Source organism: Miniopterus schreibersii (assembly GCF_964146895.1).
Source record: "Miniopterus schreibersii genome assembly, chromosome: 5".
NCBI classification, from domain to species: domain Eukaryota; kingdom Metazoa; phylum Chordata; class Mammalia; order Chiroptera; family Miniopteridae; genus Miniopterus; species Miniopterus schreibersii.
This window is the reverse complement of record NC_138106.1, coordinates 32,939,307-33,516,022: the sequence shown is the minus strand read 5'-3', so window position 1 is coordinate 33,516,022 and position 576,716 is coordinate 32,939,307. Positions and strand designations below refer to the sequence as shown.

Here is a 576,716-nt window from a genome sequence, read left to right as displayed (position 1 = left end):
TTCCAACACTTAGGCTTGGGAGAAGTCGCAAGAAGTCACAAGTCTGGGGAGCTGAGTTTAGATGCAGCCCTTCCCACTGTGGGAATGCAGGAATCTGAGCTATTCACTAAGGGGTCTGGACAATGCAGACTGAGCTTCCACTTCATTCTAAATCAAATCTTCTCATAGCATCATGGTGGTCATTGAATTATTGTTTGTGTTAATCTGATTTTCAGATTAGAAATTGTCCAATTATTATTCTTGAATGTAATTTTCAATGATATTGCCTCCCTTTTGTTTCTGGAAACCAGTATTAATTGATCTCAAGCAACCTAACCAGAGAATATAACCTTATATTGAGTACTCTGAATTCAAAACTATTATAGACTTACCCAGTTTATGCTACTTAAGTTAGCTCTAGAAGTTAGTTAGATAAGTTATATAACTTCCTTTAAAAATTAAAGCCCATACACTAAAATACACTTATCTATACAACTTGGAAAATCAGCTAAAGAAATTATCAAATTAAAATAAAATCTAACTTACCTAATTTTATTGTACCACACATTTCTACAACCTTTACTTTCTTTAGTCTTAGATTTAAAGAATTTAAATTTTAATTGTTTAAATTTCCCAAATCAAGGACTTTTCCAATTTGTAGGTATAAATATCTTAAAAACTATATTTTATTAGACATGGTGGGAGGGCTCGCCAGGACTTCTTCTCATTTAGAAGTCACAGATTCCATAGTATCAAGCCAAGACTGCAAAACAATCTTCAAATAATTATCTCCTAGAACCTCAGCCTTGAAAAATAATTCTTAGATGACCATTGTTAAACATATAATGCCATGCACTTCTGTATTACATGAAGATTTTCTACATTTACCCATTTTAATACTTCTTTTTAATCAGGGTCATCTTTCTAAAAAGAAACCTAAGCTAAACTCACACAAGAAAAATGATTTAAAGCACAAGTCAATTTATAACAAGAGGTTAACTGATCAATTGTTGCAACATCATTTCAGTTCAGTATACTTGGGAACCAGGGTTCATCCTGAAGTAAAAAAACACATAGCCTTAAACATTATTGTAAGCATAACCCAAATTCTAATCTTTCTGCCTGGTTTGTTTTACAAAGAAGTTTCAGAAATACTTTGACTGTAGTTTTACCAATGGAAACTTTGTGTTTCCATTTCAAAAAAAATGAAATCCTAAAGGTTAATTTAAACCCACTTTATTGTACATTCATAAAATCTCAAAGTTTAGAGTTTGTTATCCGCAAGGAGAGAGGTTTAAGCCAAACACATTAAAAAAAAAAAAGTTACTTAGAGTTTAAGGTTTTGTCTTTTAACTAGCATTGCACTTAGAGTTTCCAAACTTTTTACTTTGAAACACTTTACTTGAAACCAACCTTTTTTTAGGTTGTTCTGAGAGGATCAATAAAAGCACAGCATTGCCCCACTCTTAAAACCTTTGGCATTCATCCAGTTGCCCTTGCTCTTTTGTCTTTTTCTTGCTGACAATCCTCAGAGATTTGTTCTACGTTTCTGTGAGGACAGGTCCCTTGTCAAAGAGGCAGGTCACCTTCCAAGCTTTCTCATCATTTTTAGCCACCTCCTTATCTCTGATGTCCTTGATTAGGACAGTGCGGTGATCCAGACGCAAGGTGTAGACCAGCTGCTAGAGATGCTGGTCATCATCTTTGACTCATCAGCCTGGGGTCATGACAGTACCATGGACACAGCCTTGACGGAGGCTGGGATAGATATTTTCCAGTTGTCATAGTTGGTACACTACTCTTTACAGGCATTCTCCATCTTGAGGACTAGGAAGAGAGGGGAAAAACCTTTTCCTCTTTTGCCCTTAGTCTCCTTGTGACATGGCATAGCTACCACTTCCTCTGGGTTAGCTGCTACTCTGTCTCTTCCAATACCTAAATGGCCTGGGCAGAGTTTGCTGTAATGACCTGCTAGATCTCTGCAAGCTTCATTCTCTCCCGGGTTCTTTTTGATTCACTCATTGTCTTGACCAAACCTTACTTAAGGACCTTTTGGTCCTAACCCTTGGGCAACGTTACCCTTTTCCATCACTTCCAGAGATGACTCAAATTCTGTTTATTAGAATCTATCTCTAGATTCTTTCAGGGCCATGACATTTTCTCTCTATTTCTGAACTTGATGCTCTAATCAATCAGTTTATTGGTTTAAATGTTGCATGCTTTTCTGACATCCAGTCATGAGGATTGGGTTAGTCTCTTTTTTGCATTTTTCATGTCAAGCACTATTCTAGTCTTCCTGCATTTCCCTCAGTGCAGGTCAAGTTGTGTTACTAGTGTCTCTGCAGAGACCAGCTCACGTCCTGCCCATGTGCCAATTTAGTGACTCCTTGAGAAATCTAAATAGTGGGGTTGACGCAATCTTTCTAATCCCCAGCATAATTTAAATCACTGGAAAAATGAACTTCTGCTATTTCCTAGTTGTGGTGAGGAAAGAAAAAATATGTGTAAAATGCTTAAGCTGAAATCTACTTTAAATTTTTTTCCAGGCAGTGGGGCTGGTGAGGAGAATAGGTGAGCCATTATAGATTGGAAAAAATACTTATAGCTCCACCTCTAATTATGAGTTTATTTGCCTGTGGTTTTCCCCATTATAATGCCAGTGGCATGGTGCAGATGTCTAAATGTGGACCTTGGGAATTTCAGACCCAGCTGTCCCATGAGGTCGAGCAGTGTTCTTGGGGCACATTAGTTTTCTGGTCATATGTTTATAGGTATTCTTCAGCTTCTCCCTCTTATTTATTTACTTTTTATTTATTTTCTTACCCAAGGGTATGTTTATCGATTTTAGAGAGGGAGGAGGAGAGAGAGAGAGATGTGAGAGAGAAATATTGATTGGTTGCCTCCCTTATGCGTCCTAACAGGGGGTCGAACCTGCAACCTTTTGGTGTATGGGATGATGCTCCAACCAACTGAGGCACCCTGCCAGGGCTCTTTTTTCTTTTAATCTATCCCTCCACAAGTTCTTGCTGACCTGTATGTGCTCTTCTGAATTCACTGACTTTACACATTCCATTTCTTCTAACTGTGATACTTTCTCCTCCTGCAATGCCATGGATTTTTTTTCCTCTGAATTTTCCCTGTCATCAGTGTTGCGCATTTGGCATAACCGCTGTGATAAATGCTTTTGTAGAAGTGTGAAGGAATTGCTTTGCAGAATCAGAGGAAGGAATTATTGATTTCCCAAGCAAAGGAAAGACTCTTGAAAGATTTCATTGAGGAGTGATCATTTGGAGACAGAGGAATGCACAAAAATAGAAGGTTGGGGAAGGCACTTTAGGCAATGGGAACAGCTTGCACAAAGAGTTAGAGCGGCGCAGTGTAGCTGAGGTACAAGGCAGGTTGGAGGAGGGAGGTCAGGGAAGACACTTAAGGGTCTCGAACTCTTGCTAAAGACTGTGAACTTCAGCATATGGGATCTGGCAAGCAAGTGAGTAACTATTCAAATATATGTGTTAGGAGCAAAATCCTGGCAGAAAGAGGGAAGAATGAATGGGAGAAGGCGAGAGGCTGGAGGCAGGGAGACTAGTTAGGAGACAAGTCATCCACTATCCTCACTCCTCAGCAGTGAGTGTGCTGCCTGCCCTCCCTGCCTGCGTCCTCCAGGTGCTGTAAAGCAGCTCTGCTGTCCAGGAGCAGAGCAATGAAGGAAGGAGAGATGCGCACAGTTCTTAGTATGTACCCTGAGTAGGTGTCTGGCACTAGAGTAGCTTCCATAGTGGGGACTTACAGTTGTAACTGTGTTTGGAGTACAGTACCCCTCCCCCTTCCCTGGCATTACCCTACCCACCAAGTCAGAAGTTCCCTTTGCACACTTCTGTGGGAGATAAACAAATTCTCCTCAAATCTAGTTTTAGTTTTTTGTGAGTTTTTTTTTCTCAGTTACATTTTCTTGAAAATTGACTCTGCACCTTTCTGTTGGAGGCTACCTGAGAGTTAGAATTAGCATGGGCTTCAGAGCCAGGGAGATTCAGGTTCCAATCCTCACTTAGTAATTGTGTGAACTTGAATGATTATGTAACTTTCTAGACCTCTGTTTCCTCATCTCTACCCTATCAGTGAGGAAAAGATTGCAGTGAGGAAAGAGACAATGTCTATAAAATACTTAAGTCAAAATTCGAGTGCAGCCCAGCCAGAAGCACACAAAAGTCCATGGGTAGGAGCTCTGAGATGGAGTCAGAGGGAGAGCTGCAGAATTACAGTGGGGTTTCCTGGCTCCTCTCCTCCACAGCTCTGCTCCAGTCTTGTACTGCACCCACTCAGGCTCTTGCATGAACTAAGTTAGATTCAGACAGGATTCATCCCACTTAGCAGGTACAAATCTGTTCAAAAAAAACAAAGCCATACAAGTGTGTTAATTTTAATTTTCTATAAGAATTAAATTTTCTAATTCGAGGCTCAATTTAATGGAAAGGTAGAACCATAACTTCAGGCAATGTGGCATTCCTTCTCACCAACTGCCTTGATCTGGGGCTGGGCGTAAGTTCCAGGAGACTTGTATAGACCTAAATCATTGGGAGACCACATCTGGCCATTTATAGGATCAGGTACCACATCAGCATTTGATGGAATGACCTTGTTCTCCTTGGTCTCCTTGGTAACTTCTGGGTCCTTCCTTATTCCTTTCCCAAGCAGCTGGTCCTCTGGGCCATTTCTGCACCACTCTTGGGAACACAGGAAACATTTTGTGCTCCTGAGCCATGTAGTGTCACAGGGATCTCTAGAACACCCTCTGAAGACTGCCTACTTCTCTTATGTAGCCATCTCTTCTGCATGCGCACCACAGGGGATGTGGGAAACCCTGGAGTTTTGCTTTCTCCAGACTATACCCAGGAGTCAGGGCACAGACTCACCTAAACACACCTAGACCTAGGAGGTTAGGCAGGGTTCTCTCCACTCTGATTTCTCTAGTCCTAGGAACCCTTACTAATCTCTAGCTAATTTTCTAATCTTTTAGCTTTACTAGAATTCTTATATATTGTTTCAACAGAATAGTCTTTTTGTTTGTCCTTTGATTCCAAAGTTTTGAAATTCAAAAGTCAGAAGTAAGACCTTTTTATTATTTTTCTTCTCAAGGCAATGAGTGCTATTGTGGCTGAATTGAGGAGGGAGATGGAGGGTTGGGAGTCAAGGGGCATGAATTATGTAGAGGGGAGGGGCAGAAATTTTAATTAACTGTAAGTCTTAGCCACTTCAGATTTTTCATTTTCTCTGGTTAAACTGTCAGCAGTGGTTGGGGTGGTCTCTGGCCAGAGGTTGTCTCTGGCCAGAGACAGTACTCTGTGCCCCTAGTTCTTGCCTTGCTTGTAGGAATGAATTCAAACAAGAGACAGCAAATAGCAGCAAAAGCACGTGAGAATTTATTTGTAAGAAAGAAATACACTCAGATAAAATCTGAGGTGGTAACTCATCCAGCCAAAACCAAACCAAGTAACCCAATATTTGGAAGTTCAGAGGATTTATACCCCTAGGCTGGGAGGCCCCTAGGCAAGATCAAGTCTCCCCCTCCTTCATATCTCAAAAAAGTACATCTTTAAGCTATAAGGCTGCTTCACCTAGGTTAAGTTATGCCACCAGTTAGAGCACATCATGAAAGGGCGCTAAATCTTTCCTCCTTACACTGGGGTCTGCTGCCTCCATTGTCTATTTTTGGTTTGTCACCTCTCACACATATCCCCTCCAAACCCTAGCTACCTCTCCCAGCTCACATCTACCTAGCTGCCAACTCTAACAAAACCATTCTAATTTATTTTTCCATATTTCTCCTTTTTTGCCCTTGATATTATACATTGCTTAAAGCATTTTTTCTTCATTGGCAAGGGCGTCTTTCTGAAGTTGACCATGTTAAAGTAAGAATAGGAATCTAGTCTACTGGACTGTTCATCATATTATGAAAATACTTTGGGATTATATCAATCAGTCATTTAAAACTAATGTACATATGTACTTCTCTATGGACTGTGTCTTTAAAGACTGTAATAGGGTATAATGAAACTCACTTTATAATCATTAGATTTGGAACACTGTTAGAATAAGAACTTAGGTACCTTCTTATCATCTAGTTGCTAAGTTATAACTTTGCATTTCTTTATCTAAAATGTAAGCCAAATTAGGTAAACTAGATACATGCCAGTACTATTTTTTTCCACTTTCACATTTTTGTGTGTCTCATCATTAAACATAAAACTTATTAGCAACTTGTTTTTTTCTGATACATTAATTTTGTTTATGAACATTTATATAAATGTATTTCACAAAAAATATTTGACAATTGATTTTGTTGGGAAAAGGTCAAAATCTAGTTTCCCAAAGAAATAATTTAAGTAAAATGGGAAATAAGAATAGAGCTTGGGAAAGCAACTAAGTAAGGATTTTGGTCTTTTTTATTAGAACATCATGATCAGATGGTTCCTTTATCAGAGTATAATGTCTATGTCTGAAATAAATCTGAGCCACATCAGAATATAAATGGAATATAAAAGCACTTGGAATGTGAATTTTAAACACTGATAGTCAGTCTAAAGTTCTTTTGATTTGATGTCCAAATTAATTCATAAAATTACTCATGCCAGAAAGCAGTAATGTTGTTTAACTTGAATTTGATATCTTGGACTGTGGTCATAGAATTAATTGAAAATTTTTTCTAATACACAATATTATTTTATAGAATTTTTTAATGTGCAGGGATTCCTACATTCCCCAGCAGCTCTAACTCTTTATGAAGCACCTAAGCAAAGCAGGTTAGCAAGGCAAACTATTGGCATCTGATAAAAGAGATGAATAAGTTTGTAAAGTAGACCATTTGTTCCTAGAGATGTACATAATTTCATCTTTTATGCACAACGTAAAATACCAGTGTGTTGGTGTAATGACTGATGTAATAGGACATATAAGTCTTCCTGTAGCTAACCCCTCCCCAGCACAAGGACAACCTATTAGAAACTGAAAGTCAGAAAACACTGGAAATGGAAAGCACCTTAGACATCACTTAGTCTAACCCTTTGCTTTACAGGCACAGAAATTAAGGTTTTAAACAGCTTGCCCAATAAATAAAAAACAAAATTAAAAATAAATTAATAAGCAGCTTGCCCAAGGACACACCACTGGCCAAGCCACGCTGGGAGTCCCTGGCTTCCTGACTCTCACTCTGACCATTACAGATTTCTCTTTTCCTGCTTCTTGATTCATAGGGACAGATGTGTGTACAGCTTAACCATCTCCTCATGAAAAGTACAGAATGAAGGGCTATGACATTCTTTCACCTTTTAATTTTACTTTAAAGCTTTCCTTATGGTTAGGATTACAGAAACAAAAGTTTCTCTAATGATCCAAACCCTTCTAATTATAGAGCAAAAGTCCAGCTCACCATACATTATGTATACCCTGTCTCTTCATACTTCATTTGTACATTCATTAGGCATGAATAAAATAAAATTCTAACCATTCACTTAAGTATTTTTGCCATTAGCAATGAGCTATCTGAGATCAGCTATCATGTTTTATTCATCTTATTATATTACTAAATCCCTAGTACAGTTCATGGCACAATACATTTTGATGAACATGTGCTAAGTTATCATTTTCTTGGAGGTAGTAGCCTTGTTTCATACTTGTATCCTTTGTACACATTAGGCACTCAATGTATGTTCTTAAAGTGAACAGTGGAATGAACGAGTGAAAAATGTTTATAGAGGGTCCTTTTGTAGATTTTCTTACCTGGAAACAGTGGTGATTTTTTAAAAAAGTAATAAGCTGTGAAGTTCTTCATTGTTAATGCTGATTTTACACCTTATGAATGTGTAAAAAATCTGTAGCCCTGAAATGGTATAATCAAGATAAGACCGAAGTGTGATCTAGTGTTTGGCATGAAACCAGGATATCTCAGAGAAAAATGTAACAAATTCATTTAACTACATAGGTCCCTGACCTAAGTTTTCAGTTTTATTTGATCAATAGTATAGTTGGTTAGAATGTTTCATTTTAGCATCAAAACTTTTTCTAGTGAATTAAAATCAACAACTAAGATAGAAGACCAAATTGGAGTACAACAATAAAGTCAAAGCAGACGAGAACACCATCTTATACAGAAATAGGACCTTTTTAGTATTTCGTCATCTCCTATTTCTTACCCATCTCCATCTCCTTGTCCTTTTCCTGTCAAGTTTACATATATAGTAAAGTAAATAAATAAATACTTTATCCAGAAAAAAAAAAAAGAATTGAGCTATATCTAGCTTGGCATTTAGAGAGACTTCCTTGGAAAATTTATTGTGAGAAAAAGGCCCAGAGGATTGTGAGTAGAGATTTTGTTAGTTAATCGGAAACAAGGTGTTTGAACAGGTGAGGATTTACATTAAAAACTTAAAATTTGAAGCCTAACATATATTAGAGAAACTAACATGTTCTATTGTCACTACTGTGTTAGAGATAGTATAAGGAGTCAGAGGCTGCTGGATCATGCTCTGGGGATAAAAAAGGGAAGGGAGGGGAGGGGGATGTCTGTGCCATTCCTGTTCCTCTGTTCCCTTCACTACATTATGTTATTTAATCTTCACACATTAGGTGTTATTGTCTTTATTTCACAGTTCATAAAACTGAGGCTCAGTTAAATAAAATAACCATTGAAGGTGACCTGTCACTCAGCTACTTCTCCAGCTTCACCTTCTTCCATTCTCTACCTTACCTGCTCCCCTCAGCTACGGTGACATCTTTGCTCTCTCTTGAACATGTTATGCTATTTCCTCTGCAGGGCTCTCTGTCCCTAGCTATTAATATGGAGATCCCTCTCTTCATTCAGGTCTTTGATGACATGTCATTGCAGAAAGGCTTTCCCTGATGACTCTATATTTAAAAAAATCTTATTTCATATGTCACTTTTAGTAAGAGGCACCATTGTTTTGGGAAGAAAATAGCTGCCAATTAATCAACTATATGACAATTTTGTAAGATGTATCCTGATTTCAGAGATATAAAATGTGAAGAAATAAATATTTTTAGAATCAGTGAAATGCAATAGCATGTCCTGGCTCTCTAGTGTTTCCTTACCCTGAATTCTCTCTCTTTGCAGTACTCATCACTATCTGATATAATGTACATTTTCTTTACTGCCTTTTCTCTCCACACTAGAGTATAAGCTACATATAGGAGTTTTGTTTGGTTCATTAATGGTTGCAGAGACTGGCTAGGTGTGCATTATACTCATCTTTTCTTCTTCCTGGCCACTCTGGACTGTATTTCCCTCTCTCTCAGTTAGGTGAACCTATGTTCTAGACAATGGAATACAGGTAGGAGTGAGGCATTCCACTCCCAGGCCTCTCCATCCCTGCAGTTCTCCTAGTGGTTGGAGCCACTAGTGATCAGACACACTAGAGGAAAGAAGCCCAGGTGTGTAAATAATGGTACAGAGGAAAGCCACCCCATGCCATCACATTGACCTTCATTGGATTGTGAAGTGAGAAATAAATCTTTATTGATTAAAGTCACTGAAATTTGGGCCTTTTTGTTGTATTAGATAGGTTCCCCTAACTAATACATTGCTCTATGGGCAGTGCTCAGACCATGCATGGCACATAGCAAGCTTTTAATAATTTATAAGGAAAGGTACAATTAAAGGAATAGCAAATTTGTGTTGAAAGATGATTAGTTTTGCTTAGTGCATAAAGCACCTGCATGGGAGGGTGGTAGCCACATCTTGTACCTCCTCCTCACAGGGCACCTGGAAGAATTTAGAGCGGCTGAGGATCTAACGGTTTCAGTGTTCAATTTGTATAAAGAGTAGGTTTATAGGGTGAATCAGTGGGGATTTGTGGAAGCAGAAGTGGTCAGAGGGAGAAATTTTGATGTAAGGATCACTGATTTGCAAAAACTCTGAGTGATAATAGGTTCAAAGCGATATGTAGGGAGGTTGGAATGAAGAAGTTTGAGGTACTTGAAGGATCATTGAGTTTTAAGGTCAGCAAAATGAATTTATTATGGGACAAAGAGTAAGAAGATGAACTGTTAGTAGAAATAATCTAGGATGATCATGGACATTTACCTAATTAATGATCCATTTCTTTAAATGCCATCTTCTTCAGGTGTCACCTTTATTTATACTTTTGCCCTGTCAGTGATCTATCAGTAGAGCTTTGTTTCGGTAAGTTCAAAAAGATCTTTCATGGGGGTGTTGTGCAGGTAATGTCTGCACAATTTTTTCCTGCATTTAAATATTTCAACTTACTCCTAGAACATTTAGTATTACTAATGGTTCTATCTATGGCTAACTACTATTCTCAGTATTATATAGCTGATTTTCCTGAATATGGGTTTAAGTAACTCAGTAAACCACAGCGAAGCAGAAGGAACACACAATATTTAGGAACTTTAGAGAAAGAGGCTCAGACTAATTGTAAATAACAAAACATTTCTTTTTATAGGGTCATTCACATATTCTCTTCTAGAGTCCAGTATTCTACTTGAATTTTTAATTCCTCCTTTTTCAGACTGACTTTGGAAGTCTCTGGGTATTTGACTGTTAATAAGTGGGGTGTGTGTGTGTGTGTGTGTGTGTGTGTGTGTGTGTGTTCGTTTTAGTGCAGAGTTCCTCTATAATTAGACATAATCTGCTCCAGAAAACTGTTCAAGAAACTTCCAACTTTCTTCCCCAATTTGTTTTTGTTTTTCTCTTGTTCCCAGTTTTGGAAGAAGGAAAAGAAAGTGATTAGTGCCGATCAGGGTGATGATGTTGGATGGAGAACTATTTTATTTATCTCATCTCCATATTAAAATGTCTGGGAAATACCATCAAGGTTGTGGAATCTCACAGGTCTAAGAATGGGATTAATTTATTCCTTCTCATCTTTCAAGGTTTAGCTTAGATGTTGTCTCCTCTGGGAAACAGTAGGTAAATTCCCAAGAGTGGGTTGAGTGCCATCTCCAGGGATGCTCCCAGCATGCTGTGCTTCCCTCTTCCCACCCAATTCCAAAGGATGAGCTCATCCCAGAGGCAGATTTGTATCGGCTTCATCATCATATCTCTACAGCACAGCACAGGAGCTGACAAGGAATTCAATAAATGTATGTTGAACAAAAGAGTAAATGAGGGTCTCTTTTTGGAAGTAATGATTATTTCATGTTTCCAAGGTTATTTCAACACCTGCTACTCTAGGTTTAAACCACTTAAAAAAAAAGAGAGAGGGGGAGAAAAGGAAGACTCCTCTGGGTAGGACATTTATGTGTTTCAAGTCAAAGGTTCCTTTCCTTGTTTTTCTTCATTATTTCTAAACTACTCAGAATGAGTGTGTTGGAATAGGCTCCTTTCTGATCTCTAACACATATTGAATAGACATTTGGCATTGCTTCACAGTAATCAGTTTTATCTGTGAAATTTGCCGATTTCATCTTCCTTGGCTCTCCCTAGTTTTCTGTTTAGTGCCATGGGCTTTAGGGCCTTACAAAAGTTTCAGTTTCAGGTGAACGCCTGAGTTGGTTGCCATCTTCAGATAAAATGGAATCGATTTTGTATTTTAGAGCTGTTGAGTATAATTCATACGTAATAGTCATGCGAGAAAAACATTCATCCTTGAATCAGAGCTTGGTTAAGCTGCAGCCTGAAGACTCTGGTTTTTTTTCCTGCTAAGATGTTGTAAGAGGCAGGGTGACAGTGCCCTGCCTAGAGCAATCAGACCTACCTGGCAGAAATCTTTCTGTGGCATTGGATGTGGAGCGATGACGTGAGGGTTGAAGGGCAATATTAATAGAAGGAAGAACAAAAAATTAGCTGCTGCTACCGTGCTCTTACAGATAAGGCACACATACAGCTAAATGATCATCATCAGCAGATCCCCACATTTACATCTATCACCTAAGCCCAGGGCATTTGCAGAGAAACAGAGTTGTATATAGCTGCTATTTCAATAGTGGTCCAGAAAGACGATGAGACTGGCGTGAACAATGCGGCAGATAAAGAAACTCAGGAAGTCACAATGTCATATGATTTCATGGGGGGCACAGTACCTGGCACGTGTCAGCTGTTAAGGAAGTATTGGTTCAATATCCTTGAATTTTGAATATGACCCACGTGAAGTTAAGAATGAGAGGAGAACTAGTTGCAGGAGGACAACCAGAACCTGGACGAATAGAGAAATGGCCCCAATTGCCTGTTACTTGGGGCTTTATCAGTACCTTGGAAGTGAGTGAAAGATAAGCGAGTTAAGACTTGAATAACTCTAAAGTTCACATTAAATAATCACAAATTGACATTTTAATTTATAATTATGTCTAGACTGGCATATTTTAATTCTCTCAATTAATTCCATTTGCTATGCTTATAAAGTCCCTAGTTAAATAACTTCTTCAGGTATTGTTAAAAAAGAGATAGATGGCATTCACTGGAGTGAACAGACAGTATTAATGGTGTGTCCCCAGGGACCGGCCCTGGTTGATAACTGGATCAGTCTCTCTCCATTCTCTAACAGTGCTTGTTGTATTTTGAGGACACAGTAAATACTTAGTGACTGAACTAATTGGTAGCCAGGTAAGTGATCTCTTACATGAGCATCACTTATACCCACTGATGATGGAATATATATATATATATATATATATATATATGTATGTATGTATGTATATGTATATATATATGTATATGTGTATATATATATATATATATACACACACACACACACACACACACTTCCTTAATGGTTGTATATTAAACTATTTTTCTTTAAAATGCAATGTTATAAGCTACATCTTAATTATTGGCTCTGTTTTTATAGCTAAAATAATCACTTAGAATTGGAAGTTTGGTTCAATATCCTTGAATTTTGAATATGACCCACGTGAAGTTAAGAATGAGAGGAGGAGAACTAGTTGCAGGAGGACAACCAGTTGTTCCTTATAAGTCAATTACTTTCTCTGTCACAAGGATTTAATCTTTTTAACACCTGTCCAGCTGTCACATAGTATTTTAAACTAAAAGTATTAGATAAATACAACCACTGCCAACCCAATCACATTGCACCAAATAATTTCTCTCTAAAATTACTGAATCAGTGTTTTTCAGAATATGTTACCTATTAGGATTTGCCTCTCTGTTCTGTTTAAACTTATATTACAAATAACATACAAAATGTTATAAAACCAAGGCAAGTCATAGAACAAGTGAATGTATTCAAAACTTTCATGAACTATTCATGAATCAAATGACACTGTTCTCTGATGGTCCTGTTTTTAGCTTCTCTTAAACTGAATTCCAGAAAGAATTCTAATTTAAGCAAAATTTTTTGCACCCATTGACAGTTTATAGACTATTCAGGAAAACTAATTAGCTTTAAATCAATTTATCTCCAAATCACTTTTCCACTTCTAGTTCCTACTTATTAATGGCTCGAGGCCATTTATGAAAAATCTTTCTTTTGTCTGAAAGCTTGAATTGATGAACCTCTACACTGACTCTCTTTTGTCAATGGATTTTTTTTTCCCTAATGCACTGCAATAAAATTGGAAAAAGTAAATTGCAAGGAAAATTTTGACAAGACCTATTGTAAAACAGTCAGTTGAATAAAAGTACCTAAAATGAAATGGAGAAGTTAATAAGAGCAAATAGATTTAATGAAAACAATATGTATTTTTAAAACCATTAACATATTCAGATAAATAATGTTTTCCTGTAAGTCTCTCTCCCCTTGCTCCTTTCCCACTCATCACCATGTGCTTCTGCAAATCCGCAACAATGAATTCTTGTGGCTTTCTCTAGAGGCAGATTGACAAATATTCCCCTCCCACTATTAGCTGTACAATACTTGACACGCCCATAGTTTTTTAGTTGGGAAAGCTAACAGGTTGTAAACTCTCAGGGGTGGAGAAATTAAGGAATTGGTCCAAAATCATAATGAATGTCAGAGTAATTGTTATCACTGTATTCACAAGTCTTGGATCATATACACAAAGCTTATCTCTCCATTTCCCCCGTGGTCTCCAATTTCCCTCCCCCTGATCCAGGGCTGGGGAACCATTTTTCTGTCAAGGGCTATTTGGATATTTATAACATCATTTGGCGGGCCCTAAAAATTATCCACTTAAAAATTAGCCTGCTATATTTGGTCAAACATTTAATCAACTCACCCCTAATGTGATGGCTAGAACTGTTCTCTTCGATGAGGCCTTGGCAGGGCCAGACCAAATGACTTCAGGGGCTGTATGTGCTCCCCTGGCTGGACATTCCCCACTGCAGCTCTAATCCTTTTCTTGCTATTTTTCATGCTATCTAGTTTCCCCAAAACAATTCCCATTCAGAGTTCTGGACACAGATAGCTCTTCTTTTAAAATTCAACATCTATTCCCTTGAAAAAACTATTTTGATTAAGTGAAACTGAAGACATTTAAGGCCTAGAGTGATTGTCTTTATTAATAGGAGTAAGATCTTCTCACTTCTCCCTCTTCACGGTAACCCTAACCCATCGCTCCGTCACTTCGGCCACCTTCCCCTTTTTTCTTCATGACTTGGGGAAGAGGTGCTTACACACAAAGGGCTGTTTCCTCCATCTCGGCTCCTACCTAATTCTAAAGCATTTTCTTCACTGGTTTTCTCACTTTTGTTTACAAATATGCTCAAGTTTTTACCATCCTATAAACAGCAATGAAAACTCCCTTAGTTCTGTTTCCTCCCTAAACCACTTTCTGCTTAGCAGTCTCCCTTTCACTACTGGAAGGAGGAAAAGTCCTCAAAACTTACTGTCTCTTCTTTCTCACCTATTTGCTCTTCAGCGTACTGAAATCTGGTCTGTATTCCTGTTACTTGACTGAAATTGCTCTCACAGAAATCACCAAGATGTAGTAGTTATTTAATCCAGTAGCCTCATTAATGTCCCACCTTCTTTAACCTTCTGCCACGTGGCGTGGTTGACCACACCCTCCAGTGAAAATTTTCTCCTCTGGCTTCATATGTGAGTGCATTTTCCTTTGGTTCTCTCCTTAAAGAATAATTTCCCCCCTCTCCCTTTCTTTCATAGTTTATTTCTCTTCTAATAGCACTTTAAAATAACTTGCATCAGCATAAGAGATAATTTCTCCCAAATGTATCATTCCTGAACCAACTTCTCTCCTGAATTTCATCTATATTTCCAACTGTTTATTAAGCATTTCCTCTTCAGTAGCCTTTATCAGTCTGACTCTAGCATGTCTAAGACAGAGGTTATTACTTATCTCCTGAAATGTGCTTTTCTTCCTAGATTCACTATCTCAGCTAATGTTCATCAAACTCAAATCCAGGAGAATCATTAGCCTTGGAGCCAGAAGTCTTGGGGTCCATTTTTTTTTGCTTAATACCTTCACCTTTTTCACCCAGCCCCTCACCCCCCTCCCTTCTAACAGTTGTCAGTCTGTTTTCTGTATCTGTTAGTCTGTTTCTATTTTGCTTGTTTGTTTATTTTGTTTATTAGATTCCACATATAAGTAAAATCATATTGTATGGTGATTACCAGAGAGAAACAGGAGGTAGGAGAGGGTAAAAGGGAGATAAGTGGTAATGGAAGGAGAGTTGACTTTGAGTGGTGAACACAAATACAATATACAGATGCTGCATTATAGAATTGCATACTTGAAACCTATATAATTTTATCAACCAATATCACCCCAATAAATTCAATAAAAATATTTTTAAAAGTGTTAGGGTCAAATCCTGGATCAGGATCAGATTAATTTTATGATTTTGTGTGAGTTTCTTCACCTGATCCTCCATTTCTTCACTGGCAAAATAGTAATGGTAATATTTCACAGAGTTTAAAAAACAAATAAATGAAGATTAAAATGCCTCACTTATAGCCATTGTGTTAGCTTCCTTTCCTTTCTACATTGCCTTTTTCCTATTGAGGGAAGAGACTACCACACAGTAACTACAACAAACAGGTGAATTTATTGGACAGATATTTATTAGATAGGTAAGAACTAGATAAAAATCTCGTAGTATGGATGTCCTACCATTTATTCCACCGTTTTTTTTTGTTGTTAGACAGTCATGCTTCCTCTGAGTAAGGGAGAGCGATGATACCAAGGCATTTTCCCTCAGTGAGGCAGACATTTGGACAGGCATGGGAGAAAATGACAAACTTGGAGAGGCATAGATTTCAGAGTCTGGAAGAATTTCAGGAGTAGGAGTGGGTTGAAGTCAGCTGTAAAAGAAGCATGATTTCTTGGTTTAGGCTGATTGGCTGACTTTCAAAAGTTTATTCATGGAGGGAAGTTGTCATGTTTTGATGAATGGTTTTAACATTACTCACTATGATGGCCTTAGACCAACCAATTTTGTCCTAGGACAGTGGGATCTCTGTTTTTGTTTTCTCATTGTTTTTCTCTCCACCCTGTCTCTAACCAACGTTCAATTGATCAACAGCCTTGCTCTGTGAATTTCTGATGTTTTTCAAAGATCCCTCAATGTCTGTCTCTATTGCTGGTGCCCTAAATCACGTTTTCATTGCCTTTGAACTGCAACACTTTGGTAATGGTGTTTCAATATCCTAACCCAGCCCTCCCAGCCCCCAGTCCACAATTATAATCCATATTCTACACCCATGCCAGAGTTAGTTGTCTGAAACACAGGTCTGACAATGTCATCATTCTAATGAAAAATCTTTGATTATTTCACTGAGTTTATGTCATTGTTTCTTAATATCAGCACCACTTGAGTATTTAATGCATATTCCTGGGTCCCATGGAACTAGATTCCAGGAATCTGAGTTATAATAAGCACTCCTAAGATATTACTATATGTACTGAGGTTTGAGAACTACTCTCCTGTAGGCTGCAATTCATGCTCCTTAACATAAGAAACCCTAATGAACTGGCTTGGCAACTTCATATTTTGACACTCACCATGTACCCTGTGATGTAGTCACACTGGGCTGCTTACCACTCCTCCGATATACCTAAAGAATCCTCTTCTGTTGTCTAGATTTTTGTCATTCAGCCTGAAATACTGGTTTGCCTTATAAACTCCCATTAATCCTTGCAGACTATCTTCTCCCAAGATAATTAATTATAACCTCATAGATGTTCCTATGTCTATTTGTATATTTTGTAATTGCGGTGGATAGAATTAACTGCCTCATTTTTCCTCTGGAGGACTGAGTTTCTTCAGAGTAAATGTCAAAAAGTCTTATCCATATGTGCATGATCATTTCCTAGCACACTGCTGATCACATAATACATACATGTAGACTGTATATATGCTGTTATATTTTTTATAGGATCTTAGAAGACTCAAAGAACATCAGAGGGAGGAGATTTTAGTTGACTCACTTGTAGATGAAACTAAAGCCCCGGTGATATTCATCCATGACAAACCAACTGTATTATGTTCCTAGCTTTCCTTGGAAATAAAAATTAACTTGAATCTAGATGCTTTTTAGCGGAAAGTTATTTGTGTTCTAGATTGTTCATTGGATTGAAAGTTTTAGGATTGTTCCAGAAGATTTATAAGTTCCTTTTTAACCCATGTTGGAATGGCCTATAAAAGAGCCCAGAGTAATAATGCCTGCTCCCATGATTTTATTGTATTAGTTTTCTTAGTTAGAAAAGTAACACATGCTAATCTTAATCACAGAAACAATCCAAAATGTACAAAGTAAAAACAATAATCTGCATACACATACACTTCTTGACTCCCACTTTAATCAAATCCTTGTTTATCCTGTATAGTAACCAATATTTATAGCATGATAATGTATTTCTACAAATCTCTATGCTCATATAAATATACACAAGAATAGGTTTAAAAATATAGCTCTGTTGTTAATGGAATCATATTATACAAACTGAAATGTACTTTTCTGACTTAATAGCACATTGTTATTATTCCTCCAGTCAATAGGTAGTGATTCAACTTGTTTTTTAAAGACCTAGATAAAAAGTCATGGTGTGGCTGTACTACCATTTATCCAACCATTCTCCTGTTAGGCAGTCATGACATCTCAGCTCCATCCCTCCACTCAGCCCCCCATCTACAGTGCTTCAATTAACATCCTAGTCTATGTATGTATTGCTGGTTATATTTATATAGAACAAATTACCATGAGTTAAATAGCTCCATCACAGGGTATTGTATTTTTAGTTATTTTAACTAGATTATGTGACAAAATCTTCCATATCTTTTCTTAAGTATAGCGCCACTGGATTTTTATCTTTTGTGGATTACATGCTCCTATCCTTTTTCTGTTTTCCCATTGATTTGTTCTTTTATAAACAATAATTTTTAGGAGCTCTTTCATATTAACCTTTTGACTCTTAGATATGTGATTAATATGTCTCCCTATTTCTTGTTTATATTCTTTCTTTGATTTATAATATCTTCACTCTAAAAATATTTAATATTTTTATGTGTTTAATCATGTCTATTTAGTCCTTTATGGATTTTTACATACTTATTTTTATTCCAAATTTCTCCCCAACCCCAAATTTATGGATAATCTTCTATTTTTCTAATATTTTAATGATATTTTTTATATTTAAATATTAAAGTGAATTTAGTTTTGCCTTCTTCCAGACATATGGCCAATTAAGTCAACAGAATCTATTATGTAAATTATTTTTTACCCATTAAGTTGAAATGTGACTTGCATCATGTATTAACTTGTTATATATATTTGGGGAAAGGAGTTTGGGGAAAGAAGGGAGTTCCCTCAGTGTCCATTATAAAAATATAGATATGACAAATGTGGTAATTATACAGGGAGGATGAGGGTAATGGAAAAGGTGGGAGGGAAACTGGCTACCATTATAATTACTTTACTATTTATTTGCCTCTTCATATTTTCTATTTCTTCTTAAACTGTTGCATTTTAATACTATGAAACAGGAAGTGACTGAAAATATTTTGTAGGATGAGCTTAAAAAAAGAGTTTTATAGATATGACAAAGTTTTTTAAGTCATTAAAAAATTTGCTTTTACAAAAGGAGAAATGTTCTAAATTTGTTGACATTTTTGAAATGACAAGTGACTGCCGCAAGAAGGCTACCAGAATATTTTTAAAATTAAAATAAGCATATTTAATATGTCCCCTTACAGTAAGGTGATTTTTAATAGAGAGTGAGGATGTACCTTCTTTTCTAAAGTCTCACACTAATAACAGGTCATTTCAGCTTGTTCTGTTTCTATATTTTGTTGTTCAAAATGTCTGTTTTATTCTCTATCTGTAGACGTAAGTCTTTCTTTAGCTCAGGGAAATTTCTTCTATTATTTCTTTAATCATCACTTTTCAGTTTCTTGTTATCTCCTTTGGAATTCTGCTTTTTTATATTTTTAAGTCTCCTAGATCTGTCCTCCAAGTCTTTTACTTTTTCTTCATGGTTTTCATCTATTTATGTTTTTGCTGTGCTAGTGAGACATTTATTCTACCTGATCATTTACGATCTTAAAAAAAATTATGTATTGGCATTGTACATGAGAATAGTATGTTGATGGGGGCACAAAAATAATCAATTATAGGACTGTCATGTTGATTAAATAAAATAATGTATACAAATTTTTTAGTTTTATTATATAGTAGACTGCAAACCTAGGACAATGTCCAGCTCATGACTAAGCTAAATGTATGTTACCTAAATTAATGAATAAAGAAGGAAATAATGTTTCTGATTGCTTGTGCCATTAGACAAAGCTGTGTGTAAATTTGGGAAAATTTTAAACTGAAACTTTCTATTCTATTTTCTCTTTCTCTTAAATCTCAAATAGTTTCTATTTTAATTCCATTTAGTTCAACAACATGAATTACTAACTGGAAAAAGGCTGAATTCTAGAAACATGCTATGACTAACTAGATATAAGACAGAAAAATGTGCCATAGATTATCCTAATAATCAGAAAGCTATGGCATTGGATGATGGTACCCTGCTCTTTTATTTCATGGTATACTAAGTCAACCACATGTTCTTTGCATAGTTTACCATTGTTAGGCATAAATATTTTCTTAACTCCCAGATATTTGTTTCTTTATAAAATATTATATGAAAATAATTATTTTTACTTAACAAAATGGTTCGTTCTTCCTAGCTGTAAGCATTTGCAGACAGAAAATGTGATAAATCTAACACTTCAATTTTTTTCCATGGAATAGCAGACTAGAACCGTGCCTTCTACATTTTTAAGGGGGCTGCCTGTGGATTGTGGATGGGTCAGAACATTTATCTCTTGATTCAGTCATCTATGTAATTGGTAAAACAGACATTTTTACATTTTCTATTTTAATGTCTTTTGACTCTGAGAATCTTCTGTTATTGTGGCCTTTAAATGAAACCTGCAAGTGTGCCATTTTTCTAGTAGCAGTATCTTAAGACACGGATTTTTTATTATTTTATCTTTTCAGTGTGAGCTGTTATTTGTATCTTTTCATAAGCTGAAAGAATTTCTTGCCAATGTGTCTTTCATGTTAATTATTTTGGGGAACTATACTTGATCTTTTTACATTATCTGTCATACTACCCATACTACTTCTTAAACAAGTATTGTTTAAAATTTTCAGCAAAAAATACCATTCTCAACTAGAATCTTAATTAATGGATTTTATTTCAAACTATGCCATTGAAATTCAAAACTTTAAAAAGTTAATCAGAGATGCCATTTTTATATTTAAAACTTTTATAAAATAGAATCAGGACATTGATTAATATAAATGACATTTTACTAAAATTAAACATTTGTTGAATGAACCAGACATACATAAATTACTTTTTCTATTTATGTATTCATTCATCCATCAAACATAAATTGTTTACTATATTGCCAAGTACATTCTAGTCTCTGGGTAACAATGATCTATGGGATCTGGTCTACTTCCCTCAGAGAGCTCATATTTTGGTTGAGGAGACAGTCAAACAAATAATTCAATAGGCATTGGTATAATACTAGAGACATGGATAGGTTCAATCCTAGCAGAGAGTAAGGAATGTTCACTTTTGCCTTGGACACTAGAGGGTGTCTGGGAGATTTCATTGAGAGAATAATAGTTAAATTAAGGTTTGAAAGATAGATAAGCATTCCCCTGGTGGGCAAAAGATAGTCATTACAAATATAAGAAAGCATACATCCTTAGACCAGAAGGCATAAAACACGCGGTATGCTCTAAGAAGTGCAAGTGGGTTGGTGTTTCTGAGTACAAGATTTGAGGTTGGGAGTTGCTGGAAATAAGCCTGATTGATATAATGAAGCAATTTATGTAGATGATATGAGTTCCAAGGGATTTTCATTATAATGTTTACCTTTCAGGTAATCTAGCTGTAGTGTAGATACAACCCAAGAACTGAAACAATCCACCTTGATTCACCAAAATAGGATGTGTATAAAAGTTAGATAAAACAATGCAGATGCAATTGTTTGTTACTTATTTTCCATGGGTATTTTAGGAAATCACAAACTACTCATGAATATGTAAATAAACTCAGATATAGACAATGAAAATCACATTTAAGTTACAAGTAATACTAAAATGATTAATTATGAGAATGAATAATTACAATACTAATACAATGATTAGGTTAAAAATTTTTATTTTAAAATTTTGATTTGGTAATTTTAATGCAAACTAATTGAAAAAAAACAATCTAATGTTCCATCTATTAATCATTCAAGGAGCAATTCAAGTAAATAATTAAAATTTGGCTGAATCAAAATTATTTGGTCCACATAAGACAACTACATAAATATTTGGAAAATTGAAAGTATTTTTATCTTTTCCTAGAGGTAAAGTTCTTTAAGAGTTCAGGGAAATGAAGGGTTATTTCTAGTTGGATAGGGCAGTATTTTATAGTTGGTGTTATGAATAGTGGACTTGCATTAGTGAGTTTGCAGATTTACAATAACAAAATATATTCAGAAAAAATAGAGTGAAATAATGTTTAGCACTGACCAGATATTTGGGCTGATGGGATTTAATACTATTCAATTTATTTCATGAGTTGTGACAAAGCCATAACTTTGTTAGCCATAACTCTTCAGATTGCAGTTATAGAAACATAAATAGTTCAAGCAAGATGGAGAATTTATTGGCTTTCATAACTGAAAAATTGTGTATGGCTGTATCCAAGGGTTTAAGCAATGCTATTACTATTCCCTGTCTTTACTCACTGTTGGTTCCATTTTAAAGCTAGTTCCTTCCCCTCAATAATGGCCAGCATTTTCAGACATATATGCCCTCGTCTTAATAATTTCTATAGAAAGAGAGCTTTTTTCCCCACAATTACACCAATACACTTCCCATGACTGACTGTTTGCATTGACTGAGGTTCCAAGATCTTTCCTGAACTAATCATGGTGGCTAGTGGTTGATTCCTGTGCTCAGGTCATAAAGTCCCTTGACTTCATGGGGTCCCAGAGGTAGGGTCAACCTGAGAAAATTATATGGTATCAGTGTGGGGAAGCAGTTCCACAAATGAAAATCAAATGGATCCTGGGCTGGAAAATACAATAGTTATCTGTTGTCATCATTTTACCTTTTACTTTCTTAATTTTGAACTTGGCATGAACGGGGCTACTGGGAATTTTTTATTTTATCAGAATTAGCTAGAACAGGGAGCACTTACATATGTTCTTACTTGAGCAAATCTTACATACTAGGTGTTATAGGTTTCAATGTAGACTTCTATGATTGAAATCATCCTGCACTGATAGAAGTAACTGCCAACTCACTCTTGAATTTATGTTCCTCATGCATTCAGTCTATAATGTAAGAGAGCTACAGTCCAGGAGGAAATTAGAGTCAGAGAGGAAAAGACATGGCATAATGAGAAGGCAATTTTATCACAAAATTCAAAAAAGTAAATATTTGCATACAACCCATTTGATTCAAACAAATATTTCATAGTGCCTAAATTTCCCTGCTTTCAGGGGGCTCAAAAATTTGTGGAAAAATTAATGGAATAAAAGGTTATTATAGTGCAGTAAATGTATTGTTAGAGGGTGCTATGGAAACCCAGATAAGCAGCAGTTTTCTAGTGTGGGAAATGGGATGTGAATGTTGTGTCAGGAAAGAAAATGTGGTCCCTAAGTATTGTTGAAACATAATTTCAGTCTTCTACAATAAGTTAAATATGAAGAGTCTTAACTGTTAAAAGGAATAACAGCCAGAGAAAGAAGGTAACCTAGGTTTCCTTTCCTATAAATAGCTTTGGTGGAAATATATTCCACTGGCCTCTCACAATTTTCAGCTTATTAATTTCAGAAACATTCTGCCCTCTGCATTACCAGTCAAGGATAAAATTTTGGAATGAAGGAAGAACAAGAAAACCATAAAATAATTTTTAAAAGGATGCTGTGAATAATGCATTTCTTTCGAAGTCTCTTTGAGTGTACTCAGCAGAACTCCTGTTTTATTCGATGAATAATTAGAAAAAATTGCTCTACACAGCTGTCTTTATCAGAGGTCAGGGAGCCTCAATGGAAAGAGGGAGGGAAATGTCAAGTTGCGGGTGCCTGTTCCTTTCCTGATGCCAGTTACGCGGTCCCTGAACTCTGAGACAGGATCATCGAGATCTTGTCTCAGCTTTACTGGTGAATCAGTTCCCGTGTAGTCTTGGACACTTCTTTTTTCTTTTGTTTCCTCATCTGCAAAATGGGAACGAGGTTTCCATCTGTAGATAGTGTTGTGTGTTCACTACCCCCACATTTCTTACTTGAACAAACAGGCATGAATGCTTTCTTTCTCTTTCAGTTTCCTTGTCCCTGTCTCTCATTCCCTCCACTTATTCCCCCCGCCCCAAACACCCCAAAACATTTCATTAGAGCCTACTAAATACCAGGCACTGTGACTAGTGCTTGGGATATAAAGATGGAAATGGCACAGTCCTTTTCCTGCAAAGATGACAGCAGTGGGGGAAACGGAAAAGTGAACAAGCAGTGTCAGTACAGTGTGTTCTGTGTTCCGGGAAGAGGAGTAGCCTTTCCTCAGGTTGCTAGTCATCTCTTAATAGTTTGGCAAAGAAAAAGATTGGTCTTCAGAATGTACACACATTTCCTAATAAAATCAAACCTGAAGTGTAGTAAACAGCAGTTACTTTAACATATTAAATCAGTCAATGGGTTGTGCCAGCTACTATCATAGTGCTCACCCACTGGACCTTTAGACCTGGCGTAAGAGAGCTTCTGCCTTGATGCGTTAGTAGTGCCACTTACTCTCTGCAATGTTCCATAACAGTGCGCCCCAAGTTACTGACATTCAGGGGCTCTGCAGAGGGCTAAAATTTATATGAAAGTGCTATTCTTATTTAAGTGGCATTTAAAAAAAATCTCAGTTACTCATGTGTCCAGTAAATACTTACCGTGGACTTACTCTATGCAATTCACTGGCTAAGCACTGAGAAACCAATACAAATTATACACGTTTCTTGTTCTAAGGAGCTCCAGGTCTAGAGCAATGAAAGTCATGTGAAGAGATATTGCAATACAATGTGTTAAGAGAGGTAATAGAAGGATGTTCTGTTGAAGGTATTAAGGTGGCACAGAGGAGGAAGTTTTCTTTTCTGGCACATCGGGGAAGGTTTCACAATGGGGTTTGGGCCTTCCTTATCTGCCAATTACAACTTTTGGGCCTTCTGTGGGTCTCTTTTTATTGGCTGATTTTCCTTTAATTCATGTGTCATGTTTTCCCATTTATTCACATGTCTAAATGTTTTTAATGTACATTATAAGTGATAGGTTATAAAGACAGCAAATGTTGATATCTTCCTCTAAAGAACACTAGGGTTTGTTCTAGAAAGCATAGAGATTTGGCCTATGCTTTCTTCATGAGGGTCTATTTAGGTCTTAGGGCAAATATTTTCATTCTGGAGCTTAATTTCTATTCCTAAGATTTGGCCATTCTGGGATATCAATGGAAAATCCAAAGTATTTACCAAGACTTTATAACTTTGCAGGACTCAATTTCCAAACTCGCTCTCCCTTGTGGTAGATGAAAATGGAAATATCTGCTCTGATAGCACTATACCTACTTTTTAAAAAAATAAATTTTTTAAAGGAAAGAGGTGATTTAGAGCTGATTTATTTTCCAGATCACAAGGTTTAATAAGAAAATTAATTTACCCTCCTAAGTCTTTGAGTTCTAGCTTTCAACTTCAAGATTTCTGTGTCTTTACTCTGATTGTTTTGAATGCTTTATAGAATTGCCTTACACTTAGTTCCTTACAACACATTTCTTTCATACAGGGGTACAAAGCCTGGGTCCCCTTCTAGGTATCTTACTGAAGTGCTTCCCATGTCTCCTAGAAGTCTTGTCTTGGTAGTATGTTCTATTAATTAGGAAGAAGGGAGCTGATTTGAATTCAGAACAATGGAATGAACTTTGTCAACCTTTTGTTCCTCCTGAGTTATTCTTTTGCAATGTCTTTATCTTTTCAAGATTTCCCTTAACAGTTCTCATAACCAAATTTTCATGGCACGAAAATACTGATGGTTTAGGTTGGTGAAGGAAGAACTTATAGCCAATGATTCCATGCCAGTTGTGTTCCCATTAAGAGGTCCTTTTAATCCTAGGACAGAATGTCCAAGTGAGCATTTTATACTTATGTTTTCCAGAGCATGTGCTGATGAAATTTCTACTTTCCTTTTCAAACTGCTACCTGGGTCAAGTGTGCTCGCCTGAGTTGTTCCATGGAAGTGTTTTTCTTAGATGTGTTCCTGAGAGAGGGAGGTAGACCATAATGAGCTTGAAGTAGAAAATACAGAGCTTACTTTTCCCATTCATCCTGTCCCTAGATGTACTTCAGATTTGCCAGATGCCCAACTGTGATGAACTCTGTATTTTCCACATTCATCTATCACGTTGTCTACTGATTTCCTCAGGGGTCCCTATAAACTTTTGGAGAAGCTGATTTCAGACTATGCCCCAGAAACTCTGTTTAGTTTATCTTCTCCTGGGAACCTTACTCTAACTGTGGCAATATTGACTTTTCCTACAGAACCAGTTTTATTCCTGTGATTAATTTGTTCAAAGTTGAATAAAGTATGTTTAAGGATATATGCAAGAGTACCAAAATGATAAACACAAAGGAATGTTTAACAGAGAGCAGTAGCCTCTATAGGGGAAAGAGAAGATTCTGATAAAGGAGGGGCTCTCAGAAGGACTCCTGAGGTGCTAGTGAAGTTCTTTTACTTCATCTGGATATATGGTTTCTTTTTGTGTTATGATTCTTGAAACTATATATATTCATCTTATACACACTTCTGTATACATTTCACAATTTTTAAAATAGAAAAATAGCAGTACAACTGAAATTAAAGGACCAAAAAAACAAAACAAAAACAAAGAAAAGAATTAGATATTAGAAAGTGACTTCTAGTTGTCCATTTTTGTTGTACATAGGGAGACTGATGCGCTATTTTCAGAAGGTACTGCTCAAGAAATAATTATTGATGATGAAATTTAAAGGTGCAACTAATTAAGATAATGTCCTTCCCTATGGAAGTAAATGTCAAAAGTTTAGAGCATGATTCACCAGGGTTCATATCCTACCTCTGATGTATTCTGATAGTGTGATTTGGGGCAGATTACTTCATCTCTCCAAGGCTCAGTTTCCTCAACTATAAAATTGAGGATAAAGGCAATTACTTAATAGAGCTGTTGTAAGGAGTAATGAGTTAACATATATGAAGTACCTTCTAGCACAGCATCTGGTGCACAACAGGGCCTCAGTAAATATGTCCACCAAGCCCCACCCTCAGATTTATTTCCAGGGGTGTTGGACAACTAGAGACAGAGTCAAATATATAGCCAAATTAAATTTATATTGACCATGAGAGGCTTTTTCAACTCAGCTTTCTTGGAACCTGGTTCTTTTCCTAGCGTCACAGTCACTCCTGATAGCCCATTGTTATTAGATACCCAATTGCTTTATTCTTCCATATCCTTAAAATTCAGTGCCCTAGATAATTTCTCATTTTTTAAAGCACATGAAAATAGAGGATAGCAAAGAAAAGGAAAATAGAGGATAGGAGCCCTACATAAGGAAGAAACAAATTTGATCAAAATAAATAACCTATGAAAAGGGGCCCACAGAAAGATTACACAAACCCTCCCTGTTTTAATGATTCACACGGTAGAATTTCCTTGTACTAATTAGCAGCATCCAAGAGTATAGTCATATGAAGTACATGGCCCCAAGACATACTGCTCTACCTAAAATGAATCTTTGATGAACACAGAATATATTTTCCACAGGCTAGCAAAGGTAAAGACATACAGAAAAAAATCTTTCTGGATTTTTTTCTAAGGCTAAGTTTATGCAGAAACATTTTAGAAATCACATAAGAAAAGAACAATTTGTTAATGAAATTATCACTCCTAATTAAATTCAACACTGATGCAACCTCTTTACCTCTCTGGACAGTCTATTTTTTGGTTTTGTTTTTTAATCTTTCATCTCGAACAGTGATTTTCCTTGATGCAGAGGTTCATATCCACATTCCTCACATAAATACTAAATAACAATTCAGTGACAGCACATCCCTGTGCTGAAAAAATTATTATCAGTGCAATGAAGGGTCAAAATGTTGAGAGTGTGAGATTTGAAAGTTAGGAGGACTGAAGATACTGAGCCCTAGAGTAACAAAAGTGGACCCTGAAATTAAACAGATCCAAATCTGAATCCAGGCTCAATCATTCTGTAGCTCTACCACCTAAAGCAAGCTATTTAATAATCTCTCTCTGCGTCGGTGTTCTTTTTGGTAAAGTGCCACCTCATTTATTTTCACAAAGTTACTGTGGGATTAAATGTGAAGGCACATGTGAAGGGCCTAAGATAGTGGATGCACCCTTACTTCCCCCTAGAATCTAGATGAAAACAAATCTAAGGCTCCATGAATCCCATGGGCACTAAAGTTAAACTGCTTCCCTACTCTCCTCCCAGTTCCGGCCCCCCCACCCCCCGCCCCGCACCTGCACATTGGTTACACCTATGCAATGTCGCTCTAAGGGCTCACCCACTTGCTGCCCTCACCTGCCTCCAAACACAACGCTGCCTTAACAAAGCAAAGCCAGGTTCTTCTTAACTGAAATGGAAGAATAATCCCCACAGAGGGAGGAGTGGCTGTGTTTCACAGCCAGGAGTCCTCCCACCCAAATGACCTTCCCCTTGGAGATTTCTCACCAGTAGTGCTGCCCGAACCCTCTGATCTCAGGAATGTTGTTTCCCTAAAACATGGACCAAAGTATGACTATGGACACTTTCCTTAATTTCTCAGTAACACGATGAACCCAGTCATTCTTCATCAAATATCTGTTAGTTGCCCAGTGTGCCCCTGGCACTGTTCTTAGCATAGGGGAATGTGGCCGTCAATAAAGCAAACACCCCTGCCCGCAGGGAGCTTACATTCCTGTGTAGGCCAGAGGGTAACATTTAAAAATAGGTTTACCAAACACATGGTAAAACACAGGGAAAGAGACAGCACATAGAGTGTAATTGGATAACCTGGTTTATAAATCTGGCCTCTTATCTCTCTTCAGCCTGTGACCTACTCCTGAATGTTCTTGACTAATCTTTGTCTCAAAGTGTCATTAGATTTTTCTTCTCCAACATCTAGGAGTGTCCTTAATCTTGACTTCACTCCTTTAAGTTGAAATGAGCAGTGTGGGACCTAGGGATCCTCTTCCAAAAATCACCTTCTTGTCTCAAAACTAGTCTCACTGCTTTTTAGAGGGTAAGAGAGACTCACTAGTGGCTCAGTTGAGTGTAGTCTTGTCCCATCACCTCAGATAACAACATTAAGTAAGCAGTGATATCCAGTAAACACAGAACAAGCACTGAGGCCACACACGTACTGCAGTTATTTGGTGGTGGGGAGAAAGGTGGTATTTAATCACATGTATACATGCACACACACATACAGACATGACATTTAAATTTATTTGCTGAGTTTTTCTTTTATTGTTTTTTAAATATATTTTTATTGATTTCAGAGAGGGGAAGGGAGAGGGAGAGAGAGAGATAGAAACATCAATGATGAGAGAATCATTGATCAGTTTCCTCCTGCATGCCCACCTACTGGGGATGGAGCCCGCAACCCAGGCATGTGCCCTGACCCGGAATTGAACCATGACCTCCTGGTTCATAGGTCTATGCTCAACCACTGAGCAATACTGGCCAGGCCTGGGTTTTTCCTATGTCTTATTTTACAACTGTATGAAAATATTCTTTCACTCAAAGAATGAGACTAGAAAATGCATGTGTTTTCAGATATATTGGGATTTGTTACTTAAGATAACATGCATACTTGCTACATACATGCATACTTATATAACAAGATATTTTGACTGGCTTAGCTGGGTTCAGACCCTGCTGGTTTCAGTAACATCCTCCTTCCACTTTTGGGTAGTCAGCTATATTTTTTTTAACCATGCTAAGATTTTTACCATACATATATTTGCTTAGAATGCACACGCTCTTTTGCCCTCAGGACCCACAAAGAATGATATGTTAGGTATTTATCATTTCTTATTCTACCTTTACCTGGAGCATAATTTGACAGATGTCTTATATATGTTTTAGAAAATTAGTTAAGGGATTGTTCCTTTATTTGATATAGAAAAGAATATTTTAGAGGTTCATTCTTTAGAAAACACTTCAATTTTAAATGTGGCGAATTGTCAGGTTCTGCTATGTTCATTTTTCAAGTGACAGTGCTATTAGGATACTATCACACTGTGCACATTTCAGGAACACATTGCATTTGGGGGTGATTGAAAGCTCTAAGTATCAGTGATTCTATCAAGTCTGGTTGCATTTCTACTTTCTCAAAACTCACTGAGAAGAGACTTTGATTCTAGAATAATGTTATAAAGGCTTTCATAACTCTCCATCAGCTCTCTCTTTCATGGGCTTGTTTTCCTAATGTAATTCACAATACTTCATGGTTAACTCTTTTCTCCATGTTTGTGAAAACATTTTATTGAGGATTTTCTAATGCAGGTAAAGCTCTTTAGCACGCAGGCTCAATATAATCCCTTTTATCTATAATCAAGGCCCTTTTCATTGGTCCCACCCTTTGTCTCTCTTTAAACTCCACCCCAGTCCTTCTAAAATGGAGCTATCTCCCTCCCTGATTTCTATAAAAGTCGCTTTTCTCATTTTTAATATCCTTAATATGAAGAGGAAGTTTCATAGCAAAAAAACCCCCCAAAAAGCAGGAGTAGAGCGTGCACATTTTGGTTTCAGTTATATGCTCTGTGCATTTGGGTAAATTCCAGTTGTGTTCTTGGCTCATCTAAATTTTATGGTCCCAAGAATAAGTATACTCCTCAACTTCATTATCTTTTCTCTTTTCCCACAATATATTATGAATCTATGCACATTCCCTTGAATTTGCTGACTTAACATATTCTCTTTTCACTAAACCTTATACAATTCCCTCCTCCAATATAATAGATCCTATTCTAGTCAATACTACCTAATTCCAATAAAGTAAATGATTTGGAAATAAAATTTAGCAACAAATGAAAACAAGTGTTCATTTTTTCTCTAATGCCATCTTTTTTACTCTGAGAAACTCTTTATTGTAGAAATGGCTCTAATTAAAATAAGCTTTCATTTATACATACAAGAAACAAGGTTAATTAATGTATTCCACATTAAGAATAATGAACCAGTTAAGAGGAAAATTCATTCCTTTTATAGCATTAACTGTTATGATTAGCATTTTAAATACTTTTGTATCATCTTTTATCTCAAAGAGAAAAATTTAAATGCTATTTTTAAAAAGGCAAAGTTACATTAACAAGAAAGTGAAAAGACAACCTACAGAGTAGGAGGAAATATTTCTAAATCATATATATGGTAAAAGTTTAACATCCTTGAATATATAAAGAACTCCTAAAATTTAGAAACAAAAATACAAACAACTTAAATAAAAATGGACAAAAGACTTGAATAGATATTTCTCCAAAAAAGACATACAAGTGGTCGATAAACAGTAAAAGATGCTCAATGTCATTAGTTATTAGGGAAATGTAAATCAAAACCACAATAAGGTACCACTTCACACCCACTAAAATGGCTATGATAACACTCTAAAAAATACAGAAAATAGCAAGTATTGGCAAGGATGTAGAGAAATTAAAACCTTTGTACAACACTAATGGAGATGTAAAGTATGACAGCCACCGTGGAAAATGGCTTGGTGTTTTTTCAAAAAGTTAAACCTAGAATTACCATATGACCCAGGAATTCCACCTTTAAGTTTATACTCCAGAGAGTGGAAAGCAGCGACTCAAGCAGATATCTGTATGCTCATGTTCATTGCAGCCTTAGTCACAATAGCCAAAGGGTGGAAGCACCCCAAATGTCTATCGAGAGATGAATGGGTAAACAAAATATGGTATATACATAGAATGAAAGATTAGTCACAAGAAGGGATGAAGTTCTGATACATAATATGACATGGATGAATGCTGAAAACATTATGCTATGTGAAATAGGGCAAATAAAAGGACAAATATTATATGATCGCATTATATGAAATAGACGAGGCAAATTCATAGTGACATATTAGATTGGAGGTTATTAGAGACTGGAGAGGAGAGGAGGAATAGAGCATTGTTACTTAATGGTTACAGAGTTTCTATTTTGGACAATGAAAAAGTTTTGGAAATAGTGGTGACAGTTGCCTAACGTTGTGAATGTAATTAATGCCACTGAGTTGTTCACTTTAAAATGGCTAATTTTATGTTATATATTTTACCACAATCTAAAAATTTAAAATTAAGTTCCACAAAAGAAAAATTATATTAAGGATGTGTTCCATTTATGGTATGCTGGTAAAAACCGATGTTTATGGTTGTATTAATTCCAAAGAAACCTCCTAAAAGTTTTGTTCTTATATCCAACTTTTCCTTAGTGTCGGGATATGAAAACTACCTCTGAAAATTTATTCAAAAAATTATTTTCTTGCCCGGCCAGAGTAGCTCAGTTGATTGAGTGTTGTCCTGTGCACCAAAAGGTTGCCAGTTCGATTCCCTTTCAGGGCACATACGGAAGGCAACCGATCCTTCTCTCTCTCTCTCTCTCTCTCTCTCCTTCTCTCTAAGCATGTCCTCAGGTGAGGATTAAAAAAATTATTTTCTCAGTATTTCCATGAATACAACCAAAAAATCTAGAATTAGCACACTGATTTCTATTATAGGCATATGACATCAATAACTAATTCAGAGCCATACATGATGAAATTATTTTAACTAATCAATTTCTATAATAATGGCTTATTCTTTCTGCCATATTAGATAGCTCTTAGAAACTCTATATGGCTCCAAAGAGTGCCATAATTTAGGTTAACAGACTTAACTGAAGCAGTAATTCAGGTGGATGGTAGATGCTCTTTACAAGCTCCAATAGAAAACGTCATGTCTGAAGTGGTACTCAAGGATTTTTATCTCAGAGGAGTTGCTAACATATAGAGGCTTGTTTTTAAGAGAATTTGAAACAGCAACAATAATAAGATAATTTAGGAATTGCCTCAATTTCTTTCTTAGATCAGAAAATTACAATTCTAGGAGCAAATACGCTATAGCTTTTGAAGATTCTTTGGGTTTGCACAATGAAATTATGCAGGGCTTTATTCTGAATAGGATAAGAAAGATGGAGAAATGTTTGACTGAAGTACTAATAATTTTGCCAGCATCTTTTGCCAAGTAGGACAGACTGAGGAAAGTCTGCTGCTGCAGTATCTCAAAGGTTCTCTTCAGTAGAAGGGCTGCCTTACAGGGTTCATAGAGCTAGGTTTTGATCCCTGCTTCTATCAAGTATATGAGACTTTTTTTCGTACGACATTTTTCATTTCATATACTGATTTCATCTGTGGCTTTTAATTATTTTTTTAATCCTTAGTTTATACATTGTTGTGATTATCCTAGGTGTTAATTGCATTTTAGCCTTTGTATTGTGTATGTGCTACCTTAAAACATTTTTGCAAAGAGGGAAGGAAGGATTTTATTTGTAAAAGAAAAACTACACTCACTAAATGTGTTAAAACTCTTTAAGCATTTTATATGCATTAATACATTTAATCCTTATAACTACATTGTAGGTTACTAGTATTATAAGAAGAGAGAACTGAGGCAGATAAAAAAGGTCAAGACACAGCTTTTATATGATGGAACTAGGAATCCTGGCTTTGGAGTTCATTCTCTGCTATTACAGTCATGTGCCACACACTGATATTCAATCAGTGATGGACCACATATATGAAGTGTGGTCCCATAAGATTATAATGGAGCTGAAAAATTGCTATCACCTAGTGACATTGTAACCATCTTAATGCAGTGGCTCAGTGTGTCACTCACATATCTGTGGAGATGCTGGTGTAAACAAACCTACTGCACTACCAGTAGTGTAAAAGTATAGCACATGCAATTATATACAGTACATAATACTTGGTAATGATAATAAACAACTCTGTTACTGGTTTATGTATTTACTATACTATACTTTTAATCATTATTTTAGAGTGTACTCTTTCTACTTATAAAAAAGTTTGCTGTAAAACAGTATGCCATGTTATATCGGCAGCAACCTCATATATCTCGTGTTTACTGTGTCTCTTGATTGCATCATTTTCTCCTATGCTTGATTTAATCTCATGTTTTGTTCATCATTGCCCCTAAGCATACAAAATCCATGGCTAATGTCAGTAAGAGGCCATGTTGAGTGATTGACCTAGAAAGGAAATTAGGAGTAATTAAGGGCTATGAAGCTGGAAAATCAGCGACGTTTATTGCTCGTTAACAGGCATGTCCCATTCCACCATAGCTATGATCTTGAAGAGTAAGAACAAAGTGACAAAAGCTCTTAAAGGATCTGCTTCACTGAAGGCAATGAGCCTAACAAAAAGTGCCTATATCAGACATGGAGAAACTTCTAGTGACCTGGATTGAAGACCAGACACAGAAGTTATTCCTCTCAGCACCATGATGCCCATGAGCAAAACAAAAAGTGTGTTTGCAATGTTGAAAGAAAAGGCTGGACCCAACTACGATGTTGAATTTCCTGCTAGCTCTGGGTGGTTTAATGATTCAAGGACCATTATGCATTCCATAGTGCAAAAGTGAGTGGTGAGTCTGTGAGTGCTGATGTGAAGGCAGCTGAAAAAGTTCTGGAAATTCTAGAAAAGCTGAGTGTGGAGGAAAATTAGTTGCCAGAGCAAATATTCAATATGGATGAAGCCTTCCTATTTTGGAAACAGATGCCTAAAATGACTTGCATGCACAAGGAGGCCAGGTCAATGCTAGGTTTCAAGATTTTTAAGGACAAGATAACATTCTTGCTTGGGAGCAATGTTGCAGACTACAAACTGAAGGCCTTTGGGATCTGGCACAGCGAGAACCTAGGGTCCTCAAGTGTATTAATAAGCACACACTGCCAGTGTACCACAGGAGCAAGAAGACATGGATGATCCAGGCTCCTCTTTCAAGATGCCCTCCTGCGTTGCTGTTGCCAGCACTGTTTGGAGAATAGCATACCTTTTAAGATTTTGCTCATTGTCGATTATGCTCCCAGACATCGTCCTTTCTTGGTGATTTTCATCCCAATATCAGAGTGGTGTTTCTCCCTCAAACACCATCTCTTTGATTCAACCAATGGATCCAGGAGTTACAGCAGCTTTTAAGGACTGCTACCTGATGAGGATCTTTGCCCAGGCTACTGGTGCAACTGAGGAAGACACTGATGCAATTCTGGAAGGATTACAACATCTGTGTCTGCGTCAGGAACCTTGCTTGGGCTTGGGGTGATGTCATCAAGGAGTGTAAGAATGGCACCTGAAAGAAGACACTCCATGACTTCAAAGGATTTGCAAAGGGTGAGGAGATTGCAAGAATCAACAGGACTGTGGTGGAGATGGCAAACAACTTTAACCTGGGTATGGCTGAGGGTGACACTGAAGAGCTCCTGAAAGCAGTCCCTGAGGTATTGACTAACGAGGAGTGGTTAGAACTGGAATAGGAATACATAGAAGAAGGCGCAAGAAAAAAGGAAACTGCAGGAGAGGCAAAAGAAGACCTCCATGAAACCCCCAAGAAAAGTCTCAGTGAAGGGTTTAGCGAAAGCTTTTGTAGAAAGCTTTTTAAAAAGTTTGAAAACGTGGACTCCAACACAAAAAGGTTTTCATTAATAGAGAAGAATGTTCATGACACATTATCTGCTTTTGCAAGCAAATCTATCATAAAAACAAACAACAACAACAACCCTGCAAGCAAACCGCCATGGACATATTTCTGAAAAGAGCAACACCTCCTCAAGAAGAGCCTCAGCCAGGGCCCTCGGGAGGGATTCCAGAAGGAGGCGTTGTTACCATAGTAGATGAATTCCATGCTTGTTATTGTCCTGAAGACCTTCCAGCTGGACAAGATGTAGAGGGGAAGACGGTAATATTGAGGATCCTGACCCTGTGTAGGCCTGGACAAATGTGTGCGTTTATGTCTTAGTTTTTTTAAAAAACAGTTTAAAAGTAAAAAGAAATTAAAAATAGAAAACAGTTTGTAGAATAAGGATATAAAGAAAGAAAACATTTTTTGTACAGCTCTCCAAAGTTTTTGTGTTTTAAGCTAAGTGTTATTACAAAAGAATCAAATGTTAAAAAAAAATTTAAAAAGTTATAAAGTAAAAATGTTACAGTAAACTTAGGTTAATTTATTACTGAAAAAAGAAAAATTTATTAAATAAATTTTAGTGTATTGTAAGTGTACAATGTTTATAGAGTCTACAGCAGTGCACAGTGATGTCCTAGGCCTTCACACTCACTCACCAATCACTCACTGACACCCAGAGCAACTTCCAGTCCTACAAGCTCCATCTATGGTAAGTTCCCCATACATGTGTATCACTTTTTTCTTATATACCATATTTTTACGAAACCTTCTCTATGTTTAGATAGGCTATATCATATAGCCTAGGTATGTAGTAGGATATATCATCTAGGTTTGTGTAAGTACACTTGATGAAGTTCACACAACAATGAAATTGCCTAATGATGCATTTCTTAGAATGTACCTCCATCATTGACACATGACTGTACATCATATTGCTTTGTCTAGTATATTGAAAATCTCTTTCTATATAGTTGTAACTATATGGCTAATTGAATTCTCATTAATTGTATTAATTATAGTGCAATCTGTTTTATTTATTCACCAAACATTTATCCAGAGCCTATTTGTATCAGTTGTAGCCAAGACAACTGGAGTAGTAGCACTCCTAGCCAAGGCAAGGGAGTAGTAAGGTGAGAGAGATGTTTTAGTAAGTAGATGAGTTAAATCTTCAGAGACAGATTTGTTTTGAAGCTAATGAAGCTTAAGCTTCATCTACATGGGAACTTCCCAATATCCTGGGGGGAGGGCCCACACTCATGTTCACTAAGTCAAAAAGTTTTGGTAAGTTACAGCAATTGGTCAAGACAGCTGTCTTTCCACTTCAGCTTCCTCTCTGTCACACTTCTGTTATCAGGCAACATTGGAGTGGCCATGGTTACTTTTGGGATCCAACTAAAGGGAAGTTTAGTTGAGAACACATTTAGTTTGAATCTTGTGGAATATATTTATGTGGCGTGCAATCACTTTCTTACATAATTAAGTTATTGCTAGCCATCCCACAGTAGGAATAATTTCAAGGATAAATTCTGAGTAGAGTTAATGAGTTGGACTTTGGGATTGTTTAATAACCCAATTAATTAAGAGGATTGCATCATATGGACACATTGAAAAAATATTTTAATATTTTAATTTGACATGAGTATGAAATTGATGAAGATAATTCTAGGACAAAATGATTAGTAAGTATTAATAAGTCAATGAATGTGTTAGGTTAGTCTCTATATAGGAAAACATGAAATGATAGGAGATCATAGAGTGCATACAGGAAAAACACTTGATAGAAGTTTTCCAAATATGACAATAATGCAAAAAATATACATGAAACTCCCAAAAACAAATTGTGAAGCTAAAAAAAACCATTGTGAGTTCCTTAAAAATATTGCAATCAATCATGTCAGAGCACAGTCTGAATTATTTTCTACTATAGAAAAATTATAAAGCCATTATTATATTAAGAGGTGTTTAAAGAGTGTGCAGCCAAAAATGTAGGAAAATCCTATTTTAACAGCATGTCAGGCAATTAATAAAAAGCTTGTGCAATGTTGTTGGATTCATCATGTTTGTGGGATTTGTCAGTATCTTAACATTTTAATTTGTTATGAGTTATTTTCTCATTCCAATTAATATTTACTTTGCACCTAATTTTGTATTTATAATACTGTATTTTTTCTTATAGGGAGCCTCCAATACATATAAGCTTCATAAAACTTGGATGTATCCCTGAATCTCTACATATTATTTTAAGTTTACAAAGAATTTTCTCGTTTGTTTTTTTAAAAATTATTATTCCTGTTTTTCTTGATGTGGAAGGAAAGCCCCAAAGGCTTCAGTGACCTGCTTATATCTACTGAGGTCTTAAGTTCAATATCCAGAATAAAGGCTTAGATTGCTTGGTTCTGCTGTCTCTCCCCGACATCTCACTGCATTTCATGCCTATAATCTTTTAATTAAAGCAAAATCTCCCAGCAAAGTATGACTAAATGAAAGCAACATCAGATTGTAATAGTCTGGCATGCCCTTGTAAGAAAAATCTATTTGAACTCCTATAAAGCTTTAAAGATCTAGATGAGCACATACGAAAACAGTCAAAACTTAGACTTCGAAAGTTAGGAGTTTGTAAACAATTCAGGAATGTAACAAAGGAGCTCGCTTGTAAAGCAAATGAGAAATGTCCAGGAGGGTAAAAAAGGAAACATTTCAAACAGAACAAGCTATTTTCAAGCACTTTATTTTGTGTTTTATTTTTATATGACAAAGTTTCCTTTGACATTTCAATTTTCTTTAGGCTTCACTGATTACATTAGGTTTTGGAGAGATGCTGACGTCCCAGACTGAATGACCTGTATGGTCTTCAAGCCATAATAAGCTTTTATATATACATAGTGCTTCTCATTGGTTATTATTTCTCCAAATTCATCAAGTCATTACAACCTGGGAGGTCTTATTACTCATATAGACCTTATTGTATACCAGGCACTAAGTTTTTTACATGCATTAACCAATGTGATAGCCACATTAATGCTACAAGCATTATTATGATAATTGCATTATGGAAATCGAAGCACAGAAAGGTTAAGTAACTTGTTCAAGGCCATGCAGCAAATTAAATGGGACTCAAACTCAGATGTCATTACCTGAACCCTTAACTAGGCATTACCCCCACCCTTTATCGTATCTGTGGGAGGGATGGTGCTGTTTGCAACCATTTACTTGAATGTACCAATTCAGTATGAAGACTTCAGCTGTAGGTCATGTTCTGTATGCAGTTGGTTCCTTTATTTGTCTATTTCTACTAAATGACAAATTCTTTCATCACAATAACAGACTCTTGGAAATGGCAGCAATGTTTGCTGGCACTGTCACGTAGTTCCAGATTTTCAGAATGCGTATTGAATCCAGAAATATGAAGAAATATTCCTCTAAAGTTTACTTTGAACATTCTAAAAGATGCTAAGTAGACAAGGTTAATACACACCAACCCTAAAAGCTTCAACTTGAGAGATGTAGCCAATGGTTTTCCATCCACTCCAGGTATTACCCAGGTTTGAAAGTATAAGCCATGTTCTATTGCAAGACTTGGATTTGTTTAAAAAATAAGCCCATTTTCTTTCTTCGTCAAGCATTGGATTCTTGGTAGTCAAGTTGCTTGTCCCACCGCATAGTCTTCTTAAGAAATTCTAATATCTCCAAACTCAATATCAAAATTGTGCCGTTTTGGCCACAAGGTGATTAGTTCAGGCTATTAGTTTCTCTGAACAGCTCACTGAGAAAGGTCCTACGGTGAAGCCTTCCCTTACCTCCCACTGCCCTTTCCTTTACTCCCACCCCATACCCAAACTCTCTGTCCCTCTACCCTGCTTTAATTATATCCACGTTTTAGTTGCACTGTATGAAATTATCAGTTCTATAGGGGAAAAACTGTCCAGCATCAACTATTTAAGTCATTTATTTACTTGGTTTATTGTCTGTTTCTCTTCACACACCCACAAACACACCAAAATAAGGCAGGTTATTTCGTCTGCTATCATCACTGATGTGTTCCCAGCGCCCCCCCCCCCCCCCCGCCCCAAATCAGTGCCTGTCAGATAGAATAAAAGTTTGTTGAACGTATTAGACCATATTTGCAATTTGAATCATTTCCTTCAATATTGAGTCAAGATGAGGAGGCAGGTTGGTGACTGCCAGTGGTTCTCTATGAATACGGCAGTATGTAGCCTGGCATTTCAGTGCAACTTTTTCATTTGTCCAGCAATACTCCTCCTTCCTGTACACACACACACACACACACACACACACTCTCTCTCACACCCGGCTTGCACCATCAGTTCTGATCCAAGTGCACATTTTCTTGCAATGAGCATTTTCTCATCCATGTTATTAATGATATTAAGTGATATCTAATAGTTCCATTTGGTAAAGGAATTTTACATGGAGCCCATTCTGCTTTCCAGTGACTGTGATACTTGCTAAGTTCATAGCTAATTAAAAAGTGTCTCAGTAATAGCAGGACATCGACCACTTTTTCCTACAAGGAGCACAATTGTGAATGATACCTATGTGACTTTGGTTATATTTCCCTAAAGTAAGTGATTGACAAAGTTAATAAAAGTTGATAACAAAGTTAATCAATTTCATGCTGGAAACATTATAATGCATTTATTCTGGCAAAATGTAAATGGTCTATTAGAAAGGTCGCTGTGCTGTTTAAAAATGAGAAGCTTCTTTAAAAAATGAGAAAGCTTCTTTACCTGGTTATTATTTCACATAGTCTCATAGCAGACAATACATTGGGGGATGGAGGTGACTAGATCTCTTGGCAAACACAGTCTACTTTTTAGATATCTGTAGCTGTGTTTGTAATTTGCATATAATCATTATATTCATGGAATCTTTATCAGAACACACACGTTCAGTTTCCATATTTGTACTAGAATACTGTTCACATATAATGATATTCTGAACTGAAACCTTTTTGTTACCCTACTTGTTATTACTTTTATGCATTTCCAAGTTACTTTGAGTCACTGATCTATTTTTGTAGATACAGTACAACACTATAATAACAATTTAAAATGCCAGCTCTATGGAAATGATGTGAAAATTTATTAGCTGAGACTAATTTACCTTGTTAACTTTGACTGTAGCTATCTTTGCTGCTCTTCAACATCATTTAAGGAAGTGATTATTAAGAAGCAATAATATTTTGGGGATGTTAATAATCTTGCATTTCACATTTATGAAATGTAGGCGAGCAAAACTAAATATGTTTTCTTCTGAAACTGCAAAACCACTTGTGGGCCACTTGATAATGTGCAGGCAGTGCTATGTTGGTAACTGTTGTTTTTTGTTTTTTAAAAAATATATCTTTATTGATTTCAGAGAGAGGAAAGGAGATGGAGAGAGAGAGATAGAAACATCAATGATGAGAGAGTCATTGATCGGCTGCAGCCCCCAACCCAGGCATGTGCCCTGACCAGGAATTGAACCCCAATCGCCTGTATCCTAGGTTGACGCTCAACCGCTGAGCCACGCCCGGCTGGGCTATGTTGGTAACTATTTAATGGTGGGTTCTCTGGGGAGGAGGACCCCTGATTTCTTTGTAGCATTTGCCAAATTTTGTGGTATAAATATTCCCACTGTGGTCAATTTCAAAATACTCCCGTTGTGGTATTTTGAATTAGCTTTCAAAATACCTGAATATTTATTGATTGGTTCTCTCAAAGTTCCATTAGCTTGTTCCAACATCCATTGCAGGGCCCATGCACCCATTTTGAGAAAACTTGGTCAAAGAGAGAAGAGTGTAACTACTCTTAATTAAAAACTGTGGTTTATTTTTATTTTTCTTAAAAACTATGGTTTAAACTGTAAGATTTTCTTTTCTTCAGGAAATTGTATGGCTTAGAACTCACTTATTAAATGCAACTAATTATAATTCAGCAAAGATTCTAGTGTTGAAATGAAAGGAAATCTTCATATTTATAGCCTAATTTTATTAAATATATGAATTTAAAATTTAAAGTGACTAGAGCTTAAATATCCAAACCAAAATAGGTCACAAATTTATTTAAATCTGTGAGTTCAATTGCAGCCCTCAAAAAAGAGATTTCCAACTCCTAAACCCTTTCCCCCTCCCATACCTATAAATGCGAACTCGTTTGGAAATAGGGTTTTCGCAGATGTAATTAAGTTAAGGGTCTCAAGGTGACATGATGTGGATTTAGAATTGGTCCTAAGTCCAATGACTGAAGTTCTTATCAGAGAAAGGACATAGAAACACAGACACAGTAAGAGAAGTGGCATGTGAAGATGAAGGCAGAGATTAGAGTTCTGATGACGCAAACTAAGGGCCACTAGGGGCCACCAGAGCTGAAAGAGGCAAGGGAGGATTCTCCTGTAGAACCTGCCAGGCAGCATGGCCCTGCTGGCCCCTTGATTTCAGATTTCTGTTCTCTAGAACTATGAGAGAATAAATTTCTTTTCTTTTAAGATGCCAAGTTGATGGTAATTTGTTAGCAGCCCTAGGAGACTAATACACTGTACAGTTGAACCCCAAGCAGTATAAATCCACATATAACTTCTGACTCTCCACAAGCTTAGCTACTAATAGCCTACTGTTGACCAGAAGCCTTACTCATAACATAGTCAATTAACACATATTTTGTATGTTATATGTATTATATACTGTATTCTTACAATAAAGTAAGCTGGAAAAAAGAAAATGTTATTTTAAAAAAATCATGAGAAAAAGACAATACAGTTACAGTATTTATCGAAAAAAATCCACATATAAGTGAACCCTCAAAGTTCAAATTTGTGTTGTTCAAGGGTCAACTGTATATCAAATTAATTGTAAAACAAGGGAAAATACTGTTTGGCTACTTTCAGTTTTCAACACAATAGTTCAATTTATTTAGTTAGTTAGTTTTACTCAACATGAGAATTTATTTCTGCCACTATTAATTTAAATGTAAATTACTATGTATTGATGAAAAGTAATTAGCCATTAAATAGGATTCCTTGTAACTATTAAGACTTCCTGTAATTATTAAGGTTATGGTCTGTGAGTACCGTAACTAACTAATGAGTACCATAATTAGTTTATTTAGAAAATTAGTGTCCACAAAATCCAATAAATGCCTGTAGACATTAAGCAGGTAATTTAAATGAGTGAATTTGACTGGATCTGGTGTGCACTAGTATATGAAGTGACCTCTAGGAACAGGGGTATTCACGCTGTACCTAAGAGGGAACTCAGCTATTCAACTCCAGCTGCTTGTTGCCAGCGGAAATGTGAGTTGCTAGATCCTTGCATTTTTCTCAGGAGAAGCCAGGAGTCCAGTTTTGTATGTGATATCCCTGAAATTTTAAGTGTTGTCTCAAAAGTAAAAAAAAAACGAAGGAAAGGACAAAAGAAGGAAAGAATAGAAAAAAATACTATCTGTTTTGGGACAAATCTGTGACCTCTCCTTTATGTAATAATTTGTGTATTTAAAAATTTGTGTAAATTTAATTTTGGCAACTGTTTGTTTGTTTTTAATGCCTTCAATTAGCAATGCTTCACAATAGAATAGAATTAAAATTCTCTATTTGTCCTCTTGGTCAAAGTAGTTAGAGTGGCCAGTGATCTATGGGAGGAAAAACTCATTTTCTAAAGCAACTCTGAAGTAAAGATTTTAAAATAACAAAAGTATTTTGTATTACAAAACAATACATATTTTATTGGATACATTTGGCTTTTCATTTATTGCATTTTATGAGACCAGCCTGATGTTCCTGTAATAAGCATTGTTATGAAGGATTTTGGCTTCTCCTCTCATGCTTGAAGCCTATAATTTCAGAGCTAGTTATTGTGTCTTAAAAATTTCAACCATCCCACTTGAAAGAACGTTTATTTTCTCAGTTTTAAACCTACATTTGGGATGCGTATTTTTAGCTGCGGGGGTAAAGGTGGAATGTTTTGCTCGCTGGTGTCATGCTGTCTTTAAATTTTATGGAAAGAAGGAATGAGGAACAACTTCTGGACAATACACTGCAGCACATAGCACCTGAGGTTAATTTACTTTGATTCTTCATTGCTACCTACTGTGAGGTTATAATGGATGGGTGACAGTTTACACTGTCCAAGGCACAGCCCTCAGCAGAGGACTGAAGACACTGTCACAGGAGCTGTAAGTCAGTGCTCTGGAGGCAGAGGCTTTGAAATCGGGCACAAAAGTGGGCCAGACAATGGCTGGCTGCAAAGGGAGCAAACCAATGAGGTGTGACATCGTACAGGCCAAAGAGAGAAAGACTGGCCATTTCTACAAAGCACCCTTACTGATCAAAAATCATGAAGGAAGGGCAGCTGTGTGTCATGGAGCAAGATGGTAGGGTTTACAGTGAGAATTATTTTAAAAGCATTTAAATAAAGATAGCCAGTTGGGAGAAATATTATATTTAAATAAATATAGCTGTAAGGAGAAATAATGCCTAACTCTTTGGAGTTCTCTGAGGAGGCAAATGGATTTATGGAAAATGAGTTACCATAGGATTGGGAAGTGAGTGGCAGATGGTCGTTATAGATAGAGAGATGGCTTCAAACAAAAATTCAAGGAGGAATAGGTGAATATTTTTCAGCATAGAAAAAAATATAGTGAGATTTCTTTGGGGAAAAACTTGTTTTATTCAACATTTTAAATTAAGAGAGAAAATGCAACTGAAAGGCGCAGGACAATGTAAATATCCAGTTTGCATTTGACCTTGTATTTATGAATTGAATGTGCTGGTGAATTGATACATATCCTAATATATCTGTGTGAGCAAAAAGATAGCAGCTGTTTCCTCCCGTGTTTTTACTATGCCTGTGTATGTTTTTAAATTGTTAACAACACAATATGTGTACATAGTCTAAAAAAGTACAATAGTACCAAGAAGCTTATAATAATAGCAGTTCCTGACTCAACCTTTTCCTTTTCTGATTCTTCTTAAGAGGCGGCCATCTTCTGTGCATCTATCTGTGTCCCTCTAGTGTTACTTTAACACACTTAAAAATGTAATTATCCTGCTATTCTTGATTGGTTTTAGACATTAGAAATGTTAGACATAATAACGTAGATGCAGGCTTCTAGCCTCTCACCACGCACTCCACTTTTGTTTTTCCAACAGAAATTGTCCTGAGTTTGGTTTAAGCAATTGTCCATTTGCATCTGGCATCTTATACACAAGCCTAATAAATGGACCTCAAGAAAAAGACAACTAAAATGCTCAGAAGGGTAGAGGTATGCATCTTGTAGGCTGATGACAAGATCTCCTTGGGGAGGACAGACCAAGGCTGATACTGAACATAATTAATATCTAAAAATACATAAATGCTATGGATAAGGTAGACACAGACTTCTTCATTCAAATTTGGAATTCTAGGAAATAAAATTATGGATGGACATAAACACTTTATTCTGAACTACTATTTTTTTAGAGGATTAGCCTACTTTATATAGGTGTTCAGTTCCTACCACGAGAAGAGGACCTTATTTTTATAGCTGGGGTAGACAGCTGGGTGCATATGTGTTTTTTGCAGGTTTTTTGTTGTTGTTGTTTCTGTTAAAGATACAATTCCATGTTAGGAATAAATAGGAACCATTAAAAATAAAACAATTTAATCAGAGTTTGTGAAATTTACCATACCTTAAAATTTGTATTATCTGGGATTTTGATGAAAATATAGTTTCATAAGTATAATAAAATAAATAATATATTTACTAAACTGAAGAATTGCGTATGATTCTCTCAAATGCATATGCAAACCTTGAATAGTGTTGGCTGTATGATTCTGGCTTCCTTGGGAGACAAACAAATGATGAAATCACATGTTAGCCTGGGTTCAAAACTCTAGAAAAAATTTTTCCTTTGCATAGACAAATAGCATTTTTTAAAATTTAAAAATAAAATATTTTCTTCTGGCAAAGGCCATCTCAAAAGTTGTTTCCATAGAAACCTGAGAAGAAAAATAAGTGGGAACATCACTTTAGCTCTGCTCAGAATGATATACGGTGCCCAGAGATTTCAACTTGGCTTAAGATAACATTATCCAACATTACATGAGTTGTTAGGAAAAGCAATTTATCCATTATGTGAACACCTCCTAAATAGTTGATTTATTGCTCTTGCAGCTTTGGGGTTGGGTTATTTTCACTTCTTATCATCATTAAGACAGACAAGAAACTCAGAAGATTTTAGAAGCAATCTCCACAATTTTAGAACCCAGGAAAAAATGGTATACTACTTTATAACTCTTCCATATTTCATTTCATTCTAGTTGAGGTATACCCTGAGAATTAAGTAGCAATTTATTTTGTAAACTGCTTTTATTGTACTTCATGGATGGTAAATAATTTCATTCCAAAAACCCACCTTGACCCCTATAAGGATGGTGCTACTGGGAACATTGTGCAGAAGCCTTGTCTCAGCAGGTAAAGGTGATGAGTTTGATTAGCATATCTGCCAGGAGTTCGGGATGGAGAAGTGACAGCCTTCAGGTATATATCTACTATCCTGGAAGTTGTAGATTCGAGGTTATATTCAACAGACTTATGTCTGGCACCCATCTGTTTATCCTGATTTGTATTGGCCTCCATCTATTTACCCTAATGTGTACTATAATTAGGTCTCCGTCTAAGTCCCTGCTTAATGTTTCTATCAGAAATATTGTTGGACAATAAGAATTATAAAACACTTTTAAGATCTGAAATGAAATTTTAGATTTTGCTTCTCTTATATCAAGAGCCTAAATAATTCCAATGATTTCTTCAGCAAATTAACCATTTTTTATCTTTTCACTGAATTTATTGGGGTGAGAATGGTTAATGCAATTATATAGGTTTCAGGTGTACAATACATTATCTGCATATTGTATTGTGTGTGCACCACCCCAAGTCAAGTTTCCTTCCATCACCATTTATACCCTCTTTTACCCCCACCCCCTTCCCCTCTGGTAATCACCACGCTGTTGTCTGTGTCTATGAGGTTTTTTCTTGGTTTTGTTTTATTTTGCTTAATCCCTTCAGCTTTTTCACCCTGTCCCCCAACCCCCCTCCCCTCGGACAGCTGTCAGTCTATTCTCTATCTATGAGTCTGTTTCTACTTTGTTAGTTTATTTTGTTCATTAGATTCCACATATGAGTGAAATCATATAGTACTTGCCTTTCTCTGACTGGCTTATTTCACTTAGCATAGTGAATCCCAGGTCCATCCATGCTGTCCCAAAGGGTAAGGGTAAGGTTTTCTTCTTTTTTATGCCCCATGAATGTCACTGTGAAAAATGAGAACAAGAAAAAACAAAATCTTACCACTTTCTAATGAGACTAGCAGCATGAAAACACAGATACACTTTATATTTTGGTAGAATCAGTCCATACATTGACATATGAATTTGTTACTACTGCCAAATGCATCAATCAAAGGTTAATTTATTTAAACTGACATGTTTAAGCATCATCTTGGGGATGGGGGATAAGCAATGTTTCTAAATTGTTATTAACACATATTATTTCCCAAAGTACAGTAAGTCCTTACAGTGGTTGGCAGGTTCTGCGACTTTAAACAGAATGATATATAACAAAACCAATTTTACCATAGGCTAGTTGATAATAAACAAGAGTTCAGTTCCTGTGGCATCTCATCGATGCTGTAACAAGACAGAGTTGAAAGGTCATTTGAAGACCTGCTGTACTGAAATGATTAGGGGAATCAGATAAGAGGAGTATCTCTTGGGAACAGAAAATAGGCTGGAATAAGTGTTTTAACAATAAGTGATGTTTTTCTGAAAATAATTACCACAGAAGAATCCAATAATTAGAAGAATTAATTGTAAATTTGGAAAGAAGTTTAAGACTAAAAAGGGAAACCAGGACCCTCTTCTGTATAGACATATCATCATGAATATGTTGTTTAGTGAATTATGTATGGTTATATATTTCTATATTGACTGGATATAAGCTATTTCCTCCTTGTAATTAAATAATCAGCACAAATGTATTTTAAAAATACCCCAGTGTTGAATTTATAGCTGCTACACATACTATGCCATTCAGTTTAGTCTACACCTAAAACTTACTTCTCAGCAGTCTTTAAAATGCATAACCTTCAAGTAGAGAAGATACTTTTGGCAGGATTTAATTTTTTTGAAATGCTAGTGGAAGTCATGCATTGCTACTGATTATGAAGACAACTTAGCATGTTGTATAAAAAAATATTTTTTCTAAGGTTAATGAGGATTTTAAAAAGATTTGAGGCAGGGTAAGAAAATCCCTCACTACAAGTTATCTCTAAGTATGGATAACTCCATTGCCTTTCTCTCAAATAGTCTTTTTTTTTAAACACAAAAGAACCATTCTTATGTAAAAATGTGACCTTTATACGATTATAAATGTCAAAACATGACCTTTTTAATTCTTCAACTTTATGTCAGGCAAATGTGTAATTTATTTACTAATGTCAGCATTAGTAAATACTTTTGCATTCCTAGCTCTTAGCCCAGTATTTGACACACAAATCTCTAATAAATGCTAGTTGAATTTAAATGAATTCTTTGAAAAAGTTCAGTTCTTTAGATCATAGATATTATTTCTATCATTACCATCACATTACCATCATCAGACATTTAATGACAACTCTTTGTTAACTTAGAAGGAAGTCCTGTCAGTGAAACCACATACTGTAAGAAAGGTAGAGTCTTGCAACATAAAAGTTTAAACCGGAAAATAAAATCAGGGTTAATCAGTGAAAAGGACATGTATTTCCCAGCTCTGTCACTACAGCCCTAGCAGCAGGACTTTTTTACCTACCACGAGTACTCAGATGCCTGATTTTGATACATAATATGTAATCTAGGTCTGCTCAGAAGCAGACTCTGAGGCAAAGATTTCAGTACAGAGAGAGAAATAGAACAATGTGGTAGGGAAGGGGAGAAAGCTGATAGGAGATATGTATCGTGATGGTTGTTACTGCTGGTAACTTGGAACTCTGGGAACCAGTATAAGATTCGAGCCTCAAAATGATCCCACCTGTGGGCGAGGGAGTTGTATTTATGTCTAGCTTCCATGAGTTATTGGTTGAACACTGCTCCCAGGTGGTGTCAATTTCCTGTCACTTCCACTCTGCCAATTTTGTCTCTACCAGAAAAAGCCCCCAGGCACAGAGAAGCAGAATGCTAGTATTTTGGAAATGGTGCCAGTGATAAGTGAAATGATGATAATCATTCCCCTCTAAAAGGAGCCAAGGCTCAGTAGGATAGCTTATTGTAGGTCTTAGGACAAGAACAATTTCGATAGTTTCGGAAAAACTTATTGCCAGAAAAGGACATTTTAAAGGACATTGTGGCCTGGCTGGCATGGTTCAGTGGTACATTGACCTATGATCCAGGAGATCCCAATTTGATTCCTTGTCAGGGCACCTGCCCTGGTTTTGGGCTCGATCCCCAGCCGGGCATGTGCAGGAGGCAGCCAATTAATGACTCTTTCATCACTGATGTTTCTCTCTTTCTCTCCCTCTCTCTTCCTCTCTCTGAAATCAATTAAAATATATTAAAATAAAATAAAGGACATTGTGGCAATGCTAAAAGGACAAAGTTGTGATAATATAAACATCAAAAAAATGATGATAATTGTAGTTAATTAGAATAAGTTGAGTCTGTATAGGGCCACGTGTTCATAATAATATAAAGTATACAAAACATAGTTGTAACAAAAAAATAGAAGAGTGAATGGGCATGTTTAATTATTTATTTTTAAAAACAGGAATGCTAACATGTTTGAGTGTGTTGTTACTTCCACTAAATTTACATCTGTTTATCAAGCATAGATAGGTTCTTATTTCCATCCAAACACAGGGAACTAGGAATATGATCCTGGTGAAAGTATCAGTTACACCAGGGACTGGTCAGTACCGGTGGTTATACATTATAACCAGTCAGGAAGGGTAGAGAGCTGTGAATAAGCATCAGTGATCACACACAGCAACTAAGGAAGAGAGGGGCTTAGCAGTCTATTCAAGAGGATAATTAGGCCCATGAGCTAAAGAAGAGTACTAGTGGCTAAGGCCTATACAGTTTCTACCTCCTGGGAGACACAACCTATATGTGGCCCTACTCATAAAAATAATAATGACAAATATATAAAATTTAATGTTAACACAGGTCAATATCTTAGGACAGAACAGTAGGTTATAATAAGTCTTGCCAAGTCAGAATTTAAAAGTACATCTTGTAACATAACCATCCAGAGAAAATAATTATTGCAGTGACCTTAATTCAGAGTCTACAGACTCTGAAGTGCAAAGAAATCTTAACCTATAGTCAAATTTTTTGTTATTGATAATATCAGTGATGTTATTTTGAATATATACATATATCTACATGTGTATAATATAGGAAAAAGCAAATAAGTGTGTTAATGTTAGAATCAAGATTTTTAGAGAGAGAGACATTGAGAGAGAATCGATATTAAGTTGAAAAGCTGTGCCTTTAAATTTAAATTGGAAATATTAGACAGAATTCACGACTTTTTTTCTCCTCTTATAAAAAATAAACACTTCCAAACTGTGTCCACTGAAAAAGCATGGAAATATGACAACCCAGGAGCAATGAGCATGAAGAATGCTTAAATTGTAGTATTCAAATTCCTCTGCTAAAAGGAATCAAATCCCCTTGGGGGAAATAGCTGATTCTATATGTGGTGCAGGAAATGCTCAAGATAAACTTGAAATATCTCTATGTGCAAGAAAGCAGGGAAGCTATCAAAGATTGATGGAGTCATGTCAAAAGAAAACAGGAGCCAACATGAAGAGGCTCCTTTTGACCAAAGTTAAGATTGCAATTGATTATATCATATTGAACATTAAAAAAAAAAAAAAGCTGTATTTCTAATGGTAGGAAGAGGTGAAGGAGGAGACAGAATATAGAAGAGAAACACCAGGCTATTGGACATTGCTAGGCAATCAACTCATTACTTTACATATATTGGCAATTAAAAAGAAAGAATTAAGCATTTGTCTTATCTTTTATTTCAGTGTAACTATGTAGGCTTGTGAATAAAGGAATTCAGAAGATTCTAGTTAATTAACACAGAATGATCAGAGAATTATAGAATCATCATTTTGCAAACACTAATGAAATAAATTCTTTAGGCAATACTCATTAATAGATGCTAAAACTATTAGGTGAAATGTTGATGGAGAACTTTACAATGAAGGGAATCAAGCTGGTCAATCCCTTAATCCACTAATTAATCTCAGTACCATTAAAACTGAGGTAACCAATGTGCCTCTTGATGTGGTACAGGGTTAAGGAGACAACACCTCATGTGTCGTATTCTTAAACCTCTTCCCCCTTCATTCTTTTTTTATGGCTGAGTAATATTCCACTGCATGGCACCAATTTTTAAACAGGAAATACCCAAAGAGAAGGAACCAGTCATTTTATGATACCACAGGAAGCAGTCAGTCATATACATGATGCAGATATTCTAGAAGACAACTCACTAAGTTCTTCAAGTCAGAGGAATGAAAATTTAAGAAGTTACTATTATAGATTCAAAGAGACTTAAAAATAACTTAAAAGACCTAACAAGTAGAGTGAACAGATTTATTTTGACATTTATTTGAACAAACTAAAATGAAATAATGGATAATTTGAATATGGGCTGGGAATTGATCATAGCAAAGAATTATTAACTTTATTTGTGATAATAGCATTGAGGTATATGACTCTTTCCCCTTTTTAGATGTATATTGAAGTAAAGGTGAAATGACATGATATTTTGAATTTGCTTTAAAACATTGAAGAAAAGGAGGGTGAGAGGGAACACATGAAAAAATAATGGCAAAATATTGATGGGTGTTGAAGGTAGGGGACAGGAATACGAGAGCTTCCAGTACTTGCTACATTTTTGTCTTTTTGAAATTTTTACAATAAAAAAAATCCAAATAACTTTTTGGAAGCCATTAAGTTTCACAAAAGTAAAACTGTGTGAAAGGTATGGATTTTACAAGTTTAGAGTTGAACACCTTGAGAGAAGAAATCAAAGTTCTTAACAATAAACAACTCATTGAAAACCTGTGCTGGTGAAACTAGAAAACCTGGGAAGGTGTGAAAATAAGCCAAAACTCTGGGAAGTTACCACAGTCCCGGAGAAGGTTGTATTTTGTCTGGTGTTCAGGACTTGACACACGCAAAAGAATGTTATGCTAAATTAGAATTGCAATTTTGTACAACAATCAAACTGTAATCAATGCTTAAATGCTTAAGAAAAATGGTTTCCAAAGTTTTATCAGATACATGATTTTAATAAAACGAACATTAAACCACAAATAATTATGAGTTTTTTCACTAGATGCGCAAAGGACAGTGGAGATTTATTGAATTAATCAATATATCTGGCACTGCAAAAACACTGAGTTAGGATTTTAAAGAGTCTTAGTTTTTTTCTAAAAGAGAGATATATTCACTACCTTGAAAATTGAGACATGCTGCATTTTATTTTACTGATTAGTTTTTTTTTCACAGAATTACATCCATTTGTTAGAATTCTAGCCTCTTGCCTACACAGGTTGAGAGGGCAGGAATCAGGACATTGCATTTTTGCAACTATTAGCATAAACTGATTTGGTTGTTCAATGTTTGTTTACAATACATGAGATTGTGTGTGTCTGGATCTTGTTCATGTAGACTAGCATCTTCTTTAGGAAACAATTGTATTTACAGTATGCACCATTTGGTGGATAGATAATTATGATGATAATGATGAAGATGTCATTGAGCCATGTTGGTGGGCCATGTATCTCATGTGATGATATAAGCAATGTTTCTAAACTACAGGACTTAATGGACATATTTTATTATATTAGGATAAAAAATACAGATATTCCTTGTCCAGTCACGTCTTTTCTGAAAGAGTTCCATTACATAATTACGAGTCTTAAGGAAAACACAAAATAATATACATTTCTATCATTAATACACTTTGCATTTTTGTAACCCTGAAAATTGAGTATGAAGGCCCAGCCGGGTGTGGCTCAGCGGTTGAGTGTCAACCTAGAATCCAGGAAAGCACAGTTTGATTCTGGTCAGGGCACATGCCCGGGTTATGGACTCGATCCCCAGTCGGGGATGTGCAAGAGGCAGCCGATCAATGACGACTCTCTCATCATTGATGTTTCTATCTCTCCCTCTCCCTTCCCCTCTCTGATATCAATAAAGATATATTTTTAAAAAATGATTGAATATAAAGGTTTTTCCCTACCTTGCCCCAAAAGATACCAACCTAGAGCTGCCCGTTCAAGAAAAGGCTGATGTGTTTTTAATTCTCACAACTATAACATCTTTTTATTCCCCTGAGGGAACACCAGTCTCAGGCAAATATGTCACACCTCAGATTGCTGGCCAGGCTTCTCTCAAATGCAAAGAGTTATCCATGTTTATGGCTTGAAAGTAAGTTACCCTTTGAGCCTGGGGCATATCTGGGTGTTTAAACCCAGAAAAGCCTTGTGCAGAACTATAAAGAAGCTCATTCAAGTCCTTCTTACTCTTTTGTTTAAAAAATTATCTTTATTGTTGAAAATATTACAGGTGTTCCCTTTTTCCCCCATTGACCCCTTCCACCCCGCACTCACTCCCTGCCCCAGGTCTTCACCACACTATTGTTTGTGTCCTTGGGTTATGCATATATGCATATAAATTCTTTGGCTACTCTCTCCCCACCCACCCACATACCCACCCACCCCCACTTTCCTCCGAGATTCGTCAGTCTGCTCCATGCTTCCATGTCACTGAATCTATTTTGCTCATCAGTTTATTTTGTCCTCTAGATTCCAGATCTTTTGGCATCTCCTATTACCCTAAGCCATTCCCATGCTTACATGGTCTCCCATCTTCTTCCTTAGAAAATCCATTCTCTGGAAATTACTGATTAATGACATTTTCTACTGGATACATGGTTGTATTTCTTGCTGACTTTCACACACAGGATTGCAGTTCTTGAAATTTCTGTTTGCCCTAGATGTGTGGCACAAGAATGACAAGACTATTAAAACCTGTGTAATAATATATTATGATGTATAATAGCAGAAAATCAAGGGCTGCATGCATTTCATGTATTTCTGGATAAACTGCTTTATATACTCTTCTGTTTCAAATAAAACATGAACACTAATTAGTTTATATAAATTCTTTCATGTTTTAAGGGTCAGTTTCCTTCCATGATTACAGGTTCCTTCCAGGTTGCTATTAATGCAACTCAAACAATTTCTGATGCTAAAGATAAAATTAATACATCCCAAAGTAGACAGCGTAAAAGCTCTAGAGCTCTATATGTGTGGAAAGTATTTAAAGGACAACATTTTAAACAAGGGCCCCTGTATTTTTATTTTGTACTGAGCCCTGCAAGTTATGTAGCCAGACTCACCAAGGGTAACTGGTTAATTTTGCCTGTTTTGGGAATGGATATAAATGAATATATATGGACATACACACAATATATACTTGTTATATCTGGCTTCTTTCACCCAACAATATATTTGTGAATTCTTCCATATTATTGTGTGTGGTTGTAGATTATCCACACTAATTATTATACAGCACAAAATTTCAAACATTTTTGTGCATCAGAAGCACCTAATTGGCTTGTTAAAACAGAGATTCCTGGGCTCCACCCCCGGTTTTTCTGTTTCAGTAGGCTGGGGGTGGGGCCCAAGAATTTGTTTTCTAACAAGTCTACTAGAGTAATATTCAGACTGCTGGTCTAGAAATATGAAGATTATGGCACCTGCCCCAAGGAACAGGTAATCTAGTTAGGAAGACAGAAAAGTAAACAGATAATTCTAATGCAGTGATAAATACTATGGAATATGCATATGGTGCTTTGAGGACAGAGAGAAGGGAGGAAACATCAACATGATGGGCTAGAGATGGTGGGGAAACATCTTACTTAAATAGCCACAGAGCTGCATTTGGAGATGGAGTGTTGGCTATGGGGGGAAAGGTAATTTAGGCAAAGGAAAAAGCTTTGTGGAAGCTTAGGTGGGTAATTAGTAGCCACAGTTAGGGAATTGCAATAGTTCCATTTGGCAGGAACATTGGATGAAGCTGCAAGAGATAACCAGAAGAAAAAGAAAAGGCATATATTTTGAAATTTGAAGTAACTAATTTAGTAGACTGCAATTCTAGCATCAGGTGAATGAATGTATCTCATAATCCAAATTTACATTGAACTAAAGGAGGACGTATACCTTACTTGAAGCCCACATAGAAAAATCAAATCTATTACATTAGAAAAGGTTAATATTAAAATTCCTAGATTTTTCCTCTGCTACATGGAAGGAAGCCCTACAGGAGGCAGTAGAAGACACTAAGAGTTTTGAGCAATTCATTTAAGTAAGATCAGTTTTGCTTTCTTCACAATAATTACATATACTAGGGAATTCTTGATGAGGTGAGAAAGTCTAACCCCAAAACTGCTGTTAAATATAAAGACCGTGTTTGTAATTCTAAGAATGATGTTGACATGGTATAATTTATTTAAATATTTAATCAAATATTTATAGATTTAGAATTTGTTCTTTTTTGTATTTTGAGACTGGTGCATATATATTTTTTCATGTCTCCAGTGTTTGTGTAAGCCCTTGAACAGCTCAGAGCCCTGGGCTCTGTGCCTATATTGTGGAACAGAACAAATGCTCACGCTTGGTACTTGGCAGTCAGGTTTGCACTGAAGCGTGGCAGGTGAAGAGAGGCTCATTCCTTCTTCTTTGTCAGTGAATGAATGGAAACCAAGGGTGTTCTTTCAGAGCTTTCTCTTTTGAAAGATAAGTTTAAATTCTACAAATACATATTTATATATTTACAGATATATAACCAAATATTAATACATAAATAAAATATGTATATATATGTGTGTATGTATATATATGTGTGTGTGTGTGTGTATGTATATATATAAATTCTACCAGGTGCAAGACCCTGTGCTGGTTTTTGCTCTTTTTAGTAATCCTTACCTTCAAAGGCTTTATGCTATTTAGCAGCCAGTTATTAATTTTACAGGAATCTAGTTTTTACATGTGTTATCAATGTAAAAATGATATTTTTCTAACTCCATTGTTTTTTCTGTATTTATTAGCTGGTAGTCTATTGTAAGGAACTGCTTTTTCTTAATGTTTGTCAATCTATATGGTCATCAATATGGAGTCATGGATTCTTATATTATTCAATAGGTTATTGCACTTGGTTGCTGCTTAAATTACTCCAGATGTGGCCACTGGGGGCTCCTTTAAAGTGGCTCCTGGTCCCTTCATCATGTCCCCATATTTTTGAGCGCTTCATTATTTTCTGAGATGCTTAGGATCCTTTTAGTGTGGAAAGGTATTTAGAGAGATTTTTGTGTTAGTTGTGTTCCTTGCCAATGGATTCATTTATTCTTTGAAGCAAAGACAGCTAGACAATACAGTCACACACCGCCCCCCCATAACACACACACACACACACACACACACACACACACACACACACACACACACACACACACAGATTTCCCACTCCAATCTGAACTCCGTAGGGTTCTTTCTTTACTACCCTTATTGCATTTGTATCTCTCTTCAGCAGTGAAAACCCTAGTTTCTAACATCGTATGTTTACCTAACTGTTCTGTTCTATAATACATAAAAAGTTTCAGAATTGCTATACCACTATTAAAAACAACTTTTCTCAGAAGAGTTTAGTATCTTCCAATTTTTATTTTCTTTAGACTAAGGATATGTAGCTAAACTGATTACAAACATTCAAAAGTTATTTAGGTTTTTAAAAATTCTCCTCAAGCCTTCCTACCACATTTTGAGTTCTAATTCTTACTCTTTTGTTGCTAAACACCAGTTTCTATAGATGCCTTCCCAACCTCTCTGTGTTAGGTTAGGCCTATTTGTTATGTGGTCCTATAACATCCTTTGCTTTATCTGTATAGAACTTTTCCTTTTTAATCTTTGTGATATTTTATTGACTGTTGCCCCCCCCCCCCCCATATGCTGTAAGTTTCAAAAGGATAAAGATGTTTCTCTTATCACCTTTTAGTCCCTTCTGAACACATAGTAGGTATTAAATGAGTGTTCATCAGATAAATGAAATATATCTAATAGTTGCTACAGGAGCGTAGAAAATGGAGAAATTATATCCCTAGCTGATTTTGCTCAGTGGTTAGAGCATCAGCCCACAGACTGAAGGGTCCCAGGTTCGATTCCAGCCACGTGATATACCTCAGTTGCAGGCTCGATCCCTGGCCCTGGTTGGGGCGCATGCAGGAGGCAACCAATACATCTCTCTCTCTCTCCCCCTCCCCCTTCCACTCTTTCTGAAAAACAATGGAAAAAATATCCTCAGATGAGGATTTAAAAAAAAAAAAGAAGAGGAGAAATTATAAAAGGTCATTTGCTATCTTCTTTTTTTGTCTCATAATTCCACCCTTTTCTTTCCTCTTCCAGAGACAGAGATGTTTGCATTTTAGTTGACAAATATTTGTTGAGAAACATTTATGAAGCACTTAATGTGTATTTCTTGGGCACTGAAATATATGTCATTCACGAGATTAAGACCTCATGACAAATTGTATTGTTTAGTGACTTAACAAATCAATTTGGGTTGCTCAAAGACCCCAAAAGAATTGGGGCAGATGGATTTCTACATTTATCTGCCTTAAAATGTAGATGTTCTTATTTGACTAATGATCAGTACATTTCCAGGTTCATTTTTGAAGATATTTCTGCCAAGTATGCTTTCTCTTCTGTGGTTAAATGTAAAAATAGAACTTCTTACTTGAGGAGCCTCTGAATTAGGTTCCACGTATAAGTGTGAAAATGCATTACTGACAGGATTGCAGTGAAAATAATTGTAAACAATTTTTAATGTGGGTCTGGAGCTATGTGACTTCTAATTTGGGCCCATGATTAAACTGGATTTTTTCACTATGTGTTAAAAAATAATAAAGAGGAAACAAAGCATTTTGGACAATTGTGAGAACCTCTTTAAAAGAAATTTAAAGTATGAAAAAATTAATACACAGCGACTTCTGTCACATACATTTTCTTCATTTGTTGCTGCTAGATCCCAAGATCCTGTGTGATCTTTTTTTCATACTCTAAGCCAGATCATTTGTTGTTTCTTCTGAATTCTCAGCACTCAGTTCATACAGTTCTGTTTCATCCCTTACCTCCTGGAGAAAATTGGAGGCCAGTCAAATAAAGAAAGCAAAAGGAGGCCCTGAGGCGCCAGGGGGGAAGTATGGGCCTTTAACCCGGAAAGGCCTACCTCTGCATCTTACTAGCTGGAAAGCCTCAGATAAAGCTGATGTTTCAAAAGTCTTCTTTTCTTCATGGCTAAAATGATGGTCCATTTTCAGTATATATTTTGAGGATTTAAAATTACATACAGTAATGTTCCTCATACTGTGCCTGGTACAGAGAGTATAAATAATTTGTAGTTATGTGTGAGTTTTTTACCTTCTCTCTATCCATAGGCAATTATTATGTATCTATTCTGTGCTTTGTGGACTAGGTGGGATATAAATGAATTGTAAAATACAATCCCTATCACATAAAGGGGCATGGCGAGCAGATTTAGGAGGACTGAACCTGGAGTTACTCTTACCATCTAGGTGGGAAGACCAGCCACAGCTGTTTAAGAAAGAGAAGAACACAGTATCCACAGTCTGGCAGAGTTCCCTGGAGGATTCAGCATACGAGGGATCCAACGTGGGTACAACATGGGATTCAAAAAAAGGGGAGAGCCCACAGACTCCAGGAGTGGGGACTATTTTTAGAGGTAAGAATATAAGCCAAACCAGTCATATCTTTCCACAGATACAAAGTTGACAGTCATTGTGTTAAGCTGTGTAACAAAACTCAAATCTCTGGTACAGATGGGTATAAAAAATGCAGGGCCTTGCTCCTGCAGTGTCTGAAGTCCTCAAGTTTATCAAGAGAGAGTTTCAGGATACGGAAACCATGGAAGAGCTAGGTAGCAGAACTGGAATATGGAGTAGGGACTGAGTCCTAAGAATTAAGTAGAATAAATGTTTCAAGGCTAGAGTCAGAGAAGTCATAAACATGATTGGATGGTGAAATAATACAAAGAATTGGATTATCGTATCAGATACATGAAACAGAGATTTTGGCCAAAAACAAGTTTTACTATATGATTTCCGGGACACAGTGCTCATGAGACAGAGGTGAAGCATGGAGGGATCTGAAATAGTAAGTGCACCTTACAGGGTCTTTTTCATTTATTTTCTGCATCAGGATGTTCCCAAGGCCCAGATTAATATATGAGGTCTCCAGTGAAGTATGCAGTTAAGTCATTTATGGAGGAAGAGCTGCTTGGGCCATGAAACATCTCTATTTTATATACTCAGAACTTACATAGTTTTTTTGACATTTTCCAAGGAGTCATGTCTATAAATCCATAGATTCCAGATGTGTTTACCATAAACAATCTTATAACAGGAATATCCTGCCATAGATGAGGACTGCCCTGCTAGCAAACACCATTAGTGTGTTCCCTAGGAGTCATTAGCCTTAGCATAATTACAAGGGTATTTGACTAGCTCATCTTTATTTCCTTTCCTGGAGGTGTCCCCTGCCAATGGAAGAGGATGAATTGCAAATCTTGTATTTAACTTTTACTCGCCAGATGGTGAGACCCAGAAAACTGGAATCAAGCCAAATTGCCACCTTCCTGAAATCTGGATTACTTTTGAAGTTTGAATTAAGGACAGAAGAGGAGACTTGAGGAATACAGAACTGGGGGATAACTCAAGGAACTTTTGTGCTTGTCCCCAAACTTAGTGAACAAATACACTCCACGTCATTAAGTATTAAAAAGTATGAATTGACATGTAACAGATAAAAGTGCCTTGAATAGATGCATAAAAGGCTTTATGACCATCTTTGTTTTCCTTCTCTTTTAATTTAACCCTTTCAGCCTGTGATGAAGTGAGGGTGATTTCTGTAGTCCACTAATGGGTGAGGTTCTGTCATAAAGTCAAGGATCATTCAATGCAAAGTCCAAAATAGAAGTATATGAAGGTAAAAGAACAATTAACTATGAGGAAGATACTAATATGAGGTGGTTTCTGTGTCTTGAACAGGCTTGACTTAATTTGTCATTGTCATATGGCTCATGATCAAGCCTGAAGACCTCTCCCAGTAGCATCTCACACCACTTGGAAATATTTTGTAGGGTGATCATGATTCCTTAATCATGATTTCTTTTGCAATATTGAACACCCAAACTAATGCAAACAGATTGATTTCTTTCTCTGTTTATAATTGAGTTTTCTTGCCTGCACAATCTTTGCTTATAACTAACAGTTGAACAAGAACTAGAAATCCTGCAATATACCTTCATACAAAGGTACAGAAAGAGGAAAATTAGGCAAGACAAAGTTGATCATATTATTAACTAACAATACTGTGTGAGTCTGGCTAACTTTGCATCTTCCAACATAATGGGCTCTGCCAGTACCCCGCACCAAGACATTGACTAGGACTTTTAAAGATGGGCCACGGGATATTTAGAGCTGATCATTTCAAGGCAGAGGATATGTTCGTGGAAGGACCCTACAACTTCTAGTAGAGTTTTCTGGTAAATATTGTGAGCAATGAACCATCTTACCTTGCAACATTTCATCTACTGTTGTCTTAAAGTATTACTTAAATATGTTTTATTGTTTTCTACATTCCCATGCTTGTATTTTCCTTGCCAACTGACTTTTAAGTTCCTAGAGAGCACAAACAGTATAGGTCCTCAATACATGTTTCTTTACTTAATTTGCCCATCAATGGGACTTTGAGAAAATACTTTAAATATTAGTCTCTTTGGTATCTATCTCTGCTAAGGCACCTTTAAGAATCTGTAAAGACAGGCCAAGCACATTTATAACAGAGAAGTTAAATTTTCTTTTGGTAGGTATTCATTATTCCCAGCTTCATTTTAAGAGCTTATAGAATAATTCAAGAATAACACTAGGCTTAAAGAGAAAGGAAGATAAAAAGGAAATTAAATTACAATCAAATTAAATTTTTTAGTATAGTTTGAAATGGTTTTTAAGAGAAAGAGTAGAAAATTTTATAATCTTTTAATAGGCTTTAATTTTATTTCTAATCTATTGTATTTCCAAGAAAATCTTAGGTTCTTCACTAATATTACAAATACTATCTAGATAGGTCAGGTTTCAATCAGAAAAAGATGTTATTTTAAGTGTTCCAGCTTGGATGTCTAAGGGGTGATTCCTTGGAGTCTGTCCAGAGGCCTCTGCTAGCCTCCTGCATTGCCTCACTGACGGTAGAGATTACTAGCTTCTTTCTTCCACCTTCCAGATCTAGCCTAAGTGCTTCTCATCTTCAGACTCTGGCTCAATTAGATTGTTAGGAATTCTGGGAAATGTAGTTTTGACGTCTTACCTGTAATGCAGAGGAAATGTAGGAAAAAGGGTGGGCAGAGATGCCCAGTAGACCACAGATCATCTTCCGTACTATCTGTTCAGCATTTAAATATTTTTAAAGCAGTTGTAATGTGCAATTAGTATATTAATATTTATCTATTTGCTTCAAAGATACAGTGAACTTCCTCTTCAGTTAGAAACCAGACATTTTTAGATATATTCAAGGAAATTCAAATAGACTCTAGATCCTATAGTAGGGAGTAGCGCTCTGGGGAGAAACTTGTTATTTCTCTTTATCATCAAAGCCAGTGCTGACACTATGGAACATTGCAGCAGAACATTCTTTGCTTTTGCTTCATTTCTAAAAGTTCTGTGAACTATGGTGAACTACATTTTCTCATTTTTTGGTATCACAAACACAACTGCAGGACAATAATGGAGGGGCCAACTTTGCTTTTTTTTTTAGGAAAAAGTTTAAGAATGATGGCTATAAAAGGCACTAAAATTAACAATGTCAGTGTTGAGTCTTGGATGTTTAGAAAACAAAATTTGTAGTTGATTTGTAAACTTCTTTTTAGCAATGTGCTGCTTATTGTTATGGGTATAATTATTAATTGTTGAATTTTAGGACTCTTTCTATATGCCAGGCTAAGTGTTTTATGTGGGCAATTTAAAAAATCATGATCTGTGTAAGGCATTAATATTCTCATTTTATAGATAAGGACAATAGAGGTTAACATCACAGGCAGTAAGTGACACAGCCAGGAACTGAACCTACAGGTCCCCTGCTTTTAACCAGTTCCATGAGCATTTATAGTTAAGAGGAACTTTAGAAATATCTAATCTAAACTATGGATTTTATATTTCAGTAAACTAAAAGCTGAAGAGCTGAAGCATCTTGCCTTTGGTTATACTGATAATTGCAAAGTTGTTACTATAACCCAGGTACAATAGCCAGACCAGTCTAACCTTAGCTGAAGTAACAAATAGCCTGAAATCTCAGTGGCTTTAGTACAATGAAAGTTTGTTTCTTCTTTTATAAAGTCTAGTGGAGGTCAGGCAGTCCCACCTTATGGAACACATACCCTCCACTCACTTTAAAGTGCCTGGGACTAAAAGTGACACATTAGATTTCACTGTAGAGAATTACTCAGATTACCTCAACCTGACTGCCAGGGCTGCTGGGAAATATGGTCTTCTTGCAGGTGTGGTGAACCCACAGCATTGTCGCTGTCAAAGCAGGAGTCCTGATACCTGGTCACATACTTTTCTCATGACATTAGTCTGCCTCTCACCTCAGACACTCTCCTGTTTGAAGCTAGTTTGATATTTTTCAGTGACAGTATTCTTAGTAATGCATATTTGTTTCCATAAAGCTAGTCATTCTGGTCATTTTTTTCTTACTTTAAAAATATTAATTATGGCTCCTTATAATCGGTGTAAATTTTTTTAATTTAATTTCCATTTGACATAAATGTCAAAATATATATGCAACATTCAACATAAGCCCCATTTCTGAATAGATGGTGACTCACCAGGCCTCAGAGAGACAGCTCAGGTTTCACATTTCTTTCTTTTAGTTTTACAATTCAAATAGGCACAATACACATTTCATACCCCACTTTATCTTGAAAAATGTTACTCTGTGGCTTTTGCTGTGTGATCTTAGATGAAATAGCTGTAGAAATATGTCATTATGATAAAGAGGAGAATTTGGCGAAGAATCAACATTCTTTATGTTACTATACAGAGAAAAAGTATACAAAAGCTAAACAGTATTTTTGGTATATGATTTTAATGAATAGAAGATATATAATGATGCAAAAACTCAAATATGTATTAAGTAATAACTAAAGATAAAGAAAAAGATGTGGATATTGCTCTACATTGACATCCAAGAATCATAAGATGTTGTTAGACAGGTGAATGTCACCAAATGAGATGTGTAATAGAGGCTTAACTCAGTGGACTAGATGTGCTCAAACCCTGCACAGTCCAGAGAAAGGATTGGCCCTTGACTAGCTCCAGGGAGACAACCTCAGAGCCCTTGGAGTATTCTGCCTGAAAGGGTATCTTTGTATACCTGGGACCTTGGACACGCCAGACAGTTTATGCTAACAATGAACATTATGGTGAATGCCTGTTTTTTTTTCTCCTGGAACCCTGGGCCATGCTGTATCTGAGCTCTGGTGGGAACGGTGGTGAGGAAGAAAAGTTGGAGACCGAATACTTAGGTCAATCATGTAAACATGGAGTGCCTATGGACTGGCCCCCAATAAAACCTAGGACACCAAGGCTCAAGTGAGCTTCTCTCATTGACAATATAGCATGCACTTTGTGACCCATTGTTCCTGGGAGAATTAAGCGTCGTCCGTAGACCTCTAATGGGAGAGGATGACTGGATAATGGGAGAGGTTTTACCAAAGAAGGGTCAGGATGTTGAGCTGGATCTTAAGGGCTCAGGAGAAGAGAGAAGACAGAACAGGGTAAGAAAAATTCTATCCAGGGTCAGAGGGCAGTGAGCTGAACACTTCAGCTGATGTATGAATTTGAGGAAGGTAAGTAGAGTTAGGACTGGAAATGTAGGCTGGGGCTAAATCTCAGAGTTTTAATATTGCTGCTGTTTATCATAAAACTAAAAGCTAAACTTTCAGTAAATTAAGCTAATCAAATTCCAGGAAGTTTCTAGGTGGAGAGGGTTCCCTCTAGGGGGTCTCCTTATGCTGCTAAATTCTAATCATGAAGTGAGTCTTACCGCCAGAAAAAAAAAGTCTCTATAATAATAACCTAGTGGGGTTCCACATGCATCATTTTACAATGATGTCCACATCAAATTTGCACAATTTATAACTGCAAAATTGAGTTGTCTTCAGCCAGAAATCTTAAGCTCCACCTGTCATCTGAGAATCCAGCTGTGTTCTTTTTGGACTGTTGTAACATCACGGTAATAAAGACTTTGCAATCAGAATTTAGCTCACAATTTTGGTAATGATTCATGATGCAAAACCGTCTCCAGTTCAGCTTCCCTGTGGCTTCACTGTCCCGAAAGCCCCAAAGTTGCTATTGTCAGGAAGACATACTGGTATTACTTTTTTGTTACTCACTGAGGGCCCTAAATCCATGCCATTTTCTTTGGAAGTCAGTTGTGGGGCTAGGGTTGGAGTGGGTAGGATTTACATGGAGAAGATGTCAGATTTATTGCAAAGGTTTGGGTTACAGAAAGGAATGAAATCTGATGTGGGTGTTTAAAAGGTTGTAACTGGGGGCAGGCTGCCCACACCTTTATATCTTTAACAAAATATTGTGCCAGCCAGCCCATTTCCTTTTCCCTAGCTATATAAAGACAATGTTGTGAGAATGGTCTGTTTTTGTTTCAACTATGCTTCTTCCATAAGGAGTGGGAAATGGAGGTACTCTATATTTGATGGTTCTTACTTTGCTTAATGCAAAAGTCTAGCCCTCCAGCCACATTATTGCACAGACTAATGTTCTCATAGCTACATACTCACTTTCACAGTTTGAAAAATGATCATCTGTACTTAAATGATATGAAAACTTTCCCAGTTTCTTATAATTCTCTTAAACGTGAGCTTGCAGTATGACTGAAATTGGACCATTTATTACTCTTCCTCCAAAATTGCATGCTTTCCATGTATTTTCTATATGTTGCTGGTACCCACCCAGACTCAGAAGTCAGAACCTGAAATAATTCTGACACACTTCTCTACTCTTTAATTGTAATTAATCATCAGCACCTGGCTAACTCACTGCCTAAAAACTTCACCATCTAGTCATCTTTTGGTCTCTACCTATTCCTATTTCTTAGTTTAGGCTACCACTATTTTTCACATGAATTGTGGAGTTAAATTGTTGGCTGGTTCCTCTGTTTTTCATCTTTTACCCCATAATTCATTTTCTTTTTGAAAATTTATAATGAAATATTGTACTAATTTTTCAGAATACAGAGAAAGAGACACATGATTTTCAGGGAAGGTTTTCCCTGCCACTTTCTCTTTTCCCCTGTCCTATTCAGTCCTGAAATGGATCTAGGGAATGGGGAGGAGGTAGAGTGAGGAAAGAAAGGAGCCAACTATGCCCTCTCTTCCCCTCAACCAAGTCTGTACAACATACAAAAATCCATTGTCTTTCTATACACTAGCAGTGAACCACATGAAAAAGCAATAAAGAAAACAATTCCATTTATGATAGCATCAAGAACAATAAAATATTTAGGGATAAGTTTAACCAAGGAGATTAAAGATCCCTTCATTGAAAACTATAAGACATAACGAAAGAAACTGAAAAAGACAGATAAATGGAAAGATAGCTCATGTTTATGGATCAGAATAACATTATTAAAATAGTCATATTACCCAAAGCCACCTACAGAGTCAGTGTAATGTCTCTCAAAATTCCAACAGCATTTTACACAGAAATAGAAAAAACAATCCTAAATTTGTATGGAACCACAGAAAATCCCCAGTCGTCAAAGCAATCTTGAGAAAAAACAAAGCTTGAAGGTAGGGCATTATATGTCTTGATTTCAAACTCTACCACAAAGCATAGTACTGGCATAAGAACAGACACACTGACCAATGGAACAGAATAAAAAGCCCAGAAATAAATCTATACATATACAACAAGCAAATATTTCACAAACATGCCAAGAACACACAGTGGGGAAAGGAGACTCTCTTCAATAAGTAGTGTTGGGAAAACTGGATATCCACATGCAAAAGAATGAAATTGGACTGCTTGTCTTACATCATACACAAAAATTGACTCAAAATGCATTACAAACTTAAAGGTAAGAACTGAAACCATAAAACTAGAAGAAAACATAGGGAAAAAGCTCCTTGGCGTTTGTCTTAACAATTATTTTTTTGGATAAAACACCAAAAGCAAAGGAAACAAAAGCAAGAAAAACAAATAAGTGCGACTACGTTAAATTAAGCTGTTGCACAATAAAGGAAACAACAAGATGAAAAGCCTACTTATTGAATGGGAGAACATATCTGCAAACTATATATCTGATAAGAGGTTAATATCAAAAATATGTAAAGAATTAATACAAATCAATAGCAAAAAAATAATCCAAATAAAAATGAGCTAAGGACCTAAGTAGACACTTTTTCAAAGAAGACATAGAGCTCGGCCATCATGGCTCAGCAGTTGAGCATCGATCGACCTATGATCAGAGATCCAGGTTCATTCCCATTCAGGGCACATCCCTGGGTTGTGGGCTCGATCCCCAGTGGGGGGCATGCAGGAGGCAGCCGATCAGTGACTCTCTCATCATTGATGTTTCTATCTCTCTCCTTCTCCCTTCTTCTCTCTGAAATCAATAAAAATATATATTTTTTAAAGAGACATAGAAATGGACAACAGGTACATGAAAATGTGACCAACATCACTAATCATCAGGGAAATACAAATCAAAATCACAATGAGACATTACCTCACACCTGTTAAGATGGCTACTATCAAAAACACAAGAGATAACAAGAGTTGGCGAGGATTTGGAGAAATGGAAATCCTTATGTACTGTTGCTGGGAAAACAATAAGGAGCTTCCTAAAAAAATTAAAAATAGAACTACCATAAGATCTAGCAATTCTACTTCTGAGTATAATATATCTGAAGGAAACAAAGTCATTATCTTGAAGAGATATGTGTGCCCCATGTTTATTGCAGCATTATTCACAATATCCAAGATATGGTAACATCTTAAGTGTCTGTCAAGTGATGAATGGATAAAGAAAATGTAATAATGAATACTACTCAGCCATAAATAAGGAAATCTTGCTATTTGTGACAACATGAATGAAGCCTGAAGGCATCATGATAAGTAAAATAAGCCAGGCAGAGAAAGACAAATACTGTATGATCTCACTTATATGTGATATCTTAAAAAGTTGAACTCATAGAAACAGATTAGAATGGTGGTTTCCAGGGGCTGGGGCTTGGGGGAAGTGGGAAGATGTTGGTCAAAGAGTACAAACTTTCAGATATAAGATGAATAAGTTCTGGGGACCTAATGTACAGCATGATTACTATAGTTAATAATACTATATTGTATACTTGAAATTTACTAAGAGAGTAAATCTTAAATGTTTTCACCACACACAAAAAAGGTAACTATGTGAGGTGATGGATGCGCTAATTAATTTTGTTGTGCTAATCATTTCATAATACATATACATATATCAAATCATCATGTTGTATACCTTATATTTATATAATTTTATTTTTCAATTACATTTCAATAAATCTAAGGAAAATGTAAGTAAAAATAAAAAAATCCTACCCCCAAATAAATAAAGAAAATTTTAAGGCTGGAGATATAGATTTGGGAGTCTTCAGGATATTAGTAGATCTAAAAGCCAGGAGGCTAGATAAGATCATGAGGGAGGGAGTGTAAATAGAAAAAAAATGAGACTTTCAAAGACTGAGACTGGAAGCCTTCCAATATTTAGATGATTGGTTGATGAAGAAAAAACAAAGGAGACAAAGAGATGCTTCCAGAGATGTGGAAAGAAAATCAGGCTAGTGGGGTGTCCTGGAAGGCAGGTGAAGAATGTGCTTCAAGGAGGTGGACTGATGGCCTCTGAGAAATTGTGGTGAAGGGCAAGTAAGATGAGGATTGAGAACTAACCATTGTATTTAGCAACATGAAGGTTGTTGGTCACCTTTCAATTTTAGTGAAGTGCTGTGGGCAAAGCCCAATTTGAATGGACTCTAGAGAGAACAGCAGGAGAGTCCCGGAGGGCAGAGTATAGACAAGGAGAAGAGCTTTACTCTAAAAGAGAATTGGGGTGGTTGCAGGAAGTGGGCTCCAAGAGGATTTTTAAGATGTTTACATTCCACTGAGCGAGAGAAAATTGATGATACAGGAAAGAGAGGAGAGGGACTGAGACAATGTTCTTGAGTAAGCAAGAGGGGATTGGATCTGTGCACAGTGGAAAGAATGGACTTATCTAAAAGCATGAATTGTCCTTCCAAATTAACTGGGGAGAAAGCAAAATATACAGGTATAGGTGTTGCTGGATGGGTAGATGTGGTGATGTGAGCTTATGGAAGTTCCCTTCTGATTGCTGCAGTTTTCTCAGGAACTGCAAGGTCATCAGCTGGGAGTGAAGTATTGAAAACTTTGAAAAGTCCCCTTCTCATAACCTACCTAAAATTCAGCCCCTTGGCACTTATCACTAGCTTACTGTATTTTGCTTACTTATCATGTGTATTGTCTACCTCTCCACCTTAATGTGAACTGAATAAGACTACATCTGATTTATTTTACTGCTATAACTGCAGAGCCTAGGATACTACCAAGTAAACAGGTGCTCAGTAAATATTTGTTAAATTAGTTAATGACAGGGTTTTATGATTATTAGACTCTGGAGTGGATTGGACTTTTTAATACAAATACAAAGGAAGTATCTGTGTAGCATATAAGAGAGGCTAAAAAGCTATGGGGCTTGGGGACATGTCATCCTAACAGTGGGGGAAACCAGAATGCTGAGTGGTTTGAAGAAAAAGGGAAGAAAAATAGGTTAGTTTCTACTGGCACCCTCCTGACTCCAGCTCATCCAACAAATTGGTTTATAGTATTTTATATGTTTCAAGGAAAGGAGTATCTTCACTTACCTGAACGCTTTCCAAAGCTTAGACAAAAGAGACTGCTGGTAGGTTAGTCAAATTATAAATATCAACTCTCCTTCTTTTTCACGACATACAGCAAAAACTTCAGCTTCAGCAGCTGACAACATGACAAATGATGGGGCTGGTGGCCAAAGGGAAATGAGTCTTAATAAAACATTAAAATCCACAGTTGTGTGGCATATCTTTTGGATTCCATATGCTTCTCTGCCAAAATCTGGCCCACACTGCTGTACTAACTTATACACAAACATAGTTTGAACATAGCTGTGCCAATAATAGTTTCCAATTACATAAAACTATTAAGAAAAAGAAATGCATAAAGTGACAAGACATCCTATAGTTAGAGGACATAGAAATGGAGACAGAGACAGAAATTCTTGTCATGTTAGTGTGACCACACATTCGTACTTTAAAATAGTTATCACCTTTTTGTTGACACTGTGTCATGAATCAACAGAAAGAGAGCTGGGATCAATATTTGAGTCTTGGTCAGTCAGGATGAGTCAGAAACAGAGAAACTAATCTGGGTCTGATCTGATCTTTTCTCATTTCCTTCCTTCCTTCCTTCCTTCCTTCCTTCCTTCCTTCCTTCCTTCCTTCCTTCCTTCCTTCCTTCCTTCCTTCCTTCTCCCTCTAGCCTTTTCTTCTCTCTCCTCTTTCTCTTTCTTTTAATGCAGAAAATTGTTGCACAGTTGATGGAAGGGCTAAGAAGCTGATGGGACGGGGAGTGTGTTGGGCAATTTAGAATTTAGCAAGAACAATAAGCAATGACAACCCCTAAAGCTAAAGTTTCTGGGAGGAGATGGATTGTCAGAGTTCCAAACTGAGGCCTTCTAACGGGAGCTAGAACTAGTGACACCCATCAGACCTAGAGCCAAGAAGGCGCTCTTGCTGCTCTGGAAATGTTAGTTCAAGCAAAGCAAGAGATGGGGGACTACCCCGTCTTTTCTGTGGCATCCCAGTTTCCACCAAGATCCAACCCTCGCAGCCTTTGGCTGAATATATCTATCTGGAAGCCACAGTAAAGGAATCTAGGAACTCTAGTTCCCTCCAATAGAGAGCAGGGCAGAGAGAAGGTGCAGAATGTATCTGAGAGCAAAGAAACAGCTCAGAATCCCTGTTCAATCTTTTATTAGCTGTGAGTCCTTGAGTGATTTTTTTCTTATTTGGAGTCTTAGTTTCTTCATCTGCAATATGAGAAGAGGGATACCTACCTCACAGGAGTTTTGTGTTCACAAATGAAATAATGAATATACAGTGGCTGGTTCATAGTGGGATCTCAAGGCATGTTTACCCCCTTCCCCATTTAGAAATATTCCTCCAAACATTGCTTTCTTAGAAAGATGAAGAAACTAATGATTCTGAAGATAACTTGGCCACCAAATCTTATCTTTGGCTACACTTTAATTTTAGTAATTTTCATCAGAAGCAGCACAGAGCCCAAAGCTGACTCAAAGGGGCTCACATTGATCTAGAATTGTGTCTTTGAAATCTTGGTCACTTGCAGGTGCCCCTCACAAAAGATGTTTGTAGTAATGGCCACAAAAATCAATTAATACATGTTTCTAGAAGAGAGGAAAGCCAATAGTCCTTAATCCTTGCTGCTAAAATAAGATGCTGTAATTTTTCATAGATCTTGAAAGAGGGTTTTTAATGGCTCCAAAATCTTAAGAGAGACGTCTTTTGACAGTAAAACCCACACTTAGGGTTAGGAAACATGATCACAAAAGTGTGCATGAGGAAACACAATAAAACCTTATTATTTAGTTTGTCATAATTTGAAATCGGGGTAAATTGGTCTTGGAAAGATTTAAGTTCCTGCTGAAAGATCTAATTAATTCAATTCATCAAACTCTTACTGAGTCCCCATAGTTGCTTCTGACCCAGAGCTGGGCCCAAGACAACAAACTCAAAGCATCATCCCTGCTTTTAAGTCATTCCTCGTCTGGTAGGGTTTCCCCAAATGAAGGGTTTGTGTGTATTATGATTCAGGGATTGAACTTAATCTATTTAAAGAAAAGCTTTAAGTAAATAAATTGTATGGCTGACTACAAATAGATATTATCTCTTCATAAAGCAGACTTGGAACTCTTATTTTGCTTAGAGTGTTATTTTACTGCAATAGAATGAACAAGAATTTATTAGCAGTAAGCCCTGGGATCAAAATGTGACTTTGCCACCCACTAGAGTGATTTTGGATAAGTCAACAACTTGTGGATAGTAATATCTTCTCTGTAGTATTTCCCTTGCGGTTAACTAAGGAACTACGTGAGAGGGTTTGTCGCACCACCCGATTCCACATTCTTAAGAAATATTTGATGATTTATATTCTTTTTTTCTCTGGGAATTTCCCTACCTTTTAGCAACCAATTCTAGTTATCTGATCACTGGAGAGTAATAGGAAATGATTTTTAAATGTTTTCTGTGTTTTTAGAATTATTTAATATGCAGGCATGCCCTATACAGAATTTACTTCAATTAAAAAGGGTTTGTTTTATGTTTTTCACATATGTAAGAAAGCACAATTGGGGGAGGGGAGGGTCAGTTTTTCTCATGGTAATCAGAGTATTACAAGAAATTAGGAACTAGAACTATATGGAAGCAGAAAATATTTTTTAACTTCATTTTTTAGAGGCACCACTGCTCTGTTTTGGGTATACTTCCCCTTTAATCTTTTAATTGGCAGTTTTTTTTTATGTAATTGAAATGATACTGTATGTACATATGCATTTTATGTCTCACTTTGAGGAAACGATATTATAAGCATATTTCCATGTCACTGAACACACCATAAAGCACCATGTTCCATTGTAGACATGCATCACAATTATCTAAGGTGATTAAATTATTCCCTTAATGTCAGGCCTTTGCTTAAGTTTCATTTTCTTTACTATAAATAAGACTGTAAATATGTTAGTACATAAATGTATACCCAAACTGTTGGGTTGTTTCCTGAGAATAGAGGTCTAGTCATATATTAACAGGCTATATACTTTTGAAAACACTTGATCACAAGTATAATTGGATACAGAAGATGTGGCACATATGTGCAATGGAATACAACTTGGCCATAAGACAAGATGAAATGCTGCCATTTGCAGCAGCATGGATGGATCTTGAGACTATCATGCTAAGTGAAATAAGTCAGACAGAACAAGTTAAGAACCATATGATTTCACTCACATGTGGGATATAAAACTGAAAGCAGCAAATGAACAAGACAGACAAACAAACAAAAACTCATAGACACAGACAACAAAATAGTGGCTACGAGAGAGAAGGCAGGTGGTGGGCAGTAAAAGGTAAAGGGGGTCAAGTGTATGGTGACAGAAGAGGATTTGACTTTGGGTGGTGGGCACACAGTGCAATATGAAGATCATGTGTCATAGAAATGTACACTTGAAACTATATAACCTTATTAACCCATGTCACTCCAATAAACTTTTTTAAAAAGTACCAAACTGAGTGCATCAGCAAGAGTATGGGTATTATAATTATTTTTATTTTTAATTTTAAGAAAGAAAAGAATGTATATTATTTCAACTTTCAGATGTTCAAATAATAATGAGATTGAGAATTTTCTGATACGCTTATTAGCAGTTTGAATTTCTTCTTCTGCAATTTACTTTTGAAAGGGCAATTTTTTTCAGGTCCATTCAGTAAATACTTCTTTAGTATTTTCCATGCTGCAGATATTGGAACAAGAGTTAGTGTATAAAGATGCATAAAATATAATAAGCAGAAATGGTTTGCAGTTAGAACAGAGGACAGAGTGATTAATTTTGAAGACCGAGGAAGTTTTTAAAGGACTAATAGAAAAATTTCCAGCAGATAATTAAGGGGAAGGCTTTTCAGTGCAGAAAGTTCCTGAGTATTTACAAAGCCTGGAAATTTGGAGAAGCAATAGTTAGAAAGGGAAGCGATGACTGTGGGTAGATGGGGACATGTGCAGGAAGCGGACCATGATGAACCTCACCTTTCATGCTGAGCAGTATGACTTGACCGTGAGGGTGATATGTAGCCTCTGAATTCAGCCTTTTTATCTAATAACCTATGATTTCATAACTAAATAGGTAGATAGCAATTTAAGTTTCTTAAATGTCTCGTCTGTAAGCTAGAACAATCTGTTTATATTTTTGCTATGTTAAACATGCTATGGAAAAACCAGAACTGATTATGTGATGTTACCTTGGAGACATGAAAATTATTTTAGGAAGGAGACTGATTGCTTTGTCCATAGCTCAATCCCACCAGGCCCAATTATTTCCTTGATATCACATTCATTCTTTATCTATTTAGTTTTGCAAAACTGTGACACTTGTCATGCCACAGTTAAGTTATATGTATTTTAACACTGTCAAGAAATTTTCACTTTACACAAATTCAACACCCATGTCTTTACCAAGCCATTATGCCACATTTTACTTATGGATGTAATTAAGCCATCCTTCCCTTTTTATATAGCCTTTCAGGGTTATTAACACTATTTCTTGTCAGAGAGAAGGCCAAGGAGTCTAAAATGGCTCTGCCTTTCCCGGCCCTCAGCCTTATCCAGAACACTGTGTGGCCCGATAATGCTGCCTGTTTGTAGCCAAGTATGTGTATCTTCTGTGAATTTTATAGGTGAAACAGAGAGCCTTTATGAGTATCCAAGGGAAATATAAGTCAGGGAACTATCTGGTACTGTTGATCAGAATGCTCAGCCAACTGCTCCCAGTACTTCTCATTCTCATTCCTTTAACTTTCTCCCCCATTTCATTCATTTCCTGTCCCCAATCACAGCTTCTGGCCCCTCCTGACATCAGCTAGTTATGGACTTCAGCTGCTCTTGGAACTTTGCCTCTTGGATTGCATGGTGTGCTGTCTGTTGTTTTCTTTGGATTGCAGAGACTCTGTTGTAGGCATGTGAGATTCAAAAATGCATATCTACTGGTATTGGTGGTGTGGAACTCAGACGCTTCTTTCCCATCAATCCCCCCTTGTCTCCCTACCAAATTCCACCTTCAATTATATGAACTATTCTTAGGGATTTAAATACCTCCGTTCAATCCCACCCCTTCCTCCATCTGTCTCTCCTCTAGGTGATGGGGACCTAGTACAGGCTGCCGCTTCTGTTTGGAACCCTTTCTGTCTCCACCTCCTCTTGTCATCTGCTGCTTATATTTATGCTTCACAACTCATGCCTCAGGCATCCAGCCTCTCAGGAAGCATTCCTAATTACTATCCCAATCACCCAAGTTGTTTTGGGAGCCTTTCCTATGGATCCTCATAGCTCACTGTGTGTACCCACCTTGACACTCCTCACACACTATTTAGTTATGTGTACTTACTCATCTATTTTCCAGATTAGACTCAAAATTCCTTGAAGTCAGGGATCCCATATTTTAGGGTTCCCAACTCATGTGTCAATAACTGACACACATCTAGCAAAATCTATTTTTGATTGTTGAGTAATCACCTGAAAGAAGCAGCTCTGAAAAACAGCAGAATGTCTTACAGATGAATGTTAAACCTTTTCTCTCTAATTTGTAACTTCTATATTGGATCCTTTCAAAAATATCCCCCAAAGACTCTACTAACACTTCACTGTACACATCTTAATAGAAGAAAAAATTAACTTATTTTTCAACCTTTAATTAGCGTTTCACTAATTTCAAATTTGTGAAAATTTAGGCAAGGACTAGTATCCCTGCCACAGATAAAATGAAAGCCTCTTCTCTTACATCCATGTGAAATGGTTTTGTTGTATCATCTCTATTACAGCCTGAAAGTGTGGTTCAGATAAGAACGAATATATTCAGGAGTCTCGTTCCACCTTTGTTATAGGATCCTCACACCACTGTCCCTGTTCCTATAGTCCTGGTTCTCCAGTTCTTTCTTCTGTTTTTCTTTTTGGTCAATTTTCAGAACCAGAAAACTTTCCGTAAACTATATTAAAGGATTTAACGTTAAGATAATAATATATATCTGTTGTTTATTCTTAATAACCTTGTGCCATGCATTCCTTTATTTTAGAAATTTCAGCCATTATTGCTGATTGCAAGTTCCTCAGAATATAGAACAGAATTGATAGACACCATCAAGTAGGGTTGTTTGTATTTCCTCTTGGCAGAAGCAATACCAGTTTGCGTTTTGCTAGTTGACTGCAGGTGGAACCTGAGTCAACTGGCACCTGGTTTCTGATCTATCCTGTTGGTTCCTAAGCACTCCTTAAAGACTCTAGTGTCACTCCAGGTGCTGTTTGGTCCATGCCCCTTAACCCAATTTTAAGTGAAGAGAAGTCCTAGGAGAAGTGCAGAGGGAGGAGAAGGAAGGGCATCTCCAATGCCCGGAGGGAAATCCTCTGGACTGCTGGGTGCTGATCTCTCCTTATGTGGGTGTTTTTGCCTGCAGCCTGAAAGGAATGAGCACAGATTTCAACAGAATATATCAGGTCACCACAGGATGAATCCTGATTTTAGCTTGTTACAAAAATTTAGAGACATGGAAGCATGGAACAGACTGACAGATCTCAGTGGGAAGGGAGGAAGGAGGAGGGACGAGGTTAACCAAGATATTAAATGCATGGCCCACGGACACAAACAACAGTGCTGTGAAGGCCTGGGGTGGGCTGGGAGCTGGGTGGAGGGTGGGGAATGGGCGGCATCTGTAATACTCTCAACAGTAAAAACAAATTTAAAAAAATTTTAGAATCTTCAACTAAATCAATGAGAACATAATAGTATATCTGCTTCATTTTAAAAATTCAGAAAGCTAAACATTTATTGGGAATCTATTGTATATTAAGCACTTTTCTAAAAAGCATAGGTAATATAACAAGAGTATGAACAAAAAAGTTACTGAACAGTTCACCATGGGATTGAAATTTGAAGTGAATGTGGAAATAATTGGGTGATAGGCAAAATAAAAATGAAAATCATCATAACCAAGGTAATAAATATGTGCATTATTCATTGTCTTCAACAACATTGATTTCACTGTGTTGACTCTGTTATTTTAAGCTTCAAAGCATAACCCTGTATCAGCCTCTAGCTAACAACAAAGTGAATTAAAAAGAATTAGTCCCACTCAGTATTCTAGAACTGAAAATAATGTATAATATTTTAAGAAGTGAATTACCAGCAACTTTCTAGAACTCAGTTGACATTTAGCACACAAGTCCACTTTTATTTGGCCTCGGGAAATTATCATAGCTAGAGGGAAAGCAAACCCAGAGATACACCAAAAATCTGAGAGGTGTCAATTTATTACTAAAATCTGGGGCCCTAATTTTAAGAATGTATTTTTACCAAACTAGTTTTGTCTGTATTGGGTTACTCTGAAACAAATGATGGTTCTATCATAAATAAAGTTGTTAAGAAGAAGAACCTCTTTAGGACCATAAACAAGGATTGCTGTCTCATAGAAATGATTGGGCCTTTGAAGTGACATTGTGGAAGACTTTCTGTAATATATTACAGCATCACAAGAGAGACCTTAAGCTTTTCTAGCAAGAAAAAAACTAATAGCAGTAATATCCTTTGATAGGAATATATAAAACAAATTTCTTCTACTGGACACAGAGATAATTAATATTGCTATTTAAACACCTTAAATTCATATGCAGATTATTAATGAACGTATAGGCCAGTATTAGATTATCTTCACTCTACAGGATAGCTGAGTTTAAATAAGATTAGATTAAAAAAAAAATTTGTATAGAGAATCTTATTTTTTGCTATATATATATATATAACTTTTTTTAAAAAAAATATATATCTTTATTGATTTCAGAGAGAGGAAAAGAGAGAGAGAGAGAGAGAGATAGAAACATCAATGATGAGAGGGTCATTGATCGAGCCTGCAATCGGGCATGAGCCCTGACCAGGAATTGAACCCCGATCGCCTGGATCCTAGGTCGACACTCAACCGCTGAGCCACGCCCGGCCGGGCTAGAATATATATAACTTTTTGGAGGAAAAAAAAAGTCCCTGAAGGCTTAAGTTAAACACCTTTGATTAAACAAACAAATAAAAGCCTAGTGGTGAAGTCTATACTATGCTCACCATCATGTCTTATCAACAGTAAAGATCTGTGGAAAGAAAAAGTTCTTACTTGGCAAATTATACATATTTTAAAAAATCAAATTACCTTTTTTCTTCTGCTCTTTCACAACTTTAAGAGATTTTTATTTGGATACTTTGTCATTTTATTCTACTCCTGTTCCCCTAGCCTGTTCATATATTCTTCCTGCTATAACTGGGGTCCCTTAGCACTGCATTCAAGGATCCCTGAAATTGTTGCATGACTATTTTCTCCAATTTCTGACATTGCTTCCACATGTATACATTGTTAGATAACTCCAGCTCTTTAACAAACAAATCCCAAAATGTTAATAGTGTATCACAATATAAGGTTATTCTATGCTCAACTGTTAGTCTAATGTGTATGTTCCTGGTTGGAGGGCAGCCTTCTTCTATGAGGAGCTTCAAGGACACAGGCTATTCCATTATGAAGGTTCACTGTCCTCCCAGGTGAAGAAGGTACATTTTGTTCTAAAGAGCCTAGAAGTGACTCACAACACTTCTGCTTCTCTTCCATTGATGAGTATTTTCCCTATGGCCCAACCCAAATGCAAAGTGTTAGTAGATTAATCGCCAGCTGGCAGCTGCTTCCCAATCATGACTGTTCACTATGAAAGAGGAAACACCAGTATTTATTAAGCAGGTAGATGTCACTACCACCAATCTGCAGTAGAACTACACTGTAGGAGGTACCATTAACGTCAATGATGGACTCCAACCTCAAAAGTTCTTTATATCTGAGGTCTAGGTTCTGCAAAATTAATTGGAGGTGAGAAAATATATTAAAATGTTATAGTACTTTGCTTTTGCTACTTCAGCAAGTCATTAACTTTGAGAAAATGAAGATGCCTAGAGTAAGAAAAAGTGAATTCATTTATATAAGAAATATGTACTGAACACATGTTGAGAATTAGATGGCCTTGGACTAGGGCTAATGGGAAATATAAAACCTCATCTATATTCTTGAATTACTCTTAAAAAAGTGGACAGAGTTTTTTTGTGTGGGGGAGGGCAGTATTTCTTTGTCATACTATCTCTATAAACTTCTGGAGGCAAATATTTTACTCTCACTGGCTCCAAGCTCCTCTAATGAATAAATGAATGAATGACCTGGAAGCTGAAGAGAAGTAGTGGTTCTGAGCTAGGCTTAAGGGTCAGAACTTGAGCATGACATTACTCAAATTTCTAGACAGCATGTGAATCCTGGGAAGGAGGTGGGCAGTGCATGTACCATCTCACTAAATAGCGTAACATGCACCCCCTGCTGTGGGATAAGTTAGCCTCCCTCACCTGGCCCAAGTTCTGTGACCCTGCCCCCAGTGTTCTCTGCTGTTGGGCAATGTTCTGCCCTGCCAAGGTGCAGATCTGACCGTCTGTGCTAAGTACCAGGGCTGCCTGTACAATGTTGCAGTTGCTAGCAACGGAAGAAGACTCTTCCTCCTTTTGTATAACATTCAGTTGGCAGAGAAGTCCCGTAGCCTATTTACAAGTCTCCTGTTATTCCTTGGTATTGGCACAAACATTGTCCTTGGAATACAGTATCAGGCGCACTAGATACGGACTCAGACTAGGGTGCAAATACTACCTCCACCACCTGCTTCTTAAACAGTCTTCATCTTTCTGAGCCTCCGTTTTCTCATGTTTAAATAGGCAAAACAGCAATACCTGTCCTACTTTCATTAGAGATTTCTTTTAAGGATCAAAGTGAGATGATGTTTTCAAAAGTGTATTGTGAAGCATAAAGTATTACACAAATTTGAATAAATAATTTTTAACCATTGTTCATTTGTAAAGGAAAATAGGAAAAAAAACCTGTTTATAAGAAAAAAAGACTCCTCTGAAATTCTCATTCCTCCAGAGATAATAGTAAAAAATATTCCAGATGGTTAACATTTTCTTTTTCCTAAAAAGTTTAGCATTTTGTCACCTCTGGTGAGGATCAGAGAATATAGGATTAAGAGAGAAGCATTAGCCAAGACTGAGAGAAAAAGCATAGAGAAGTTCCTTGTGTGGACATTTCTAGGGGAACAACATTGCAGAGATAGTCCAACTAATATGAACTTTGTAGAAAATGTTAAATGATCCTTGAAGTGACAGATAATACATTTTGATACAGTGTGGTAGGAAATATCCACTTTTTAAATGAAGTGATTTAGGAATCTATTTTCACTGTGAGATGAACCCATAATTCAAAGGAGGTCACCATAAATTATTAGTGCTTAGAATCTTGTTTGCAGCTAATACAGGAAATTGGCGACATTGCTCACGAACACTTTGTATTCAGCTGTAACTTCTTTTCTGAATAAAAAGAATATGAGTGACTGCATTACTGGCAATAATTGGATGTCACCTTCAAATTAGTACTTGGAAATTTTAAGACAATATACATTTTGAAAAGTCCAACATTTGACTTAAACTAAAGGCAGAGTCCCAGAATATTTTTTTTCTATATCAGCATTAATAGGGTAAATGACATTCTAATGACTTAAAATCATTGATATAGCCCACATTTTGTCATTCTTGAGTCTGAACTTATTTCAACTGAGGCCATAGTTCTTGTAGATACAAAGACACTGCTAATGAGATTGAAGTGAGAAGGTTTGATCTCTGGATTTGATCACAGTTACATCCTAATCAAGGAACCAGTTGAAAGAACATGAATGGGTGAGCTGTAGCCAACACCATAACTAGCAAAACAATTCACAATGAATTTCCTACCAATGATAATCATTAATATCACTTTGCTATGCACATAATTACTCTTAAGCTGGATTCAATTTTTTCTGCATTTATTTTACCTTTTTAATTTTTCACTGAGCAAATCCATTTTTGAAACTTAATTTCACTTACATGATACTGCATAAGGTTCAAAAGTGATTTGAAAAACAGGAAATAAGTAATTTAAAGAGAATAGCTGTTCTTTTTCTGAAAGCTACTGAAATTTTCTAGTGAGTTAAAAGTAATTTAAAACATAATGGACTAAGCAGCAATAAAAGAGGAAAGGGAAAAAAATGCAGAGTAATTTCAGCTACAACTCATACCTCCACACAAGCCAGCAGTTTATCCTAAGAATTAGAAACTTAGAGTTTACCAAGACAAACAAGAAAATCTCATAAGTTATTAAATAGAAAAATCACGTTAATATCATTTCTGTAATTGGCCTCAAATTTGTCCCTGGTTTCCATGGCCCCTCACCTACTTCGTATTACCTACATTATTGCCATAGCCTCCTAATGAGTCCCCTACTTCCTTTCCCTGTGACCATCCTTCTACCACTGCCTCCTGAACCATAGTCCCGCTTTGAATCAAAGTGTGAAATGGCTTCTGCTGCCTGTAGGTTGAAATCTCAACTACTAGGTTTCCAAAGTCCTCTATAGCAAGACATCTCCCAACCTTCCTAGCCATATGCTCTGCTTGGATTCTCACATCAATAATGTAGATTAGACTTAATAGAAATGGTGATGCAATTATATTTCATTAAATTAGGTACGATTAGAAATAATATCTCTAAAGCAGCATCTTGCATCATTCCTGGAAAATAGGAGTTAATAAGTCATAACTGCTATTGTTATTTTTGCTGTTAGTGTTATTATTGTTATTTACCATCTATGCTTGGAGTGCCTACTGAAGTCTTATCCTTCTTTAAAACTCCCCAATTCCAAGGATCTCACTTCCTCACTGTCCCACAGCACAATATTGAAACCTTGTTTATAACTCACATCATTCTGCTTTATAGCACTGAGAATTATGTGACCTAGTGTTATCAGAGGGGAGCATGCCTCATCTTCCCTGGTAACTGCTGGGGATGGAGTTCTTGAGATATCCCAAGAAAAGAAATTTTTTGAGACTTGCATGGGAGGATGCGATATAGTAGAAAGCTTTATTTCTTTAGAATTATACCCCCTGTGCTCCCAAAGTCCCATTTTCCTTAGTCCAGTCACAGAAGTGTAGCTGGGGTTTCAATACAGCTAAAATCAGAGCCAGTGTCCAGAGTTTCTGTTCCATATTTGCATAGTCCAATATAGCATCAGGCTAGCTATAGCCCATTAGTCCATTGTGTGTAGGGTCCACATGGCCATGGGCCATATGGGTATGAATACCAGGAAGCCAAGAGGGAGCCAGGAGCATATGAACAACAAGAGTCCCCCCCAAAATCAAACTCGTTTGTTTAGGGTATTATGTATTCCCAAATGTGCACGAGCTTCCACTGACCAAGCCCATTCTGGCCAACTATCTCTGTCCTCGGGTATGACCGACAGGCAAGTACCTTTCCTATGTCACCCCAACTTTACTGGGCATGCATCTATTTTCTCTTTGTTGGATCCCTTCCCCCAGTGTTTTGCTGGAAATAAACCAGTATTCCCTGGAGAGTGTGAAATTGCAGCTTCCTGGTGAAGCTGCCCAAATGACATGACTATAATGTCTGGCCTTCCTTTTGCTCCTTCCCTATTATTAATAATTAGCTAATTATAACACTATCAGTAGGGCTGGAAGTGATAAGAAATGTAAAGCCCCATCTATGGGGTTTTGAATTACTCTTGGTAGGGGAGAGTGTCAATGTAAGAAACATTCAAACCTGTAGAGAATTTTTAGGAGTTTATTTGAGCCAAACTGACAACAGTTTCCAGGAAGCAAAACCTCAAAGAATTGAGAAAATGCTCCCGAAAATGGCAGTTCTGCACCCTGCTTTATACATTACAATCAAAAGACAAGACATAAGTGGGTTGCATGGAATCCATTGGTGATAGATTAGGGAAGCCGGAGGAAGCAAAGTGGGGTATCCTCTGGGACTGGATAAAAAGTAAAATGATAGATACATACTTCTTTTACACAGATGGGTACAGGATAGTTAACAGTCAACAATTAGCATGGTAATAATGACAATGAGGGGACTTGTGGTCTCCCCTCTAGTGCAGTGCCTGTGCTTTGAGGGGTCTAGAAAAGGGAAAATACTTTGTTTTTGCAAAGGCATGTTTATCAGGCATGTTATCCCAGATGCAAAAAGACAACAGACAGGCTTAGTTAAGGTGAAAATTGATCTTTGTCAGGGAAAATTCTATCCTAGGACATGACTATCTGCCATAAACTGCTTTTAGTTAAAATTTTTTAATTTCAGACCATCCTATGTGGTTACTTTAGATCTTTGAGTTTGTAAGGCTGCCACACCAGCCTTCCCAGAGCTTGTTAGGTTTAGTATGTGGCCCCTTTTTGTCCACAAGGGGAATATTTCTTTGCCATATTTATTCCTCTAAGCAGTGTTGATTTTTTTCTTTGTCTATCTTTTCATCATAACAATAAACTTTGGGGAAATAGAAACCACATTTCCACCATATCATTACAACTTCTAAAATAATATTTTGTATGTAGCAGACAATAAATATTTGCTGGAATGAAGGTGTGGCATAGGAAAACCAATACGTAATATGCTCAACTAAATTGCAGATTAATTTTACAAAATATGATTATGGTGACCAAATAACATATTGTTCCAAACAGGAACACTTTGTAAGAGAGAATATTACTGATAATTATATGAGGATAACAAGCACCCTCTGGAATGTGTGGTCATCATGAGTAAGAGAAAAGTCCGTGAAAATAGAGTTGAATACCACTGTAAAGATTATCCTAATTATATTACCCTCTTCCCTTTGGCCACCATGAAACCAACCTTGTTACAGAGGGAAGGTTGGGTATAATCAGGTTTTTAAAATATGGAGGAGCACTAATAGAAGCAATTGGAATATGTATCACAGTTTGAAGGTCTTTGGAAGTAATCTCGATTGACCAGACTACATAGAATTTGAAATGAGCCCCCTTCTCCTATGCATCCAGAATAGAGAGCGCAAGCAGAATGTTTTAAATCTGCCTGCCATGTTGAACAGTAGTGTAATGGGGGAGTGTCCCTGGCCAGAGAGTGTGCTGTTTCCTAAGTATAAAACCCTTACCTTAGCTCCCTCTTCTCTTGTTCCAGAACTTCTCAGGCTGTAGCCATTTAAGCTGAGACTTCATGGCTGTGTGCATCTTTCTGTTTCCGCTGTGTTTTTTCTTGTCTGTTAATGCTGGGTGAACATGTTCTTGGGCCATCAGTGGTGCTGCTGCCAGAGTGTAAAACAAAGGCATTTTCCAAAGAGGAGTACTGGTGGAAGTGACCCTACCGTGGGTAGGGCAGGAGGTCAGGTGAGTCAGAGAATTGGTAGGATCCACACTGAAGTCAAGAGGGCTCTGGTGAGGGAGGAAGCAATGCTTTCTGTCCCAGTTCTTCCAGACAGGGTGCCTCAATTGAGGAGTTTTACACTCGCAGGGGGAGCAGCCAGTCATTGACTAATGTCCAACAAGAACACAATGATTACAATATCACACATGGTTCAATGAAGGGCTCTTAGTATAGTGTCAGGGAATCTCTGAACTAGAGCCAAACCTAGAGCCTAAGATCTAACTGAGCAGGGCCACCAACCAGCTATGTGACTTTGAACAGGTCACATATCAATCCTGTGTCTTAAGTTATAAAAGACAGTAACAATCACTGAATACTTCATAATTATGAGGGTTTATGCAAAATCACTTGCAAAACTAAATTGCTTCAGTTGTCTTGTCCTTTATTATTACACTATTCCCTATGTTACACTCTGAAGTCTTTGAAATGTATTTGTTCCTTTTAAGTACAGTTCTGAGTGCAATAAGCCATGATTGCAATTCTTGGGCCACATTACCTCAAGACAAGTATTATTACTTAATGAAAAATAAGTAAGTGGATTTTGGTTTTCAAATTAAGAAAATTAGCTTGAGATGATACGGCTTTTGACAGCCATAATGCTTGTGAGCCAAGCTGTCTCATTTGGAATGCAGAGGCACTCAATATGTAGGATTTAATTAACTCTGAAAAAAAAAGTACATTGTTTTGAAGCACTATGGTATCTTAATGTATCTAATTTCATTAGTACTTTGAGGGGAAAATACCAGACTTGTGATCCAGTTCAGCTCAGCCAGTCAGTTGCTCTATGACCTCTGGAAAGTCACTTAACATCTCAGGGTTGTAATTTTATTTGCATATCACTTGGAGTAGCTAGTATCAAAGGTCCCTTCTAATTCTAAAACTTAGACTATTTCACAACCATTACAATTTTAAAAGTAATTTTAAATTTAAATGTATTTTCTCCTTTCATTAAAACTAATAAATGCTTGGCTGAGATTAATTTACCCAGCACCAAGTAAGTGACAGCCCAATGACAGTATTTACAAAATGAAGTTGTCAAAATGAAAGACCGACTTTTGGGGAAAGAGTATTAAAGTGCAATTGACTTTGAAATAACCTGCCTAGGCATGTCTCACAAATTCTACCCAAAGCAACGTTCTCAAAACCGCTTGCTTAGTATGCAAATTAAAATCACCATTAAAAGATCAGTGGCCATGTGGTAGCTCTATGATTAATGATTTCCACGGCCAAAGGGAAAGATCTGAGTTAATTAGCCTCCTTTGCCTCTTGGGACCCAGCGGAGTGCAGAGGTGCTTCCTTGGGAGAGAAGGCAGGACCTTCAGTTGTGGATGCCAGACTCAAGCTGACCTCAGTGATCTCACCCACCTCCTTACCCTATTCTCTTTAGCTGAACGGAGGTCATTCCTTAGAAGACAAAGTGATAATGGTCTCAGTAAAAGAGCCAGAGTTATTAACACTGTATCTGATCCATGATAGAAAGCAAAGTAATAAATTGTAGAAATAAAATTCTTAGCAAGAATTAAGAAAAAAGTAATGCAAATTCCAAAATTTATTTAAAAGGATAAAGTCCATACACTTTCCTTTCTGCATATTGCCCTCTCTGCTTTTGCCTCTTTGTTCCCACCTTTACTATAGACATCTGAGTGGAGTAGAAAAAAGCAGAGCTCTCCCACTAACTTGTTTTATAACCTTGGCAATTGAACACCTTTCTGGGACTGTTTCTTTGTGTGCAAAAATGTTCTAGCTTTAACAACTAACTTTTCAACTCAGTGACTCTATTACTCCTTTTATTTTTATTGGGAAGAAAAGACAGTAAGAATAGTATAAAGTCTGAAGGTCAGAAAAGTTGTAGGTCAGGAATTGGTAAGGCAAAGTGGATTTAAGAAGACCAAGCAGAGAGGGTTGGGGGTTTGAAGTCTCAGTCAAGTAGTCTGTGACCAGATGGGTAAGAATTAAGGGTTGCTGGAAACACCTGGGCTTTCTGCACTTTGACCGGGCCACTCTACTCCTACCCTGGGCACTTGGATTACTCAAATAAGTCAGTTCAGAAAGTTTTAACCAAGCTCATATTATGTTAATCACCTTCTTTTTCACTTCTTTTCTCCAATTGCGCAGCTCTCATGGCAAAAACCATGAAGCACTAAGACCAATATTACCCAAAATCTGTGGTCTTCAGTCCTTCATTGACTACCCACAGCCCCACTCCCCATTCTCTCTCTCACTCTTCCCTCTGAGAGGAAAATTTTTCTCGACTTCACAGAAAATAGTAAGATTTTTTTTTTTAACCAGGAGCAGGACCACTCGATGTTTCCCTTCCTATTAACACTTTACTCACAGCATGTACACTCGGTTGCTTTCCCTTCTTAAGAACTTGCTCTGCATTCTGTAGTCACTTTCCTAGTAGTTTCCTTCCTTTCCTTACCAAGCTCCCAAGAAAGGCTTTGTTGCTCTTCCTCACTTTCTTCCTTTTTTTAAATCAGTTTCTGTTTGGGTTTGGATTCCCTTAGAATCAGACTCTGGGATGAGCATTCAAGTGCAAGTAGATTACTTGGAAGGCGATCCCAGGAAATACAGTAGGGGTAGAAGAAAGCAAGACAGGGAAGATAAGGATGCCAATACAGTGTGTGAAATCTAACGATCACTTTTATGCTGAAAATCCTCAAATCTGTCTCTCCAGAGCATGTCATAAGTTCTGGGTCCATGTTTATAAATCTCCTAAGTGCCCCTAATGGAATATCTACAGCAACTCCAATCCGACATATATAATTATTGGTGTTGTAATCTTTAGCTTCCATTTTTAATGTAATAAGAACTTTCGCCACAAACTATTTTTTTATCATGCATTCCCTATCTTTGTTTTTTAAAAAATATATATATATCTTTATTGATTTCAGAGAGAGAAAGAGAGAGAGAGAGGCAGAGACAGAGAAACACCAGTGAGAGAGTCATCGATCAGCTGCCTCCTGCAGGCCTCCTACTGGGGATCGAGACCGAAACCCGGGCATGTGCCCTGACCAGGAATCAAACCAAATCTCCTGGATCACAGGTCGATGCTCAACCACTGAGTCATGCCAGCAGGCACATTCCCTATGTTTGTTAATAACATTGTCATCTACCCACTTAAATCAGAAATTCTCGAATCATCCCAGAATCTTTTCCCCCTCTCAACACCAGGCACCATATCCTGCCAATTTCACTACCCACAGATTTCCTAAATTTGTCGTTTCCTCTTCATCTTTCTCTCTCTGCAGCAATTCCAGCCCTCGTCACTTCTTGCTTGGACTGGAATTCCTTAGGAAAGTCTTTCTGCCCACAGTGCCTAGCATAGTGTCTGACACAGGTAATCATTTAATATATGTTTGTATGAAAGACTATCATCAGATCATCCCTACTGTAATAAATGGCACCACACCCTTGGATGGTATCTGGCTGCCCAGGAGTCTTCCTTGATGCCATTTCATTCCTCACAGCACACGTTTAGTTCATGGTAACCCTGTTGCCTCTCCTTCCAAAATATACCCAGAGTCCCAGCATTTCTCAGTGTTTCCCCTGATACAGTCCTGGTTTAAGGCCAGACTCATCTGTCCACCCAGACTTTCCTCTTCTTGACTTTCTACATATCTGCCACGTGGAAACTGATGTGATCAAAGCACAGGTTAGGTATTCCCATGCCTCTGCTTAATCCTTCCTATGGCTTCTTGGTAAATTCTTTAATACCATATACAAGGACTCCAAAGCCCTCTATTGACATTTCCCACCTTATTCCTTTCCTCTTGTTCCCTCACTCACTTTATTTTGGCTACGATGGCATTTGTGCTGTATCTGGAACACACCAAACCTGCACCTTTTACATTTGCTGTTTTCTGCTTGGACCAACCACTCTTCTTACAGCTGCATCCTTCTTATAATTCAAGTCTCAACTCCCCACACTTATCTTAGTATCTAATTTATATCTTTACATCTTATTGTCTATCTCCCCAGCCCCACTCCTAGAACGTAAGCTACTTGAGGCAGAATTTGTCTCCTTTATCACTCTCTCCCAGGAACCAGAACAGTGCCTAGTGGGAACTCCATAAATATTTGTCAACAAACATTTATTAAATACTCTGTCAAAGCTAGGTTCCATAGAATGCTAAAAGAGGTAGAAGGACATTAAAAGATATAAACAAGGACATTAAAAGCAATAACAAGATCTTAAATACAGATAAATAAGGATGAAAAATAAATTAGAAAACCAGAAATAGGGAAATTGTTAAGATGATAAGATTGTTTATCATTAACGTAGAGCAATAAATGAAAATTGCTAGCTGAGTGTTATGACAAAATGTCCTGTAGCAATTCTCATAAGAAATAAGTGTTTTATGGCCAAGATGCTCTGAGAAGACTTCCATTACTCAAGTTCCTTAGTAGACAAATAACTATTTGCCATAATATATACTACACATTCTTCTTCTTTCATTTATTTCTATAAAATATTAAAATAACAATAATGTTAACATCTTAATGAAATGAAACATTTAAAGTTCTGACTCTTTGATGAGGTGAGTTGAAATATGATTGGGGGGGCAATTAGCAAATACATAGGAAAGATGCTTCTGGTTTGAGGGCCTCTGACCACTCATCAAATTGCAGCCACTTGCCACAGTGGTTCCTCATTTCACTTAACCTAGAAATTCTGAACAAGTTTCTGAGTTTCTCTTGATTTCCCTTGAGAGTTCCTGTACCAAAGCAGCTCTTATGGTAAACTTGAACTGAGAAAGAAATTGGTTTGAGAACATTCTCATGATTCCCATTACCAGAGAATGCTGCTGCTTTTAATTATAGCACAGATTTCCAGTGTTATTTAGAGACAAAAAAAAAAAAAAAAAATCATGGTATTTTTAAAAAAGGAAAGGACAGGAGAGTGAGCTTTTCATATATTGATGTTGTCATGATTGAGGAGACTGTCTGTGATCCACATAATGAGATAATCTGGTATCATAAACTACTTCTTGAATTCTACTTAGGTCAATAATGATAAAGTGGGATACATGAAATCACTTTATAAAGAAAGAGCTCATGAGTATATGGCTTAGCCAAACAAAAATAAATAAATGAGTCGAAATAAATGTCATCAATACCAATATGAAATCTGAGGAGCAGTCTCATTCTCACTCCCAGAATCAGGCAATGACAGACAAATCAGAGCACTTAAGAAATATGAGTCCTGATAATTTTGTATTTTTTCACTGAAAAAATATTGGTAAATATAAATTTTCTACTTATGTAGACTCCAGAATTGACATTAAAAAGTATAAAGTGCCTAGCTGGTTTGGCTAATTGGTTAGGGCATCGGCCTGCAGATTAAAGGGTCCCGGGTTCGATTCCGGCCAAGAACACGTACCTCGGTTACAGGCTTGTCCCCCATAGGGGAGCATGTGGGAGGCAACCAGTCGATGTGTCTCTCTCACATCGATGTTCCTATCTCTGTCTCTCTTTCTTGCCCTTCCACTTTCTCTGAAAAGCAATTAGGATATTAGTAAGCACCTATTCCGTAAGACTTTTGTGAGAATCAAAGGAGAAAATAGACATAAAGTCCTAGTATTATTGCATCTTATCACCTCTGCTTGGAAAACCCTTAGCAATTTTTTATGACTTTGTTCAAATGTCACTTCCTAAATTGACATCTTATCCAACTCTGCCAGACAAAATTGTTTTCTCCTAAGTTCCCATATGACTTTAGTCTTATAATTATTTGTCTGTTTCCCATCAGACAAGGGGTTCTAAATGTTATGAGTTATTCTATCTTAGTCTGGGTTCCCCACAAAGCAGGCTCTGAGACAAGGAGTTGAGTCAAGGAGCCTTTTGAGAGGTGCAAGGAACATGCGTAGATAAGGGAAGAAGCAATGAAAGGAGGGAAGGCAGCCTTTAAGAGATATATTATTAAGTCAACTATTGTAATGGATGACTAATTAATTACTACCTCATAGGAAAGCTCTGTAAAACTGTGCAAAGCTTAGTACTCAAAATTATTTTACCCAAGAAGGTGGGGTCTGGGTATTTTTAATCCTACACTGATCAGTCATTGTTTACAAGCTACCCCTCTACCAATACAGGCATTTCTGGCTTGTGGCGCACATAGGCGTAGCAGGTTCTGGAAGCCTGAGGCCAGCCCACCAACAAAGATGCCTTTGAAAGCCAAGCTGATGTAGGCTAAGGGGATCTGAGAGAACAGAGGTGGACACCAGGTGTGTCTGCTATGTCTTACACTTCTGTATAATCACTTCTGTATGCATTCATTTACCCGACCTTGCTCTTTGTCAATCTCCTTTCATCTCAAATTTATTTGTACATTGATTAATATGGATCAAACAACCAAATAAATGATTAAGGAAGGGAGGAAAGAGAAATAAAGGAAGGAAAAGAGGGAAAGGAAGAGAAAGGAGAGTAAGAGAAATGTGTGGAAGGGAAAGGGAAAGAACAGAAGGAGAGGGGAGAGGAAGGGAAGGAGGAGAAGGGGAGGGAGAAAGGAAGCCTATGCCATGGTTTGGAACGGAGAAGTATCCCTTCCTTTTACTGCTTATGGCAGCAACAAATAAAATGTGTATCGATGCTAAAGAAATAAAGAACTCCCTGGATGGGGTAGATAAGGCTGTCTAAGTGTCAATCCAGGGTATTTAATATGAGGGTAAATTGTAAATCAAAGTTATAGTCTAGTTTTTCCTCGCCTGATCAAAAGCCAGAAAGTTGTTATAAAGCTGTTAAGGAGCCCCGACCTTTGTCATATGTAGTTTGAGAAAAGATTCTAAAAAAAAAATAAGTGAGGATTTTTTTCCTTGCTGTACAAGGTAATGAGTTTTATAATGGAAATACAATTGCAAGTTACATAATCAAGTAGGTCAAAGCTATTGATCTGCCCAGTGACGAGACTTCTTCAGTGAATTGCATTATTTCAAAAGGATGGTTCGAAAGCTATTAATGGGAAAATGTCTTACAGTACCTGATTTTTTTTACCTCCATTAGGATAAGGCTCATTGCTTCTGTACGTCAAAAATGTTAGGCTGAAGAAGCTACTGTAGCAATATGGTAATTCAGAAGCAGGTGCAACACTTCCTCTGATTAGCTTATGTAACCTTGGAGTCACCACAGAAACACCTTGGGTTATAATTACATCATGTGTAATATTGGGAGATTGGACTAAGTCAGGAGTTGGAAATTCAGATGTTGATGCCTCCTGAATGATAGGGTTAATGGCCAACTGAAGAGCATATGCACCATCTAAAGGGGCAGTCATTACTCAGATCCAACCAATGGCTGCCATGTTCAACTTCCAGCCTTGGGCTGTCAAATCATTTCCTAATATTTCCTGAGAACCCAAATCTGACATTTATGTTAATTCTTCATATTTTAATGTGTTGGTACAATTTTTATGAAAAACAGTGTGGGCCAAAGAAGGCTTATCAGCCATGGGCAGAATATAACCCACAGGTTATTATTCACCTCTGCACTAGATGAATCTCAGATATCCTTCCAGTTATGCAGCTTTTGAAAATGATATATGAAAGAAGGCATAAATGTTCTTCTAAGACAATGCCTTTGTATAGTGCTGCTCCTGTCCCTACACCTGCTGTCTTCCTGAAAGAGGTTTATGTACCTTGGCTGAGGTTCAAGACAGTCACCAAAAATTTTCCTCATTTAGGAAATTCTGCAGTAGCTTTAGCATCCCCTTTTCTGATTACCCAGCTGTATGTCCTGAACCCTAAATATTGGTAGAGATAGTCATCCCAACTTTGGATAAATTTCTATTATCAAAATGTAGGTTACCTTAAAAATTGGGTAGGCCCCTGTATTTCTCTGAGTCTGGAACCTTGTTGAATTCTCCCCTAACATCTTTATATCCCCCTTGATCTTTAATTAGGTTTAAAAAATTGACCTCCTTGAGTTTCAGGTTACACCCTCAATCCTAGAGGATGCCACTAAAAGTTCATTAGTTATATGAAGTAAATGATAGTAACACAATTTACACATAGGAGGTTAATCCAGAGAGAAGAACAATAGAAAATATTAAGATAATAGATGGAGCAAGGTGTCAGAAAGAGTGGGATGACAGAGAGGGATGGGACCCACAATGAAGGGGTGACTTGAAAAGGAATCTCTTCCTCTGAAGTAGATGGTACAAATAAGACCTGAAGCCAAACTGTTGAGGAGAAGAGAGAATATCATATGGCACTTGCCTTCAGTCTTTTCTGCAAAGTTAGAGCTAAGGTTTTATTTAGAAAGTGAATACCAGTAGGTTAATCTTTGAGGAGCAAGAAAAAGATTGAGACAAGGCTCTTTGGAAAATTTCATAGGTAGACAAATGTAGGTGATAACACATACCACCATGTAGATTTAAGATTTCATCAATTTGAGGCAGCAAGAACCCAACGTGGAACAAAGTGAACCAGCTATTGCTTTCCTTTAAGAAGGTAATTAGTAACTTTAAGATAATTGAAAAATGAAAAAGGGCCTAGGGTGGGAGGAGGGAAATTCTGGTTTCATAGATCTGGGAGACAGAGCTATTCCAAGGGAAGCCAAGTGTCAGGTGTGGTCATGCCTGTGGATAGCTCAGGTGGGGTAGGGATAAAGGCCATATATATTTAGAAGGCTAAGGAACTGTGATACCAGTAGGGGAAGGTGCTAAAATGACTAAGGAATGCAGCTGCAGAGGACAAATACTAAAATATTTGAAGAAGGCAAGAGGCTTCCAGAGTCCCCTTGTCCTCAGCTACCAAATCTGCTCTTCTCCACAGCTTACCTGGTAGCACAACCCAAACCCTCATTCCTGAGGGATCTGAGCCCATCCAAGTGCCCTCCACTTATATTCCCACCTTGTCCAGTCACTGGATGGGGGCAGCTCAGAGAAAGAAACCACTCTGGCTCTCTGTAGCTGAGCCAAATCCTGAAGGACCAAGGGATGGAGGCTGCCTGCTGACCACATTCCCTAGATCTGAACAGCATGTCCTTCTTTGAAGGCAGAGCTGAGCAGTACATTTTCATATCTGCCATTGGGGAATGGTATTTTAAGTACCTCTCATAAAATAATAAGAAAATATACTTTATATTGGAATAGTGATTCATCTATTATCTGGTGTTTGTGTATTTATTTTTAAGTGAAACAAATAATAATGATTTTTTGTTTAAAATTTTAAATTTTAAAGCCACACATCTCTAAATTACCAGGTAGAACAGAGCAGGAGGAAATGACCACATGGCTCTAAATAAATGTGAGCTTTTTATTTAGTAGGTGGTGGCTGTGTTAAAGAACACAGGTCCTTTTAGGTGTCTATTCATTCCTTAAAAAAGGAGGCATAAATTCCCTAACCAAAATAGTCTTGGATGTTTATGAGTCAATTATTTTTCTGATAATAAAAGCTTCAAAGTGAAACATAAAATCCTGATAAAATTGACCGAGTGAATGCCAGGGATAGGTGGTAAATCAGAAGAATGAAAAGATAATTGCCAGAAAGGACTGTTTAAAAAGCCCTAAGTGGTGGAGATTGTCCTCAAGAGGAGGAGAGAATGAGAAATGAATTCATTCTACAATAAGTGGGCATCAGTGTCACAAATGAACAGACTCTTAAGAGGGGCTAATGCACAACTAACTCCCTGGGAGGGGGCTCTGCCCCGTGGGAGCCACCCAGTGGACTCACCTCAAGAAGGACACAGAGGCTGCTTGCAGTTGCTTGCACAAACAGTAGTGTTCCTTCATCCATGCCCAAGTGTGGAGCCTAATGAGAACTAGAGTCCTGTGAATTAGTTAGTGGCACTGAGCTATAAATACTGTTTATCACTGTCAGTGGGGGCGATGGACTTTAGTGGCTTGGAAAAACATGGATATGTATTGATGTGTATACAAACTTTGTGTGTGTATGTATATGCAAACTTTGCAAAAAAATTTCCAATATGACTCATAAGAGAACACATGTCTATTTAGAAATCTTTTTGTTGAGCAAATGAATCTTGCCTAAGTCCTGAAAGCAAATTAACCTTTAAAAACTACAGTGTCAAACACTTGGGTAGAGGATTATTATTGAGCTCTTTAAGGGCAGGGATCTTATTAAAATTCCTAGAGTGGTGCTTGGCATATAGTAGTTTCTCAGTGAGTTTGCTGAATGAAGGATGGATGGATGATGAAGGAAGGATGTTTGATTAACCACAAGCAGAATAAAGGAATGAGTCAGTCCTTAGGAGCTGTGTGACAGTCGTGATTTACTTCACTTGGCTCAATTCAGTGCGAGTGGTTATAAGAGTTGTTAGAATTGTAGTGGACTTTAGGAACCACCTCGTTCAATCCTCTTAGGTTACACCCGGGAAAGTGAGGCTTAGAGGGGTGAAATGATTCACATAACATGACTCAACCTATTTGTGATCTGACCTGTTCTTGACCCAGGGAACTCAAGCTTTGAATTCATAGTGCTGCCAAATGGTTATCAAGAGGTCTTAAAACAGCTCCATGTAGGCATTCATCTGTGTCATGCTGTATGTGTGAGTGTGTATGTGTTTGTGAGCTGCAGTATTTCTGACTCCATTTCCAGATCGCTTCTTGTTTTCCCCTCATAGCACCATTTGCATAGAGATGGTCAACTCTATATGCACATGCCTATGAGTACCTGTCTTGTCTTCCTCGCTTTACCAGTTCCACCTCTCTTTGAATATTCAATTTTTGTGGGTATTCTAGATTTAAGCTCATTTTAGATTCCAGTAAACCTGATCATTGAAAACAGCTGAGGCCCGGTCTCACCTGCCCATTCTGTTTACAGGCTCTCTGCAAAGAACATTTCAGTCTTCTGCTAGTGCAGGTACTAGATTTAAGCCATATCATGTTATGCACTTTGCTGTTCACTTTCCATCTCAGGTGCCCTCTGAGGCTAACCTTTCAACAGAGTGACTTCTGTCATCATTAAAGGGCCCACAGACCCCTGTTACAGAGTAACAACCTTGGCAGCACTGCCTGAAGCCAAACCCCTCTCTGCAGCTGGCTATAGAATTTGGTCCTTTCTAGCACTCGGTCACCGTAACACAGAAAGTGGCCTTCAGTGACCTTTCTATTTTTAATTGCAGTCTTATTTTTCTTCTCCCATCACTTCTCTTCCCCTTAGCCTCCGTAACGCCTTGTTTCGGGTCAGGCTCAGCTCAACTTTCACTCACTTCATTTAACCTCTCTATTCTCCTGACAGCTCATTCTTTTCCTTGGTCAAAGTTACACTTTGCAGAATGTTCTCAGCCTATAATTGGGGTTCTGGTTCATGCTTAAGCAAAAGTATGTATTTTATTTCTAACAATCAAGTCCTACTTTATAATCCAAAAGAAAATATTTATTGAGCAGGAGCTGCTCTAAGCCTTAGGGACCGAGCACTGGATGATGCTGTCCCTGTCCTCATGGAGCTCACACCCTAGTGGGGAGGGCAGACTACAACCGAATGTGCATTCAGGAGAAGTGAGGCAGTGATAGTGCTATTAAGAAAAACACAGCAGGGCAAGGAAGCAGACAAGGACACAGGCGAAGGAGCAATATTTTGGGTCGAGTCAGGAGACCCTCTCTAAGTATATAACACTGAACAGAAATAGGAATGAATTGAAGAAGTAGACTCTGTAGAGACCTGGGGAAGTGTGTGCCAGGCAGAAGAGCTAAGAAATGAAAAGGCCTTGAGGTGGGAATAAACATGGTTGTATCAAAGATGGACGAGAAGACCACTGTGGCCTGAGGAATGGTCCCGAGGGTAATGGTAGAAAGGTGGGGAGGTGGGCCAGGGCCAGATTCCTTACAGCCTGGGGAGAGATTTGAGGAAGCCACTGGAGAAGAAGAGAAGAATGGTGGTCTGAATTATGTCCTACTAAGACTGTCCTGGATGCTGGGTGGGGGTTGGGGGTGAGGATAGGCAAGAGTGGAAATAGGGACACCAATCACGTGGCTTCTGAAGTAAGATGTAGGTAAGATTCGGGGTATGGAAGTAGATGTGATCAGAAGTGCTCAAATTTAGGATGTATTTTGCTCTTACGTGTACTCAGCTATAGCGAGCCATCAAAAATGACTCTTAGGTTCTGGGCCTGAGCAGAAGGGGAATGTAGAGGCCATTAATAATTTGGGGGCACCTAGAAGGGTGCAAATATCTAGTTTGTGTGAGGGGTAGGGAAGAAAGTCAAGAGTTCTGATTATATGCAAATTTGACACCCAGGACTTGGAAAATTCAAACGAATAAAAAGACTTTTTAAAAATCTCAAATATAGTGCTCTAATTCAAAGGAAAATACCTTTTAACATTATAGTTCCCTTCCTGAATGTATGCACTTCATATTTGTTATTTAGCTTTAAATCTACCTTATTTCAAAATAATTGTGTTCTCTATACACAAACTCATGTACAACACTGTACTGTATTAGATGATATTTTAATGTGTAAAGGGAGTTTTCTGCAAAATTTCTCTCTGTGCGAAATGAAACTATCTGTGCAAGTTTTAAATCTACGAGGCGAGGGAAGTCCAGGCCTTAACATTTGAAAAGGTGACTGGTCTTCTCTCGGTGTAAATACAATGTGGGGACATTGGTATTAACGTGTGGATATGTTTGCCTCTCTCAATTCCCTCAGCTATTGCTGTTTAATATTAATAAGAGATAGGAGAGGATGCGATCAGCTTCATAAGAGCCTCTGTGTCAGTCTGAGGAGAAGGTGGTATTGATTTTTAGAAACTTAGAAACTGCAGTAGTTTGCAACAGAAACAACCTGGATTGAGAGTGACCTCTCTGGAATTTAGTTTTCACATATTTGAAGTAGGGTCTACACTATGAAGTTTTTAGGACTGTTTTGAGGACTCAATAAAGTAATGTATATGAAAATACTTTAAGGGTAATGAAACAGTACAGAATATGATATAGAATATAAAATATTCTATAAAAACAAAATAGAATATATGTGAGTTATGTAGAAGTCACATTTCTGATTATGTTGGCACCATCAAATATGCTAATGGTGGAATCACACATATATATAACACATCAGTTTTCTTAATACTAAGAACTATAAAATTACACATTATGTGGAGCTAAAAATATAATTTTCTCATCTCAATATCACAATACAGATAATTATAAATAAAATGACATGTCATAACATACCTTATCCTCTATGATTTTATGACATAAGTAAATAGACATGGCAACTATTACTGAATCTCTATTATGAGAGCAAATGGGTGAAAGTCTAGTGGCTGATGTAATCTGAGCATTCACAACCAACTAAAAGTTTCTGTGGGTACCGCTGTTAATTTTTCAGTGAGGTACCTGCATAAATACAAATATGTAATTTCTGTTCTAGGTAAATTGAAACCATCTTTGAGTGTGTGTGTGTGTGTGTGTGTGTGTAATATGCCTCTTTTTTCTCTATTTTGTTCATATAACTTCATATGTATTGTACTTTAAATTGTAAATATCTGTCAAAAACTAAAGAAAAAGGCATGTCTTATGAGTGAAATTGAACTGCGTGAAGATCCAAGACCAATGCTGGTTTATACAGCTAAAAACTTTTCTGTCTCAAAAGTATTAATTTTATTTCTTAACCTCACAGCAGGCAATATAGAGCCTTTTACAGTGAACACTGACTAAGGCATGAAAATAAATTTGTTACTCAATAAAGCATAACAGGACTTTTTTGTTTTTAATTATTTTTAAATATGTTTTTATTGATTTCAGAGAGAGGAAAGAACAGGGAGAAAGAGATAAAAACATCAATGATGAGAGTCATTGATCGGCTGCCTCCTGCATGTCTCCTGCTGGGGATACAGACTGAAACCCAGGCATGTGCCCTGACCAGGAATCGAACCTTGATTTCCTGGATCACAGGTCGATGCTCACCTGCTGAGCCACACTGACTGGTCAAGTGTAACAGGTTTTTAAGAAATTGCATATGCTTATACCAGCAACTACATTGAAAAAAAAGCATATGAAAAATTTTTCACTTATGTAATGCCTTATTCCAAAAAAAAAATTGAAATTATTTATGAAACAATGTCAGTAAAAATGATATGGGTAAGGAAAAACATTGCCAAAAGAATCTTGCTAAGGATTTGATTACTCATGATTTGGTTCTGAGCTTCCTAGAAGGCTCAGCACAAAAGGGAACTTGGATTATGAGTCACTGTGTCAATTTTATGAAAGCAAAGCAGTTTGCTGCAATGTAGGAATTTCTTTTGTTGTGTTTTGTTTTCCCTAACAGAAACATATTTGCGTAAGTAGGTGTAACTTGAATTGCATAGGCTGATTTTTCCTTTTCTTACCTAAAATGCTGTAGTTACCTGCTTGGTAATACGTCTTTATATTGAGAATCAACCTATGCAGCCCCTAGTGCCACAGAGGCCGCCTATGACTTAATAGGCATTTGAAAAAGCAATCTAATTTGGCAAAGTAGGTAATGACCTGAAAACTTATGATGAACAAAACACAGGGAAGTAGGAAAGGCTTGCAGCAGAAAGGGTATCGATCTAAAATCTGAAAGTATGCTTTTATACCTAACACCAGTGCTTATTATTAGTTTTATTACAAAAAAAACGAAAACAAAAATACTTTCTTAGCTTGTATTTATTCATTGGAAAATTTTGATTTTGAAATAGATTACATGTAATCTGTCTTTCTAGCTGTGAAAATCTGAGTTTGCAGTTATACTCTGGAATTAGATAAGCAAGATGGGTTGTCTCAAAACAGGAAAATGACATTTAGGATGACACTGAGTGCCAGAGTGCAAGACAACAATGGTTCATTAAATGCATTAATGTATTCATTTTGTAATATTTTAAAGTACCTAATTTTAAACAGTTTTTCCTATATTGCAACTCTTCACATCTAAATGCTTACTCAAAGCATTATCAACTGGGAAACTGTAGTGGTACACACAGCTGGAAAATTAAACTTTTTATATTGTCCTGTCTGTCACAAGGCAACACATTCTCAGTTTCTCTCACTTTATCATGCCTTTTTAAAAAAATTGGAATAAAATAGAAACATAAAAAAGAAAGAATTAGTTTAGAAAAATTTTCCAAGCTGTTAAATAAGTAAAAGATCCATCCAATAATTAGAACATAAATTAAAGACAACTTTTATGCTTTCAAATATCCATTTTTAAAATCAATGAGTTTACAAAATTATTTTTCTGATTATATAAGAAATACATGTTCATTGTATAAAAGTGTAAATAAGAAAATAAAAATCACCCATAACTACACCTCCTAGAAAAAAAAATCACAATGACTATTTTGGTGAATTTTCCTCTAGCACTTGTGCTATGTTTTTAAATATAATAACATAAAACATTTATTGAATTTACTGTGCCTCACAAATGATGCTAAGTACTTTACATGCAATGTTTCACTTAACAACATCATGAGTATGTATATATTATTTAGTATTTAGCATATATATGTGCATATATACATATATACACACATAAACACACAGATATATACTGAACTTTGTAACATTCCATATGTACCATTTTAAACCCTTGAAGCTTGAGGCCATTTTCAGCCATAGACACACTAAGCAGAGATAAGCTTGTCTGGATAATGAAACGAGAATGGAGGAGATACACAGGGAGGAGCAGACACTAGAAACTGGGCACCCTTGTGTCCAGGGAGAGAGGGGGACAGGAAATAGCTGCCAGAGGCATCTCCAGTTGCAGGGAGATCTTGCTATCTTTCCTCCAAATGGATTCCAAAAACCCTTCTGTGTATATTTCCTCTAAACATGCTTTTAACTTAAGCTAGTTTGAGTGAGCTTCTGTTAAGATACCACGGCAGCGTGTTTTAATAGTGACTAACTTGCTATGTGAAAAGCATTAATTCCAAGTGTTTTATGTTCATTTATCTCATTTAATGTTTTTAAATCTTCATATCAACCCTAAGAGGTAAGTATTGTTATCTTGATTTTGTATATGAGGAAATTGAAGCTTCAGGCAGTTAATCAAAAGGTACTGTTTAGGAATGTCAGGCTTACTGCCTCCCTCCTAAAATGACAGAAAGGGGAGTTTTTAAAAGGCTTATACACACCAGGACTACGAGCACAAGAAGAGTAGAAAGCAGGTGGACAAGGGTACTTGAGCAAGTCTAAGAAAGCTGAATTCTAAACTGGCAGTAAGAAAACTTGAAAGCAACTCATTCTGCCTCTTGTAGCTGATTCCCAAACTCAGAAGAGACACCAAAAAGGGGAGAAGCTGGGGCTAAAAACTGGAGAAATGGTTGATAGTGTTGTTGAAGCAGCAATTCAAGCCCCAGGACTGGAATCCTGCTCCCACCTGGAGGTACCTGCTCCTCTGGCCCCCACCCTCTTACCCCTCTCCAGCAAGATACTCCAGCTTCAGTCCAAAGCATGTGTATACTGAGGTTCTCCTTACCTACTTACCTTCCAAAACGCTGGCAGCCAGACTGCTCTCATTCAAGCAGGAGGCTGAAACACTTGTCTCTCGGGAATCGGCCTAGCCCAAGAGGAAAACTGAAGGATACTGACATCAAGAATTCCCTGGTGAAACAGTGCATCCATGTCACGGCCCAGATGCTCCACCCACCTGCTCAGAGCTTCCGGTCAGGTTTCTAACATATATAGCCTATGATCATCAGATAGTACACAGAAAAATCACAAAATAAATAGAAAATAAAAATAGCAACTTGGATTAAACATTTTTAAAAACTCAAACTATTCCAATTGATGTGAATATGAAGAGTATGGGATATACTGATGAGATGATAAACCTATGGAGGGGAGGGACCAGATGCTTTAAGGAAGTACATTCAGAGAACACAGAGAAGAGCTCTTGGATATTAAGTTATAATAGCAGAAATGAAAAATTCAGTAGAAATTTTAGAAGATTTAGTTGAGGAAAGCTTATAGAAAGTAGAGCAAAAAGGCAAAGCTTTGGAAAATAGAACAGGCAGAGAAAGGAAAGTTAGGGGAGCAGTCCATGAAACCTAGAAACAGAGAACAGAGAAAAATGGAAGGCAGGAAACTAATACAGAAATAATTCAAGAACCTTCTCCAGAATCAAAGCCCCACATTTCCAGATTGAAATGATAATGAATGGAGAAAGACCCGCCACAAGACACATCAATGTGAAGTTTCAGGATACTGGATACAAAATAATAAAAAAGTAACAAAAGTATTCAGATTAAAAATTTATGGCTGATTGAAAAGGTTATTAATCAATTTTTCAGTATGAATGCAGGTTACAAGTTCCCCTGCTTCCCTGGATTCTAATCCCAGACTCTATACCAACCCTATAACTCTGAAAAAGGTGTTGCCATACTGTGTCTCAGCTTCCAAATCTGTAAAATGGAAATTAAATGTAGCACCTACCTGGCAGGTTCGTTGTGAGGATTACAAGAGATAATATTCAGTATGTAATAAATACATACTGAAGGTGACTGATACATAGAGCTGAGAAAATGTTAGTCTTTGTTACTGAGCCTCTTACTAGTAACTCTAGAGGCTACAAGACAGATCAAAGTCTTCATAATTCTTAGGGTGCCTGATTTCTAGGCTAGCGTTCTATTCCCAGCCAACTTTTAGTTAAGCAGGACTGTAAAATGTTTAAAATTTCAGTCTCAAAATATTTACCTTCCTTATATGCATTTTCTCAGGAATCTGTGTTCTGTCAAAACAAAGAAGACAACTAAGAGAGAAGACATGGAACCCAGGAAAAAGGAAATCCCATGCAAAAGATGGAAAGAGAATCCCAAGATGAAATGAGACCCCCAAACAACAGCTACGCTTTAGCCACTCAGATGTGGGAAGTCAGAAGGCTCATGGGAGAGAGTCTCTAGGAGGGTGAAACTGATGCTTAATATGTCTGTGTGTTTTGAAAGAAGATTTGTGCAACTTGGGGAACTCTTTGTGAATTAAAGAATTACAAATACATAGGAAGCTAAGAATAAACAATAATACCACCACCCCCAAAAATTAAAAACACAGCCTGGCTGGGCATGGCTCAACAGTTGAGCATCTACCCAGGATCCAGGTGATCAGGATTCGATTCCCAGTCAGGGCACATGCCTGGGTTGTGGGCTCGATCCCCAGTCGGGGGTGTGCAGTAGGCAGCAGATCAATGACTCTCTCATCATTGATGTTTCTATCTCTCTCTCTCTTCCTCTCCTTTCCTCTCTCTGAAATCAATAAAGATATATTTTTTTAAAAAATTTAAAAAAATACACAAAATTTGTTCAGAAAAGGAAAAGTAATAATAGTACTCAATATGTCTCAGCAAGGTCTCATGTTTATATGGTTATAATATGCTGTACATTGTAGCTATGTAACCAAAATTATGATAAAACTGTTGGAAAGAAAGGAGGAAGAGTCAGTGTGTATATGTGTGCTGGGGATAAAGGCAGTGAGAGGAAGCCGTATGTTATAATTTTCTGTAATGGGAAGTCCACAGATGATGCTCAAACTGAAAAAATCAAGCTTGTTCACTTGCTCCTTTCTTTGTTTTTAGAGTGGCGGAAGCATGGAGACAAAATGTTCTAAGGACCAGTTGAAAGAGCTGAAAGTGTCTGCCACTAGGGAACAATTGGAAAGCGGTAGTCTAAATTATGATCTTGTGTAACTCTGATAAAAATTAACACTGAATTCAAAAATGAATATTGCCTAAAAAATTAGAGCACAATTAAATTAAATAAGACAGTTGCTCAAGGTCATAGATCTTAAAAGTGGAAAAACAAGGATTCGACACCATGCCTCCGTCTAGATACTTCATTTTAAGGGATGGATAATATTCTGTAAGTGAATATTTTGTAACTTATTTAGGTAGTGCTCTATTATTATCCATTTAAGTTCTTTCAAAATTTTCAGTATCATTATGTAACAAATACCCTTATATTCTGAAAAATTAATCTCTGACAAAACTCTGATGACTTATTTCAGATAACTATTTAGAAGTAGAACTCCATCAAAAAAGGGTATGAACTCTTTAAGCCTCTTCATATATATTTCCAAATTAGTTGTATCCAAAAAAGTTGTTTCCAGAAAAGTTGTATCAAAATACATAGCTAGAGGGAAAGGGGGTGCGGGTGGGGGTGGAAGAAGGCAAAGGGGGGTGGAAAGAGACTTTAGGCGATGGGCACATGATGCAGTGTGCAGATGTTTTGTTGAGTTGTACACATGAAACCTGTATGGCTTTATTAACCGATGTCACCCCAATAAACTCAAAACTCTCACACCTGCCATAGAGGAGAGCATCTCTCTCAACAAACTCTCACCAGCATAAGTATTAATTTTCAATCAGTTTTGTCATTTGGTATAAAGAAGACATAATGTTATTGACTTGTCAAAGGAAAAATTAGTGTTTGCTTATATGAATAACAGCCTAAAAGTCAGCAAATTTTAGCAACTTCCTAAAGGCATGGCATAGGAGTCAGTCACCAATATCCTTTGATACTGGGAGCTCTTGCCTTTGATCTGGGTATTTGGAAGAAAACATACTGCCCCGCAAGTTATGTGATACAGACTTTATTATACTTGGGCTTATAAAAATAAGCTTTATTCTGAGCTGAGGCAAATTAAAGATCTTGGACTTTAAACACAGCCTTTATTATAGATGTAGTCATGTATTTTATGACTATCTTAAATTCACATAGTGTTTCTCTCTTACAAACATGTATTCAATGTTTATTTGACAAGCACTTCCTAAGTGTATAAAGTATTCTCGAATGTACCAGATGCTGGGACACAATAGTAAACAAAACAGTCCCTGCCTTAAAAACTCAATCTTTGTGTAGGATTTACATGACAGCCTCAGAAACTCCAGATAATCTCAGCAATTGAAGGAGAAAATTATTTCTGAACATAAAAATGTCTCTACAGAATGAGAAACAGGGGTGAAAACTTAACTTCCTGATTGCCAGCTCCAAGCTCAGTCTGCTTAGAAATCACTGCACATCAGAATATTTAAACTAATCGTGCTCAAGGGTGTCATACGATTACAATGAAATGGATGGCCTGCACATACTATTCAGACACCAAGCAGAGTCTATTCTGTTTATGAACATGGATAGAGAAAAGACTTTTATTCATATGCAACACACATCATTTCCCCAAACTCAGTTTTCTCTTTATAAATTTTCTGTAACTTAGTTTTTGTCAGAAGAGAGATTTGATCCTACTTCAGAAAATACAGCTCAATAGCGTTACATGGTTGTTTGTGTCTTTGAATTGCATTGTCAATGACACTTGAGAAAAAAACTAGATGTGGGACCCGACACATACTTCAAAATGTCAGCCTTGAATTACAAGCTCCGCAGTAAGAAGGAAAAACCTGGCAGGATTTTCACCCACCAGACAGGCCATCCATGCTCTGCTTCTCCGCCTCAGTGACAGCTTCTCGTTTGTCCAAAAGCGGTGTCTGTGGCAGAAACATGCCTTCTCTTCCTGGAGCAGACCTGGAGTTATAACTGTTCTTTAAAAATCTAAAACACTGCTTAGAAGCTATCCCCGGCCCCAAGAGGAGCAGATAAAATCTCTTTCATCATCTACTTCACTCTCACAGTGCTCTGGGGACTTGGTATTTTGAAAACTGGCTTAGCGATTAGAATGGAGCCAGGGTGTGATTGTAGAAAGACAGATTAACAGGCCACATCAGAATAATAACTGGATAGTGTTATAAGCATCAAGGGGCATAGCTCTCCAGTCTCCATGCTGGTGAGTAGCAAGCTGAGGAACCATCTGAAGGTCTCTAGTATCAAGGGGCCATGTCTCTTAACATGCTTCAGGGAAGCAACTCAGATGCATCCTTCCATGCGTCTAACCATTTCTCCCTTCTTACTCTTCTTTTTGTGCAGTGCTGAGTAAAGAATAGTTTTATAATTCAGACACTATGCGTATCGATCTTGATGCCATTTAGTAACTATATCAACTTGGGCTTAAACTCTCTAAATTTCAGATTCCTCACCTGTAAAAAGAGGAAGCGTAACTCCCACTCCTTAAGTGTGGGCTGTGCACAGTGACTTCCTTCCAAAGAGTACAGTACACGAAGGAGGGAAAACAAATAACTTCACAGTGCTGAAACCTGGCAGGCCCTCCCCAAGTTTAACACCAGCAGTGATGACTCATGTTGACAGCAGATTCCCTTGATATGTGAAGACGCTGGCACTTCCCCACTGTGTTATCCCCCCACAAAAACACATAACCCCAACCTAATTATGAGAAAAACCTAAACTCAAGAACACTGTACAAAATGTTCAATCCTCTCAAGAAAGGGTAAATGGCACTAAGTGGCATCTATCTCTTCTTGTTGTGAAAATCGCAACATTTTTAGTTATTGCATATTGTTAAATAATTACATATTGTTCAAAACACATTCCCAGACCCCTGACATCAGGCCCGGCTGTGTCGACTTGACTTGACAAATGCAGTGTGAGCAGAGGTGAAGTGTGTCCCCTGAGCTTGTGATCTGGTTGTGTCACTTTTCCTCTGAAACCTCTCTGTTAAGGCCTCCCTGTCAGTCAGCCTGAAACCTATGTGAGCACAAGGAACTGCCCACTGGCAGCTGACCTGTGATAGGCAGCGTGGGAGAGAAATAAATGTTATGGTCATAGGCCATGTTGGAGCCAGCAACACTGAGCTCATGCTGAGGACCCAGCTCTAATCAAGTAACAAAGGTCCCACCTTGTTTCTCTCGCCTCCCCCCTTCTTCCTTCACGTTTCCCCCTTCCTTCCCCCCTCCTCTTCCACCAGTTTCTCTTCTGGTTATAATCACTGATTTCTGAGTTTCTTCTTCCTCTAATAATTGTGATTAGACTTCAGCACTCCAGCTTCTCAAGTTTGCTCTCTGCTGTGTTCATCACTTTCATTTTTCCGGTGTTTCTAGCCAGAGACCCCAGAGAATGACTGGGGCTCAGAGAACATCCCTCTGCTACTCCTCGCCCTTGCCCTTCATTCCCCCCACATTGGTGTCCCGATGAAATCAGATTAAAATTAACATCCAGAAACCCTTTGGATGGAAAAAGAAGCCACCACAAGGGAAATGAGGGGTGTTTTTAAAGAGATTAGGAGCTAATTATAGACGTGTAAGTCTCATGTGTTCTTTTTTTTTCTTTTAGCATCTGCAGCCTCCTGAATCCCTGCCCAGTTGCCAGCTGCAGGTCCTGGCTCTAATGTAAGTCTGGCCAATTCTGAAATTCTAGTTGACTAATGCAACCTTCATGTCCACCCAGGACTTACTTAAGCATCCAAAATTACTTGAAATGTAGATTCCCTTATCCTGAGGTATCTGCACCTGGTAAGTGATATAAAGGGCAACTGGGCAGAAAGGGCTCCTCTTAATCATGTCCAATTTCAATTTCACGTGCATGCAACTTATATGGGGAAATAGTGTCATTCGATTCACCAACCTTCACACAATCAAACCACAATCAACCATCTTTGCAGGAAGCAAATGTGCACAGCACAAAATTAGAAGAGTCTCTGAATCCTGTCAGACAATAGCAGGAGGAGCTGGTGTTCTAAAGTCAGCACAGTTTACATCAGCTTCAAGATTGATTCTACTGGCACAGAAAGCAAGTATTGATCACTGCCTTCAGGTAAGCACACACAACTCTTTCTTGTCTGGTAAAAAAATAGATTGAGGGATTTGATTTTCCTTCTCAATTTCAATCTTAGAGTTTATATTGTCCTCTATGGAGTCCATTTATCTTTCTCATCTGAAGGTATAAGATATGTCTGCTCAGGTGGGTATTCTAGGCATCCTAGAAGCAAAATCTGAGGAGAAATTCAGTTTGCAAGATAGTTGGTTGTTGAGGAGTAGCCCGTGTACTTCCCATGAAAAGCCATGTATAACTTTTCCATCAACTTGTAACTGCCTGCTGCAAGCAGAATCAAAATTAACAAAAGAAACAACTCAGAAACAATACAAAGATCTCCATGGTGCGCTAACACTGCGAGGAATTTAAATGCCACATGCAAATATCAGATGACATTTACAAAGCATATACCCTGTCTCATTCTTCTGTGAGCTAATGCAGTAATTACAGATTTTGTACTTTCCAACAAAATCACCTTAGAGAATAAAGCAGGCAGGACAATTTCAATCATAAGAGAAAAGCTACAAAGAATTACTGAAACTATCGCCTACTCGGATATCAAGTCCAGAGTGTTGATTCTGCTGGTACAGACTGACTGACCCTTTTTCTCCTTCAGAATGAATGTGAGGAGTGGGTACCTATGTAGAATAAATATCCTCATCTATATCTGTCTCTGTATCTGATACATACCTGTATATGTCTCTATCTTTATGTTTATCTCATTTGGGCTTCAGGTGACATATTGAGTAATCTGTTGCTATGGAGAATTGAGAGTTCCAGCTCTGGGGCATATCCATTTTATAACCTAAGACTCCACCTTAACAAGCAAAGCCATACTCCATAAAACAGTTGCGTTTAATAGAACATTCTGCAAAGGTGAGAATGTTCTACATCTGCACTGCCCACCACAGTAACAGCCACTAGCCACATGTGGTGACTGAGCATTTGAAATGTGATTAATGTGACTGAGAATTGATTTAATTTATCTTACTTAATTTTAGTTAATGTGAACAGCCATATTTGTCTATTCACTACCGTACTGGGCAGTGCGGCTCTAAAGGTCACAAAATGACAGTGATGAAATGCAATCCAAATAAGGAAGCCTCCATTTGCTTGCCAACAGCTTGCATCTGAACAAGCTGAGCCTCTCTTCCCTTCTGTAGAGTTCAGCCATCCACATGTATTGGTGACAGGGAAGAAAATGGGTGGAAGACACACAAACAACTTGAGATATTTAGGATTGTTTCTTGAAGGTGAGGACTGTATGTTGCTCACCTGTACATGCAGTAAGCAGCCCAGTGTCTAGAACAGAATAGGTGGTTAATGTTTGTTTTTTTAATATGTTGTGTAAGGTGCTTCCGGTTATCAAAGTAGCAGACAAATCCAAATATCTGTCTTCTATAAATACAAAACAAGCAATCAAAAAAACAACTGATTATGTTCTCTTTTCTATGATTTGCATTAGACTAAATTTTGACTATTTGTACATAATCTGTAAAGATGAACATATTGAAAATCAGACACTTAAAACTTACTTACTATTAAACTACATAGAATGTCTTCATAAAAAAATCTTCATGGAGATTTGATTCAATTTTTCCTTGATTTTTTTCCATACCTTGTAAGAAATGGTTATATATATTAAAAAACTCTGAATAATTATTTATTACATTGTATACTTTATGTTCTAGGTAAGATTCCAAGTGCCTATTTCATCTTATAGTTTAAGGCTAGGGAAAAAAATGTATCTCAATTTACCATCAATGCTTCCTTTTTAAAGACAGCTATGTGTTTATTGGGATGATTATCTACCTCTTGGACTTGGTAGCCAGAAAGCTCAGAATAACAAAATAAAGACTACTGCTCATTGTTGGCTTTCTAAATTCAGCCTTTCTCTTCCTGGGCCTGAGCACTAAAGGGGGTGAGGGATTTATCTACTTAGCGATCAGTAGCAGCTTGCTTCCAGCTAGTTCTAGGGAGTGAACAGGGTTGGAGGCATTAGACTTCATGAACACAAAGGCTCTGGTTGGAAGGGTTAGTAGGCAGCCAGAGGGCATGTCAGTCACCTTCCCCCTGCTGCAGTGACCGGTGTAGGGCCGGCTGGATGGAGACAGGCATGTCGCGTTGGGGGGGCTACCTGGGGTTGTTTATGCCCAAACTCTGGGGGTCCCAGTGTCAATGCAGAATGTAGCAGAGAAGGGGCAAGTGGCCCTTTATCTGACTATTTTGTATTTTACTTTTTAACCTTTTTGGTACTTTATTTTATAAAGAAGCAGTGTGTTGTTTGTAAATAACAATTTTCTTCTTTGGCAAGAAAGGAATTCATTTCAATGAACCAAAATGACATATCTGTGAATGATCCTGTTTAGTAGCTAAAGGTATCTGAAGAACCGGGAAATGGACACTTTGGAGAACAATGACAATAATTGTTAAGGGTGTTGTTACTCTGAAAGCCCAGTTTACCTGTATTTTCTATAGATTCCACAGGAAAAATTAAAAATGTGAAAATCTTTCTGGAAGTGTTATAAATACATGGCAGAAATGTGGAAGTAAATATTTTCACCCAATTTTATGCTCTCCTTCCCCACCCTTTACTTTAAATTTTTGTGTTATCTTTATAGTGACAGACTACAGAAGAAATTCAACTAGTAAACATTTTCAACAATTTTGAAAGCATTTGCAGATCTTTCTTCCTTGCCAACTCTTGGTTCACATCCTTTATATTCTTAACTTGTATTTACATTAATACAAGTCTAACCATGGTCTAATTCATTGATAATATATTTATAAGCTCGATTTTTATTTTGTTCTGTATTTGACCTATAATATTAAGCATATATTATTTCAACTAACTAGTTTCTCAGAGCTTCATTAATCCAGACTTTTGGCAAATCATTTTGAATTTCTTTAATATTTCATAAGCAGTGTTCAAAAACTATCTCCTAGGTTCTGAGAATCCACAAGTAAATTGCCTTACCCTATCCCCAAGAACCCATGATTTGGGAGCCAAGTTCTTTCTCATAATCATGGATTCTTTTTTTCATATACTTTGTTTTTAATCTATTTTACAGTCATTTTATTCAGTTAATCTGTTAGTTGATGGAAACTATGATAATAACATGCATAGACTCATCTTTACAGTATATTCCTTACAGTATACTTCTTAGAACTGGCTCAGAAACTCTTTATCATGAAAGCAGCTGTGGCATTGGATCCATATTTTGGACCTCTCTTCTGAGCTAATGGCTTCGTTGTAGGCTAGGGACTCAGAATATACCTCCAATGAAGTTAAGGTTTAGAATTCAGTCCCCTTGTAGGCCAGTTATCCTCACATGACTTGTGAAAAACTTACACCTGATCTTTTGTGAAGGATGTTTGAGAATTTCCTCCATTGGTTGCATAGGAAACAGGTGAAAGAGTTGAAAGTATTAGCCCAAATCCACCTCCACTGGTGGATAAACAAACCAAAGCTCAGGTCCTGTAGTCAGAGGAATCATTTTTATTTAACCACGAGGCACTCTGCACAGGTTTTATGGCACAGAGTCAGTGTTTTCTGGATGAATAAATGAAGTTGGCTCAGAGCCTGTGCCACGGTTGGGCATAAGGAACATGGGAGGCCTGACTGCATTAGAGAGGGAGGGGCCACCATGGGTGGAAATTACACCAGTGGTTGCCTACAGTGTGGGGTTTAGGAAGCCAAGTGGGTTACTGGCATCAGAGAATGTGAACACCCACCACCCACCCCCAGGACACAGCGCAAGGAAGTCATAATAAAAATCTTTCAAGGCCTTTTCATTGTCAGCCTTTGGGATCTGTGGTGACTTGCTCCTGCCTCCAAAGCCTTAGATACAGGACTCCGGAGTTGCAAAGTTGGAATATTGGAAGGACAGGTCAACAGAGGAGCCTTGCCTGGTCTCTGCTCTCTACTCCTCTCTTTCTTAACATGTCATACACTGTACTATTATAGTTGGCTTCTCTGTCTACTTTCCCTTCTAAATTCTGAGCTCCTTAAGGGCAATGACCCTGTGACTCTAGTGTCTGACCTGGTACTTCATAGGCCTTCAGTAAATATTTGTGGACTACCTGGATGCTGAACAGGGACTCTGGGAAGTAAGGTGTCAGCTGACCAGAGGCAGGCAAAGCTAGGTCTCCATAGAGATGGTGATGACAGCTGGTGGGGTCTTCAAGGAAGCACCCAGGAAAAATGAAATCTGCGGTGAGATGCATGTTGTTTGAGGCTGGGAGAAAATTAGTCATAGCAGCAATACTGAGGAGAGCTCTGGCCAGAGTGCAGGAAGGTACAAGACTCCTGTAGTGGCTTCTGGGGTTGAAGTCAACATTGAGAGGACTGAAGACCCCAGGAAGCCACAGTGGTGAGAGCCCAGGGACTAGCAGCCAGATAGCAATGCAATTTGGAGACAGCCAAGACCCACTGGAATTATCCTTGCGGGGATGAATGGAACTCATGTTGCCTGAATACTGATAACATTCAGAAGGAAAGAAAATGAAAAATGTCAACTGAATGATAAATTTAAGCTAACAGAAAGAATGCAATGTAAACTAATTAAAAAAATCAAATGCAATAAAAATAATCAAGTTATTGTCTTCTCTATATGAATGTAATTCTTCTCTTGAACCCCACTGGCCAGTGGGTGACAGAGACCATGTTCTTTGACATATGAGCCCCCTTTGTGGAGCCCTGAGACTACTACTCGCTGTTCACTGAGAGTATGTGATCTCTGTCATCCAGAAGATACCACTGCAGATTCTCCATAGCTGAGATGCAAAGCTCCGTTCTTAGACACAGGGACAATCCACGTTCTGCTCCAAGTGATGGGGCTCAGGTGGGTTGGCCCAGGCATGTGCGTTTGTAGTAAAAAGAGCACTGAACAGGGAGTCATATGATCTGGGTTTAAAGCCCAGTCCTGACACTTCCTAGCTGTGTGCTCCAGCAAGTTCCTGAGCTTCAGCTTCATCTGCATAATGAATATAATAATCATTTTTAATGCTTAAACTACATATTTAGTCTTCTGTGCTAATAACATTACAGGCCTTTTCATTCATGTTATACTTGCTCCTTTAGCAGTGAACAAAAAGAAAACACTGTTGCTTAAAAACGGAAATAGACAACCCCCTTGTTCGTTGCAAAATTTCTTGAGCACCCACTACTGTACAAAGGTTGGTTGCTTAGAGATAATAAGACATTAGTCTCTGTCTTCAAAGAGATTACATGTAAACAGCTAAATCAGAATTAAATGCTTGCTAAGTAGAACTACAAATAACATGGCCCCAGCCGCTCAGGGAAACAATTTATCTTAACAGCACCTCGGAAGTCAGGGTGTAATAATGACTCTCATTTTAATGGAACCTTGAACACTGAAGTATGAGAAAGATTTGAAAGGTTAGAGACTTGAGAATAAATGGCTCTACCTCTGCCTCACTGTAAGGCCCTTTGCTACTATTTATGCTGCCTTCTCAGTGGTTAAACCATCAGACTCAAGTCCAATTACCAGTGTCCCCATCCTGGCTTCTGCCATTTACTTTGAGTAAGTCACTGGGTCTCTCTATGCTTCAGTTTTCTTATCTGCAAAATGGGAATAATAATGGTCCCTACCTTTTTAAGGTTGTAATTAGAAACTAAATCTATCAATATATGCAAAAAAAGTATTTGAAAGATTTCCTGACACACAGTGTTATGTAAGCCTTAGCGACTGTTATTCTCAGCGCCTCTCAGCTGCCTTACATCTAAAGCAGAAATAACAATACTGACCTCACTGATTTGTTGTCAGAATTAAATGAGATAATATAAGTTAAGTACCTGGCACATAATAAACATTAAGCATCTGTTCTCTTCCTACATTCTTAAGAGAAAATTTATTTCCTCAGTTTAAAAGAGATAGCAGTGTACACACAAAAAGTGTTAGCTTAAGAGTTGCCTTTTTAGAGATTGCCATCATGAAGCTTTAGAAATTTGTGAACATACCAATAAAAATATTGGTTCACTTTTGCTGGGCAATGTTTTACTTATGCTCAATTTCCAAAGTTTATCAAGTTCCCAAAATTGACATGGCAACTTCCATGATAGACTTAGCAAAGCCTTTAGAGAGGCTTATTTATGTCATCATTTCAGAATAAAGCAATCATGGTGATATCTGTAAAGCGTTGCAACACTCAGTTCCTCCACCCACTCTAATACTTTAAAGTCTGTAAGCCTGTCAAGAAACTGTTGTTTTTCATTTCTCTTTGGAACTCTCTAAGCTAATGAATGAGAAGGCCTGCATTAAAGGGCATTTATAATAACAGTGACAAAACACTCCTGCCTTTGGAGATAAACCAGCTTAAAAAATGAGTTTTGGCTGAAAACTTATTCTTTCACATTAGCATATATTTTGAACAGGGTCCCCCACAAAGGCATGCAAATGTTTGTGTGTGGGCAGTAGTGTTTTTTATTTTATTTTTTAATGACAGTTTTTTAAAGCAGTTTTAGTTTCACAGAAAAATTTAGCAGAAGATACAGAGCTTTGTAATATAATCCCTGGCCCCATACATGGATAGCTTCCCCCATTATTAACATCTGCCACCAGAGTGGTATGTTTATTACGGTGATGAACCTACATTTGTTAGCGTAGGCAGCTTGGAGTTAACAAAAGAGAAGGGAGCTAGACTGGCTGGACTGGACTGAGTCTGGAAGTTACAGCTTCAGACACCCTAGGGGACAACCACACCCCCCCAGGGGACTTAATCTTTGAAACGTGCTCCCCGGGGGACAACTAGCCATTACCCAGGATTACTGGGATTACCAAGGGAAAGATAAAACAGCAAATGGGAAATTCCTCTGCTGGACCATGGGCAGTAGAAGCCAAGATGGTAGCCATAAAGGGGAGGTATCTGATCTGGGGAAAGACTGAATTGGATAAGGGACACTAAACCCTTGCAGATCTAAGAATGGGATTGAATAGGGGGAGGACCCAGCACAAGCCCACAAAGGACTGGGAAAGGGATTGGTTAGTTTGAAAAGGTAGTTTACCCCTCCCCGAGCCCAAGGTAATATAATCACAGCTTAGCAAAGGCCCCTCTAGGTCGTGCCAGCCCGTGTGTCGTTCGCTCTCGTGTGCTTTCTCCGTGGCAGCTGTGCAGGCCTGGCAGCCGAAGGGGCCCAAGCGCGAGTCCAGGCCTGGCTCCGAGCACGGCGCGGTGCCATCTGGAGCGCAGCTGCAACAGACCCTCAGCTAGCCGGCTGGAGGCAGAGGCTGAGCTGGACTAAGCTTTGGCATGGGCTGGACTCAACTGCGGCAGCTTCAGATACCCTGCCAGCGCCAGGTAATGGCACAATGTCTCTGGGCCCTGGCCCTTCTTCTGGGCTTTGTGAAGACAAAGCTGGACTTCTTCCACAGCCGGACGGAGCTGAGCCACCTGGCTGTGGATGAGACACCCATCGAGCACCTGGAGACAGGCCTGTGCGTTTGCTCCAGCTTCAATAAATCTTGCCACTGCACCTCATCCTCCCATGCGTGGTCCCCAAAACACTTTGCTTGTGATGCCGTGGAAGAACCCCATTTCCACCAGCAACACATCGACACATTATAATCACCCAAAGTCCACAGTTTATGTTAGGGCTCATTTTGGTGGTGTACATTTCATGGATTTGGACAGATTTATAATGACATGTATCCACCGTTATAGTATAAACAAAGTAGTTTCATTGCTCCACACATATTCCGTGCTCTCCCTATGCATCTTTCCCCTGCCCTGCCCTCTGGCAGCCACTGATCTTATTACTGTCTCCTAGTTTTGCCTTGGTAAACTTACGACAGAGACTTTGACCAGGGCAGAATCAATCAGGAGGGTGTGTGGGAGGAGTTAGGGCTCATGCGAGAAGTTGTCCCACTCTATGTTATCTTGAGAATCTTACCGAAGAAATCTGTGTTTACAGCAGAGCTGTATGGTTGTAACAGCCCCTCCCCTGAACTTCCTCTTCCCCTCTAGAAGTTGCCCCTCAATCTTTGTCCAGTTCAGTGTGTGTGCACATGACTCATTGTGTCTGCACTTCGCAGGATTGCAATCCTTTTTTCTTCTGAATAAATCCTTTTTGGTGACAGAATACCTAACTGATTCTGTTTTTTCCATTCGACAGAATGTCATATAGATGGCATCATACAGTATGTAGCCTTTTCATACTGGCTCGTTTCACTTCATAATATATATTTAAGGTTCTTTTATGTCTGTTCATGGCCTGACAGCTCATTTCTTCCTAGTACTACAGTTCATTCACCTACTGAAGGACATGTTGGACTTCTGAAGAAAGCTGCTATAAACATATCCATGTGCAGGTTTTTGTGTAGATATATTTTCATCTCCTTTGGGTAGATACCAAGGAGCACAATTGCTGAATCATATGGTAAGAGTATATGTAGTTCTGTAAGAAGCTGCTGAACTGTCTTCGTAAGTGGCTGTACCATTTTCTATTCCTGCCAGCAATTGAATGAGAGTTTCTCTTTGCTCCACATCCCTGCCAGCATTTGGTGTCATCAGTGTTCTGGATTTTGGCCATTCTAATAGGTGTGTAGTGGTATCTCATTATTTTAATTTTTACTTCCCTGAAAACATATGATGTGGAGCATCATTTTATATTCTTATTTGCCATCTGTATTTCTTCTTGGTAAGCTGTCTGTTTTTTTTTAATCAGGTGGTTTTCTTATTCTTGAGTTTTAAGAGCTCTTTGTGTATGTTACATAATAGTCCTTTATCAGCTGCGTCTTTTGCAAATATTTTCTTCCTGTCTGTGGCTTGTCTTTTCATTCTCTTCACAGTGTCTTTTGCAGAGCTGAAATTTTTAAATTTTAATGAAGCCCAGCTTATCAATTCTTTTCTTTTTTTTAACTCACGCCTTTGGTGTTATGTCTAAAGAGTCATCAACAGACCCCAGGTCATCTAGATTTTCTTATATATTATCTTCTAGGAATTTTATTTTTAATGTTTTGAATTTAGTTCTATGATTCATTTTGAGTAAATTTTTGTGATGAGTGTAAGGTCTCTGTCTAGATTAATTTTTATGCATGTGGATGTCCAGTTGTTCCAGAAGCATTTGTTGAAAAGACTGTTTTGCTCCATTGTATTGCATTTGCTTCTCTGTCAAAGATCAATTGGCTATATTTATGTGATCTATTTGTTTGGTAGAATTTACCAGTGAACCCATTAGATGCTTTCCATTTTAGAAGATTATTAATTATTGATTCAGTTTCTTTAATACATATCATCAGCCTATTCATATTGTCTATTTCTTCTTGTGTGAATTTTGGCAGATTGTGTTTTTCAAGGAATTTTTACCTTTTAATCTATATTATCAAATTTGTGAGCATAGAGTTGTTCAGATAATTTCTTGATTATCCTTTTAATGTCTGTGGAACCTGTAGTGATGTCTCCTCTTTCATTTCTGATATTAGTAATTTGTATCATTCCTCATTTTCTGAGTTATCCTGACATCAATTCTACTGACCTTTTCAAAGAACCAGCTTTTGGTTTTATTGATATTCTCTCTTGACTTTCTGCTTTTAATTTCACTGATTTCTACTCTAATTTTTATTTCATTTCCTCTGCTTATTTAGGATTTAATTTCCTCTACTTTTTCTAGTTTTCTTAGATTATTAATTTTAGGTCTTTATTCTTTTATGATGTATACATTAATGCTATTATTTTCTCTCTATGCACAGCTTTCACTGCATCCCCCAAATTTTAATAAGCTGCATTTTTATTGTGTTCAAAATGTTTTGAAACTTTTATTGAGATTTCTTCTTTGGCTACGTATTATTTAGAAGTGTGTTGTTTAACTTCTAGTTATTTTTAGGGGTTTCAGCTGTCTTTCTGTTATTGACTTCTAGTTTAATTCCACTGTGGTCTGAGAGCAGACATTGTATGATTACTAGTCTTTTAAATTTGTTAAGGTGTGTTTTATGGCCCAAAATGTGGTATATCTTGGTGAATGTTCCATGTGAGCTTGAGAAGAATATGTATTCTGCTTTTGTTAGATAGTCTATAGATATCAATGATATCTAGCTGACTTATTATGTTGTTAAGTTCAACTATGTCCTTACTGATTTCCTACCTGCTATTTCTGTCCATTTCTGATAGTGGGTGTTAAAGTCTCCAACTTTAGTGGTGATTCATCTATTTATCCTTGCAGATCGATCAGTTTTTGCCACATGTATTTTGATGCTCTGTTGTTAGGCGAATACACTTGAAGGATTATGTTTTCTAGAAGAATTGGCCGCTTTATCATTATGATTATCATTATGAAATGTCCCCCCTTTATCACTGATAAAGTGAGGGTCACAAGTTTTGCCTTCATCTGGCACTGTGGTCCATGGTTCTGGAAAATGATTAAAACTGATGGTTCCTGAGTAGATGGAGTAGATGGAGTTGGTTAGTCCTTCAGAGTTCTCTTGCTGCACCCCTCTGCGATGACTCCAAGAAGCCCCACCCTTTGGCTGGTTGTTCTGCCTCCCTCCTAAGTTTTTGATTTTCCAGTGGTCCTTCCTATCCATACCCTGTAGTGCACACCCTCCACCCTTTAGCAGAGTCCTCTTTAGCAGAACCTTACTGCCAATTCCATATATGTTCTTTGGGCTTCAGGCATCTTTGGCCCACTGGAGAAAGGGTAGTTTCATCCAAAACAGGACATCTCTTTCTTTTTGCAGTACCCACTAAGACCAAAGCCCCTGGCTTATCACGTCCCAGTCCAAGGCTCCTCCCCACTTCTAGAATGGCCTTTTTGAAGCCCACCCCCTTCACTCCGGAGGTAACAGAGGAAGCACCTCACCACGTTCCCTCTGAGGAAGAGAAAGGATAGAATCTCCTTTTAAAGAAACCTTTTCATAAATCTTTACCCATCTTCAGTTTTTTGACCCCCCCTTATATTGTCCTTGTGAAATCATTTCCTTGAAAATCTGTTTCTGCCTAGTACTTCTCTTTGGAATAGCCTAAGTGTTATATTGTGGTGCTGTAGTTGTAATTCCAGTTTAACATCTTGTCACACGTCCAAGGGAATTCTTTCCACTTTTGGGAAGTGCTAATAATCCAAAGTACTTTCTTTCAAATTTCAAAAAATTCTCCTTGATGTGGCATGAAGGTTCTGAGTCACACAAAACAAGATTAATTCATCTTCAACTTGGTAGCCTTTTGTTGTAGGCTGAATAATGCTCCCCACCCACCCCGGCCCAAGCCTCAAAGTATGTACATCCTAATCCTAAGAAGTTGTGAATATTACCTTATGGGGCAAAAATGACTTTGCAGATCTGATTAAGTTAAGAACCTTGAGTTGGGGAGATTATCCTAGATTATTCAAATTGGCCCTAAGGATAATCACAAGTATTATGATCTACCCATAGAAGAGAAGGTGATGTGATGATGAGACAGAGATTGGAGTGATATTTTTTGAAAATGGGGAAAGGGGCCACCATTCAAGTAATACAGGGAGCCACTGGAAATTGGAAAAGGCAGAGTAATGGATTTTACCTCTAGAGCTTTCTGAAGGAACCTACTCAGCCGATACTTTGACTTTAGCCCAGTGAATTTGATCTCAGACTCTAACCTCCAGAATTCTAAGAGAATAAATTTGTGCAGTTTTAAATCTCTAAGTCTGTGGTAAATTTTTACAGCAGTAATAGGAAACTAATAACCCTTCAAATACTTGAAAAGCATTATAGCTTCTTGAGACCCTTGGTGAAGGAGTCACATTACCCAGAAGGATTGGGTCCCTTGTTTAAAGATATTTAAGCAAAAAGCAGTGCCCTTTCCTGGTACCCCAGCATCATCCAACTAAAATAAACGTCACTGTTAGAAAATGGTTCCTTTTTTTTTTAAAGGCCTACCAGTTAGTTCTTATCAAGTCAAATTTCTACCTTGCCTGGTCTTTGGGGCCTTCTTCAGCTCTGAGAAAAGAAAAAGAGAGGAAAACAAAAATGCTGATAGCACCAGTACAAGGCTCCCCGGCTGCAGACAGTTCCCAAGTTCTCTTGAACTGAAACTTACTTCTTTTGTTCTAAGAAGTTCAGCAGGCTGCATTACTGCCTTCTGCTGAGGAGCTTTAAATAATCCCTGCCCCACACTATTTTTGGTATTCAGGACAATAGATTATTATAGGCAAAAGAAAAATTCAGGGCAGTACTCCAAAAATAGGCCATCTCATTTTAAAATAAATTATTTCTCACTTGGTTCCTGAGTATCTTACAGGGACAAAAAAAAAAATTCTCAGGGGAGCAAAATAAGGACCTTGATGGCATTTTGGGGCAGCAAGTTTGGGTTGATCCTATTTTATTCATCCTTTAGGTTTCATCAGTTTCCTGGGCTCGTTTGCATAACTCTACATTTTGCCACGTTCCCCCCATAACTGTATACTCTCGCAATTTCAACTTAACACTCTTAATATAGCTCTTATTTTCTTAGCAAATTCCGGACTACTAAGAAAATCTCAAGCAGCAGCATCTATGTCCGCTGCCTTGCTGTTGAAATCATATTATCTGTGTTTTAATAAGTGCATAAATTTATATACATATTATTATACCATTTGCAAACAAAGATACAGCAGGTACATAACAACTCCACAGTAACCAGTGTTAGGATAAACACTTTTGTTGGTGTCTCTAATTATTCTATTTATAGGTAAGTTACATTTCATTCACTCAGATGAGCCAATTCAATTGAATTCACATCAGCCTGCACTTGTGGAGCACGTCCAATGTACTGCCAGACAACATACTGGACAGTGGTTTCAAAAGTGGCATGCCCACGGTCCCCTTCTTCGGAGTTCCTAGGCAGGAAGGCGAGAGAGTATGCAAAAGAAGCGCACTCCAGGACACCTCCCAAACACGAGGCTGGCGCAAGCAGAGATGCAGAGGACGCAGACGGGAACGCTCTCTCTTCTTTTGGGGAGGGGTAGGGAAGAGTGACCATGAAGAAGTGATCTTTGATCTGGGCCCAGGGTTTTTGTTCTGCAGGGTGTTTCCTTTTGTTTTACAGGGCCAGGAATGCAGTGGGGAAGTATATTTCAGAAGAAACTAAACAAAAAGAACAAAGGCAGCCAGGCCAGTGTGGCTCAGTTGGTGGAGCGTCATCCTGTCCACCAAGAGGTCATGGATCCCATTCCTAGACAGGGCACGTGCTGTGGGCTCAGTCCCTGATGGGGGCATGCAGAAGGCAGCCAGTTGATGTTTCTCTCTCACTGATGTTTCTCTCTCTCTCTCTCTCTCCCCCCCCCCCTTCCTCTCCCCGGGGGTGATTAAAACAAGCAGACAAGGCAGTAGGCAGTGCGAGTGCTTAGTGTACTTTGGAAAAAGCATGCGCATCAACAGAGATACAGGCACTGCCTATACCTGAAGCCCCTCAGGAAAAAGGGCCAAGGGTAGGCGAGGCGGAGGGTGCAAGGGGCCCTCTAGCCCACACTTATCCGCTTCCTTGGCTCAGGTATAAGCTGCCCACGAGCAAGCAGGCAGAAACATCAGGCTCTTCATCTTCCGACACCTTCATCATGAGGTCGGTCTCCTGCTTCCATCTGCAAGGAGGGGGAAAGGAGACACAGTGACTCAGATGCCACTCGCCTCGCTACCATTAACAGCATGTTGGTGTCACTCCCTCATGGCTGTCCTATGGCTGCTTCCACTCTAGCCATCACATCTGCACAGTTAGCACTCAAGCCTTGTACCTTCTTCCCTGCCCATCTTTTTATTTTAAGGAAGGAAAATCTCTCACAGAACCACCCCCACACACACACACACACTAGATTTGCTCTAATAACTCATTGGCCAAAACTGAGGTCATGAGTCCTTGCCCCAACCAATCAAGAGCAGGGGAAAAGTGGTTGCTGTAACCAGCTTCAACCAACCATGATTCCTTCAAATTGAGCATCCACAAGAAGAAGTCAATGTGCTCTGTGAGCAACCAACACCATCCTGCCACAAAGGAGAAGTGGACAAGGTAGCTGAGGGTTCGAAGCCAAGGGAACAGAAGAGCAAGAGAAGCAGAACATGTGAAGGTGCAAAGCAGTTCTGATTAAGTCCATGCACTGCATCACTATACACTTCTCAAAAGAAGGTGATGCACAGCCCCAATTCTGTGCAGGGTGGATGCAAAACAAGAGTACCCAATACGTCTTTCTGAAGCATCAAGTTTATTACAAGATTTGGAAGAACCAAGTACTTTAATAAGAACCATCCTCTCACAAACATGGAAGTAAAGAAGAGCAGGGAAGATGGGACCCAGGAGAAACAGTCCAGTCTCTGAAGTTTCACCCAGGTGGGAGCCCAGTGGTGGGCTTGCAACTAGGGCAGCCTCTCCTCTTGTCCCCCAGGGGGCTCTAGGCTGTCCTCCAAGCTGGCTAGGTTTTTTGGGGTACAATGCTTCTGACAGCCACAGAGATGCCAAGTACCCTCCTGATGTGAATCCCATGCAGAGAATGCCATGGCAGTTTGCACAGCTCCATCGTCCACTGGACCAAGTTCTCTCACCCAGGGGTCCTTGCACACACGTTGTGTACCTCTTGCACTGCAGTCACCTGCAGCTGTTTGAGTCCAGCCTCTGGCCTACCTCCCCTGCACCACATGGCTGAGCTCCTTGGAGCTCAGCATCTTTGAGTTTAGCATTTAAAACGCAGGGAGCCCAGCTTGAACTCCCTGGAGTTTTTTATTGTAGCCCAGCCTTGGCTGTCCACAATTTATACTGGCTCTTTCTTATTCCATTTGCCGTATTGCTTCTTGGATGGCAGAGCTCTTTCAAAACAAAGTTCAAGAACCTCCTAGCCATTCCCTGCCAGCCCTGGCTGGTTCCCTCTGGGGTTCTACTGCTGTTATTTGACAGGTACATCTTAACTGGGTTAACGAAAATTTTTCCATCACTTAAATCACATAAAGATCTATTTTCAACTGAAATCTACATGTTGGTAACTGAATATATTTTATTTTATTAATAAATAACATAAACATTTATAATATTCTCTTTTTAATATTGATAAGTTCAAAGCAGCCCTTATCCTTGATTTTAAGGAACTCAACCAACTTGGGAAGATTCATTATCAAACATCAGGAGTGGGGTTAGCCCAAGATAAGTGCTGTGAACATAAATGAAGTTTAATTCAATTAATGTTTATTAAATGCCAGCTATTTGCCTGTCACTGTGCTCAGTAAATTTAATATTCTAATAGCTATAATTTACTGGGCACATTTAATTTATTACACCGTTTACTTCTTATAGCAATCCTCCATGATAGAAACTGTTATCTCTATTTTATGGATGGAGGAATTGGGGTTCACAGAGTTTGGGTAACTTGCCCAGGGGTACACAGCTAGCAGGTGCCAGAATAAGGGTTTTAATCTGTGATAGGCTAATCCTCAGGTTGTTTGTTTACATTACACTATTTTACCTGTCAGAGTCCCAAACTCCAGGAGGTTGTAATTTAGCAAAATATGTGTGTGGTTTCTGCCCTCAAAAAGCTAAATCTATTTGGAAAGGGAAAAGCTTGAAATATAAAAATGAAGAGTAACAATTTGGAATATCCCAAATGCCAGATAAATGTACTATCTATATACATGGCCAGTGTTCCAAACTGCACCAAGGGTGAACACATTGGCTTTCTCTCGCCAAGAAAGTCTAGGGTTCAAAGAAGTGAAAGTGCTTCGGGCAGGTAAATGGGAGCATGCAAAGGAATAGAAGGTTAGAAGGGAAGCCAGGGAGTGTGCACTGTCCATGACATTTAGAGCAGAGGACACACATTGATAAGCAAAGGGACAGGAGTAGAAAGGGGGACAGGGGCCAGGTTACAAAGAGCTTGAATGCCAGGCTTTAGGCCTTATTCTAAGGGGAAGGATCCACTGAAGGTTCTTGAGCTAGAGACATGTGTAAGCATTGTGCTTTAAGAAGATCTGTCTGTTTTATTGTTTTGTTTGTTTTGTTTTTAATTTTAAATTTTTATTTTTGTTTAAAATATTACAGATGTCCCTTTTTCTCCCCAATGACCTGTTCCACCCCGTCCCAGCCCCCTCCCCAGTCCCTAAAAAAAAAATAAACTAGATTAGGTTAACAAAGTGGAAATCCTCATAGCTAGACTAGTTTGCAAAGTCCCACCCTGCTCTCCTGTATGCATGTTTCTCATTAAACTGGGAGACAGCTTCCCTGAGCAAAGCAACCAGAAATGAGGAGGTCTTCTTGGAGGCAGTTTCACTACTGCCACTTTGGCAGATATGTAGCACAGGAGATGACATACTCTAAAAAAAAAAAGAAGAAGAAGATCTGTCTGGCAAGGTTAAGTCAGGAAGGGTGAGAAGTGAGGAGGCTTCTGCTTTTACTATAATAGCTTGATGATGACAAAGGCTTGGGCTGAGTAGCAGCCATGGAACCAACAAGATAGGACACCTCTAACTGCTCAGTCACCACCGAGAGATTATCCATCTAGGTCCTCTCTTCAGAAAAAGACCATGATAAGGAGATTGGGGAGATGAGCAGAATAGGACATCACCAGAGGAAAGAAACTAAAAATATCTTCAGATGATCTATTTCAGGGCTAAGTTAGACACCAGTGCAGGTTACATTCAAGGCAATACTTCAGGGAACAAGCAGGGGCTGGGGAAAGTCCTTGCAATAAGACAAAGCCATGGAGTACACAAAGAAAAAAATATATATAAGGCAAGCAATGATTGTTCTGTAACTTTCTGAAGGCCTTGCTGAAACCCACACTAAGGAAAAACATCATTTCCGATCTCTGGAATTCTGCCTCAACAAGGTATTATCTGGAATGTGTTTGCTGCACATTGGAAAGTTATTATTTGGTTTGAAATGGATGCCTGTTCTGACTTGCGACTGCTACACAGTAATTTGCAGTCATGTATAGTGTGTATTTGCCTTGTTATATGACTGTCCATTTATGAAGCACAATTAAGACCTACTAAGCTATAAATAAGGTAGAGTTTACTTTCTGGCAAATTCTTTAATGTGACTGATTACCTTTGGCACAAAAACTACAGTTGCATGAGCTTCTTAAATAAAAACCGCATAATGATCTTTCCATCTGTCAAAGTCGCATAATTAAAGGCATCAGCAGCGCATAGATTTAGCACTTCAGGTTTTGTTCTCAGGTCTGGATAGCATCCATCATCAGTTTGACAGATGGAGCTGCTTTTTCTTTATTTCTCCATTTTGCTCTTGTTTGCAGCTACGTAAGTCCCTACTGAGGATCCCTTGGAAGAATGAGAATCATGGGCCTGGGATGACTGACTGTAGGCAGGATCCATTAGCTTGCTTCATATTTATCACCAGACGTAAGCTGAGACTCTAACTGCATCATTAGCGAGGGGATCAATCTGCCCTGTTGTCCCCTTGACACAGGAGAAAGCTATTGTAAAGGCACAGGACAACATCTGGCATCCCCTAAGACAGGGAGAGGAAGAGCTGACTTCTTGCTTCTTGGTGGCATTTTCTGAGCTCTTGCTATACACTAGGCTGTTGGAGCTACTCCAAGAATTACAGATGAGTCCTCACTTTCACCTGCATGTTGTAGCTCTAGTTTTCACATTAAATAATAATAATAATTATTTTATTATCACTAACAACTTTATTAAGTGCCATGTCACAGGCTCAATCCTCAAGCATTTTCTCATTTTATAGATGAAGAAACTGAGACACAAGGAGCTAAAATCTTGCCCAAAGTCGAATACTTAGTAGGAGAACCAAAATATGGCACTCTACTCAAATAGTCTACGTAGGTAGAAGAGTGTGGCTAAGGAGCTGAAAGAGTGATTTCTTTCTTTCCCATACACAGAAGAATGTTCATAAGGAAAAGAGAATAGACAATTAACAAATCCATTATTCAACTCAAAGTGGAAGTACAGACAATTTTCAAACCAGTAGAGGATTGTGTTCTAAAAATGTATCTGTAAACTAGCTGTTTGGCATTTATTCATGAAATGATATGTCTGGGATTTGTTTCAAAGTAACGGAAGGGGGAGTGAGGATGGAATACGTTTGGTCATGAGCTGATAATTGTTGAAGCTGGGTGACAGGTACATGGGGTGTTCAAATACTGTTCTCTTTCATTTGTATATGTTTAATATTTTTCATAATAAAAATAATTGTAATGAAAACTCCAGCTTTGCTATGGAGAAATGTACAGATGCATGTATGGAAATGCATATATGGAACACTCCGTACAAAATTCCCAAGGGCCTTTGTTGCATTGGCAAACATTGCCTTTATATAATTTGTCTCGAATTGTAAGGTGACTTACTCACTCAGATGGCTATCAGATTGTTAGAACTGGTTTGAGAAATGAAATGTTTTCTAAGCTCCCTTTCATCTCGAAGAGTCCACAGATATCTGCCAGGTGCCTGTATTAGCCTCAGTTCTCCAGAGAAACAGCACCAATATTTTATTTATTAAATATTTATGTAGTATAAAATAATAATAATAGTAATATATAGATATATTATTTATAGATAATAATAGTTATAGGTATAGATTTATTCAAAGAGATTTATTTTAAGGAATTGGCATATGCACTTATGAAATCTGAGAAGTCCCAGGATCTGTAGTCAGCAAGCTGGAGACCAAGGGGAGAGACAGTGGTCTAAGTTCACGCCTAAATCCAAGTCTAGAGGTGGAAGACTGATGTCCCAGCTCAAACACTTAGTCAGTGAGAGCAATTCTCTCTTACTCTACCTTTTGTTCTCTTCAGTCTTCAATGGATTGGATGATGCCACCCACGTTGGGGAGTGCAACCTGCTTTACTCAGTCTACCAATTCAAATGTTAGTCTCATCCAGAATCAGCTGCACAGACACGCCCAGAACTATGTTTTAACCAAATATCTGGACATTCCATCTTCCAGTCAAATTAACACATGAAGTTAACTATCACAGTGTTTAATGAATTATAATATATCCAGAGGTGAAAACAACAGGAAGATCCAATTAGCTAATGGAACTCCAGGTCCCTCAATTAATCCATGATCACAAAGAATTTAATAGATTCCCTGTTACTTATGCCCACAGGCTCCAAGTTAAAAACCCCTGGATGGAAAGATTCTACTCACTTCCCATCAGCTATATCTGAGATATAGTGAGGTAACTGGTTTTCCTTCTAATCACAGCTACTTCCCCTCCCTCCCTTCCTTTACCTTCCCTTCTTTTCTTTCTTCCTTCTTCGCCTCCCTTCTTTCTTCTAGAAAAATTTATTGATCAAATGCTGTGTACCAGGAAAAGTGCTAAGTTCTAGGAATACAGCAGTGAATCACGGACATTGTCCCAGTGAGAACCAGTTTTGTAATTTCTATGCAAAAGAGTATTAAAAGTAAAAACTGGTTGGAAGGGGGGCTGGAAACTTGTCTTGAATTATGTTTTTCATAAATCCAACAAAGCTCTAATAAAATGCCAGTTGTCCATACCAAATAAATTCAGGGGGGTGTTAGAGAGAGGATAGCCACCTTCTCACCCTTGATGCTGCCACTGGCCCTGTCATTACTTATCAGCTAAAATAGCACCCAAAATAGCTCTGAAGGACTTCCTTTAGTTATTATAGACTTGGGAAAAGGAGGCTGGTGCTGAGAAAGCTTGTTCATGCTAAGTAGAACTATAGATCAAAAGGCCAAATGCTAACAGAAATTCACCACAGGATCTGCTTTTAAAAAGTGGTAGGATTCATTATTTTCAGAATTTTAATTACAGATTATTTAAAATTTCTGGCTTCTCTCTACATCATTAACACATGCAAAATTTATTTTGCACAAGTATTTCAAGTAATGCTTTCTGATCAAACCAAACAGACTTGATTTAACGATTATAGAGATGGACTCAGTCTTAACTGCATTAATTGCTAAAATATTTAATGGCCCACAGTATTTAAATGTATGTGCAAATGTAAGTGGGATGTTGGGTGACCCAGATGCCACTGCGAATTCCCTGACTAGGATTGGATTCGTTCATCTGAAACCCTTTATATATACACACGCCATTTGGTGCTGAGGACTACGAGACAGAAACCCAGGGAAGAAGCAAAAAGAAAAACCTGGGGGGAAACCCCCTAAAGGCTGTATGCATAAACTCAACTCACCTGATACAAATTCATAGTTTACCTACTATGTGTCAGGTCATATTATATCCATCATTCTGTTAATCTTAACAGCAGCATTGCAAGGTAGGTGTTTGCTGATTAAAACTAAGCTTAGTGAGGATAACTGACTTTCCCAAAGTCTTATGCCCAGTAAGCGGCAGGCCATGGTTCCAACTTAGGCGTTTAGGTTTCTCTGGTTCTAGAAGCTATTTCCCCAACCTTCTCCTGCCCCACCCCGTGCTTCTGCGAGAATAGCCCGCTCCCTCCCATCATAACTGCCCTTTTGTCTGCCTCATAGGAATGCACATCTCCTTCGGGACTGCTCATCATATGCCCTGTACCCGTTCTCACATGGACAAAAATGTTGCAAGGGGCAGGAGACAGAACATGTTTTGAGTTGTCTACTTAGCCTCCACTGCCTCTCTTGAGAAAATAGCTCTTGGTGTAGATCATCTTCAGCTCATTTATTTTATTAACGATGGCTCCACCAGTTATATTGCAGAAGGAAAAAGGGCACGAGGAACTGACACAATGCTAACAAGCCTGAATATTAATTTGAGTCCCATTTATTTTATTGTAACAATGAACCCTAAATGTCTGATTCATTGTGATCACCATTTTAAAAAGATTAGGAATGAATAAGAAAAGTAGGGAACAACATTGATAGTAGATGGCATCCGACCTCTGCTCGGTCCTACAAGGCCTTCCCACGGAACGTGTGGCAGCCACGGCATCCCCTGCGAGCTCATGAAAAACACAGCCGCTCGGGCCCAGCCCAGACTCCTGAGTCAGAAGCCACCCTCCACAAGAACCCTGGATTATTCGCGCATGCATTACAGTTTGAGAGGCACTCCTCTAACGCAGGCGCTTTTAATAACCCCCACACACGGGTACATGGGATCAGCCTCCCTGGAGCAGTAACTGAAATACTAGGAGGAGTCAGTGTTTAGGTGTCAGACAGACTGGTGTCCACACTTTCTAGTTTCGTGACTCTAAGTCTGGGAGTCTTTGTCCGTAAAGGTGAGAAAAAGCTAAAATTGGGCAGAGGGGAGGGCAAGAGGAGCGCCAAGGCAAAAAGGCGTCAGGAAGGAAAAGGTTTCACTCCAGGGCCTGCGAGAGTGAGGTGGAGAGCGGATTTTTAAGAATACTCCTTCACCTGTCACTGGAAATGTGTACTTGTAAAAGTTGGTTGGCATTTAGGAACCACATGAAATAAATTTTGACTGTGGTTTTGCTTTTAAGTTTTGGATAAATAGTCTTATCTATAGAAAAGCAACAGAAATGGTGAAACGGAGGTGATTTAAGGATAGACAATCAATTTAATGAAAAAGTTCTTATAAGCAAAACAAAAAAAGTCTTCCAAAAATACATCTGCATAATATATCTCTCACAATTACTCTTGTGATCAAATGAGTTGAGATTTTTTTTCTATATCAAAGTCTATAAATTTTTTAAATCCAGTGTGTTAACTTTTAATGATTTTTTTTAAATTTACCAGATCTATAATCTTTTTTTTAGGCAGAATAATGGTTTAATCAAAACATCTCTAATTTCTTTGATCTAGTGATACGATTTCAAAAATAAGGAAATAAAACAGAATTTCATCTATTTCTGCATTGATTAGATAGAACAAAATGCAAAAAAATATTATATTGGAGATACTGTTCGAAGAGTTTCTCAGACAATTTTTCATAATTCTCTTGCCAGAATATGGATGCTGCAAGTGTTTCTTTGAATGACAATATTGCAGCAAATATTACTAAGGCAGTGTTTGTTTTTTATATGAGAAACCTCTGCTCATTATAGTAAATTATAAAATACTCTTCCCGTTCTATCTGACATTGATCTTGCTCCCTTTTTTATTGGAATATTTTTGCACAAATGCATTGGCATAGGTAAACAGACAACTCCAAAATAACATGAAAAAGAAAAAGCCTTACCATTATTTGATGTTTGTTGGGATAAAAAAAGATCAACGCAGTTACATGTTATATTTTCAATGGAGGAGTTCACCTGAGTTACCATGTATATTCTCATGGGCATTGTTCTTTTTCTGACCAAATAAAATGAAACCTAATCTATTTGAGCAGAACTGTGATATTCCTGTACACAAAAATTTTAAAATAAAATGCTACGTCACTTGCACACATAAGGAAAAACAACAAAACAGCTTTGTGTGACTTAAGGCATTTTGAGATTTTTAAAAAGCTTTCTTCTAATTTTAGTGGATCATCATGCTTTGTTTACTCCCTGGAAAAAGCTAGAACAGAAAAATTATTCAAATAAAAATATTATACCAAAAACTAGAGGAATCAGAGCAAGATTTATAGCATATATTTCAAAGAAAGTAAGGAGATTATAGAAATCTAAAACAATGCATAATTCATGACAAATCTTGGCATATTTGAAATGTCTTTGAATATCAAAAATAGAGCAAATTTCTATAAATTCTGCCCTATGATGAACTTATGGAGAACTTTTTATATTTGTATAATAATTCAGAAGTGCCTTTGTAAAGAGAAAGCTGTTCAGTGGGGATTTTCTAATGTAAAGTATGTGCTCCCATTGAAAGGCTGAACTGAAAGTTGGGAGTTGCTCATAAGAATGACTTGTGAGTCCAGGTACATTTTTTATTATTGAGAAAAGGAGGAAAGGCTGTATCTCAACAGTGATTGCAAAATTGCTGATGTGGGGCATAAAGTTGCCTTAACAACAAATGCCATCATTTATAATTCAGTGATTTCCACAACATGGATTCACCAGTTATATTGTCCCACAAAAATCTGTGGACCCAAAGTAATCTCTCTTGGAAGGTTAACCTAGTCTTTAAATCTCTGTGTGCTCACAAGTGTTTTGAGATGGCAGAGTTGCACCCTAGCCCACTGACACATCAAGGTTAAGCTCTACAGGCAAGCAGTAGTTAACTGTCCAAGTTATGCAAATGACACCATAGCCAGAAAGTTGCATATAGCAAGTAAGAATATTTATTTTCATAAAGGGCAAATATCTGAAAATACAACTTGAGCAATGATCAGTCACATATCTTTTGGGAATTATATAACATTATAAGTCTATTAACATCTAAGTAGCATATGTTCAGAAATGGTTTAGATGAAAGTGATTGTTTGGCAGAAAACAGAAGATTTAGACAGTTGTGTGGGTTTAAGATTGTTTGCCTAAGACAGAATAATTGTTAATAATGCTTAATAGATATTGCTGTTTTCCTTTACAATAATAAAGAAACCTTTGTTATAACAGTAAATGAATTAATATGTCAAAGTAAATCAAATTGTCCAAATTAAAATGTTTAAATATGAAGACTGAGATCAAATAGCGATCCCCTATGGTATCACAGACACTTGATGTATTGTTTAGGATTTTGACTGAATCTGTTTCCTAAGGCTGCCATAACAAAGTACCACACGCTGGGTGCCTTAAAACAACAGAAATGTATTGTCTCACAGGCTAGAGGTCTGAAAGCAAGGTGTCGGCAGGGCCATGATCTCCCTGAAGGATCTAGGGCAGAGGATTCCTTTTTTTTTTTTTTTTAATTTATTGTTGAAAGAATTACAGATGTCCCCCCTTTTGCCCATTGACCCCTTCTATCCCATACCCACCCCCTACCCCCGTCCCAGGCCTTCACCGCACTATTGCCTGTGTCCGTGGGTTATGCATATACATTCTAGCTCCAATGGTTATTGGCAGTTGTTGGCTTGTTAATACATCACTCTAATCTCCTCTATTTTCGCATTATCTTCTCCTCTCTGTCTCTGAACCCACATTTCCCACGTTGTATAAGAACATCAGTCCTTAGAATAGGGCCCAACTTAATTGACTATGACTTTATCTTAACTTGATTATATTTACAAAGATATCATTTCCAAATAAGGTTACATTTTGAGGAACCAAGACTAGGACTTCAACATATATATTTAGGGGACACAATTCAACCTATAGCACTGGCCTACTGTTAAGTAGTTCGAGAAAGGCATTCATTCATTCAGTCACAAATATTTATTGAGTGCCTATTATGTCGGGCACTGTTATGAACGAAATACACCAAGTCCTTGCCCTTAAAGAGCTTGTGGTCGCATTCAAGCAACATCCTATAGCTGTATATATTTTATAATTTAAAATTATATACAGTTTATAAGTTATCAAAATCTTTTAATCTACATTTTTTTTTGTCATCAGTCTCTTCAGAGTATCCTGCCAGGTATGCTAAGTATTAGTGTCGCCTGACAGAGACCAGCCTGGAGCGGGTCTGCCTCAGGCCGGCCTGTAGTGTGTGGGTTGTTGACTTTGTGTAGGAAAGTTTTCACAACACGAGTCCAGATGGGTTTGAAAGTATGTTTATTAAAGCTGGGGACAGTGAAACAAAGGAAGAAATTAGGGTAGAAGAAACAACAGGGGAGAACCTAGGCAGTGCTCTGCTTTGGCTCCCTAGAAACATTATAGGAAAGGCGTGAGCCCGGGGGGCTGCTTTAGCTCACTGGGAAGTGAGGGTCACAGTGATGGGAGTGAGCCCGGGCGGGGTTGCTGTCAGCTCACTGGGAAGTCAGAGACAAAGGGGACCTTGGAGACAGGATCAGGGGTGAGCCTGGGTCGAGCTGCCGCTGGCCCCTGCTCCCATGGCTGCAAGCCTCATGGGGACCCTTAGAATTTAGGAAGAAATAAAATGTTCATGCCCAGGAGGGGCGTGGGTGTGCTCTAGAGCGAGCTACCTGAGCCTCTGTCCTGAGGGCTTTATAGCCTTTTTTTCTGCAGTAGAATATTCATCAGCTTTCCAGGTGCATTTTTAATATGCTGATGCATCAAAATGAGAGTATAGGGGAGTTTGGGATTATTCTTTGGTCTGTTTTACTTTTATCTTAGGTCTGTCTGGCGAAGATGTTTTTTTTCTATTCCCCAGCTTCATCTGTCCTTGGGTGTAGCTGGCACAAATGGCATTAATTGAGTCTCTGTTCTCTATTTTCCCAGGCCAGGGTGATTTAAGCTATGCATTTCTGGTTAGGAAGGAGGGCATAAACCATTTGTTCTTAAGTGTCCTTGGTTAGGGAAGAGAAGTTCTTGCAGTTCACAAGCTGGCTGCAAGCTGCCCAAACTGTTTGGCTGTGCTTAATTTTCTTGTCTCAGTTTCCCTATTCCACTTGCCCAGGAATTTTCTTAGCTTCTTACTATCCTGCTACATTAGTAGCTACTTTTTTTTTTTTTTTTTGGCTTGGGTAAACTGAGGCTTAGAGAAGTTAGTACTTGTCCAAAGCTACCCATCTGGTAAAAGCAAAGTTGGAACCAGACCTGAGGCCAAAACATAATAGAATATAGAATGCTGGCCAGCATCCACTTGCCATTTATAATTAATGGCAAGGAGGAGTACTATATACTAGTGTACTTAACAACTCTTTATATAGAAATAGGATTAAAAAGTAAAAGACACTAGCTCACAAAGCAAATTTTGTTTATTTTAATATTTATTTTATTTTTAGTTATTCATGATACTCCAGCAAACATTGTGTTATATTTTAAAAAACAAAACAAAAAAACTATAACACTTGAGGAGCGGCAAGAGGCTGTTAGAGGTTTTCAATGAGGAATAAAGTGAAACTACATTTTAATGTGAATTTATAGAATCATAATTACATTGGAATTTCAGTGTTTAAAATGTTGAAAAGAATCTTAAAGCTCATATCATTCAATCCCATGCCCCCTCCACAACAGGCATCTAGAAAGAAAATCGTGGCAATGAAGAATGAAAATACATAAGCACGGGGTCGTCATTTCCCTATAATCGATTTAGATAATAACAGATATTTTACGTATTCCAAACTGCAATGAGTATAGTAAAAATATGCCAGCTCTTAATGAGCCCTCATCATATCTGATGACATGATAGGCAGTGGCCAGGACAGGGAGATGGTGAGGCACTGAATGAGCCCAGATTCCATCCCACAACTGTGTGTGTGTGTGTTTAAATCTTTCAGACGTGTTTCTAGCACACTCACTCGTGAGAAATGCTTTAGCAGACACGCGATTCTTAGCCCCCTACACGGCCGCGGCCGGTGCTGAAACCGACATTAAGAAGCAGAGAAGCACCTGAAACTGAAGCCAAGGTGATAGAGACATGAGCTCAGAAGCAGCCAAATAAGGTGCGTGACAAATGGAAGCGTGCACTCCCTTAAGGAGCCCCTGCAGCTTGTAGCAAAAATAGTGTCGCATCAGTGAATCGATACCGGGGGTGGGGGAGGAGAGTGAACAAGTAGGAGATGGAACTAGAAAGAAACAAAATTATGGGAAGATAAGCTGCCTCTCAAGGGCAAACAGGGCACATCGTGATTAATTTAAAGAAAACAGGGTCTTTGGGTCCTCAGCACACACAGTGGGAACATTTCTCCTCATTATTTTCCCCACAGTGAAGGATCTTCTTCTGAGCAAACTGGCTGCTTTGGGAATATGCATCCGTAGCTTGCAATATGGATTTTTTTCCATTCTCTTAAAAACAACCAGAGCTGGGTTTTCTTACAAGTACCCGTCATTTACCACGGTCTCCGAGGTCACTTTTGCCACGCATGCAGGGCGCGGTGATTTCCCCACGCCTTAGCTGTGCGGCCGAGCTGGGTGCCTGCGCTCCTCACTCACCTGAGGGCCTTGGAGAAGACCTGGCGCTCCCATCCCTCACGCCCGCAAGCCCCCGCAGGCCTTTCCCGCTGCGCTTTCCTTCCTACAGTCCATTCCCCTCCTTCTAATAACAGCCTTGAGCATTTCCTTCAAACTTTTTGCTCCTTTCCCATTCTCAGAGGAAGACACCGTAGAGGTAGGGAAATGGGACAGAGGTGGTCTGCCACAGCCCTCAGACCTCGCGGAACCAGTGGCCGAAGTCAGGCTAAAGATAACTAGCTCTGTGGCTGTTGCTAGAACTTGGGGGAATGAAAGGGTTTCTTTCTACTGGGGTTTCTAATATAATAGGATGTTAGCTTGGAGCTGCCAGTGCCATTTTCATGCCTGAAAATAAGCCCAGCTAGAGAGCAAGAGATGAAGAGAGAAATATTTCTGAGCTTAGTGTTTAAGCGCCTGGATTCAGCCTTGCCTGAAAATGCCATCTCCCCTGGACTTCCCAATTATTTTGTATAATAAATTGCCTTCATGCTTAAGCCAAATTAAGTTCGGTTTTCTATTGCCTTCAGCCAAAAGCTTTCTGAGTGCTCAAGCATTTAGAACCCAACACAGCCTCAAGTTCTGTAACTCTTAGCTCCAAAACTATATACTATCTGCCACTTCCTTTCCTCAGTCCCTGTGCCCTTCCTGTGGGAGTCATGTTGATCTGGGGGAAGGGGAGGTATTTTTTTGTGAAAGACAATTTATTATAAAGGTATTTCATGCTTGCCCTTAAAATAGCAATCAAAATAATAGCCAAAAGTACAGGACATCTGTTCATTTCCCTTCCCACTTTATCCCACATCACAACTTACACTTGTGGGTATGTCCAGACATTTTAAGTTCAAATACAAACGTGTGCATGCGTGTGTGTGTGTGTGTGTGTGTGTGTGTGTGTGTGTTGAGTGGTGGGCAAGGATATAATTTTAAAAGCACAAAAAAACCCCACTATTAAACAGAGGAGGTATATCCACATTTACTGGCGTCCTCAAAATATTATAAAACTTTAAAAACAGACAACACAAGTTTCATATAAATAGTATGGCCCTGCTTTAATCAACAAAGCAGCCTCTTCCATCAGCCCTGTCACCCCTCAGGGGTAAGTTGGGAGTTTTCTTCTCTTCTGCAAATCCTGTACTTGCTTACTTAATCCCGCTTTACATTGCAGATAGCCGCCTGCACATACTCAGCTCTTCTCTGGATGGTAAGCACATTGAAGGCAAGGAATGAGTTTGATTCATTTTTGTATTCCCAGTATTTAATTCTGTGGTTAATTTTTGTTTTTAAGTGAATTAATGAGTGAATGAATGATAAATAAGTGATAAGAGATCTCCTCAGTAAGTAGTCTCCTAGGCTGAATTAAAAAATGGCTATACAGATATTCTCCTGTGTCTTAATTTAACCTCATTCTCCCCAAGTTCTTATATTAGCAGAAACCAGGCAAGTGATGAGCAGGCCTTTAGTTCCAATTCCTTGGGGAGAGCAAACACTTCCTCCTGTCCTTAATCACTACAGATGACAGGAAGGACCCCCCGCCAGCCAAGATGCAATTATGATATCCCCTAGCATTCCCACTGTGAACTGCAGTCAGTTAACCAGATCTTTCCACCTGGACCCTGTGGCTTTCTAACTTTGACTCTGTGCCCCAGCAAATAAGGAGCTCTTGGCTTATTCTGTGACTGAATCTAGATAGATATTTTTTTCCTCATTTCCCCCCTTCATTTCCTCTTAAGTCCTATAAGATTTGGAATGGAACCTGAGATTCAGGCTAATGGATGGGGACATTTGAGGGGCCATAGATTTTTACCTGCTTGCTCCGACTTCCAGTATTGCTGGTTCCTAGATCCCCATCACCCTGGCTCTATCAGTTCTTATTTAATCTTCTCATATTTACTTCCATATTGCACTGCCAGCTACTCCTGTTTGTCTCCTGCCTTGTTAGGAAGGTACATGGCCATAATGGGTAAAGAGCCAATGTTAGAATGACGCCTACACTCAAATTCTAGTTCTGCTATGTAACAGCTGTGTGATCTTGGATGAGTTACTTAACTTCTCTGCGCCCGCATTTCCTGTACAATGGGATTTATAATCACATGTACCTTACTGATAATCTAAGTTTTTATGTTATTTTTAGCGCTGCCTTCCATTGCATTTTTTTTCCTCATGCCAATTATTTACCTTTCAGCTCTCATCTCTTCCTTTTCATACTGTTCCTGGTATCCTAGTTAGCAATAAATCTACAAACTTTCTAGACTTTCTTGCCAACCTTTCTTTGATTACCTTGTGCGAAAGGAGGCTCTGCCAGGTCTTTGAAGGACTGGGAAGTTGGGAGGAAGAGAGAAACTCTGACTTTCCAGCTCCTGACGGTGCATCCAGCAGCAGCAGCTGTCAGCTCTGGGCTTGGGGAGAAGCGATGGCCCTTTCGGTGGGATTCAGCAGGACTGCAAGCTCAGCGGATGTTCCCTGGTCTCAATAACAGCAGCGATGGCCATGCCTCCAGCATATCTGTTAGCATGTCTCAAAAGTTAAGATCATGACACTCATGCAAATATAGAATGAACATTGTCAAATGCTTTATTCAATTTATTAATTAATAAGTGAGCCAGCAAAATGGCAAGGCTGGTGCAAAAGAGAGAATTTGAAAATGAAGAGTTACATAGTCAATCACACAAAAGGCTGATAAAATGAATTTGCTAAAAGATACAAAATGTCTGCAAAGCAATAAGCTATAACCCGTGGTATTATCTCTGCATCTGGACAGAAATAATTTGCATTTCTACCAGACAAAAATCTACAAATTAACATGTATCTCCCCTAAGTCTGGACACAGTACATTTGCCTAAATATCCTTGGGTGGATCTGTTAAACAGCTTTCTCATAAAAAAGTGAAAAAAATAGGTGCTGCCCTTTTTTTGTTTGTTGTTTTTTTGCCTCATTTCCAAGTTTTGTATAATGCTTTTGAACAAAATAAGGAAAGTGGAGTCATTGTACAAATGAAGCACCAGGACAAATCCACCATCCTCCCTCAACCCCTCACCCCAGAAATCCAGCAGATTGTTCATTTATAACCAGATTGTCACCCAGGAAACTCTTCAAATAGGAAATCTGGAGCCATCACTGTGTGAATGATATATGGAGTAGTAGTGCACATTTAGTGCGTGGACAATAATAAGTGAGTAATAATAGTTGTCACTATTATTTTTTTATTACATATGAATAATCAATTAAATTAGAATTTAGAGCAGTTTCTTCTATCTCTGCTCTACTTTCACAGTTAACCCTAGTTTTAGGGCCTGGCCCCTCTTAGGCTGTCCAGTTTGTTGTGGTTAGTCATGCCATGCCCCGGAATATCACATGGATGAGTACAGAAGTAGCTGGTGACTTTTCTTAAGTAATTAGGTTGGCATGAAAAGAATCATTGTCTCATTCATTTCATCATTTTGCTGAGTTTTAAAGAAATGCAACAGTAAAATCAATACCAGATGGAGGAGCTACAGCTAGGATTTTACCCTGCATTTGCCCAGAGACATCTGCATTTTCAATTGGCCAGAAAAGTGCTGCTGTGCTGCTCCATCTTCTCGCCACATTTGTATGGCACTGGATCTAGCTCCATAATTCCTAATGAAACATGAGTATAGACAAGATTGCATCTGGAACACATTTTTGTTTGCTCAATAAGGAAGGGTGATTACATTTGAATTGGAAAGATTCAAAACACTTTTGAAAACTCTTAACCCATGGTTCTAGGTTTAATTCAGCAGCACTGAGTCAATCAGGACATGAAGAAATGTATTAAGTGATAAAAAAAATACCATTCAACTTTCTGAATTGAATTAGAGAATGTTGGCCATTCTTCTCTAAAAATGTATTTTAGGGCATTTAGAGTTATCAGCATTTTACTTTTAGTCTGATTCTACTAGTTTTTTAGACCCTTTGTCTCTTATCAAAGAGACTTACCCCCAAGGCTGAGTACACTTCAACATCTCAGGTTCTGTGTGTTGGGTTGACTAAGTCAACAAGGTGACAAAAATGAGTGTGGAGGAGTCAAGGACCAAAGTGCTCTGTAACTCTAGGTACCATCACTTACTTAGAATCCATGGGAATGGCCTCTCCTTGAGTCATGCAGACTGGTGATTCTGATGGGGACTCAAATGCCACACATGATTGTTGCCAATTCTCTTTTTTGAGAAATTCAGGAATTTTTTTAAATCTCACAATTTTATAAATGTTGGCAATTTATTCAAAATGTTTAATACTGTACTTGCTAAAGAAAATATGTCAATCATCAGGATTTGGCCCACATGCCGCTCGTGTGAGTCAGTTCACATACTGACTCTAGAGCTAAAGAATGTGGGAGAGGAGGCAAATTGTGTTCACCAAATCTTCCCCCTTTGTCATGTTGGAAATTGGAAACATCTTAATTCTCTCTGATATTTTTCCTTGAGTATGATTTTTATTTTTTTATTAAATTTATTGGGAAGACATTGCTTAGTAAGATCATACAGGTTTTATTAATATATATTATGTAACATGAAAATTTAAAACTTTGGATTGAATAGTGTTTCTTTTTTTTATGAGAATATTTATTTATTTGAACAATTACAAAGAGGTCCACAATAAATAGGGTCAAAATGACCTCTCTGTGGATGACTAGTGTTTCTTAAAGTCTTATATAAGGCCTATAATCTAACAATGTCTTTACACTTGGTGCCCTACGATAATTCTCAATTTTCCTCCAAAATAGCTCTAAATGTCATGAGTCTGGGAGTCCAATCCATAACTGCTATTTATCTATAAAAAAATCATATGAATTTTGCTTTATAATCCATAAGATATCTACGTATAATCAGGTAACCATAGATAAAATAGATTGACTCAAAATTTAGGAAATCCTAACAGAGTTTAGGCGTAGGATTTAAAAAAAAAAAAAAAAAGAATGTTCTTGCTGTCTATCATTCTGAAAAGGTTACTAGAGCATGAAGTAGGTAGGAAGCCAGATATTAAATGAATAAAACCTTGTCCCCTTCTCCGAGGCAGGGATCAGCTGCACTCAGAACTCAAACCTATCCTAATATAGGGACACCTAATGTGAGTTAGCACATTTCTTCTGGGAATCAGTGGTGACAGAGTGGTGACAGATGCTTAATACAGTTTCCTTGTCACTATAATATCTCTTGATATGCAAACTTTGTAGGGGGAGCCAAATTGAATAAGGAATTGAGAAATTTCCTGAATGACTAATGAGCCCTTTCTGGTTTTGAAGTTTAAAATTATTTTTAAAACCTAGCCGGGCGTGGCTCAGCAGTTGAGCGTCAACCTAGGATCGAGGCGATTGGAGTTCGATTCCCAGTCAGGGCACATGCCCGGGTTGCGGGCTGCAGCCGATCAATGACTCTCATCATTGATGTTTCTATATCTCTCTCTCCCTCTCCTTTCCTCTCTCTGAAATCAATAAAGATATATATATATATTTAAATTATTTTTTAAAATAAAAAAATCCTTTGTTGGTATCTCCAACAAAGATCTGGTTCAGAAGCTCACCAAAGGCCCAGTTAACCAAGGGTAACTCACCATAAGGAGAAAGGAAGGTGGATTGGCCCAGACAGAAATTTGTGGGAAAAGGTTGGCTTTAACGGTACATTTGGTTGAGGCTTGAAATCTCGTCCAGAGTCATCTATCAGACATGAGCCACGTTCGGGGGAGCAATGGCTGACTTTAGACGCATGAACTAAGGTAGCAGTATCTTGGAGACCAAGAACAGGACATCATTGTACCCTGCGCCAGCGGGGGATTTCTGTGCCAAGACGAGTACCTGTGAGTTTAGGGTCCCACAACAACATGTCGTAGCAGGATCCCAACCAGTGGTGCTAGTGGGTTAATTGGATTTTCTATTTTTCTTTGCTTGGCATTTGAAGAAGGACCTAATCCCTATGGCCAGAGTGTGCCCTGGAGTTCTTGAATGAGTGTGAGGAGGGATGCAGAACATGAAGAATGATTTGAAAAACAAAGAAAAAGTGTACCTATTTATAAAGTCTATCTGTATTTGTCTTATAAGTTGGTAAAGCAGATGATTCTAGTTACTAGTATGTGACCTGTATAAACTCCAGTTATGGGATGTGCCAGTCTGGAAATGAGATGGACCATGTCTTGGGAGGGTTTTTTTACACAAGGTAGAAAGCCCTGGACTCAGACAAGAACTTGGGAACGTGTAGAACAGTACAGAAGAAGAGAGTACCCCTCTCCTGAATCCAGAGCATGGGACGGCATCCATAGAAAACAGGCATCCGTAGAGTGCCGAGCTGTAGAAGCAATAAGCTCAGACAGACTGACAGGCAGAAAGCAGCCACACTAAGCATCTCTGCTGAGCCTGGACAGCAGCAGCCGCACAGGTGGTCACATTCATGTTTGTGTTGCCTCCATCCTCAAGAGAGAACTTCTGAGATCTGCATTAACTCGTGAAGGTAAGAGCATGCAGGACTCACCGTCTGAACCCAAGTGACCCCCCTGGGGCCCTTGAATATATCAGAAGGGCCACTGGGAAAGCCTGGACATCCTGACAGAGTGGGCAGATGGGGACCTCAGAATTGTTATACTCTGGGGATCTGGTGTACGATGACATTGTTTCTACTCCAGGCTGACGAATCTAGACATTACAGCAATAAATGCTTACGTAGTATCATGTGTCTGCATCCAGCATCTAGTAAAATCGACATTCCAGGAGGATGCAGCCTGTGTCTTCACAAAACCACTGTCAGTTAGTTTGCTGTGAAGCCTCAGAACTTGCATGTCCCGGGTACAAAGTTAGTAGCAAAGTTTCTTCTCTGCTCCCCAGCAGCTGTAGGCAATCTCGTCTTTCTAAACTTATTTTACATGTGTGAATGGGAACTAGGCATTTAAAGTTCTTAGCATGGTGCCTATCGATATCATAGCAAACAATTTGAGAATGCCAGCAGCTATGAGTTATTTTTATCAGTAGGTACGGCACATGACTTGTATCAGAGATTTGAATCATTTGGAGAAATCTTGTCCAGTCAAAACACATTCCCAGGGAACCTTTCTTAAAACTCAGTTTGTGGTGAAAGAGACCTCTTTCTGAAAGCAGTTGGTGTCAGAGACAATTTGTAAAAATCATTGGCAACTGCAAACAGTAATCTTGGATGCTATGGGAAGTCATTCTATGTAAATGCATTATAAATAAGTGATGAAAAGGAACAAAGAGCAGTCTTTCCAAAGGAAAAAAATTGAAGTAGTCAGATAGAAAACAGAAGTATTAAGAATTATTTTAAGGTAAACTAGGTGAAGGCTTGCGTTGATGGCTAGTCCAGTTCTTTGAGCAGCAGCATGTATGAGGAATGCTATGGTGAGACTCCTGGCCTCTGCTACTCCATCCCTTGCAGGCCAGAAAATGTGCACACATCTTTGACTCTCCTCCCTCTTTCACTGATACCTATGAGCTGTTAGTAAGCATCTCACCCCCCCCCCCAAAAAAAATGCCTCTCAGACCATCTACTGCCAGCGCTTTCCTGCCTTACTCCCTGCCCTGCTCTCCCCTCCCCTGCAGAGACTCCTGTGGGTCTTTATTCTCACTGTAAGATCTGAAGCCAATTCTGCTAGTAGGCCAGGAGGGTTTAAATATGCAGGAGCCAAATAGTTTGATGTTTTATCCTCGGGTGGGCCTGCACTGGTTCTAAATCCGTGGGGAACTGACGGAGCAAGCAGGAATCAGGGCGCAAACACCGACAAAGGGAACATTATAGGACAGGACTTCCTCCCTCAAGCCCTCCAGGGCTTGGAATCCAAACTCCAGTGCCAGTCTCCATGATTGGGTCCCTCCCACCTGACTCTCATTTATTAAACTTGAAATATAACAGTAATAAATATCACATCACTATTTATTGAGCAGTGTCTTTATGCTATGTGCTGTACGAAGCACTTTACATACACTATCTCATTTAATGTGGGCAGTAACTCTCAAAGGCCCATTATACTCTTATCCCCATTTGAAGTTGGAAAATAAATAAGACTAAACTAAATATTACTTGCCCAAAGTCTCACAACTAAAAAGAGGCCAGGTCAGGATTTGAACACAAGTTTATCCAACACCAAAGCCCAACAGCAGGTGTTGAATTTTCCTCACTTAATTCCACTTCAGAGTTTGTTCTCCACTCACCTCATATCCAGATCCTTGCAAAGAGCGTGATAACCAAGGCCTTGCTTCAGTCCTCTCTCCACTCCAAGCTGTGCCATCTGTCCCCAGAAATGCTTGCAGCTTCCTCCTAGCCTCCTGCCGAGCACAGATCAATAAGGAAAGGATGCTGGCATGTGCTTCATTGCTTTACATTCCTCAGTATCGGACTTTGTTCAGGAGCCCCAAACAGGGCTGCTGCAATCCTAAGGTATTTCTTATATAGAACAGACAAGGGACAAATGACCATTTTCTAAAATAATAAATCATGTTACCCCACAAAATGTATTCTTTATGAGATCATTCATTTGTATCACTTTGATTCTCTCAGCACTTTCTTGTGCAATTAATTTATGCAATTTCACCAGCTGAGAGCACGGGTAGGCAAAGCATGCTGATGCCAATTTTCGGTGGAGGCGGCACAACAATCTGAGACCCACCATAGGAGAAGGTGCAGAATCAACAATCAGTATTGGTTTTTCAAGCTTATAAAAAAGCATGCAGCCTCAAACAGTGAGCAAACTATGCTGGCTTTTATTCTATGCCTATTAAGGGCATAGACATTTTTAGTAAATAGTCCCAAGAGGTTTTCGAAGGAGTAGAAGTAGCTAAAGAATAGCCATAGAGGTAACTGTGACTTTTTCTTCTATTAAAAAACAAAAAAGCCTCTTTTATAATCCCATTAAAAATATTCTAAATTACAGAGGGGGGAAAAATCACCTATAATTTTACTCCTTAATGCAGCTACTACAAATATCTTTATTTCTTTTCATTTAATTTTTTTTTCTGGTTGAAGTAATAATGTCCATAAAGATGCAAACAAGCAATTTGTAGAAAAAATATAAGTAGGCAATAAGCACACTTCACTGATAATCAGGAAAATAGAAATTAAAACCAGGAGGCATCATTTATTGGCAAAAATTCAAAAGATTGAAAATATTCACTTTTGAGTACAGACATTCCTATATTCCATTTGTTGGTGTATATAATGGAAAAAAGCAGTTGATTAAAATTCTATTTTGAGGCACTGTCCTGAAGAAATATTCACATAAATGCACAAAGATGTATGTGCAACAATGCTCACTGAATCACTGTTTGCAGAATTAAAAAACAAACCAACCACACAGCATCTAAATCTGCATCAGTAGAAGAATGAATGCTTCAATAAATTACAACATGTTCATACTGGTGAATTCAATAGATGTTTTAAAATATGATGCAATGTTAATGATAGCAATGCCAGTTATGGAAAAGATTTCCACACATATCATTAAGTAATAAAAGAATGTTGTAGAAAAATAGATTTAATATAACCTCATAAAAAAATGACACATGGAAATGTGTAGAAGGTGAGAGGGAAATGCACCATGGTATTAAAAATGATTGCATCTGGAAACAGGAGTAAGGTTAGAGAAAGGCATAAAGAAAGATTATTGCTTTTTTGAGGTTTTTTTGAATTTTAATAATGAGATTATATACATGCATTTCAATATTTATAACGCAATTTTATACTTGTATTTGTTGTGTAATTTTTTAAATGTTGGAACAAAGAAATTATGATATTCATATAATATTAGATGTCATCAGGTTCATTCAGTAATATGCCCAAGCATTCCCCCTGCTTTTAATAACCTATGTTTTAACAATGCATACCATTCCATCCTGCAGATATGCCACTTTACATAGTAATTCCCCTATTGCTGGGACTCGACACTGTTACCAACTTTTCCCAGTAGGTAACATTGCAATATATATCTTTTTTGGAGATAGGATTTTAATTTTCTTCATTTTGAAATACATTCCTGTAGATGAGAGCCCCAGGGTGAAAATAGTGGAAGACTGAGAACCCCACTGAAATGAAGAATCCTATCAAAAGCCCAAGCTTAACCCTTTTGTTCTTGATCCCACTGCCAAGATCCCTATTGCCAGAGTCCCCTCCCAATAGCAAGGGTTCCATTTCAGTTGGTCATTTTTTTCCCTGTAGTACCTTTATATAAATGACTTTGATCTTAAATTATAAACACTTCATGTTTCTGCCACCTCTAATTTTGTGGCCGAGCCCAACTCCAACACAATAAAGCAAAGCAAAGTGGCAGGAAGGTGACTTGTTTTTTATCATAAGGTGCCGCACTAAAACTCAGATGTCAATAACCACTTGCTGTTCCAGAAAGCATTTTCCAGTTGGTAAGGACATGCTATAGAACATCTTTTCCCAGAAGGCAGTGAAGTTGCTCAGCAAGAGCAGCCTTTTGTGGAAGAAAAACCTGATAAAAGATTGAGTAGCCCCAGGAGAGCTGTACTTTGATTTTGGAACAAGGTGTGTCTTGAATTATATGAACTCAATCTTGGTGAAGCCCCAAGACAAACATTTTCACCTTTTGTTGTGATCGTAGTTGTCCTCTTGGTGCTGGTGGTTGTCACCTGTTCCTGAATCCCTGACCCCGCAGTTTTCTGCACACAGACCCCGCAGGCATTCCTCTGCTGCTCCCTCGCCACCACCCACTCTCTCGTTCGGGGTCCCAGCCGCTGTCCAGGGACAGTGTCCAGTTCTTCCGTGAACCTTCTGGAGAAAACCCCAGGGATGTTTAGAGCAAATGCTTTAATTAAGTCACTAGCAAAATAATACTAATAGAAAGGGTAAAAACCCACAGATATGTAACAATTACATATAGGTCATTTATAAAATCCCTTATCAAGATTGAGAAAAAAAGAAAAAAAGAGAGAGAGGGAGGAAGAACTCATGGATGCTGACAACAGTGGCGGGGAGGGTATGCGGGGAATAAATGGTGACTCAGGGTGGTGAGCATACTACAGTGTACAGATGATGTTATAGAAATGTACACCTGAAACCTACATAATTTTATTAACCAATGTCACCCCAATAAATTCAATAAAAAGGAAAAAATAAACAAAACAAACAAACAAAATCAAAGTCCCTCACCAAAAGGCAGAATGTATTCCCCTGTCCTTGAAATTGAGAATGGCCTTCGTGGCTGCCTAAATGAGCACATGCAAGTGACACTGCATGACATCCAGAGCTGTGTCATAAAGAGCAACCTGGTCTTTCCTGCGGCCCCCACTCCTGCCTTGGTGGCCATCACCACTGGAGCTCGGCACCATGTTGTGGGAAGCACATCATCTGGAGAGACCGTGTGTTGGGGTTCCAGCCTCGGCGAGAGCTGTCAGTAGTCGGCATCGGCAACCACAGACGTGCACGAGCCTTCACGCTGGGTCTCAGCTGAGGGCAACGCTGCCTCCCCACCGCCCTGAGAGGGAACATTCGACAATTTTTGGAGACAGTTTTGGTTGTCACAACTAGAGAGGGAGTGCCACTGGCAGAGCACACGGTGGGTAGAGACCAGGAATACTACTAAACACCCTGCAATTCACAGTCCCCACAACAAAGGATATTCAACCCAAAATATTCACAGAGCTGAGGTTGAGAAACCTGCTTCAGACACCTCCAGCCTCCAGTCTTGGAGCTATGCCAGCTGATTTCAAGTGGAGCAGGACAAGCTGTCTCTGCCAAACCCTGCCCAAATCACACTCTCATGAGGTGATTTGTTTTGCAGAAATAAATAGTTGGAATACCATGAAATAAGTGGAAGAACTGAATTGTATCTTCAGGTCTCTGTGACTCTGAAGCCCAGGCTTCTTCCAGTGTTGCCTTGAAGGGACCCAACAAGGAAGAAAGAATAGCAAAGCAGCTTTAGCCAAAGTGTGGCTGAGACCTGGGCACAGGGGAAGGAGAGGGGCCTGTTATCAAGAAGAGAGCATAGGAGCGTTGCTCATTGGGCAACTGTCCTCCATGCTCCTAATCTTAGATTCAACATCACTCCTCTCCTCTCTGGAGAGTGCGAGAGGAGAACTCCCAGTTTCCTCTTCACAAATTCCTTGTGAATATGCTTTTGAGGGTTTGCTTCTATCTGATGGCCCCAAATTCTCCTCCAGTAACTTCTAACAACTGAAAGACCCTAAAGAGCCCCAACCTTTAGGCCTCTAAGGGTTGTGAAAAGATTAAGTGTTCACAAATACCTTCTCCCTAGAAAGAACTGATCATTCAGGATCTTTTCTCAAACTGTATCACACCTAGCTTTGTTCATAAAAATCTTTACATAATTAGCTAGTTTCCTAAGTACCTCATCACTTCAAAATGGGACAGCATCCCAGTAATTCTACCTCTGATATCTGTGCTAAGAAAAGAAACTGAAATTTAGACAGATTTATGAGCAAAACTGCTCACTGTAAGATTATCTGTGAGTTAAACACTGGAGGAAAAAACTTTAAGGTCTGACAATAAGGTGATGAAAACATAAATTTATGCTATAAATCTACAGCAGAATATTATGCAACCATAAATGAACTGTTCTATTCTGGGTCCTGCTGCTAATCTTACAGGTATAAATGCCTATTGGACACCTCTGCACTGATGGTGTTCAATGTGTTTAAAGCCCGTTGTCTTTCTTCAGAATTTCCTGACCTACGTTCTCTATCAAAGTGACTGACAACTTCTACCCAGATTCCAAGCAAGAAACATGGGCAACATCTGTGATTAATCCATCTCTTTCCTGCATATCCCATATCCAGTTATTCCTAGATTATTTCATTCTATTAAGTCTCCTAAATTTCTATTGAATCAGTCTCAGATCTCTAACCCAATTGCCACTGTTTTCCACCAGGCCAGGTCACCATCACCTCTACCTGAGTTCCTATCGTAGATTCTAATTAGATCCCCCTGCTCTTTGCTAATCCTTCCCCATGCTGCAACCAGAGTGATCCTTCTAAAACACAAACATGATCAGCATCCCTTTTCTTAAGGCCCCTTATAACTCACCATTGCTTTAGGATAAATCTCAAACTCCTTACTCGTGTTTGTTTTTTGTTTCTCCTTACTGGATTTTGAAAGGCCATTCACAACCAGGTCCCTGCGTATCTCTCCAGCCTCACTCATCCCAGACCACGTTACCCCTTTAAATCTCTTTGCACTTTATACTCCAACCAGCTACATCATGTGCGGTTTTGTAAATGTAACACATTAACACTTTTGGACCCTGTGTACATACTCTTTGCCTCTAACTAGATCACACTTCATCTCATGCCTAATCTATTGTTACTAACCTAGCTAATGCCTACTTTCCCCACCTTTCAATTTCTGGAAATCACCAAGCTCTTTTACCTTTGGGTCTTTTCATATGCTGTTCCTTGTTTATGGAATTTCTCCTCAACGCAAATAGACAGGCAGACAGACAGAACAGACACACACACACACACACACACACACACACACACACACACACACACACCCCATATCAACCTTGTGCGGTGGCCATAAGATGTGCCTCTCAGATCTCCTAGTGTAGAAAACAAAATTGATTGTTAGCCATGGCTTCTTTGTTCTGAATCCAGGACTGCCTTTCCACCAAGCCACCATTCCTACAGGCTTCTCCAAGCCAATGGCAGCCCATTCCTGGGAGACATGAGACCCCTCTGACAGGTGACTTTGGACCAAGGGCTCCCCACCAACCTTGCCAAACTGTCTTGAATAATGCTATAGCTGAGACCTTTTTCCTTCCCTGTCTTTTTTAAAGAAATCAGACCTGCTTCATGGTCTGATGACTCTCCTAGCCTTCTCAAAATCCCTCTCTTTTATCCCTCATAGACATTTCCCCAGTAAATATCTTGCATGTCTAATCTTGTCTTGGCACCTACTTCTCAGAAGACTGATGGAAGTTGTACTGAGATGGTTCAAGAAAACAGATGGGGACTTGGGACTGGTTCACTCATTACCTGATGGGCATAGAGGTCATCATCCTATTGGGCAGGTGAGGCATGCATTGTCCCGGATAATATATTTCACAAGTGTGGCCTAGTAAAATGTCTTAGGGGACAGGACTACCATTGCAACATTCACTGGCTTTGAGGAACTTTCCTGGGACGTGGGTTGTATCACCCTGTCAAGTGCCACAGGAAATACGGCAAACTCACTGCAAGGGTGGCCCTTAAACATCTGGAAAATGTAATGAGCAGTGTACAGTGACACCAAATGCCTGAGTTGTCCTGGAAGGTGACAGAGAAAAAAGTGGACATGTTGCAATAGATAAATTATTAATGATCAGAAGACCAACAACATACTATGTTCTAAAGTGAGGTGCTGAGGATGCACCATTCACCAAGGCCATTAGAAATCTACCACTGATAGGGCACCAGCAGTACTAAAGATCCAGTGGTAGCTGTCTTCTGCAGGGTAGTGCTGATAGTAAGAAAAAGCCACAGCGTTAGACACTTTAATAGCCATGACAACGATGGTTCCCTAAAGTAATAGAGGCCAGGTTGCCACTATTAGCCAGTTATTGTTGATGACCAGGAGAGTCAGATGTTGCTGGTAATGAGCTCTTTTAATCTGGAAACTTAGATCTTCAGTACTGGAACATTTTCTTCCATATGTTATTTGATAATTTACTGCTTCCTACACTATCTGTTCTCTTTTTCTAGAACTCATTAATTCTGTTTTTTCTTCCTGGATTGATCCTAAAAAAAAAAAAATACATATCTTTTAAAAATACTTTCATCCATTCCAGCTCTGTTTCTTTAATATGTGTTGTACTTTTTGTAACTTTTTTCAACTTTATCTTCCAACCCTTTCATTGCTTTGTTGTTGTTTTCTGGTTCTAATTGTTTAATTTCTAAGAGTTCTTTCTTAGTTTGGTTGTTCTTGTTATACATTACCCTGTTATTTCATTAATGCAATATCTTATCCTTCTGAGGATACAAATTATAGGGGGTTATTGAACCTTTTTTTTGTCTTTGTTCCCTCTGAGGATTTTGTTTATTTTCTGTTTGCTTTTGGCCTCTTTATTTCAAATTGGAGGTTTTGCTTAATTTTCTGGGAATTCTTGGTGTAGCATGCATATTTTAGAGGAAGGCTCCAAAAATAGATTGGAGCTTTTCTGGAGGAAGGGGAAAAGAAGATGAGCTTTTGAATTGGTAAGCTTTATTTTAGAGTGATCAGACAAGAATAGGGTGGAGCCCAAGTATAACTGACACTGAGGTTCCTTCTCAGTTTCCCAAGAAAATAATCCTCTCCTCTTTAGCCTAGGGTAGGTAAATGGCTTACTGTTGTTATGGGAAGGGTGTTGGAGGAGACCGATGATTCAGGTTACAGATATCACTGACCTATCTGTTTCCAATCTTATCCACAATTTGCTGTGCCTGGACTTCATCTTCAGTGTCCCTCTGCTGGCACCTCCATTACAGCTTCTGTCCCTTGCTCAGTCAATTACTGTTCCTCCATTTGTTCTCTGTCTTCCCAAAATATATCATCTCTCATCTGCTTTTGTCTTCTCTCCTGATCCATTTGTACTTGTTCTATGCTTTAAAAAAATTTGTTTACTGATATTTTAGAAAAGTTTCCATAGGGAGAGGAGATAAATATCTCTATTCAGTCACACTCTCATATTTTTCTCTCGGGTTTAAATGCCACTTTCATCATACATGAAAATTGGCATAAAATTAGCAATATTTTAAAGCATTCTAATCTGTTCTACTGTGCTACCTAATTATGCAACAGTTCCAGACTTCTAATTATCATGACTTTAAAACATATTTTTATATCTGGCAGTATAATTCCTAATTGTAATTCTTTTTAAAAATTTAAAAAATTTTCTTGGCTGCTCTCACACTTTTTAGATTAACTTTAAAATCAATTTGTATCCAATTTATGCAGCAATTGGAGGAAATTGACTTGCTTCTATTAGTGTCTCCACATTCAAGAACTTCAGATGAATTCATTTATTCAGTAAAGTTTTATGTTTTCTGTCGTATCGATATGCATTAATTCTTAAATCTATTCTTGGGATTTCATGTTTGCATTTTATTTTAAAAACCAAGTTTTAAAATTACATTTTCTAATATTTTTTTGCTGATATAATTATTGATTTTAAAAAACTCATTTTATATTTTAAAATTTTACAGGTTGCTAATTTTTTCTAATAGGTTTCCTCTTGTGATCATCTGCAAATAACAATGGTTGTCTGGCATCCAATAACTACTTTTATTAAATTTTCTGCATCATTACACTAGTACCATTTAAAATAAAATATTAAATAATGGTAATAATAAAGGACATTATCTTGTTACAGATTTCCATAGAAATGTTTCTGGCATTTCATTAAGAATTAATTTGTTAGTTCCAAGCAAATAACTTTTATCACTTCAAGAATATAATTAATGAAAGCTTCTAGCAAACCTTCCCACCATATCCGATCAGCTTTGACCTTCCCCTCTCCCAAGTCCAGTCATCACCGAGACTTCATAATTCTACCTCCAAAACACTCTTCAATCCATCATGGCTTTTGTCTTCTACTGTCACTGCCTTGTCCCTACTGCCATCGCTCCTTTCCTATTATAAAATGTACTTGGAACTCTCTGCCCAGCGCCAGGCCCCTGCAGTTCATCCTCATACGCTGCTCAACTGAGCTTTCTGTGATGTGAAGCTGATGATGTCACACATTTCTCCCCCACCCTCACCCCTCCACTTAAAGTCTTCCTTTCGATGGCTCTCTGTTGCTCTTAGAATAAAATTCAAAGTCCTTAATATGGCTCAAAGGAGCCGAATGATTGCCCTGCTGACCTCTCCAGCTTCACCTCTTGCCACCGGCCGGGTTTACCTCCACGCTCCAGCCATATTCTCTTTTCTCTCAACTTTCAGTCTTTGCCCCGATGATTTCTTCTGCCCAACACACCGTTTTTCCGTCCTTGCCGGTTGGCTCCCACTCGGCCTTCAGCGGCCTTCCCAGCCTGGCTATACGGCCCTCGGCACGGCACCCCCTTAACGCGCACCCCTTCACTCCGCCTCACGGGCACTTGGTTGCTGCTCTGCCTTCCCCACTATAAGCTGAACTACCCGAAACCAGGGACAGGCCCATCTTTTTTATTACTTTATGTTCATTGCCTGGTAGAGCACCTGGAATTAGTGTTCAAAACATATTTGTTAAATAAACTAATGTTCAGTGAAGGAACAGGTATGGGTAGATCACTGTGTAGTTTTTCTCTGAACTGTTCACTGGTAGTATTAATATATTGGTTGATGTTGCATCACCCTCGTATCTAACAAAACCTAGTTGGCTTTGGTGTGATTATCTTCTAATACACTGCTGAATTTAATTATTTATTATTTAACAGGTTTTTTTGCACCTATCTACTCTTCAGATTTTTCTGTTTTTTATTTTATTTTGTTTTGTTTGTGGGGGGTTAATATTTATCTTTGCCAGATTTTAATATTAAAATTATAAATATACCTTGATTTTATTATTGTTTTTCTAGATTTTTAAACTCCATGTGAATTGTCATTCAGTATTATAACCTAGAATCTAATAAGCAGGTACCCAATAAATATTTGTTAAATGAATCGATATATTGCATTGGAAAGTTTTTCTTATTTTTACTATGAATTACAGTTGTAACTTGAGAATTAGTTATTCCTTGAAAATTAAAATGACTAATATTTGACACACACTAACTTGGAAGCGTCATGGGTCAGGAAAGGATAAGAGCAGTAAGACAGAATGGACTTGATGAGTTCCAGTTTTTGGTCTGTTCATATTTCCCAGTTTCTCATATTCAATTTGTATATGTTTACTACCCAGGAAATCATCCATTTAGCCAAATTTGTATTGTATTCCTCTATCATAAACTATATTTTCTTTGAAAAATACTAAAAACGCAAGGTGAAGCTCATTGAGAATCCACATAGCTATAGATGATATATAAATACTTCACCCAACCTCAGCCCCCAGAAATAATCACATTTGTTGGTAATTTATTACTGATTATATACATCGTCTTATCTACTCAACCACTCACATGCATATTAACAATTTTTTACTTTGTGGCTTCCTGAGGAAAGATTCCCTATATCAAAGCTACAAAAATATTCCTTCATATTTTGTTCTAATATTCTCAGAATTTTTAAAATATTTAGATATTTAATTCCTCTGTAATTTACTTTTATATAGTATAAGGTAGGGGTCTAACTTGACTACATTTTACCAGTTGCCCAATGCCATTTATTAACTAAATCCCTCATTTATTTGGCTGGAATTGGATTCCACTTTTATCCCTTCGGTAGCTATGAAGCCACTTACCTGTTTCACTGCATCAGTTAATGGTGTGTTAGTGCAGCGCTGGCAGTCTTGCCACGACAGAGCCCCTCCCTCTTAGAACTAACATCAGCGGAGACGCCCTGAGAAGGCCGTCGCTTGGTTTCTGCGTTAAGCCTCCGGGGCCAGGTTGCCTGGACTTGAATCAGTGCTGTGCTGGAGCCAACTCCAACAGGCTTGAGGAGGAAACTGGGTGCATCTCCCAGCTCCACTCAGTGTCAGTTTGTTGGCAGCTTAAAGTTGATCATGGTAGAAGTACTTGCAAAAACTAAAAATCAGGCGTTTCTGGAGGGAGGCGGGAGGGGGCTGGGGAAATGGAAGGATAGCTCTTTGTCAGTCATTGCCAAGCATTTACCACTAGTTTGAATCTTTGTTGTTTATTAGATAACTGTTGGCAACTTACCTGTCTGTACCTCAGTTTCCTCATCTGAAAATGAGGACAATAATAGTGACTCCCTCAGAATTTGTTATAAGGAGTAAAGGAGTTAAAACATCATTTAAAATAGTGTCAGGTACATTACAATCCTTAATAATTTTTTTTCTAATTTATAATTTTTTATTGTATCCTCATTGTGCCCTTCTTTTTGGTCTCCTTAGTCATGTTTTTCTAACTTGCATTGAATTCTTATTTCAGATATTTTAATTTTTTAATTTAATAATGGTCTTTAAGACTATTAATTTATCTCTGAATTCATGTCTGATATTCCTTACACAGTTTTCTGATTGTCATTTTATTTTACATAGCCTTTGAGCCGCAGGTGGGTGTTGTTTTCTATCCTTGTTACACTTTTTTATGTATAATTGACATACAACATCTTATTAGTTTCACAGTGATACAATATTTATATGCATTACAATATGACCCCACAATTAGCCTACTTACCATTTGCCACCATACAACGTTATTAAGATATTATGGGTTGCGGATTTTTTTCAGAGCAATATATATGCACAAGGTTAAATATTAGTGCTCCGAAGGACTAAAACCACCCAAATATGCCCTATCCGTCTCTACTGAAGTGCCACTAACTAGTGCAAGCCATTTTAACCAATTTTGTTTGAATACCTCTAGTAATAATCTACCTCTAAATAAGAGAACTAAACTTCTATTCCAAGAATCACATAATTTAGATATCATCTATTGACTTCTTGTTTGAAGGCACAGAGATTTAACACACTTTTATCACTCTCCCTCCCCTCTCTCTCTTTTCTCACCAGAATTATACCACTATTTTCAGTTTTTATTTACAGCAATATTCTCAAGCCACCAATTCTTTACCAATAACAATATGCACAGCTTGTAACTACTTTCTTTGTATGATAACGATGTTATCATTCTCCACCTTTCCTTGCCGTTCCAAATCCCAACTGCTGTTGACTTTACTTAGTTTTCTATTATCATTTTTTATAACATTTTTATTTTCTTCTGTCACCTTAGTTCCTCCATGATTTGCCTATAAACATTCTATAAGATCCTAAAATTTGAAAACCAATAATAGTGATTCTGTTGGGAATGACTAGGTAAATTTTCAGCTATTTTTTTAAACAGTTTTAATGTCGGGTCACCTGTACTATCAAAGGAGAATAGTCCTGTGCCAAGTTCAGATGTATTCCTCTTGTCTACACTCTACTGAGTCCCCAAGTCTTGCCACAGTTTAGAGCCTGCCTCCTTGGAACATCCTTTCTTGTACAGTTTCTTCTGTTTTGCTTGACTCTGTGCACTGCCGTCATAGAAACATTCCCAAGCTCTCCGTCACAGTACATGCCTTCTCACATTCTAAGGCGTTTTAGTTTAGTTTTGTTTTCCCCCAGACACTGCTCCCACTGAGGCTCTTCTCTATGCCACAGGGAGAGCTGCCCTTTCCCTGAATTCCCATTTTAGTCCATTCCCTATTTCAACAGAGTATTTCCTCTTAAAAAATAACTCCTGCCTGGCTGGGCCTGGCTCAGCGGTTGAGCATCGACATTTGTAACTTTTTATATTTATAATTTAATGACTTTCCTTCCAGTTCTTCCCTGGCTTCACTTACTGGGTGGCCCAGTAATTGGACGCTTGGCTCCTAGAACTAACCCACTGTGTCTCTTTGCCCTTTTCCATATAGTTTATGTTTGTCCTTTTATTCAACATTCCGTGTACGTTTTTTAACTTTATCTTACAAATCTTACGTTTTTTTAATGTAGCCATCATATGTTCACTTTCAAGAGTTTTACCTTGTGTGAATTTGCCTTTCCCATAGAAGACAGCACTCGTTTTATTCACGCGGTATAGTCCTGAATTTCCCTGAGATTAGTAATTGCAGTTTTCTTTTTGAAGTTCTCTTCTTTCCCTAATTTATTTCTGTTTTCTCTAGAGACAGTTCTTCCATTTTATTCTCTTGGCTTTCCTCTCATGCCGCAGGCTTTCCTCAAATCTCTGGCGATTCTTCTGTTTTCTTGTATGTCTAAAAACCTATTAATGTAATTTGGATTTCCTCATTGATACAAGATTATTTAAGTAGTTTTTAATTGAAAGTTATTTCTGCTGATGTTCTTTTGTCCTGTTGGGTTAAACTCTTCTTACTAAATGACTGTTTGATTCCATGGATGTCAGGGGCTGTCTCCTGTACAATTTTTGCTCTTAGAGATAAGTTAAGATGCAGTTTGTGGCTTATGCAATCAATTTTTATAAATACCGCATGAATATTATAACACACACATATATATTCAGCTTTAATAGTACTATATTAAAAATAAGTAAATCTTTTTTAGTTTTTGTCACCTCGATATATCAATGACTGAGAGATTTTCCACTGAATTCTCCCTCCACAGCAGTGCTAACAGTGTTTTTGTTTAGTACTCAGGCATTTTATTTTTAATTGGTAAAACACTAATGAAGGATCAAGGGTCATGCTTCAAAACCCACATACGTATCACCCAGAATGAACAGAAAGTACTTGTCATATTTGCTGCAGTTTAAAAAATATAAAAATAATGCTTTATTCAGTTAGTCTATTTAAATAAAATAAAATACATAAAGTCGTCCTCCCTTTGATCCTCAGCAAAGCCCCTTCTCTTTCTTCAGAGACAAGCATGAATTTATTGTGTGTTCCTTCGGCCCATGTATCTACGCCTTTACTACGTAAATATGCAACTATGCATAGAGAGGTAAATGGTATGTAATATTTCTTTGTATTTTTAGGATGTTTTTATTTGTTTGTTTATTTATTTATTTATTTATTTTAAAAGTTTTATTGAATTTATTGGGATGAAATTGGTTAATACAAATATATAGGTTTCAGGTGTACAATTCTATAATACGTCATCTGTATACTGTACTGTGTGTTCACCACCCAAAGTCTAGTCTCCTTCCATCACCATTTATCCCCTTTTACACTCTCCTACCTTCCCCCAGCCCCCTTTCCCTCTGGTAATCACCACATTCTTGTCTATGTCTGCTTATCTAAATTATATTATATTTATGTTTCTTTCTACAACTTCTTAAAAATTTAACATTTAATTCAGCAATCTAAGTGTGCCACTTAGAAATATTAAATACCTAAATTTTGTTTTGTTTTTATTAAATCTAAGTCTTTTAATTAGTTTATCCCATGTGCATTTATTTTTATTACACATACATTTGTGCTTATTTCTACCACACTATTTTGTTTTCAATTTACCATATTTTTTCTTTCCTATATTTACTGAATAAACTGTTTTATTATTCCTATTATACCCAAATATTTGGCTGCCTTAAAATCTTTAAATAGTTCCTTCTATAATGTCTATGAGTTGCAAAGTTTCTTAGTTTTTGAAAAAAATCTATCTTTTCTCCCAATAAGTTCACTATTGGTCTGCTTCTTGATCCTTGAAATAGAATTTGTCTTTTCTGATTTTTCTCTATATCTTTGATATTCTGCAATTTCAGCGCAACGAGCTTAGCTGAAGATTTGGGGTTTTTGTTTGTTTGCTTTCTGCTTTTGTTTTTACGTGAATTTTTAAGTCAAGACATAATTGACATATAATGTTGTGTTAGTTTTAAGTGTACAATATAGTGATTTGATATATGTATATACTGTGAAATGATCATCACATAAGCTTAAGTACCATCCATCATCACAAATAGTTACACTATTTTCTTATTATAAAATTTTTTATAATCTGCTCTCTTAGCATCTTTCAAGTATACAATACAGTATTAATGATAGTCCTAATGCTGTACATTACATCTCCAGGACGTATAACTGGAAGTTTGCATCTTGGCCACCTTTCTCCATTATTCTGGTCTGGTACTGACTGTGTCTTTTGATTATTAGGACTCATACCTTTTTTTGCCAACATCTCTATAAATATTGCCTTTCCAATATTGCCTCTTATTTTATGTAAAATCATTTAGTCTTATCCACCATGACTTTTACTGTATTTTGGTAATATCTGCCTCTTGTATTCTCTTTCCAATAAGTCACCTCTGTCTAATTCTGTGCATGGTTTCCACAAACAGAAATCCTTAAAGATATTACCAATTAATTATTTTTAATTAATTGCTTAAAAAACCCAATAGTGTGTTCTTTTGAATTTTATTTAAGAACTACTTCCCTGCTCTATGTTGAAAGAATATTTTTTCCTATCTTCTATTAATGCAGTAGCTTTACATTTCACATGAAGATTTTTTCATTGACCTGCCTTACTCTTTGTGGACGCTGTTCAGGAGATACGTTTACTAATTCTTTTTTTATTTTCTGCTATTTGGTTTTTCTACATCTTAGACCTATTTTAATAATTTATAGTTTTCCAGAAATTATTCATCTTGCGTAACTGAAACTTTATACCCATTTAACAACACTTAACCTTTTCTGTGGCCCCTGGAAACCATCTTTCCATTTGACTATTTTAGAGACCTCGTGTAAGTGGAATCATACAGCATTTGCTGTTCTGAGACTGGCTTATTTCACCTAGCATAAAAATCTTACTAAGTTCATCTAACTTGTCACAAATAGAAAGATTTCCTTCTTTTTAAAGGCTGAATAATAATATCCCATTGCATGTGTGTGTGTGTGTGTGTGTGTGTGTGTGCGCATCACATTTCCTTTATCCACTCATCTCTCATGAACATTTCAGTCATTTCCTTACCCTGGCTGTTGTGAATAATGCTACGATAAACATGGGAGCGCAGGTACCTTTTCAAGATCCTGACTTCAAGTTTTTTGAGTATATAGTCACAGGTGAAATGGCTGGATCATATGGCAGTTTTATTTTTAATTTTTTAAGGAACTTCCTTAGTGTTTTCCATGGTGGCTGCACCATTTTATGTTCCCACCAACAGCGCGCAAGCATTCCAGTTTCTCCACATCTCACCAAGACTTGTTATCTTTTGCGTGTGTTTTTTATAACAGCCATCCTAAATGGTATGTGGTGACATCTCATTGAGGTTTTGGCTTGTATTTCCCTGTTAGTGATGTTGAGCACACTTTTTCATCAAAATAAAAAATAATGATCATTTATAGTTTTTTTTCTTTCTTCCAAACCATCTGTTTGAGATTTTAATTTGGTTAGTATAAAATTACATATAATGATTTTTATAATTTTAATGAGCTCCTTACCCTTTTTATAAACCCTTTCCACTTATAATTTCCATATGTTTTCTTTCTTTAAATTAGATTTGTGGGATAAATTGTCTGTTTCTTATGGCTCTCTTTCGTTTTTGCTTTCCAAAGTTCTGACTCCTTAAGCTGATTTATCGGTTTGACTCTTTCCATTTAAAACATGTTTTATAACTGTGATTTATAATTCTGTTTTATAATTCATTTATTTTTTGTTATACATTTTATTTATTTTATTCTGGTTTTTGCTTTTTCTTAACTTATGAGTACAATGTTTGGCTTAATAATTTATTTCTTGTTTAACCCTGAAAGTATTTAGAGATATGGATTTACCCCTGAGTAAAGCTTTAGTTGTGTCTAATAATTTTTTAAAATATTAGGTTCTGTTTCCATTACTTTTCAACAGTCTTCAGCCTTTGAATAAGATGAATATTCCAGCAACGAGTCTAAATTTCCCACTCCCGAAAGTTCCCACTGAGGGACCTACAGATCATAAAATTTATGAGTAACTAATCTCAACGACAGAAACTCGGATGAAAAAGAATTATTTACTGGAATCTTTGAGAAATTACTTTATAATCACGTATAGGCAAGTAAAAGTAAAGGAAAGCTGACTCTAACATATGACTCGTCTGATGAAGTTTGTGATTTTCAGGGGTAAAGAAAGAAGCTAACACATCGCTGGATGTTGCCGGTAGTTCCCTTCGCCGGCTGAAGCTGTGTTTGAGTTCACCCCTGGGAGCTGGAGCTCTCTGCCTTTGCAGCCAGCACTTTGGTGGACCTTCAGGTTAAGCTGGACCTCTTTTGGAAAGCAGGTGTTGAGAAAGTGAAAAGCTAACTTCTCTGTTTATGTGCATACTAATGTAAAAAATTGTCCTCGTTGGGTTCAGGGTCACTTCTGTGCGAGGGTGGTGGGGAGATACATTTATTTTTCTGTCTTCCTGACCTAGAAGTCTAGATTGAAAGCAATAGGGACAGTGGTAATCATGTCACAATGTATATGTCTATCAAATCATCACGTTGCACACTTGAAACATATATAATTTTATTTGTCAATTGTATCTCAATATGTGGCAGTATAGTAAGAAGCCAGGAAAATGCCTGGGGAAACTGAGACAAGAAAATGAAACACGGCCAAACAGTTTGGGCAGCTTGCAGCCAGCTTGTGACCTGCAAGACCTTATCTTCCTCAAACAAGGACACTTGAGAGCAAATGGTTCATACCCTCCTCCCTAACCAGAGAATGCATAGCTTAAATCACCCTGGCCTGGGAAAACAGAGAACAGAGACCCAATTAATGCCATTTGTGCCAGCTACACCCAAGGACAGATGAAGCTGGGGAACAAACAACAAAAACCCCATCTAGCCAGACAGACCTAAGATAAAAGTAAAGCAGTAAAGCCAACCAAGAATCCAAAAACTCCCCTCTACGCTCATTTTGATGCATCAGCATATTAAAAATGCACCTGGAAAGCTGATGAATATTCTACTGAAACCCTCCCCTAAGATTCTCTGCGGCAGAAAGAAAAAAGAAGGCTATAAAGCCCTCAGGACAGAGGCTCAGGTAGCTCGCTCTAGAGCACACCCAGCCCCTCCGGGGCATGAACATTTTATTTCTTCCTAAATTCCTTCCTAAGGGTCCCCACAAGACTTGCAACCAGGGGGGCAGTTGCCGGCGGCAGCTTGACCTGGGCTCACCCCCAATCCTGTCTCCAAGGTCCCCTTTTCCCAGTGAGCTAAAGCAGCCCCCCCGGGCTCACGCCTTTCCTATAATGTTTCTAGGGAGCCAAAGCAGAGCACTGCCTAGGTTCTCCCCTGTTGTTTCTTCTACCCTAATTTCTTCCTTTGTTTCACTGTCCCCAGCTTTAATAAACATACTCTCAAACCCATCTGGACTCGTGTTGTGAAAACTTTCCTACACAAAGTCAACAACCCACACACTACAGGCCGGCCTGAGGCAGACTCGCTCCAGGCCAACCCTTGCCCAGTAACAAATAAAGCTGGAGGAAAATAAAAATAAAATAGAGCAATAGGGACATATTGAGAGCATTTCAGTTCTTGGGAGGTAAGCTGACCATGCTGTATGGGATGTAGTAGAGGTTAAGGAACAAGCCACAAAGTAAACAATAATAACTAGTATTTATAGGTTTTTTTAATGTACTGAGCAAAATTCTATCTCCTAAGTGCTGTCTTAGCCAATGAATTATAGCAATACTCAAATTTGCTAACCATTTTAACTTTGCCTTGTCACACTTTAAAAAAACCCAAAAAACGTATTTAATAAACATTCACGTAGCACTTACTAAGGGCCAGGCACTGTGCTAAGCACTTTATTAAATATCATGTAATCTTTATGATGCCATTATTATTTCCCCCACCTTAAACCTGAGAAAACAGACCCAGCAAGATCAAGTAATTTGCCCCAGGTCACAAGCCAGTAAATAGTGTAGACAAAATTCTAACCCAGGCAGTCTGTCTGCAGAGGCCACACTTTTAACCACTGCATTATACTACATGTTAATTTTCCAAACAGTAACCTTTGTGTTAAATGCTATAGATAGCTATTACTTATGCTTTGAAGATATAAAAGGATAGCATGGGTACACCCTTTGAGAAAAAAATATGAACAGAAAGCTACACTGACATGAACAAGGTAAGAGAGATGCCTAAGGACAAGATGGCAAGTTTCCTACACCCTTACCCAGCATAGAGGGCTCTCTTTCTTTAGCTTTTACCCTTTCCCTGGTTGCAGTAAACCTTCACCTGTACCCTGGACACAACAAACATTGCTTCTGTTCCTTGAGAGGTTAAGGCTTTTCTTCTCTAGGTATGTAGAACCCAGTTCGCGCCTTTCTCGCAGGGAGGCCAGCCACTCCCTCTCTCCAGGTTGCACTGTTGACAGAGGCTTTCTCTGGTCAACCACCTTCTTATAAGTACCCAACAGAGGCATGTGAGAAGACCCCAAGAGTAGGTACAAAATCCACTTGTGTCTGCAGTCTCCATGGTTTTTTTACTTTTCATACAAGCCTACATTTGGCCTTTAGCAAAACATTAAAAATTTTAGCTGGAATTCTTGTCTGCTTGAATGATGCCTGGAATCTCTCCCTCCTGTGGCCTGCCGAAGGAGAACCGCTTCCCAAGCCCAAGCTCCTTGGAGGAACCATCTCCTTAGATTTCAGGCCACTGGATTCACCTGAAATGTGATTTTTCTGACAAGTTCAAGGGAAGTTATGGTTTATTTGGCTTTTGTTGTTATTGTTAGAGTAGAACCAACACTTTGCTGTCTTACATCCTAAGCAGAAGCAGAATGACACTTTCCTACTATTATTTGTAGTTTTTCTACTTTAACATTTTCTTATTGTTCTCTTTGTCACTTAACCCTTGATATATTGTTTTCTTTCCTTTTTTGGTTTTACTTTTAATAAACGTGTATTTTGTTTTGCTTTTGTAGTGCACAGGCCCTCAATGGAGGCATACCACCCTTAGGGAGGACATTTTGAAAATTTGTTGGGGCAATTTTGTTTGTCCCAATGACTCAAAGGGACTACTGCTCTTTAGTGGGTAGATAATAAATACTAGACGCTAGACATCCAGCAACATGAAGGAAAGTTCCACATATTGAAGAATTTTCTTATGCCCATGCTATTTTAAACATACCACTAGATGGTCATGTAAGTAAAAACTATAGGAGTTATACAACTCTAAAGAGACACAATTTTAGAAATAATTTTAGTAAGTACTGAACTTTATAGACTACAACTGCTTTCTTTTGTTTAGAACTTGACTAAATTTTGGTCACTACTTTGGAAATAACTCCTTCAAAGGCAACATTGCTAGTCAAGTTTGAGTCACCAATGCAACGTACCTCGGTTAGTCTACCTGCCTGGCTTTGGCAGTCAGTGGTACTAGTTACCTTGGTTCTCTATCATTCAATCCCAGACTCCTCTGGGTAAAAACTCAAGACAGAGAGAAGGCAGGTAACAGAGACCTATAATAATTTCCATTTCCTGTGAATATAGAAAGGATAGAGATGGAAACGAGATAAAGAGCGGCTCCCCTGAAAAGGCAAAACTGGCACTTTACCAGGCCTTATTGGCTTATTCATCATAAACCCATTTTTTAAATGTAGCTTGTTACTGAAAATAAAGCCCCATTCAAAGAGGCTGAAAAAAATTCACACACTCTGAGGAGCCAGATGGTCCTTTATTCATCAAATTCTCTCACTTCAGGATATTATAAAAGTTTTAAACAAATAGAGGCTGTAAAGTATTCTGCATTTCCACCTGAAAAAAGATGTTCTTAAAATGTCAGTACATGAACTATCATGCACGATAGTCAATGACTATGGATAAGTTGCTTTCACTTAAAACTGCCCAAAAAAGGACATTGGTTGTTTTCCCAGTTTAGGGTATTTCTCTCCCTCTCTCTTTAGTGGCAAGGCAAAGGACAGATGACTAGAATGGGTTGACTACAATGAAGAAGTAAAAGAAGAAAAGTAACAGATGGGTTTACTACCTTCAGGGATTTAATGTTATTGGACATTTGTGTGTGACATTTGATGTGGTAGCACTCAAGAGTTCTCAACGAACTACAAGGCAATGAATTGCAAGTGCTGGCGAGGGTGTGGAGAAAGGGGAGCGCTAGTGCACTGCTAGTGGGAATGCAGACTGGGGCAGCCACTATGGAAAGCAGTGTGGAGGTTCCTCAAAAGATTAAAAATTGACCTGCCATTTGACCCAGTGATCCCACTTCTAGGAATATATCCTAAGGAACCCGAAACACCAATCACCAAGAACCTATGCACCCCTATGTTCATAGCAGCACAATTTACAATAGCTAAGATCTGGAAACAGCCCAAGTGCCCATCAGGAGATGAGTGGATAAAAAAGCTGTGGGACATTCACACCATGGAATACTATGCAGCTGTAAAGAGGAAGGACCTTTTATCCTTTGGCACAGCATGGAGGGAACTAGAAAGTATCATGCTCAGTGAAATAAGCCAGTCATTTATTTATTTATTTATTGAGCCCTGAGCCACCATGTAAAATATCTGATTACCTTGAGGTGACCATGGCTTGAGGAAACCCACACTAGCAGCCCTGTGGAGAGGCTGTGTCAAGAGTGAAAGAGAGATGTCTGGCCATGCCCCAGTAATTTCAGTTCCCTGCCCCATAGGATCATGACATATAATATTTTAAATGTGTTGACTAAAGCCCTTAATTTTGGGAGCAGTTTGTTATGCAGTAATAGATCATTGAAACATTAGGTGAAAGCATCTTTTTTGCTTCTCTGTTCTGCCTTCTTCTTGCCTGGAATATGAACACGAGATTTAAAGATCTAAGAAAATATTTGAGATTGTGAGACAAAAAACAACAACAAAAAAGCAAATAAATGCCTCCATGTTAAGGATGTCAGAGTGGAAAGACAGAAAGAGCTTGGGTCCTTGCTGATGTTATTGAGCCATCCCTACTGGCTGGCCGACTGGCTCTTCTGGGTACAATAAAGCCTTACCCTTTTAAGCCAATGTTAATTTGGCATTGTGTTACTTGCCACTAATACATTCTGAGCTGATACAACTATCAGTAAATATTTGTTGATTGATTGACTGAATCAGTTTCTGAAGCCCTTGTTACCCAGCCTCATCTTTTCTAGGAGCTTACCTCCCACAATATAGTTTCTTTGGGATTTACGGATGTCACTTAAAAAGCTCACTTCCATGGTGGGTACTTTTCTCAGAGATGTTCAGCTGGTCAGTCTTCACTCATCTAGTTTTTCCAGCTTTTAATGGAAAAGTGGACTTTCCCCCTAAGCACCCCTATGAATCTTTAGTCCTAAGGGTGTGACTCTAAGATGTTGGGTCATTTTACATAAAATGCTTCCTCGTTTGCCTCAGTTTTAAGTTAGAATGAGATCCCTCTGAGTAAGGGGGACTTTTAGCATAGTCAGAAGTTCCTGTTGCCCCTGCTCTCTGGCTTTTAAGCTCTTCTATTTAGTGCAGTTTTTCTCAGCAAAGCATGAAAAAGAATCATAAAGAATAAAATAAAGACTCTGTATGTGATCATCTCTCTTAGTTTTCAGACACTGATGTCTGTGACAGAATAATTAGGGGAAAAAAGTCTGCATTACACTGTCCCAGAGGGAACATTTGCTTCTTATAATAACAAATTCTTATGTTTATGCCTTTTGGAAAAGGGGACTTGGGTTGGGGAGGAGGGGAAACTTCATTCCTTCATATTTTCCAGAACTAGAAAAATGATCACTGAGTAGGACACTTTCAAGATAATCATCATTTGTCATTATTTTAAAGTGACTTTTTGAGAGATTATCTTTAGAAATAATACTTGACAAAAGCCACAATAATTTGCACATATTAGACATGCACTCTGTAAAAGTCTCCCTTTTGGAACAAAGTCTTTTATGTAGGAAAAGCCAGGCAAAAATGGACTTAAAATATAAAAGTTTGCTGATTGATTCCTCCTTGTATGTTATTGGGCTGAAAGGCTTTATTTGGCTACGTTACTCATCAAGTGAGTGAGTTTCTAATGGAGTAGCAGTTTCAGTGAACAGGCTTCAAGAGTAGCCTTTTAGTGTGTCAGCCCCATTTGAAATCATTAAAGTACACAGTACAGTAACCCAAAAATAACAGAACATCCTATAGAAACTCCAAAGAAAAAACCACCAAAATTCACTACTGCTTTTGGACACCTCCTTTACATGACAGACAGTTGGGGGAAAGAGAGCTAGCTTCTGTTCCTTCACAGAAGTCTCCAGCCTACAAACATCACTTAAAAATTTAAAAAGAAAGAAAGAAAAAAAACTTCTTGTATTGAGCACCTACTATGTGCATTGTCTTGCTGTAGGTGTTGAGGCTGGAAAGTAAATGAAACCACCCTTGATCTTAAGAGCTACCCGTTTAATGACAATTGCAGGTGCAGTTCACTCTTCCTTTTTCTGGGTAAGATCAACGACAGCAAACTGTTCTGTACAGTTTTACTGCTTCATGATCCTATCAAATCTCTAATCAAGAATAAAGAAAATGAATACTTCCTGGAATGAAAATGTTCAAACCTTCAAATTGTAGCCCTGCGTCGGCCTCCCCCCATCTTCAAGGGGTCCTCAAGGGTCAGGCTCGGTAGCACAGGGGAGGAGGGAGCTTGGGCCCGTCTCCTCCCGAGTTGCTTCCAGGGGTCGTGAAGCACTGCCCAGAACTCCGTGGAGGGCGGTGGGCCAGGGTTTGCGCACGAGAGGCCAAGGATGGGAAAAGAGGCGGACTTTGGGGTTCTGGGTGTGGCTCAGGAACATTAGGCTATGACCTCTTTGAAATCTATTCACAGTATTTGATGCAATTTGTCCCCTTTGCCCCTTTATTCCACCTGCAGTTCTAGTCTTCAGGGTATAATTTTTTGTCCAGAATAATCACTTAAAAATGCAGACATACACACATGATCCTCGAGGACTAATCATTTTCAGAAATAATACTTAAATTCACATTCAAGAAGTGAAACAGTTTTCCTAAATTCAAAGAAGTCTGCAGAAATTGTTCTGCCCCAGAGGGAGAGAGATTAGTATATGTTATTATGCAGAGTGGCGCAGGTAACTGAAAGAAAAGAAGGAATGAATCATATTACAGTGTCCGGAGAAACAACAGACTATCTTGATGGACACTGGGAGTCACACACAAACAGGAGCTTTAAAGGGAAGCATTTTGTTACACTGGGGCCATCCCTCCACCTCCAATCTCTGTAGGTAGTAAAGGGACACTGACAGCACTTTTTGTTCTCTGTCCACAACCCTTCAGGGTTGAAGGTGGCGTGGGTACTATTATGCAAGTCATTTGACTACATTTGCACTTTCTACTATAGATGATGGAGCAGGTCAAGCTCAAATACCCAGAAAGTGGTTGAATACAAAGGCTGAAGGGATGTAGCTTCCTATTGTGTTCCATCAGAATCCATTAGAAGCGTCCCTTATTTCCATGGCTGGAAGGGAGAAAATGAGCTATAGTCTCCGTACCTTTAACAAAAGAATCCACAAGCCATAGTTTACTGGGAGAATTTCTATAAGGCTTTTGAAGAGTTTATTTACAGGGATGTGCTAAAATTAGCACAAGTCCTGGGGAGTTTACCTATGGTTTAAGTGAACAAATGAGATTCCTTGTAGAAGCAACACATTGTGCAAGATTAATGGTTATTTCAAACCTGACAATTAACTGTTTCTTCCTAAGATATTTTTAAAAAGTACCTTGTAGTTAAATATCACAAAGAGCTTCTTGTTCTTCCTTTGAATTTGGAAAAAACAGAAACTGTGTTCATGATAACAAAAAACAAGATGAATAGTTTTTAAATTAAATAAAACATTTGCCACAATTATCTAGTCTCTACCTGCTCTTCATTCACTGTACTTTTATGGTTCCTGGAATATTAGTATATCTTATCCTTCTCTTCTTTAGTTTGTTACAGAACAGTAAAAAGCACATTTCTGGAATGTTCAAAAGTTATTTTTGTCAACAAAGTTTTCTCATCAAATGCCAGTATGATCTATAAATTATTTTCATTTTAACCACAACTAATGTCAGTTTCAAGGCTTATAATTTTGACTCCAAAACAGAAGATTATTGAATAGCATCTAAGTAAAAACAAAGTATATAGAGCTGCTGATAGCAAATATGAAACACTCCTCAGGTGGAAATTAAAAAGTATCACCTAGACAAGTTTCTTTTGGGACAATTTTGGTGTTATTTTGTACCAAAATAGGTAAAACAAGTTAAACAGCTTGGTTTCTAACACTTATGTGATTTGCAATTAAGTGCCTGATGATCTTTATAAATCAAGATAAGGTATTTAACTCCTATTAAGAGTAATTATGGAACAGCTTTGATGTGGAATTATACAATATGGACACATTTCCTGATTCAATAACATGGAGCTTTCACATCTAAAAATACAAAAAAGCACAATTCAAAGGAAATGTGTGGTTAATGGAATCAAGGGCATCTTTATATAATGGCAACTCTGGTTTTGTGTACATAGGCTCTGCAGACATACTGAAGAATCTCCTTTCCTTCACCATCACCACAAAATAGTTCCCTCATAATATCAATACAGACTCAAACCTGGCCACTAATGCCTCCTGAGGAAGCCCAGTCCTTCAGCGCTGGCCTTGCCTTCTCTCCCCGTGCCTGTCTTCCCCAGCCGTCCCCTCCATCGTCTATGCTCTCACCTGCCGCTGGACACGCCTCGGAAGCATTTCCTCACGGGGACCTTGGCTCATAATCTGGAAAGCCCTAATTGGGTTTATGCAGCGGGTGAGACAGGGGTCCAACACTGTCCCAAAGAGGCCTAAAGTGATTCATCTGGAAGAAAGACCACCACCTAGTGCAGCCTGAGAAGTTACAGAAGGCTTCCTAGAGCTAAGAGTTGAGCTGCGCTCCGAAGGGTTTATACTTCACATGAATTCACTGCGCAGGCGGAGACATGAAGAGAGGGAAGAGTGGGCAGGGGATTCCAGACGCTGGCTGTAAAGGTAAGCACCACCGGGTCGGACTAGCCAAGACTTTTAAACATATGCTACAAAGTCCCCCCCAAAAGTAAAAAGTCCATCAAAAAGGCCTTTGATACTATTAATATTAACACAGAGCTTTACATATAGGAGGTGCTTCACCTAGTAGTTAATGGGTTCTACTTCAAGTTTACCCGAACCTTACCTTCCAAAAACAACTTAGGAGCACTTTTAAGCTAAAGGCATCAGTAATGGGCCATTCAGCAGCACATCTAATTTTTTCTTTCGCACTTAAACTTATAAAACTTGCTTTTTGACTAGAAAGATGTTAAAACCAGAAAAATATAAAAACAATTAAGAAATGCCTCAATATTTCTCATATTGACTTTATCTTTTTAATATGTGCCTATTATCTTAAGCCATCCACGAATAAAATGATCCACATTAAAAAAGAAGTAAAAAGATGATGACAGAAGATTAACATATAAATAATACTTGAAAATCTACCCAAGTAATAATAGAAGAAAAACAAATAAGCCAAATAGAAAATAAGCAAAAATTTTAATAAATTTACAGAGTAAATACAAATGATTAACAAATATGAAGAGAATTAACTTTACAAATAATCAGAGAAATACATTAAAAATATTAATGGAATAACTTTCACTATAGATTAACAGAAAATTTAAAAGTTAAGCCATATCCAGAGTTGGCAAGTTTCTCATTACTGTGCAGGAAATATACATTGGTACAGAACTTTTGAAGAGCAATCATAGGTTTGTTCAGTATTTAAAATTTGCACATCTTATCACCCAACAATTATTTCTAGTCATTTATTTAATTTAAGTAAAAAGATGCTTGCTACAAGATTATTGTAATAATAAACTATGGAAAACCAAGCACAATTATCAACAGAGAAATTCTTAAATTATCAGTTCGTACTATGAAATACTGTGTAACAGTTTAAAATAAATTAGATGTATATGTACTATCATGGAAATCTCATAGATATGTTAGTAAGTAAAACAATGACTGAAAAAGTATTTACAGCACGATCCCATTTCTATAACAAATTACAAGCAAACCATACTTGGTTTGTTTCTGGGCGGTGATAAACGGAGGTTTTCTCTACATACATGATTTTCCCTCCCCCAAGAATGTGTTCATATATTGTGTGTATGTATATTTTATTTTTGGAAAAGACAGAATGTAAACACTTTTATGTTTTTCAGAAGTAAAACTTTTAAATAGGGAAACACAGGAGATTCAGAGGCTCAGAAATCCAGGGGTTCTGAAAGTTCAGAACATGCATTTCAGAATCAAGAAAGGTCTAAATGAGGCTCCAGTAAAACTCTGCAGTTGGGGGTCTGGCCCCAGAATTTCCTCACCTCAAAATAGGAGAGGCTCTCCAGGGCTCTTGTAGAATTTAACTTCTGTTTTCTGTTCTTTTCTCCCTCTCTCCCTGGTTGTCCCCAGAGCACTGGACCAAGAAGGAGATAGGCCTGGGAAGGGATTACTCCAAGGCAATGAAAATCTCTCACAGTCCTTCCTGATCCCAGTTCCTGACCACCCTCCATCAAGCTCTACTTACTTAGCACTGGTGCCCACTGGCTCTTGACATGGCAGCTCCACCTCCACCAGCCATACCACACTGCAGGAGAGCCCAGCAGCCCAACACCAACATTCCTATTTCTCACCTTGTACAGGAAGCAGCTGGTCGTTGAGTGTCCCCAAGGAGGCTCTCAGCTGTTTCTGTGCTCCTTAAGTCTCCTCAGTCTATTTTGGTAAGCTTCCTGTGAACAGTTATTCATCAGGAACAGTGAAGGTTAGATGTTATTTAGTTAAAATTGTAGTTCTATTTATCAAGAGCCAGGAACTACAGTACAGAAATGGTGCAAAGGACTTTACATGCATTGCTCAATTTAGCTTCCTGGCTTAATTATGAGGTACGAGTTATTAATATCTACATTTTACAGGTGAGTAAACAAACAGTAGCTTAAAGCTGATGAGGAATTGCCCAAGTTCATTTGATTAGTCAGTAGTGGAGTTAAGATTTAAACCCAAATTCCAACCCAATCAGTCCAATTTCAAACCCTTTAGGCTCAACTGTATCACACAGGGATTAGTATGGGCTCCATCAGGAAAAACTGTTACTAAACAGAATGCAATCTATGGCTTACAACTTTTTACTTTTTTAATTTATCTTCATTGTTGAAAGTATTACAGGTGTCCCATTTTCCCCCCCTCCCCCCAGTTGACCCCCTCCACCTCACTTCCACCCCCTCCCCAGGCCTTCACCCCATTATTGTCTGTGTCCATGATTTATACATATATGCATATAACTTCTTTGGTTAATCTCTTCCTCCCTCTACCCCCTTCCCTCTTCCCTCTGAAATATGATCATCTGTTGCATGCATCAATGTCTCTGGATTTATTTAGTTCGTCAGCTTTTGTTCATTAGCTTCTTCTTAAAGAAGACCCTTCAACATTTTCTGTAGTGCTGGTCTGGTGGTGATCAACTCTTTTAGCTTTTCCTTGTCTGAGAAGCTCTTTACTTGACCTTCAGTTCTAAATGATAGCTTTCCTGGGTAGAGCAATCTTGATTGTAGTTCCATGTTTTTCATCACTTTGAATATTTCTTGCCACTCCCTTCTGGCCTGCCAAGTTTTTGTTGAGAAATCAGCTGACAGTCGTATGGGTGCTCCCTTGTAGGTAACTGACTGATTTTCTCTTGCTGCTTTTAAGATTCTTTCTTTGTCTTTAACCTTTGGAATTTTAATTATGATGTGTCTTGCTGTAGGTCTCTTTGGGTTCCCCTTGTTTGGGACCCTCTGTGCTTCCTGGACTTGTAAGTCTATTTCTTTCCCCAGGTAGGGGAAGTTTTCTGTAATTATTTTTTCAAATAGGTTTTCAATTTCTTGCTATCTTTCTTCTCCTTCTGGCACCCCAATAATACAAATGTTGGGCCTCTTGAAGTTGTCCCAGCGGCTCCTTATACTATCTTCATATTTCTGGATTCTTTTTTCTTTTTGCTCTTCTGGTTGGGTGTTTTTTGTTTCCTCATGTTCCAAATTGTGATTTGATTCTCAGCGTTCTCTACTGTCGACTCCCTGTAAATTATTCTTTATTTCAGTTCCTGTAGCCTTCATTTCAAATTGGTACTTTATTATGTCATCGATTTTCTCAGTTATTTTTGTCATACTCTTACTAATATCCTTGAGCATCCTTATAACCATAATTCTGAACTCTGTATCTGTTAGCTTGCTTGGTTCTATTTCGTTTAGTTCCTTTTCTAGAGCTTTCTTCTGTTCTTTCCTTTGTGACATGTTTCTTTGCCTCCACATTTTGGCTGCTTCCAGGTGTTTGTTTCTATGTATTAGGTAGACTGCTATGTCTCCAGGAATTTGTAGAGTGGCTTTGTGTAGTAGGTGTCCTATAGGGTCCAGTGGCTCAGCCTCCCCAGTCACCTGAGCAGGGCCTTCTAGGTGCTTCCCTGTGTGGGCTGTGTGCTCTGACCTGTTGTAGTTGAGCCTTGGTTGCTGTTGGTGTCACTGGGAGGAACTGACCCCCAGGCCAATCAGCTGTGAGGACCAGCTACAACTACAGCCAAAGAGCTGCTGTGCTGGAGACACCCCTATGGAGCAGGATTTACTTTAGTGATCACCAAGTGTGCCCCTTGAGTGTGTCACTCGTGGATGTGGTAGGGTTGTAATCCAGTGTGGTCGAGTCTGACCACCAGGTGCACTGTCTCTGGGGCCTCCCGGGAGGTGCAAAGTCAGCCTGTGCCCGTGCCTTGCCCAGGGCCACCCAGCATGAGCTACACAGCAAACCATAGTTGGCTGCTACTTGTGCGGGCTTGGAGGTGTCCAGGAGGCCAAGCTACGAGCCAATGCAGGCTGCTGCTAGTGCCAGGCCTGGGGCCACTTATGAAACCTTATGGGGCCCGCTGCTGCTTGTTTGAGAGACTTTAGGAAAGTCCTAAGCATGAGGCTTGAGAGGCCACTTGCACAGAAAAGCCCCTGGAAATGGCCTGGATGAGCTGCAGGTGGGGAGGGGCGGGGCCTCCGGGAATCACGGGGCGGGGCCAAAGGTGAGAGTCAGGTGCTGGCGATTCAAATATGGCGCCTGCCTGCCTGCTGTGTGCAGGGAGACTTGCCAAAGGAGCCATGGCCTCCGCCAGCCCTTCTGCCTGGGAGGAAGCCGCCCCTCCGCCTCTCGCCCGGATCTCAGGCAGGTTAGTTCCCCCCCGAGTGTCCCGGGTCCTTTCAGGCTGCTGCCCGGCGCTGGGCTCAGAGGGAGCGTCCGAGTGAGTCCGTGCCGGGCCCTTTAGAGGAGCTGCTGGGGCTCCCGCAGCCTCCGGGACCCTCAGGGACAGTCCCTGCTGGTTTCACAGCCCGGAGTTGTGGGGACGTCTCTTCTTGGCCCTGGAGCCCTGGGCTGGGGGCCTGCTGTGGGGCTGGGACCCCTCCCTCCTCCGGGAAACCCCCACCGCCGAGATTCCCTCCCGGGTTTACCCTGCAGCACCGGGTGTGGGCCCGCGGCCGCATCTCGGCAATTCAGCCCCGATCCGCCCGCGTCTCCGCCCCTCCTCCCGGTCTCGATGCTCCTTCAGGTCCCTGGTTGTGGGGCTTCTGTTCAGCTAGATTCCAGGAGGCTCTGAGTGACGGTGGTTCTGTATCTTAGTTGTCATTGTGATGTGGTTGCAGGAGGCGGCGGGTACAGAGGTTACCTGCACCTCCATTTTGTTTCTCTCTCTTGTTACAACTTTTTAATGCAACTGTTGGCTAAAGTCTGGGGATAGTTTCATGACAAGAGTTAATGAAATAGCAGGATCAGTCTCATAAATGGCACGAGTGAACTCCACCAGTTTCATTCTCTAAAAATTTAACAGCAGGACACTGTCATCATTCCCATTTTATAGATAACACCAGCTAGAAGCTTTAAAATGAGCTTTGAGCATATCCATTCAAGGTTCATTACCCTGGGAAGCCTCTCTCCTATATCCACTGATGAAGGTAAATTCTTCTCTAAGGAGCCCCCAGGAAGCCTGTGCCAAGAAATGGGCCTCACTGTATATTCAGATTTTAAACACCTTAAAACCGAGGGTAGGTGACCTTTCCCTGTCTCCAATACAGGGACTGCCACGCACCTTTCTAGAAGCATATAAGGAAAGCACACTCCTTTCCATTTCCTCCAGGCTGAAGATCAGAGAGAAGCAAAGGGACTCTCTGACCATGGCCCAGGGCAAGGATGTGTTCACATCTGCCACCAAGAGAGCACCGCCCTGTGCCGCCAACCATGTAAAATAGGTATTTAATGAGAAAAGGAAGCTGAGATGAATGGGAGAAGCCTCCAGATTTTAACAACTTCATACTTTTACTTCAGAACCCATAAACAACTCCTACCATCTGGCTTCATTTTATTTTTTATCACACCGGAGGGAATTTCAGCCTACTACATGAATAAAAAAAAATCAGGATCAAATTCCTGCTATTTCAGCCCCCACTTCTAGTCCGGAGCACAGAGCTTTGCAGAGCAAATCTTTGCCATTATTTTCACAGAGAAGGAATGTGGCATGGCTGAAAGAGAGCTCAGGGTGGGGCAAGCACAAAAGGAGTTTTGTTTCTTTCAAATCAGTGTAATTTCTACAACTGCTTATACGAGCAAAGCTGTTTCGGGGACTTTCAGGCGTTGGCCCCATGTCCCTCAGAGCTGTTCTCAAATCACCTTACCTCACTCTGTCCTTAGCGTCTCCATTCAAACAACTGGAAAAAAAGAAAAGTGAATAAAGAGAACTCTGAACAAAGAGAACCAAATTAATTAGGCAATAAGGATGGTCACTCTGTATTCTTTTTATAATGACACCGCTTAGTAAATGAGCAGCATACAAGTTATAAGTTTAATGAAAACGTGGCTCTGACACAGACTGGAATTTTCAGACAGGGCCAACTCTTATCCAGGGGTGACTCTGACATTTACTTTCAGACTGCAGAGGACAGAAAAAGCAGTGGAAGAGCAGAAATTATTGAATAAGTGAGTATGTGAAAAATGTCCTTTCATTGTTATTGCTTGTGTTCAAATTGAGTAGCCTTTGCAGAAGAGTTTGTGGTTCAAAGACTTCTGTTTTTATAGCTTCTTTCTCTTTCACTTTATCGATGTATCTTTTTATTGCTTTGAAACCAATTCAGCCATGCACAAAGAAGGTAGCCTTATTGATCCTCTAGCTCTCTACCTAAGCTGTAACCTCTATAAAGAGGGTCTACCTGGTATGGTAATATGAAGACAGCTAACGCTCCCTGAGTGCTGGGCATGGGCCAGGGAGAGAATAAAGGCACTCTCTAAGCATTAACTCATTTAATCCCCACAAGAGTTTGACTGAATGTTTGTTATTATTGTTATTTTATACATGAGGAATCTGAGCTTCAGAAATGTTCAGTATGCTGAGTTTACACAGCCAGTAAGTAGCAGTGCCTGGGTTTGAAAGTCCAAGTAGTTTTTTTGAAAACACAGACTGCTGAGCGCACACTGACTACTGTTCTTAATTATATGCTAGAAAGAACACAGGCTTTGGAGACATCCAGGCACTTACTAGCTGTGTGACATCAGGAAAATCGCTTTATTGTTCTGAGGCTCAAATTCCTCAACTATAAGTAAATATAATAGCAAGACTATCTCATAGAATTATTGGGGAGTTTAAGAAACAATTCAGAACAGACTCCAGTTCATAAAAGATTCTAAATACATTGAACTACTGATTTATTTTTTATTAATAATACTAAAAACTCCAATGATAGTAAAGAGCTCACTCCATTCCAGTAGAGTGCTATTTGGAATACATGATTCTACATTTTTCCTCTCTGGCCTGTGCTTTAAAAGCCAGTGAATTTTTTAAGATCATTTTTAAAATAAATAGGTCAAATTATCTTTCCACTTTTTCCAACAACAAAAAAATCTATCAAGTACATTCCCACTTTCATCCCTAAGGGCTAAAATAAAAGCTGCCATATCAGCAAAGATTATGTTATTTTGGAATGTTTTCTCCTAGAACTTTGTGGAATGCACCATTCTCTTAGAATTCCATTTTCCTTCCCTTTTGAGAGCATGAAGGCAGCAGCAGAGTGTCAGCCACTGCAAGGCTGCAGAAATGTTTTTCATTTCTATGCTGTACATGAAGATTAAATTTAATTATTCCCCAACATGTCAAAGGCACTCATCAAGTTAGCCTGGTTTATGCTGAGCAGAAACTGTGAATAAGACTTAATTTGGAAATACTTGTTTCCGCAAATCGTCTTTAACTCTGAGGAAGAATTACTATTTGTGGCAATACATTTGGGAAGCCTACTGTGCTGACTAAGAAATGCCATTTGAGGTGGAAAAGCTGTGAAATGCACTGCACTTATTAATTCCACCACATAGTAAATCTTTCACTGAAATTTATGGACTATAAAGCTTTGTCCCTTTGGAGCCAGCCCCAAGGAAGTTATGATCACATTAAGGGAGGCAGTAGGGATTTGCAAAACACATCAGCCTTATCAAATTTGATAGCATCCTTTCAGAATGAAAAAAAAAAAAATTGCTGATAGGCAAGAAATGGTCATCACATATATCTGAGCTGTTTGGAAATTTTGCATAAAATACCAGAGAAACTCTTAGACCCAGGATATATAATAAGTTGCTTGGATGAACAAAAAATATGTCACTGAGGAAAGAAAGAAGATATGGTAGCAGAAGATATGCCTGGTCATTGAGTACACATAGACTTTGCCGTTGAGTGACCGATTCAATTCCTAGTTCCATTGTTTACTATGTATCCTTGAGTAATTACCCTTATAAGCCACCCTTTATAAGTTTCCTCATCTGTAAAATGAGGAAATAACATCAGTGTCATTAGATGGTCGTGAATATTAAATGAGATAAAGTACATGGCGGCTCTCAAGTTTCTTAGTTCAGCTGTTGCATTATCGGCAGAGTGAAACGGAGGCCACGAGGAAGCCGCGTCTACAAGTGGTTTCAAGAGGACAGGTGATTTTGAAGAGGCAGGCAGAACGTGTGTGTGAGGGTGAGGATTTGACATCAGTTTCAAAAGCGTAAAATGCCTGATGCATATAGGACCGAGGAACTGAAGCACATTTCTTTGATGTTCAAACTGCAAGTTATTATCAGGAGTTAGATAGAGCAGATCCTTAAATTGGCCAAATATTTTAACTAGGAGAAGACCTATAGTGTATCTATGCTATTCTCTAACAAATATTTGGAAAACATAGAGGAATTGTGTAAGGGTTATCCAGAAAAACAAACCAATAGTATATATAGTATAAATATAGATAGATAGGGGTGTGTGTATGTGTGTGTGTGTGTGTGTGTGTGTGAGAGAGAGAGAGAGAGAGAGAGAGAGAGAGAGATGATAGATAGATGATAGATAGATAGATAGATGATAGATATAGATAGATAGATAGATAGATAGATAGATAGATAGATAGATGATAGATAGATAGATAGATAGATAGATAGATAGATAGATAGATAGATAGATGATAGATAGATAGATGATGATAGATAGATAGATAGATAGATAGATAGATAGATAGATAGATAGATAGATAGATAGATAGATGATAGATGATAGATATTTAGTATAAGAAATTGGCTCACAAAGCTATGGAAGCTAAGAAGTCCCACCATCTGCAAGCTGGAGGCTCAAGTAAGCTGGTAGCGTAGTTTCAGTCTGAGTCTAAAGTCCTGAGAACCAATAGTGCAAGTTCTAGTCCAAGCCTGAAGGCCTGACAACTGGAGAGCTAGTGCTACAAATTCTAGTTTGAATAAGAAAGCCATAGAGCCAGGAGTGACAACGGTGTAAGTCCCCATCCAAAGGCAGGAGAAGACTGATGTCCCATCTCAATCAGTTGGGCAGAGGGAGAGAATTCTCTTCCTCCACCTTTGGTTCTGTTGAGTCCCGGGTGGACAGGCCGGTGCCCACCCACACTGGGGAGGGCAGAGCCATCTGCTTCACTCAGTGATAATCTTTTCAAGTGATAATCTTTTCTAGGAAGAGCCTCACAAACATACTCAGAAGCAATGTTTAACCAAATATCTGGGCAATCAGTTACCTAATCAAGTTGGCACATAAAATTAACCATTTCAAATTGTATATAGAATCCAGAAGAATTGTGATTGGTGGCAAAGTTAGAGGAATTCCCATCTCAGGCACAGGCACCAGGAAAAGAGAATGTGACTTTTCTAAACACTTCTGTGATTGTAGTGACAGGTTCTAACTATAACATTGTTATAGTTAATTTCTTGATAATAATGAGGAAGAATTCTTCATGTTAGTTAATTGCTTCACCGCAGGCAAAAGGTATCTGATTTTTTATTGGAGCTTCTAGTAGGCAGAGCCATCATATAATCTTCAATTTATAGATAAGGAAAACAAAACTAGGAAAGGTAAATGGTTAGCCCAAGCTCACTCAGATAAAAGTGGGATCACAAAAACAGGTAAAAGTTCACCTGACGTCCAGCATCCTCAACAACACACCACACTGCCTATTATTATTTCAAAAAAATTTAAGTTACAATATATTCTTTTTCTGTGACTCTCCATCTATAATAAGACAATTTTTTAAATAGCAATTTTAAAAAATATGCTATTTATACCAAAGGTTGCCTTTGGGGCATCAGGTACTTTGGTGCAATCCCACCAACACATCCCTTGATGCTTTTCTAAAGAGACAGAATTTCCCATAAACAACATGCCAAAGTTTTGATACCTAAAGTAATTACATGCCATGTCAATCACTCTCTCTTACTTCTTGCCACTGCCACTCCCATTTCAGGTGCACAACTTTGCGGGGACTGAAAATAGAGTCAGCCATGTCACTAGACTTTGAAGATAAAATTATGAAGTGCCAAAAGGAGGTGGCAGGTTATAAATGAGTGTCACTTATTCACATCTCAGGACAATACCTGTAGACTATAGAAATTCTGATAGCAATTTCTTAAGACTATATTAGCAACAGTATTCAGATTTGTGAGACTTGTATTCCTCACTGCTGAGTGGAGCAGAAAGATTAAGGACATAGACATACTTGTGAGCACACACACGTGCGCACAAACACACACTATCACACATGATTACAATTACTTTTGTCGGCAGCATATCTACTTTATAAAGAAAGAGTAGCAGTTGATTACAAATATAGAGACAGATAGTAATGTGGTTATTATTCAGAAAGTTCCTGCTGGTAAATGACTTTTAGTTCAAATTGAGCTACTTTGTATATTATATTTATAATACTTAAGGTTTTTCATATATACTTAACTTAATACTTATAATTTTCTATTTTCCATAGTATGTATGTATGTATTTATTTATTTATTTATTTATTTGAAATTCTTATTTTATTAAATTTATTAGGGTGGCATTGGTAATAAGATTATATAGGTTTCAAGTGAACATTTCTATGATACATAATCTGTATATTGCATTGTGCGCCCACCACTCAAAGTCAAATAATGTCCCCTCACCATATATTCGGCCCCCTTTACTCCTTACTTCGGCCCCCACCCCTTTCCCTCTGGTAAACACCATACTGTTTCAGTTTTATATTCCACATATGAGTGAAATCATACAGTTCTTAGATTTTTCTGTCTGACTTATGTTGCTTAGCATAATATTCTTAAGGTCCATCCATGTCATTGCAAATGTCCGTATTTCATCTTTCTGATGGCTGAGCAGTATTCCATAGTATGTATGTGCCACATCTTCTTTACCCAATCATCTATCGAAGGACACTGGTTGTTTCCATGTCTTGGCCACCATGAATGATGCTGCAGTGAACATAGGGGTGCACATATCTTTGAAAATAAATGGTCTCAAGTTTTTCAGGTAGATGCCCAGAAGAGCAGTTGCTGTGTCATATGGTAACTTTATTCTTAGTTTTTTGAGGAACTGCCATACTATTTTCCACAGTGGCTGTACCAGCTTACATTCCCTCCAGCAGTGAGCGAGGGTTCCTTTTCGCCACAACCTCTCCAACACTTGTTATCACCTCTCTCGTTGATAACAGCCACTCTAACAGGTGTAAGGTGGTATCCCATTGTAGTTTTGATTTGTATTTTCCTAATCGTTCATGAAGTTGAGCATCTTTTCATATGTCTATTGGCCATTTGTACGTCTTCTTAGGAAAATTGTCTGTTTAGGTCCTCTGTCTATTTTTTAATTGGATTGTTGGTGTGTTTGGTGTTGAGTCCCATGAGAAGGTTCCCTGTGCCCTGAAGAAGAAAGCAGAGTCTGATGTTCTGGGATGAAAGGCTCTGTACATGTCAATTACATCCATTTCATCTAATGTGTCAGTTAAGGCTGGTATTTCTTTATTGATTTTCTGTTTGAATGATCTGTCTAGAGCTGTCAATAGAGCATTTAGGTCCCCAACTATAATTGTGGTTTTATCAGCTTCTCCTTTTCGTTCTGAGCAGTCACTTTATATATTTCAGTGCTCCCTGGTTGGGTGCATATCCAGAGAAGGGTTATGTCTTCTTGATGTAGTGACCCCTTTATCATTATAAAATGTCCATCTTTGTCTCTTGTTAGCTTTGTTATCTTGAAATCTCTTTTCTAAGATGTAAGCATGGCTACACCTGCTTTTCTGTGGATGTTATTTGCTTGGTGAATCATTTTCTACCCTTTCACTTTAAATCTGCTTTGCCTTTGCTGTTTATATGTCTCCTGAAGGTAGAGTATGGTTGGGTTTTGTTTTTTGATCTGATCTGCTACTCTGTCCCTCTTTATTGGTGAATTCAGTCCATTTTCATTTAGGGTGATTATTGATGTATGTGGATTTCCTACAGCCATTTTATCTTTTGTTTTCTGGGAGCTCTGTACCTTTCGGGGTTCTTTTCCTTGTGTTCCTGCCTATTTTTCTTTGGTGGTTCCTCTGCTTCCTCTTTTTTTAAGTTATGTGTCTCAGTTTGGTTTTTTGTGTGTGTGGTTACCATTAGGTTTATAAAAAAGAAAGTTCCATATATAGTTATTTTTCTTTTGAGTGCCTTTGATCTCCATCCTTCTTCAAAAATTCAGACCGTTACCCCTGCCCCTTTTGTGTGTTTGTTGTCACAAATTATCCCTGCTTATGCTGTCAGTTTGTTGGTGATCTTACTTGTAGTTTCATGACCTTTTGTTCTGTTTCAAGTAGAATAACCCCCTTGAGTATTTCCTGCAATGGAGGTGTTCTGGTGATGAATTCCGCCAGCTTCTGTATTTCCATAGCTTTGAAATTGGACCATTTTGTGAACATAAGTGAAAATAAACATCAAAAACACTATTTAATATTCCTTCTCTCTCCTTCTATCATTTATATCATCTCACAAATATCAGCTACATCATCTCACACACTAGTAAGTGCCTAGAATTCTCAATATTACTACTTATTAACTTCTCTACATGTTTGTGTACCTTTTAAAATGCTTCTATAACTTATGTGCATACATTAGAGAGCCTAAATCCATATGACAGAGCTGAAAGGGTCTTTAAAGACCACCTGGCTGAGACTTAGATCAAGCCCCCTCATTCTATAGGTTAAAAAACTCCAAGGATCAAGGAGTTAAGTGCCTTTCCCAAGATCCCAGAGCTGGCCAATCAGAATTGGCACTAGAACTTAGCTTTCAATCCAAGGATTTTTCCACTTCTTTTGTACAAAATATCATAAATATGGATGCCAGTATTTTTCATTAATTAAAATTAGCAACACATACAAAAGGCCATGGTACTCTCAATATCAATTGGAAGAGGCCTTCTTAGGAAATAATGAATTTTCCTGTGTATTACCCAGCAGTTGACCACTTATGTGATGTGTGGAGCTGAAATTTACCCAGATTTATAACATTTAAGCAGGTTAGCATTTCATATGGTAGGGTCCACCATTACTAGGCTATTTGTCCTTTCTAGCTAGACCATAATTTAATCCTTTCAATAGAAATGAGATAGAAAGAATTTTACTCTCTTTACTCTGTATCACATGTCATGCAAGTAATATCCAGGTATTTTTTTACAATGATTGCAGCCCTCCAAAGCCCTGCTTGATACCCCAACAGTCCTGTACCCTGGAAATGATATTCCTTGTGTGGTGAAAGGGGTGAGCATAGTAGTTTTCCAGCAATTTCCAGATAAGTCCCTATCAGAAAAATTATAGGATAGTTCCAGAAAACGGGGGTTAAATTTTGATCTTTTTCAGACCTTTACTGGGGCAGAAATTGTGTACTCATGTGTCAAACACTACGGATCCTTTTTACCTTATTCATGATATGCAGGGACACGTTTCTAATTTCTTTGCACATGTACATGTGTATTCATGTGTATCACAACAGTAAATAAGTGGGGTTTCTAAACAAAGAAGTTTTAAGTAGAGCCCTGTAGGTATTTCACATCCCCTCCCTCGTTGCAGACCTGCAGTCTTTCCTTTTGGAAGGGGTATGTGGCTGGGTAGTAAATCATGGCTATAATCTGTCTGTCCATCATCTTCCTATGAGAAGAAAAAGAAACCATTATGTAGGGGCTCTTGAGCCCCACCGAGAGGATTTTTTCACTGCTTTTCTATAACAGAAAAAATAATAACACATGCCCATTAGTGACTGCACAAATTTAAGGTTACATTTTTCTTTTGATCAAGCATCTGTCTGATCTTATTTGCTACCTTTTTCCTCAAATTTTTTGCTTACTCATTATTTACTCAATTATTGCCTAATATATTCCAGGTACTTTTCTAGGCATATTAAAATGAAGACACATGGTGCCTGTCTTCAAGCAGCTAATTGTCTTATGAAACTGGCAGGCTGGTAAACAAATATTTGTCTTTGTATCCCTAGTGTAAACAACCCAAACTCCAGAAGGCTTACAGCTTCGGAGCCTCTCCCATTACTCTTTGTGCTATGTTCCACTTCTGTCCGTTGAGATGTTTATCTTGTTTTAAAACAGCAAGGCCTTTTAAATGTTCTCGTTATGAATTACATATTATGATGTGCGTTTGGAATAGTGCAAGCCCTCTCAGCTTGAACATGAAACTCAAACTAATTGGGATAAGAAGTCCCAATATTTGCCACGGTTATAACTATTTTGTAAAATATATGAGCCTCTTGGTTTTAAAGTATTTTGTAAAATAATTTTTTAACTGTTTATTAGGAAGTTTTGTACAAAAATAGCATAATGAGCTCCCATGTACTCATTACATAGCTACAATTACAACCAAATCTGCTAATCTTTCACCTATACCCACCCCAACACTTTTTTTCTTGTTTCTTTTTTAATGGAAAGTGCTGGTAACAGTTTAAAATAGATTTTTTACCAATTTATAATTAATGAAACATATAAGGGTGAGTGCTAAAATAATTATAAAATAAGTGTATTTTATATACCCCATTATATACCTCATCATTACATCATTTCACCCATAAACACTTTACACCTTTAACAGAAAGGGATTTTTTTTAAAACACGCACACATACAAAATAACATTATCATACTCAACACAATTAACAATAATTCCTTAATATCACCTAATACCTTGTCTATGCTTAATTTTCCCCAGCTGTCTTTTTACACTTGATAAGGAACACATATTGCAACTAGTTGATTATTCTTTTAAATCTCCTTTAATGGGTATCAGTGTACTCTGCCCTTTTTAAAACTTCATTTACTTTTGGAGAAAAACTGTAGAATTTTCCACATTCTGGATTTGGCTTATTATATTTACAGTGTAAATTAGCATATTCTTCTGTCCTCCCCCCCCCCCTTTTCTTTCTTCTTAAAATTACTACTTAAATCTTCAGGTTTAATTAGCTCAAATTCTTTTTTCAGGAATATTTTATTGGTGATGCTGTGTAATGTCTAATGCTTTACATCCTGTGGCACATGATATTCATTTGGTCTACTTTTGGTGAAAGTGAGATTAATTATAGGGCTCAGCTGGCTTCAACTAAGATCCATTCATTATAATTTTCCATTAACCATTCACCTAATGGTTTTAACAACCACTGTCAATTGTTACCTCGATCCATTATTTCATTAGGTATTGCAAAGTAGTGATTTTCTAATTCTATCATTTGTTCTGCATGTATTAGCTGTGCTTCTTTTATTAAAGAAGGCTTTACCTTCAATGGATACTTGGGTAATCTGAAATACAGTTCATACAGGAAAGGATCCTCTACCTTTATTTATATATTTTCAGATTAATGAGTTGGTGCTTTATCTAGCTTTTCTGCTGGGTCTCTGTGGTGGCTTAAAATATTGCTAGATTATTTTTCATCTCTATGTAGCACTTTTTTATCTTATGTCGTTCCTTTTCTGTGACATCCTGATCTGATTTCAAAAAGGAACATTCCCTTAAGTCTTCTTGAGTCCATAAATCATGAATCTCTTAAAATTTATTTTGCTTTGTATGCATCAGTAGGGAAAAGAAACCACGCTAGATTCTTCAGTTTTCAATTGGTGGAAATGTAATATAGGACATTGGTTACAAAAGTAATCCGAGCTCTAAAGAACTAAAAAGGGGAAAATATTAGCAACTGCAAGAAGTTATTACCCATCCAGGCTCAATGAGAAGGCAAACAGTGGCACGCAGTGCCCTCAGGAAGCTCACTACACGGCTGCCGGAGCCACTGGAGCTGACACTGGGGCCACTGTGGCGACCACCGCTGCAGGGAGCCTCGAACTCACAGCGCCCCTGGTGCTGCCATGTTCAGAGGACTTCTGTCCTTCAGATTCCACATGTAGGTGAAATCATATGGTCTTTGCCTTTCTCTGACTGACTTATCTCACTTACCATAATATCCTCTAGGTCCACCCATGTTGCCTCAAACGGCAAGACTTCATTTCTTTTCATGGCTGAGTAAGGTTCCGTTGTACATGTGTGCCACATCTTCCTTCCTCCGTCAGTGGACACCGAGGCTGCTTTCATATATTGGCTATTGTAAACAATGCTGCAGTGAACACAGAGGTGTATATAGCTTTTCAAATTGTTTTGGTTTTCTGCAGAAAAATACCCAGAAGTGAAATTTCATACAGTTGTTCTATTTTTAATTCTTTTTTTTAATCCTCACCAGAGGATACTTTTTCCATTGCTTTTCAGACAAAGTGGAAGGGGGAGAGAGAGAGAGAGAAACATCGATGTGAGAGAGACACATGGATTGGTTGCCTCCTGCACATGCCCCAACCAGGGCCAGGGTTCGAGCCTGCAACTGAGGTATGTGCCCTTGGTGGAATCAAATCCAGGACCCTTCAGTCCTCAGGCTGACTCTCTAACCACTGAGCCACATAGGCTAGGGCCTATTTTTAATTTTTTTGAGGACTCTCCATACTGTTTTCCATAGTAGCAGCATTAGTTTATAACCCCATCAGTGCACAATGGGGGTTTCCTTTTCTCACATCCTCGCCAACACTTGTTATTTGTTGTCTTTGTTATCATAGCCATTCTGATAGGGGTGGGGTGATATCTCATTGCAGTTTTGACTTGCATTTCCCTGATGATTAGTAATTTTTTTAATTTATTTTTTATTATTGACAGTATTACAGGTGTCCCCCATCCTCCCCCCTCCCTGCCTTTGGCCTCCCTCCACCCAGTCCCTGCCCCACCCCAGGCTGATGATAAGTGATTTTGAACATATTTTCATCTGTCTGTGTTTCTCCTGTGGAGAAATGTCTACTCAGGTCCTCTGCCCAGTTTTTTTCGGGTTATTTGTTTTTTGATGTTGAGTTGTAGGAGTTCTTTGTATATTTTAGGAATTAACCCCTTATCAGAAATGGAGGCTGCAGGGTTGAGGGATGGGCAGAAAAGGGGAAGGAGAGAGGAGGTCAATGGGAAAAAAGGAGGGACATCTTCAATACTTTCAACAATAAAGATTTTTTTTTAAAAGTACAAACTACCAATTATACAATGAGTCATGGGGATGTGATGTACACCGTAGGGAACAGAGTCAATAATATTGTAATAACTGTGTATAGTGACAGACGGGTACAAGACTTATGGTGAATCACTTTGTAAGGTATGTAAATGTTGAATCACTATGTTGTATACCTGGAACTAATATAATATTGTATATCAACTATAATTAAAAGCAAATTTTAAAAAATATATGAAGGTGAATTTATCAAACTTTTCCTTTATGGCTTTTGAATTTTATGTTAGCTAGAAAGAGCTTATCCAATCTTGGACTTTTTTATTCTTCCACTTTTAAACACTTAAACCTTTATATTCAAATATCTGATCTACCTGCATTTCATCCTGGCATGAGGCACAGATCTGATTCCAATTTTATTGTGATATATAGCTACCCATTTCCTCTGCAACTATTTATTTGAATAATTCATATTTTCCCTATGGATTGAGCACCTTTATAATCTACTAAATTATTTCATTTGTTTGTGTCTATTTCTGAACTTTGCATTCTGTTCCATTGATTTGTCTGTTTATCCGTAGTTTAAATATTATTAATTTAGTTACAATATTAGTTTAAGTTATTTTATATGTTTATCATCTGGTAAGGCTACTTCTCCCTTGTTAATCTTCTGTTTAACTCTTTAAAGGCTTAAGGACCTTGAAAAGCTTTGAAACTAAAGATATAGGCCATCTTTTGTACGTCCACGCAACAGGAAAGGCATTGGGTGGGTCCAAGTCCATGCAAACATGTAGTCAGTATCCAATGTCCAGGCTCTTTTGCTGGATGCTGAGAGAATCACAGTAAACTGGTGATTCAAAATGGTGCCTTTTGTAGGCATCATAGTTTAGGAAACTCGGAAAATGTTAAATAAATGTTGCTGTATAAATTCATTCCCAAACCTGCCTCAAACTGAAGAAGCAGGAGATGAAGGGCTACCACTTGAGAGCGTCAGGCAGAGAAGCCACCGCAGATAAAGGAAGAAGAATGGATCTAGTGTTGGATCTAGAGCAAGGCACCTAGATCTTACATCAACACCATATTTTTGAAAATTGGGCCAGGAACTACATTTTATTCTCATATGGGTAATCTTCAATCATCTTCTATAGTTTGAATATGTGCATGATTCAGTTTCAACTCTGATTCATTAAATTGTCACTGTCTGCTCTGGGAGAGAGAAAAGCAACACAGAGACATTCCTAAAATCCCTCTAAAATCTTGCCATAGACAGCCTCCATGAAAAGCCTGTTTTGTCGCTTACTAGCTGTGGGACTCAGGCAAAGTGCATCAGCTCTCTGTGTGCCCCCTCCCTCCACCCCATTTCTCCTTTCTGTAAAACGTAAATAATAGCAGTTTACTTTAGTGGGTTGTCTTGAGAACTAAATGAGATCATATATTGGCCCTTAGCACAGTGCTTAGCCCATATTAGGCACTAAATATAAAAATAAAGTTACTATTACCTATAATGATGATCATGTCACTTATTTTAACAACTAAGCAACCATATGATGAAATTTTTATTTTCACTTTATAGAAACCAAGGTTTTCTGTCTTTCCCAATTTCCATAGCTAAGCTTTTGCTGGAAGGGTAGTATTCAAACCCCAATAAAGGATTTGTGGCTGTAAATTCTAAAATTATGTTTTCTAAATCTATCTAATACTGACCACTGTAGAGGTCTTCTAGCTTTTTGTGCTTCTTCTATTGATGACTTCACCAGTCACGCTTGACCCAAAACCCTTTGTCACATTTAAAACTGGCCTGTATTCCCTTCCCTCAGCACTTTATTGTATCTCCTCGGTCTCTCCTTTTAAATGCTGAAACATAATACCACCAGTTGTAATTATATCCTAGGATATCTAGTTAACTTTGAGGCAAAGCCCTGAGGCTTTTCACCAAGGTCTTCAGTATTTTGTTCCTTGTTCACACTCCTTCATAAAATAATAAAAATGAAATCGCCTCTGGAGTTTTAACACCAAAAGGACTGTCTTATTCAGCCTTCTGCTCCTTGTTATACCTAAAACAAATTCCTAAAACAAATAACCTAAAACAAACAAACCTTCCCCATATATAGATGAGGAAATTCAGCACCGAAGGTGACTAATTACTCAAAATTCTAGTCAAGGATGGAGTTGGGAGAAGCCCTCGGAAGTGTCAGTCTTCCATTCTCTAGCCAGTTGAATATTTAACTTGCCTTGTTGACTCAGGAAATGCTGGACCATGTGTAGTGTGATGCTCTGAGTGGTCAAGAGACAGATGTAGTCTTTCAGTGCCATGTCGAGGGTAAGAAGATGACCTCACCTCTAAGAGCTCCATGTGGAATGAGATAGATACAGGAGAGTGCAGTTAAGTGGTCAAATTTTTAGGGTCCATGTTTCAGGACTTTTTGCAGATTATCTATCATCTACCTACCTACCTACCTACTTATTCATTTGTTTGTCGATGCATTTGACAAACACAAGACTAACTGCTGGGGAAAACATGGCTAAGGCCTGTTAGCCCTCCACCCCCACCCCAACTATTCCAGCATCACAGCACTACCTGGAATCTAATCTGAAAAATTTACAAAACCTTGGAGGAAATAGAACAGAAGGAGTCAAAGACAAACTCAACTCAAACTGGTCAAATAATTGGGAACTTACTGGCTCACGTAAATGAAAAGTCCACGACAGCTGAAATAGGTGCCATTTTCCCAGTGAGTCGAACAAAAGTGCCAAGATTCACTCTAATAGAACCAACTTTGTCTATATGCCTATCCAGGAGTCACTGGACCAAAAGAAGGGAATATACAGTTTTGCCAGGTTTTGAAGTTGGAGTTAAAGTCATCTTTCCACCCCACGCCATCCCCAAGACTATGTGAATTGAGAGTAGAGAAGGGATGGTTTCCTATAGAATAATGGAATTGATGTTACAAGAAGAAAAAGGAAAGGATGCCAGGCAGGCAAACACAAATATTTACCAAATGTGATCCAAAATGTGGTGATACATATTCCATTATTTCATTCATTCAAGCATTAAGAAAACAGAAAATATTAAAGCACAGTCTCTGCCCTCAAGGAAATCTTAGCACTTTGAAATCATCATATCGATACATTTTTATGATATATTAGATTTCATTAAAGGTACACCCACAAAATAAACTATGGCAAATATATATGACAAGTATCAATTATAGAGGCCTTGGCTATGATTTTCTTATTAAATTTCACATTAATATCTACCAGTAACATGCTAGTACACATAAATGTAGAGAAAACCAAAACAGAGACCTCACTTATACTTCTTGCTAAGGTGTCAGCCTTATTTTAGGTGTATCCACAATCGAATATGGAATCACCAGCTGAGGTAGTGTTTCCTTATGGTCTGCCCACTGCTGGGTGCTTCTAGCAAAGCATAAGCTGGCAGCATCCACACCAAGAATTTGTTAACCTCATACACTACAATTTACTTTTTAATGTACAGTGCCACAACTACTATTAAATCTCATACCATGGCAGGTGGTTATTTATTAGATAGGAAACTGCTCTCTTTAAAGAATGTCTTTCACTTTCCTACCACTTGGAAAGCACTGCAGTTTAATTTAAAATTGGTCCAGTCAATCTGTCGTGAGCTCCTGAGACATAATTTGAGTGAATAACTATCACCAAGAGCTTCCCCAAGGACAAGCTTTCATTAGGGCTGGGAACACATTCTGATGATTCTAATAATTACCTTTCTTTGAGTTCCTGGCTCACCAGTATGGTTGTCATAAAGTACTTTGCTGATTTTCTTTCATGCCTCTTGACTTTGTAGCTCAAGATCCCACAACAGAAGGAGAAAACCGGTCAGGACATGAGTGTTTATTAAGTTCTACTTCACATGAAGTGTTTATTGAAATGTTTATAAAACAAACCCTGAAAAATATTCCTCTAGAATGTATTAGGACGTGGCCCCAACTCATGCTTCTAAATTCCTAAAGAATTTTCCCTGATATGGTTGTTATTATTACTAAAATAATGCTGTGGAAATGTGAAGGGAGCATCCTCAGATTGGAGATGGGAGACCTGGGTTTGAATCCTGGCTGCACCTAAATTGTAAGGCAAGTGGGGATAATAAACCCTATGCCTTCCCATGGATTATTATGAAGATTTAATAAGATTGTATAGAGAGAAATACCAAGCATTGTGCATGTTACATAGAAAGTGCTCTGACATGGCTGTTGAATCTAAATTCATGGGAAAGCAATTGAATTAGACTTCTAACTTTCTTACACTTGCTATTTGAATGGCAAGAGTTTACTAACACTGTATTTGTTCAATTACTGAATTAAAAAATGGCACATCTCCATTTACTTTATACTATAATAGCTGTTTGGAGTGTAAAAAAGAAAGAAAGAAAAGAAAATATACATCAGTCCCTGTGCTAATGGGTAGAAAGTCAAGGGCACAAATATTTACCTTATGTTGAGTATAGTAAGAGAGGTATGTACAAGGATCCCTAAAAGTATGAGGAAAGATCCCTTAAATCTTTCTGAAGGAATCTGAAGAAATTTTCACAGAGAGGACAACACTTGAGCTGAGGCAAAAATAGTAAGCAAGAGTTTACCAAATGGACAGAGTTGAAGCGAGATGAATAGAGAACAGAGCATATGCTAGATGTGAGGGGAAGTGCTATGGTGAGAGAACAGAAAGCAGATCCTTATGACTAGAAAGGCTGCCTGAGGAAGAAAACTGGGTGAGGGAATTAAAATCAGGTTAGGAAGGCTCTGGTGTGCCATATGAACTCGGAGGCACGTGGACAGCAACCCTCTTGAAGCTTTCATGCCTTTTTAAATATATTCATTCAGTGCTGTAAATTTCCCCATAAGCGCTGTTTTTGCTGCATTCCTACAAATTTTGATATTTAGTTTTAAATAATTTTTAAATTTCCTTTGCAAGTTTTTTCATCCTCTTGTTATTTAGAAGTGTGTTGTTTAATCTCCAGTTATTTGGGATTTTTCCATCTGTATTTCTGTGATTGATTTCTAGTTTAATTCCATTGTCTGAGAGCATGCACTGTATGATTTTTTTTTTTTAATTTTAAGATAAGTTTTATGGTTCAGAATGCAGTTTATCTTGATTAATGTTCCCTGTGAGTTGTAGAAGAACGTGTAGCCTGTTGCTACATGAAATCTTCCGTAAATGTCAATTCGATCCAGTTGATTGATGCTCCTGCTGAGTTCAGCTATGTTCTTACTGCTTCTCTGCCTGTAGGATCTGTCAGTTACTGAGAGAGGCCTGGTGAAGTCTTCAAACCCCTTTTCTCCTCGCAGCTAATTCTATTAGTTTTTGCCTCATGTATTTTGATATGTGTTGTTAGCTGCATACACATCAAGGGTTATGATACCTCACTTGTCTTGTTCCGAAGTCTGCTTTGTCTGAAATGAACTGTTCCAGCTTTCATTTGATTAGTGTTAGCACTAATTCCTTTACTTTTATTCCTTCTGTGTATTTATATACAAAGTAGGCTTCTTATAAACAACATATAGTTGGGGGTTTTTATATCTATTTTAATCTCTGTCTTTTAATTGGTGTGTTTATGCTGTTGACATTTTAAGTGATTCCTGAAGTAGTCAGATTAATATCTGTCATGTTTGTAACTCTTTTCTATTCTTTTCACTCTTCTTTCTTTTTCTTCTCTTTTTCTGTCCTCTGTGGTTCTAATTGAACATTTTATATTATTTTATTTTCTCTCCTCTTTTACCCTATCGACTATGCCTCTTTAAAATTTTTTTAGAGGTTGCCCTAGAGTTTGCAACATACATCTACAAATAATCTAACTCTACTTTCAAGCCACACGTTGTCACCTCAGGGCAGTGCAGGCTCCTTATAGCAGGGTGTCCCCAGTTCTTTTCCCCAACTTGCTGTCATTCACTTCACTTTTCCATACGTTATAATCACCCACAACATTACTGCTGTCATTGCTTTGAATAACCAGAAATCTATTAGATCAATTAAGAATTAGAAAGCCCTAGCTCGATTATGCTTTTGTTTTTAAAAGGACTCGGAAATAAGAATGTATTCCTTCACTTCCTTTCTTCCTTCTCTGACGCTCCTCCTTGCTCTGTGTAGTCGGAGCTTCGGGCCTATGTTATTTCGCCTCTGAAGAACTTTAATAAGTCTGGCAGGGAAGGAGTTCTGGCGAATTCCCTGTCTTCGTTTATCTGAGAAAGTATTTCTCCGTCACTTTTGAATGGCGATTCCACCGGATACGGATGGCTTATGCGGGCAGTGTGGCTCTAGACGCTTGAGCCGGTTCAGTGACTCCCACCTTACGGCGCGGCTCCTGGTGAGGACGGTCTAGAGCGGAGGCCCCATGTCGTCCTTACCCTGTTCCCGTAGGTTCGGTGTGACTCGCTCTAGCTTCCTTCAAGGTTTTCTTTCTTTTTGGTTTTCCCAACTTGAATATGATCTAGATGTAGTCGTTTTTTAAATATTTATCTTGTTTGGTGTCCTAAGAAATTTCTGATCCTGTGCTTTGTTATCTTTCATTCATTTTGAAAAATTTGCCTCTGTTATCTCCTCAAATGCCTCTTCTTTCTGTTCCTTTCTCTCCTGACCTCCCATATTCCCACTGCATGTATTCTACCCTTTTTCTAATTGTCCCATTAGATACTCCGCTTCGGTTTTTTTTTTTTTTATTCTTTTTCTCTTTCTCTGCTTTTCAGTTCAGGAAATCTCTACCAACATTCGAGACCACTGATTCTTCCTGTCGGCATCCAGTCTCCTAAGGGAATTCTTTATTTCTTTCACAGTTTCATTCTCTGGCATTTCCTTTTCATTCTTAGACTTTCCATCTCTCCACTTAAGCTATTCGTAGGTTCTTACAAGTTATCTACTTTTTTCATTAGAGGCTTGAGTATATTAATTATAGTTACTTTAAATTCTCTGGCCAATAATTTCAAAATCTGTGCCATATCTGCATCTGGTTTTGTTGCTTGCTTTGTCTCCAGATTGTGTTTTTCCTTGTTTAGCATGGCTGGCAATTTTTTGGTGAAAGCCAGACCTGACGTATTAGGAAATAGGAGCAGAGGTAATTAGGCCTTTGGTGTGAGGTTTTATGATAATCTGTCTAGGAGGCAGGTTGTGTTTAATATCTGCTGTAGCTATAGGTGCCAGAGGCTTCAGTTTCCTCTAGTTTTCATGTGTTGATTTTTTTTTTTTTTTATTCCCCTTTGTCTTTGTGCTCCGTCTGAAATTGAGTCTGTGTCCTGTAGATCTCTCAGTTGTAATCCACTGATATTATACTGGAGTTCTGTGGATGTGATGCAATGTATTATAGAGGGGACACTTCCTATAATCTCACAACAGAATCTCATTTTTTTCATGGGCTGAAGTCTGTGGGCTTCAGCAGTGCTTCTTAGCTTATTTTTCTCCTCTTATCAGTGATAGAAAGGCTATAGGGGCTGGATCTAGCAAAATCCCCCTCCTTTAGGTCAGATAAGACTGGTAATGTAGTTTCCCTTGAAAGGCAGGCTTTTACTGTGGAGGAGCTCTGGGCATATTTCAAAATAGTTACTTTCCCTTCCCCCTGCTCTCAACGCAGAGGAAATGTTTCTCTCAACTTCAAGGTGAGAATCTGGTGAGATTCCTGGAGGTAAAACCCAGGAAAGCGTGGAGTTCTCTCTAATATTGGGCTTTAGGAGTTTTTAGCACAGCTAAGTAGTCCATACCCAGTATCCAGAAATGTATCAAAATAACTATGCAAATGTTTCTACCCGTTTATGTCTCCAGTGACTTCTACTTCAGGTAAACTGATCTCTGCTGTGATTCTCTGAACTCACCAGTCTCTTCAGATTTGGGGGTGGTGGTTTGTTCTGTAAGCTCAGTTCTTTGATGGATCTAAGAAGTCATTGCTTTTCAGCTTGTTCAGTGTTTTTCTTATTGTGAATTTGGGAGTGACAACTTCCAAATTCTTTACATGTCGTAGCTAAAAAAAAATGGAATACCTTTACTGTATTATATTTTTCATATATAAAATTTGCCTAATTCAAGTGTACCATTCAATGATTCTTAGCAACTTTACTGAGTATTGCAACCATCACCACATCAGCTTTAGACTACATTTATCTCCTAAGGGGAGAGTATGTTCTTGATATCTCCAGCCCCCACTTAAAACTCTCCCCATGTCCAGACCTACATTTCTTTGCTGATATTTCCCCAAAGTTTTATTTTATCTGGTGAAAACTCTCTGCTGGAACTATCCTAATTCCAGGCCATGTTTACCTTAAAGACTGGATTCGGAGAGTTAGAAGACCCCACATTGCCACTAACTGTCTTCATCACCTTAAGCAATTCACTTAAACTTTCCTCTCACTGAGGAAAAAAAGTAGAAGTTATTTATCCTTATATTCCTTGCAACTAGCAAAATAGTGGGTACAGGTGATCATCAATAAATATGTGAATGAATCTGGAATCGATTTCAAGATTTGTGAAATGGTGGGATTGCACAAGATCAGGAGGTGTGTTTATGGATTTATGTATACAGTTTGGAAGGGCAAGGAATGAAAAACTTTGTTGATATAGCCTTCGTGAGATTTTCAGTGGGTTCAAGGCCCTAACGGGTAAAGAACAATGGGCCAAATGATATCCAAGGACTTTTCCGCCTCAACCATTCTGTCAGTTAATGTATTTCCTGTTCCTAAGACAGGATTTTTATAACTTGGACATTACGTAACTGAGAGCCTTTTGGCATTCGGCTCTACTTATTAGTAACTATGATACCACACACCTGAATCTGCACAAGCTCTGTTAAAAGGTGGAATCCGCACCACGTAGGCTCGAAGACTGCAAGATGCTAGTTCACCCAAATCTAAGTCTTAGGACCTCATTACTTTTAGCTCACCATGAAAAAGAAGGAGGTTGAGGAACTGAAGGGAAAAGAAATGACTAGGTCTATAAATCAAATCATGTTTAATTTACCCAAACAGCTACATGTATGGAAGACACATGTAGAAATAAGAGTTTAGTTGCCCAGCCAGCATCAAAGAGCCAGGCCCCATTTAGACCTGCTTATCACATCAAAGCAGGAAGTAGAACACAAGTGCATCCCTTGAAAGACAACCTTAATTAGGTTGCAACTCTTCATTTTTCAGAGGACAAGTAGGAGGGTGAGCTAAGAAGATGGTGGACAGAAGAGACAGGTCTGATGTGAAGGGAGGGGCCTGAAAATTTTTCTCCCTCCTACCTGGATACTGGAACTTACTTTGATTGGTGGCCTGCCATTCATCACTCCAGCATGACTTTTCCTTGAGCATGATTTCAATTTGATAAATGTTCTGTTGTTCTAACAAATGCTTTGTTGTTTTTGCTGTAACTTTTCCTTAGGCCAACTGCTATAGCATTTCCACATGTCCTCACTCAGCCATGTCATCATTGCTAACACCTAGACTCTTGAGACATTGGCTTTATATTTAATCATTTTTTGCTCACTCATACCAAATACAGACACATATATACACAAAATTATTAAATATATTTTTACTAGTGAGAAGTTAGCAAATATTTATCAAATGAATGAACAAATGCACAAATGAATGATTATTGCTGGTTTAAATTGCTTAAAGCATTTAGCTTGATGGAGTGACTAACGCTTCATCATTCACTGAATTATATGCCTACTTAAATCATTTTCTTCTCCTTTACCCCCAACCCACATATGGTAAATACAGAGCAGTAGGAGGATAGGACAAAGGACAAGTAATTTGGGGGATGTAAGAAGTCAGAATCATAAGAAGAAATTTTCATTGCTTGGCCCTCAGATACCAGGAACCATGATGAGGTATCTCGTGGATCATCATAATAGTCCAGTAAAACAGGTAGAGCATGATTACATTTATTTTTAAATTTCAATTTATTTTTAAAATCAAGTGAAAGTAATGAACTCACCCAGGTCAAAGAGCCAGTAAGTGATATAGCCAAGCCATGAATCCAAATCTAATTCTAGTTAGCACATAGCCACCTGCATTTCACCCAGGGCCTGCTCAGACTGAATCTAGGGCTCGATCAAAGAGCAGGCCCAGGTTGGCCCACAGAAATAAAGCAGTGGGGAGGTGTTCTCTGGCTCCTGTTTACGCTGTAGTCCATCTCTGCGGGCTCAGCTGAGCGATGATAGTAGCAAACAAGGACTTCTAACTCATGTATTTTATGCTAAGGAGTCATGTGAGACAGCTGGGAATTTATTCTCATTAGTAAGAAAAGCACTTAGCTGCTGAACCCACAACTGCACCTCATTTTTATTTGACATTCTTAATTAAGATTGATTTGCTAGTACTAGTCTCTAAAGACAGCAGTACCGTAGGGCCTGTGTTCTTAGATGACCTCACTCATAAATGGGTAAGTCATTAGTATTCTAGGGACCCTTCTATCCATTTGTATGGCTGGGGTGGGAGGACCGGGGTAGAGAACAGAGTTGGGGAGAACCCCTCTCCAGCAAAAATATTGTTTATTTTCCTTGATAAATCACGATCAAATGCCTAGACCAATAGATATCAAACCATAAACTCACCTGGGGCACTTGTTAAAAAATGTAAATTCCAGGTAGCCGTCATTAAAGATTCTGCTTGTATAGTTCTTGAGTATGGATCAGAAAAATTTGCACCAACAAACACTGTCATCGATACTGATGTAGGTACTTGAACCATACTTGATAAGCACAGGCTGAATCTATGAAAAGGGAAGTCAATGTTCATTTAAATAACAACAGATTTGTAAATAAAATGAAATTACATTCAACAGAAATGATATAGATGAAATCATATTAATATCATAAAGCCCTATTTTTCACAGGACCACAGTGAAAAATAGGCAGGGTCAACATTTTGCCTGGAAAATTTGGGCAAATCCATACACTTTCCCTTTTGACAATATTTCTACAATTTAATTTTTATGGTTCTGCATAATTCAATTAACTATTTCTCTAGCACCTACCACATGCTGGTACCTAAGTCTCTTCCTTCTTGTCCATCAAGTCTAGTTAAGACAAAAACAGATCTATAAAATAATTCAATACAAGGGAGAACATTACTGTGAACCTGTATGATAATAGGCTAAAGAAAATTTTAATTGTTAGAACAAATCCTTGCAGCCTATTTCAGAGATGAGCTCCCTAAAAGAACTAACACAAATTGGCATTGTCCCTGGTATCCATGTGTTCAGTAAATACACAGATAAACAGAATTGGCTGTCTAATTAACTAGATAATTTATCACAAATTACCTTGGTTAATTGGGTTTCAATATTTTATTTTCAGTGTACTCTTCTTTAAAGTCATGTGTATTATGAGACCATCTACCTATATGTATACACAACCCCAAAACACACTGACAAAGGTCTGGGAGAACTTCTTCTAAGGCTTCCTGGAGGACAGTCTGAAAACCATGACCAAGAACAGAGAGAAAAAAATGGGAAAGAGAGCAGAAAGTACAGAATATGTTAGAAATAACCCCAAATATATTCATAATTACATTAAATATAAATAGACTCACTTCTGCTTCCAGCGAAGGTGGAATAAGAGAAGAACTAGATTTCCTTCATCTACCTTAAACAATTAGGCGGGGGGGGAATACATGAAACTATAGTTTGCAGACACTGGACAAAAGCAGCCCAGGACTGTGATCCCAAGAGGAAAACAAGCACTATTGCACCATAGTACTGCCTAGAGACAGCTTCCATGCTATATGTTGCACCAAGAGGGGGACCCTAAAACAGCCCTTTGGTCCTGCTGAGCTGGAGAGGCAGAAATTAAAGCTGGAGAAGCCACAGTGGCTAGCATGTGCAGGAAAGAGTACTGGAGATGAGAGCGCTGCACAGAAAAGAGGGAGCTCCAGAGATCTGCAGATGGCCCCCTTGAATCTTTGCCTAAGTACTGATATGCATATATATAATTAGAAAAGAGAATGTAGTAAGAAGAACCCCAAGGTGAAGTAATTTGGTAATATGTAGAAAGAGCCATGATGCCCGGCCAGGCGTGGCTCAGCGGTTGAGCGTCAACCTCGGATCCAGGCGATCGGGGTTCGATTCCTGGTCAGGGCACATGCCCCGGTTGCGGGCTGCAGCAGATCAATGACTCTCATCATTGATGTATCTATCTCTCTATCCCTCTCCTTTCCTCTCTCTGAAATCAATAAAGATATATTTTTTTAAAAAAAAAGAAAGAGCCATGAAATTGTCATACTTTGACCCAGGAGTCCTAATTCTGAAAAATGTTATATACATCCACATGTGCACAGCTGCACTATTTATGATAGAGAAATAGTGAAAAATCTGACTAGAAATTAGATAATAATTATGTAAATTGAGTTATATAAACTAGATTATAACCTGGGATCTTTGAACCCAAAGAATTCATGGACCCTAATATGTACAGTAAATGTTGAAGACATGTATATTTGGGGTGCATATCAGTGACCCTCAATCCTGGACACATTAGATTTGTCTCGGGATGTTTGGTTTGCTTGTTTGTTTGTTTAATGCTGATGTTTGGGTCTCCCTTCTGACTAACCAGGGCTGAATTTCTGAGGGTGAAGCCTGGACAGCGATCTCTTTAAAGCTTCCATGTTACTCTGGAGCACACTGAGGGATGAAAATCACTGGAGTAGAAGCTTTCATCCAGTATCAAGGGGATTCTCATGTAAAATATGTTAATTACTTTCATTGAAAAAAAAGCAGTATGCACTCATCAAAAATACTTATTACAGAAACATGGGGAAATACTTGCAATCCTGAACAAGGTACAATGCCAAGCTGTGTATATTGTGATTGGAACTATGAGAAGAACATATGTAAAGGTGATAATACAGAAAGGAGCTATGATAAAATGTTTCCAAGAATTGTTTGAGTAACTCATGAGTATCTTTTCTCCCTCTCCAAATATTCTGATTCCTTCTCTCTCTCTCTCTCTCTCTCTCTCTGTGTGTGTGTGTGTGTGTGTGTGTGTGTGTGTGTGTGTGTGTTTGAAGGACATAGTGCATGGTAGGTAAGGAGACCGTAGTGGGTTGCCCTCCTGTGGAGCACCCCTGTATCCTTAGCCTCCTGACATTTCCCTTAATGACTCAGTATGCCACTGGGTTGTGGTTCAGCCTGCATCACCCTGAGTGCTCTCTTGTTAAAACTAAAAAATAGGGTAGTCTAACTTAATGGTTTCCCTGCAGGATGTCTGCCTCTAACCTCTGCCCTTTGGCAAGGCTTCCAGTCTTCCAGACCTCCCAAGTCAGCGGTTTCTCTTCTTGGGAGTCACTGTTACAGAACTGCTATTTTTCTTCCTTGAAGAAACCTAAATTAAAAGATGAACATTTGGGATCCTAAACTCTTTTCACAGACCATGGAAAACCTCCTCGTGTGGAAGGTATAAAATCGCCTATGCTAACCATAGCACGCACAAAGTATACAACTTTTAACTACTGCAAGACTAATAGAGCGATTATGACCTCTTTCCTGCTGGGCCCTAAGAACCTGTGGGCATTCCTATTCTTTGGAAGTTAGATAATAGCTCTTGTTGTTCTTCTTTTAATTTCATAAAATAGCAAATCCCTGTAGTCCTTAGTGATTTAGCCAAGTAAGCAATTATAGGAGATTGCTGAATCCATCTGCTTTTCCCCAATAGATTTGAAGATGAGAAAGAGTATCTTCAGTTTTTCATTCTTCCAAAAAGTCAATCAAACTCCTACTGCTTTATAAGGTCGTGGAACACCTCCTGCAGACTCCTTCCCGACTCTGGTTGGGAAGCTTTTGAAACAGCAGTCCCGTTGTATCAGTCAGATCTCCTTTGGTTGAAAATGGCAGAAGCTCCTTACACTTGCTTATGTGAAAACAAAGAAATGAGAGTAGGCACTATTTAATAGTTCACATAACAAGAAAATTTAGGAGCAGGCTGGATGTAATATAAGGTTACTTTTCATTTCTAATATTAGAGTTTATATTGAAATAAACATCTTTCATACATGAAGCTTTATATATTTTTTAAATTTTTTTCTTAAATTCTAAAAAATGGAATTATTGTGTTTAGGTATGAACAAATATGATTCTTGCTACATATTGTTGTACTGATTTGAAAAATGGTTTTAATGATTAACTTAAAATGTAAATATACCCTTTTACCATAACTGCATCAACATTGGATATTATACAAATTTAGCACAATCCCTGGTTAGCCCAACTGAAGTAGCACTTCCTGATCCCAGCTGTCACCTTTGATCCTCATACCTTGTTTTTGTTTTTCCATAGCAATTTTCACCACCAGAGACTGTATTTGCACTTTGATTTTAGCTCTTCTTTCAGACCATCAACATAAACATAAGCCTGATGAAATCAGAATTTTACCTCTTTTATTTATGCTGTGTCACTACTGCCTACAACAGTCCGTGGACCACAGTAGACATCAATAATGCTCTCTAAGCTTGCTTTTTTAAATAGAGGTAAAATTTACATAGAGTGAAATGTACAGACCATAAGTGTATAGTTCAGTGAGTTTTGATAAATGCACATATCCATGTAACCAATACCCTATTGAGATATAGAGCATTTTTCCATGACCCTAGAAAGTTTCTAGTGTCTACTTCCAGTCATTACCCATTCCCACACTCGCAACCACTATTATTTCTATCCCTATAGATTAGCTTAAACTTTCTTAAACTTTATATAATTAAAATTAGACACAATGTACTTTTCTATGTTCTTTTACTCAATATGAGATGTATCCATATTTTTGTATACATCAGAAGTTTATTCTTTATTTATTGATGAGTATTATTCCATTGTATGGATATCTACAAGTTCCTGTTGATGGACATTTAGGTGATCTTCAGTTTTTAGCAATTATTAATAAAGTTTCTTTAAACATTCTTGTACATTTTTTTGGCCATATGTTTTTACTATCTTTTGAGTAAATCCTTGGGAGTAAGTGCTAGGTAAGTGTTTATTAAAAAAAAACAAAAAAACACACACCTACAAACCATCTTTCAATGTGTTTGTGCCATCTTAAACTCCTACCAGTAATGTCAGTGTTTCAATTGTCATGGGATATGGCATCTTTGTCATGATGCTATTAGTCTTTTTAATTTTAGCTATTTTGGTGGTTGTGTATTGGTATCTTATTGTGCTTTTAATTTGCATTTCCCTGATGACAGTTATGTTGAGCACTGTTTAGGTGCTTATTGTCCATTCGTTCTTTTTTTTTTGTTTTTAAAGGTGAAATTCTTTTTTTTAAAAAATATATCTTTATTGATTTCAGAGAGAGGAAAGGAGAGGGAGAGAGAGATAGAAACATCAATGATGAGAGAGTCATTGACTGGCTGCAGCCCACAACCCAGGCATGTGCCCTGACTGGGAATCGAACCCTGATCACCTGGATCCTAGGTAGACGCTTAACTGCTCAGCCACGCCCCGCCGGACTCGTTATGTTCTTTTGTGAAGTGTTTTAAGTACTTGTATATTTATATTGGGTTATCATCATTATTGACATTTACATTATGGACACTTGTTTTTTGTTGTATTTATATTGCAAATATTTTCTCACAATTTGTGCCTTTATCTTCTCGCTAATATCTTTCGATGAATAGAACTTTTTAATTCTGATGAAAACTAATTCATCCATTTTTTAAAGAATTGTTAGTGCTTCTTTTGTCCTACCTAAGCAATTTGCCTGTCCTAACATCATGGAAATAGTCTCCTATGTTTTATTTCCATAAGCTTTATAATTTAACTGTCACATTTAGGTCTGTGAGTCATTTCAGATTATTTTTGTACATAGTTTGAAGTAGGAACAGAGGCTTTTTTTCATATCTTTATTCCAGGATGTCTCTGACTTTTGGGGTCAGAAAATACTTTGTGCGAGAGAATGTCCTAGTCACTGTAGGATGTTTAGCAGCATTCCTGGCCTCTACCCACTAGATGCCAGTAGTGCCCCTACTCAACTGTGACAGTCAAAATGTATTGAGACATTACAACATGTCCCCTGGCGGTGGGGGTGAGGGGGTGGCAAAATTGCCTCTGGTAGAGGATCACTGCTTTATACAATGGTTCCAGCATCACCCTTTCACCATTGAATTAGCTTGGCACCTTTTTTCAAAATTTAATTATTGTATGCATGTGGATTTTTTCTCACACTATCTGTGCTATTCATATGATCTACTTGCCTTAATTACACCAATATCACAATATATACCAATGCTATAATTTTTATTGTTTTAAAATCAAGTAGTAGAAACTGCTTCAACTCTGTTCCTGTTTTCAAGATGTTTTACGTTAAGATTGAATTCTGAAAAAAATAATTAGTTCTAGTAGTTGTTCTGTGGATTTCTTAGGACTTTCTTCAAGTCCAAAGATGTCATCTGCAACAAAAGATAAATTTACTTCTTCCTTTCCAATCTGCATGCCTTCTATTCTTTTCTTATTGCACTGAGTAGGACATCTGGTACAATGTTAAAAAAATTTTTTTTTTAAATGAGAACAGATACCCTTGCCTCACTCCCAATCTTAGAGAGAAAGCACTCAGTATATCATCATTAAGTATAATATCTGCTGTAGGATTTTAGTAAATGTCCCTTATGAGATTAAGGAAGTTTTCCTTTTCTACTTTACTGTGAGTTTTAAATTATGAATAGCTTAGTGTTTTTATGGCATATATTTTCCACCTTTTATTTCTGAGTCTTTATATTTGGAGAACATCTTTTTTAGACAACACATACTTGGGTCTTGTGCTTTTATATACAGTCTGGCAATCCCTGCCTTTAAAGTGGAGTATTCAGTCCATTTGCATTTAGTATAATTAGTGATATGGTTGATTTAAGTCTACTTGGTTGTTAATTGTCCACTCTGATTTTTGCCCCTTTCTTCTTCTTGTCTCCCTTCTTTTGGATTAATTGAATATTTTTAGAATTCCATTTTATTTTGCTTATTGTCCTTTTAGTTATATAGCTCAATATAATTTTGTTAGAGCTGTCCTAGTCATTACAATATTTATCCTTTACTTATTGTTGCCTACTTTAAAATAATACTGTAGCATATCAGAACAGAACCTTGCAACAGCTTATCCTATAATTCCATTTACCCCTTGTCTATCCTTTGTGTAAACCACATGGGAAATTTGATATTTTTGTCTTAAACAATCAGTTTTTTCAAAGAAATTATGAAATAGAAAAGTTCATTTGTTTTTGTTTTAGTTTGTGTTTGCTTGTTTTTTGTTTTGTTTTGTTTTTTACATTTACCTAAGTAGTTATCATTTCCAGTGCTTTTCCTTTCTTTCTGAAGATTCTGGTTCCCACATTATGTTGTTTTGTTTTTCTTCAACCTGAAAAAATTCTTTTAGCATTATATTTAGCACAAAACTTCTACCAAAATATTTTTTTATTTTTTACTGTACCTAGGTTTCTGGTTGAAATTTTGTTGTAATTATTATCATTTAATTTCTTTGAAGCTATACTACCATTATTTTTTTATCTCTATTGTTTCTGATAATAAGTGAGCCATTATTCTCATCTTTGTTCCCACACATAAGTGTCTTTTGACCTTTAGTTGCAGGACTTTTTTCTTTCTATTTGATTTTCAGCAGTTTGACAATTATGTATTTGGCATGGCTTTCTTGGTATTTATTTTACTTGTGAGTCACTGAACTAACTGGATCCCTAGGTTGATGTTTTTTGACAAATTTATAAAATTTTGGGCCGTTATTTCTTAAAATATATTTTTGCCCAGTTCTCCAACTCCTCTCCCACTGAGGCTCCTATTATATATGTGTTAGATCAGTTGATATTGTCCCACAAGTTCCTGGGTCTCTGTACATTTTTAAAAATCTTTTTTCTCTCTCTGCTTTATTGGATCATTTCTGTTGATTTGTGCTGTTAGGATGAATCTATTTGGGTTTTATCCCTAGTGCTAGTGTATAGTACTTAATGTAGGGTGTGGGCTTTTTCTTCTAAAGTGTGCCCAATGGGTTTCCACTGGATTTTTGAAGTACACAGTAAGTTCTCTCCACTCTGGATGGAGTGGCTTTCATCTCCCAGCACTCTGTGTCCTCTCTTACATCAGTTTATTTCTCAAATCTTTGTACAGTTGCTGTGTGCCAGCCCTTTAGTGGTTTTACACAGTACAAGACCAGCCCTTGTTCAAAGACTTGAACAAAACCCATATGCAGATTTCTGGGTACTCTCCATACTACCAGCTCCCTTGTTTCCAGTCTCTGCTACACAAATTCCAGCCATTTCTTCAGCCCTAAACTTTTCTCTGCCTCATCAGAGGCAAACCTCTGGTTTCTGCTGGATTCGACCTACCTGCACCACAGTCAGGAAAGTGCCTCAGGGCAGAAACCTAGGGTTAATGTGGAGCTCATTACATGTGTTTTCCTTCTCTCGAGAATCACTGGCCTGTCCTGCCTGTTTACTAGTTCCTTATCTGTTTGTTCCAGTTTTATAGTTGTTTATATCAGGAGAATAAGTCCAAAATGAACATCTTAGTCATGGCTGGATGCAAAAGTCTCTTGTCTCTCAGCCTTTTGGCTAAGTCAAGTATAGTATCTGTTCTTATCAATTAAATAAACTTTGGAAAAATGAATAAATGAATCTTGGCAGAATAAGGAACTATTATTTTAAAAGTATGCTCTGCTAATTATCCTCCTGGCAACCTCTTACCCAGACTCATCCATCTATCATATGTCCTATTCACTAGAAAAATGTTTTTAGATCCAAACACTTATTAGCATATTAGGGTATTTGAATTTTCAAGACCTATACTTTAAAGCAAAAAAGCCTTTGAAAATTAAAAGAATAAATATTTGAGTTTTTATGCAGCTCTACTAAGATGATAAAATGAATGGACAAGGAATGCTCCTTCTGACCCTTAATTTGCTCCCTCTCTATTTTGCCACATACTTTGCCTATAATGAGGTCCTTCCTGGTATCATTTACCACCTTGATATTACACTTACAGCACAAAATAACAAATCTGCATAGTTAACATTCTTTCTAACCGCATCGCCTTTCTTATGGCATTTCCTGTGCTTACCTAGTTCCTCAGGTTCTTTTCTCTTTACTGTTGCTCACAACCAGCAGAGAGGATGGACAGAGTGATCAGGTATTAAACAATACTTGTATCTTGTAAGAACATTGTCACCGTGAGACACTATGCATCCTCAGTTTGCCTTAATGTACTATATTCAAACAGCAAGCAAAGGGCACCAGGTATAGGAGAGAGAATGAGGAATCAGAAGATCTTAGTTCTGGTCCTCTGCCTTTTACTAACTAGCTGTGAGAACACAGTAGACTTTATTTAACAGCTCTGGTGCCTTGGTTTCATCATCTGTAAAATGGATGGGTTAAACTAAAGAATTTTAGTATCTAACGTTTACTGAGTACTTTTTATGTACCAGGCACTATGCCAATAATTTTATATATTTAATGTTATTTAATCTTTGCAATAATAAGTCTATGAGACTGTTTGTCAGAGTTATCTAGAGAAATAGAACCAGTAGGATATATAGGTGTGTGTATGTGTATATACATATATATGTGTGTGTGTATTATATATGTATATAAGAGGAAATCTATTGTGAGGATTTCCTCACATGCTTATGGAAGCTGAGACGTCCCACTATATGCCATCTGCAAGCTGGAGAAAAGCTGGGTGTATAATTTAACCCAAGGCCAAAAGCCTGAGAACTAGGAAGGCTGCTGATATAAGTCCCAGAATCCAAAGGCCTGAGAACCAAGAGATCCAATGCCCAATGGCAGGAGAATATCGACATCCAAATCAAGAAGAGGATGTGATTAGCCCTTCCCCCTCTTGTTTGTTCTGTTTAGGCCCTCAGTGGATTGATGAAGCCACCCACATTGGAGAGGATTGCCTGCTTTACTCACTGACTGATTCAAATGCTATACAAAGTAGTATCCCAATAAGACATGTTCTCATACATTAGCCAGGTGAAGAGCAGATAGAAGAGGATTCCAGAGGGAATAATTTGTTCAAAGAATCAAAGACTAGGGAAAGAGAAAGGCATCATCCCCAAAACTGAATATAGTTCAAAACGTTGCTCAGGGGAGTGGTAAGAAATGAGATTACAAGGCAGACAGGCATCATCCTAAAGGACCTTGTGAGCCTCATAATCTCCATGTTAAGCCATTGGGCCTTTACCTGAAGACAACTGAAAAGATTTAAGTGATGAAGTGAGATGATCAAGTTTGCATCTTGGAAAGGTCACTTTGGCTGCAGTGTAGAAGGAAAATCACAGGGGACAAGAATGGTCTGAAGGAGAAAAAATGAGGGCCTTTTAAAATGATGTATAGTCAAGGCAGTAGATGAATTGGAGTCAGCTGAGGAGATAAAATTGAACAGGACACAGTTGTTAGAAGAGAGGGAGTTGGGAAGCAGTCAGAATCACAGAAGTGCTTGTGTTTTGGGTGTAAAAAACTGGATGGATGGTAGTTCTAGTCATTGGAATAGGGAACGTGGAAGGAGAAACAGCTTGGGATCAGCAAAACTGATTAATTCCGTTTTGGTTAAGTCCAAAGAAAGTTGGTTTTGTTGTTGTTGTTGCAAATATCCTCTGGAACTATTCCAATTCTCATACAGTCCTAATCTGTACCACAACTTAGCACCTGTTCACTAGAGTAGATTCAGTTTTATCTTTCTCCATCAATTTAGTCAAAAAGACCCTTCAGTTACTGGAAAGGTAATGATAGGAAAGGGAGACACTCATACTGAACAGTATTGATTCTTGAAGAAGGTAATGGTGGAACATTACAGGCTGGACCACATCCTGTGGGGGGAAAGTACTATTCTGGGTTAGTCAGTAAAATTTATAAATATTATGTGGTGGCCTGGGCTCATACACTATGATACTAATTCTATGGGAAATAATTGAGGCAGAGGCCCTAGAAGATTGCAAGCCAGTCTCAGCTTACAGAGCATTTCTGAACAGGTTGTTACAGCATTTCTGAAAAAGGTAGTTGCTTGCATGAAAATGGAGAGAGCTGGTGCACAGAAGATTAAATTGAATGTCCCAATCCAGTAGCTTTCACTCTCATAGGAGCCCCCCCAAAACTGGACCCATTCATTGAGTGAAGCAATTGGAAAACTGTTTACCAAATTGTCTCACTGCTAAAAAACTGAGATTATCCCCAAAGAATCATGCACTCCCCAACTGACTACATCTCTTATCAGACTATTCTACTCAGTCACTTTGCCTCTTAGCATTTGAAGACATCTGCATTTGTAACTTTACCACAGAACAGGGCTCAATGACATTAGCCTAGGCATTTTTTCAGGTAAGGTGTAAAAACCATAGTCATAAAATCAAGCAATATAATAAAATCTTTCAAAAGAAATTAACTGCGGGTATCTTAATGAGTTGATGTAATGGAAGATGTTTGCCAAGAAGAATGGCTTTGGCTTGGGAGCAACTGTTTCTTCTGGTAATAATTAGATAATATGTCTGGTTGCTTGTTGTTTATTGAGGCCATCTTTAATTCATGACAATAAAATCATGTTCTGAATTTAAAAAGAAAAGATTATGTTCTGTATTGTATAGTGCAATGGCAAAAGTGGTTTAAAGTCATTCAGATGAAAGTTAAAGAGAACAATGAAGTATGTCCAAGAGCATTCCTGTTGTATACTACTCTAGCCTAGTGAATTCTCAGAGCAATATTTAACAATGTGAAGAATACCTACTTTGTAATTATCTCAGATTAAATTTCTAAAAGTGGGATTATACCCTAGGTCAAATAATTTGTTCAATTTACAGTTTGATACATATACCAGATTACTTACAAAAAGAACTACCCATTTAATTTTCATCATTAGAACATGAGAGTGATTATTCCCTTACATCTTCATTAATAATGGATTTTTATCTGTATTTTTAATTTGTACTAATCCAAAAGATAAAATATATTTTATAATTTATTATTTTCACTTACCTGATTACTAATGCAGTTAGATATATTTTCATGTTTCTTGGTTATTTGTATTTCTTCTATTAATCATATTTGTATAACTATTGTCCATTTTTCAACTGGGCTAATGATTTTTTTTTCATTGTCAGTCTCATTTTGTTCATCCTGATTTGTAAATTTGTAATGTTTGTAACATTAATATCTTACATTATTTTTATTGCCTATGAATCAGCTGTGTTTGGTGTTACAATAATTTTCTCCTATTTTCTTTTTGCTTGTGTTTTCTGATAGACATTTGCCATATACAGGGTGGGGCAAAAGGAGGTTTACAGTTGAGTTCACAAAAGTTTATTCTTGTATTATTGTTTATTAATTATTTTATTATTTTTCATATGAACAACTATAAACCTACTTTTGCCCCACCCTGTATATTTATTTATAAATTCCTCTAGCAAAACCTATAGTTATTCAGTTTTTACCCTCTCAAATAAGATGTCCTTAGTAAATTTTTACCCTCATTCTCTCCATGTTTGTTTACCTTATTAACTAGAATTTTTGTTCCATTTTAAAAGTACCCACATTAAGAAAATATATGTATTTTTTTTACATTTAGTAGTTAATTGCTATTTCCATATATGTTACAATTTCTGACCTCACTGTAGGTGCTTGCACCCTACTCCTTCCCTTTAGGTTCAATTTTAGTAGGTTTTTATGTGAGAATCTATGAGTCCTAAACTTCCAGAACTTCCTGTGTTTGAAAATGATTATTTATTTACTCTACAAGGATATTTTAATTGAGTATAGAATGCTAGCTTAACAGTTATTTACCTCAGCTCCTTGAAGACATTCTTTCTTTTTGTCTTCTGACAATTGTTGCTGCTATTGAGAATTTTATTGCCAATCTACCTCTTCTTTCTGGTTATCTTGCTCTTTGATTTTCTGAAGTTTCCCTTTATTTTTCCTGTGCAGTGTTTGTAGAATGTTACAAGTTAAATTGTGTCTGCTAAAAAAGATAAGTTGAAGTCCCAACCCCAGTATCTCAGAATGTGACTTTATTTGGAAACAAGGTCCTTATAGGGGTAGTCAAGTTAAAATGAGGTCATTGGGGCAGACTGTAATTCAATATAACTGGTGTCCTTATTTTTAAAAGGGGGGGTATTAGGACATAGAGGTATACATACATAGAAGGGACAGAGAGACAGAGAGAATTTCATGTGAAAATCAAGGCTGAGACTGGGGCAATACATCTACAACCAAGGAACACCAAAATTGCCAGCAAATCATCAGGAGAGAGGCAGGGAACCAAATTTCCCTCACAGCCTTTAGAAGGAACCAATGCTCCCAACATCTTGATTTTGTGACTTTACCACAGAACAGGGCTCAATGACATTAGCCTAGGCATTTTTTCAGGGAAGGTGTAAAAACCATAGTCATAAAATTAAACAATATAATAAAATCTAGCCTCTACAACTGTGAAATAATAAATTTTTATTATTTTAAACCACCCAGTCTGTGGTACTTTGTTACAGCAGTTCTAGTAAACTAATATAGTGGACATTTTCAAATGAGGCTAATGTGTTTCTTTAATTTTAGAATATCCTTAACCACCATGTTTTTGAATATTTCTTTCTACTATTTGTACTATATTTTTGAATTTTTATTAAATTTACTTTGGAATATCTCAATTTATCCTCCAAGTCTTTTAACTTTAGTTTACAACTTACTCAAATACCAATTTTTCTTATTCCATTATTCACATTTTTTATCTTCAGGATTAACCTGCAAGTCAGTTTAACCCAAAGTTAACCTGAGGTTAATTCACTTTCTCATTTTTAATTTTATTGGTTTTCTTTGTATTATTTTTCTTAGTGTGCTTGAATTTTTAATTTGAACTCTTATCTTCCATGGGGGTTTGTTTTTTACCTCTGCGCACATTCCTCCTTGCCTAACAGTTTTACAGTTGCCTCAAACTCCACCGCACCCTCAGATACCCTTTCAAGTACCTGATGATATGCAGTGAATGACTCAGCCAGTTGATTGGCCTAGGTCCTGTGCCTGCTTACTCCTGTCTCTCAATATACACAGTTCTATACAATCTGTAATCCAGGAAAGTTTTTTACAACTTTCTTTCATTGATGATAGAGCTCCCACACAGCCCTGTTTTTGAACAGTAAGGCTGACCTTAGTGTGCTACCTTACATGGGCCCCATTTAGTACCTCTTACTCCACTCCAGCATTGTCTCTAATTCTGGTCCCAAAGTCCAGTGGGCTTCTAGTTTACTATTTGTGGTTTTCTCTTGCATTTTTACATGCAAAGGTAAATTTTTAGTTCAGCCATGTCTTTTCACTTTAGAGTTTATCTATCACTGCTATATATTTAGAGTAGCACATAAGGACAAAAACATGAAATCACAACCCCACCTTGTATAGAAACCCTGAATTACTTTCTAACTTTAAACCTTTGTGAGTCATTCCTAGTTAACTACTGTTAACACTGTTTCTACAGCCCAATGTAGAGAACTCTGTTGGCCTAGAAAGACCCATGTGAACTATTCCTAGGCTTTAAGCAAATTAGGCTTAAATAGCTTTTAACAAAATCAGGTTAAGATAGGTCTTATTTCTTTTCTCCAGGTTGATAAAGTACACATATATCAGCACCAGGTGCAATGTAAGCAGACAAAGATAGATGACGATTTTTCCTTAATTCTGAATGCTGAGCTGGGATTATTTTCCTTCCATAATGCTGAGTCAAGGTTCTTGGTCCTTACCACGTCAGCATTATGGGAGGGAAATGCAAAAGACAGAGACATAGCCACTTGCATTTATCTTTTAACTTTCATTACACAGGACTTTCCCCAGCAGCAAGCCTAGGCCACATGATGCTGCAGGATCTAAGATCAATTTCCCTCTTTTCTCAAGTGGAAGAAGTGATGAAGAGAAGACCTGAACTCCTTTCTTAAAGACCAACAATATTCATTTTCCTCCAAAACTTTAGTTGTTTTATTAGCTTCTACTTCTAATGAAGTAAATAAGTATGAGACCATACTGATTTTTCCTTGATGGATTTCCTAGTTCTGTCAATCTAGTTGAATGACTCTTTGTCATTGAACTTCGCTAGTAAGATTCTATTCCTTGTTTACCTGGCTGTGGTTTACATACTCCCTTAGACTTTGAGCTGAAAACCTAGTGCACGAACCCATAGCTCTTTAGTCATTCAGTTACTAGAGGCTGTATGAAAAGTAAGCTGGAGAACTTGGTACCCAACGTTCAGGTGGGTTGTATTTGCCTGTCTCTATGAATTTGAGTCCCTTGCTCTGGTACCTTTGCATTATCTCTAAGGACAGAAAAAGTACCTAGTACTTAGGTGTTCCCCAGCTTCAGCCTCCCTAATCAGCCTTTTACAGACTTCATGAAGTAGCTGCAAATCTCCCATAATTGACATCATCACCACCACCAAGTATTATTTACAGTCTCTCTTTACACTTACTCTTGCCTTCAATCACGCACCAGGTTCCTCTTAAAAATTCATCTATATGCACATAAATTCTTTGGTTACTCTCTCCCCCTCCCCCACTCGCCCTCCTCCATCCCTCTGACATTCATCAGTCTCATCTATGCTTCCATGTCATTGAATCTATTCTGTTCATCAGTTTATTAAGTTCTTTAGATTCCATGTATAAGCGAAATCATGTGATATTTGTCTTTTGCTGCCTGGCTTATTTCACTTAGCATAGTATTCTCCAGGTCCATCCATACTGTCCCAAAGGGTACGAGATTCTTCTTCTTTACAGCTGCATAGTATTCCATGGTGTAAATGTCCCACAGCTTTTTTATCCACTCATCTACTGATGGGCACTTGGGCTGTTTCCAGATCTTAGCTATTGTAAACTGTGCTGCTATGAACATCGGGGTACATATATCCTTTCTGATGAATGTTTCAGGATTCTCAGGATACATTCCTATATATACACAACCCAAGGACATGGACAATGGTGGGGAGAGGGACAGGGGAGGGGGAAGGGGGGGTGTAACGGGTCATTGGGGAGAAAAAGGGACATCTGTAATATTTTAAACAATAATAAAACTTAAAAAAAAATCCCTTTGAATAGTCTATAAAATGTAAATAATTGTATACCTATACAGCCTCTCATCATAATTTTCCATAGAAATATTCTATTTTGATTTTTTTCATTGAGATTCTCTGAGCTATGGTGATTTGGACAGTGGTGCAAAGAATAAACTCAACATTTTAACATCTAAAAAAAAAAAAAAATTCATCTAGGGAGTTAAAATGACAGCATAATGTGATTTTCCCATTAGACCTGCACTTCTGTGCTGTGGAGGAAGGATGAGTGTCAAATAGGCCACTTCCTTTTCTGTCTCCCATGGCTCTTTCATCACTGGAACTTTCTGTCCACTTATTGATCCAAGTCCTAGATACTCATTCATTGTCACACAAATGTATTACATCTGACAAGTTTGTAATATGACTTTATGGTCATGCCACTCATATTCCTAAAGATGAAATTCTGTCTCTATTTTTGTTCTTGATATTTTTGTTATTCATATCTGTAAATTTTAGGTAAAGGCATAACCTATGTAAACATATCCTGACTCTACACTCTTTCCCATAAGTTCATCAATAAAGTGAGTTTTAATGTAGCAATTTATAATAAAAAGTGAGAACTAGTAGGTAACTAACTGAAGAACAGGAAAAAGCTGCTAAAAGTTTCGATTGACTAAAATATAGATTATGTCTAAGGGAGCCATCTTCCTTGGATTCTTATCAGAAGTTTTCATAGATAAAAATTATAAATATTAATGCTATAATATATTTTATTGTTTCTTATGTTATCATAGGACAATGCATTTGACAAAGTAGAACTTATTCTTTGGAATAGTAAAGAACAAGGGAGTAGGATTTATGAAAGCTTTTCTCTCTTTTTCTTTTTTAATTGGAAACAACTGTTGCTAACTAGCTATGTGTCCTTGGATTTGTTTCCTTCCCTGACATCTCTGGGATTGATTTTCTGCAATTATCAAGTAAGAAAGTGAAATCCTCTATTCTCTAGGGTTACTTCATGCTGCATTTATTTATGCACAAATGGTACAAAGATGACTTCTCTACAGGTGAAGTCGTCTGCCTACAGAAAATGTATTTTTATCCCTGCCTAGCTACTTTCTTCAGTTTTGGTATCCATGACATCACAATCAACAATCATAAAATAATTGGAAAACTTCAGTTGAGCACATGAAATGTTTATCTTTTTCAAAATTCTCATTTGAACAAATTTTGAAGCAGAACTGAATTTTACTCAAAAATTGAGTCGAGATCGTCATGATTAATATTATTTTGGGAATAATTCATTATGACATGTTTAAGTTCAGAAAGTGCCTGCTGAACAGTTTTAAAGACCTTTTCAAATTGTTTTCACCTACCTCGTAAGTGAAGGGCATTTTACACAAGCATAAAGTGGAAAAATTATAAACACCTATGGTTATTTGTAGGAAGGCAGATGGCATTGATTAAAAGAAAACATAAAGGATTCTCATTTGAAAATAACTTCACAATTATGTACTACAGATTAATCTAGTCTGAAAACTACTATCTCAGAGTAAATGCAAATTTTTCTTTATAATTGTGAACTATTTAAGGTAAAAACTCATCAGCTTAATAACATTATCTTATACACAGGAGCCCAAGGTTAGATATTCTTGCATCTGGATTTCTCTGCCATCACACACCATTGTTACATACTATCTTCCAAGCAGTGGAGTTCAGAAGAGGTAAATAGCCTTGTTATTTGACATTTTGCTCTACTTTCTAATATCCAGTATATAATGATACTCAATAAATATTGATTAATAATGTCTTTAATGAGAATTCAGATAGAAATAAATGTTTTATTACTAATAATCTTTCTCTGAGCACAATGCAGTAACTAGGATCATCTTGACATAATTTCACATAAATCACAAACTGGGCAAGTTTGGGCAATTGGCTCACATCGCCACTTATTTTTAATATTATTTTGAAGTCCCCTTAGATAAGAATAGAACAGGCCTTTGGTACAGTGTAATGTTCTCTGACACCTCATAATTCACTTATGCATTGCAGAAGTGAAAATATTTTCAAGTATTTAGATAATGACACCTTTGGCCAGGGATATGACTGACCAGCAGGAAGAACAAACTTCTCCCAATTTTGCTCCTTTTTTGGAAGACATTCCTTCCTGCAACAGTATACACTGCCAAGTTCTCAAAATCTGACCCAAAGACATTCTAATTAAGTAGGAAATAATGATGGGATAGAAGATCTGAAAGATTTCTTTACAATTTGAAATTTTCTTCATGGAGTTTAAAGCATTATTATAATAGTTAATATCACTCAAGAAACTGTTTATGAAAATATTGTCTTAAATATATTTTTCTAATTATAAGAGTATTATATGCTTATTATATAGAAAATTTGGAAAATATTGGAAGGTATAAATAAGCATGTAATATTTTCCCATATTCCACTATGGAGAAATAATAGCCATTAACTTTTCTTTCCTTTTTTTTGGGGGGGGGGGGACTTTTTAATTGTTGTATAAAAACACAATTAAAATTGCAATAATTATATGTATTTAGCTAAGTAAATTTTCACAAACACACCTGCGTAACCAGCTTCCAGCTCCCAAAACAAGAAATAATATATTATCAACACCTCAGAATCTTCCCCATTACATATCCCCTTTTGTCACCACAGATAAATACTATTATCCTGACTTCTAATGCCATAAATAAATTTTGTCTGCTTTTGATTTATACGTAACATCTTTCTCTCACCATGAGCTGAGAGAACATAGAGATGTGTGAAATTTATGTTGTCCTGTATAGTCATAGTTCATTTGTTCCCTTATCTGTTAATATACTACCACTTTGGGGCAATTTTAAATAGTCCCCATGAGCAGTCTTGCACATGTTTTGTGGTGAGCATATATATATACATTTATATTTACTTAGGGGTGGACTTGCTGGGTCATAGCATACATAGAGAGTGTGCATACATTCAGTTTAATAGATACTGCCAAATGGTTTTTCAAAGTGTTTGTACCAATTTACACTCCTCCTAAATTAGGATGAGACTTCTAAATACCCCAAGACTTCATCAAAGCTTGGTATTTTTTTCTTTTGCAATTCAGCCATTTTGGTGGGTAGAGTGTTGTCATATTGTGGTTTAAATTTATATTTTCCTAGGGGTTAATGAAGTTGAGCTGCTAACTATAGTTGATATTTTGATGTATTTCTTTCCAGTCTTTTTTTCTCTGTGTATCTATATATGTGCATCTGATATTCTAAAATTAAGATTATATGGCATATATAGTTATGTGAACATCTAAAATTACATCAAGAGAATTTCCCATGCTCATAAATATTCCTCAGAAATATGATTTTTAGGGTATTTTTCTGATTCATCTCATTAAAAATAATTAATCTTCTAATATTTGGATAAAATTAGACCAGAGAAAACAATACCTGAAGTTTAAATTGAACAACTGATTTCACTAGTTTTTTTCTACTTTTGTCTTTTTCTCTGGTCTAAGTCATGGACAATACATTGATTAAACTGTGATTATTTTAGCACATGATGAGAAGCAGTGAGGTGGACCTGCAGTGATCCAGTCACATCAGGATGATGGCACATTCCCTGGCTATGCTGGGAAGGTTTGGGCAGACTGAGGGTCCTTTGAATCTGAGAACAGTTTGTACTATACTAGGCAAAGCATTATAATAAATTAGAAACTATTGTTATAATTCTAGCACAGCATCTTGTAAATATGAGGCTCTTAAAAAATGTTAGCTCAAGGTCAAAAGTACAGGTGGCCCCTCCACAAGTAAAGGCTATTCCGTGATGTTCTATTGTTGCAACATTCAAAATTCCAGACTCTGTACACATGCCATGAAGATGAATTTCACTTTTAATCACTGCAAAGAAGGGAAATTTAGAACTGGTCATAAACTTGCCCCATTAGAATAGACATAAAAAATCCCTTTTTAAAAAAAAACAAAACACAAAACTAAGAATGCGGCTATAAGCCAGAGGTCAGGCCTAACTTGTAAATATCCACCCAACAAACAGTAGTCTGTTACTTGCACACTCCTCCATAGAACTGGTGTGTAAACTCATTTTTTCAGGGCAATTCTTAGCATCAGATTCTCAGTAATGTTGTGGGCACATTGGGATGTATTTTGAATGTATTCATCCTAGGTCGCCACAGCTGACTCAGTAACCAGGAACAGCAGCTAGAACATATGTTAGAACATACATCTTATATGTTCTATGTTCCTGGTTCAGATGGGAAGGGTCTTTTAAAAGGATATTTGAAAGGAAAAGAGTGATTATTCATTGAGTATACACCATGTTCTATGAACTTCACAAAATAGTTTAAATGATAAACATTTCATTTAACTGGAAAAGAAATCAATAGCTTCATTTCTGTCACTGTGTATGATGGGTTAGGCTTTAAAATGTGAGCATTTTAAAAATTGACATAAGCTATACTGAGAACCTGCTTAAGGAGACAGGTCTGAATCAACACATATTTCAAACCCTCAGGGCGTATACTCCTTTTTTCTTTGTTCATGTTGTTCATGCTGTTACACCCAACACCCTGTACTTTATTACGTTTGGTAATAACCTGCATTTCCCAGGCAGTGAGCTATGCTAGCTTCTTTATTTGTAGTTTCTGTATAGTTTTGGTTTAACTCATCTACTGATACATTCATATGGAACTAAGCCACTCTGTGGCGAGCTGTTGGGAGCACCCAGGTCTGCTCAGTGACATTTCCAGAGCTAATGACAAGTGTTATATGTCACAAGCCACCCAGAACTCACAAGAAAAAAAGGTAAGATTACCAGACCGAAATCCCAAATACAGACTTTTCTGAATTCATAGCAAAGATCACATTTACACAATCTTGCTTATTCCAATCCTTCCAAAAACTCTAATGCTGTAGGATGCAAATTGTTACGGTGACAGAGAACAGAAGAGTACAGCCCCGTGCTCCTCAAAGTATCATTCAAGAGTTTCCTGCATGAGAAGCTTCTAGAATGCTTACCAAAAATGCCACACCTAGACCCTCAGAATCAAAATCTCAGAGGGGTGGAGGGGGCTTCCTGGGCGATTCTGATGCATGATAAAGTTTGAGCATCTCTGTTATATAAACAATATTCGTTAGAGTTCACTCAGTGAGCTGGGCTTCAGATGGCACCTGGCCTGCTGGCATAACAAGCAGGGGGCATCGTGAACACAGGTCAGGACGTTTTTCTAACATTCCTCAAGCCGAGCTGTTCCCTGTCATCACACTTCTATCCGGGTGCTGCAGGGAGACCACGACTACTAACAGCAGGTCCTGGTGGCGGGAGCAGTGACTTCCAGTTGGCAAGTCACAGACTCCTTCGTAGTGCAGATTTCCCTTCCAAAGTGTGCTTGGAGGCGTATGCACGTATGAACATACGCAGCACTGTGAAGCAGAGAAAAATAGTGTGGAAATAGAAGGCCTCATTTTAACTCCCAGCCCCAGTAGGTACCATTAGTTAGATTACTCCTTACTCCGCCCTGTCCTGATGCTCTTTCTATGTGATCTTGGGGAAATTGTTTAAATTTAAACCTTAGTTTCCCCACCAGAAAAACAAGGATTCATAATACTTCACTGATGTAAAAGGATACCACAATTCCTGAAATGCGGTAGGCACTCCACGAGGCTTGCTCAGCAATTTCTTACATAGACACGTGTTTGTGAGTAGTGTGTAAGTTATAAAGAGCTACACAGAAGGCTGCAGTGTTGTGTAGTCAGAATTAGCATGGACTCGAGACAAACCTGTGTTAGAATTTCAGTTCCATCACATGCTATCCATGTGACATTGGGCAAGTTACTTAATCTCTCTAAGCCTCACTTTAAAATGGGGACTCAGTGGTAACTGTTTCATGAGGCAGTTGTAAAAATCAAATAAGAGAATATATGTAAATCCCTTAGCACAGAGTCTGGTACATCGTGAGCACCCAACGAAAGTTCACTATTATTATGTTAACAGTGTAAGATGTTAATAGTGATAGTTGTATATTTTATAACCATTATCTTAATCGATCTCCATAATAACACTGTCGGACAGGCTGGTAGGTCTTGTTTTCCTCACTTTACAGATGAAGACACAGGATACAAGTCTAAGAGCTCTGGCCCTCATCACACAATGGCAGTCAGTGTATGAACCTAGGTCTTCTGACTCCAATCTGGTGACATCTGGTTCCCTGGTTCCTTTTCCTCAATAGCAGGACATTTGCTCAAATTATCTAGACATTTATTTAAGACACCTATTTTATTTTTACTATCTAAACCTACTTTAGCACTAGCAAAACAAATTTGTTTAGAGTTTATTTTCAGAAAAGTGTTTTTCATAAGGGTGGCAATCAGAAAATTCTTAAGACTAGATGGAGTAAGGAATTATCTCCCTAATTTGTTTTAAATACATCTAATTAGTATCTCCGTTGTCATAGATCCTGGGATTTTCTATTGAAGATATATTTATATTTATATTGAAGACTGCCTAGTAATCAAAGGCCCTCTATAAAACTACTTTTAGCAAGTTGTCGTGGCACTAGTGGTTCTCTCATAGAATTCTCTTTTGAATTCTGCCCCTCTTCTCCCATTCAGATGCCTCTAACCTGGCTCAGCACCTCATTGTCACCACCCATAACTAGCATAGAAGTTTCCTATTCAGTATTTGTACTCATAGAAATACTCTAAAAATTAAATCTTCTGTGTAACTCCCTGGCTTCCTAATCTTCATTGCTCAGTGTCTATTTGAAAAAAATCTTATTACCTTACCTGGCCGTTAAAACCCTCACAACCCAACTCCTTCTCCAGCCTTGTATTACCCCCTTACCACTGCAGCCAGGCTGAACATTCCAGGTTTCGCCTGCCGCTCCCTCTGTCTAGAATGTCTTCTCCCTCACCCCACCAGACCCTCCACCTGGAAAACGACTACTTATCCCAACTCTCAGCTCAGACAGAATCTTCTTTATACGGCCTTCCCACGGGGCCTTGTTACACGTGGTAAAATAAAATGCATCATGTTGCTTCTGAGTATAGTTGGCCCTGGAACAACTTAAATGCAGATTTTCTTTCAATAAATACTGTAAATGTATTTTCTCTTTCTTATGATTTTTCTTAATAACATTTTCGTTTCTCTAGCTTACTTAATTGTAAGAACACAGTATATAATACATATAACATACAAAATAAGTGTTAATTGCCTCTGTTATTGGTATGGCTTCATCAATAGTAGGCTATTAATAGTTAAGTTTGGAGAATTCAAAAGGTATAAACAGATTTTTTTATTGCATGGGGGGGGGGTCAGTATCCCTAACCCTTAGGCTGTTTAAGGGTCAACTGTATATAATAATTTCTTCCTCTTATGCGTGAGGACTTTCTTATATGGATTCAATCCTCTGTAGTTGGTTACTGTGCCTGGCACGCAGTAGAGGCTCAATACGTATATAATACATATGAGTGAACAATAAGAGCTAGTTTGAGCAGGGCCTGTGGCAATGGATCCTAAGTTTGGAGAAAGAGGCAGAGAGGTTGGAGAGTGGAGACAGGAAATATATCAACTTTGTTTTTGTTGGAGTTCTGCCTGGGGCTAATGTTTGGTGAAGATACTCCCTCAAGCTTCACTTACGTCTTGAAGTCTGGCCATCTGTTTGCCATTCCCACCCAGGTAGGTTTGATCTACAAATGTCTGTTGAGATCCCCCTGAACCAGATGATCACCAAAGTCAATAGAAAACAATTTTTCAAAAGTTAACACTGAGGATAATGTTACCATATTTAGCAAACAAAAATGTAAGATGCCCAACTAATTTGAATTCCAGCTTAGCAATGAATACATTTTAGTGTAAGTACATCTTATACTTACATTTGTATTTCATCCAGCAACTCTAAAATAGGGCCATCAATTAAGTTGGATGATGATGAGTATTTTATTGAATTTATTAATGTCCCACTTTTCTTCAAAAAAGATTTATGCCAGCTTAAAGTAAAAGACAAGATAACTTAGCATATTAGAACTAGAAAACTAGGAACAAGTAAAATCTATAATTAATATAATTGAGCTTTAAATTGTGCCTTAAGCTTTCTGAAACAGTGCAACAAGTCATGATAAATTGCAAGTGTCTTGAGATTTAAAAGACCATTCCTTAGAGTGGAAAAAAAAGTATTATTATCATAAAGTAGAAATGTAGTATAATAAACTACTTCTAGGAAGAGAGTTTGGATTCAAGCCCTTAAGCAACTCACAATAGCTTTCTGAACTTCAGAGTTCATCTAAAAATGGGGTTACTATTTTCTGTTCCAGTTATCTACCTATGGCTGGGTAACAAATTACCTTATAACTTAAGTGACTTAAAACAACCACTGTTTTATTGTAGCTCATGGTTCTGTGGATCAGGAAAGTGGGCAGGTGTTAGCTGGCTAACGTGTCTGCTCCATGCAGGGTTGCCTGGGGTCACTCAGTGGTATTGTTTGAGTACGAGCTCTTCTGAAAGTCCAAGGTGGCTTCACTCACATATCTGTGCCTTTGCAGAACTGTGTGGAAGGCCAGGCTCAGCTGGGACTGTGGCCTGAGGGACCCACATGTGGTCCCTTCAGCATGATAGTCTCAAAGTAGTTGTACTTTTAACATGGCAGCTCAGGGCTCTCAGAGAGATTGTTCTAAGAGACAAGAAGTAGAAACTGGCAGTCTCTTAAGGCCTGGCCCAGAAATGGGTACCGTGCTACCTCTTTCATATTCTACTAGTTAAAACAGAGACATCACAGGGCCAACCCAGATTCACGAAGAGGGGACACTCTCAATAGATGGAATATTGAAAAAACTGGCCATCTTCCACTCTGACTCTTTACCAGGTTCCTGGGAAGATAGAATGAGATGATTATGCACAAGGCCAGATAACAAAAATGGCCTAGGGTGCTGGTCCTATCTAAATCTCCCTTAGCTATAGCCCCTACCTAATCCCTGTGGCAGACAATCTTTTAAACCAGGGAAAAGGTATAAGTGTTCTATGTAAATCAGATGACTGGGATCCTCATAGGTGCTCCTTGGAAACACACAAGAACCCTGAATGTTAAGAGCAGCTGCTAGATCAGATACTGGTTTCCAGCTGTTTCTAGGGCACTGAACCCTGCCTTACACCGCTGGACCAGAACAATCACCTTGGTTTTCTCAGTAAGTGACCCACATTCCTAATTTATAGTCATAGTTCCCATGTATGAAAAGACTTTCAGTATTTTAGGGAGATGGAATACTGTAATTTAAAAAGAAATTTAAAAGTAGCTGGTTCATGAGAGAAAAGGATCATTTTCTTTAAAAAAAATTCTAATCATTCTAATGATTTTGTGTTTTGTTCATTAACAAAATAAAACCTCCCTTTAAAACTTCACTCCCCATAATGAGTTGCTAGCCTAAGGAATATGCATTCAGGATGAATCCCTACCCTAATGTTTTTCCTGCAATGCTGGCCATGCCATTCCCAACTCTATTCAGCAGCAGCACCAAGATTTGAGAACCAAAGTTCCTCCCATTGCTCTTCTGCCCCCAAATAGTTCTTCTATTATCACCTTGGGGTTATTAATCACTTCCTTGAGCTGAAGAGGTGCTTTCAAATGCCATTTGAAATCTTTGTTCAAATGGCATTTAGCACCTGCTGAATTTTAATAACCCACAGGACTTCAGTGCTGGCAAGGACTTCACTGTCTTCATCTTTGCCTTAGCCAAGGAAACCAAAGCCCCAGTAGGTGAAGTGGCCTGCATATAAGCTCACAGAGCTTTGAGCAGTAAGGGCAGAACATGATTATAACAACTTCAATATAATAATATTTAATAGGCCACAATGCTCTTATGTTTATTTTATGCCGTTTGATCTTAAAAACCTCTTCTAAGGAAACTCTTGAAGCCGAAGCACTTGAAGATTAGTCATGGTTTCTTTCCACTCCACACCTGCCCAATATCTGGGCCCCAAGAGAATAGAACTTGGGACAGGTAAGCTTTGCTTTGCAGGATCAGGTGGAAGAAGGGGGAGGGTAAACCGCGCAGGCTGGTTTAGGCTGGATCGGTATAACCTGAGGAAGGAGACCCCAAAGGCAAACACCCCTTCCCAGGTCTCCTTAGGGGTTCATGTAAATAGCTTCTTCCTTTTCCATGAATCCTCTTAAAGGCCTTACAGGATGCCTGGCCTCACATGGTTGGATCTGCAGAAGGTCTTGCCAGAACACAGACTGCTTAGCCTTTTCTCTTTTTCTTTAACTGCTTTTGCTGCACTGTCAATAAATTCCCAAGTGTTTGAACTAAGCAATGATGGGAATAATTTCCATTTCTGCTTCTCTCAGCATGAAAGAAGGCAATCTCTTTCCAATCCAAGGAACTTTGTTAGCAGATGTTAGGAAGCATCAGGAACCACCCAGTTTCTCGGCTCCTTTTTACTTATTTAAAAAGAAAAGAAAACACAACATATGATTTCTGTTTGTTTCTTTGTAGCAGAATTTTCCCCAAGCTTCTGAAATGTTATTTCTAGACTTGTTCTGTCAATATCTGAAGAACACTGCACAGCAGTGAGATAGCTTTCAGATGCATGGGGAGAAAATATGCAGCATACAGACCTTTAAGGAACACTGCTGCAGCCATAGAGCTGAGAATGTGGCTCATATCCTTTGTCAGCGTCAAGAGACTCCAAATGATGGGTCTTTTATCAACAAAGCCAGTAGTTGCATTTCTAAATTAAAGATACTGGGGCTTTTGTGTATCTGAGTTTAGATAGTTAGATTAGGTAGGTAGATGATAGGTAGGTAGGTAGGTAGGTAGGTAGATAGATGATTGATAGATAGAGATAGATGATGATAGATGATAGATAGATAGATGATAGATATAGATAGATAGATAGATAGATAGATAGATAGATAGATAGATAGATAGATAGATAGATGATAGATAGATGATAGATGATAGATAGATGGATGATAGATAGATAGATAGATAGATAGATAGATAGATAGATAGATAGATGATAGATAGATAGATAGATAGATAGATAGATAGATAGATAGATAGATGATAGATAGATAGATGATAGATAGATAGATAGATATAGATAGATAGATAGATATGATAGATGATAGATAGATAGATAGATAGATAGATAGATAGATAGATAGATAGATAGATAGATAGATGACAGATAGATAGATAGATAGATAGATAGATAGATAGATAGATAGATAGATAGATAGACTAGATAGATAGATTAGTAGAGTGGGGAGAAAATAGATCTAGTAATAGGAGTGTTAGAGATAAAGAGATTAGGAAGGGAGGGAGAGAAAATGAAGAGAGATTGATTTAGATATTTATTAAAATCACTAAACCCTATCAAGTGTCTTATGAAAAACCAGTTATAAGACAGCATGGCTGAGGCTAAATACTGGTCCAAGTATAGTGAGAAGATAAGGAAATAATGGTCCCACTGATCCCAAATGTGTCTTGGTGCTAGAGACATAAACGACACAAGACTGGCACAGACAGTAACGGTAATCCCAAGAGATGTTATTGTATTAGAAATTTCAGATGCTCTCAGAAAGACTCTTTTCAAAATTAAAATATTTAATGTTTTTATTATAAAGTTATTTTATAATTTTGATTTCAAATATAAAATATAAAAAAAGTAAACTAAGTTCCCGTCTACCTCTACCCACCTCTCTCCCCACCCTGCAACACGCACACTTCCTATAATCCCAATCCCTAAAGCTAGTCACTGTTAACAGTTATATATATTTTTAATTTATCTTTATTGTTGAAAGTATTACAGATGTTCCCTTTTTTCCCCCCTCATTGACCCTCTCCACCCACTCCCACCCCCTTCCCAGGTGTTCCCCACACTATTATCTGTCCATGGGCTATGCATGTATGCATATAAATTCATTGGTTAATCTCTTCCCATCCCTCCCCCTTCCCTCTGAAATATGTCAGTCTGTTGCATGCTTCAATGTCTCTGGATCTTTTTGTTCATCAGTTTATTTTGTTCATTAGATTCCACATACTGTTAACAGTTTTAATGTATCCTTCTGGACGTCTGTGCACAAATATATATTTTAAATTAATGTGTCATATTTTACAGAATGTTCTATAATATGCTTTTCAAATCACCAGTGTATTAGAGCTATCTCTCCACTTCAGCACATCTCCTTTTGTAATGATTACATAAAATTCATTTCCCAAAGTCCACTTTAACCAAGATCCTACTGATTTAGATGGTTTCCAAATGTGGGTGTGTGTTTTTTTAATTTCAAAGAGTGCTGCAGTGTGCACATCCCTGAATTTATATCATGATACACTTTAATTAGTATATCTTTATAGCAAATTTCTTGCAATGGCATTTTGGACAAAATAGTTGCACATTTTGTAATGTGATACATTTTTCTAGATTGTCTTCAAATAGATTGTAACATCGCCCACTCCACTAGGAAGGTACAAATATTCCTGGGAAGACTTTTGTGCAGCCATGGCTGCTTCATGGAAGAGAAGATTGTGTCTTCCATTCAGTGACTATTGAGAAAGTGATGATTTCTTCAGAAGCCAAAGAACCAATGGGTAAGGCACCATGGGACTCAAAGCCTGATTCAAAGCCCAACAGTGGCTGGACAGCCTTCTTTAAATCCGGTGCCATGTAAGACATTTGATTGTTTGAAAAGCGTATGTCTCCACATTTTCACTGAAGACTATACAAGCTCCCCAGAACTGCTGGCTGGGATTTGAGTTCTTTTTACCTACCATACAGAACGCACCCAGAGAACCATATAATAGATAAAGCACAGGGCGGCAGCTGTGGTGCAGGGAGCTGACACCAGCTGTGCCACCAAGTAGCACGTGAAGTACACAGTAGGGAAATCGATCCGTCGAGACAAACCACAGATCAGACTAGCCATGGCTACCTAAAGCCGGGCAAGCATAACAGGTGTAGCCACCGGATGTGGCTGGGTGGGTATGAGGCAGAAGTACTGATTTGTATCAGCAAAAGTCAAAATTGGGTGAGAAAACGAAAAGAACACACCTCAAAGCAAGCAGAGCAAGAGGCCAAGTAGGGAAATTATTTCACCGAGAAGGGCCCAGGCTCTGAATACTGCCCTAGATAAATATACCTTAGACTTAGCTGAAGGTCTTCTGAATTGTAATCTATTCTAAAAGACAGAAACACACAGATCATGCAAATATACTTGTATGCATGTGTATAACTGTCAATTGTTTTTTATGCTGTGAATTTTCTTTTTCTAAAAGTCTGAGAGATTCCAAAGCTCGAGCTATAATCCCACTTACCAAATTTAATTAGTCCTCTTAGGAGTACTCGTTGGTGTAAAATGAGCCTCATCAATTCATTACAACAGAGAATGTATGAAATTTCCCACCCACCCCACCTCCCCTCACCTCATCTCACCTCACCTCACCTCACCTCAGAAGCTTTTGTTCTTCGCATGGGGTAGGAGAATCTCATCTTTAACACTGGTCTAGGCCTCCCCACGCCACCCTGGTTTTCAGGAAGGTCCAATAGGCTGGTCAGGTAGTTCTTAACACTCCTTTTCCTGAAGCTCTCGAGCCCTGGATTTCCAGCACTTTTGAGCTGGGCAAAGAGGGTTGGCCGGGCCAGAAGCCTTGATCAAGTTAGTCTCTTAACTTCTCTAGGCCTCAGGTTCTTCACCTATAAAAGCAAGTGCCTGATCTACCTTTCTTAATTTAGTTAATACCACATATGCCTGAAATTAACTTTGCATTAGAGGGCTTTAAAGACTCCTTTTATTTTGAATGCCCAGTTCCTTATTTTGCTAAATGGATAAAACCCATAAATTCTTTTCTTGATTAGCATTGACATGTTTCTTGCATACTTACTCACTAAAAATTGACTACATCACTTCAGAAAAATCGAGACATACTATTAATGAAAAGATAGACTTTATCCATTTAATAAGCATTTAGTAAGCATTCAACAGTGTGCCAGGCACTGTGCTCAGCCCTGAGGAATTAGCTCTGCCTGCAAGGACCTCTCAGCCTAATGGAGGAGGCAGACTTGTAAATAAATAATTACAGTCTTGTGAGATATCCCTGATGACATAGGTATACAACCAGTGCGCAGTCGCAAACAAGGCATGCAGGAGTAAAGGAAAACTTCCGAGAGGAGCTGACACTTGAGCAAAGGCCTGAAAGGAATGCAGATTCCCTGCCAGGTGCAGGAGAGGAAGGAGGCAAGGGAGCTGCAAGCGGAGGGAGCCACACGCACCAGCGCACGGAGGTGGGGCCCAGGGCGGCCTATTCTGGGGACAGCCACCAGTCACGTAATGCTGGATTATCCTTGGGGATTTGTGGGAATATGGTGAAGAGCTATGCTTGTCCTGAAAATAGTTTGGGTCTTATCCTCTTGTTAATGGAGAAAGTTGGAGAATTTTTAAGATGTAATTTTGCATTTATTTTTTTAATGTTGACTCTCATTACATTATAGAGAATCGATTAGAATAAAGAGAAGGGGGAGGCTGAAAATTTAGGAAGCTCTAATAAGTCCAGGAGGGACATGAGTCTAATAAAAGTTGAATAATATACAATATTCTAGTGATTCTAGTGATTTAGTCTTTAAGAAATTTAAACAAAAAATAGTCTCTGCCATCCAGCTACAAAATGCCATAACCTTTAATAAATACCAAGTTTATTTTTTTTTTTTAAAGTTATAATTTTAGGGCCCTACCTGGTTAGCTCAGTTGGTTGGAGCATTGTCTCAATATGCCAAGGTTGTGGGTTTGATCCCTAGTCAGGGCACATACGAGAATCAACCAACGAATGCGTAAGTGGAACGACAAATCGATGTTTCTCTCTTTCTTTCTCTCCTTTCCTCTCTCTCCCTAAAATCAACTTTTTAAATAAATAAAAATAAAAGTTATAATTTTATAAGCATTTACCCACAGGCATTATGTATCACATCAAAATCTTATTTCTTCTTTCAAATATAGCCTTAAGGTTTCGTTTTTCCCATTGTGCTGTAACAGTAGGTAAGTGGGAACAGGATAATCTAAGGAAAGAGAATGATCTAAACTAGGATTAGAAACCATGCATTTACCTTGGAAACTAATTCCCGATTCCTTGTAGATTATATCAGCTCTGTAATGATTTTAATGTTGCTTATCTCTCTCTCTAACATGAAGTCTTTGAAAATCAAATCCCCTCATTTGTGAGTAGCAAAATCAGGCCATTTCCATTGATATAAGGTAAGCCTATGATTCTATCACATTTCTCAAGTGCCTTTGCAAAAAGAAAAGAAAAAAAATCAGATATCAGCATGAACTGAGCTGTATCATCACTAGTGTACTTTGGGTTAATTACACTCCCAGATTTCTTTATTCAGTCACAATTGAATTATTTGTTTCACATCAGTAAAAGGAAATCACGAATAAGGCTCTTGACTTCATTGGTCCTCACATACTTCACTTGAAAAAGGAGGGAGTTGGGCCACAAAAGCTATAAGCTTTTTTATGCCTACATCTAATAAGGAGTAAAAAAGCACAGAGATAATTAAACAAGGGAAAACTTTATGAATTAAGAAAATTTTGTGTCATAAAAGAGTCCCTAGCAAGGAAATGTATTCAATTATATGATCAATAAAAGCTTCATAAAGATGATAGAATTTGAGACTGAACTTGAAGAATAAATGAGCCCTCATTCCAAGGGCATAAGGAGAAGGGAGAGTAATACAAAAGTAAAGTTACTACAAACCTTAGGGAATACATAGAACAGAAAAAAAGGCAGGAGCCAGTTTGTGGAAGGTCATTGTATTAAGTATCATTTTGGTTGCAAGTGACAGAAAATCCAACTCAGAAAAGAGAATGTCCTATCTGAAGTCATTCAAAGGTCATAGGTAGGTTAACTGTCAGTGTGGTTTATTTAATGCCTCAAATTTTGTCCCCAGGAGCCTGCCTAGACTCTTCCTCTCCCAGGTTGATTTCCTTTTCAGGTTTGCAATGATAGACGCTGACAGCTTCACGTTTACATCATTAGAACACCTGGTCCAGAGGAAGAATTCATCTGCTCCCAAACAGCCCTGGAGCTGACTCCATTTGCCCCGGTTGACTGACTTGGGTGACATGCCCATCCCCAACTGTGACTAATGGGGATTGGATGTCCTGGTTGGCTCAGCCTTTATCATATGTTCCACCCTCAAAGCCTGGTAGTAAAATATTTCCCACCACACAAATGGGCCAGAGTGGGGGAAATGTGGTTCCTCACAGCGAAGAGACAGTTCTTCCTGCCCCTAGAAGATATGGCTCTCGATGGCAAACTATGTTCCATGACTCTGAAGAAAAGCTCAAGTGTTCAGATAGTAGCAGGCAGTGGGAAGCCAACACGGTTTTGAACTGGCAGTAATATGATCAGTGCAGGCCTTTATGAGATTCACCCGGCGGCCACGCACCTGATAGGCGGGAGTGGGAGATGGGCGGGGGTCATAAAGCAGCCTGGAGACTGGTGAGAGGTTCGGGAGTCTGTACGAGGACGGCGGTGGTGAGAGTAGGATGCAGGAGTCAAAAACAATAGACATTTCTGTCTGGAAATGTTTTCTCACCAAGACTAAGAAATTCTAGGAAGTACATTTAATATTAAAAGCAATATTGGCCCTGCCGGGCGTGGCTCAGCGGTTGAGCGTTGACCTAGGATCCAGGCGATCAGGGTTCAATTCCCGGTCAGGGCACATGCCCGGGCTGCGGGCTGCAGCCGATCGATGACTCTCATCATTGATGTTTCTCTCTCTCTCTCTCCCGCTCCTTTCCTCTCTCTGAAATCAAAAAAGACATATTTAAAAGCAATGTTGGGCTCTCAGCTGGTGGCTTGGTTGGCTGGAGCGTCATTCTGTACACCAAAAGGTTTGCAGGTTCAGTTCCTGGTCGGGGCACATACCTAAGTGTGGGCTTGATCCCTGTAGGGAAGGCAACAGATCTCTCTCTCTCTCTCTCTCTCTTTTCTCCTTCATTCCCTTCCTCCCTCCTTCCAATCAATAATAGTAAAAAAACCCATGCCCTTGGGTTAGGATTAAAAATTATTTTGAAAACAATATTGGATTGCTGAAAGAACATTGTCATAAAGAAAAAAATCAAATGTAAATTACTTTTAGTCTAATTTCTTAAATTGACTTAATAGGAGGCTCAGTCTGAAGCATCCAGTTCGTTTGTTCATTCGCAAGGTTGTTGCTACTGTCTCCTAGTCACCAGGGTTTGTTATCCCCCTGCCAGCCTGGGGTCTGTTTCTGAAATTCTTTCCCTCTCCACTGCCCTGAGCACCAGCTAATCCTATTCAGTGTGTTGAAGAGGGCAAGTGAGCAAACCTTAACAACACATTCCTTCCTCTGATGGAACGGTAAAAACCAGTTTGTCATTTTAATTTAGGTCTACAGTTGTGTTGACTTTACCCTCTCCCACACCGTCTTTGAGCAGCAGGGTTTGAACTGCACAGATTATAAAAGAATGGTTGAATCACCAACAGGCTATTACCCCTGATAATAAGTCCACAGCATACTGACATCATCACTATTACTCAGCTTTTTAAAACACTTAATAAATACTGAATTTTCAATACCTATTTAATATGCTGGAGAATTCACTTACTAATAAACAAAATTTCATTTTGTCAATACAAAATATATTCTGCTACCACTAAACTCTGTTTTTTTAAAAAAAAAAATAGTTTATTGGTTTTTAGAGAGAGAGGAAGAAGAGAGAAACATTGACGTGTGAGCACAACATTGATCCACACTAGGATGGCGGTGGTAAGAGTAGGATGGCGCCCCCTACCAGGGATTGAGCCCACAACCTGGCAATGTGCCCCAACCAGGAATCCATCCAGCAACGGTTCACTGGGCGATGCCCAACCAACTGAGCCACATCAGCCAGGGCTACCGCTTGACTCTTTAATTTTATTATAGTGATTAAAATTGCAAGTGAATTAGCACATTTCTTGCTGTAAGAAAGCTGGGTGTGCTATGATCTTATGTCAAGTCTTCTGGCCACTCAGAATACAGTTAGATTATCTTGTAAATGGAGGGGGATATGCTCTTGGTACTGATGTTGCTCAGGTGTTATCATTGCAAAAGGCAAGAGCTAGTTTTGCCACATATTTACATGAATATATAAATAAAATATAAATATATCACATAAATAAACCTTCCAGGCCACAGTACAGCTCAAATTTTATGGTGCATACAGAGCACTTGAGGATCTTGTTAAAATGCAGAATCTGATTCAGTAGGTCAGGAACGGGGCCCAAGAGTCTGCATCTCTAACAAGCTCCAGGAGACTTTGACACTACTGCTCAGCAGACACACTTTGAGTAACAGGGTCTCTGAATTTAAAATGAGAAATCTTTTCTGAACCTAAGATGTGGTATTAAATCATGCTCTTTTAGGTTGAAAAACAACAATGTAAAAAAGAATGAAGTATAGATTATCTTTATTTTCCTCAGAAACAATGCATGCCTTAGTAATATGACTTATTTGGGGTTTGGCTGGGCAATCATGGCCCAGCCACTTATAAGGCAGACTGTTGCTGATGTATACCTGTGGCAGGTCTGGTTAGAAAAGACTCATCAGTAACTGTTCCACAGTGTATATGGAGACATTTTTATTTTGCTTTGTATGATAAATGTAATTGTTTGAGTTTGACACATACTACAAATTCATCGTCAAAGTTGTCTTTCCGTGATTCTAATTGTTAATATGAAAACTAGAAGATCCTGTGAAAGGTCAGTATATGTAAAGGATATAGATGTTTGGCAGACATTTCCATTTTTGTGAAAATATTCCTGGTATCAGAGAAGCCGGCATATAGCTGTTGCCACTTGCTTTAGTTCCAAAAGAACCACACCTTTTCCAGACTGCTGCATCTCTGGTTTGTTTGTTTTGTCTTATGTCAATTGACCTTAATGATTCGGGTTAGAGGAAGCACTGGGGGCAGAGATTATACAGAGTGGTACTTTCTCATCATTATTGTAGTCATAAGATAAAGTTATGCACATTTTCTTCTTTCAAGATCTCTTAAAAACAATTTGCAAAAAGCTTTCTATAGATATAATTACATTATGATTCAGCTTTTTGTCATTTCTATCACAGAAGTCTTAGTGTTCACCAGAATACAGTTCACACCTGTTTTATCCTATCAATTTTCTATGGTGTATATACTTGCACATGAAAAGGATTTTTGCAACAAAACACCAGATTACTTGAGCTAAAATGCCAGATTTGAATGACAACTTTTGGCCTAGCTAAATGACATATGTAAATTGCTAGATGGTTCTAGAAATCAAAAGTATCTCAAGATACTGACACTTGAATTGGTAATCCGCCAAGTGTCTTTGATCACAAAGCTCATATTTATAGGCTTTGAAGGAAATATTTGTACCATAGAATGAATTAAAATTCACACTACTGGGGGAAATGTTTGACTAGAAGAGGTTGGATGTGAACTCTTAGGGAAAATGGGGAAATTGTGTAATCACTGTAGAGGTTTTAGGGGGATTTTGTTTGTTTTGGGTTTTTTGTTTTGTTTTGTTTTTGTTTTTGAGAAGTCTAGACAGATTTGTCTTTCTGGGATGGTAAAATGTGTTCCTGTCAGATAGCTGGACTCTGGGTTCCACAGAGATAGAGACCATGTCTGTCTTATCCATCGGTGCATTTCAGCACTTGAGACAGCACTCCCACAGGCTAAGTTCTTCAATGAATGAATGAATGAATGAATGAATGAATGAATGAATGAATGAAGGGATCCCTTCACAAATGCATTGCATTCCTGAGATTTTGTGAATGTAGGAAGTAACTAAATGAGTTACTTAGGTTTAACAAAAGGATATGAGTTCTATCTTCAACTAGACAGTTGCCATGCTGGTTCAAGTACTTCTATGGTTGGTAGCTCCTTGAATCTGCCATTAAATAATAATAAGCAACTGGGTGCTGTAATGGGCTGGAAATCTTTGGCCCCGCTATTAGTTCACAGATTCCTAACACTTTCAAATCAAATACTAGAATATCCCCCAAGGTTTTTATAGCAACATGCTAGCATTTATAATAAACAACCTCCCCCCCACCTTAAATTTGCACAGCTTGAGGTTTCAGAAAATCACCATCACTTATCTTTCCTGGACTGGAAAAAAGTTTTCTGTTTGCATACTTATATGTGGCGGTTTATTTACAGCTTCCTTTGCATGCATTCGTTCCTCGGCAGCCCTGTGCTGTAGGCTGGAGAGAGATTTGCCTTACTTCAAAAGTGAGGAAATAATTTGTACACTTGCCCAAGAAAGCAATGATGAAGTGAGATGGAACACACTTTTTACCTGCTGACTCCTATTCCAGTGCTCTGTCCTATAAAAAACAAAAACTGGATGATACTTCACAGTTTACAGTGCTTCTTAACATATTTTAATTGTCAGGATAAAATAATGAGTTTTTTGGGGTTTATAGACAAGAAAAAGCTGAACTCTAGGGAGGGTAAGGGAAATTGTCCACATTTAACTATTGGTGAATCAATAGGAATCCACATCTCCTGCCTACAAGTCTTAGTCATTTTGTGTTTGGTTGGTTGGTTAGTTGCTTGGTCAGTTGTTTTAAGACTTCAGATGCATTGAATTGGATTATTTCTTTGGTTCATTTCATGCTCTCCTTACTAGTCCATGCATGGCTCTGTTTTATTTAGTTACATAGTAATTTTATAGGGCAATACTTGTCCCGTGAACATAAAAGCTGAGATATTAACAATTGATCATCATATAAAATTCCTCCCCATTCGTTTCCCCTGCCTCCCCTTACCTGGTATCACCAATATTCTGAATACTACATTCATTGTTCCATTGCTTCCCTTTTCATATATTTATACATGACTATATTTTATAGGGGGGTTATGTTTTTATTTTTGTTTTTATTTTTTTTGTTTTATTTAAACACATATCTTTGTTGATTTCAGAGAGAGGAAAGGAGAGGGAGAGAGAGAGAGAGAAACATCAATGATAAGAGAGTCATTGATCGGCTGCCTCCTGCACACCCCCCACTGGGGATCGAGCCCGCAACCCGGGCATGTGCCCCGACCGGGAATCGAACCCTGATCGCCTGGATCCTAGGTCGACGCTCAGCCACTGAGCCACGCCCGGCCGGGCTATGTTTTTATTTTTAATCTTATGAAAAGTGTATCATGTCATATGCAATATTTGAAGGTTATGTCATGCTGTATATAATTTGGGGGCCAATTGTGTGATTGGAGTTCTTTTTACCAACACAACTAGGTAATCACAGTACACCCACACGCACCAGCCCCTGGTGTGCGTATGTGTATGTGCATGCATATATATTTATAATGTAAAGACTACATCAAACTACCCACTCTCTTCAAGTTGAGACATATTTAAACGCACTCTACCTATACATTATATAGTAAAGACCCATTTGTTCAACAAATATTTACAGGATGCCCTCCATGTGCTGTGATACATCCGTGCAGAATAGATACACTGGTCCCCCCGAACATTCCTGATCTCATGGAAATAGCATGTATATATAATCAGAGGCAGACAATAAATAGAATAGACGTGTAAAATATACAAAATGTTAGGTGGTAAGTGCTAGGGAGAAAAATCATGCAAGGCCTTTAAGGACTGGGGTTTGCGATTTAAACAGCAGGGTGCTGGGCGGTGCACTGGGGTGGGGTGAGCGCGGAGAGTCCCTGTTCGGGGGGTGACACGGCGGTAACTTGCGGGAGCCAACTCTTCGGACAGCCCCACGCTTGTCCTGTTATGTCTGCAAAACGACGGCTCGGTCGCTACCGATGGTGCCCCAGAGGGAGTTTTTTTGCAGCTCGCCCCCCGCTCAGTTAAAATCGCCGCCTGACCGCCGGCGCCCACCCCCTCGGCCCGTCGCCGCGCCAGCTCCTCCCCAGCCCGGGCGCGGGGCAGGTGCGCGCCGCCCCCTGGCGGCTCGGGGACGCGGGGACGCGCGCGCGCGCCCGGCCGCAGCCTCTGGGCAGGGACGCTCGGCAGCTGCGGCGGCTGGTGCGGGCGCCCACGTCAGGCCGGGAGGAGGGGGAGCGGGGCGACGGAGGGAGACATGAGGCAGCCGGGCAGGAAGCGAGAAAGAGTTCGGCGGAGAGGGAGTGAGTTGTAGAGACGCCGCGAGCAGGACCTGCGCTGCGGGAGCGGTGGCCGCCGGCTGCCGCCTGCTCCGCGCTCGCCGCGCCCGCGTTCAGCACCGCCGGGGGAACAGCTCCCGGGCCCGCAGCCGCCGCAGCCCCGCCGCCGGGGCACCGAGCGAGCGCCGGGCGCGCGCCTCCCTCGCCCCCCGCCGGCGGCCTCGGGAAGCCTGAAGAAGCCGGAGCAGAATGTACCAGGGACACATGCAGGTAAGCGTCCCCGCGGAACCGGAGAGGGACCGAGGGGCTCCCCAAGAGCGAGGCGGCCCGCCAAGTTCCCGCGGCCAGCGCTGCCTTCACGCAATTCAACAAGTGCGGCGGCGAGCGTGACCGCGGCGGTCTGCCCGGGCGGCGGCACGGGCGGCGCGGGGGTGGGCGGCCCGCGGGAAGGCCGCCGCGCAACTTCGCTCGGGGAAGTTTGCTTTCCGGGCACTGCCCGAGCCTGTGTCTTTAGAAGCCCGGGGAGCCAGAGGGACCCCGGAGCCACCGCGTTTCCGCTGTAATCCTGCTGATGCCACTGGGCTGTATGTCAGCTGAAGGGCAAACACGAATGGGAAAGACGACGCTTTTCCTCTCCCAGCCGCAAAGGTTTCTCCGCAGAACACTTTGCACTTTTCATTATTTTTTAAAGTGATCTCTTTAAAATGGTTTGTGGTGTATTTCCCCCCTTCAGATGATGGGACGGTGTCACCTGTCCCTACAGTCACAGGATGACTTAGGAAGATGAGTTTCAAACATATGTCCGGGAGGCTCCAATGTTTTCCAGGGGAGGTGCCTTGGGCCCTCAGTGCTCATCTGAGCTGAGCCGCCGCTTCTCCCCCGTGCACCCCACTCTCGGGCAAGATTACTTTAACCTTGACTCCAGTTTCCATTCACACGGCTGCCTCTTCCTTACAAAGGAAGGTGTGTGCTTGGGGGGTGGGGGGGGATGAAATACTGGCTCAGCTTCTTAAGTATGAACTGAGCTCTTCTTGCTTTTCCTAAATGCTTTGGTCATCAGGTTTCATGCTCGGGCTTCCTTTCCACTCCAGAATGGTCAAGCACAGTTACTGCATGTGTTGTCTTTACCCTAGTGTGTAACGTGTGTGACTACTGAGCATGTTGCCTCTGTGTCTTTTAGAGTAATTGAACATAGATAGATATGTTGTTGCATTCATGACTTAGGACTACCCAATATTTAATTTCCAAGTCTGGGGTGGGGGGTAAGAGGGGAAATTCCTTTGGACTATAATTTACTTTTATATAAAATGACATTGTATCATATTGCTAAGTTTTGAAAGAATTCTGAACCAGCACTATCAGAATTCCAAAAGCATTTCCCATATTGCTGACGTTTTCCTGTTTTGAAAATTATTAATGGGATTATATCACAGTTGATGGACAATAATTAGTGACTGAAGTATATTTCTAAATATATATAGCAAATATCACCTGCATGTTTCTTATTAAAGCTACACTAACTGGAAAGTTTAGTAACAAAGAAGCATTCCAACAATGACTGCTGAAAAATTAACAAAAGATTATTACTATAGTTTTATGCTTCACCTCCACCCAAGAATGATACTTGCAATGTTATACATTATCTATTATCCCTAAACAGTTTCTCTATACGAGCAAAATAGGATGGTTTTAATAAATAGAGTCATTCTTCAGAAAATTGCTCATTTACACAAAATTCATAATTGACTACTTAGGCAATTTACAAAAACTTTCCACGTCATGTTTGCTTGTTTGTTTGTTTGTTTGAATGAAGAATTGAAGCAGCAATCTGGTAAATCCACAAATCCCAAAACAATTTTAACTCAATTTTCTGAATATTTCAAGGGAGGATGTTATTGAAACTTGAATTATCTAGAACATTGTCTGCGGGTTTCATTTCACTTTGAGAGAATAGACAAATTGTAAGACTCTGCACATGCTCCAGACTTCATGGTTTTTTTTGCCTGTGCACTGCTGTAACAACAAATATGATGGCTTGCAGTAAAACTCACAAATCTCTGCTGCCAAGCTGAACTTGAAAGTGCAACTAAATAAAGACTGTAATAAAGATATGCTTGCCAAAATTTCAGAGCACAGCAATTTTTTCTATTTATTATTGACCATTAATTTTAAACATAAAACTTCTAAGGCTTTACTCATTTAGTAGCTATTAAATGGTATGATCATCTGAGTGGGAATTTCCTCTCCCTGAAAAAAAAAAAAAATGCTTATTACAGCCTAATTCATAATATAGTCATTTGCTTATATTTTAAAATCCCAACATCTCCTTCAAAGAATCATATGTACCCTGTAGACAAAAATCTTCCTCATATTAGTATATTTAGATTAAGTAATCTTTCCCTATCAGAGATAGCATCATCTTCCCGTGTGTACCTGACTCTAATCTCAAAGAATAAGAAACATATCCCAAACACTCCAAAGGGTTTGTTATTAAAAATATGAATACGTATTTGGTGAAGTGGACCAGAATGAGCAGCTTTACTAGCATTTCTGCCAACTTTGGAGTTTGTTTGAAACACTAGTGTTTCTTAGCTAATACCTTCAAACAGGAGTGAAACAGAGAAGATTTGCCATCATTTGCTATACCTTCTAATTCTTCTCTGTTTTATATCCAAGAGATTTTTAAATAAAATGCTTTTTTAAATAGACCGCCTGGAGTGGAAGAGGTGTTCACATGAAGCTTTAAAAAGTAGTCGAATTTAAAACTCCTGTAGTGCCTTTGTTTTTGCAACTTAATGATTTTGTAAATAAAGTCTTTTAATTGTTATATATATGGCCAATTCATCCAGTTTACTGTAGAAACTGAATTTATTTTAGAAGCCACAAACTTTTAAAAACACTCTGTCAGATCATTAGAAGATAAATTTGACATCTATTACAGGTAGATAAACAGAGCATAGCACAGTAGCGTATATTTCTTGGTTTCATAGTAAATGTCACAGGTATATTTATCAGAAGCAGGGCCCCAGAGCTGTGCTGTTTTCCAGCTGCTGCACCAATTATTTCCAAGGGGAATTTATCACCCTAGCAACTTAAGCAAAGGTTGTTTCTTTAGTAGCTGTTTTAGATTTACTTTTTCCCCCTTTGACCAATTGGGCTGATGGTGATTGTATATACTTGGCATCAATTCTACTAAACTCTCTATTCCAAATAGATAACCTGTGATCTGCATCCCTCCAGCACCTCTGTGTGCTATGTACTGTGATGCTTCTTTTATCTGTACGTAAGTTAACACTGCCAATTAAAGCAAAATAGTTATTTCTTTAATCAAACTTTTTTCTGGAATTGTAGAGCAATATAATTTCAATTTTGAACTAAGATTTGTTTTTTAATTATTAATAAAGCACCCACAATAATGTTTTTGTTTAAAAATAGCTATTTCAGAAGGCAGAACAAAAAACTGTTTTTAATTATAACTAATCTTTATTATAAGCACTCAAAACAGGCTTTTTCTGACTTCCTCAAGTCATCTGAGGAACCTTTCCACACCCTCTGCCTTCACAAGATAAAAAAACTAAAGAAAATTTCAATGGAAAAATTACAAGATTATTAACAGGCCTAAAAGTAGTCATTTTATTTGTCTATTCCCTGGAGGGGTTTTGTGTTTGTCTTTATTTATGACTTTGCTTAGGCTTTTTTTTAAAAAAGTCTTCACGAAGGGGAACAGCTTGGGTAACACAAATTATGTTAATGCGTCAGATCTGGCCACTTGGGATTCATTTGGGTTCACTAGAAACAACACACAGAAGCCAGTGCAAGGCAAGATTTTGGAATGTTGTTTTCAACATCTGTAACAGCAGTCTGTCGTCATTGAGATCCTGCAAAACTATAAAATAGACAGTATTTAACACGGGTACCTCCACTTCTCTAACATAATCATTTTTCCCCTCCTGATGTCACCATTTTCTGTCCTGCATCATTTCTTTATTAAGCCGTTGTTAACAAAGACCTAATTAATACCAGCACCCCACTCATACACACCTCGCAGTATATTTGCGCTTCTGGAGGAGAAGGGTGGTTTGGGGTGGGGATTGGGGCTTATTTTAAGGAGAAGCAACGCTGGCCTGAGGTTGGGGTTGGTTGTGTTGCTTTGGTCACGGGGAGCTTCTGCCTTTCCCTCTCCCCCCAACTCAGATGGCACCTGCCCTCCTCAGGGTCTCCCTATTAGTGATAATGGGCATCAGTACAATGAATTGATTGCCTGAACTATTATTAACTAGGACTCTACTGAAGGAAATTCACGGACAGTGAGGCTAATGTCAAAGTTACGACACAAGCTTCGGCAAGACCCCGAAGTGCCTTTCCCTGTATTTACAAGCAAATCGTGCTTGGTATGAGTGTAATATCGAGCTTCTAACACTTCCAAATGATAACACTTCTGCTATAATGTTGCAGAATATTTGATTAGCCTGCAAATTTTAGTCCTCAGCCTTACCCACCAACAGTTTACATTATGCACTTACTGTAAGAAACACAATATGTTCTTCCTAGATTTTGTTTATGGTTTATAAACATTCTTCCTAAAAATATGTGTTTGAACAAAATTTTTCAGCATATGAATGTTTTGACTATACAGCATTTATAAAGTAAAGAATAAGAGAAGGTTAGAACAGAACTTGTTAAGTTTAAAATCCTGAATCCCTCTCTAGTAGTGCTACTGCGAGCCTAGGAAACATTAAGATGCGATGCATCGTGTAGTCAAAACATCTGGCAGGCTGCTTTCCTACGCTTTGCATTGAGATCACATGTTGCCAGCATGGGCATAAGCTAGAGGTGTTTAAAGGTTTTATCTTCTGAAATTCTTGATACTTCTATGGGATTACTATTGTGCATTTCTTGCACTAAATGTGAAAGCAAACCCTCGCCTAATGTTTCCTTATTAAAAGACCTAAGTCTGATCTAAACATTTTGGGACATCTGAACATGATGTAATTTCAAATACACGAGTAGAGAAGATGAGGTTGCCAAGTTTCTGAAACATCTATCACCTTTTCATAATTCGAATTTATGTAAGGGAAAAAATCATCTTGAACTGCGGCATGTAAATCAGAGAACAGAGTGCTATAAATGGGGGGTTACATTTCTTTCGATGGCCCCTTCTTTATCTCCGCTTCACCCAATCCCACTGGTCCTCACCTGTGCCATCCCCTCTACTGGGAATACCAAATGGAAGACTTCTTTCCCCAGTCTGTTACAAAGGACTTTTATATCTTACATGTTATTATATGATGCAGGATATAAACAAGAAGATAGCTAATACCCTGTTGGTTCAATATCTAAACCGTTGCTGAGTGTTCAGAGCTTAGCGTGTAGTACAGCACGCTGCCTATATTGCCTCATAACATCATTTTTTACTGACCCTTACTAGTATAATATACTAGTTCTTCTGTTAAAACTCCATTATAGAAATGATGATGATTATTCTCCATGTGAGACTTTTCTATATCAATCACCCTTATGTATTATTTTTAGACAATCACTGTTAGAAATTTCCCAGCTGAAAAATAATGAGCTGGCTTAGATAGGAAGAGGCTGGTCACGCACCGTTTCATCGAAAAGAAGCCCGCAGAGCCCCGCTCAGCTCTGAAGGGGGCGAAAGCGAGCCGGCTGGGAGGGTTTCACTGCAGGTGCCTGCGCAGCTCCCCGGAGCCCCTGCTCCTGCGGACACTTCAGGGAAACCACACGGACCCTGCAAGTGGGCCTTGGAGAGGTGACAACTTTTTTATCTCAGCAGAAGGCCATATGGTGGTCTATGAATCATGGAGATTCCAAGGGAGGATTGGTGCTTCTGAGATGCCAGAAATCTACCTAGGGAGCTACAACATTCCTACTCCTACATGCCCTCTTTAAAATTACATGGTTCTTAAAGCAACTGGCATGGGAAAGGAATTCAAAACCATTTCATTTGAGTATTGATTGAAGAAACTGGGGATGCTCGGCTTGGGAAGTAAAGACTCAAGGACACCATAATGACTCTACACAAATACCTACAGAGTTATTATGTAGGAAGGGGACAGAATTGTTCTGTGTAGGCTTGAGGGAAAACACTGGTATCATATCAGTGTGAAGTAAAAAGTTTCCTCAAGATAATGACAGTAACAAGACCTTGGACACAGCACGCAGTTCCCACGGTGGCGAGATGCTTACTTGGAGCTGAAGGAGGCCTAGAATGAAGAAGTGGATCCCACAGGTGAGCAGAGCGTGTCCCTGCACACACAGGCCTCTGCCCAAGACCGTTGTGCCTTGTGCAGGAAGCCCAGTGAACACCGTTGATGGCATGTGTGCCTGTGTGTCTCACCCAATATGGCTGTAGTCAACTGAAGTAATGACCTAGAGTAAGCAAAATCCAAGCTGCCCTGAGGGGAATAGTCCCTAGTTACCTGAAAGGATGTGGATGAACATCAGACAGAGCCATGCCAGTATCATCATGCAAAGTGATAAACAAATAGTAAAAGGTCAGGAAATATGGAACCTTTTTAAGGAAATGAGAAAGAGGAAAACATTTAAACATGATGAGAAGATGGAGCTCCTAGAGCAGCAAAACATCTTTTTACCCCCTTTCACATGGCTGTTAACTAACATGCTTCTACTGGGTGGTACCCTTTGATCATGTGGCGACTTGGCGTCTGATTGGGCAGGTGACTGTGTGCACTCGAACCACCTGGGAGCTTGTTGGAAATGCAGAATCTCAGGTCCCACCACAAACCTACTGACTCAGAAGTTGAAAATTCCAAGATATCCAGTGATTTATACGCACCTTAACATTTCAGAAGCACTGATCTGAAAGTGTCTGTGTAGAGGACAGGGCCTGATCTACGGCACCGAGAACATAGCAAAAACCTTGATTCTTGGGGAGCTTTCTGATATCACAGAGGCGTGATGAGGTCCCTGACAGAGGAGCTGGCAACAGCAACTCTCACATGTTTGAATAAAATTTCTTCCTTATATTGACACCATAATCTCCGCTCAATTGTTTGTAGTTTTTTCATCTGGAAAAAGCACAATAAACCTATTATGTTCCACCTGAATAAAAGAAACCTTCAAATATTGAGAGAACTATCATGTCTCCATCCCATTAAATTTTCTCTTCTCTATGATAAACAGCCTGGTTCACTCAACTGTTTCTCATAATGACATTTCTGATGTTTTAATGGCTCCATGAAAATATGGCCCTCTGAACAAGACACATTGCTCAAGATGTGATCTGACCAGTGTCAAGCACTTTGAGATTATTTATCTCTTGGGACAGACATCTACTCAGACAGCCAAAGACTACTTTAGCATCTTTAGACTAAATTGTTCTCTAACTTGCTCTAGTGTTTCTATTTTCTGAATAAATTGGGAATTATTTCACAGATGTTAGGTCTTTATACCAGAATAATCTTGGATCCAAATGTGCTCATTAGAGAAAAAAAAGCATTAAAATATTCTACATTAACAATTCATTTTGTCTCTAACAATTGCACTAGTATTCAGTTTGAGGTCACTGAATCCTGGGTCTGAAGGACTCTTGAAAATGTTTTGTTCAAGTATCTCATTCCACAGATGAGAAAACTGAGGTTCAGAATAGTAGGAGACTTGCTCGAGTCTCGCATAGGTTAGTTAACAGAGCTGGGATTGGAGTAAAAGCTGCCTTACCCCAGTGTGCTATGTACATTACACTGTCATTCTTTATTGTGATGTTTATTACAATAAAAAAAATCTAAGTGAAAGTAAACATTATAGGAAACCACCAGATGTTTACAAATGTCCAGGTGTTTGACATTTAGTCATAAAAATTGATATTTTTCTGCTTTTCAGTTTTAGTATAACTCTTTGATATTTTATGTGTTCAGTTTTGGAAGTCGTTTGGCTAACAGTGGAAGAAAGCCTAATCTGTATGTGTGTTTTAAAAGTGAAATGAGGCCTTGACTGGTGTGGCTCAGTGTGTGGCTCGGTTGGTTGAGTGTCATCTCATGCACCAAAAGGCCAAAAGGTCACCATTTCAATTCCAGGTCAGGGCACATGCCCAGGGTTTCAAGCTCAATCCCCAGTAGGGGGTGTGCAAGAGACAGCAGATCGATGTTTCTCAGATAGATGTTTCTCTCTCTCCCTTCCACTCTTTCTAAAATCAATAAAAACATATTTTTAAAAAAAGTTAAATGAGGCCCTATGAAAAGTTGTATAATTTATTTTCCTAAAGGTATTCCCATTCTCTCATCTTGGACTGACTAGATTGACCATTTGAGTGAACTGGTTTGATAGGTTCTTGGAACTAGCTGCCTAAATATACAAGTAAGTCAATCAGGTGTTCTTAACTGTAAGCAACAGAGACCAATTCTGGCTTATTTAAACAGAAAAAAATATTTATTAAAAATATAGTTATACAATTAATAAGCATAGAGAGAATGATGACAGTAGAAGAATCACCATTTTGAAATCATAAATTGACTCAAGTGGGAGTGATTAATGAATGCTAAATCCGAGGAAGGGGTCAGTTGGAGGAGAAATAGAATATTTACATAACATCAAAATATCATCCATATAAATTGCAAAAGAAAAAAATTGTAACTTTTCAATGGAGAAATTGGACAATGCCCTAACTATATAATCAAAATCACTATCACCAGTAAGGTGATCATCTGGGCGTCCACCTCTGGGTGTGATGCCCTGAGAAGCACACGGCATCACCCAGGTAATACTATTGCTGAGAAAGCACAGCCTGAAACTAACCATGAGAAAATCCCAGAGAAACCCAAGATGAGGGATACTCTCGAAAATAAGCAGATTATGTTTTTCAAAACTATCAATGTCATGAAAAACAAGGAAGAACTGAGATGTTTACAAATTAAAATACTAAAGAGACATGACAGCTAAATGCAATACACGATCCTGGACTGGATCTCAGAGGGGGGGGAAAAATTGTTACAAAGCACACCACTGGCATAATTGGAACTTGAATATGGACTGGAGATTAGATTAGCATTTGTGTTATATTTCCTGATTTTGGTAACCAGCTGTGACTACATAAGAGAATATTCTTGTTCATTGGAAATACATGCTGCAGTATGAAGGGGGAAAGGGGCATAGTGTATGTAACCTACTCTCAAGTGATTTGGATTAATGAAAATAATATGTATGATATATTTACATATATATTTACAGAGAGAGAGAGGAAGCAAATATAGCAAAATGTTAAAAATTGACAAATCTGGGGAAAGGATATTATGGAAGTCCATTATACTATTCTTGCAATTTTTCTGTAGGCTTAAGATTATTTTAAAATATAAAGGTTTTTTTAATGTTTACAACAAGTACATTGGAGCACTCACAGACTCCTAGAAGTAAGTTTGAGATGGAGGGACCAGGCAGAGGTGCAACCCCAGTCAAACTCCAAACCAGACGAGTACAGACCCCATGGCTGCCCTCCCAGGATAAGGCGCATTGGGGCTTGTAACCCTGACACCCCCGTTTGGACACTGGCTCAGCCGCTGGGCACTGCTGCTGTGCTGGAGCTTCGGTTGCTGCCCCCCACTGTCGGGATGAATTCTCTACCACAGCCGCTTCAGTGTGCCCCCAAATCCCAATGCAAAGCGGGGGCAGGCGTGGCTGGTTGGAGGAGCCAAGGTACACATCCATACCCAGACAGCCTGGGAAAGCTCCTGTCTGCTTACCACCAATATTCCAAAAGTGGGAATCTCCCAACTATAGTTTAGATTTGGGAAAGTTAAAAAAAAAAAAAGCCAATGTCCACTCTAACATGTTATAGCTACTGCCTGAGAGTAAAATGAACACCTCTCTATCTTGACTCAAGTCCAGTCTGCCTGGAGGGATGAGTTAAAAGAAAATAATTCTATTTAAGCCCTGCGCTTATTTTTCGCTACCTGCCATTACATGCAGGCCTGCAGGAGAGTAGTGTAAAGCTAGAGTGTGTTGGTTTGTCAAATCACGAAGCAAAGAAGAGCAGAGAGCTCCCTCCATCCTTCATCAACGTCCATCTGGTACTCACTCCTGCTCTTTTCGAGAAATTGGGAAGAACCCTGTGAAGATTTAGTAATTATGGAATTAAATTAAATACATATAATGAACCTTGGTGATAAGAACTTTCCCCTCCATATGCAGGAATTTAATGTGGAAAACTGGACACATTAGTGTTTCATAGTCCTCCAAAGGATGATTAAAATCAAGATGCCACGTGCATGGGTCTCATACTGACATGCAGTCTATTATACAAGAATTACGTAAGACAAAAAGAGTGTTCTAACGCTTAAGGCAAGATTAAATGAGAATAGCATCTTGGAGATAGAAAGGTCTTTAGAGTTCCACGTAGCACAACTTTGTTATTTCACATGTGAGGAAAGGGAGGGCTAGGTCTTGAGGGAATTAATTGCTTCTCCCCAAAATGGAAAACAAAAAAATATGCTAAAAGGCTTTCAAATGGCATGCACCATACATCACGCAGTAACCCCTCAAATTTGAAGAGGCTACAAAAACTTCATGGTTAACAGCTTGAGCTCCAGGATCAGACCGCCTCAAATTCAAATCCTGGCTTCACGATGTGTATCTGTGTGATTCTGCGCCAATACCTTATCCTCACACACCTCACTGTCCTCGTCTGTGACGTGGGAACGCACGTGCCCTGGCACTGGGATGACTTTGTGAGGATTAGCTCCTACGGGTCTATAGAGCTGGCCGAGTGTCGCGTGCACAGTGTGCCGAGGAAGGAGCTCGGCCGCCGCACTGCCTGTTGTACTTGGTTGTTTACAGCGGTGACAGATGATTGATTTTCTTGTTCTGTCACAGCTCTCGATTTTCTTTTTTCATTTTCCCATCCCCAAACTCTTGCCTTCTACATACCGAATATTTCCTGGTCTTTTAATATTCAACTCCAATGTTCTCTCCTCAGTGAGTGCTGCTCTGCGCCCCGCCAGCACCCTCCCCCCCCGATGCAGATTTATGGGTGTCTTCCTAATGCTGCCTTAGCACCTGATGTGCATCGCTAAGACCGCAACAGACGTGTCACTTTAGTTATTTATTTTTGTCAGTCTCCCCAACTATTGTAAGCCCATCTGTGGTAATGACTGTGTTCAGTAATCTTTATATCTCTAGAGACCCTCAGTGCCAAGTGCGCACCATTAATGCAGTATTGTGAAGGAGTGAATTGGTGAGTGAATGGACGAATGAAAGAGTGAACGGATTGGAAGGTCCCTTACTGTCCTGAGTCAGAGCTCCAAAGCGGGATGTTCTCTCTGACTCTAAGACACACGCAGCCCCAGAACCTGGCCTATTCCCATGAGTTTCAGGAGCAAGCACATATCAAGTGCAGTTTCCACACACTTGAAAGGGAATCAATTACAGGGAAACCTTATAAACCTTATAATTAGATTGCCACTGTAATTAACCAACACCCTGCTGTCAAAGCAGTCTACGCAGTTTAATGGGTTCAACCTCTTCAAAGCCTGAGGACAGTCTGGGGCTGCAGACTTAAAAACGTAATAGATTCTTCTAATGGTTTCTAACTATATGTCTCACTGGCCAAGGTCATTTGGAATTAGAGTTCATGCCTCTAGGATTCTAGAGACCTCTCACCACCTCAGCTAGTTGTCAACAGTGATTTTTATTATAGTGCTAACACACACATTCCTGTGACCATGGAGACAACAGGACATCATAGTCAGAACAGCCCCAGGAGGCCATCATATGCTTACACCCAGTTGTAAGGGTTATTTACACCTCCAGCCCTGACTTCCCCAGTTACACACCCACACCCCCCCCCCCCCCACACACACATTTTTCTATGGATCCAATAAAGGAGCTGCACTCACAGTGGTCATCCAAGGGACATGTCCATTTTGTGAGCCTATCTAAATATGGAGATCTTATTATTATATCTCCCACAGTTACTCTGACCTGGGAGCCTGAGATACGGAGGTGTAATTCTTCCCATTCAAAGACAGTGTAAAAAGATTTCAAAATCAGCCTGGCCAGGCGTGGCTCAGTGGTTGAACATCGACCTAGGATCGGGGTTCGATTCCAGGTCAGGGCACGTGCCCGGGTTGCAGGCTTGATCAGTGACTCTCATCATTGATGTTTCTATCTCTGTCTCTCCCTCTCCTTTCCTCTCTCTGAAATCAATAAAGATATATTAAAAAAAAAAAAAAGATTTCAAAATCACATGTCCAAGCTCTCTCTAATAAGAGAGAGGAAGTAACTGTGCCAGTGAATCATGCCACCGGTGAGCCAAATACACAGACTGCCTTTTTCCCTGGCGAACACAACCCCACACACAGACACACAATTTGGCAAGTGGAGTTAGAGGGTTGGATTTCAGACGTGATTTGTGCCTCTCATCCAGCCATCCTTGCACAACCATATATATGGCTCTGGCACAGTGATTAGAGCGTCGGCCTCCAGACTGAAGGGTCCCAGGTTCGTTTCTGTCCAAGGGCACCTATGTGTAGGAGGCAACCAATCAATGTCAATGTCTCTCTCTCTCCCTTCTACTGTCTCTGAAAAGCAATGGAAAAAATATCCTCAGGTCAGGATTAAAAAAAAGAAAACTGATAATCTGTGCTGCAATAGTCATTTTTTGTGAGAGTCTCATAAAAATTAATCTTTAGAGTGCTTCAATGGGGTTTGGCAAAAGACATTTTATCTTTGTTGTGCTGATAAAGAGAATGTGGCGCACAGGGTTTGACTGCTTCACCCAAACTTCCACATCAAGTCAGTTGGGGACTGAGGGACAGAATATGGGTCTTCTGATTTTTACTCTATCGCTTAAGTCTACATAGAAAAGTCAGTCCACATTTCCACATCAGTACCTCAGCTACTGCCAAATGACTCAACTAGGATTTTACAAGTTTTCTGGAACATTGCATAACCTTGGACGGTAGAAATCTCTGATGCATCCTTCCTGCCAGTTACGCAAGACAGATGCTAAATCCATACAGCTTTATCAACTCTCTGGACTCAGTATCTATATATATTAACTGGACACCTTGAGAATGCTGTCGTGTATAATGGGGCACACTTTCCTCATGGAGTGCAGAACAGCAGTGACGCATCCATCTTTCTGTGCAGAAAGCCTCCCATGAATTGGAAATGCCCAGGAGGCCAAGAGAATAGTGAGACTGTGGGGTTAACCAGAGCCCAGAAGGCCAGTGTAGGGTCACTGTGTTGCATGTGTAGAAGCAGAATCTTGGGTTGTGTGTATAAACTATGCCAAAATATGCCCCCTCCAAATCTGTCACTTACCTAAATATTTTACTTTAATGTTTTATTTTGTACTTTGTTTGCTGTTATAAAAATATTCAAAATAATATGGTGGTAAGCCAAATTTTTTATGTTTTACTTGGATGCTTTAACCTCTATTAAGCCCATCCTTAAAATACCTGAAATTAGTATTGAAAAATTAGTCACTACTTATTTGGACTGCCTTTCCTAATTTCTTCTGCTCTTACCGATCTGTTTCTTTCAGGGAAAGAAAAAAATACCAGCTTTGTTGAAAGAGAACTTCTAAATGGCAGGATAAAGGCTACTGTGGAGGAAATATGCATAGATTTTACTAATCTCAATTGATATTAAAATATCTACTTAAAATGAAATCATTGTTTAGTAACATTTTTTAGCTCATGTCTTTGTGTTACTGTTGTTGTTTTCTTGTGATTGATTTCTAGTTTCATACCATTGTGCTCAGAGAAGATGCTTGATATGATTTCAATATTCTTGAATTTATTTAAACTTTCGTGTCCCAATATGTCGTCTATCCTAGAGAATGTTCCATGTTTGCTTGAAAAGAATGTATATGCTGCTGTTTTGGGATAAAATACTCTGAAGATATCAATTAAATGCATCTGATATAGTGTGTCATTTAACCTCACTGTTTCCTTGTTGATTTTCTGTCTGGAAGATCTATCTGTTGGTGTCAATGGGGTTTTAAATTCCTCTACTATGAGTATATTACTGTTGATTTCTTCCTTTATGTCCATCAAGATTTGGTTTACATATTTAGGCGCTCCTATGTTGGATACATAAATGTTTGCAAGGGTTACATCTTCTTGTTGGATTGTTTCCTTTATCATTGTATAGTGTCCTTCTTTGTCTCTTACTAGCCTTTGATTTAAAGTCTGCTTTGTCAGATATAAGTATTTCTACCCCAGCTTTTTTTTTTCATTTCTATTTGCATTAAATATCTTTTTCAATCCCTCTACTTTTAGTCCATGTGTATCTTTCATTCTGAGGTGGGTGTCTTGTAGACAGCATATATATGGGTCTTGTTTTCTTATCCATTCAGCTATCCTATGTCTTTTGATTGGAGCATTTAAATTTAAAGTGGTTATTGATTGGTATATGTTTGTTGCCATTTTAGTCTTTTAACTATGTTCTTCTGTTGTTTATTATTATTATTATTATTATTATTATTATTATTATTATTATTAAAGAAGACAACATTTCTTGTAATACTGGTATTGTAGTAACAAACTCCTTTAGCTTTTTCTTGTCTGGGAAGATCTTTATTTCTTCGATTTTAAATACTAACCTTGCTGGGGGAAGTAGTATTGGTTGGAGTTCCATGCTTTTCATTACTTTGAATATTTCATGCCAATCCTTTCTGGTCTGAAATGTTTCTGTTGAGAAATCACTTGACGATCTTATGGGAGCTCCATTGTAGGTAACTGTCTTTCTCTTGCTGCTTTTAGGATTGTCTCTTTGTCTTTAACCTTTGTCATTTTAATTATGATGTGTCTTGGTGTGGGCCTCAACGGGTTCATCTTGTTTGGGACTCTCTGCACTTTATGGACTTGTGTGTGTTTTTCCTTCACCAGATTAGGGAAGGTTTCAGTCATTATTTCATCAAATAGGTTCTCAGTCCCTTGCTCAGTCTCTTTTCCTTCTGGTACCCCTATGATACAGATATTGGTACACTTCATGTTGTCTCAAAGGTCCCTTAAACTATTTTCATTTTTTAAAATTCTTTTTCTTTTTACTGCTCTGATTCAATGTGTTCTGCTACCTTGTCTTTTAAATAGCTGATTCCATCCTCTGCTTTATCGAACCTGCTGTTTATCCCTTCTAGTGTATTCTTCATTTCAGATATTGTAGTCTTCATTTCTGACTGGTCTTTTTTTCATGGTTTCTATGTCGTTTGTCATGCTGCTGTAGTTCTCAGTAAGTTCCTTAAACATAAACATCGTATAAGCATTCTTTTGAACTCTACATCTGATAAATTGCTTGCCTGCATTTCATTTAGCTCTTTTTCCTGGAGATATCTCCTTTCATTTAGAACATGTTCCTTTGTTTCCCCATTTTGGGTGCCTCTTTGTGTTTATTTCTATGTATTAGGTTGATCTGCTATGACTCCTAGTCTTGGTAGGGTGACCTTATTTAGTAGGTGTCCTATGGAACCCAGTGTCATAGCCTCCTTGATCACCTGAGCTGGATATTCCTGGAATGTCCCTTATGTGGGTCCTCCTATTGTTTAAGTCTTGATTGCTATTGACCCATTCATGTGTGGGGTCAACCCTTAGGCTGGCTAACTGTAAGGATCATGGCCAACCACAGTGTGTGAGCTGCTGTGCAGGTGTTGGCCACACAAAGTGGAATTCATTCGCCTCAGCAGGATCTGGTGCATGCCAAGATCACCCTTTGAATGTGTCACTTGTGAAGCTAATTGGATCCTGCTCTGATCTTGTCTGAAGCTGGTCACTTGGTGTATTGGTTCTGGGGCCTTTGGGGAGGGACTCTGGTGCAGGCCAAGGTCAGATGCTGCCTATGACTAGCCCTGAGCAACCCATTTGGAGCTGCAAAGGAATCTGCAGTTTGTGGCTGCCTCTGCTGGGCCTGGGTGTATGCAAGAAGGATCAAGCTGTAAATCCTTTGTTATAATACTTCTCTTTAGCTACTCTTCAGTTGGTTATTCAGGTCAATTGCGCTATAATTTAGTTGTAATTCAAGTTTGGTCAAGGGAGGAGGTGAGTGTAACATCCACTTACTATGCTGCCATATTGGATCTTGTTCATCTTTTTAAATAACCCTGGCACTTAGCACAGAGCCGGCTCATGGTAGGTGAGCAATACATATTGGATTAAGTCATGAGTCATCAAACTAATTCATCTTTTAATTACCTTGTATTAATCTGTTCTGTTTGATTTAAACTTCTGGAGATTCCCATAGACCAGTATAAATTGAGCATTTTATCTGGGCTCATTTTCTTATGAAAATGGACTATTCCCTTTAAAAATCAATTAATTCTGAGTAATGCATTCAAATTCCTGTCTGATTAATTTTAAAGGGTTTGGGAGCACAGGTGTGAGGAATCAAAGAAGGCATATGAGCCAGCAGGCAAAAGAATTGGAGATTTCTTTCTGTCTTAACTAGTGTAGGATTTGGGGAACACCTCTTAATCTTTGTGAGTCCCGGTTTTCTCATCCACAAAATAACTGAATAGAATTTTAATCTTTCCCCAGTACTATTATTTTGTTATTTTGAACTAAGATTTAGTAAATCAGCATTTTGAGATGTTAATTAATGCAAGGAAAAAACAGTTTCAATAGATGATATGTAGAGTTTCTCATATATATGAAATTGGATTTGGGGGAGAAAACAACTATTGATCTAACTTTACCATAACACAAGACCAATTATATTTGCTCTACTTTTCTCCTACTTAGTTGTAATATTTTGCCATGTGGGTTTGAATTTTTTTTATCAGTTACTTGCATGATTTGCTTATTATATGAAATGATAACCATCTGTTATTTATCCTCATGAATTATACTATTACGAGTGAAATGAATGTCATGGCATTAAATGAGCTCTTCACATTTTCTTTATGGTTTTCAAAGACATGGGGAAAATTTTTGAGTGAGGCATTAATCTGAGTTATAGCACTCCCTACTTTTGTGATCTTGGACAAGATTCTTATCCTCTCTCAGCATCTCAAAGTAGAAAATTGGAGTGTGCATTAAGTCATACAAAAGCCTGATTTCTTGATTTCTGACTTGATTTCTTGATTATAGGAACAGAGATTTGTTGGCAAAATTTAATACTGGATTCTCTGCTTAAGAAATGCCCTTTATATTATTGAGAGTAAAAAAGGGTTGCTCACAGTATCCAATTAATACAGAGTATCTCATTAAAACAGAGGCTAGCACTTCCCTTTTTAAAAATTTTACAATAAGATTATTATAGTGGATAGAGTGGACATTGTATACACTCAAACTAATTAATGGAATGAGTTAGTTGCAGTGAGAAGTATTTCTATTTCCTTTTATCTATCTGATTCCCTCAGTGAACCCCAAAGAAATGTAGATATTGGTGTGCTGCTTATCTGACACAGCTGCAGATCCTCGGCAAACTGCCTTTGGTATATCCATTTAGAGAGAATGGAGGAAAATATGATGATAAGTAGAAATGGGAAACTAGACCCTAATGCTATGTTTCTGCCTTAAATCTCTGAAATTGCCCTTTTGAAAATTTAATATAAGGTGACCTTGTAAGTCAAAAGTAAACACTAGAAATTAAAATTCTAATCAAAGCCAAGAGCTTCCTTTTATAAGAAGCTAGAAAATTTAATTTCCTGGGGCACCAAAAGTTTTGACTGAGATTGATTTATTAGAGAACAAAGAAAAAGCTGATCAAATGGGAGGAATATTTATGCACTTATTTATGCATTCTTTAAGAAGCATGATTATACAAATGAGTCACAATCTACATACATATAAACCTAAAAACCCAGAGTCTTAGAGCTCAAAATTTTTTAGTTTATATCCAACTTTGACTCCACATGGCCTTAAATAACCTATTTGATCCATTCCATGGCCCTATTCACAGCTCGTCAAAGGCTACCTCATTTAGTATTGGAAAAGATTTGTCACTTCTTCCCTCTCGCTTCCACCCCTTGGGCACACGATTAAAATAGACACCAATGCATACAGCTAGAATAATGCTTCCCATCTATTGACCATTCACACCTGACTATAAAATGTAATTGGTTGCACTGATCTCTGTGGCCCCAAAATGCCTTTTATAGAGCAGCCGAGAAATTCCAGCCCTGACATTTTGGATCACAACGAAAATTCCAGACAACTCGAACAAACTAAATCTGAAACAAGATCCAAGAGCCATCCCAGAGGCAGGGGGGGACCCTTTGAGAAGCCTAGCAGCTGGGTGTCACCAGAGAGGAAAGGCAGGCATGGATGGCAGGCTTGTTGGAAGCTGTCTAAATGTTGTACCTCAAGCTTTCTGTGAATCGGTTTGCTGCTTTTCAGAGGAGCAGCCAGTCTCATATTACTGACAGTGAACAAGCTCTCCAGGCCAACAAAAGCTCTTCTCCTCCTCCTCCCTAAAAAACAGATCAAACCAAAGGCAGGTTTGGAAATAGATGCACAGTCACAGATATTTGCATTGTCTTTAACCAAAATCATTCACTTAAAAATATCATGTTCTGATTTATATTGTAGTTTATGTTCATGATACTGTCGTCAAGTCAGAAGGACAGATCATGTCACTCACAGAAGCACAGATTATTAGTTACTTGGCATTTCTGGTAATTGTCAGTTACAATTGGTTAGTGGTACAGCCAGGACTAACTTCCCAAGGCTCCATTCAGTGTTATTTCCTGTAGAATGTGCTTATGTGAGCTACACACTGCACAAATGGCTCCAGCCCATTCCATAGTAAGGTTAACACAGACCTACCCAATGATGGAAAAATTGCAAGCATAAAAGTAATCATAACCACAATTAATACATGTGTCTAGGTTTTACTCACATGAGGAATATGGTATATAAGGTGCGAAATCAGAATACTACCTTTGGAGGGAAAGGACATTATCATATCATGTATATGTTCCATATAGTGCCTGACACACTGTACAACCATAATAAATATAAATCACTAAAATCCAGTTTATTTTCTGACCACACACTCCCAGCAAAGCTTATCTGATCTCCAAACTGTGGACGCTAACATAAAACCTGGGAAACACAGAGTGAAATAAGAAATAGGTCTCTTCAGCATATCTGACATCCACCCACCCTCAGTCCTTACTCCATCCTGACCCCTTTCTCTGAACCTAAACCTTTTCTGAAAGGTGTGTAACCTTGTCATCTTGATAGAAGTAAATTCTCTTTTATTCACTCATTCATTTGTTATCAAATATATTTGAGTACCTTCCCTTTTTATAGAAACAAAGCCTTATGATAACTCCTCCCATTAAGGAATTTAAAATTTATTTGAAAAGACACAAGAAGACTTATATAGGAAGATCAGACTTAAATAAAATGAGGAAACAAATTAAGAATTTTTACAAGGTGATATAATTAAATGTAAAGTATATGGAAAATAAGCATTTAAAAATGTGGCCTTGTTACATATGATTTATGGAAGTAGTATACTCAATTTGAGAGTAAATTAATAGACTGTAGAGAGTGTTTTGAACTAAGTATCAAAAAGCAGTCCCAATCAAATAGAATAGTTTGAAAAAAAAGTTACTATATCAGCCCTGGCCAGGTGGCTCTGGGGGTTAGAGCAACACCAAAAGGTTGCAGGTTTGACTCCTGGTCAGGGCACATACCTAGTTGCAGGTTCCATCTCCAGTGGGGGCACGTGCAAGAGGCAACCAATCGGTGTTTCTCTCTCTCTCTCTGTCTTCCTCTCTCTTTAAAATAAATAAAAACATATCCTTGGGTGAGGATATTTTTTTAAAGTTACTTTATCAAAAATGACAGCTTTTTACATAGTTCAAATTGGCCACAGCTTTAAACTACATTTTAAGAATGTATAAAGAGAGAGAAATCTAAGAAGGCATCCTGGGGCTTGAATCAGTAATCCATATTTTTTTTCCCAGTGTTATTTTGTAGCCTAGATGTTATGTGAGGGAAGCTGTCCTTTTTCCAAAAGGGCAGAAAAAATCAAAAAGATATTTCTGTCTGGGGATAGGTAAACCTTTTAGTTTGGTAAACTACCTTTTCAAGCTATTCATAAGTTAAAAATGTATTGGTATAGTGGGACTCCTGATTTTCTTCATACCAAAACATTAAACTCAAATCTGTAAACAGATGTTTTTTCTTTTTACCATGACATGGCAGTTTATCTTATAGCAATTCTCTTATAGAGAGAATCTATTATAGAAGTTAACCCAGTATACAATTCCATTGTGGAGGTATAACTCATGCACAAATGATCATGTCAATAACATTACTCACTATTTTTATAATAAAAAATTTTAGGAATAAAATTTTAAGTTCAATATTTAGTTTTAGGAATCAATAATACTCTATTCTTCAGAATTCCAATTGATTTAATTGCATTGATTAACAAAGCAAAGAACCCAGATGATAAATGCAAAATTATTTTTATTTATAAAAAAATGTTCAGACATTGACACAAATAAATTAACTAAAATAATAAGTAGCAACATTTAAGAAGAATACTTTACAACTAAATAGAGTATTTACACCCTAAAAATGATTTTTAAAGATCCATCAGCAATCATTCCTCTGCCTTTTGAAGCCCAGCATCCATCACCTCAGAAACGAGGTCAAAGCCAAGCGTTTACTAAGAGCTCGTCACTCCCAGAGCTAACCCTGGCTCCCTTGGCTGCTCCGGTGGTATGCATCTACATTTTTAAAGGAGAAACCAGCAAGAATTTTCTACCTTGCTCATTCCAAGATAGATCAACCAGAAATATTCAAGGACAAATGAAACAACCGAATTAAAGGTCGCTTGGGGATAAGTGTTCCATGTTAGCACCTTGCAAGTCTCATCTGTTTTAAAGTAGAAATTCCTTATAGACAGCAGCAGGATCTTGAACATTCACATATAGAGAAAAATGGAGAGAGAGATTAAAAATATTTCATAGCACTGAGATGCCATCTAGTTAATAGGAAGTTAAACAGTAAAGAGATAGCACTAAGGATTTATATAAAACTTTGGATGCTGTGATCTAATGTCATTCTTCACTGTGACAACTATCACATTTTCCTGGGGATAAGATTGAGATACTAGGATAAAATGAAAGATAGAATTAAGGACATAAAGATATTTTCTGTTGGTGGTAATATTGTTATAGCATTTGCTTCTTGCTTTTTGTGGAAAGGAATGCTTTCTCCTCAAGTTAATCACTATTAGTGATTATTTTTCTGTCTCTATAAACCTAAGTCCAAATACCCCCATTATATTTTTCTGTAATTTCACATGTCAATTATTTGTTTACACTTTTACTCTTTTATTTATTCCTTATACATTGACTGAGTACCTACTATGTGTCAAGACAAAAGGTCAGACAGTTTGTTTCAAATCCCTTCCGTATCGCCTCCCATCCTCTAAGTTGAGTCCTCTCTACAATTTGGCTTCCTCACCTGAGTAGTGAGGAGCTTAACACACAGAATAGTCTGAGGCCCCTCCAGTTGTGACATCCTAGTTCAGTACAATAAGGCATCGGGGATATTGCTTTGGTTTGGTTTTTAATACAGGATGATGAACTCTTTAAAGAACATGTCACTGTATGAGACAGTTATAGATGCTTGTACCGTGAATGGAGCTATTCTTCTCATTCCTCTGTTATACTGAGGACAGACAGTACATAACATTACATCAGAATATAAAAACAAGCAAAGCAAAAGAAACTTTGGAGAAAACAAGTTTTCTGAAAATTATAATTAAATTTCAGTGGCTCATTCTCTGACTTGGCAAAAGTGGGATCTGACCCCAGAAAATCTGGCTCCAGAGGCCGCCCATTTGCATACAATATCATTAAGCAAACATATTTTAAGCATTTATCAGAGTGTCACCAACAAGGGATGCGAAGATGAAGGAGGAATGGCCCTGTCCTCACGGGGCTTACAGAGCAGCTCGTCTTTCAGCAGGGCCTTTCTCCAGGGCCTGTCTGCAGGGCCTTTCTCCAGGGCCTTTCTCCAGGCCCAGACGACAGCACCCTCTCTGTCCAGAATCCCCACAGCACCTTGTCCCTTCCGTTCTCACAGCGCTTCTCCAAGTGGCTTATTGTCAGCGTTTACCTCTCAGATCCCTTGCTTGAAAGGAATATACCTTATTCGTGTTTATAGTCCATGTGGTGCTGAATAAAATGTTTTAAAACAAGGAAATAATACACTGATGTTTACATGTAGCAAGCATTCTATGGTAAATACACTGCAAGGATGAAATAAGAACCTTTAGTAAAATAGCTGCAATTGCAAGATCAAAATGACCATAATAATCCCAATTCGGGATTTCAGGGTGTGTTTTTTCCTCTACCAGGAGAGAAAAGAATTTAATGGAAAGAGACTTGGTTTATTTTTCTCAAAAGTACATATAAGATAGAGCTCACTTTTTATATGCCTTTTTAAGACCATCCTCTTATGACTTAAGAGTTTAGCTTCTGTTAAGCCAGACTTCTTTCTGTTTATTTTTTTAAAACAAGTTCCCAGATTCAAAATTATGACATACTTTGTGGAAACTATAACCTCTTAGCTTGTTCTTAAAGTTTTAATTGAAATAATAACTCTGCATGCCAGTAATTGGGGAATGTTGTGTCTCCTTTCTTTGCCTTTTCTTGGCACTCAAGTCACGGACACTGTACATCGTCTCTTACTTGAAGCACAGAATTCAGAACATGTTTTTTCCCCCTTAACTAATAGTTTCCTGAGACCAGCTGACATGTCACAGAAAACATAGAACGCATTTTATTAATTTTCATTCTGCTCTCAGACTGTTCAAGGACATAAGCTTGAAAGGATTATCACACTCCCATCCGCTGGTGCTAAGATTTCCCACCGCCATCAGTCCAGCTGGCCTTTCTGGAAGTTCACAGTGAATGTGATAAGCAGACATGCTGAAGAAGTTCAACAAAGCTTAAAAGGCAGTTACAAAATTAATATTTGATTTTTTCTGATCATACAAGTCATACATGCTCATTGTAGAAAATTTGGACAATAAAGAAAGGTAGAGCCTGGCCAGGCGTGGCTCAGCGGTTGACCGTCGACCTGGGATCCAGGCGATCGGGGTTTGATCCCCAGTGGGGGGCGTGCAGGAGGCAGCCGGTCAATGACTCTCTCATCATTGATGTTTCTCTCTCTCTCTCGCTCTCCTTTCCTCTCTCTGAAGTCAATAAAGACATATTTTTTTTTAAAGGTAGAAATAAATATAAGATCATCCACAATACAATGATTATTAATTTTTCATCATTTTTCTTGAACTAGTCTTTCTATAAGGGGGGGAGTGGTGAATATTCTCAGGAAACCATGAAATACTAATTATATTTTATTCCTGTTTTATGAATAATAACCATAATAGCCAAATTTTGTAGGATGCTTACAATATAGCAGGCATTCTACTAGGCATGCCATATATATTATCGAACTTAATTCTCTCTGGAAATGAAGCCCTGAGGAAATGCTTTGTGGTCCTTTGCTGTAGTTGCGGACACCTCATAGAATCAAGATGAATGGTCTGAGTCACAGGTGATTCAAAATTATAGAAAATAAGTATTAAATCATATCTTAAAGATTAAGACATGGATTTAAGGAATTTCTTTACAATAAAGGAATCTTAAACATAGTAAAACTTAACCTTATGTATGGTGGTTATCCAAAAACTGTTCTTTGTCATCATTTTGAGTTACTGAGATCTAATCTGAAGGTGAAAAAAAAGTACTGAGTGTTTCAGACACAGGCGTGCACACACAGAGACACTGGTGATGTGTTTAGTGCTTTAACACCAGTAAGTGTATCATGGACAGTACAGTGCTGTGCATTTTCTTTATTAAAAAACACTCATTTATAGTTTTGTATTTGTATAAGTAATTCGTGCATGTGTAATTGTATAAAAATTAATACTAACTAAAATATAAATAAATACTAAGTTACTCAAGGGAACAAAACTGATCATTTTTTCCTAAAATGAAAACAATCTAGGAAAAAGTATTGCTATTTTAAAAAACTACAGAAAGTTCCATTGCGAGCCACTTGCAATTTCTTACTGAAGACTGCTGAATAATTAAAGAGAAATTCCCTCTGTAAATAATTGTAAATAGAATTTTATTCTTTTTAGCTCCACAGCATGAATACTTGATTTTTCAGTGTGATCGAGCTAGGTAAATTTTAAAATTAGCTCTGCATCCCAAAAATAGTTTATCATATAAAGTCAGGAAATATTTCCTAAAATAAAAAAACATTAAAAATGGATTACCATAGGTATTTTAATTTATTCTTCCCATGTATGCTATGTATTCCATATACCCATCCATATACTAGAATTTGTCATTCTCTTACATAATATATATTCTATAAAATGAGGCTTATTAACCTTTTTACTTTCTTGTTGTTGAAATATTTTGTCTATTACTTTATGCCATTGCCTTATTACATGAAATATGTTAAACAAAATATCAACACAATTTACCCTTTTTTTTGTATTTTTGTACTGTGTGAACCAGGGTCACCGTTTTATACATCAATTTTCTCTGCTAAGCGCTATAATCATGCAATTTTTCTAAAGAACATATTGGGTTTAAATTGCGCCAACTCCAAGATGAAACCTACCGGTTTGTGGTTGTTGCTTTCCATTAATGTATTGTTTGTTTACTTATTTCTTTATTTTTAATGAAATCTCTATTATCAGTTTGTTGTGATAGAGATGGTGGAAGAGGGGGTTCATTTGCCTCTTTCCAACAAAAAGATTGCCCAGTCATCTATCAAAGGGCACCCCAGTTGTTTCCATGTCTTGGCCACTGCGAATCGAAGATGTGTCCATATGTACAGTGGGATACTACTCAGCTGTGAGAAAAGATGAAACGCTGCCGTGGTGACAGCGTGGACAGACCGCGAGAATAGCATGCTAAGCAAAATAAGGCAGATGGGAGAAGTCAAGGACCACATGATTTCACTCATCTGTGGGGTATAAAACTGAAAGTAATAATTGAACAAACCAGAAAAAAACAGAAACTCACAGACACAGACAATGGTATGGTGCTTACCAGAGGGAAAGGGGGTGGGGGGACCAGGGGGTAAGGGGGGACCAACTATATGGTGACGGAAGATGATTTGACTTTGGGTGGTGGACACACAGTGCAATATTCATATCATGTATCATAGAAATGTACACTTGAAACCTATATAATCTTATTCACCAATGTCACCCCAATAAGTTCAATTTAAAACACACAAGAAAATAAAAGATTGTACAAAAATACTTAATTGGATATTATTTTACACTAGTGTTCAAGTAACCCTAAATAAATCATTCTCAATAGATGCTAGCGTTAAAATAATAGATACGGCAAAACATCTGTATTAACATAACATTTAAAAATAACTAAAATTGGGAGTTCTTTTCTTTCTTGCTCTTATCAGAGTGGTTTTTAAAAGTCTAATTACAGACTATATCAGTACTTTGTGAGGGGCTATTTACCAAGCCCGGGGCAAATGGGATTACCGGGAAAGGTGATGGACATAGAGCCATTTAATGTCATTTTAGGCTCCATGATTCCCTTCCACCAGGCAAAGCGCCATGGGATATAGAGGAGAACTTAAAGTTACAGGAGTGAGATTGGTTTTGTTCTGAAGGGTTCCAGCTGCCAAGTTGGATGCTGAATTCTATGGTTTTCTCTCAGGCGGGCCGTGCTAAGGAGCCGCGCTCCTCCCCATTCCTGCCTCCTGAAGCTCAGCGCCTCCTCGCTTTCTGCCTTTGAAAAACTCACTTTCCCCCATCTTCTAGAGTTTAAAAGAAGAGCCCTTTAAATGTGGTCTGTTGTCGTTTCTTTGAAAATGACAAAAAGGGAAGGGCAGAAAGGAAGGGACAGAAGAGGGAGTGAGAGATCCTCTCGATTGAACCTTAGGGGTCTGCCGCAGGAGCCGAGGCTGCATTCGCAAACTGTGTTATTTGCATTCAAAATCCAATATTCTGGGTTTCCATAAGTCACTTAAGCAAATCCTTACCAAAACCTACGAAGCAATGCTCTTTATCCTTTTCTATAATGGTAAAAGATAGGAAGGAGAAGGTCACATTATCAAAATGCTTGACAGCTCCTGAATTATTAAGTACCTTAGGGACCGGAGTTACATGCACTTCCCCAGTCATCTTTCCAGCAGAGGATGCTACTGTTTTCTTACGATATAGCTTACACTGCCCTTTTTGGTAATTAGTGTAATTTGACACATTTTAAGATAATGAAGCCACCTGCTCTGAATAGCTAAATGGCCATTAACGTTTAAAAGCTTTCCTCTCAATAACAAAACAGATATGAAGGCACTCCTACTCCAGGGTTGCCTTTGAGGTTACATTTTCCAGAGAATCTTTTAAATGATGGTGATTCAGATTTCAGTAATGCATTGTGATGGACAACTCACCTTGCCTTGTGTGGAGACGCCGAGGAAACCCTTCAAGGCGCCTTAGATGAACGGGCAGGAGGGGGAGCTGGGGATGGACGCTGGGTCCTGTGTGAGATTCTGCCCTGTTGCATCTCATTTAAATGGCACATCTTGCAAAAGGTCATATAAGCTAAACAGTGGAGGACCCTGCATTGAACGCAGGTCTTCTATTGACTGGAACTCTTTCCACTGCCTTCGCCAATTCTCTTTTATTATTTAACCCATCTCATAAGGGAGGTTAAAAAGGAGTAATGTTACATAGTAAAAATTTTAAATACTTCAATGAATCACACAAAATTAGTAACAAATACCACAGACTATACACAAGAAAAGTCAGTTGGGGCAACGGGATACGGCAAAGATGAAAAGAGAGGACATTATTGAAATTTTTAAATAAAGACAGTTTCTTACAGATAAAAGTATAAAATTGATACCAGGTCAGAAATAAGTGATCTGAAGAATATTAGTTTTAGACATATTTTCATTTCACTTGCCTTAAATGTAAGTGAACTAGGAGAAGACATTAGTTGTTGGGTCATTACAAACTACATCTGTAATTCTGTATTGCCTCTCCAGGCTAATTGTTGTATTTTCTGAGTGGACAATTCATATAGAGGGTCAACTAGAGTTTTTCAGTGTCAGTACTATTAACACTTTAGGCCAGAGACTTCTGTGTGGGGGCTGCCCTGTGCATGGCAAGATGTTTCTTTCACAGCATCCCTCTCATCCACCCACTAGATGCCAGTAGCACCTTCCCAGTCCTGACAATCAAAAATATCTCTAGACATTGTCAAATGTCCCCTGGGGGCAAAACCACCCCCTGTGGAGAACCACTGGAGTAAACAAGCATTTATTGAGCACTTAACCATAGGCCAGGAATATGATTTAGTTATGATTTTTACTATCCTTTTAAAGCTAAAAAAAAAAACTAAAGAAAGAACTAAATAAAGAACCTGCTCTCATGGAAATTACTTTCTTGTGAGGGAGACTGAAACAAAAAGACCAAACTATATAATGCAGTGACAAGTATTGAAAAGAAAAGGAAGGCAGGTAAGGGCATAAAAAACGACGGGTGACGTTTAGATGAGCCCTCTCCAAAGAGGCTTCTTGAGAAGAGATCTGAAGTAAGATGGGAATACCTTGAGGAACTGTGTTTCAGATGGAAGGAATTGCAAATGTGAGGGCCCTGAGGCAGAACCATGTGGAATGAGAATGGCAGAGGGCTAGTTGATGCTGGAGCTGAGTAAGTTAGGTGAAAAGACAGGAAGGGTCAAATCTGAGAGGCTGGCAAGGGCCAGATCCTGCAGAGACTTCTAGACCAGCTCTGCGATAGAACTTGCTGCCGTGAAGAAAATGTTCCATATATTGTGCTGCCCAGAACAGTAGCCACTGACCACATGTGGCTGTTGAGCACTTAAAACATGGCTACTGTAACTGAGAAACTGAATTTTTCATTTTAATTCATTGAAATGTACATAGGCACATGTAATGAGCTATTGTATTAAACAGTGCAAGTCTAGACCATAAGGACTTCAGATTTTATTCTAAATATGATAGAAAACTACTGGAAGATTTTGGGCAGAGGAAAGACATGATCTCCTTAGCTTTAAAAGGATAGTAAAAATCATAAAAACCGAATCTGTTTCTCCCCATTTTAGGAGATCAGACCTAAACCCAGGGAGAACTTCAGCTAAATAACTTACACAGGGTTCCTATGATCTTCTACTTCCCTGGTTCTTTTAACGGTCTTTCCTCTGTTTTTATTTTTTAAATTATTGTTAGCTTAATTTTGTGAAATTGTTTCAAATCCTCTCAGGAGATGAATATAATCTAAATAAATAAATGGTAAAAGGTAGGCATAATCTTCATTAATTGATGATTGGGAAAAAAAGAATTAATAAACTTTTATGCTTTATAGGGACATATAATAAGATAGAACCAAAAACTGAAAGAAATTTTAAAAAGTTAAGGAATATGATCTGGAAACAAACTTCTACATCTATACATTATAGTCACTCATTATTGTTTAACAAATGAATCCATAAAGAACTATCTGCAGACTCTTAATTCTTGTGTTCTGCAGCCTGTCTTAATTCTTGTGACCAAGATATGGAGAAGAGAGCATAATATATGAGTTGAAGTCTGATGAATGTGAAAAATAAATTATTTAAAAACTGGAAATAGCAGTGAAGAGTAAAATTATTATTTACGCATCAGCAGTATGTTTATACACAATGAAATGAGTTAAACTTTGGCAATTATTTGATTAATCTAAAGTATGCAAACAGATTAATCAAAACATTCCATTCTACAAATGAGCTCTTGAGCTGAAAGCAAAGGCTAGAGAGCGGCACAGAGTCTAATCATTAGTAGGTGTGATTTGAGGGTTCATTTCCAGTTCTGTATTCTTCCCAGTGGCCCTCATCCCATCTTCCTCTAACTTGGATACTTTAAAAAAAAAAAAAGTTATGTTCACCTTCCACAGGTTTAGGACACGCTGTGACCCTTATGTTGCTTCAATACTGCAGGGATTGAGTTTATGTACACTTGCAATAAAAATAATTACTAAATAAAGAAGAAAGCGGTCAAGAGAATGTAAGACCTTGATAAGAATGGAAATGAGGTTGCTGAAGTAATTAATTAAAAATGTCACAGACTGCCATTAAGGGAAGGATTAGCAATTAAAGCAGAAAGGTTTTGTTAATTACTCAAGGTTGAAGCACAGAACAACCGAAGAACAATAAACCCATTAACGAGTATCTTTTCAAGGGGAAACTGGGTAAGTTTTTGTGTCACTTAATTGAAGTTGTATTGAAACTATTCAAATAAATGATAGCGGGAGGCTTCTCAAAGATAAACATGATAAAACGGATGCCCTTATACCTAGATCTTTCCTGTCTAATTGTGACAAATCACATTTGTAAAAACTCTAGTTTCAAACAGGTAAGAAAGGAAAACATATCTATGCTAGGAGTAAATTAATAGTCATCAATTCATTTATACTTAGTTATTTTCAATTTTTCTGATCTAAGAAGTAGTAATTTAATGTAGAAGAATTCATTATAATTTTACCATTCTCAAAGCCTGTTTTTAATACATTATTTTTCTTTCAATAAAAAAGATGACACCCCCCTGCTACATATTATGAAAAAAAAGTTATTGTCTTATTAATGCAATGAGAAAAAAATGTTCATAAGCTAAAGTTTTATTTTTAAAATGCTTTTAAAGCATTTTAGCAATTTAAAGCATTGGCAGATTTTGTAAAGTAACTTTAATATACTCTAGATCCTGAATTTACAAAAAATTGAACACAATTTTAACTAGTCAGATTTATATGAAATGTCTAAGTTTTCATTCTAGTGTTACGCATTTCTTTTATTTAACTTCTTACAGAGTAATTCGGATCAAACAGGTGATGAAGTAAACCAGACACTCTGCTTTGTCAGAGTCAGAGATGTTCAAACTGGATGCATAAGGGGCCACCTGAAGTGCTTTTGAAACGGCAGCTCCCTGGGCCCCACCCCAGAAACTTCAGTAGGTCTTGAGTGGAGCCCAGGGATGTCATTTTTCACAAAAATTCTTGTAGTTCTGAGGCAGCAAGACTTTGAACCTCTGCAAAACACAGCAGCTTAGATAGCTCATTAACAGGTTCCCATTGCATTTTGTCTGGTATGTGTTTGGGGGCCAGTGTAGAACTGGTATAATTTTCATTCATATTAATCTACCCGGTTGTTTTGATTATTTCAATATTTTATAAATCAGTTTTATCTGCAGTTTGAGTCTCCATTCTATCTTATTTTCAAATTTTAGCAAATGGTAGCCATACAGTAAGTATTCTTAATCAATAATTCAAACTGAATTTGTCTGCTTTTCATGAATATAAATAAAATTGTGAAAATGTTGTCTGAAATGTTTTCACTAAATTTGGCCATCTATACACCTAGCAACAGAAGTCTCTGAACATTAAGTTTGAGAACCATAGGAATCTATTGGTAAGGTAGCAGGATTTAATTTTCCAGCCAAAGTTTTTTCAGCCAGTTCAAGAGCAAAAGCTAAATTTATAGGATGACCTTTCTATTCAAGTAATATTGCTTCCAAATTGGAAAGGCTATTTCAAATAGCACTGTCTTCATAACTGGAATTGTCAGATCGCTAGCAGGAGGGGAAAATATGAGATTCTCTGTATAAATAGTCAAGTGAGATACCGATGGGGATCACAGCAGTGGTAGAAGCACTTTCGAGAGCATTATCTCACAAGCTATTATTACATAACCCTCTTCACTTATTTGTGCAACAGGTTTCTACTAGATTTTAAGAAATTTAATTACTCTTATAATATTATCACTTTAGTAGCCAAAGAAAACCAAAGTAGTCTTTTAAGGAGCATTAGGTAAGATGTAATGATTATTTATTTCCTTTTTGCTTTTCTTGGAAAACTTGTAGGTTAAATTCAGAAATTTTTGTATAAAACATGTAAAAATATCTTGCAAATTGGAAAGCGGTTGTACTATAATTGGACTTGAATCAAAGATCTGAGAGGCCTTGAGAGCCTCTGGATATGAAAAGGTTTCATTTTATTAATGTTTTTTTATTTTTATTAAATCTTTGAAATAATAAAGACCAGCATACATAGTTTTCCATTTTACATACATTTGGGCACTTTATTTAAAGGATTACATTATAAATAATATAAATTTAATCAAAGAATTATATTTTGGTTCTCTGTAGTTTGGTATTAATACGTATGGCAGTTGGGAGTTTTAAATTTTTGTTTTGTTTTGTTTCGTTGCACAGTCTGAGGCCACCAAAATTGGACAGTCTCCTTTAAAACCTGTAATACTACTCATTCAGTAACACATAAGCATGGGGCGTAATACAGATTGTTCCAATAATGGATTAAGACAGATGTTTTCTGTGTTTCACATGATGGAATAGAGTGAGCTAAGCTTCCTGTGGGGACTGAGTTTTCTGAATCAACTTGTTTACTGAACTGCTAAGACTTTGGGCTTTATTTAGAAAAGTCTCAATAGGGCATTTGAAGCCGGGCCCCAAATCCCCACCTGAACTGTGTCAGTTTACATCTCCGTTAATAACCCAGGATGGATTAGATTTAGATCACTCTTTTCTGTTTGAAAAGAGAAACTCTTTGATCTCATCTATTATAGTTTCCTAGCCTGAGAACTGAATGAGGATTTACCTGAAGATAATATTTAAGATCCCTTCCAGGTTTAACATGCTGTGAAAATATAAGATAATTCAGATCTTTATGGGAGATTCTTTATTGCTATTGTTTCCTGATTTAGCAAGATTATTAACTATACTTGTCTAATTTTTCCGAAACAAAGAGTTTTATTACATTTGTCATTATCTCTGTCTTTTCTTGTAAAATACTGTGGTAGGTGGTCTCTCCCCAGTTCTAGGTAGCTGAATTTCTAGCAGCAGTTGACACTAAAGTAAATATATTTCTTAATGCAAAAGTTAAGGATATGCACAAAAAAGGTTATACTGACAGACTAATATAAGTTTGGGAAAATATTTGCAACATAGCTGTCAAAGGGTTTTTAGCCAAACTATGCAGAAAGTTCTCACAAATGGGCAATAAACGGGCCAACAACCCAATTAAAAACTGAAGCAAGGATACAGATGGGACTTTTCTAGGAGAGAAACTTCAAGTGACCAACAAACATGAAAAGCTGTTCAAATGAACTAATAGGGAAATGCAATGAAAGGTACCACTTTACACCTATCAGACCAAGAAAAAAATGTTAAAGTGATTAATACCTGCTGCTGTCAAGGATGGAATTGTAATTATACAATGTTGATGATCTGACAATTTTTTTAAACAATTTTCAAATTAAAAGTATGTACACTCTATTCAGCAACCCCACTCCTAAAAATCTCTCCCATAGAATTAAAACAATCAGAACCTAGAGGAATATGCACAAAGATGCTCATTTCAGGATTGTTCAGAACTGAGGGGAAAGGGAAGCCAAGTGAATGTTGATTTTTAAAGATGGTTTAAAAAAACATGGTACATCCGTACCTAGAATAACATGAAAGAATTAAAAAATAGAAATAGAGCTATGAAGATTGATTTAAGTGGTTATATATGAGGTAAAGTGAGAGAAAAAACAAGACACAAAGAAGTATACTGCCACATTATTTGTGAAACAAGGATAATCCCAGCTAATGTATATATGTACCTCTCTTAATCAAATTTATGAACCCCAAGGAAAATACTAATGGGATATGTTCTTAAGAACATATACTATCTACTTTTTAAAATTTTTATTTCGAACAAGTCATTTAACCTTTCTGTGTGATTCCCCTATTTCATCTTTAATATTAATGTAGCATATGAATTATTATAACTGTTCTACTTGATTTAACATATTTGAATGCATTTTTGTTAAAAGTTAGATAACTTTTAGTAGTACAATGACAAAGAAGATAACAGAGAACTGGAAGAGTGGGTTGTTTGGATTAATTCAGTTGGTTTCAGCGAAACAACAGTGTTACTTAAGTTGGAATGGAGAGATGTCAACACTTACAGTCAAATAATTACCTTTTACTATTTGCTGGGTGCCTGCTCTGTGTTAGAAACTGCAGTTGGTGCTGGCTAGACAGACAGGCAAGTACGAGCCATGGTCCCTGGCTGCATATAGTAGATGGGGCCAGGCAGCTTAGTTCTAGTCCATGGCCTGAGATTCGTCCCTAGCACCGAGCCCTGCTGGCTCCCTTGGAGGCCTGTGCAGAATACACCAGCGGATTCAGTCAGTTCCCAGACCAGTGCCAGAAAAGCATTCCAAGTCCATCCTTCATTCTTGTGACAAAATTTGCATATACTTGTCTTTTAAAGGTTCATCATGATAGTGGCATTTTACTGACTTTTCAGTAAAGAATCTTTCAAAATATCACAAAGAATATACATCCAAGTTTATTTCTGTACAAACACCAAAATGCCAAACGCTAGCAATTCCTTTCCTTTTGCTGATACCTTCCTTCAGACTTGTTACCAGTGATTTGGTTCCTTGCTACATTTTGTCTGCACTTTTAACTCCCTTCAAGGAATTCTATACCTTGTTACCTGATTCGTTTTCCTGAACAGGTGTGTACACATACACTTAAAGACCACCAACATATTCCTTCTTGAGAAACATATTTTCACATCCAATGTTAACTACTTGTATTCGTTGCATTAGAAAGAAGACTTGCCTGTTGCTGCCCTTTCGGTTACTTATTAAGAAATACTGTTTGAGCCCAGCCAGGCGTGGCTCAGCGGTTGAGCGTCGACCTAGGATCCAGGCGATCGGGGTTCGATTCCTGGTCGGGGCACATGCCCGGGTTGTGGGCTCGATCAATGACTCTCTCATCATTGATGTTTCTATCTCTCTCTCCCTCTCCTTTCCTCTCTCTGAAATCAATAAAGATATATTTAAGAAGAAGAGATTTAAAAAAAAAAAAAAGAAAAATACTGTTTGACAGATATGAAGGAAGGGTACATAGCAGCTTGGTATCTGAATGAATGTTAAAATGTGTGAGCCTTAGCCCTGGCCGGTGTGGCTCAGTTGGTTAGGGCACTGTCCAATGCACTTCAGGGGCATGGGTTCAACTCCCAGTCAGGGCACATACCCAGGCTGTGGGCCCATTCTCTGTGGGAGTGCATGGGGGGGGGGCATCTGATCAATGCTTCTCTCTCACATCGATATTTCTCTCTCTCCCTCTCCCTTCATCTTTGGAATCAATGAAAATCACATCCTCAGATGAGAATTTTTAAAAATTTATGAGGCTTAGTTTCTTTCTTTAATTAACAATGATCTTCTTTCCTAATTGCTACAAAATTACTAATTAACTGATTTCCCAGTCATTTAAAAAGAAATCTTAGAATTTAACATTAAAGATTATCTAGTACAGACTCCTACTTTGGAAATGGAAAAACTGAGCTCAAAAGAGGTAAGAAGAAAAAAGTGATAAAAACAAGGCTAGAACCCAGATGTTGGCACAGACCAAAGTCCTTCTCTTCCTGCCTTCCGAACCAACCGCTGTAGTCATTCTTTTCCTGTATCCTTAATATTTGCACCATTTCTGAAACATACTGTAAAAAATCCAGTTTGTGTTAAAAGTAGATTTTACAAAGAGGCAAACTTCAGAGGGGTCCGCAGGGAAGAGCTCGCTGCTGGGGGCTGCTCCACTTACTTGACAGCGGCACCTGAGTTCGGTTCAGTTGGCTTTCTGGGAGGTGGGGGGTCAAGCCAGAGCTCTTCATGTTGCTTGGTTTTGGGTTCACAGGAAAGCAAACCCTCAAGCGGTGTTCTGATGTATCCATGAACTGCAGCTAAGCCATTCAGGGTCTTCTTAAAATAAAGCTCTGCTAGGTTTTCTCAGCACAGCACTCTATAAGTTGACACAGCAAGAATTGCTTCTCACCAGGTTCTATTTTTAAATCTCAGTCCAAAACAAAATTTTAACTTTAAGATTGAGTTTCTGAGCCATCTTTGGTGAGCCTTACCATCTTGCTAGAAAGATTGCTTAGTCGTTACACACTGTGAACTCAGCCTGTTAGGAGAGAGAAGGAAAGCAGGGAGGAAGGAAGAGAGGGAGGGAACAATATCAGATTATATGAGCTAATATTTATTTAGTGTATTAAATATGTCGAGTGCTGTTCTAAGCACTTTACATATATTAATTAATTTTCCCCTCAACAGCTCAAGGACATGGGTTCTGTTATTATTCTCAAATGAGAAAATTTAGGTGTTGAGTTAAAAAAAAAAAAAAAAAAACTTGCTTAAATCCATTCATCTAGTATATGGCAGTGCTGGCTCTAAATCAAGACCCTGACCTCAGAGGCTGACCTCTTACATCTCCACTAGATGTCTTTGAAATGGTTGTTTGTCTAAAAAAAAACACTAAAAGCCCGTTGACTTCTCTTGAATTTTTCTTTTTATGCTTAATCAAATATGCACTTTTGCATTATGTCATCCCAGCTTTCAATCAAATGGAAAGACACCGGAGACGGGGGGCTGAGCTGAAAAACCCAGATTTGGATTGGTCAGAAAATTTTAAGTTCTAAGTCTGCTCTGCTACTTTTAGGTTGTGCAACCTTGGACATGGTCCTGAGAAAAAGCTTAAACCTTTAGGGCTTTCCAGCTTCTCATTTGAAAACTAAGAAAAATATAAACAAACTCATGGTAATATTAGGAGAATTAAATAAGATAGCATATAGTCTTCATTGTCGTGAATAGCAAACCATCTTCCCCAAGGTAAATTTATCATAGCAAATTTAAATTTTTAATGGGTCATTCTCATTTTTTTATTATTGCAAAAATGTTTCTATATAAGCATGTATGTATATACATATATATGGAAAAAATAATTTGAGATTGTTCCTATGAGAGCTTGCTATTATCATTATTATCTTATTAGGTATTAATATGTACATGTACTATGTTGGAATCAATGTGCAAAGAAAGCCAAATTAATACCATTAATATTCCTCTGCTAACAAAGTACATCCTCCAGAAACTCTTACCTCCCTGAACTGCCAACACTGGGCTCACCTTCTGCTTGCACGCCCAGCCGCCTCTGAGCAGCATTGCCCCAGAACATCGCAGAGCTGAAGGGCTCTGCAGGGGCCGCCGGGAAGCTTGGCTCATGCTTTCACATGCGGGGCCTCTTTTTAGCCCTAGTGCCGAATCCTCCTGCCTCTGCGAGTAAGGCTCAGAAGCCCCGTGTGCAACCAGAGGGGAACTGGGTGAGGCAGAAAGGGCCCAGCGGCGGTAACCAAGCGCAGGGCCGTCATGGAAACGTTGCATCATTATGAAGGGCCTGCATGGAGAGTCTCCAGGTGTGAAGCCAACAGGATCAAAACTAGGAAAACAGGGAGAAACTAGGGCGCAAAATTGGTTGGCTTTGCCTGGATTCTCAAGGCTTGTTATGTGGCTCTAGCCGTCTGAGGCGGGGACAGGGAAGAAACCATTACAGGTGCTGATGTCCAGCAGCCACTCAAAGCCAGTTTGGACCAGACCTGCCAAGCGGAAGAGTCACCTCTAAATCTGAGCGGTGAGCTGCGGTGTAGGTCAGTGGCACATATGGAATCACCTCTGGCTTCCGGCCTGGAAAAGGCTGCATTTCTGCTGTGGTTCAAGCCTGCAGTTGTTCCGAAGCTTTTTCATATGCTGCCCATCTCTTCCTGTCTTATTGACTGAGCCCTTTCATTCTTGACCGAAGAGTTGGGTGAAACCCAAGCTACGCTGTCCTGGTGCAGGGTTACAGTTATGCTGAGTAAGAAAAATATTAACAACAGGACCTAATACATACTAAGCATTATTTCACATGCCTTGGCATATATTATTTCCCACAATCCTTATATATAAGCAGAGCAAATGGGCTGGGAGAAATCACAATCCTTGACCAAGTCCTAAAGATAGGTTAATACCCAGCCTTTGTTTCTATAATACAAGAGCTGAAGTACATAGTCCATGCTGATGTAACCAAAAGACTATTTTTTCCATCCAAAGATGAAAAAAGAGCACAGGAACATGAGGTCAGCAGACCTGAATTTGATTCTGTGTTTTAGCACTTTCTGAATGGACAAAGCATTTTTTCTCTCCTAGAGCCTATTTCCTCAGCTATAAATAGAAATAATACCTGCCTTCCTGGAATTGCCTAAGGAAAGTAAAGGATATAACCCAGGTATCAGTATTTGTAAATTCTAAAGCTATTATCATTAAATGCAATTCAGATATATGCTAAGTAACACAATACAGTCTATCACAGGACTAATTGGATCATTTTTGACATGTCTGTTATGGGATTTTTCCACCATAATCTAAAAAAGATAAATGGGCTTTGCTTATTATTATTATTAGAGAGAGAGAACATAAAAACTAATTTTATAAAAGCAAATTATTCTACCACCTTAGAACAAGTTTACATTGTTTCTAGTATAAGCGTGGTCTTTAAACTTTTGTCTCAGCATCCCTCTGTACTCTCAAAAAATATTAAGGGCCCCAAAGATCTTTTGTATATGTGGATTACGTCTATTGGCACTTACTGTATGAGAAAAGAAAACTAAGAAAAATTTTAACTATGTACTTATTAATTCATTGAAAAATAGCAATAAAATACTTATATGCTAGCACCAAAAAGCTTTATTTTTTTAAACAGTATTTTTTTAAAAATAGACATTTTAGTGAGAAGTGCAGCTTTGTTTTCCATTTTTGCAAATCTTCTTAATAGAAAAGCTTAATAGAAGAAAATTGAATTCTCATATCTGCTTTTGCATTTAATCCATCGCAATTTTTTTTCTGGTTGAAATATAAGAAGAAGAAACCATCTTCACACAAATATACAGCCAAGAAAGGAAGGACTATTTTAATAGCCTTTTCAAATAATTATGGATATTCTTTGGTACTACACCAAAACTTGACTGATGTTCTTTCTTAAAGTTTAGTAGCAACTTGGAAGCTGAAGTGCTATCAATGAACTTTGTGTATCTTACATTAAGATCCATTGGTTCTGAACGGATCTTTAACTTACGCATAGTTTCGATAGCATGTCATGTATGGATCACTTAGAAAATACTGGCTCATTGAATTGTTCATGTCTTCCAGATGTTGCCATACGTCACTATACAATATGAAATACTTCATTAATATCACCGATCTCATCAGAAACATCTTTTAACTGTTGGGCAATTATCAAACTCACAGTGGCAGATACAAGTTTTCCAAACCTTTGTCATTGAAAACTTGAATTTTGGCAAGAAATATTGTTGGTTGTTTTTCTTGAAATGAAAGATTCTCTTCATTTGGGAGGAGAGGGGAAAATGCCATATTTCCAAGTTTGAGTAACCATAGCTTGTCTGTCAGTCATTTTTTTCAAGTAAATAAGGTTTTTACATTTATTTTAAAGTGGCCATTTCCGTTCCCAACTAGTGCAGTTTGGTGCCATCACCTTGATTCATGCTAAGATACAGTTTTACCCACTGCTGCTTTTGCATTGCTCGTGCAAATGTCAACACCGCAAAAAAAGGTAAAAGACATCTTAGTACTATTATGAAAATAGTTTTAACTTTGCAGACCACTTGAAAAAGTCTGGGAAGCCACCAGGGCTCTTCAGACAACACTCATGCACTAGAATTGTCTCTTAAGTGTTGGGTACATTCTTCATTCTGATGGGTTCCAGGATTTCTTAAACATTCTGGACAAAAACCTGTTAGTGTAGGTGAACTTGGATGTGTAAGGTAGATGTGGATGTGTGTATGACAAAATATTTACAATATATTATTGAGTAAAAAGAGTAGTTTAGTATTTATACAACAATCATATTTATTTCATAAAAATACATATGCATGTATATATGAATATATATTTATACATACATATATGTGCATGTATGTGTATAAACATTTTTTAGAATGGCATCAACAGGAGAAAATAAAGGGGTTAGGAATAATGGGGATAATTAAGTTTTTTCCTCACTGCTATAAAGCAAAACTATTTCATTGAGCAGTTATTAAGCACCAACAATGTGATAGGCATACTTCTGTACTTTAAAAAGAGTTTTTTAAATGTTTTTTATAAGGATAAGCTGCTACTTTTATAATTTTAAAAAGCTTCTTCCATTTGGGACACGGTACTATCCATGGCAATTTAGCTGTTTCTTTCTAAAGCCTTGATTCCTCTCCCTTTAAAACTCCCTCACTCACCTAACCAGGACAATTTTACAATTGCAAAGGAGTTTTTAAAAGATTCTTTGTTAAAGCCTATATCTACTTCCAAACATGTATTTAAAGCAATTGAGAATCAGCCACTCCTCTCTCTCTCGGTACTATATTATCAATCAATACACTTTGGGTATTTGTCAAAGTTCGCAAGGAGCCTTCAAGGGAACCTTACAGGGCTCTCAAGTTGGTCTGAGCTTCACGCACTTCATCAGTGAAATTTCTCTGCTCTGTATTGTTCAAGAAGCCTTTCTCACTGTCTCTTTAAAATTTTGTAATGACCTCCCTAAGAGAAGCATCTAAGATTTGGGGATTTACTCCTAAAGAGGAAAAAAAGGTAAAAAATGCAAAAATGTGAACTGCAGGTGGAAGAAAACTGTCAGTAGTCACCTGTGCTCCTTTCTAACAGAAAGGAGTCGGTGCTGGAGCTCTGAGGTATGCTTGCCTGCAGCTGGATACCCTTCCGTACTTTGCTTGCAACATGCGATTGTTTTTACATATTAATAACAAAAGTTATTCAGTAGCAAGATTCTCCAAGCAATCTTTGAGCAAGAAGAGAATACTGTGTTTGAATCTACCTGCTCTGCCTTATCTTACTCCAGCTTTCCCCCATTATTAAGTTTCATCTTCTGACAAGTGAAAAACAAATGGAAGCAACTGTATGTTTTTCTTACCCAAGCTCTAACTATGCCCTCTCAATTCTCTTAAAAACACATTAGCTTTGATGATATCCCAAATACACTTGAGTAAATACATTTCCTTTTCAACATTTTATGCTTCCTCGGCAGTTTGCTTCTTAGGTTTGCATAAAGAATTCCTGTTGTTGATTTTCAAAAATCAAAATAAAGCCTTTTGGATGCTCTGTAGCACTGAACAATCTCATATTGTATTTTTTTAAACAGACTCCCTTTGTTTTTATCAAGTAGCAAGAAACAGCAAGAAAAGTTTAAGCTCTTGTTTTAGGACTTTATAGAGTACAAAAATTCATATCCTTTACTAACTACAAAATTGTTTTCTATGTTAGTCAAAATATATTCTCTCTCTTTCTTCTTTCTCCCTCTCTTTCTCCTCTCTAATTACCTGTCTCTATCTCTGAAAAGTTCTTTTTCATTGAATTTTCCTAAAATAATTTTACATATTACTAAGTGAAGTGAGTACCTAGAATGTGTCTTTTGTAGACCCATTTGCTGCTAATTTAATTCCTGACTACAGGAAATATGGGTATTTTATCACTTACAGTAGCCAGTGTTGAAAAAGTAATTTCACGATATACAAAGTGATGAATTAAGCATGTGATCGTAAAATTGCCATGTGGTCAGCTATCTCAACTTCTCTTTAAACAGGCTCCACAGCTGTCACAAACAACACTTCAGTGGCCCCAGTTGCTCTCCTCGGCCCCAGTCTCCTTTCCTCCAGCCCATTCCCCACTTTAGCAAGTGGGCTTAAAGCACAGATTTGACGATGCCACTGGCCCGTTTAAAGCCCTGCAATGGCTCCACATTGCCCTTAATATAAAAACACGATTTTCAAGACTCTGCCTTCCTCTCTAGTCTCATCTGGGGCCATTCCCCCAAATCCCAGCTGTCCTGCCGCACACAGTCGCCCTCTGAGTGTTAGAAGGCCCTGCCCTCTCCTCCTTAGGGCTTCCCTCTGCCATTCTCCTGCATGCCAGCCCCTCTGCTCCACCGGAATGGCTTCTACGTATCGTTAGGATCTCAGTTTGGACCTTGACACAAAGTAAAGTCCTGCAGCCTCCCCCACATCCCCAGGCTCCTCTGCCATGGGCCCCTCGCAGTTTTGTCATTGCCCTTTTGGTCGCCTCCCTTCCCCAGCGAGGCCTCAAGCTTTGTGAGCGCAGGGAGCGCACCTGCCTGCTTATGCCCTGGGAGCCAGCAGCTCATAGCAGGTCATCAAAACCACTTACACTGGGGAGAAAAAGGGACATCTGTAATATTTTAAACAAAAATAAAATTTAAATTAAATTAAATTAAATTAAATAATTAAAAAAAAAAAAACAACACTTAGAGAATGAAAGGATAGCACAGCCCCGACCTCACGAGGCTCATGATACAGTGGCCAAGTAGTTCAAAAAGACAGCAAAATCCATTTTGCCGTCACCTTACACATAACACCCAAGTCTATTTTATGAAAAAAATCCAGATATTTTGAACCTATAAAATGTATTAAAGATAAAAGTTTAGTAATGCATGTTTATTGTAAGGTATAATTACATAAAATGTTTAAAGTGCAAGCATAAAATGAATATACTTCATACGCATGCCAAGTTAAAATAAAATTACCACATTAGAGAAGCTCCTTCTATCCCTCATCACCAAATAATGGAGGTTTTATCATTGTTTATGTTTTGAAAACCATTTCTTTCTTATCGGCTGATTAAGTCATATGGAATTTCCTATGAAAATCAACAAAGTGCCAAAAACGCCCTGTGTATTTGAATGCATATGTGCTTATTTTTTCCAGTAATGGAAGTCATATTTGCTGAAAATGTCAGAGGTAACCCACTCCCTATTACTACTTTTGTAATAGTAACACATGATCGTATTTACTGAATCTAGGATCCCAAGTGCTAAAAGGGTGACCACATATCAACCTGAAGCAACCATTGTTCTAAACTAATACAATTTTGCCTGAACAAGTTCATCAAATACTTGAATGTCCAGTATTGTCACACACTCTACCTTGCATCTTCTCCAATTAAAAACTTGTGTCTTCATGGCTCAGATACACAATTTCCAGACATCAAACCCCTTTTTACCTAAGCCAAGGGTTCACAGAATATTTGAGCTCAGGTGGTTGGTGACAATACTTCATATAAATGAAATCATTTAAACTTTGCTTTTCACGATATTTTCCCCCTCGTTAGCAATAATATTCTCTGTATCAAACAAGGTTTTAGTTGATGTCTATCATAAAGTAGTGCATGTGATCGGCTACATATCCTCTGGACTCTACTGTTTTAATCATTTAACTAATTTTCACGGGTCCAGCACATAAACGACCTGTCTGGGGCCCAGATCTTTCCTGCTCCTATAAATCCTGCAGCTTAGAAAAGCTCCCTCAACAAGCAGTTGCCCAGAAGCCCTTCTCCATGAAGAAGATGGATAGGAGCCCCAGACCTGTCCACCCTCTAGGGCTTACCGTGTCTTACCTATAATGTTGGCATCAGTGAATCAATAAGTCACTGGAGAAAAGGAGTGAACAAAAGAAGCCACAGGGAGACTGATGTAGAAATGATGAGAATCTGGATTCCTGAGGTGAGCAAGGCCATAGGGAGAGCCCAGAGGTGAGCGCAGTGAGCTACACCTGCAGGAAATCATCACTCTGAGCAACAGGAAAGATTTCTTTGAAGCTGTCATGGCCGTGTATAGATCCACATGAGAAAAAATCCCTCTAACGTTATTGGAGCCATCATAAAAACTGGTTATAAGTCAATCAGTCACACAGATGCAGTCTAATGGTACATGACTGTAACCTTTTGCATGGATTTTATGGCTGAAATGCAAACTTTGGGTTGGCTCTTGTCAGAAACAAAATTTCATAGACAATTTTTTCTCCAACACGTGTCAAAGGGTCAAAGCAATGCGCGAGTTTAGAAAAGGTATGAAAATAGAGACAATGTAGTTGGGAAACAGAATGCTTATAAAAGCAGCTAGGGTTCCCCCCCCCCCCGCCCCTTTCCTTTTTATTAAAGCACAAAGATGGCTGGGTTTTTTCACAGTGGCATAAAATTATCACGTTCAGATCAATTATTATAAAGGAAGTCAGCGGCGGGTGTGTGCTGCCAGGTGTGTCAACTGCCAGTGAGAGGGACTGGGAGCCGCTGGCGAGGCCAGTGATAATCACAGCTGAGTGTGAGATTGGAGTAACATAGCTTCACCCCCATCTGGAAGGACCTACACGTATAAAAATGAGAAATCATGTCAATAGACATCAGAAGCAGAACACCAAGTAATGGTTTTACTTTTAAATACTTGTAGATTATTTCTTGTTTTTATCCAGCTGCAAAGATATAGAATACATAGTTTACCCTCTGGTTAGTTTTGGGGGAGGCAGGGTGACTGCTTTATGTGATAGTATTCTTTATTTGCTATTTAGGGATCTCTCAAGCTCTTTACCTATCGTACACCAACAACTGCCCCTGCCCTGCTGTTTGAGTGATCACAGGTAAAACTACCATGTGGGAGTGCTTGGCCATGCCTGGGTATAGTGCCAAGACCACAGAAGGCCAAGAAACCTAGTAAATTAAAATACATCACTTTTCAAGCCTACTGTCTTCAGCAGGCAGAAAACAATTGTTATCTATCAGCCACTGCACGCGATAAGACTGCATTTACAGCTTCAGTGGCCATGTCTGGAGGAAATGAGAAAATGATTTTTGTAGAGAAAAGAACCTTCCAGATGAAAGAATTAGACTCAATTTTTCCGTTAAGAAAGATCATTTTTTGTTTGATTTTTCTTTGGATGTGGTTTTGTTTGGTTTGAGGGGGCGAGGGAAGGTTAAGAAGAGTTTACTTATTGCCCTCAAAGTACAGTAAGTACTTGCTGAATCTGACATAACTGAAAGTTCAAGTTCAGTTTGTTTTCCGCCTACTTAATCTCAAAAAAAACACCCGAGTACTGTTCCTGAGAGCACGGGTAACCCCTTTCCCTCCGAGAAACCGTCAGCCGTCCTGGCCCTGTCCTGCGGCTGCCACTTTCATTACATGCGCCAGATAATTATTACATGGCCCGGAGTGAAGTGAAGTTGTTTGCAGGGAACACTGGTGATCAAAGGATACGAAACGAAGACATGGGGATTAATATCAACTGGAACTGCCTATCACAGCACGGATTTGTCTCAAAAGTTGAGTTGTTTGATCACTTGCTTTTGACTGAGAGCTATAAAAACCCCAGCCCTTTGATCAGAACTCTTGCCTAATCCTGGTGATGGGACCTATCGCCAGCGCTCAATGCTGGAAACGTACTTCACTGATTTGCTTGGCACAGGAGAGCTGTAGGGGAGCAAATCCTCGACTTACAGTGCTCTTAGTGTGGAAGCTTACAGAACCAGCGGTCTTGCTTTTCTGAGTTTTAAAAGTAAATTAAATTAAATAAACCCCAGAAGAAAGAATGTATAGAAATGTGACAGCATGTAATATACTTTAAAAACATATCACAGCGGACGGGTGGAGATGCAAAAAAGCAAGAATAATAAAATGTTAGTGGTAGAATCTAAGTAGCAAGCATATAGGTGCTCACTATAAAGTTCGTTTAACATTGCTGTATGTTTGAAACTTTTCATGATAAAATATTGCAAAAGATATGTAAGGTACATACCGAATAAGAAATTTGTATACTTAAGAAAATGTAGTCGCACAACAACATCAGATTGAGTAATTTTAATGGATATTTAATAAGGAGAATTTGAAAATTTAGAAAATAAAAAATACTTTTAAGAAGCTTTATAAACCCTTCAGGTTATTCTCTTACAGAGCAAGGGCCGCCCTAAAGATAGGGAAGCCAGCCTGTAGGAGGACTGTGAGGTTACGGTGAAAATTGTGTTGTGCATCACTGCCATTTTATTACCCAACTAATAAGTAACCGGAATATCTATTTCCTCAGTTAGACTCAGCCTTAAAGTAAAAAGGTTACCAAATACATGGACATACGCCTATGACTTAAAACATGGCTTAAAATGCATCCACATGTTTGTTGTCCTTATATTTCTCTTTTCACCCAGCAATATACCTTTAGAACTGACTTTGATTGCCATATGTTATGTTTGCCCACACCTGGCCCAAAAACTAGAACATTGCACCCTGTGGCTATTTTGTTTTACTATAACACAATCACCATTGGAGGGAAAAACACAACTGTTAAATGTCTTTTAAAAAGAAAAAAAAACATTGTTCTTGAAAAATGCCAGACTTAATAAGCCCCTCTGCAAACAATTCCCTGGAATGATCACATTTTCCCGTGGGAAAGTTGATTTCCTCCAAATTTAAGAAACATAAAAGATATGAAATTTGTCCTTTTAATTGGTAAGGTGGTTTATTTTCTATTTGAAAGGCTAGTCCAGGCTTACGTCCTAAACAGAGGAAACTCTCAAACTCTTATTCCAGGCCTTTCGGGAGAAACCTCTTTCTCCCTTATGTCCTGTTTTCTCTTTTCACTGTTTCTTTGGCTCCTACAGCAATAGTGTGTTTGTGCTGTGCTGATGCTGTGCATATTTTTAAAACAGAAAGTGTGTGGGGGGAACATGGGACAAAAATGATGTGATGTCAAAGAACTGAGAAACTTAATATTATCAGGGAGAGTCAAGAGGAACGGGGCATATTAAATGCAATAAACAAAACATTCGCTCCACCATCCTAACATACTTGCCACAAGGGACATAAGCAATAACTGTAGTATGAATCTCTACATTAAAAAAAAAAAGCTTTTATTCCTCCAGAAACATCATAAAGGATGGGTAAAGCCCTGACCCAGTCATTTTTCTGCAAAGTAGACTTTAAATGAGTATTTTCCACGGCAATTTTATGGATCTCTCCAGCCATCACATTTTGTTTACTTTTTTATTATAAAAGAAATGTATTCTTATTTCAAAGAGTACTCCCAGGTATAAAGAGAACACACAGACCACACATAATTCCACCTCCCAGAGGAAAGGACTTTAATATTTGGCATTTATCCTTCCAGATTTTTGTGCTATAAATAAATATCACGCAACTGTACATTTTAAAGGAGAGACGGGTTTTTCGGCCACGGGGCTTTGTCCTCCTTTTCTCGCTTCAGGATCGGCCTCCCCTCGCCCTCAGGCATCTGCGCTCTCACTGTCTTCACCAGTTTCTCACACAGCGAGTGGGGTGGGCGCTGGAGTCACTTTCGCAGCATTCTTTCCTTGTATTTTTTGTCTTTCCACTACCATTCTTGCTCTCTTTTCCTTTTTTCTTAGCTGCGAAAAGAATACTTACCCTGAGATCTACCATCTTAACAAACTTCCCCTCTTTATTCAAGCTGCCCACGGAAAACTGTCCTCTCGCTGTCTCACGCCCTTGCTGCCGCGGTATTCATTCATTTCCTCTAATCCTGGTTCCATCTTCACACATTCTTCTGTTGCTCGTCCTTGATGACTTCCAGGATGCCCAGCACCACGCAAGTTCGTCTCCCCATCCTCACTTAGCCTTGCATCAGCATCTGGCACTACCTAGGAGGCCTTTGCCCTTTGACTGCATGCTCCTGGTTCTCCTCCTACCCGTCGCCTCTCCTACTGGGCCGCCTTCCCTGGGCTCTTTTCTTTGCCCCATTCTTTACATTGAACACTCTCCAGGACTCTGGCCTCATCTCTTGAACTCTTGTTTTCTTCTTTAATGAGCTTGTTCACCTCTGCAATTTTGATTATCCCTAGCAATCCATACGTCCTGCCTTCTCTCTCTTCTAAAATATAGGCCTGGATATCCAAATGGTCACCTGGGTATTTCCACATGGATGAACTTTCCAAAGACTCACACTCTGTTCAGTTGATGGTGACACCATTTAATAGCTGTAATCCTGCCTGGCCGGGCGTGGCTCAGCGGTTGAGCCTCGACCTAGGATCCAGGTGATCGGGGTTGGATTCCCGGTCAGGGCACATGCCCAGGTTGCGGGCTCGATCAATGACTCTCTCATCATTGATATTTCTACCTCTCTCTCCCTCTCCTTTCCTCTCTCTGAAATCAATAAAGATATATTTAATAAATAAATAAATAAATAAATAAATAAATAAATAAATAAATAAATAATAGCTGTAATCCTGTAAATAACAGCAAAGACATTTTTGAAAATACTCCGTACAAACCTGACCACTAAAAGAAATAATATTTGCATTTATTTTGGTATCTGTAGCCAATCACAAATTGCATTTGGGCCTAATTCATACAATGAACTCTAAAAAAGAACTGCTAAAGAATCTGCTAATTAAGAGCTCATTGGCAATTGTCAAGAATGCAGTTACAGCCAATTGCAACCTGATTGTGACTGGTGAAGAGCTGAGGAGAAAAGAAGGAGTTGTTGCTAGTAAGAAGGGACCACTCTTTCCAGTTTGACAGTGCAGAGATAAGAGAATACATAGGTGCCTTTAGGGCAGCGATTTTCTACGGGGCAGGCACAATGGTATGCCGCAAGGATTTTTTTTTAAATTGTTGACACTATTACAGATATCCCCCATTCTCCCTGCCTTTGTGCCGCAAGAATTTTGAAAACATGCAATACCTGACATGCAATAGTCAGAGGCATTGACCTCTTTTCCCTTAGATTGTCAAATTTAAAAAATGGCAACAGCCAACATAACAACAGCCATCTGGTGTGAATGAATAAAAATTATACTTTTTTTCTTTGCCAGATTGGCAAAAAATATATTTTTGGTGTGCCCCAGAATTTTGGTAATTAGTTTATGTGTGCCATGAGATGGAAAAGGTTGAAAATCGCTGCTTTAGGGGAAGCAGATGTGAGGAAGTCATCTTTTAGGACAGGGGAAACTAATTTTGCAGCCTGCAGGAAGGAAGGTGGTGGAGAAGAAAGGATTAAAGGTAGGGAAAATGAGCCCGGCTAGAGTGCTCAGTGGTTGCGCATCGATCTAGGATCCAGGAGATCGCGGTTCGATTCCCAGTCAGGGCACATGCCCGGGTTGCAGGACTGATCCCCAATGGGGGTTGTGCAGGAAGCAGCTGATCAATGACTCTCTCATCATTGATGTTTCTCTTTCTCTTTCTACCTGTCTTTGAAATAAAAAAAGATATATTAAAAAAAGAAAAAAGATAGGGAAAATGAGAAGATAGGAACTGAGTACTGACAACCACGACGAAGAGAGTAGGGGAGGTCTCTGTACTTTTGTCTGCATAGTCTCCACATAGTATTTGCTTTAATAAATTTAGGTCTACAACTTATCCTTCACTGCAGTATTGAATAAATAATAGTAAAAAAATTTTTTTAAATATTTATATGTAATCTTTAACCACATCTGTAGTTAGTCAAAAATTGCAATTGAGGCTAATTTGTACAATTAATAAATCATGTGTTCCTTTTTCCTTTCAAAATTCCCTTCATATAGTCCTTTCCTAATGAGTATGAAGAATCCTTTTGATTTAACCCAGACACAACTAGTATCTTTCAACTAATATTGTTACTTTTTCATAAAATCTTCCTCTAAAATTAAACATAGGGTGCTTCATGTTCAGGTCTCTATCCCATCAGATTTTGTTGTTTTGTTGTTACTTGCAACATTTTCTTCTATAACACATTGTATATCTGCGACCACATAATTGTTTTCCTATACAGTTTCCAAGTTTTATGGTTTATTTCATTCTCGTGAATAAAGCTACTTCTCTGTTACACTTTTGTGGAGAAGAAGATGAAGGAATGTCCGCGGAGAGGAAAGATTAGCAGCCGGGCTCAATGTTCTTAAGAAAACTACAGATATGAGTCAGTGGTATTAAAAAAAGTTATTAGCTCTAAGCAAAAACTAGATAGCCCTCCTTCCAGGGACTCGGAAAGGATGTGAATGGTGCGGGGAAGGTGGGAGATGCGGTGTTTGGGGCTTCAGAGATGGGCCACTAATTGCCCGCCCAAAGCTCCTGGCCCGCAGCGAGGCTTTGTGGCAAACGCCGACTCTCCCTTTGTCCCTCGGCGCCTTCCCCACCGAGTCCACCGCCGCAGCCGCGCGGCTCCGACCCCCCCCCCCCCCCCCCCAGCTGCGCCTCGGGGCGGCCGCAGAGCGGGCTGCGGGCCGGCGGCGCGCGGGAGAGGCCCCCGGGGACGCGCTCGGCCCCGGGCGGTGGGAGGAGCGCGGGGCGCCGCGGCCCGCGCCCCCCTCGCGCGGAAGCCCGGCCTCCTGGGCTTGGGCCGTGGCGGGGGAGCCTCGCTTTCTCCTTCTAGTGCCGTCCTTTGGCTCAAGTTTGGAGCTGCTTTTTGTGCGCTTGGCAAAAGTGCCCAGATAGAAGACAGGGAGTCCCGGCTGGGAGGAGGGGGCGAGCGGAGGAGCCCCGCCCGGCGGGCCGCGCCCCGCGCTCCGAGGGGAGCCGAGCGCCGGGAAGGACCGTGCTCGCGCTAGAAATGAGCAGTAAGTGAGCGGACAGCCCCAGGCGGAGAGCAGGCTGCGTCCCCCGGGGTTGCGGGGTGAGCTGGGAAACGCACCTTAGCCCCGGGCTGGACCGGGAAGCGTCGGGCTGCGCCCAGCTGTGCGCTGTTCGGGGTCTAAGGGCGGGCTCCGCTCTAAATTCTCCCACTTTTGCAAAGTGCCAACTTCCGCTTCCAGTAGCTGGGGTTATAACCTCGTTCTCTGACCTAGCCTCGCCCCAGGAAAAGTTGGGATTAAATTGGAAAGGTGGAAGTTGGTATTGGCAGAAATTGCAACCCTGAATTGTGTTCTATCACATTTTTTATATCAGTTAGCAGTGATTTTGCTAATCACAAGAAAGTCTGGGCTGGGGCATTAAAAAGAGAAAACTTAGGACTTTTATGGCAAACAGGCTGAGTAGTCCATATGTGTGGGATGAAATCTAAAAATGTATGTAATTAATAATAGGGGTTTTTTTAATTAAAAAAAAGCATTAAACTAGAACAGCAGTCAGGGAACACAGTGGTTGGATAAAAGTGAGTTAAGAAGAAGAAATTTTTGTTTCAGTGACTTTTTGTGCTAGCCTAAATTTTCACAATGTTTACAAAGTCAAGACAGTGATTCAGGGATACTTCAATTATTGTCAAACATTATAAACACGATCGCTGGGCAAGATCTGAGGTTCTCTGGTCAGCAAGTTCTGGCAATGCAGCCACTGCTGCAAAGAACTCTGGGATGTCTGACAGTGACATGGATGGATGGACCCACATTCTTTCTCTGCTTAATGTCCTTTTGTCCAGAAATCGAGTCATGCAAATGAGCTACTTGGTACGTATACAGATCAATATTTGGAAAGGCATTTCTAAGTGTTTGCATTAGAGGGTCTCTGGACAATATCCTGTGGCAACCAGTGGACTAAGAGGATATAAAAGCAAAGAGATAGGAAGTCAGCTTGACTGAAAACCACCCTTGTTCTCTTTGTTTTCCATTAATCCTGAAATGGAACCTCAAATGAGGACAAGAATAACAGTAGAGAGAAGCCCTGTGGCCATCTGGTCTGTTCTAAGTGGCTAAAGTCATTAATATATGAATGAGACTTTATTTATGCATCCTAATACTTGAAGATCCAGAAATCTCTTTATTACAGGAAAAAAATACACAAAAATAGTAGTTATGTTCATGGGGGAGGAAGTGTGGAAATCTGGTTTTGAAATACTATGGCAGAGGCAGGGAGACAAGAATCAGGTCCCACAGTGTAAACAAATTTATGTCATGTTCCCTGAAGGCTGTAACCCACCCCCCACCCCCCAATGAGATGGAGATTCTTACATGGCACAGTAGGTGCAAACATAAGAAATATTTTTAATTCCCTTAATTTTAGTTGATGTAGATAATACCTAAAGAAGGAGTTGGTTTTTTTAAAAAAAAATAATAACCTTGAACTACAGCTAACTGTATAGCAATTTTTTTTTCTCTTTTCCTTTGGTTGTTGGTCCTCTACCGAGGTACTTTGATTTCTGAAATTATGAGGAAACATGTCATTTCTGGGATTCCCATCAGCCAATGCATTGGGGGAAATTTAAAAAAAAAGACTCAGACCATCTTTCTCCTCTGAGCACAACAGTAAAATGATCTGTGTCCTTTCTAATGTTAGAATTTTTTCTATGGGGTAGATGGATGGAGATTGGTCATTGGGGGCGGGAAATGACAAAATGCCAATAAAGTAATTTTTTTTAATGAATTTTATTGATTGATTGATATGAGAGAGAGGGGAAGCGGGGAGAGAGAGAGTGAGACAGAGAATTTGTTGTTCTGCTTATTTATGCATTCTTTGGTTGCTTCTTGTATGTGCCCTGACCAGAGATCGAACCCACAACCTTGGCTTATTGGGGACGATACTCTAACGAACTGAGCTACCTGGCCTAGGCCAATAAAGTCATTTTTAAAGATGGTCTGTACTCTCCTAATTTTTCAAACTAATTTTGAAAATTATCTTATTTACCTTTTAAAAATTATTTCTGAGTTGTTTTTATAATGTTAGTTTTTATCTGATTTATAAGCAAATGTATAAAATCTAAAAATTTGTTATCTGAGTTGCATAATACTTGTCTTATTCTTAAATATATATATGGGATTAAAATAAAACATTTAATAGTTGAAGTCTTAAACCTAGCGTTACTAAATGCAGTTTTGACCTTTAAGAAAAAGGTGCTGAGACTCTTGAAGGGATTACTTATATTAAAGTATTAAAGAATCTTTTCTAAAACTACAGCATTGAAAAAAGAAGCATAACAATATTCAGAAAGATTAAAGATGTAATTTGTATGGAAGAGGCTAAGCAAAAGATACTTAATGAATAATTATAAACCAACAGCTTAGCAGTAAAAACATTTGCTGTTGTCCATGAGAGGCTGATGTAAAGAATGGTGTATTATGACTAGGGAACAAGGCTAAGTAAACTTTATCTTTTAAAAGTATTAAGTGGGAATTAAGACTATTATTGGAAAGAAACTAAATGATCATTTAAAATTATTCTTTCACAAGAAAAGTAAAGAAAAAGGATATGGAAAACTAAGCAGTGATGAAGACCTCGAAATAATTGTTGATCAAAAGCAGGTAAGTGCTTACATACATTTGCTACTGTTTCACTATAGAGTTTTGACAACTGAAGCCCTCTGAGCATTTGGCCCTGCCCTAACTGAGGCCTGTCTAAGGGAGGCCCGTCTAAGGGAGGCCAGTCTAAGGAGGCCTGTCTAAGGAGGCCCGTGTAAGGGGGTCTATCAGGAGGCCCGTCTAAGAGAGGCCTGTCTAACAGAGGCCTGCATAACAAGATAGATTTTGAGAGCAACTAAGCCTCCCTCTTTGATGCCTCTGGTCCACTGATTTTTGCATGTCAGCATGTATGTTTTGCATGTAAAAATGATGAAAAAAAAGCAGAACAAGATAAGAGAACTTTTGGGAAATTAAAAACCCCACTTGAAAAGTCAATCAAAATAACAATGGTAATTTGGTTAGAAAAATAGATTTAAGCAAGAACCAGAATGTATATTATTTTCAAAATGAGAAATGCTACCATTATTGTAAAACAATGAATAGGATTTAGGGAAAGGAAGGTAAAAGACTTTTAAAAACTGAGAAGTTTAAAATATATATATATATATATTGCCCAATTTAGTTTCTCGGCTAGTCTTCAGTAAATTTAGAAATGATGTTTAAAACCAAAATGAAGCTATTTAATATGTGTAATACTGCCTATAATTTGAGAAACATCTAGCTTGGATTTTATATGGGCCCATAAGGTGAAATGAAAACTGCTTAATAGACCATAAACAATGACACACCGGGTAATGGAAGGTATCCAACTTATGCCACTGAATTAGCATTAGCCCTTAATGTCTATGTTAATTATCGGGGAGACAAGCTAACTGCACATTCATTTAATGTATAAGTGGCACTGATTCTTAGGGTCATGTAAACTCAGGTGGAGATAAAGAAATCATTCAAAGGAATCTGAGCAGATGAACAGGTTAGAAAGAAAGAAAGCTACACAAAGGCAAGTTGAACTTGGACAATTTCCTAATTCTGCAGTTTGTTTTGCATCGTGGTGATTGCATTAAAGGAGCAATTGTATATATTTCTGGGGGGGGAAAGGAAAAATGACCATCAGAAAATAGCAGCCAGAAGCAGGTGAGTTAGAGACTTGCTTGTTAGAGCTGAAATAATTGAGGTAAATGAAGTGATTTTCTGGGAAAAACTGGCCAAACAAAGCATCTCTATAAACTGCCTCCGAGTTCGTCTTGCCTTATCTTCACTCTCCGGCTCCTGAGTAAAACACAGGGGCGGAGAGTGTTTGGCCCTGTATTTCTCCTTAGTGCCAGATTGTCAGTTTAGTTAATAAGGTAAGTGGGGCTAAAGCCCAAGTGCCCCACTGGGCTTTAACTAACTCTTGTTTTAACTGTGCCAGAATTATTACTTGGGGCATGTGATCACCATATCCTGCAGATCCTGCCTGTAGGCTGGCATCCTGCAAAGGACTGGACCCACCTGGTGAATGAATTAGTAAAATGCAACTCAGTATATTATGAGAATACACATGCCTATACATTCTCTATTAAAACAAAAAGTTATTATTCATTTTCTTTCTTAATCATGTAGAAGGTAAATTCTTACTCTTTTTTCTACTTCTTTAGTTTCATCCTACCCCAAGGCTGCTTTTCTTTTCTTTTCTTTTCTATTTTCTTTTCTTTCTTTTTTCCCCTAAAGCTTCTCTTTGTTTTAACTGAATTTGGGGATTCCAGAAACTATAAAATTAAACATTGAGATCAGAGTGGGAAGCCCAAGGGGGTTATGTGTTTTTTTATCTTATGGTACCTTTCATAAAACTTACGTTGGTGTGCCTAAACTCATTTTATGAGCTGTGAAGCAATCTTTAAAAAAGTGTGTGTGGCCTGGCTGGGCGTGGCTCAGCAGTTGAGCATTGACCTAGGATCCAGATCGGGGTTTGATTCCCGATCAGGGCACATGCCCGGGTTGCGGGCTCGATCCCCAGTCAGGGGCGTGCAGGAGGCAGCCGATCAATGACTCTCTCATCATTGATGTTTCTCTCCCTCTCTCTCTCTCTCTCTCTCTTTCTCTCTCTCTCTCTCTCTCTCTCTCTCTCTCTCTCTCTCTCCCTCCCTCCCTTCCTCTCTCTGAAATCAATGAAGATATATTCAAAAAAATAAAGAAATAAAAAGTGTGTGTGTGTGTGAGAGAGAGAGAGAGAGAGACCTACTTTACTGCTTCTTCAGAAAATAACACTTTCCATACCTGAATCAACTGAGGGAGAGTTTTATTGGCCCAGTCATTGTTTGCCCCTGTAGTTATCACATTTCCTCCAGTGCTATTGTGCCAGTTGGCACCAGTTGGCAGTGACCCAGCTTTGCTGAACCATTCATGTCAAACATGTTTCAAAAGATGAGTAATTATGACTATGACTTGGCATTGGTGTTTGCTGTTGGCTGTAAGAGTAGTTCTGTATTTTGGGGGCAGTTTATTTAGTGTTGATGTCGTGAGTAAATCCTAAGTCGGAACAATGACAATGTTGATACCTGTAAGTAAAATATTTAGGGAAACACTCTAATTAGTCTTCATAATTCTACAAAAAAATCTTCCTGAGTTTAAGAGATCAATATTAAAGGTATGTGTGTAAAATACATGTTTAATATTGTGTCATCTTATAGATTATACATATTATTTATATATAATATAATTTTGTGTATCTATATATTACATATATAAATAGTATGTATACACACACTATTTGGGGAGGAATCTTTATGTTCAGTTTATTCTTCCTTTCTTTTCAGAAACATGGTAGAAATGTGTTAGTCAACCTTCATGTAATTGCAAATAGCTTTTTCAGTAAATGGTGCCAAAAGAAAATCTAAAGATTAAAAAAATAGTTGGAGGCTGTGATGGGCGGAAATCTACTAATCTCATTAAATCTGTCATTCAGAAGCTGTCTCTCTACAAATGCTGTGCAAGCTGTATGCCATTTTATCAGTCGTGTGATTTGCAAGTCTTGTACTTCACCGAAAGCCCGCAATTTTGCTTATATAGGCAAATTAACAACAGGAGCGGCACAGAGTGAGTGCATTTTGTTCTCCCTGCTGCCCACATTCAAGGGGTAAAAAGGTTATTTCTGTGTTATTTCTACACAAGAGAAGTAATTTTGGAAATGTCTAAAGTTTTATTGTTAAATGGTAATATTGTGCATCTCTCTTTGTGAAATTTTATTGGCAAAGTTTATTTGGTTTGCATATAAAACATTTCAGAAAATTCTTAGATTAGTATTGATGTCCTCAAATAATAGGTGTCATATAATATGTAAGGATACACACAAGATACACACACAGTCATTTAAATGTAAATGTATCACATTGGCATCAGAGTCCATATTTTCCATGAGATATCCCTAGAGTTTTTAAACTCCAAGCCTAGGAAGATAACCAAAGGCAACATACTAGATTAAAATCTTATTGCCTTAAAATCCAGACATTTGACAGAAAATATATATACTTTTTATTATAATTACATATACAAATATAGTTATTATATATAAATTATAATATATATAATTAATGAATTGTGTTTGGCTTTCTAGAATAAATATTAAAAGAAAAAATTAAATATATATTTTGGATCATTTTATTATTTATTCAAATATTCTGTCCTGCTTGAGGAGGGGTGGATTTTGTTGAGGAACAGGTTTCAAGTACACATGAATTTCCTTTGGAAGTTAGTGAGATTTCAGGGGTGTGATTAAAAACAACCACTTTGAATAAATAATAAGTTCATTATATTTTAAATTACTATTTTTAATTAGAGTCAACTTAATTCAAGGTTTATAATATGCTGGACCTAAATAGTTTTTTTTCTAAAATGTTTTCAAATTCCAAGTCGACTTAAAGGAAGTAATAAAGGCCAACACAAAATTATAGTCTTATGATTATATGAAGGATATACTTACAGTTTCAAGCATTTCAAACATGGGTTTAGCAGTATGTTGTGGATGTAGTTGGTTATAGGACTCAGAGTTGCAGCTGCGTATCCTTCAGTGCAATATGTCAAATGTTAGTTATAAGGGGAACAAGTAAGTGAATACAGATGAGGGCAGTGGTTCTCAGACATTAGTGGCCTCAGAATCCCCTGGAAGCTCGTTAGAACATGGAGTGCCAGGCCAGCCCCAGAGTTTCCAATTTCATAGGTCGGGGGTGGGGCCCAAGAATTTGCATTTCCCAGTCCTCTGCTCCCACTGCTGGGCCACCCTTTGAGGACCTCTGGGTCAAAGGAGATAAGTATGACAGTTCTGAAGAGAAAAAATATATGATGTGATAAATTTGACACTGTTTAACTGTGCATTACCTGGAAATCTAAAACCAAGAATCCATAGACATCCCACATAATAATGCTGAAAACAAGAAAACTACAACCATTTACAACCAAAGGTGCTGTTAAAGGTCTGGGTTTCCAGTCTGACTGAAATCCGCTTGGTAGCCTTGTGACCTTGAACCTGCCCGAGGTATATTTTCTTATTTGTATAATACCTCCTAGAGTTTCTCGAGATACAATTTGTCACAGTCCTCTGTAAACTGTCAATCATTACATCATTTCCATTAGCTAGTCATTACCACCTGTACTCACCTGCTTCACCTGCCCTAACAAAATACCGCAGGCTGGGTGGCTGAAATAACAGACATTTACTTCTCACGGTTCTGGAGGCCGGAAAGTCCAGGATCAAGATGCTGGCCCACCTTGAGGGTTTCTGGTGAGAGCCCTCTTCCTGGCTTGTAGATGGCTGCCTTCTCTCTGTATCCTCACAAGGCAGAAAGAAAGAGCCCTGGTGTCTGTTCTGTTTCATGGGGGCCCCACTCTTATGGCCTCATTTAACCTTTATCACCTCCTGACACACCCTGTCTCCAAATACAGTCACGTTGGAGGTTAGGGCTTTGGCATGAATTTGAGGGAGGGGTACACATTCAGTCCATAACACCACCCCCCAATCCCATTCTAGCAAACGGGAACACTGAGACCTAGAAAGGTGTGTAAAGACACCTTGAGTCCCTGGGCAGGTGCAGAGAGCGCCCTGGATGCCAGCCCTCCCTCCTGAGGTCCAGTCCAATACTCCATCATGCCACATAGCTTCTCTCCAGTTGCCCTTTACTGGTCATCCCATATGTGTCTTAAAAAAGCTGTTTTGCTTCAGTGCTCTGATTATATAAAATAACAATCTACTAGGAATTATTATAATTGGCCAATATTTATTTATTGAACCCTCACTGGGATACCCTTTCGCACACACACTTCTTAACCACTTATTTCCCTCCTGGCCCTTATGGCATTGCCAAGAGAGAAATGCCCTTTATAGCAGATGTGTACAAAATTACAGCTAAAAGGTTATTGCTGACATCTACTTGCTCTTCTGTTCCCTACAGGGCCTCCTTAGGGAAGGCCTCTAACCAGGCATGAGAAACACCATGGAGAGAGATAACACATACTTTCCTTAGTCCAGAACCTTCCTGAGAGTGTCCTTTTAAATTTGTAGGAGAAGCCTATGCAGAAAGCAAGGGAAACTAGAATTTCTGTGATTTTTCTCTGAGGAAAAAGGAGAGATGAACTAGAGCTGTCCCCTTGTGTTTCCAATAGTAAGCATTTAAGTAGGATTGCAGTTCTGTCCTAGTGGTCCTATGGGAATGCATCCTAAAGAGGAAAATACAGGTCAACATGAAATAAAAATGGAATAATGAGAGAAACAGATTAATGGGAAGAGATGCCCAGCTTCCTTCTGATACCAAGAGATGGTGTGATCATAGCACCATCTAAGCCGCGGCCCTGAGTCTCAGACTGCTAAGTAGTGAAAGGGCTGGGGGTGACCTGTTTCCCTGCCTTGTTGTACTCAGCACCATCTGGCCACTACTTTCTGTGCCACATCAATGCGGTGACTTAATCTAAATATAATTCAGACGTCATTTACCTCTGAAGAGACTTTTAAAGCATGAGTGTCACATGACACCTGTCTCTCAGTGTCATCTGTAATGCTTTCCCCGGATACCTTCTTGGAACTCTGTCCTGGCCACCAAGAACAGTAAACACCTCTAGAGGTGCGGGAAAGAGGCAACCCGGAGATTCTGAACCTGTCTGCTCTGAGCCACTGAGAGAACAGAACACCTTCGGCGGTGGTGGTTGCCCGGATTACACTCACAGCAGGCACGGGCTCATTGGCATTTCCCACAGGAAAGATTGATAGGTGAGCAGCGATTCAGTGGGAAGAAAAGCCGTATGTATTTATAGGGAGAGAGACTGAAGCTTTCAAACTTGCTGCCTATCTGAAATCAGTATTGGAGTAAACAGAGGTTCACTACTGTAGTCCAATCAATGCCATCTTGTCTGTGAAGCTATTTGTCACCAATAAATATTGTACAAGGAAGGGGGAGAGTCTTCCACTAGATTGAATTGAAAGATTACTGGAATAAAGCATGATCACCCTGTGTTTTATTCCTAAATAGTTCCTATTTGTGTCAAGAAATATAAAAATAACTCTGAGCGACTGGTAATTTTGGAGAAAAAATAACCACGGTATGTTAGTTTACATTTTCCCACTCCAGTTTAGTGTACTGGTTCCCATAGCATCACTGGACTCCGGGCAGAACAGAAAGGGCAGGCCTAATATCTTCATTTCAGGCTGAGGTCTGAAGGTAGAAGACCAGAAAACGTAGAGCCCACTCTTCTAGAATTGCGTAGGGGCAGGCGAGACAGAGCTGAAGGGAGGCCGTCGCCCTCGCTTCTCGTCTCAGCTTTGGCACTTACTAAGCGGAAGACCTGGGAGTGAGCAGTTTAGCTTCTCTGAGTTTCTTTCTTAATCTGTCAAATGAAATACTACCATCTGGCTCAGATGTCTGCCGTAATGTTCAAATGGGGGTGCCGCCTGGAGTGCCAGTGTCCAGCTTAGCCTCCTTCGGTCAGAGCCAAGGCTAGAATTCGGGGCCACCGCTTTTTGTTGCATGCTCTGTCCACCAGCAACTCACTTGGTCACAGTTGTTGCATCATAACGTTTCGCTTTGCTTATTCCGACTGCTTTCCTGTTGAGCGTTCTGCCTGCCTTGTGCAGGACGCTATCAGAGTGCTCTAGTCTAGTGCATTGGGGGCGGAGGCTCCTCTGTCACTGCGTGTGCATGACATGTAACAAGGATGTTGCAGAGTGCTTAAGAGCAGGGCCTTCACAGTCAAGAATCTGAATGAGAACAGGCTATGGCAGGTGTAGTAGCTCTGTTACCTTAGAAAAATTAACCAGCCTCTCTGAGCCTCAGGCTGCTCTACTATAAAATGGGAGAAATACTATCTCCTTCATAAAGTAGTGAGAGGATTAATTAAGTTTTTGTATATAAATGCTTAGCAACATGCATGGCATGTGGTAAGTGCTTTATAAATGGCAGGTACTGTGGTGGGTGGGTGGTGGGAATTGATGGTAAAACCCTTAGGTTTATTAGCTGTAGAATCCTTTGGATTTCTTCAGAACTCAGTTATAATAATTCTAGACAGTAAAATCTATTCTGAGGTCATGGATACAGGTGTCCCCTTGGATCAACCAGCTACAGAAATGAGAATAGACTGTGTTTTAGAAAGACAGGGAGTGAAGGGGACAGTAGCTAATGTCCTAAGCTGACCCCTCCAGGAGGGGCCAGTACCTACCAGCTCCCCCTAATTGCCATCTTGTTGGAAATGGACTCAGTGTCACCTCATATAATAATTTTTCAAGAGAAGGAATCTGCTTCTTAAATGTCTATTATCAGTTTAAAATGTTTTAATGGTCTGTAGTTAAACAAAATAGTCTGGGTCTGTCTCAGCCCTGGAGGTCCAGTTTGAGACCTATTATACTCATGAGACTCTAAGGTCAAGGAGAGTAGGATCTGACGTGGCCTGGGTGGGCCCCTGCCCTCCTTTGCTGTTTCTCTTCTGCTTTACAATCATATCGTCTTGCTAGCTAAGCATCGTGCTGAGTAAACAAGGTACCAGCACTGAGTAGGGAGCACCCAGCTTTCCCCCACCACATCTTCTTCCCCAGCTTTCCAAACAGGAGCACAACACACAGGCTCAGTTAATTACTACAGTCGCCAAGAGAGACCCTGAGTTACCACCTCAAGTTCAACAAATACCCAAAATGCTATTATATATCTTTACTTTAAGATATTGTTCAGCCTATGTTCATTACATGAGGCTTAAAAGAAAAGACTGGACTTTTAAGTTGGAAAAATATATAGGTGTAAAGTAACCTTCAAGCAGCTCGTTTGTTTTTTTTCCTTTGTGATCTAATGGGGAAAAATGCCGCCAACATGTTTAGGCCTGAGAAAAGAAATGCAAAATTGAGATGACATGAGCTGACATGCTGGGTGTAAAATGATGTGATATATGCAAATAACAGTCAGAGACAATAACACTTAAAAAAGTAGACCCGGCCATTTGGAATACAACTTGAAAAGCCCATTCAACCTGTCGCTGTGGAAGGTTTGTTGTGCTTTTACTGGTGGGGTTATTTTGGAGGAGGGGGGTCATGTTTTTGTTGTTTTAAGTAGGTGAATCTGATCAATATGAGATCTGTAGACATTAGAGCTGAAATGAACTTCAGGAGATCACCTGAGCCCGAGGTTTTTCAGTTGTGCTCTGTGGAACCCATTCCCAGCCATTTGGAACAGGGGCATGTTCTGTGTTGGTGATGCCTCCCCCTTGGTCAGCCCCCAGGTGTGCAGACAGGCTTTGTTGGATTAAAGTGTGCAGCTGCTAGGAAGTTCAATTATAATCGTTTCCGTTCAGTTGAAATAAGTGAGTCTCAAAGTGGGGAAGTAGCCTGACTGTGTCACTAAGGTATGTTACAGCGCAGGAAATATCAACACTCGGGTCTGCGGCAGCCTCCAGCCTTGGACTCATCCCTCTGCCCCGTAACTGCCCCCCTAAATTCAGCTGCTGCTTGCCCCTTCCTTCCAAACTCCCTCTTGCTGGTAAGCCGAGCTTACCAGTGAAGCCAGAAAAATCCCTTGAGAGGTGCGTATTTCAAGCGCACAGCTAGATCTGTTACATTTTTCTGATAGATTTTTATGGAAGGATGTTTATATGAGATGCTTCCCAATTCTTCATAAAGGGGTTCTCACAAACCCTGTGAGATTTCCAGTGTATATCAGGGCACAGATATTAAAGATTTTAAAAGTGGAATTCGAACCTCCTAAGATATGCCTGAGATTCTCAATGTTTCTTCCACATTGAAACACACAGTTGCTCTCAACCTGGATCCGCGTATCATCTCCCCTCAGTTGGCTGCGGGGACTGTGACCCGCGTGCACAGCTCGGCACCTCGCTCCCAAGTCCACCCGTTTGGAAGTGAACTGCCAGCACCTCTGTCTAATGAACCTGCAGGCGACTCCCTGGCGACCGATTGGATCAGCGTCTGCTGTCATAAGGGCTTTGAAAACTGGTTGTGGGTAGAAATCTTTATACCGAAATGATTTATTACAGATTCAAAATCTGATAAGTAAAAATGACAAAGGAACAGACAGACAGACACCATTTTCTTTCTTATTTTAATACTTAGACAGGCGGGAGAATTTAGAGAGTAAACTTCCCTTCCTTCTCTGACTTTGAACCTGTGCGCTGTCATTGTCCTGACCTTGTCAGTCCTGTGGCCGGGCCTTCATTTCCTCCCCATGTAGACTCTGCAGGACGTGTCCCTCCTTTCTGCTCGGCTCGCTCTGACCCCCGCCTCCAGACGGTGTCTCTTCCTCTGACACCGCATATATAAGGTCTGACAGAAACGCAGTTCTTGCAAACCTGCTTTTTTTTTTAATGCTCCATCGCTTCCTTCCCTTTCTCCAAAACAACTCTATAATTCTGTCATTTCCATTTTTAGTCATTAATTTTTCACGTGGCCTACCCCCCCTCAGAGTGAGTGCCACGTCCTCCCCCCACCTTGTGATCTAGGAAAAGCACGTGCACACGAAGATGATCGTTCGGCGCAATCATTATTTATTCTTCGTCATAGTATGCTTTGTGCCAAATGATCTCATTTTCAAAATACATGAGTAAGTGACTTACTAAAGGAATGGTGAGACAATGTACCATCTCGGCTTTGTGCTGGGTTTCTGAATAGGAAAAAGCATCTATTCATCACTTTTTCTAACAAAATTATCTCATTTGTATAATTTGTGAATGATTAATGAATTCTTATTGTAGAAAAACACTGAGCTTGGAAGTAGTTTTCTTCCAGTTGAAGGTTGTCCGGTTATCACCTCCTTCCACTCTCAGCTTCTGTCACTAAATTTTAAATGTGTCCCTGAAATTGCTGCACTAGTTTTTGTGAACTATGGGAATGGTTTCTGGGAGGAAAAAATGAGTGATGGCGCATCCGTTGATATATTTTTTAATCAAATTGTTTAATACAGGATAAAACACATCAAAGATCACAGGCAGGCTTAGTTATTCTTACATTTTTAAGCTAAAGATGTAAAACCTTGAAAACTTTGCATTTTTTTTAAAAAGGGAAAATTTGTTTTTCTCTACGTGAGTGAGCAATTTTACCCTTCCATCCAAACTCCAAAGAACTTGATTTAAAATCATACCCCTGTGGGTCTGTGAACCACAGCAGCCATATACAAGGCCTGCTCCGTGGACCCCAACACTCGTTGGCTTAGTACCAGCCTGCAGGTGATAAGCACCCAAGATATGGAGAGAACCTGATACTTCCTACTGTCGCCCCAGTAGACTGCAAACAACTCAGTTGGGCGTTCAGGACACGCATGATCCAGCCCCTGGTACCCCGTTATCCTCATCGGTGCCACCTCAACTCCATGCCCCATTCATCCTGAACGCTATGAAGCACCCCAAGTGCGTAATGCTATTTCTCCCCTATTGCCTGTTCCCTAAGTATGTGCACATGTATATCATGTGTAACACGTCTTCTGATATGTCCCCCAGGAGCAAAAGGAGGAAAGGAGGCCTCCCTGCAGTTCTGATTGAGGCCTTTCCCTTTGAGAGTCAACATGCTAAGAGAGGAGAGAAAGACCAAGTCCCCCTTGGCTCTGTAGATGGGCAGACTTCCTAAACCTTATAAATTTGGGGGGAAATAAGAAGGAAAAAGACAATAATAAAGTCTGTTCCTGAAAAGAAGAGGTAGCAAATGGAGAAACATCAAAAAATCTGAGAATCTATTGCTTAGAGAAATGTGATATGTAAACAATGTTGCTGTGTATCTTCTGGGACTTGGTTGTAAGGGAAACACGCATAGTTACATTTAGTACCTTTGTAACTTTCGTTGTTCTAAAAAAAAATAGCCCTGATCCTGATTCTGCCTGTTCCCAAGGTCCTTCCACCAGGTGGTGAGCAGCCAGCTCAAGGGATGTCAGCAACCTTCAGCTCTCAGTGTTCAGGGGAGACAACTAGACAGGATCATATGTTTAAAGACTGGTTCTAAGAAAAACTATGCAGACGAAATTAAATCGTCTTTCATTCTTCTCTATTTATGGGATAACTTAAAATAACTTCAGGGGGAAGGTAGATAGGATGCTAATTTGAAGAAAATCACATTATTTCAGCAGAAATGATTTCACCTTCTAGTTCATTCATTTATTTTACAAAAACTCTTTGACAACCTACTTCTTGTTAGGTGCTTGCCAGGTGCTGGGACACAGAGACACATAAACACAAGCCATGGCCCTCTCAGAAGCCCACAGCACAGTGCAGACCTTCTGTCAGTAGACAGGCAGGTGCCGGTGCTGCAGCTGAGCTGGAACCCAGGACTCCCAGGGAGCACTCGGGCTCTGCCAGCTGCTTGTTTCCCTACCATGGCCCTGAAAGAGCTCCAGGGTCTTCTTAGCGTTTACTGCATTCCCTGGGTGGGACTTGGGCTTTGGAAACAAGAACCAAAGACGTTTTTAGAGCCTGGCTACTCAAAGAGAGGCTCATGGACCAGCGCTGTCTGGAGATGGTTAGAAATTCACACTCTGAGCCTCAGACAGCATCAGGGTCCCTGAGGTGGGGCCCAGGAATCTAACAAGTCTTCCGAGGGATTCCTGTACACTGGTTGGGGAAGTACCGTTTTAGATTATTCAGACGTCTGGTTTCAAGAAAGGATCCGTTACTGTTTTGGCGAGGACGTTGCACTTTTATTTCCTAGGCCTACAAAAGAAAGGGAGTTAGGACAAGTATCTTTAAGTCCTTTACCTGAATGTCCCTAAGCTTGCAAGTATTTCCTCCCAGCCTCATCTGTGAAAGTGAACCCACACAGCAATCAATCCTGTGACCCAGGTTGTTACAAAAAGGGAGTATAAGCGATGGAGACCAAGAGGTTAAGCTTGTTAGCCTTCAAAAAAAAGGTATCCGTGTGTGTGTGTGTGTGTGTGCGCGCGCGTGTGCACATGTGTGTGCGTGCATGAGTGTCGGGGGGGGTTGTGAATACATAGGCATAAACACACACACCCAAGAAAAAACCCATGAAAAAGGGCAGTTGCCCAGTCCTTGGATCACTGCCCACCTCCGAGCCGTTGGGACACTGCGCTGTACTGAACGGCAGGACCGAGCGACAGACAGCTTTATCAGGTGAACAGTAAAAGGCACACACTGCACTGGGCTGCTGCGTGTTTCCAGTCCTCCCACCTGAGGCGCTTCTCATGAGAAGTTAAATCCTCACTCCGTGCCTAAGATTATCTCTCTGCTCACCGCATTTAAAAAGTCCACACCTGACACACACCTGAGAGTCTGTCACTTCAGCATTTGTTGAGCAGCTTTCTGTTAGGGGAGCAGGTTGCTGGCTGTGAAAATGTCACCCCGGCAGCTGCCCCGCAGGGGCTGACCTTTCTCTCGGCTGAAGTCCCTGCTGGACTATTGGTAAAGCTAGTTTATCCCAGGCTGCTGGCAGATCTCCAGTTCCCCTGCCTGACCATCTAGAAAAGTGGTCTAAGAATTTATATTCTGCCACTATTTTACACCTTCGCCGGACACCACTGTGCCCCTGCAGGCTCCTCGTGGTCCCAGCCTTCCTCCGGAGCCCTTGCTGTTCCCACGAGAGGCGCCGCTCTCCCGGGGTCCCCTCACGCTGGTTATTATGCCGAGTGTGAGTGTACAAAACCCTCCTCCGAAACTTTGAACAAAATGAAAACCATCACCCTTGCTCCCAAGGACTCTTCATTTTGTATACTCTCATTTTTGCATAGTCATAAGCACAATTTTAATTTTTTGCATAGTTGTAGTCAGTATGCATTTAATTCTGTATCTGCTTCATTATGTAACATTGTGCCAGACTCATTTCCCACATTGTTATTTAGTTGCCTTTTATTGAATTAAGGTGAACCTTAGGCATTTTTTTCCTACCACTCTCCCTGGGTTGTACAGTGACCATCCAAATCTTTCCCTTCTTCTTTCAGGTTACAAGTTATCAAACTAAAAATAAGAGAAAGGGATTGCAAGGATATCGTGTACATTAGACATATACAGATTTACCATGAATTATGCATAATGTTCGTGGGGATTTGCACAGTGTCATCGTTTCGTATCCCTGCTGAACCTTTAAATATCACTGGAGATGCTGCTACGCATATTGCATTGCTCTCATAGAACCTCAGTTTTAAATCACATCCTACATGACAGTTACACAGGACTCTGCTTCCTGAGCTGACCACAGCCAAATCACAAGCATGGATCTGCATCAGTTTGGTTTGCATGAATTTTTAAGTTGCTGAGAAGGGAAATAAACTAAATATTGTTAGAGTCACGCATAACTTGAGATATGATTTTCTTTGGTACCATATGCATTTAGGAAGCAAGTGTATGGAACCACTAGAATATTCCTGTGCCAAAGAAACAGAGAATTAAAGACCCATATCAAAGTCTGAGCAACTTATATGAAGGGGGTGCCACTAATGGGGTTATAGAATTAAGCCTTATGACTTCTTCATATTGAAAGGCAATGATAAAAAGAAATAATTGTGAATGTGTTATAGAATGAATAGTCTTTTGGTATGCATTCTAGATTTTTTAATTTTTGCTAATGTCCCCAAATGCAAAACTCTACAGTAATAAAGATCCCAAAAGTACAGGAAGTTATTAAGGCCATTAGCAGAGCTAAAGTACAAGTGAGGATGCTAGTATTCAAGTTCCTGACTCTGCCAATGATTTTCTGTTTGACCTTGATCATATCTCTAAGCCTTGACTTTTCCCTATCAGTAAAGGGATAATATTTTCCCTAATTCTATCTCACAAGAATTCTGGAAGAATTTTATGAAGAAAACTAAAAAAATAATCCTCTGAGCCATTCAAGAGGATTACTTTCTGTGAGTAAGTCCAAGGTGGTTTCATCTGTAAGGAAGCTACTCACTAATGCCCTGGGGTTATGAATCAACCCCTTTTGTTAAAGAGCAATTTAAAAATAAAATCCCCTGTAGAAAAATGAACACATTCATAATTATTGCTTTTAGATCAGTATTACTTTGGGAGGTAGGCAAAGTGTAATTTAATTTTATGAATTTACAAGCAATAGAATTGCATTGCTTTTCTTTCTGAGTGATTCTTTGTATTTACTCTGTTTATAATGAGAGGAAAAGTGGGTAAGTTTTCATATTTATATTCTTCAGCTGTCTTGAAAATCTTACTTTATAAATAGGTAGTTCTAAAGAAATAACATTGGTATTTTTATTACTACTGATTCTATTTTTTAATGAACAAATTTTTCTTTTCCTGGAAAACCCAAGCTTATGCTGAGGCCTCTAAACTTTATTTTGTAGCTGAGAAATAGCACATTCCAAGTCAAAACAACGTACTTGTCCCCTCAGACTAGAAACAGGCCTCCCAGATGACTTTTAACACCTGAGCCTTTTTTAAAACAAGTTCAAAGCATGTGGAATTCATAATCAGTCTTTAGCAAAAATGTCACATAATATCTCTCAAAACACAGAGAATCCAAATGCGCTTCAGCAAGGTGCCAGAGAGAAGAAAGTCCTCTTACGAGGAAGATGGCATTTAGAACTGCTCTAATCTGAAGGAAAGTGAGCCCTTTATCAATCAGCTGTCCAGGACAGTTGCGTCGGGGTGTCCTGGTGCGCGATTAGGAACCTGGGGTGAGCTGCCTGATTCGCCCCTGTGCAGGAATCCGCTTCTCACCTCACAGGGGAGGCTCGCACTCGGCATCCTCGGAACTTCTGGCCTATCAGAAGGGAGGACAACCCAAAAACAAACAAAGAAAAGACATATGTCAGTTTTAAAGTGCATGGTGAGGCCAGACTTGGGGACAGGAAATGAAGATGCAGAGAAATTTAGGCAAATCAGCTTGGGCAGAGGGCATTTTAAACACACGAATAAATGAGATGGGTGGAGGGGCTGGAGCAAACTTTATACCACAGCTGTCCAATAGTTACAGTATGGGCGGTGGGGGGAGGGTAGAACACCACTGTAGGTGCTTAACATTATTGAGCACCTACTATGTGCCACAACAACCTGAGAGGTATCATCATGATGCCAGTTTTTGAGAATGGAGGGAAAAAACAAGACTCAGAAGGGCTGAGAAGCCTGAAAAGAGTCTCATAACTAGTAAAGCAGCTGAAATGAAACTGAAATTAAATTGCCTCCAAAGCCCATGCTCTTCCTCCCGACTGACTTCCCCAAGCTGTCAAGAAAATTAAGCTGCACTGCATTGTGTTTAATTTAAAGATGCAGTTATTCGTTACTGTATATTGCCCAGCTCCCATGGGAGTTTTTAAAAAGAGCCTTCTTTAAAAAAAAAAAAAAAAGTCACAGATAGCTGAGAGAAAGGTGAGGCTGGGTCAGGGTCAAAGCCAAGGCCCTGCTGGTCACCTGCTGTGGAATCGCCAGTCCCTTCCAAGTGCTGAATAATGGAAGTGGGCAGGTTCTTGAAACACAGGAAACAAATAGTAGTGTCCTGTTTCCTGGTTTACACACAACTGTGTCTATGTTTTACTCATAATTGGCCTAAAAAATTGTACTGGAAAAAATGGCACATTTCATCAGGTTTTTATTCTGTTCTGAGCACCAAGTCTCCTGCTATTCATGGCAGATTTTTTTTTCCACTACAAGTTCATTCCTGACCTTGTGCTTATACAATTTAATTAGGAAAGCTGTCAAAGGCAGGTGCAAAAGAAAAAAAAACAAGAAATATCTTTGGAACTTAAAAAGCAGCAAAATTTCCCCGTAGCCAGATGAGATCATCCCTCACACACCTTCTGGGATTTATAGAATTAACAATGTTGAGAAATACAAAAGCTAAAAAATTTCATAGTTTTTTAAGTAAAGTGGATAAAGGGGATTGCCTAAACAAAATATTTCACTTTGGGGGGTATATTGAGTCCCTTGCCCACTTCTAGCTTCATTAGTTGCTGAACATCTGCTTTCAACATCTGCTTTCTCACTGTATTCATGCCAGTGGACCGTGGTCTTCCCAGCTCTTTCATTTCCCTCATGATTTACTGCACGTTGGCCTTTGAGTCTCTTTGCTCCTTCACTTTGGTGGAATGGATTTCCTGACATCATTCTACCATTTCCATCCTGAGTCAAGGCAAGGCCCCCAGAGCTCCCAGTCTCTCCATCACTGAAGAGGGGTCATTTAGAGACGTACCTCAGAGCACCATGGAAGGCAGCTTAAAGACAGGTAAATTAGACAGCCTTCTTCTCAGAACAAAACAGAGTGAAATCTTTTAATGTTAAGTAGATCGATAATTTCTTAAACAGTGCAAACCTCCATGATTATACCTGCAAACAAATCGATTGAATGGTATCAGCAGCAGAATCTTTAAATGAAAGGAACTTTACACAGTTTATTTAAGCCACTTTGTTTCATTGCTTCTAATTTCGTCATCATCACAAATTGTTGAACACCCACCATGGACCACGTGGCATAAACATTGTTCCTGCTCTTCAAAAGTAGATGTTCTCTATATATTTACGAAATTAATGCTTAAACAAGGTCGCTTTTTAGTAGTTTATTTCTCTTTCGCCTAAAAAAATCTAGAGTTACACAATTTACCGCTGGTGCAGGAGCTCTCCAAAGCCATCAGGGATGCAGGCTTCTTCAGCTCTCATGAAGAGGCCCTACTCCTCATGTTCCAGAATGGCTGTTGAGTCTCTGTTCACCATCTCTGAGTCCCAGGTAGCAGGAAAGGAGAAAGGTGGAGAGAGAGTGGCAAGGGAACATCTACCCTTCCTTTTTTTTAAATGTCCCTCTTTCTTTTCTTTTATCCACCCCTCCTTTTAAGGGCACTTCCCAAAAGTTCCATAGAGGTGTTTTTTGTTTTGTTTTGATTTTGTTTTTTAATATATCTTTATTGGTTTCAGAGAGAGGAAGGGAGAGGGAGAGAGAGAAATAGAAACATCAATGAGAGTCGTTGATCCGCTGCCTCCTGCACGCTCCCTACTGGAGATGAAGCCTGCAACCCGGGCATGTGCCCTGACTGGGAATTGAACTGAGATCTCCTGGATCCTAGGTTGATGCTCAACTGCTGAGCCATGCTGGACAAGCCATAGAGGTGTTTTTTGTTTGTTTTGCTTCTATTTAATTGCCCAGAACTTAGTCACGTGGTCATCAGCTAGCTCCTGAAGAGGAGTGGCTCCTAGGAAACGTAGATTCATTTATTCTGCATGGTGATATGTTCACCTAAAAAGCATGTTGCTGAGGAAAGACGATATTGGGATAGAAAACTATCTCGGCAGTAATTGTCATTCTAAAATTTTCAAAGATAAATTACATCTCTGAAATCAATAGCAAAAGAAACTAAGCATATATCACACATTTTTTGGATTTTTCATAACCATTTTATCTTACAAAATCACAAAGCCCAGTATAATTTAATGAAGGCGCCGGGGGGAATAGGAAAAACTGTTTTTAGGGAATATGCAAAGTATCTGTAGTAATCATCTTCAGCATTTAACAGTGCAAAAGGGAATAGACTCACTTGCCCATTTTCTAAATAAAAAGAGGCCAAAAGTACTTGGATCTTGTGGGATTCGTAACTTCAGTGCAGTAGAACACCCTTTGCCATTGGGCATCACACATATGCCTCCAACATTCATTTTGCTCCAAGCCCCTTCTCATGTTTCCCTCTTTCCCAATGCTCACCATTTCCTCCCAGCCTTTCCTCACCCATCACCCACTTGTCAGGAGGTCTTTAACCTCCCCTGCACTAATATTTCACTCACTTTGACCCTGAGGGACATACAATGTCAGTGAGTGCCATATATCATGATCTTACTTTATGTCAAGTTTTTTTATTGATTTTTGAGAAAGAGAGGAAGGGAGAGGGAGAGAGAGAGAGAGAAACACATTGATCTGAGAATGAAACGTCAATCGATTGCCTCCTGCACGTCCCCTACCGGGGATCGAACCAACAACCTTTCGGTGCACGGGATGACACCCAACCAACTGAGCCAGGGCCACAATCTTCCTTTTGTTTCCTACACATTTTAGTGTATATTTTCAACTGGATTCTCAGTGTCCCGACAGCTCGGTCTAGTCTTTACTGTGCGCTGGCCCCCACAGTGCTCACCGGGTGTGTGTATGTAACAGGCCCTCCGGAGATGCTGTTTGATTGAGTAAAAGATGTGAGCAGATAGGAAGGAGACATTGTTTTTAAAAGGCTGCCCTGACTGTTTAGCAAGTTTGCCTATAAGCCATGCGGAGACCCCTGCACCACAGGGCAGTGGGAAGGAAGCTGAAGCTGACCTGACCGTAAAGAAGCCGGCAGGGCCAAGCGGTGGCACTAGCAGGTCAGGTGGCAGGAGGCTCGGGCAGTGCTCTGCTCCAGCCAGTTCACCATCCCAAGCAGCCGGTTCACGCGCAGCAGGCCCTCGGCGGAGGCTGGCGGCTCAGGAAAGGGGGCGACAGGTGGTAGGTGAGGCATCAGGGCCGCAGCCAAGATGAGGACGGGTCCCAGAGCAACTGAAGGGAAACCGCAGCTGTACAGACTGGGCCCTGGCCGGGAGGAAACCACATCGTTCACCCGATTCTTCTCTATGCTCCCGGCCCCTCGCGCTCCTGCCCCAGCAGGTTTTTAATAAATGCTTGTCCCTCTACTTCCCTTGTCCGTGACCAGCAGGCAGCCTGACCCCCTCTGCTGGGGCATGAAGCTACCAGTTCCTCGTGCCTTTGAGGACTGCACAGGCCTCACTTGCATGAGAGGCGGCGCGTCAGTGGGGAGCCGGCCCCCGCCCCAGGTTCTTTATTGGAGCTTGAGAAACTAAACGCGATACTCCCTGCTGCGGGCGGCAGTCCCGCGTCAACACAGGCAATTTGTGTGCAGTTCTACCAAATGTGTTATCCAAAAAAAAAAGGAGAGACTTCACAGGCTCTAAATTTAAAAATGGCAATTGGTTGATCTTCTCTTTTTTAAAGAAGAAAAGTTTTGAAGAAGGAAATTTTGAAGAAGGAAATAATTTTCCATATTATAAAATAGTACATGCAACTTTAAAATCATGCTGACAGTTTTATTGGCATAAAAAGTAAATAAATATATATATATATGTGTGTATATATATACACACATATATATATATATGCTTGCAATATATTAAGCAAAACACAAAGGCAAGACAAAAATTTGGAAAGATCCAACTGTGTCAAAATGTGTGTAGCAAAAAAAGACTCTAAGGAAACATCCTAAACTATTTATCTCTGGATGCTGGGATAATAAGTGACTTTTAAACTACTTTTTTGTTCTTTTCGGTTCTCTATTTTGATATTCATTAATTCTCCCAAAAAGAATTTTTAAAAATAAAATACTGCAAAACTGACTAAAAGTAAAAAAAATAATAATAATGAGAAAGCCCTAAACAATAACTCAGACTAGAAATAATCCTGTTCCAAACATCAGCTACAAATAGAGCCATGTTTCATATAAACAGAAGAGACACAATGAAATTAGAACCGGGAAAGCTAGTCACAGGATCTGCTTACTGTTGGTGTGGCCTTGAATTAAATACTATGAAGATCTCTTCCCGTGAATGCAGATATACTGATTGCTTGTGTTTAAAATCAACATTAGCAATACCGCTCTGAAAAACTTAGTTGCCACTTTATATAATTGTGTTAAAGGTGCACTTTAACAGTGAGCATTAATGGCTTTAGCGACTTCAGATTAATAAACAAGCCCTGTGCTTCCACAGAGAGAACACGTGAGGTGGGCAGGCCTTCCTTCTGTTTATCTGTGCTTGGTGTTTTCAGACGCTGGTGGGGAAGGGGGGTTGGGGAGAAGCGAAGAAATATTGCCTGCACCTCTCCAGTTTTAACAGTGATGGTATCGTTTAGAGTTTTCCTGGATTGAATTGGTAGCTCCTGCAGGGAGGAAATCCTGCTGAGCTCTAATTCTCCCCTGAGCTCCACACACCTAATAGTGTTTCTCCCGTGCTGTGTTCCCATCTATCTCCTCTTTCATCTTCTCTGGTGAGGTGACAGCTCTGTCAGCACCCATTTCCAGATTCTAATTCCCCCCTCGTGATTTCTCACTCGCGGCCGAAGTCAAACGGGAGAAGGAAGCTGGGCTGGCTGGGGCCGATGCTGTAGATACAGAGCCAGCAGAAGCTACCGTCCTACGGGAAGGAAGGCAGTCGGCCAGCTAAGGGTGCCACCAGGGCCCTGCCTGCGCTTCCTTTGTGAGGGCCCATCGGTTACAGCTTCAGGAGGTGTCTGTGCCTCAAATGCAAAGCCCGGAATAGGAAATTGTGGATGAACCACCAGGTCCCTTGCTCTAGAATATAAATCCATGAAATTTATTTATAACTGTAGAAAGTCAAACACATTTTTATTTATTCATGGATTATTAATGCTTTTAATTAAGAAAAGGCATCTAATTAATAACTGTTCCAAGGAATAGATCTGATCCCTTTTCTTGCTGTTCACTTTTCCCCCTTTCAAAATAATTTCTTGATTAAAACACTTAAAGTATGGTTACTGTTAAAAAAAAAAAATAGAAACTACAGCAAGGAAGGAATGCTGTTTACTTCATATGAGTACTATCTTTATATTGTTTCTAAGAATCAAGATATTGTAATAAAATAAACCTTTCAAACAAACCTGAATTTTAATCCTAACTCTGCCACTTTCCAGCTGTGACTATGGGCAAGATTCTTAACCTTCCTAAAACTCTTTTCTTTGGCTGAAGAATGAAGATATTCATACCTACCTTACACAGTTGGTGTGAGAATTAGAAATGGCATGTCCTTGGCACATAGTGGGTGATCAATAAATGGTAACTATAATAATAATTATTATTACCTTTTAAGTTTGAGTTTAAGTTTACACTTTCTAAAAGCATTTTTTAAATTTATCTTTACTGTTGAAAGTATTATAGATGTCCCCTTTTCCCCCCATTGACCCCATTCACCCCGCTCCCCCTCCTACCACACAATTGTCTGTGTCCATGGGTTATGCATATATGTATGTAAGTTCTTTGCTTAATCTCTTCCCGCCCCTCGACACCCTTCCCTCTGAGATTCATCAGTCTGTTCCATGCTAAAAGCATTTTTTAATGCTTAGGCATTTCAATCCTGCATCTAATAGGTGAATATACCTCGTCCGTGGAACTGAGCAAGGCGCTGCAGGTTTCTCAGATCAGTGCACTTTCTCAATGCCTCAGGAAGTGGTTTGCCATGTCTGCCCTGCCCGGTAGGTAGTGAGAGCCTCCATTCATTTGAAAATCACCGGTGGAGGGGGTTTATGTCTCACATACAATGAAACCCCATGCAGCCAGCCACCACTCAATGCGTACCCACTGCTACTGACTTTGGCCCACAGAGTTAATCGCACATGTCACATATTGCTCATTGATTCTTCTCTTTCTGTCAATGCAAAAATCCATAAATATCCCAGCTCTGTTTTACACCAGCGGGAGGTGAGCCCTGGGTGTTCAGGAGAGCCCAAACCTGCAAAAGCTGCCTCCACTAACTGAAGGCCATTCCGGCATTGCAACTGCGTGCTGTGGTGGTGGTTCTCAGTCATAGCTGCACACTGCACAACTGAGGACTTAAAAAACATGTTTATGTGTCCGTCCCACCCCCAGGGATTCTGATTTAATTGCCCTGGAACCAGGCTCAGCTCTGGCTCACCTCACCTGGAGCTTCTGCTTTCCAGTAGTCATTGAGGCCCTGGGACTGACTCTACTCAGAGTTAGCAAGAGTCTATGTGTGCTTTGCAAATTGGTTGTTTTATGTTTTCTTACATTCTTCTTGTTCTCACCATCATTTCTATTCCAGAATTTTCTCACCTAATGTCTTCATCTTTGATTTTTTTTCCTTCACTTTCCATATTTGACCTATAAACAAGGAGTTTTAGTGGGGAGACAAGGGCTGTTGTGCAGTCAGCTTGTATCTCCTACGCCCCTGCCCTGTGCCTGCGCTGCTCTGGGCACTCTACTTCCTTTAATCTTCACAGCAGTCTTGGAAGGCAGGTGGGAACCTCCACTGAGGAAACAGCCATGGAAATTCCTTCACTCACCCCCTATTATACACCAGCAAAAGCCTGGGTTCAAGTTCAGATCAATCAGATTTCAGAATACTTCCTCTTTGTGCTCGCCATGGGCCACAGAATCAGAGACTGGGGGGAGAGAGACCACAGAAAAGAGTGAAGTTGGATATAAGGCAGTAGGGAGAGGCAAGGACTGTGGCAAACTAGAGAATGAATGTCCCAACTGAGTATTTAAATGCCAAACCCTTCAACGCTGCAGGTCAACAAGACACATCTAGGTGTACACTGAATCTGGCTTGCAAGCCACCAGCTTTTAAGCTTTTCTTTTTCTTCTTTTCCAACTTTGAAAAATACCAGTCTTAGAATTTCACTCTGCAACCACATAGAAGAAACAGAGACTGTGTTGTGTAACTCTGAGTGGAATAAAAGACTGATGAGTGAAAGCAAAAGGAAGGGGTTCTAATCTGATACGTTTAATAAACCTTCCTATCAGAGCTGCCAGCAGGGAACCCGGTGCCAGGAAGCAGCAAGCCCTGGCCCAAGGACCAGGGGAGAGGCTCTTCCCCTGCAGGCAGGGGCGGCTCTGTCAGGCCGTCCCTGAGCCCCCGGTGTGCCATGTGCTGTGCTCACCCCTGTGGGAGCTGCCCAGCTGCAGAGCCCTCCTTGTTACCATCCTGCTAACAAATTTACAGACATTATTTCTTTAACCTGTATCTTAACCTTGAGAGGAAACTGCCATTAACCCCAGTTAAAAGATGAGGATATTGAGGTTTAGACTGAGAAAGTTGTTCAAGGACACAGGAGAGTGACAGAGAGGACTGAGGATAATTGGAAGTCTGTGCTCTTAATGACTAGGCCCCTCCCACAGTGGGGATACCGGCTTGAAATCCTGAGTCATCCTCAGGAAATCTGTCCCGGCCCTGGTGTCCTAGTGCTCAAGCTTTAGCCCATGGCACACTGTCCAGACCTTATCAAGAAAGGGCAACCTGCCCCGGACAGTGTGGCTCAGTGGTTAGTGTCACCCTGTACAACGAAGGGTCACGAGTTCAGTTCCTGGTCAAGGGCACATACTTGGGTTGCAGGTTCAATCCCTGGCCCCCTATGGGAGGCAACCAATCAGTGTGTCTCTCACATCAGTGTTTCTCTCTCTCTCTCTCTCTCTCTCTCTCCCTCCCTCTCTCCCCTCTCCCTCCCTCCCTTCCACCCTTTCTAAAATATCAATGGAAAAAATATCCTTGGGTGAAGATTAACAACAACAACAACAAAAAGAGCAACCTATGAACTCCCATGTGCCAGCCCCTTCCTGGTTACTTGTAATGCGATACGGGGACTGCAGTTCACTTGGTTCCATCCAGTTGGATCACAGGGAGACCAGTAGCAAATTGTCTTAAATTTTTCACTCATTTGTGTCTAACACAGACTGTAAGACAGGAAATGTTTTGAGTGCTAGCACTACAGAGCTTTTCTCATTTCAAATATGATGCTGAGGTCAGCATTACAACAAAATATCAAGAAATAAGCATACTGAGAGGAAATAGAGGGGAGCTTAATAGATCTGAGTTTAAGAGCTGATTCTGCCACTTACTGGTTTTGTAATCTTGCATTTCACCTCATTTCAGTGAGTTTCTGTTTTGGTACATGTAGAAACGGGGCTTGCAGATTGTTATGGGGAAGCACGCTGGTGTGTCTTAGGCTCAATAAAAGTGCCTAAAATCTACGTAAATTGGAATCTTACAAAATTTACAAGATTGTTTACAAACTCAGTATAGCAGTAACATGTGATATGGTCACTTTAAGTAGTATAAACTAGTTTTGTAAAAAATATTTATTAAACTGAAGGGAGAAAGAGGGATTGGGAAAGGGAACTGACATTTATTAAGCTCCTGGTGCCTGCCAGGCCAAGCTACACCTTTCCAGACTTTTCATTTTCCTCATAACAGCCTGTGAGATAGGCAGTTTTATCCCCATTTCCATAAGCGATGACCCCTAAGACTGAGAGGTTATGGAAACCGCCTGAAATCAGATTTTAACTCAACTTCCAGACTGCCTGAGCCCTTCTAGCAGGACCACAGAGTCTTTTGATTCTTGTGAAAACTTTTTTCTTAGAACGCTGGTCAAGAATAAACCTCCCCTCGTGCATTCATCTCTGAAGGCAGCAGTTAATAATTGCTCTTCCAATAGAAACTCTCGTGGACACATATTTCTACAACTTCTGATGTATTCTCTCAGCTTTCTGAAATTTGGAATGACTCCTGATGAAAATATATCAACATTTTTTGATCTCTTTTTATATGGAAAACTAGTCTGTGTGTCTATAAATGGTTCTTACTGGAATTTGAGCTGCTATAAGTTTATAGACATTTCAGTCATTATAGTTTCTTTGGAAAGACATTCTTCTAGAAAGCTTGTTGAGAAGCCCATTGGAATGCAGGATCTCTTGCCGTAAACATTTGAGTTGCCTAATTTTATCAGGAAAGCTTATCTGGTCCTGTTTCCTTCTGCTTTGCCCAGGGAATCTGAATAGTTTATGTAGAAAGGAAAAAAGGAGATGGAGTGGAATTGATAGAATGAAGTATTGTGCTGAGAATTGTGACTGAGCCCTTCAAGAGACCTTTGTCTGGTTTAAGCATCTAAGAATTCGAGCCTTGTTTCTCTTTCTCATATATAGTGACAGCTCAGGCCACAGTGTCACATGCTTTGCATGCACCACCCATGCCTTTCTTTTTGTAATTCTCCATGTGGTAGAAGAAACACTGCTCAGAGAATGCAGATGTGCATCCAGCTTCCTGGAGGATTAGGGAGTTTCTACATCTAAATACAATAGCAAAGAATTTGACTAATTGAACATGAGTTTCTGTTCTCCTCACAATAATTCACTGCAGGCTAATTGTTACACATTTAAATACTTTGAATAAATGAATTAAAAGCTAGTTTTTATCTTTGTTCATCCAATTCATTAGATGATTTCATTTTAGGAAATGAGGAAGTAGATGTGATTCATTGTGCAACAAACGAGCAATTCACTCATTTATGCAGGGTAGTAAGTACTGGCTTGGCTATCTCTGTGCTAAAAAGAGGGGATGGTTTCTTTCCACTGCCAGGGTGACCACTGGGCATACCGTGAGTGCTCGTGCAGTGCAAATGCTGATGGTGGAGCTAACTTAATATAAAGAGACTGCTTTAAATCCAGGGCAACCCTCATGCATCATAAATAGAAAATTATGCATGGTTCTAAAACTGTATTTAAGTTTAAAAATCAACTCTTGTGTAGTGCTTTATTTTTGCAAGGACTTTCTTTTTGCAAGGGCTTTGTTATTTTATTTGATTGTTACACAACTTTGGATGCCATTATTATTATTATTATTATTATTCCCATTTTACAGAGGAGAAAACTGAAGTTCAGAGGACATTAGTGCATTGCTCAGGGACACACAGATTATAAGTAGCAGAGCCAGAATTGGACCACAGGCCTCCTGGTGCCAAAATGTTATACTCTTTCCACTGTATCTACCATACAGGACGGAATGGGGAGAGAAAGGAAAGGTCAGCCTGAGCGCTGTACCCTTTGGTTGTCATAGCTCCTATCACCACAAGAGGACTAAACCAGGGTGTGGCATCTGGGAGGCTCAGCTTACTGTCCCTGCCTGTTGTCTTCAATGTGTGAGTCCCAGGGCAGGCAGGCGCTTGGGAAGAAACCATTCACCTCGGGAGCCTGGGCAGAGAGGGAGAATCAGGTGTAACAGGCACATGAGGACCAGAAGATTCAAAAGGGACGAAAGCTGGGGCCGTGGCCACACACGAAGATGGAGTGGTCGCAGGATCTCCAGAATGCATCATTGCTCTGGGCTCGTAGACACATCCCACTCCCAACCAGCCTGGATGTGGCCATGATGGGGGTGCCCTTCTCAGGCTCCAGATGCAAAGCATTCTAAAACAGTCAGACAGAAGTATCAGCCATGGGAAGGCGCTCTCGGAGGAAGTCGGTGGCCTTCCCTTCTTTAGAGCAACACTGAAAAGGCTGTCGGGGTTTTTTCAATCTGACAGTCACGTTCTGGGAGGATTCCATAGAGTAGTAGATGTATTTATGGCAACAGTTTTTCCTCATAGCAGTAAAAAGCAGAGTTAACTTTAGATCCAGATTTTCTTCCACCTATCAACCTTCCTTTTGAAATAGCTGATTAATAATCTTGTTACTCTCAAAGGGAGACATGTCCTACTCCTATAGCTAGTATGAGCTATATTAAAAACTTTTGCATTTTTCCCCACCAGGAGAATTAGTGTTTTGGAGAAGGGCTTGGGCTTTAGCACTACACAGACCCGGGTTCAATTCCAGACTATGCCGTTTATTAACTGTAATTTATGAGCCAATAACTTCTGTGATCATTAGTAAAATGGGGGGATTGCTACCAACCTGATAGGGCTGTTGTGAGAATTATGGGAACTACTGAGTGTTTAATACTTACCAAATACTCTCCAAGGAGACTTGGCTATGCTGGACCTGCCAGGTCCCTCAGTGGGGATCAAGGGCAGCTTGTGGCCCAGCTATGTAACCTTCATGACTCATGAATGTGGTAGTTGGGATACTCAGCTCTGGGTGACGGGAGGTTAGGAATGTGCATTGTCAGCTTATTGGACCTCCCTGCATTTGCATAAATGCGGGGCCTAATTGAGCTCTATGTTCTAAGGTCTCCTCCAGCCGTAGAAGTCTGTGTGTCTGTGGTTAACACAGAAAGGCACATGCATCCGAACCTAAGCCCCAGCCTTTGCTTCCTTCAGACTTCTTTGAAGCTCTAATTCCCCAAGATCTGAGTATTTTATTTACTCTCTTCTGAACCCTCCAGAATATCTTACTTTAGTTTTAGGCTTCAACCCAGATTACCAGGCCTACCTTCAGAGTTTTTGCTTCAGTAGAGAATTCGCATTTCTAATAAGTTCTTGGGTGATGCAGGTGCTTCTGGTCTAGGGACCACACTTTGAGAACCACTGGACTAAAATATCAAGAAGCCTTTGCTTTGCTTCACTTCATTTTCTTGTTTTTCAAAGCTGATCACTCTTGAATTTTTTTTTTTTAAATATCTTTATTTCCAAGGACTCCTACTCAACCAAAAATTATTGTTCTAGACCCTTCACCTTTATAAAAAGAAGGCCATATAGGAAGCTTAATCTTCAGGACAAGGAAACTGAAGTATAATTCTTAGGTGCATTGAATTTCCCATAGGAATTCAAATGACACCAGGTCATGGGTCAGAGTTCCAATAATACAAAGCAGCCTTGTCCCCAATCCACATTCACTTGGCCAGGCCATCCATTTGAGGCTCGTCTTTTATGATCCTTGTGATTAAAGCACTTCTGAGAATTGCTGCATCAGAACTTAGCTTCTAATGCAACAGGTGACTGACTGTGCTCTGAGCTTCAGAAACAATGTAGGACTGGGGTCTAATGGCTTGAGACAGGCCAGCACTGGTCTCACCCTGCAGAAGCAGCAGTGAGTCGCAGGCTCCAGAGCATTTACAAGATGTAGCGCACCCTATAAATCAGCTTCTGAAGTGGAACAATGTCTCCCAGAAATCTGAAACACTCTAAGAAAAGAATCTGAGCTTTTAGCCTCTAAGCACCTCCCAGACTATTCCATCTTCATACCATCAGACCTTACTCTTCTTGGGAACCTGCAGCCCTCCTTGAGGCGTGTCTGCTTCGAAATCCCCTTGTGGCTACTTCCAGTACTCACCTTTTCATTGTGTTGCTCTGTGGTATGTTCCCCATAAACTCCTATTTTGCGTGGCTATGCTAATGAACCTTATAACGCCAGCCCAATGGATGCGAACAGTTTTATTAAACACACTATTTCGCTTACCCAACAAAGTGTTAAATGATGGTTTAGAGGTTTGAATCCATCACGCTCATCTAATTATACTAGACAGCTCTGCTGAATCTCCAGAGTAACCAGATTTAAAGTCTTTTTGTGCATATGCACAATTTTGAAAGGATTGGAATATTAAATATCGTCTAACCTCCCATCCATTCAAATTAGGAATGGGCAGGTTGCCTTCTCTGGCGTCCGTCCTTCATTGAACTTAAGGTGAAAAAGAACGGTCAGCTAGCCCACATTTTAAGAGGTGAAAGGAGGGATTTCCTGGATATCACGAGTAGTTTCATCTCCATGGAGCTTTGCTTGAAAGGATTCATCCCCATTTTGTATGTTTGCCTCTGCAGAGTTCATCTGAAAGATGTTTACCTCTTCAGGTCAATATTTATGATGTTTAGTAAGCCTTCGGATGCCATAACTATGTGGTGGTGGTGAAGGTGATGTTGGACTTGGTGGAGGTGTGGGAGGCAGTGCTGGTGATGGTGGCGGTGGAGGTGGTAGAAAGAGATAGAGAGGTGATGATACTGGTGCTGCTCTGCTGGACATAGTCAAAAAGAACCAAGCAAAGCTAGAACTGGTAGGTAACATCCTACTTTTCAGAAGAAACTGAAGCCCAGAGAAAAGACAGCGTGATCATTTCACACGAGAGAAACCTTACCATCCTGCCTCCTTCCTGACCCAAATGCACAAAACTTGGTGAATGTTGGGTGGCCCTGAGAAAGGATACCACTACTCTAAGATTTCAGAATTTACCAAACCCTTAAAACCAGGCATTCAGAAACACTGAGGACACCCTGCTTCCCCAAGCCAAAGAGCGAGCCTGATTTCCACCTCATCTGGTTATATAGATCTTGTATCCATGGCAGGGCCAACCCCAAAGCCTAGATTCTGTGCTGCTGAGACTTGCAGCTGAAATTGATGGATATGTTTGGGCTTTCTTGAAGAAAATAAAATTAAGGTGTTTGTTAAATGATGGTTACATGAAAAGAACACAGGGTTGAAAGATTACAAGTATACTTACAGGGAAAACGATTAAGTGCTTAACAAATGCCATTTGATTTTTTTTTTAAAATAACCTTTCTCTTTTAGAGTAGTTTCAGATTTACAGAAAAGTACAAAGATAATACAGAGCCCCCATACACTCTGCCTTCAGTTTCCCCTATTGTCAGCATCTTACGTTACTATGGTACATTTGTCACAACTAATGAACCAACATTGGTTCTTTGGTACATTACTATTAACTAGACTCCACACTTTATTGGAATTACATTAGTGTTCCCCTAAACATGAAACAAGATGAACTTTTTACTCTTGCAAACGGTAAATGCCAACACACAAGACTGTTTGAAGTTCCTTGAGAATAGGATCTACTTTAATACCTTTGTTTATATTTCTTCTAGCACCTTGTATATATTAGACATGCGTCAGCTGATGAGATGACTGTGATAGCCCACTGATACCATTTTAGTACACAACACTGCACCAGCCCCCCTCAGTCCAGTGATAGCTTTATACACCTGGAACATAACTGAGTAAGTAGGGAAACTCCTGCTGTCATGGAAACTGCCAAGTGTATTCCACTTTTATTTTCAGAAAGCCCAGCCCAGCACACCTCTCCATGGGAAAGACAGCGCTATAGCCACAGAGCAAGGGTTAAGCCTTTCGAGGCAATCTCAGAGAGAGGACCAGGGAGAAAGGCTGGTAGGTCAGGAACCCTATAAACCCCTGCTCACCCTGATCCTTCTCCTTGGTAACTGGATTTTTGGAAAAGCACATGGCACCCTGTCCCTTCTCCTGTCAAGGGCACCTACACATAATTGTGTTCAGCTTCCTTGCAAAGGCCTAATTCCTTGATAGTGAAGCTTCCTTTGCAAATTGAAGATTTTCTTGAAAGTTAGTAGAGCAAAATTGAGTTACTTGGAAGGGACCCCCAAAAAGGGGGTCCTTTGTTAACTCCAAAGCTTAAATTAGAAACTAAAAGAAGCTCCTTTTAATTCAATAGTAATAGCTGACACTTCCTAATGCCAAGCACTGTTCTAAGTGGTTTATTAACTCGTTCTGTCCTTCAGGAACCCAGAGGGTGGTTATCTCGTACACAGACAGAAACTTCTTCCTCTCCTTCCTACTCCACACGTTCCAATGAGTAGCTGAATCCCGTCTGAAATGTATTAGCCTCTTTTATCCTGAAAGATGGTGAGCTACTTTGTCAATGTGTGAACCTGATTCCAGAACCCAGAAGATAATGGCAGGAGAAAAATACCAGCAATCAGGACCTATTTGTCCAAACCCTACCACCCTCAGACCCTATTCTCATCTCTCTCTCTCTCTCTCTCTCTCTCTCTCTCTCTCTCTCTCTCTCTCTCTCTCTCACACACACACACACAAAGGTGGGCTACCATGATAATTTGGCACTGCCTGCTTTAAACTATAATAGGGGGAAAAAACAATAGGTTAATTTTTTAAAAAGATGCAGTTCCTCTAATTAAAGTAATATATGCCCATGGTGGAAAATAACAACAAAAAATACATACAGGTTTTAAAAAAACAGAAATGACCCATAAGCATATCCCAAAGATAGAATTACTACTGTTTTGTTGCAAGTCCTCCAAATCTTTTTTCTGTGCATATATGGTTTTTCTTAATTGAAATCACACTGCATATACACTTTGATTCTGTTTTTTTCATATAGCATTGTACATTATCATTTCCCATGTTATAAGTTCTCTTAAAAGATCACTTTTGGTGACTACAGTAGTATATTTCATGTTAGAAGTCAGGGCTAATGTAAGTCCTCTCACCTCAGTAGCTCCCTCTGTTCCCCTTCTTCCATATACACAACACTTTTTAAAAAAAGGAATTCTGATATAATATCAAAATCATACAGAATTTTCCTTAGCTTAGTTTCTCTTCTAGGTTTGATTCATTGTCAGATTACTTCTGCCAAAATCTGGCCTTTGCTATCCAAAATGCTTTATAATTGATATCTGGCCATTTGCAATGGTGAGGAACAGAAGCACAATCACTCTTTACTTCAAGAGATTGAACTACCAAAAAACACACGGTGTTTTTTAAAAGTACATTGATTGGATGAAATGCTACTACATTAGGCAATCAATATTTTAGAGATGGTAGTTTCCAAACAATTAGAGTATTAGTATTGAGCCCTTTTGTGTACCCAATAAAAACCCACATGAAATGCAAATCGATATTAGATTCATAATAATATTTTTTGGTTAAATAATTTATTTGCTCCATGTTGTGTCAATGAGAATAGAGCGGAGAGAATATAGACCTTGAAATCAGATGTAACTGAAATCAACTTCCAGACCCAATATTCAGTAATTTTACTAGGCAAGTTGTTTAACCTCTGAGACTCAGGGACCTCATTCACTGAGTAAGGGTCATAGAGCCCATCTCACTGTGTCATTTGTGCTGAGGATTAATTGAGACAATTTGTACGAAGTTTCTTAACAGTTCATGGTAGATAATAGAAGCTTCTTAAATACCAATGCTCACTGCCCTTCCTTCTCTTTAAAATAGCCCAGTTTACCCAACAGACATTTAGCTTGATTCCTGGTTCTGTACACACATCGTTTCCAATCTTCCTCTTATACATACAGATCCTGCCATATCTGCTTGCACAAAAATGTGCTATATGTAAATGCAAATTTTAATGTATGCAAATACATATAGGACAACTTCCAGAGTAGCAGCTATTCATATGCCTGAATTGTATGCCAACCTGCTCAGCCTGGACAGGGTTGGTGCAGACGTGATGTGAAAGCAAGCTGCCCAGGCTGCTCATCAGTCTCCAGGCTGCATTCGCAGATCTGCCGGACTGGTCTGGGGGGACATTCCTTCCCTTTTTGTGTCCCATTGGGTCCTTCTGAGTACCGGGACAACCCTCCCAGATAGTGAAGTGCTCTTCTTCCATCAAGCATGTCAGAATGGGCCACAACTCAAACTCTCACCTGTCAGAAAATATAGGGAACAGATTGCAATCTGAAACAATGCTGCTCAAGGTCGTCCATCAGCACCACCTGGGAGCTTATTAGAAATACGATTCAGAGTCTCCCTGCAGACCTTCAGGGGCTCACAAAAGTTTAATATAAAGTGGCACTACTTTCAGCAAATGGTTTTTTGTTTGTTTGTTTGTTAATGCTCACCCAAGGATATTTTTCCATTGCTTTTCAGAGAGAGTGGAAAGGGGGAGGGAGAGTTAGAAACATGGATGTGAGAGACACATCGATCGGTTGCCTCCTGCTCGTGCCCCGACCAGGGCTGGGGATCGAGCCTGCAACCGAGGTGCATGCCCTTGGCTGGAATCGAACCCGGGACCCTTGCTGTCCCTTGGAACAGGAAGAGGAAAAATAAAGACCTCAACATAATGAACTAGAACTGTATTTTATTGACGTTTCCAAACTTTAGACCATTTTCCAATTTCAGTTAAAAATTCATTTCCAAATGCTGGCTTCTCAGCAATACATATTTCACTGGTGCTGAAATTCGTTTCCTAAAAGAGGGAATCGGGCGCCGCTCCACTGCCTCTAGTCACTTAATCTAGGACAGGCTCCCCCACGTGCCAACGTTCGCAGCCTCGGCTGGGCAGCGGCGACAGCTCCCGAGCGGAAGCTGTGTGCCCGCAGCCGTGACGCAGCGGGTGGCCGCGGTCACTTCCAGGGCCTGCCATAGATTCCCCGGTAACGAGAGTCCCTGGGGACTGAGCAGGACGCGCACATGTGGTGCAGGGACAGCTTCACCGCTGGAGACAATACAAGATGCATGTGGATGAAAGTCTGGGGCCGTGAATTATTTCATCCAGACTGTCTTTAAAAACAAAAAAGTGCAATGGAGCTGAAATTAACCTTTCCTTTTCCAATCTGGAGCAAGAATCACATCAAATTGCGTCAGCCGTGGCTTGTGAAATCCCTTCCACGGGCTTGCCCGGCGCTCACTCCTCAGAACGGCCCCGAGCAGAAGGTGCCGATTCCCAAGCGTCTTCAGCTGCATTTTGTTCAAAACACGAACGCACATCTTTTGGTGCTTTCCTCTCCCCACTTAGCAAGCTTATACCTGCTCATGTATAAAATTCAAGCAAACACAAAATGCAAAAAAAGCTCAAATTCACCACCCTGAAGTAATCACTGTCAACATTTTGAAGGCTATCCTCCCATATGCCTCCCTGTCATCACACACACACACACATACACACACAATTTTACATATATGTGATCATGCTGTACTTGAGGTTTTGAACACTAATTTCCCCCCTCCTCCCTATGTCCTGAAGACCTTTCTATCTCAGTAAATATAAGTATGTTTTCTATTTTTAATAACTAGGGACAATTTTGTGTTATGAATTATCATAATGTATATAACTAATCCCCAATTCATAGACTTTGGTTGTTTCTAGTTTTCCACAATTCCAAATACTATTGGGATAAAAATCCTTGCACCTGGACATCTTTGCACTTTTCTGAGTATATCATCAGCATAATAGCTAGAAAAATAAATCAGTGATAGGAGACCATGTGTATTTAAAAGTTTGATTCCATCAACAAGCCACCCTCCAAAAAGACTGCCAATTTCCCTCCCATTGACTGTATGAGTTATTATTTCCTTATACTTCTGCCAAAACAATGTCACTGTTTTTCATCTTTGCCAATCGGGCAGATTAAAATCAACATCTCAATTTTATTTCATTACAAGTGAAGTTAAAGAAAATGGAATATAGAACATATATGAACCTGAGTATCTCATGACCCTTCTGGGTAGTATTTGAGTTCATTGGACCACACTGTATTCAAGGAGTTTTTCATTTATAAGCTTGGAAACAACGCTTCTTTGAACCTCGTTAGGAGAAAAACACATAGCAAGTTTCTCTTAAAAGTAACAGATAAGAATAATTTAAATATGTCAGAGCATACGGCTCCAGGCATCTTGTCATTTTTTAACGATATTTATAATCTTGAAAAAAAAAAGTATTTCGAGAAAAGTCATCCTTTCCAATTTGGTCTTATCATAAATAATTTCCAAAAGTGGTTTCAAAAGCAGACTGAAAAAAATTGATAGGAAGCCTGGGTTCTGTTCTAGGTTTACCACCAACTAACTTGGTGACCTTATAAAATTGGCTTCAACTCTATAGGCTTCAGTTTCCTCCTCCAAAAGTGAAAGGGGTTGAGCAGATGTCCCTTGAGGTCCTTACAGCCTCAGAAGTGATGATGATTTGCCAGGTTTTTTATTGACAGATACTCAACCCTGGCACTAATTCAAGTAAGCTCCCCATCTTAAACATGACAATAGATATTGAGCTTAAATCTTGGTCAAATACAAAAGATCCATTTTTATTTCGGTAACATTTAATAATCTAGATAATTCAGTAAGATACATTTTTTAATTTTTGCATGTGAGTGTGTGTGTTTACATTTCTTCATTTCTCAACATTCATTGGTCATCTCCCGTCTTACAGGGAAGTGCTAGAGGTACAAGAATAAATGAGACAAAAATTTTCTTCCTCAAGTAGCCCGTCTCGTGGGGAAAGGAACAAATAAGCAAGCAGGTTCTATCTGAAGGAAAATTTGAAGTTGTGCTTAAGTAATGCCATTTTTCTCAAAATTCACATTTTTATGAGGTGGCATTTCCCTTTTCCTCCATTTCGCTGCACAGATGAAAATGAGGAAATGTCTGAGCGGCATAAAATGTCTTTTGGGGGAAAAAAGAAATATTTAGGCTTTTTTATAGAGTTAAATTATGCACTTTGAATGACAAATCCTAACATTTCCTCTTATTTTAAGTGCTCAAATATAAAATTTAAACAACCTGGACAGCATTTACCGTATTTCAAAGATGGTTGTGTGGCCCTAATAAGTTAGAGAAGGACCAGATGTAGTACAAGACCTGCCAGCCAAGGCAAGAGGGGGCACCGGGGGAGGACTCATCCACAGGAGACTCACGTGGGCAGGCAAAGCACCAAGTCCAGGGCACCACAGGCTCCAGGTGCAGCTGATACTAATGGGCAGCTTCCTGGGTTCCAACAGGTGGGCAGAGGCCAACATAGCAGAACCCAGCATGGGTGACATCAGCATTCCAGGAGGGTGGCATTTGGAAGCCAGGAAGTCATTTCATGCATAACAGGGGCCCAGCTCCATGCTGGGGTTTCAGCTGAACTTTAAGCTAAGAAGAAAATTAGAAACTGTCTAGAAAAGGAAGGTTGTAAAAGGCCGTTGATAACAGAAAACAAAGATCCAAGAAGCAACTCAGTTTTATGACCTAGTCCAGTGGTTCTCAAACTTCTGAGGCATCCAAAGGGCTTGTTAAAGCTCAGATTACTAGACCCCACCCCCAGAATGTCTCAGTCAGTAGGTCTGGGAGGTGGGCCAAGGATCTACTTTCTAAACAAGTCCCCACACCATGCTAAGGCTTCTGCTCCAAGCCCTGGACCAGTTTGAGAACCACTCCAAGAACTCACTCAGGTTCAGCAACCAGGACATAGAAACCTTGTTTCCCAAATGCTGGCTCTGAAAGGAAGGGGAGTACTGTGGAGCCTGTGACTGTAGCCATAACTGTGTCCTGATCTGATTGAGCAGTGAGACTGCCCGGGACAGCAGGGTGAGTCATGGACAGAGCAACGGAAGCTGAAGATGATGCGATTGGTTCAGGAACAGGCGCTCCGGATGGGGGGACACTCATGATCACCACTGCGGGGAGCAGGGAGCAGAGGCAGGGGATTCGGCAGGCACTGGCCGTCCTGCCCACAAGGACTCATCATCTCTCTGAACAGAGGGCTGTCACTGTGTGCAGACATGTGCCTGTCCTTCATCTATACTTGAGGAGTACATCTATATATAAATTCTGCTCCAAAATATTAGGTTTAACCCTTTGAAACTGCCAATACTCAATGGCTTTTGACACACACCAAAAAATGATAATTTCATGAGGTTCAACTTAATACAAACAAGAATGTGAACTAAAAATAAATGCAAAAATCTTTATTCTTAGCTCACTCAGATCTTTATTTAAAATGTGGAATCAACTCTTAGGTTTTCCATATTTAGATTTAAGCACTTTGAGGATTTTTCCACTGCAAATTTTCCATCCTTGGAACCGCTATCCCAGAGCCAGGGCCGACTCTCAGCTGCTGCCCCCTGCTGTCAGCTAGGGAAGCAACCTGATTTTAACTGTGTGGGAGGCTAGAGCTATACAGGACTTTATTAAAAATTTAGGATTTTTAAGCATGTCACTTAGGATCACCCCTTGTTTTGAATAATCCTTGCCACTGCTTTTCTCCTTACAAGACTATTAAGACTCAGTGGGGCAAGTAATTGTCATGGAGCCCTACCGCCATGACATATTTCCCTTTGGGATATAACTTGATAATCGGGGAAGGAAATTATAGCTGGACTCTCAATAACTCCCCCTAATGAGAGGGACAGCTGCTTGCAGATTTCAGTGATCGGCTAACAAGGATGTAGCGAAGGGTAATAGAGTACAGGGACTGTGCGCTGGATCTTGGGTGATTTTGCTGAAGTGAGTTTGCATTTAATTACCTTCAATAAAAATCAGGATTTCCGCTCTGGTGGTTTTGTTCTCCGCGTGATAAAACCAAGTGAGTATAAGCCAACTCCAGTCCTTCGCCCAGTTCTTCTCTGTAACATCAAAAGGGACTGCTGGGTTTTTATAAGAATCACTGAGTTTTAGATCTAACACAGAAAGAGCTGCCTGCTGCTGGTCGTAAGCGATGGTTGCTTTTGGAAAATGAAGGGAAGTGCTTAAAATTCAACCCAGAATCAGTTGAAAAATTGAAACTGTAACAGATACACAACTGTTAAAATGCCACCCAGCATTGGTTCTTAATTGTTTTCAAAGGCCAACTCTACCCACTGCTTCTGAAGGTTGGGATAGGAAAAGTGTGTGTCCCTGTGAGGCCCCAGCCCTGCCTCACTCCCCCACTTGCAGGCAGTCCTTTCCTCTTCTGGAACAGCGAGCCCTGAACAAACCAGGGGTCCAAAGTGGGGTGCGGTCAGTGTGGCTCGGTGGTTGAGCGGACACCCAAGCACCAAGAGGTCACTGGTTCCATCCCCAGCAGGGGCCATGCAGGACACAGCCTATTGATGATGATGTTTCTCTCTTATCGATGTTTCTGTCTCTCTCTCTCCCTTCCTCTCTCTAAAATTAATAAAAACATATTTTTTTAAAAGGGTGTGGGGCGAGTGCTCCCATTTGGGTCCCAGGCTGCAAACTGAGAATGACTATTTTGGATTATAGTTGTAATTTAATTCAGCAAATATTATTGAACTTCTCTCTGTAATTAAGTAGGCTCTGGAGACACAGGGGCAATAAGTCCTATCCAAAGGCTCGCAATCTAGAATCCTCTACGTGCATGCCGGTTGGTGTTGCTCAGTTATTATTGGAATAAAGGAAATTGCTGGCTGAAACTTTTCCCTCCCAGTAAACTGTTAATTATATGTATGTTAATTAGCATGCTCCCTGAACATTTCCTACACTTTACACCTATTTCTCCCAAGACAAAGACCAAAGTCTTTAACTTGGCTCGCAAGGTCCAGCCCAAACTATCTTTGCTGATGGGCCAATTTTGTTTTGTTTTGCTTTTAATGTTCAATCTGTTGAGAATCAATGCTTTAATAAATAAAGACTAATTATTCAGATAAATGAAATGAAAAAAAGTCACACAAAATGCAAGCCCAACTTTTTTATTACAAACATAAAGTTACTTTGTGAAATTGCTATGAAAATGCCTGAACACATACTTTCCATGAACACAGTCCACAGGTCTGCGCGGCACACTTTGAGAAACACAGTGTAGCCCCTGCCCCCCTCTCCCTGTCACCCTGTGGGCAGCCGCATTGGCCCGCTCCCCCTTCTTAGAACCTGTCACCCTCCTCAAGCTGGCACAGCTGTGTCGTCTGCCCAGAAAGCTCCCAACTCCTCTGTGCCTAATTAACTAGAACCACCCATCGGCTCTCAAGTCACATGTCTCTGTCTATCCTGACACCCAAAACTTGGTCAGGGTCCCTGTTCTGTTACTGTCATCTGTTACTGAAACTCTCCTTATCACACTAATCACTGCTGAGAAAATGTGACCCCTCACCAAGCTTGAGCTCCATGAATGGAGTGCTATCATTAGTTTTGTTCACCAAGGATCCCAAATACCTTGCGCAGTTCCTGGGACATCGTACACGTTTAATACATACTTGTTTAACTAATAGATAATTAAAATATAACCGAAGTTCATATCATTCAAACCCCCATTTTCCAAACAAGAAAACTGAGCTACAGATAGTTTAAGCAATTTGCCCCAAATTCCCCAAGACGTATATATATTTAAAACTAAAACCCAGATCTGACAGCTTCCATACCCCAGCTTTTTTATGACACATACTAAAATGGGACATTACACAAGCATTATGAAGGCTGTTTTGGATGATAGCATTTTTATGAGTTAAAGCCTCATTTTCAATATTATCCCATTTCCAAAACTATCCAAGAAGTGTGCACAGTTAAACAAAATTGCATTTTATATATAGCCCATCTATTTATTCCACCGATATTTACTGAGCACCTACCATACGCCAGGCACTGCTCTAAGTCCTGTGGGCACAGCAGCAAATGAGAAAGCAGGGGCTGTGCTGAGCAGTGTCATCCAGAAAAATACCCATAACTGGTGATGAATCCTAGGAAGAGGATAGCACAGGGATAGGGAGTGAAGGAGGCGCTACTTTTGCTAATGTGACCAGGGGGCCACTCTGAGGAAGTGATACTTGAGCTGAGACCTGCAAATGGAAAGGAGCCACAAGGGTCTGGTAGAAGGCAGAGGGGCAGTAACTGCAAAGCCTTGTGCTCTAATTTTATTATTATGTAAGAGAACATTTGGCCAGATTATTAGCTAGAATAATAAAAATCAAGTAACTGGAAAGTTAACACTCATATAGAGTATTGGTATAGTTTTTCGTTTGTGTCTTGCCTAAAATCAAGATAATTTTCCTAAGTTTAGGGATAGTGAGTTAATTTTGCCCCTTGAAAATATGTAGCACTATGTACCAGGTTATTTATTACAGCAGTGATTGTAATGGGGAAGATGGGAAATAATTTAAAGAATCATTAATAAGACACTAGATAAATGCATCAAGGTGCATTTACAACTGAATATTATGCAAATATAATAAAAATGAAGAAATTCTCTAAGTACTGATATAAAACACCTTTGTGATATATTCAATGGTAGAAACAAAATACAGAATAATTGGTATAGAATGTGATCTCTTGTCATTGAAAGGGTGGGAAAATGAAAATATGTATAGTATCCGTATTTGCTTGTATAAATGTAACAAAACTCTGGAAGGATGCATAAGAAACTAAACACAGTGCTTACTTATGAATGGGCACTAAGAGATGAATTAGAGAGAGAAAGAACAGAGCATGAGAAAGATTTTCCACTGGATACCTTTTTACTTTTTTTATTATTGAGCCATGTAGCACCTGTTCAAAACGTTAAATTTTAAAGAACATAACATTAGGCAGAGTTCAAAAGGTGACCAGGATTATTATTGAAAACGTTGCTGCGAAAGGAAACTTTGAGCCTCCTGCCTGGGGCAGAGGGGCGTGAATTTAATGTGAGCTCTCCCCTCGCCTGGGTTTCCCAGCCCTTCCCTCTCGGCTGCAGCCTCCCAACCTGAGTGGCAAGGAGCCGGGATGTCTGGCTTCTGAGACGGACGTGATAAACAGGTCATCTTATTATATTTGCTGGATTGCTTTCTCCTTGCTCTGCCAAGTTTCGTGCTTGACAGCCCTTTTTCTTTCCATCATTTATTCAACAAATATCGATTAAGCGGCTCCTGTGTACAGTGTACTGCATTTATCCTAAACTACAAAACTTACTCTAATTTAATATCGATCCTCTTAATATATTTAAAGTAGGAGGTGGCAGGGAAATGCCATCCTCTTTGCAGGCCGGAGAGCTTCATGGTCCTGAGAGATTAAGTCCCAGGCCTGAGATCTCACAGTACTTAAGGAGAACAGGACATGTGGCTGCCAAGTGGGTCTAGGGGGCAAAACCCCCTGGCTTCATTTCTTTGCTAGGTGACAGTAAGGCTCAAATATCACTCTGGGGGAAGATGAGCCCGCTTGCTTGCCTCTTTCCTTACAGTGAGTGCTGCTCTATGTTTGAAAGCAGTAATTCACTCTTTCATTCATTCCAAGGACATTGATCCCGTCCCAGAGGCTAGGCATGATAGTAGGAGCTGAGGGAGGTGTGAGGATGACTCAGATTTGGGCCCTATCTCCAGAAAGCGACATCTAGAGGTACAGTAATAGCATTCTCATAAAGAACTGGGATACACCGTGGAAGTGATCAGTGCCTTAGTGGTCACTCTCATATAGTTTGATCAGACCTACCCCAGAAAAAATTGAAGCTTGTGAAAACCTCATGTTCTAATAGAGACTCTGTACCCAATGCTTCCAACTTGGTAGCGAAAGGGTATCTCTTGATTATATATCTTAGTTTCAGGGCATTTCTATGTCTTTTGAATACATTGATAGCTCTGATGATAGTTTTGACACTCACTGCCCACTTGAACATGATGTCACCTGATTAGAAATAAATGTAGCCTCATTTGTCCCGCAGGTAAACAAGATCAGCAAACCCATTAGCACAGTCACATAGATGAAAAACAGCTAAAACGCCATTAAAGTTAACAGCCAACACTTTTAAATACTTGCTGTGCTTACTGGACTTTACAAGCATGGCTTCTTTTAATCCTTACATCAAATTCACAGGTTAGACACCGTTATTACCGCGCCCACTGAACAGATGAGAAACCGAGGATTAAAGAGATTGTTATGTATAGTCACACAGCTACTAAGTGGCAGAGCTAGGAGTTGAATCAGCCAGATTCCAAACTCATGTCTTAATCTGTATGCCAGTGGTTTTCAAACTTTAGCATCAGAATCATCTGGCGGGCTTGTTAAAACAAAGATTGATGGCTTCACCCCGAAGGTTTCTACTTCAGTGGGTTGAGAGGGGGTCCAAGAACTTGCCTTTCTGACAGGTTTCCCGGTGATGGTGATGCCGCTCCCGCGGGGGCTGCGTTGTGAGAACCACGGCACTCCCGGCGCGTCTGCCAGGGGCGGTGCCCCAGGGTTCTGCGGGGGAGCTTGAGCCCAGCCTCACTGGGTAGATATTTGTGCCCACCCTCCCTGTGTCGGAATTACCAAGAATTCACCGACAGTCTTTGAACAGACTGACTCATGGAGAATTGAAAGCAAATGACCAATACATTAAATGTCCCAGTTAAAGAATTCATTTCCTACTAAATGAATGTGGAACTCTTTTTCCTTAAGGGCAAGGTTGATCTTCCTACATGAATTCGGAAGCCTTTTCAATTAGCTGGAGAGCATTCTGGTCACCAGCTCAGAACAGTGTCAGTGACTGTTTGGTCCTCTGGTGTGATGTGAGGAGCCAAAGCGGGAAGCTCTCGGATTCTAAAGACAGGCCTGGACGATGGGAGAGGGAGAGTTTCCTGACACACCTAAATAAAGGAAGAGGTATTTGTCTTAGATCCCACTGCTGGTTCTTCCCACAGGGCCCTCTGCTTCTCCTTGATGACATTTATCACATTAAAAAGTGTTCGTGTGATGGATACCGCAGACCCCTTCCAGACTGGAAGGCTCACGTCTGTCTGTCTTGCCTGCCGCCCTCTCTCCAGCCTGGTCCGGTTCCTGGCAGTCCTCGCTGACCGGATGTCTCACTGGTCTCTAACCTGTAATCTTACAGGCAACAAATCATAATCACAGCGCTTACAAATCTGCCTAGCTAGCTCCAGAGAGGGCTTTTTCTTAGAACATACAATAAATACTTGTATAACAAACAGAAGAACATGCTTTTGTTCCCCATTCCTAAGCCTTTCCTTGAAGCACTTCTCTGAGATGCTGTCTTCCCGATAAATGATTTCTGGGCTAGATTATAAAAAAAAAAAAACACAAAAAAATCCCACACATTGCTTGAGGAAAACCACAGTTTAATGAGGCAAAAATAAAAACATTCTATGAACCCAATCCAGCTGTGTGGATATTTCCTGCCAAAAGGTGTAGGAGTTGGAGTAGTAGGGGGTGTCCAAGAATGTGAATGGATGTCTGGAGCCCAGATGGACCGCAGGCTATATCGGGAAGAGCCGGTGACTGTGTCCTCATGGGCGTGCTCCAGATGGCACAGTGACCATCCCCACCGCGCACACCGCCGGAGGATGCTGGCTGAGTCAGCGCTCTCCGATTCCTGGGTCCCGTGTGCCTTTCTTCATTCTCATTGAGGTTGGGATGGTACCTGGTGGGCTTCAGAGTGCCGGAAGAATAGTCCTAAAGGTTGAGGAGACAGAGAGTAAAAATGTTAGACGGACTCCAAGCAGACAATTGAACAGGATGCATTTGGAATTGAGTTGCCAGCCGGAGAGGAATGCCACCTGCGCAGCCCGGGACCTGAAGGAAGAGCCTTCATCCCGTGAGTCCGCTCAGCTCACGTTCAGCCGACGTGATGGTTTTGGTGGATTATGCCAATGTGGAAGGACACGGCCAGAAACAGCCTGACAGAATACGTTCATTATCACGACTCCCTTAAAAATATTTTTAGGACGCTATTCATTTTATTGTCCAAACCCTCTCTTAAGGTAGAATTCCCTAGGAGGGAAGGAGATTTCTATTTTTCATGAATTTATTAGGGTGACATTGGCTAATACAATTATAAAGGTTTACGGTGTACAATTCCGCGGCATCGTCTGTATGTGGTACTGTGTGCTCACCACCAGTCCCGTCTCCTTCCACCTCCGTTTATGCCCCACGTACCCTCTTCTACATCCCCTCCCCCCACTTCCCTCTGGTAATCGCCCTACTGGGGTCTGTGGCTCTGAGTTGCTGTGTTTTGATTTTTGTTTTTGTTTGCTTAATCTCTTCACCTTTTTAACCGAGCCCCACACCTCCCCTCTTCAGTTGCTCATTCAGGTTGATTGCTCTATAATTTCGTTGTAATTCCAGTTTGGTCCTGGGAGGAGGTGAGTGTAGCGTTCACCTACTCTGCTGCTATCTTGGAACCCCTATAAGATTTATTTATTTTTAAATAAATCTATTAATTTATTGTAATTTATTTATTATTACTTATTTGTTTTAAAATAAAACTGTAAGTCTTCACAGAATTTAAAATAAAAACAGCCCAGCCAGGCATGGCTCAGCAGTTAAACGTCGACCTAGGAACCAGGAGATCAGGGTTTGATTCCAGGTCAGGGCACATGCCCGGGTTGCGGGCTCGATCAATGACTCTCTCATCATTGATGTTTCTCTCTCCCTCCCTCCCTCTCTCTCTCCTTTCCTCTCTCTGAAATCAATAAAGGTATATTTTAAATAAATAAATAAATAAATAAATAAAATAAAAACAAATAAATGAGTAAAATTCTGTAGTACTAATTAAAAGAGACCTAAATAGACAGGAAGTACTATAGTAGAGGAATCCAGATTAAATTCTTGAAAAACCGTCCTTGTTTTCTGTGGCATAGTTGATTCTATTGCTCTAATTTAAGCAATCATAATATTAAAATATCCAAATTCAAGAAATATGTTTCTATTTTCAATTAAAGCTTCTCTAAGACACTAAGAGTTTTTTTAATGAAAAAATATGCAAACAATTTTATTTTCACTTTTCAAAAAAATGGTCAAAGTAGCTCTAAGCCTCCTAGAAGAATTATTTTTTAAGTTGTTGGAAAGTTCAGACAGAAAACAACATTTTTGGAATTTTTAAATCTTGATGACTTTAATATAGAAAATTCAACAGAGTAGGTTGTTTTTCTTACTGAAATATAAAATCTTTTGAAATACCTTTGCAATTAAACCTTTACATACATTTATTGTAGATTATACATTGTATAAATTAGCCATGATATAGATATAGAGATATATATTGCAAAAGATGTATATGTATTATAACTAAAAGTTACTATAATCTATGATGATCTAAGCAAAAAACAGGAAGTAAACCTTTAAAATAACTGATCTTCTGTGACCTTTCTTGTAACATTTAGAGAAAAGCAGCATTTAAATGTAAAGAAATCAGAAAGAAATATTTGTGTTTTAAATACAGTGAAATACCAGACAGATTCGTTTAACCAGAACACTCAGAGACATTTAAGGTTCTGGTTAGTTGAAATTTTTTATCATATCAAGATTGACTAAAAGGAAAAGAAAAACAGCTTTTTAGTGGCAAATCTTTCTGAAATGCATTAATGCTTCATTCTACATTACTAAGCACAATATACTGTACCTAATTCTTTCTACGAAGAATGGGATATTACAGTCCCCAGGGCAATTACTCAGTGCACCTTCCCTTACTGAATGGTCCCAGGTGTGGTTGTCAGAGATGAATATATGCTGACTGTGGGATGTAACTTAGAATCCTTAGAATCCTTCCAATGAGCTTGTTTGTGTATAAATTAATTTTTTCTTCTAAACATGAAATTTTCTGGAAAAATTATTGAGGATACTGATTAGTTAGATTTTTGCTGTACTGTATCTGAACAGATTATAAGTGGCTAGAAGAAAATAGTGTGGTGCTGCTAATGTGGGGGAAGGAAGAGTAATTATAAATTTGCAGAAAAATACATTTTGATAGGATTAAACCATTTTGAGCTGTCTTCAATTTAGTGTTTACAGGAATAGCTTAAGTGCAGAACCTAAAACCTCTTATATTCCTGGGAACCTTTTCCAAGTTTAATAAAAACTGGCATATGTTTTTATGGAAACAACTAGGACCTTCAAGTTAAAGAAATTAATTTTTTTTCCAAACATCTATCTAGAATTAGAATCAACTTCAGTCTGTCTAATGAAATATCATGATCCTGTAGTTGCTTTTATCTTTGAACCTAAGAGACTGCAATGCATTATTTAGCAAATTAAAATGAGTTCAGGCGAAATCTCTTTCAAATGTTAATTTAATCTCTTTTGATATATATCTGAGAGTTAGAGGAAGAAAATGTTGGAAGTTAGCAGAGAATTCATTTTTAGGAGACTAAGAAAAACTTCATTAAACAAAATTGGTATTATCAAATTACTCTTCTGCCTATTTGTAGTGACTAGGGATACAAAATATGGACATATTTCCAGTACAGGAGATATAGGGAATCTGCCTGAAGCCAAGTGTAGAAATGACCCAGGACCTCTGTGGAAATGACAGTGCACCCAACTGTCCTAGTCCCTCAGAACTTGGAACGACCTATGAATGTGGTACTTATTTATAATTCATCAGACAAACCATGAACTAATTAGTAGAAATATATTCTTTTGGAACTCCTGGAAATGTTTCAACAATCTTAAGGTCCTCTATGTTGAATCCTTTCTTAGACTTTGAAAGTTGAAGGTCATTTTTCATTGTGATTCTATAAGTTTGGTTGAGTAGATTTTCTAATATGGCTCTATTTGTCAATCCTGTGAATTCATTTGCAAGTTTATGGTACCTTGGGGTTTTGCAACTGCTACTCGAATAGGCCAGATCCAGACTTGCCTTGATTTCTATTGTTAGAAGAAGTCCATTAACCTTTTTATTTCATTATAGTGTAGTATTATCAAATTACTCTTCCAAAATAATAAATAGTTCTTTCAGATACTATAGACTCCCAAATACATATAAAAAATAATGTACTCAGCTAATAGAATTTTGCTGATTTATAGAATTATTAGAGCATATTGAATTCTCACTTTTACACACAGCACCTATTTTATCATCACAAAAGCCCTACAAAGTCAGTAAAGCAGTTATTAGTACCATTCTCATTCTCCTGCTTCAAGAAAACTTAAGTTGTCTGCCTAAGGTCACAGGAGAATGGAAAGTGTTGTTTCTGGGTCTCAAACCCTGAATTTCCAACTTTATGTCCTATGCTCTGTTAACAGGGACCCCACCTAACCTCAATGACCACATGTGTATAAAACCAAGTTCTCTCTCTCTCCACCCCCATCCCCCCCTTAATGTATCTCTTGGCAACTTGGAGTTGATAGATATGCAACTGGGATAATACCCAAGAAAGGCAAAACTTGAAAACTATCCCTTCCCCTTCTGGTTTGTCAGTTGAGAAGAACCTCCAAAAAAGAAATATGTAATATAGGGAGTTGGACATGAGTCTTGGCACAGTTCAGACACTGGCTTCAAAACCACTAGAATCCTGACTAGCAGGACTGGCCTACCTGCTGGTCCTTAGCCCAGCCTCTCAAGTTCATAAGTGTGTCAACACATACCGTGGGGGAGAGAATTGAGAGGTGGTTTTTTTAATAAGCACTTAAATGGTAGTTTCAAGAGCAAATTTCATACATATATTGATATTTAGAATAGTGTCCTACAAATTTGGAATTCATTAAGACTGTGATTATAGCCAGAAAGTCAGACAGAAAAATTAAATGAACTGGTACATCATCCGCATAACAATAGAAATGTGAGTTATAGATTTATGGTGATTAGAACAAAAGAGCCTGGCTTTATTGAAAACATTCAGGCACTCTAGGTTCCTGATTAATTTAAAGTCCCCTGTTGATGTCATCCTGGGGTGACATCTTCATACAGAACAGTCCAGGCTATATCTGACAGCCAGAGCCAAGCTGTACGCTGTGCCCCCCAAAAGCTACACAGATATTAGCAATAACTTTTGAAAAATAAAACTACCTATGTTACATGGTTACTTTCCATTGTTCTATTTTTATGTACATATCAATTATGTATTTTAACTGGTATATATGTTAGCTAATTGAAGTCTATAAAATGTATATAATTTAATAAACTTTTAGTTGGGCATAAATAGCTTTCTTGGAGCATTTAGATTTCAAACAAATAACATTTGTTTGAAAATAAATAAATACATAAATTTGTTATGAAAACAAGTAAGTTTGTTTTTTCACAAGAAGATTCTCTTTAAGAAGTTTAAATTATAACTTGAGGTCGTGTGGCTAAAATGTCAATTCAGATTGAGAAGGCTCAACTCCCGTTGGTACTGGCTGACCACAGCAGACACAATCTTCATTTGAATTTCTTTGGGGCAGCACTCTCTGACAAGTGGGTCATGGTCCCTGACCAGACACTACCAGAGAAGCCAATTGTGGCCTCCTGGGTTCAGAATTTCTATTTTTCAATATCTATGGCATCCTTTTGATTAGATTATAAATAACAAAAAGGATTAGCTAAGAAGTCTTAAAATAACCCTGTTTCAATTTTTCTGAACAGTTTACTGAGGTATGAAAGTAGGCCACTATGTAATCTTTCATAGGTACTTGTTTAGACACTTTATTGGTTTACTAGGGCTCCCATAACAAAATACTACAGACCGGGTGGCTGAAACAATGTATTTCTCACAGTTCTGGAGGCCAGAAGTTTGAGATCTAGGTGTTAGAGAGTTGGCTTCTCCTGAAACCTCTCTTCTTGGCTTGCAGATAGCTGTCTTCTCCCTGTGTCTTCACATTGTTTTTCTTTTGTCTCCTAATTTTCTCTTCTTATATGATCAGTCATATTGGATTAGGATCCATCCTAGACCTCATTTTAACTTAATTGCCTCTTTAATAAAGACCTTACCTCCAAATACAGTCACACATGAGGTTCTGGGGATTAGGCCTTTAACATATGAATTCGGGAGACATACTCAGCCCTGACAGTTATTACTCCCAGCTTGTTAGAAACCAGTTTCTCATTCTCTGATGGTGGCTGGATTCAGCACCCCAGGCTTGCTTCTGATCCTCAGTTTCTATGTCATATTAGTCTCTTTTGATTAAGGTCGCCCCAACCCTGGTCTTTGCTTTTTGGCTGCACGGACTCAGACTTCCTCTTAATTTTCCCATGGATAAGGCATCTTATCCACACTGTGACTGTTCTCTACCTCTGCTGTTCAACTCTCCACTCGTTTCATGTCTCTTTTTCAGTTTTTCACCCCTCTTATGTTTCCAGTGGCTTCTAAACTCAAGTTCATGACAGCATTTTCTATAATAGCCAAAACTGGAAACAACTCAAATATCTGTCAACAATTAAAAGGAAAATTATGGTTCACTCAGAGGATGGAAGAACTATTGCTACTTACTCCATGGATGAATCTCACAAACATAATTTTGCATCTTTGCCACCTGCCTCCTAAGGGCAATGAGGCCGTAGGGTCCATGAGCTCAGCAATGAGTTCATAATCGATGAATACTGAGTACCTACCATGTGCCGGGCATTGTGGAAATGCTTTGATAGATACTGTCTTATTTAATTCTCACAAATGTATGAAGTAGATAGATAATATTTCCATCCTTAGTAAAATGGAGGCCAGCATGCCACGTGGCCATCCCTTTTTCTCCCCCACTGACCATGAAGGCTGCCCTGGCCCTATTAGCTGGTGATCGCTTGACCACCCTGGTCAACCCCGACTGGGGCTCACAGCTCTGAGGCCTCCGCTCTTTCCCTAACTCCTCTCCACAAGGTGAGAGAGACAGCTCATTCCCTTTCAAGGAACCCGGAGGCATGAGGGAGGAGCCACCCACACGCCGATGACCCCAGAGGCCCTTCAACATGAGCAGTGACGCCAGAGTCTGATCCAGAATTTTAGAAGAGGAATTCCCAAAGCCCCAAGCTTCTCTCTTGGAGCTGTTTCAGGGGACTCAGGCGGGTGGGGTACCTTAGCTACAGACCTTCTCAGCTAGTGCCTTGTGAATTTGACCTAGTTTCTGGCATTTACTTTTCCTAAGTTCATCACCAAACTGGGGCATTTGATGACTGAGGAACAAGCTGATAAAAAAAACACTTGCATCTGCCAGAAAATGAGGAAAGCCACAAAGACTGCTGAATAGTCAGGCTCCGAGACGCAACTCTTGTTCATAAATTAGTAATAAAACTTGCCTGAAACATTCATACAGGGGATGACCCCCAGTGCAGTGGCGAATAGTCCTCCTCTAGGATGAAATGGATCCAGTGTAATTCTGCCTCTGACATCTGGGGTAAGAGTGCTGTCTCCAGTTCAATAATTCGGTGACAGTATATTTAGCATATGGTCTTTCCATCTGTTTAGAAAAAGGAGAGGTTTGACCTCTTTGCTCTAAGGTGATAGCCATCAACATTTGAAGGCTTCCAATTCCGTAAGGGGATGAAATTCTTCCTTGGGACATCTTTGTTGACTTGGTATGCATTAGTCGGGCGAGAAGTTGGGGGATACACATAATCACTGATAAGTAAGAGTTTCGAAGCTAATCCTATCAATCCAAGGAAACTTTTTCATGGTCTTGACCACATATTTAGCTACAAGGGTTTTTATTCATTATATTTACTTTTTAAAACTTTCCAATCATAGAAAATATGGAAAACATGGGAATGATTTTAAAAATCAAATTTTGTATGCGGATCTTCCCAAGTTTCCTAACCACCAGCCTTCACATTCAACAGCAGCTTGGTCACTTGTGTATACTTAGAAACCAGACCTCCAGACCTCTTCTCCTACTTCCTCCCAGAGAAAGGCCCTGTCTCACCTCCCACCATGCCTGAAACACCATGAATTAAGCATAATTTAAACAACTAACCATGCTGGTGATGAATGATTCTTATAGCACTTTGCTTTCTCTTGAGTGTTGGGACATCCATCCATTTGTGCAAGTAAGATGCAAGCAGCCTGGAGCACTTGTATTTGGGGGGACAATTTTCAAAAATAAAAACAACAAAGTAATCTTTAGGGTTTGTATTTTTAGTCATTTTCCTTTTTCTTAAAAATAAACCCCCAAATGTGCTGTAAATTATCTGAACTATTTAGCACAAGAAATTGAAAATAACAGTAGCAACCCTTTAATTAGGATTACATTTTTTGGTGACATATTTCATACAAAACCCTCTCAAAATATAAATAAGAAATTTTAGATGTATCATCTTAACATCTCACTACATTTACTTCTTAATTATCAAATATGTATTATTAATGTCATCATCAATGTAAGGCTAAACAAAGTCAAAAGAAAACAATTTTTTTAAGCCAGACCACCAGGTAGCAAAAGTTGCTTACAGGGGCCTAATAGAGAAGCTCAATATTAACATAAAATAGGTTCCAAGTAATTTAGAGCTACATTAATAACAGTAATCCTGGTAGTAAAACTTCAGTAATTCATAACTGGTAATGGATAAATGAGAACTGAGTGATGTTCCTTTGACCATTTGTCCAGAAATATTGCTAAGCAAACAGAGTAAATAAGCCTCAGGGACATGGTGAGAGTGAGGTGGGGGAATGTTTACCTTTCTCAAATGATTAAACAAATGGTAAATTATAAACAAATGGATCTTGTTAGTTTAAAAAAAAGCCTTATCTCTCCACAGCAAATATTAAGCACCTTTACTTGGTAACACTCTATTAATTTTAATAAATTTTTATTTAGCTGTTTGAAACTTTATTTAAAATCTAATTAAGTCTTTTATTTAATTCAGAATCACCTTCTGTCAAAGTGGGCCATATTACAGTATGTGATTTCAGTATTTTAAATAATGTGGAAAAGCTATCCAGTACTTATATTGGATACACACAAGTAAAGTTGAGTGTCTATTATGTGCCCACAGAGTACTATTCCAAATAATAGAAAATAGTTCAAAAGAAATAAGCATAGTCTTTGCTTACATAGGCAATTTCATTGATGAGACATGGTGAAAGAACAATTTACAAAAATAAAGACTATAACAAGGTCCCTGGCGGGGGGTGGGGGGGGGGCTTAGTCTGCATGCACGACTCAGGAATTTGGGGTACTGAACAGTTCTGTTCCTCAGATGACCTGCTGCGTAATTGGACAAAGTGGCCAGGAGTGCTTGGAACCAATTGGTGACTCTTACCATTGAAGGCAGACTTTTTTTAAAATAAAAGTAGAGATACGGGTTGACTCAACTTCCTCAGGAGTGTTCCTGGCTGGTCAGGGACACACCCTGAGGCAGGAGAGAATGTAGTGCTTAAGCTTGTTGTCTGGTGGAGAGGTGACATTTTGAATCACTTCAGTTTTACAGGCCAGTGTTTACTGCCTCAGGCCTGAACATTCCAAGTTTTCTGAGAATGTCTCAAGAACTACCAGATGGAAGCACTAATTGGGCATTCATAAGATTTATGAGTACACTAGTTCCCTTTATCTGCAGGGGATACATTCCAAGACCCCCGGTGGATACCTGAAACCTTGGATAGTACCAAACCTTAAATATACTGTGATTTTTCCTGTACATACACACTTTTTCTCCTTAAAAGAAGCACTTTACGGCCTTCCTTTGGTATATCCAAATTGCCAGCATCACTACTCTTGCACTTTGCGAGCAATTATTAAGTAAAACAAGGGTTACTTGAACACAAGCACTGTGACAGTCAGATAACCGAAACAGCTACTAAGTGACCAGTGGGCAGGTAGCGAACCCAGCGCGGATACTGGACAAAGGGCTGATGCGCATCCCAGGGGTGGGTCAGGACAGCAGGAGACTTCACCACGCTGCTCAGCACGGCATGCAATTTAAAACTGATGAATTGCTTTTTTCTGGAACTTTCCCTTTAATATTTTAGGACTGCAGTTGACCACAGGTAACTGAAATCTCAGAAAGTGAAAGTGCATGTAAGGGTGGACTGAGGTATCGTTAGAAGATACCTGGATCCTAACAAAAACAGTGAGAGTAGCAGCACTGGCAAAGGGCTGCATGAGGGCAGGAACAGCCACACTGGAAGTTGGGGGCGGGGGAGGGGAGTAGAAGCAGCTGCTGCCAAAATAAACCACCTGGAGGTGACAGATCAGTTCTAGGGACAGCAGAGCAGCCACAGGGCAGCAACACTGACTACTGAGAAGACCCCAACCCAGAGCCAACTTAGGCACTAAGCTCAGTGGACACAGTACACAGGGCCAAGATACTTTTAAGAGCCCATAAAAATGTTAGAATTTTTATCTCTCTTAAAATCAGAACCCTCAAAATTACTAGTATAATAATGAATATATAACAATAAATCCAGTCTAAATTATATTTATCTTTATACGAACTTAGTTATAAAATACAATTTTTAGCATTTTTTGTATCGAGGAAGGGGCCCATGAAAGTCATAATGTCCCCCACCACCGCTCACTCGGGCTAAGAAACTTAAGCGTGTCCCTGGTGGGCTGGGATCCCAGCGACTTACCCTGGGGGAGGATTAAGGTTAAAGACTATAGAGATTGCTACCCCCCACTCTCTCCCCCCACCTCATCACGGTCTGCAAGAGTGTAAGAAAAAGTGCCAGTCAGCGTGTGACACAAACTGAGGGCACAGGAGTTATAGCGTAGGATGTAACCAGGGTCACTCCGTGTTCATCTCAGGGGACATCCTAGGAAAGGAGAAGAGCTCACAAAACAGCAGTGCTGGGGGGGGGGGAGATAGTAAGGGAGAAACAGAGAGAGGTCAACTGGCAGGCCTCCTGTAAGTGCCCTGTGTCATTATTTTCACCAGAGAGGCACCAGTTTGTTCCCTGCACCTTTCCTGCCCATATTAAGGAGTCAGAAATCGCATCGTTCCCAGCCAAGAACAGATCACTGGGCCAGCGGTGAACTGACTGTGATTTGTAAATTCCACACACTAATCTGCAGTCGGGACAGAATTCGGCGTGTGCTTCCCAATTGTTAACATCTAGAGCTGTGCCTCCTTTGGGGTATTTGGAAATAAGGCTTGACCAGTGTGCCCAGATTTAGTTCTGTTTGTACCACTTTTAAAATTTACGAAACATTCTGTTGGGGGGAGGAATGAGTTCAGCGTAACTGACAGACCAGCGTGGCCTGAACCCCCCTGTGTGTTGGAAGGAACCTACGGGAACACGCGGCCTAGGAAAGGCCACCACATGGTGGACAGGCCCGCGGGCCTCGGGGGCGCTGAGAAACGCTGCTCGCAGTCTCCCGTTCGGGGAGTTTGAAGAGCGCGTGAGTCCCTGACGTTTACCTTCCTGAGTAAAAGAAAGTTATCCTTGCTCTGCACAAGAGAGACAGAGAGAGAAAAGCCGTCAGAAATTACCATTTTTATGGCCAGTTTCTCGCAGGTGCATTTAAGGTCAGGGTCCATAATTTATGATGCACAAAATTTTTTAGCATGTGCAAAACCGAATCCATTTCATTTCGAACAAAGTTGCCAACATGTTATAGATGGCAGGCATTTGCTTACAGGTATGCGTATGTGAGGAAAATATTCAATACATTCACACTTGTGAGCTTGATGGTAGTTTGTCTTCCTTAAAACATTCATCCTAAAAACCTTTAATCTTCAATGTTGTAAAGATAAAATTTGGGGGGAAATGCATGAAAATATCAGGCTTGTTTTTTGGGTTTTTTCTCAGTTTTTGGTAACAGTATGTGTTTTTTTGTAACCAGAATAAAAGGAAGACTTTTTAACTTCATGTATTAGATAATTTGGGGTTACCAGAGATGACTACTAGTATAGTCTTTTACTTTTACCCTAATTTAGTATATCTCCATAGCTGCTATTGAATATCGCTGATAAAAAGACTCTGGATTATTATTGATAGATTGAGAATAATAAAAATAATTTTTAAATTACAAAACTTCATGTAGCAGTAATAAAATCTGCAACTAGAAAATTGCTTATGAATGGACTGTGTAACCACCGAGTTGCATACTTTAAGTATTGCATGCACCCAAAATAGATCTGAGAAAATCCTAGTACAGCTGGCATTCCGAAGCACTGATTTAGCATTTTAATCAGAATTAGAGGGATGCTAACGCTGATAAGCCTAACAAGATTTACAGAATAAAAAGAAGTGTGATACATGGCATGCTTAGGTTAGTTTTCCATGAAGATAGAAGAGACAGAAACATTTTGTTAGAACTGTGCTTATGAGTGAAGTTATGGGTGGCTGATTCTCATTGACCATTACAGATTGAAGAAAATATTTCTCCAAAATGTTGGCTTGATCCATGCTGTATCATTATCCTGAGAAGTGGCTGCTGCCCCGAACTTGGATGATTTTATAAACCACCCGCGTGGATGGCAGTCAGTGAAGCAGTCAGTGGGGCTGCCTGGAGAGAGAGCAGCGGGGTAGGCAGGGAAGCACGCGGGCTGGCGCTGGGTCCCCTTCCTGGCTCAGCCACATGCTGGCTTTGAGACTTAGGCCAGATCACTCCACCTCTGAGCCTTAGTGTCCCAACCTACCTAGCAAAGATATGTTATACCCACAGAGGTCTCATGCAATCAAATGAGGGAAAATACAGAAAACGCCTAGCGGTGCCCAGCGCATAGTAGCTTCTCCAAATGCTTTGCTCCCTTCTGTGTGAGACAGGCCTGGAGCCAGCAGCTCCGCATCTGAAGACATCTGGTAGCTTCACAGCCTGGTGTCCAGCCTGAGATCCTGTGACTTCCAGTACTTTTTACTGTTTCTTATATTCTATATTTAAAAATGAGAAGTGAGCCAAAATTGGGTTTTCTTAATTATTTTAGTGTCATTTGCTATACTGTCTGGGTTTCATTCGTTTATGCCTGGTCTTATAATAGAAGTTAATAAAAGATTTTTCTCAACAGTATTATTTGTTAGAAAAGCTATAATTTTATCTATTTCATTGCTGAGGAAACAAAGCGATAAAGAGAAATATCAAAGAATTTTCTACAGAAAATCACCAAGAAAAACAGTCGAAAAAATATCTTAGGAAACTCAACAAGGAAGTGGGAAAAGATGGTTTTGAATTACTGTTTAGAAAGAAGTAGGCTAACGTCATCGCCGGCGTGTGTCCCGGTGTGATAATCAGCTTGCAAAGCCCACTGTTCCTTTCTGTTGTTGCTGAGAATGAGGGGAGAGCACAAAGGCTTAATACAATCCGCATCCTCTCACAAGCTTGAGCGTATACTCACTGTCTAGTTCATTTTTACCGTCTTCGTGTTATTTCAATTAATAAATGAGTATTTATCCCCGATTTAGAAATTGACCTTGAAGTCCAGATCATTAAGCGCAGATAGTTCTCACAATGTTTTAAGCCATTGACTTCCAAAGAAAGAAAGAAAGAAACACCTGCCCAGCTGCGTTACCGTCAGCCCCGCGGAGCTGCTGCTGAGCGAAGTTGTCCAGCTTTAGGAGTTGCCAACTCAGATATCAACCGGGTTCTGAATTTCAGAAATGTTATCCCGCAAGATAAATGGGCGAGCCAGAGCAGCACAGCTTGGTGTTCGGGTCCAGGTGGAGGCGGCGGTGTGAGGTGGGAAATCTCGCTCTGATAGATGCGTGCGTTCCCCGGCTCTGGCCGCCGTTTAAGACGCCGTGCCCGGGACCGCGGCGACGGCGCTGTGACAGTCCCCGTGCTGTTCTCGGACGGCACCACTCTGGTAAACCAGTGCAGCTCTTGGGGCAATGACTCAGAAGCCAACAGGCTGTAAAGAAAAAACTTTGCTAGCAGGCACTAACCTGGGTGTCATGACTCTTTTCAGGTAGTAGGTGTAACCTTGAAGAAAAAGTGGCACTGTCTTCAAAAAAGTGACCTGACCCTGGCTTTGGTGGGTTTTTCTGCAAGAAATCAAAAGCACCGCATGTGTTACCTATACATCCTTTCTAGCTGACCACTGCTTTGTTCTAGAGTTCAGCATGAAAGGACTAATTTTTTGTTTTATTTTGGTTTGGTTTGGTTTGTTTTAGTGAAATGGCATGTCCGTTGCTAATTCTAGCTACTATAGTTGCACCTGTTAAAAATATCTATATGTAGTTTACGGATTGGTAGCATTTCAAATAAATAGTGTATTGAAATATTGGCCCAAAATTTTTTGAGATGCTCATCAATTGACCTTTTTTTCTTAGCTCAAGATAAGAGTCTGAATTATTATTTTTTTTTAAATTATACCTTGTAACATTAGATTTGTTCTTTTACGTATGTTAGGAATTTAGATATAAGCATGCCACTTCGTTTATTGCTATCTTGTTAGAACTTCTTGGAGCATGGAAAGAATTCTTCACACTGAGTTTGCTCTTTCAAAAAACTAAGCTGCAAAAATATTTGTTAAACTTTATATCTAATCTGTAAATGAGTGTAGTTTATAAAGGTATGCTAAGCTTACAGTATGTAATGTCTCATCCAAATAATTTTTATATTTTGAAAAATTGTAAAATAGTTTAATAGTTCCATAATCACCCTTTTCCCAGAATTCAGAATTGCATGCACCTTTATTTTAGGAAGTTCACATTGCATCACTAAAGAATAAACCTGGGATCACTATGCTCCCCAATTTTTTTCCCTTTATTCTTCCAGATGTCAGTTATTCTGAGGAATGTGGCCATACAGACATTTCAGAACATTTATGACAGAAACTACTGTTGCATCCATTGAATAAAATCTCTTGTAGCTGATATTCCATCATGGAAATAACACATTATCATAACTAGTAATGCTAGTTCTTAAATAAAAGACACAAAGAAATAAACTTTGAGCATTGTTAAGAGATTACACATTTTAAAATCTAGTAACTATAGAGAAAGTTCTTGTTTTCATCAACAAAAACTGCCACTTGTTCCATTTTAGGAAGGAATGCCCGAGAAAATGGACAATGTTTTCTTCCTAGAATAAACCTACCTTCTAAGTCCTTAAAGTCCTGTGTTAGACCATGATGATAGCGTAATTCTATCCTTTTGCATTGCATAGAAAGTGTCAAGATTTATTAACCTCTGGAGTTAATATTAACCCTAGCTTTAATTCCCTTTCAGACAACAGACCCCATATGTCCATTTTTGTTTCTTTTCCTATGATATCACTGTATGCTACATTTGTATTTTAAGTAGATTTACAACACAGATATTCATGTGTGCTCTTAAAGTTATTTTCTTCGGGGAGGCTCTGCCCAGAGACCTAAGAAAATGGAGGTTTTCTCTGTTTAAAGTGTTTAAAGATTATTTAATTTTTACATAGTATGAGATGCTTCTAATTGGGTTGAGAAGGTAATATTTTATTTTTTCCATTATGCGATCTCTCAAAAATTTAATAATCTAGTAAACCAAAAAGACAGAAAGCCAGCATACCCCTTAGAATCTATAACTCTGCTTGTATGAGACAAAAAATGTAGGGAGATATGGATACCTATATATTTATATCTATATCTATCAGTGCATCAATTATTAATCATGTCTGTTTACATCTGGATTTACTGGATTCTCCAATGAGAAGACATTCTAAAATTCTATTAAAATTCTTTGGTCTCAAAAACATTGAGAATTTTTTTCATACTAGCTTCACAAAATAAGCTGGGTGAATTCCTGTGATATTAGGCCACTGAAGAATTCTGAGAGGTTTTTATGACACTTTCACTCTTTTTAGGCCCAATCCACTCAAAAATGACAGACTTTAGAGACCACCGGCCAAGCCCTCTGTGGGAGTCAGACCCTGATCCCAATCCCTGTCCTGGACTCCAGTCATTCAAAACTTTTAGGTATTATATAGGAATAACTTATCAATGAACATAACAGGCACTCCATAATGTTTTTAAATCGATACTATAAAATTATGTTCATGTCATGTAAATTGCCTAAAATATATTATACATATAAAATACTATGTTCAATTTAAATACAATGTCAGCTGTAAAGGTGAAAACGTAGCTAAAAGTTCACAAACCATCTTTTTTCAGATTCTGTGTGTTTTCTCTTCAGCCAAAAGCCTCAAGATTCACTTGCAGCAGCCTACCTCTTCATTTATGTTGGATTGCTCTTTAAACATTAGAATATCTTGTAATAAATATTAAGTGAAAGATTTCTCCTGACACGAGTCATTGTTGATTTCACTGTTATAGGGAAAAGGCTCTAGGGCGGCAGATAAGGCTGTTGCCATGGTGATGAAGGAGATACCGAGGGAGGAGTCTGCCGAAGAAAAGCCCCTCCTTACTATGACATCACAGGTGGGCAGACCCGTAGGGCTCCTGTAGGAAGCTGACATATGTTAATGTATCAGACATTGTGATTTTTAACTAGCAAAAAAAAAAAACAAAAAAGCATTAACTTGAACTAATTTTTTAAAAGCACAGTTTTAATGAAACAATTATACATTATAAAATGAAAACCAAAATTGCTAAAACAATTCATTACTTAGTTACTTATTTGTGAATATTAATTTTCATTACTCAACTTTAGTTTAAAAAATGTACGTGCAAGTAAAATGTGTTGCTTCTTTATAAAGGAGTCTTATTAACAACTTTGGGAAAGAAAGAATTAAGCTAATGATACATTTGAAAAACAACAACCAAAAAACTCAAATTCCATGAATAAATACAAGTTATATTGTATACATATGTCAGTTTACCAGTAGAATATCTAAATTTTCTTAAATGTTAAATATATTTATGTTGTGACTATGCATACTACATATTGTCTATACATATTTATGTGGATAACTAATTTACAGGAATGAGGCAGAAGTCCCTGAGTCCCCCTGCAGAAAATGGCATCTGTGACCCCTCTTATACATAGTGACCTTGACAACAAAAATATCTCTATTATAAGCACATGAGGGCCATTTTCAGCATTTATTATAACAAGTATAGAAAAAGTTTGCATTTATATGCAAAGACATGCTGAGGCTGTGAATCCTGTATGTCCTCGGGGACTTTTGAAACACCCTGTAAAATCCACATAAATATGTATAATATACTCATCACCACTCCGTGGAACTATCAGTTTTAAATTCTTAAATGAAAAATATTTTTACTTGCATTTATCTTATAATTTAGGTTAGATTGTTATCTTAAACATTTCTTTTTCTCCATAATGCAGAAAATGCAGTGATTTAGTGCCAATTATATTAACATGTCCAGAATTAGAAAAATGTCCATTTACAGTCCTCATGAAAGGCATTTATATCAAAAGCTAAGTTATGGCAGCTTATTTTCAGAATACCATCAGATCACATTCCCAGCTGCTGCCAACATGTGTGGCTTTATTTTATTCTGAACACTGTGTTGTAAGTAACAAAAATTATAACAACATATAACGTCAAAATTGAATACTAAAAGAAGTTATTAATGATTCCCAGGACTTTGGGATAAGTTTTATGTCATGAGTTTTTTACCCATGAAGAGATGACACAGTAGTAGTTAGAAGGAAATTTGCTTGACATTTACCAAGGTCTCCATTCTTCATATAATTGACACAGTAAAACATATGCAGTTTTACTTTGATCTCCTGCCCTTTGTAGAATCCATGTTCAAAATATTCAGTCCATAGTTTCTCAGGTCAGTGCTAAGGGAAATGAGAACCACTTTAAGTTCTCGGCTAAGAACAGACCCACATACATCAGTAGATAAGGCCTGTCCAGATTTGCAATTGGCATAGTTGTGCTACAGCAACGTATCATTTCAGGGCATCACAATTTAGGGCAGGCTCTAGTTCCCAAAATTCTTTTTCCCTCAAACCATGCATTGGTATGTGCTTCCCAGTAATCCTTTTCAAATGTCCAAAATTATCATTATCACCTAAGCTTGAACTTCAAATGTAATGTAAAATAATATTTTTGATTTTTTAATTTAGAAAAAAAATTGTGATTATTACCATTTTCTCATATTCAGAACATTTGTGTGCACCAAGTTCCTTATTTAATCCCTATGTAATGTCGCATTAACTGTTTTTGAGGTATTAGTTACATTTTACTGCATGAAGATTGTGTAATGCTTTCTTTGATGCATCGGATCCTTGTTGCATACTGGCAAGTTTATGAATCAGCAGAGTTCTGATTCATAAAATGCAATGCACCTATTGTGTTGATAATATTATGGAATTAATTCAGTGACAGCTATGATACAATTATTTCTCAGTCAAATACAGTTTTATTAGTTGATATACTTTTTCCACTGTACACAAGTGGCTTCTTCCCTGCTATGCACCAGTGGCATGCACAAGCCAAAAGGCAGCAGAGTGATCTGAAAAAGTGAGTACTTCTCATGGCAACCACAGCATCCAGTCCGTTACCATGCCACATTCTTACACGTGATCCTGTGTGACTGTATTAGTGTCCTGAAACATGTTTGTCCCGGTGTCTTCTGTAAAGCCCCTATGACAGTGCTACATACTGCTGAATACATCGACTCATCTTCATCACCGGTGTGTCGGTGCCAGCTGCTCATTCATAGATCAGATATGTCCGAAGCTAACTGCTGCTCTCTCGATAGTGTCCTTGGGACAATCACAATGGATTAAGTACAGAATACGTCCTTGAAATACTGATTCCTAACTTGTTTAGTGACTGTTCAACAGATTGTAAGTGCAGAACAATTCTTTACATTGAAGCAGTTTTTTGTATTGTGTGACTATTATGATCTCTTTGAGAGGGATTTAGCCAAACATAATCCAGGGAAGTCATTTATAGTACATTGAACAAAGAAGAGTTGGTCAGGTGACCTGAACTCAGAGATTGCTGGACCCCTGAGAACTGCTCTTTTTGTTTAATTTAATTATTAATTCTCTATTAATGAACTATGTCAAGCACTTCAAAGAAGCTCAAGTTCATGCTGTCCTAGCCTAACACTTGAAATCAAACAGTATGTAAACAAGTGTGCATTGATGAAAGGATTGAAGGGGGGGGGAATTAGGTGACTTGTCAAGTCTTTGAGGAAAGTTTCTCTAGACCTGTGCTGTCCAACACAGTAGGCAGTAGCTACATGAGGCCATTGAGTACTGTGTAGCTACCCCAAATTGAGATGTGCTAGAAGTATAAAATACACATCAGATTTTGAAGATTTTGTCCAAAGAGAAACAATATAAACTGGCACATTAATAATTTTCATATTGATTACATGTTGAAATGGTATTTTGGCTATATTGAGCTAAATAAAATGTATTGTTAAAATTATTTTCACCTGTTTCTTCTCACTTTTTAAAAAAATGTCTATTAGAAAGTTTAAAATCACCAGCCTCTTGTTATATTTCTATTAAAAGCATTACTTAGACTCTAATAGTTTAAATAACTCCAGTTTGAGGACAGAAGGGAAAACTATAAGCCAAAGATTCATTATATTGTAGAAAAATTATATTCTTTACGAAAATGAAATTACTTTAGCAAATATTTTTCTCTCATAAGGAACCTTAAGAAATTTTCATTTTAACCACATCTGCTGGTACTTGTTTTTCACAAGGTATATCCCCTTCGTTTTTTGCTACAAAGCATACACAATGTCTTAAAACTATGTGTTCCAGACCTCTTATTGTTAAGGAAGTTTGTTTTTCAAGTTCAGCCTTCGTTTTTCTATATGTCCCCACCCCTTATACCTCAATATTGATTTAACTTTTGTGTCTGATAAAGATAAAAAGAGTAATATCCTTGACTGGAAAAATATTCTCAAGGCTACTAAATATATAGCCTTGTTTAGGCTTCTGTTACCAACTTGAAAGAATTGCTTTCATTATGTTCTCCTGCCTGCCCTAGTGTTAGCACTACCCAAGGTGTAAACAGTAATATTTGTTCATTTTCCCATGAACAGATTGGCACTTATAAATCTAATTATCCTGTCAGAAAAATACTTGCAGTCAATTGAGATTTAGATCAAGTCAGAGTTGAAAGTTATCACATGGTTTATCCTTTACAAGATCCACTGGGACCCAAATACTGTATAAAAACTGGGACAAGGGGAAAGACCATGAGTACCATTAGCTCATAAGAAATTAATTCTGTCCAGTGTCAGGGTTACCAAAGCAAAGCTACCAAAGTCTGAGTACTTAAAGGACTCATGATAATCATTTAGTTTTCTTGTCTTTTCCATGGAATTAGTTAACTTGGTTTTGATATGGTCACTATTTTGATGGGCATTGCACACATTTCTAAACTTGGATAAGACTAATAAAGCCATAAACAAATAGTTCAATTTCAAAATTATGAACGAACCCTACTTAACAAATGACACATACTTTGAATCAAGTGTACAAATAATAAAGGCATTTTCAAAATGCATAAAGATATACCTTTTAAAAGCATCGCTGTGTTTGCATTTATAAAGAAATGAAACAATCTTAAACCTTTTCTATTATTTAGATGAGATAAAAGACATGGGATATTATTACAAATTGTTTTTAAATCAGCATTACAAATATGAGATATTTGTCAGCTGTTTTTTAACTTATTAGCTTCAATGTTTTAACTTTTAAAATTATTCTTTAAGTACTAAAATGCTTAAAAATAAAAACAGAATATTTTACTTTAAAACAACAGTTCAAGATCATCAATCTGAAGTGTAAAGTTATGGAATAATGGATTATTATTCTTTACAGACCTTGTTCTATCATATAAAATGTATTTTGGCTTGAAGTTAATTTGTAATGACATAAGTTATCACAAACCTTTAGCTATATATTTTTTAATGAAACACCTGAGCAATATATTGGTTAAAGACAAATAAGCTTAGATTTAAGTCACAAAACAAGCTATGTAAACATATACTGGAGCCTAAGTAATAGGCAGTATTTAAAAGCACAATACTCTCATCTTGGTTAAGTGTTCCCTTTTAGCTTAGATTATATAATAATTTAATTTTTTAACACTGAAATTAGAGAAATTCAAGTTGAACTAAGGCAAATGCATTTTTAGGCAAAGTTTTAAAACAAATCATAATTCATTAAAGCTGCATAATACTGTCTGCATTTTGTTCAACACAAAACACAGTGTTGATATAAAATAACAACCAGTTTGGTCTTGTGGTGGCTGATATTAGCCATATCAACTAACCAGTCTAAGTCATTAGTAAACTGAAGACATTTGACTGAATATTTCATTCACAACCTATGACTACAAAGAAGGTGTAAGGTTCAATAGCCTTTTGAATTCTGAGTGACAGGAAGCCCCTCCAAGCAAGTTCTCACCTATCTCCTACCTTCTGCTGTTTCCTTTTGTTTGTGTCCATTGACTGTGTAAGGGTTTCCCCTCAAAGTCTCCAAATTTGAATCTCTGACCTAAAATCTCTGAAGTAGTAGTGTTATGTCTTAAACTGTCTCTGGCCTCCCGTTTGCACTGGCCTGTGGCCTTCTTCCAAGGATGTCGGAGAGCAAATCTGTGCCTTAGTTTCCATTTTTCTCATTAGGCACTCTCCCTTCGCACTCTCGACTTTTTGATAGAATCCTTGCATTTGGAAATGTTCCTCTTGGTACCTCTAGGTTTCTCAACATTAAAATGATGTGACACTGGTGATGGTGGGGAGGAGACGGACTTAGATTTGTGGTTTAAAACCTGTCGGGAGATTGGTAAACATTTCTGAGGACCACTGACCTCCTTGTGAGTTGATTAAACCCAGTAGGAAACTGAGGCTGTCCATGCAATCATTCTTTTGTGCAATTCACCATTCAGTTAGATTTATAAAATCAGTCGACATTTATTAAACTGCTACTATGAGATACAACATTTAACTGGATAAGGTCTCTACTCTGAAAGAGGTCACAGTCTAGTGGGAAGAAAGCAGGGAAAACTGGGTAAAGATGGGACCGTGGAGATGCTGTGGGAAGGCGTCCGGTGTGCAGTGGGACAGGCTCCTGAAGGACAAATGAGGATCTATCCCCATTAGAAATGCCTTTGAACTTACCTAAACATTGAGCATAGGACAAAGGGAGATAAAAAATGAAAATTTAAAATGTAAACAAAGTGAGACAATGCCTTAGCAAGTAATTAAATGGATCACTTTAATTCCCTTATGATAGTCAGATTGGACCAAAATTACAATCACTCCAACTCAGTTATTCACAAAAAAAAAAAAAAAAAGAAGTCTTTCAACTCACCTTTTATTTTAATAACATCAATCAATGTACTCTGTACCCAAAGGATGAAAGGTGGTAAGTTCATAAAGTATTCTCAAACTGAAGGAAGTAACCCTAAGAGGAAAGCAAGCAGCACCCTGTCAACGTGTGAGGAGAGAATGACTGGCCTCCGACTGGAAGTAAAGCTTAGGGCAACTATTGGGGGATTCGGTCCAGTTTGCAATTTTCCTTTAAGACCTAAAAGATTTACTTATTCTCAAGTCGCCAAAAGAAAACCATGAACTTGTTTGGAAATGTGGAGGCAGAGGCCATGTGAAAAGCGACTCTTACCTATACAAATAAAAATAAAATGGGACAAAATGAGACTTACTATGGTTAAAATAATGATTCCTAAGTTCATCCGACTGAAGACACAGTTCAAAATTAGACTGTTTGAGATAGATCTTTTTATATCTCCAGTTTCTGCAGAGTCACTGTCCCCTTCGGTAACCATTTACTGGGGCCTTCTTATATGAAGACATTCTGTTCAAAGTCGTGAAGAATATAAATATGAGTAAGCCATAGCCTCTGACCTCAGAGCCTATAAAAAAGATTTCTTTATGATATCTCCTGTTTCATCTTCCACATCCCAATCAAAACCAAAAAGCTTTCTGTTCCCAAATTACCTTTCCATGCTATCAGAAACCTGGCCCTTTATCTCCTTCACCTCTGAGCTCTGTCACTATCCCCCACTCCAGCCCCAGCATTTCCCAAGAGCTAAACTGTGCTTCAGCTTGAAAAACACTGACTCAGAAAGTAGTTTTTTTCCTCTGATTTGTATCCACGGAAGAAAGCTACAGGAGCAGCTCAGTTCATGGAATTGGGCAGACATAACAACTCCATTAGCGTAGGTATGAAATGTGGTCAGAAACGAGACAGTAGGCATGGAAGAGGCCCGACCTTAGGACACAGGGGATTAGGAGAGGACTGGAGAAGCCATGCTGTAGTCCTGGGCTCCCTAGAGTCTCTCTGAACAGCCTCTTCTTTGGCAGAGAAAATTTGAGAATGCTAGAGGTGCTTTCTCCAGGAAATAAGTCTGAAGTATGAAAGAGGAGAGAGATTCCCCCAAAAATCTTATTACCTTTGATAAAGCAGACTTGCCTAAAAAGACAGGCCTCTCAATTAACTGTGCTTTTACCTTTGTTTTTTCACTTAGATGTTTATGTGGACAAAGGTCTTACTTTCTAGAATTCTCTTATCATATTTAGACTATCATTTTTTCAATGTTTACAACTAAAAGTATGTACAGAAATCTAATACCCCGGCCTTCTAAAACTATAGGTAATTTATGCCTATTTTACAAAGGAATTTAATTGTATCCAAAGTAAAGAAAAAATAGAGACACTTTGGTGGACTATAATTTATACTTATCTTTATGTAATAATTGATCTTAAAATCATGACTAAGAGAATAACTAAATTATTCTTAGTTATCTATCAATATCATCAGAATTCTTCAGAGAAATAATGGCTATCAAAGAGACAGTCATGACATTGCACATACATATATAAAACTTTCAAGTTGCAGTTGTATTGGTTGTATTTACTCTGTGCACCTGTGCTCTTTAGCCAGTTGACCTGAGACCAAAATCAGAGACCAAGTAATCAGAACGCACTGATTAGTAACTGCTAGCCTGTTACACTAGCTTGTGTGAGAGCAGTGTGGTGCCATTTTGATGGTGACCTTCACCCTCCGGGAATGTTTACAGTACAGCAGAACCCAGATCTCATTTGGCATGAGGATGGCGCAGCCTGGAGTTCAGCACTGTTGCTAATTCACATTCAGGACCATCACATCACTCTGGTGATACCACACTAGATGGGTTCATTACTCTAAGCATATATGGTTAAAAAGGCAAGTCCTGTCAAGAAATATATATTAATGTGTGGGTCCTTTAGAATCTCTTGCATGCACTAAGTTTTTATATGACCAAACTATAAATGAAATACAAGTCCTAGAGAACTAATCACGTTTTCAGGAAAAGTATATGGGAAGTTTTGTGGACTCAGAAGGGCTCCCAGAATCACTGGTGTTTAACCATTTCTTCATTTTCTAGTATATTATATTCCACATCAGTGCTTTCCACTGTATTTCCAGATAATAAAATTGACTTGTATGCCAGAAAATATAATAAATCACTCCTAAACTCAAATAGACCACAGCATTTACAAAAATTCAAATATATTTTATCACAGAAACGTGAAAGGCTCATAGTCCCTCAACATTAAAATATATTTCAATATAAATGAGTGATAGCCAACAATGTTCAAATTCAGAAAACAGAATTCAAAGGTACTCAGAGTTTCACTCATCGATTAAAGGATCATCCCTCCCCAAAAGGTTAAGACCCAAACAGACCTTAGATAATTTGATTTCTAGAAAAATCTGTGAGTCTTTATACACAGTAACACTAAACTTTTAATAATTGAAGAAATTTCTGTCCCTGTAACTCAAACACTAACGAAAATGGACATTCTCAAGGTTCACCCCTTGATAATGTCCACAGATTACTACATATGAAAGTCATATTGCCATCTCTACATCAAAATCTTAAACTCTAGTGAAGATCTGAGATTTAGCCCTGGTTAGATCATAGGATATACATGTAAAAGTACCCAATGTGCCTCTTGGTTTTCAGTCCCCAAATGATCACTGAATGTTTCCATATTCCTCCTACAGTAATAATAGCTTTGCACTTTTTTCTTCTCACATTTACCATTATTTATAGGTCTCTTGCCATCTTCCATAAGCTCTGAGCTATAATACCACTGACACTGTGCTAAAGAAATAATGAAGTGAGAGTGAATAGAGTTACATAAAATACTTTGATTTGGTAGTACTCTAAAACCCTTTATTTGTTATTTTATATGCTTCTTAAAATACAGCCTTGCAAATAAGTATTTAGAAAAAGCTAGAGGTTTTTAGGCATACCTTTTTAAATACAATATGTAGAAAACTAGATGGCTATGCCCATTTTAAGAAAGGCTAATATAAAATCTTGTGAAAGACTGAGACAGTTAATTTAGGGATTAATCACTTTTGTATCACAGGTATATTTTTTCCCTTAACCACAGAAACAGAACTTAAGGAAGTCTGGATTCAAGAGGTGCCAAATAACTGATGGTACATAGATGGCTGCCACTGATAGAGGCCTCCTAAAACTCAAACTGAAAGAGTTCGGAAATCACAGAACAAGCCAGTGGGAAAATAGAATTGAAATCGCAGAAATCTGCCTTACATATAGATTTCCACAAACATATCTACTTATGCAGTTAATACGATAGTTAATATAAGGATATGTTGGGCTCTTCCACAGTGATGTTCGTCCACGCACTGCAGAAGCACAAAGCATTGCAAGGAGATGTAAGGAAGGGCGTGGGTGCCAGGGGGTGACTTGAGCTTTTTGAGAGAAGGGAGTGTGTCCCCCCCCCCCCCAGATCTGTGTGTGTGCTGTTCCCCCAAAACACTGGCTGGCCGGTCCTAGCCAGAGTGTGTCACCTCAAAGTCTGAAGCCACCGTTCCAGGTCTTCGTAGGAGCTTCGTGTCCAAGGAAAGAGTGGGGTTGGCCCTTAGGCACAGTGATCCCATAGGCCTCATTTTCTACCTACTGAAATTAGAGGGTAATTCTAAAACTTCTCGGAGAGGAGAAAAGGCTTGAGCTTTACGAATTGAAGTTGGCTGCATCAGAAGTGTTGACAGTGCTAAAAGGCTCATTCCCCGTCCTTTGGTATTTTTTTTCTTTCTTGCCCCTCCCCCTTTATTTACCGGTTTATTTATTTTTTTGGTAGGCTTGCTATTCTCATTTTGTTGCAAGGCTGCGTTTGAACTCGTCTGACCCAGCAGTTTAACACGGCCTTTGACACCTGTGTTCGTTTGTTCTCAGCTGGTGAATGAACAGCAAGAAAGCAGACCCCTCCTGAGTCCCTCCATCGACGACTTTCTCTGTGAAACCAAATCGGAGGCAATAGCAAGGCCAGTAACATCCAACACAGCCGGTAATTCTTTCACTTTTAACTGATCCACAAGTAGAGTTCATTTTCACTATAGTAAAATGCACGTTTTCTTTCCACAATGCATTTTAAGTGGAGAATACGTTTGCAACCAACTTAAACTTTAGAACATACGCTATTCAACATAAACCAACAAGTCACTTTCCATTGTACAGGTATATAAGAAACTGCCATGTATATTATGCAACCAACTCTGCTGAACATTAGAGTGCCACTATTCGCAATGAATCCTTTTTCTATGTATATTTTCATATTTACAGCTCTAGCATTTCCACCACATTGGGAAATCTTTAAAATAAAAGTATCTATTTCAGACTAAGGTTTTTCCAGATCTGGCTAGAAATACTTTGTATGACAAGGTGAGTAAAATAAAAATATAGGCAGCCCCTTCGAGCGTATTGAAATGACTATTAAAATGTCCTAGAGACTTGGGATATTATTGAGCAAGTTTTATTTTCATGTCATGTAAATGTGTCACTTGCTCCCTCTTACAACAATCTTTTTGAAATTAAACATACTCAAGCAGTAACCAGTGATCTAAGAGGCACTAATAAGTATTCACCCCATGAGGAAAGCAGGACGCCACAGTATGAATGACACCTTCTCAAGTACCCTCTGCATTTCCCAGTTCTCACTGATACTAAAGCTGAGTCACTTAGGCAAGCCCACCCCAAGAGAGCAACATAAGATTTGACTTGAAAGCGAATTTTCACCTTCGACATCAGAGATAGCCTTTCTGCATTGATTTCATTCAGTCAACATTCACATTCAAAGGCATGTTGTTCAAATAAGAATGAAAAAATGATGTTCAGAATCAGAGAGCAAAGGTTACGTTGGGTTGTAGGAGAGAATTTAACAGAGAAAGGACATGATAATCACATACTGTCTTGTTAAATTCCTTCCATCTCCCTATCATGACCTCAGTTTACTGTTGCCTGGCATATTTGCATTACACCCTTAAGTAAGTGAAGAAAGTCACAGGCGAAGAAAATTGTGATTTTTTAAAAAATGCTTAAAATTTCAACAACAGGAGTAACTAACACGAGACAGAGTCACTTTATGTGGGAGTGTAGTCTGCAGTCTTTGGGGTCAAAGTTCATGATTTCAAACCTCAGCTTTGCCACTGAGCAGCTCTGTGTCCTTGGGCAAGTTGCTTAACAAAGTCTGCTTCCTCATCTATCTAATAATAGTAAGATCTAGATCTCATAGTTTCCTTGGGAAGATTAAATGAAGCAATCTGTGTAAGTCTTAACACCATGTGAGTCCTAACAGGTACTACCGTTACTGTAAGCTATCAGTTGAAAAACAGTATACCCAACACTTACCTTTTCAAATGCATTAACTTTCTGTCTATCACACCAAAACAATCATCTTCTATACTCAGCTATCACTTTGAGTAATAAGCAAATAAAATTGTGCTTGTTACATTTTAGGCAGGAAATTCAGTAAATTCACATGCCATCAGATCCGATTCTTCCTTCTTATCTATGAAACTGGAGCTCCTCCCTCCAAAACCAGAGAGCTACCCCCAGAAGAATCCAGAGGAGCCTTGTGGGAAATCCATGAGAACTGGATGCGCTGAGAATTTCCCCCTGTTCTCAGAAAAGCTGTCCAGCGTAGAATTCTCAGATCTTGGTTCCAGTACCCTCTGCACCTTCCAGTTCTATCTGATGCCAAAACTAAGTCACTTAGGAAGAGCCCACCCAAAAGAGCAACATGACATTTGACTCAAAAACTACCTTCACCTTGGTTTGTCTAACATATAAGAGACCTGGAGGGAAAAAATCAAAAGAATGTGTAATTTCTTATAATCTCAATGCCTACAGTATTGCCTCTGTGTTAGTTTCCTAGGATTTCCATGACAAAATATCACAACCTGAATAGATTAAACAACATAAACTTATTGTCTCACAATTCTGGAACCGAGAAGTACAAAATCAAGGTCAGTAGAGCCATTCTCCCTCTGCAGGAGCTTGGGCAGGATCTATTTCAGGCCTCTCTCCTAGTTTCTGGTAGTTCCTTGGCTTGTGGCAGCATAGCTCCAATCTTCACCCGATGTTCTTCCTGTGTGTGTGTCTCTCCCTGTGTCCAAACTTCCCCTTTCTATGAGAATACCAGTAGATGGGCCCCTACTCCAACGTGACTCATCTTAACTCATTACATCTCCAGTGACCCTGTTTCCAAATGAAGTCACATTCTGAGGTCCTGGGGGTTAAGACTTCAACAGATGAGTTTTGCGGGGACACAATTCAATCCATAATGCTCTTCAGAGTAGGGGGGTCAGGAAAAGTGATATTTTGCAACTGGATTTTTCTTTTCTCAGCCACAGCATTCAGAACATCTGAGTCACACAGATTTTTATCCTGAAGGAAGAATCTTGTTTGATAGTGTGTTTTTTAATCTTAAAAGTGTAGCTAAGGGCAGAAACACTATATGCTTTTAGGAACTATAGTCCCTAAGGAATATAGTTCTTTTTAAAATTGTTACAAAAACCTATAACATATCTCAATATGCAACATAATTCACATTATTACACATCTTTAAAGGGAAAAGTTTTAGCATTCAAACACCTTGGAAAGAATTCTAATTTGTTCCAATAATTTTACAGTTAGAGTTTTTAGGCAAGAGATAGAGTTATCATTTTCTGTCCAAATTTTTAATAAAAATAGTAATTTTTAAATGGAACAGTGCCATTTTATAGAGTGGAATGAAATTACATTGGGAAATCAGAACAGTCATTGAATATTGTCAGTGACATTCTAGGCATTATACTTAAAATGAGTATTAAACAATCTTGGAGTAAAATATGGAAGAAATCCTGCTTCAAGTTTGTACCAATTCAACCACGCTGAAATTTGAAGAACCTTATGTGAAGATGAGAGGCATTTATATAGGGCCTTTTCTTCCAATGAAAAATTAAAGTCAGCGTGCTACCATCTTGGCATTTACTTAACTGTTTAAGGAATACAGTTCTTATACAAATTAACACAAAGTAAAAAATATAGGAAATAGTTATCTCTTCCAAAAATCCATTAAATAATGTTTTTTTCTCTATTAATCCTAAAAGAACATATCAATGTTTTGCCTCATAGGAGTTCTAAATTATAATTTTTTTCTTAAGTATCTCAATTATCTTTTTTACTTTCTGCTTGTTTTTCTACACTAGAATTAACTTCTTGTCATCCAACGATGATAGTGTCAAGCTGGTCAAATAAGGATGTTTTTATCTTTTTTTGTTATTAACCTCCAAAATTATCTTTAATTCATCTGTAACCTAAATAGATAGCTAATCCCTTGACTTTCTCAAACTGTATCCGTAGATGGTAGGTAGGCCAAGAACATTGCTAATATCCTTATTTAAAAATGACAAATAACTATATATTGTACACATGTGCATATATCAAATGCTCTGAAAGTAACTAGACGATAGATATGTTAAGAGAGTGATTATATTATAGGACAAATAATTATTATAAAATTTGCAATAATAACTTGTCTGTATTCTCCCAAAAAAAAAGGCTAATATATGTCTAAGTGTAGGTAAGACTCTTTTCTAAAATACAAGAAAAATAAGGTTCCTTGGTTCTCATTTATCAATCTATATAATCTAAAAGAACTGCATCCATAAACTTGAGCTATTAGGTGGACAGGTACTATATAAGAAAGCTTTTCCATGGTTTAAAAAATTATCTCACTCCTTGATATGGGACCCGTATACAGTACCTATATAAAAGATCCCTATATATAAGGGGAGAGGTACTCTTAACAAAGTTCACAGTTTCAAATAAGCCACCTAATAAGATATCTTATCTGCAAACTTAGTGTCACATTTGCAAAATACATATTTTTGAAGCCCAGGTAGCCATGAACCTAATGGCATATCTCTAGAGAGAACTTAGAAATTTGGGAAGTAGTGTTAATTACATATTCCAATAAAAAGGCAAAACTTGGTTAAATTATTTGAGTCTAATATACCTATTTCACATCACTGGCAAAATCCTTCCAAAAAGGACTTTGCTTTGTAGCCACTATATTAAAGAATATCTTCTAGAACAGAACAGAGATCCTATTGGCTCCCTGTGGCACATTCTGTGACTGCACCAGTCAGGATTGTCCCGTGATTGACCTCTCTGACCACTCCATCTAGATTTATTCCTTTTGAGAAATTCACTAAAAATCTGAGGCTCATTATACTGTAGTGGTGTTAACAGCATTGTGTTTACCGTCAAAGTATCAAATCGGGGCTTCATTGTAGGTGCGATTTCATTCCGTTTCAAGCAGCCTCACCTCCCAGGGCCTAAGTAATCTAGTATTCATAAGCATCTTCAGTGCCCTGAGGGAGTCCTCCAGTTCAATAGAGTGTGATCCTCAATCAGGTGTCTTTGAAATAGATGGAAACAAGTATTTATGTATTCTATCTTCAGGAAATTTCACCCAATGAAATTAGGTTATCCAAAAAGTTTCTGAAATTGCCTACTATTTAAATTATGCCTCAGACTATCTTGCCTGCCAAATAATTGGGAGCTAAACAACAAATAAGCAAAGCCGTATCAATAGAATTAGCACATTGCCTCCAGGTTCAGATAAAGTCTAAAGAGGAGTGGTGAAGCACACAGGCTTGGGAGTGTCAGGGCCTGTGTTTGAATCCTCTTTTGGACTATGTCCTACCGTAACAAATTACCACAAATGTAGTAGCTTAAAACAATACAAATGTATTATCCTACAAGTCTGGAAGTCAGCGGGCCTAAAATCAATGTATCAGCAGGGCTGCATTCCTCCTGGAGGCTCCAAAGAATTCATTTCCTTGCCTTTTCCAAGCTTCAAGGGGTACCTGGGATTCCTTTGCTTATGGTCCCTTCCTCCATCTCCAAATAGCATAGCATCATCAAGCCTGCCTCTCTCTCTCCCCCGTCTCTCTCCCTTTCCCTCCCCCTCTCTCTCACACACATACACACACACCATACTTGCACAGATACATTTTCACATTAATTTAAACACACGGATTCTGGAACCCAACCTTCCTGTGCCTAAGAGAATCTTTTAAATTGGGTTAAGAAATCCAGCAGAGAAATACCCCCTTCTATGCCAAGATATTCTGTCTTTGAAGGGCACACACACACACACACACACACACATGCACACATACACGCGCATGAGAGCTAAAATGTGATTTGTCTTCTTCCAAAAAGTGAAAAGCTGCACCCATCCTTCTTTGCTTTTGAAATTGTGGTCCCAGAGATTCTCTCAGCTTCAAATCTTTCCATACAACCTTCAGGCCACTCCCTTCATCAGCTGGGTAACAAATAAGGCCTTTTGTGTGTGCCAAGCATTTGTTTCCCATTTGCTGGGAAAACAACAAAGGAACAGAGAGCTCAGAACAAACACAGGAAGTGCTGAGGACCATTTGGACTGGAAAGGATGTTGCTGAGCCAAGTTTGAATTCTCAATTCACTCTTATAGTAATTCATTTATTCCGAATGGCGAGAAGCAGATACAGAATTAAATTAATACTCACCTGTTATTATTTGTAACAAACGTACTTCCTATATACGAGTAGACGAGTCCTATGTAATTTGCTTCTAAAAGAAGTGTGGGAGCAAGTGACTAATTCCTAACTGTTTTACAATTAGTAAGAAGACATATATGGTGTTCCAGACTGTTTTCCACTTCTTGCCTTCTATTATAAGGAAATTATGGTGGGCCTAGGATACTTGCCAATGTAGCAGTGGCCTGGAAGTTTTTGTTTAAACATTCAAAGGCTGTGAAACGTGTGGTGTCCTAGCCTGTCTTGGCTGCATGCCATGCTTAAATTGTGGACATCAAGCCAGGTGCCTCAGCTCTGAAAGCCACTTCCCTTCCCCCGAGTTCCAGTACTTGTTGGCCACGGGTACTCCTCAGATCTCAGAGCATCTGAGCACTGGAAAGTGGCTCCCATCTCATCAGGAACACTCAGATGAGATAAGCTGATACTTTCAGGCCATTTTAGGAGAAATTTACTTCCTAGCATCTTCTGTAGAACCAACATCTTCGTCTCATCCTCCACTTTATTCCCAGGGGTTTTTCCTCTTTCTCTCAGTGCATGGAGCTGGTTCCTGCCTGAAATAGAAAGGATCAGGGAAGATAGGAGATCAACAAAAAGGAAAAGCATCACGAACTGGCCACCAAAGAAGGGAAATAGCCTTTATCTAGTACCTACTGTATACCCAGCATTTTACACATTCGATTTATAGATTAGAAAATTAAATCTCTTTGTCATACCTAAAAGACAGATGATTAATTCCACATTTTCCAGATTAAGAAACTAAAACACAGAGAAGTCAAGAAACTTACTCCAAGTCACACAGCTAAGCAGTGGTACAGCCAGATGTTTCCACTTTACCATCAACATGCAACCACTGTGCTTTGTAATTGAAAGCAGAAAACAGAATCGTGGAGAGTAAAGCTTGGCACGCTGTCTTAAAGATTCCATAGGGATGCTTAGCTCACGAGGATGGTGCAATACTAAAGAAATCCTGGTTGCCCAGCCAGCATGGCTCAGCAGTTGAGCATCAACCTATAACCTAGGCGATCCAGGTTCCATTCCCAGTCAGGCCACATGCCCAGGTTGGGGGCTCGATCCCCAGTGGGAGGCATGCAGGAGGCAATCGATCAGTGACTCATCACTGATGTTTCTGTCTTTCTCCCTCTCCCTTCTTCTCTCTGAAATCAATAAGACATATTAAAAAAAAAAAAAAATCTTGGCTGTGAGCTCATCTGAGCCCTGACCCTGCTTTGAGTGCAAGGGGGAAGCAGATGGAGGAGAGCTGAAACATCAACAAAGGTCCATTCCTACCAAGAGGAAAAGCTGGAGATCAAAGAGGAGTGGTGCAGGCCTTGGAGATGGTGCCCGGAAGGGTTAACACCGGGAGTTTTAGTGTCACTTTGGTGGCTTTTCTAAGCTAGCTGGGTAAAGAGATTCTGGGCCAGGAAGCACCAGGCCAGTTCAGAAGCCAGCCTCTCAGCTGCCAAGGCTGGTGGAGAGGCAGGGCAGACGGGAGCTTCTCTAATCAGAAATTTCCATTTCTCACAATGAGCTAGTCAAACACTGGTTATTTGCACTGCAAGGGCAAGAAGAATGAGGAGCTTCACAGCTTGCCTTTTAAGTTCTCCTTTGCCTAGTTTGCATTTGAACAAACTATTATTGCTGCCTGCATTACAGTGTTTAATATAATGTAATCAACCTTCTAGGAAGTAAAAGTCTAACCGTTTTATGATTTGTTATATTGAAATTGAAATTTGCATAATAAGCAGCAAAGGCATTAACATGTGTACCTATTCATCAACTATGGATTATGAAACACCTATCTGGTTGAGCCCACGCAGCAGGCCATTTTCTGATTGAATTGCTTAATTAAATAAAAGATAATTAACAACATTCTTTTATATTGTGTTTGTTTTAGCAGTTTGAAATTAAAACACAAAGACATTCAGAAACTTTACCAAATTGTCCTTATAACTGTTTCCCTAGCATATCTCTGAAAATGATAGATTGATTCTTCTCTGGGAAAAAAACTGCACTCTAAAATAAACTTCTCTATAAATCAAGCAAAGCAAAGTAGATGGTACCTGAACTCAGATTCAATTTTCTCATTTTAATTTCATTCAAACCTTCATCACTGGTGAGGCTGATCTAAATCCTGCTTTGCAGATTTGTACCATGCCAAAAAAACAAAACAAAAAACAAGCAGCCAACTTCCCCATGTAAATACAAACTGTCTTTATAAATCAGTGGTGAGCTCACTTAATGCGGTGCTTCTAACCCACACAACAAACACAAATGCCTTCTGCACCAAACTGAAACCTATTTTTTAAAATAATTTCAGAGCACTGAGCAAGCTTATCTTACCGTCTTTCTTCTCTGATAGTACTGACCACAGGCTTAGATCTCCTTGACCTGAGTGAACCCGTCTCGCAAACCCAAACCAAAGCCAAGAAGTTGGAAGCCTCATCGAAAACCTCGTCACTCAAGAAGAAGGCTGATGGATCCGACCTCGTCGGTGCAGATGCCGAGCAGAGAGGCCAGCAGCCTCTTCGAGGGCCGGAGGCGTCATCCTTAGATTTAGGTGAGGCAATAGCTAGTGCCAGCTGCTGCTCACCCCTGCCTTGATCCATCAAGGAAGCTCCACAAGTAACGTTAGAACCATGGGCAAAGGGGTAGAAAGGATTAATTCTGTGTAGAAAACTGGGCAGGACACACTTCTTTTGTGCTTGGATTAAGTGACAGTTGGGAGCTCAACTTTGCATAACTGATGTGGATTCATTCATTTATTTATTCAACCCACATGTATTAAATCTTGATAGGCACCATACTAGGCACTGGAGTTACAAGTAGAAACCAGACATGAATATTGCTCTCTAGGAGCATTCAGTCTAGAGGGAGAAAGAGCCCAGGAGAGAGCGAGAGAGAGAAAGAGAGAGAAAAAACTCTAACACAAGGTCCAGGAACACCCAGACAGAATGGTAACAGTCACCTGGGTGGAAATACATTTGATACAATAACAGCTACCATTTATTGATGGCTTATGATGTCCAGGACTGTGCTACATGATTTACATATATTAGTCCTTTAATTCACCCCAACTCTTTGAAATAAGTGAGGAACCAGGTCTTCAAATGTCAATAACTTGCCCAATATCTCAGTTAGTATAAGAAGAGCTGGAATTTGGGGCTAGCTCTAATTAACTTCAAACCCCTTACTTTTATCCACTGCACATCTTCTGAGAAAGGAGAGCTTGACCTCAGCTCATGGAACCAGCCAAATTAAGCTCTCTTTTCTCGGGAAAAATAAAGGTAGCAGGTATTTTATTTCTAAAAAGGGAACATGTATTTCTCCAGGCTGAGACCGACTGGTGTGTATGTGTGTACATATGTGCATGGATAAATATTCACAAAATTAGCATATTAGTAACCTACCCATCAGGTTGTGAAGATTAAAGGGGATATGTATGTGAAATGCTTCGTTTGTTCAGTAAATATTTCTCCGAATACCTACTGTGTCCATCCTGTGTGCTAGGGATGCAAAGATAAATAATTTAAGCTCTCTGCCTTAGTTGAGTTGACATTCTTGCTTAGTAAGTTTACACTCTAGTGGGGAGATAGAAAAATGACTAAGTGATTATAATAAAATATGCACGACAGTAGTCCCCCGTATTCACAGTTTCGCTTTTTGAGGTTTCAGTTACCTGCAGTCAACCACAGCCCGAAACTATTAGACGGAAAATTCCCGAAAGAAACAGTTCGTAAGTTTTAAATGGCGTGCCATTCTGAGGAACATGATGACGTGTCAAGGGGTCTGGCTCCATCCCTCCGAGGGTGTGAATCACCCCTCTGTCCAGCGCGTCCATGCTGTGCACGCTCCCCCCATTAGTCACTTATTAGCTGCCTCAGTTTTCAGACTGCCCGTCTCTGTATTGCAGTGCTTGTGTCCAAGGGACCCCAACTGTACTTAATAATGACCCCGAAGCACAAGAGTGGTGATGTGGCAATTCGGATAAGCCCAAGGGAACCCGTTAAGGTCTTCCTATAAGTGAAAAGGTGAAAGGTCTCAGTTTGATGAGGAAAGAAAAAAATCATATGCCGTGGTTGCTAAGATCCATGGTAAGAACAAATCTTCAATCTGTAAAATGGCCTAATTTTCAAATTAAATTCCATCTTAGGTGTGTATGATTAGGAGAAAACATAGTATATATAGGATTCGGGACTGAAACCTTCAGGCATCCATTGGGGGCCTTGAAGAGTATCCCCTGCAGATAAGGGAGGACGGCAGTGTGTGTTGCAGTCAAGGGAAACCCAGGCCACTTCCTACAAGGGCGCCGTCCTGGAGCCCTGGCGGGCGGGCGGTGTAGAGGTGTCTTTAGGAGGTTCTCTGTGAGCAGAGTCTTGAGGGATGAAAAGGAATTTTCCAGATGAAAAACATGGATCAGAGAGAGGTGGCGAGGCAAGGACAGAGCATTCTTGGTGCAGAAGAGAGGGGAATTCACACACAAACGGACAAACACACACAAAAAATGTCTTTTCAAGCAAATAGAAGTATTGTGATAGTATTCAAGTGGCAAGAACTAAGTCTGAGAGTCACTAGGGGTCAGGATAGTGGGAGTTCTTGGATGCCATGCCCTTGAGTTTGGGGGAAAGGCAGGGTTGAAGGGTTTTACACATAAGAGTAACATGAACAGAGTCTACTTTAAAAAAATGTCTCTCTGGTGGTTGTGTAGAGAAAGGGGTGGGAGTAGAGAGACCCATGCAGGCATCTAACATAGTGACAGAGGCGACAGTTAGAGGGAGAGAGATTTAGGAAAAATTAAAGCAGGACCTGTGGACTGAGTAGACATGTGTATGCCAGCAAGGAAGACACATAGAATGGCCACACTCTATGGTGAGGACACAAGAGGGACAGAGGGAGGGAGGGAGTCAAGGCGGAAACGATGGAATTCAGTTTTGAACCTGTTATACAGGGTGGGGCAAAAGTAGGTTTACAGTTGTTCATATGGAAAATAATACAATAATTAATAAATAATAATACAAGAATAAACTCTGTGTTTTTTGTACGCACAACTTAAACCTACTTTTGCCCACCCCTGTATTTGAGGAAACTGGGACTTCTCTGTGGAGATGTCCAATAGACTGTGAAATAGAACTTGGGGGAGAGAGCTGCGCGGGAAATGGAGATTTGAACATCTGATGCTTATGGATGGATGTTGCATTCAGGGGGTAGATGACATCACCCAAAGGCAGATCACAGAGCAAAGGAAGAGAGCCAACACATACTTCACGCAAGTTGCACGCACAGGGTCCTTCCCTCCTGCCCTGTCCCTCTGAGGCCTGTCTCTTTGCAGGAAAACTTTATAACAATCTCCAACACTTACTCACCATCCCTGTGTTCCAGGTTTATTCAGTTACACAAACCAATAAATAGAATTTATACATTTGTATAAGGATACGTTACAATATAACACAATATACATGGAAATGAAACTTGAATTTCTCTGCTTTTGAGAAAACGTCTTGTGTAAAAAGCCATAAAAATATTTAGTTTAAAGAACTTAGGCGGACACCGACTGCAAACTTATCTTTTCATAAAGGAAAAAAAAACAAAAACAGACCCAGATTGTTTGAGAGGTTCATTTCCAGCACACGCTTGCTGATGAGAGAGCGCGCTCTCGATCAGGTGAAAGAATGGGGCCCGGGAGGCCCGGCTCCGGCTTGGCCGTGGTTCTGTCCAGTGCCCCCCTCTCCAGCCCCGTTGTCAATGCCCTCCTTGGGCGAGAAACTGAGCAGTCTGCACGCAAGCAGGTGTTCCAGTTTCTTCTCCCCTCCCACAGCAGGGAGGCTCTTTACACAGAATCTCTTTCGGGAAACATGCCAGAAGCACCTCAGAGCCCCCGTCTTAGCCGGAGGCCCACAGGACAGAGCCCTCCCCGTGCTCATTCCCATGGGAGTCCAGGGGCTCCCGCACAGAATCCAGAACGCACATAGCTCTGGAAATAAATTCAGGTGAAACGGCTGGATTGTTTAACTGTAAAAGCAATCGAATGTCCTTAATAGGTCTCGTTTTTATTTAGCTGCACGTTTTCATTTTCATGCGACCTTAAAAAATTGGTCTTGGGGTTTGAAAACATCGGTTGAGTAAAGGTCACTTGTATAACCCTTCGCAATCTTAATCAGCCCCCCTTCTCTCTGCACCCCATACTCTCCCCGTCTCCCTCTCCCCCTCCCTGTCTCCTTACTAGACATTCAAACACAGCTGGAAAAATGGGACGATGTTAAGTTTCACGGAGATCGCAGTAGCAAGGGTCATCCAATGGCGGAGAGAAAATCATGCTCATCGAGAGCTGGATCGAAAGAGCTTTTATGGTAAGACATTTTAGTATCAGAAAATAGCCATTTGTGCTTCCACTGTCTGCATTTCTCCTCTCATGTACTGAAATAGCCGATGAGTTAAGTCAATACATATACTTGGTGCCGGGTATAACCCCTTATATATCAATGTTAATTATGACTGTGGCTTCTAAAACTAAATTATTTCATCTAAATTGCCCAAATAGAAATCAGCCCAATAAAGATTCTGATGGATTCATAATATCAGTATGTGCTAATAATTTCTGACTGTGTAATTGAGCTGACCAAAACAGGTGCATAAGTGTGTTTATATGTGTGTATTCAATATATTACATGAATGATAGTTAGATTAAATGTTTCTGGTTACACAGGTAACCTATTCTGACTTTCTTAATCATCGCTGTCAGATAATGTACTATGTAAGGGTAACCCATGGAGGCCATGAGAAAAACTGGCTGCCTGAATTTTACCATATTTTTAAAGCTTCTTAAAGGGCAACATATTTTAGTCTCCCGTTGTCCCTCTCACATCTCTACTTATTATGACATTTTATGTTCTATATAAAGATTAAGTCACACCTGAGACCCTTTGTGAGAATCTCTTCTCCCCCCCCAAAATAATACTTTTTAATAAAACAAAACTTTCCGTAACAAAAATGGTGTTGCCTATATTTACTTTTTGCCCATAATTGAACTGAATTCAATAATAGCACCTAGCACATCACAGCCACTTAAATTCCAAAGATGGTCATCAAAATAAAAACACTTAGAAGTTACCTTTTTCATGAAAATTCTGGTGAGAGCTTTGTTCCCATGGCTCTCGATGATCCAAATTAGCTAGGTTTCTTGGCTGGGTTTCTAGCTAAATTTGTTTCTCTCTCTCTTTTTTTTTTCTGTTGCGTGATGATTTATTATTTTCTCCAATAAAGAAATGGGACCAGTCTCTGGTACTTGCTACACAATTTTTTTAAATGTTTATTGTTGAGAGTATTATAAATGTATCCCCCCTTTTATCCCCATTGCTCCCCTCCACCCAGGTCCTACCCTGCCCCAGGCCTTCGCACTCTATCGTCTGTGTTCACGGGCAATGCATGTATGCATATAAGTTCTTTGGTTAATCTTAAATTTGTTTCTCAATGTACATCAGGTTCCTTCATTTGTCTCTATAGGTCCTCAGAACACAGATCTCAGCCTGAACTGAGTGCCGGGAAAAGCGCCCTGAACTCCGAGTCAGCGTCAGAGCTGGAATTAGTGCCTCCAGCACAGGTAACAGAGCAACGCTTCAAGGAGCCCACCCTTCTAATAGGTCATTCATATCTTAAATATTTTATTTAAATTTTCACAAAAAGTTCTAAATACATTTTCTATATTTTGTATTACATGTGCTTTCGTACTCAGTATCTGTCTCAATGCTTAAAATATATTTATTTGACCAGAAAATGTATTAATGAAGTCACTGTGTACTTAGCACTTTTTCCTTTTTCTACCACTTACTGTTCCATGATTTTGCGATACAAAATCTGTACTACTCCATTATTAGCGCTATTGATGTAGCAGCACACAAAGGAGAGGAAATTACATCTCGAGTGCTCATTTCCATCTCTGCCCGGCGGGACAAGGTGCTCACACATCAGCACCCTGCCTGCTGCATTCCAATAAAGGTCATGGGAGGAATAAGTAATTAGAGTAGTAGTGGTAATGGCCCTACTGAGAGCTACCATTTGTGGGCTTTACTATGTGCTTTTCATATGTCATATCTAGCACTGAAATAACCCTGCAAATATTTATTAACCTCGCTTTAAAGATCTCTTAAAGGGTCTCGGTGAAGTAAAACCCCTTTTCCTAGGGAACCCAACTAGTGACTGGTGGGAGTAGGGTGGGAACCGAGCCTGTCCACCCCTTGGCTCTCAACTACAGTGTGACTGGCTTGTCTATGACTAATTACTGCCTATGGTTAAGGCTGCCAAGAGCGCCAAAGTCAGTCTCAATCTTTTCATTCCCTCAAGCACCTTACAAGCGAACAGCCTGGGTTCTAAAACCACAGAGATCTCTTAAGAAATGTGTCTACTGACCAGCCGGGGAGCGTACTGAAAGCAACCGATTAATGTTTCTCTCTCATATAGATGTTTCTCTCTCTCTCTCTCCTTCCCTCTCTCTAAGTACGTCCTCAGGTGAGGATTTTTCTTTTCAAATGATAATATATATTTTATTTGAGGAACATGTAGAAAAACACTCATGCACTCTGCAATTTAGTTGAAAAGAAGATGGGTGGAATGAAGTAAGCCAGAAAATTTTCTTGAGTTTACTAGATAAGCTATTGTAACTAAGAGGAGAAATATATTGCCTGAGGTGAAGTAAAAGGATAATTATGATAATAACAAATGTTATTGATTGCTATGATAAGGCCTTCTAATATATATATATTATCTCATTGGACCCTGACAAATGGCTCTATGAGTTCAGGTATTATACTCCTTTTAAAGATGGGGAAACTAAGGCACTGTGAGATTAAGAAAGCCATCTATGCAACCACAACTAGCAAGTGTCAGAGAGAAGGAGAACAAGGAGAGAAACAAAGTGGAAGGCCCCTGGCACCCTCTCTAGGCCACTAAGAGCCCCCTCCACATACACCTCACCCTCCGCAAGAGAGGGGCAGACATTACTGCCCCCAGAACTCTGCTGGAAAACAAGTCAACTAACATCCAGAACAAATACCCCTGGAAAGCTTAATGAATTGCAAATGTACCATGAAAATGTATTTTCTTCCTCTGTATTCATTCTAAATGTATCTTTTTAAAAGGCAGATTGATAACACTTATCAGAGAAACATCTCTTGATACATGCATTAGAAGTTTAGACTTGACTCAAGTAATTGGTACTTTTTCATGAACTGGAATCCTTGGAACAATCTAATTAGCGCTAGAATGTTTGTTTCAGCAGCAGGGGGAGACCTGGCAAGGTGGGCTGCTCTGCGTGGAGCTGGGGGCAGATCAGCCGGGGCCCCGGTTGCCCATGGAGACCCACCATGCACGTATCTTATTATTCCAGTGACTGCTTCTGTCCTGCTGGTTGTCTGGTTTCATCCCACCACACTGTCCCATCACTGACCCACCCGTGTGCCTTTAAGCAAACACTGTGCTTTTCGGATTCTGGATATTGTCTTCAAAACCATGTAAAATGCACCGTGACAGTTCTCCGTCTAGATGAAACATAGCAAATCCTTTTAGAGGGTTACCAATTATTTGTAAAGAATGTATCCCTTCATTTGCTTTTTTAAAAACACTGTGTGTTTACTTATCAAGATTTCCCTAAACTAAGGAAATTTATAATCTTTTAGTTTTAATTCCAATTTATGGTTAAACAAGGAAACTTGCATGAATTTGGAATTTAATCATCTGAATGACTAAGTCATTCAAATGGAGCAGCAAGAGGATAGACTGATTAATCTGCTTTTAATGGAAAAGATGTTTTTCCTGTTAGAAGCATACTGCTCTTAAATATATTATCTCTTTACGCAGATAAAATGATGAAGGCAGTAAGAAAACTCAACTTAAAACTGACTTGAAAACTCTCCAGGTGAACAGTCTCAGCTCAGCAAAATCTGTTACTGCTCCACTATTACTCAGATGGTCCACAGGAAAATCAGGGGAATGTTTTCCTCTCTCTCAGGCCAACAAAGATTAGCGTAGGTTCAGCAGGTGAGGGGCTATTTGCAAGTCTTGTTTAAAAATCATGTTTCAGAATCAAAGAAAATGGAAGTTCACCATGAGAAGAATTCTTATGTTGGCTCATTTTCTTATCAAGATGGAGAGAAGGAAAGACATAGTCTAGTCTGTTCCAAATAGTGTTTTGAATTCACTAATCAGAGTGGCAAGGGAATGTAATAAGTTATATAATCTCTATATATTTAAGAATAAAGCTTTTGACACTTAAACTGCAAAATTAGTATTCCCTGGAGTTACATGTTTAAAGAAATCATGCAATCTCAAGAATTAGAAAACATTTGAAGAGTTGAAGAAAAACACAGAAAGCAACGCTGTAAAATTAGCTTTTTCCATAAATGGGTTGAGATAGTGATGAGGCGAAAGAAAAAGAATCCAACTTCCCCTGGAGCGTGTGGCTCAAGCATTTCTTTTTCCAGTCTAGCCCCTGGCAGGAGAGCTCAAGACAGGCTCTTGCCAACCAAAGTTGGATTTCACCAGACTGTGCGGCCGCCAGGCTCTCTGATACTTAGTCACAATCTTGTAACAATCTGATTTTGCTGACTTTGGCACAGCAAACGATTCCTCCCACATAGTTGTAATTCCATCAAGTTGGCAGTGTCCCAAAACAGAACTATATAGACTTTAAGATGTAAGTGCAGGTATGTTGTCTGAATTTTTAAAGGAGTGATGCAAAAGGAAATGCATTTAAAAGCTGTCATATTGCACACTCCCTGTGTGTAATGCAAAATATTTCTAATATATTCTCTGAAATGCTTACAGTAATCTTGGGAATCAATATCCCCATTTCTCAGATGAGTAATGCATCTCAGAGAGCAGAGTAATTTTCCCAGGGCGACAACACAGCTAAGGAGGAGAAAAGCCAGCGCTCGATCCGCACCCATCAGCTTCTGCAGCCTTTTCCTGACCACACATCTCTTTGGATCGGTCACATCGAGCCTATCCACCTGAGAGAACCCCCAAGCCATCTATTTCCATTCTCCTTGCAAGCCTGATTATTATGTCTAGAGGGTTAATCGGAGTTAAGTGATTTTTAAAGAACGTTTATCACTCTCTCCCAGAAACTTTGCAAGATAAATTAGGATTGTCATCTAATCTGAAGCTGAACACAATTTTGTGCCTGCCCCTACCAAACTCTTCCCCAAACTCTTACTCTCAGAAATGTGGGTGGCTTCCATTTCATTCCATTTCGGTTCAACAAATGTGGCTGAATGTCTACTGTTCATAAAGCCATAGTGAGGCAGTGAGAATATTAGAAAGAGGAGTTTGACCATAAGAAGTGTGAAGACTTTTGTGTCTAATAGAAGCAGTTAGTGCACTGTAAGTGCAGTTTTGCTTGTTGCAAGACAGCACAAGAGCCGCATCCCCTTTCCCCTCCTGGACATGCGCAGCGAGCCACCAAGGAGGAAGGAAGCCAGCAAAGGTGGAAGGAAGGAAATAGGAAAAGAAAGGCAAGGACTGGCAGGCAGGCAAGAAGGAAGGACAGAAACCGAAAGATTATTTTCAACCTAGTAGGAAATCTGCACACAGTAGGTCCTCAACAAGTATTTGTTGAGATAAAATATAATAATAATAATAGTAGTAATAATAATAATAATAAAGAGAATACTAACAAAAAGGAGAAACAATAAATGTTTGTCAAATTTAATAATTTGCAAGTAGTGGCTAATGGTTAAAGGATAGAGAAGATAAAAAGATGAAATTTAATCCTTGATCATTTTGAAACTAGTTTCAAAAATACTTTCCAGTTATTCATGGTCATAGACTGTCCATCTCTTTTTGAAATCAACACTGATTTGCCTTGATATTTTACAACATAGAATTTCATATTTGGAGGGAGATGGGGACCATATGCTCCCTCCTTGCACGAAGCTCTGAGAATCTGCTCTTTACACTTAAGGTAGAGCTTTTTTTGTGTTTCTTCAATGATAAATGTCTGCTGACTGATTAAGAAAAAAAAAATTGGAGCATTTCAAGGAAGCAAGTGTCTAACTTATCTGTTCTAGTGTAAGAATCCAATTTGTCTCCATTAACCACTAAACAAAAGTGCTTTAAGCACAGATTTTTTTTTTTAATGTCTTTATTGATTTCAGAGAGAGGAAGGGAGAGGGAAAGAGAGAGATAGAAACATCAATAATGAGAGAGTCATTGATCGGCTGCCTCCTGCACACCCCCTATTAGGGATCGAGACTGGAACTCGGGCATGTGCCCTGGCCCGGAGTCGAACTGCGATCTCTGGGATCATAGGTTGATGCTCAACCACTGAGAACACTGGCCCTGCCAGCACAGATATTTTTTAATGTATTTCTAAAGTCACACCAAGTAAATACTAACCAGAAAGATAACAAAAGCCACGTTTTATTGAGCACTTACTATGTACTGAGACTTTTGTGTGTGTATTTACATGAATTACTGTTCTCAATTCTTATGTGGATTCTGTAAGTGAATACACACTTGGCAGATGAGAATAAACTGAGGATTCTAGAGATTAAGTAATTTGTCCAAGGTCCCCAGTTAGTAAATGGATTTGACCCCAGGCAATCTGACTCCAGAGATTATGCTCTTCAAGACCATGTTGTAGCAGACCCTCGGTCTGCTAGTTGTTATGTTTTTCTCTCCCACAGTTAAGCAGACCCCTTTTCTCTTTCCATTTCTTTTGAAAAGATGCTGAGTTTTTTTAAAGTGTGTTTTGGTGGCAGATCTTTGGCAATAACATAAACGCAATTTATGAGAAGCTATGAATGACCGGCCTTGAGATTCACCAACAGTTATGCCAGGACAACCACAGCCATAAACACAGTCATTTTCAAATCATAATTTTGATCACAATCATAATTTTGAGTAAGGAAAATAAAACATAATATTCTTTTTAAGGAGTTATTACTTTCTTTCTCCTTTACCTTCGCCTACTGCTTAGCATTCAGAACCATGAGCAACTAAAGGAACTAAATGCCTTCTTCCTTGGAGAGTGTAAAACCCTAAAATCCAGTTAGCTTAAACCAATTAAAATGCTGTTTTTAGAGCCAAAGCACTTCCAGGAGGTTGCTGTAATTGTGGAGCATTTTTTTCAAAATCATGAAAAGAAGAGAAATGTCCATGTCAGAGTACATTTGTGAACTCCAGGGCTCCACCTACATGTACACAATGTCAGTATCTAGACCAGAAGTTCTCATAGTGTGGTCCTTACTCCAGCCTGCTCAGCATCACCTGGGAACTTGTTAAAAATGCAGATTCTGGGGCTTCATCCCACCTGCTGAATCAGAAACCCCAGCGGTGAGGCCCAGCAATCTGCATTCGAACCAGACTTCCAGGTGATCCTGACGCCCACTAGAGCCCGAGAACTACTAATACAGAGAACTACTATTCTACCAAAACAGCTGCAACTCAAACTTATGGGTGTAATAGTCTTGTTTACCCTTCCTCTCGGTAAATATTGAGTGCTATCTGCAGTTTACAAGCATTACTTACACGTGGGAACATCACAGGTTTGCCTATAATCCTCAGTTGCGTGCTAATCTCAGCTTGAAAATTGCCTCTGTTTCCATTCAGTATTTACCTGTATTTTATAATGTTTAGCTCATGCTTCTTTGGGCAAAATATATGGCATCCACTGTGAGGTGGATGACATGTGTTTAATAATCATCTAAAGCTTTTCTAACCATGTGGAAAACAGCTCTTACCTAAACAGCAATTGTACTAGCAAAACAAAATTTCACTTGCGCAGTAAGAGTCTGTTTTGTACTTTCTGTTTTAAGTGGTGAATAGAATACGAACCATAAGTCTAGAATCCTGAGAGGGATTTTCCTCTTCTCCCTGATCTATGGCGCCCTTTGCATTCTGTGATTTATAATCCACGTGGGTCATGAGACATTGATGAAAGGAAGCTAGTGACAGGAATGGAGGCCTGTTAGGTCAGGCTTCACAGAAATGACAGATCGCGTTTCCCCAGTGAACAGTGCCTTTAACAAAAGGAGGTGGCTCGGGACCAAAACACTGATGCTTTATTTTTCTTCTCCTGATGCCATTTGTCACTCACTCATGACATTATTATATAGATGCACAAAGTTCGTGTCTTACCGTGTATCCACAGTTTAAAATTCACATTTGTTTATTTCATTAATGAGGGAACCAGCAGGAAGACGAGAGTTGGTTCCAAAAGCAAAGGATTAAGGGACGGAGACTTATATAACCAGTTGGGAAAGGAATGCCAAAATAAATTTGCCAAGCTAGATAGAAAGTGCTGGGTGAAGAACAAAGTTTTGCTATAGAACAGTGGTTTCCAAACATGACTGCATTTCAAAATCACCAGAGGAGCTTTTTAAACATTTAATGCCCAGGCCTGTTCCAGTAATTCCCAAAGAAGCTGGAGTTGAGCATTCCTGCAAGAGAGCAATCTAACACATGGGCCAAGGAATACCCCCTGCCCCCAAAAAGGGAGTAGGGGGGACTTCACAACACAAGCCCCAAAACCTAGCTGCCTTATCAGTACAATCCCTCACCCTACAGTCCACCATCCACAGGCATCATGGGGACACGATCGCTTGTCAGGCCCTGGGCTCGGCATGGACAGTACAGAAGTTACCACGCAAGATCTTACGTGCGTGGATCCCACAGTAGAGTCAGAAGTTAGACAAGAAAACAAGCAATTGCATGGAGAAAATTTGGAAACGTTTTGAATGCTCCTGGAGAGAGTTCTGAACAATCTAAAGTACATAGTACTTAGTAGAAAACCCCTGGGAAGAGTGGGGTAGATTTACAAGTACTAATTGTGGAGACTCTCCAAGGTGTATTGTTAAGTAGAAAAAAGTAAGCTACAGAATAGTATATCATTTATGTTTCAAAAAACATTTTGAAACACATCATGATATTATATCTATGGGTGCATAAATATATATGTAAGTGCAAAGAAAAGTATAGAGGTGCATTTCTTATTTTCCATAATTAACTTTTTCAAAAAGAAAGTATTCATTGTCAAATGAAAAAATAATAACATTTTTAAAAAATATATCTTTATTGATTTCAGAGGGAGGAAAGGAGAGGGAGAGAGAGATAGACAGAAACATCAATGATGAGAGAGTCATTGATCAGCTGCCTCCTGCACGCCTCCGACTGGGGATCTAGCCCGAAACCCGGGCCTGTGCCCTGACCGGGAATCAAACTGCGATCTTCTGGATCCCAGGTTGATGCTCAACCACTGAGCCATGCCTGGCTGGGCAAATTAATAACATTTTTTTTAATCCCAGCAGACTCTTTTGGCAGGCGGGGTCTTCTGGAAATATTTGCATTTAGCTAAGCTGTGTATCACACTGCCTGTTAATTGTGACAAAGTAGTTGGCGTTATCAGAGGTAATTTTATCTAAGTGACTAGTATTTAACAGAAAGCAACGTCCTAAGGAAATGGGACATAAGACAGATGTGTGCCAATAGAGGGAAGGCAAAGGCAAGAGAATCCAGCATGAGGGCCTGCTGCGTATTTAAAGAGGAAGACCCAGCTGCCACCTTTCATCTCTGCAGCTTCCACAGTTTTACCCGAGGCTGGGCCTTCTAACCAGCTGGGAGCTTGAATATCAGCTTCCAGGTCTAGTCTTCCAACGGAGATTCTCCATTCTAGCTGCATGTTAGAATCATGTGGGAGACTTACTGAAATATTAATGCCTGGCACCAAGACCAGTTAAAGAAAAGACCTTTCAGAGGTTGGGCCTGGGGATTGGTTTTAATATGACCAGGCCTGACACCCTGTTACAAGAATCATGCATGCTTGCCAAGTACTCCAAAAATGACGTCAGTTGCAGGTGCTGCTTAAACTCTAGGGGAATATGGGAAAAGGAAAAACATATGTACTATTGTGTTATGCGATTCCAATATTATAACCGTGTGTGGTTTATTTCAGGCTCGCCTGACCAAAGAGCAACGCTGGGGAAGTGCATTGCTCTCCAGAAACCACTCCTTAGAAGAGGAATTTGAAAGGGCAAAAGCAGCAGTGGAGGTAACTTTTATAAAATTGTTCTTTGTGTGTGTTTCTGAGAGTGGAATTCAAAAACTCAAATTTCAGCAGGATACACATGAAATGGGTCGTACTTTATAGACATGAAATAACCCAGATTATGATTGTTCGAATGAAACCTGATACCAGAGAACTTTTGGCTTCCTGCCAGGCGTGACTAATAGATGTCACCTCTTAAGCCAATTCTGTGGTAGATTATCAGTGACTGTCTGGAGTCCTGGGTCAGAAAGAACTCTGAGCCTCCTCGGGGTCTGTGATGAACCTATGCAATGCATTTTCTATGTTTCTCTCTGTGAGGCCAAGGTTCACGCCTGACGTTTTCATCTCTCTAGCATCTATACAATGTCTGAACCATAGAAGGTATCCCTGCTCCAAAAATACTATACATTTTCCTAACTGAAAAGGCATATCCCAGCCAATGGAGGGCCTGATTCAAGCCATAATTTTTTACTGCTAAAAGTGTCCAAAACAAATGATAAGATTTCATTTTTTATGGCCAAGTAATATTCCATAGTATATGCATACCACATCTTCTTTATCCAGTTGTCTATTGGCAGACACTTAGGTTGCTTTCATATCTTGGCTATTGCAAATAATGCTGCAGTGAACGTAAGGATGCATTTATGTTTTTGAATCTAAAAAACAAAATTAAGGAACAAACAGAAAAAAACTCAAAAGATACAGAGAACAAACTGATGATTGCCAGGTGGGAGGGGGGTTGGAGGGATAGTTAGAAAGGTGAAGGGATTAAGAAATACAAATTGACAGTTACAAAATAGTCACAGGGGTATAAAGTACAGCATTAGGAATATAGTCAATAATATTGTAATAACTATGTATGGTGTCAGGTGGATACTGGACTTATGGGGGATCACCTTGTAAGTTATATCAATGTCTAACCGCTATGTCACATGCTTGAGACTAATATCATATTGAATGTCAACTGTAATTGAAAAGTTAAAAAATAAAAGGGTACCCCAAATAATGACAATGTTGATAAACTAAATCAAATGATAATTTGAACATTAATTTTCTTATTTAGCCTTCTAATGAGAGAGAAAGAAAGAGGAGGAGGGAGAGGAAGGAAGAAAGGAAGGAGGAAAGGAAGCCATAAAAGGTCAATCTTTGCTGGTTTTTATCCATTTTCTTCCTGGTTAGAATCACAGAGTGCACCACAGATGCCATCTGTTATACTCATCTGAGCTTTGCTAGATCACTGTTTGAGAGTGGAGCTTTCTGCCAAGCCCAAGTAGGAACTTGTCAGGATCTCCACTTCTGTTACTGATATGAAATCTTGAAAATTTGAAAGTATTCCTATAATATGGCTCATTTATGTAGCTGTCTTGCCACTAGAATTTGGATGAAATTATTATACTATGAGCAGTCTTTCGGTAACTCCATACTTGAAATGCAATTAAATCACATTTCTAATTTAATAGTAAAAGGATTCTTTATATTCTAGAAAATAATTCCAGCCATAATTTCATGTCATCATTCAGAAACCCAATAAGAGAACACTTTTTATCTCATCACAAAACAATCTACCCAAATTTCTTTTTTTATTTTTAACCTTTTTATTTAAAAAAAATTAATACAAATTTAGAGCTCTTGAATGTGATCAACTGATATATTTGATTGAGACCAGCAGAGACCACATGGTCCCACTGCATGGAGTCTGTAACTCAATTCATCTTAAATGCAGATATTTTTTCAGACTTAAGAACTAATTTAAATTTATTTTTTGAACTCCTACTGTGTGTAGTGCACTGAATTAGCACTAAAGAGAAGATTATGTAAAACCATAGAATATTGAGTCAGGAAAGACAGAATTTATATGATCCCATTTAGAATAAGAAAGACAATGGTTCATACTCAAATGGCTTAATTTCAAATTAATATATCAACGACAAAAATTACCCATCTATCTACCTATCTATGTGTGTATTATATAGCTATAGATATATATTGATATAGAGATATATACTCACGAAATCATTTCAGTAAATATCTATTGAATTAATAGATGGATAACTGATTGTTAATCACCTAATGTGGGCAAGTCTGTCTATCTATCATTGCATATAAAGTGTCCTTTCACCTCTTAATCTAATGTAGTTCCTGCATTTTCATAGCTAATACAAACCAACAATTCTGTCGGTGGCATGCAGACTTGTGCCAGGGACTGTGCTAAGCGTCACCGTCTGTGGTTGTCCTCTCAGGGTCAGTCAGTGAGACACAAGAATGAGGGCCGCACCAACCAGTCTTGCTGGGGAGTAACACTGGGCATGTCTTGTATTTTACATGGTACGAACTAGTTTTTACTTATACTAAGTAACACCTGACAACATGTCATTCAACTAACGTTTGAGCTAAAATGTCCTGAAATACAACATCTCCTGCTAGAGAAAAGACAGCTAACCCCGCATGCATATTTAGTGCATGTCTTCACTGACCCGGGAACTGTTTATGTGCAAAGGCTGACATTGCTTGGGCTCAAGTTGAACTGTTAGATCTAGCAAGGCAGGTATGGGGGAGGCGTTTTGCCTCCTTAGCTTCCATTTTATTGAAAAATCACTGCAAATTTATCTCTGTTCAAAATATTGTAATTTTAGGACAAAGAACCAAAAATTCCTATTTGGGGCTTTTTTTAAAAAATGTATGTTCCCTGAACAAGAATGGAGAGGAGCTTCCTCCGGGTTTCCTCGCCAGCCAGCAGCCTGAACGCACTGTCCGCCGCAGCGGGTCCCTGTCCCTAGGCAGGACGCACCGGGAGCTCGGTGGCGCCTGCAGCTGCCCAGGAAGGCGGGTCCCTGGAGAGACTGTGCTGCATCTGCGGAGGAGGGACGAGGTCCCGGGCAGGCGGCAAGAAATACCTCCGCTATCACCCGTTCCCAGGGCGGGAAGAGCCTCTGCGTCTAGTATTGTGTTTAGCTAGTCGGTCACATTAGGGGCCTCCACCTTCAAATTCGTCAGGCATGTTTAGGCTTCTTCTCCGGGCCAGGCACTGTGCAGGGTGCTAAAAAGAGAAAAGTGGGTGAGACCAGCTCTGCCCTTAAAGAGCTAGAAGAATCCAGGTGTAAGCAGCTCAGATCACTCAAGTACAGCTTATCACGTAGCATAGTTACTATGGGTTTACCTGTCCATCTCCCCACTAGACTGACCTCTTACAGGCAGGACTGTGTCCCAGCCTTCATTATGTGCTCAGCCCGTTCAGAGTCAGGTGCAGAGCGAGGCCCCACAAAGTTTTGTTGGATAAATAAATGAGCAAAAATAACAATGGATCCCTCTAATGCAGCTATTTCATCTAAGCAACTCTTCTCTGATGGGTGCTTTAAAAACATCACAAGCATACTGACTAACAGAAGATGAATTTTCGGTCCTGACCTCAAAGTCACGTTTCACTTGGCTCCGATATTAGTATAATGAATGTATGCATTTTAATCAGTGTTTTCATAACTCTCCCTTTACCCCGAGGGAGGTATTCTTGTGAGCAAATTTTGGAAAAGAATAATGAAATATGTGCATGGAGAGAAATGAAGATACATGGACAAAGGAAAGTGCAATGGTCAGAGGCAAGAAAAAGAACAGGAAGCAGACTTTTAAATCCTTCTGGCTAATTAATTGAGCCTATTAAATTCTAGTGCTCTGAACTCTTCCCATACCCAGGTCTCTTCCCTTTGAACTTCATTTGGGATATTGCTTGTGATTTTTTTTAAATGGCCACAAATGTTTTGATACTTCCTTCAAAGTACAGAGCTTAGCTCTCCTCCCCTTGAGCGTGGGCTGGGCTTAGTGACTCACTTCTAGTAAATGGAATAAAGTGGCAGCCATGGTATGTGACTTTACACATTAGGTCATAGAAGGTACTGTGGCCTCCTCCTTGCTCGCTCTCTCTTGAGCCACTTGCTCTGGAGGAAACCCAGCTTCCATGTCACGAGGACCCTTAGTAGGTAGGGAACCAAGGCATCCTACCTATAGCCAGCAGGTGGGGAACCAAGGCATCCTACCCATAGCCAGCAAGGACCTGAGGCCTCCTGTCAATAGCACTTTGTGAAAAATCATAGGCAAATTGGTAATTACTGTTTAAGAAAATGGATAGTGAGATTTTAATGCTACTAATTTGTTGTTCTAGAAATATGGGTGACCTTTCCTGTGTTAAGTTTAACTAGGGGATACCATATTCAAAGTAACACAATAGCTAAACCCAGCTCTAGTGACATAAACTTAAAAATTATTTTCATAGAGAAATTTTGTTTCACCTGATGTTAATCTCTATATATACCATAGATCTGATAGGCACCTCAGAAATATTAATGGATTGAAGAAAGTTGGAGGCCATTCTTGGAACTGCTTTTAATATAAGATTATGTAAGAAGCTACTGACTTGGGTGCCCTCCTACCAAGAAGATTGTCTCCACCACCCCCTCATATTTCCTTCTGCTTTCTAGGACCATGTCACCTTTTTGAAGTAGGTGGAAGAGATTAATGGATTAAATACTACTTAAATCATTCTTATTTAGATTCAATACCCAAAAAAGAGAAAATCTTCTGAAAATATATGAAAATATTATTTGGGCAATATTGAAGGAATCTTATCATTAACTGTTTAAGATACAGATTTCTGTAGATAGAGTACGTGAAGATTTGATGTGCTGTGCATTCAAGAACTGGCAAAAGATCCTTTGATCTTATATTGATTTGATTTTTTCTTTTTTTAAAAAAAATATCTTTATTGACTTCAGAGAGAGGAAGGGAGAAGGAGAGAGAGAGGTAGAAACATCAATGATGAGAGTCATTGATCAGCTGCCTCCTGCAGACCCCCGGCTGGGAATGGAGCCCGCAGCCCGGGCATGTGCCCTGACCGGGAATCGAACCTCGATCTCCTGAATCCTAGGTCGACGCTCAACTGCTGAGCCATGCCGAGCAGGCTCTTTCCATTTTTAATAAACAAAATTTGATTTCTAAGAAAATACAAAGTATAGATAGGAATTACTGTAGAGTGACTTTTGATAAACCCTCATAGGTGATGCAGATGGAAGTATAAAGAGGTGTAAGATAGTCTTAGGTAAATGTATGAGTAGTTCTAATCTTTAGTTCTGTACTCAAGGCAGTGGAGCTATCTGCCCATTTTGCTTTTGAAAGACTTTTTATAAAATAAAATCAAAATACTGAATGATCATCTGATGACAAACACTTAAACTGCTCATTGGTTTAGTAAATCGAATATGAAATGCACAACTATACAGAGTTCAGTGGAGAATTAGTGAACATCCTGTGAGAAAGTGGCATCTTGAATTTCCTTTATCATTCAACTAAGACACCTAATATACCATACAGTAATGGGTATGAGTTCATGTTCAATACATGAACACTTCCTGATGATTAAGAAAGTGATTCTTTTCCATGAGGGTAACCAGTGTCTACCTCTTCCTCCCAGATAAGCAGCATTAGTTTCTTCGATCTTGTGTTAATCAGGGTTCTCCAGAGAAACAGAACCAGTAGAATATAGATATTTGGTTTGGAGATGTACTTTCTTTCATCAAGTTTGATCTTACATCAGATTTCTTTATTTAGCATATTGATTTTTTTGTGTGTGCTTTTATTTTTTTCCCATCACCATTCATTCCCCCTATACCTATATTGATTTTAATTTATATTAAAATGACTTGGTATTCTTTGAAATACACATCAACCCCTGACAACAGCAGCTACTTTTACTGGGCCAAGAGGGCTGGAGGCTTGAAGAGAAAGTATAGGGCAGAGAGGTATTAAAACATAGCTGGAAATTATTAATATCATATATAAGCCACATGCAAATAATTGGAGATGAATTTGATTTCCTGTCAAAAGTTGAATTGCATGGTGAAATTTTAGAATAAAAAATTTACAGACTTATCCTATCTTAGTTACCTTGTATCCAAAGAGTAAAAATGAATGAACAGATAAATAAATAACGCCAAGTCAAGCACCAAAATTAAATTATTACGGTTATTAAACACCATTTGCTTCCTACATCAAAAAGCTTAGGTTGTCATAGAAAACGGATGGGCAATCAAATATTCTATTTCTGTGTCCTGCACATCTCTGAAGGGAAAATGCAAGTATGGGATTGACTACTTGATCTGATGACACAACAAAAGTAGATGGATCACTATCTCTTTAAACCTAAATGTGAAAAAAGATTTGATTTTCACCAAATAATTAAAACCAATCTGAGTGTGTTGTGTTTCTGTGATGATAACAGGGTGTTTATTGAAGCCATTTATAGCCCCCAAAATAGAGAATTCACTTGGAAAAGCTACATTAGAAGTTAACTACTTCCTCTACTAAGTCATTCCTTATGACTCATCAGTCTTCTAAAAATAGCCTTCCTTTTCAGAGTGAGCAGTTTCTTTATACTAACGCATTTGTTTTCTACCTGTGGGGAACAGACTTTGAATTGTGACCATCAGGTTTAAGAGTCCCCCATAAATTAGGTTTTAGGTTTCACTGGTCAGGTGGCAATATTACAATTTGAAATAATTTCAAGATTGGAATTATTTCATTTATTAGTGAAGTTTGATTTTATGGATTTACCAAATCACAGTGATTATTTGGATCAATAATAAGGATATCCCCCATTCAAAATAATAGCTTTGCACCCTTCAGGTTGCTTGGGATGATGGGATGGGTAAGAACACACACACATGCACACACATACACACACACATACACACACACATACACACAGACCACTCCAAATTTAGGTAGAGGTCCTGACTTATTCAGGCAAGGATCTCAAGCATAATGAAGGCAAAGTGGCCACAGACTGGAATCAGTGCAGCTCCTCAATCCAGCTTCCTCCAAAGACCCTGTCATGGGTGTGCAGCTGTTGGTGACACTAACTCCATGAGGCAGGCCTTTTACACTTGGGCTTTGCAGCACTACTCAGGACTTATACAGTCCATCCTGGACCCATTTGGGTCTCAGGCTAAATGCAGAAGCCAGGAAAGATGGGGCCTCATGCTGTGAGGCCATCAAAGGAGGGGGAGGAAAAGGCTTGTAATGTGGCCCAGCACCCCGAGCACCATCCGTACCTCCTGCTCCCTGCCTTTCCAAACAGCCTGCTGTCATTCTCAAAGGGAAGAGCCTAACTTTTACGAAAACTTAAAAGTACATATGGATTTGAGAAAAAAGTGGAAGGAAATGCAAAGGCATCAGTAATTTATCTCAGGATGGTGAGATTGAGAGATTATTAATTTTCATTGGCAATTTCAATGGTTGTTTTTTTTTAAATATATTTTTAATTGATTTCAGAGAGAGGAAAGGAGAGGGAGGGAGAGAGAGAGATAGAAACATCAATGATGAGAGTCATTAATCAGCTGCAACCCACAACCCGGGCATATGCCCTGACCGGGAATCGAACCCCGATCTCCTGGATCCTAGGTCGACTCTCAACCGCTGAGCCACGCCCAGCTAGGTGATTTCAATGGTTTTAAAAAATTATTTATAATGATAATTTATTGCTTTCATAAACATAAAATAAGTCGTTTGGGTTTTTTCCTTTTCTTAAAGCCCCGTGTGTCAGATCAAGGATAAGAGATGTGGGCTCTCATTCTCTGCATTCACTGCCCTGGCCAGCTGGGACCACCGCTTTCCCCTGGTAGGCTGGGACAGTCCTTTTCCCCTCTAGGCCTCAATTTTTATCTGTAACTTGAGACCATTAGATTATATCCAGGGTACCTGAACTTGGCTGCCCATTGGAACTACCTGGGGAGCTTCCCAAACTCCTGATATCTGTGTCCCATGCCCAGAGACTATGATTTCATTGGCCCTGGCCCTGGCCTGGGCCTTGGAATTTTGAAAAACTCCCCAGGTGATTCAATGTGCAGCCAAGTTTGGGAACCTCTGGATTCAGTGATTTTTAAGGCTGTCTTCTGCTGTGCCGGTCAGTGAATATATGATTTCTCCCCTTCGCCTAGGGCCATCCCTAAGTACCAGTTCTGTTTTTAGCAATTGCTAAGAAAGAAGATTCTAAAACTTTCTTAGGTGACCCATTTCAATGTCTTGCAATCATTTCAATCAGAGAACATTTTCTTTATGTCTAATCTAAATTCCTGCTGCAGCAATTTAAGCCATGATGGGAAAAGAGAACATCTAGTTGTGATTGGCTTGGATGTTGAATTCCTTGCATGAACTTACATCGCCAGCTTCAGTCGTCTTTTCAATCCCAGCTAAACTCTCTCATTACGGTAGCTTTACCCAACAAGTTCCTTGTCAAGGTTCTCATAGTGAGCGGGAAATGCAAGATTTCTTACTACCATATTGTCCAAAGTATATTTTCCAGTTTCTGCCAAAATCATCCCTAGATCTGTGTTCCTATAATGTTCTTAAGGACAGTATATTTTTAATTCTTTAATGTTTTTATTGCTTTCTTTAGCCTTCTTTCCAGATTTCTGCTATCATTCTTCAGTGCTTTTCCCCTTTATTCGTATATTTTAGAGTTAACAGATTTCAACAAAACTAATTCCAAGGGGCATGTCACAAAACACATTCTGAGCAAATGCTCAAGGTTCTACTAAAACGACTGAAAATACTGTGCCACTTACAAAATAATTATTTCCCACGCTGAAAATATATAGTTTGATACTCTTTACATTTATACCCAGATTCAGGAAGGATGAATGACTTGAACATGAGCCCTATTTTTAAATTTTTCTTATATAAGTTCAGGTTTTAGATGGTAACATGAGCGCCAAGGCTAAATTTGTCCTTTGTATATTTATGACCGTTCACCGTGAACCTTTTCTACATCTTACGATGTCCATTCACTTGCAAATGAAAATAGAAACAGTTGCCTGTCCTGGCTTCAGAACTCTGGTTCCAGACTCTTGATGAAACCTGCCCTGCGTGGAGGGGCTTGGCCACATCCCAGCTGTGTCACTCTGTGTCTGGCAACAGTAGGCAGGAATGCAGCAGCTTTGAGAAGTTTTGCCTCATTGCTAAACATGACATTGATTGAGCAGCATTGCAATCCAGTTAAGATTATTCCAGTTCTTCATGATTTTTATAGGATCTTTGACATATTTTCAAAAGAACAGGAGCATTTTACATAAAGCCACTGGACTATGCTGACTGCTAAGAAAACTTCATGACATGGCTTGAACCATGCCATATCTTCTACCTCCTCTACATCAATGTTATCTACACTGTTTCTGTGATGAAGTGGTTATGTTTCTAAATCCCTGTCGAAGGAGGCTTCTCATGTATAAAACATGGATGTGATATGTACAGACAGAAGACATCTTCTGCTTCAGTAAAATAAGAACAAGGCAGAGAGCTCTGAGGTGCTCCACCTTGTTCTGTGTTAGATATTGGTTTTCTGCCACCTCAAAGACGATTTCCCCCCAGTCTCCTTTGTGGATTCCTCCACTGTGTCTGTCTTCTTAAGATCACAGAGCCCCAGGACACAGCCCTTGCTCCTCTGCTCTCCTCCTACCTTGTCTCCATAGCCATCTCTTTCAGGTCTGTGGATTTAAGCAATAACTATACCTAGATGGCTCTCAATCTGAATTTTCAACCTTGACCTCTCCCCCAGAGACCCCAAATTGAATATCCAATTGCCTACTGATGCTACTACTTAGGTTCTAATATCCACTGTGTACTTTAACCTATCTAAAGCCTAACTCTTCATTTCCCATCCCAAAGAAGCCTCCACCCCAGTTCAGTGATAGCACCACAATCTGCTCAAAACAAAACCCTGAAAGATGCCCTTTCTTCCCCTACAGCCTCACATCTAATTCAACAGAATGTCCTGTTGGAATAATGTCCAAACTAAAGGACTTCAACCAAATCTATTATCAACCCTGCACAAACTTTCCTCCTCACCAGCAACATCCCTGGCCCAAACCACTGCCACAACCTCCTTCCTTGTCTCCCAGCTTCCAGTCTTGTTCCCTAGCGAATTCCAGGTTCTCTTCTCAGATGATACATCAGATCCTATCACTTCCTTGCCAATGAGAGTTAACATCTGCCAATCACTTTCCATCAAAAATAAAATGAGATCCAAAGTCCTTAATTTGGTCCATAGGACATGATCTGGCCCCTGTTATTATTCCCTCTTGTCACCTCCCCAGTTCAGTAAGACATTCCAGCCACACTGTCTCTTCTGCCCATTCATCCCAAACTCATTTCCATCTCTGTATCCTGTGCCTAGAATGCCCTTACCTGGGTTGTTTAGGTCTTAGATCCCTTTAAGAGGTCTTCTTTGATCACCTTTTCTGAAAGAAGTCTTTCCTAAGTGTCATATATAACTATTTCTTAAAGTGCTAACAACTATTCAAAATTACATTATTTATTTATGTATGTACTTTGTATTATTTATGTGTTTCCTCTAGACTGGAAACTCCATGAGAATAGCGACCTTGTCTTAGTCACTACCCTATCTCCACTCCCTAGGATGGTACACAGATAGAGCATCACAAATTGTGCTCATGCAAATGAAGAAAAAGTGCAGAAGTTATGTGAGTTTATAGGGCATTAAGAAGTAGAGTTCAACCTTCTGTTGAATGTACCAAAAGAATCCTGTTTATTTTCTTCAGTATAAGACGTTAGCACGATAGTGCTATTCGCACAATTTGATAGTCTAGCACTATCATGATTTGATAGTCTAACACTCATTTGGACATTTCTGTTCTAAACTTCTTTAAGGAAACTTGGACAAGTGGCAGTGTTTATGATTTTGCAAAAGCTTGGCTGAAGGGTGTGTTCCACTTCTATTTTTAATGTAATTTTGAGCTAAAGAACACAACCAGTATTGTCACCATTTTAAAAACATGATGCTGAATTACATTATATTCAAAGAAAAAGAAAGCAGTAAAAGCCCAGGAACCAGTAAGTCCTTATTCAAAAAACATTTATTTATGTCAGTTGCTTTCTAACATATACCTGATTTTATAAACAAATTAGAATAATCTTCTGGAAACTGAATTTTTCCTGAATCTTTATTTAGTGTCAAATCTTTATGTTTCCTTACCTCAAGGCCAAAGGAAAAGGAAAATCAGTAGTATTTCATCATTACAAATGACCTGCCAGAGAATCCCTACCTCTTCAACCAGAAAGAGATTTTCTCTTCTCAAAGAGAAAGCCTCTTCCTCCAACAAGATTATCAGATTCTAGATCTGCTGATCAGTTTAAAGACTATGGTCACCATAACAACCAGTACCTTTAACAGCCGTGTTGGAAATTTTTTTTTCCTTAAAAGCCTGTCATTGGGGAGCAAGCTACATCAGAACACTGAGCAGGTAGGGGAATAATGCTTTAAAATAGATAGATAAATGATAGATAGATAGATAGATAGATAGATAGATAGATAGATAGATAGATAGATAGATAGATAGATAGATAGATGATAGATAGATAGATAGATGATAGATGATAGATAGATAGATAGATAGATAGATAGATAGATAGATAGATAGATAGATAGATGATAGATGATAGATAGATAGATGATAGATAGATAGATAGATAGATAGATAGATAGATAGATAGATAGATAGATAGATGATAGATGATAGATAGATAGATAGATAGATAGATAGATAGATAGATAGATAGATAGATGATAGATAGATGATAGATAGATAGATAGACGATAGATAAAGAGATAACATGTTTTCTTCTTAGTGAAATGAATCAATACATTGGTTAAATTATTTATTTTTCTTTTTTAATTTATTTTATTTTTTATTAATTTTTAAATTTATCTTTATTGTTGAAAGTATTACAGATGTCCCATTTTTTTTCCCCAATTGACCCCCTCCACTTCTCTCCCATCCCCTCCCCAGGCCTTCACTTTGTTATTGACTGTGTCCATGGCTTATGCATATATGCATATAACTTCTTTGGTTAATCTTTTCCCACCATCCACCCCCCTTCCCTCTTCCCTCTGAAATATGATCGACTGTTGCATGAGTCAATGTCTCTGGATCTATTTAGTTCATCACATTCTTTTGTTCATTAGCTTCTTCTTAAAGAAGACCCTTCAACATTTCCTGTAGTGCTGGTTTGGTGGTGATGAACTCCTTTAGCTTTTCCTTATCTGTGAAGCTCTTTATCTGACCTTCAATTCTAAATGATAGCTTTGCTGGGTAAAGCAATCTTCATTGTAGTTCCATGTTTTTCATCACTTTGAATATTTCTTGCCACTCCCTTCCGACCTGCAAGGTTTCTGTTGAGAAATCAGCTGACAGTCGTATGGGTGCTCCCTTGTAGGTAACTAACTGCTCTTCTCTTGCTGCCTTTATGATTCTCTGTCTTTAACCTTTGGCTTTTTAATTATGATGTGTCTTGCTGTGGGCCTCTTTGGGTTCCTCTTCTTTGGGACCCTCTGTGCTTCCTGGAATTGAAAGTCGATATCTTTCCCCAGGTAGGGGAAGTTTTCTGTAATTATTTTTTCAAATAGGTTTTCAATTTCTTGGCCTCTTTCTTCTCCTTCTGGCACCCCAATAATATGAACGTTGGGCCTCTTGAAGTTGTCGCAGAGGCTCCTTATACTATCTTCATATTTCTGGATTCTTTCTTTTTTTTTTTTTTCTCTTCTGGTTGGGTGTTTTTTGTTTCCTCATGTACCAAATTGCTGATTTGATTCTCAGCATCCTCTACTCTATTGTTGATTCCCAGTAAATTATTCTTCATTTCAGTTCGTGTAGCCTTCATTTCAAATTGGTACTTTATTTTCTCAGTTGTTTTCATAATAATATGCTTGAGCATCCTTATAAACAAAATTTTGAACTCTGTATCTGTTAGCTTGCTTGGATCTATTTCATTTAGTTCCTCTTCTAGAGATTTCTTCTGTTCTTTCCTTTGTGACATGTTTCTTTGCCTCCACATTTTTGCTGCTTCCAGGTGTTTCTTTCTATGTATTAGGTAGAGCTGCTATGTCTCCTGGAGTTTGTAGAGTGGCTTTGTGTAGTAGATGTCCCGTAGGGTCCAGTGGCTCAGCCTCCCCAGTCACCTGAGCTGAGCCTTCTAGGTGCTCCCCTGTGTGGGCTGTGTGCACTGTCCTGTTGTAGTTGAGCCTTGGTTGCTGTTGGCGTCACTGGGAGGAATTGACTCCCAGGCCAATCAGCTGTGAGGAGCAGCTGCAGCTGCAGCCAGAGAGCTGCTGTGCTGGAGACGCCCCTGTGGAACAGGATTTACTTCAGTGGAGCTTTGGTGCTCACCAAGTGCGCCCCTTGAGTGTGTCACTCGTGGATGTGCTAGGTTGTAATCCAGCGTGGTCGAGTCTGACCACCAGGTGCACTGTCTCTGGGGCCTCCTGGGAGGTGAAAAGTCAGCCTGTGCCAGTGCCCTGCCCAGGGCCATCCAGCATGAGCTCCACAGCAAACCATAGTTGGCTGCTACTTGTGCGGGCTTGGAGGTGTCCAGGAGAGGCCAAGCTATGAGCCAATGAAGGCTGCTGCTCGTGCCAGGCCTGGGGCCATTTATCAAACCGTATGGGCCTGCTGCTGCTTGTTTGAGAGATTTTAGGAACGTCTTAAGCATGAGGCTGGAGAGGCCACTTGCACAGAAAAGTCCCTGGAAATGGCCTGGATGAGCTGCAGGGGGGAGGGGCGGGGCCTCCGGGAATCACGGGGCGGGGCCAGAGGTGGGAGTCAGGTGCTGGCGATTCAAACATGGTGCCTGCCTGCGGGCTGTGTGCGGGGAGGACTCGCCACAGGAGCCAGGGCCTCCGCTAGCCCTTCTGCCTGGGAGGAAGCCGCCCCTCCGCCTCTCGCCCGGATCTCAGGCAGGTTAGTTCCCCCCGAGTGTCCCGGGTCCTTTCAGGCTGCTGCCCGGCGCTGGGCTCAGAGGGAGCGTCCGAGTGAGTCCGTGCCGGGCCCTTTAGAGGAGCTGCTGGGGCTCCCGCAGCCTCCGCGACCCTCAGGGACTGTCCCCGCTGGTTTCACAGCCCGGAGTTGTGGGGACGTCTCTTCCCAGCCCTGGAGCCCTGGGCTGGGGCCTATGTGGGGCTGGGACCCCTCCCTCCTCCAGGAAACCCCCACCGCCGAGATTCCCTCCCGGGTTTAACCCGAGGCACCGGGTGTGGGCCTGCGGCCGCGTCTCCAGGATTCAGCCCCCATCCGCCCGCGTCTCCGCCCCTCCTCCCACTCTTGATGCTCCTTCAGTCCCCTGGCTGTGGGGCTTCTGTGCAGCCGGATCTCAGGAGGCTCTGAGTGAGGGTGGGTCTGTGTTTTAGTTGTGATTTTGATGTGGTTGCGGGAGGCGGCAGGTACGGCTGCTACCTATGCCTCCATCTTGTTTCCCCTTATTTTTCTTTTTTTAATAATTTTTATTTTCCAGTTACAGTTGACATGCAATATTATATTAGTTTCTGGTGTACAACATAGTGATTAGGTGTTTATATAGCTTATGAAGTGATCACCCAGTAAATCTAGTACCCACCTGGCACCATACATAGTTATTACACTATTATTGACTAGATTCCTTATGCTATTCTTTACACCCCCACGACTATTTTACAACTACCCATTTGTACTTCTTAATCCCTTCCCCTTTTTCATCCTTCCCTCCCCCCCAGTCCCGCTCCCATCGGGCAACCAGCAAAATGTTCCCTATATCTATTAGTTTGTTTCTTATTTATTTGTTCCTTTGTTTGTTAGATTCCACATATAAGTGAAATCAGATGGTATCTGTCCTTCTCAGTATATATCAAAAGCTTCAAAATGTTTGTACCTTTTGACCCAGCAATTTCTTAATAATTCTCAAGAAATACTCACTCACATGCATAAAGATACATGCCCCAGTATATGTGATGCAAATTTTTGTAATAACAATAATAGAAGGTGAAATGTATTAAGATAAATCTATATAATGGGATACTGCAGTGTCCTCATAATGATGTGATGGTTGTATATTTACTGGCATGTAATTACATCCAAAATAAAGGTTAAACAACCACATGTACAGTAAGGTTCCATTTTCACAAGTAAATAATGAAGTAATTTGATTGAGCATGATTATATTCCAGCTACTCTATTAAATATTTTACAAATACTATGAAATTTGATCCTCACAACTACCCTACGAGGTTAGTATTTTTAACTCCTTTTTAGAAATGAGAAAACTAGAGCTCAGAGAAGAAAGTAACTGGCCCTAATACTGAGAGCTCATGGGTAATTGTTTTTATATGCAAACATAAGGGGGAAACCTAACATAAGATACAGCAAAGTGCTCCCAATTATTATATCTAGGTAGTAAAATTAATAGGGTTATTTTTTCTTTTTCTTCATCTATTTTTCTAATTTGCCTGTAAGGAAAAAGTATTACATAACTTTAAAAAAAATGTTTTTTAAGAATTTTATTTTTAAAAAATTACCGAGAAACAAATACCTAAGTAAAGTAAAAGTCCTTGTCCTCTGATATTTTGAATGAGTTTTAGAAAGTCTCCAAAATAGGCTCTTAACACCCACTTAAGTCTACTTTGAAAGATTTGGATGATCCCTAATTTAAATACATTTTAATTCTCCTATTCCCTGCCATCTGGACAGTTAGTTAATAGGCTTTGCAGAGTTCCCCATATGAAAACAGAGCTTGTGTTTAGTTTACTGTTATTAAATACTTAGTTAAAATGTAGGACTACAATTATCTCTGAAAACAATCTTTTAATTATTTAAATGTTGTGACAGCATAGTTTAGATGCAACAATCGACCTTTATATTTATCTTGAGTCAGCAATGTTCTTTAGATTTTAAATATCCTTGTAAAAAATAAATCACAAGCTGTCTCCACAAAAAAAAAAAAAATTAGTCCCTAATGGGGTTTTGTCTTTACAGCACTTAAACAGGGTCGTTTGTGCTTGGCTACTTAGGAGCATCCATTGCTGATTGATGTATTGTGTAGCATCTCTTTAGACATTTAAATCATACAAGAAAGTGGCTTTATAAAAATAATAATAATACCACCGCCTGACTCTGGTGTAACTCTTCACAGTTTATAGAAAATTTTCCCAAAAATTTTGAAATGAGAAAAAGTTATTTGATTTCTCTGAGATCACACCCCTAAGTAGTTGCACCTGGACAAGAGTCCACGTCTTCTGACTTTTGGTTCAAATACTTTCAATATCTCCCAAAATTTCTTCCAAGTGACTGTGAGACCCTTGAGTCAAAAACTGTCTTTTTCAGCTTCATAGCCCAAGAACATAGACCTAGAATCAGGGTTTAATATACGTTGATTTTATTTAAGCTATACAACCTAATCTCTGCCTGCTTTCCTGTAGACAGACTTCTCAGTTTGTCTTTTTGAGAACCAAAATGGCCAAGAAAATACATCTTGCATTCAGATTCTAAAAAATCATTTCAAATGAGGCATAGTTCTCTGAATTAAGAGGACACAGACTATTGAACATCTACCAAGATTTTTTTTGGACTAATTTGGTGACAGTGGAGTGGAAAAGCACAGGCTGGAGTCAAGAAGACCTATGTTTAAATCTGTTTTGCACTATGAGTCATTTTCCTTGGGCAAGTTATTTAATCTCTGGGACATCAGCTTCCTCATTTATAAAAAATGGAAATAATGCACGAAAGCCCATTTGAGGAATCAAATGAAACAGAGTGCAAGAAAGGGTACATCTCAGGAAGCTCGGGAGACCATTCATTCACAACAGGTATTTGTTGAGCATGGGTCATGCATTAGGATTCTTGGCTATCATTTCATCTAATGGGCAGAACTTGTTAGGCTGAGAGTAAAAGAGAACTTAACCTACTGCCCATTCAAACCCCATTTGTGAGCTAGTTTTATCCTAGTCTCTGACTGAAATCATAGGTTGGTTCCTTCTGTTCACTTCCAGTGGCTGTTGTAACAAAGCACCGCCAAATGAGTGGCTTAAAACAAAAGAAATTTATTGTCTCATAGTCCAGAGGCTAAAAGTCTGAAATCAAGGTGTTGACAGGGCCATGCTCCCTCAAAGCCCTTCCTTGCCTCTTTCAGCGTCTAGTAGCCCCAGGTGTTCCTTGGGTTGTGGCACATCACTCCAGTTTCTCTTCCATCTTCACCTGACCATCTTCCCTCTGTGTCTGTGTCCAAATTCCCTTCCTCTTATAAGGACACCAGTGATACCAGATTAAGGGTCCACCATAAGAGCCTCATCTGCACTTGATTACATCTGCAAAGACTCTATTTTTAAAGAAGATCACATTCCACAGATACCAGAGGTTGGGACTTCACCATATCTTATTAGGAAACACAATTCAACCCATAAGAGCACCATAGCTTTCCAGTCACTCTAAGAAGATAAAAATCCTCCAGATATTTTGATCTCAAGAACAGTGTTGTTTCAATAGCTAAGATATCCATTCCTCTATAATAATCAAATGACTCCTTCTATATTCACAATTTAGATCTTCTTGCCTCCCCAAATTTGGAGTGCCTTTAGGCCTGATCCTCTGTAGTGGGGAAGCTGCCAGGGGAACCTTCTGTCTGCTGGCTCCACTTCCTCCCCCTCCACTTACTTGTCAGTTTCTGAGCCCTCCAGGGTGGGATCAGAACAGTGAGGAGTAGGGGAAGGGGCCCAGCCTCACGTGGCAGGTACAGTCATGGCCTGGCATAGGTGCTTTCTGGGCTCAGTGGATGTTTAACTCGAGTACATTCTCTCATGTTCTGCTTTTGTGGGTCTCTCAGAGATTCCTGCTGGGAATAGCCAACTGCAGTGCCAATGAGAAGATCACCAATCCTCACTGTTCGAAGAAGTCCTCTTGGGATTCATGATAGCTCCAGGTTGGCTTGCCCCTTGGCGGCCCAAACATGGTCATGAGAAACACACACCCTTGACTACTCAATTCATTGAAATGCTGTCCCCTGGTCCCTTCAGTGTTAGCTGTTTACAAGGATTGTAGGCTAAATGTTGCGAGATATATATATATATATATATATATATATATATATATATATATATATATATATATACACACACACACACACACATATATATACATTTGTTTGCAAGTGCTGCATAGGTAGTAAGGCACCAATTGTTTCATTGTATTTTCCTTCCTTTTTTTTTTGGTGGGGGGGGAACCACAACCAAAGAGTTTCATTATAACATTCCATTATAGTTTCCTTCATTCCTGATAGAAAAGAAGCTGAGTACAGTATCTGTGACCTTGTCTTTCTAAACAGAATGAACTTGGTTTTTCTCAGAAAATTAAGTGACAAGAGACAAAGAGAAGGGCTCTGTGCTGCTCTTTCCTCCAACCAAGATAATATTTGCCAAGCAACAACATTGATTGATCCTAATGCTAAGGACAGGTTAGAGCTGCAGCGGGGGATGAGGGAGACAAGGTTGCATTAGTGAAAAGGGTTTAGAGCAGGAATTACAAGATATGGGTCTGGCCCTGGTTCTGTTATTAACTAGCTAATAACATTGGACAAATCACTTACAAAGGTCAAATAAGTTAATATACTTGAAAGCTCTTTGAAAACTATGCAACATTCAAGGTGACAATCTCGTTGCTCTTGGTGGAAAGCAATGCAGTTTTGTCACTAAATCCTCTTATTTCTTCACTTAGAAAATCTCAAATTTGCTCTTTCCTCTCTGTCCCCATTGTAATCACCCTGATCTCATCTCTGCAATAGCCTCCTAATTTATCTCTCTTCCATCCCACCCCCCACAATTCATCCCCATGGGGAGGGAGGTAGACCAGATGCTCCTAAGGCTTCTTCCTTCCTGTTGTGATGCTCACATTCTATGAGACAAAAATCAGAAAAAATGTGGCTGTTTCTCTCCCTGCCCCACTGCCATCCTTAGCCTTGGCCATGAGTCAAATGAAGCATTTGACTTAACAGCTAAAGGTTAGCCAGGTAGATAAGTAGATGAGTCAGTGGGTAGGTGGGCGGGCGGGTGGGTATAAATGCATAATTGAGATGGGGGGGGGGGAAGGCCATTAAGTGAAGATTAGGATTTTTCAGCTACTTCACAGTTTCAATAGCTCCACAAACCCTCCAAAGATGGTTTTCTTTACTGTTACAATGTAAGACAGTGTGTGTCTTTTTCTTTTCATTTGCTTTCAATCCATGGTGATCTGCCTTCCACCCCTAGTCTACAGACGTTGCTCTGGATGAAACCATTGCTTCTTCATTACTAGTCACTCTCGCAGGCGAGCTCCAGCCCAGTGTAACCTCTCAGCAGCACCGGTCACTGTTAAGCTCGTCCTCCGCTTACGGATTCTCTTCCGTTGGATTTTCTGACCCACACTCTTCCTCGCTCTGGAGTTCTCCCTCCTCTGCCTCACCTTTGTTCCCTAGAGTGAAACATCCAGCAGCCTGCCCTCCGATCCTAACACAGTTTCATTGGATGAGCACATCCCCTTGTGGGATTCCAGTCAACTCGCACGCTGCTGACTCTAAAATCCACATCTCTGGCCCTACTTTTCCTCCTGAGAACAAACCACAAAGCACGTAGCCTGCTCGACATCTCTGCTCAAACATACAAAGGCTCTTTACACCGAACATACCCAGGCCTGAGCTCTTCAGCTAACCCTACTTTACCTTTTCTGTTCTTTAACTCAGGGAATGGGATACGCTAAAGAAAAGCCTCCTCTGCCCCTCCCCACCCCCTAGGCCTCCTGGTTTCTCTCTTTCCCACCTAACATCTATCTCTCCCCCAACATCTAATCAAACACCAAGTCCTATTGATTGTACTAAATGTCTCTCAAATCCACCCATTTCTCTCCTTCCCCTCTGCCAACACCCTGCTCTGGTGACCATCATCTCTTATGCAGACAACTGTAACAGCCTTGTAACTGGCCTCACTGCCTCCAAAGTGTAAAAGGGAATGCTCTACTTATTCCATTCTCTTCACTTCAGCCAGAGAAATCTTTCTAAAACACAGATCTGCATAACGACCTTTCACTTGTCCTTAAAATCCAAACTGACTACGTAAGGTTCTTCAGGATCTGGACCATTCTTGCTTCTACATCCTCAGCTCTGACTCCCACCTTGATGTCTACACTGGCATCATCATAAATTACCAGTTCCTAGGATAGGCCATGTAATTGCCTTCTATCAGAAATGTTCTTTCCTCGCCCCATTACCTGGCTAATTTCTGTTCACTCAGAGTCTCAGATGGTTTCCAGGAATATCCATGAGCTCCCAAGTCTAAGCTGAGCTCCCCGCGTCTTTGCTCCTAGGGTACCTTTCCTCCTCTTATCTTGCAGTACTCTATTGCATTTGTCTATGCCCCACCAGACCGCACACTCCAGTGGCAGGATTAGCATCTGTCTTATTCATTGCTATACTCAGGTGACTAGAACATGGCCTGCTACATAGTAGGCTTATCAATAATTTGGCTGAATGAGTAAATTAAATGTATAAATATATATAATAAATAACTTTGAGAAGATGCTACTCTTCAAATTTTATAAATCAACCTCAATAAAAAGGTAATAAAAAAATCCATTTTATAGACATTAGAAAATCACTACTATCTTGTATATCTAAGTATTTCTTTTTAAAAATGTTATGCCTGGCCCTTCAAATGTGTTCCTAATTACCTAATAGCTCCTGAGACCAATGCAATATATGTCATTTGTTAAAGTCCAGCAAATCTTGCCATACAGTCTCATAACTGACAATAGAAGAATGTCAATCCATACATAGCCTCCTCTCCATTGATTGCTAGGTTCTGTAGGACAGAGTGCTACAATGGCAGATTTTTCTCCCGGGCTACGGAGTCTCTGGCCTGGCATTTTATTGGGCTTCTGTTCTCTGTTTCTATGCTGGGTATGAGTCAGTTGCTGCCAAGAAGCTAGACGCACTGCCTAGTATCTTTGGCAGAGAAAATATTTCTCTAGTTCTATCCAAATTAATCCTCATAGGCCAATAAATCAAAACATGAGGAAAATGTATGATAATTTTGGCCATCTGGAATATTTTTAAGGCAATGGTGTGTGTCACAGAAACTACCTAGCTCCACGGTAGTTATGAACAACTGGATATTAGCTTTGGGCAGTATGAACACATTCCCCTCCCCCGTGATCCCACCAGCCTGGTCCAAGGCAAGGGGAGTCCCGGCGGTGTTTCAGAGTCCTTGCCTTGCCCTTGAGTCAGGCAGTTTGATTTCTGTGTCAAAAAAAAGCAGCTTCCACTGGTTTCCTTCCCGTTATCTTCATAAGATAACAAACTGGATCTAGACTCCATCTTCACACCTGGTCAACTGCTGTGACAATCAGGTAGTCAAAAAGAAAAAGGGAGAAAGTCAGAATGTCAGTACAATGTGATCAATACAATATGAGTGATTTTTTATTCTGACTTTTCCATCAACATGACTGGCCCAATTTTTTCTTCCGTAAGTAATCCTGAAGGATGGGAGTGGGGGGCTCATGGTGGAAGGTAGTGTCAACAGGGACATTAGATATAGCAGGTAAAATTCTTTATCACCAGGAAAAATATTGCAAAGGAAACTGCTCCTAAACCAGTCTCTCTGGTGGCCTTGCCCTGCAGGAAAGGGGAGGAGGGAGGAACCTGTTCACACCCACAGCCATCCTAAGCTTGCTTTAGTGGTAGCTATACATGTTACCCCTGGTGGGTAGCCCAAAGCTTTACAGCAGCCATATCCCATTTTAACGAGAAAACAGGGACATAGATTCAGTAACTTGTTCAAGGTCACACCACAATTCGGTGATGGAACTGGAATTCCGACCAGTCTAGCTCCAAAACTCCTGCCCTTAACCACTATTCCCAGTGCAAAGAATGCTTGCATGTTTCAAAGACCCTGAAACAATGATAGGACTTAAAAGCTGCTGGTCACCAGAAAAATAATTCCCTTATCAAACAGTCTCTCTTATTTAAATTATTTTAAAAGCAACAACAATAAGGGAAATCGAAAAGTTGGGAAGGAAAGGTTAAGAACTACCCAGAAATCCCACTACACTCATAAATTAACTGTTTTCATTTTCTCGTGTTTCTTCTAGTCTTTGTCCAGTCTGTACACATAATTATATGTAGTTTCAAAGGCCATTTTCAATGACTAGCTAGTACTGAAAACATAAGTACATCAAATGAGTTGTCTTCCCCAAAACATACAAAAATTATTTTAATTCTTCCATGCACATTCTAGGTTTCATTTCCTTTTCTGGAAAAAATAACAACAAAATCTTGAAGAAATCTGATTCACACAGCAGATGTGAGGATTAGAGAACCTGCTGGCTAATTGGAGATGAGTTTCACTGGAAACAATCACATAAACACAAACTGCGTGTGGTAAATTCCTATCCCTGGTCGTTTCTCAGTATACACCAAATTTATCTCAACGTTCTCTGGTTTTGTGGAACTTGAGATGCTCATGCCCTGGGCCTCTACATCAGCTTTTCCAAAGCTGTGTTCTGCAGAAGCCTAATTACACACACACACACACACCACCCATCTAGGGTCATCCCCCTCTTAGATATTTAACATGTATATTAGCATTTAAAGGTCCTGGGAAGTCACACAGCAAGGAACCTGTTCACTTTTGTCCAGAATTTGCCAATTCGGCGACCTCCAGGAGCCAGGCAGGTGAAGGTAACGATCTGGTGGTCACTATGATCAAGCAGAAGGTCACATGTACCACCTGAGAGCTGCTGCTTCCAGACATGCGGGCCTCACATTGACAGGTCTTCATGAAAGGTCTGAAAGCTAGGTTTTGATGTGAAATTTCATATCTAGGATTAGGAAGAAAAACGTCTCTTGGCTACATCTGACCTGTAGGTTTAACCGGAAGTCTCCCAAGCTCATTTGACCACAGAACTCTTTGTGCCTCGTGCACCCTCTGGGGAAATGCTGCCACACTTCTTACCTGCCAACCCTTTGAGGAAGCCCCTGTCATTAGGTCCCCTCTCTGTGCCTGGTCTTCCTTACCTGCTCTATCCTCTGACCTGAAGCGTGTTCCAGTTACTCTGGATATGTGATAAATTACTCGACACATATGGCTTCAAACAATAATATTTATTTTGCTTCAAAAATCTGTAATTTGTGTAGGGCTCAGGGGGGATGGTGCTTCTTGGTTCCCCAGGTGTCAGCATGGCTTTGAAGCTGTGGTGCGGATCATCTGAAGCACTCGCACTCACAGTCAGCCAGCCAAGGCTGCTGGTCGCCTGAGGCCTTAGCTGCATAGATGCTGGAACATCAGATTGGCCTTTCTTTGAGGCCCAGGCTTCCTTGCAACCTTGTAGCTAGATTCCAAGGGTAAATGTCCAGAAAGAAAGAGGGAGACAGAGACACGGGCAGAAGCTGTATCACCTTTTAGGATCTAGCCTCAAAAGTCACACCAGGTCACTGTCACTACATTCTGTTTGTCAAGTGAAGTGCTCAAAGACAGGCAATGGACTCCACCTCCTCATGGAGTGGCAGGTTCTAAAGAGGATGGGGGTCCAGAAATACCGCTGTACCCATTTTGGAAGATGCAATCTGCCGTAAAAGGAAACAATGAAATATGTTGAATTCTGGCTCTGTTATTTAGCAGCATAGTGTGACTTTGCGCAAGCAACTTCATCTCTTTTTGCATCATTTGTTCACCCTATCCTGAATTATAAGTACCTCTGTTTTTATTTGGACAATGAGCTTCTTGAGAGTGTTTTGTTTAGTAGTCCTATAATGCAAAGCACAAACACATAGTTAGGATTTGGCAAATATTTTTAATACTTTATTTCTTAAAACAACTAGAGTTTCCCAGTAATTTTCCACTACCTGTAGACATGGCTAGAGGAGAAGAACCCCCCCTGCAGAACCGAGTCACACTGCAGGTAGTTCACAATCTACGTGCCAGTCTTTTATCACATGGCATTATCACATGGAACATGAGACAAGGCTCAAACCCCAGGACCCTCCCCATCTCCTCATACCTGTGGTAAAGTAGCCCTACAGTCACGTGCTGCTAGTTGCCCAAAGAACAGCCGGGAGGCCAGCAAGCAAATAAACAGCCTCTAAGACACTGACCCTACAAGGCCTCATTCCCAAAGTAGCAGCAAACTCAGGCTTGGTCTCCAAACCTCCAGTTCCAGGGCATCTTAAGAACAGTTCTTGGTTGTGAATACAAATACTGCTAGAGCCACAAACATAGATATAATCATGTGAAATTCCAGTTCTGAGAAGTCATTCTTTTCCTAGTGAGTTGGCCAGTGACCCTGCCCATTTGGACGACAGGTTTTGCTCACTGTGCTTTAATACTCCATTCCTCTTTGCCCCTTGCTAGAACAGGAAGGTTAGAAAGGAGAAAACAGAAAACTGCTTTAGATTCTCTGCTAGAAATGGCTCTTGATTGCCTTCTGACATCTGCTCAAGCCTTGTATTGCATTATTTCCAGCCTCCTGCGTCCTTTCCTCTCCTTCCCATCATTTCCAATTTTTCTTCCCCACGTTTCTGCAGCTAATCTGCTGGCACATTGTTTGGTGAGAGCCTCAGGCTGTTTGCCCAGGTGCCTGCCAACATCTGCAGTGATGGCCAGCTCCAGTAAACAAGGAGGCATGTCTAACCCAGGGGCAACCGGAAAATAGATGTCAAGTGCTAGTACCAATATTTTTGGTTTTCAACACTTCTGAACCACACAGTTTATAGTTTTGTGGGGCTGCATCCTCTCTGTATCCTGGGAGATCCTCTTTTTCATTTACAAATATGAAATAACTAACTGCCAGTTCCTTAGTTCTTAACATCACCAGTTCTAAAGCACTTTACATGCATTGTTCCACTTAATCCCTAAGAGACTTTTTACATTTTACAGATGAGGAAACTGAGTCAGAGGTGAACTGGGTTAAAAAGGTCACGTAACAAGGGACATAGCCAGATTCCACCCTGTTCTACCTGTTGCCAAAGCCCATGTGTTTTTGTCCCTCTACTGTTTAGGCTGAGAAAGGGGCACCCATGACAGATGTATTTATCTCACCGAGATTTTACTCATTTTGAGCCTTCCTGTTTTACTCAGTGAATCAAATCATTACTAGTGTTAGAAGCAGAGCCCCTCAGGGCTGTGAGAGACTGCAGAATTCTCTGGGTCAAACCTGCATCTGATCTGTGAATCCTCTTTACAACACTCCTCACGTTGGTCATTCTGTCTGTGCTTGCAGACTTCTACTGTAGGAGAACCCATCCTTCTGAGGAGGAAGCGGTCCATTCCATTTCCAGGCAGCTTCCTATCACCTTTGACAAAAACCTTTCTCCCTGGAACTGCCATTCACTCATCTCACTTCTCTTATCTGCACAACATGGCTCAGGCATCTTGTTCATTTCTCATCAGCCCTCTGAGCCTTGCTTTTCTAGGTAAATTGCTTCATAAATAGGGTTACTCTTGCACTTTCACTCTTGCCTGAGTAGACTCATTTGGTAATGACCCCTCACTCCGTGGGACAACCCGGACTGTACCCAGAGCTCAAACTAATTTTGATCAATCCAAATTCTATCCGTTCCTTGATCAGAATGCTGCACACCTGTGATTGTAGCCACAGGTTGAATATGTTCTTTGGGTGGCCATATGGAATTCTTGACTAATATTGAGCTTAGTCAACAAGAGATGTGTTGAGCGGGAACAGTTTAGCCGGTCTTCACCAGCCTGTGCTACTGGATCTTAGGGCACTGGGGTCCCAAACTGACTGCACATAATTTCACTTCAAAAAAAACCTGTTTGTTGTGGCAAGTATTTTACCCAACCTTGCACAGTATTTTTCATTCCTCGCCATGCAAGAGGTGCTCGCTTTTCTTTTCCACATATAGAAGGAGTTGGTTGGTTGGTTGGTTGGTTGGTTGGTTGGTTGGTTGGTTGGTTTTTAAAGTTTTGATCCAGTAACAGTTAATCAATGGATGTCTAAGAAGCAAAAAGGAAGTCAGACTCCTGACAGGCAGAACTGATGCCAGTTGCATGTGGTCTCACATGGATCATCAGTTCTTTCACAGCACAGCCCCAGGATCTTTCTAATCAACAGTTGTTTGATGACAAAGTTAAAAGTACCTCTGTTTTAACTCAAGGGTGACCAGAATAGCTGGTGAATGGGAACTGATAATATGTTGCTATCCCTAAAATTTCCTGGTTCTAAATTAAATTACTTATTTTCTTATTCTTTGTAGTTTAATATAATTGATATTTAATTTTGTCATGATTTTTGTGGAAATTTTTATTTTCTAGTTTTACAATCAAAAACTGAAGGGAAGATGTCCAATATGCTTTGGGGAAAACACTTTAAAGTATAATTTTTGGAGATCAGTGAACAGGCTCCCTTTCCCCTTATTCTGATCTTCTGAGTCAATCTGCGTAGACAATGAAGCCTCAGCTATTTGTCTAATAAACCCAGTTGTCTCACTTTACAAATAAGAAAAAATAATATACAGACGGGTTACAATGACTTGCTCAAGTTCACAGGGGAAATGGCAGTTTCTAGCACATACTTCTCTCATTTCAAACCACTAACACAATATCTGTGTTGAAAGAATTCACAGAGACAAGAAATTGCTCTAGTGTGGGATCACTGGAGAAAGTAAAATTGAAAAGAAGTCAGCATTTTTTAACCAAATCTCACTTTTTCACCAAAATAACACATGCTAGTAATAGAAAATTTGGGAAATGCTAAAAAGTACAAGGAACAGTGATGGGACAGATTACTCATAGTTCCATCCCATGAAAGCAGTGCTGTTGGTGCCTCCCTGGTATATTGTTTGTTGTTTTCTATCATTGTGATCATATTACTTATCAAGAAACATTATAACTCAAGGGCTAGTCCATGTTGTAATGAACTCTTCATAAATACCATTTAATTGTTATGTAACAGTCCATTTTTACCATAATATTCTTAACTTCCCTCTAATTTTGAATGATTAGTTAGAAGGGAAAGATTTAAATAATGAAAGGAAAGATATCTGGAAGAGGATCTGTGTTTACAGCAAATTAAAACACCACTCACAGATATGTATTTGAGTTTTGAGGTTACGGGTGATTTTTTGTTCATTTTTTTATATTTTTCAATGCTGCAGAAACACTAATAAGAACACCTACTTTTATGGAGCATTTACCATGTGCTTTATGCCACAGATAGATTTTCTCATTTAGTCCACATAACAACTGACCAAGATCACTATTATATATCTCATTTTTAAGATAAGGGAAATGAGACCTAGAGAGGTAATGGTATTTGCAGGTCAGTAATGGAGCCAGAATTGTTCCCAGGTTCATCTGAGGAGTGAGCTGCTGTTCTTAATCATCATATTGCATATCCCAAGTTTTTTTAAATGAATTCCTAGCATTGTTATCAGAAAGCTATTTTTGAAAATGAAAATGGTTTGCAAACAATAGCTCATTTCTGGTGTAAGCATATAACTTGTTATGTATAGAATATAAAAAACAACCTACCAAAATCCCAAAACAACAAAGAAAATCATCAATACATTAAATCCCCTCAGTCCTGTCTAAAATGTTTAAAATTCAAATATGTTTCAGGTTTCTCTGAAATTGATTAGAAATAGAAAAAAAAGCAGCAGTGTTAATTGCAGTTACGTGAATGAAGTCTGGATTTTGAGACTGGATGAAAATTGATTGTGCTAAAAGTAGTCTTCTGTAATTAAATGAAACTGTGCTGTGCACTTTAATTAGTCAGAACTTATTCGAAGTGGAAACAGTAAGTCCTGGTGTGTCTCATTAAATGAGAGCCCGGCAGCCCCCCTGAGCTGAGGTTCGTCTGTTTTCCACAGCAGTCTTATTTATGCATCTACTGCTCTAATTTGAAACTGCAGGAAAGGTGATGCATCCTTTTGTAACCCAGATGTACACATTATAAAATCCTCCTCATTCGTTCATTCAGAAGACTTGGAATAGCTTGAAATTCTGGAGAATCGCACTAGGGGAACAAGTAACTGCCTTAAAAAGTACTGGAAGTCATTGGCATGTCACATTACCCACCAGGGGGCTTGGGAAAGTCAGTAAACATTGTAAAATTCACCTGACAGATTTCTCTTAGTGCCTATGAAGACAGGTGAGCCTGCATCTTTGAAAAGGTATTTAGAATAGACAATGAGTCTCCAAAAATTTTCTCCTAACTCCTCAGTATGTAAAATTCAGGTTTCATGGTACTAAGAAAGGAAAGCTAATTTATTCTTTTAAATTTATCTTTATTGTATTATAGATGTCCTTTTTTTTTCGCCCATTGGACCCTCTCCACCCCAGTCCCGCCCCCTCCCCAGGCCTTCACTGCACTATTGTCTGTGTCCGTGGGTTATGCATATATACATATAAATTCTTTGGTTAATCTCTCCCCCACCCTTTCCTCTGAGATTCATCAGTCCGTTGAATGCTTCCATGTCTCTGGATCTATTCTGTCAGTTTATTTTGTTCATTAGCTTCCACATATAAGTGAGATCATGTGATGCTTTATTGTTGTTTTAACTTTTATTATTATAAAATTAATGCAAAATCAGAGAATTCAGAAAGTACAGAAAAATGTAAAGAAGCAGAGAAAATATCACCCATCTTCATTCAAAGACATTACTTAGCATGGGAGCATATTTCCTTCGAGATTTTTATCTAGCCATTGCTTTTGTACACCTGAGATCATTCTGTTTGCACAGTTGGATACTCTACTAGAAAGACTCATTGAACAAGAGTCTGGACTTTTATTCCTCATTTTAACCTGGATAAGTGGTGGTCATTCCATGTGCTTCTAGCATCCCAACCACAGATTCTCAAGACACCTGCTGCCCTGAGCCTTGGTTGAAGGGACAGGACTCGTTTCTGTGGTAGGAATGAGTATCCTGGATATAACGAAGGAAAGGAACAAGACCTACTACTTATCGGGTAGCCCCGGATTAATCTCATCGGACTTGCCTTTATTCCCTGAACATTCGTATGCAGAAGAAATAAGCTTATATTTATCATTCCAAGCAACTTTGAAGAAAAGGTCACGCCATAGCACAGCCACCACCAGGCATGAGGGTGGCATGGAGGGTGAGACTGGGAGGATTCATGGGCGAAGGGCAACCTCAAGTCAAGTTGATGGTGTGGCAACAAGTCACAGGACTTAGAATCATAGAAATTGAGACTGGCAGGTAGAGTATGGCTCTCAGTCCCAGACTCGGGTGTTCAGGAAATACCCATTTCTTTGTTTTCTTTAAAGAAAATCAAGTGGTTTCCAAGCATCTCTCTTACCGCACTGGGAAGGTAACTTAGTCTCAGACACCCAATCTGGGAAGCTTATGTGCTGCCAGAAAACAAGGACAACTTTTCACCCTCTTATTTGTCCTGCTAACAGCCAACCAAACCCCAAGTGGATCCTTGAAATTCAGTTTTTCTCTATTCCCCTGACACATGGCGATCAAAGTTCAAGTCAGCTCCCCTCCCCCACTCATACCCTCTGTCATCGCCTAGGAGGCCAGTCCTTCCACACATCTCAGCACCTACCACCTCCTTTTCTCCCCACTCCTGGAAAGTTCCCCTTCCTCTCTTAAGCCCTTTAAGACACTTTCCCCTTTTCCCTCTTCCCAGGACGCCTAAACTATGCTTTTCAGGCTCAATCAAATAGAGGCCGACCTGGGACAGATCTTGGAGGAAAATTCTGCTTCCATCCAGAACACAAACCTCCTCTTAAATAAGAACAGGTTTCCCTTTTGAAAGATGTAAAAGAAAATTATAAGGGAGAAAAAGTAGTATTTCTCAAACACATCATTCTGCCATAGAAAAGGCCTTGAAGATGATCTGTCCAGGACCCAAAGCCAGGGTCCTTCTTTAGCACCAGGAGGCCAGGTTTGTCATAAGGTGATAAGCAGGGCCTTGGAAGCGAGACTAGGGATCAGATCCTGTGCAGCCCTGGCTTTGTGACCACAACCCTCAGTTTTCTCCCAGCACAGCGCTTCACACAGAGTAGCATCAACTAATGTTACTTTTCCTTGGCCATAGCCAGCTGCCCCTCCAAGTCACTGCCCAGGCAGTCCCAGAGCTGTTGCTCTAACTCCTCATATCCTCGGAGCTGGAGAAAAGGCCATCCTTCCTAAAACATGTTTCTGGTACCCACACTTGAAATTGTTCAAGTAATGGATTTTTAGCTGAGTTTGGTATCTGTGATCCAGGTCCTTCAGAGGGTAGTGATTTTCCTGCTGGAGAGAGTCCCAGCTAATCCAGTTAAACACCCTGACCACTGAGGACCCCCCAGGGTCTTCAACTGTGAGCGTCATCGGATGTGGCCAGTTTCCACATTTTATTCCTCCGCAGAACTCATTTCGATCTATGAGGAAAACTGTCTTTCTGGAAATAAACCGAGTGATATATGCCATGTCCTTAAACCCACCTCTCTCCATGTTTCCTGTCTCCTAGTCAGATACGGAGTTTTGGGATAAGATGCAAGCAGAATGGGAAGAAATGGCCCGGAGGAACTGGATATCCGAGAACCAAGAAGCGCAGAGCCAAGTTACCGTCTCAGCCAGCGAGAAGGTGACCAGCTCTCTTCTTATCCATGCTCCTCTTTGAATCCTATAATTATAAATTAGTTGATAATTATTTCTGTGAAAAATCCAAGAATCAAACAGACACTTTAATGTCAATCAGACCTAGAAAAAGCTCTGGTAGATGAAAACAATATAATCATCCAACGTGTGAAAGCAGCAAAGCTGGAATGGGGCACCCTTATTTTTATCAGTGTTAGTACAGACAGGTGGGCGGCCACCCAGAGCTTGGGTCCCGGCTGCTGGCCACTTACTGAACTAACTACCTTTGAGGGTGGGTTTGAACAAGACCTGGGCTAACCTCACAACGCTTTTCATCACTCAGTCCCAGGAGCCATGCTGATGAGCCAACCGAAGTGATATCAATGGGCAGGGGAGCGAAGCAGGGCTTTGGACTGCATTTCACAGGTGGTCATTACACAGCTGGCAGAGAAACTCAATGGAAAAGAGAGTCTTCACACAACCAGGTCAAGTCCCAGGGAGATTCCCCAGAGCTACTTCCCTGACAGGAGCTCCAGCAAATATGAGCACAGTGAATGACAAGCCAGATTGCCCATGAAGTCCCAGATGCCCTTGGATTTATGCTTTTAAAAACAGTTAGGGGGATAAAACTTGAGAAATAAGTTTAAATGACTTGAAAGATAAAAAGAGATGTGGAATTTTCTTACACCGGGGAGGGGAGTCATATATAGTATATGCTTATATGATGGTTTTTGTGGAGGAAGTCTCAATAATATTTAGTTCTGGGTAATTTCCATGATAGTTCAACCCAACAGATATTTATTTGTGTACTGGCTCCTGGGGAAATGATGATTAATAGTCTCTGATCTTAGGGGATTTTCAATCTGCATAGTCATTAACATGTCCTTCTCTTCCTAATATTCTGTGTCCCTCAGTAGGCCAGGCAATCTCATAAAATCAGAACAACCATCTCATTAAAAATAACTGCCTTTTCTATTTACAAAATCAAAACTAAGTAAAAAGAAAGGACATTGATGCAGATCATCAGACTCTGGACTGTAATCCTTGAACCTGGGACATGATGAGGGCCCTGAGCTCCCCACTCCTTGGGGCCTCATGTCCGTAACACCCCTACATAAGCTCTGTGGCTTTGGATAAGGGGTTTTGTCTTTCTGAAGGAATTCATTTGATCTACTTTAAAACCTTGGTAGCATCGTAAACAGACTGGCTTAATTGTACCTATCAAATTAGAAAGATTTTATAATAATCTATGCTAGTTAACACTGCAACAAATAATGTCTCTCGGGTACTTCTGATGAGAGTTTAAATTGGGACATATTTTCTCAAAAAAAATTCAGCTACACATGTCAGGGGCCTCAAAATAGTTCATAGCTTTTAGCCTAATAAATCTCTCTAGAAGTCTATCTTAAGGTAATAATAAATGCAGGCAAAGATTTGACCATGAGGCTTTCACTGTAGCTTTATTTATGAAAAACAAAAAATGAAGGTAACCTGAAAGTCCATCAATAGGGGTTTGATTGAGTAAATTTTAACATACTATAAATAATTATAACTAAAACTAAGTGGAGCTTACGCCACAAAACTGCACCTATAGTATGAGCTTATTTGTTTAATTTATATGGTCATAGAAAAATACTAGAAGACTATTTGACATTGTGTATTGTTTAAATTTTTACAATGAAAGAAGATCTATAACTTTAAAACAGCATTCTCAGTGGGTGATATCCACCTCTCTTCACCAACAGAGCAAACATTGGTTTGAGGAGTGGGAGGGCAAAAAAAAATCTTAGATATGACAATGGTTTGTAGCCCTCAAAAGGGCCACAGTGCATAAGTAGATGTACAGTACATATTAGGGGAGTGGGTGGTAGCACATAGCAAAAGTCAGGGCAAAAACTCGGTATTTTTTAAATCTTGGGGGGCAGGCGTAGGGAATAGTTAGAACAAAGTGAACGAAAGAAATGTCATAAGGCAAAAAACTCCAAAATATTAGCAGTGATCATGTTTAGGTTGCAGCACTATGGGTAAGTTTTTGTTACTTTTTATATTATTCAATAACAAAATCTAAAACTTATACAAAGAAAATGTATATTCCTGATAAGAAAAAACTAATTTAAGTGGTTAATTTTATGTTAAGTATATAAAATAAAATTTCACCACAATAAAAACATCTATGTTAAGTGAAATAAGCCAGTCAGAGAAAGACAAGTACCACATGGTTTCAGTCATCTTGGAATCTAATAAACAAACTGAAGTAACAAGGAAAACAGAGACAGACTCATAGATAGAAAGTAGGCAGACAACTTGGGGGAGGGGGGGTTGCTTAGGGGGAGGGATTGAGCAAAAAGGGGAAAAAAGAGAGAACTCATGGACATGGACAACAATGTAGTGATTGCTGAGGGGGGAAGGGTCTGGGGGTGGAAGCGGGCATAGAGGGGATAAATGGTGATGGAAAATTTTAAATTAAATTAAAAATAAAATTAAATAAAATAAGAAATTTAATTGCAATTCAATTAATTGCTTTAATTTAATTTAAATTCAGAAAGAGCTTACTGAATGTGAGAATGAGGCGGTAAATGGTAGATCCCTTCGGCCCTTCTGTGTTGTAGGGCTATTACTTCCACACTGAAAACCCCTTCAAGGACTGGCCAGGCGCATTCGAAGAAGGCTTAAAGCGGCTGAAGGAAGGGGACCTGCCAGTCACCATCCTGTTCATGGAGGCGGCGATTCTTCAGGACCCTGGAGATGCAGAGGTGTCTTTCCCCCTTCATCCTGCCAGGCTCAGAAAGTGGCAGCACATGCTAATGAGGGACAGAGGGTGACACAGGGCTCTACTGGCTGGCATTTTCACCATGTAACGGTTCCCAAAGGAATTAGCCTGGTTTAGTGTGATATAAACCTGTTTTCTAACCCAATCTGCAGAATCTGTGGTGCCCAAAAATAAAGGACAGAGACAAGAAATGAAAAACTAAAATGCCTGCCCGGGAGCTCATGGGCAGTTTTCAGGGTGCAGTGTGCAGTCTTGTCGGGGTCTAGAGCCACACCCTGTCTCACCACTGATTTAGTCACTCCACATTTATTGAACATATACTACGTCCCAGGACTTGTGCCGCGCACTGGCTCAGAACACCGAAGAGCTGGAAAAATAGAACAGTGCAGAAGACACGTTAGTGGACTATCTGGAGGGACAAGTAAATAAACCAAGGCAGTGTAATAAATGCAGATGCACAGGAGGCTAGGAGAGCAAGAGCAAGACTCTGAGTGAGCCTCCCCACAAGTGAATCCAAGCTGAGTTTTCAAGGAGAGAGGATTAATTAAAGACAGCAGGGGAGTCGAGTTGTTTCGAGGGAATGGTTTCTTGGCTGAGCAGAGAGACCTGAACCATTCGATCGGGGAAGAGGGGAGGAGAGAATGGCAGGAGTGGAGGCAAGAGGAGGTAGACGAGAGTTTGTGCTTCATCCTGAAAGCCCTGGGGAGGGACCCCTAGGAAAGAGCATGTTAGAAAAACCCCTTTGTCTGAGGCGTGAAGGGTGACTGGAGACAAGGCTGGGAGACCACCAAAGAGGCTTCTGCAGTCCTATCTTGGTCCAGGACACTTCCACACCTGTGAAGGCCTGTCGTAAGACAGTGGCAGGTATAAAGTCTTCCTTTGTAGTTTGTAATTTTCAGGAAACATCTTAAAAGGGATGTTCCCAGAACAATTTGAGAAATTTTAGGAAAGGGTATGTACGGTGCTGAGAAGGCAGTGTGGAATAGTGGTTAAGCTCCTAGACTCTGCTGTCCTGCGTGGGCTCAATACAGCAGTGTGCTGGGCTCTACGGCTGGTTGGCCATGAGCCATGTGATCTGGGACAAGTCATTAAAACTCTCTAAGCTTCTGTCTCATCATATGTAAGGTGAAAATCACAATTATAATAACCATCTTATTGGATTTTGTGAGAATTGAATTAGTTCATATAGATAAAGCGCTCAGTTCAGTGTCTGGCACATCATATTTAAGCTTTATTACTACTATTCCTTGTACTTAGTGTCGAGAGAACAAGTAAAATGATCACTAAAGCCCCTGGTATCTTGTTCGTCAAAACATGGATAATGAAATGGGATTAAACTGAGAGCTGGAATGCTGAACCAAAATATTAGGATTTTTAGAAAGATAGTTGAATCATTGTAGAAAAAAAATTGTATTAATAGAAAAATACAGGCCATCCCTCCCCTCAAAAATACTAATGTCATCTTACATTTCTGAATGCTATGTGTTTTCGTGAGTATTATATCATTTGACACAACAACTCTGGGCAGTTTTTAAAAAGTATTCATTATCATCCCAGATTCATAAATGAGAAAATTAGGACACTTGGTTACTAATGGATCCTAGACAAGGATCCAGGGCTTCTGAATCTATATAGATCCCAACACTAAGATAATGGGTGGTCTGTGGATGGTGAAAGTGATGCCCAAAGCCTAGGAAGATGCCCTCAGAGAAAGATTGTTTCATCAGTCTTTCTTAAGAAGCATTCTAAGATGTATAGACGGTGAAATAAAGGTAGAGGCTGCTCTGGGCACACTGGAAAGATTACAAAGAATCACTGATATTCTGGGGGGAAATAATTAGTTTTTATGAGTTTGTATGGTATATGTAAAGATAATTCATAAGGGGAAAAGCTGATACAATTTTATAGCACTTTAAGATGACTCTACATGTTTTCATACAGTTTGTTTTAAAATATCCATAGCATTGATTCTCAGAGGTGGGAGAGTTATGCACGTCCCAAACCTTTTCAAATCCCTAAGACTCAGATACACCCTCACCCCTGGCAAATTTGAGGACAATGTGTGTAGTGAGAGGTGTTTTTTTTTTTAATGTGCATTGCTCTTGTAATGGTGTGAGAGTTCTTATTCTAATAAGTATTTAAGTATAAATTTGTTATATTTTTAAATGTCATTCTACATCTGAAAAACATTATCTGCTTGAAGATATTCTTCACATTATTAACCATAGCAAAGGGTTGGAAACAACCTCAGAGCAACAAGGGAATTGATCGAGTAAATAATGGGCTATCCATTCAACAAAATTTAAATTAAAAACTATAAGTAGGAAGATTTTGTAAAAACATGAAAAAGTGCTTATGGTGCAATATAAAGTTTAGTGTAGGCTTTAAAATCACATATACATTATATTGCATTTTATATATTTTATGCACTTTAACTGATTATACAGGGTGGGGCAAAAGTAGGTTTACAGTTGTTCGTATGGAAAATAATACAATGAATAACAGGAACTGACTGCGCGTCATGCACTTAAAACTGTAAACCTACTTTTGCCCCACCCTGTATTAGAGCCGTAAACACATTGTGAGGGGTCTTGTTTTCCCTAGTTCCTAAAGTTCCTGTTGCCTCTTCTAATAACTGCCTGACTTTCATTTATACGAGTAAATTTTATTGTGTACATTTTGAGATTCCTTATTGTAAACTTCAGACTACTCAGCTACATTTCTGGGTTATCTTTTTACCTTTTTTCCTCACAAAAGCATCCTTTTATGTACTTATCTTTTGGTTTTAAGATGCCTAATATCTCAGAAACTCAGGGGTTTCCATGGTTCACAGGAGAGAATAAATACTGAGAGCTTGTAAATAGAGACAGGGTATCTTGACCCAGATGTCACAAGAGTTTGAATGAAGAAATGCATGTGGTGTTTTTCTCTTTACAGGACTCTCCCATCTGAGACAGGTCGCTCTGCATAGAGGGATCTGTCGCAGGTAACCGACTACTGGCATGATTGCGGCGTTGACATAGTTGTTTTTTGTAGGCGTGGCAGTTCCTCGGGATAACTCAGGCGGAGAATGAAAATGAGCAGGCAGCGATTGTCGCCCTCCAGAGGTAGGTGAAGCTAAGTGCAAAGTCATGGGCGGGCGGACACTTGTTGATGGCCTTCCTGCTAATAGTTTCAGACTTATCATTTGACCTTTAAGTACACTGCAAAGAATTTGGCCAGAATAAGTGTTAAGAGGCCACATATGACTTACGCGTAGCTCTGGAAAACAGGACCTGATGAAGAAGTAAATGTTCCTCAGTCACAATGTGGGGCCACATGCAAATTAATTTACCTTCATTAGCACGAAGAGTTCATGGCAAAAGCAGTCATAAAATAGGCTCATTGAATAAATAGTTCCTTTTAACGTCCTATTCTTCTGCAGCACCTGAAAGTTTTCTTTAGAACAAAATAGACTCAAAATAATCTCAAGGCAATTTTAGCTCCTGGTGTCTACAGAGCATCCCCTGAGATATTTTCAGCAACCTGCAGGTTTAACTCCTGAGCCCCTGACTAAAGCTCTAGACTACTTGGGGTGGGTGCAGCATTACCCCAGGTTGGCTTAGAGCCCTTATTTAGGCCCCGAGGGGGAAACAGCCTCTACCAAATAGACTTCCACTGTCCCGACTCTTTCTTATAAATGTGTGTGTGTGTATACATGTGTGTGTGTATACATATGTGTGTATACATATATGTCTGTGTATACATATGTGTGTGTATACGTGTGTGTGTGTGTGTGTGTGTGTGTGTGTGTATAAAACCTCTTCCTAAAACTCTGATATAGGTACCACCTAGGGCTTGCTACTCAAAATCTCATCCAGAGACGCTCAGCATGGTTTTCCCCTGGGCGTCTGTCAGACCTGCACAGCCTGGGTCCGCCCAGACCCGCTGTATCAGAAGCTGCACTTACCAAATCCCCAGGTGATTCCCATGCACGTCAGAGTCTGAAAAGCCCTTGCTAGAGGCCAGAGGAGGAGCACGAGGGGGAGCAGCTATAGCCTGGGCCTGCTGTAAGCCCACATCAGCAGTCTGGAAACCCAGAATAACCCTCTCCTTTACAAAACACTGCTCGATCTTTCATCTCTGGATGTCTGAATTTAATTCAAGCCCATTCGCTTTGTGGATAAGGTGCATTTCATATACTGATAGTAGAGCAGCGTTAAAATAATGATACCCCCTACTCCTCATTAGATTAACTACTAATACATTGTGTGCAGGGATTAGCCACATTCTCCATAGTTTCAAAATCATTTATTAAAATTACCAAACCTAACACACATCAGGATGAGTTTTTAACTTTCTTAAAAATAAGTTTTTATGTAGATAATGAATGTGATATTCTCCAGGGGCTTAACATAAACTTAGCAATGCTTTTGTACCATTTAATTAATAAAGGCCTCAAATTTTCTAAAGAACTGCTCAGACACTGGCTCCAAAAACAAAACAAAATCTGAAATTGGCTTCTTTTCCCCTTCCTCCAGGTGCTTAGAACTGCAGCCTAACAACTTGAAAGCTTTGATGGCTTTGGCCGTGAGTTACACGAACACCGGCCATCAGCAGGATGCCTGTGAAGCCCTCAAGAATTGGATTAGGCAAAATCCAAAGTACAAATACCTTGTGAAGAGCAAGAAGGGATCTCCAGGCCTCACCCGGAGGATGTCTAAGTCTCCGGTTGATAGGTATCCACATCATTAAATTACACCCACACGCGCAATTAATTAGCATAATGGTAATGAAGGAGCCGCAGGTCCCCACCGGCACCCACTCCAGATGGTTTGTGGGACAGCATTCTGCCAGCCTTTGGGACACGTGATCTGCCCCAGGGGTACTCACAGACATTTATCTGAGTACCGTACTTTAAAGCCAAATGCTTTGGACACATAATTAACCCAAAATAAATTATAATAAGTAGCAATGTGCCAAGTTTTATAAAGCCTGAGAATTAGGTATGGGGAGAAATGGAAGTCCTTTCTTCTGGAATTTGGTTTCTACCAGCAATAAATCATTATGTCAAATTATTTCTCACTGAGGCCTCGGGACTTCGGCCCTGGGGTTTTCTACATTGGCACTTGGGGGTCAATGGATCTCTCCTTACCTAGCACTGTTTGGATCCGTGTAGGACAAAATATTTCATGAAAATCAGCAGGTTATTTTAACCTGGTATAGTAATAGTCCTCTTGTTACACTAAGATATTTTAAGCAAGATTTTTTCCAGTCTGTAATGAACAGAGAAAATAATAGTAAATCATTTACGTTCAGACTATTTGGATTACAAATCTAATGTTTTCCCCCCTGTTAGCTCTGTTCTGGAAGGAGTGAAGGAGTTATATCTGGAAGCTGCCCACCAAAATGGAGATCTGATCGACCCAGACCTGCAGACAGGTTTGGGGGTACTGTTCCACCTGAGCGGAGAATTTAATAGAGCAATCGATGCATTTAACGCTGCCTTAACCGTTCGGCCAGAGGTAAGTGTGCAGCAAGAAACCATAAGGTTCTTTGTTTTAAAAAAGAAATTTCCACAGGATGTACTTTGTACATTTTTGCTGCACTTTACTTCCCTGCATCCAGTAGCTGAAAGTGATCAGTACTAATGACAGCTACCCTGGCTGGTCATACGTACCTAAGACAGAAACAGGAGTTGCCTGAGCGCATCCAGTGGTAGGCTCCTTGAGGGCCGGGAGTCATTTCACAGAGCAGTCCGGAAAGATTTTTGAGTAACTGGCTCGTCCTGGCCCTTGCCCCTGAGCCCCCGTGGGTTCGCAGCCGCGGTCCGGTGCAGGGCCTGGGGTCCGCCCCGCGCCTGTGCCGGGCCGCAGGGCGCTCTCGCTCTCCCCAGGACTATTCCTTGTGGAACCGCCTGGGGGCGACCTTGGCGAACGGAGACCGCAGCGAGGAGGCGGTGGAGGCCTACACGCGCGCGCTGGAGCTGCAGCCCGGCTTCATCCGCTCCCGGTACAACCTGGGCATCAGCTGCATCAACCTGGGCGCCTACAGGTGAAGCGCGCGGCGCCCTGGGCGCGGGGGCAGCGGGGCGGGGCTGACCGCCCTGGCAGGTTGGCACTAAAACACCTCCCCTGTGGGACTGATTCTCCCCCTGTGGAGGGTAGGCTTGAAGGCGCAGGTCCTGGGGCCTGTTGAAGCGGGAGCAGTTTGCGTTAGTGTTTCTCAGTCTTCAGGGAGCAGCCATCCTACGGGCACCTTGTGAAATGCAGATTCCCAGGCCCCCCTCTAGATTCTGATTCTCTCAGCGGGGGGGGCGGGGGGGGGAGTTATCTGGGTTTAACACCCCCAAGGGCAACTCTTTGAGAAACATGAAGGTCCAAACCTTCTTTGCCCAGGTAAGGAAAAGAAAACCTTGGGGCGGGGCAGGAGAACCCAGTAAAATGACTTGGTTGCAGGCAAAGCACAACCAAGAATCCAGGTTCTCTAACTCTAACTTAGCAGCGAAGTGAGTAATAAAAATAAAACTTAAGGAAATACTTGTGAACGGCGGGTTTATAGTTTGAAATGTCTCTCTCCCTCTCTCATGACTCCTCATTGTTGTCTTTTCCCCAACCACAGGGGCCATAACAACCACCTTTGTTTCTTTTGTGTAATGAAAGTTTGGGTGATTTTTTTCTTCTTTTTTTTCTTCCATTTTTTCCCTAAGTAAACAGGTATTACTTTCATAACTAGAAAAAAGAGAATTGTTAGTTTTAAACTCCACCAAAAATGCAAACCCTTTCTCATTCTCAGAACGAGCCAAGCCAGGCCTTTAGAATCAGACCCGCTTGGGTTCAGATCCCAGTTCTGCCATTTATTGGTTTTTAATAAACCAGGTTCAATTTCTTCAGCTGCTAAAAAAAATTACATATTTTACCAAAAAAAAAAAATCATCTTCCTATACAAAAATGTTTAGTGAGAAAAGTGGCATTCTTTCATCATTTTTGTGTTTATTAATATCTTGCTTAATAGAAGACTCTTGTTTCTGCTTCTGCATTCAGTCTGTGGGGATATCGTAAATCGCGTAGTCCCTGGAAAACTCCAGGGTATACAGGTGAGAGAATGAGAGTGAAAGGTAAAATAACATCTCAGTATTATTTTAAAAATCACTTTGGCCTCACTGATTCCCAGGGTTCCCAAGACAATACTTTGAGAATGATGGATGTAGATTCATAATAAGAGCTTTCACATAGAATAATTCTACTAAACCTCACAACAAGATTTTAAAGTGACTTCTCTTCTCCCTGTTATATAGCCAGGGAAACTGAGGCTTAGAGAGGATGCAGCTAAGTAATGGGATTCAAGCCCAGGTGCTCTGCTAACAAACTCAACTCAACCCTGGCTGCTCCCCATATTTCTGTCGCTAATAGGAAAAGTCAGACCGCTCTTTTTCTCAGTAGGTTCCTCTTCGACCCTAGTTACATAAACCACATCTGGGGATGGATTGCATCTTCAAATCATTCCTGGAGTAGGGGAAAAGTGAATGCATTCAAGAGTTAGCAGTGGCCATTATTCTTTCTCTCCCACATGACTTTCCTAAAATAAAAGTTGCTTTGCTTTTTTCTTTCTGATTGCACTACATTGAACGATGGTTTTTCACGAAAGAATAATGACAGGATCAGAAAGTTGTTCATCTGATGATCCAGCCCACCACAGAGAGGTGATTCAGGATGTTAGACTAAAATAACGTCATCCGTTTTTGTTGTCTTGCTTGCTAACTCTGAAATCTGTTGCATTTTTAAATGTCTGTTTTTCTACCCTCTTAGAGAAGCGGTCAGCAATTTTCTCACTGCCCTCAGTCTGCAGAGAAAGAGCCGGAACCAACAGCAAGTTCCTCACCCTGCCATCTCCGGGAACATCTGGGCTGCCCTCAGAATCGCACTTTCTCTGATGGACCAACCGGAGCTCTTCCAGGCGGCTAACCTCGGGGACCTGGATGTCCTCCTGAGAGCTTTCAACTTGGATCCTTGAAGGAAAAGAGAGAAAGAATCAATAATAATCCCTTGTCTGTATATGTGTACTGAGAAATGCAAACCTATTTTATTATGAATTCCGAAAAGATGAAACCAGATGTTCAAAAGGCCGTGGTGATAAAACCCGAGGGAATTCCTACAGACAACGCCCAGTCTCTGTTCAGACCCAAAAGCACAAAATGTTACATAGAGAGTCAAGGTCGGGCTCAAAAGATGTATCAAGAGGCTCAAGACAAACCAAGATAGAGTAGCTATGCGAATATTCTTTCCACAAGCCGCAAGCCCGTCGCAAGACATCTTCGGGTTTTGGTCCCCACTTGCGGCTGATGACACATCTAAGGAACTTGCTCGTGGGACACCTGGAGGAAGCACTGCCTCAGATCGGGGAATTCTGACACTTTCTAAACTGTCCCCTGAAATGCTCCCTTTTAGAAGATTGAACATAGTTTGGGCCAAGGTGCATGCACAAATATTAACTCGACTAAAGAGAGGCATTGCTTAAACCTTTCCGATTTTAACTTCTACTGTAGCTCTTTGATTCCAGGGAAGGAGCTTTGCTGGCAAAAGCAGTTTTTGCACTAGAAATTTTTTGCTGTTCCCAATCAAAACTTTTCTGGGACTGTATATATGCACTTTAATATCTTATTTATGCCTTGCTGGAGTTTTGTTTTGTTGCTCCAATTTTTAACTTGGGGGTAAAGGATTTGAGAACTCAGCCTTGTTAGGTCAATGGACCAAATAAAAATTCCTGAAAATAGTTTTTCACAGTGTAGGGTTTTGAAGCAGTGTTTTTCTTAACGCAGATATACCTATGGTATAAATATGCAAACACAGGTCTTACCCACGTGCTGTCTGGAACTGTATGAACTTAAGAGATAAGACACTGTCTCTCCATGCGTCCTCTGCAGGGCGAAAGTCTGATGATGTCGTGATTTCTATTGAGTTAACATTAACTTGCTTAAATGTCATATTTTACTTGCTTACTAACTGCCTTGCACCTGATATTCCTTTTAAATTGTTAATATTTTAAAGAGTATTTCTTAAGAGTGATAAATACATTTTTCCTAAAAACTGTGTTTTTCTTAGTTCCATAATAATCTGCATTGCTCACCCTTCTGCTCCTGCATGGTAAAGATTGGCAGTCTCGAGCTGAACCTTCCCGAATGTCAGAGGTTTCGTGTGAAAGACGTGCGCCCCTTTGGCTCCTGTTTGGAACATTTATCGAGTGCCAGGGCCTACTGACAGTGGTGTTTTATTTCAGTGGTTGCATTCCACTCCTTTCTTCAGAATGTTTTGTGCTTGTTGGGGTTCTCTGTGATTATTTGGACAGACATCATTTTTTAAAGGATTAGAAAAATTATTTTCAAAATGCTAACCAAGTATAATTTTACCAACGCCCAGTTCTGGTAATTTGTCCTAGTAAGTGTCCCATTCTCAGTTTTTCTCCTTCTTTCCTCCAGAATCTTCCCCACAGCAATCTGATCGCAGCTTTTCTTCATGTTTTTTGGTTAGTAGTAGCTGGTTATAGTTACCAAGATTACAGTTACCAAGAAAAACAGCATTTGGGTCAGAACAGTTCAGCTGACCGGGGAGTTAGCTTCTGCTGTGAGGGAGGGGATGTGCACACACTGAACTCGACGTGAGGGTAGAAGGTGCCTCCTCTGCTACATTCGAGGGCCTGGCATAGGAGGGGCCTCGGGTAAACATGAAACTACAATCCTCGAGGCTTACATATGTGTTTTATAAACTAGAACAGGTTATAATATGTAACCTGTTCTAGTTTATAAAGACAAAGAGTCGAGAGCACTGGGGTGGAAGCGTCACTATTCCTGTCGAAGCTCACGTGGGCGAGGGGATGCCCCCAGCTGGACAGCAGGAGGCAGAGGCTTTGAGGCATTCCCACTGGGCAGCAGGGACAACCCAGTCTTGACCTACTTCCCTGCAGGCTCGGAAGAAAAGTAAAGCTCAACAAGGTTTTCAAGAATGGTATTCTCCAGAATTTTCGAATCCTAGAAACTCGGCCTGGGAAGGACTCCTGGGTCCAGCCTGCCACCCATGGGAGCTTCCTGTGGAGTATCCGACAGAACAGACCCCTTCTGGACGTGCTCCTCCCTACCCTGTGCATTCACGCGAGCAGCTGACTGGCATCGTCATAGGCCATTAGGAGCCTCTAAACAAAGGATTCACAGCAACTTTCACAAATGTTCTGTTTATGACGCCCTTCTACAGTTTCAACAGTAACTGAATTTGCAATAACAATAGTTGGTTTTCTTAGCTTTGCCACCACTACATACATGAGATCGGTAACAGTGTAAAGCCTGACAGTTGAGTAAATGTGCAATATTTTCACTTAACTTGATTGTTGCTAAGTGGTGGCAGATTTGGGGCCCCAGTTCTATTTTGCTATTTGAATACAAAGCGACTTCAAACTCCAAGGAATTGTTTTCAAGGAGAGTAAACAATTTTCCATTCCCATCATAATTTGGTAATTTGCAGAGCGTTTGGTAGGACTTTCTCCATTATATCTAGTGTCCATTATATCTTGGTCCATCAGAACCAAGATTTTCATAAGCTATTCCCTGTCAGGAAGTGAGGAATTATTGCCCAAGACATTTTTTTCATAGTATTTTTAATAAAATTAAGTTAAAACAGTTACTAAAAAGCAAGTGAAAGTTTCTAGAAATCAGAGCACCGCCAAAAATTAAGTAGCAAGATTTTAGAAGTCTTTATTGTGTACATCTTTTTTTAAAGTGTATACACATTTTTTAAAAGGCAAAACTGTTTTTGGTATCTTATCGCCATGGCATAAAATTGTCATTTATATTACTCTTTCCATTTGGAAGGGTAGGATGACCTTGGTTCCCTCTGAGGCACTCTGGGAAGGCTTTGAGTTTCTTTTCTCTTGCTTTACTGAGTAACAGCCCACGACCTCTTAGAGGATGGTACGATTTTACAAGAGTGTCCACTCAATTGCATAGATGTGACTTTCAAGGACCAATTGCACCAGGAGATTGGGTACAAAATCAGAGAAGGCCAGTGATCATTGCTGAATTTCAAAATATATTATAACTATGTCCAGTGGGCTATTTCTCTGTGCTGCTAGGCCTTACTTAATATGAGGAGGAGTTGGAGGGTTCAGGAGAGAAGGGAAGGAGCAAAGTTTCCATTTACTGGACTGATCCTATTGAGTCATCACTGGCTTTCTCCCGAGATCGCTTCTCACGACTCCCTGAAAGAAAGGCAGCTCGTGTCCACCAGGAAACTTTCAGAGAGAGCTGTGAGCTGTGCTTTCTCAGCCCATCTGCGTTTCAACTAAAACTGAAAATTAATGATTCTTAACTGGGTTGGAATGTCCGGGAGACACGCACTTCCAGTTTTATGCCATTCCCTCCCTCTCCTCCTTTAAAGAGAGCTATCACGTTGAATCTTGGGGCCATGTCTAGATACTCGTACTAGATAAGTCTTTCTAGTATATTCTTGCTATGCAAGCAAGAGTTAAACACAATTGTACTAGTCCCACTTGTAGCAGGAGCTCCCAAACTACTTCCCATAAACTTCGTGAGCTCCTTGGGAACATAAAGCAGTTCCTCCTTCGCTCGTCCTTGAATCAGTTCCACAGGACTGGGCTCTTCTGTCATGTAGCTGCTGTTGTTTTAGACCTTGAAATGCTTCTAGAAGCGTTCTAGATACAGGGTATTCTGAAGGCTTAATTCGTGTGCCATCTTTTCCTGGTCTCCTATTTTAGAAATTATTACACAGGCACACACATAAATTTAACTTTCTAAAATAATTTCAAATTCTTCCCCTCTCCGGATTTTACCACAGTTTCTCTGTCTTCTCAGTAGTCATAGAACTGGTTGAACTATACACTGTTTTGAACTAAGAAGTACTTTTTTTTTTTTTTTTAAGAGTGCTCAGAGATGAACTCTGGCATAAGGTTTGTAAAAAGGAAATTTTTAAAAAGTAAAACATATAACCTCAGGTGCAAAAATAACGCATGCACTAATACTTGCAAATCTGCCTACTCGAATATTAACCAAAGCATGCAAGATAACACTGCTGAACGTGAACCTGCCAGTGCATGATAAGTCTCTTAGGTTAGCTCGTGTTTCCTTCTGAACAGGGAAGCATCCTCATGGACCTTGTGTACAGTCCTATTTGCTTTTATCATCCTGTCCCTGAGAGTGTTTCCTGCCGTGGCACTGAACGTGGCCGAGCCTCAGGTGTCTGGTTCATGCGGCGCTGCAGCCAGGGCCGAACTAATCCTCCGGCCCGCAGAGGCGCCGCCGATCTAAAACTTAGGCCAAGTCCCCAGATCTGAAGGTGGTGCTGATTGCTTCCGCTCAGCTTTGGGTTCTAAATGCTGAAGAGTGCATTTCAAATATTTTCTAAAAGTTTAGGAGTAAATGAGAAATACCGACATTCTAAATAAGGGGGAGGTCAGGGTACATGAAAAGCATTATACGGCAAAGTGAACACGGGGCCTTACTATCCACAGTGTCACGCAGCGAGTGTGTGGCCCCATGCGGATGGCAGGTGAGCTACTTGGATCCATACCCTTGAGGAGCTGCACCTGGTCAATGTGTCCAAAAATGCTGAAAACTCGGGGGTCACGAGGTGACTTCACAGTCACTCAGACCAACTCAGAAGTCCTCTCGCGGCCTCTTTCTATAGCCCCTGCTTCGTGGGGAAACAGGGCCAGGGGACCAGAAACGGAGGGAGCAAAGGCCGGCGAGGCAGGAGGAGCTCTTACATGGGAACAGCTCGGCCACCCCTTCACGCCCCGCCACGCCCCACACACCTTCCTGTGAGCTCCCACGGTGCTCCCCAAACACCCAGCGAGGACCCCTGTGCAGAGACGCCGAGACTTAGGAGAGAAAAAGGCAAAGGGCGAGGTTCGGCAAACGCACACGCGGCATTTGCCCCGAATGAAGTGTCCACTACTTGCAGCCTCTGCAGAAAGCCCAAAGTAACCCGCTCTCGGGACAGGCGCCCCATCTCAGGGCTGTTTTCTCAGGACCTTCTGTCCAAGAGGAAACTGGCCTGCGATGTGGCCAATGTCATAGCAGAGCCCTGACAGGCTCGGGGGGACCCTTCCCTTAGAAACCTGCACTCAGAATAATATGGACATGGGAAAAAGGACAGTTTACTCAACAATAAAAGTGCTCTTTTTATTTGAGGATCTTGGAGAGGAAAATGGGGTGATGCCACAAGGAGTAGGGGATCGACACCCTCGAGGTCATTCGTCATTTTCACTGAGGTACAGGAAATGTTTGCGTAGACACCACAAGGGAACTGAGCCGTGTGAGGAAAATGTTCATGACTGAAAATGTTACCTGTAGCTAAAGGAAATACAGCAAACCTGAATTTATACCAATTTCCTTTCAATTTTCCCCCATATCATCTAACCCAAACCCTCTTCAATTTTCATTGCCCAAATTTGTTTACATTGGTTGACAGAAAAAGAACCTGATTAATTTAGTAAACTTTTTACAAACTATAACAAGCATTTAACTATTTAGAAAAGACATTTCTATATATTTTGTATATCTATGAATACTGTATATCTAGTCTAACCTAAAAACATTGTTTTGAGACAAATTCTTCTGTGATGCTTCCTTATTTATTATGCTCAAGAATGTTTAAAATCTTGGGATTTCATTTTTAAGCTAAAATAAATAACAAAGAGAAATTTAACTTTAAATGTTTACACTGAATTTCTAAATTAACACCAACCCAAATTAAGTGACCTATAGTAAATTAATGGCAATGGGGGGAGGGGGTAAAAGCTATTGGCATACTACATGATAATTAATATGTCTGTATTTAGTGAAATATTATGTATCATAGCACAACTCTGTTGGATATTAAGGCTGCTTCTTAGTAGTTTCCTTGTGTTGCTCTTTGAAATAAAATTACTACCATAAAAATAACCTATTATATTGATGTGTTTAATTTACTCAGTTGGCTTATAATTTACAAAGTACCAAGATTAAGGTAGTATTTTTATACTATTATTGGAAGCATGCCTTCCCTTTTTCACATTATTAACTTGTATCTATATTTGTGCAATTTTAAACTATGTTTTCAAATAAACTTTGTGGCTTCAAGACCTTTTCAGAAATCTTTCAAAATGAGATTTGGGGATCAGAGTTGCTTCAACTCAGATAGAACTCAATTTTTACTACTGGTTGAAAGGTCCTTTTATTGAATATCTATATATGATTTTGCATGAGTTAACTGGAAATCAGGAATGCATTTTTATATATATAACAAAACTTTAAAATCTTCCTCCTTTGTTTATTTTTTAAGACTAAAATATTATTTAACCTAAACTTGGATTTTGTGATTTTTTTTTAGAATAAAAGTATTAAAATATATTTCTGTTTTAGGGTCTTTTTTTTTTCTTTTTTCTTTTTGGTCAGTCAATAAATATTTGAGCACCTACTATGTGCAGGTACTGTTCTAATGCAGGACAGTGGTTAAGTAAATCAAAGTTGCACTTGAAGAGCTTAGATTTCTGTGAGGGATCAACAAATACTTTAACAAAAAACAATGTCATGTGCTGCAAAGTGCTAGAAGAACAAGGCAAATAAGGTATTATCTATAGATATCAGAAAATGTTTCTCTTGGGTGACATTTGGGCTGAGATTTGAATGGCAAGAAGCCCGCCAAATGGAGCTGGGGACAAGCATTCCTGGCAGAACCAACGGCTAGAGACGCAAGATGTCAAGGTAGAAATGAGCTTGCTGTGTGTTCAGGGAGGAAGGAACCCAGGGTGGTGAAGGCTGTGAGCTGGGGAGACCTCGGGAGACGCCCTAGGGGTGGAAGATCATGCGAGGCCTTCTAAGAGCAGGGTAAAGGGTGGATTCGCCCCAGAGCGGAGGAGAGATGCCACTGAGACAGAAGTTTCTGTGTTTCCGAAACGTTTACTAACTGAAGTCCTTGAGCGGTCAGGCTGGGGACGGAAGGCCCAGCAGGCTCGGCGAAGCCTGGCCACCCCGGAGGCGGGAGAGCCTGCCCCCTCACCGCCCCTCCTCCGAACGGGCAGCCCTTCACCTTGGCCGAATTCCCTCTTCTCCGGCGTAAAACCCAGCTGGGCGTCTTTCTTTCCTGCTTCACCGTTATTATATATAAGGTAAAAAAAACCCATCTACTTTGTGGTGAATTGTGGCTCCTCTCCGGAGTCCTTGCCTAATTCATAACTTTTTTTATTTCTTCTACCCCCACTGGGGAAAGCATATGCCAGGCAGTGGGAACTTCTCTCAAAATCCAGCGTGGTACAGTCGGTTTCCTACTCAGCATCGAACAGAGGCCTAACCGGCATTTCAAACTCATGTCCCACACTGGACTCCTGACCATCTTTCCCACCGTCCCCAGCCCCTCAAGCTTTCCCTGTCTTGACTGTAACTACATTCTTTATTGCTCAGAACAAGAAAACTTTAGTTCTCTGAGTCATAAATAATCCCTCCCTATCTCAATCATTTCTTTCTCTTTATCGCCCTCACGAAAACATATTAGCACAATACTAAAGTTGATCATTTGACTTGGATTTTTAAAATATATAGGTTCATTCTGTTTAGAGTTGTAAGCATTAAATGAATATATTTGAAGTAACAATTAGCATACCCTATATGGTAGGCAAAATAGCACCCCCCAAAGATGTCCACCTCTTAATCCCCAAAACCTGTGACAGTGTTACTTTACATGGCAAAGGAAACACTGCAGGTGATTAAGAAGGATCCTGAGATGGGAAGATTATTCTGGCTTCCCTTGAAGGGCCCAGTGGAATCACAGGGGTCCTTATCAGTGGGAGGCAGGAGAGCCAGTCAGAGATGTGACAATGACGTAGACACTGGACTGATGGCCATGCTGTCAGGAAGCCATGAGCCAAGGAATGCAAGCAGCTTCTAGAAGCTGAAACAGGCGAGGGATGGATTATTTCCTATAGCTTCCCTGCCGACACCTTGATTTTAGCCCTATGAGATCCATTTTCAGGCTTCTCACCTAATTAATGTGTTGTGTTAAGCCACTAACTTTGTGGTCATTTGTTACAGCAGCCATGGGAAACTTATACAGCTTAGAAACGTGGTGTCATAGAAATGCTGAAATCTCTTGATACAACTAGTGTCGGTTCTGCTGGTACCTGCGTTAAGGAAGCCACCAGCAAACTGAGAGTCAGGGAACCACAGAAAGGTCTTGATTGATTCTAATATTACCTGACATATGAGTAGAAAAAATCTAGAAGACATCAGACTCCTCCCTGCCTTGGCCCCTCCCTCCTTCACAGGGGTAACACTTGCCACCATTGATGTCCCACTGTTGATGGGGACCAGGCCCACACAAAGAAACCCTAAAAGGAAACAAAATTAGTCACTGTCCTAAGTTACCTGTTCCACTGATGGACAAGAAGCTACAAAGAGGAAAATTCGTTTACTTGGCATTTTGCAAAAGAAAAAAAAAGTCATCAAGGGACCACAGATTGTGAGAATAGCTTTTAATTTTAAAACAATTGAAGCAATAAATCATCCATCTCTCTTTCCATCACAGGCAAATACTCTCCCAAAACATCTGAGATAGTTCAAACACCAACTGTGACTAGTGCAAAATAAAATAAATACAAACTCTTTTGGGAGCCAACACTGAAACCTGCTGGGCAGGTGGGCACAGGCGACAGGCTCGGCTTCTGCTGAGGCCGAGAGGAGCAGCGCGTGTGGGGCGGCAGGATTTACACAGTATCTCAACAGCCGGCTCTGAACACACTGAACAACACCGGGGGGGACCCACAAGAGAATGTTGCCTGCGGAGAAACAAGCACACCCGGCACCCTCCTGTGCTGCCGTCCTTGGCACCTGGAAGTTGCTTGGAAAATAAGGCCAAAGTTAGCAGCTTCTAGGCAAAGCTGAAGGAACAGGGACTCATTTTCTTTTGTCTTTTCATTGGGGTCTTATACATATTGGTCTTTTTACACAGAACAATCTTCTGCTTTCTGGAAAGCATTCTGTGCCTCACGGTGCTCCTGACTCCAGCAAAAATGCCTGTGTTGCTTCTGTCTATCCAGATGCTTCGGAGAATTACCTTCCATACCCGAGGCATTCCCTGACTGCCCTGCACCGTCTACGTCTCGATCAGCACTGCCCAAGAGAAGTACAAGAGTCGTGTGTCTAATTTTAAATTTTTTGGTAGCCACATTAAAAAAAGATAAAAAGGAATAAGTTAAATTTTAATCTTATTTAATATACCTAAAATATTGTCATTTCAGTATGTAATCACTATAAAATGTTGATAAAATATTTTACATTCCCTTTTTTTGGTAGCAAGGCTTCAAAATCTGGTGTGTATTTTACATGCACAGCACAATCTCAGTTGGGACAAGCCAAATTTCAAGAGGCCATTCGCCACATGTGGCTACTGACTACTGTACTGAATAGTGCGGGTCTAGAGACTATTAACCCAGACTCTCAGGATGACTTACTGAGTAGGGGACCTCAGGCACTGCGTAGGTAATTTCATACACCAGCTTCCACAATCTCCTACAGACCCTTGTCCTGGAACCTAGGATTTCTGCCCTAAGGTACAGGATAGAATCACACTCCATCTAATCCTCTCCCCTGGTCGTGCCCCTGCCCCTGTCACCTGTCATCTCCCCACAGATAATGTGCTTTAGCAATGGTGATCCTACAAGATGAAAAGGCATCTTTCTGTGATAGACAATTTTCTCAGCACTTATTTTGGGATTCACAGCTAGAACTGAATTAGAATAAGAAAATATTGTATAAATGTGACAGATTTAGCTGAAGGTAGTTCTGAGATTTTCAGAGCAGGAGGTATTTTAAATGAAATTTCATTTTTGAAGGGGATGGTCACAAAGTACCTCATGGACTGGAAAGTGGAGAGTTTCAAGAGTGATGGGAAAATTAGCAAAGAAAATAGGAATATAAGTCAGGGTGGGGACACTAAAAATGAGATAGGTTCTAAGCTGGGGTGTATAAGCTGTAACAAACCAAAAACACAACACCTAACCTGTGTGATGATCACTTCTCACACACCTGACCTCAGTAGTAACATAGGAAAATGAAAATAGCATCAATGGTTAGGACAGGAAGGGACTTCTGAGTTTATCTGGTCTAACCCACTCATTTTAAAGACAAAGGCCCAGAGAGGTAAGTGACTTGACCGCATCACTGAGAGGCGGAGTCAGGCTGCAAACCCAGGAGCCACTCACAGGGGAACATCAGGCACATTCTCTTGTAGGTGGGAGAAAACGGTTAAGTTAAAATACTGAAGCAATGCTGATGTGAAATGGCATTTAAATGCGATTCTTCCAATAGTCCTTTCTGCATACTTTTTTCCCTTTAAAAAAAAATACCCCAATTTGCACCAAAATGGACTTCTGATTAGTTATATGGACATTTAGATCAACTGACAAAATAAAAACTTTGATACATTATATTTTCCAAAGACACATTCATTGGGATTTTACACAAATGGGTATCAAAAGATATTTACAGGAAAAAGGGCTCTCTTTCACACACACACCCACACGCAGTAAGAATTCACAATTATACCACCACGCCTCACACAGAGCACTCCTAACAGGCTGATAGTCAACTGACAAAATCCACACATTATTCCAGTTTCCAGTTACAAATAACCTCATGTACATACAGGTGTAAAGCTAAGCAGCGTGTTCCAGACTTTTATTCCAGGGAAACCTGCCTTATAATATATTAAGGAATACATATAAATACATTTTTAAGCAAGAAAGAGACCCATTATTTGCTCCAGTTTTCCCCTAATTCTCCATCTGAAATAAAGAATAGCACATGTACAAAACTTTGCTTTGTAGAAATAGCCCTTTGTTTTTTGAGGCAGAAAGGCAGCCATGTTACACTTTTTTACAATATGTTTAGGCATCAAAAGGGCTAAATTTATTTTTCTACGTAATTAAATATTGTATCGCCTATAATTGTCTATTCTGATTGTATACCATTCATTTTGCAAAGTTTTATTATAAAATTTTTATTTTGCTCAAAATACACATGCTATCTTTGTCCACATTTCAATCCAAATCCCCAATCACTGCCCCCTCCCAAAAAAGGCCTTTGCTTCGTAATAGCACTGAAAACGGGTCATTTTTGATGTTCGGCATCAATGCTCTAGGATACTCCCTCAGCCCGAAGGAGACCAGACTTTGTAAGGCCGCTTGGCGTGGGGATTTCTACAGGAGTCAAGGGCTTGCGTAACAGAGCGGGGCTGCCTTAGGATATCAGGGTCAGCACGAACATGTCACCCAGGTGGGCAGAGTTTATGGGGAATTACTGCACCGTGAGCTCCCTCCCCATGCCAATCTCATCTGTTCCCAAACTGAAGAAAACGTCGGATGAGAGAGGGAGGGATTATACTCTACGAGGACCCCCCACGGCACCACTGCTGCTCTTGAAAGGTTCATCCTATCCAATCGCACCATGTCTTCGAAGCGCAGTTGGAAAAAGACAGCAGGTGTCACCACACCATTGTGCAGACAAATGTGAGGCACGGGGCGGAGGAAGGACTTGCCCAACCAGGGGCAGCACCGAGGTCTCCGGGCCACATCCTGGGGCTCTGTGCCCTGTGCTCACGGGGCATAACTGATCTCGCATGTGACAGGCCCCATCATAACCAGAATCCTGATCATTCCCAGCTCCCCAGGTCATAACCGACCGTCTATGCTGTATTTCACCCAACCGGTTCTATTTTATTTTTCTACACCTTCTAGAAAGATCCTTTCTACCAATCAAATGCATGTCAAGTGGACAGCAAGAGATCCTTTCTCATTTGACTGAATAACCTGAAATAGAAACTCCAGAGAGGCCGGGATTTGGTACAGAGCAGCAGGAGAATTCTAGAGCACTATCCTTCCACTTTTTTATCACATCTGAAATTCGGATCGAATCCTAGGCTGCAACGAATGTGCTGAAGTGCCAAGTGGAAACGATGGTCTTTCATTACATGTATGCCAAGCTTCTTTGCATCTGAAACCCTTGAAGCGCCCAAGATCGCATTGGTGGTGGTGGCAGCAGATAAGGGGTGAAGGCGAGTCAGCGGCTGATCAGCCCCGAAAGGGCAGAGGTGAGACTCTGGCCCCAGAAAATGCAGAAACGGAGGCAGGTAAAGAGCTCAGGGACAAGAAACTCACACACAAATTTGGGGCACTTAACATGATTCCTAGGAGATGTCATGGGTTAGGGTAAGAAGCGACCCGCTAAAAATACACACTAACCTTTACGGGGAAGGGCCACCGGGACACAGAATCCATCCCCCTTTGGCAAAGAACAACGCTGGGCTGCCGCGGGCATCCGGCACCTGGCCTCCGCCACCAAATGTCACACACCCAGGCGAGTTCTTGACAGCGCCTCAAGGGACAACTCAGCCCTTTTTACGCCTGAAAATGTTAGTGGGGAACTACTTTTTTAAACTGTTCCTGAGTCATAGTTTCTTTAAACGATGGGTTGCCCTTCCCAGCTGTGCCGAACGCCAACTGGCCTAACCTTCGAAACCAGCCCGTCACAGGTCTCCTCGTCGGCTCTAAAGGTCGCAACACTCGGTCTCATTCTCGCAACATTCGCACAATTATATTCTGAATTCGGATGTGATTAAATTAAAAATATTCCATTGCAGATGCTCTAATCTACTATACATGGATAGATCAGAAATTAATTATTGTATTGAATGAAAAAATGTCACAGGTAAAGCCCAGCCCAGTGACTGATTTTCGAGATGAAACAAAAGCGGGCTTTTCATTTATTGTGGGTGAGGCCACACCGCTGACCCCCAAAGCCAAACAGAGGGCTGGTGGCACATTCCTGTCTTTGACGTGCCAGTGGCAGGTTCCCCACCAGCAGGAGGAGTACTTTCCTGTTTTTAATCATTCTCTCCTTGAACAGTTATAAAAAGAAAAACTATCTACAGTAGTGTATCATCACTAATAGAAATGTCTTCCCAGTTCTATTCCAGAAGGCGTCAAATGATGTTCTTTAAATAAACTATAAATACCCCCATGTGTTCCTTCATGTCTGGCTGTCCCAACTTCTTTTTTCTTTTTTTTTCTTTTTTTTTTTTTTTTTGGCAAATTAAAAAGGCGCATGGCTTCTCGCCGATTTGCACGTCTGAGGTTTAGCTTGGTATCCTGCGGTAAAAGTACATGTAGCCCAGGTCTTTAGGGGGCCTTTCTGAGGCACACACTTTGTGGTCATTGTAGATCACCCATCTGAAAACAGAAGACAGAAGCATTTAATGGATTGAAGTCAGTTCCAGGAAACTTTGCAGAAGACGAGTTACTGAGTCTTACTTAAGAGAAGATGTTTTATGGTAACCCCACTCAAGTTTGTTGTATAAAAAGGAACAGAATGTGGGAGGGAAATTACAGTTGCTTTTTTATTCTCGAGCTCAATCAAAAAGTTGTTACTAAAAGGGCCTCCAAACATTTTAAACCCTTTGATCTCATCATTCTTTTTGCAGAAATGCATAAATGACTTCAAAAACTGAGTCAAAGAATTCTGTACAACAGTGTTTGTTTCAACCTTAGGTATAACACTAACTAAAAATCAGAAGTAAACAGCCAGACAGTAAACTAACATACAACTATTAAAATGTCTTCAAAGAATATTTGTTAAATTCAGAAAATAACCACAATATAATATGAGGTGACAAAAGGCAGATTACAAAATTACATGTGCTGTGTACATTAAGTTTTTGGAAAAGTTGTAAATACATATATATATTTACATGTAGGGTGTGTGTATATAGACTTCCACACCCTCTCCCAATGAAAACAATAAAACAAAGAGAAATATATCCAAATGCAGACAGGGCTGGGGTGGGGTAGAAGGGGTCAAGGGGGACATCTGTAATACTTTTAACAATAAAGATAAATTTAGAAAAAACAAATATAGATGATGATTATCTCTAGGCTTCCAGGTGACATATTTTTGTATGTTTTTATATTTTACCAACTTCTTATGATGAACTTTATTGCTTTTTAAATTATAATTAAACTATTTCTCTTAAGTATTTTTTAAAAAACTATCAGGTTTGGTAATAAAAAGAATTCACTATAAATCAAGTCCCTGTGCTTAACTATTTTATGAATCTAGTGAAGACAAGACTAAAAGATACACCAAAACGGAACACAGTCAAGTGCTGGGTGGGGACTGGTCACTCCTGCAGTGCGAGGCATGAGTGAGAGGTCAACATCCTACAGGAGAGGCCAAGGTCACGTGCTTCTTCAGTGCCCACAGAGCCCAAGCACTGTCTCGAGCAGGGTGCCCACCCCCAGGCCACTCAGTGGGGAGCTCCAGGGGGGCCTGCAGGGACCTGGCCCAGGGAGAAGGTTCTGAAGATGGGTGCAGCCTTATATCCCAATCTGTATTGTTCCCAGTTCACCACACACCTAACAATTCTACTTAACAAGCCAAGAAGCCTACTGCAAAGTGCAATAAAGCAAGACACTGACTGTTCAAGGTTGCCAGATAAAACACAGGGTACCCCGTGAAATTTGAATATCAGGTAAGCAACAAATTATTTTTTAGTGTAAGTATCTCTCATGCAATACTTGAGACATAATTATACCAAAGAGTTTTTCGCTGTTTATCTGAAATTCAAATTTAATAGGGCATCTGGTTTTCCTTTTTTGTTGGCTTAAGGCAATCCTATGGAGGTTCCCAATATAACATACATTCTGCTGTAGGATGCATCTTTATTTTGGAAAGTTACCTTGATATGGTGGCATGATGGTTGAGGGTGGCTTTGAATACCAGCTCTGACACAGCTACTTACTAGCTAAAATCAATCTATTCAGACTCCCTGAACCTCAGTGTCTTGGTATGTAAATGGCTTTAAGACCATTGTGAAAACCAAATGAAATAATACATGAAACACCTAGTACAGTGCCTAGCACACAGCAGGAGCTCAAAAAAACACAGATACCATTTACCTTCTAAAAAGACTCACCTTCCTTCCTTTTTGATATGGCAAACATAATGGCCACTCATTGTTGATGTTCCCATGTGACTGATGAATGCAAATAACTCATACACTATGAAAAAGGAAACAATTCAGTTACATGGCAGCATTTCTATAAACCAACAGCACTTCTGATCAGAGTTTAAAGCCAACAACTGTGTAACCCAGTAACTGTTTAAATTGAAAGACAAAGTCTACTTATCTTGTTAATCTGAAAACACGGCCACCCACACACCCACCCAAAGTGACACCAAATTCAACCTTCAAATTCATAACAAAGAGGGACATAAAAAAATCAATGTACAGCTGACATTGAATTCATATCTGGAAGGGTTTTAAAAACCCAACAGCACAGCCTTGTGGCAAGTTTGTGGGTTTAACAGAGTCGTTCTGGCTCCTTCACATTCAAGCAGCATGAGGGCAGAGGGGCTGTCCCATCTCTCCGGGCCCAATTCTTCACAAAGATGAAAAATCCACTCACTTCACGAGGTTGTACAATGCTTAAATGGGCAATTCAGAATGAAATGCCATACAAATGTCAGGGTAGTAGGGAACACAGCAGATAGCTGCTGTCATTCATAGGAAGGGACAATGCTTCGGAATACACTTCTTGTGATTTCTGACTTGCTCGTAATTATGAACTACATGGGGCTGAAATTCAGGCTTCATGCTTTCTGAACAAGGAGGTGTTTATTCTCTGCCAAGGACTCCTGCCACGCAGCACAGGATTCTGTATCAAATCCACGTTGAATGAATTTCAGCTTCTGCTCCCCTGGCCAAACCCAGACCTACAGAACACAGAGTGGCCTCCACGGACAAGTACCAGTCCACTCCGGAAACTGTTACAGATTACAGCGAGACGGGTACAGAAATGGAGTGTTGACACACTTTTATAAGGATCTGAGGATATTCATGTCTGTTGAATCTAATAAGGAAAAGCTGGGCTGGCATAGTGACTTCCCTAGTACTCAATCTTTATTGAATTTTTCCAAGTATTGGTTCTAGACAGACCTTTTCTCTCCCCCTCCCTCCCCCATTCCTTCCTTCCCTCCCTCCCTCTCTCTCTCCCCCCTTCTCCCCCTCTCTCCCTCTCTTGCTGCTCACCCATGCCCCTCCCTTACTAAGCCTCGCATCCCCACTCATCTTATTCATCACACACAACTGATCACCTCCTTCTTCCTCAAGTATTTGCCCCCAGGATACAACCCTGTCTCGGTTATCCAGCTGCCTCACTGGCTCCTCATCTCCCTGACCTTGCAACATTGATGGCTTGGGGCTCGGACATCAGACCTTTCTTTTCACCATCCTGACTGATCTCATCCAGTCTCATGGCATTAAATGGAATTATTTTCTTAATTTCCGGAATATTCATTGCTAATGTATAGAAATACAATTGAATTCTGTATATTGATCTTGTTCCTACAAACTTGCTGAACCCATTTATTTGTTCTAATAGTTTTTTAGCAAGGCTCCTTAGGATTTTCTACATACAAAATTATGTTATCTGCAAATAGAGACAGTTTTACTTCCTCCTTGTTAATCTGGATGTTTTGCATTTCTTTCTCTGGCCTCACTGCCTTGGCTAGAGCCTGCTGGTAAATGCTAAATGGAAGTGGCGAGAGTGTACATCCCTGCCTTGTCCCTCATCTTAGGAGAAAAGCAGAGTCCCCACATTAGGTAGGGTGTGACCTGTAGACGCTTTTTACCCAGCTGAGGAAGTTCCCTTTCATTCCTATTTGTTGAATACTCTCTCCTCAGCCTTATCTGTCTCCGTCAATGGTGATTCCACTCTTCCAATGCCTGAGGACAAAACCTTTTTCTTTTTTTTAAATATATCTTTATTGATTTCAGAGAGAGGAAGGGAGAGGGAGAGAGAGAGATAGAAACATCAATGATGAGAGAGTCATTGATCGGCTGCCTCCTGCACGCCCCCCACTGGGGATCAAACCCGCAACCCGGGCATGTGCCCTGACCAGGAATCGAACCCCGATCGCCTGGATCCTAGGCTGATGCTCAACCGCTGAGCCACGCCCAGCCAGGCCTAAGGACAAAATCTTGACTTCTCTCTCTCACTTTACACACCCCCAATCCATCAGCAAATTCTGTCAACATTTCCTTCAAGATATATCCAGAATCCAACCACTTCTTACCACCTCCACTAGTAATCCCTGTCCTCCAAAACAGTGACTTCAATAATTGATCAGCGTATTGAAATGGGCACTTCCCACCATAAGCCAGGGTGGCATCAGTGAAACATTGCTGAGGCGTCAACACAGACAATGGGCCGACAAAACAGACACAGAGAAAAGAATAAACCCATACACCCAATACACTCAACATGTCATTAAGTCCCCAAAGGAATATTTCCCCTCTTGGGTTAGAAACAATTCACATGTTTACTCAGAATCATAAAAATAAATTAAAGGAAAAAATTAGCATAAATCTTAGTCCTACCATTAAAATTAACCATGTTCATCAATATAAGGACCCACCCCGTGCATTATTCAAGACCTTCTGCTAGGGGAAAAAAACACCAGCAAAAGACAGAATCACTCTCAACACATTTGCAAAAACTCAACAGGTGAAATAAAATCTCAATTAATCTTTGTTCCTAAAGAGAAAGTGAAAGTGAATAAACCAGAGGGGAAAGCTCCTGCTGATTCTTTTCAAGTTCCCAGAGAACCCCTTCTAAATAACAGCATTATGACACGCACTCCCCCCAAAATATACACACCCTATTTCAGGTAGATGGAAAAGGTCGTGTAAAGCAAGGTAAATCGTTTTAAAAATGTTGACTTCCAGCAGAGAAACTTTCAAAGTACTGGGAGTGGTGAAAAAAGCTGTCTACAGCACTGTGTCCAACATCCCCCTAAACAGCCAGAATTAAAGTGTCTGAAACTAGCATCCTTCCTCCCCACTTACCTCTCCCAACAAAACTTGTTCTCTTTTGAACTTAAGAAAATGTTCCCAACCTTTGTCATATGAAGAATTTTTTTAATGTCAAAAATGTATTATCCCCACCCCTACCCAGAGCTACTGTACTCTGAGTTTATCCCTTGAGAAAGCACTGTCAGAGAATACAGACATGAAACTTGGCAAGTAGAAGAGCAGACAGCATGCCCTCTGGTGTCATATGGAGGCATGGCCTCCCCAGGGATGTCTAGGGTAGGGACCAGCATACCACGATGGCCACAGGCCAAATCCCGCCCACAGCCTATTTTTGTACTGCCAAGGAGAAAGGGAAGGAGGGGAACAAAAATTCGAGACGGCATGTGAATGGCTCACACAGCCTAAAACTACAGGTTTGCTAGCCCTCGTCCGGGGAAAAGAACTGAGCTCATCTCACTGCTTACTACTGATTAAAGGTCCCAGAATTAATGAAGTTACTTAACTTGTAGACTTTTGTCTGGTAAAGAAACAAAAACATTTCTGTCCAGTGGAACATATAATCTCAAGGATTTATGGTCCTGGTAGACACTGATTTTATATCTAACTCAGCAATCAAATTATCTTTAAATACCTTAGCTTTTCAGATGCTTCTGAATCAGTAATAACATCTAACTGCTTCCCTCATGAATGAATGAGTCAGAGAAAAGCTGATATGTGTTCAGTTTATATGTACCTGAGTCGCAACTTGGTGGTTTTGAAAATCATAGTTCAACAACACATAATGAACAAAAGCAACTCTAGATTCCGGAGTGCAATTAAGTTAATTTATATTTTACAAACCATTGATCTGAAAAGCAGCAGTATCTCATAAGGGTTAGACACATGCGGCGGTCGACAGAGTGCTCAGAACACAGAAACACCAAGAGACTCCTTCAAACAGCCACCAAGGCCCCGGGGCCTCTGCAGCTTTCTGGCAAGAAACCCAAACTGAGTTTCCCAACTGAATCTTCCTAACTTGAATAATTTGTGTCATTACCCATCCCCAACTCCCTCTGTACAACAGAGGGGAAAACATCATCCCCAGCTGTCTAACATTTGACTCATAAACACTCTTTATCTGCAAATAACTTCGACCCCCAACAGCCTGACTTAGAGAACTCCCTGGGAAGCAAGAGGAGGAAGGTTTGGGTAAATCAGCGACAGGCAAACGCAGCTGTCTCTTGGCCCCCCCCCCCGCCCCCCGGAAAACCTCAGCTGCAGCAGAAGACGTCTGAACCACTCCAGCAATGAGGCTGAAGGAGCCAGAGCAAGTTTTGAGTAATCACAGCCTAATCACATTGTAATTACATTGGCAGTCAGTTCTTTTAAAAAAAAATTTTTTTTTTAATTAAATGCTCATTAAGTGCAACCCAGAAGCAGAAATGGTTTTGCAAATGGAAGAACCCCAGATAGGGCAGACTGAAAGCCTGATTTCCACCCTTTTGAAATGTTAAAAAACACAAGAGAAAAAGGTGCTAGCCCTAAAATGATGATAAATAGAGCCTTTTCAAAAATAGACTCCTGCTTCCATTCCAAGACAGAAAATCTGAAATAAGATGACTCAATAGGGGGTAAAGGAGAAAGTGCACAGGCTTCAAAATCAGACAGAGCTGAATTCCAAGCTGGTTCCACCACCAGAAGTGACTCAGCTTTTAGGAGCCACAGTCTGAAGACTCTGCTGCAAGGAGGGAGGAAATGCCTGGAGGATGCTTTCCATTAAGGCCAGCTACTAGTTCACCAAGTGTTAACAAGACTTTTAAGCAAATTAAACATTCTTTTAAGCAAATTAGGTAACACTTAAATAAAAGAATTCAATGTAATGGCATGACTTCTTCATGCAAAAAGGTGGCAATAGTGATTTTTAATTAACATATTCCCTAACGGAAGGATTTGATACAAGCGCTTATTCAATCCCTGCCCTTGTAAGAGTCACTTTTTTCCGATTCAAACACCAAACTTGTCGTTATTTTCAGCGTTAACCTGGTGTGGTCATGTCCCAATAGCCACTCTCCTCCTTCTTAAGGCGATAGTAACCTAATCTTGCTTTTAAGGTGTGTTTCTCTGATTTAAATGAAATGAGAACCACTTGGGGGGCTTGCTGAAACACAGGTGGCTGGGCAGCTCTCAGGGGTCCTAATCCAGTAGGTCTGGGTGGGGCCCAAGAATATGCATTTCTAACTAATTTACAAGTGATGCTGATTCTGCTGGTCCAGGAGCTCCTTTGAACTAGGGCTTGCAGGGGCCAACCCTTCCCTTCCCAGCTCACAAGCTAGGAAGGAAAATGCCTCCCTCCTCAGGCTCCATGTACGGGCCAGTGACCAGGGTGGGGTGGACACGTGCGTGAGTCTCAGATTCTCAGGACCTTTGCTGAGGGGACCTGGAAAGATACAGCTGCAGGAGGCACTGGCGGCCACCCTGTGATTATCAGGGAGAGCCTGCCTGGGACTGGAACCAACCCAGAGGAAGCAGAGACAAAAGGCACTTTCAGACAAAAGGGTTTCAGTCCCAGAGTCAAGTCCATGCCTGAGTCAAGTCTCACTGGGACTTTCCATCTTTTATGATACAATACTTCCCTTTCTCTTAGACAAGTATTGCTCAACACTCCTGCCACTTACTACAGAACCCCGAAAATTTTCTTGTTTTCTTTGTGTCTGTCTGTTTTGGCTCTCCATTTTGCTCCTAAATACCAATTACCCTTACCTTTAAATTGTCTTCAATACACCCCATGTTAAATATCTCAACCAATTCACCAAAGACCAAAAATATATGTTAAAAAGCCATACCTTGGGAATGTAAAGAGTCTACCTACTGTGGATGAAAAGGGGCCACATGGTAACCTGAGTAGCTCAGGGAAGGCTTGCATGGCAGCCTTGCAAACTCAGACCTAAAGTAACCACAAAGGGATGGTCTGAAATTAAAGTTCTTTTAACTAAAAAGCAGTTTATGGTGGGTAGTTATGTTCTATGCCAGTATCCTCCCTGACAAAGGTCAATCTTTACCTTAACTGAGCCCGTCTATTGTCTTTTTGCATCTACGATGACATATCGTTGTAATGTCAAAGTAATTTTCCTTTTTCCGGACCCCTCAAAGCACAGGCACCTCTCTGTTGAGACCACAAATCCCCTCACTGGTACTGAGTTAACTGTTGACTGTTAACTATCCTGCATCCAGCTAAGTAAAAGAAGTGTGTGTCCATCATTTCACTTTTATCCAATCCCAGAGGTTTCGCCACTTTGCTTTCTCCCGCCTCCCTAATCTATCACCAATGGATTTCATGTAACCACTTACGTCTCCTCCTTTGATTGTCATGTATAAAACAAGGTGCAGAGCTGCCATTCTCCGGAGCATTATCTCAATCCGTTGAGATTCTGCTTCTCAGCATGTCGACAGTTTGGCTCAAATAAACTCACAAAAGTTCTTCACAGGTTTGAATGTTTCTTACGTTAACACTACATAGAATATACATCTCTCCAAGTTAACCTATCGATTTAACGTAATTCTAATCAAATCCCTGCAGAATGGCCAATTATAAGATTGGGAACTTTCCCAAAGTCAGCAGTAACAATTTAGAAAATACAATGGGAAAATATTTGTATTCATAAGTAACACAGAAAATGGAATTGTGATGGGATGTTTATAAAGAAAACCATATAGCTTTTCAGGGGCTAGAGAAATGAAACATGAACCAAAGGAGAAGCACAACATGTTTCTGGTCAGAAAAACTCAGATATTGTAAAGGTGCCAGGTATTCCCAAACTAACAGATAATACATGAAACTCTCATACAAATCAATAAGAAAACAGCTGAACAACTCAATAAAAACAGGGAAATGGGCCAAAGGAAATAAAAGAGTGATTAACACAAGAAGAAGAGCAACCAGGCGATAAAGATATAAAAAATTATGAAGAGTGCTCAGCCCAATGGGAACAGGAGAGCCACCAGGCTGCATTTCTGGGGTAAGGTAATAATCTGTATTAAAACCTCAAAAACCTGCGGTTTTGGATGAAAAACTTCACTTCTAGAAATTTACCCTAAGGAAATAACCAAATAAGGGCCCGACAATGTTCATTACAGCTTTATTTTTAATAGAGAAGAAAGGAAAGGAGGAAACTTAAATGTGAGCGACTGTTTATTACCTGGATAGGGACTGAAAGAAGCATTTGCTGTACTTCTGTGAACAAAATTCATCCCTTAAGAAAATGTTTAAAAATCACTGCCATCCTCTTCTGAATAACTCTGTTACTTCAAACTTTCTGTAATCATCTTCCATTTAAATAATAACTAGGTAGCCTAAAATTAGGTATATAAATTAGGTACATCTAATCTACACAATGAAATGTTATTAATGCATATTCAATGATCTACACTTACATATATGGACACTCACAGGGGGAAAGCAGGTTTTAAAATAACATGTACAGAATAGAATTTATATTTTTTATAAATATACATATTTTGTACTCATTTTTCTAGGAAGGTCTGAAGAACATACACAAAACATTAACAATGGTTATGACTTGGGCAGTAGGACTGTTGAGTCATTTTTATTTTCCTCTTTTCAAATATCTGTATTTTATCAAGTTGCTAAAATTATTATATATCCGTTTAGTTATAAGAAAAAATAAACAATATAAATAATAAGTTGTTTAAAGGAAGAAGAGAGAAGTGACTGACATGAGTTCGGGTGCTCATGCGACAAAGCACAAGCAGCACCCTTCTGCCCCGAGCTGTGAGCCGCGTAACAACCAGGACGCCAACTCCCCCAGGGCACGCGGGGGACAAGCGAAAGCACTAGCCTGCGGCCGCCTCCTGGCGTTCACAGAATTCTTCAGTCAGTCAGTCATTTGCCGGTCACCTCCCCGGGCCAGGCACAGTGCTGGAAAGGCTACTTTAAACACATGGCCCGGCGGGCGTGGCTCAGCGGCTGAGCATCCACCTAGGATCCAGGAGATCGGGGTTCAATTCCCGGTCAGGGCACGTGCCCGGGTTGCGGGCTCGATCCCCTCGATCCCCTCGATCCCCAGTCAGGGGCGTGCAGGAGGCAGCCAATCAATGACTCTCTCACTGATGTTTCTATCTCTCTCTCTCCTTCTCCCTTCCTCTCTCTGAAATCAATAAAGATATATTTAAAACACACACACAAAAAGAAAAAACATCTGGGAAGGGGATAGGAGGGTAGTAAAGGGCAAAGGGGGCCAAGTACATGGTGACAGAAGATGATGTGACTGGATGGTGGGCACACAATGCAATACACAGATCATGTATCACAGAAATGAACACTTGAAACCTATATGATCCTATTAACCAATGTCACCCGAATAAATTTAATTTAAAAATAAATAAATAAATAAATACATCTGTTCAGAGGCAAAACGCATTTGTTGAGTTAGGGTGGTTTATGTGTGTTAGTTTTTCATAATTACAATTTTCACTTACTACTGCCGTGAGATTCTGCACATCCCATAAGTGACTTCTCATGGAGCATCACTGTCTCTTTCTCCACCCCCACCTACAAGTGCCCTAAATTTGGGGGCAAGGAGGAGTAAGGTCACAGAGTTAGACCCATAGTGCCTTTAAATTAAAGGATGCTTGAAAGCATCACGTCATGACACTCTATTCAAAGAGGCAACTCAAAAACCAGCAGTGCCAGGAACATGTGCAGATCACTCTGCGTTCAACAAGCCCAAGGAGAGGATGGGGCTGTTCAGATCAGTAGCGGTCGTCTTTGAGAGAGTGGCTGGGGTCCCTCCGGGCTCCATCAGAAGACGGAGCACCCTACTGATCAGACTCTCCCTCCCTCTGCAGCCAAATACCCTGGCAGCTTCCCGGTGGCCCGTCTCGTGGTTTGGGCCTTCTGTGAGAAGCCTCACGGACGCCCGTTACAGAAAGCCAAGGAAGCAGCGAGCCCGCAGACATGTAACACCTCATAAATCCTGCTCATGAATTATTGAGTAACTTGTCCATTACAGGTTTTAATATTTTAGGCAAACCACTGATTTCTAGAAGTAATACAAGATCCTTTACATGAATATAGAAGTTAGGAAAACTCTATCTCACCCTTTTCTTACCTAGACAGGATAAAAAAAGTTTTAGTGAAGAAATTCCCATTTTATATAAAAGAAGAAAGGTTCCCTCCCACCCCCCTCTCTAGAGCTAGATCAACACAAACATGTTAGGTCTGGTAAGACCATTAATAAGTAGAGCTGCAGCTACCTATGATAGGAACGAACACTACTAGTGTAAATTTAATTAAATACAATTATTTTTTACTTGCTACTTTCTATGTGCTAGACACTATGAGCTTTATAAAAGAGAAATGCCTTCTGTCCTCCACAGCTTCCAGTCAAATAGGAGACACAGATATGGACACAGATAATTTCATTTCAAGATGAGTTTGATACCTCTAATAACAGAGGAACAAATACTGCATTATAGTGGCTCCAGGCACAGGCTCTGGAGGCAGGCTGCCTGGGGTGGAGTTCTGGTTCTACCCATCACTAGCTATGTGACCTTGGCAATTAACCTTCTTTACCTCAGTTTCTTCGTCTATAAAAGCTATCTTGTAGGATTATTGTGAAGGCGGCACGAATGGAAGTGTTATTAACATTGGTATAATTATTATGAGCATATGAGGTAAGGATGGACTGACTGACAAGGGCCTGGGAAAGCCCTCCAGAGAAATGGAATCTGTGGCCAAGTTCTGCATCACGGTAAGGGTTTTAGTGTGCAGTGATAGGAGAGAAGGGCACTTCACAATTAATGATTAGCCTGAGCAAAGCCTGGAAGTAGCAAGACCGGGGTCAATGATAGCTAAGTGGGCTGACGCTGTGGCTACAGGACCAAGCATCTGAACTGTGGGGGACATGGGGGGGATAGGGAGGGAGGCAAAAGAAATGACACTGAGAGAAGGCAGGCTGACATGTGACTGGAAGAGATGATAAATGCCAGGATTATTCTGTAGCAAACAGTCCAAGAAGCAGGGTATCAGTGATAAAGAACACGGATTCTGGGTTTGAATCTTGGCTCCACCTCTTGAGAGTTGTATAACCTTGGAGAAGATACCTCATCTTTCTGTACCTCTGTTTCCTCACTTGTAAAACGAGTGTGTTGAGGATTAAATGACTGTATATATGTGATGTATTTAGTAGAGTGCCTGGCACACAGTGACATTCATAAGTGTTTGCTCTTAAAAGGTAGAACACTGGCTTATGGCACCTCTTTCTGCCACCCTGACAGACCTGCAGAAAATTATCAGCCACTGCTATGGGCAATGACAGGTGTAAGGCTGCTTTTCGACTGTTCAAAAATACCACGTGAAATAAATGTTCTCTTTTAGACACAAGACTCCCATAGCCCATGAAAAAATGTTATCTCACAGGACAGACAAAGACAAAGCTGGCGCTAAACGTAAGCATACACACTACTAGGTGGCATGACTCTGAGTTCGTCCAAGACTTTATCAGATCACTGTGGCAATGCAAAGTGGCAGAATGCACCATTTAGGAGAACATGAGATCTGTGCTCACTTTTGAATGATGGCAAAGGTTTTAATGTGAGTGGTGGGAGGGAAGGGCACGAGCTAAGAGTATAGTCACAATTGGTCAGACAATCCCTCGGCAAGAACTTACTTCCAGATCCATCCTTGACTCTAGGTCCTTCAGGCTTGGCTTCGGAAATCACATTTGCATTGGCGTTATTTTCCATCTCGATCACAAAGTCACTGTCCTCCTCAAACTCAGGGTGGCTAAAGATCCAATCCAGTGCTCTCTCCAGGTTACTGTTCTAATAAGATAAAACATTTTTACAATGTATGTGGTCTCCAGGCGTCATTATATCCTGACCATTTGAACCGGGATGTCAAGCAGCTAGGGCAGGAGCCTGAATCCATTAGTCCTAAGTGTTTTCTGAGTAAGAAGCTCTGACTCTGCATATAAAATGCACCTGGCATTCTGCAAGCCTCCCAACTGAGATCTGAAACTAGATTCACTGGAAAGCAGTGAGCAGCAGATCAGCATTCCAAAGCCATGCTGGTCTTTGCTCAGCATTTCTGTAGGCTGATGCTGATAATGACAGGGTGCAGAATGCCAAAAAGTATGGCATTTGTCTGGGCACAGCCCTTCTAAGGCCATAATAATTGCACACACTACATTCTCTACCAACTGTATTTTCTGCAGATAACCATGCCAGGTAAAAGGGTGCCAATGTAAGTACTATATTAATGTCTTCTCTCCCCAAACGCTGGCACAATGGTTGAACTGCAGTAGAGACTAAATTAATGCCTTGATTAATGATGATAACACTGGTTAGTTAAGTTAAATTGTTTTAAACAAGCCTCCATACAGTTCAAACCAATTGACCAGAAAAACATATCCTTCTCCCTGTTTGATATTACTGGGGAGGTAAAACGTTTATTTAGACATAGAATCTCCAATGAAAGAGCCAAGCAAGTAAAATAAATAAGACATATGCAGGTACACCTAGTGAAACAAACGCTAACTGAGATATTTCAGTCGAGAACCATGGGACCTCAGCAATGCACCCCAGCGGGGAACCAGTCAGGATAGGCAAGAAGGCATCGGTAGCAGACAGCCACTCAAAAATGGAATATAGTGTGGCAAGGAAAGATGGGTTAAAACACACACACACACACACAAAAGTACTTTCCCTCAATATTAAACAGAGATCTGCACTACAAAAGGAAGGCTTCTATCTATCCTCTAGCTTCACGGTGCCTGCTCTCCTGACAATATCGGAAAATTCATAAACACCGAAAGAACCTTCTCTTTTTGCAGAGAGACACAGAAGCAGAGAATTCCAAGGGGCCGTTCAGTCTTCACTGAGGACTTTTGGTACCAAGGTCTTGGTATCAGCAAAGGATAATTTCTCCTAAAGAACTGCCTTACTGAACACAGAATCTTGTGCATCCCTCTTTGCTCTAAGGCCACAGGACACTCCAAGTCAAGTCTCTGGTCCTCTGTTAATAACATTAAGATGATATGGAATTTCTTTCAGTTTGGTGATCTTGCCCCAGCTGTATTAGCTCCCTATTTTTCTCTTATCTCCCTAGTTTTAAACTCTTATGATTCCCTCATTCATTTATTTGAATTTTATATATACTGTATGCAAATAAATCTCCATGAGCCATGGTGGGGTACAGAGTGAGACAAACATGACCCCAAACGATCAAAGAACATTGGAAAGTCTTAATTCCTACTGACAACATACAAACCACCCCAATAATCCAACACACAGTCTCTTACACTTACCGTTGCTCGTAGCGCCTGAATGGCCTGATTCCGATGGAATCCCATGGAGGTAATGATAGATACAGTCTCCTCCGGAGGCTGGTTATCCAACCCAGTAGCACCAAAAACAGAGGCTCCAGCAGAAGCTGCTCCTCCATAACCAGGCAACATCAATGGTTCGGCAAAATCTGGGGAAAATAATCACACTCAGACCTTTTTCTTTTTTTGGTCTTAAACACCACTTCAAAGTCAAGAAGGAAAAATACCTACAAAGTTACAATAATCAAGACAATCAATACTAGTATAAAGATAAACATATAGATCGATTGAATAGAATTAAGAGTCTAGAAATAAGCCCATATATCCATGGTCAAATGATTTTCAACAAGCCTACCAAGACCATTCAATGGAGAGAGGACAGTCTTCTCAACAAATGGTGCTCAATTTCATATCCACATGCAAAAGAGTAAAGGTGGGCCTCTAGCTCACACTATAAACAGAAAGTAACTCAAAATGGATCACTGACCTAGTAAGAGCTAAAACTACAAAACTTTTAGAAGAAAGCATATGAGTAAATCTTTGTGAGCTTGGGCTGGGTAACGGTTTCTTAGATACAACACCAAAAGCACAAGTGACAAAAGAAAAAAATAATAAATTATACTTCATCAAAATTAAAAACTTTTGTGCTTTCAAAGATGACATCAAGAAAGTGAGAAGACAACCCAAAGAATGGAAGAAAATATTTCCAAATCCCATATCTAAGGCATTTCTATTCAGCACACAAAGAGAACTATCAGAACTCAACAATAAAAGACAAATAACCTCATTAAAAAGGATTTGAAGAGACATTTCTCCAAAGATATATGAATGACCAATAATAAGAAAAGATGTTCTACATCATTAGTCATTAGGGAAATGCAAATCAAGACCACATGAGATACCACTTCCCATCCACTGGAACAGCTATAATAAAAGCAATAATACCAAGGTTGGTGAGGATACGGAGAAACTGAAGCCCTCAGAAACTGCTGGTGGGATGTAAAATGGTGCAGCCACTGTTGAAAACAATTTTGTAGTTCCTCAAAAAGTTAAATAGAGAGTCACCATAGGACACTGCAACTCCACTTGAGAGAAATGAAAACTGTACACAAAATATTTATAGTCACGTTATTCACAATAGCCAAAAAGTAGAAACAACCCAAGTGGCCATCAACTGATAAAAGGATAAATAAAACGCAGTGTGTTCATACAGTAAAATATTATTCAGTCATAAGCAGGAATGAAGCACTGATATATAGATGAACCTTGAAAGCATTATGCTAAGGGAGGGAAACCAGACTCGAAAGATCTTGTTTTGCAGGGTTCCATCTGTATGAAATGTCCAAATTGGGCAAATCCATAGAGCCAGAAAGTAGACTAGCAGTTGCCAGGGGCTAGGAAGAGCTGGGAGATGGAAAGTGACTCCTCATGTGTACAAGGCTTCTTTTCAGGCGAGAAAAATACTCAAAACTTAGATAGTGGTGAGAGTTGTACAACTCTGTAAGTTTACTAAAAACCATTGAAATGTACACTGTAAATTATCTTAACAGAGAAGAGTAAAAGCTAACTAAACAGACCCCATGTCTTCATGCACATTTTTCTATTTCAAGTCCTCATTCCTCCTAGCTGGAAGTATATCCCACATCTTTCCAGTGGTCTTTTTGCCACTTTAAAGGCTGAATTATCTCTCAACCAAGCTATTATTTTTAAAAAAGAGGAAAGGCAAACCCTGTGATTTTGCTCCACAGGCAAACGTACCCCCCTCCCCCATTCACACACACACACTGCAGCAGACTGTGAGCTAAAAAGTCATTTTGGGGACAGATCCAGAAGACATGGAAGGACCATGGCTCAGCATCACTGAAGACTGCATCAGACTGCAAGACCATTCCATTTTCCGACTACCTACCTGGCTCTTCCATGTGAATAATGATCCAGTTGAAGGCCACCTCGGCTCCCATATTTCCAGTGAAGTACACAGCCTTCCGACACGCTTCCAGAGGGAAGCCCATCTCGGCCAGCTGCATCACCGACGACTCATCAATGTCCGAGGCTACAGAGCACAATAGGACATTCTGAGGTCAGAAGGTAAACTCCCTCCCTGTCTTAGCTTCTCTTCACCCTTTTATCCACCTGCTACCCAAAGAAAGTGCTATTTTGTTAGGTGTACAAATGGTGGTTTAACTTTGTTCTGTTTTGTTTTAAGCCACCCAAATATTAAGCTATTTGAGTTGAGTTGACCTAAATCTTTGCCCTCAATAGGAACCATGATAATCACCGGGACAGTCCAAACACTGAAAAACAATTCTCTGATTGAGTGTATTCCCAGAACCATGTCATGCTCAAAGCCTCTACAGCAGCCTCTCCTATGACTGAGATTGGAAGAGAAAAGCATTATCTATAGGTCAAAAGGCCTGTTCCTTAAATTTCACAGGAAGGTATAGCAGGCCTGTAGGTGTATCAGCAATCAGAGGAAGTAATCAACTCTGGGAAATGGAGAGCCCAGATGTTAACAATAGTTCATCTGCAGAAAGGCTTTGTAGACAAAAATATTCAGAGTATTAGTGTTAAATACTCCCTCTTTCTCCTAATGAAAATCTATATATTTTTAAATTTTTTTTTAGGAAACCAAGAGTATCAACTCCCACAGGATTAAAGGAAATAAAAAGCTACAACATTAACACACAATCCAATTAAACTAATAGCCTTGAGAGTATTAATTAACACTACCATATCATCCGGTCAGACATGTGCCTTCATTATGTGTCCAGCATCAGGAGCATTAAAAAAATGACTGGCCACTGTGCTACCACTGCAGAAAGAATGACCCTCATGTGGCCGGAGGAAAGAAATGGCATCATTAGCCCCATTCATTCACGAGGAAACTGAGGCTCAGAGAAGTTAAGTAAATTATTCTAGGTCCTAACTGGCAGAGCCACCTTCCAACCCAGGGCCGACTGGCTCTCATGCTAACGGTCACTCTCCTGAGCTACAGAGCCACTTCACCACCATGTCAGTGGTTTACACTGGCTACCCCAACTCACAGACAAAGAATCATTTCCTCTAAGGAAAAGCTGCATATACACACGTACAGAACAATCCCCTTTTAGTAACCCCCACAGATAAATGTGTCAGACTAATAACAACTATAGGACACGGGAAATTTTCAGAAGATACATACGGTCTATCAGTTGGTTCATCAGGCGATCTGGAAATTAAGGGAGAGGGGATACAATGAGACCAAACCCTGACAAGTATTTTAGAGAAATAAAAAGAGCCAATGCAGGGCACTCCCTAGCTCCGTCACCCCTCAGGACAGCACATGGGTATCAACCCCCCAATCCACTGTACAGTCCACCCCATCCTGCCCAACACAAAGTCATGACAGTAAGGAGGGAAAATAGGAGGTCTCAGGCATTTAGAGCAGATGAAACATGATGCTCTGATTATTACTGTAATGAAGTAAATCAATTCTCTCCGTGTATTTGTAAGAACTCTGTATGATTACAAGCCAACGATTCTATTATGAACCTCAGAGAAAGCAGGAGCCGTGCTAATCAGCCATCTTGTCCTTCTGTGATATTCATACTGATCTCTTCTTTCTTGAATTCCTTTAAGGAATCGCCTGTACCCATAACCCAGAATGTCCCACGTACAGGTCCCATACTCTGCACGTGAACATCGGACTTAGCATCAGAGGCCTATGGAACGAAGGCAGCTCTCTGGAATCCTATCTCGCTCCTCTTGGATTCACCTGACCCTCCTGTGCACTCAAACTAGGTCGCCAATAACATTCGCTGCTCAACTGATGCTGAGAGCTCCATCACTGAGTTATTTCACTTAATTAACTCTTTCGGAAGGCGAACAGCACACAGGTGAGCAAGCAAAGCCAGAATGAAACTGATTTCGTCAGAATAAACGAGCTAATAATGGAACCAAGGTTTTTCGGCACTGCCCTTGGAACCACAAAGGTGTGACAACTATTTTTTCCATGTCCTTTCCCCTGCAAAAGTTAAGCACTATGAACAATGAATAATTGAGCTTTGACAGAGTGAGAGAAACTCAAACCACTCCCTTCCTATGAAGCAGTGACAGAGCTGGGGAGATGAGATGTGGGCAAGATGTTTAAACCCAACACACACTGTTGAATTTCCCCTTTCGGTTGTCCAAAGGTACTCCAGGGAACGACACGGTTCCCCTAGACTAGGAGCCCCCCCTTCTCCCTTACAGGTCCTTTTGGGGGAAGTGGAGAGAGGAAGAAGGCAAAGCCAGAGGCAACCTAACCTAAAAACTTTCTGGAGACTGGCTTCCCTCTGTTGCCAGTGATTTCCACAGGTCCCTTTCAAGTGCTTGTGACAGCTCTGTGCCTCTTCCCATGTCTATCTTAAGTTTACGGTTGCAGCCAGGCCTCACTTCTGTGTGTCTATGGTGGGTTACAACAGAGGAAGGCGGCCAAGGGACAAGAGTGGTGGGAGAAATGTGACCATCCCAGCAGAGGAGGGTGGGGGCAGAGGGAGAGAACATCCTCCTGGAAGATGATACCTTTTGAGTCATCAGGAATGACAATGGGGGGGCTGATGTCCGGAAGTTCCTCCTCTCCTGGCTGTAAGCCCCTGGCTCGGAGATGGTTGATATCAAGTAGGTCTGGCATATCAATAGAAACATCTGCAAAATGAGAAAGATTACATTTACTGGTTTCTCCACAATCACATCCTAAAATCAGTACTGCTAACTATGTGCGTGTGTCTAGGCAGAGCTAAGGGAGGCGTTTCAGTTCCGCGGAGTAATCACTGAACCAGTACACTCATCAAGACTGATTCGATTTTAATGGAGAACCAGGAGAAACTACAGAGGGCGGCAGGATTTCACACTGAACAAGAACAAATGGGATGAGCCAGAGGTCGGAAACTGGCACCCCACAGGCCATTTGTAGCCCAGACGCTTTCCGTGTGATGTTTTTAAAATGTTAGCAACAAATTCCAATTTTTAAATCAGAAGATTTTAATTTAGAAATCCAGATTTCTAGCTTGTTTTGAAAAACAAAACAAGCACATTCTGTAGCACATTCTCATATGGTTGCCCTCTGTGACAGTCTGCAGACCTCACCGCTCCCTATTGCCCCCATGACCTGAGCATCAAATTTGTGCGATTCTGATTCTCAAAGTAGAAAAATGCTTTTCTAATCCATATCTTTATCCAAAGTGGATTAAGAAAGACGCAAGAAAGACCAAGATAGCTACAGGTCTCTTATACACAGCCCATTTCTTTAATTTACATTATCACCCTTTCCTCATTAGGCATTTGAGTTTTGAGTTTGTAACTCCTAATTTGTGCCTCTTCTCAGATCAAGATGAGTAATGTGATTTACCTGAGGTAATAAATAAAGAATGACATTTTAAAGAAATTAGCTGAATCTCAAGTCTTGGAGTACATTTTTTTAACTTCTCAGCTCAGTTGTTCTTGTGTTGACCTACTCACATACAAAACTTATCAGTCTAATATCCTGTTGACATTTAGTATCACATATATTTAAATATAATAACAAATGGGTTCAAATGTTGGTGTAGGATATGTGTCATAGGCTAGCAAACAGAACTTGAAAATAGTATTCCCAAAACCAGTTATGATGCCAGGTATATCAATCCTACTTTAAAACAACCATCCAAAGAAAAAGCTTAGTTAAAAAATGTTTAATCTCAGAGGACAGTAAGAAACAAACATAATGTCTGACCTACAAAACCAATACAAATGTTCCTCAACAGAAAAAGTCAGGTTCATCAAAGAAAGCTTTGGGAGGCCTTTAAATTCAGCAAATCTATGAAATCTCATCTGAATTTTTGTTCCTTTATAGGAATCCCAAGGACAAAGAAAAATAAGAAAACTGTTTCCAAAGTAGTTTGAAGCCTTTAGAAGAAGTCCATTTTTTCCCAGGTACTTCTCAGGCCCACAGAGGAAAGGCTAAGTGATGGGCAACCTGCCCCCTGCCCTGCCCACAATATCATTCCACCAGGAAGAGTAAAAACCTGCCAGAGAATCAGTCACAGGTTGGGATGTCACACAAGTGCTGTGTAAACTGTTAGGACCGGAGGGTTCTGGGAAATCACTCCAGCCGATTTTCCATTCCTTTTATTCATCCCCTTCAGATGGGCAGATGAGTGCTTAATTAACCAAAATAAAGCCTGAATAGTTGTTTTTTTAAGTGCTCAAAAACATAAAAACCTTAAAAGACTGGAAAACAGTCTGTACTTGTTTGAAAAACCACAGAGGGTAAAACTGGACATCCTTCTACACCACTAAAAATAGCCTAATAACACGCTTGGTATTAGATCATGATGGTAGGAAAAAATGTTCTTATGCACTGCCTGGAAAATTAACCTCTAACAATGGTCAAGGGCCTTTAAAATTAGCCAAAAGAAAGTCCAATTACGCTCAAATCACATCCCTGTTTAATGCAACTGACTGTACTCATTTTATTATTAGTAAGATGTGTACGATTTAAGAGAATGTCATCAGCGTGTTTCAGAAGCACAGGAGAGATGCTAAGACAAGAATATATCTTCAGTTACTGGACTTGCACCTCCAAGTGTGGCCTTTGGACCAGCAGCAGCAGCATCACCTGGGAGCTTGTAAGAAATAAAGAATCCCATGTGAAAGGGTCTTCTTTAAGAAGGAAAAAAATGGTGATGGAAGAAGACTTGACTTGGGGTGGTAAACACACAATACATTATACAGATGATATATTCTAGAATCTATCACATAATTTTATTAACCAATGTCATCACAATAAATTCAGTAAAAAATAATAAATAAATAAAAGTAAAAAATAAACTATTCAATGATTTAAAAAAAAAAAGAAAGAAAAAAATCCCAAGCCCCACTCAGACCAGCTAAGTCAGCATCTGCATTTTACCAAGGTTCCCAGGTAATCTGCATGCACCTTAAAGTTTGGGAAGTGGTTTATTTGATAAAGTGGGGTCCTGTTCTCACTCCTAGAATCCACTCACTCCAGACCCCATTATTAGAGGGGTGGTTTAGCATGTGGTAATTTTATCATCAGTGCTTATCATATACTGTGATTCAAAAGAGAATGATGGAAATAACAGAAAAAGAATGAAATGGAAATTTCTGGCAGCCAACCACTCATGGCTCTTTCACATGCCATGTTTTTTAAATGGCTAATTCGATGTTTTAAGCAAAAGCATGCAAAAGATACCTACCAAATTTTTTGGGAACCCAGTCAAGACCAAAAGTGAACTTCTTTATCTGCACTACCAAGTATTCAGGGAATGAGGCAAAGCGAGATGTTCTGGGAAACACAAGGGGATTATATCAATGAAACAGGCAGTAAGAATTGAGCACAGTTCATGAAGCATCCCTCTGTCTGAGGCATACATGCAGTTCCAGTAACTGGACTAAGTAGAGGAACAGCAAACAGACATAAGCGGACACACACTCACACACTCCTGCTCATTCATCCTGGCCTGTTTCTAAACGTAGGAGAAGGTCCTTTGAGAATGACTTTGGACCCATCGCCAAATTATTACTTTTACTTCGCTGTGGCATTTTATATTTCTGAAAAGTGATTTTCAACCATAAACATCAGTTTTCTCTAAAATCCTTGATGGAATTTAGTATATATATATTTGTAGGTGTGTGAGGACATGCATGCATTATGTGGGGGTTTTTTTACATTCAATATTATTTTGTGTTAGTTCCAGGTGTACAGCATAGTGGTTAGACAATCATATACTTTACAAAGTGGTCCTCCCAATATTTCAAGTACCCACCTGGCACTATACAGAGTTATTACAATATTATTGACTCTATTCCCTATGCTGTATTTTACATCCCCATGACAATTTTGTAACTGCCAATCTGTATTTTTTAACCCCTTTACCTTCTGCATTATGTGTCTGTATGTGGGGTTTGAAAAAGCTCCCCAAGCAATCCTAACACACTCCCACCTCTGCTCTCACCGAGAATCACTATCTTACAGCAAAGAGTTGGCATAGGAGGGATCTCTGGAACTTTCGATGAGGTTAGCTATTGGACGTGCCTCGGCCTCATTAAAATGCTACTGCACCTAAATCCAAGGTCACAAAAATCCTAGAGGTTATATATATGATGGGTAAGAAAGGCTGAATTGCCTGGACTTGACTTTGGCAATTTTATGCACAGATTATTCAATTTGTATACCTACTTCATGCCCTGATTCCAGGTCATTCTCTCAATTATTTATCATCCTGTTTATAACAATCATTTTTATTTCAGTGTTGATGTGAATGTGGTAGGTATACACAAAAAATAAAATTAGTTGTAGACAGGTACTATAGATACTTTCTAAAATAAAAAATTCTAGAACAGCCTCCCTGTAAACTCCACTTTCCAAATGTAAGTCAGTGCCTTCTACTTGAAATGCATCCTCCCAGAATTCAGAAAACAAATGCAAACCACTGCTGCCCCCTAGTGCAGAAGAGAAATCACCATACAGGGACAGAGCACTCTCCAAAGAGCTGAAAGATATGAACTGTGGTGGGTCTTGGATATGCTACTTAATTCACTCCAAATCTGGGCAAGTCACTGACCTCCCTGAGGTTCCATTTTCACATCTACAAAATGGATTTATTAATAATATCTACCTGCTAGGGCTGTGCAATGTTCATACAATTATGTGAAACTGCTTGGCACACAAGAATATATTATTTATCCCTAAGAAGTAACATGATCATTTTGTCATGAAAGAGCTCGGCTCCTTGGACACGGGCTCCATCTGTTACTGACCTGTATTTTGCCCCAGTGAAGCCACTTAACTGCTCTGCATCTCAAATTCTTCATCACAATTATGGCAGAAGGGAATAGGCAATAATAATATACAGAAGCTCTTCAAAAAAACAGTTTAACCATCCTAAGGAACTGATCTATTACAACTCTGGCTCACTCTCCAGAAATTACTTCTTATCTGTAGTTAAGTTTTCCTATCTTCTGAGAAGCAGTAATAAACACCATTCTTACTTAATCACAGCCAAGTCCTCAATTCCACCAAAAACCAACAAACTCCATCTGATATGTTCGACTAATGTAAAAATGTAACTTCTCTGACCTCTTTCTCTAACCACATTAGCTTAAAATCTAGAAAATATATAACAGTGAAATCAAGCAAAAGTCATCGGTAAATCAATGATTTCCGAAATGGGGCTGAGGAGCCCCAAGACTCTTGCAGTAGCTCTGTGGTCAGGGTCTGGGTCAAGTATCAGCTGGTAACTGTCACCATGGGTGGGGGCCAGTGGAGGGAACTCAAAGCTGGGGCGGGGTGGGGGAGGGGAGCATAATTCAATATTCTATGGGTAACTCCCAATTTTAGAGCAACAGAAAGCAGTTAGATGGTGTTCGCATTATACCTGCCCTGTTGGGTAAACATCTGTTGTTCATCTTGGTAACCTCTACAAATCAAGAGTTGGATTACACATGTAGCAATGGCTCAACATATAGACGGAAATTAAATGAGTTAAGACCATTTGAAGTGCTTAGAATAGTGCCTGACTTAGTGTTTAAATATTATCATTACTTAAAATACATCAACTGTTCATTAATTACAATTAAAGCAAAAATACTATGGAAACCTTATTTAAAAAATAAAACTGTCCCTCTCCCTAAAATTAAGATTGTCTATTGTATTAAAAATCTAGCAACTAAAGAAAAACCAATGCAATCCTTTCCATTAAATATGGTAAAAGTATTATAATTATTCAACCACTCTCAAATTGTATAATCTAAGGAAAAAAAAAAAAAAGAAAGATAAAAGTAACTGTAACAATGATTATAGTGTATATTTACTCTGGGCCAGGCACTGGGCCAGGCACTTCATGTGGCTTACCTCCCCTTAACCCTCACCTACCCTGTGAAGAAAGTTCTACGATTATCCCCAGTGCACAGATAAGGAAATAGGGGTTTAAGGAGGTGAGACCATTTGGGATTCAACACCGCCTAACCTGTGTCCTGAAGCCCCACACCGTGCTTTTCTCCTCATAGATGATAAAGGTCAGGTAAAAGTCTCTCCTTACGGACACTTCACCTGTGAGCAGCGTGAGGGCAGGGACTAGGGCCTGTTCAGCACGCCAGGTAAGCAATAACAGTACTTGCTGGGTGGATGAAATTTCAAACACTAATACTCTTCCCAACACTGTCTGTCCGGGACCATTTAAGGGAAGGGTCTTTATGTCTGGTCCACACTGATCCAGGACCTAACAAGATCCTCAGGACATCTTTTGCCTCTTCCTGGCCTTTCAGGCTCTGGGTCGAACACAAGAAAAGTTGGAGGCCCCGATGCAACATAATAAAGAGTGATACCCTATCCTGCTGGAAAAAAGAAACGGATCCTTTAGGAAACCACTGAACTGGTTTCCCCTAAACTAATATTTAGAACATGATAAGGTATAACAGGGGATATTTAAGGATTATAAGGCTGTATGTATACACAGGCATGACGAGGGAGACGGGGCGCGTTATATAACCGGGAATGAAGAGTTTGAACTTTGAACTCAATTGACCTGAACGAGTCCCAAATCTGCCACTTACTGGCCAATTACTTCTCCTTTATTTCGTCATCTGTAAAATGAGGAGAATAATAGCACTAAAAAGACTAAATGTGATCCCTGATGGGAACAGCTTAACACATGACCTGGAATGATAAATGTGCAATAAAAAAGGTAGTTGCACCCCACCAGTGTGGCTCAGGAGCCAGGAGATCGTGGTTCGATTCCTGGTCAGGGCACATGCCCCGGTCGCGGGCTCGATCCCCAGTCGGGGGTGTGCAGGAGGCAGCCAGTCAATGACTCTCATCATTGATGTTTCTCTCTCTCTCTCTCTCTCCCCTCCTCTCCCTTCTTCTCTCTGAAATCAATAAAGACATATTTTTTTTAAAACAGTAGTTGCTGTATTATCCTAAAACATTGTTTTTCCCTTTCCCACAAAGACCAGTTTTCAATTATTAACAACTGTGATACATCCAGTGTTGTTTTCATGTATATCAGAGCATGTTATATGTAAAAGATGAAGAAAAAGGAAAAACACATTTAACATCTGCTGTCATTAGGTAGGATTAGAGGCAGCAAAAACCCTCCTCAGGGGTCCTAGACAGTGACATTAACACTGCCTATAACTAAGTCTTAGTAGCATTTGAAGAGAAAATCCAGTCAGCAAGCATCGTTCCTCCACTACAGGTGCAGAAGGACACTGGGCAGTGATTTTGCCCCAGGACAGAACACAAGCTGGGAAGTGGACACAGAAGAATCCAGATCTCCTGACCACTAGCCCAGGGGTCAGAGGCTCTGTGTCTGTGGAAAGCTAATGCCTTCCACCTCCATTTTACTTTATTTTTTTTAAATAAGTCTATTGATTTCAGAGAAAGGAAGGGAGAGAGAAAAACATAGATAAAAATATCAATGATGAGAGAGTCATTGATCGGCTGCCTCCTGCACGCCCCCCACAGGGGATCAAGCCCGCAACCCGAGCATGTGCCCTGACCGGAAATCAAACCACGATCACCTGGACGTTGATGCTCAACTGCTGAGCCACGCCGGCCGGGCCATCCCCATTTTAAAGATGGGCTGTTCCAAGTGCTCCGGGAGTCTCCTTCCTGCAGACCCAGAGGGCACATCACAACTTGTACTTATTCTAAGACTCGAACCCACTTTTCTGAAGAACGCTCTGCAGTGCACACCCGATGCTGAGGGTGTTCCAGGCTGCCAGGCCCCTGGGCCACCCCGCGTCCCACAGAGAGAATGGCCACAAAGAGGATGACTGCTGAGGTGCCTTCAGCCTACTCTCAATACTTAAGGCAAAAGAAAATCAAATCAGCATGTTGTACACCATAAACTTACACAATGCTGTATGTCACCTACATCATAACAAGGCTGGGGGATAATAAAGAAATTGTTTCTACCACTTATATTGTGTGTAGATGCCTAACTGCCCAAAAATGTCTCCAAGTTGCAATGGAGCACATATCGCACTTTTAACATACCAACAATTATCTGCAAGGACTCACACACACACAGATACACATACATATATGCACACTCACATACACACAGATACACATACACATATGCGCATGCACACACACAGATACACATATATATATGCACACGCACACACACAGATACACATACATATATGCACACTCACACACACACGCACACACACACACACCCCAAAACTGAGCAGTCCCAGAATGGAAACTTACCCTGCAATGGATAACTGACAACTGAATGAACTACTATTAATCCTCATTTGGATATAAAGAACCCTTCTTAAAATTATTTTAAGAAAATGTGGCTTTTTTTAGCTTTTGAAATAAATTCTTTTTATTTTTGACATATGAGGTCAATCATCTAAAACAGGAATCCTGAGAGATGACTGTTGCAGAGAACAAGTGATTTAGGTTTGGCTATTACTTAAGGTTGAGATAAAAACCAGCGGTAGCTCATCCATCCTGCACTCCCCTTTCCATCAACTAGACCTCAGTCTTAGTGTAGAATAAAAATGGCCAAAGAAGCCCTGGCCAGGTGGCTCAGTTGGTTGGAGGGTTGTCCCATGCACCGAAAGGTTGTGGTTCAATTCCCAGTTGGGGCACATACCTAGGATGCAGGTTCCAGACCCAGTCAGAACCTGCAACTGATTGAGTGATGTTTCTCTCTCACATCAATATTTCTCTCTTTCTCTCTCTCTCCTCCCCTCTCTCTAAAATCAATAAACATATCCTCAGATGAGGATTTTTAAAAAATGGCCAAAGAAAATCTAAAAGTAGGGAAATTCCCAGAGTCAGACTTTCAGGCCTCCCCTAATTTTATGCCACTATAAATACTCTTTTTCTAATTATATAAAGCGTGTCATTAAAGATTTGAGTGGCTAAAATTAACTAAGGTGCCACCTGAAGGGAAAAATATTTTATGCACCTGACAACAGGGCTGACAATGTGGGTCCAGAACGCCTCCTGCCTAAGTCCCGAGCAGCTCATCTGAGCATGCTCAGGAGCCTCTGTGTCCACTTTGAGAGGCCCCGAGACCCCTGGCCTCCAGGTAGGAGCACAGTCAACCAAGTTCTAAGCCAAATCTTTAATTATGGAATTAAAATCTATCACAGTGGAGTTTAAATATTGAAGACAGTCATAAGTGTTTTTGGAATTTCTTCATTAATATCATTATTGCTCTGGGGGAGAAGCTTCTTGGCTACACCCTCTTGGCAAAAAAAAAAAAAAAAAAAGGCAAATTCGTAATAGAAGATACACCACAAACCTTGCTTTAAAAAAAAAGCATTTCATCCCTTGCTCATAATATAGAGTATAAGCCTGTTTCACTGGACAGGTCCAATACAAGTGAGGTGTATGACAACTAAGGTCGGGTGACCCACCATCCTAGCTCTCCACACAGGAGCAAGCATGCGCAGACTCCTACGACACCCGACCACCCCCAACTCAGTTCCTGCCTCTCAAGGCCCCCTCCTTACCCCACCACCACCAACTAAGCACACACGCGTGCACACGTGCATGTACACACACACACACTTACTTCACGCCCGCAGACTTTGCCTGTAGGGCACTGCTCCAGAAATCATCCACGTTTTCTGGCTCAGAAAAGGCCTGAAGGCAGGCGCTAAAGGGTATCTTGGCCCGAACCAGCTCAGGAAGGGGTCTTCTGTTTGCTTCCGCTTCCCTTCTCGTTAATTCATAGGCGATCAGTTCGTCTGAGTAAAAGAGCAAGCAAACGAAGGTCTTTGCAGCGGCTCTTATCTTTTTGAAATGGAAAACACCCCCTTTGGACAATCTGCCCTGAAGGCTTCTGGGCTGGGGCAGGGTTGCTTCCTTTGCTGCCCTTCACAAGTCAAAAAAGCATGCCTTGGGGTGTCTTTAGAGTAGCACTGACAGGCCGCCCGAGCCATTCATATTTTTTGGCCCGTTCCCCTTTGAGACAGATAGGAGGGAACTGTGAACTCTGGCCCAGATAACAGGTTCAGACCAAGCGTGTGATGTGATGTGCGAGCCTGCTCTCTCATTTGTCCAGAGGTCAAGGCTTGTTTACCCAAATGCCACCTTCTAATCACAATCTTCACACAGAGAATTTCACACTGAAAGAAACCCGAGGGCTCGCCTCTTCCTAGGCCCTTCTCGATGATTAGAGGTCATGGAGGGTGTGGGCCAAGGAGCAAAAGGAACCAGAAGGACTGCAGTTGTCCACAGCACACAACCTGTGATACTGACATTGCCAAGACAACTTCCGATTGAGGTTACTCAACACCTCAGATATCAGAGCAACCAACCCAGAAGGCCTTTCTACACCATCCCTGCTCAAATGATTCAACACCAAGGGAAAAGAAGTGGGTACACTGTGAACTTCCCAGGAGTAGGCAGATCTGCTCTTGGAAACCACCTGCAAGTCAAAACCTTATATAGATTTTTAATGGGCCTTTCAGGGAATTCATTTTGTGTTACCAAAAAAAAACCAAAAACACTCCTGATTTTTAGGCACACTTATGTACTTAGCTGTTTTCTTAAACACATCTGACTACACTTATAAAATTCATCTCCCTGTCTAGCATCAGTTTATGATGTACTTAGATCCAGGATGCTGGCATTCAGTGTTCCCAGCAATCAACATCCAGAGACTAAAGTATCAATCTCCTTTCTGAACAAAACAGTTACTATTCATAAGCAGAACATGAGCAGAACATGTGAGTCAGTATCCCCGAGGTCCACAAGAGAAAGCAATTAAGTCTAGTTCTAAAAAGGAAACAAACTGCACACTCTCACCCTCATTTCTACCCTTATAAAGGATAAGAATTTTAAAACTGGCCAAAAGCTACAGGAGCTTATAGAAAACGGAAATCATTTTACCTTGAAATCACCAGAATCATCACTTTCCAATTAGCATAATACAGTGACCACTCCCCCCCCCAAAAAAAGAGAGGGAAAAAGAGCACCCAGGAAGCTGTTGGACTTTATAGAAATGACCCATTCATAGGAGAGAAGCAACCTAGCAGATATTTTGCCTTTTTCTGCTTCTAAAATGTTAATTCTAAGTAACATCGTGTATCTATTCTGCCTGGGAGGAATCAGATAAGACAGTCTGAAGGAACCTTCCCCTCAGACCCCAACCTAGATACAGTATCTCTGCCTTCTTCCTGCTTCCAAAGTCCAGAAGCCCCTCCAAGGGGCCTCACTCTTGCAACACTTCATCATCTGTAAGAAAACTCAGATGCCAGCACTGGTTTACATCATGAAAGTCTCACATCAAAAATTGCAGTTCTGATCATTTCCCTCAGACTTCATAGCACAACCTAGGAGTGATCAAACCAGTAAAGAACTTTCCACATGTATAATTACAAATATTTTCCCCAGAATTAAGCTGACTCCAAGCCAAACAGTTGGTCAAATTTATAGGCACTGAAATAAGTTCCATCCATAACCCTCCATAAAAATCTGTGATGCATTTGTTTCTTTTCAAAAGGAAGTTACACAGGGACTGAGGGAATGATGGAAGAAATGTGCAAACCAGACACCATCTGGGCCGGGTCTTCTCCTGACGGAACTGTGCAGTGACTAAAACGTATGATCTCTGCTTCCAAGGTTTTCACTTGAAGGAGCACACTGCCAATTTCCCACTCCGGAAGCATTACCTTTATTGGTTGCTGCCTCCATGGCCACAGGTAACTGCATCAGGTAATCTACCCTCTCCATGTAGCGGACTTTTCGGGTTTGACAGCACTGAATACGTTCTTCCACCAAAAACCGAAAAACATCACTTGGATTTTCTGAGCCAATGCGGTTCCTCTATAGGTTAGATTATACCAGGTTAGTAAATTTATGAATATTAAGCCATAAATAAAAATTCACATAGAATCCAATACAATCCTGATATAAAGAGCTGGTGTTACGAAACAATCCCTCTGAGCAAGCCATTTCACCAGAGTACTTTAAAAGCAAAACATCGGCATTTATCGAAAGTCCCAAAATGGGGAATTGGCTTAATAAAGTACAATTAATCCTGTGAATTAATATTATGCAGTCGTTAAAAGTCATGGGAGAGAGACTGACCTGGCTGGAGTTAGAAGCAAGGGGATGAGGGAGACAAACTAAAGAGAAAGGGAGAGAAATAAAAGACCGCCCTGGAAAAACCAATGCCATGTATAGGATTACAGAAATGCATTCGTGTAAATTATATACAAATAAAGAAATCGGCCCGGCCGGGCGTGGCTCAGCGGTTGAGCGTCGACCTAGGATCCAGGCGATCGGGGTTCGATTCCCGGTCAGGGCACATGCCCTGGTTATGGGCTTGATCAATGACTCTCTCATCATTGATGTTTCTATTTCTCTCTCTCTCCCTCTCCTTTCCTCTCTCTGAAATCAATAAAGATATATTAAAAAAAAAAAAGGAAAAGAAATCGTGCTAAATTCAAATATGTAATGACATGGCAAAACATTCACAGTAGGTTGAGTGGCAAACACTGCTTGGAAACAGCACGTTTCTAAAAGCACCTAGAAAACGACAGTGGGTCAGACACCCAAACGTTAACACTGGCTGTCTGTAGGGGCTGGTATTATGGGTGATTTTGATTTTCTCCTTTGTGCCTTTCTGTATTTTCCACAAAGAACACATATGTAATCAGAAGGGAAAAAAAGTTATAAGAGGGGAAAAACCTTTAATCGTGAATTCTTAGCGGCTTTTGAAAACCACAGCATTTAATGGGACTCAACTGTGCTGTGAGCAAAGTGTAGCCATCTATGAGTGGTGGCAGGAGGAGAGCTAATACCACGCAGGACTCTAAAGAAGCTTCGTCACCAAAACCCAAGAGAAAAGAAAAGGAATTGTGAGTGAAATAACTGATAAACACTCCTGTAACACGTTCAAATTAAAAGGAGAACAGGAGTCCACCAGGGCCCAGACAACAGGACAAGAGGAGCTATCACATCCAGTAGGCTGGTCGAGCTCCAGCAGTGAGACTCAGGTAAGTGTGTGGGGCATTCTGGCCAAGCCAGATTTAGAGGCTGGGCACTTAGGGGCTGGGCACACTTCTTACAACCCTTTGGGCATTTCTAAAGATGGCTTACTCACCTCTACTAGGTTCACCAGGTGCAAGAAGAATTCCTGGGCATCTTGCTGTCTGTTAGAGGAGAATTCCGGGTGACTCTTGCTTACAAAGGCCTTAAACATGCGTGGAGAGATCCCATTCTGTTGAGGCTACAATATATAAAGAAAATCAACTTACAATACTTTCATACACGTTGACAGCACTAAGAGGCAGGCACAGTGGGGATTACCATAAACCTCAACTTTCAGATGAGAAGACTGAAGCCCACAGAAGCTAAATGAGAACACCAAAGTGCACTGGACGTCAGTACATACCAGGCCCTGCCCTCCGAACCTGATCTGAGAATAAGATGGGACTCTTCTTGTTAAGTCAAAACTAAAGCCATGAGCCCAGCCTGAGTGACTCAGCTGCACTGAAGGGCTACCCATTCGATTCTGGGTCAGGGCACATAGCTGGGTTTCAGATTTGATCTCTAGTCGGTGCACAGACGGAAGGCAACAGATCAATGTTTCTCTCTCTCCCTTCCTCTCTCTCTAAGGTCAATAAACATGTTGGTAGTCTGGCAGGTGGAGGCCATGTCTCACACTTCTTTCAGATCTCCTGGAAATCCCGGTCAATGCCTGGGGGGGGGTCTGGAGACCACAACAGGTGTACACAATCACAGTCAGATGCAACAGGTGATGGAAAAACTCCCATAGCCATCGGCCAACGGCTGGCTCTACATATAAAATCTCTCCAATATGAATGTTTTAAGCAATGTTTCTAATAAAACTCAGGTGAATTTCCTGTCTTGCTGAAAATATATGTGATCTAGTTGTCCAGTATTTACTGACCGCCTACTTCCTGCAGAGCACTATTGGGGATTCTATCCTCGAGAGCTGAGACAACACTCGGATCTGTAACAAATGGGAAAGAACATTGCAGGAACCTGAAATAGCAGCTATTAGAGACTTCTGAGGGCTTGGAACCTGTACATACATGACCAGCTTACACACAGGGCTCTGGGTGTGCTTCAGGGATATGCAAAGACCAATTTATACCTGATAACAATTTTACTACCTGTATATACACTTCCTGAAAACTACATGGAAGTTGTAACTTTCTTCACTCACGGTGCTGATGCAGATCTACACAGCATCCGCCAACATAAGCATGCAGATATAATCCTTACCTTTGTGCGTAATGGCCAACATTTGTTCACGCGCTAGAAATTTACTCAGTGCTATGAAATATCAGACTATTCTAGGTACTTGGATGAATACTTACTAGGCTTAAGCACTTTGTATGGGCATCTTGCTAACTCACCCAACCTCATGAGGTGATTATTACTATTTTCTCCACTTAACATATGCGGAGACTGAGGCAAAGAGGTGTTAAGTAACTGGCCCAGGGTCACAGCTAGAAAAGTCAGTCTCTCCATGTCTCTCTCTCTGTGTCTCTCTCTCATGTCTTAATACTGCTTCTTACATACAAGTGAATAGCTCTCATCTCTGATGACCCTGAGTCTATCTAACAGATGCAGAATAAACAACACACTATGTCTTGGACTCTAGGTAAGCCCTCTCCAAACCCACCCACCACTGGGGCCAACATTCAGGCCAGTCCAGCAATCCCTTCCCCACCATCAGCAGTGTGGAGGTCCGACTCTGAAGGAATCTTTCACATTATGTGCTTCTGTTTGGGCCCTCACATGAGGATGCACTCACTGCCTGGTCCTGCTGGTGTCACTTCTCACAGGCTATGCTTAAAGCCTCACTTGGCTGCCAGTCCCCCCCAAAGCAGCTGCTTTGGAAAATTCAACAAGTCGGTAAATTCTGAAAGGCTGCCTGCTGCTCTGTGCCACCATATGGCTGTACAACTGGGAGGAGATGTTTCAATAAAGACCCTGGTGTAAAGCCCAAAAAACCACAGAATACTCAGAATGAACTGTGGCCCAGCCTCATTCATTCCCCTCCCATGCCTCTTCTCTTTCTGAGCCTATTTCATTTCTTTTCCCTCAACTGACCTTTCTTAATCCTTTGCTCAACAGGTGCAACAGGTAATGGAAAAACTCCTTATAGTTTGAGAAGTGTTGAACATGGAGAAACTATTTGAAAACCAGGGAGAAGGTCCCTCTCCCTCTCCCCTTCACACTGCAGACCAGCTCCTGGCTTTCACAGCTGGATTTCAACATTTTAGCTCAAACTCAGCTACTCCACACTTGATGCCTTGGTCATTAGCCAGCCCTGTCCGCCTGCACCACGCCCCGCACCTGTGCTATCTCTGATTTCAGAAGGGAGGTCTCACACAATCCCATGCTTAACTATTACTGTGTTCACTTCAGATCTTGTATATTAGAAAGTCAGTAAAAAAGTTGAGCCTGAATCTAATTAAGCTTCCAGATGTAACTTCCAGCTTATAAGAAACACAAGCGAAACAACAGCTCAAGGAAGCAATCTTTAGAGGAATCCTGGGCAAGTAGTCTGGCTCCTTCAACAAATCAATAGCCTGCAGAAAGAAAACGAGGGGATTTAAGAGATGCTTTTGATACCGCAGGGAAAAATCCAGATATGGGTGTACAAAGGAAATGTTGCTCATTTTGTTAGTTTTCTTCGAATACTTTAAAATTTTAACATGATATTTATGGTTTAAAAAAGAAAGGGTTCTAGTTAGAAATGCATACTGAATATTTACAGGTGGAAAGGAGGATGCTTGGATTATGTGTTAAAATACTCCAGGGAAAGGAGAGGAAAGAAAGGAAAAGGGAAGGAAAGGGTTGAGTTTAGGGGGACTGATAAAACCAGACTGGCAGAATGGTGATTGCTGAAGTTACCTAATGGTACATGGAGATTCATTATACTTTGCTCTCTACTTTTGTATATATTTGCAAACTTAAGTAAATTTTTTTAAAAGGCCAGGCTCTAGGTAAGGCAATTTCTTTCTTATAAGCTAAAAGCCAAAATAAGAACGAAGGAACTAAGTCAAAGAAACCACGTTTCCTGGTCGGCAGCGGGTTCGTGACATCACCTGAGCGCCCCCATCGACCTATCGCTGCACAAGCCGAGGGGGAGAGACCAAAACTGCCCAGGAGTCAGGCCTGCCCTCAGGAAACGCACTCTTGCTGTGAGCCAGCCCGCGGACACCTAACGGAAGGCTAGTCCTGGCAACTAACTTTGTAAGAGGGAGCCCCAGATAGCCTCCAAAATAGCAACCACCTAAGGAACCTGTCGTATTTATAGGATACTGTACTTACTTTCTCCATTAGGAATTGCAAAACAGATGAGCTAAAATTACAGCGAGGACTACGATGTTCAGAAGCTCTCCCCATTGCTTACGCAGGACTTTCTGTTGAACGCTGCACAAGAAAGCGGCCGGATGCTGTCCACTCACATTCCCTGAGCCTAATGCTTTACTTAATAAGCAAGCACAAGACAGGCTTTGTGTCACATTAGAACAATTCTTGTAAGACCACAGGAATGAAACAAAAATAAACCCGTCTCAGCCTGTCCCCAGTACACAAGTGCACGCCATCTGTTGATTCAAACATTTACACTTAAACCCTGGATCAGTAGTTCCTAACCCAGATCCAAATCCAAATCTAAAAGCTAAAGGAACAGAGAGCATTCCCCAAGCTACTTTTCATATTTCAGAAGGGGAGTTAGAACTGTTACATTTGCCTAACCCAGGAAAATGGAGGTTAGTGAAAATAAAGTTCTTACTTTGGGGCTAAAATTACATCACCTCCAAGTAGAACACTGGTTATCTCATGTTTATCAGACGCTAAAACCAGCAACTATGTATCAAGGGTTATTCAGCTGGGACATCAAATGAATTGCTGCTTAAGAAATGCAGTTTGTTCAGAATACAAGATTGTTTAAAACATGTTATCTTTGGAAGGAGAAACAAATTAAGAGTATTCAGCATTAGAATGTGTGAAAGCACTGTCTTAGGATGCACAAAAACCAGGCATATATTCTTTGAAGATGAAAAAGTATCCTTTTGATAGTGAGGAGGTTTTATTTACCACAGACACAAGTCAATTAAAAAATGTATGTAGAAATGGCAGTGCCCAAAGCAAACACTGCAAATCTTTGTACAGATGAAGAAGTGTATTAAGTGTGCATATACAAAAACTAGATTTCACCATGGTCTGCAGCAGACAGGTTTAATCCCTGGAAATATATATTCTAGAAATGATCCAAGATGTAAGACAGAGGTGGGAAACCCATGTGACTGGGCTACCTGATAATTCTGTAAACTTCAAGCACCCCCTTTATCATCCACCCACCACCATCCACACATGGAGGCTCCGGGAGCCTGAAACAAGTGCTGGAACAGCTGTGAGGGAAGCAGGCTAGTGCAGTGGTCACACACACAGACCTGGGGCCTGATGCCTGGTGGAAAGCCCAGCCCTCCCACTCACTGGCTTTGTAACTGTAGGCAAAGTTTCTGAGCATCAGTGAACATAAGGGAAGAGCCTGGAATCTCATCAGTACTATGTAAGGTTAGTATCTGTATCACTGGTGGTGGTGGCTCTGTAAAAAGGCATTCCCGCCACATGGCTCTGAACCCTCTCCGCTTTCTCCCCTCCACCACACATTCCTCTCGTAATCTGTCCTCTTTCCTGCTTCAGCACATCTTTTCTCTCTTGGGGCATTTCAGGCTCATCTACAAGTCACAAATGCCAGAGGCCTGGGACAAGACCAAAGAGCCCCAGATGCCTGAGAGAAGAAAGATTCTCACAACTCGGTTTCTCTGAAACCAATTGCCAGTGAAAATCTTGATGCCTCAGAAAGTAAATCCCTCCACTGTCGAGGGGAATGGAGATTTTACTATGAATTACTTGCCTGTTTAAGCTTGAAAGTAACACCTTCAGGACCTCAAAGAAAATCACCTGGTCAAGTCAAGCTCATTTTGAACGTTAAAGGGACCCTATTGATCATGGCAACTCAGAACAGGGAAAGGCTTTCACAAATCATCTAGATCAAGGGTTATACACCCCAGCACCCAGCCCATCAGCCAGGTCATGATCACAAAAGGACTGGAGCACACAGAGAATTATGTGAAAGGAAGGCTGCTACTCAGCTCCAGCAAACTGCTTTCAGGCCTGGAACTGCCAGGGGTTCTGAGTGTTCAAGAGAAGCTGGAAATTCAGATACTTATATGTGGGCCAAGCAAAACACACCTGTAGGACATAAATGGCCCCAAAGCTGCCAGGTTCCACCCCTTGAGCCAGACAGAGCAGGGGTTCCCAGCTGCCATCCTCAGATCCCTGAAGATCACAGAGCTACCACACAATAGTCACTAAGTCCAATGACAGGGAGGGGACAAAGGCCCCAACCAGTCATTGTTCAGCGACTGAATCAATAATATGCCTTGTTCATATAAGAACTACTTTTTTTCCTAATGTAAAAGGACTCTGTGATATTAACAAAAAGAAATTTTACTTCCAAACATTGCTAAATTGATGGAATTTCATTTCACATTTTCTCAAAAGAAGAGATTCCAAAAGCACAACAGTCATGTAACACACACAGATTTTATTTCTATTAGAGAGGGTACCCTTACACTTTCAACATTCACAACCACCTCCCAGGGCAACCCTGCCACGGGATTGCTGAGACTGAAGCCCGGCTCCCAAGTCCCAGTTAAGTCTCTTCCACCGGGGAGGGTGGACTCTGCCCGAAGAGTGGCCCAGGAAGTGACTCCCCGGGTGAAAACCCAGGACAAATGTGATCAAAAACAAAATTCTGAACCAAGTTTTTTTCACCATCACCTCCTCAAAGTTTCACAGGGCTAGAGGTGGGAGAAGCATGGATACCCCGATACTGCAGCCCTATGCCCGAACCACCTCCTCAGCTGCACCCCAGATGTGGGTCCTCCTGTTTCGGGTGGATAAGGAACTCCTTATTTTGCAAGGCCAGGTAACAATGCAAGTGGAGAACTTGTCTTCCTGCCCCCACAACACCCCGATCTCCTGGCCTAGCCATTCAGAACGCCTATACCCCTCTCCACCCTCCTCACCCCTAAACACTGCCTCCATATGTTCCTATGTTCCCTTCAAAATCTCCCTTCTCCCTATTGCTCCATTTCCCCAACTAACTGGCTTCATTACAAAAAAAGTTTATTCATTTTCGATTCTTCCTTCAGCCTGCAGGCGTTAGTTAAGGATGACGGATGTAAGATGAGAGCACAGAGGTCAAACACTGGAGAAGCAGAATTGGAAGGACCTGCCCGCTAAGTCAAAACAGGGCACTGTGCAGGCAGAGCAGGTGCTGGGAAGTGGGGCGGGCGTCCCATTCCGGACACCTGCCGCGTGGAGCCAAGGCCGCCGGGGACGGCTGCGCACAGCGGGATTCCCAGGGCACCACGCGTACAGACCAGGGTGCGAGCAGTGCCCTCTGGGGTTGTGTTAACGGAGCAGCCCAGAGAGGCGTCGGTGGTTCATCCTGCAGGCACGTGGAAGTCTTTCAATTACTACATGTAGTGACTACATGGCCAGCTGAGTTCCTCAGACGTGGGTGTGCTTACAAAGCCCCTGGCAGCTTACCAAAAATGAGGACTGCCCAGCCCTCCCCAGAAACTCAGAATCCTCAGCTCTAGGGGGCCTAGGAATGTGAACAACCAGCCTCCAGAGAAACCCTAGCAAACAAAGTTGAGGCTTAGGAGAGGAAAGACTTTATAAGGCCCAAGATTGTATTCCCAAGGGAAAATGCTTATATTTTGTAAAGCTTATTCCTTTCATCTCAGCTGTATCTTATGAAGAATATTGTTTCTGAAGACCGTTAGTGATGGCAATCACATAAAACTCATGAAGCAACTGCCACCAGAAGCCCCACCCCTGGCTGTTGCTGTTTTAAGAGCATGCAGACAATGACCCTAGACTCAGAAATGAAATAGCTGTTTGAACAGCTTGTTAAGTTTATAGCCACCATTTGCCAAATCTTAGGAAATCCACACTCTAGCTGGTAAGAGTGCCTCCTCCCTACACACCAGCACGGCAGCCACTCAGACACATACCTTATGGTCATCCTTCATCACCTGTTCAATGAGTTCAGATTTCACTGGAGGTTTGGAGTACTGGCCGGAGAGAAGGCCATGTCCTAACTTAGTCCTGGACAGGCGGGAGGAACACAAACAAAAAGGTCATTGTTGTCTCCCCTCGGAGATATTAAAATTATCTGTGAACTTTATGAAGTGCAGCTACTTTCGGGATACTTTTTCTATTGTGATTTATCTTAGTTACTCACAATAATTTATTTGGTTCTACCTGATACTGATTCTATGTTCAAATTTTCCTCAGTACTTTTTAGATCATTTTATTAATTTCTTTCTTCTTATAAAAGTGACATATACTCATTTTAGAACACTTTTTAAAATACATAAAAAAGAGAATTGCCTTGAATTCTGCAACCCAGAAAGAACCACTATGAACACTTTATTAGAGACTTTTCTTAAAAACTACAATTAGGCACTTACATCTGTGTGTTGAAATCCTGTGTTGGGTCCAAAGGAGAGTAGTCAAATATTCTGGGAAGATTTCCTACATACCTAGAAAATGAAAAGTGACCGTCAAAACACAGGAACTGAGAGAACAGAACCAAAATAAGCCAATGTCCTAGTGAAGACCTTCTTGCTGTTCTGTCAGAATTAAATCATCCAGCCCTGGCCGGTGTTGCTCAGTGGTTAGAGCATCGGCCTGGGCACTGGAGGGTCGCAGGTTGGATTCTGGGTCAAGGGCATGTACCTTGGTTGCCGGTTCGCTCTCTGCCCCCGGTCGGGGCATGTGTGGGAGGCAACAAATCAATGTGTCTCTCTCACATCAATGTATCCCCCCCCCTTTCTCTCCCCCTCCCTCTCTCCCTTCTACTCTCTCTGAAAAACGTAATGGAAAAAATATCCTTGGGGTGAAGATTAACAACAACAACAAATTAAATCGTCTGAAAAAGTTCTTCCTGAGCACCTACCTCTGCAGCCATACTCAAGGACCTCCCTAAAACATCCCCGCTTCTATCAGTGGATCTCAGCCCTGGGTGTGAGTTAGAATCCTCTAAAGAGTTTCTTGAAAAAATACCAAACCTGGAGCCACCCCCAGGTTCTGATTTCACTGTCTGAGGCTGAGGCCTTGGGTTTGGAATCTTTTGTAAGTTCCCCAAGTGATTCTAACATGGGGCCAGCGTCAAGAACCACCGGCTTATGCCATCGCAACTGCCATCTCAAAAACAAATAGGGCTGGGAATTGTTGCAATCGTGTCGAGATGCATAATGATGCTAATAGCCGTGACGACGCTCCTCTCTTGAGGGTTTCCCATGTTACCTGGTTGGGTCTTCATTACAACCACATGAGAAGTTATTAGTATCATTACCCGACTTGAGAGATGAGAAACTGGAGTGAAAATTCATTAGGTAGCTTCCGAAGTCACCCAGGGAAGGAATGAGGGAGCCCAGAGGGGGACCCAGGCAGCGTGGCTCCACAGCTAAGCTCTGAACCACCCTGCCGGCTGTGCTGGCCCGTCCACAGGCCCTGGGGCAGTCCACTACCCCTCCTTCTGGCCAGTTTATCCTTACAGCAGTGCTCACTTGACCACCCATCTCTCGGCCTGCCTGCGGCTCCCTGTCCAAGCACGGCCTAAGGAAGAAAACAGCCACAGATCGCCCCCCTGCCCCTCGGTGTGGGAGGTCGAAGGCAGTCCTGCACGCGCACAGGTGGGAAGCGCCCTAAGTCAGTGCCTCCCAAATCGTCTGCAGTGACGGGCCAGCGTTTTTATTTCAACTCATGTAGATGATACATTTAAAAAATACAATAAAAACAAATTATTAGAAAAAATGAAATGCTACTTATAAAAGAACAAGGCCATGTCAAATGGCTACAAAAATTCTTAAAAGCTCGCTCACGCCGCTCTCAATTTCCATTCTGACCTCAAGGCAGAGCCACAGGCAGCAGTGGGAATCACAGTCTGCGTGGCCAGAAAACAAAAAGCCGAAATCCTCTAAGAAACTCCACCCACCAGGAGGGCAGCATTGACCAAAGAGCTCGCTGAATCTCTCCTAGTGCATCTATAGGAAGGGACCCGGCAGGCTTCCTGTGAAGACTCACAATTAACACTTTCTTGGCATAGAGGGAGATGGCCTACTAAGGGAAGCCATTATCAGTATGACAAATTCCTGCGGGAGGTTTTCAGTTTACAAAGCTCTCCTCATCTCACCTGATCCCCACAACGCCCGACAAGGGCTCCCACCCAGCTTCAGTGCAAGAAGTGACACCACGGATGACGTGGCAGATGTCCTGCAGCCCATGGGGACAGCCTTCCCCGCACACTGGCTTGGCTGGACTGGCCCTGGCGGGGGCGGGGGCGGGGGCAAGGAGAGCGCGCTGCACAGGGGCTGCGGCAAACTCACGCTCTCTGGAACTCCGGGATGCTGAAGATGGCCTGCATCACGGAGCTGAGGTAGCAGCTGTTGCCCAGGTTCTTGAGCCCCGTGTACCCGGGGCCGTACATGGGCTTCAGCTTCGTCCCGGTCTCTTGGATCACTTCCCACTCGCTGACCCGCGGCTTGATGTCATTGTCCCGGAGCCCATTCTCTGTCTGGGGCAAAGTCATTGGAGGAAAACATGAGCTGTGATCATCACTCAAAGAGCCTTAGCCGTGATGATCACTGGATGTCCCATGAATTACTTCTAACGGCAATGGACGTTTCTGCCTCTTTTTCCCCAACTAAACACAGGATTAAACAACCTGGTTAGAAAGAGACCGAGATGGCGATGGTGGCGCGACAATGGAAATATACTTAATGCCACAGAACCATACACTTAAAAATGGCTAACATGGTAAATTTTATGTTACGTCTATCTTCCCACAATTAAAAAACACATCACATTTAGAAGATTTAAAAGTAAGAGAGGCTGAGAAGAAAGGAGATAGAAGGAAGAAAAACAAACAGGAATTGGGAAAAAAAAAAGCAAGTAGAATAATTTCAAGAGAGGGTAAAACACACCCAGCAAACAGAAAGGCAAGGCAGCCTGGACAGGAAAGTGGAATAAAACCGTGGAGCTTGGGAGCACGAGGCAGGATGAAGGCCCAGAGAAGAGCAGAGAAAATACATTAACAAGTGACACGAGTGAGAGCAGGGAGCCGGCCTGCACTGCAAGGAACAGGCCGAAACAGAGCACGCACATTTAACTAGCTCCTCACAGGGACAAACATCGCAGTCACGACAGCCGCCTGAAAACACGGTATTAAATGAAACAAAACTCTTCCGTCAACAACAACATGTTGGCTTATTCTTTCCACCCCCCAGGAGCTCCGCTTCCCTTCCTGAAGTTAATTAAAGTGATGTTGGTCACAGATAATTTTAAAGGTCATCTCCCTGTACCTTCTCCCTTTAGTGAACAAAGAGTGATTCATGCAAGTCTCCACCAGTGGAGATTTTGCACATACACTCCAACGAAACAAAATGGTACTCGGCGAGATGTCATTTTTATTGTAATATAACAAAGTCCAAGCTGGTAGCCAAAAGAAAACACTAATTAATAACATTAGAGAAGTAAATGCAAATATTAAAACCTATAAGATGAAGATTCATGTGAGAGAAATTATATAGTAAGTAAAATAAAACAGACAGTTTCCTCCCCACCAGGCGGGAACAGAGACAGAAGTAGACGTTCTCACCCCATGCATGTGAAGCATATCGATTCCAAAATGCGCCAGGTGCTTGGCCAAGTGAGGATCCAAAACTGGTTCCTCTTCTTGAAAAGAATAAACATCTAGAGGTGAAGAGAAAACAGGCTGTAATTGAGTCATTCAATAGACAGCATACACTTCCTGAGCTCCTACTAGGCGCCGGGCTTGGGACACATCAAAGAGTAAAACAAAGAGTTACGTTCAACTGGGAAAGACAGATGACCAACAACAAATATAATTAACAGGTATTTCTTATAACCCTTATATCACTTCTTGTGACATGTCAAGAAGTAACATAAAAAGGTTTTCTGAAACTAGAAAAGAGCAGTGTCTAAAGTTAAAATAATTTAAAATCAGACAAACATAAATGCCTAACATTTCATTTTTCTAACCCAAACCAGAGTGGCATGACTATATGTTCAGGAGGAGAGAGGGGTGAGGGAGCAAAGGAGTGACACTGTGTGCCCACGGCAGGGAGAATCTATGGGGGGACACAGGCCCTCGGCAGCAGGTGAAAGGCCTGACAATTCTGCCTTGGAACCCTCTGTAGTCTCAGACCTATCAGCTCATCAACCTCCTCCTCCCGCCTGCCCCCCATCCCTTCTGTCCCCCTTCAGTGTTCACACCTCACAGAGCTGGCAATGGATGTGTGAGGACTGTGCACTGCTCCCCAAACGTGTCCACCCCAAGCGCACACAGAGATGCTGATGTGTTTGGCACAGCAGGGTAACAAGGGGCTCTTGCCCCAGTTACAGGGTCTCATGAAAAATGCTAAGGTGGAGCAGTACACGAAGGGGCACAAGCCAGGTCAGGACTAAAATGAAGTCATTGCTGCCTCGATTCCAAACCCTCGGGCCGTGAGGAACTCAAGGGAGCTTATGTCCAGGTCAAGAGTGAAGATGACCGCCCGGCCGGCCATGGCTCAGGTTGAGCGTCAACCTAGGATCCAGGTGATCGGGGTTCGATTCCCGGTCAGGGAACATGCCCGGGTTACGGGCTTGATCAATGGCTCTCTCATCATTGATGTTTCTATCTCTGTCTCTCCCTCTCCTTTCCTCACTCTGAAATCAATAAAGATATATTTTAAAAAAAAAGAAAAAGAGTGAAGATGACCAAAGAAGAAGACCACCTTGAGAATCTATTGAGCTGGTGCAGGGGCCAGTGGGATGGGCAACTTCACAGCTGCCTTGGGCATCTCTGGAAGACTCTTCTCCAATCACCCAAGGCACTAAGGCATGTTCTTAGGTCAACTAGTTTCCATGATGGAAGAAAAAAACACCCTCTCCTTCCTCCACGGCCTTCTTCCCTTCCCACCAAGAACCTCACCCTTGTTTGCCAAATGAATGTCTCCTCCCACAAAGGAAAGCTTTTTATTTGTTTGGTGATCTGTTTCCCAGTTTGTTTGTTGCTGTACCCATGGGGACCCAGAGTGGAATGTGATATGGGGCCCATTTTTATTACCCACACCACCACGACGGCCTAGCCTGGGGGGTCAGGGCTTCTTGGAAGAACCAACTCTAAGTTGAGACCTCAATAGGAATAGGAGTTTGTCACTGAACAGGTCTATCCTTACAGGGGACAAGGAATCCAGCAGGATCAAATCACACTACGGTTAAATAGTTGAGTCCACAGCCTGCTTGGATTCCATGTTTACTAAACAATATTCTAAATATAATTCAGCTTCCCACAGGGAAGGAATGTACTGGTCAAGCAGGCAATTGTGGCCCTCCTTATAAACTGAAAAATAAACACCCTGAATTTGAGACTTTGTCTCTTGTGAGTTGAACCAGCCTCAATTAGCCTAGCAAGTGTGGACTATGGGACCCTCAGCAGTGACACCTTCACCAGGAGGTGGCCACCCTGCCCCCAAAGGGCACCTTGCCCTACTGGTCCTCAGAGTACACAAGGTTCATCATATGGTACTTAAGGAAACTTTACGCATGTTTTCATTAACATATTTGGCTTTTAAGTAAACAAGTTACAGTTACCAATCTACTAAATACAAATTTAAAAGAAACTAAAGTAGAATTGATGCATCACATACACTTTTATAAAATAATTAGACTAAAAATAATCGCTTGTGTTAAAACCAACTCTGCAAAATATGAGCAGGAATCAAATCCTGACCTTTTCTCAAAAAAATTAACATTATTTCAGCTAAATGAATCCCAGAACCCTCACCATAGGGCGTATGATCCACACTGCTGTTGCCAGTATTTTATTCATCTTTGATCAAAACGGGAGTATTTATTCAAACACTGTCAATTGTATAATTTTTAAAAAACCTTAAGTTCTTCTTCTTAAAAAAACTTAACTGTGGCAGATAATGGGTTAATACTCTTAATAGCTTAAGTTTTTTTTAAGCCAATGAGAAAACACCTACACATAAACCTACTAGAAAATAGGCCTAAGAAATTCACAAAAATAACTATGAATGGCCAAGAGTACTATAAAAAATGTTCATCTTCACTAGTAAAGCAAATTAAAACAAGACACCAGATTAGCAAAGCTTTCTAAAATTTTTGAATACCCAAAGTTGCCCAAGATTTGGGGAAATGGGTAGTCTCACACACTGCTAGCAGGAATGTAAAGTTACTACAACTGTGTAAGAAGAAGACTCGGCAACTGAAAATTTAAAAGGTTCAGCCCTTTGTTCATAGGAATTTATCCTAAAAAAATCATTAGATATGCCCGGAATGCACGGCTCAGCAATTGAGCATCGACCTAGGATCCATGAGATCAAGGTTCGATTCCCAGTCAGGGCACACGCCCCGGTTTCGGGCTCGATCCCCAGCAGGGGGCGTGCAGGAGGCAGCCGATCAATGACTCTCATCATTGATGTTTCTACCTCTCTCTCCCTCTCCTTTCCTCTCTTCTGAAATCAATAAAGACATATTTTTTAAAAATCATTAGACAAACACCCGAAGATTTGTATATGTACAGGGTGTTCATCAGAATAGCAAAAAAATTATGACAATTCACAGGGGAATAGTGAAATGATTTATGGAACTATTATAGAATACTGATGAACATTTGATGACATGAAAAATATAATTAAGTTAAACAGAGAAAAATAAGGTATAAAACTTTAAACAATGTAATTCAATTTTTGTAAAAATATTGCAGAGCAGGAGGGGTCTTTGTATAAGAACTGATCCAGGCTTTAAAAAAGAAAAAAGACTGAAAGAAAATACCCTAATTGTTAGAAGTGATTTGTCTGGCAAGTGTATTACTAGTGATTTTTATTTACTTCTCTACACTTTTCTGTTTTCTAAATATGTTACACTGAACATCTGCTTCTTGTGTAATCAAGGGGCAAATATAAACTTCCCTTCCTCAAGTTGAAAGCAAAAGAACTTCAGATGTGCTCTAAATTACAGTTTAAAAATAAGTTTCACTCTAGAAAAAAGGCTTCTGGAAAATTAAAGATGCATAGGAAAATAGAATTAACCTTTGCCTTTATTATTAGCATACATTTACATAGAACAAAAGTATGTGTGCCTACTATGTGTAAGATTTTGCATGGAACCCAGAGATAAGTAAGAGATAGCTAAAGTTTATAACTAAGCCACATATACAAACATTTGTAGTCTTGGACAGGTTGTTCTAAGAGCTGGACTTCTAACAGCTGGTCTTATCAAAGCACTACATAGGACAGCATAGAAAGTAGAAACATTCGAATTATCCTCTCCTTATAATTTCATCCAGTAGAATTCCTACATTACAAACCCTTCTCTCTGTGGTCCCATAAAAAGGCCATGATGGTTGCCTTGTACAGCAGTCATTCAACATAGCAATGACCTGCAAACCCTTTGCTGGAACCCAAATCCAACTGCACGTCCTGAATCTTCTCTTCAGATCCTGGAAGTCTTAGGATTCAACCTGGTGTATGTAGAGTTTTGTTTGCTTGGGGGGGAAATGTCTGGCACCAGCTCCTGGGCCTCTTGCAGCTACTTTTCTCTAGTGAGTTAAAATAAGTCCCCTAACTTCAGAAACAGGAAAATTATCTAAAATGTGAATCCAAAGAACCTTGACATGACATAACTGCCAGCCCTCAGTTATAAAACGAGTGAGAAACGAAAGCATTCGATGGGAAAGGCATGGTTGACAGGAGCTCCACATTCAGTGAGAACATCCTACCCAGCTACTCCGAGCAGGCTAATTCAGTCACAGAAAAAGAACAGAGAAAAGACAAATATCTTCATATCGCTCCTAAAAACTCATTGTACCTTAAAAGAAGGGAGAAATGGACTCTAAAGCCTGGGGGGATGGAGAAGATGGCCCTAGGTGTTGATCCAGACCTGTGCTTAATGTTTTCAATGGGACTTAGACGATGGACGGGTTCTTACGGCCACGCTCAATATTCATGTTTCTCATTACTGACCATGTATGATTTCCTTTTTCCTCACAAAATGCTAGAAGGAATTAACTGTATAAACATGGCCAAAGGCTCTCATTTTAAAGCATGCAGTGTGAGACCATAAAGAAAAACACAATTCTGAAGCTGACAGCAGAAACAGAAACCGGTTCGAACCCCCTGCTGCACATGAACACCATCGCTGCCAGCGGGTGGCAGGGGCTCTGAACACACAGTATCCATCCTTTCAAACCCATCTTCTCCATAATGAGTCCGCTTGTTCCTAAACTAATACTAATCCCCATAATGAATGCGAGGGCTTCCCTGACTATCCTAACGGTGGGTCTGATTGTGCACATTCCCTTCACAAGTCCTGGAGCCTGCTTCTGCCCTCTTAGCCAAGAGATACACGGAAAGATAACAGTAACAAAAGCAGCTAACCTTTATTTAGACCTGACTGCGCGCACTGGGCTAAAAGCTCATGCACCTTAACAAACCTGTGAGGGAGGTACCACGGTTATCCTCAAGATGAGAAACCTGACACTTAGAAGGATGTGAAAACTCGCCCAAGACCTCGCAGCTAATAAAAAGCAGAATCAGGAGTCAAACCTGAGCTGCTGGAGTCTAGAGCCTACCCCCCCACCCCTCGGATTAAGGCACTGCTCAAATCTAAGAGGGAGCTGCCGCCGGTTCCCAGAGTCACACAGCCACACTCACCTGCCCCATCCGGAGTGATGGTTCCCAGTTTCACAGCCAGAGGGTAACCCGTGTCTCTGTAATGCTCCAGGGCGTGCCCATTGCCCCCAGAGCTGTCAAAGAACCACTTCCCACACAGCACGGAGCCATCGGTGAGATTCAACCAGAGGTTTTCCCGCAGGTCACACCTGGCACACTTCCAACCACTGGAAAGTCATTGGAGAACAGTTAGTACAGCTGGAATGCCACAGACTGGGGCCACAGTGAACAGTCAGTGGAATAATCTGAGACCCTCTCAGAGCAACAGGACCCCTCAGTACCCTGCCTGCCACCAGATGGAGACCAGCTCCTCCTGCTCCTTCTCTATGGCTCTTTGACTTTAGAAAACTAACACAGAACCTGAGGGCAGAAGGGGAGGTCATTTCCTTAAAATTCTCATGTGAGGGACAGTGGAGCGTGAATAAGTTTAAAACATTAAGGATCCCATGTGTATAAACATCTAAAGGCCAAAAGCATTAACTACACCTAGTTAATGGAAAACTAGTTTAAACAAAACCCTACTAGGCAGCGAATCTAAATTAAGTAGAAAGGAAATTAACCTAACCCACAGTTAAATGTTGGGTATGTGCTAGGGACTTACAGAAACTCTACCATTTAATTCTAATAAACACCCCTCAGCACTGTATTACTATCCCCACTGTGAACAGGAGGAACTGAGGTATCATGCTTTCACTAAGGCTACACAGAACAGAACTGCAGTACAGTTAGGGTTCAATAAGACTGGACACATTCCTAATCCGCCTGCTCTTTCCTTCTAGCACCTGCCTCTGGAAACACACCAGCACCTAACACGAGATGCTAATGTGGCCCAGAGAGCGTTAAAGCCAAAAACGTGACAACCAAAGACTGCTGTAAGTTGGCTTCCCAGAGAAGCAGACTCTGAGACAAAAATGTGAATGTGAATGGCTTGTTTGGGAGGTGATCCCAGGAAGCACCACAGGGAAGTGAGACTAGATGGGGCAGGCAGCCACCATGGGCAAGCGGGGCTCAGTCCAGCTGGGGAACTCCAGGAGACAGTTATCCCACCTGAGTGGTGGTGACCTGGGGTATTTACCCAGCCACTCCATGGTCACTGGCTGACGGCTGCTCCAGGAGGGAGCATTAACTACGCAGCATTTCTCACTGTCCTATGCACAGGCCTACCTGGCTTCGCAGGCAGAGAAAGCCCTCAAGCAAAGAGTTGCAGGTACTTGCAACTGGGAGCCTTAGGGTGGGAACAGGCTCAGGGGTATGGGCTGGCCATGTTCAGCATCCACTACTAAGGTACAGATAATTTTACAGTGAATTTTTTAAATTCTTATTTATTGATTTGAGAGGGAAGAGGGGGAAGGGGGGGAAACAGAAAGAGAAAGAAACATCAATTTGTTGTTCCACTTATTTATGCATTCATTGGTTGATTCTTGTATGTGCCCTGACTGAGGATCGATCGCATCTACAACCTTGGGGTATTGGGGCGATGCTCTAACAAACTGAGCTACCCAGTCAGGGCCTAGAGAGAATTTTTGAGTTTATTTTTAATATAAGGCATGTGATAAGAAAATATACTAATGTCAGTTCAGAGAAGAGGTAGAAAAGTAGGTATTCTTTTGGCCAGTTTTAAGGGGTAACGTTCCATTTCCCTACCTAACGCTCACCTTGGAGGAATCCTGACTCCGTTGTCCAACTGGGTGAGGTTATTGGCATACTTGGATACTGGCAATTCATTTTCCCATGTGTCTGGGTCCTGCTTTCTATATGGAGATTTTGAGCTAAGAACTGCATCACAAGCAATTGTTACCTGTAAGACAAACCCAAACGTAATATATTAAAACAGTTGGAGAGAATACAACTTCTATAAAATAAATTTTAAAATTTATTAATAAATGCAGCTTAATCTAAGAAAATTTAAATGGTACGATTACCACAAAATCAAGATTTCTGACTCTAGCACTTTCTCCCTGGCTCTAGTTAGGTTTTGTCCCTGGCCTAGAGTTTGCAGTATTGACAAGAGCACAAGATAGCAAGGAATGAAATCCAATTTGTAAGCCCAAGCACAGGAGCCAAATTAAAAATTCCTACCTCTTAGCAAGCAGAGTGAAAAGTATAAGGTGAACAATTTACAAGGGTGAAATTAGCTACGGGAATGCCTAGGATTTACCCAAGTGGTTTTCCTCCTAACAAATATACACCCAGATACCAAATACCCTCCACTCATCACACAACGGCGTGTGGTCAAGGGCACTTGAATGGAATGCAAGCAGCAGCTTCATTACTTAATCAGGTGCAAATGTGACCCTGGACAGGGACATGCCTGGGTGTCTCTGTGCCAGATCAGTCCACATTATGAGCAAATCTGTGATGTCCAGCTTGGCACCAACCTACTAGGTTGGGGGGGAGGGGGGGGTGCAGATTCTCTGCTTTTCCCAAGCCCAATTGATCCTGGACATATGCCCATCATCACATCTGCTGTTTGCTTAATGATATAACTCAGTTCTGGCTGTCTTTAAAAACATTCTGGTAGGAATGTAAAATGGTGCAGCCACTTTGGAAAATAGTTTGGCAGGTCCTCAAACAGTTAAACAGAATTCCATTCCTAGGTATATACCCAAGATAAATGAAAATACATGCCCACACAATAATTTATACACAAATGTTCATAGAAGCATTATTTATAATAGCCAACAAGGAGAAACATCCCAAATGTCCATTAATGATAAATGAGTAAGTAAAATGTCATATGTGCATACAATAGAATGTTATTTAGCAATAAAAAGAAATAGAGTACTGACACATGCTATAGCATGGATAAATCTTGAAAATATATGTTAAGTGAAAAGAAGCTAGCCACAAAAAAAATATGTATTGCATAATTCCATTTATATGAAATATCCAGAATAAGCAAGTTCATAGAGATAGGAAGTAGATCAGTGATTGGCAGAGACCTGGGGGGGAGAGAGGGGGAGAGTTTGAGAGGCGATGACTGTGGGGTAATAAGAATATTCTAGAATGAGATAGTGGTGATGGATGCCCAACTCTGAATATAATAAAAGCCACTGAATTGTTAAAAATAAAAATTTTAAACAAAAATATGTATTCTACATCACCAACATCCTGCACAATTAGCCGAACTTCATGCAGAATGTTTTCCCCTGGGTAGCACTGATTGATCCCAGAATTGATTAAGAGACAATGAAAGACGTTCCCTCAGCTGCCATCCCACCCCCATCCAGCCAATGGGCAATTCCTATCAGTCCTACATCCAAAACCTTTTTGGAACCCACCTCTTCTCAATTTCGACACACCATCTCAGTTCCAACACCATCACAGCTCACCTGGATGGCCACACGGCAGCCCCTTACGGTCTCCTTCCTGCAGCAGCCCGAGTGATCTGCTGTGGATATCAGATCCTATCCTTCCCAGCTTAAAACTCTCCCAGGTTATACTGAACACTACCAGCTGATGACACACTGCCAGGAATATGGAAAAGGTCCCTGCCTTCAAGAAGCTTTAATTCCATCACAGATCAGGCATCCATAAATCTAATTTTAAACCCTTTTTAAAAAGATACTCTCATTCATCTCTCATCACAAACGCTGCTATATAATTACCCTTTCCTTTCAATTATCAAAATTCATCTGTTACCCCCGCTTCCAGGCCCGGCCCTAGAGAACAGGGCTGAGTTCACTTCCAGCCCTTTCCTGATTTTATGGGGGTTTTTTAAAGCTGCCTCTGCACTTCTGTCTACCCATCCTCACCTTTTTAGTCTGGTTTGTTATTATAACCCCTTTCTTGTTTCACAGTTTTCATCAAGCCCCTCACAGTCCTCATCTGAATTTTCTCTACCCCACTAGATCTTTAAGTGTTCTGGTGTGCAATGCACAATGTTTTTTATTAAGGTTTGGATATAATATTTCTTATCTTTGAATAATATTTCTTATCTTTGTGACACTCAACAAAATGTCCTTAAATTCTGGGCCACTAAAAAACACTGATCTAGTGTTTTCAGATCATCTAAAATCCCTGAAGATCAGGATAGATCATCCTGTAATTATACTGTGAATTCTCTCCCTGGATTTATCATCGGGAGTGAAGTGAGAGACCTTGTTACTAGTCCTGGCTCCATCCCAAGTCTCCATGGGCCTCAAGTTCAGTGGGGCGCTGGAACCAGCTCAAATGGGCTCACAGATTCAATTGTTAAACATTAAGAAATTCTTTAAGATGGTTGTTCAACACAGCCATTGTTAAAAATTAAATTATATAAACTTACCATTAAATAAACCATATTTCTTAAAGGTAGCAAAGATTTGAAATACTTTGTAATGGTTGTACTATACCTTACCAGTATCTGTGTTCTCTTGAGGTTATTTACACCTACGTTACGTGTAACTGTGTGTCTCTTCCCAACCCCGCCCTCAGTGACATCTCGTTGTTAGCCTGAATCAGCCGTGGTGGCAGTACTCATACCACCGAAACCAGCAACCTGTACAAAGCAGGCCTGTCCCCCAGGGAGCTGGGTCTAACCATGTACAAGCACACCACTGCTGGGTTCCCAATGTCTAAAGTGAGGTACTGGATTCCAGATTATAAAATCCTCACTGAGCCCCAAATGCTATGCCTCTGTGAACCTGCATTGCTAAGAGGTGGTTTAACTTTTTGGTAGGATTCATAGAGTAACTTATCTGAAACTGAATCTTTCCAGTGCTGAGAAGCTCAAGAGATGATGGAAGAATGAACTGGTTGAGTGATTTTTTTAACTCAATAACTTTGTTATTTAAAAGCTTTAAATGAGACTTTTAAACACCAAAGTGTAGCAAAAGCATTAAAGAAAATGTAGTATATAGATAAATCCTATCAGTTACCATCAGATAAATCCAGGCTTTTCTTTCAAGCGTCTCTTCTAAATAATTCTCTCTTCTTTTTTAATTCTTAAAGTATTTCTTAATTCTAAAAGACTCTATTAAACTACTGCTGGATTCAGATTTTTATGTCACTGCACTTTTAAATAAAAGGATTCCTATTTCGAATTATGTTCTGAATATAGGAATAATTTAAAGTATTTAGAGACTTTTCTATTAACTTTTTCACATGAAGACTTTCCCTTCATAAGTGAATGGAGAGGAAAATCCTTTCTCGTGACAGTCACTCACAATGTGCTTCTTTACTTCTTTTCTGATGGCAGACAGTTACATTAGACAAGGGCAATAAGAACTCTCAGTATGGCAAAGATATATAAGCTGTAGCATATAATTCCAGGTAGTGGGACGAGGCAAGACCATTTGTCCACTCCTGTGTGTGTGGACAAATCCCTGAAGATCAGGATAGATCATCCTGTAATTATACTGTGAATTCTCTCCCTGGATTTATCATCGGGAGTGAAGTAAGAGACCTTGGTCACAGCCACGAGTCAACACGGGGAATCGTGCATGCCTTGCCAAAGGTGTGCACTTAGCACTAAAAAGATATGTTAAATGTCATAATTAGAGGAAAGAACTACAATACCTAAATAGAGAAAACTTTCATTTCTATGGTCATATATTTAGCTATAAAGTCAGTCAGGAGCCACAGGTGGAATGGCGGAAACCCGGCCCCTAATGACATGACAACCCCAAGCACACGTCCCCTCTTGACCGGGGCAGGTGAGCAGGTGGCTGTAGACAGGGTCACACAAAGCCCTGAAGACTCAGGGACCTAACGGCCTGGCTCTGGTCCTGGAAGAGTTTGAGAAGGGGAAAAATGAACTGGCATGTTTGCTCTCAAATTGACCCTGACCCCTGACCCTTGACCCCGCTGCTATCTATAGCCAGGCTCTGAGAACTCAGGGTGCACACAGAGTGGAAAAGAGGAAAAGAAAGGAAAGAGAACAGAGGCAAGAAGGGTGGAGTGGCAGAGACAATACAGGAAAGGAGGGAAGAGCAGGAAAATGGGTCGGCCCCGGCAGGAACTCGTGCCCGCTTCCAGGATTCGAGAATCGAGAATCGCAGTAACACAGGGCCTGGCGCTCCGGCCGCCGCCACCCCCGCCTTGAAGTTGTTCAGGAAGGTGAAAGTGACTCCACAGGAAGGAAGGGAAAGGAAGAGAGAAAAGGCTCACCCCTAAATCTAAAGTCTAAAACCTAGACAGTAATCTGGCCCTCGTGAGGAGCACTGCGAAGCCGGGTCACGTGGCCACCGGGCGATGCAGACCCGCAGGTGGGAACAGCTGGTTACTTTTATTATCGGGCTGCTGTTTCCGCCGTGGAACTCCTGTGCTTCAGCCCAAACAAAATCCTAACGTGGAAGGCAACACGCAGACGGAGAAAAACACAGCCGTCCCTCTGATCGGGGGACAGGCCCTCGGCCTCAGCCCCGCACAGCGCGGGCCGTCTGCGCAACGGAAGCCGCAGACCGAGTCCCAGGCAGCGAGAAGCCAGCCCCCGAGGGGGCAGCGCGGGGAGAGCAGAGCCCGGCCAGCACGGCGCGGGCGTCGGGGCGAGGCTCCCGGACCGCAGCCCGCGGGCCCTTTCCCCGGAGCAGCAGCAATCCGCTGGGGCGGAGCTCACGCCTCTCGTCCCCTCTCATCCACCCCCCCCAGGGCACGCACACAGCACACGCACACACACCTGACACAGAGAGTCACGCGCATCTAGCTAGCAGCCGTGCACACTCACTGACCAGGGCAGGTAACTCCTCAATATTTGGCAGTGCTATTTCATAGTGCTCTGGGAATATAACGAGTTTGGCTTCATCTTCATATTCATAATCGTCGCTATTTAAATCGTCATCAGTATCTAGATCTGAGGAGAAAACAAAAACAAAGAACAAGACGTGAAGAAAGAACATTCCGCACCAAGGCAGCACTCACTGGGGAGGCCGGACACGCACAGGGAGGACAGACAGAGGCCAGACATGCACAGGGAGGACAGACAGAGGCCGGACACGCACAGGGAGGACAGACAGAGGCCGGACACGCACAGGGAGGACAGACAGGGGCAGGACAGGTACGGCTCCCTCGGCGGACACGGCCGCCGTCTGCCCCACGCCAGGAGCGAAAGGCCCTTCCGTCTGCCCTGAGTTACAACTACTTGCTTACAAGGGGCGGGGGACAAAGGAGACGGAGTCACAGCAGACGCTTTCCAGTGAAAATGGAACCAGAAGGTTCATTATGACTTGTCGGGTACCTGCCTCCTGATTTCACAAGAATGGGTTGGAATGTTTTCCCCAACACTGGAGTAGGGAAGAAGTACATGGGTTTCTGAGGAGATAAACCTAGGCTTTATCTGGCTCCAAAACGTAATGTTACTTTGGGCAAGTCACAAATTCTCTAAACCTTAGTTGCCTCATTTGTAGAATGGAGATAGTGACACTTATCTCACACACTTTATATGGGGAATAAAGAAAGAACTGCAGACAAGAGACCTGGCACAGAGTAGGTCATCAATAATAGTAGCTATTATTGAAAAATAAAATCTCGATTTCCCGCTCTCCCTCTCTTCCCCTCTCACTGGCCCTCCCCCTCTGCGCGCTGCTGAGACACTGGACAGGACACCAGAGGGGGAAACTCCATAATGTAAACAGTCCTGTCACCCTGGGTCGGTGAAGAATTTTCAGTAAGAGAGACGAGGTCCTCTAGACTGTGTCGGTAAGTCATCGCCTTTTTGCTTGGCTAATCTCTGGCAAAGGTTAGGTGAAGGCTCAGGAAATGTCTCATCACCAAATATACATGGACATTTCAGCCTCGTGTGCACACGACTCCAGCACCCCAGGTCATGTCTGTATATTTAAATGTTTGGAACTATGGTGACAAAGAGCTACTGAGCCACATTCCACTCACAAAGCCACACAGAAACAGGTACGCACACAGGCTCTATAGATAGGAGAAAGCTATTTTACTGGATAAAGCAGCCAGCTGACAACCAAAGGACCTAGATTCTGTTATTACCCTGCTGTTCGCCTCCAACTAAAGACCCTGTATCTTTCTATGTACAGCTCTGCTCTTGAATTCTCAGATGGGGCAGTTTTAAGTAGAAAATGAGACATAACTAAAATACAGTCCAAACATTTTAATGAAGGATCCTAAATGACAAGACTCAGAAATGCCAAAATAAACAAAAACATTGTTAGATAGCTATAAGAGGTTTGTTTCACAAAAAACAATGTTAGAGAAGATGCCGAGTTTAAGAACTAAAGGCATTTAATTCAAGGAAATGATTCAAAGACAGACATTCTGTGTTATAAAATTTGAATGCCCCAATATCTAAAATAAAAAAAAGAAAACCTAAATGTCCAATGAGGATGGTGTTCAACCCAATAGACTATTATTCAAACTATATTTATTTAGAGTAGGTAGAAACATGAAAATGTCTACGCTACGTCAATGCTAAAAATACAAAATCATTTTCCCTGTAAAGACAACTTTGTAGAAGTTATGCTCATGGACCAGAACTGGAAGGAAATCCGAACAAATGAAAATTGTGAGTGGATAAACTTTTCTCTATTTTTAAATTTTCCTTTATTCTACTGTTTATAACAATTTTAAGTAACCAAAATACAAGTCGTTTTTTTTATGTATAGAGTCGGCTTATATAACATATTCTGTAGGTGTCTCTTTTCCACAGAAAACATACTCACTTAACGCTAATTCAAATCTTACCTGGCCAAAAACAATGATAAACTGAGTCCAAGAAAGTCCTACCCTGACATTTACTAGCTATGTAACGCTGAGCAAGTTCTTGCCAAGTTCATTTTCCTCACGAATAAGCGATGGATATTATCTACTCCACGAGACTGTTGAGGGGATTAACAAGGTGAGGTTTTAAGGCACCTAGTACAGGATCTGGCAGAGCTTAGAGACCCCACAGATAGTAACTGCCATCACCTCCATCACCACCATCACCACCTTCTCTACACTGTTGACATCATGATCAAAAGTGCCTTCCCTTCCCTTCAGCTGCCCCAGCTCCAAAGCAATCCTGGAATAAGTTTCATGAAGATCACAGCATCCTGTGGGGGTCTGCCACGTGATCTGACAGTGGAGAAGATATGAGCTTTGAATGCTTCTTGACTAAGCTGTAAAGCAGGAATCAGGTCGCACTCACCCTTTAAGTCCCCAGCCCCTGCACAGAGCCCAGCACACCACACACAGTAAATGTCCGTGAGAGGAGACTTTAAGAAGTTAAAAACCCACCATGCTAGGGACAACAGCAAAGCAAGAGATCAAAGGGGTTGCTATGGTTTGGGGACTTTTTTTAATTGGTAACTGATGTGCGTTTTAAAAGAACCAAGACTGCTGTCACGAACAACAACCTCCAAAAAGGCAGAACCTTGTTGGGCTTCTTAACACTTAGTTTATAGTTTACTTTTATTTTTAATTCAATGGAATGGAAGGGGATCATGATCCTTCCCAAATATCTTAATCCAAATTAGAGAAAGTCAACAGAGGTAACCTACACTCTGATTTTAAGGTACAAATCTAAGGTTGCTTCTGAATACATATGACCCCACAATCCTAAAAATAAATCTATAATTTCCAAATTTCTTTAATTAAAGTCTCGCCACCCCAAAAATATCTAGTTGAGAAACCTTCTGAGTAAGCATGCCCTAGGGACCAGGACTGGCACCCCCAACTTCTCCCAGCAGTCACTTCCCATCGTGGCTGGTAATTGTTAATAGCTGGATGGGCTCTTTTCCTAAGTTTAAAAACAACTTCTTTTTAAATAGCACTTCCCCAGCGCTGCTTCAGTGATCCTCTCAGATCTCTGAGACCACACCCATTTCTAGGAAGTAACTTGCCTAAACTATGAAGCAGCACAGTGAGGACCAGATCCCTAAGGAAAACCAGGGCTCGGATCCCAGCTCAGCATCCTCTCGGCCTGACCAGGCTGACTCTGCTTCATGTGCTGGAAGTGCACTGTCCCAGTGCTGTGAAATCAGACCAGCCACTTACCCTCAAAAGAAGGGACAGGGGGAAGCCCTTGAGCACAGACCCTGTTCTGTGACTGGCTTCAGAAGGGAAGGCAATGCGGAATCCACTAGAACCTTCTGGTCATGACAGGCACAGGTGAGTTTTCAGAACAGGCCCATTCCTGGAGCTTTCTCCAAACGTTCTCGTTTACAACCTGTTTCTCACCAAGTATGAGCACCAGGGCTAACGCCAAAAAAAATGGGCTCTAAGCTCTCTGGGGTTGAGGTAGCTCTTTGAAGACCTGAACTCATTCACTGTTATTGATGAATGTTGGGGGGATGGGATACTTAATAAAAATATGACTAACACTATTTTTATGACATACCAAAGATATGGCACTTTTTTATGAAATGCTTTAGCATTTACTTATACATCTATACACATTTGTAGCTTTATTGTAAAATATACATAAGATTAAGCCAGATTCATGTCCCGAGTCCTGGGGTATTTCTTTGAAGATCCCAGGCTCCCTTACATCCCCTCTTCTCTCCTTCTATCTCATAGAACAGTAAGTTTTATATCAGCTTATTGCCAAAATTCACAGTCTGTCATATGGTTGTAAGTTATCATCCTATAATAGTGTCCCTTTCTAGCTTGAAACATTAATGCAGCGCTACCCACACTTTCTCAGTTCACACATCCCAGCAATTTTTACACAGCAGCAGGAAGCAAAGAAGAAAAAAAAAACAAGCCTAGTAGTTCTGTTTATTTAATTCGTAGTTAGGCCCAAACAACTTAATAAGCATTTATGTTCTAACTACTTAGTAACCATTTGATAAAATAATGCACACAAATTAAAAGAAAAAAAAATGTTCTATTTCATTCTTAAATAACCACGATTCCTTACTTACAGGGTGAGTGCACCCATTGGGCATCTTTGCGTCAAACTGGGCACTGCCTCCCTGTTTCCCATTCCACATTTATTTTCACACGGTACTTGCCTTTTATCATAGAAACCACCAAAAACCAGCTTCACGAAGAGATAAAGTCACTGAAAGGAATATTGGATACTCTAATAATGAAACTACACGAGCTAATGGTTCATGCAACGTTCAAGCATCACTGTGTTCCCTTGAAGAGTTAAAATATCCTGAGGTGCACCTGTGAGTCTGCTGCAGCACCCCAGGGTGCCTCAGAGCACAGCTTGGGAACCAAAGTGTTAATGGCTCACCACTGCCCACAGGAAAATGTCTAAAAGCATGGTATATACTGGAAGAACATACGAGATATATAAGGATGTACAAATAGGAAATACCATTTGTCTCTGGGGAGACTAACCATGGAAAGGAAAGAAATCCACTCTTCTTATAGAGCCTCTTATAACTTTGTAATTTTAAGGTTTGTCCATATGTTAATAATACAGTCAAAAATATTTTTTAAATTCTAAATGCAAAAGTAAGTATAAAATGTAAATGATTCAAACATTACCCATAGTAGTAATTGTTGATTAAAAAAAAAATAAAAAGCCCTAGCCAGTTTGGTTCAGTGGTTAGGGTGTCAGCCCCCAGACTGAAGGTTCTTGGGTTCAATTCTGGTAAAGGGCACGTACCTCAGCCTGCAGACTCGATCCCTGGCCCTGTTGGGGCATGTGTGGGAGGCAACCAATCCATGTGTCTCTCTCAGATCGATGTTTCCATCTCTCTCTCCCCCTTCCACTCTCTCTGAAAAGCAATGGAAAAAATATCCTCTGGTGAGGATTTAAAAAAAAAAATTACCAGCAAAAACTAGAGCTGAGGGAAGAACCCTTAATTGTGATTTCATTGATGAGCATAAATGTAATAAGAGTAACTTGACTGTCGAGAGCAGGATGGTGCTCAGGAGACTGGGATAAGCCATTCAGCACCAGCTAATGGCCTCAGTTTCCCTTATAGAATCAGTATTGAAGGTCATAACTGAAGGATTCAATGGTTTCAATGTGACTATTGAACCAAAGGAAAAGAAATTAGTCACAAGTCATCAAGTGAACATGGAAAAAAGCCTCTCTCCAGGAGAAAGCATTAGTCATCCACATCTGTTTGTGAAAGAGAAGGGACATCACAACTCCATTTCAACAGCAGTGAAAACGTAGTTTCTATTCAAACAAACAAGAGAGACTGCAAGAGAGTTCTGAGGCCCTTCCTTTCCATGAAGAGGCAACCCCAATGTCCCTTTTAGGGAAGGAATCTGTGCAGAAGCTATTAGCTGCCTCCTGGTATCCATTCTCCCCTTCTTGCTTAGTAACAGGCTTTATTTAATGAAGCCAGTTAACAGACTTTACTTTCCAGTCCCCTGTGCAGCACCTGGTGTGGCCATGTGTCCAAGTTCTGACCAGAGAGATGGAAACTGAAGTGTTGCTTGAGGGTCTGTGAGAAAGCTGACAAAAAGAAGGGACTCCATTGGGAGATCAGACTTCTGTCCTTTCCCCCTTCAGTTTTCTTGCTTTCCATAATGGGGGTGTGATGACTGAGTTCCAGCAGCCATTCTGCACCATGAAGTAACCACAAGGTCGGAAATCATAGGCCAGGATGGAGAGTGAAGCAGAAACACAGGAAGAGTCTAGATTCTAATAGACCATGAGGCTATCACATCAGCCTGGACTTGCTGCTTCCTCACATCCTTGACACAAGAGACAAATAAACAACTGTCTTGTTTAAAGTCACCAAAATTTTAAGTTTTCTGTTTCATAAGTCAGATGTAATCCTAATACAGTCCTTCACAGTAGTGAATTTACAGGCCACATCAACTTGAAAACAGAGCTGTGATCACGGTGACCAGAGAAAAGTGCCTGCTGCAGGAAGATCCGCAGCATCAGTTGAGAGCACTGGAAATGGGGGCTTGCAAGACCAAATTCTTACTGGGAAGAAGTAGCTACGATAAATCTGTGAAGCATCAGGTATAACACAATGGAGAGAAATGGCCTGGGGCAAGCCTCAGAGTGCTAACGATGTACAAATTTAATTTTTTTAGAAACTGATACAGTCCAAATAGGACATTTTTGCCGGGCTGTGAGTTTTGGCACATCTCGTGTCCTCTGAGATACGGACTGTTGAGTGAATGTAGAGCAGCCCACAGACGTGTCCCACCAAAATGAGCTAGTGGGCTGGTGCTCCCGGGGAGGTCCGCACAGAATGAAGCACACTGCCTCAGTGCTTACCTTTGGGTGAATTTTTTAAACCGGTTATTTGACAATATCATCTACCACCAAAATGATCACTAAAGAAACCAAACCCCAAAGTCCTTTGGGTAAAAGAAACAAGGTTAAAGGACAAAAGTGAGAATGTAAGCAGGAAGAAAACTCAGCTCTCTGTTTCCAATAGCTTTACTTTTCAAATGCTGAATATGTCTTTTTATTACAGCTACTTTTAACAATTTGGAGTATATTTTGCCAGACTCTTCCAGACTCAGTCATATATGCATACATGTGTGTATAAACACACATATATACATACACCCTTACTTACAGATACATACACACATATATAGATATGTGTGCACATACAGACATATTTATACATACAGGGTGGGGCAAAAATAGGTTTACAATTGTGAGTACACAAAACATAGGGTTTAGTCTTGTATTACTATTTATTAATTATTGTAATATTTTCCATACAGTTGTATACATGTATGTGTATGTGAATAGATTTTTTTTTTTTATCAAAATGAAATCATAACATTCATTTTTACCAAAATGAAATCAAACAATTTTTAAATTCCTTTCCAACAATAATCTCAGGCATTTAGGGATTTAAACTTGCTTAGTCAAACATTATCAAACCATCTTTCTCCTGGAAAAACCATATCAGAAGCTTTGTCTGACATACGATCATGATAACATGATATTAGAAACCAGTACTCATTTGCATAAGCAAAGCCAGTTCTTCTGAGTTAGGGAGACAGAAAATCACTATTAGTCAAACATCACAGTAATCACTGTTGCAGGCAAGATCCACTCATGGATGATAAAATTAGAGGGCAAAACCTTGAGGAGAAACAAGATATTAGCATCGTCTCCAAATATCATTCCCAATACACCTATTAATTACACTGTAACTTTACAGTGAAGAAAGCCAGGGGACATCCTTCAACAAGTGATCAGGTAGACACCACCAGCAGGAAGACACGGCATCACCTGCCCCTGATGCACACAGAGGAGGGCACATCACTCTGTGGTATTCTTGCCAAAAAAGCATAACCTCAGACATATCATCGGGCACATCAAACAAACCCAAACTGAGGTACATTCTACGGAATAACTGGCCACTACGCTTCATACATGTCACAGCTGTTAAAGATGAAAAGAGAGTGAGGAACTATCACATATTAGACAGGGTCAAGGAAACATGACAACTAAATGCAATCTGGGATTCTGGAACATAAAAGGACAGTAGTGGAAAAAATGGTGAAACCCAAACAAACTGTAGTTTGGTTAATGTTAAAATAAGAAAACATAAAGTGTCTCTTCTTTAAAAGCAGTGAAAAAGAGACCGGAGTAGAATCACAGTTACTCTGCAGCCACTGTGAGCATAACTGCTTCAAAACACTAACCTGGCTAAGATACTGACATCCTTCCCCACCAGGCCAACATGAAATGGGGTCAGGTCATCTCAAGTTAAATTGATTCTGCTCATCCATGACTTGTAGAGCAATAAACAGCCTATTGCTCCACATCAAACACACGCACACAGAAAATCTAGGCACACTGATAACTATGTACATTACCTAAAAAAATCTTGGAATTCCTCCTTTTTGGTAAAGCTCCACCAGATGCCCCTTTTACTTTCTGAAAAGAAAACAAAAAATTGTTAAAATGCAGCCCATGGAATAGTTGATTGGGGATTGAGGGTGGGGATGGGGGTGAGAGCACATCTCAGAGGTTCCCAGTTTTTATAAAAGTCCAGAGGAAATATTCAACCTGGATTAGAGATTCCAGGATAAACAGGAACTTGACCCAGGTCAATGGAGGTAAGTGAAGGGCAATGCTATTGTTCCACCTGATTATTTTCACCAAGTTGTAAAGAAAGTGCTTCTGGAAGGGGAAGTGGAAACAGGCATCAAAGTGAAGTACATGCTCCAATCTCAAATCGGCACATTCTCCCAAGAGGCTGGAGCCCACGCCCAGTGCTGGAGCTACTTGGGAGGCACAGTGGCACCTCCAGGAGGGAGGTCTTGTTCCCTTGCTACCCACTGGGTCCCCAGTGGTTGGGCCAGGGCATGCCCAACAATTATTGTTGAAAGACTGAATAAATATTAATATACAGTCACTGATATTCTGCTCTGGAGCACCGCCCAATGGCTGGCTACACTGCCACCCTAAGCGTTTCTACCTATCATGGAAGTCCCCGGCAGCAATGAAATAGGCACCATCAAGCATTCATGCAAAAGAGGTCATACATTACCCTCTAACGCTCACACGAAAAATTTTAATCTCAAATAGGATTATAAAAATGTTTGCTTCCAATGGCCAAAACAATATGTCCACACTGTATGCTCTTTCGGCTAATGGAAGAGAGCATGTGTCCAACACACAGTGGGGTGCAGGTCAAACCCCGACACCTCTTCGTGTGGTCACATGTTATGGCAGCATCGAGGCCTTGCTGCTTCTTTAGTCTGTGCTCTTATGGCTCCCGCGTCTCCTTTCCCGAATTTTATCGCCTGGCAGTGAAGGCTGACTCATCTTTGTGTTTCTCACATGACGTTTTTACAGCTTCTACTGTAAGTTTCTAGTTCACATCTAAGGAATGTGAAAACTGTTGAACACTTTAGCTCAGAAACCTGTCTCCCCAAATACTGACGCCAAAGTCACGGCGCTCTCCTGGCACCCTCTCCTCCACGGCCTGAGCCTCCACTCCTCTTCCCTGCGCCTACCTGCCTCCAGGAGGGATAAAATAAACCTGTACCAAGGGCACATTTAACCACCCCCGCAGGCACTGAAATCTCTCTCTAGTTTATGGCACCCCTCCTTCAAACTTACCGCCTTCAACAATATCATAAAGAGGAAAAAATAGTTCTTCTGGAGGTGAAGGGTGTGGCCAGGGATGGTCAGGTAAGGGCGGCAGGCCTGGGGTATAGCAGCTGCTCAGCCAGTATTTGCTGGATGGATGGATGGATGGATGGATGGATGGATGGATGGATGGATGGATGGATGATGGATGGATGGGTGGATGGATGGATGGGTGGATGGGTGGATGGATGGGTGGATGGGTGGGTGGGTGGGTGGGTGGGTGGATGATGGATGGATGATGGATGGATGGATGGATGGATGGATGGATGGATGGATGGATGGATGGGTGGAGGATGGATGGGTGGGTGGATGGATGGATGGATGGATGGATGGATGATGGATGGATGATGGATGGATGGATGATGGATGGATGGATGGATGGATGGATGGATGGATGATGGATGGATGGATGGATGATGGATGGATGGATGGATGGATGGATGGATGGATGGATGGGTGGATGGGTGGATGGGTGGATGGGTGGATGGGTGGGTGGGTGGATGATGGATGGATGATGGATGGATGGATGGGTGGAGGATGGATGGGTGAATAGGTGAATGATGAACAGATAGATGGATATGCTGACCACAGGGAAAGCAATAGGTAAAAGGGGAGTGGGTGTAGAAGTAGAGCATCCCAGACCCAAAGAAAAATGTACAAAGGCATGAAATCAGTGTGCTCCAAAAGGGAGAAGTGGTTTGCTATGTATAGAGCTCGGAGCTGGCAGAGTAAGAGTGAGGATTAGGAAGGCCACATGGGCCGGACCATGGAGGGCCTTGGAATCACGTGCAGAAGAGTTTGGACTTCATCCTGCAAAAAGGGAGGGACATCAGAGATCAAAGCCACAGAGGCGCATATAGGCATTTGGGAAGATCACTCGGGTGCAGCACGCAGATTGGGTGGACTGAAAGCGACAAGTCTGAAGGAAGGAGACTCGTCAGGAAGCTACAGCACTAGCCCCTTTATGACAAGCACTTGGGGAAGAACAGGCGTGCAGAGGACAGGACGGACTTCAGAGCTGTTTGGGAGCCCAGATAACAAGGCTTGGTGACCAACCAGCCATGGGATGAAAGCAGAATCCAAAGGCTGTCTCGGTCTCCAGAATTCAAAGGGCCCCTCTGAGAAAGGGGCGGATAACTCATTCAGTCCGGAGATGCTTCAAGCAGGGAAGCCAGGTCAGCCGGATGGGCAGATCTTCGGCTCTGGAGAGATACTGACCTGGCGTCATCAGCTCAGAGGCAGCGGTCACACGACGTGCGTGACAGTGATGAGGAAGGGCAGCTTTCCCAGAAAGAAGATGGGAGGGCTGCACGGAGTCCTAGGAAATGCCGACGTCTACGGGGTGAGTGAAAAGGCGATGCCAGTGAAAGAAGGCGAGGAAGGGCGGTCTGACAGGCCGGGCAAGCCAGGGAGGGACGGCCCAGGAGGCGGCGGGGAGCAGCCCCAACAGGAAATCAAGTTCAAGGACTCGGAAAGTCAAGAAAACCAGGCCAACAGGCCCACCAAGTGTGACAACGCGGAGGTCACTGCCAGCGTCACCGCTCTAGAGGGTTAGCAGGCGACCAAGCAGACGGCGCCGTGGAGCTTAAAGGGCAGGCAGCCCGGCTGAGGCGGAAAGGACGGGAGGGCTGAGGGAGGGCGCAGTGGAGGGACAGCCCCGTGGCGCGTTCCCTTCTAAGGTGGGAGGGAAACAGCCCGAAGACGGAGAGGCTGGGGATGGCGGAGGGAGCGGAGGAGCGGGCTTCCCGGGTGGGAGGCAGCAGGGCCAGGAGGGCAGGGAGGACACAGCTTTCGCTGGAGGAACCGGACGCAGCCGAGTTCCCAGGAGGCAAGAAAGGAGCCCGGGAGCTCCCGTCCGGGCCCCTGCATCTCTGCCAAGTGCGCGCCAAATCGTTTTCCAGGGATCAGGGGGGAGGAAAGCATCCGAAGTCTGGAGTGGGAGAGGGCCCAGGCAGGGACAGGGCCCAGCGGAGAGGGGAGGCGGGAACAGGACGCGGTCCCAGACCCCAGGGCAGAGGGGGAGCCCAATGAGGCGACCGCTGGAGCTCTGGAGGACAGTTAAGGAGGGTCAGGCGAGGGTGTTGGTGACAAGGGAATGTTTAAAGTCATGGGTCCTGACACGCAGGCTAACCAAACCCGGGAAGGGGCTGCCTGGACAAGTCACAGGCCTGGAGCCGTCAGAGAGGGACAAGAGATCAGAATCGGAATAAATGAGTGAAAGGGCTAACCCGAGAGAGGGTCACGGTCAGAGAGTGGACTGTCTCACCTAGAATTTCAGAGGCAGCCCGACACTGGGCGAGATTACCAGCATTCTGCAAGTCTGCAACTGACTCTGTGGCTGCGAGCAAGTTATTTCAAGTCGCTGGGCCTATCTAGTTCCCCCCAGCCCCCAGTTTTATAAAATTTCCATCACTTTATACTAAGAAATATGAGGGACAAAGCATACTTCGCAAGAATTGCTATGTCCCGACTAACAGAAGTAGTAAATGTAAATCACATAATATTAGGCCAACATGAGATTATTTTGAAGCTAGTCATTGAGTTTATGGCTTATCTGACCTCCTGGCCTTTCTTCTCCCTCCTCCCCCTACCCTCCCCACTGTCTAATTTTGGGATCTCTCCTCACTGTCCAAAATAAACAGAGGACATATTATTTAGGCTAGGCGGAGAGATTAGATGAACTTCAAATCAGCACTAATGATTTAGAAGATCCAAGATAGCCTACAAACTATTAGACCTAAAGTGAAAGTTGAACAGTGTTGCTAAATATAAAATCAACATCTGAAAATTAATAACATCCCCAAACTCCATCAATCACCAATTAAAATGCATAAAAAATAAAAGATAGCAGTTACAATAGTTACAAAAATTATAGTGGACCTTTTAAAAAGCTAACAAAATATAAACTCCTTTACTGAAAGTTACAAAATATTACTGAAGGACATAAAAGAGCCCTGATTAAACAGAAAGGTATGCCATGTTGAAAAGTTATTCAATAAATATTTATGAAACACCTATCATGTGCTAGGCACTGTTCAGTGCTGAGGACAAAGAAGTAAACAAAACAGACAAAAATACCTGCCCTCGCCCTGGCGGTGGGTTGCTGGCTCCATCCCCAGTAGGGGGTGTGCAGGAGGCAGCCGATTCATGTGTGTATGTGTATGTCTCTCTCCCCCCCCCATCTCCCTTCCTCTTTCTCTAAAATCAATAAAAACATTTCAAAAAAGAATACCTGCCCTCATGATGTGGATTATAGATTAATCTACAGATTTAATGTGATCATGATCAAAATCTCAACAGGATTCTTTAAACTACATGAACTGATTCCAAAATCCATATAGAAAAATAGATGTCGAAACCCAGGAAAGTTTGGGGGAAAATTAACACGGAAAAGGTGCTTGCACTACCAGACTTGTCACACCAATGCAGAGTTGGAAAAATAAGATCAACAGGGAAAAACTAAGCCCCAAACAGAGCTGAATGGTAATGGCAAGTAAAAATATAAAAAAGATGTCACTACAAATCACTGGGAAAGACTGCACAACTCTAGCAATAGTGGGGAAACTGGCTATCAATATGGGAAATAAAATGTAGATTCCCCACACTTCACAGAAATATAAAAATAAATTATAGATAAAGACCTAAAATGTGAAAGCACACACATGCATGCACTTCTAAAAAAATAAAGTATCAAAAGAAATATCTTTATGACCTTGAGTTGGAAAACAATTTCTTAGACATGATACAAAAAGTACAATTTACAAGAGAAAAGTTTAGTACATTAAATCTAAAACTTCCGTTCTAGAAAATAATTCATAAGCAAAAAATTTTTATATCTAGAATGTGAAAAAAACTAAATAAAACTTTTAAGAAGAAGATAAACCCATAGAGAAATAGGCCAAAAATAAAAATAGGCCACTCAGAGAAGAGAAAACCAGAATGGCCAATAAACATATATAAAGATTTTCAATTCTCACAGAAGGAAATGCCAAATATTTAGATGCTACTTCACAACCAATAGATTGGCAAAATTAAAAATCGGACCAAGTGTGAGGTTGTGGAAAACCAGGAGTTCACAGTCACTGCAGACAGAAGTATAAACTGGTGCAACCAATCTGGGCAAGAACTTGTCAATATCCAGTACAAATAAGGGCAAGCACAGCCACAAGCCAGCATTACCACTTCTATATATATCCCCTTAAAAATCTTGCACATGTACTCCCAGGAGAAAAATGTTAACTGTTGCATTATTGACAGAAGCAAAAAAAAAAAATAGAAACAATCTAAACGTTCATCAATAGAACAGAATAATAAATGACAAAGTAGAATATCAAACTACTATTAGAATGAATTAAGTACATCCAAATGCATCACAACATGACTAGATTTCAAAAACCACGTTGAAAAGGAAAGCTTTATACGGAAGTAGAGTTAACACTATGATGGTATTTATCTGCTTCTTTAAAACACCATCATTCTGCATATGGGTGATGAATACCTATACATAAATAAAATACAATGACTTGTGCAGGAATGAGAAACATAAAATTCACAGCAATGAATTTCTCGGGAGTGAGGGAAACAAAAGGGACTTCAACTTTCAGGAAAACTCTTGTTCTTGCTGAAAAAAAAATTTGAATCAAAAGTACCCAAATATATTTTATTTCTGATTTTTTGATCCATGAGTGTTTCTAGTATTATTTTCTGTACTCTTCTGTTTGTTTTTTACTTAATTTTTTTCAATCAGTCAACCCATATCTTCTTAACTCCAAGAAGAGGTTCGGAGGAAGAGAAAAATAAAACTGGGTAAGATAAGGTTTGGGGGAGCCTATGAATTTCTATTGACAGTCTTGTTTTTGTTTCCCACAATCGAGGAGAATCGGAAGTTATGCAAGCACAGCAGAGTCTCCACGTGGTACACACACTAAGACAACGTTACGGGAAAGATACCAAGGCAGTTCACCAAAACTGTTATCTCTCACCTCTCGCACATGTCTTTTCAGGTGCATGTATACACTCTGTCCAGTTTTTCGAAAATGTCTTTCAACATGTTCTCTTCCAAAGGCCAAAAATGTATTCATGCATACATAGAGTCCGCCTTCAGAATTCTAGAAGAAAGAGACAGGTTACAACATTAGCCAAGGACACACCTCGCCACGTGGTCTAGACACAGAGAAGGGGGCGGGGAAGGAAGGCGAATGATGAAGGCGAAGCCTGGTAAGGGCGGCCTGGCTGTCACAGTCATTGTGGTGACCCCCCCAGGGGTTCCACGGCCACCACAGGGGTGGCGCCCGCCCCAACCCTGGGTGCCAGGGGCTCCTGGACAACTGAGCATAGTCTCATAGTATGAGATCCTCAGAGGCCCCCGGGAATAAATGTGCTTGTGACTCTCCAAACTGGGGTAAATAACAATAAAGGACAGAAGAAAGCTGGCAAGGGACCGAATAGCCATCACTGCAGCGGTTTATTGTTACTTCGTCATCGGTCAGTGCAAGTCTCCCAGAACATAAAGTTTTCATACCCTTTTAGCAGAGCAGGGTTCTTCAAAGATATTGTTCCCTTCCTTTGATGACACATGATATTTGATGGTATCCATTAATAAATTGTAACAATTTAATACATTAAATAATCATTTCATATAGTAAATGCTGGAGGATGGAGTCCAATAATAATCATAGCCACATATTATTGCATTCCTGATATGTGCAGGTGCTTTATATACAGTATTTCTAATCCAAACAATACTGCAAGCGGCTTATTATTATTTCCATTTTACAGTTTTGGGGGGTTTTTTTAAGAATTTTTTAATTGATTTTTAGAGAGAGGAAGGGAGAGGGAGAGAGAGACAAACATCAATGTTTGTCTCAAAACATCAATCTGCTGCCTCCTACATGCCCCCCACCAAGGATCAAGCCCACAACCTGGGCGTGTGCCCTGCCCGGAATCGAATCAGCAACCTTTTAAAGGTGCACAGCCGGCCGGGCGTGGCTCAGAGGTTGAGCATCGACCTAGGATCCAGGAGACGGTGGTTCGATTCCCGGTCAGGGCACATGCCCGGGTTGCGGGCTCCATCCCAGTCCGGGGCGTGCACGAGGCAGCCGATCAATGACTCTCTCACCATTGATTTTCTATCTCTCTCTTCCTCTCTCTAAAATCAATAAAGATATATTTAATAAATGAATAAATGAATAAATAAAATAAAATAATAAAATAAAATAAAATAAAATAAAATAAAATAAAATAAAATAAAATAAAATAAAATAAAATAAAATAAAATAAAATAAAAACAAAGGTGCACAGGACGACACCCAACCAACGGAGCTGCACTAGCCAGGGCTCCACTTTACAGGTTTTTTTTAAACTAAGGATAAGTCACTTGCCCAAGTTCACACAACTTGGAAGTGTCAGAATTAAATCTGAATCTCTTTCTCTTTTGATCTCTCTGTGCAATATTTCAAATATTATTTAATTACAGAATACTGCTATAATGAATAGTCAAAAATATTGCTTGCAGTTTAGCTGCTTGATGTTCTATACCAATCTCATCTCTCCTTTTCTCTCAATCTGTATAACATGCTTCTCTGTAAGCTTAACATCTAAAATTAGCCATGTTGCCTCAATGGGAGTGGATTCTTATTAAGATCCTGTTAGTCTCACCCCTGCAAATAAAAAATTTTTTTTTCTTAAATGCATGAGTTTAGCAAGGTCATGGGATACAGGTTAATAAACAAAAATCTATTTCAATTTTATATTCTGGCAACAAATACTTTCAAAGGAAATTTTTAAAACTTGACTATTAAATAGCATCCAAAAAATTCAGAATTCTATAGCTTGTGCTTCTGGGTAAATGTTTCCCTTTAAATGAGATCATTTGAATAAAATTAGAAAAGTTTTTCACATTACATTCATTTGATCAATAAGTTAGGTAAATATTTTCAAAAGATTTTTTAAAATAAACACGCTGTTTTGCATAGTCATAACCCTTAAGAAAAAAAACTGCATCATTATAATGGTCAGTTATTCATTAAGCACATTAAATTGAGCACCAGATATTGTGATTAAAAATAAGAAACACTTCCATTCTCTTCCATTAACCCAGATCCACATGTTATACCAAACACTGTAATAAGATCCAGATAGATCCAAGAGATAGCATTTTAAAAATTATAAATATGGCAGAACAGCATATTTATCCCACCTGTAAAGGGGAAAAATAACTTCTGTCCAAGAAAACATACAGGGGTCCAACAAAAATGTATACACAGCTGATAGCTCAATTTAGAAAATAAAATGTATTTTAATAAACACTGCCTTCATAATTATTCAGAGTGTGTGTATACATTTTGGGGAAACATCCCATATAAAACACTAATGAACAAGTTTTACACCACAAAATATAATGAAACAAATAGAAAACCAACAATAACAGAAGGGGTAAAGATGTAAAATATAATGAAGAAAAGCTTAAATGCAAACTATGTAAAATTGATAAAATTACAAGTTGTCAACATCCAGGTTCAACTTGCTAAGAGGTGTGTTTTTTAAGATTCTTTCGTTTTAAATGTGAGACAATATTAAAATCAAATCACCACATTCTCACTACCCTCTGAAGTAAGCACATTAAAACAACCCCCAGGCAAGTACATTTGCCTACTAACTAGCAAAAAAGCATCATAATTGCACAGCCTGGAGCCACAGAAAAGTCTGTGCATCTACTCCCACTATATAATCAATTCTGTCTTTCTACGGAGCAATAAAACTATGACCTTCGACACGGTACTTCTCCTTTGGGTACAGGCTCCAGGAACCCAAAAGAAATAGAAGAAAAAAACCAGTATGTTCAAAAATATTAATGATGTACACTATTTATAACAGGAAAAAAGTAACAACAGCCCCAGATAGAGGAGCTAAGAACCTGTGGCATATAAACACAATGAAATACTCTTACATTATTACATATGTATAGAATTGTATACAATGTGCATAGAAAATAATGTTCATGAAAAAAGAACACATGCTGATGACAAGGAGAAAAGGGAAGAGGGGAAGGTGAGCCTGTACACTGACTAAGACCTGAAATGAAAATGGAATTTGACAAACGGTTTTAGATTTACTTAGGTCCTTGACTTTGGGCCCACAGCCTCACCTCCCATTACCTCCACGCTTGGTCTAGAGTGTCGTTTCTCAAACTAATGTTGTGAAGGAGCAGGTGGTTTTGTCTGGTGTTTTGTTTTGTTTCTACTCACTGGGGAAAGATACCTGGTCCCCTGCAGAGGACAAGTTCCCAGCTCCGGTCAGATGTGAACTTACAGAGGTAAGTCCCACACAACCCAAATGGGTCTCTCTCCTGTTCAAACAAACTAGTCCACTGCTCATGCACTTGGATGTGGTTGCAAAGAAATTTCTAAACACATGCTCTCAATGTTTGCACTTATCTCTTCACAGCAGTCAGCTGGCTACATTTTGAGTAGCACTGGCCTAGAGCTGAGTGAACTGCCTAATCCCAAGAGTGTCTCACTGTCAGGCAAGCACACCTCAAGGACCTTCAGGGACACCAGATCAGGCCTCAAGCCCTCAGAGCAGCCCCATCAAAACCATCCACAGTTGCCTGCACAACTGTGGATGCTCCCCAGATCCCACACCTAACCACCCGTCCACCTGCCAGCCTCTGCCCATGACCAACTCCCACATCTCCCTGCTCACCCGCCTGTGCTGACAGTCCTTAACCCCAAACCCACTTTCATTTCGCAACTGTTAGCATCTTGCTATTTGAAATCTGTAGCTGTGAGAAACCCAAGCTTCCTTCACTTGGGGCCACTGCATTCAGAAGCTGAGCTACACAGCGGCTCCTTGAGAGCAGGAAACTTGTGTCACATTCATTACTGAATTCCAAAAACAGTATCTGGTACAGAGCAGGACTGAACAAACATTTACGGAATGGATGGCAAGGTTTGTGTAATTTGTCTGTCATTCCGTTACATAGTTTAATCTCTCTTTCTAACTGGTCCTCAGTGCCCGTTTTTAAAATGTTTCCTGGCACATGCTCCATTTCAAGTCTTTGGCATAACTAAATAATGGGGATCTTGAAAAGAAAACTGGCCCTGGCGGTGGCTCAGTTGGTTGGAGCATCAGCCTGTACACCAAAAGGTTGCAGGTTCGACTCCCAGTCAGGGCACACACCTAGGTTTCAGGTTAGATCCCTGCGCGTTTGGGAGACAACTGATCAATGTCTCTCTCACATCGATGTTTCTCTCTCTCTCAAAATCAATAAAAACATGTCCTCAGGTGACAATTTTAAAAAAAAAACAAAAAACTGATGGCCATGCATAGGAAGATAGCCTGAGACACCAGCAGGAATATTAGCTTTTCTTGTTTATTTGGCTAAAGTCAACTCTTAGCAGCTTGGACACTTGAACCCCACTGTCCCAAATCTCCCACCTTCTGTAATCAAGCCAGCCTCACACGGCTCTTCGGGACAGTGCCTGCCATCTCCACACCCCATCCCGCCTTGGACCCTACTTTCAGAGGCCACCCAGCCCAGAATGGCCTAAGTGTGCTTCTCCGTGTGTTCCTAGCTCAATAAGATTCCAAGTATCATCTTCATGATGCACGAAAACAGACACTTAACCAAGATGCAAGACGATTCAGAAACCTGAAATCACAGGGAAGTCAAGAAACACCACTCAGTTTCTCTAAGGCTTTATAATGACTCCCCTTGAAAACTTCTCCCAGCCCACAATCAAACCATAAGAGAGAGGAGCAGCAGCAGAAGCCATGGTTTAAACGCCCTCTTCAATGCCTCTCAATATAGATACGATATATCCATCGCCATTCATCTGTTACTTGACATTGTGGCACCTACATGCTCTTCAGAAGTAACCTTTACTGTGCTGCTCGCCATTGAAGAGAACACTGAAAGTGCTGAAGAGAAAGGTCAAGGTTGCAACATGTTTCAGAGTAGCCAGTGCCCAGTCCTTTTAATTAAAAATACACCACATTGTCAATGGGTAGGTGTTCGGAGAACTCTGTTTACAGCGCTGTGTTCTTGGAGACCAGCCCCCGCTGGAAGACAGGAAGGAGGGCGAGCCGTGTGCGCGGGCGCTCGGGAAGCAGAGGGCTGCGTAACGCTTGTTTTTAGAACCACAGGGCAGTGTGGAAAACAAGCGGTCATCGCCACAAAGAGCAACATGAGGTAGGAAGACGGAGTCACAACAAATCCACACGCAGGACGAATCGCATACTGACACCCCGCCAGACCGTGACTCATGCCCTCGTGCAAAAGTGACGGCTTGAAGTATCTTCTGGAACACTGATTTTTTTTTTAAATATATCTTTATTGATCCCAGAGAGAGGAAAGGGGAGGGAGAGAGAGAGAGATAGAAATATCAATGATGACAAAGTCATTGACTGGCTAGCCCGCAACCCGGGCATGTGCCCTGACCGGGAATCGAACCCTGATCGCCTGGACCCTAGGTCGACGCTCAACCACTGAGCCACACCCGGCCGGGCAACACTGATTTTTTAAAAAAGAAAAAGTGAAACAAACGACGTTAACTAAATTAGGTGGCATATCCATGAAATGTAACACTCTTCGGCCATTTAAAATTGACTTGCAATGAGTATTTATTGAGAGATATTTCTGAGGGATGAAAGCAGGTGGCAAAACTGTGTGTGTGATGTTATAACGTGCGTGGCGTGTGCACCCTGCGTGGCATGATGTTATCTCAGCAGGGGAGACCATGTGGGATTTTCTTCCTCATATCGTCTTTTGGCATTTTCTAATTTTTCTTCTGAAACAGTAATATTTTCCTTAACTGAATGTATTTAGAACCAAATATATGTACATGGACTAGATCAGGCAGTTGGTCAATGTTCCCTTTTCTGCACTAAAGCTTTTGCAAGCCAACCTCACAGCTTTAAGGTGCTGCACGCTCGCGTTACTCAAAGGGGAAGCACGGTCTGAAATAACTGAGAGAGGAATTTGAAATGCGCAGCTAAGGAAACCTGGGAACGCACAAGTGAAGGAGAGGCGACGAGGACTGTGATCTCAGGGAGCCAGGCTAGAATGTGATCACAGCAGGAAAATGAAACGAATCAAGGACGCTGTACCCCAGTGGGATGCCAGCCAAGTTTACAGCAGGGGGACGGGCTGTGTGGGGTCCAGAAAAGAGGCTGTGAAAGGGGAGGAGGCTGTGCTGTCCTCTCTGGGGCAGGAGGAGCTGGCGGGCGCGTGGGGCAGGGGCTTGTCCAGCAGAGAGAGACGAGCAGGTTGGTGCCCTGATGACACATCCGGGTAAGGAGAGGCAGGAGATAAGCAAGAAGGGGATTCAGAAGGTAATTCCAGCAGTGGTAAGAGTGACAGAGAAGCCTGAGGGGAGGTGGGGAGACAAGAGGAATGGGGCCACCATGCAGTCAGGGGCTGGGGGCTGGGGGGAGGCAGGTGAGGGGAGAGCTCAAGCCTGAAGGCCCAGGGAAACAAAGTGAAAAGAGCACTCCGGCTAGACAAAAAAGCATGTGGAAAGGCCATGGCTCTGGAGGAAACTTAGCTACATCCTCAAAAAAAACCCCAGAAAGTCAGGATGCTGGAGTGGAGGGAGCGGGAGCAGGATGTGAGGAAGAGGGCTCTGCGGAGTTGGCCTCACGGGCATGAGGAGAGCTAGAGCTCACTCTCCGTGGGATGCAAAGCCACCGGAGGGTTTTCGAGTGAGCAGTGCCACAATCGGATGACCATTTTTAAACGATCACTCTGGATACTGGGGTAGAACTATGGGGAGGGGCGTCAAGAGAATGTATGGTGAGGAGGCCAGGATATATTCTAGACCCACACTGTCCAACACAGCAGCCACAGGCCACAAGTGAATACTGAACTCTAAATGCATTTAAATTACGTTAAATTAAAAGTTCAGTTTCTGAATCACACTGGACACATTTCCAGCAGCTTAACGGCTACACGTGACTAGGGGTCACCACACCGGACAGTGCGGACACAGCACGATTCCATCGCCACAGAAAGCTCTTTTCGGCAGGCCTTGTCTGAACAAGGCAGTGTGGTGGCTCAGCCTGGGGCCGTGGCGGGGGAAGGGGCAAGGGGCTCACAGCAGGGAGGGGGAAACTCGGGCAGATTCAGGATGTAATTTTAGGATGGCGCCCATAAGCCTAGGAGGTGGCTTAGACAGGTGTCGGGGTGTGTGGAAAGGGGCCGAATCAAGGACGACTCCTGTGTTGACTCATGACTCCACAAGACTGCCCACCTCTCTCCGCTCAGCCCTGGCTTTCACACAGCAACCACCTGCCTATTAATTCAGCCTCTCGGGCACCTCCACGTCCGGATGGTAGACATGAATATTCCAATGTGCAGAACCCCGGAACATTCTGGCTTCTTGAGCAAAACAAACAGACGACGGTTTTTAGATGCAAGATTTAGTACACGCAGATGGGAAGCAAATGTGCAATGAGAAAGTAAAACAAGGTTCCAGATGAAGGCAGCCAGGACGCAACCCAGAGGAGGAGAAATACGGGAAGAAAACACTGCCCCAAAATAGGCTGGAGCTCAAGGGAAGACTCGACAGTTGACCAGCAGAAAAGAACCAACAGATAAATATTTGCAAAATCCAAAATTTTGGTTTCAACAGGAAATCCACTGAAATACACTGGTCTACATCAGCTAAGTAGAGAACAGCAAACGCACAGCACCTCAAGGTGGGGTCAGCCTCTCGGCTGAACACACATAAATCGTGCTGTGGCCATGAGGTGTTAAGAAAAAATAGAAATGCTAATGCAGTAACGGTCCTTCCAGCTGGCCCGACTCAGAGGTTTTGCTCTCTGCAGAGGACTCCTACACCTCAGAGCTGCACTGGCTAAAAGCAGGGTCCGAACAGCTAGGTTCTGGCACAATATAAACTCACTCTCTCACCGAGGCGTCATTTGTTAACTTTTTCCCTAAGTATAAAACCAAATCCTTGCTCTGGGTATGTGGAGCAATGAGGACCCTGTCACCCAAATAGTTGGGGAAGGAAGGGTTCAGGCCAGGTGCGAAGAGCAGCTACTGTAATTAATGTTCACAGGACAAATGGGCAAAATAAAAATCGTCAGAGGATGAAGGCACCGAGGTGAGCCCTAAAACGAAGCTGTAATGCACCAAAGCTGCTCCCAGCATACATCTAAAAAAAGAAACTGCGAAACCACCTTGTCAAAGGTAAAAACCTTTTCTAGTCATGTCTTCTTATTTCTTAAGACATGGTACTCTGCAGGATGCATTTCCCCTGATAAACTGCTTTACACATGAGGATTCGGTTTGCAGGCTAACCCACGAGAGCCCATCGCAGGAGCTGAGCATGAGTGTGAATAACAGTCCTGCACAGTTCCCCTCAGGAGGCAGCACACACTCCTGCCCCAGGCTGTCACTCAGGGCAGAGCCTCACGCGGGATCACCAAGTCCGGCATGTCTCTCTTTGCAAAGCCAAGACCATATAAGTCCCGCTTTACCTTCCTCTTGGACGGATCCCTCCCACTAACACCCACTAATGAGATGGGTAGCAGTAAGTTATGTTTAATGGGCAGCTGGGATACAACCCTGCAAGGTGGGTGTGACAGAGAGGAAAGCCAAGGCCCAGAGAAATTCAGTGAAATTAAGGCACTTGATGAAATCATATTGCTACTACATAGTAAAAAGGTGGGGGGACTTGAACCCAAGCCAGTCTCTCCAACCCCACCCTCGCCTGCTGCCTGGAGCAACTGAGAAGCAGACGTGGTTTTGGTGGCAGGAGCTAGGTGGGCGGCTGTCAGCAAGCACACACCATCGTGGGGGCCTGGGAAAAAGAGCAGTTTCTTCTATTTTTTTTGAGGCTGTTTCATTCCAAGAAAATAAAACGGACAGGCAAGGGAGAGCCACCCCACTCAAGTAAGCAGCTTGTGCCAGGTGCTCTCCCAGGCTTTCCTGCAGGCGAGGAGGGGGCTTCAGCAGGCCCCGCCAGCTCCACCCCCAAACTCAAAGGGGCAGCTGAAGCCCCTCGGAGGTGGCTGCTCCAGGCTGACAGGTCCCTGACAAGACCCACAGTGCTGGGCTCAGAGATGCTGGCGAAGTAGTGGCAGGGTTTGGCGACCCCCACAGTCCACCCACCCGCATCACCTTATGGCCAGCCACTGGATCTGTCCGTGGTCCTGCTCTGCTGGTCGGGGCCTGGAGAGATAGCCCACACCAACTGAGGCTCCTTCCAAAGCCTCAGGCTGGAGACCTAATGGCAGAACCTGCCCAATGGCGCGTCCAAAGGAACAACTCAGCGGTTGTTCCCAAAGGACACAATATAGGAATTACTGTCATCCTGCCCCCTGGCCCATTCCTTACCTCAGGCCCATATGCTCTCTTTCCTCCTGGCCAATCAACCTGCTAATCCCACTAACAGATCGCCAACTTTATTTCTGAGAATTGCTGGGGATAGAAACATCTATGTCCAGGTCACCACATTACAGCCTCACCCAAAGAATTAGCCAGGACAAAACAAGCAACAGTTGATTTGATTAGGAGAAAGTTTTCATAATTGCAACCCACTTACAAGAACTGTCAACCTCTTGGCCAATCACCCATGTAGTTAACATGGGGCAATTTCCTCTAGAGGGATTTTATTTCATAAAACTTTAAAATCTACATGTATTCCACCTATAACTATTTGTGCCACATGATCATCTGTTCAGATTTCTATCCTGGAAAAAATACTGTCCCAGGCTCCAGAGTTTCTCTGGAAATTGAGCCAATCAGTGGGAGGACAAGAGGCACATGCCAGTCGCTGCTTCCTCTACAACTTGGGGGAAAGGTCCCAGGAGCAAAGAAATGGGGCCCTGGGGCCCTTCACAAGGAAGGGCTATTCACAAATCCAGGGTCTCTGAACTAGGGATAGCCAGACTCTGCAATCTGAACCCTGACCTCTGAGCTCCAACCCAGTCCCCAGTTGTCCCAGGGGCATGCGGGACTTGCCCACTTGCATTCGACCACTCACCTTCTTCACTGACATCCTTGATTCACTCCGGCTCCCAAGGCGCAAGGTGCAAAGTCACCTTTAACTCCTCCCGCTCCTCCACCCACTGCGTAGCCTGTCACTAAGTTGCACCATACCATTCATGAAAATTTCTGTCGAGTTTATTGCCCCCACCAACCACTCCTATCCCCACTGTCACCACCCCAATGAAAGCACATCCCCTCCGATAGTAAGTGAAACTCCTGGCTGATTCCTATTCAAGGTCTCCCCGCCTCCCAGCCAACTATTTCTCAGTCCACTTCCAGAAAAGCGGCACCAAATAACCACTGTCCTCAGGCTGTCCCCTTGCCACACTGTTGAAAACTTAAATGTCCTAGCCCTGCCCAGTGTGGCTTAGTAGGTTGAGGGTCGTCCCATGCACCAAAAGGTCACCAGTTCGATTCTCGGTCAGGGCACATGCCTGGGTTGCATGCAGGCTCAATCCTCACTAGGGGGCTTGCAGGAGGCAGCAGACCCATGTTTCTCTCTCACACTGATGTTTCTTTCTCTCTCTCTCTCGCTCTCTCTCCCCCTCTCCCCCCACTCCTCTCCACTCTCTCTGAAAAGCAATGGAAAAAATATCCCCGGGTGAAGATTAAAGAGAAAAAAAAATTTTTTTTAAAGAAAGAGCCATGTCATTCTCCCTTCCTGTGGCCCTGCTTCCCTCCTAAATACTCACACCTTCCCTTCCACCTAGAGCACCCAGCTCAGCGCTGGGTGCATAGTAGGGTCTAAATAATTACTAATGCTTGCTAATAAATACTGAACAAAATGTTTTCTTTTCAATATTATCACAGGAAGCGCATACTGTGCACCTCAGGCAACCTCTCTAATCTGGTGGCCTATTCAGATTCATTAAATTCTTATCATTAGTACATTGCCCTGCTGTTCAAACCCTAAAAATAGATGCTTTTGTCCACATCTTCCCTGTGCATGGGGATAAGGGGAGTCCTCAATGACCACCCATAACACTGAACGGGAGCAGCAGCGCAGAGGCCTGGGCCACACGCACGAACACCAGCCCTCTTGTCCTCTCCCTGGGGGACACCACATGTGATCACTTGGACCAGCATCCCCTGGGCCTCCTGGAACCACAACACACAAAACATTCAGCAAGTCCCCAACACACCTTTCCCTGGCTTCTCAAGGGCCAAGTTTATGACTTGTCAAATATATAAAATAAAAAACACAATACTGGTTATTTTTAGTAGCATTTGGTATGTCAAAATACATGGTAATGATTTTTCCAAAAATAGGAAAACAGAAAAGATGCAGCGTACTAGACACAGGTTCCCAAATGGCAGACTTTTCAGTCCTCTACTCTTCCGTTTCATTCTCAAAGCCCTCAGCTCTTCCATGCCTTCAACAATCAGATCCCAACCCTGACACCCACCCTGAAAGAGATGTGCAAAGTGCTCTGGAAGGAAGGAATGTCTAACTCAGCTGGGGAAGGGGGGGCTCACAGGGAACACCCAAGCTGGTGTTGAAGGACTGCTAGGGTTTTCCTGGGGGAGGGGGCGTGATGGGCTGGGAGAAGGCATTCCAGGCTGAGCATCTGAAGAACACAACATCCTCTGGGCCAAAAGGAGTGTAAGTGACAGCACTGGCTAGGAAAGTTGGACCAACATGCACTATGTCAGAAGAGTCTGGATGCGGCTGTTGAAAATTTCTAGACAGGGAAATGACGTGATAAAATCCACGTTTCAGAAAAACTGGGAGTACAGTGTGACAGGCAGGAAGGGAGGCAAAGCGGTTGGTTAAGAGGGTTCTGCAAGAGTCCAGGCAAGAAATGACGAGGGCCTGAACGGGGGCAGAGGAGCAGAGAGGAGGCCGTGCCGGAACCCGGGAACCTGCTCACCAGTGGGGTGTGATGTAAAAGAGGGGGGTTCACTCAGGCTCATGGCAGCGTAATTCACGGCCAAAAGGTGGAAGCCACCCAAGTGCCCATCAACAGATGAATGGATAAACAAAATGTGGTCTACACTTACAATGGAATATTGTTCTGCTTTAAAGGGGGGGGCAATTCCAGCACATGCTACACCAGGTGAACCTTAAAAAAGTTATGGAAAGTGAAATAAGCCAGTCAGGAAAGGACAAATCCTGAATGATCTTACTTGTATAAGGTACCTGGAGCGGTCCAAATTCATAGAGACAAAGCATAATTGCGGTTGCCGGGGCTGGGGAGAGGGGGGAATGGGAGTTATTGTTGCCAGGGATAGAGTTTCAGTTTTGCCAGATAAAAAGAGTTCTGGAGATGGATATTGGTGATGGTTACACAACACTGCAAATATACTTAGTACCACTAAAGTGTACGCTTAAAAATGGTTAAGATGGTCAATGTTATGTGTATGTTACACAATTTTTTTAAAGACAGGGAGGAGCCTGGGTGACACTTACCCCTCCCAGCGCGGGCACTGAATGAGCAGCCCTGTACGTGAGCCCAGTCCACAGGCAGACACATGCCGGGGGGAAAGAGCAGAATTCAGAGCTGCACAGACGTCCAGATTCAACACAAGCTGAGATCACAAACTTTCTCAGAAAGGCTCCCTGAGACGATCAGCATCATCTCCTAAATCTCAGAACTCGAAAAATGATACAACTTTAAAGGTAATCACTGCCAAAAAGAGACGGCAAGTGACTTGATTCTTAGTTTGGAAAAGTAGCGCTCTAGGGAACCTAGGGCAGCTTACACACACATAAATTTCACTCCTTTCTGAAACACAGATAAAAGGATGGTGAAGGGACTTTTTGAAAACGCTAACCATAGCAACAAAATCTGGACCGTGGACTGCAGATGGGTAAGTGCTAAAACAATTAAGACAGGCTGACAATGTTGAATCCTCAGTCCGGAGCAGGGAAAGCCAAGATAAAATCTGATTTACACCCAGAATTTCCGAAAGACTCCAGAACAGGCAACCTCAGGTAACTCTGGAAGTTGGGGTAAAATGGGGACTAAAATAAGGAGGAAGGTTTGGAAACCTGTCTAAATAACAGTCAGAGCCCCAGAGCCCTTCTCCACTCCAAGCGTCCCCCCCTCTCCCCCCCATCAACAAACTCCTGGAGATTTGTTCTAAAGCAGGTAAAACAAAAGGCTCAGGTCTTCGGGACACTGGGCTCAGTTAAGAACAAAGGTTCCATCCTGAATACACAGGGACTTAGAGACGTAGGTGTAATTTATGTGTCTCAGTCCAGATTTAGTCAGAAAAGACAAACTATTCTAAGCATTTCAGGCAGGAAGGGATTTGATACAGGGAACTGGAGGCTTAGAAAATCATGGCAAGAGCTGTGAGGGGCAAGTCAGAGAAACCGCTACTCATGTTCAGGAAATCATGATGCGCAAGCATCATAAAGGACTGATCCCAGCCTCCCCATGACCTTGGTGGCTCTGAGTCCCACAAGAACTAGGAAAATCCCACGTCTGCCACGTGCCACAGCCACAATAGCAAGCGTGGCTTCTCTTTACCTTCTGAATCTCTCACTGGCCGATTCAAAATTAAAATCCTGCTGTCAAAGGTGTCCTGCTTCCCCGCCCCTGCAACATAGGAAAAAGCTGAGAAAAACAGGGATAGGGCTGAGGACCAGAAGACAATATCCAGCCAGTACCAATATGCGGATGCGGAGACCACCCTCAACCTATTCTCCCACTCACCCCTGAGTGCTGGCAGACACGCTTCCACTTTCCAGGAGAGTTGACAAAAGTTAGCTGCTTTGGACAGAGAACTTTTGATATGTGAAACAAATTTGATCTAGTTTAGGTTTAAATCTTCAAAGAAAACAATCTGTACTTCCTAAATTTTGCTTTACTATCTTATATCAGTTTCTGCTTATCCATTAGAATGACAGTTTTTCCACGTAGGTCCTAAATTAAATTATTTTTTCCCCTTCGAGTAAGAACTATGATGCAAGTCTCAGTGCCTAGCACGCACAGCACAACAGAAAAAACAGATTCTACGAGGGCTCAAACAGATCCTTATACACCTATGGTCACAGCAGCTTTGTTCATAACAGCCAAAAGTTGGAAAGAACCCAGTGGCCATGAGCAGAGGAATGCATAAATAAAGTGTGGCACACACATACAATGAAGTATTATTCAGCCTTTAAAAGGAAGGAAATGCCGATACATACTACAACATGGATGAACCTTGAAGGCATGCTAAGTGAAAAAAGCCAGACACAAAAGGACAAATACTGTATGACCCCACTTACATGAGGGGCCTAGAATAGAGACAGAAGATAGAAAGATGTTACCAGGTGTGGTTGAAAGGGCCTTGTTATGAATAACAAATAACACCTTCTCGGCTCTTATCACTTAGGAAATTCCAAGAGTTTTAGGAGCTCTGTGCCAGGACCGAAGACCAAATATACGTTCCTTATTATAAATCACAGTATCACAGGAGGATTCACTGAGCTCCTAACATGAAGTTTTCCTACAAGTACATGACCTCAAAGCTTTTCCCAATGCATATCTAAACCAGCCTCTCCCATGAGGCCTAGTCCATCAGTGTTTGGCAAACATTCCCAGGAGAGCAGAGAACCAACAGTGACATCTCAACATCGGCAAGAGATCTCAGAGCTTTGGAGAATGGGGGGAAAGCTGCTTTTTACAAAACGGTGCTGATTGATGCCTGGAGGGAAGAAGTGTGGAGGCACTGACTATGCTGGTCTCACATCCTCTCAGGATGCCTTTTTGGTGGTATAGCTGCTTGCCCAGCAGGTGTGGCCTGACATCCTAGCCTCACTGCACCAGGATCTCTCCCTTCTCCACTGCTGCTGGTCGCAGGGAGTCTGCTCAATCTCGCCAGCACAGATACCAACCTGGAAGACTGAGGGCATTTCACCCCTGGAGCACCCTTGACCAATGGGCCACGGGAGCCAGTGGAAAAAACTCCCCCCTTCCATGTCCCAGGCAGATGATGTGGAGGTACATTCAACAGTTCCCCAGAGTCCCCGCCAGATTAAGCACCAGTGGCCACCGTGGTAGCCAGTCAACCACTCACTCTGGGACTGGCTCTCCTTCCATCCCTTTGTCACCATTCCTTTGGATGTTCTTCCACTTCTGTTCCCTGGGATACCTTTCCAAAATAAACTGCCTGGGCCTAAGCCCTGTTCTCGATCTTTCAGCTCACCCAGCTAAGACCAGGCAGAAGATAAGCTCCCCATCCCAGACAGGTGGGAGGGGGCACATGAGCACAAGGCTGGCCCAGCTCCTCCTGTACCTAATGCTAGGTACGGGGCTTCACATCTAGTCGGTGTTTTCAAACTACCAGCTAAATGGGTAAAAGAACATAAAATAATGGCAAACTCCGGAAGACAGACTATAACTAACTGCTGTGGTGTATGACACGCACTCTAACAATGGAGGCTTCAGAGGGAAGGACCAAGCCTGAAGCAGAAAGGGAAGGCGAGCAAGCTCCCTGAAAGGTGATCACGAAGGGAAGGTGGGCCCAGAAAAGGAAACAAAGCTCACTCGGTGAAGATCCAGAGACAGACGGGCCTGCTGGAGCTGGCAACCCGCACACTGAGGGGAGGTAGGACAAAGTTCGCTGCGATGAAGGAGGGGCTGGAAACCACAGGGGTGAGAGTGGATTTTACATGCTGATCCTCGAAGACTTGTGAGAAGAGTAAACCAATTTCCCCACTTAACCACACGAAACTTTCTGCATAGCCCCTAACAACCAAACACTCAGGCTTACAACCACGACTGACTCCCTTTATCGCTTGCTTTTTTATCTATAGTGGTTACCAACTGGCCAGGCACACTTAACATATTAATTTATTTGATCCACAAAACAACCCCATGAAGTAGATTCTATTATTGGGCGCAGTTTACAGATGGAGAAACTGGGGCACATAGAAGTTATATAGCTGGATGGCAGAGCGAGGATTCTGCCTGGCTGGCTCTCTCTTTTCACATCTGACCCCCACAACCAATGAAGTCACCTCATTCTACATAATCCCACATGATTCCTTTCCCAAAGTTTCTCATATGTTGTGTCCTTACCATTTTCAGAACCTGTAACCACATGTAATTCACACATTTCCTAGATATTCACTGAGTTCCTGAGACATATACCAGATGCTGGGCTGACTACTGAGGACACAAGATGCACAGTCTCCACTCTCTAGGAAGGTCACATTACAGACCTTGCAAGGTGACCCAAGTCACAGAGAAGTGAACCTACAGGTCAAGGTGGCAAAGAGGGCCTGGAATGAAACCAAATTGGCAGATGAAAAAACAAAATCTCACACATCCCAGAACTGTTGCTGAGCACTGCCATGTGCTAAGCCCTAGAAGGCAAGAAGAGAGGAAGGACAGGGACTCTGAAATGAGCAATCATGCCATCCCACAGCATACTCACACCCACAGAGGTGTCCACACCAGGCCTTGGACACAGTAGGTACATAATAAAGGTTTATCAATTCAGTCTTTCTTCCTCTAGCACCACTTTGAGTCATGTTACTTTGAGTAGCTTTCCATAACCGACCTCATGTACATAAAATCAAGATCCTGTTGTAGGCATTCAAGGACCCCACCTTTTACTCTCTGCTTGATTCTGACTCACGTCTTGTTAAATCAGTCTCTTCCTTCAACCACATTACAAGCAAAGAAGAAAATAACATTCACACCTTGTGTGTTTATGCGTGTGATTTACCTTGCCTGCAATGTTGGTCTTCCTAATTTCTATCCATCTTTCTCTATGATCTTTTTCAAAAGTATCCAAAGCAAGAATGACTTTTTTTTTCCCACTCAAATGGCTTTGGTCTTTCCTCTACAACAGTCATATAGCACTTGTGGATTAAAGTTTCTGGTGTGTTAGGCGCCAATGAATTTTATTCTGTATGATTCTTACAGCCATGCCTTTGCAAGCTGGCACATAGTAGGTGCTCAAAAAACCCTGCTGAATTCATGATAAAGTGTTAAGTACCAGCGGGAAAAATCTCCCATTATCACGCACTGCACTTTAATAAAACTTGTTATAAAATCTTCTTTCTCTTTCTCCCCAAAACAGATAATGAAATATACTGATTCATCGGCCTTGTAAATAAGCCCAGTCTTCCCTAAGGAATGAATGAAATCATCACTTTACATTGGACAAGATGCTTCTAGAACAGTGTTTGGCACACAGTAATCTCCCAATAACTATTTGTGGAAGTGAATTAAAAGTGTTGGCTTTTGCACACCTGCTATACACTATATTATAAGGTAAAGATTTCCAATAAAAAATCTGTAAAAAAATTTGTAAAAAAATTTTGAAGATCAACCCAGACCAAACACAGAAAAAGCAGTTTTACCCTCTTGACATGTTGTGCTTTCCTCAAAGACTTAGGCCACTTTTTTCTTCCCGCAGTTCACCGTCTGTCAGTTGCTTAAGTGAGGACCACCACCCTTCTGCACCCTTAGGAGCTATAAGTGGGAACCTGCCCAGCACTGGACACAAAACCTAAAAATGGCATTTTCAAGTACTTTGTGGATAACAGAATTTAATGCCATTACTGACAGTCACTTCAAACAGTGTGATCACAATGTGCTAAGTATTAAATACAACCATTTCATTCCACTCTACATAGACCTTTTTGAAAGAAAAAATAAGTAATGAACAAGTAAGTGAGATTTTTACCCTCCAAATGATCTGGAATTAGCATGAAAGAAAGACGGAATGTCACAGAGCGGATATAATTCTGGTGCTCCAATGTACACCAAACAAAAATGCTTTGAAATCAGCCAAATAACCCACAAGATAATAAAAGATACTTTGGAAAATTTGCTACTCATTGGGTGTTTTGTGTGTTTTTCCCTCCAACAATACTCTGCATAATATGAATAAAATGTGTTAAGACTATGGTGAAACCGGCCTCCGTCCCTCCAATCCATGCACCCCCGCTGCGCTGGGATCTGCCGGGTGACACATGAGATCTAAAGTGGGTGGATAAAAATAACCTGGTCCTCAGAAAGACATGATAAACGCCAGACAGCTGAGTCACTTTGAAGCCCATTTTGACTCCTGAAAGGGACACTCGCCCTCCTTTCCGTTCGCGCACACACCCCCGGGTGAAAACCACCCCGTGCCCCGGGCGCAGGGCAGGGCCCCGCCTGAACTTCCCTCCAGTCCGAGGTCACGGCTCCAGACTGAACTTGTAATAATTTATCCTAGTGCCTTTCAGTCCCAGCGACTCGCTTAAGGGGGCGGGGGGGGTTTCGGAAAACCGTAACCATCCAGGACACCCCTATTCCTGCCGCCCGAGCAGGGCACCAGGAGGCTTCCTCGGACGGTCTTAGGGAAGGAAAAGGAGCGGGGAGCGCCCCGAGCGCAGGGAGCAGCGCCCCGAGCGGAGGCGGCGCGGGCGCGGGCCCCTGGGGCGGCAGGGGGCCGGCGGGAGGTGCGGCGGCGGGGATCAGCCCCGCGCCCCGCGCCCCGCGCCCCCGCCCCGCGCCCCGCGCCCCGCGCCCCCGCCCCGCGCAGCCGGGCTCCCGCAGCTCCTCCCGCCGGGCCTGCAGGCGGCCGCCGGGACCCGAGGCCCTGCACCCCGGGAGGCCGGCCGAGCGAGGCCGCGGGCGACCCAGCCTCCCGCCGCGGGCGGCGCCGAGCGCCGGGGGGCTCGCTCGGGAGGAGGCGCCCCGGCGGCCGCCGCGCATCGCCTCCGCCCGCCCCGCGCGCCGAGCCCCGGGCTGCGGCCGCCCCAGGCCGCGGCGCGCGACCCTCCCCGAGGCGGCCGAGCCCGCTCACCGGCGAGTCGTAGGAGAAGGCGCACTCGTTCTTGTAGACCCGGTCCCCGGACCTGGGCACGCGGATCGTGGGCATGTGGGGCACCAGCAGCTCGCCCACGTCTCCCGCAGCCATCTTCCGGCCGCCGCTGCCGCCCGGCACGGCGAACAGGGCGCCCCGGCGCTGCATGGCCGCGGGCGAGCGGGCTCCGGGTCTGCCGGGCGGGCGGCGGGCCGAGCGCGGGCGGGGAGCGCGGGCGCGGGGCGGGCGCGGCACCGGCCGGGGCGGCGGGCGGGGCCGGGGACGCTGCTATTTTTAATCCAATGGCGAAGCGCCGGCCCAGCTGCAGCGTCGGGCGGGGCGCCGGGAGCGGCAGCCGCAGCGCCGGGGAGGGGGCGCGGGAGAGGGGCCTGGGCCCGCGGGCTCGCGGCGGGGCGGGGGCGCGCCGGGGGCGGGGCGGGCGCGGGGCGGGCGCGGGGCGCTGCTCGGGCCACGGGCGGCCGGCGGCGGGCAGCGCCACGCGCGTCGGGCTGCGGGGGAGCGACTCCGAGGCAGCGGCACAAAGAGCGGGATGGGCCGCTGAAAACCGCTTGCTTTTCAAATAACCGGAGCGAGAACGGGACGTCCCCTGATTGGGCAGGGCCGGGCTCGGGTACCGGGTCGGACCGGCGTCCGGCCCAAGTCCAAGGGCGCGCTCGGCACTCGGCGCGACCCGCGCTCCGGCGCGCCCGCCCCGAACGCCTCTAGCGCCTCAGCCGAGCCCAGGACCCAGCGCGGGGGGCCGCTTTCTGCCCCGAAGCGGGGTTTTCTCACGCGCGGGGCGGGTGTCGAGGTGCTCCCCGGGCGGGGCGGGCGCCGTGCTTCCCCGTGTTCGTGCGCCTCCGGGGCTCCGGGGCTCCCGCCCGCGCGCGCGTGCCGGGCGCGGGGCGCTGGTGCCGACGCCTCTATTCCTGTCTCCTCCAGCTCCTCAAAATAAACAGCGCGTGGGGTCGGCTGCGAGGGGGTCATTTGCGGACAGAGCACGCCTCACAGCAAGCTCCATTTTCTCCAAAAAAACCCTCCTAAAACGCGGGGTCAGTGCCACTGGGGTTCCCTTACTACACCGACCGTAAAAGGCAGGAAACCCTGTGGTTCCTGCCAGTTTGTGAGACGCAGGAGTAGCAAGAAACGGTGAATCAAAACTCCGCTCCCAGGTCAACTGTCCTGAAATTCTTTCCCTCCATTGTTCCTCGGTGCTCGCCCGGGTCGGCGGCCCCGGCCCCGGTCGGGAGGAGGGCGGGGCGCCCGGAGCCGGGGGGAGGCGGCCGGACAGGCCCCCCCGCGCTCCCCTGGATTCCCCGCCCCGCACCCCTGGAACCCAGCCCGGGGCTGCCGCGGGAACCGGGGACGGGGCGGCGGCCCCGCCTCCGCAGGCTCGTCGGGAGTCCCGACCTTTCCCGCTCCGCAGCTCGTCGCCCTCCAGGTGTACCTGCGTCTGTTTCAGGTCCTCGGCTGAAGCTGGCTTGTCCAATTACAGAGAAAAACTTGATTCAAAGGCGTTTCCCAACTTTTTAAATATTTTTAGATTAAATGCAAATTAAGTTGGGACACCGTGTTTTCAGCCTTGGGACTTGATAAAGCTCTGCCGAGTTGGCCTGGGTTTGGGAAATAGACCGTCCTAAGCATTGTCAGGGCGGATAAAAATGGTAAGCCTCTCTGGAAGGAAATGAACACCACCAATCATGATTTTATATGCACACGCTGCGCTGTTTCCCCGGCCAGTCTTCATCTAGACGTTGAGGCCACAGGTAAATTCACACTGTGTGAGGGTCATTGCTGGAGCACTGTGTATAGTACAGAAGACGGAGCCCGGCCTAAAGATCCATCTATAGGAAGTGGTTCAAATACAGGACCACTTAACAGAATGAAGAGCTCTGTATGTGCTGATGTGGAGCCATCTCCAAATAATACTACTAGGTGAAAAAAGCCAAGTGCCAGTCAATGTGTGAAAGCAAGGGACACATGCAAGGCTGCTGACATGCAGCAAGCACTCTGGTTCATCCCGTGCGCCACGGGCCTTCCTTCCAGTTGGTTGTGACGGTGGTAAATATTTTTAATATTGTCCCTCATAGATAGATAGATGATAGATAATAGATAGATGCATAGGTACATAGATACATAGATATACAGATAGAATTTTGTGCAATGATAGATGGGTAGATAGATGGATAGATGCTCATTTGGTCATAGGAAGTCTGCAGAAGCATACACAAGGAATTAACCAAAGTTGAGCTCTGTGGAGAGGAACACAATGCCTGAGGTTAGAGGAGAACGTATTACCACTCTTTATCTTTCTGTACTATTTACATTTTTATTATGTTCAAGTATTGATTTTAAAAGTAATTAAACCTCAATTATAAAAACACTAAGTTGAATAACCTATAATATTAATAGAAATTGAGGATGATTACTGCATCCTTATAAAAATGCATCCACCTTTTCATGTGTAACGACACACATCAAAAATGATACTATTTGTACAGCCCACTGAGGTCATCAGTCAAGGATGCTTCTCACAACCTGAGGCTACTAGTCTGGGGGCCCAGTCGGCAAGAAGCCAACCCGCAGCTTCCCAAGACCCAGGAGACCTGTCAGACCGGAATTCCCATCTCTGCACACCAAATGCAAAGTTCTAATCAAAACGGGGAAATGGAAGCCATCTAAACATGGAGAAATTGTTAAAATGTGTATATCTACTCAAAGACTTTTAAACAAATCTTAAAAATGATTGCTTCAATACGTTGTAGTACATTAGCTTAACAAGTTTACAATGCTTAATACAATATTATTGTAACTGTAAAAATAAACATGGATTTTGACAAGACTGGAAAGGCATAAAGTTTAAATAGTTATGTTTAAATATGATTATAGGATTTTGTATCTGCTTTCAAAACATCTTCAACAGAGTTACATTTGTTTTATAATGTAAAACTGTATTGAGACAAAAAAGTTAAGAGAAACTTCACTGAATTTAGACAGTCTTAACCATGCTTTTTCAGGAAAAAAAAAAATCTAGTTCAATTACTAGAACTATTTAGCTTAATTTTGCAAATTCTACACATGAATTTATAACTGAACTCTTTTATATGGGACCAGTTTCTACATGTGGGTCTTGATCAAAGAGCAAGACTGAAGTGATGCTGGTCAAATAATTTCAACTGCCAACATAAATTCAAAGTCTTACTGAAGAGATTTCAGAGGACCTAAGCCCAGGAACTGACTTTTGTCACACCAAGGTGTTCAGGCCACCATGTCACTCTACTGCTGAAAAGCCTCCTCGCATGGTGTTTAGGGTGGAGCCTGAACTCCATTAGCCTGACATTCAAGGACCTCTCCCCCCTAGCAATCCTTTCAGACTTTCCTCCCACTCCCCCCCAAGGATACGTGCTTGTCTCCTAGTCTTAGCTGAGAGCTCTCCCCACTGATTTCTATCTTCTCAATCCTTTCAAGACTTAGTATTATTTCCTTGGAGCCTTTCCTGACTGCTCCAACCCCAGGGGCTGATACTTTTTAAATGACAGCCCCTATTGCCTGTACCCATCATTGGACCCTGCCTTATAACATCTTTTGTACTGTTATTGAATTAATATTTGTTCCATATCTTGTCCTCTATATAGAAAGCAAATCCTTTGAAAGAAGTTACATTTCTTAGTATCTTTGCACATTGTGATTCTCTGTGTTTATGGAATGCTGCTCGCCTGAAAGGTACTGCTCTGTTTATTTTAGGGACCTACCAAATGAATGACTCACTTTGGTGACATTGTAACAGATACATGTTTTGCAGTCGATTTTGTGCCTTTTAGGTAAAAATTATTGCTGCACAAGTGTTGTTCCCAGAACTGACAGAGGTTACATTAAAGCATGACATGAATTTTAGTTACTATGACTAATGCCATAAAGAGGAGAATTGGAGATATCTACAGAGAAAAGAGATATCTTAATTATTTCAATTAATGGAATAGCTCTTGACCTCAGATGTGCTCCGAAAATGTTCAGGGATCTGGTGACAGCTTATTGTGGAGGCATATTTGTAACATTTTCTAAACTGGCAGATGGCCTCTGCAAAAAACACTGGGTCACTGGCTAAGGAATGTAAGGCATTTTCTGTTTGAGGAAATTGTATGTAATCATTCAAAGTCATGTAATATAAGAATATTTATTGACATGGAAAAATGATCACTATACTGCAGACTTCAAGAGCAGATTATAAGTGAGCATATACACTATTATTCTGTTTGAATATATACACACATATGCATAGCCATAGCATAAAAAAATATTAGATTTCAATATGCCATATGTTATGGTGGCTATCTCTGGGTGAAAAGAAAATGTTTTTTTTCTTTGTGTTCTTCTGTGCTACCTAAATCTTTTGCACTATCTATTTTTGTGAGTAAAAGGAAATATTAACTTTTACACTACCACTGATTATACCAGTTTTTTCTTTCACTTGTCCTTCATTACCTGCTTGCCCCCTTCCCCACCCATGTAAAAGGAAGCAGGCTTCTGCTGTTAAGTTTAGAGACAATCTGCTGAACTAGAAGGCAGGTTCACACTGAAATGAGCAAACTCTTTGAACAGCCCTGAACATCAAGGTGATGTAAGCTGTGATTCAGCTTAGGAGGAAATCTGAGATCTCTGTTCACCTTTATGGGTTTCATGATATATATTGCTCGCCACAGTCCTTCCAGGAGCCTGACTCATAAGGTTCTCACCGAGGCAGACAGGGAGATTGCTTTTCAGGTCAGCCTGACACCGTTCCTACTCAGGCCCACCAACACCTCCATGCACACACAGGAAGACACGTGCAGAAAAGCCAGGTGTGAACAGAGATTTTTTAAAAAATTAACCATGGGGCCACAAGCTGCTTTTCAGGTTTCCTAGTAAGTAGGCAAAGCAGGCTAGCTAAATGTGATACATATTGGCTCCATAATCCAAAGAAAGTTGACAAATATTGTGCCTTGTGCTTAATCACAGGGAACTCCAGGTGAAAAATGTGACCTTCGCTTTTATACATTATTAAACCCCCCCTGGAATTTCACTGGCATGGCAAGCCCCTGTGTTTCCTTTGACTATATCTCCCACCTTCTGTCACAGGGCACCTGCCACTCCCTGCTTCCCAGGCCCAGTCACCATAAGGACTAGTGAGTCACAGATGCTGATGGTCAAGATCAGGAGTTGGCAAAGTGCAGCCCATGGAACAAACCCGGGCTGCAGCCTGCTCTGGTCGATAAAGTATCGTTGGAACCCAGCCGCATTCGTCCACTTACATACTGTCTGTGGTTGCTGGGTCGCTGCAACAGCGAAGTGGACTGGTTGCAACAGTAACCGTATGGGCTAATGCCCGAGCTATTTACTGCCTGCCCTTTACAGGAAATGTTTGCCGACTGCTGGTCAAGATCCCTACCGTCCATGCGCTGTGACCCAGAATCGGAGAACTGACATCACTTTAGACTTGGGCTTATCCTTCAGATGCTAGCAGACCTGTATCAGGGGTGGGGAAGCTTTTTTTGCCAACGGCCATTTGGATATTTGTAACATTCTTCGCAGGCCATACAAAATTATTAACTTAAAAATTAGCTATGAAAAAAGCTCCTAGATTTATTGGATTTCAAGTCCTACCTGTGGTTGCCTTGGCAGGGCCAGACCAAATGATTTCGGCCCGTGGACCAGACATTCCCCACCCCTGGAATTCTAAATGGAGAAAATGCTTTCACCAGCTCAGAAGCTGCAAACCGGATGCTGGGAGATGTATTAATTTGCTTTAGTAAGATCATCTCTGAACATCAACCAAACAGAAATCGCCACCTTGCTAACTTTCCTCACAGTCCACCATCATTCTCCATCCTAGTGAGATAAATGATGGCAGAAAGAGTGGAAGTGTGATAGGAGCCACCAAGCCTGTGTCTTCCTGGTCTGGTCGCTGGACAAATCCCTGCAGTTCCACTCCAGGTGCAGCCTTGCTTCATATGTACACTTTCGTTAGGGAGAGGGGACACCAGTGGCCTCCTCCTGGTCCTTCCGACCACAGATCAGGGAACCAATGTGACGACCCTACAGCGTGCTGAGGTTATATGGTCCAATAATACTTTTAGGAACTGGAGCACTAGCCACAGGATCAGGCCATCGTTTTGATCAGGGCCAGTTTCAATAGTGTCTACAAAGTCGGGTTATTTCCCATTTTCCAGGGCACAGTTACTAGGGGAGTGGCTGCAGGGAAGGCCAGGAGGAAGGTTCACAGCGTCCATATTTAACAATACTGTAGCATCTTTCCTAATCAAGCCTCCACTCCAATCGAGGAGTTCTGAGAGTGCCAAGTAGCTCCCACCTCTAACTGTGACTATCTGGTGTGGTGGCTTGATTCACTCCTCTGCTTGCTAAACTTGGAGCTGGGGAGGACAGGGCATGATATCTTAGTGGAATGTGCATTGCTTACCCTCCTGGGAACCCCACAATAAACTGTAGCCAGAGTTATCTGTGAATCACGTTTGGGCTCCTGCCTCATATCATAACCCTGCTGCTCTGCTTCTGGCAGTAAATTACTACCACTCAGTGTCCACCGGGACTCCTCCCGGCCCCACAGGGGTCAGAAAGCCCACTTCCTGGGCAACTCCCATCTGCAGCATTCAGAACCAGTGGGGACAGTTAGTAAATCACCTTTGACATATTTGATACATCAAACTCAGCATTTTTGTCTCTTGAGTTCCTCCGTCTGTGCTATGCCAAGGGGTTTCTAGCCCTCTGTCATCATTTAGCAGGAGCCAGCATTTGGTCCAGGTTTGTGCTGGATAGCCAGTGTTTGCGTTAGGGTCATGCCCATGCTAATAAAGAATGTCTACTGAGTAAGAACAATTTGACCTGATTCAAATTCGTGTTTTGCCATCCTTGGTCAAACTTCCTCAAAATCCATTCCCACCGACATTGCTCCATTTCGTAGAATTTGCTGACTCAAGTAACAACTTTGAGCATAATTGCTGAGCTCTGATTCTGCAATTTACTTTTGGAGACCACATTGAATTACCAGTGAAAATGATTATCGGTAGAAAACACTGAAGGATTAGGCAATGGAGGAAATGCTAATGTGCTTCTGAAAGGGACTATGGCTTCCTGGGAGGAGAAAAGAGTGGGGAGAAGTTCAGATATGTTTCAGAATCTGGGATTCTCCAAAGTCCCTTACACACTCCTAGATTTCTCTATTTCAGTTATGGGGACCCTACACTTTTCTCATTCATGCCATAAATTGAACACAAAAGTAAGAAAGATAGCATTTTCAGCGGTAGGAAGTAATGATAGTATCATGGTCGCATTAAATGCTTTGAGATTCTTTCTAGTCCTATTCCTTGAAGACTTTAAAGATTTGAGCATGTCTATCCCTTGCATTGAATTATCCAGCGTCTTTCAAAACAGAGCCCTGACATTTCCCACTCCCTGGGGTCTAGGGCAGCCACCTCTTCCCTGAGTTTCATGGCTCTGGGCACACAGTCTCAAACCATCCAAAGCCCTAATGTCTGCCGCCAAGAAGCTTATAGTTTGATAAAAGGGCAAAATGTAAGTATGTGACACAAGTGAAGCAACAGGACAAGACAATATGGAACCAAGGTTCATTCCTGTCCTGCCCTTCCCAGGCTCACCTAGGGACGGAGAATTGCCATCAAAAGCTGCTCCCTCAGTCTCGATTCTTGGAAGGAGAAGACACATGGTACCAGCAGAGCCCAGCAGACGCAAAGCTCGCCTTCATCCCTTAAAACCAAGAAAGAGTTATTCATATTTATAAGACACTGAGATGTCGGGGTTGCTTGTTACCACAGCAGAACCTGACTAGTACAGACCCAAATATGCAATATTGTTACAGGCAGTCAGGATTCCTGCTAAAGCGCATTCCTCTTTCTGTTAATGCCCAGACAAAAAAGTAATATCCCCTTCCTTCCTGTTTTTGAAGACTATAGACAAAAATGTTCCTGTGAGCAGAACATTAGTTCCCTCAAATAGAAATGATTCTTCAGTTTTTCCGCCATAGTAGTCCTAACAAAGGATACAAGAACATTGAGACAAAACAAAGTTACGAGGAAATATCCAAAATTCTTTCACTCAGCATTACCATTAATAATAGGTGAACTTGGCTTCAGACATACATTATCTATGTATGTCTACAGATTAAAAGATGGATGGATGGGTGGCTAGTCAGAAATAATTTTATAAAAAGGGGAACATGAGTCCTGAAGTACGCTTCATTTTTCTCTTACACATAATCTGATTTTTCTACATGGAAATTTACCCTTATTTTAATTTTTGTTTCTTTTTTTAATGCAGTACAGTGTTATCAACTATAGTCACCATTTTATACATTAGATCCTATTAAATTCACCTTATAGATGAAAGTTTGTATTCTTTCCCTGTTTCCTCCACTTTAATTTTTTAAATTATTGATTTTTAAAGAGAGAGAGAGAGATTTGACGCCCCACTTGTTTGCTTACTCATTGGTTGATTCTTGCATGTACCCTAACCCAGGATCAAACCTGCAACCTTGGCGTATCAGGATGGCGCTCTAACCAACTGAGCCGCCTGGCCAGGGCCTATTTTCTCCATTTTAAAGCCCTAAAATGCAACCACTTAACCAGGATATATTTTAGTGTTTATTGTTTCATTATTTCCTAATACATCATATGCCCTTTTTATCTTCAGATTCTGTCCTTCCTTTATTCCCTGGACACTTATTCCCCTCCTTACATCTCCACCTCGGGGATATTGATGCTTTCTCCTACTTCACATTGCACAGGTGCAGCTCTGGGCGCAGGCGGGCTTCCCAAGAGGCTCGCTGCCCTCTCTAGGGAGGTGGGCCACTCCTGCCAGCGTCCCTGAGGTCTTCAATACCTGCCTATATACTTCACCACCGCATGCCCCCATCTCTCTCCCTTCTCTCCCCCAAAACACACTTCTCCTTAGCCTCTCTCCCTCTCTCTCTCCTTCCTTCCCTTCATCCTTCCAAGAATCTCAGGTCTTTCCTTTCCTTGCTTGTTTGGTCAGAACTTCCCTTACCATCCAGGTGGCATTAAGTCTCCCCTTTCTGTAGAGTCACAATGATGATACGGTTCCAGGAGCACAAGATTTATAGTGGGGAACTTATAGAAAGAATCGACTTCTGTTCCCCAGGCATTCTCTTGAGTGTGATATCATCTGAAGATCTCACATCATCTTTACGTCAATGCTGGTATACTAACATTTGATCCAGAAATGACAGAGAAACCTGGAAATCTCCCTTCTCCTTAAAAATCACCCAGATTTGCCCAGCCAGGCGTGGCTCAGCGGTTGAGCGTCGACCTAGGATCCAGGCGATCGGGGTTCGATTCCCGGTCAGGGCACATGCCCGGGTTGCGGGCTGCAGCCAATCAATGACTCTCTCATCGTTGATGTTTCTATCTCTCTCTCTCTCCCTCTCCTTTCTTCTCTCTGAAATCAATAAAGATATATTTTTTTAAAAAATCACCCAGATTTGAGAGGATTACCCAAAGTGTTATTATACTGTGGGACAGAGAATGTGGTCTCCAAGCAAATGCAGCTGATACAAGCTTCCCTCTAGGTCTAGGGAAGGCTCTGGGGCTGATGGGCGAGAACACCATGAAATGCAAAACCGTGGAAAGGCATCTGGAAAACAACCCAGCTCTGGAGGAACTGTGGCCTCATACCCAGGTGAAGTGGACTCCATGTTTTCCAAGAAGGACTCATTGAGATCAGAAACATGCTGTTTGCTGACGAGGTGCCAGCCACTGCCTGCCCTGGTGTCATAGCTCTGTGCGAAGTCACACAGTCAGCCCCGAACACTGGTCAGAACCTGGGAAAACGACCTCTTTCAGCCTTGGGCATGACAGCCAAGGTCTCAGGGGCACCCCTGAAGGCCTGAGGCATGTGCCCTGATTAAAACTGGACACGAAATGAAATACGGCGGAGCCATATTGCAGCACATGTTGAGTGTCCCCACCTTCCCCTTCAGGTTCATGACCCAGCAGGTGTTTGACAAAAGCAGCATCCACAACCCCAAAATGCTTGACATTCTTGCTTGCTATAGGGAAGCCAAAATGCTGTCAGAGTTTGTCTGTGGGTTGGTTAACCCAAATGTTGCATCAGCGCCCCACCCTATCATCAGTGGGTACAAGTGGGATCTCACTGTGACGGTGGGGATCAATTCCATCTTTGAAGTGCTTTCGGACTGGCAATGCTTTGCAGAAACAAATGCAAAGGAAATCAAAAGCTCACAGTAGAAAAATAATTAAGCATACAAGATAACAAGGCACAGTGAGTGAGAACAGCTGAAACAACCAATACACAAAACGTATCTGCAAGATTTCAGATATTGGAATTCTCAACACAGAATATAAAATTACTGTGATTATTATGTTCAAAGAAATGATAGACTAATTTTAAAATACCTGCAGGGAACAGAAGACAACTTTCTGAAGAAATTTGCTTTGTTGGCATTAATCATCTTTTAATGCAAATCGGTTTAGTAAACAGAGTCAAATTGCCAAGATCTAGAATGCTTAGCCAAGGTATAAGGTCTGTGCTGAGTGGGAAATAACAGGTTGAGAATTACACTCTTCACAAGCCCTCGGGGTTGTTGAAAGAAACTATCACAAAATCCTACCATCAAGCTGACAAGAGACTTGAAGACTTTAAAACTTTGGGGCTTGAGAAAATTGTTCCCCTCTTATGTTCCCAATGGGAGTGTGACCGGGTGCCACGTATCGGGAGGGCGACTTAGAAACGTTATCAAAAGCCTGAAAACATACTCTTTGGCCAAATCTCCCTTCCCATTTATCTTAATTTCCAATTGAGAATGCATGGAAAGATTTGATTAGAAGCAATACAAAGGTCCCCAAATAGGGAGCTGTTAGGCAAATTATGCATCGCCACGGGAGGGAACGCTGGGCACCGGGAGACATGTGCCAAACGCAGCCAGGTCCTGGGCTACTGACTTTATTTAACCTCCCAGCCTGTTTTCCTATTTCAGTGACGATAGTAGAATCTACCCTGAAGCATTACTGTAAGAAAGAAATAGGATAAAATATACTAAGTGTTTAATCAGTGTTTGCTACGTAGTGGACTCAGTAAATGACAGCTGCTCTTGTTTATTCCAAAGGCAACGTAGCCCCGGCCAGTTTGGCTCCGCGGTTATAGTGTCGACCGGTGGACTGACGGGTCCAGGGTTCAGGTCCAGCCGACGGCACGTGCCTCAGGTGCAGGCTCCGTCCCCGGCCCCGGTGGGCTCAGGGCGTGTGCGGGAGGCAGCCGATCAGTGTCTCTCACATCGATGTTTCTCTCTCTCTCTCTCCCTCCCACTCTCTCTGAGAAGCCATGGAAACAATGTCCTTGGACAAGGATTAAAAAACAAAAAGGCAATGTCAAACAATAAAATAGCACCTCAGAAAGTTGGCTATTTGACGGGGAACAATTTCTCCACCTTAAGGCAACAATTTTATCTTTTTTGTTTCACTTTTAGATTTTGTTCATATTTGCAATTATGGTGTACATGTACTTATATATATATAATATGTATATTATATAACATATATATTATATATTATAAAATTATATATATTATAAAATTATATACATAATATATATTATATAATATATAATTTTAAAATTGAGAGTAATTCTAAAGTTGCAAGGTTAAAATAATACAACACCCCACATACTTTTTATCATATTATCTATAAATCTTTTATTTCCCTTGCTTGTATTTGCTCTCCCTCACTCGTGTGTGTGCACCTGTGTGATTTATATACATGCACACATGGATATGTAGATGTACATATACATTGTAAGTCTAGTATGGCTGCCATAACAAAGTACACAGACTGGGCAACTTAAACAACAAAAAAGTATTTTCTCGTAGTTCTGGAAGCTAGAAATCCAAGGCTGAGGTGGCAGCATGGTCGGTTTCGCCAGAGGTCTCTTCTCTTAGCTTGTAGGTGGCTGTCTTCTCCGTGTCCTCATGTGGTCTCTCCTCTGTACACGTCTTAGTCTCTTCTTCATAAAGGACCAGTCATATTAGATTAGGACCCTCTCCTAAGCCACCTTAATTACTTTAAGGACTTTCTCTCTAAATAGTAATATTCTTTTTATTTTTGAAAGTATTACAAATGCCCCCCTTTTTTGCCCATTGATCCCCTCCACCCTACAACCCCCCTTTTCCAGGCCTTGACCACACTATTGTCTGTGTCCGTGGGTTATGCATATAAGTTCTTAGGTTAATCTCTCCTCACCCACCCACCCACCCACCCACCCCTGCCTTCCCTCTGAGATCCGTCTGTGTTAAAGAGTAAAACTCTTTAGAGGAAACATGTCTACTGTGATGACCACTTTATTCCTAGTATGTATCATAGTGAGCTATATGTAACAAGCTTAAACATTTGAACCGGAAAAAAAGTTTGCATAAAAATCAGTAGTTTATATATATGCTTAATGAATGTTTCCCTCCAAAAAACACAAATTAAAAAAAAAAAAATCCTCCATTTTATGTTAAAAAAAAAAGACTGAAGGAAATTTCTTAAATTTCTTTATGGGTGGTGGGATTGTCAGTATTTTTTATGTTGTTTTTCTTACATCTTAGAAAAAATAGATTAAAACCTACTAATGCCAACAAACGACCTATCAAGTCTAAAAGGAGTGTAAACACACAGATGTTTACAACTACCACTTACAAGACTATCTGCTTCCATTCTCCTTACCCCTCCCCTACAAAACTGAAAGGTTTGTGCAAGCAAGGGCTTAGGGACAGCATGCCTTTCTCCAAAACCCTAGAGCAGAATTCTGAGGTGGTCATTAGATCACACAGGGAATCCTCAGAACCAAATCTGGAGGGAGCTGGGAGAGCCCTCTGCTGGGGAAATAAGAAAATGCAGCCACCCCAAAGAGTCTTGGCTGAATTGTAAAGGGCACTTAGGGCCCTTATGGCAAGAGGGCACTCAAAAGGTATTCGCTGAAAAAAATGAATTTTTAAAGTTAAAACATCATTTTGGAAGCTGAAGTGTAAATGTTTATTTTGGTAAATCTTGAGTACTTGCTTAAAATCTCTGAGCTTCAATTTCTCATCTGTAAAGCACAGAAAGGTAAAAAAATGACCTCAGAAGGTCATTTTGAAAACTGTGAAAAAATGCAGCGACAGTAAATGCTTAATAAGTGACAGCTATTATTTCAGCTTTTACTCACATTTCATAACCTTTGTGGTAATCATTTTACTTTTTGGAACAATTTCTCCAGTGTTTGTAAAGGACTCTAAAGAATCTTAGAGATTGCATCTAAGAAAACCGTGTGTGTGTCTGTGTATTAAATAGCATGATAGACGGCTAAAAACCATGAAAACAAACTTTGAGATTTGTTCACTGAAAATGTTTATTAAGATGTTAATGTTTTATATAGTTGGTTCAATATTTGTATAATTTAAAACTCTTTTGAGTTGCCCCTGAATCATCCAGATGTCTACAATATAGACATGTACATAAACTACTATACTTCCTGATACTTAACATACTCAGATTTCTCTAACTTCCATTTACCAGACAAGTAAAACATTAATCTTTCAAAGTTACACCTTTAAGGAGTTCCTATTCCTCCAAGTTTTTTTTCCTCCAAGTTAAAAAAAAACTTTAAACTGTCTTAAAAGAGGAAGCTGAAACTCCCAAATCAAAAGCCTTAATCTGCCACTCACATGTATACATATATCAAATAATCATGATGTACACTTTAAATATCTTACAACTTTTGTCAATTATACCTAATAAAGCTAAAAAAATTAAATCAAACACAAAAAACCTTAGTCTGAACCAACACTAAGAAACAGAGCAATTGAAGAGGATATTTTTTATTCATCACTCTGAGCAAAAATACAGAATATATTATTACTTCATTTTCCCATAAAGAGAATGTAGTTCGTATTTAGAGAAATAAAAAATTAGCTGTCAGGAGTTGCTTTTGGAGCATGATCAATAAGCTCCTTATCAATGGTTGGATATTGAAACCAGGGACCGTCACCTCTCGCACGCATTAATCTTCGTACTTCCAGCTCCTTTAACCTGTAACAAATGAAATAGCAATATTGTGATTCTAACATTTCCAAATACAAATTTAATGAATTACCACCATAGAAAACAATCACTAGAGAGCTTTTTCCTTTATGTAAGGATAATGTCCTTCTACAGATCCATATGTATGCATAAAAGCGATACATACCTATAAGCAAAATTTAGGACTTATTTTTTACTTTTATTATCTTGCTTATACAGTTAGCCAACAAGTATTGTTTTTAATGACAAAACATTACTTGAATTGGTAATCACCTCTCTCCTTCTGTCCCTGCTTTGTCGGGACAGATGACTTTCCCCTGAATTGTGGTAATGCATGTACTGTCTTTAATGCCTACTATTCTGGCTGTGTGCTGTGCCAAGTGCTAGGAATTCAAACATGAAGATGCCTTCTTGGAGACGCTCACATCCCCTTGCTCATACTGGTTGTCCATCACCATTAGACAGAAAACCTGTTGAGAGCAGGAATGGTATCTTATTTACCAGCCACCTGTGTCACACTGAGCCTGGTCAACATCAGACAACCGGTATTTGTAAAGAAAAGAAGAAAGAAAAGTCAGGATTAAGAAAAACAATGTCCAACTCTAGGCCCTCATTCTTCACAAATGAATCATCTCTACTCTCTAAAGGTCCTTTCCTCTCTTACAGCCAAGCCTTTGTTCAAACTACCACATTCCTAAAGAGTCCCTCTCTATTGAACCTTTTATTTTAGTTTTATAGACTACATATCAACTTCTTCATGACTATAAATTTATCACACTCAAATAATTCACTTTATTCACCTTGACCAGCTCACTAATCCTAGGTAGGAGAGATTATATACCTTTGTGACTGTGTATCTAGCAGAGCACATCTATCTTTTATTTAGGATTAAACATCATCGTTTTCCTTTTCTATTCTTTAGAATATAATTATCCAAAACCCAAATAATTAAAACATTCACAAAAGAAGACTGGTTAAATAAGTTATGGTTAACCCATAAAATTTTTAGGACAATTATTCACCTGAGGAAAATCTATATACAGTAACATGGAAGGAGATGATAGATACACCTTTAGGTTGAAAAAGCAAGGTAAGAAATGAGTGTGTAGCACCTTCCCACTTCATTAAAAGAAGAACGTAATGATTTGTGACCATGCATATGTACACATGCACAAGGTATTAAAAAACCTGGAGAACTAAAGAAAACAGTTATCTCTGGGGGAGTCAATCATGGGAGATCATTCCTTTCTATTTTATCTCTCTTTATACTTCGGTTTTTCAAATACCTAAACATACACTTTATAAAAACTGTAGGTACTCCTGATTGCACGCTCACACTGGCATCTTTCCTCTGGGGGTAGAAATAGGGGTATTGGTTTTTTTTTCACTTTGTTTATTTTGAAACTGTTTAGGATCTCCGTATTTCTAAAGAATTCTGGGATCTGGTCTTTTAATTGGAACTCACAGGTATATGTCTGAAGTTCAACAAAGTCCAATGTTACTAAGTATAAGCCATATTGTTGTTCCATACTCATAAATACTTAATGACGGCTCTATGTGGTAACTATAAATACATGTAATTACATATTTAGAAAATATGTCAATCATGTATTCTTTTAATCATTAAAATACTTTTCAACAGCATAGCAGTTTTTATAAACTACAAAGATTAAAACAGAATGAACAGAAAGCAGATCAATGGTAGTCTGTGGCCAAGAGCAAGGGAAGGGCTGACTGGAAGGGCAGGAAAGAGGCTCACTCACTGGGTGATTGAAGTGACCTTGACAGTGGTGGTTACACAGCTGTATACTTTTGTCAAACCCCCACTGAACTTAATGTGTACATTTATTGTATGTAAACTCACTCCAAACACCTAAATAAGTCTCAGATAACATAAAATTTAAAAGTAGCTGGAGGAAACACGAGTGACCATTTAAAAAAATAATTTTGGACTTATATATTTACTTACTTAGTTACTATCAGAGACCTATATATAACACAAAATCTCAGAAGCTAAAGAAAAACACTGGCAAACCTGACAACAGTTAAATGAGTAAATAAATATAAAATAATTAAAGCAATGTTACACGGCAGTGTTCAAAACATATTAGCTACTATTAATTTTTGTTATCTGAAACATAAAAACACTTCCATGTTGCAAAACATTCAACATTGTCAAAAGACAAATGACAAGCTAAGAAAACATATCTACCAAAAAGACCCAAAAATTAATTTAATTAGTGTATAGATGAGTAAAAAAATGGGCAATTTATAGAAAAAGAAATGTAAACAACCAATAGATATATGAAAAAACACTCAACTTTACAAAAAATACAAAATGGAAATTATGAGATAACATTTTTCAACTATCTCATCAGCAAAAATGTTTAGGTTTGATAAATTCCATTACAAGGAAAGCTATGGAGGAACAGAAATGATCACGCACTGGTGACAGAGAAGACAACTGGCAAAACTTTTTGGAAGAGTTTAGCAATATACATCTAAAATTTAAAACATATAACATTTGGCTTATCAAAACCACTGCTAGAAATTCCAGATACACTGAATAAATATGCAAAAATATATGTAAGAGATATTCACCACAGCACTTTGCAGAATATTAAACAAATCGAAAAGAACCTAAGTACCGACAATAGGAAACTGGTAAAAAATTAAGGCACATCCATCCAGTGAAATATATGATGCAGCCATTAAAAAGAGGACATATATACCATCAGAAAAAGATCACCAAGATAGCTTTAAGTGAAACGAAGACAAGGTGCAGAACAATGTTTATAAGGGGATTCCACTGTGTTAATATATTTTTAAATGATACATAAAAAAAAAAATATATATATATATATATATGTATTTTTTAAGTTTTTAAAAAAATGTTTTTATTGATTTCAGAGAGAAGAAGTGAGAGGGAGAGAGAGATAGAAACATCAGTGATCATGGAGAGTCATTGATCGGTCACCTCCTGCACGCCCCCCACTGGGCATCAGGCCCGCAACCCGGGCATGTGCCCTGACCAGGAATCGAACTGCAATCTCCTGAATCATATGTCAGTGCTCAACCTCTGAACTACATTGGACGGGCTAAAATATATTTTTTGATGCATAAAATTTGTTTCTAGGAACATATATAAGAAATCATTAAATAGTGGTCACCTCTAAGGATAGACTGGGTGCAGGAGGAAAAGGAACTGGGGGAGGGGAGGTGGGAGGAGAGGAGTGCCTTGCTCTTAAAAGAGTACAGTATTTTTAAAAAGAATTACTTTTAATCTGACAGATATTATCTCCTAATTGTTTCCTAGTCTCCAGCTCACAGTCTCTACTCCAAACAGGCTAATTCTCACTCATCTTCCTTCTTTTACATAGAGTAGCCTATAGCATTGAAATAGTTTTATTGATTTTATTATAATTTGACCATAGTAAGGATTTTCTTCCCACTCCCCTCACCCCTTTTACCGTAATTCAGCCTTTTCAGCTTCAATTTGAAGGATAGCCATTGTTCGTTCATAATTCTTTTCAGGACTGTCATAGAAATTTCGGGCAATCCATCTTGATATAGGATGCTACAAGAGAAAATTTGTGTAATATTAGTTTCTGAACAGTATTTTGCTTTTCCAGCTCACTATTCTTTAAAATGATACTCTCAGATAAACCAGTAACACTATGTTCCAACTACCTTATCCATTAGGTGGATACTATTTTTGTTCCCATTTTACAGATGAGCAAATTGTACAAATTTATAGTTACTAAGTGACAGCATCTGGACTCAAGCCAGGTCTGTCTGATTCTGAAACCTGTGCTGAGTATCTAAAGTGGCAGATTTAGGAGCCAAACCCAGGGTTTTGTGATCCAAAATATGGAGATCTTTCTATCTGTTAGGAAAGATAAACTAATCGTATGGCTTACCTTGCTGACCAGTCATGAGTATACACGTTTCCATGTCTGAATGTTGCTGACCAGTCACGAGATAACTCGTATCTGTACTTACACTAATTTAAGTAATTTTAAACACCTTGTTGACTGACCGCTCATGACAGAAAAATAGCCGGCCACATGAGCAAGCTCTGGCTTGAAATAGCCAATCAGCAAGATGTTAAAATTTAATAATGAAGTATTTCTTCCTATGATATATTTCACTCAGAAAGTAAAACATGAAAGGATATACTCCAATAAGGCCACTCACTACAACACTTATAAAAAACAAGTAACAGAATTAATTTTGGGTTTTAGTAGCAGTGAGTGTGGTAAAATGACTAATGAACAGTAGTCATTTTAGGTTCTGGAGGCAAGACTACCTGGGTTCAAATACTGACCCTACCTCTTGGACAGGTCACTGAATCTCCAGTTTCCTTACCTCTGAAGTGGGAATACAGTACCTTTTATATGGAGTGAAACATCTGCAAAGCACCACAGTGCCTGATACACAGTAGGTGCTCAATAAATGACAGCCAGCACTCGTATTGATAAAATCTTTCCTGTGGCACTGAACTTGGGATAAACTGGGACTGTTATTCTGCTAGTCCAAGAACATACGTCATCCTTTAAAAAACCATAGAGCTTAAAATAATAAAACAATACAGAAAATAACCAAAAGAAGCTCCTTATAAAAAGTGAGCACAGCCCTAGCCGGTTTGGCTCAGTGGTTAGTGTCGGCCCGTGGACTGAAGGGTCTCACGTTCGCTTCCAGCCAAGGGCATGAACCTCAGCTGCAGGCTCCATCCCTGGCCCCCATCGGGTGGGAGCGTGCAGGAGGCAACCAATCAATGTGTCTCTCTCACATCAATGTTTCTCTCCCTCTCTCTCCCCACCCCCCTCCACTCTCTCTATAAAGCAATGGAAAAAATATCCTCCGGTGAGGTTTAAAAAAAAAGAAAGTGAGCACAAAATGTATTCATCTACTTGATATCAAAAACTGAATATAAAACTATCTTAATTGCCAAATTAAGACATTAATCAGTGCACTGACAGGACACTTGAGAGAAAGCTAACTTCTGGTGACTTCCACCAACCTTGAAATACTCCCAGTGCTCCGGGATGTAGCCTTCTGGAATTTCAGCTAACTCAGCTTCCCCTTGGGAGAGAAAATAGTGATGTTCAACTTCAGCATCAGGAGCGTATAATATTAAGTCTGCACTATTGAAGCAAGAAGGCAACCTCTTGAGGTTTTAAAGTGACCTTTTATTTGTATCAACGAAGATATCTAATATTTTAAATTCACTTCAATCTGGTTGAAAATCCATTCAGCAGACATTTTTAGATGTCTTCTATATGCAAGGCACTGTCTGAAGGATTAGATGAGTTTTTCATTTTGTGTCTATACAGTATACCAAGGTATAATAAAAGACATATTATTCCTTTTGGTTTTCCCAATACCAACTAGACAAAACATTTTAGGATTCAAGATGTTAGCAGTGCTTTGAGTAGAATTTCCCATAAAAATCTAATGTTGACTGTCATCCACAATTCCATTCTTTTTTAAGATTATAATTTTATGTGTTCTAAGACTGTAAAAACACTCTGCCACCCCTCAGCCTCCCTTCCATGTATCTCTATTTTCCTTATTCTGTCTTGTCAAAGCTGGGTTTGGGAAATGAGGGGGAAGACAAGGCTTTCTGAAGCCTTTTATGTGGCCGCTACAGAGTCAAGGACCTAAAGCTTTTGGAAGGAAACCAAGATGCTTTAAAAAAAAAATCATTGTACACTATTACGGATTAAGATTTAATTATTTTAAAATGAATTCCCATGCTTATGTTTATTTTATTATTTGAAGAGCTTTCCTTCATCAATAATTTCTTTTCTATTAATGTACATAGGTTTTTAAAATTTATCAATTCGTTCAGGAGGGAGGGACTTACCAATGAATACATTCACCAGAGTTATGCCAATTGCTACTGGAATCCCAGTCAACATAATGTAGAATTTCTGTTAAGATTAAAAAAAAAGTTTTCACATAACCATTTCCTAACTCTCTCTCCCCATCCTCAAACTGTCCTTATTATGATTTCCTGTTATTTTTTATAAAATAAACTTGCCAAATTGGAGATGCAGTATCAAAAGATTTACTTCTGTGGTTTTCTTTTGCTCTAGTTTTTAGATGCCTAAATTTAACATCAAAAATGAAAGAAAAAAGGATTAACTGTACAAGTATAATACAATATGTATTTAAATAATTTTTCATTTTTTGGTTAAAACAATGTAATGAAAATTAGATATTTTTGTATTAAGAAAAGAACATATAGACTTGTACACCTGAAACCTATATTATGTTATTAACCAATGTCACCACAATACACTCAATAAAAAAGAAGAAAAATGTAAAAACATCAGGCTGATTTTCAGTCACTATATAAAGTCTGAGTTGGCCATGACAAAAATAGTGGGAGCTCACCCAAGGGGATGGAGAGGGGCAGTAAGCACAAGGACAGAGCAGGAGAAGGTCTGGGGCAGCCCAAGCTCAAATGGTGGGTCACAGCTTTAGAAACAGCAGCAGAGAGTCGAGATAGTCTTCCACCTTTTATGCCCCTACTTTCCATTACAGAGCCTTCAGATAATAATATACAGTCAGTACCCTGCTTCAATTTCTGAATCAATGTTCTTGAGCAATACAGAAATAAGATCATACCTCATAATAATGGAGTTCCTTATTTAAAGAAATACTTCAACTAGTTCTTTGGTAATTTAAAGAATATTTTAGTAATACAAATAACTACCCACAAGTAAGTCTGTTTTCAAAATTCTATAATTTATAGATTTATTTTTACCGAGAAACACAGATTATTTTTCAAAACTGCATAATCTTGAGAAGAAAGGAATGGCTCAATACGTACCTCCAATAAGCATAAATCCTTTTTTTGAATAAAAAAGGTTAACTTAAAGAGAAATTCAATAACAAATCTGACCTTACTACCCATCTCAATATCTTTTGAGAAAAGAATATGTATTTACAAAATAAAATCTTTTACAAAATGAAAGATGTTTTCTAAATAGGCCAAAATGTTCTTCCTATTTACATGAAAAGAATTTATTTCAACAAAAATTTTAACTCACCAGTAAATCCAAAAAACGCTTGTCATAGAATCCAGAAGGTTTGATAACAAACAGTCTTTTCCCATGGTCTCCACTGTGTCTCACAGGAGCTGGAAATATTAAGTTTCCCTGTTTTATACAAGTTTCATATGCGTATTTTCTGAGATAAAGTCAGATTATAAGAAAATGTATATGCATAAATGTTTAACATGAATTAAGATAAAAAGTGCATGTTCTTTAAGCATTAAATGCAGGGCAGATAGGGTACCTTTAAACAGAGATTGATGTACTATTCTGAACAAAAGCTTTCCTCATTTTTATTCAATGTTAAAGAAATATCTAAACAATTGTTTGATTTGTTTCAATAGCAGGCAGGAAAGTCAGGTACTCCTAGTGGGCTACTTTTTTTACCCTCTGCAATAAATATTTGCTAATGCTGCAAAAGAAATAAATTTAAATTATACTATTCCATAATAGGCGATAAACACTAGAACTTGCTGCAAAACACATGGAAAAATATTTATTCAACATACATCCAGCAGGAACTTGAACTTGTTACAAAAGTAAACCCTCTACTACCCTGATGAAATCCCGGTGTAAGCCACTGCTCACTACCAGTACCTCCTCTTTAAATCCTTCCCCAGATGGTGTAATCAAGCTTTACTGGACATGAGGTGAGGCAAACGTCACTCCTGGACTTTCTTTCTACACCACTTCCCTTCCCTGGAAGTCTAGAAAGATCACACAGGCACTCTTAAGCCCTTTCTTCTGGAAGCAGGGAAGGCTGTTACAGGGAAACTGAGGGTTCCTCTGTTTTTGTTGTGCAATTGCATTCTGTATCCTTTGCTCAAGCTTTAGTGTCTGGAATCCCTCCCCTCTACTGGAAGCTGTTCTTTAGGCCCAGATGACATCTTATAGTCCAAGAAACCATTCTTCCCAACCAGGTAAGACCTCTCTTACCTCTGAATTGCTGTCTATTCTAGGAGAGGGTATAATTGCTTTCACTCCCCCAGTGAAATATAAATGTTTTAAAGGCAGAAACTGTTCTCTTAATTTTAGTATCACCTGCAGCAGCTTGCAATGAATTCAGGTTAATTCACACAAAAATTAGAAGCTGGTACGAATTTACTAAGTACAATTCATCCTACTAAGACTTTCAAAATAACAAGATAAGAGAATTTGACAATGTATGTATTTCAGCAAATCACTTGAAAGATATGGAATTTTTTGTGAACTAGGTGGAAAAAAATGGGCTGGATTATAGTATAAGTACCTACTATATGCAGGTCCTATGCTAGGCCTAGAGTTTAAAGTCTGATGGAAGCAAGAGACTAAACAAATAGATTAACATAATTATGAATCTACAAGGATAACAAAAGAAAGAAACAGGATGCAGTATCAGAAAAGAGCCGGCCCAGAAGTAAAGTTCTTATTTAGACAGGACGGCCCAGCCACTGTGGCTCAGTTGGCTGAGCATCGTCACCAAGAGGTTGCTGGTTCAATTCTTGGTCAGGGCACATGCCTGGGTTTTGGGCTCAATCCTCAGTAGGGGGCATGCAGGAGGCAACTGATCAATGACTCTCTCTTTATTGATGTTTCTGTCTCTCTCTCCCTCTTCCTTCCTCTCTCTGAAATCAATAAAAACATATAAATTAAAATAAATAAATAAATAAATGAAGAGGCCTGCCTGGACCTCCAAAAGTTTAGTGGCTCACAAAATTAAAATAAGAGTCACTGGTATAATGTGGTTACCAAAAAAAGCCAAGGTAATTTTATCTTAATCTGATGTATTAAAAGTATAATGTCAAACCAGGAGGAGCCCACCACCACCCCAATGTCCATAAGTGTGTCTGTCCCTGAGTATAATGTTTTAGAGGGACAACTTGGAGCATGCCCCCACTTATGCAACCAGGATGGAAAACAAATGGGAATTGACATACTGAAACTTAAAGAACTGAAACTGGTTGGTCTATAAAAAAGTCTGATTAGAGACCAGATGAGAATCTTTAGGGAGCTAAAGAGTTGTCCCATGACAGAGGGCATACAGTATTGTGTTGAGCTGAACCGAAGAACTTCAAATGTGTAAAAGAGTAATTTAGAGCTTAATATAAGAAAGAAGTTTCTAACAATTTCAGTGGTTGAAAATAAAACTGGACCAATTCCCCAACTCTCCATTAGGTAGTTATTCAAATATAAAAAATGGGATGTAATAAGGATTAGTATACTATAGGGAGTTGACCAAGAGGATTCTAAGGTCTTTTTCCTCAAAGAATCTGACTATATGGCCTCTCTTAGAATAAAAAGGCATACCTTACCAACTCATCAATCTCAGTGGTATCCTTCCAATTCCAAGAACTCTTTCTGGACTTATTTTCTCCTCTGCCTGGAAGCATGTTCCCAGGCTCTCTGAATGGCTGCCTCCACACATCCTTCAGGGCTAAGATCCAATGTCACTTATTCAAAGGGGTCTTTCCTGACTACATTATCCAAAGCTGGCCTCCCACTTACTCTCCTTAATACTACCTGGTTACAGGCATACCTTGTCTCATTGTGCTTTTGTGCTTCACAGATGTTGCATGTTGAAGGCAAGATCCTCTGCCAGTAAAAAGATCACAACTCGCTTTATTGAGATACTCTATTGCAATGGTATGGAACTGAACAAGCAATATCTCCGAGCATTGCCTGTATGTCTTTTAGAACAATGAGCGCTAAGCCCAATTATTTTGTTAAAGTCCAACAGGTCAGGGACTGTATCTCCAGTACCCTTTAGTGTCTGCCACATGGTAGGAGCTCTATAAATATTGCTGAATTTACATTTCTTAAGTAAATTAAATGTTGGTAGGGATCTTTCCTTAGTCCCTGAAAGTAAACCTACTTAGAAGAGACAGTGTACTTCCAACTTTCCCTTTCAATCAATCAAACAGACACACATGTGCATGCATGCCACACAGAGAAAGATGTAAAAATTAAACTTGATGTGGTTTTAGGGACAAATGATTACAAATGACACTATAAATAGGTATGGAAAATGTAACAAGCAAAAAACAGGAAGACTAGTCTAGCTGCACTCTAGCAATATTAATGCAGCTATTAATGTGAACTGCTTGCTTTCTTTACATATAATTACTCTACTGTTAAAACAATTATTCATGGCATTAAATGTGCTAGAAAACTCATTACTATTAACTGTTCTAAAGTATATTTCATAGCACTAAACTCTTCCCAAGTATTCTGAGCTTTCATACTTGTTTATGTATTACAGCCATGTGCTTACAATTTAAAAATATTAGGGTGAGCATTGCTTACACACAGATGACTGCCAGGATTTGTGCAACTCAGACCCTCTGGCCATGAAAATAGGCATCTCCCACTACTTTATAAAGCCTGGAATTTCTCAAGTATTCATTAATTATGTGGAACTAGGTTTCAATAACAATTTTTTAAAATACAAATTAACTTCTGGAAAGTTATGTTTTGACAACCATGGTCTTTGTGTGGATCAGAGGAAATACTGTAGGATTTTTTGTGTTTCCAAGACAACAATGGAAAATTGGTCCCTTTCTTTCCCTCATTCTCAGACTATTCTCAGTTGATGGCACTAACTCAATCAGCCTGGCTAAAAAACTCAGTCATCTTCTTTGCACCTACCCCTCATTCATCAGTTGTCAAGGCCTCTTAATTTTAAGACTCAAACTTTCCATTTCTTTTCGTGCTCTCTTCACCTCAATGGTTAAGTAAATTTTCAATTAGTCCACATTCAATACCATTCCACATTAGTTTCAGATGTACAGGATAGTGGTCAGAAAATCATGTACTCTACAGAGTGGTCCCCCTCATGCTTCAAGCACCTACCTGGCCCCTTACGTAGCTATTATGATATTACTGACTATATTCCCTAAGCTGTAATATACATCTCTGTGACTATTCTCCAACTTCCCTTTTTTTTTAGCCTTCTCTCTAAACAGCTACATGTCCCAAGAGCCCCATATTCAGATATATCAGAAAACACATAGTTTACTTTTCTTCCTGTATTTGTACCTGTTCAAACTACCTCAGAATCCAGTTATAATGCCCCATCTTCCATGTATGAATTAACTCCACGCCACTTTGATTATATAATAATTTTAATACTAGTCTGTTTTTTAAAACCAAAATATGCACACTAAAAAAAAAAAAAAAACTAAGAAAGAAAAAAGAAACAAAAACAAAATATGCGCACATTAGCCTTCAACATTAAAGTTCACTGCAGCTAAGGGGAGAACTTTAAGCTCATTTTTTGAATCCCCTGCTATTTGACATCTAATAAACAATTTAATTAAATAGAGAAAATACTTTAATCTGCCTGTTTCTGAAAAAGGTTTTCACAGAGGGTAAATAAAAATAACAGGACAGTACTAGCTGTTTAAGAAAGATGTAGCCACAGGGCTCTATAAAAGGCTTGCTAAGTGCTGTACATTTTTCCCACTCACTCCACACAACTATCTTAAAAGGTAGGTTCAAATTATCATCCTTTCTCTCCCTCTCTCTCTCTCTCTCTCTCTTTTTTTTTTTTTTTTACAGTTCTTATGGTAAGAAACAAGCTCATTTCAAAATGTTGTTTCTAGAAATATACAAAATTACGCAGAAATACATTTTGGGCTTCTAAATACTTGTCAGTAGGAAAAAGATTAGTTTTATTTTATTTCCCTGAGAAGCAAACAGAACAAGCACACTTGTAATAAACATCCTCTTTTTTTAGAGATTTAAAAAAACAGGTTTCAAGCGATTAAGTGCCCTCCAGTCAGCTTCTAAAATGGGATGACCCAAGGTCACTCAGCTACTAAACTGTGGAGCCAGGACTCGAACCTTGGCAATCTAACTCCAGAGGAAACAAAAGAAGAGGAGGCTCTCTGCTCTGCTGGCACTCACACTCTGTAGGAGCAGACAGAAACTAATATGAGACTAAAACCTTTCATTGCACAGTGACAGGTAAGGCTTCACAGGCGGAACACTTTAGAAAGCAGGTATACAGGGGAAACACAGTAACCCTCAGCGCTATTAGATCCTTTCCTGCTCCCAGTGGGAAGGGCATAGATTACCTGCAACGATCCCTCCATAACTCCAAGAACGGGGGACAGTGTGTAAGCGGGGAATTTTTACCTCAGTTTACCTCCAGCTAGGCCTGATGAAATACTGTCCTGGCTAGAATTTAAAGAAGAGGATGTTTGCAATATTTACAAAGGGATTTTATCAAGGAATGTTAGCAAAGCAGTTTTGTAACCGGTACAAATTCCTGCTGGAGATCTGCTGAATACCTTCTTTCCATCATGTCCAGCGAGGCCCGAGGCAGGACGCCTCATCGCGAGCCTGCCCGCCCGTCTGCACATTGCTGCGCGTCGGCGGGCACCTCGGCAACGTAACTTCCCACCTTGCGGGAGGAGAACCTGTTCAGGGGAAAACGCAAACCCGGCGCCCGAGACACGCGGGTCGCAGCTTCAGCCGCAAATTCGCACCGACTGGGTGGCTGAATGGTCAAGTGTCTCATAAACGCTACTGAATAATTTAAACGCGATCGATCTGATTACTTCAGGAAAACCCTCAAGCCCAAGCCCGCAATTTCTCCCGCCTCCCTCCGGGTCCCAGCAAGGTCACCCTGGAAGTCCTCTCTCTCTCTCACTCCGCTTCCCCTGGGAGCGCTTTCTCCCAAAGCCAACACCCACCGATAGCCTTCGGAAAGCCACGCGTGAGAAAGCCCCCGAGTCCAAGTGGAGGGCCGAGGCGGCGGCGGGACAGCGCGGCCACCGCAGTGACCGAAGCCCGCTGCAGTAGACTCATAGCCGCCATGGCTACTCCGGGCAAGAGGAACAACCGGGAGACTACGGGAGCCGAGAGAGCCAATTTATCATCCAGGGCAAGCGGAAGGCGGCCATGTTGAGTGAGGGCAAAGGCTGTTTCTGTCCTCTCCTTCCGGCCGGAGTGAGGCACCGGAAGTGACGCAATCACCGGAGGACCCGCGATTTGCTGAGGCGAGAAAGAATGGCTGCTGCCAGTGTAGCCTTTCTTTGCAGAAAAGTGTCAGCCGTTCTGAAGACTTCCAGGTGGTTAATAAGTCCTCAGGCCCCTGCTGGCGCAGGGTAAGTGATGCGAGGAGGAGGTTTGTCCGCCTCTCCAGCTTTGGATCTTGTTTGGTTGCAGAGATGCCGAGAACAGCTCAGGGATGGGAATGCCGCGGGTTGACTTGAGCGCGAGTCCCAACCTGGGAGGAATGAGTGACTCGTTCCAAGTCGTCCACCGACATTTCCGTTCCCGCCTCCTTTTGTTGCCACCTGCTGCGGACTAGGCTGTGCACGGGGTCTGTAGATGCCCGGGGTTGGTTGAATTGGAGCTAGAGGTATAGATGTATCCCGTTTGGCTGGGGAGTTGGGAAAATTCGCTGAAGAGCTTTTGGCTGTGGACCTGAAGGCAGTGTCAGGCTTGGGTGGATAAAGAAGGGGCCTTTCTACATATGGAATGTTCACAAAGAGATTGTTCAGTAATGCTGGGTGAGTAAATGAAAGCAGCCAAATAAACGAAAAGTTGCCCTTGCAGGTAGGAGAGAGGAACATGCTAAACAGGGGGTTCATTATTTGTGGAAAGTCGGCTTGTCTTCTAGTCAGACCGATCATTTTTCACTTTAGAGTGTATGGTTTCCTCCCTTTTACTGGCTTTTGTCTATAATGATTTGAATTTTACAAATGGTTTTGTATGCCCGACTTTTTCCTAAAAGGAAGTAATATATGTGCTCTTGAATCTAGCACAATTATTGAGCATCTATTGTGTTACAGTATTACGTACACTAACTTCAGAGATAAACTTTTTTTTTTTACATTTTACAGAGGCTCAGAGGTTGTAACTTGATCAAAATGGCAAATGAATCCATTGTCTCTTCCATCTAGTTAGCCTTTTTCCTTAAAAATTAATTTTAGATTTTTATTATAATATGTTCATTTGCAGACACTTTGGAAAATAGGGTAAAGTATTTTGAAGAAGAAAGTAGAAATCAACTGTAATTCTACCACTCAGAGATAAACAGATTTCCTTCCCTTTTTAACTTTGGATATATACACATACATATAATTTTAAAATCAGGAGTGTATTTACATATATGCATTCTTGGGCTCTACCTTTGTTTCCCCAATTTTTTATTTTAAAAATTTTAAGACCAACAGAAAAGCTGTGAAAGTAGTACCAAGAATAACCATATATTCTTTATCTATGTTAATCCTTAGCATTTTGTTATATTTTTCTATATCTCTTTACATCCATGGCTTTTTTCCCCCTGAACTGTTTGAGGCATGTCAGAATTGCAAGCATCATGACACTTCAGCATATATCTCTTAAGAACAAGAACAGTATTTTAACCACAATACTCCAGTGATAACACTGGAGAATTTAATATTGATACACTGCTATTATTCTGCTACTATTATCTAGCATGTATCCCAAATTCAAATGTCCTCAATTGTCCTGGTGATTGTTTTTTCTTTCTTAATTTTGTATTCAGGGTCCAAACAACAGTCATTCTTTTGCATTAGTTGTCATGTCTCATTAGTCTTTTAAAATCCAAAATGGTTCCTTTTTTTCTTTTATGATTGGCATTTTTATAAGATCAGTGTTTTTAAATATTTTTTTTATATATGTTTTCATTGATTTTTTAGAGAGCGATAGAAACATGAATGCATCAACATTGATCAGCTGCCTCCTGCACACCCCCTACTGGGGATGGAGCCCACAACCCAGACATGTCCCCTGACCCGGAATTGAACCATTGACCTCTTGGTGCATGGGTCATTTCTCAACCACTGAGACACACTTGCCAGGCAAGATCAGTTTTTTAGAACATCCTTCCATTTGGGTTTGTCTGATTGTTTCCTCATAATTAGATTCAGGTTAAATTTTTATGGTAGGAATGCAACACTTGGCACATTTCACGACTGTATTTTAAATTTTTTACCCAGGTCATTAAATGCTCTTTAAAAATATGATTTTTAAATTACTGCATAATAGATTGTCATATGGATGTACACACAGTAATTTTTAAAATTATTTGGTTGTACATTTACATTACCAACTTTTTAATATATATAATGTTTTGATGTTTGAATGTATCCATTCCCATCTATGATAATTTCTTTAGTTGAAATTTCTAGATGTGGACTTAATGAGTTAGGGAAGAAGTATTGGAGCCTCTAATGTATGTTGCAAAATTAACCACCAGAATAATTTTAATCTACTCATATAGCCACTAGCAGTTTATGAAGGATTTACAGATGTTACCTTAAAATATAATTATGTAGCCCGGCCGGGCATGGCTCAGTGGTTGAGAATCGCCCTAGGATCCAGGAGATCAGGGTTCAATTCCTGGTCAGGGCACATGCCTGGGTTGTGGGCTTGATCCCCAGTGGGGGGTGTGCAGGAGGCAGCAGATCAATGACTCTCTTGTCATTGATGTTTTTCTCTCTCTCTCTGAAATCAATAAAGATATATTTAAATATATATATATGTAATTATGTAAATATATTACCTCTGAAGTTATAGGGTAGGTAGCAACATGTACAATGCAATATTTAAAGTAATTTCTAGTTTATTGTTTCTTGTGCAGAAACCATGAGTAGGTTTTTTAACATTGTAGATGAGGAAGTTCCATTTATTGCTTATAAAATTCAAATGTAAAACTTTAATAACTTGTTTATGTATGTTCAATTGCAGGTTTTCTTTTAATTTGGTGCCTAAGAATAAACCAAGTGTCACATCTTTACACCAGTGTAGAGTACTTCATACCACATTGTCAAGGAAGGGACTGGAAGAATTTTTTGATGACCCAAAGAATTGGGGAGAAGAAAAAGTGAAATCTGGTGAGATATTTGGGTTGATTGGTATTAAATATATTTTTTGAATCATCCATTGTTTTGGGATTATTTATGCAGTTTAGGAATTACTTGGGTGTTTCCTTTTTTGATTTCCTTTGGGAATGTCTATAGTGAAAATTAAAAGGACAATATAATAGAGTTAATTGTTCCTTGGCAGCTTGGCAAAAGGTTTAGAAGAAGAGTAAGCTGAAATTTTCCACTGAGTTGTTGTTTGGCGTTTGTTTCAGATTTTATTTAAAAAAATTTTGTTTTTAAATGTATTGATTTCTAGAGAGAGAGGGGAGAAGGGAGGGAAGGAAGGAGGGAGAGAGACAGAGAGACAGACAGACATCAGTTTGTTGCTCCCCTTGTTTATGATTCTTTTATGTGTCCTGACCAGGGATTGAGCCTACAGCCTTGGAGTATCTGGGTGAAACTCTAAGTAACTGAGCTACCGGGCCAGGGCCTAGATTTTATTTTTTAGTGATAATTGAAAATTAATTTATAATGATAAAAGTATCATTATACATTCTATAGTCATACTAACTTTTTTTTTTTTTTTTAATCCTCGCACAAGGATATTTTTTCTATTGCTTTTCAGAGAGAATGGAAGGAGAATAGAGGGGGGGGAGAGAAACATTGATATGACAGAGGCACATGGATTGGTTGCCTCCCCTTGAGTCCTCACTGGGGCAGGAGATTAAGCCTGCAACTGAGGTACATGCCCTTGGCTGGAATCAAACCTGGCACCCTCAGTCCTTGGGCCAACGCTCTAACCACTGAGCCAAATCAGCTAGGGTAGTCATACTAACATTTTTGGATGCTATTGCCAGTCTTATTACTCATATTTTCATGTGTTAGCTAACTTAACCCCAATTTAATTCTAATTATATTTTATACTGTAATATAATAAAGCTATTATGTATTTTACAGATAAGGAAACTGGTTTAGAGAGGTTAAGTAATTTGCCAAAGTGCACATAGCTAGAAAATTATTTCATGTTATGAATGTATCATTTTAATAGGAGCTGCATGGACCTGTCAGCAATTAAGGAACAAAAGTAATGAAGATTTACATAAACTTTGGTATGTATACTGAGTACGTAAACATCCACATATTTGAAGCAGTTACAGTAGAACAATGAGGTATAAGAAATTGAGTAAAGTGGTTTGTCTTATAGTACTGTGGATGATATATAAGATCATTAAAGATTTTATAAATATGACAGGTTAAGTTATATTAAGTTAAATGTACCTGAGTTCTCAAGTAGTTGGGGTTTTAGAAATTTTACTGCTACCAGTCATATTACACCTTTATACTAACAATTCCAATAAACTAATAAAATGAAATTGAGAAGAGTTGGTCACATTTAGCCCTTCCTCTTTATTACCCTTTGCATGGTCTGAAATCTTTAGTTTGTTTGCTTGGGGGAAGTGTATTAGGTGCATTTAATTGGAAATTTAAGTAGATTTTCAGGCAGTTTCTCCTGATGAATTTAGAGTTGAGAGGATTTAAGACAGGGTTTTTTTGTTGTTAATATGTTTTTACTGATTTCAGAGAGAGGAAGGGAGAGGGAGAGAGAGAGAGAGAGAGAGAAACAGAGGAGAGAGAAAAATTGGCTACATCCTGCATGCCCCTCACTGGGTATCTAGCCTGAAACCTGGGCATGTGCCCTGACCAGGAATTGAACCATGACCTCCTGGTTCATGGGACAACACTCAACCAACTGAACCACACTGGCCTGGCAGGGTTGTATTTTTAATTGACTGTTTATGTATATATTTTTTTATTAAGGTATAATTGACATGACATTATGTTAGTTTCAGGTGTACAGTGTAATGATTCAATATTTGTATTGACTCATCATTGATATTTCTATTTCTCCCTCTCCCTTCCTCTAAAATCAATTTTAAAAAACATAAAAATAAATAAAGTGCTTTTCTATGTTCTGTGAGTCATTCTATCAAATTACTGAACCCAAGGAAGGGGTCGTTGGAACTCCCACTTTATAGCTGGACAGTCAGATGTATGGTGGCCCTGGAACTTGCTATTTGCATCTGAAGTGGGGGACAGTCTTGTGGGACTGAACCCTTAAATCTCTGGAATCTGGTACTAACTCCAGGTAGTTGGTGTCAGAGTTGGAGAAGTGGTGTTGGAAAAGACAGCTCATTTGGTGTCAAGAAGGGAAAAAACCTCTCATTTGGTGTCAGAAGTGTTGTGTGTAAGACAGCACAGATTTATTACAGAAAAATAAGTTGTATTAAACATACGATGTGTAAGTTGTGCCTAAAGCACTATTACTCTGAGTTATTAGTAAAAGGATAGTTAGGGCTGTTTCTTTTTTCTTTTTTAATATATTTTTATTGATTTTAAAGAGAGAGAGGGGGAGAGGGAGAGAGGAACGTCTGTGAGAGAATCATTGACTGGCTGCCTCCTGCACGCCCCCCACCAGGAATCGAGTCCGTAACCTGACTGGGAATGAAACCCTTGAACTCTTGGTGCTTGACCACTGAGCCACAGCGGCCAGGCAGGGCTGTTTCAGTATTCATGATGACAAAAACCAATTCGTCTTCTGCCACTGCTTCCCCCCAAAATTTCTTCTTCCATAGCATGAAGTACCCCAGTTTCTTTGTCTCCTGTTCAGTGCCCTCTACATTTATTTCCTTTCCTTTCTTTCAGTTCTAATTCTTAATCAGACAGCTATTCACAAAACCTACCCTAACTTCAACCTTGCAACTCAGTACTTTTGATTTTGTTTTCCTTTCCATCCTAACAAATCCCATCTCTGTGAAGCTTTCCAGGATCGTCTTAGCTAGAAAAAACGTCTCCTCTCTCCCACTTAATTCTTGTGGTACTTGCTGTCTGTACCACTCAATATACCACATCACATTGTAGTTTCGGAGGCAGCCTAGTGGAGTAAAGACAGAGTAGGTTTTGCACACGGAGTCCAGAATTTGAATCGTGAGTTAGTTATGTGCCCCAGAATACCCTACTTCTCTCAGCCTTAGGTTCTTCATTTAGAAATAATAGCCCGGCCAGGCGTGGCTCAGCGGTTGAGCGTTGACCTAGGATCCAGGCGATCAGGGTTCAATTCCTGGTCAGGGCACATGCCCGGGTTGCGGACTAGGCAGCCAATCAATGACTCTCTCATCATTGATGTTTCTCTCTCTCTCTCCCACTCCTTTCCTCTCTGAAATCAATAAAGCTATATTAAAAAAAAAAAAAATGTTTAGAAATAATAACCTCAAAGGGTTGTTGTAAGAATTAAATGAAACTTAAAGTATTTAGCACATTGCCTACAATATAACAGGCACTGAATGTTATTTATATTCCATCTTCTCTCTCCATTTGGAATATAGGGACTATATTTTATGTTTTTTTGTAACTCTCTTGGCACTTAATACAATGTGTGGCACATGGAAAATTTATTGAACAAATGAGTAAAAATAGATATAGCTCAGTTTAAATGATTATTCTTTGTAATGTTACTGAGATTTCTAAAAGACTTTTGAGAACAGATCATTAATTTTGATGTCAAAAATCACTTTAGTCCTTGGCAGTATGGCTTGGTTAGTTGGAGCATCGTCCCATACACCGAGGGATGGCAGGTTCAATTCTGGGCCAGGGCACACAGACAGGTTGTGGGTTTGATCCCTGGTTGGAGTGTGTGTGGGAGGCAACCGATCGATGTTCTGTCTCACATTGAAGTTCCTCTCTCTCTCTGTTTCTCTCTCCCTCCTTCCCTCCCTCTCCCTCCTCTAAGATCAATAAAATAAATTAAAAAATTTTAAATCACAAGCTTTGTGTTCTTTGATATAGGTATGTCCTCCTGAAAGAAAGAAACATGCTTCTAACTCTAGAGCAGGAGGCCAAGCGGCAGATACTACCAATGCCAAGCCCAGAGCGGTTAGAAAAGGTAAGGCTGGCCCGCCTGGCATGGCTCAGCGGTTGAGCATGGACCTAGGATCCAGGAGATGGAGGTTCAATTCCCGGTCAGGGCACATGCCCGGGTTGCTGGCTCGATCCCTAGTAGGAGGCATGCAGGAGGCAGCCCATCAATGACTCTCTCATCATTGATGTTTCTCTCTCTCCCTTCCTCTCTCTGAAATCAAGAGACATAGTTAAAAAAGAAAACAGGTAAGGCTGTGGGAGGCTGCCTGTTTTGTGGGATAAAGTTAACAGGAATGGGTGTATGGTTCCTCTATTTCTTGTCAAGTAGATATTTTCTATTTGGTTTTTAATAAATTTAGTTACATAACCATCAGTACTGCCTAATTTTAGAACATTTCCATCACCTGACTCCTAGATATGAAGTTGCTAGGTCATATGGCAAATCTAGGAGTGAAATTGCTGGGTCATATGGTAAATCTGTGTTTAACATTTTAGGAACCAAACTGTTTTCTAAAGTAGCTGCACCATTTTACATGTGTAGTTCTAGCTTAGCCACTTCCTTGCCTACTAGGTCAAAAGTTTTTTTTTACTGTGGTAAAAACACATAAAAATGATTAAAATAGTAAATTTTATGTTAAGTGTACAGTTTAGTAGTGTTAAGTATGTTTACATTGTTGTGAAAAGGTCAACTCTTTTTTTAAATTGGGATTTGTCATTTAAAACAATCCGTTGGATTTTTTCTTTTCCTAAAGGTAATCAGTCGAATGTGTTTCCTGTTTATTCACCAGAAATTTTCTCCGCTTAGATTTTGTAGAAAATCTGAGCTAAATAGGTTTTCATTTAAATGAAACTAAACTTTTTAAGTGATGTTACAGACACCCATGTATACCTGTGCCAAAAAGATTTTTAGGAAGTATTTGACAGTGGTTCTTTGACAAAAGTATTCATAGGCTTTCTGTAGCATAATCTTTTTATGTTCTCTTTCTTTGCATTTCTGTTGTAGGTGATTGAAACTGTATCTTTGTATTCTTCTCAGGTAATAGAATCTATGGATGCATTAGATAAAGTTGTCCAGGAACGAGAAGATGCCATAAGACTCCTTCAGACTGGTCAAGAGAAAGCTAGACCTGGTGCTTGGAGAAAAGACATCTTTGGAAGAATCATCTGGTACATGGTTAACATTGTGGCTTTTCTAAGATGAGAGTGGAAGTCCCACACCTCTTCCCCTGTCCAATATCTTTTAAGAAAACTCACTGTGTAAGATATATTAGATATTTTAGAGAGACAGCTGTTATGAACAGAGGTCCCAAGACCCCTTTGGAACTCTAGGATATGAATGTAGATTTATCTAGTAGTCCAGGCATCCCATTCTCATGATTCTGCTATCTGTAGGTACTTTATAACAGTGGTTCTTAATCTTATGTGAGTCGTGATCTGTTGAGGATTTGATGACAGTTGTAGATGTTTTCCCCAGAAAAGTGTGTATGTGTATGTAAATCAGAAGGGTATAAATGCCATGAAGCTAATTTTAAGGCACACATCTGTCCTCTCTGCCCATGGAGAACCTGGGAAGATTGCAAAGAAGTTTTCAAGGAATAAGGCGACGTGAACCAGAGTAAGCCCTAGTCCACATTATGAAACAGTTTCTAATCTTGTTTCCTGAGTCCAGTTCCCAAAGTGCTACCAGACCTTGGGAAAAGATCTGATGATAAGCATTTATACCGATAGAAAAACTGAGAAGACCCAGTGTGTTCTCTCTCTGCCAGGGGTTTACTTACTTTTAGGTTGAATTGCCAAAAGGAAACACCGTTAATAGAATTTTAAACATTGGTCAGCCAAATGGAGAAGGCATTTTGGTGGTTGGAACCTTCCCTGTACTCTTGAAATTCTCTCACGTCATAGCACTTACTCATTTGATGGATTCTGTAATGGAGTTTGTGGTAGTGAGGCTGCTTGGAGCCACATTGAGGGGAGTAGCTGTGGAGTCTTTAACCATATAATCTAATACAGAAAAGATATAAATTGCTAAAACTTCTGACTAAATACTCTGGTCTATTTTGTTTTCTACAAACTCTTACTTGGATTAATCCAGTTGAGATCAGTTAGGAAAGGATGGGAAAAGGGAGAGAATCTGTCAATTTTAGAATTTCTAAATTCTAAAATAAGGGTTTTATTTTGCTTTTGATTTATTGACAACATATTTAGCCCAAAGAAGGCTAAAACTCTTCATCTGTTTGAATATGTATTAAATGTTTTCTATAAGGTGATACCTTTTTGCTTTCTTTGCAGGCACAAGTTCAAGCAGTGGCCTATACCTTGGTACCTAAATAAAAGGTACAACAGGAAACGATTCTTTGCAATGCCCTATGTGGAACGTTTTGACAGGTGAGCACAAGCACCCTTACTAATGAAACATCTTTACATCAGATGACATGTGTTAAGCTTTTACATAAATACATATTCACTGTTATGCTTTTATTATTCTAGACTGAGACGTGAGAAACAAGCCCGTATCCAAACAAGGAAGAAAAGTTTAGAGAAAAAGAAAGCAAAATATCTTCAGGAAAAGTTTCCACATCTTTCTGAAGCCCAGAAGTCAAGTCTTGTCTAAGATGTCTGAACTCTTGATTTACCGTTTTGTTTTTCTTGGATAATAATCTGTATAAGAAACTACATGTTAAGAGGTTTATGAAGAAATTGTTGTTTTAGTCAAACAGCTATTTTAAGTGTTAATATGGCAAGCTAATTCTGGAAGTGCTCATGCTTTTGAAAATCAGATATAAAATTCAGATTAAAATTTTATGTTATAAATTATAACATCTAAGAAGACTTCAACGTCACCTCTGTCTTAGAATGGGGAAGTAATGTCAACATCTACAGAAAAGGCAATTCCAGTTAAATCTTGACTAATAGTAAAAGGATGTGGAGGTGGTGTGGGTACTGCTGTCAATAAACAATGAGGCCATGGCCAGCGTGCTCAGTGGTTAGAGCGTCGGCCCACACACCAGAGGATCAGGGGTCCCATTCCCGGTTAAGGGCAAGCATCTGGGTTGCAGGTTCGATCACCAGCCCCAGTAGGGGCACCTGCAGGGGGCAACCGATCAATGTGTCTTTCCACTGTCTCTCAAAATCAGTGGAAAGAATATCCTCAGGTGAGGATTAATGAAAAAATAAACAAGAAAAAATAAACATACAAATAAACAGTACTTCCACTGAAAATAACTGATAAATATATTTAGTACTTAATGTAGCAAGTCATAACAGTTCAAAAACATGTTTCTGGAATGGCTAGTAATTTTTATTTAATTTTGAAAGCCTAAGGTAAAAAGCATAGGCAATGTTTTACTCATCAATAAAAAGCAATCCTACCAATCCACTGGTAATTAATATACTAGGCAGAGTTGGAAAGCATTTGACTGAAAGCAAAATATTTAGAGAAAATAGACATTTGTACAAAATTATAAAATGCTTGTAATAAGAATAGGTGCATTCCAAGGAAAGCACAAACTTATTTTAATTTATAGTCAGTTAAAGCCTTGAAAAATTTAAGTGGAAATTGAAATATGCAAAAATGTATAAACATTCTACAAAAGATGGTCATTCTTTTCCTGAGTGTACTAAAGCTATGAAACATAAGGTGACAGGAAGGTGGAGGTGTGGGAGCACTTTTCAAGGGCATTTCCTTTCTACACACTGCTTCCCTCCTTCTTCATATTCTTGTTTGGAAATCCACATCTGTTGAAAGGTGCCCTGTAAAATGGAAAGAAAAATTGTATCTTTATTTTCACAACTCCTATCTTTGAAGAACTCTTAAACCCCCTCTCCCCAAACAGTATTCCATTCCCCTCTGCTTACTTCTGTCCTCCAGAGCACCCACGGACACCACATAAGGTCAGAAAGAATATTAAATCCTATACCCGTTACACTGTCAGGAGAGAAAGGCTGTGAAAGGCAGGTGGAGGGTTTAGCTGTGACGACTTGGTGCCAACCTAAGGCAACAACAGAAACTGTTGGAAGGCTTGAGCCTAGTACAGAATTGAAGAGATGGTCTAGGATTGACTAATGGTAACATTTAGAACTGAAAAGTGCTCATCAAAACTAGGAGAAAATTTTGCAAGTACACGTGATAGTAACAAGCACTTCACCAAACAAACAGAAGGTGAAAGGAGGAAAGTGACCCAAGGAGGAAGGAACCTGGGCTACATGACTAACTCTTCAAGTGCCTTCATACATGGTGTCTAGGTTTTGACCTAAGGTCTGCACAACAAACACATGCATGGAAAGTTCCAAACATTTCATTGCTTAAAAGTGTTTAGCATAAGAACTTGGTGACATTTATTTGATGGCTCTGAAGAGAAGGGGACATTCTCCCATCTAGGGTGCAGAAAGTACAAGGACTTTTCCTCCTAGTTCAAGAAAGGCGCCAGACTAAGCAACATGTAAAACCCAGCACCGTGACTGCACCATCTGCCCCAAGAACCAATTCAATTTCTTCTACCTCACCGACAGGCCAGGGAGCAACCAGAACCTCAGAAGGATTGATTCCGTTTCAAAAATGCTGCAGGTAAGATTTGACTAGTGCCAGTGAGAGTGCTACTGAAAGGGGTGAATATGTTAAGACTCCCACATCTGAGAGGATACTGAAATTAGGCTGATGAATATCCACTAATAAGGCAACAAAGCATTCTGTTACATTTCAACATGTGAAACTGGTATTAGATCCTCTGCTCATTTGATAGCTATAAAATGCAAAAATATAAATGATGCACTGGAATTACTTTTAGTCTTTTTACTAAATTTAGTGTTTTCAGGGGTATATTTAAGTTAAATCACTCAACACCAATTGCTAACTATTTTTCAGAGTAGCTTATCTACTCACCAGAGAAGCTAGAATAGAGCCACCAATCCATGAACTAAACCTCCGTTCCACTGTTGTATTATTTGCAATCAATTTCAACCGCATACTCTAGAATTGAGAGGGAAGAATAAGTCTTATTAATGTGATCAAATACAACAGGTGACTCAAATTAGGAAATTTAGCTTTGAGGACTTCTCAATGACTGGTTTAAACAGATTATACATGATATTTTTGCAAAAGCTAGGCCTATAGTAGGCATATGTTCAACTACTGTATAGGAAGATTTCTTAAAGTACTTTATGGATTCTATGTGTAATATTTAGTAAGAAAATAAATTACATAAACCTTTGCCCTGACCAGTATTCTCAGTGGTTAGAGGGTCGACCCTTGCACCACAGGGTCTCGGTATCGATCCCTGATCAAGGGCATGTACCTTGGTTGCAAGTTTAATCCCCAGCCTTGTCTGGGCATATGCAGGAGGCAACCAATTGATGTTTCTCTCACATCGATGTTTTTCTCTCTCCCTCCGTTCCACTCTCTCTAAAATCAATGAAAAAATATCCTTGGGTGATGATTAAACAACAAAACAAACAACAAATTAATATAAACCTTAGAAAACTACATAGTAGAGTATAGCATTTCCTTTTTCTATCCTGTAACTGCAAACATATTCTTGACTCTTCTATAAATCAGGCGCGGTGGTAAGTGCTTCGCGTATTACTTCATTTCTTCCAACACCAACTCCAATTATTATGCCAACCTGCAGCCCTTCTGTAGTCCTCAGTTTCCTCACTGCTCCTCCCACAGGCTTCATGCTACCCCAACCCTTCTATCTCAGTTCTCCCCTCCTCACCCCACACTCTCTCCCACTCAGAAAAGAAAATGCAGACATCAGACCTCAGGGAAGTGTTTTATTCATACTGCTTTCCTTTCTAAGTAGTGTTTCTGTTTTGAACTCACTCTCTCTCCATAAACATGTTTTTGCCTCAGCACTATCACCCTTACTTCCTGAATCAAGACATTTTTGCCATCTACCTAAGAATTTGCTACTGGGCCTAGTTCACAAATTGTTGATATTCTAAATATGAATACATAATGTGAGTCTTTTTCAGTGAAATAAACATGTGGCAGGAGTAGACTATGTTGTATGGGCAGGAAGGGATACTGGGAAGGGGAGGGATGAACAAGGGTTTTTGTAGGTGAGAAATTGGTTGGTATCTATTACAACGGAATTTTTGCCTGTTATTTCATTTTTTAATTGCCTCCTAAAGAATAAGATCGTACCTAACATGTCTATATTCACTATTCAAGGATTTTCTAAGAAATCCAATGATTAGCACTCTAATTAAGGTATATTCCAGATCAGACTATATTTCCAAGAATATTGTAAATACAAGGCAAAAGTCAATTTGTGCCTCTAGCAATATTTAACACAGTTACAAAAATGTGGCATATGTAAAATGTTCCTTAATATGGGAAACCAAGACTATCAAATAAATATACAAATACTGTTAGTGTCTATGTTACCCTTAGTAAGTTTTGTATTTTATTGATTTTTAGAGAGAGAAATTATCAATTTGTTCCGCTTATTTATGCATTCCTTGGTTGATTCTTGTATGTGCCCTGACTGGGGATCAAACTCCGCCAGGGCACCCCTAATACGTTTTTTAAAATAACTTTAGAATACCTTGCAGGAAACTATGTGATAGAAGTTTTAAGATCTAAAGGTTATGGCTGCTACTCTATTATCAATATACCATGTATACCACTTTCTCAAACCAGGTTCTCCTACCCTTTTAAAAGTGATCACAGTGCACACAGAGATTGTTTTAAAACAAACCTAGGAGCTCTTCAGTCCTCTGCCAAATTCGATCCTTTATGTTTACTATTAATAAGCGACTTGACCTGGTACATATCTGTGGCTGTGTCCCCCAAAGAGCAGGTGGGCCCTTAATCCATGATGACTGGTGTTCTTATAAGAAAAGAACAGACCCACAAGGAGAGAATGCCATATGACCACAGAGATAGAGACTGAAGTACTGTAGCTGTAATCCAGGAAACACCAAGGATTGGTGGTAAAGCCTCATGCTAGGAAGAGGGAAGGAAGGATTCTCCTCTGTAGGTTTCAGAGAGCATGGCCCTGTGGACACCCTAATGTCAGACTTCTCACTTCCACAGCAGAGAAAGAATACATTTCTGTTGGTTTTTGGTGTCTTGTTTTTTTTTAGCTTAAATAAAAATCTATTGTCTCATACTCCTGGACGACAGAAGTCCAAGATCAGTATGCCTGCCGATTCTGTTTCTGGGGAGAGCTCTCTAACTGGCTTATAGACTGCCAAATTCTACCTGTGTCCTTACATGGGTAAAGAGAGAAAGATCAAGTTCTGTTGTTTTAAGCCACCCCCTTTGTGGCACTTTATTACACCAGCACTAGGAAACTAAAACACCTTCCATCTAACCAGCCTCATCACTCTCCCCACTTCTACACAGAGAAGTCAGCTACTTGGAGATTCTGTAGTATTGTGCACCATCTTCCCTTCATATTGTGCACATGGTTCTCCCTCCACCTAGATGTCCTGGCATAAGTTACCAATCACTTAACTCTTATTCAAACAGCTTCTTCATGAGGCTTTCCTCTCCTCAGTGTTCCCAAAAGCTCCTGGTTCATGACACACTGAACCACTGAGCACATTACAGTCATTATTCTGTCCATGTCTGAGCACTTGCTGGGCAGGACTGTATTTTATATCCCCTAGTGACTACAGGTACTAAGGTATGGAATCAATGAATAAAATGAGATTCAAATAGTGCAAGAGTACCTAATAGATGTCACCTAGGAAAATGTGATTAATGAGGGACTTTAACTTTATTGAAGTAACCCTGTACCAGGCACACACAAAATATCAATCTGCTGAAAATCAAACCTTATCTACAAAACTGTACCAGTGGTGAGGATACAGGTGACTGAAGAATACCATGAAATAACAAACGGGACTTACTGGGGGGGTTTTCTGAGAGAGTTCTCTATTCAACCTGTCAGTAAAGCTCTGTATTAGCGTGTTTCCTCCAGCCACTATGACACTGCCATAGAGACCCTAGGATATAAAACAAAAATTAGTTCGTTCCAAATGTTTCCAACAGCTTTTAAACACAACTACAAATAAAACCATATCCGCCACTATAGTTTCCCTTTCTTTTAAAATTGTTTTACTCCTATATAGACCTAGTAGCTTAATCCAGTGGTTCTCAATACTGGCTGCACATTCCATTCATTTAGGCAGATTTGAAAACACCAGTGCCTGGGCAGTTAAATAAAAATCTGTAGGGATGGGGGTTTTTTTTTAGTTTTAGTTGTTTACAATCCGACCATTCTAACATGCATTAAAGTTTCAGGACCACTAACTTAAAGGCATTATTCTATAACCCATCATAATTTTTTAGCAGAGAGCTGCCAATATTTCATTATAGGTATATTTTATAATGACTTCAACTTAGAATGCTCACCCATACATTCTGGTATTTAAAATTAGACACTGTGAGTCTTTGACAGTTCTGGTGGACAATGCACACTCTGACAATATTCCTGGAAAATTACTGCTGTTTCTCTTTTGCACAGGTGTGCATCGAACCACATGGTGAGCTTTACAAAATCCGCATGCTGAGGCCTCTCCAAATAAAAATAAATTTCTACTTGGAAAGAATACATTTACCTCTGATCTGCAAGTATGCATCAGAAAGTTAAATGTCAGTCTGCTTCTATAATGGCTAAATTCATATTTAAAAAATTTATTCCAAATGCCTGAATCACCTTTTGAAAGAAAATGGAATACAGAAGAATCTCCTCTGCAATCACTAGTTAAAAGAAGTTTCACTAAAAACAGAAAGCTGTCGTTCCCTTACAGTAAATGTACTTCAATTCAATTGCCTTCCCCCAAAAGTGGCCTTGAGTTTGCATTAAAAAATTCCCCACTTATACCCCTATTGTCCTGGAAAGAGTACATGCCTGCTAGGTAACTAGGTGAAATAAAGAACACTTTTCATAGCCACCCAAAGTCTGTTTAAACTATACAGTTTTTAAATCCACTCCTAGCTTTTTGGCACTATGCTCTAAGGAAAGGAATTAACTCAAAGAAAATCAACCCAGGATACAGGGGTTGGCAAAGGGAGGTTTGCAGTTGTAACATTCTTTTGAGTTAAAAAAGCTCTGGTAATAATCAAGACCTGGATGTCTTTCTACATGAACAAAAGTAAACCTACTTTTGCTCACCCCTGTATTGGCTACAAATTGAATCCAGGGTATAGATATGATATAATCAATGTAATAATCAGTATGGTATTAGAATACAGAATATTTAAAACTTAGAAAAGCACAAAAATATGAAGGTAAGGAGATCATTTAAACTACACTCCTTGTAAAATTACATAATTTAAATCACACCCTCTGGAAAAATAAGAAAAATAAAGGCAAAACTGTACCTTATACAAGGAAAATCACCAGTAATATATTTTTTGACTTATTACCTTTTAGGTAATCTCTAAACCAGCATTGTCCAAAAGAACTTTGTGATGATGGAAATGCTGTGTATCTGCACTGTCATACAGTGGCTACCTGCTACATTTACAATGTGGCCTGTACAACTAGAGAAGTAACTTGGAAATGTTTATTTGTTGTCATTTAAACTGCCCCATGTGGCCTGTAGATACCATACTGGACACCACAGCTCCAGAGTTTTGCATTTCCTTTTCTAGTACTCCATCTTTTTACATATTCTGTTAGAAAATGGACTTCAAAGTCAATGACCAAAGCTGCCAACTTTAATGACCAGGGGACATTTCAGTGCCCTAAAAGATACCTTTATGCCATGAACAGGAGACTGGCACTTACTGGTCTGATATCGATATCGCACATTCCAACACTTGTGGTGACAACATGACTGACTCCCAGCATTGTATTTCCTGATAATCCCTACAACACAATAAAATGAGCAGTGACACAGAGAGCTTCAGACAATGATGTGCATCCAAAAAATTTAGTATTATATAGGTTTTATAATTACACAAGATCTCTACATACACAGGAAAAGCCAGGCTAACTATGAAACAAGCTTTCATACCTTTACATTGGAAGGGTCAAATAACCCTTCAGGAATCTTCAACCGTTCTGCTCCAAAATCACAGTTGTAGCCATTGGGGAATTCATAATGAACAGTTGGCATCTGTGCGGCTACTCTGAAAATACAGTAAACATTATTAAACAAAGGCAAAAACAATCCTCTCTAAAACTGGTAAACTACAAGGAATCAACTCATATGAAAGCAGAGTGAGAATATCTATTTTCTTTTCAAATGCTATTCCGTATTTCTTTTTTTTTTAATCCTCAACTGAGGATACTTTTTCCATTGCTTTTTCAGAGAGAGTGGAAGGGGGAGAGAGAGAGAAAGAGAGACACATCGATGTGAGAAAGACCCATCAACTGGTTGCCTCCCTCAGGCAGGGATCGAGCCTGCAACTGAGGTACATACCCTTGGACGGAATCGAACCTGGGACCCTTCAGTCCTCCGGCTGATGCTCTAACCACTGAGCAAAAGCGGCTAGGGCTATTCCATATTTCTTAACATAACTTTTTACCTTTTGACCAGTTAAGCATATTCTAATATTCTTTTTTTACCTAAACAAATCAATTTCTTTCCTCATTAGGAAGTATACAGTTTTTAAAGAGATGAGTATGAAGCCCTGGCTGGTGTGACTTAGTAGGTGGGAACGTTGTCCCATGCACTGAAGGGTTGCAGGTTCGATTCCAGTCAGGGCACGTGCCCAGGTTTCAGGCTGGATTCTCAGTTAGGAAGCTTGGGGAGACACCCAAAAGATGTTTCTTTCCAGACCTCTCTCTAAAATCAATAAAAAACATATCTTCAGTTGAAGATAAAAAAAAAATAGATTAGTGTGAAGGTTTTAATGAGCTGTTATGTCTAGTGGCAAGCTCTTCCACCCAGGAGCACACCCACGCCCTTCCTCCCTCTCAGGCATGCATCTCCTAAACTCTAAGGGTCCCCACAAGATTCCCACAAAACTTGCACCAAGGGGAGCAATAGGCAGTGGCCGTTTGTCCGGTACTAATCCCCTGTACCTGTCTCCAGGCCTCCTTTTCTGACTTTTCAGTGAGCCAATAGCAGCCTTGCCTAGGCTCATTTCTTTCCTATGACATTTCTAGAGAGCCAAGGCAGCCAGCCTAGCTCTGTCCTGTTGCTTCTTCTATCTTAAGCCCTTCCTTGTTTCACTGTCCCCAGCTGTAATAAATATACTCTCAACATAATAAATAAATAATAAATAATGTCTTGTAGACAAAATAAGAAAACATACTGTTCATCATAAGTTGAATCTGATACTTGAAGTACTGAAGCTTGAAAATCCTGGATAACACACTACAAATAAAAATGAAGTTTAAGAAACAAGGTTATTGAGATTTGTCTTTGCAATCTATGCTTTCATAACATCTATAAAATACTTTTTTTACAGAAATTAGCAATGTTCGTGGATGGGTAAGTAATTTCAAGGGTATAAATCTATCCAGCAGGGACTCTTGAGTATCAAAGAACCCAAGCATCTGAATTAGAAGGAAAATTTAAATCTTAAATCACAACAGTTATGGAATGATGATGAGATAAAAACTGGGAACTCTTGTACCACAGGCCTGCACAACAAAACCAGTTTCAGGACATTGTTTAACCATAAAAATAAGCTTAGACTTAGAAGCAAGATTTCATTGCCTGAATATATATATACACACAAGCATACACACTGCCTTAGATGCAACTTTACATGACTGCACATAGTGTAAAACAATTTTAAAATTTGCTCTGAAATACATGACCTCTGGGCTGCTAAGTATAAATCTTGTCTAATATCTAGTCAAAATTGTTAATCATTTCCACAATTTTTCCTTGCACCGAACACCTACAAAAAACCTTCATCTTCAGGTGCAAAAAAAGTCAGATAGGATATATCCCTGCCATAGTGAATTATGACTTTCATATCCTTTTACTATGAGAAATGAATTTATATCTGTGCTATGAGAGGTTGTTTTATTAACCTCTCCCCTGTAAGTCCTATGTTCAGAAATGGATTTCAGTAAAGAGAATCTCGTGTTGGCTCCTTGCTGTGTACAATCATCCACATTTTTTATATGGCTGACTGATGTTAGGCAAGAGAACAAACATAACTGAGCCATACCAGGAGATTGCTATAGACAGAAACCATTTTGCCACTAAAAAAAAGTCCAGAATAGCATGATGCCTGTTTTTACCCCCAAACCAAAGCTCCTTCCAGGTCTCACCACAGTAATCCAAATGAATATACAGTAGTTTGTTGACCTGTTTGGCAAGTATGAAAAGCCACCCCACGCTAAAACAGCTATTCATTCTGTTTCTAGAATAGCATTAAAAATATAAAGTTTGAAAAAAGTGCTCACATTGTATTCAAAGACTTAGAGGCTATAACTTTTACAAAGAGGACAATGGTTACTTACATTACACATGTAATTGTGCCAAGACCTTGTGACCTGTGGCAGCTTCTCTTTTCTTTTCCAGTTTGCTGGCGATCCTTCACGCACAGGTTCCTGAGTGCCAAGAGCATGGGCTAGTTAACAGAGCTCACGACATGAGGTGAAGAGGTGGAGAAAAATTCCAGAGAAAATTCAGTCGTCACTTACTTTTGATGCAATCATATACGGAGGAATCAGTTCTATATTCATTTCCTGGAAGAGCTCTCTGCATTGCATAGTAATAAAGTCTCCAGCAAGAGGGGATTTCACGATGCCTAAGAAACAGGTTAAACAAGGTTAAGACAGCAGTAAGTCCAAACTCCTTGGGACAAATGTCCTCTGTGGATTTATGTATGAATAACTGTTTTCAAGTAGAACTAACAGAACTATACCTCAAAGAATGCATGAAGTCATGCATCAGTTTAAATCTACATTACATACCAAAAAATTTTTTAAATCTCTCAAAATAACAAAAGACATTATTTGGAAACTGGTATGTTTTGACAGCCCAGTGTCATCATCTGAATCCTCATGACCGTGAACATTGTCTCGGTGCATGCTGGTAATGACATTTACCTTGCTGAAGGACATAGCCATCGTGAACTGGAATTGCAGTGGTGTGAGTGGCTCCACTGTCTAAAATAAGCCCTGTCGAACGCCCATTAGCAAATCTAGTTTAAAGCATTAGGGAAAAGTAAGGACCAAGGCTCCTAAAAATAATGGTTATTATAAAGGGAAGGGTTTGTTGTTAATCCTCACCAAGGATATTTTTTTTCATTGACTTTTAGAGAGTGGAAGGGGAGAGAGGAAAGACAGAAACATCAATGTGAGAGAGACACATCAAATGGTTCCTTCCTGCACGGGCCCCAACCAGGGCTGGGGATCAAACCTGAAACCCAGGTAGGTACGTGCCCTTGACCAGGAAGCAAACCGGCAACCCTTCAGTGTGCAAGCTGATGCTCTAACCACTAAGCAACACTGGCCAGGGTGGGAAGGTTTTATTAAGGTCTTTGTAAATAGGCATTATAGCTTAAAATGTGTTAAAGTAAATCTAGGGGTTTAAGCCATCATGACTGTGGCTTAAAAACAAATGACAACAGGCAGGATGGGCTTCCAGAATGTTGGTGTGAGGAACTTGGGGAAACTTTTATCCTGGAGAGAGAGATCTGTTAAGTTGGTCAAAATTAACACAATCACACAAAGTTCCTGGAGATACATCATATGGCTTATAACAAACTGAGAAGCATTTATTTAACAAAATCCAAAGAGCTTGGTGAGAACAGTGGGAGGCTGTGGACTTTGAACTAGGAACTAAACCATTCTCACAAAGGATAAAGAGGTATTTCTGCAGTGTGGCAGCTGAGAGGCAGTTTCCTTCCACGTAGACTCAGTAGCCAGTGAATATGGGCACAACCCATTTCCCACAGCTTTGCCTCATACTTCTTAAACCACTGTTTAGGAATAGGGCCATTCACTTGGTCATCAAATATTTACTGAGCATCTATTATGTGCCCAGTAATGAGTCTGATGTTCAATAAAAAAGGGAAGGAAAGCGGTCAGTCTGTTACTAGCATTCCTTAAACACAGAAGACACACAAAGGTGAACCATCTGTCTTTACCTAGAAGGGTATCTTGTTTAGTGAAGTAGAGATGAGTAAGTAAAGCTATAAAAAGAACAGCTCAGGATGCCCTGGGGGGTATTAGAGACCACCTAACCAATCCCTGGGAAATCTAAGCGTAAGCTGGGGAGGGGGACATAGGGAAGAGCAGGAGCACAGAGAAGGCCAGGAGGCAAGAGAGCTGGTGAGGTCAGGGAAATGCCAGCAGTTCAGCCTAGAAGGAGGAGGAAAGAATGTGAAAGATGACTCTGGCTTAGAGCAGGCTGGCAATTAACAACGATGGTAAGAGCTACAGTGTGGAGAACGGGCCAGGTAAGAGGAAGGGTTGCAGTAATCCTGGTAACAGCTGGCACCTAATGCAAGGGTCATGGACAGAGAAAAATAAATGGATTTGAGAGATGGTGGGGGAAGAATACATGGGTCTTGATAACTGATACATCTGAAGGGTTAAAGAGAAGACTGCTGGTCTCGGCACCTGGGAGTAGGGTGATACGCAAAGGGAGAGTAAATTTGAGGGGAGAGAAGACAAAGTCAGTTTTGGACATAATGAGTCTAATGTGCTCATACAAATAACAGAAAATGTTCTAGGAGGCAGCTGAGCCTAGAGCTCACAAGAAAGATCTGGGATAGAGACACGATTAGGAATTTGTCACTGAATAACTGGTACCTGAAGTCAAGAAAATTGGTAACTTTTTCCAGAAAGAGAATGTGAAGAGATGAAGGGCTAAGGGCAACAAAGAAACTGAAGAGGAATTGGTAGCGATGACCCAAGGGAAGAAGTCTGAGAATAAATAGTCAGAAAGAAGGGGAGTCTTTTATCTTTGCTATTACTGGTATTCTATTGACCTTTGATACCTTTTAGCTAAATGCACTGTCTGATGTACGCAGTTTGGACAGCTGAAAACTAGGTGTTCCTCACTAGCTTAAGGGGGCAGAGGACACAGTCTGCGGCTGGGAGACATGAGAACTCAGCTTTCATCCATGAAGCCAGATAAAACAATGCCACTCTTTTCATTAATGTTTTAAAAAATGTAATTATTGTTTTCATAAAAATGCTGTGTTAACATTAATAAGTCTATTGTTGGTATTTTAAACTAGCCCTGGCCAGTGTGGCTCAGTTGGTTGGAGCAGCATCGAGTACACCAAAAGGTGGCAGGTTCCAGTCCCAGTCACATACCTGGGTTGTGGGCTCAATCCCGTTAGGGCGCATATGGGAGGCAACTGATCGATGTTTCTCTCCTTTCCTCTCTCTAAAATCAATAAAGTTCTTTAAAAGAAAAAAAAAGCAAGAAAGAAAACACCCCAAAGTTTTGAACAAGAATTGGTTCATGGCTTCCTGCTGGGGGGCATCATCCTCAGGAGCACTGCATTCACTTTTAGAGAAAAGCTAAGCATTACATTCAAGGATACGCTGTCAAAACTGCAGTTTTGCAAAGGAAAAACGCTGGGATGTTGTAGTGTTCAAACATCAACTCTGTCAGCTTCTCTCTCTTGGCTCTAGTGTTCCACTGGAGAAGAGGGAAAAAGAAATGCAAGTCTCTTGTTTAAAAACTAAAATGTTGATTTACCTCAAGATGCATTACAGCACTATGTTAACAAAGATGTAAAGCATTAAAAATAGAATAAAATACCATAACAATTGCTCTTCATAACAACTTTATAATATTTAGTTCATTTCTATTGGCAAATACATTTAATAAATAAATATAAATTAAAATTTGGTTATTATTTAATAAGAAGTAACATTGCCTGCTGCAATTTCTAGAAATTACCAAGTTTTCAATTAAGGGAATTAGGATTGTTATAAACATAAAGTATTATTAAATCTTAAGAGTGAATCTAGTAGTCAGAATCCTAAGTATGAATTTTAAACCACCAAAGCCTCACACTTACAGTGGCTACTCATAAAAGAAACTAGAGGTTAGAAACAATAACAGAATATTGATAATTTATGCATTTCACAAAAGACTTCGGTCTAGCAACTGGCAGCCCTCATTCAACATTCGACTTCTCTCCTAGAGACCTGAGTATAAAGGCAGATATGCACTGCCCCTGCTGCACAAGGGGCAATTCATAAATCCAAATGGAAAGCAGCTCAAGGATTCAAGTATAAAATACATCCCTGGAAATAAATAGATAAATAACCAAAGAACCCATTAGGGTGCTTTGGTATTATTCTTTGAATACGTTATTTACTGAATATATAAAACCTATATTATTATTAAAAAAGTAATGTCCCTTTCCCTAATTTTCAAACATCAAAATATATAATTCTATGCCTCTTTAAAGAAAAAGAAAATAATTTTCAAATGAATGGGGGGAGGAAAAGAGAAAAAATTAGAAAAGTCTAAGTTCTTACTGGTGCTTCTGACATGAGGACAGGATGCAGGCTGGGTTCTGATTTGACATGCATTTTATAGGTATGATCCAAAATAGCCTGGAAGCTATCCCAATCTTCAACTAGAATATAAAATCAATACATTGACAACAATGCTTAGTTGGAGATGAATATAGCATCTTTTACAAGACTGTTTCTAAAATTTAGCATTAAATACTTAATATACAGAACCTACTTACTCTACAGACCTACTTCATAACATAGTACTTTATAGAGACATCATCTTTCCTTGTAGATATAGAACCTTTTCTTGGTTCCTCCAGCACCAACATCACAACCCCAAGACCTGTGCCAAATGTAAGTAATGTACATAACACACTTCAAGTACCACATAAATATTACACAATAAATACTTATTAGAGGCCCAGTATGCAATCGGATGGTAAGAGGAAAGAATCATATGATCGAGACCTGGCATTCAAAAACCTTACCATATATTTGAAAAAATAAAATTAAAAGACATAAAAAAAATTCAGAGAATAATAGATATGTCTTCAATTTGGCTTCCACCTGAACATTCCATTAAAACTGCCTAAGTCACCAATGACCTTCTAACAAAGCAATCCAGTGGGTACATCACATCTGTAATTTCGCTTGGACTCTCTAAATTATCTGACACTACTGACTACCCAAGAGTTTACAAACTTTTTCTGCCAAAGTCTAAAGAAGAAATGTCATTACCTGTGTACCATACTTCCAAAGGCCTAGCAGGATACAGGTTTTGGTCACTGACCTTTGTTAATAGCTCTAACTTCTCTCTCCCCTTCCTTGTGTAAATCTAAATGTCACAGCTGAGAATAATGAGAACCGCTGGACTTCTAAGCTTCCAGAACTTTTTCTCTTCTTGTCCTCCTAAATTTCCTCCTACACCCCTAAATGTTCCTCCACATTCACCGTCATGGAAATCTCTTCTTCTCTATTGGTTAAATACAGAACAAGTTTTCACAAGGAACCCATCTTTAATACAGAACTTATGTTTCAGACTCTTCCTGGGAAATATAATGCAGTTCCACGTCTTAAATTAATCTTTCTCACCTGCTCACAACATCAGCGCCTATGTCCAAACACTCTGAACTCAGTAACAAATTCATTTCCTTGCTGTGCAGAAACAAGTTAACACAGCAGGCCTGAGAAAGGCCTGAGTGCAAGGGGACCCGTCTGGCATCTGGGAACGTGGCTGGTATAAACAGTTTCCTACACTGACATAAGACTCTCCCTAAATGGCCCGGCTGGGTGTGGCCCAGCGGTTGAGCGTCAACCTAGGATCCAGGCGATCGGGGTTCGATTCCCGGTCAGGGCACATGCCCGGGTTTCGGGCTCAACCAATGACTCATCATTGATGTTTCTATCTCTCTCTCCCTCTCCCTTCCTCTCTCTGAAATCAATGAAGATATATTAAACAAAACCCCACAAAGTTTAAAAAAAAAAAAAAAAAGACTCTCCCTAAATGATAATAGTAGCTCACTGTGCCTCAACAGTGTGTGCAAAGAATGTGGCTTATGATGAACACCTTCTTTCCTTCCGGGAGTCTGGGATTTTGGTACTTGCTAGGCACAGGGTACCTACATGACCAGCCCCCAATAAAACCCTGGGGTACTGAATCTCCAAAGAGCTCCCCTAGTGGACACCACTTTGCAGGTTGTTACAACTTGATGCTGCAGGAACTGAGCACATCCTGTATGAATGCACTGTGAGAAGACCCTTGGAATCTGGACTGGTTTCCTCTGGACTTCACTCCACGCTCCCTTTTTCCCCTTTGCTGATTTTGTTTATGCCGCTTTAGTGTAATAACCTTAGCGGTGAGGACAACTACATGCTGAGTGCTGTCAGTCCTCCCGGGGAATAAGTGAATTTCAGAGTGATCCTGGGCACCAGCAATACGCTTGCCTTCTAAGACCATAACACTTTTTGCCTTCTACTCCTGCCTCAGTGCCTGGTGCCCTCAACTCAGTCGCCCCATTGAAAACCTGAAAAACCTTCTTAACCCTTCTTCTCACCCCCAGTCACCTAAGTGCCATTTGTCTCCTGGATGTCTCGGAAAGCCACCTCAGGATCCGCCATCAGTGTTGTAATCTAAATCCTTCTCATTTCTACACTGGACCCCCCACTGTAACTGAACCACTTGTCTCTAGTATCTCCCTCCAGTCTACACACTGCTCTCAGAATAATCTTTCCAGCTGGCAAATATGAACATTTCACATCTCAGATTAAATTCCTTTGGGGTTACCTTTATTGCCACCTTAATACACCCCCAGCATGGTTTACAAGCCCTTTTATGATTGCTCTCTGCCTACCTTCCCTGCAACTGGCCATACGGCACCCAATGTTACAGCCATACGTAACTGACATCTCTAAACATGTAAGTTTCTTCCACACCATCTCTTCACACACACTGGCCGCTCTGCTTTACCTATTCTTGTCAGTCAGGCCAATTCTTCTTCACTGATCAATATATTCAGTCCAAATTTACCTCCCTGTGAAAACCATCACTGACCCCCAATGAGAGTGTCAATGCCATTCCTCTCTAACCCCACTAGTTATCAGGCATAGCTATATTAGAGCACTTATCCACGTTTGCATATATCCATCTATCTCCCCACCTATGAGTTTCTTCAGGAAAAGCAACATGTTTACGGCATATTTGTACCCTCAGTGCCTGGAACATCAGTTTGTGGAATAAAATAAATTTAAAAATTGCTGATGTGGAACTTATAAGAAGCCATTGCTTTACATCTAAAATGCACCCAGTATACTCTATGTTTATAACCAATTACATAGGACACAAAAACAAAAACATCGTACCCATCCCATTTTTCAGTGGTGAAATGGCCTCCATATTCTCCCTGGGCACACGCAGGGCGTTCGTATCTATATAATAGGTGGGACCGCCTTGTTTGCCTTTATCACCATCTATCTCCATCAGTGTGCTTCCATCATCTCTTTCTAACACCATGCCAATAGCTGTGGGGAAATCCACCTGTAAGATCAAAAACATGATGTACTAGTTTCACTTGCTTTTATGAAGGAGTCGTTTTGCCCCCCAAACTAATGTATTTTATTATATATGCGTTGGAATTTCTACATGAATTTAATTCTACATGAATGGCCCTTAAATATCCAATTAACTCTTAACATTACACTTACTTTGGGACAGTCCTCACCAGCATAACCAGCTCTCACAGTATAGGATCCAATGTCAAAAACAAGGGCTCCAACTTCGTCTGAAAAGATGAGAGGATAATTAACATTTAGAAAGTTACAAGTATTGCCCTAGCTGGTTTCGCTCAGTGGTTAGAGCATCCGCCTTCGGACTGAAGGGTCTTGGGTTCAATTCCGGTCAAGGGCATGTACCTTGGTTCCAGGCTTGATCCCCAGCCCAGGTCAGGGGGCGTGTGGGAGGCAACCAATCAATGTGTCTCTCTCACATCAATGTCTTTCTGTCTCTCCCCGTCCCTTCCATTCTCTCTAAAAACTCAATGGGGAAAATATCCTTGGATGAGGAAAAGACAAACAAACAAAAACTTACAAGTATCGTAGGAAAATTAAGAGTTACTTATGCTTAAAATAAGAACGTACGTGAAAGCTCTATAAAAATTAAAACAGGTATTACATTCATACTATTACTACCTTGAACCAGCTTTATTTTAAATACACCTTAAACTAAGGATTCAATTAATTAAAATATAATGTCATACATGGTATATAAGTAGAGGTTCAATCAGGAAAAAGATGCTACACTAAAATTGGGTAATTTGTTGAGAGTTTACCTATTTAAGGGACTATTCACAAAGATATTCTCACAATATTAAAAAACAAGAAAAGACAGTATTATACACTAGGACTTATAATATCAGTGATCTGTTGTCACCTTAGTATTGAAGAAATGGAGATGAAACTTATTCCAGAGTCCAGAGAGTTGTGTTCAGAGCGCTTCCTGACAGGAGCTGTGCCCTTCAGTTGAGGGATGCAGTCACAGCCTTGGCTGACTGAAGGGAAGGAACCAGGCTAATAAACATGCCAACCTCTCTAGCTCCCCTCCTCATGGGCTAGGGTGATCCTGTAATGTCTCATCCAAACTGGGCTACTTCAGAATGTGAAAGGGGCCCTATTAATCACTGTACCAGGAAAAGAGGCACTAAGCAGGTAGTATGGTTACCCTACCATTGTCTAAACCAGAGGCCAAGGAAGCCCACTGATGCAGTCTACAAGGGTCAGTATAGAAGGGGCACAGAGAGGGTGATGAGAGGGAGGTGAATCTGGAGGTGCAAAGGGAAGATATCCAGTACACTTAGGTACCATTTTTCAGACATTAAGAGAAATAATATGCCATGCCATTAGGAAAGAAATGTAGCAAAATCCTAAGTAGGGACCCTGAAGAACAACAGTTTAAGGTATAAGAATATAGGCCAAGGAAAAATCATTGAAATAAAGGTATCTTCAAAGTTTGCACATTTCAAGCATTTTTAGGACATAAAGTTTAATGGTGAGAGAGAAAGCTAGTAACTTTTTTCCCACTCAAATGCAGAGAAAAGCCTGTAATTATACTTAAAAATTACTTCAGCCCAAACAGCACGCCTCCTAAAACAAAACACTTGGATTTTCAAGGTACTAATTTTTCAAAGAAAGATTTTTTTCCAATTATCAAAAATAATAAAGAAATACTATTTACCCCCAAGAAATTGGCGAAAATAATAAGTCTTATACAGACAAGTGTTGTCAAAGATATAGGGAAAGAGGAGCTTTTATACCTCTGCTAGTAAAAGCTGTAAATTGGTACAAACACTATGGGCAATTTACTCATATCTAGTAAAGTTGAAAACGTGCATTCACAGAAATTACACTTACCTTCTCTAGAGAAGCTATCTTACATATATATAAAAAGATATCTATGAGAATGTTCACTAGTTATGCGATCTTGGGAGATTTACTAACTTCTCTGCTTCAGTTTCCTGTCTCACGGATGCTATAATGATTAAATGTGTTAAATGTTTTAATGTATGTAAGCACTTATAACAATACTTGGCACATAACAAACACTGTAAGTGGTAGCTGCTATGATAATTATTATTGTCATATGGCTTGCCATGGGAAAGGGTAGAAATAACCTAATGGTCTCTCAGTAGGGAAATAGATAAACTACAGTTTATCCATATAGTGAGATACTACACCAATTAAAGGAGTGATCTAGATCTACAATGTGTAACCAATGTGTTAACATGGTTAAATCCAGAAGTATCAGTTTAAAAAGCTAATATGTGTGTGCCTGCCTATATACACACATTATGATACTATTTAATTCATTATGGATACATACACACTTAGTAAAAGTATAAAAATATGCATTGGGTCTGAGAATGTTACACCAACTTCAGTTCAGTGTGTATCTCTAAAGGAGAGAGAGGAAATCAATATCAGTAACATTTTATTTCTTAAATTATCTGAGGCAAATATGCAGTATACTATATCTATTTAAACCAAGTAGTGAGTACAGAAGTATCACATACAAACTTACATATATATCTTATTTTTTAGTATGTTTAAAGTATTTCAAAAACTGAATAATGAAACTTAGAATAAAGAAAACTCAGATTTCTAGTCTCCAGAACTGTAGGAAAATTAATTTCTGTTATTTAAGCCACTCAATCTGTGGTACTTTAGCAAATCTATGGCAGCCTTAGCAAACTAATACAGACAGCTTTAGAAAGTTATGAATCCCTTCTTAGACTGTTTTAAAATATATTTTTTAAAAAAACAATTATAGCCCAGTCAGTGTAGCTCAGTGGTTGAGAATCAACCCATGAACCAAGAGGTCGCTGGTTTGATTTCCGTCAGGGCACATACCCAGGTTGTGGCTTGATCCCCAGTAGGGGGCGTGCAGGAGGCAGCGAACTGATGTTTCTCTCTCATCGATGTTTGTATCTCTATCCCACTACCTTCCCCTCTTAAAAAAAAAAAAAAAAATCAAAAACCAATTATAATAAATTATAGTTCTATCCATGGACCCTTAGGGAGGCCAGGAACTGACCCATTTTAGGAGCCCTTCCCCTCATTTACCTTTTCTTAGGTAATCTTCCACTCCGAGAGCACCAACTTCTATCTAAATACTAATAATTCCAATCTCAAATCTCTTTCAAACCCTCACCTTCATCTAGATCCACATCTTTAACTTCTTACTGTACATCAACATCAATTCCACCTGATGTCCACACGCACCTCAAATTCAACATATCTGAAGCAGTCTTTCCCCCATCCTGCCTAACCTAATTGAAGCACTGCTTATCACAGTTAGTGGACCCAGTCACCAGAGGCAAAAACCTCTGAATTTCTTCAGAATGAACACCTTCATATTTCTCACCCCTTATCAATTTCTGCCAAATATTTGCTAAATACTTCTCAAATCCCTTCCTCTTTAGTGCCATTGCCCCTGCCACGAGTCAAGCTCTCATCTTAACAGGGAACTATTACAGTTCAGTATAGGTATCATGCTTCTAGTCTTCATCTCAATCCTTCTTTTAAACTGCTACACTACGATCTTCCTAAATTGTAACTCTGGACATAAGTCCTTCAGTGAAAAGGGAGACTCACTCAGTAGTTTTTCATTATCTACAAGTTAAAACTCAAGTCATTCTACCCAGCTGATATTCAAGGCCCAACGTAACTGGCAGCAGTCTCACTTCCCACCTCATCCACTAGCGTAACTGCCAATATGCGCTCCCTAAACACGCCATGTAATCTCACTCAGCTAACCTTTGCATATCCTGTCCCTCTCCAGGCCTCTTCCAACATCCCCACACATTTTCTTGTAAAGTCCCCTAACTGCTCCACACTGAGTTAATACCTTTTTTCAATTACAGTTGACATTCAATAATACTTCATATTAGCTTCAGATATATAGCACAGTGTTTAGACATTTAAGTAACTTATGAAGTGATCCCCCTCAGTAAGCCAGGTACCCACCTGGCACCATACATAGTTACTATAATATTATTGACTATATTCCCTATGCTGTACTTTCCATCCCTATGACTATTTTATAGTTGCCAATTTGTACTTCTTAATCCCTTCACCTTTTTCACCCCTCCAATTTGGTAACCATTAGCGGTTCGCTGTTTCAATGAGTCTGTTTCTGTTTTGTTTGTTCATTTATTTAATTCTTTAGATTCCATATATAAGTGATATCATATGGTATTTGTCTTTCTCTGCCAGACTTGTTTCACTTTATATAATATCCTCTATGTCGATTCATGTTTCCACAAATGGCAACATATCATTCTTTTTTATGGCGGAGTAATATTTCATTGTATATATGTACCACATCTTTATCTAATCATCCATTGATGGACACTTAGATTGTTTCTGTAGCTTGGCTATTGTAAATAATGCTGCGCTGCAATGAATATAGGGGTGCATATATCACTTTGAATTAGTATTTTGGATTTCTTCAAATACCCAGAAGTGAAATTACAGGGTGATAAGGTAATTCTATTTTTAATTTTTTGAGAAACCTCCACACTATTTTCTACAGTGGCTGCACAAAATTGCAATCCCACCAACAGTGCAAGAGGATTCCCTTTTCTTCACATCCTCACCAACACTTTGTTTGTTGACTTGATAGCCATTCTGACAAGTGTGAGGTGATATCTACTTGTGGTTTTAATTTGTATTTCTCTGATGATCAGTCACACTGAGCATTTTTTTCACATGTCTACTGGCCATCTGTATGTCCTCTTAAAATACACACACACACACACATATCTTTATTGATTTGAGAGTAGGGAAGGGAGAGGGGGAGAGAGAGATAGAAACATCAATGATGAGAGAGTTGTCATTGATCGGCTGCCCCCAAATGGGGATCGAGCGTGCAACCTGGGCATGTGCCCTGACCAGAAATCAAACCTCAATCTCCTGGATCATAGGTCAAAGCTCAACCGCTGAGCCATGCCTGGCCAGGCTGTATGTCCTCTTGAGTTAATTAACTTTGTCTGTTACCTTTTTACCACATATATATTGTCATTACTGAACATACTTAATTGAGTTACCCTTTCTCATCAATATGTTATAAACTGTAAGATGCACGACTATTTCATGCACCACTAAGGAAAAAACATGCTGCCAACTAAATTCTCCCACACCATCAATATTAAGAAATATTCTGCTCTTTAAGTGTGGTGAAAAAAAGGTACAACTAAAAATAAATGAAATACAATGTCTATTTATTTGACTGACTCACCAGAAGAATAAGAGTTTCTTAAAGTCAGAGGACATAGGCAAGCACTCAAAAATTTTTTTTTGTTACAATGAAAAATATATCAGTTATTTTCCTGTCTTAGTATGTATCCTGGGCACCGTGGAATTTTGAGTAAGATGCTTCACACTTAGAATTTTGCACCTGCTCATTTTCCCATTTTCAAGGATTGGAGAAACATCTACTTCTTGTACCTTGTTTTGTTAAAAACCAAGCACCAAGGAACCCAGAACAGGAGAACGGCGAAGGTAAACAGAAGGCTTAAAATGAAAACCTGGGAAGTCTGGGTATTTAAAAACTAGGGTTCAGCCTGGCTGGGCGTGGCTCAGCAGTTGAGTGTCGACCTAGGATCCAGGCGATCGGGGTTCGATTCTCGGTCAGGGCACATGCCCGGGTTGTGGGCTCGATCAATGACTCTCTCATCATTGATGTTTCTATCTCTCTCTCTCCCTCTCCTTTCCTCTCTCTCAAATCAATAAAGATATATTAAAAATAATAATAATGATAATAATAAAAACTAGGGTTCATTCTAATGGATAAAAACCCTCAAGGATTTGATCCCTTTTCTACTGAAGATGCTACTGTTTTCACTTTTTGAGGATTTTTATGTTTTTCCCCAGAGTAGACAACTTCCAAGTTTAGAAATGATGTGATTTCTTTCTGGGAAAGCACAAAGCAATGGGGCAATCTTCTAACCTGGTCTTAAAGCATTCCAGCAGATACTGAATGCTAATGAGTCTGGGAGGTGGGGAGGTTGGCTCATTTTTTTGTATGGACTAATGTGCCCCAACTCATAAGGAAGGTGAATTTTGAGAAAGTTTTAAAATGAGAAACTTAGGAGTGCAGAAGTAATAGAACTATATCAAAGTTGAGCTGGTAGTGTATACGTGTTCATTTTATCATGCAAAGGAGTTTACAGTAAAGGAGTACCATTAAAGATGACTGCAAAAAAAAAAAAAAAAAGATGATTGCAAAGAGCAATGAATAGGCTCAGAAACCAGTGACATAGTACAGAAATCTGGACGAATTATGCACGATTCCTAAAGCTAAAGATCAGTGTCCAATCTGGTCACTGATTACTGGAATGAGACGGTTGTAAATTTAAAAATTAAAACTTATACAGATCTTTTTAATCAGCATGAAATTTAAAAATACAATCTAGCCCTGGCTGGTATGGCTCAGTTTATTGGGCATCGCACACTGAAAGGTTGCCAGTTCAATTCCCAGTCAGGGCACATACCCAAGCTGTGGGCTAGATCCCTGGTAGGGGGTGTGCAGGAGGCAGCTCATCAATTTTTCCCTCTCACATCATTGTTTCTCTCTCCCTCTCCCTTTCCCTTCTCTCTCTAAAAATCAATTTTTAAAAATACAATCTATATTTTCAACAATAAAGATAAACTTAAAAAATAAAATCTATTAATTACACAAAATTTAGGTGAGAGGTTTGGTTGCTCTACACAGTAAACCCTTTGGAAAATGTGACCCACTATGAATACCAGCCACAGAGTGATAACTCAAACACAAAATCATACACTTACTTTTGTGAGTTTTAAAAACTTATGTGAAATAGGCTTTAAGACCTGTTTACACAGCAAATAAACAAAATATTTATTCTGAATACCTATAACATGAATATGCTGTGGTTACATACTTGAAAAATGACTTACGGAAAAACCACCAAAAATCTGTTTTTAAATGTTTTCACCAAAATGCCTTCTCTTCATCCCAGAGAGCCTTGGTCCCCACTTACTAGGAAGGTATGTTAACTTTGGGCTGGTTACTTAATCTTTTGTATACCTTGTTTTCTTCTTTAATAAAATGGGGATAGTAGTACCATCTCCTATGGGTTGTTGTGAATTAACTGAGTTGATCAACATATTAAATCCAACACGTGAAAAGCCTCTGGAACAGTTCTTGGTACACAGTATATACTCAATAAACATCAGCTGCTGGCATTATTGGTATCCATTTCTACCTTACACATATTAAATGATTCCTTTTAATGAAATACTGAATGCACAGCCTCCAGATCCTTGGATCAGTGAACCTTAAGGTCAAAATAGAGTCAAGAGCCTCCAGGAGGCAAAGGCAGGCAGATCCAGTTTTTCTGTCAGGTTGCACCTTCAGATGGGGAAGAGGTAAGTCATGAGGACCCACTTGGCTTTCTCCAAAGGAAAATGGGAAACTACTGATGCTCACATTCGAGAAATCAAAACCAAGCCCATAAATACAAAATGAGATACAAAATAGATTCAAGCTACACGTGAAAAACTAAGAACTTTGAAAACCTTATTTGTATCCCCTACCAATAAAGTGCCATCCGCCTCGGAAACAGCATCCTTACTAGACACAGCAACAGCAGAACTGCTTCTGTCTCCTTGTTCTCCCACTCATCAGACACAAACACAAAACAAGAACCACACACATCTGGGCTTCCTTTAGGTATCGTGCAAAAATGGAGGCTCTGATTCAGTCGATTTACACTGGGACTTGAGTGAATTTCTAAAAAGCTTGCGGCTGACGCTGAACTGCTGGCCCACAGACCACGCTTGGAGTGCAAGTGTAGCATTCTCTCCTTCCACCTGCACACCCGGCCCATTGGCGGTGCGGGGGAGGAACAAGCTCCCAACCCCCCAACGGTTCTTTCGACTGGTCTAATGGTTAAATAGACATGAACAGATTAGCAGAAGAAAGTAACCAAATTTCATACATACATATGTTTGGGAGCCCGGTAGACACGCGTCAGAGACACACCCCTCCCCCCGGCCCAGGCACAAGGTTTTCAGAGACAGAAAGGGGTATCTAGGTGCGTAAGGGGGCTTCAACGGGTGACTGCAGGATGGTGCGAACCGGTGTTTAGTAAATAAATTCTGCTGCGCCGAACAGGTGGTCAGTGAGACATTGCTGCTGACTGTCTCTTGCGGGCAAGACCCCTAACTCAAGTTCTTCGGGGTAAAGGGCGGGGAAGAAGTTTCTCTTGAGCCTGAGGCTAAAATTGACATTAGCTCTAAATAATCCGCATGCTACTGAGGCACATCTCGGGGTGTCTAGTTCTGAACCCCTACAACTGAGGCGCCTGAAGTTGGGAGAAGTCACCTGCTCAAGGCCACAGCACTACAGGAACGGCGAGGCTGATACTACAGCCCGGTCCCCGCCGCTCCCTGGCCCTGGTCGTCTTCCTGCCACACCGCGTCTACCCAAGGAAAGCACCTTCAGTGCCGCGCTCCTAACTCAGCCCGCGCCGCCCCGCAGGAGTCGCGTGGAGAGCCCGCGCTCCGCACGCAGGCCGGGCGTCCCGAAGGCTGCGAGGCGGCGCGGGCGCCGGGCGCCACGGGGCCGGTCCTGCGTGGCCGCCTCTTCCAGCAGTTCCACCTCCCGCGCTCGCTGCGCCCTCTACCGGCCGCTGCGGAAGCCCTCCGTCCACGCTCGCAAACTGCGGGAACTCCCAAGTTGAAACTCGCGCGCGCGCGCCCCGCACACAGCCGAGTTACGGAGACACGGGAGAGACGCGACCCTGCGGCCGGTCACTCACGCGGGCTCGGCCGCCCGACCCCAGGACAGAGCCTCACTGCTGCCGCGAGGCCGGAGCGCAGCCCCTACGCCCGCTCCTCCCGCGCCAGAGGCTAGAAGGGCCGCAGGGGGCGGAGACTCCGGGAGCCCGAGGCGCTCAGCGATCCGGGCGGGCGCCGGGGGTCCGCAGAGCGCGGGGCGGGGATCCGGCGGGGATCGGGCGGGGAGGCGGCAGGGGGAGACCGGAAGGGACCGCCGCCGAGGGGAGGGGCGGGCAGGGCTGGGGGCGGCGGTTACGAACCCCGCACACAGGAACGGCGCGCTGTGGTCCGGCCGCGCTCACTCACCTCCCCCGTACACGCCTCCGCTCATGGCTGCTGTCGGCGCGATTCCTACGCTGAAGGCTACCGGGCGACGGGACTGCGACGACGGCCACCGCGGGTCCCGGGAAGCGCTAGCCTCTGACCCCCTTAACTTCCACCGCCACCCCCTCAGGCAACAAAGCGGCGTCCCCACACCCGGTGCGCAGTCACACTTGCTGTCTTCTCTTCTCAGCCAATCGCGAGAGGCCCGGCTGTCCTTCAGCCAATCCTGACTGGGCTCCGGGGCATCCAGCCGCGGCACTGTCATGTTAGCCAATCGAAGGCAGCCATCGGGGCGGGGTGAGGAAAAGCGACAAAGGGAAGAAGGGATTGGGCCGCGGGGCTGGAGGGGGCGGAGCTACCCGAGTAGGCGGGCGACGGGGGCGGTGGGAGGGGGACCGGAGGGAGGAAAGCGCCGCGGCGGGTGCGGGGTGTTGCTGGGGCGGAGGGGCCGCGCACCCGCGGAGCCCCGTGAACCTCTGCGAGTGGCGCGGAAATTGAGAGGAAGTGTTTCCACGCGGTGACTCCCGCTTTGGGAGTGTGGTGAATGCAGGGTTTTTTTCCCCCGAAAAAGTATTTTCAACTAACTTTTACATTGAAATAATAAATATATTAGGCTCCACTTTGGGGTAGGGGAATCAGAAAATCAGAGAAACCGATATGGTTCTGTAATTTTTAAGATGGGTATTAATAAACTAAAGAAGAAAGTGCCAAATTTAGGTAGTTTAAAATTTATTTTTATTTTTCAGTTACATAAAAGTTATTAAAGTATCCTCAATCTCTTTTATCCTGTGAGACAGACAGAGAACAGTGTAATCCGTCCGCATCCAAGCGAGCACCTTCTCGTGCGCGCGTCTCCAGAGCCAGCCCCGTCCTGCCCGCCCTGTGAGATCCCGCCGCCCTTCCCTGGATTACTGCAACCTGTCGCTTCCTCGTGGCGACACTGCCGGCAGCCTGATCTGTGAAAACACCCAATTGTGTGACACCACTCCAACCCAGGCCCTCAAGATCAGTGGTATGTCCCCGTAGTGGACAGCAGTTCTTAATTGGTTAGTCTGGAGTGTAGACATACAGGGGCTGCCCTTAACCTGAAGAACAATGTAGCAGACCCCCGTTAGTCGCAGTGCCCGCAGTGTGGCAGACAGTGATTCATGGTAGGGTGGGGAGCAAGACTAGTGAGAACACTGTTTCCCACTGGCTTGACAGTGTAACTACTATATATCTGATTATTTAGGAAACCCCCACTAACCTAATGAGATAATGCAGAGATCAACAAAACTATGGGTCTAGCCCGGCTGGGGGACTCAGCGGTTGAGGGTCGACTTAGGATCCCGGCGATCAGGTTCGATTCCCACAGGCCCAGGTTGCGGGCTAGGTCCCCAGTCAGGGGCATGCAGGAGGCAGCCCATCAATGACTCTCTCATCATTGATGTTTCTGTCTCTTTCCCTCTCCTTTCCTCTCTCTGAAATCAATAAAGATATATTAAAAACAAAAAACAAAAAAACCCCTGGGGGGCCTAGCTAAATCCAACCTGCTTTCTGTTTTCGCATTGTCTGTGAGCTAAGAATGACTATTCCACTTCTCAATGATTTTTTAAAAGTATTTTTAAGAATAATATTTTGTGACATAAGAAAATTATATGAAATTCACATTTCAATGACCATAAATTAAGATTCTTTGGAACACAGCCCAGCTTATTCATTTATAGCTCCTTTATTTTCTCTA

At 40.0% G+C, this 576,716-nt stretch overlaps 5 protein-coding genes across 11 annotated transcripts; 2 read left to right on the top strand and 3 right to left on the bottom strand.

The window, feature by feature from the left end:
• Positions 1-230,149: 230,149 nt before the first annotated feature.
• PEX5L (peroxisomal biogenesis factor 5 like) lies at positions 230,150-413,933 on the top strand. 6 transcript variants are annotated; one of them, XM_081139308.1, is made up of 16 exons: positions 279,435-279,494; positions 280,292-280,319; positions 282,036-282,107; positions 340,119-340,223; positions 349,973-350,084; positions 358,004-358,201; positions 361,865-361,988; positions 363,142-363,238; positions 371,585-371,680; positions 401,994-402,110; positions 404,713-404,856; positions 407,910-407,980; positions 409,394-409,591; positions 410,212-410,377; positions 410,749-410,906; positions 412,661-413,933. In XM_081139308.1, the coding sequence occupies exons 2-16, from the start codon at positions 280,302-280,304 to the stop codon at positions 412,863-412,865; spliced, it is 1,881 nt and encodes a 626-aa protein (XP_080995434.1). In that variant the 5' UTR covers positions 279,435-279,494; positions 280,292-280,301; the 3' UTR covers positions 412,866-413,933. The 6 variants fall into 6 exon arrangements, with proteins under 6 accessions (XP_080995435.1, XP_080995437.1, XP_080995433.1 ...); XM_081139307.1 differs by lacking the exons at positions 279,435-279,494; positions 280,292-280,319 and adding an exon at positions 230,457-230,536; XM_081139306.1 differs by lacking the exon at positions 279,435-279,494 and having other exon boundaries at positions 280,030-280,319.
• Positions 413,934-425,632: 11,699 nt separating this feature from the next.
• USP13 (ubiquitin specific peptidase 13) lies at positions 425,633-512,807 on the bottom strand. Its single transcript, XM_081139388.1, has 21 exons — positions 512,580-512,807; positions 493,825-493,950; positions 487,561-487,621; positions 479,571-479,692; positions 474,576-474,718; positions 472,903-473,087; positions 467,817-467,911; positions 466,546-466,733; positions 464,626-464,697; positions 464,167-464,260; positions 457,191-457,316; positions 455,755-455,908; positions 453,651-453,825; positions 447,300-447,388; positions 444,625-444,747; positions 443,264-443,290; positions 441,992-442,135; positions 440,065-440,231; positions 438,427-438,580; positions 427,859-427,943; positions 425,633-426,116 (listed from the first exon to the last, which is right to left on the bottom strand). Exons 1-21 carry the CDS (start codon positions 512,745-512,747, stop codon positions 426,023-426,025), a joined length of 2,592 nt encoding a protein of 863 aa, XP_080995514.1. The 5' UTR covers positions 512,748-512,807; the 3' UTR covers positions 425,633-426,022.
• Positions 512,808-526,444: 13,637 nt separating this feature from the next.
• On the bottom strand, positions 526,445-539,680 carry NDUFB5 (NADH:ubiquinone oxidoreductase subunit B5). The gene is made up of 6 exons (XM_081138235.1): positions 539,400-539,680; positions 533,722-533,810; positions 532,530-532,596; positions 531,684-531,745; positions 530,131-530,237; positions 526,445-526,669 (listed from the first exon to the last, which is right to left on the bottom strand). The coding sequence occupies exons 1-6, from the start codon at positions 539,521-539,523 to the stop codon at positions 526,549-526,551; spliced, it is 570 nt and encodes a 189-aa protein (XP_080994361.1). The 5' UTR covers positions 539,524-539,680; the 3' UTR covers positions 526,445-526,548.
• On the top strand, positions 539,678-549,425 carry MRPL47 (mitochondrial ribosomal protein L47). 2 transcript variants are annotated; one of them, XM_081138233.1, is made up of 7 exons: positions 539,678-539,813; positions 542,428-542,573; positions 543,592-543,652; positions 546,387-546,483; positions 547,495-547,625; positions 548,748-548,843; positions 548,946-549,425. In XM_081138233.1, exons 1-7 carry the CDS (start codon positions 539,716-539,718, stop codon positions 549,067-549,069), a joined length of 753 nt encoding a protein of 250 aa, XP_080994359.1. In that variant the 5' UTR covers positions 539,678-539,715; the 3' UTR covers positions 549,070-549,425. The 2 variants fall into 2 exon arrangements, with proteins under 2 accessions (XP_080994359.1, XP_080994360.1); XM_081138234.1 differs by lacking the exon at positions 539,678-539,813 and adding an exon at positions 539,991-540,221.
• Positions 549,426-549,821: 396 nt separating this feature from the next.
• On the bottom strand, positions 549,822-575,195 carry ACTL6A (actin like 6A). Its single transcript, XM_081138232.1, has 14 exons — positions 574,976-575,195; positions 566,018-566,094; positions 565,676-565,850; positions 562,835-562,935; positions 561,886-561,983; positions 559,433-559,527; positions 559,025-559,131; positions 558,842-558,931; positions 557,677-557,738; positions 556,431-556,545; positions 556,202-556,282; positions 554,316-554,411; positions 551,338-551,424; positions 549,822-550,208 (listed from the first exon to the last, which is right to left on the bottom strand). Exons 1-14 carry the CDS (start codon positions 574,998-575,000, stop codon positions 550,128-550,130), a joined length of 1,290 nt encoding a protein of 429 aa, XP_080994358.1. The 5' UTR covers positions 575,001-575,195; the 3' UTR covers positions 549,822-550,127.
• Between the last annotated feature and the right edge of the window lie 1,521 nt (positions 575,196-576,716).

Bases quoted from the DNA above. Each gene is read 5' to 3' on its own strand.
- NDUFB5 (XM_081138235.1), bottom strand. From the start codon at position 539,523: ATGGCGGCTATGAGTCTACTGCAGCGGGCTTCGGTCACTGCGGTGGCC. The intron at 530,238-531,683 runs GTTGGTGGAAGT...TTTCTCTTGTAG, and splicing joins AGCACTGGGAGTATTTCAAG to CATCCTATATCAAGATGGAT. The intron at 526,670-530,130 runs GTAAAAGGGGTG...CATTTGTTACAG, and splicing joins GCTGAAAAGGCTGAATTACG to GTTAAAGGAGCTGGAAGTAC.
- ACTL6A (XM_081138232.1), bottom strand. From the start codon at position 575,000: ATGAGCGGAGGCGTGTACGGGGGAG. The intron at 562,936-565,675 runs GTACGATGTTTT...TTTATATTCTAG, and splicing joins ACCACTGAAAAATGGGATGG to TTGAAGATTGGGATAGCTTC. The intron at 561,984-562,834 runs GTAAGAACTTAG...CCTCTTCTCCAG, and splicing joins TCCTCATGTCAGAAGCACCA to TGGAACACTAGAGCCAAGAG.
- PEX5L (XM_081139306.1), top strand. From the start codon at position 280,227: ATGTCTGACAGTGACATGGATGGATGGACCCACATTCTTTCTCTGCTT. The intron at 280,320-282,035 runs GTACGTATACAG...TTCTTTCACAAG, and splicing joins TCATGCAAATGAGCTACTTG to AAAAGTAAAGAAAAAGGATA. The intron at 404,857-407,909 runs GTGTCTTTCCCC...TGTTTTTTGTAG, and splicing joins AGGACCCTGGAGATGCAGAG to GCGTGGCAGTTCCTCGGGAT.
- USP13 (XM_081139388.1), bottom strand. From the start codon at position 512,747: ATGCAGCGCCGGGGCGCCCTGTTCGCCGTGCCGGGCGGCAGCGGCGGC. The intron at 457,317-464,166 runs GTATGTGTCTGA...TATATATTGTAG, and splicing joins TGATGAAGGATGACCATAAG to CCTCAACAGAATGGGATCTC. The intron at 455,909-457,190 runs GTGAGTAAGCCA...TCTAACCTATAG, and splicing joins ACCTGGTGAACCTAGTAGAG to AGGAACCGCATTGGCTCAGA.
- MRPL47 (XM_081138233.1), top strand. From the start codon at position 539,716: ATGGCTGCTGCCAGTGTAGCCTTTCTTTGCAGAAAAGTGTCAGCCGTT. The intron at 543,653-546,386 runs GTATGTATACTG...TCTTTGATATAG, and splicing joins GAAGATTTACATAAACTTTG to GTATGTCCTCCTGAAAGAAA. The intron at 548,844-548,945 runs GTGAGCACAAGC...TTATTATTCTAG, and splicing joins TATGTGGAACGTTTTGACAG to ACTGAGACGTGAGAAACAAG.